The following is a 576,716-nucleotide window of genomic DNA, read 5'->3' as shown; positions in this document are numbered from 1 at the left end:
ACCCCATTAAAATTAATAAAAAAATAAAATAAAATAAATTTAAAAAAATAAATGACTTTGGAAAGCCTGTAAAATTATAACCAATTCTTCAAAATAAAAGTAGTTCATTTTCAAACTGGTGATTAATGTCTAACAGTCCCATTTTTAAAGATTAATAACACTCTAAATAATCTATTTTATGTTCATTTGCTCATTGCTCATTTATAAGAATATCAATTCATCTAAAGTGCATTAATAACATCAAAGTATTCAACCATAGCAACATTTTCCTAAATTCATCATGTTCTGTCTTGTCCATAGTCATAAAATGACAGCTTGCCTAAGTTAAGAATTAGCCTGCATGTTGACTCATACTTAAATATCTCAGCTTGTATCATTCAAACAATTTCAGTTTTTATCAATGTCCAGACTTTTTACTTATTCCTTCCTTATTACCACTGTAAAAAAATTGTTTTATACACCACAAGTCTGCTATTGTTTGTTCACCAAGGTTAGCTGCTGTGAATTTTTCATGACAAGACAAAGAATTGTTATCCTTTGTTGCTTAGAAACATTTGACAAATGTTAAAACTGCTCTTCTAACAATTTAGCTGTGTTCAGAATTCTGTTTCCTCACTTTTGTTTTTCTTGTGTAGTATATTTCAATGTTGGGTCTGGTCACATATACTGTGTCTAAAAATGAAGAGCAAAGATAAATTGTTTGGTCACTTCCATCTGCATTGTTTCACCTGTGTACAGCATCATGTCCACAGCAGAGGATGCTTGGGAAAGAGCACCGCCCGGTAGTGAAGGCAATTGGCTTCCAGGAGCCTGACCTTGCAATTGACAGTCGTGCAGCTTTGGTAAACTTTTTACTGATGATAGGACTAGGTCTTAATATCTCCAAAATAAAAGAGGTTAACCAGATTGGGGTTTGCAAACTGGGTGGCCTTGGACCAGGTTTTATTGCAAGCCAAATGCATTGTTTTTTCAACCTGCAAATGGTACATAAGCAGGATACTGGCTTTCTACTCCATCTTAGCCCTACTCTTTCCCTTTGATGTGTTTTAATGAAAAAGACTTCATTTTTTTAATAGTTTTAGATTTATAGAAAAATTGACCAGATAGAGTTCTCATCATATAGCCCCTGTATACAGTTTCACCTATTCTTTCCATCTTATATTAGTACAGTGCATTTGTTACAAGTAATGAACCAATATTAACACATTATTAACTAAAGTCTTCAGTGTATTTGAAATTTTTTACTTGTTGCCTAGTGCCATTTTTCTGTTCCAGGATCTCATCCATGGTACTACATTACATTTAGTCATCAGGTCTCCTTAGGTTCCTCTAGGTAGGCTGTGACAATTGCTCAGACTTTTCCTTGTTTTTGGTGACTTTGACAGTTTTCAGTATGGTCAGGTATTTTGTAGAATATTCATCTATTGGAATTTTGCTGATCTTTTTCTTTTAAGTGGACTGAAACCATGGGTCTTGGGGAAGAAGATCACAGAAGTCAAGAGTCATTCTTAGTATCTTATATCAAGAGTATATGCAATCAACATGATTTATAACTGTTCCTATTGACCTGATTACATAGCTGAAGTAGTGTTTGCCAGGCTTTTCTACTGTAAAATTACTCTTTTCCTTCTTTCCACACTGTATACTTTAGAAAGATATAACTATGTGTAGCTCACACTTAAGGAGTGGGGAGTTATGCTCCTATTCTTAGGAAATATCAACATAAATTATTTGGAATTATTCTACATGGGATATTTGTCTCTTCTCCACCTTTATTAATGTATTCAATTGTTAATTCATATTAGTATGGACTTAGGAATATTTATTTTATACTTTGGGTTATAAATCAACATTAAATTTTTAAAAATTGTTCTAGCATTTACTATTTGAAGTTTTTTCAGTTGGATCTTGCCTTCCTTTGACATACCCAACGTGGGCACTTGGTTTTGAGAGAGTGAGTAATACTTTCTTACTTTCTGGCACTATGAGATGCTTAAGATTTACATTTTGTAGATCTGCCCCAGTCCTAGAATTATTCACTTCTCTAAGAGTCCAGTTCCATTTGTTGGAGAATGGTACTAGAAACTAAAATCCAGATAGTAAGTGGGCTCATTGCTATTGGGATGGTGTTTCTTTTCATTTCTCTCAGCTGACAGTCTTCCTCTAATTTTACATTTGAAGTAAGTTATATATTTGGTATCTAGTCTAGCCATTGAGTTTTTCTGGCCTAAGATCTAGATTATCTCTATGGTTCCTTCTAACTCTGGTAGAGTTCTATCAGTCAAGAAAAAGATATCCAATTATGGGTCCAAATTTAAATATAAGAGATGAAGATGAGGAAATTTCAGGGCAAGCTTTTTATAGGCTCTACCCAACCACATGCATACACCATGGGTTCATTCATTGCAATGATTCCAATATATATTTCTTCTTTTATTTATATATATTTCACCCTAGTCCAGATCTACCTCATCATCACAGAACTTGCTAATGCATTTAGTTTTTCATATTTATAAGATTGAAATTTTGATCGTTGTTGTGGGGGACTGTCCTGTGCAATGTAGGGTGGGCATGCATGGTATCTATACTCTAGAAACCAATAGCACCACCATCTACTATGACACGAAAATTATTTCCAGACATTACCAAAGGTTCTCTAAGGGCCAAATCACCCTGGGCTGAGAACCACTGCCTTAATATGCAAAGTGAAATTTTCAGAACCTGCTGCCAAATCCTGACACCACCTGCCTGCCTAAAGAGATGCATTCCCTGGGAAGGGAACCTGCACCACAATGAGCACTGTACTGAATTAACATCAGCAACCTGCCTTGCCCTCTGCGATCTCCTACACTACCTTGGCCAATGACTGAAAAAGCCCTGGCTGTGAATAGCTTAGCATCTCTGTCCTTTTGGTATTTGTCATACAGACCATGTGCTATTATTATCTCTTCAAGTACATACTTCTATCTCTACATCTGACCTGCAAACACTTCAAAGTCAGTGACTATAATTTGAGCTCCTCTTTATTTCCAATACATCTAGAAATGGTACAATATGTAATTGTTGGTTCACTGATCCTTTTTCAACTCTGTACATTAATCTCAGTACATCAAAAGAATTTTAAAAAACAATAATATTTGGGAACCAAAGTAAAGCAAATTTAGGTTATCTTCTTTGCCAAGTTAACAGTATTACTTTAATAGCGTAATAAGCTCTTATGGCTCTGTGTTCTTACTCAAAGCTTTATAAAAAGCATGTGGGGGATTAACTTCCCCCAGATTGATTTTTAAGCTTTTCTGCAACTTTAACATCTTGATTGTGGCAAAACTTTTTGTGAAATTATGGAACAAGTGGAGAAAACTTTAAAGACTTTTTATATTGTTTCTTTATATTCCAGCCTATTACGTTTTAGTGATGTCATCTCTATGCACCATAGGCATCTTTTCTGGTCTTCCCAGCATCTACACCTGCTTGTGGCAGCAGTGTCCCTGCTCTTCTTTAGGGAAATACTGTCCTCAGCCTACAGAGATGTAATTTGGACAGGCTGAAACCTCAGCATTCCACTTTTAACCACATAGAATGAACACATGGGCATGGCTGATCAGCCATGTTATTAAACAGCAAAAGTTTCTCCTAAAAAATCAGCCCATCAAGGATGTCCAGAACTAATCCCTAGAGAGAAGTGCTTCTCTTTTCTCGTTGCTAATAAGAGGAGTGTAAATCTAGTACTGCTGTTGACTTCACCCTACTTTCCAAAGTTGGAAAGGATGCAGCTAAAGCAGAAAGAAGCAGAGATGGTTATAATTGTATCCTCTGTTTGAGACCTGTCCCCACCCTCAGGGATCCATCACAGCGTCTCTGGTTTTTCTATTACTGTTCACAATGATCTGTTGCCCTCTTTGTAAGTAGACCCTATGTCCTTCCAATGGTTATGTTATTTGCTGTGCTTCCCTGTGAGAGGTGATACTTCCCTCACCCATTGACCTCAGTCTTGGACATGTGGTTTGCTTTTTCATGATAAATCCAAGCAGAAATTTTAAGAACCACCACATGGTTGTATGCTTACATTTTATTTTCCACAGCAGAGATAGGAGCTGCCCAGGTTCCAGAATGAGAATATAAGTGAAGCAGAGCCACACCAGAATGTGACATGAACAAAAACCAAATCTTTGTTATTATACAATAGAAGCTTCTTCTAATAAATCCAGCTCCTTCTCTTCTCTTTTCCTTGCCTCTTTCTCTCCCTGTCTTTTTACTTCTCCTTCTCTCTCTATCTTTCCCAAAACACAGTTGCACCAAGTTTCTATCCCTATAACTAGAAAGATTCTAATTATCATGTGACTAATATATATTCTTTATTCCATAACCAATGCATACAATTTAACAACACATTTACAGAACAAACTATCATAGTCATCATGTGTGACAAGTATACATTGAATTAATCTATCCCAGAAATGGTTATTTCAGTATTTTCTATGAAATTATTTTCAACATTAAACATATGTTCAGAGATGCTAAACAAGTTTTCACAGTAACACTAATTTGTTCTCTAACAGTCATATGTACAGTATAGCTAATGTTTGTTTTAAGCCTCTTATCACCAAATATAATAATTATAATTTCAACTACTTTAATAATCCTTTCAATGTATTTCACCATTAATGTTCTTTTTACAGTGTAATCAAATCTAATTAACACTTAAGAGTTGTTCAGTTTACTTTGGACATGCAATATTATGTTTTTTATGCTAAATTGAAACAGAGTAACATTTTCATACATGTTTAGATATTTAGTAAAATGATGAAATCTTGTTCTTTCCATCAGCTAATGTACTGTAGACAACTAGTACATATCCACATCTAGTTCTCCTCTTTTTCCTGCAAACCCAATACCATTCCCCTCCAAAAAAAAAAAATCTTTCAGTTACAGCTAAATGAGCAGTTATAGTTTAGTGGTTTTCAACTGAGAGCAATTTTACTACCATCTTACCCCACCACGACCAGGGGACATATCTAAAGATATCCTGGGTTATCACAACGGTGGGGGGGGTCTACTGGCATCTAGTGTGAAGAGACCAGTGATGCTGCTATACATCTTACCATGCACAAGTGAGTCAGCCAACAATAAAAGTCCTTTCAGTCCAAAATGCCAATAGTGCCAAGGTTGAGAAATCCTGTTGTAGGCAACAAACCGTAAGTGGAAATAAAGTAGGTCATTTCTTAACTGTGGCCTTCCACTGCCTATCTTCTCCTTAAGAACCAACCATGGAAGTCATATGCTGAAATTGAAGTAAATGATCATGTTTCTGAATCACCACATAAGAAAGAACTTCCCTAGAGAGTTGCCTGAGCTTACAGTTTTTATAAACATTATATCAATCTCTTTTCATCTTTAACCTCTGTTGTGTGTCTTAAACCAGATTTTATAACTAATGTGTTACTGCAGCATAATCCATCCTATCCTTATTAATACAGCTAGTTTAACAAATTTTTACTTAGGTACCTGTTAATGTATTACATTTCTAAATGCCAGTTCATATCATCTGCATAACATAAAGTAGCTTTCAAAAATAACTTATTTCTAGGTAAATATCTTTGGCTATTCCTTTCATTAATGTATGCTGAAAATAAAAATGACATTACTCAAAAAACACACACACACACACAAAAAAAACAGAATGTGCCTGACTGATAGTGGGACAGTGGATAGTGCACTGACCTGAGACATTAAGGTTCCAGGTTTGAAACCCCATGGTTGCCAAATTGAGCACAAGCACACCAGCTTGAGCACAGGGTCACTGGCTTGAGCATAGGATTTACATGATCACATGGTCGCTGGCTTGAGCCCAAGATTACTGGCTTCAGACCAAACATCACTGGCTTGGCTGGAACCCCTGATCAAAGCACATATGAAAAGCAATCAATAAACAACTAAAAGTGACACAACTGGCTGACCTGTGGTGGCACAGTAGATAAAGCGACAACTTGGAACACTGAGGTCATTGGTTCAAAACCCCAATTTACCTCGTCAAAGCACATATGGAAGTTGATGCTTCTTACTCCTCCTCACTTTCTTTATCTCTTTCTCTCTCTCTCTCTCTCTCTCCTCCTCCTCTCTAAAAAGTGAATAAACAAAATCTTAAAAATTAAGTGATATAACTATGAGTTGATGCTTTTCATCTCTCTTTCTTGTGCTCTCTCTCTCTCTCTCTCTCTGAAGAAAACAAAAACAAAAATAGGATATAAAGAATGCATTTTCAAGAATGGTTAGCAGAACCTTTAATAATCTTCAGAATGTAAAACATAATAGTGTGTGTATGGAAAGAGGAGATCAGGTCTGAAATAAAACTGAAAAACTATAACTTTCAGATGGTGTACAATGCTTTTGTACAGAAGTTATAAGAATGTAAAATAAGAGGTTTGAAAATTCTTTTTCCCCTTAAGTTGGTGCTAGGCTTCATTTCACAGCTGCCTAGCTACAACAAGAGATTGTGTTCCTAACACAACGGGTGAGGGGTTAAGAAAGAAATGCAAAAAAACCTATTCTGAGGCAAGAATAAAATCTGAAGAAAGTACCTTTATTAAGCACCATAATCACTACTCCTCCTGTGTGCCAGCGAAGGGCTCAACTTTGAACTCAGTTCTACTACTACAGATTATTTAAATTATCCAAGAGAAGTGCTGTAAGTTCCCCCAAATTTTAACTGAAAGCAAGAGTTATCTATCTTTTTATACTTTATTCTTTCCTCCCTTCTCAGTTAAAGACATAATAATAATTTGTAAAGCTTTCAATTTATGATTCAAGTCTTTAATGACTTTGTCTTATTATGAGACATGAATTGTTTGAAAATGCACAGAAATTGAAAACTCATCAGAGAAATGGCTATGTGAGGAGCGTTACCGATAAATCTCCCCAAAATTTCAACAAGTTCTTCAACCAGAGACAGAAAAATCTATCCTTGGAGCTTCTGGAAGTCCCATACACTGAAAACAAAGGTATGATCAAGCAAAAAATTGACTTAATATATAATCAACTCTGTAGGAAATAAGACAGAGAAAGGAACATTCTTCCTTCCTCACTAACTTCAGCAAGGGCTGCTTTCACTTGGAGCTGAGATAGAGGGTTAAGGGTGCGGAGGAAGCCAGGCTGTGGCACAGACATCCAAGCCGAGGATAGAGTGTGCCTGCTGCAACTCAGCCAACGTGAGGTAAAGCCCATGCTGGACCGGCAAAGATGGGCGAACAGAAGCCGCCATTAGCCCAGATATCCTGGTCGGAGAGTGAGGATAGTGTGAGAGAGGTTCCTCCTAGCACCCCAGGAGTGGGCGCCCATGTTCCCAGACAGAGGGGCAGGGTCAGAGGCCTTTGCGTGGGCTCTGACCAGAGTCTCGGTGTGGTCCCTGCACCCTGAAGAGCGCCGCACGGGGAGTGCGCAAAAGTGAACTTCCCTTCACCAGAACTTCTCTGGGTGGGCGGGGCACCTCACCCAGCCATTCAAGCTAACATCCCAGGGAAGAAAAAAAAAAAAGCAAAGCGTTAGGGGGAGGGGCACACAAGCAACTTGGAGTCTGTCTTGGGAGCAGATCTGCGGATCCAATCACTGAAATTAGCTTAAATTACAGTCTGCTCACTTCCCAACTGACCTATGCAGCTCTAAATGACAAGATCTCTCTCAGTTCAGCCATTTAAGACAAGAGGTGTGATAACTTTGAGTGCCTCTTGCTATGCACATAGGGGTGGGGGCAACTTCTGATTGGCAGAGCTTTCATACTCAGGACTATACGTTAAAAAGAGGGACTTGGCAGCTTTTAAGACCTCCTGTTCTGCAGGAAGCCACTAGGGCATCTTCTTCCCAGCCAAAACAGGTTACAAAGTGCAAAAAGCCTGGGGAGAGTGGTCCCACAGAGTGCTGAGGCATACTGGACACACCTGGAGGTGCATAAAAAGGCACCTTGAGAGCAACTGGCTCCCAGCCCCGCCTGATTATGCTGGCGGCTCTGACTGACAGAGTCTTACCCAGAGCACTGTGCTGAGTGAGGATAGAGTGGGATTTGCCAGCTCTTTTAGCCTCTTACTCTCCAGGCAGAGACAGCAGCAACCTCATAGCTAGAACATCAGGCTGATAATTCAGGAAGGAGAGACTAGGAGAGAGGCTCTGGGAAAATGGACTCTCTCATTGTTGGAGCCTGCAAAGGCTAACAAGCCTTGACTACCAATGAGACTGAAGCCTAATATATGACATCACCATAGAGATTTATCAACTGCAAATCTCTAATTAAACATGCCACAGGGTCAGAACCTGGGGTACAGAGTCACTGACCAGGAAGAGGGAAAGGAAAGAAAAAGCAAGAAGATAACCTCTCAAAATCAAGAAAAATTCACAGATTTTATAACTTTTTCCATTTCTTCTTGTTTCATGCATCTTCTTTTCTTTATATTTTTTTTCCACCTTGGTCCATTTATTCTCTGCCCATCTTATTCTTTCCCCTTCTTGAACTATACTACCCATAAGTGTTACATTTCCCATTTTCTTTCTTTTCTTCTCTCTTTCTCTCTTTGAGGGTTACACTCCAAAACCCATAACTCTCTCTCTTTCTCTCTTTTTTGTTCTTTTTTGTTCTTTTCCTTTTTCCCTTTTGCCCTTTTTTTTCTCCTTATTAGTTTCTTCTTTTCTCCTTTACTTTTCCTCTCATTCAATACTCAATCAAGAACAAATTATTTTATTTGGAACTTATTCCCCCCAACCTGGGCTCTCCATTCTACCTAGCTTTTGCTCCACTTAATACAATAGTAATCTTTTTTCCTTTTTCCTGTTTCCCTTTTATCCCCCTCATTATATCTCTTAGTCGACCATCACTTACAGGAAAATCATTTTATTCTTGACTCAATTTTTTTCCTTTTTTACATTTTGTTGGTCCCTATCTCCTTTTTTACCCCTTTATCACTTCTCCCCAACTCAGGCCCTTCGTTATAAGTAGTTTTTGTTCCATTTAGCACAATATAATTCACAGTTCATCACAATATTTTTTCAAGGAGGAGGGGAGAGAAGAAAAAAAGAGGAAAAAAATAAATTTTCTGCCTCTTTTTTTCTTTCTTTTTCTTTTTTCTTTTTTTGCTTTTTATTCTTTATTAATTCTCATTAGTGCTATCAACAAAACCACTCTCATATGCCATTACAAAAAAAGAAATCAAATATCATGGATAAAAAAGACAGAGATGTAGCACAGATAGATGAGGAAAAATCTACGAAGAAAAAATTTAATTTATTGGAAACATTGGAGCTAAATGACAAAGAATTTAAAATAGAATTCCTAAAAATACTCAGATATATACAAGAAAACACAGAAAGGCAATTTAGGGAGCTCAGAAAACAACTTAACAAACACAAAGAATATATTACCAAGGAAATTGAAACTATAAAAACAAATCAAACAGAGATGAAAAACACAATTCATGAACTGAAAAAGGAGGTAACAAGCTTAGCTAATAGAACAGGCCAGATAGAAGGTAGGATTAGTGACATAGAAGACAAGCACTAGAGGCACAACAGAGAGAAGAAGAGAGAGACTCAAAAATTAAAAAAAAAAAAAAGAAAGCTCTACAAGAACTGTCTGACTCCATCAAAAAGACAAACCTAAGAATAATAGGTATATCAGAGGGAGAAGAGAGTGAAAATGGAATGGAGAACATATTCAAACAAATAATAAATGAGAACTTCCCATGCCTGTGGAAAGAACTAAAGCCTCAAATTCAAGAAGCAAACAGAACACCAAGTTTTCTTAACCCCAACAAACCTACTCCAAGGCACATCATAATGAAATTGGCACAAACCAATGACAAAGAAAAAATTCTCAAGGCAGCCAGGGAAAAGAAGAATACAACATACAAAGGAAGGCCTATTAGATTATCATTGAATTTCTCAGCAGAAACTCTACAAGCTAGAAGAGAGTGGACCCCAATATTTAAAGTCCTGAAAGAGAGGAACTTTCAGCCAAGAATACTATACCCATCAAAGCTATCTCTCAAATATGAAGGAGAAATAAAAACATTCACAGATACAGAAAAAATGAGGAAATTTATCATCAGAAAACCCCCAATCCAGGAATACTAAAGGGGATTTTCCAATCAGATACAAAGAACAAAACAAAGCAAAACCACAAGTAAAAGCTCCACCAAGAACACAATAAAACGAAATTTAAACTGTGACAAAAAAGGGGAGGAGAAGATGGAGATTAATAGTAGCAAAGGAAAATAGAGTGCAGAAGTACTCATAAAATAGTGTACTACAATGAACATGATGGTAGGTACCCTTTTCATTACTTAATGGTAACCACCTCTGAAAAATCCACCACAGAAACACATGACTTAAAAAAGGTAGCAACAGAGGAAAAAAGTATGGATTACAACCAAACAAAAACAAATGATAGAAAAACAAAAGAGAAGAATCAAACAAGATACAAAACTCACAGAAAGCAATTTATAAAATGGCAATAGAGAACCTACAAGTGTCAATAATTACACTAAATGTAAATGGATTAAGCTCACCAATAAAAAGACACAGAATAGCAGAATGGATTAAAAAAGAAAATCCAACTGTATGCTGCCTACAAGAAACACATCTAAGCAATAAGGATAAAAACAAATTCAAAGTGAAAGACTGGAAAACAATACCCCAAGCAAATAACATCCAAAAAAAGCAGGTGTAGAAATACTCATATCTAATAATGCTGACTACAAGACAGAAAAAGTACTCAGAGACAAAAATGGTCATTTCATAATGATTAAGGGGACACTGAATCAAGAAGACATAACAATTCTTAATATAATTGCACCAAACCAAGGAGCATCAAAATATATAAGACAGCTACTTATTAACCTGAAAAGAAAAACTGACAAAAATACAATCATACTTGGAGACCACAATACACCGCTGATTGCTCTAGATCGTTCATCCAAACAGAAAATCAATAAAGATATATTGGCCTTAAACAAAACACTAGAGCACCTGGATATGATAGACATCTACAGGACATTTCATCCCAAAGCAACAGAGTATATATTTTTCTCTATTGTACATGGAACATTCTAAAAAATTGACCATATGTTGGGCCACAAAAATAACATCAGCAAATTGAGAAAAATTAAAATTGTACCAAGCATATTTTCTGGTCATAAAGCCTTGAAACTAGAATTCAACTGCAAAAAAGAGGGGGAAAAAACACAAAAATATAGAAACTAAACAACATACTTTTAAAAAATGAATGGGTCAAAGAAGAAATAAGCGCAGAGATCAAGAGATATATACAGACAAATGAAAATGACAATATGACATATGAGAATCTCTGAGATGCAGCAAAAGCAGTAATAAGAGGGAAGTTCATATCACTTAAGGCCTATATGAACAAACAGGAAAGAGCCCAAGTAAACCACCTAACTTCACACCTTAAGGACGTAGAAAAAAAAGAACAAAGACAATCCAAAACCAGCTGAAGAAATAATAAAAATCAGAGCAGAAATAAATAAAATAGAGAACGGAAAAACTATAGAAAAAATTAATAAAACAAGGAGCTGGTTCTTTGAAAAGATCAACGAAATTGAAAAACCCTTGGCAAAACTCACCAAGTAAAAAAGAGAAAGGATTCATATAAACAAAATCCAAAATGAAAGAGGAGAAATCACCACAGACATCATAGATATACAAAGAATTATTGTAGAATACTATGAAAAGCTATATGCCACCAAATTCAACTATCTAAAAGAAATGGATAAATTCCTAGAATAATACAACCTTCCTAGACTGAGACATGAAGAAGCAGAAAGCCTAAACAGACCAATTAGCAGGGAAAAAATAGAAAAAAAAACTATTAAAAACCTCCCCCAAAATAAAAGTCCAGGCCCAGACAGTTATACTAGTGAATTCTATCAAACATTCAAAGAAGACTTGGTTCATTCCTATTCTACTCAAAGTCTTCCAAAAAATTGAAGAAGAAGCAGTACTTCCAAACACATTTTATGAGGCCAACATAACCCTCATACCAAAACCTGGCAAGGACGGCACAAAAAAAGGAAACTACAGACCAATATTGCTAATGAATATAGATGCTAAAATACTAAACAAAATACTAGCAAATCAAATACAACAACATATTAAAAAAATAATACATCATGATCAAGTGGGATTCATCCCAGAATTTCAAGGATGGTTCAACATACATAAAACGGTTAACGTAATACACCATATCAACAAGACAAAGAACAAAAACCACATGATCTTATCAACAGATACAGAAAAGGCATTCGATAAAATACAACACAACTTTATGTTTAAGACACTCAACAAAATGGGTATAGAAGGAAAATATCTCAACATGATAAAGGCCATATATGAAAAACCATCAGTTAACATCATATTAAATGGCATAAAACTGAGGACTTTCCCCCTTAAATCAGGAACAAGACAGGGTTGTCCACTCTCTCCACTCTTATTTAACGTGATGCTAGAAGTTCTAACCAGAGGAATCAGACAAGATAAAGAAATAAAAGGCATCCATATCAGCAAAGAAGAAGTAAAGGTATCACTTTTTGTAGATGATATGATCCTATACATCGAAAACCCCAAAGACTCCACAAAAACATTACTAGAAACAATAAACCAATACAGTAAGGTCGCAGGATATAAAAGTCTATAGCCTTTTTATATGCCAACAATGAAACATTAGAAACCAAACTCAAAAAAATAATCCCCTTCACGATTGCAACAAAAAAAATAAAATACCTAGGAATAAACATAACAAGAATGTAAAGGACCTTTATAACAAAAACTACAAAGCATTATTAAGGAAAATCAAAAAAGATAAAATGAGATGGAAAAATATTCCTTGTTCTTGGATAGGAAAAATAAATATAATCAAAATGGCCATATTACCCAAAGCTATATACAAATTTAATGCAATTCCCATCAAAATTCCTATGACATTTTTTAAAGAAATGGAACAAAAAATCATCAGATTTATATGGAACTATAAAAAACCCCAAATAGCCAAAGCACTCCTATGAAAAAAGAATGAAGGCAGGGGCATTACAATACCTGACTTCAAACTATATTATAGAGCCACAACAATCAAAACAGCATGGTATTGGCAGAAAAATAGACACTCAGATCAATAGAACAGAATAGAAAGTCCAGAAATAAAACCACATATATATGGTCAAATAATTTTTGATAAAGAGACCAACAACACACAATGGAGAAAAGAAAGCCTCTTCAACAAATGGTGCTGGGAAAACTGGAAAGCCACATGCAAAAGAATGAAACTCGACTACAGTTTGTCCCCTTGTACTAAAATTAATTCAAAATAGATCAAAGACCTAAATATAAGACCTGAAACAATAAAGTACATAGAAGAAGACATAGGTACTAAACTCATGGACCTTGATTTTAAAGAGCATTTTATGAATTTGACTCCAAAGGCAAGGGAAGTGAAGGCAAAGATAAATGAATGGGCCTACATCAGACTAAGAAGTTTTTGTTCAGCAAGAGAAACTGATAACAAAATAAACAGACAGCCAACTATATGGGAAATGATATTTTCAAACAACAGCTCAGATAAGGGCCTCATATCCAAAATATACAAAGAACTCATAAAACTCAACAACAAACAACGCAAATAAAAAAATGGGAAGAGGACATGAACAGACACTTCTCCCAGGAAGAAATACAAATGGCCAACAGATATATGAAAAAATGCTCATCTTCATTAGTTGTTAGAGAAATGCAAATCAAAACTACAATGAGATACCACCTCACACCTTTTAGATTAGCTATTATCAACAAGACAGGAGAGGCTGTGGAGCAAATGTTGAAGAGGCTGTGGAGAAAAGGGAGCCCTCATTCACAGTTGGTGGGAATGTAAAGTAGTACAACCATTATGGAAGAATGTATGGTAGTTTCTCAAAAAACTGAAAATAGAACTACCTTTTGACCCAGCAATCCCACTTTAAGTATAAAAAACAATATTCCAAAAGGTAGTTTATTATTTTATGCATTTAATACTGAAACAAGGACAATAAAAGAGGCACACAAAACTAGATTATGTTATAAGAAATATTTTTAGAATATTAATGAAAAAATATTAATAATACTCATATCTTGGGGGAATTTGAACGTAACACAAAGTTGAAACAAATGACAGCTTGACACCCCCTAGTTGTTCGACACTTTTTCTCTTTACATTATGTTTGTTTATTGAAGTAACAAATGCAAAGGAATTAAAATGTAGATTTCATCAAAGGTATAATGAGTTTTATGAAATAAGTAAATAAATATTACAAGCATAGTTATGTCAAATTTTTTTTACCTATGACGAAATGAACATTATAGGTGCTTAGAATACACTCTTGCACAGATGAACCTTAAAAAAGAGTAAGAAATGTAAATTTGTGATTTCCACATTGGGCGGCTGTACAGGCACCCACCTTAGAGAGAACCCTGATTACAAGTGCCATTTTAACAACTGGTTCGCTGAACTCAACAAAAATTTAAGCATTGGTTCTGCTGAACCAGAGTGAATCGACTGAAGCACACCACGGCCAAATACTATTCAATACTTAAGCAATTCAGAACTGGGCATAGATGAAGTCAGCATTATCATTTCACTTTGACAGTACCTAAGAAATTAAAAATTTAAAGGTAAAAATTAAGAGAAAACAGTCAGTTGTTTAAAATTGTTACATAGTTAGAAACCAAAATAAGTATTGAAATAAGTTTGTTAAAATGTAAAGTAATTTATCATTGTGTAAAACATGTTATATTGCATGACCTTTATCTTCTGACTGTATTTAAATTGTATACACCAGTGCCTTCTTTGGACTGCAAAAATGGATAATGCAGATTATTCATCTTTATAACTTCCAACTATGCTACTTATAGTAGGTACCCTTTCAAATAATGGTCTTCAACGAAATACATATTCAAACCAAGGCTGTGACAGGAAAGACATAAGCTTTATGATCTGAACTTTGCCAGCAGGTTTACTGTACTAAAAACTATGGCTATTCTACTCACATGGTTGATCAATAACACCATAACATTATTTACAAGTACAACCCCCACTCGGATTTCATGAATTCAGTTTTAATTTTGTCTATAGAGAGAAAAGTTTCACAAAAGTGATGATGATTATAGCTCTAAAATAAAACTATAAAACTGTAGCAACAGCCTTCATGCAATTGATTGAAGTTGGGTTATTTTCACCAAGCATGAGCTATCTGGTTTCTCAGAGTCAAAACCACTTCTTGATTCTGAGGTCTGTGTTATCTGCTGTTTGTCACTCTGCTGGCCCAGTCAATATGGGCATTTGAGTTTGCCCTTTATATTTATCACTGACCACAGAAAGATCCTACTTTGTTTTGCAAGTGTCCTCTCATAGTCTTTGACATCTCTTGCAAAGCTTTGGGAAAGGATCTATGAGCTATGATGAAAGCAGGGGATACTCACATAACCAGCCAGACCAGCTGCCTCAATTTACACTGTCAGTGGGAACAACTACTGCACTTACATTTAAGGTTATCCTTTCTTCATGTTTCATGTGCAAATATCCATGAAGTCAATGTTACTTTTAAATACCTGGAGTGATTCCACTATCTATTTTTAAGATGCCAAATGTATCAAGAACCAGTTATTCTATTGTTTTTATATTCTACCATTTTTTAAAAGATAATAACTAAAAGTATTTTAGTATCATAATGTCATCATCAGTTATCATAACTTCATAGGTCAAATATGTAATTGCCCAACAAAACTCAAAGATGAAGTCCTTATAAAATAGAGTTTATAATATTTTGCTGAAGGTCCTTAGTCATCGTCTAGGTTCCTTTTTTCTGAAAGCCTACTTTTCTCCTTCAATGGCTTTGATTAAAATTCTGAAAATAGATGCAATTTTCTTATAGCAGGCAAAACGTAAAGCAGACTGTATTAATCTGTCACTAAGCTTTAAATATTCCTTCTTTTTTCTCATACAAAACAAACCTCATCTACCATGTGTTTTCATTCCTCTGGCTCCTTCCAGGTTAGTGATCTTTGTGTTATATCTCCAAGCACATGGAAAGGTTTTATTATGTGTATGAATTAAGTAGATGATGCACAGAGGCCACTTTACTCAGCTGAATATGTCTTTAATGCACTTCAAAGTGAATCTTTAAAATAGTCTACGTTAAGAGCTCTTTCTCATTATAACTTCCAAACTTACTTAGTAGCCTTATGCAGTTTTATAACATGCACTAAATATAAATGAACAGCAAATAAAAATAAATATTACACATCAGGAGTGCTCATAAAACTACTGTTTTATTGTTTTGTCCTCTAACCCAGACCAAGAAAGTAATACCTAAAATACTATTTTTTGACATGCTATATTTTCTATTAAAATCTTCTGACTGCTCCTAAGATAAGGTCATATGCTTAAACCAACATTAAGCAATATTTTTCTCCCCATAAAACAGCAACACAACACTACAAAAAAATCTAGAAGCTAAGCAAATCTCAGCTTTAGTCTTTTAGTAGCAACCTTTTTAATTAAGAAGATAAAGTATTTTAATATTAAAAGCAAATGATTCGTTCTTTTGGAATTTATTTTTACATAATATATTATACCAAATGTCCTGAACATGTGATTTTAAATAGTAGATGGGTCTCCTGCCCCAGGGCATAAATATACTGATATTCTAACAACCAAATAATAGTTCATTCTCTTAATAATTTACAATGGTTTTATTCGCTAATAACACTTACAATGTGTTAAAAAAATAAGAACAATTTTTTTTTTTTTTTTGTATTTTTCTGAAGCTGGAAACGGGGAGAGACAGTCAGACTCCCGCATGCGCCCGACCGGGATCCACCCGACACGCCCACCAGGGGCAACGCTCTGCCCACCAGGGGGTGATGCTCTGCCCCTCCGGGGCGTCGCTCTGCCGAGACCAGAGCCACTCTAGCGCCTGGGGCAGAGGCCAAGGAGCCATCCCCAGCGCCCGGTCCATCTTTGCTCCAATGTAGCCTTGGCTGCGGGAGGGGAAGAGAGAGACAGAGAGGAGGGGGGGGGGGTGGAGAAGCAAATGGGTGCTTCTCTTGTGTGCCCTGGCTGGGAATCGAACCCGGGTCCCCCGCACGCCAGGCCGATGCTCTACCACTGAGCCAACCGGCCAGGGCAAAGAACAGTTTTTAAAAATAAAACTATGAACACTCTTTATAGCGATTACAAATCAAGCTGAATGAAAATGAAAATATGAGTAGTTGGGGGGCTCTAACACTAATCTTGGGTAGCCAACTTCATATAAGTAATTTATTCTCACATTAATTATATTTATTTTAATTATATAGCAACTCAAAATCCCAAAACTAAATATCTCTCTAAATGGCTAAAACTAAAAAGGTTAACAATTCTAAGTGTTGACAAGGATCAAGTGAAACTCTCATATATTGTTGGTGGAAATATGGAATGATACAATAACTTCAGAATAGTACTTGGTAGTACCTATTAAAACCAAATGTATGCCTACTATGTCCACAGAATTCCACTGTTACATATATACCCAAGAGAAATGAATGCATATGTCCACTAGAAAACAAGACAAAAATTCTTAGCAACTTTTTTCACATTAATCAGAAACTAACAACACAAATGTTGATTAACAGTAAATAAATAAATATTTTGTGGCATATTTTGTGGCTATCTAGCAGTTACAAAAGGAAATAATTATTCGTTAATAAAATGAATTATTTTTAAAAGCATAATCAAGAGTAAAACGAGTCAAAAGAGTGCAGTCTTGTGATCCCATTTTTATAAATTAGACTTGTTAATTTATAACTGGTAAAATTAATCTGGCTTGGAAAAAGTCAAATTTGTTCTGGAAGAGAATTGTGGATAGGTGGGCATTTGTAGATTAACAGTAAAAGGAAGGAAGCCTTCTAGTATGCCAAAATGCTCTTCATCTTGGTGGTGGTTACAGTTACTCAGTGTGTGTGTCTGTATTACATAATCATGTGAAAATTTATCACTTGAGATCAGTGTACTTAATAGGTTATGTACTATACTTCAATAAAAATTAATAACTAAAGGTTTTACATCTTGGGAGTAGAGGTAGATGAGAGACTTACCAGAGTTTGCCCTTCCATGGAGAGCACAAGAAAGAAACATTCCCGCTGTCTTGTTTTCTCCTTGGTTGCCCAGCATGAAGAACCAGTAACAGTGGGTCATTTGTTTTCTGTAATATTGGTCTCTGCCTGTATGATGTGTATATTAGTTTCCTGGGGCTGCCATAATAAATTACCGCAAACTTGTTGGCTTAAAACAACAAAGAGAAATTAATCCTCTCATAGTTTAGAGACCAGAAGTCCAAAATCAAGATGTCAGTAAGGCTGCACTTCTTTAGTAGGGTTTTGGGGAGCATTCGTCCTTGCTTCTCCCAATGTCTGGTGGCTCCAGTTGGCAGGGTTTGTGGCTGCATCACTCCCCAAAATGTGGCTGCATCTCTGCCTCTGTCTTCACATGCCTTTTTCTCTGTCTCTGGGTCTTTTTTTGTTTGTTTGTTATAAGCACACTGGTCATTAGATTGAGGGATCATCCAGATAATCCAAGATGATCTCATTTAGAGACCTTTAACTTAATTACATATGCATAGATCCTTTTATCCCAAACAAGTTCACATTCACAGGTTCTTGGATATATTAAAACATGGATATATTGTGTGGGGTAAGGGGCATCATTCAACACACTATAATCTGAATAGATTTAAATAAGTGCAACTTCCCATTATAGTGAATATAATGTGTCACCTCTAACCAGATAAGAACAGTAAAAATGTATGTTTACTTTGAGTTTTCAAAATGTAAAGGTGTTTTCACTTTTTTTCTGACTTGACTTTCATAATCAGACTCCACAAATTTACTGTGGTAACCAGGATATATTTATTCATCACCTCTGTTTCTTTAACCAATGAGAATCTTGTTAGAGGGAGACAGTTTTGAAAGTTTTAGTCTTAGTTCATAAGGAAAAATTGATTTGTGTTAATTGTAAATAAGGGGAGAATGACATTTAACTTCTAACGCACTGACCAAGAAAAGGATTCAGAATTATTTTAACAGAAACATTTATAAAATATGATGGCATGTGATAGAGGACAAAATTCTTCAGGTAAAAATTTCTAAGAAACAATTAGAACACTACCTAGAAATGTTTAACTAAAAATATAAAACCGGTCTTTAAAGTTAAGAAGCTCTTTTTTTCCAGTTTCTTTATTTATGGTTGTTAAATTTGCCCACCTTACATCTAATGATGCATTATTTCTTATAATTCAATAAGTATACTTATTTTTCAAATATCATATATATCTACAATTTAGAAATACCAGTGTCTTTTATAGACATGCATTCTTTTCTTCCAGAAATGTTATAAATTTGTATAATTTATATGTGTATTATGTGTGTTTCTTTTTTAAATGAATTCACTAGTGTAGTAAAAGAACTGAATTCAAATTTGTAAATTTTAAGGAATTATTTATATAAAATAAACATTTTATCAATATAAAATAGCCTATAAATAACCTATGTATATTGCATATTTAAAATATAAATGTAGCCTGGCCAGGCTGTGGTGCAGTGGGTAGAGCATCAAACTGGGATGCAGAGGATCCAGGTTCAAACCCTGAGGTGGCCGACCTGAGTGCAGGCTCATTTGGCTTGAGTGCAGGCTCACCAGCTTGAGTGTGGGGTCACTGGCTCTAGCATGGGATCATAGACATGACACTATGGTCTCTGGCTTGAACCCAAAAGTCACTGGCTTGAGCCCAAGGTCATTGGCTTGAGCAAGCGGTCACTCGCTCTGCTGTAGCCCCTCCCTCCCCCTGCTCCGCCATCAAGGCACATATGAGAAAGCAAGTAATGAACAACTCAGGTGCCACAGAGAAGAATTGATGCTTCTCATCTGTCTTCCTTCTTGTCTGTCTGTCCCTATCTGTCCCTCTCTCTGACTTTCTCTCTGTTTCTGTCACTATATATATATATATATATATATATATATGTGTGTGTGTGTGTGTGTAATTTTACTTACAAAAATTTGATTTTAATACCACTATTTATCTCTGCATAAAATGAGACTCATCTGTGTTACTTATGTAAAATGCAGTAGTTATTGCATTATAAGAACCAACTTCGGCTTTCACCAACAGTATAAGTGATTATCTCAAACCAAATACCCTTAACTATTTTTAACTTCTCTCAAACTCAATTGCATAGAAATGGAGAATTGTCTTTTTTTGTCATGCAAAAGACAAGATTTTAAGAAAACTGCAAAGCATTTTCTTGCAATAGCATTTTATGAGGTGTGGACTTTAACAGGCTTTTCTATTGGCAAGGTTGTAACAGGGCAGATGTCTGCTGCGTATACCATGTCTGCATTGAGAGCCAGATTTTTTGAAGAGTTAATTATAGGAAGCATTCTAGATGAGAGCACAAACTACTCCTTGATCTTTTTGCAAATGAAAATGTTAGACCCCTGATAATTTTGTATGTGTTTGAAAAGATGACCTTATTGATCAATGTCACCCCATTAAATTTAATTTTCTTAATAAAATTTTTAAAAAAACAGGTGACCTATAAAATGAAAAGCATAGGCAGTAAAACAAGATGTAAGAAGCCAGATGCAAGAGCATAATAAAGAATAGCAGTAGTTGAGGGCTGGACTGTTTACAGGAGTCAGTACCTGTGTCCTGTCCTGGAAGCATTTACCTCAGGACCAGTTAGATTGCATGTGGTCTGGCTAGATGGAGAAGGATGCCAGAAACTAACCTACCCGGGTTAGGAGGAACCACTCAGTTGTGGGTGCAAGCCAAGAGAGTATACTTAACACTATAACAAAATGGTTAAAGATGTGCTTAAATTTTAAGCATACCAAATGCAAGTACAATAAATAAACAAACAGTCAAATAATTGCAGAACTATGAATGGTGCTGGCAGGGAGAAAAGAACTAATAAGGAGGCGAGATAAAAAATAATAGGAGATAATAGATGTTTTAGAGTATGATCAGAATCTGAATGTTGTCACCGTAAGGAACAGTGCAAGAATAACAAACTTTAACCAGACCAAAGTTACATGCCTTATGTTCTTCTAAAATTGTAAGATCCTTTTCACACAACGTTTCATATAAAAAGAAGATGACAATTGTATTGTCTTCTGGTTTTATGGAATTCCAAACTCACTGAACAGCTAACAGAATCAGGCAGGCTCTGGGTTCAGTGCCTGGTGAGACTCAGTACATGGCACTGAAACTCCAGCAAAACTCTACTTGTACCTTCAAGTCTACAAGAGAAATGAATGCATTCCAGCCTTCAAGTGTCAACTCTAGTCACAGTAAGTAGCACAAAGGAAAGGGGAAGGAAGGCAGGACACAGTGATTGACAGCTATGCCAGATTCATGAAATGTGTAGGAGGAACACCCATAAAGCCAGGAAGCTATATTTCAGGAGAGAAAAAAAGCCTTAAATACTTACTAGAAACAAAAAGAGCATGGGAACCAATGCTCTAGTTTATGTGAGACAATACAGGGGACTAATCCATCTACTTTAGCGAGGCCATGCGTTGAGAAGGGAAGGAGTCTGTCTGCATCAAGTGACGGATGTCTCCAGGAAGGTCTCCCTATGTCAGGGAGGGCTGTTCTTCTATTGCCCTAAAGGAGCTTAGCAGTGGGAGGTGTGTCCTTGCCAGATAAATGTGATTGCTTCCCATTATGGCTCTCCCTAGCCCACAGGGTACTGGAAAACAGTGCACTAAAAATAGATCCAAAGCAGAGGGATCTGAGCAAAGGCCACGGGAACAGATGACTGACTCAAACGGCTGGCACTGAAGGTGACTGCAATTCCTAAGTAGAAATACTGTAGGCCCCATTATTTTATCTAAACCAAGTAAATTTAAGCATAACATGAAAAAAAATTCAGGATTCCAGTTGAGAAAAATTTTTACTTTACAAGATGGGTCAGTGACCCTTGTGCCACACGAAGTTCTACTGCAGAATTTACCGAGGAATAAACCGACAGGGGCAGGTGAGCAGCCCACCCACTACTGTATGTGCAGGACTCAGGGCATCAGCACAAATGAGAACTTGTAGTCCATCTGTCTAAGGGTTTAAGAAGATTTAAACCAGGGTAATAAACTGTTAAATAAAATAAGGTCCACTCTTCTGCCTTGACAGATATCTTTGCAGAAAGCCTGGAGGCCAGGTGAAAATGTAGAATTCAGTAACACTTTGAACACAGAGTACAGGGAGAGCCAGCTGCCAGCCTTTGGCCTGAGGCCTGCTCCACTTTCCTTCCTACCCCAACTCCAGCTCATGAACACATATGTAGAATCCCAGCTCATGAATTTAAGCTCATCCTCAATGCCCTACACCTCACACTCAGTCTCCCCTTGGCCACACTTCGGTGCAGGAGTATGTGTGTCAATGCACTTATCTCCTCTTATGACAACAGACACTAATAAAGTGTTGTTGAAGTGAGCCCTGTGATGTGACACCGTCCCCCATCCATGAAAGACATTTTATCTTATGAGAGTGTTTTAAGCACGTAGATACCTTCAAGCTATTAGTCCCTTTAAGATTGCTTCAGCTGCAGAAATCTGCCTCACCCCAGGTGATGCTCATTCCAGGGGCAAGCCACATTCAGCGACTAATTTATGTGACACTATAAAGGCCTGCCCACCCTGGTCCAACTTGGGACAACTCCTAAAGCAAGGCAGCAAACTTTATCAGCAGCTTTCCCAAAATGTGCAAACGAATAAGTAAATCAAATAGAGTTTACATACTTTAAAAATTCTATGCCTGGCCCATGGTGGCGCACTGGATAGAACACCAACCTGGAACACTGAGGTCACTGGTTAAATACCCTGGGTTTGTCAAGTCAAGGTTCATACAATCAGCAACCAATAAACAGCTAAAGTAAAGCACCTACTTCTCGTTACCCCACACACACACACTTTATAAAATAAATAAATAAGATATTTTATAAAATAAACACAAGAAAATGAAACAGATTTATAAATAAATAAAATTTTTTTAAATCTTAAAAGCAGTATAAGAAATTCATATATAAATTATTACACCTTAACCTTAATGATTCATGTTTTTTGTTTGTTTGTTTGTTTGTTTAAATAAAAAAGATTGCTAAATGTTCTGAAGATAAGCAAAACGCCAAATTGTATTCCTTTAATTCAGGGGTCCCCAAACTTTTTACACAGGGGGCCAGTTCACTGTCTCTCAGATCATTGGAGGGCCGGACTATAAAAAAAAACTATGAACAAATCCCTATGCACACTGCACATATCTTATTTTAAAGTAAAAAAACAAAACGGGAACAAATACAATATTTGAAATAAAGAACAAGTAAATTTAAATCAACAAACTGACCAGTATTTCAATGGTAACTATGCCCCTCTCACTGACCACCAATGAAAGAGGTGCCCCATAATGGTTGTACTACTTTACATTCCCACCAACAGTGGATGAGGGTTCCTTTTTCTCCTGGTGGTACCTCAAAAAACTGAAAATAGAACTACCTTATGACCCAGCAATCCCTCTACTGGGTATATACCCCCAAAACTCAGAAACATTGACTTGTAAAGACACATGCAGCCCCATGTTCATTGCAGCATTGTTCACAGTGGCCAGGACATGGAAACAACCAAAAAGCCCATCAATTGATGACTGGATAAAGAAGATGTGGCACATATACACCATGGAATACTACTCAGCCATAAGAAATGATGACATCGGATCATTTATAGCAAAATGGTGGGACCTTGACAACATTATACGGAGTGAAATAAGTAAATCAGAAAAAACCAGGAACTGCATTTTTCCATACATAGATGGGACATAAAAGTGAAACCAAGAGATATTGATAAGAGTGTGGTGGTTACGGGGGGGAGGGAGGAGAGGGAGAGGGAAGGGGGAGGGGGAGGGGCACAGAGAGAACTAGATAGAGGGTGACAGGTCAATCTGACTTTGGGTGATGGGTATGCAACATAATTGAACTTTAAGATAACCTGGACATGTTGTCTTTGAATATATGTATCTTGATTTACTGATGTCACCCCATTAAAAATAAATAAAAAAAAATAAAAAAAAAAGAAAGAGGTGCCCCTATGGGAAGTGCGGTGGGGGCCGGATAAATGGCCTCAGGGGGCCGCATGTGGCCCGCGGGCCGTAGTTTGGGGACCCCTGCTTTAATTTGACCCTTTGCCTTTTTAATGAACGGCTTTTGCTGTATTGGGAAAAACTAATGCCTAACATCCCTCTGCTAAAACTAGAATTTTAAGTAAGTCAATAACAAGGAGGTAATGTGATCCACTAGGTCCTTTTGGGGAGAAAAATCCTATAGATGGCATTGATTGTAAAACTCTGTGGGGGTAAATGAAAAGCAAGGCAGTAAACTTTATATTTAGTATAGATTCTTGCCTCTAACTACAGCACAGGGTTATCCAAGATGCTTCACTTTGGCAAGATCGCAGGGAAATCTGCAAAATTCCTCTCATGTCAGGCAGGGCCACTGAATCATTCTGGGTTATGAGATAAGAGTCAGCCTTAGGTAAAATAGACAAGCCAATAAATTTGTCTCCTGCATTACATGTGTCTCACACACCAGTGCACAGACTTATCTTTTAGAATTCCTCCCTCCACACTATACTTGAAAGGGCCCATGTCCTTTGCCTGAACACTGTCTCACTCTTGCTATCAGGACTGACCCATCATAAATCAGGCTGCCTTCCTAGGAGTAGCTTGAACCATGTGATTTCTTCTACTCTCCCTCTTGTCTGTCCCCAAACTCCATCCAATCTAGAGAACTACTTTGCCTCTAAAAATGGCTGATGGGCATGAAAATTGGTGAGGGGGCTTCCTTCTTTCAGCCAGGAGATTCAGATGAACAAGGCCTTCCCAGACATCATGAGTAAGACAAAAGAATGGTTATAATAGTGAGAACAGCAGATGTTGTCTTCTGGCCAGTGGTAGAAACTCTGAGGCAGGCAGACCTTTTGCATCACACCATACCAACAGCCACCCATTCAGGCAGTACCATGCCCTAATCGAGGGAGTAAATATTGGCAAGCATTTCTGCAGGATTTTGCTGGAGTCAGTGGGAGAAATAAAAAGCAAAGAAGAAAAGTCAGGCAAGAAATGGGGCAGAAGCTTAGGATTTGAACTAATAGAAATGCCCAAGGGAACCCATAGAAACAGAAAGTCAAATATCCAACTCAGCACATCATCTGTTGTAAGGCTGTAGTGTAACCCAAGCCGTTCAGTAAAGTCAGCGACTCTCACAAACGTCTGTGTGCTTGATGTTCCTTACTGGGACTGGGAGCAACTGATGAGGAGAAGGATCAGAATTCTTCCCAAAATTACTAAATGAGCCACTGCATAAATCTCTTCAGCAAACTCAGAGACTTTGGGACTAAAAAAAAAAAGATCAGGAAAATGTGAGCCATTTCTGCTTGGAAGATTTATGTGACACTCAGTCTCCTGGTCTGCCACCACCATTGAGAAGGGGTTTTGACCAATTTAATCTGATTCTCAAAGGTCACACTGTCTCAAATGACATGTGAGCTACAGAAGCTAAGTTGAAACATACATGACATCAATGTCACCTTAGAGTTTCAGAGCATGGTCAAGAGAAGGAGCTCTCGGGGGACCGGGTATTTCCCATGAAAATTAATGAACAAAAGTTATCAAGTCTTGTTGTCTGTCATTTCATGTAGGTTTTCCTGGACTAGAAGTTCTACCAGGATGTACCTGTGCAAAAGTCTCCCAGAAATGGTGACTCCAGGGAAGGTTCTGATTAGTCCTTGTTCTTAAGGATGTCTTCGACAATTTGAATGTACAGCTACTTATTATGTGGCATCTTCATGTTTGCAATGAAGCCACAGAGAACAATTGCTCAAGTTTACCACTTGCTGGCTAGTTCAAACAAACAGCATCACCAATATTTTTAACTCCTTCCCAGACAGCTGCCATTCGTCTCTTTCCCCGAAACCCAAATAAAATTTATCATTTTCCTGAATGTCTCAATCCAAATGTCACTCCTTAGCTCACCAATGTTTCATCTGCAACGTAAGTGATAGCACTTACCTGTGTCTTCCCTACTTCTCCAAAATGCCTTGTTACAACAATGTGACTTTTACATTTGACACCATACTTGGCATTTAAAAAATGTTCAATAATATCTGTTAGAAAATAAAAGAAAGAAAGGCTATTTCTTCATTCAGGGGCTTGGCCCTTTCCCCTGGGTTTTTTGATGCTTAGCACAGTTTCATTCATTTTTAGATCTCTGATTCCACTGTTACTTTTTATCGACTCTTTGTGTGACTTTCTCTAAAGCAGGCCTCCGCCTCAGTTCCTCTCTTAAGCATCACCTTATTGATTTTCTTCATAACAATGATCATAATATCTGCTTCTCTTATGTCTTTTCATACTTGTTCATTAATGCTTGTCATCAATTCCCCAAGAGTAGGAGCTTTGCTTGTGCTCTTTATAGTTTCCTCAATACCTAGAACACAGAAGGCACTCAAATTTTTGCTGAAAGGATGGCTCCAGGTTTGGGTTGACAATAAACTTCTGAATAGAGGTTTTCCACCCAGGACACAAACAAAGTAATACCAGCTAGGCAGGCAGTGGTGTCTGAGTGTGAATGTTTTTGCTTACATGCGAGGGTTGCACAGACTCGCAAGGCCTGTAGGTGCAGCACTTGACACAACAGCATGAATCTTACTGGCCTATCTGTGAATGTGTCTGTGTGCCTTGCACCAGGCAAGCTATTTGCATGGTCTAAGATCCTGTTAGAGCCCTTTACCCACCAAACTTGACACAAAGCTAAAAGAATGCTGAAGACTTTGCTTTCACACACACGGAAGTTTTTGTGACCTTTGGTCTATTTTGTCCTGATATATCCAACCTATCTTTTTCCTATTTTTTTTTCTTTAAGGATAGAGGATTTGGCTGTTCCATCAAAACTGTTTAGAAATCTTTTTTTTCACTTAATAAAAAATTAGTTTTTTAAATTTTTATTGATTTTATTGTGGTGACATTGGTTAATAAAATTATATAGGTTTCAGGTGTACAACTCTATAATACATCATCTGTATGTTGTATTGTGTGTTTACCACCCTGAGTCAGGTCTCCTTTTATCAGAATTTATCCTTGAGTCATAAAGTCTATTCAATCTTATTCCAAACTTTACAAAAAGAATAATGTTTTGAGGAAGGAAACTTAAATTCATGTTAGGATTGCTTTTTACTTTATTTGAGTAATCTTAAGCTCTGTGTGTGCACACAAGAGCCTTTGGATATCTAGAGAAGCATGTTCATTTTGGCAGGGATCTAATTTATCTTATTTTAAATGATTTGGTGTTTCTTATTCATCGCAAATCTCCTGCTGATATAACAAAGTTCTGTATAACATCATGATGGAAAAACTGCATTCCTCACATTCTCTTTAGTAAAAGGTTACAGCTTTGGAACATATGTTTATTTTTATTAAGAGCATAACATTTCTTAATAAAGAGAAAGTTTTCCAAGAAAATAGCAATTTTATATATAATTGTTAGATAATCCACTTCAATTTTCTGTCAAAATCTAATGTGTAAAAATATATTATTGAGGCCAAACCACATTTTCTTCATTGTATTTTACTTTTTGTGTACAAATGTCACAAAACTAGTCAGTCAGAAGAAGTAAATTTGTAAATGTTTTTTAAATAAATTATATGTTGAAGGGAATAAAAGAAGGGGGGATGCATTCGGGGTGACACTAGAATCTATGTAAACACAATTAAATAAATAAATAATTATCTGCTTGGAAGTAAAAGCAAATTATTAGCTGGATGAGGGGTACAAAGTTGTGTACTCTACTATAAGGTTTGGTGCAAACTTTTGTCAGTAAACATTCCATGTTGAGTAGATCTTTTTGTTAATTAAATTCAATGTTTCTAAAAAACCAATTAAGTAATCCACTTAGTAAAAGAGAGTCCATCGATGCAAGTCTCTCGACCTCTCATCTCTCTACATCTCTTGCTTTCTAAAAGCAAGGACCCCCACCTGGCAGCCAGAGCTCACATTGCACAGTGCTTGGGTCCTCGCCCACCGCTCTTTCCCACTTTGTTCGCCAGGCACACTGCACTACTCTCCAGCCTTCTGTGATTTTCTGCGTGGTGTTTCTTCCTTATCCTTCTTAATGATTCAACTTGGATAAACAACTCATTCCCCTGTGTTCCCATACAATTTAGCATATCTAGTTATCAAATTAATTGTTCATGTATCTGTCTCCCCATCTCACCATCTCCCCAGCCCCTTTGGAGGAGAATTTTTTCTTATTCATTTTGCAGTCCTATTACAGAGCCTAACATTAGCATACTCTGTCTTATGTAAGCACTCAGTGGTTGTCAGAGCTTTGTTAAGTTATTTAAATTTATATGTATATGTCTCCATACTAGTCTGATTTTTTTCAACTGTTTACTAAAAAAAAAGAAAAACATTACGTCTACTAAAAATATTGTCCAAAGAATTCTTACTTTCAAAAAACCTCTATTGATTATTTTTTAAATCCTTTTATTAAAAGAATCCTTATTTACTGACCATCATGTCATATTACCCAGGTGAGTTATTCAATTCAGTGTCCACATCTTCCATTTAAAACAGAGCAGAAATTTTTGTGTATTATTTCAAGAAATAGGGGGAAATATAAGATTGCTTACTCCTTAGTAATTTCTACCAATTTAAACAATTTATAATAAAGTCACTGAACCAAGAGTACACTGCTGAATCAGATGAAGAAGAGTATGTCTGCTCAAAACCCTGATGAAAACATTACAAAGAATATAAATTCACACCAAGAAATGATGAGTCTATTAGTAGCAATCTATGATTTATATCAAAACAAAATGATAGATCAGACTTGCTGTTTTTGTCAATCTCCTAACATACTAGCTTTCTACCTTTGTTCAAAATGAAATTTTTTGTCTCTCTGATATAAATAAAAAATTGCATAAAATCCAGCTCTTTTTGCTGTAGTCAGATCTATGAATATATATAGAAGTGATTTTTTTTATGGCCATACTTCCATTTCTTATTTCATTGAATAATGCTGACACTGATGAAAACAGTGGGGTTCAGGGTTTTGCAGTCGTGTGGTAAGTGAGGTTCTCTGAGACCATGCCAGCAGCCTGTCTTTGCAGCCAGTGTAGTTATCATGGAAGGTCACTCCAACCCGTACTACCACTGCTATGCATTTCCTGCATTATCATATTTACTGAATACATAAAATATTAGAACTCTTATTTTGTATACTTCTGAATGTGTACCAAAATTTCTTTTTGTACATGTCTATTGAAAGAATAGTTGCATGACTCCACAAACCCTGAAAACTCTCTTGCTATGATATTGTATTCATCTTTAAACTAAAACCAATTTTTAAAAGCCAAAAAAATACTAGAACAAAATAATGTAAGGGAGAATTCTCAGAACACTAAATATAAAATAAGAACAGAAGTTTGAATGATGGAAAAATTCCGTTTCAAAAATCTTATGTCATTATTATTTTAAAGCATTGTAAATGCTGCAAAGGAATAAGTTATCTTGTTTTTAATATCTAAAAAGGAACAGGGATTCTGTTAAGGATGAAAGAAAACTAACATCTGTGTGCATGTTCTCCATCAATGATTCACTCATCCAAATTGAAACTTTGTTCAATTTCTTAAGGCATTCACATCATGTATTAAAAAAATAAGATTTTCAAATTATTTGAGGGAGAGTGGTGTCAGAGAAATGGCACTGTGAGGAGTGCTCCCAATACCTCTCCCTGAAACTTCAACAAATTCAACAAGTAGAGACAGAAAAACAATCTCAGGAGCATCTGAAATACACATACACCAAACAAAGGTATGATTGGGCGAAAAGGTGGCTGAATATATAATCCACTCTGAAGGAAATAAGATGGAGAATGGAGTATTCTGCTTTCCTCACTGATCTGAGGAAGGGCTGTTTTCACTTAGAACTGAGAGGAAGGGAGGGCTGGAGGCGAGGGAAGAAGCTGGGCTAGGGCAGAGCCATTCAAGCCGAGGAGAGAGTGTGCCTGCAGCTCAGCAGCCCATGCAGAGTTAATGTCAGCAGCAGACCCCGGCAGAGGTGGGCGAGCAGTTGCCTTGTTTACTCCTGGTCTCCCGGTTGGCGAGCATCGGCAGTGTGCGAGTGAATCCACCTGGCACTTTGGGCATGGGTGACTGCATTCCCGGACAGAGGGGCTGGGTCGGAGACTGTCAGTAGTGACCCTCTGTGTGTGCTGTGACCTGAGTTTCTGAATAATACCAGCTTCCCAAACAACAGCACACGGGAAGTGCACAAAAGCCAGCTTGCTTACACCTGGACCTGTCTGGGCACAGCACCTCCAACAGCCATAAAGGCTAACAAAGCACACTCCTGAAGAAGAGAATTGCAGAAGTGGGGGGAGGAGAGGCATGCAGACAGCTTGCAGACAGCCTCTGGAGAGCAGACCTGCAAAGTGCTGAGGCATACTAGACACACCAGGATGCTCATAGAAAGAAACTTGAAAGGCAGTTGGCTCCCAGCCCTGCCTGATTACGCTGGTGGCTCTGGCTGTCAAAGCCTTACCCAGAACCCTGTGATGAGTGGGGATAGAGGGGGATGTGGCAGCTCTTAGAGCCTCTTGCTCTCCAGGCAGTGGCTGGGGCAAATTCACAGCTGGGTCCCAGGCTGCTGGTTCAGGAAGGAGAATTTTGGGGAGAGGCTTTGGGAAAATGGACTCTCCCATTGTCAGAGCCTGCAAAAGTTAACAAGACCCACCTACCAATGGGACTGAGGCCTAGTTTATGTCATCACCATAGCGACACATCAACTGCAAATCTCTGCCTAAGAGTGCCATGGGAGCAGAACCTGGGGTATAGCACCACAGGCCAAAAAGAGAGAGAAGAAAGTAAAAGAAAGAAGACAACTTCTCAAAACCAGGAAAAATCCACAGTCTTTATAACTTTTTCCATTTTTTTCTTGTATCTTTTATCTTTGTTTTTTCCTTCCACCTGGTCATTTTATCCTCTTTCTGTTTTATTTTTTCTTTTCATTTTGAACGTTATTACCCATAGCTGTTACATTTTGCATTCTTTTTTTTCTATGAGTGTTACATTCCAAAAAACTTTACTCAATTTTTATTTCTCTCTCTCTTATTGTTTCTTCTTTTCTCTTTCACTTTTTCTCTTATGCAAATCTCACTCACAAATAAATTCTTTTATTCTGGATTCAAATTTTTTTGTGTGCTTTTTACTTCACTTTTTATCTCTTTACCATTTCCCCCAACTCCATTTCTCCATTCTATAGTTTTTGTCCTACTTACTACAACAAAATTTTCATTATTCACTGTAATTTTTTTCTTTTTCTTCTCTCTTTTTTCTTTTTTTTCTTTTCTCTTACACTATTTCTCTCATTTGACCATCATTTAAAAACAATTTATTTTATTCTTGATCCAAATTTTTTCCTAGTGGCATTTTGTGAGTTCTTGCCTCATTTTTTGCTACTGTGTAACTCCCATTCTACGTATTTTTGTTCCACTTAGCACAATAGAATTTTCAGTTTTTACTGCATTTTCTCAAAAAAATTTTTTTTATCAACTCTTATTAGTGTTATTAACAATACCACTCTCAAATAAAATTTTAAAAAAAGAAATCGAATATCATGGATACAAAAGATAGAGGTGTAGCTCAGATAGATGAGAAAAAATCTTTAGAAAAAATTTTCAATAGCTTAGAAACCTTGGAGTTAAATGACAGAAATTGAAGTCCTAAAAATACCCAGGGTATAAAAGAAAGCACAGAAAGGCAATTTAGGGAGCTCAAAAAACAATTCAATAAACAGAAAGAATACCTCACCAAGGACTTTGAAACTATGAAAACAAATCAAACAGAGATGAAAAACTAAATTCATTAACTGAAAAATGAGATAACAAGCTTAGCCAATAGAATAAGACAGATAGAGGAGAGAATTAGTGACATAAAAGACAGGCAACTAGAGGTACTACAGAGAGAAGAGGAAGATACTCACGAATTAAAATAAAATAAGATAGCCCTACAGGAATTGTCTGACTCCATCAGAAAGAGCAACATAAGAATAATGGGTATATCAGAAAAAGAAGAGATTGAAAATGAAACAGAGAACATATTCAAACAAATAATAGACGAGAATGACCAAAGTCCGTGGAAAGAACTAAAGCCTCGAATTCAAGAAGCAAACAGAACACTGAGTTATCTTAACCCTAACAAACCTACTCCAAGGCACATCATAATGAAATTTGCACAAAAAAACAACAGTGAAAAAATTCTCAAAGCAGCCAGGGAAAAGAAGAATACAACATATAAAGGAAGGCCCATCCGATTATCAACAGATTTCTCAGCAGAAACTCTACAAGCTAGAAGAGAGTGGACCCCGATATTTAATGTTCTGAAAGAGAGAAACTTCCAACCAAGAATACTATACCCATCAAAGCTATCCTTCAAATATGAAGGAGAAATAAAAACATTCACAGATACAGAAAAGATGAGAAAATTTATCACAGAAAACCCCCACTTCAGGAAATACTAAAGGAGTTTTCCAACCAGACACAAAGAACAAAACTACAAGTAAAAGCTCCATCAAGATCAATAAAAACAAGATTAATCTGTGACAAAGAAACAAAAAAGGTGAGAGGACAAAGATTAACAGTAGCAAAGGAGGATGGAGTGCAGAAGTACTCATGAGATAATGTACTACTATGAACATGATATGTATCCTTCCATTAATTAATGGTAACCAATCCTGAAAAAAACACCACAGAAACACATGGCTTGAAAAAAGAAGTAACAGAGAAAAGAAGTATGGATTACAACCAAATAAAAACAAATGATAGAAAAATAAAAGAAAAGAACCAAACAAGATACAAAACTATCAGAAAGCAATATATAAAATGGCAATAGGAAACCCTCAAATGTTAATAATTACATTAAGTGTAAATGGATTGAACTCACCAATAAAAAGACACTGAGTAGCAGAATGGATTAAAAAAGAAAATCCAACTGTATGCTGCCTACAAGAAACACATCTAAGCTACAAGGATAAAAACAAATTCAAAGTGAAATGTTGGAAAACAATACTCCAAACAAATAACATCCACAAAAAAAGAAGGTGTAGCAATACTCATATCTAACAATGCTGACTACAAGACAGCAAAGGTAATCAGAGACAAAAATGGTCATTTCATAATGATAAAGGGGACACTGAATCAAGAAAACATAACACTTCTTAATATATATGCACCAAACCAAGGAGAATCAAAATATATAAGACAGCTACTGACTGATCTAAAATCAAAAACTGACAAAAATACAATTATACTTGGAAACCTCAATACACGCTGATGGCTCTAGAGATTCATCCAAACAGAAAATCAATAAAGAAATATTAGCCTTAAATGAAACACTAAAATAATTGGATATTTTAGACATCTACAGGACATTTCATCCCAAAGTGCCAAATATACATTTTTCTCTAGTGTACATGGAACATTCTCAAGAGTTGATCATAAGTTGGGCCACAAAAATAACATCAACAAATTCAGAAAGACTGAAATTATACCAACCATATTTTCTGATTATAAAGCCTTGAAACTGCAAAAAAGAGGTAAACAAACCCACAAAAAATGTGAAAACTAAACAAGATACTTTTAAAAAATGAGTGGGTCAAAGAAAAAATAAGCTCAGAGATCAAAAGATAAACTGGCAAATAACAATACAACATATCAGAATCTCTAAGATGCAGCATAGAGGGAATCTTCTCTAAGAGGGAAGTTCATATCACCTCAGGCCTATATGAACAAACAAGAGAGAGCCCAAGTGAACCACTTAACTTCACATCTTAAGGAACCAGAAAAAGAAAAACAAAGACAACTCAAAACAAGCCAAAGAAATGAAATAATAAAAATCAGAGCAGAAATAAATAAAATAGAAAACAGAAAAACTATAGGAAAAAATAATAAAACAAAGAGCTGGTTCTTTGAAAAGATCAACAAAATTGACAAACCCTTGGCAAGACTCACCAAGGAAAAAAGTGAAAGGACTCATGTAAACAAAATCCAAAATGAAAGAGGAGAAATCACCACAGATATCATAGATACACAAAGAATTATTGTAGAATACTACAAAAAACTATATGCCACCAAATTTAACAATATAGAAGAAATGGACAGAATCCTAGAACAATATAATCTTCTCAGACTGAGTCAAGAAGAAACAGAAAGCCTAAACAGACCCATAAGCAGGGAGGAAATAGAAACAACTATTAAAAACCTCCCCAAAAATAAAAGTCCAAGGCCAGATGGCTATACTAGTGAATTCTATCAAACATTCCAAGAAGACTTGGTTCCTATTCTACTCAGTCTTCCAAAAAATTGAAGAAGAAGCAATACTGCCAAATACATTTTATGAGGCCAACATAATCCTCATACCGAAACCTGGCAAGGATGGGACAAAAAAAGAAAACTACAGACCAATATCTCTAATGAATATAGATGCTAAAATACTAAACAAAATACTAGCAAATCGAATATAACGACACATTAAAAAATAATTCATCCTGATCAAGTGGAATTCATCCCAGAATCACAAGGATAGTTCAACATATATTAAATGGTTAACATAATACAACATATCAACAAAACAAAGAACAATAACCACATGATCTTATCAATAGATGCAGAAAAGGCATTCAATAAAATACATCATTTTATGTTTAAAACATTTAACAAAATAGGTATAGAAGGAAAATATCTCAACATAATAAAAGTCATCTATGATAAACCATCAGCCAACATCATATTAAATGGCATAAAACTGAGGACTTTCCCCCTAAAATCAGGAACAAGACAAGGTTGTTCACTCTCTCCACTCATATTCAACGTAGTGCTGGAATTTCTAGCCAGCCAATCAGACAAGAGAGAGAAATAAAAGGCATCCATATCAGCAAAGAAGAAGTAAAGGTATCACTTTTTGCAGATGATATGATCCTATAAATCGAAAACCCCAAAGACTCCACAAAAAGATGACTAGAAACAATAAACCAATACAGTAAGGTCACAGGATACTATATTAATATACAAAAGTCCATTGCCTTTCTTTATGCCAACAATGAAACATCAGAAAACAAGCTCAAAAGAACAATCTCCTTCATGGTTGCAACAACAACAACAAAAATACCTAGGAATAAACATAACAAAGAATGTAAAGGACATATATAATGAAAACTACAAAGCATTGTTAAGGTAAATCAAAAAAAGATATAATGAAATGGAAAAATATTCCTTTTTCTTGGATAGGAAGAATAAATATAGTCAAAATGACTATATTACCCAAAGCAATATACAAATTTAATGCAATTCCCATCAAAATTCCAATGACATTTTTTAATGAAATGGAACAAAAAATCATCAGGTTTATATGGAACTATAAAAACCCCCAAATAGCCAGAGCAATCCCAAGGAAAAAGAACGAAGCTGGGGGCATTACAATACCTGACTTCAAATTATATTATAGAGCCATGATAATCAAACAGCATGGAACTGGCAGAAAAATAGACACTCAGACTAATGGAACAGAATAGAAAGCCCAGAAATAAAACCACATATCAAATAATTTTTGATAAAGGGACCAACAACACACAATGGAGAAAAGAAAGCCTCTTCAACAAATGGTGCCAGGAAAACTGGAAAGCCACATGCCAAAGAATAAAACTCAGCTACAGTTTGTTCCCTTGTACTAAAATTAATTTAAAATAGATCAAAGACCTAAATATAAGACCTGAAACAATAAATTACATAGAAGAAAACGTAGGTACTAAAATCATGGACCTTGGTTATAAAGAGCACTTTATGAATTTGACTCCAAAGGCAAGGGAAGTGAATGCAAAGATAAATGAATGGGACTACATCAGACTAAGAAGCTTTTGCACAGCAAGAAAAACTGACAACAAAACAAACAGACAGCCAACTAAATGGGAGATAATATTTTCAAACAACAGCACAGATAAGGGCCTAATATCCAAAATATATAAAGAACTTGTAAAGCTCAATAACAAACAAGCAAACAATCCAATAAAAAAATGGGAAGAGGACATGAACAGACACTTCTCCCAGGAAGAAATACAAATGGCCAACAGATATATTAAAAGATGCTCATCTTTATTAGTTATTAAAGAAATGCAAATCAAAACTACAATGAGATACCACCTCACACCTTTTAGATCAGCTATTATCAACAAGACAGGTAATAACAAGTGTTGGAGAGGCTGGGGAGAAAAAGGAACCCTCATCTACTGTTGGTGGGAATGTAAAGTAGTATAACTATTATGAAAGAAAGTATGGTGGTTCCTCAAAATATTAAAAATAGAACTACCATATGACCCAGCAATCCTTCTACTAGGTATATACCCCCAAAACTCAAAAACACTGGTACGTAAAGACACATGCAGCCCCATGTTCGTTGCAGCATTGTTCACAATGGCCAAGACATGGAAACAACCAAAAAGCCCTTCAATAGATGATTGGATAAAGAAGAAGTGGTACATATACACTATGGAATACTACTCAGCCAGAAGAAATGATGACATCGGATCATTTACAACATAGATGGACAGTGATAACATTATACTGAGTGAAATAGTAAATTAGAAAAAAACTAAGAACTATTTAATTCCATACATAGGTGCGACATAAAAATGCAACTCAGGGACATGGACAAGAGTTTGGTGGTTACGGGGGTGGGGGAAAGGAGGGGTTGAGGGGAGAGGAGAGGCACAAAGAAAACCAGATAGAAGGTGACTGAAAACTATATGACTTTGGATGATGGGTATGTAACATAATCAAATGTCAAAATAACCTGGAGATGTTTTCTCTGAACCTATATACCCTGATTGATCAATGTCACCCCATTAAAATTAATTTTTTAAAATTATTTGAAAAATGAAGCACTTAATATTTTCAATTTATCTGTTGCAAAATAAGAAACACATATTTCTCTAATGGGAAATACCTTTTGTTTATTCTATTCCAGCAAAGATGGCTTTGATTTTTCAGAACATTTAATAATTTGTTTTGCCCAACCTTCTTTTCAGACCAGTTTTTTACAGAAAACATCATCTGAGAAGAATGGGAAAGAAATAAGGCATGATGAACAGAAAAAGTGATAATTTTAACTACTGGTGTACAGTAGTTCTTAAATTAAGCTCTCAAAGAAATATAATATTGATACAAGAAATAATCCACTCTAAAGAGAGCTCATAATGATATGTGAACTGTTACCAAGTTGGATTCTGCTCATTAAAGTTTTAAGATGATAATCTTGGGGCCTTTCTCAGACGTAGCATCCAGCACGTGACAGTTGTATCATGCTATTTGTACACACATAATGTGTAAAGAGATCAAAGCGAAGCCTGAAAGTAAACAAAAAGCATTGGAATACACAAAGGTTTTAACAAATCTTTTTCCCATTATGGAACCAACACAAAATCCATAATGAAAAAGAGTAGTTACGTTGTTTATGCACAAAATTATACAGATAAATGCCTGTACATACACTCACTCACACATGTGCACACACATATATATAATCTATATAGCTCTTCTTTTTAAAAATAGCTTAATATCCTAAAAATTCTCAAGATGAAAACACTACAATATTAGTTGCCTGTCCTCTGGAGACCAGATAATATGACAGTTCAAAATGTGGATTCTGAAGCCAGACTATTCAGGTTTAAATCCTGCCTCTTCCATTAAAGCTGTTTGAACTTGGAGAACTTACTCAACATTCCCATTTCTCAGTATGCTCATATATAAAGTGAGGACAAGATCTACTTTATTTGGTTGTAGAGAAGTAGCACTAGAAATATTTTAAAAAGCAGCACATAAATATCAAAATATGTTAAAAAAAATAAGCAGTTTAGTTCTTGCTCAAAATATTAAGTTTCTTTTCATTGGGATTTCCCCTCAGTTTTATTGGTATATAATTGACACACAGCACATACAACAAAATATATGTCATATTGTCTTTGCCCATTCAACTGTCAAAGGACACAGGCTGTTTTCATGTCTTCAGTATTAATAATGTTGCTGTTGCCCTTGCTGTTTGGCTCGGTTGTAGAGCATCAGCCCTGGATGTGGATGTCCTGGGTTTGATTCCCAGTTAGGACACACAGCAGAAGCAACTATCTACTTCTTCACCCCTCCCCCTTCTCTCTCTATCTTCCGCCCCACAGCCATGGCTCAATTGGTTCAAGCACATTGGCTTTGGGCACTGAGGATGGCTTCATGAAGGATATGCCTCAGGTGCTAAAAATAGCTCAGTTGTGAGCAAGGCCTCAAATGGGCAGAGTATCAGCCCCAGACAGGGGTTGCCAGGTAGATCCCAGTCAGGGCCCACGCAGGAGTATGTCTCTCTATCTCCCTTCCTCTCAGTTGGAAAAAAAGGAAAATAATAATAATAATAATAATAATAATAATGCTGTGAATGTGGGAATGTATATACCTCTTCAAAATAGTGTTTTCATCTTCGAATATAGTCTCGTAAGTGGAATTTCTAGATCACATAGTAGCTGTATTTTTAATTTTTTGAGAAATTTCCATACTGTTTTACCCTGGCTATACCAATTTACATTCTGACCAACAGTACAACAGGAATCTCTTTTCTCCATAACCTCACCTGCATTTGTGATCTCTTGTTTTCTTGATGACAGCCATTCTAACAGGTGTGAGGTCATATCTCATTGTGGTGGTGATCTGCATTCCCTGATGATCAGTGATGTCCAACAGCTTTCCATATACCTGTTGGCCATTCACATATATTCTTAGAAAAAATGCTTATTTAGATCTTTGCACATTTTTTAAAACTGGATTTTTTTTTCTGTTATTGAGTTGTATGAGTACTTTGGATTTTAACCCCTTATCAATCATGTGGTTTGCAAAAATTTTTTTTTAATTTTTTTAATTTTTTTTACAGAGACATAGAGAGAGAGTCAGAGAGAGGGATAGATAGGGACAGACAGACAGGAACGGAAAGAGATGAGAGGCATCAATCATTAGTTTTTTGTTGCGACACCTTAGTTGTTCATTGATTGCTTTCTCATATGTGCCTTGACCATGGGCCTTCAGCAGACCGAGTAACCCCTTGCTCGAGCCAGCAATCTTGTGTCCAAGCTCGTGAGCTTTGCTCAAACCAGATGAGTCCGCACTCAAGCTGGGGACCTTGGGGTCTCGAACCTAGGTCCTCTGCATCCCAGTCCAATGCTCTATCCACTGCGCCACCACCTGGTCAGGCACAAAAATTTTTTTTAGCAAGGAAGGGGACAGGTACCGACAAACAGGAAGAGAAAGAGATGAGAAGCATCAATTCTTTGTTATGGCACCTTAATTGTTTATTGATTATTTTTTCATATGTGCCTTAACGGGGGCTCCAGCTAAGCCAGTGACCCCTTGCTCAAGCCAGCAACCTTAGGCTTCAAGCCAGTTACCATGGAGTCATATCTATGACCCCATGCTGAAACTGGTGAACTCGCACTGAAGCCAGTGACTTCAGCGTTTTGAATTTGGGTCCTCCATGTCACAGGCCAACGCTCTTTCCACTGCACCACCACCTTCTCAGTAGGTTTGCAATTATATTTCCCCATTCCATAGGTTGTGTTTGCATTGTATTGATCATTTCTTTTGCCAAGTAGAAGTTTTTAGTTTGATATAGTGCCACTCATTGATTTTTTGTTGTTGTTGCTTGTGCTTTAGGTCTCATGTCCAAAAATTCATTGCCAAAACCCATGCAAAGGAACTATTTTCTTATGTATATGTTAATAAAATAAAAAGAACTCAGGAAAACAACCTAACTTTATACCTTGAAGAACTAGAAAAAGAAAAACAAACTAAGCTCAAAGTTAGAAGAAGGAAGAAAATAATAAAGATCATAGGAGAAACAAATAAAATAGAGACCCAGAAACAGTAGATAATATCAATAAACTAAAAGCTGGTTCTGGTGTTGACAGGTGATCTCAGTAAGAATAATAGATTTCAAGTATTAACTGCATGTTATATAGTAGGCATTGCGCTAACTGCTTTGAACTTATTTTATTACCTCATTTTGAAAAAATTATTTTATTATCACTTTACAGATGATAAAATCCAATGGCCAAGAGAAGTTAATGTCTTGTCCCAGATCACACAGCTAGAGAGCTCCATGATAGCATGTAGAACCCAAGTAAAATATAAGTATATTGTACCTTGCATTTAGCCTACTAAGATGAATGTGCTAACTATAATAACAACTAGCGAACCATTTAACTAGCAAAAATTTAGCTTTTCTTTAAAGTTGTAACAATATTCTTATGATGATTTTGGTGGCTTATGTCAACAAAGCTATCTAGAGAAATTTCAAGCAATAACTTATATTGTTTAAGTTTCCCAGTAAAATTACCTGAGGCAAAATAATGTGTTTACCTTTCTCAAGGGCCCTGGCCTGGGTTGGCGACTTCTCTATAGTAAAGAAGGGATGAATGGATGCTGGAGAAGCAACAGAGTTTCACTGCAAATAAATTCCCATGTGAATAGCAGAGGTTGTGCCTGACTAGCCAGCATTTGGATAGTATTAAGCAGAAAGGTTTGGCCCTTCATTTAATAGTCAACCCATTAAATGGTTGGGTAACAGATCCATTTAATCAAGTATGCAATATGAAAGTTATTTTTTGCTTAATTAGTCAGCCAGTCACTTTTCCTAATGATTAGAAAATTAAATCATTATTTCATTACTTGAACAAGAGGCCTTGATAGAGTAAGTTTCCAAACACTGATTAAATATTATATGAGTGTATATTTAGATTGTGTTTACATAGGGCTAGTGGTTTTCAAAAATTTCTTTCTTTTTTTCTTCAAATTTAAAAATTAATTAAAGTAACCAAGTAACTTATTCTTTTTAGGAGAACTAATCAATAACTAAGAACTAACACAATCACATTTTGTCTGCACAAGATAAATTCAACCAGTTGAAAAGTTGGGGAGAGTTGAGGAGTATTGTAGGTCAATATTCTTTTTCTTCTGCAAATTGACTTATAACTGATTTATTCCTCCTTTCTCCTCCATCCTTAAATTTACTTATAATTTTATCAAATCAACCAATTGTTTTGGCACCATAAAGCCAAAATATAGACTCAGGCTGTTTGCCCAGTGAATTAACTACAATATTATGAAGTACTTTTCATATGCAAATAAATGCACACTATGAAGTGCACCAAACTGAATACCCACAGCAGGTTCCTCTAAAATTTAAAAATCAACTCTTAAAATGTATCTTCTTTAAGCATCCATACTCTACCTGATTCTCTTTAGCCTATTAAGTGCACTGTGTCCTTTATTTTAAAACACACTATAATTATTCTTTCTTCCATGCTTCTAGATCAGTATTTTTTTAATTGAATGCTCTACTTACAAATTTGCAAAAAGAAATTTTGCTCCTGTGTTTCTTTCAAAATTTAGTCCTCAGAGATAGTTTTGAGACATCCAGGAACAGGTAAAAGATTTCAAGCCATTTTATGTATAGAAGAATGAAGTATGTTAACTGAGCAACTATAAGGAAAACTGTCCAAATGTAAAATTTTGGAAATTTCAAGACCACATGGCAGTTTTATTCTAAATTATAGTTTTAAATAATGCAAAGTTTATTTCCTAAATTGACCTAACATTTTGCACCAAAAAATAATTTAAAAAAGACAGTTTTCACCATCAAAGCTGTTTTTGTTAGCTCTTTCCTCTTTCTCCTAATATTCATGAGAGAATTAGAATACAAGCTGCCTTAAAGCAAAGATACATTGATTCCCAGTGGCCATTGGTAAACATTAACATCTTCTCTTACTTATATAACTTAATTTTTAACCAGAAAAAAAAGGAAGAAAGAAAACTATTGTTATGCAAAAAATAGCTCTGTCTTACATTCTTGGGGAGACATAAGCCAAGTAATATAGTAATTACATAACTAAAAGAGTTTAATGCTTTTGGTTCTATTGAAATAAATAACTACTCTAAAGACAAATGGTCCCAGAGAAGGCAAAGTTAATGTTTTTGCTGTCATGAATTCATCCCCAGAGAAGCACCACTGCAGCTGATCACAGTATTATTGCCATCTGCATTCTGCATACAGTTGTCCAACCTCAGTTACACCACAGGTTCCAAATGGCAACTTAGTCCCCCAAAATAAAACTTTCTTCATCAGCTTACTTGACAACCTAGGTTCTATAGTAATCATAGTGTATCCCTCAGTAACTCAAAAATACTTTTGTGCTAGATGCCTTAGGTTACCTCCTTCAGAACTGAGACACAGTTGCCCCAGCAGCTGCAAGCAGTGACTGCTTTGAGTTCTCAGTTAAGACTGACTCCAGGAATTGCTTGTGTCAAAAATGGTGACTTCACCCAAAGGACTGCCCCCTTCTCTAAATCAGCCCACATCCAGTGATAGTCAATATGGGGATACAAGACACCGGCCCTTTTGCCTCTCTTTGGGGCACTCTCGAGTCTTCCTATCTCCACTGCACTCCAGGGTATCTGAGGCCTTTACTGGAACTGCATCTAAGTTCAACTGCACCCTCTTTCAGGTCCTACTTCTTCCATTCTCCTAGAGCTATTGATCCTAGGGTTCTTCCCAGTAACTCTTCTGCCACAAATCTCTGTTTGAGAGTCTGTTTCCTGGGGAAACTGACCTGCACCAATAGCTGCACAGAAGTATGCAAGTCGTCTGGGGCAAATGTTCCCCACCTTCTGCAGACCACACCAACCTTGTCTCCTGCTTTCTCATGAGGAGCAGTATTTGTATTCTGCCATAGACAGGCAGTGTTCCTGGCAAGGGCATTTTCTCAGGTCAATATAATAATGAAAATTGCTTCAGTCAAGGACTGTCACTGAAGTACTTTATTGTAAATGTAACACACAAGTTAATCCCATAACATCATCTAAGAAATCTCTAATATGTAATGTTAGAACAGATAGTTTGCAGAACAGTCTGACTTTTCCAATGGTCCTATTCTAAATGACATTCCCTCAAAGACAGGTCCCTATTTTGATGCATTAAAACTGATGTCTCCAGAATCCCAGGCAGTAGAGATGCAAGAACTCACATGAGCCTGACCAGGCGGTGGCACAGTGGATAAAGCGTAGGACTTGGATTTGGAAGACCCAGGTTCGAGGCCCTGAGGTCACCAGCTTGAGCATGAGCTCATCTGGTTTGAGCAAAAAAAAGTCCCCCAGCTTGGACCCAAGGTCACTGGCTCAAGCAAGGGGTTACTCAGTCTGCTGAAGGCCCACGGTCAAGGCACATATGAGAAATCAATCAATGAACAACTAAGGTGTTGCAACAAAAAACTGATTGATGCTTCTCATCTCTCTCCATTCCTGTCTGTCCCTATCTATCCCTCTTTCTGGCTCTCTTTGTTTATGTAAAAAAAAAAAAGAACTCACATGACTTTCTGTTTTTCTGCTAATATGTTTATAGAAGAGGCAGGCTGCTCACAGATGATTGAAACAGAAAATCCAGATAATGGTGTTTTTGAGAACAGCCTCAGAAATATTGTTGGTGCTCACTCTCGCTTATGTTTCAAAGCTGTCTATGTTCTCTGGCAGTGAGAGTTCTAGTTTAATGAGAGTGATGCAGCTCCCCCCCACCCCAGCTCTCTTTAAGAAGCAGGGATCCCTGTGCAGGATATCAACACTCTCTGGAAACACATGATGGCCACTGTCTGTGGTTTTACAACTCACTGTTGTAAATGTTCTACCTAGGGTTAAAAGGTTAGAATGTTCCTTCTCGTCTGACCAGGTGGTGGCGCAGTGAACGGAGCGTCAGACTGGGACTCAAAGGTCCCAGATTCAAAGCCCCGAGGTTGCTGACTTGAGCACAGGCTTATTTGGTTTGAGCAGGCTCATCAGCTTGAGCTCAAGGTTGCTGGCTTGAGCAAGGGGTCAGTTGGTCTGCAGTAGCCCCCGGGGTCAGGGCACAAGTGAGGGAGCAGTCAATGAACAACTAAGGTGCCACAATGAAGAATCGATGCTTCTCATTTCTCTCCCTTCCTGTCTGTCTGTCCCTATCTGTCCCTCTGTCTCTCTCTGTCTCTATCACAAAATAATGATAATAATAATGTGCCTTCTCAGTATTGCCCAATGCTTTAGAGATTAATTTAAGGTTATCTTCTAAGGTTGATTAAATCTTCCCCTCTTTCTTCAGCTGCTGTGTGGAATGTTTAAAAATTATATTATGTTATTTAGAAGTTCAGAGAAGTCTTTACCTTCTATAGGGGGATCCAACATAGGATATCAATTTTTTTTGACAACTAAAATATTGAGAATAAAATTTGAGGTTATTTTTCACTTTGACAAAATGGATATATGTGTTGTTCTTATTACAACCATTATTAGGAAGGTTCTAGAATATCAAGTGGTCTAGGACATGAATATGCAGGTAATTTACAATGAAACAGAATTCATCATTCATATAAATGTCAATGACACTGACCTACCTGCCCTTGATAATAAGAACTGTCAGGGATGAATTTGGGGTGCAGAGCACATGCTGTGACACAGTGGAGCAAAGCCACAAGATGAAGACCCTATTCCTTCCCAAAGGCAATAGGCGAATGAGGAGTCCAAGGTCACAAGTCAGTATAGTTTAGCAGTTGCCCATGTCATAAACAGCTCATTAACTTTGAGCAGGAAAAGAATGTTGTTTCATGTTAGCAATTATTTCTATTGGCCAATTAAAGTCTCAGTTCAATGCAAAAACTATCTCAGGAAATAGTGTTCTTTGATTCATAAAAGGAAAAAAATAAAATATTAAAAATAAAAGTTTATGCCTGACCATGATCTTAGCATAGTTTTCAAGGAAAAAATAACAATAAAATGTTATCAAAACTGCATAGCCAGACTGCAGAGCAGATTCCAAGACAGCTCAACTAAAGCTTTCATTTAAGAGAAGCCTAACAGCTTTGCTGTCTTTTCTACTAGATTTTCTACAGGCTCAATACTGGATATTAGATATTGCTCCAAGACTCTCTAGGACAAGAATTGCTGAAAATTTCCACCAAGCCTCTTTCCTGAGAGCCAAAGCAGGTAAGCCTCATTAGAAACATAAAGGAGAGAAAAAAATGTAACACAAAAGTCATCTTGTCTAGAATCACTAACCCAGGCTTGGGGTAGCATTTGGGGTAGACTTCTGGGCTCCTTTCCTTCTATCTATATTGTCAGCTAACTGCAGAAAAGTAAATGTGTTCGGACAAATGAAGTTAAAATAGTAGAGAAAGAAAATTTAAAAATCATATTCTGAAATACTCTTAAGAAAAACAGCTATGCCAAATAATAAGCATAATCAAAATGGTACATTACATGGTGCTGAAACTTTCAATATTTATTTAAATGTCCAATTTTACCATTGCTATGACTAATGTAATGTAATGTCTTTGCAACTACAGGGGAACTATCTAGTCTGTGAACTGAAAATTGATATGCAAGAGAAGAAAATGTGTTCAGATTCTAGTGGCCTTTGTAGTTCATCTTAGGCATTCTCCGTAGGACATTATTAATGTACTGCAATCTGGCTCTAGCTCTGTGGTGCTCTGCCCTTACTCTTTTCTGATGGTGGATGTACCCAACTCCCAGGTCCTAAGGGTTCACAGTTACATTTTAGGCTAGGAATTGCCTTGCACAAAGTTACACCTCCTGGGGAAGGTGATCTCATGACTACTGATGAACTACTATGGGTATATACAGGGTATATCCCTTTGCTTCCATTTGGAAGAACTTGACGAATCATCCCAGCTCTGGAAGTCCTCTTGGAATTAACTGAAGCTTCATTTGCCCTGGATTGGAAGTCATCTTCTTGGTCTTCTCTGTCCTACCACCTTGGCGTCCTGACCAGTGTATTCCCCAAGAACACTCCCCAACAAACCTAGACCTGTCTAAAACTCCTTGTCTCCAAATCTCTTTCCAAGGAACCTATCTAAGTAATTTGATGCCAGGAGTGGTTCTGGGAAGAAGATTCTAAATTGGGATTTGGAAGCTGGATTACCTGCCAGCTAGCTGGCAACGAGGATTTCAACCGCTAGTAGAAACTGGAGTATGAAGAGTATCTGATATACTATTGCAGTGAATTTGTTAAAAACATTCAGTGAGGTACAATGGATATGATATCAGTGTATGAGGAAACACCAACTAAAGTAAAGACTCTAATGTTTGAAAGAAATGAGGGAAAAGACAACTGTAAGGATGGAACTGAGTGGCTGTTGAGTGTCATTGATTAATAAAAAGAAGTAATGACTAACTAAGGATGATTAAGCATCAGTTCAAGGCAAAAGTGAAAGCGCCTAGGTGCTTTAGGATCTGGCTAACATATACTACCAAGAACTTGGAAAGTGTGCCTATGAATGTGGATTCCAAGGCAATGTTAGATCAAGGGGGAAAGAAGACAAATGTGCAATTGGATTAGGGAGAGTTTAATACTATGGAGCATTCTCTCAAAATACAAGACCGAACACACTGGCAAGGACCCTGGAAAACAAGACTTATGCACTGCTAGGATGGCTCTTAGAAGCAAAATAATAGCCCACATTAAACAAAATGTAAATGCCAGAACCAATTTAATAGTGGTTTGGATAATGAATCAAAAGAACCAGAAAGGTGGGCACGGTAAAGTGGATCTCCTGCATAAAACATACTATTTTCTGCAAGAAAAAACACTCCCTTAGCTGACACAATAAGAATGCACTGAGAGAAGGACACCAGCATCCCTGAGAAGGTCAGTAGTGGCCATCTAGCTCCTAGCATAGGGTCTGCTACATTAATCTGGCAATTTTACATTCTTTTCTCTCACAAAGAGAATTTGAAACATTTTGTATTTAAATACAATAGAAAATAGTATACCTCTATGGTCTTGCCCCAGGGCTATATTAACTCTCTTACCCTTATTATAATATGGCCTGCAGGAATCTGGACTATCTTTTAGCAGAATATCACATTGGCTCACTATATAAATGACATTATATAAATCACACCAAATGAACAAGAAGTGGCACTAACAGAGCAAGCATTGGCAAGGCTCACGTGTACCAGAGTATGGGACCTAAATCCATGAAGTCTCAGGAGACTACCTCATCAGTGATGTTTCCAGGAGTCCAGAAAACTGGAGTTTGCCAAAACATCTGCTCTGAAGTTAAGAGCAAAGTATTACATATTGAATTTTCTAAATCTGAATCATGTAGCTTTATAAACCTTTCTTGTTTTAGAACAAGGGTGGGGAAGTTTTCTGGCTGAGAGAGCCATGAACACCACATATTTTAAAATGTAATTCCATGAGAGCCATAAAACAATCCATGTACGTTATGCATTATCCAATAAAAATTTGGTGTTGTCCCGGAGGACAGCTGTGATTGGCTCCAGGCACCCGCAACCATGAACATGAGCAGTAGGAAATGAATGGATTGTAATATATGAGAATGTTTTATATTTTTAACGTTATTATTTTTTTTATTAAAGATTTGTCTTCGAGACAGATGCAGCCATAAAAAGAGCCACATCTGCCCTGGCCGGTTGGCTCAGCGGTAGAGCGTCGGCCTGGCGTGCGGGGGACCCAGGTTCGATTCCCGGCCAGGGCACATAGGAGAAGCACCCATTTGCTTCTTCACCCCCGCCCCCCACTCCTTCCTCTCTGTCTCTCTCTTCCCCTCCCGCAGCCAAGGCTCCATTGGAGCAAAGATGGCCCGGGCGCTGGGGATGGCTCCTTGGCCTCTGCCCCAGGCGCTAGAGTGGCTCTGGTCACGGCAGAGCGACGCCCCAGAGGGGCAGAGCATCGCCCCCTGGTGGGCAGAGCGTCGCCCCTGGTGGGCGTGTCGGGTGGATCCCGGTTGGGCGCATGCAGGAGGCTGTCTGTCTCTCCCCGTTTCCAGCTTCAGAAAAAAAAAAAAAAAAAAAGCCACATCTGGCTCGCAAACCATAGGTTCCCGACCCCTGTTTTAGAAGCAGTACACATCCTCATCTGGGAAATTCTACTTTGAACTATTTGGCAGATAACAAGGAAGGCTAGTGACTTTGAGAGAAGCCAAGAGAGGTCCAGTATGTGGTTCTCACAATTTGGCAGACCCTGTGGTCCTAGAGAGGTATGTATGTGTGATGACGAAAAACAGCATGTGGAGTTAATGGCAGTTCCAAGTAGGGGAGTGGCAATGTAGGCCCATAGGGTTCTACAGCAGGGCCATGCAGCTGCAGTAAAGAGTTACACACCATTTACAAAGCAGCTTCTAGAATGCTATTGGGCCTGAGTATTGTCTAACTCTGAGACTCCAAAGGATCATGTATTTGGACTATCAAAAACTTAGTTCTATCACAGTCACTAAGTTAAAAAGTTGGGTAGGTTTGATAATAATCTACTGTACAATAAAAATGGTAAATCCTGGATTATGTGCAAACTAAGCCAGAGAACACAAGTAAGCTGTTTAATCACATGACCCATGATGATTGTTGCTCCATCACCTCTTTCTCAGCTCACACCTTTGGCTACTTAGAAGGGTTCTTTACAATCAACTGACAGGGTAGGAAAAAGGCCAAGCTTACTTCTTAGATGGGTCAACTCAGTAGGTAGGTAAGATCTGACTCAATCCTCACAGCTAGATTGAGAGCTTCAGGACGACAGAAAGTTTGTTATTCTTGTTCATCATGTAATCACCAGGACCAAGTACAATGTCTATATGGTAGGTATTCTTTCAACAAATATTTCCTAGTTCCACAATATATGCCAGGTTCTGTGTTATTTAAAAGGATATAGCAGTAAACAACTGAATTTACTGAATTATAATAGAGTCAAAATATATTTGTTGAAGAAGGAAAGAACAACAACCTTTTATCACCCAATGCTCTACCAGGAATCAATTCAAATGGCAAAAAGTTGAGATGGTCAGAAACCAGAAATCATGGTAAACATTTATCACCTCTAGGCTGAAAGGCACAAGAGGTGAGATGGTGTTAGATGGTTTTGGAAATATTTAATAAGACCAGGACCATTAACAAAAGTTGTAGTTGAGGGACTGAGCCATAGCCATAAAATACGGCCCACAGCAAGAAGAAGGCCTGGAAAAGATACCGCATCTCTCTCTTCCTGCACCCTCTAAACCCCACCAGAAACTCTCTTTGATAACAGCTGGAAGCCAGCTAATGGACAGAGAAACTCTGGTGATGAGGTCTGCTGGTTTCTGCCTCCCAAAGAATTGATCATGGTGGAGAAGATAAGACAAATGAAGTGGGAGTAGGAGAAAGAAAACAAATGGGGAAAACAGAATCAAAACTTTGATAAATGTACCCTTTCTTCCATTTTAACAGATGAGAAATCTGAGGCTGTCCTTGATTACACGAGTAAAATTGCGGATAGAGTTGTTCATTACAATGTTCTTTACAGAAAAGCAAACACAGAGAAAATTAAATGACCTGCAACCAGAGTGTGACAGAGCTGGAATTAGAACCTGAGTTCTCTGATCTCTAAGTGTTGTTTTCACTTGATACATTTCTCTCCTAGAATTCTGCCCTCTATCCCACTTGTGCTGGGCCATCAGGAGGCCCTAATCCAGAAAACAGACATTAGTAAAATAAATGAATAATTCTGTTCAGAATAAAAGTACCAAAGTGGGAAGCAACTGCTCAGTTGCTTATCTTTAATGGACTTCAGCTATGAAACCCATGGGACGAAAGGGATGAAATCCCAGGAGTCTGAGGATTAGCATGAGTCACAAAAATATCTTGATTGGCCACAGGTTACTTCACACTCTCAGGCCAGCCATTGAACTGGAAGATTCATTTTATCCCAGCCTCACATAGTGATCGCATTTGTCTTCTAAAATGTGTGTTCCTTGAGCTTCCGCTGCTCCTTTTTCTCTCCTGCCAGACTTCAGCTAGACATCTGGTAGCTTCCCAATTTGTCTCCTTTTCAGATTGAATTAGCATAGCCCTCTCAGGTTCCCTCACAGAGAAACAGTAGCAATCATTTCATCATGATTTGCTTCCTAGACAATGAAAGTATATTCCCCATTGACCCCTAAGACATAGTTCATAGTCTCTGCTTTATTTACCTGGTTTTGAAGTTTTTTGGTTTTGATTTTATTTTCATATTTGCTATGCTGGAAAATTTCTATTTTTCTTTATAGCTTAACTGAAGATGTTTACTAGCTTTGGGGATCAGAGGAAACAATGCATGTAAACTATCTCTGGGAACAGGTGAGGGAGTACATTCATGTTTGTAAGATTCCACTGACTTTCATCTGCAATGATTTATAGTGCTAACTAAGCTAAAATCAAAATCTATGTTAATAGCGAAAGAATCATCCGTGTTAATTGGATATACAATTACAAAGGAATATTTCTTAAGCAAAATGTCCGGGCCAATAGGGCTCACCATAGAAAGCACTGAAAGAAGTTCAGTGACCATTGATTTGGAATGAATGGCATTAATTTATGAGCAATCAATACTCTTCGAACTGGAATTTTGCTGTCTGTGGGTACATACATAGCACAGTTTATTAAGGTAAATGATGAGTCACCTTTGTTTTGGAGCTTACAGCAGGAAATTGGAGATGAAATCTTGGATTAGAGCCTTTATTCCACTCACTAGTGTCATTTCACTATGAAACAAAATCAAAGAAGAGGCTCTATTTATATCAAAGACTCCAAATCTAAAAAGGGCTTCTCTCCCTCTTTATATATAAATACTGCCGCTGTCCACCTCCATCTCACTGTCTTACTATCCACTATTTCAGAGAAAGCAAAGTCACGTACTTTAGAGATGGATGTTTTTTTCTGCTTGGGAGATTATATACTAAGAAATATCTATAGATCAGAGCAAGAGCTTCAGATTTTATTCAAATGCCATCATTGATCATGTGTGCAGTTTGCCTGACCCTCTGATGCATCATCTATAATAAAGTGACCAACTTTTTTACAATGAAAAGGACAAAAATAAATTGAAGAAAACAATATCATAAATAAAAGAGACATTTTATTCATTGCAACAATAATACGCTATAATATAATAAATGCATAATAAAAACATTTGTAATGTTTTATATTGTAATTATGTTTACATGCCTATTAATTTTTAATAGTAATTGTAAGGAAAAAGTACTCATTTAGATACAAATACGTCACATCCCATGCAATGGATGGATTCTGCATCAATCAAATATGGACATTTACAGATTAGTCTTCCAATATCAAAATGGAGGACATGTAGGAGGACACTTTTCGAAGGAGGACAGAACTTACAAAAGAAGGACTGTCCTCTCTAAAGGAGAACGATTGTTCACTTTATTTATAAAATAAGGATAATAATATCTACTTTATTAACAACATGATAAGAATGAAATAGCCAAAGCAGTATACAGCATTGGTCAGTACAATGGCATCTGCTAATGGGCTCTTCTGGGTGAGTATTTCATTGGCTATTAGAATAGAAATTTCTCCAAGACTCTAGAGGCCAAGTAGCTTCGTGGACAGTACATCACGATCACTTCCATGTCACATTTCCTTGTCCGCTCTACATCTTCAAAATTCATGTCATTCCAAAGGCCACACCCAGAAAAGAAAAGCCAACAGCCCTCTGAGCTAGTAAGGCCCCTGCTTGTTGAACAACGTCAACCCTCTTTCAATTTCAGACAAATTGAAGGGCAGGTGGGATGTTGACCTCAGCACAAGCGAGGAAAGATGCTAGAGGAGCTTACTGTACTGCTTGGCCTAAGTCTAAGTCCTAAGTGGACATTTTAAACATCATCTCTCCCTTCTCAGGACTCGTGTTGAACAGAGAAGCATGTGAAAGGAAAAGCCCCTTAAAAAAAAAGTTTCAGCCTGGTCTGTGGTGGTGCAGTGGATAAAGCGTCAACTTGTAACGCTGAGGTCGCCAGTTCAAAACCCTGCACTTGTGTCTGGTCAGGACACATATGGGAGTTGATGCTTCCTGATTCTCAACCCCCTTCTCTCTCTCTCTCTCTCTCTCTCTCTCTCTCCTCTCTAAAATGAAGGAATAAATAAATAAATAAAATGCTTTAAAAAAGTTTCAGCAGCCCTGGACGGTTGGCTCAGTGGTAGAGCATCGGCCTGGCGTGCAGGAGTCCCAGGTTCGATTCCCGGCCAGGGCACACAGGAAAAGCACCCATCTGCTTCTCCACCCCTCCCCCTCTCCTTCCTTTCTGTCTCTCTCTTCCCCTCCTGCAGCCAAGGCTCCATTGGAGCAAAGTTGGCCCGGGCCCTGAGGATGGCTCCGTGGCCTCTGCCTTAGGTGTTAGAATGGCTCTGGTTGCAACAAAGCGACGTCCCAGATGGGCAGAGCATCGCCCCCTGGTGGGCATGCTGGGTGGATCCCAGTCGGGCGCATGCGGGAGTCTGTCTGACTGCCTCCCCATTTCCAACTTCAGAAAAATACAAAAAAAAAAAAGTTTCAGCAAAATTAACAAAGCCTTGAAAATGAGGGAAAAAACTGCCAACAAGAACCAGGGGCATGTTATGCCCAGATGCATCATCCGCTCTGACAGGCACATTTCACAGGGAGCCAAGTCTTGACAATTCTCCTCCCCTGTTTTTTAAAAACTGCTTCCCTGGCAATCCTTTCCTAAGCTGTGACAGTCACACTACATTGCAGGTGCACTCTTTGCTGTCATCTCCCTCTCTGTGAGGCTAATTTATTCAGATGAACCAAGAGGGTGGGCAGAACATGGGGGCACACATCCACTGGAGCCCAGCCTTCAGGGAAGACAGCACATCTTCCCCTATGTGCATCTCTCTTATCATTTACAAATTTACCGTCTCTGAAATGCTATTAAGGGGCAGTGAATTAAATTATTTGCTGTTGGGGGCACTTCTTTTCTTTGATAGTAAGCAAGATAACAAAACAATGCCTATTCACTACGGAACGTTGACATATTTTATAAACATCACAGAAGAGCTGGCAACGTAACAGCCACATCTCACACAATGAGCTTGGTATGTTCATTTTCCAAATCGATGGTTTCATTTTTCAAATACATTCTTTTTACATTTGTTTTTAAATACAGTTGACATATAATATTGTATTAGTTCCAGGTGTACAAGAAAGTGTTGCCTGCTTAAATTGTGATAATGGAAGAGAATAAAAAGGAAGGTTCCAAAGAAATAAACAGAAACTGCAAGTATTGCCAAAATTGTATAAGGTGTAAAGCATCCACATACACACAAAGTTGAGCAGATATTAGATCACCATAGGAAAGGAACTCTATCCTTAAAATCTACTCTTTTAGCAGATGAAGAGATAAAGCTCTGAGATATTTTAATAAATATTTACTTAATATGGCTATTCATGGTCAAAAAATGTTAAAGGGACAGGGAGTTTGCCTCCAAGTGTGGCTGAAATCCCACAGGCAAAAGTGAATTTCATTTTTCTATACATTTGCAGCAATACTAGAAGATATATCTCTCCACTGACCTATGCATTTTTATATTAAGCTCTAAACTATCTCCACTGTCTTGACCAGGAGATGATTAGGAAGCCAAACCAGAATAACCCCCCGAAATGTCTCAGTCCTTAAACTTCTCAAATAGCCTGCTATTCATCTCAAATGGGAACGCCTTTCTTATAAGGACAGTCTACTGAGGTGTTTTCCTGATCAATGAAAATAAGTTGTATCTTGCAGTCCAAATGCTAATTCCTCTCCCCAAATGGTTCACTTCATCAATGAGCATTTATGTATTATTCCAGACCAAGATGGCAACATAGGAGGTCCCTGAATTTGCCTCCTCCCAGGGGTGCACCAGACGTGCTGCTACATGTGAAGCGATTCCTTCCGAGAGGACTCAGAAACTCTCTGAGTGACTCCCACACAAGGGATTATTGAGAAGATATCCACATCCAAACAGGTAGGAAAGGTGAGGTACCATCTTACCACATGCCCCAGGCCCCAGCACAGAACATACAATCATGATGGTGCCCCAACTTCCAGCTTCTACCTAAGAAGAAAGGGCTTTGGACTGTGCATCTAGCTCCTGGACTTTTAAGACTCCCACGGAGGGACTCAACTCTGATAGCCAGAGGGGCATTCATTCACAAGCTCCACAGGATTGTAGCAAACAGAAGCTATGAGTATGCACACAAGATAATTCAACAGAGAGTCCTCCTCAGGGCTGGGGCTGTGCAGAGAAAGCAGGCAGAAAACACCCCTCTCCCAGTCTGCCCCTGAAAAGCGTTTGGCTGCATTCTTGACAACCTGAAGCCTGAAAGTTCAGCTTTAATGAGCTAGGTGATGACTGCGGTCCTCTCCAGAGCCTGAATGAGCTGGTGGATACTTCCTCCTCTGCCTCACTTCAACAATAAAACCAGGTCTCTAGTATCTCCTGGAAGGCACCTGTCTGCACATCTAGTGTTCCAACTTGTAGGGCAGCCACCTGAGGGACTGGCTCAAAGGGACTTAGCTCTGAAAGCCACCAGGCCTGCATTCTCAAGTCTCACAGGACTACAGCAAACAAAGCAGCAGCTTTTAAATAGGTGCAGGAACACACACACCCTCACCCACCAGCCCCTGAAGCTATACACCTGGGCTCAGAACACAGGGAGCATGCATACTCCCTGTTTCTCCAAGTAAGGAGATTAACTGCACACTGTCCCAGCTGCTGCCTGAGGGTCTGGCTTCTAATTTGCCTGCATCACCAGGAGAAAACAGATCAAAACCACTGTAAGATATCACCTCATACTTGTTAGGATTGCTACCATCAGAAAGACAAGCATAACAAGTAGAGAAAAGGAACCCCTCATGCACGGTCAATGGAAATGTAAATTGGTGCAGCCACAATGGAAAACAGTTTGGAGGTTCCTCAGAATATTAAAAATAGAGCTATCATGATTCAGTAATTCCATTTCCAGGTATAGATACAAAGGAAACAAAATTATTATCCCAAAGAGGTATCTGAACTCCCATGTTCATTGCAGCTTTTATTTACAATAACCGAGGTATAGAAAACAGCTACTGTTTCCTCCCACCAATGAATTGATTAAAAATGTGATAGGCAATAGATGATGATGATAGGTAGCCAGATAGATTATAGATAGATAGATAGATAGATAGATAGATAGATAGATAGATAGATAGATAAATGATAGATGATAGATAGATAGATAGATAGATAGATAGATAGATAGATAGATAGATAGATAGATAGATAATAGGTAGATAGACACCATAGAATCATATTTTGGCAGCCATGGGTCCGACAGATTTGTGTAGGGAGGAAGAAATCAGTGAAATTGTTGACATAAGTGATCATAAAAGGCCAACATAGAGCAGTGAGAAAGGCCATGGAAAGAGGGGAAGAGAAGGGAGACTTAGGAAAGCATAAGGGCAGGAGTTGGCATCAGTTGGAACAAGAGAAAAGTTAACCAGGGCATCAGTTGGAACAAGAAAGGTTAACCAGGGCTCACGAGTTTTAGAGCCTACATGATAAGAAACACTGTGGTCTCTTTGATAGCAGACCAAGAAATGCTACTGAGCTGACTCCATCAGGGAGATACTGGCATGAGTGAGCGGTGCCTGCTGATAACCTCGGCTATGGTAATTGTGCCTGTGGGGAGAGTGGCCTGAAGCCACTGGACGCAGATATGGCAAGTTTTCATACCTTAATGCACACACGGACACACGGAGCCATACTCAGTGCAGACAGGTATTGACATAACAGAGTCACAACTTGCTTTCAGAGAGAAACAGCAGAGCTTCCCTTCTGGGAGCTAATCAAAACGTGTCAAGGGGATGGTGAGAAGGCACTGAGGCACGCTGGCCCTCTCCACCGCCTGCTGGAAGTGGGTATTGAGCCAACCCTTTGGAACGTATTTTGGTAAAATGTCCATTAAAATTATATAAAATGAGGCCACAGTACTTCACTTTCAGGACTATCACCTAAATAAATAATCCACATATGGTGAAGCTGCTAATCAGTATTCATCACTGCATTATTAAAATGAGTCAGGTTAATAATCTGTATCTGGCTGGGGTGATGATTACCTGAATGTAAACATTTGTCAAAAGTTATTAAATTATTCACTTAAGATCTGTACATTTCACTATAAATTTCATCTCAAAAAAATAAACTAAATATATATATATATATGTAAAAACCTTTTTCATCTTAAAAATAAAACAACCAAATACCAAATTAACCCAAATGGCCCAATATAGGGATATAATACCCTCGGAGAATTTATTTGATTATATCTTCTGATATTATTAAAGTAAGAATTTAATTATGAATGTTTCTAATATAGATAATATGTGTTAAGATGTAAATTAAAATATAATACAAAATACTATAGAGAATATAATCATAAGAGTGCTAAAACATGCATAAGGAAAAGGCTAAAAGTTATTATAGTTAAATATTAACAATAATTGCTATGAGAAGATTATAAATGATTCTTTTCTTCCTTATATTTTCTAGATTACATATTGACCCTTATTACAGTAATAAAAAATGTTTTAATTCTTTTAAATAGTGAATAAGGTTGCTGTTCCTGCCAAAAGTCTCCTTGCAGAATAAAAGCCTTCCTGCTACCCCCCTAGCCACGCTTTGGTCCTCTTCTCCTATAGACTCACCAGAGGTGATTAGAGTTTGCATCAACTGCCAGACAAACACAGATGTTCATTTGGGCTGAGAAAATACTCCAAAAGCAATGAACTATACTACGTATTTAGAACCTCAACCTGAAAAAAGAGCAAACAAGAAACACTAAGCATTTAAGGAATTTAACACTACAAAAAACATATTCTGAATTCAATAACTATCCATTATGGAAAAAGATTTTTACTAAAAGAAACTTTTAAAATGTTAAAACAGAAAGATAAGTATAAATATTAGAAAGAAAGAAATTAAAACTATTATTATCATCAAACAATGTGAATGTCCATCTAGAGCACCCAAAAAATTCTACTATTAAACTTTTAAAACAGAGAATTTAGTTGGGTGGATACTAGATCAACATGCGAGAATTCATAGTAACATTTTTACACCTGAAATAACCAATTAGAATGCCTCAAAAGATCCCATCATAACAGCAAAGAAAATAACATATTTGAAATTAAATTCAATAAGAAATGTACAATACATTTATAAAGAATGCTGTAAAATTTTATTAATGAATGTAAAAGAAGCTCTAAATTAATAGAAGGGCAAACTATATTTCTGGATGGGAGACTCAATATTAAAAGATCGCTCCAAATTTGTATATAAATTTGATATAGTTACCAATCAAAATTCTAAAAGGACGTCTTACAAAATAAAGTGAAATGAAATGAAACAGTCAGTACTAGTTTGAAAGGGAGAATGAGAAGAGACTTGCCTGACCATTCTAAATTTGAACAGTGTGGCATTGGTCCAAGAATAGATACATAGATCAATACGAAACGATAAAGCATGTGATGTTTCAGATCAAAAGGAAAAAGACCAACAATTCAATAAATGATGTTGAAATAATAGGCTAGCTATTTTCAGACATTAGAAACTAAGCTCAACAACACATTAAAAGCATTAAAAATGATTTAAGTAGTAGGAAAAATATAGGAAAACTTTGTCTTAAAGTGAAAAATACAATACTCTCTTAGGTAAAGACAACAAAAATCATAAAGTTAAAATATTTGGCTATATAAAATTCAAATGTTTTTTGGGGTTTTTTTTTTTGTATTTTCTGAAGTTGGAAACGGGGAGGCAGTCAGACAGACTCCTGCATGCGCCCGACCGGGATCCACCCGGCATGCCCACCAGGGGGCGATGCTCTGCCCATCTGGGGTGTTGCTCTGATGCAACCAGAGCCATTCTAATGCCTGAGGCAGAGGCCATGGAGCCATCCTCAGCGCCCGGGCCAACTTTGCTCCAATGGAGCCTCAGCTGTGGGAGGGGAAGAGAGAGACAGAGAGGAAGCAGAAGGGGAGGGGTGGAGGTGGAGAAGCAGATGGGCGCTTCTCCTGTGTGCTCTGGCCGGGAATCGAACCTGGGACTCCTGCATGCCAGGCCGATGCTCTACCACTGAGCCAACCGGCCAGAGCCTAATATTTTTAATAATTTAAAGATTATAAATAAAATTGAAAGATGAGATACTGACTGGGAGAAAATATTTCCAACATCTATAATAGTTAAGTATTAATAACCAATATAAAGGGCCCTGAAAAATCAATGACTGAAAAAAATCCCACTAATGATAGACAAAAAATTCACAGAAGAAATCTGTGTCTATAAAAAAAAAAAAGAAATCTGTATCTAACAGCATTTTTAAATGCTAAAATTCCATTGCAATTTGGAATATGCAAGTTTTTAAAAATAATTAGTTAAATTTTTTAATTTGACTAAGGGACAGAATTAAAAATCTAGATAATGTTTTATTTTGACAAGAGCACGTGTAGACAAGCAGATTCTCATTAGTGAGACAGAAAATTGGAACAGACTATTTGAAACATAAATACTTATCAAATTTTTACTTGTGCGTTTCTTTTTTTTTTTTTTTTTACAGAGACAGAGAGAGGGACAGACAGACAGGAATGGAGAGAGATGAGAAGCATCAATCATCAGTTTTTCGTTGCAACACCTTAGTTGTTCATAGATTGCTTTCTCATATGTGCCTTGACTGTGGGCCTTCAGCAGACTGAGTAACCCCTTGCTCAAGCCAGTGACCTTGGGTCCAAGCTGGTGAGCTTTGCAAAAACTAGATGAGTCTGTGCTCAAGTTGGTGACCTCGGGGTCTCGAACCTGGGTCCTCCGCATCCCAATCCGACTCTCTATCCACTGTGCCACCACCTGGTCAGGCTATTTGTGCATTTTTTAAACCTACAAATCCACTTTTAAGTTTATATGCATTAAGAATACAGTACTGGGCCCTGACCGGTTTGCTCAGTGGTAGAGCATCAGCCTGGCATGCAAGAGTCCCAGGTTCGATTCCCGGCCAGGGCACACAGGAGAAGCACCCATCTGCTTCTCCACCCCTCCCCCTCTCCTTCCTTTCTGTCTCTCTCTTCCCCTCCTGCAGCCAAGGCTCCATTGGAGCAAAGTTGGCCCGGGCGCTGAGGATGGCCCCATGGCCTCTGCCTCAGGCACTAGAATGGCTCTGGTTGCATCAGAGCAACGCCCCAGATGGGCAGAGCATCGCCCCCCGGTGGGCATGCCGGGTGGATCCTAGTTGGGCGCATGCGGGAGTCTGTCAGATTGCCTCCCCATTTTTAACTTCAGAAAAATACAAAAAAAAAAAAAAGAATACAGTACTGTATTGACACAGAAGAATCTTCATTGCAGCCCTTTAGGGTGAAAGTATGGCCAAAAAACAGTAGTTGGTTAAATCAACAATAGAACAGAAGAGTGTACAATACTATGAAAGTCATTTTTGTAGTAGAAAAGTAGGTACTGGCATAAAAAGATCACTAAGATATATTAGTAAGAACAGAAAATTCATATGTATAAGCAACACAGGAAAAGGTGAAGAAGTAGACATATCAAAGCATTAAGTATTAGTTACTTCTTGAGGGGATGAAGGCTTGGGAGGTAGCAGAACTTAACTTCACTATTACTATCTACTATATATATTCTCCTGTTTATTTGTGTTTTTTTCAATGAGCTTACGTGAAAATCAGAAGAAATGATACACTCAGAAAAACTTTTACAGTGGTGGCAAGTGTTTACTTGACCAGAGTTAATTTGGTCATTTAAAGCAAAGGTGTACTTGATGGACATGTAGACATGGTTCCCCAGAGCCTTTCTTGTGTGGGTGAGCTTATTCGGGTAAGGGAGGATAGAATATCAACATTCAGATCAGCCCTGTTCTTCTCTTCATACTCAGGCTCTTTCTTTCTACCTGCCAAAAAGTCACACCCTTGAGCCAATCCCAACCTTATATAGAAATGTACATTCCTGTGATTCTCCCACCGTCTAGATCCATTCTTCCTATTATTGATGTCAGATTTTTAGCTCTCCTAGCTAGGGATTGCTCTCAATATTGAATAAAAAAACTGGCCATAGTTTACCAGTACCTGTGTAATTGAACACCTATATAGTTCTTTTAAACAAAGGTGAAAAAAGCTTACAAAGATTATACATCAGAAAAATTACCACAGGAAACAAACAGTCAAAAAAGACTTAGACAAATAATTCTCTACATTGTTAAAGAAATTAACAAGAGAGGACTATCTAAAAACAAGAACTTTCTGAAGAGGAATATGAAATTAAAGAGGAAATGATGATGGTGGTGACCATTAGCTGGCAAATTTTACAAAAAAATATCAAAGTTTACAATACAGACACCATAGAAATAAAATGATATATAAACACAAAAACAATAGCAATAGATTCTGTTTTTGAAAAGAATTTGGAACATGGAATAAAGGTTTATAAAAAATTTAAAATATTAATGGCAAAGGACAAAGAAAGAAAGGTAATTAAAAAGATAGATATGGAAAGAGGCCAAATAAAGCTCAAACTTGACCAACAATGGAAGTCAAACAATGGGGTCCAAAAATAATATTCAAAAATTAAACAGATCATGCTTCTGAAATAAAAAGGGACCTGCATCTGATCATCAAAAGGCATACCATTTTTCAGGGAACAGCAATTTGTTCCGGCAATCAACATGATATATTCTGGTGAGGCTACTTACCTTTAAGAATAAAAATAGAATTACATGAGCACTCAGTCAGAAAAAGCAATTCATCTACCAAGGAGGAAAGTCAGAGTGGCCACATGAAAACAGTGTGTTAGTTTCTTATTAAGTGAAATATACTCTTACCATATAACTCAGAAATCTGTCTCCTAACTATTTGCCCAAGAGAAATGGTAGCACATGCAAAAATACATGTATTTGAATGTTCATAATCACTTTTTTCATTAATAACCAAAAATTTGCACACAATTCAAATGTTCATCAACTAGTGAACAAACACAAATTGCTATATATTCATATAATTGAAACTAAGTGGAAAAATCCAGACACAAAAGACTGCATACTGTATGATTCCCTTTGTACTTAATTCTTTTTTTTTAAGAGAGACAGACAGACAGGGACAGACAGGAAAGGAGAGAGATGAGAAGCATCAACTATGGTTGTGGCACCTTAGTTATTCATTGATTGCTTTCTCATATGTGCCTTGATCAGGGAATCGAGCCAAGCCAGTGACTCCTTACTCAAGCCAGTATCTTTGGGCTCAAGCCAGTGACCTTGGGCTCAAGCCAGCGACTATGGGGTCATGTCTATGATCCCATGCTCAAGCCAGCGACCTTAGGGTTTTAAACCTGGGTCTTCAGAATCCCAGTCTAATGCTCTATCCATTGCAACACCACCTGGTCATACTATATATTTAATTATAGAAAGGGCAAAAATACAATAACATGATTGTGGTAGTGACCAAACAACTATAATTAATCAATTTTTGTGTAACTACACAAAATACAACTGTATACATTTGTCAATATTCATAATTCCAAATTTAGGATTGGCAAATTTGGTTGGAGGTATATTTACTTCATTACAGGTGATATTTTTAAAAGCAGGAAGTTAGAAAGACAGTCATATTTCCCAATAAAATTCATTCCATAATAAAAGTATAATTTCATAGGTAAGATACTTTATATTACTTGTAGATGATTAGTGTAAACTTGAAAAACCCTTATCGGTATTCTGAAAACTAACAGAAATAATGTTAGTCACATGAAAGGGTATGAAATGAATAGAGAAAGATATTGAGCTTTCCTTTATGCAAATAATTATTAAAAATAATTATAATGAGGGAAACACCACATTTAAAAATTTACAAATGTATATGCAGCACTTACATAAAGCAAATTTTAGAACACTTCTGAGGAAAAAAAAGGAAAAAATGAGTAATTATATAGGTGTACTCTATTCTTGGTAAGGAAAATTTTATATTGAATGTCTTTTTTCCTCCTAAATTGAACTATAAATTTATTACCACCTCAGTCAATGGCCTCCTGATGCAGTAAGAGGGAGAATCCAGATCTTCGTAACTGTAGAGTAGAAGAAGTTGTCTTTTATCAGAGTAATTACTCTATTGGTGCCATTGTGGCCCCTGCGCCCTCCCAATGGTATAAGATACAGAGAGTATGCAGATCTTGGGCACTTCAACCTAGACCAGAGAGTCCCAGGTTCACCTCCAAGAAGCATATAGGAGGCACCAAGAAATGGTATTCTCATTTTTATCAAGCTCTACTGTAGTGGTTCTCAAATTTGGCAAGCATCAGAATTACCTGGAGGGCTTGTTAAAGCACAGATTATTAGGCCCCACCATGAGAATATACAAATCAGGAGGGGTAGGGTAAGACTTGAGAACTTGCATTTCTAACAATTTCCTAAGTGATGCTAATGTGGGCCAAGGACCACACTTTGAGAACCTCTGGTCTGATGAAGACCCACTGCCCTATAATAAACAGAAATGAAAACAGCATTGAGTGTAGTCTCCTTTGCCAATCTTCAAAGCCAGCCAGCTCAGCTCTCTGTGGTAGGCTTAGCTTACGAACTGGTAAAGACATGGATGATAAAATACTTTCTCACAGAGTAAACATATGCAGCCCTTTTCACTGGCAGTATTCCTGAAAATTCATATGCATATATATTCTTGGCCCAGAAATTCCATTTTTCAGTATTTATGCTGCATATATGCTTCCCCCCAAGATTTACAAAGACGTTATGTATAAAGATGCTTATTGCAGCATACTGATAGAGACTGAAAACTGGAAACAACTTAAATGTCAGTCAATTGGGAATTGTTTAAATAAATTAAAGTATATCTCAAGGGAATACTTTGCAGCCATTAGGAGGAATGGAGTAGATTTATCATACTGAAATGAAAATATGCCTACAATGTATAATTAAGTGCAAAAGATAAATTACAGACTAACACTGGCTTGGAATCCATTATTTATTCAAAATTAGATATATATGCATCTTATATGACATTACATATGTATGATGCAGTATGTATAGATAAATTGACACACATGCACAGTGTAGGCATGCGGGTCTGTATGCAGAGGTTTCTGAAAAGCTCCTAACATACTGAGCTTATAGAACAGGGGCAGGAGCCTCAAAGACAGTGACACAGCATGGCTAAGGAGCAGGCATGACATTGAAAGACATTTCCTTTATAATCTCCTGCTTGAATTATTTTACAACAAGCTCATATACCCTAGTTCATTTATTTTAAAAAAAAACAATTATTTTTTCAAAGTCAAACCAAAAGCAGTTTAATACTTACAGTGCCATAGTGTTAATTTTTATCTATTGATTTTTGGCAGAGCTTCTAATCGGGGAGACAATTTTTTGCCTAGATTTTAATCACTGTGTATAACTAAAATTAATAAATTAATGCTCCTGGAAAAGATAAAAATAAGGTAGAGGTAAATAAAGTACTCACCACAAATGGAGAGAACATCAATAAACCCAAGCTTTTGCCATGCCCTGTCTTTGGCCATATTTTAATTCTCTCTCCAAGATCTTGAAGAAAATTTAGCATCATTATATAATCAAAATGTATGTAAAATATTCATCTTAAATATCTGCACTTTCTATGTTGACTCCATAGTTGCATCAATTTTATGCACTGAGTTGCTATAACTCCTGCCAACTTCATGATGCCAACATTTCCGAGTTCTGGGAAAGGAACACTCCAGTAATGACAATATAGAATGCTAATAGATAATGCCAGCATACGATGACAATATATATGTCAGGATATGTTAAAAGTACTAGGAACTTGGAATCCCTCAGAGCAAAGGTGTGCTTGAAATTAACATTACTTAGGAGAATCACCAGAAGTTACCAACTTGTGAAGAGAAATTAATGAATGTTGTTGTGAGCCTGACACTCAGACTTTCAGGCAGCTAGGTCAAGCTGGCATTCCAATATGCAAACCTACTGCTCTAAGGTACAAGGCCAGCTCTCTGGGAGAGAGCAGGGCTACAGGTTCAATCCAACTTAAACTTCTCTTTAGAGCCATGAAAGCTTACGTCATGAGATAGATACTTATATGCAGTGAATTTTTTTTAAATAAAAAATCCCTCTAAAAAACATAATGAAACAATATCCCAGATTCTTTCTTTCTTTTTTTTATTTTAATAATTTTATTTTTTTAATGGGGTGACATCAATAAATCAGGATACATATATTCAAAGATAACATGTCCAGGTTATCTTGTCATTCAATTATGTTGCATACCCATCACCCAAAGTCAGATTGTCCTCTGTCACCTTCTATCTAGTTTTCTTTGTGCCCCTCCCCCTCCCCCTTTCCCTCTCCCTCTCCCCCCTCCCCCCGTAACCACCACTCTCTTATCAATGTCTCTTAGTTTCACTTTTATGTCCCACCTACGTATGGAATAATGCAGTTCCTGGCTTTTTCTGATTTACTTATTTCACTTCGTATAATGTTACCAGATTCTTTCTTAACCTGAAAGAATAAAATAAGACTTAGAATTCAAAAAAGTCACACATTTTCTATTCTTACAAAAGACTGTGGAGAGAGCTTATTTATTCCATAAAGAGGTGCTGATATTCTCCATAAAGTTTGTATTATTTGGTGGAAAACTCAGTAAAACTGAATCATCGACATCAAAACAGACCCAAAAGTTTATATATTAAACAATATGAACTAAGTTTTTCTCATCCTGGAACCAATGGTCCTTTTTTCTTAGTAGACCCAAAATATCAGGTATAGATCCAAATATAGGTCATATGTCAAGTGCCAATGAACATAACATTCTGGTTATATTTCTGATTGATTTTGGTAACACACTCAAACCACCTTACATGTTTTCCTTAGTCACCATAAGACAGATTTAAAGTTTTCTAACTTTTCTCATTTCTGACATCTATCCAAATTAACTCAAATTTTCTTATAGCACTAGCATTTGGGGTATGAGATAGGATATTCCTGCACCCTTACAAATGTGTAAAGGGAACTAGTCTGGAGTTGCGGAAGCCACAGTAAAGCAGCTGAACTACAAATGGGAATCAGAGACTCCACCAATATAAAAAGACCTTCTAACGAATAACCCCACTTAAATCTTAGGGAAGTCAAAGTGCTTTAGAGCAATTATCAAATGAAAATCACCCAAACATCTTGGCACATCATCAGGGAGAATGTTCTATAATCATCACTGAATGGATTGGAAAAACTGCACTGCAGAAAGGTTAAGTGATTTACCAAAGATTACAAAGTGAGTCAGCATGAGAACAGAAAGTAGTCCTCAATGAAATTGATGTAGTCAAGGGTCTCAGCTGAACTAAGTAGGCATCTTGGTCTGTTTTAACTTTGTCCAAGTAATAGAGACTGGCAAAAGATTGTATCTTCTCCCTATTGACAACTGTCTGTTAGTTCTTTTTTATCCCTCCTTGTTGGCCCTGGCCGGTTGGCTCAGTGTTTTTGTTCCATAATAAAAATGATGCTAGTAAAATCTGAAGAACATCACATCTCACAAAGTGCTTTTACATTCGTTATCTCCTCTAATGAAACAAACCTCATCTTCTCATTCTGCATTTCTCTAATCCCTGAATCAATCTGACTTGAAATTTTCAAAAGCCAATATGAAATACAGTAGGGAGAACAGGGCTTCCTTTGAGCCACTATTTTCACTATAGATACTCAAGATATTGACACCATCTTGCACCACTGTTTGTGGGACAATGCTAAGTATAAAGATATGAAGATAATTAAGATAGTCATTAAATGAAGGAGCTTACGGTCTAAAGATGGAACTAATTTACACATGTAATATCACAGGTGGCTCAGTTTAGGTATGAATAAAATGTTCTTAGAATATGAATAAAGGAGAAATGAGTTCTACTTGAGGAAACCAGAAAATGCTACTGTGCTAACCTGTCTTCATTGGCCCCTATATCTTTTCCCTACCTGCTCTGCACCCCGCAGAGGTCAACAATGTGGAGAGCATCATCACCATGCTTCCTTGTTTACACTCTAGCTTTTGGTAGAGTTTGACAAAAGGCAATCCCTGCAGGAGATTGGAAGTCATGCAGTGACAGGTTGAGGTGTTTATTTCCCTGCCCAGTTACAATTTAGCAGTGATTATATTCCTTTATCAAAGGCCAGCACACCTGTCCTAAAGCCTCAAGTCACTCTGGGTCACTGTTTTCTTACTTGCTTCCTTAGACCCAGAGGTAGTAGGCTGCCACCCTTACTAGCTCCAGAGAGCTTCATCATCTTTTCTTTTATCTTAACCCTCTGTAAACAATTTCACCATTAAGATTTTAAAGCATCCTGACCAGGTGGTGGTGCAGTGGATAAATCGTTGGCCTGGGACGCTGAGGACCCAGGTTCAAAACCCCAAAGTCGCCAGTTTGAGTTCAGGGTTCACAGCTTGAGCATGGGATCATAGACATGACCCTATGGTCGGTGGTTTGAGCCCAAAGGTCGCTGGCTTGAGCCTAAGGTCACTGGCTTGAGCCCAAGGTTGCTGGCTGTAGTCCCCTGGTCAAGGCAATAATGAACAAATAATGAGAAAGCAATAATGAACAACTAAGATGCCACTACTATGAGTTGATGTTTCTCATCTCTCTCCCTTCTAGTCTGTCTGTCCTTGTCTGTCTGTCTGTCTCTCTCTCTCTCATGTGCATACACGTGTGAGCATGCAAAAAAGAAAGAAAGAAAGAAAGAAAGAAAGAAAGAAAGAAAGAAAGAAAGAAAGAAAGAAAGAAAGAAAGAAAGAAAGAAAAAGAAGAAGAAGTAAAAGAAATATTATAAAGCAAAAGAGTGACTTAATGAGTTTAGAGTGGGGAGTTACTAAGAAGACCCTGGAATAGAGGTTAGGTAGCTGCTGGAATCTTGGGAGCATGATGGAACATGAATTAAGACAAGGAAGTCAGGATGGAAAGGAGATAGCTGACTTGTATGATATTTTTGGAAGTTGAATTGCTAGGCAAGGCAGCCAATAGGACCTTATGGAAAGTGAGGGAATGAGTGAAGCCAAAGGTAACTTCTAAGCTATAAGAAAAAAAATACATTCCTTAAAAAAAATTTTAAACTTTGTGGTACTATGTGTGATATATTTTTAATAAAGGATAATTAGGCAAAAATATCATTTTTTATTATTTTTTTATACAAATGCACTTTATTGTTTTAAACAGAAGAAAAGAAGTGGCAGAACATATTTGCATATAACAAATCCTAGCATATAAATGTAGGTTTTTAGTGGTGATCTCTCTAATCATCATCTAGAGATTTTTTTTTTAATTTGTTTCACTGTGTCTTGAGCACTGATATTAGAGACAAGCACATCGGTCTAAAGTGTAAAACCAGTGTCTCAAAGCACTGGAAGAACTTGAAGAGCAAACATGATTTCTCTTATTTCCTCTAAGTAATCTTTAGTAAAATGAAAGGTGATCTTTGGCATTGATTCATACTTTAAAGGCATTAATATTGCATTTATATCTGGTAAGCAGCTATCTATTCATTGCCTTGCCCTTGCTTTTAGCAGGAAATCAATGGTCACGTTCAAGAGAGTTTGCATAGCAATCTGTGCAACCTGAGTATGAGCCTCTTCTGAGGTGCACTCCTCCCACTGTCACTCAGTGTGTGGCACCAGGACTCTGGGGAGAACGTGCATCCATGCAGAGCCACACAGACAGCCCATAGGACCACCAAGCTTTTGGAGTCCAGCCCTTGCACATACATTACAGTCCATGTCTACTGGCACTCTGGACACTGAAATTGCCTTAAGTCTACGTATGCTGGAAAGTAGATGAAAGCATACCACATTCTACCATTCCTCTGAATGGTGATAAACTTGGCATTATTACAGTAAGTGAAATAAGTCAGACAGAGAAAGACAAATATCACATGATCTCATGTTTATGTGGATTCTAAATAAAACAAACTCACAGAAACAAAAATCAATTGTGTGGTTGCAGGGAGGTGGAAAGGTTCAGTTATGGTGGTCAAAATGGGCAAACCTCCACGTATAACGTAAATAATGTCTAGGTATGTAGTGTACAACATGATGACTATAGTTGACACTACTGTATTACATTTTTGAAAGTTACTAAGGAGATAAACTTTAAAGGTTCTCAGGACAAAGGAGACAAATTGTAACTATGTGAGATTATGGATGTTAACTAACCTTACTGCTTGAATCATTTCACTATACATATATATTTCAAATCATTATGTTGTAAACCTTAAAATGATACAATGTTATATGTCAATTATATCACAATAAAATGGGGGGGGGGATTTAGTGTTTTTGCTGATTTCTCTCTAAGGCTCTGCTGCTGTTGGGGAAAGTCATTGAAAGGACATGACTGACAATGACCTGTGAGCTGGACTCAGCCAATCAGAGACTACTTACAGCCACTCCTCACACCTTGTTAGAATGTATGTGCCACCCACTGTTCCTGTAGCTGAAGCAGTTCCAAGGATAGAGCCTTGAGAGAGCAATGTGTTGTTGAGACCATCTGGACCAATACATGACAACCCAGTTAAGGCCTCTATATTGAAACCTTTAAAATTCTGGCTGACAAGTGCAGTGATCTACTCATCTTGCCACTGCTCCAGACAAATGATGCATGCAAATTGCTTATGAAAGCTGCCTCTGGACATGAACAGACACTTCTCCCAGGAAGAAATACAAATGGCCAACAGATATATGAGAAAATGCTCATCTTTATTAGTTATTAGAGAAATGCAAATCAAAACTACAATGAGATACCACCTCACACCTGTTAGATTAGCTATTATCAATAAGACAGGTAATAACAAGTGTTGGAGAGGCTGTGGAGAAAAAGGAACCCTCATTCACTGTTGGTGGGAATGTAAAGTAGTACAACCATTATGGAAGAAAGTATGGTGGTTCCTCAAAAAACTGAAAATAGAACTACCTTATGACCCAGCAATCCCTCTACTGGGTATATACCCCCAAAACTCAGAAACATTGATACATAAAGACACATGCAGCCCCATGTTCACTGCAGCATTGTTCACAGTGGCCAAGACCTGGAAACAACCAAAAAGCCCTTCAGTAGATGACTGGATAAAGAAGATGTGGCACATATACACTATGGAATACTACTCAGCCATAAGAAATGATGACATCGGATCATTTACAACAAAATGGTTGGATCTTGATAATATTATACGGAGTGAAATAAGTAAATCAGAAAAAACCAAGAACTGCGTGATTCCATACATAGGTGGGACATAAAAACAAGACTAAGAGACATGGACAAGAGTGTGGTGGTTACGGGGGGTGGGGGGGGAGGGGCACAAAGAAAACTAGATAGAAGGTGACAGAGGACAATCTGACTTTGGGTGATGGGTATGCAACATAATTGAATGACAAGATAACCTGGACATGTTTTTTTTGAACATATGTACCCTGATTTATTGATGTCACCCCATTAAAAATTAATAAAAATTATAAAAAAAGATACCTCTGGAGTGGTCTGCCTCTTTCTTGAGTCTCTCCTCACACTCCGTGCCAAGGGGCCAATTTCAGATTTCACTGGGGCAACTCTCAAGGGTATAAACCAACAGCTGGCCACCAACACTTCAAATTTTCATTAACTTTACAAACTAAAGTGCAAGCAAATGCTTCTTTAATTTTATCATCAGACCACTTCCACATTTCAAAATTCCTAGAAAAATGCTTGTGAAATATATACAGTACTTTCAAATGGGTATAGACCTAGATGAAAGTGAAATCCCAGTGGTCATAAAAAATGCATCCATCTTTCTGGAATATTATTATTTAGACATTAGAACTGTATTGTAAATGCATTCCAATTTTATCAAATATGAGAACTGAACCTTAACAAATATTCAGACTCAAATAAGAACGGAGCCTCAAATGAACTTAATATTTCCTCCATGTGTGAAACTGGAGAGAAAATTTGTTAACTCTTTATAAGGAAATAAAATCACACAAAGTCTGAGGAAGCGGCAATGTTTCCAGAGAGACTCTGGCACAATGCAACATGTAAAGTAGGCATGGGAATAATGAGTAACACGTACAAAAACATGTACAAGGAGATTGATGGCACTCAATATAATGGTTAAAACCACACATTAATGTTCAACAATCTCCTGGGGAGCCAACGAGAGTTCTTTCATTCAACCTCCTGCAGCCAACCTTTATTTCAGCAACGCAGGTACAACACTGGCTGTTATGAGCAATAGAGCATCCCCGAAAGGAGTTACTCACACAGGATGTGTTTTCCATAATGCCAGGTTTATTAAGGGGGATCTCCCCAAGCAGCCCATAGAGTCACATGCGGGTTACAGACACAAAGAAGGGGAGCTTAAGAATAGAAGCGAACAGGGCAAGTCTCCAGAGCAAAGTCTTGGTCACTGGCAGGTCCATGATCTGTGTTACAGCCAAGCTCAAGCATAGGGTGCTCAGAGCTCTGAGTTTTTATAGCCCACAAGGGGGAGAGATCCCACTAGTGTTGGTATCCAGATGGAGTCCTTATACAAGTGTCCAGACTGGTGGTTTTGGGTGTTCCCATTACATCCCATAACTTCATTCTCTACATAGCACCTGACCTAACTGTCATGGCTGACAGTGACTCCATACTGGATTGTCCAAAGAGTCTGCCTTGCTCTTGCTCTGAACACTGGCTCACCAGTATAGTTGTTCTCTTCTCAAAGGGAATGTTTCTCTGGAGTTCTTGTTGCTCTTTCTTGTTTGCAGCCCTTGATCATTACAGTGGTATCCTTAACATGGAATTTTAAAAGAAACAATTAGTATCTCCTGAAGAAAGCAGTGGGGCTCCTTATGCAAATATACCTCAGCACTACCACCTAATCCTGCACACCAAGGGAAGAATGGACTTTAAAAGTAGCACAGCCCTTTGTAAGTGACTCAGATGGAAAACGTGTTTACATCTCCTGTTCTCTCTCAAAATACTGCTCCGATGATGACATTTTTTATTTATTCATTTGAGAGAGAGAGAGAGAGAGAGAGAGAAGGTAGGGAGGAACAAGAAGCATCAACTCCCACATGTGCCTTGACCAGGCAAGCCCGGGGTTTCAAACCAACGACCTCAGCATTTTAGGTAAATGCTTTATCCACTGTGCCACCACAGGTCAGTCCTGACTTTATTTTTAGTTCACCTGCAAAAATAGATGAGGCGAGGAGCCACCACAATGGAGCTCAGATGCCAGATAGTCGATGCAAAGCTGTAACTAAGAGAGAAAAAACAATTTGAGTCCCCAGGTCAGGAATAAGGAGGGCATCTGCCTTCTTAACAGAAGCCTCCAGAGGTCAGAAAACAATAAAGCAGTTCCTTCAAAACCCTGAGGGAAAATGACTTCCAACTGAGAAGTCCATATAAAGTCACACTCTTATTAGACTAAAAGAGTCAGATGAAGATTTTTCCACACATGCAAAATTTCTAAAAAAGCTTTTGCCTCTAATACAGCTTTAATCAGAAAGCTACCAGAGCGGGTGTTCCCCCAAATGAGACAGTTTACCCAGACAGCGAAAAACAGAAATGAAAGGTCTACTTAGAACCAGCTACATAATTTGCAGGATCACACCCAGTACACAATTAAAACATGGCACCTTTTGTTCAAAATTTATGAAGAATTTGAAGGTGGCAACAGCAGAGGGTGAAGTCAAACCCAGGGCCTGCTGAGTATAACTGCACAGGAAGCAGACCTCGGGACGCCCAGCCTCTCCTGGGTCAGCTCAGGAGAGGGAAGAGGGAATGCCCAGGATTCTGGTGAAGACGGAAGTCTAGACAATCACCAATTCACGCTGGAGGCAGAAAACAGAATGTTCCAAAGAAGGATATTTTCAAGGAAAAGAATGGAATATAGAGATTACCAGATGTATTCCCAGTATTTAAAGGATATTTTCATTTCTTGAAGAAAGTACATGGAAGAATTAATAATAAGTCCAGTTCAAGCAACTTTTCAGATAAACCAATGATTGGCGAGTGTCACTATTTTATGACAAACTTGCTGAAACCATGAAGACAGGCAAGGAACAAGCTGACCACCAGGCACAGTCTTAGGAGATGCAGATGTGAATCTAAGCCAGTAGTACACACTTGGTAGAACAGTGGGACTTCTTTAGGAATTCAGAATGGAAGGAGGCACCTGGCCAAGTACAGAACAATACATACAAAGGCATGACACTGCACAAACCATTCAGAACAAGCCAGGACAAACTGAACCCTCTTGGCTAATGGTGAGTGCCAGAGAGGGAAAATGTTCCACGTTCCTATCTCATCATCCCCCACAAATTTCCACTCAAAGATGGATGTGCTAGAAACATATACTAGTAAACAGTTCTGATTTGGGATCCTGTTAGGACTTGTAAAACAAGCACATTTTGTTTTGTGCATATTGATTCCTGTGTATTGGTTTTATTTATATGCTGTAATTAAACTTGTATAATTAGTGCAAGGAAATTCAATGGAAACAGGCTCAGATGTTTCTCTTATACCAGCTCTCTTCTTGTGGTTCTAATGTATAGGGATTCTCTTATGGCTTGATGGTAGGAATTCAGGATCAAAGTAGAATGCTCCCTAACTGTAACAGAAGAGAATAGTAGGCACAGTTCAGAGAATTATTTTTCCTTCGAAAGTAGTTTTATTATTGTCCTTATACATGCTGATTTTTGTAAAGTTCTAACCATAAGGAATATTTCATAAAAGAAACAAAAAAGAAAACCCAAATCCTACCACTTAGAGATAAGCACTGTTCACTTTTACCAGTCATCCTGCTGGACATCTCCATTTGTACAGAAATGCAAAGAGGAAAATGTGGACACATCAGCCAACAGTAAAACAATATACAAGTGGCCAATAAGCACATGAAAAAATATTCAACACCCTTAGCCATCAGGAAAGAGCAAATCAAAACCACAGTGAGGTATCACTTCATACTCAGTAGTGTGGTAATAACCAAAAAGTCAGATAATAAATATTACTAAGGTTATATAGAAGTTAGAACCCTCATACACTACTGGTAGGAATGTAAATTGCTGCAACTATTTCAGATAGAAACAGTCTGGTAGTTCCTCAAATAGAGTTATCATATGACTCAGAAACTCCACTTCTAGGTCTATATCCAAAAGAACTGATCAGGAACTCAAGCCCCTATTTGTAAACCAATGTTCATTGCAGCATTATTCACAATAGCCAAAAGGTAAAAACAACCCAAGGCTTTATCAACAGATGAATAGATAAACAAAATGTATGAGATCCTTACAATGGACTATTATTCATCCAGAGAGAGGTTCTTTTTTTTATTTTTTATTATTTAATTTTGTATTGGCTTCAGTTGTACAGCTAGTGGTTAGACAATTATATACTTTATACAGTGTTCCTATTGATATTTCTAGTGCCCCAACTGGGACCATGAATAGTTATCACAATTTATTGACTATATTTTCTATGCTTTACTTCCTCGTGACTATTTTGTAACTACTAATTTATGCTTCTTTGTCTTTTCACCTCTTTCATCCAATCCTCTAAACCAGGGGTCCCCAAACTTTTTACACAGGGGGCCAGTTCACTGTCCCTCAGACCATTGGAGGGCCGGACTATAAAAAAAACTATGAACAAATCCCTATGCACACTGCACATATCTTATTTTAAAGTAAAAAAACAAAACAGGAACAATATTTAAAATAAAGAACAAGTAAATTTAAATCAACAATCTGACCAGTATTTCAATGGGAACGATGGGCCTGCTTTTAGCTAATGAGATGGTCAATGTGCCCCTCTCACTGACCACCAATGAAAGAGGTGCTCCTTCCGGAAGTGCGGCGGGGGCTGGATAAATGGCCTCAGGGGGCCGCATGCAGCCCGCGGGCCGTAGTTTGGGGACCCCTGCTCTAAACCTTTTTCCATCTAGCAACAAAATGTTATTTGTATCTATGAATCTGTTTCTATTCTGCTTGTTTCTTTATTTGTTCTTTAGATTCCACATGTAAGTGTAATCATATGGTATTTGTCTTCCTCTGATTGACTTATTTCACAGAGTGTTAACACCATCTAGGTCAATCATGTTACCACAAATGGTAAGAATTCATTTTCTTTATGGCTGAATAATATTTCATTGTATATATGTACCACCACATTTTTACACATTCATCTATTAATGGACACTTGGGTGGCTTCCATAGCTTGGCTATTGTAAATAATGCTGCAATAAACATAGGGATGCATATATTCTTTCAAATTAGTGTTTTGTATTTCTTTGGATATACACCCAAAAGTGAAATCACTGGGTCAAAAGGCAGTTTCATTTTTAATTTTTGAGGAATCTCCATATTGTTTTCTATAGTAGTTACACGAATCTGCGTATCCAATAACAGTGCATTAGGATTTCCTCTTCTCCACACCCTCACTAACACTTGACATTTGGGGATTTATTGATGACAGCCAAGGAATGAAGTTCTAATCCATATTTTATTATGTATTATGTTAGTGAACCCCACCAGTAATAATGATGTATTATTGCTTAAAGTTTCCAGTTTCTGTTTGGGTTGATGAAACGTTTTGGTAATAGATAGTGGTAATTGTTGCATGATATTGTGAGTGTAATTATGGCCACTGAATTGTGCATTTAAGAATGGTTAATGTAGCAAATTTGTTATATGTCTTACCACAATAAAAATAATGAAAAAAGTAGTAATTTGGGTTTGTTTTTTTCTAAGAAAAGATGCCATACTGATACATGCTACAGTATGGATATACATTGAGAACATTTTGCTAAGTAAAATAAACCAGTCACAAAAAGTAGCATATTACATGTTCTAATATATAAAATATTTCCACAATCAGCAAATCTATGGAGACAGAAAGTAAATTTGTGGTTGCCTAGGGCTGCAGGTTGGGCATACAGTGGGGTGCAAAAAAGAATGACTTCTAATGGGTGTTGAGTTTTTATGGTCAAGGGTGAATATGTTCTAATATTAATTGTAATGATGGTTGTACAAATTTGTGAATATACTAAAAACCATTGAAATATACACTATAAATATATCAATGGTACAGCATGTGAATTATATCTCAAGAAAATCTTTTTTTTTTAATTGTGGATTTTTCTGATGATGGGTGAGTTAAACCATTTTTTCATAATTATTGACCGTTTGTGCTTATCCTGTTGTGAATGGTTTGTTCATGTTTTTTTATTTCGTTGTTTTGTTTCTTTTAGTGTTTAACAATGTAAAGAACCATTTGGAGTCTGCATTGACAAGCATTTTGTAAGTGTTTTGTGTTCTTGAAATTGGTGCAAAATACGGCAGGAGGCATGGCTCAAGTCAAAACAGAAGACCAGTTCTGAAGATGCTGACATCTTCTAACAGGTTGTTAGGAGTCCCACCGGTTGAATTGATTTTATTTGTAACAGAGTAAACACAGCACGGAAGGGCAGCACAGCAGGAGTACTCTTTGATACTTCAGTACAATGCCAGGTGGTTTACAAATATGATCTCATATCATCCATCATGCCCACTTACAAAGGAGAAAGGGCAACGCCTGGAGGTAACACAGACAGCTGTTGAACTGAAATTTGAACTTTGTTCTCTCAGTCTCCAAAATGCTAGTCTATCTGCAGAGCCCTCTGAAGAGTATTGATCCCATACGAATGACCAGTCTTAGGGAGCTGTGACGATGCCATTAATACTTCGATTTCCAGACCCCTGAGTCAGGAATCGTGCTAAGCAAGCGCTGGCATTATGACGCTGGAGCTGTCAGAAAATATATTTCCTCTGCTGCTCAACGGCAGGCTATGCAGAGAAATTGATCAACACAAACACAAGTTCTTCGAGTCTCTCAAATGTTCCTGTGGAGAGTTATGAGCCTTCCTGGGTCATGAAGATAGGATTTGGACATTCAAATCCTTGATTCATGATAAAGCGGTAATAGGTTATCAGTGGTCTCCAACCCCCGGGCTGCGGACCAATACTGGTCCGTGAGCCATTTGGTACCGGTCCGCAGAGATAGAATAAATAACTTACATTATTTGCATTTTATTTATATTTAAGTCTGAACGATGTTTTATTTTTAAAAAATGACCAGATTCCCTCTGTTACATCCATCTAAGACTCACTCTTGATGCTTGTCTCGGTCACGTGATACACTTATCCGTCCCACCCTAAAGGCCGGTCTGTGAAAATATTTTCTGACATTAAACCTGTCCGTGGCCCCTAAAAGGTTGGGGACCACTGGATTAGATGTCACAGAGGAAATGTCAAAGTTACACAATGAACAACATGCAGCCATCCAAAGAGCTAATGACTATCATGCTTGGGAAATTAATTTGTAGGTTCCATAGAATTAGATTATACATCTGTGAATTATGGATAGTGTAACATAAGGATCAAATTAGGAAGCTTAGACTTTATCTATTACAATTTTTTACTATACAGCTGCAGAAACTGAGATCTTGAGATTTTAATTAACTATTTTACATAGAAAAAATGTCAGTGAGGGAAAGATAGTACAATTTCTGCTGACTCCAAGGTCCTAAAGTTGTTGCCCTTCCTCTTCATGCTGAAAAACTTCCAAAGTAAGTTTTCAATGGCAAAACCTTTAAAAACTGTCAACTTCATATTGTCTAGCTCTCTACTGCACTGGGAATTGTTCAACGCAAACTCCCTTTAGCTCTGACGACTGGAAGAGAATATAATTCTCAACACTGCTCATGTTTTCAAGTCACATGCCTTCAGGTGGCTAAAAATTTCTAGTCTATGAAACACAAAATGAAATGGCAGGTTGCTATTTCTGATTGACACTGAAAGCAAGGAAGCAGATTTATAACCATTGGCAAAATCTTTTGCTGATAGAAATTGCTAGTGATGAGCTATAAATGTTACCACGTTGCATTGAGGAAGACTCCACTTTTCCTGTTGATTGAAATGAGAGAGCTTCCCTTTGGCTTCCACTTTTTCGTATTCCAAAATTAGACATTTGCCTTTATTGTAAACTTAATTGTAAATGTAATTGTATTGTAAGCATGATTTAGCAAAGAAGAGTAAAAAAAAATGCAAATGGATGTCAGGAAACCCTTGCATTTCTATCATCTTTCATTTCATCTGTTTTTCCTTCACTTGAATATTTTTTAATATAATTTAGTTTTTCTAAATATTTCTAAAAATAGGTATGCTAAGAAATTTATGTGATTTAATTTTTCAAGTAGATATTACATGGCACAAACCTAGTTAAGTAACTGTAATTATATTTTTGATCCTTATGTATATAATCTAGGACAATAGAATGGGTTACTCTAAAAGATAGAATATATTTATTTAATTTTCAAAAAATATTTTACATATATTTTGGTATCAACCAACTTTGTGCCATAGGCAATTAAAAATAAGCATAATTAAAATGTAAGAAAAGTATTTAATGTTTAAGTCTGAGCACATTTATAGAGTAATGTAAAATTCTGCTTCATTCTTTGGTTAATGAACATAATGGTCAGACTTAAAATTAAATGTTTAATTTATATATTTATCTAACATATTTATATAATATATAATACTGTTAAATAATATATGCTTATACTTAATATATATTAAATAAATATTTGAAAATACAATATAATTGAAATCAATTAAAAAGTTTAAAATATAATTGTGTGTATACCTAGACATATACTGAGTTAAATATATATTATATATACAAACATATATCAGTATAAAATATATATATATCAAACAAAAAGCTGACACCATTTTCCCATTTAATTAATGATTGATCATTTGTTTCCACAATCATGTAGATTCTAATAGTGTACAAACCAGAACCTCCACTTAGCCAGAAAACAAACCTGTAGTATTCTTTTTACTTTAACTCCTCTTTTATTGTCCCTCATTTTCTACTTCTAGGCTTCAGTGCTTTTGTTCTTTTTTCCAAGTTGAATTTGCTTTATTCTTTACGTTCTTGACATTGCTGATATAGTGAAATGTGATTTACAGCACAAGAACCAGCCAACGGGAGAACATATTATCCGGAAACTGGGAGTGCAAGCAGTAAAGAATGTCAGGACCCACTAAAAATAGAGAGTTCCGTACTTCCCATTTAGTCATTTTCGTTTGGCACAAAAATCTCTTACTCCAGTTCACTGTGTCTTTTTTTTTTTTTAAGCGGAAGAGAGGGAACAATTCAATGTGAAAGTTATTTTTTAAACACTCGTTTTCTTAGCCCATCCAATTTAGCCCATCCAATTGAAATGGTTAATAACCACTTCCAATTGCTATGCCAGGAGAAACGACTCACCTAATTGCCTGCCAAGGCTCATAGAGTACCTCTGTGTCACTGACGATTCATTGGTCTACTGATAGCATAACTCATGTTATGTTTTCTGGTTCTCACTTTTAACTTCTCACTCACACTGCTGCTCACTTTGATTTTTTATGTCCACCACACACACACATTTACACACATGTGCATATATTGAATATATTCACCTCCAAGTGGAATTTTTCATTAGACTGAAACATTTTATTTTCATATTGATCTATAGTAACTTTTAAAGCTACTCTAAAAGCCTCTTTATGTCACATATTGGTGATCAAACCACTTCATCTCAGAATGCCAGAATATTTACAAGCTTCCAGCTAATGAGTTCGTTTCCAGCATAGTGTCATGAGGTTTAATTGCCAGAACCAAATTATATCCGTCAGTTCTTTGCACGGCAGGGTACATCTCTGTTTGTATAGAATGTCATGCTGTGGCCAGCACCGTGCAACAGAAAACAGCTCATATCAGTACCTCTCTGTCATTTTCCCCTAGATGACAGCACAATGTTAAGAAAGACTGTTCACACCTGCCAAATTCTGCCAAATTTCTTCCTCTCAGGCCACACACCAATTAGTTTTACATTCTCTTGAGGAAGTCCAGAGTGCAAAAACCAATGTGACTGTCTTTCTCTACTACCTCAGAGGACAGTAGCATTCTTCTGCTCTAGCAGATGAAATTTGAGATGTGATAGGAAATAGTTCGTGTAAGGAAGAAAGTTTCCTGGGATATGTCAACTCATTTTTAGCTCAGTGAACATGGAGACTCATCTTCTGCTGTGTCAAACTCATTCCTCTCCACATCACTTCCTGAGACATTCAATAGCCAAGGAAACAATGGAAACTTGGTCAATGTGTGACCCAAGGCTGGCCAGATTAAATACTGCAAAAAAAATCAGTATTCGTAAAAAAATCTGTTCACTTCAGCTACAATAAAAATCATATGCTCTCTCTCTCTCTCTCTCTTTCCCTCTCTGTCTTTCTCTCTCTCTTCTCTAAAAATGAATAAATAAAATTTAAAAAAAAATTCAAAAAAATAAAGCGTCGACCTGGAAATGCTGAGGTCGCCGGTTCGAAACCCTGGGCTTGCCTGGTCAAGGCACATATGGGAGTTGATGCTTCCAGCTCCTCCCCACCTTCTCTCTTTCTCTCTCCCTCTCTGTCTTTCTCTCTCTCTTCTCTAAAAATGAATAAATAAAATTTAAAAAAAATCATATGCTTGAAATTTTCAAAAGAAACATTATTCTTGGTAGCCAAGGCAAAGTAATAACCAAAGTGTCCTTTGATAGAAGATTGGATAAAGAAGATGTGGTACATATCTACAATGCAATACTACTGAGCCATAAGAAAAGGTGAAATACTGCCATTTGCAACAACATGGATGGATCTTGAAAATATCATAAGAAGCAAAATAAGTCAGAAAAAGTCAAGAACCTTATGATTTTACTCATATGTAGGATATAAAGCTGAAAGCAACAAATAACCAAACAAGACAAACAAACAAAAACTCATAGACACAGACAATGGCATGGTGTTTACCAGAGGGGAAAAGGTGGAGGGTAAGGAGTAAAGGGTGCAAGTGGTCAAATATATGGTAACAAAAGGAGATTTGACTTTAGGTGATGAACGCAATGCAATATACAAATGATGCACTATAGAATTGTACACTTGAAACCTACATAATTTTATTAACCAATGTCAAACCAATAAGTTTAATAAAAAACATTTAACTATAAAAATAAACATACTACTGTGAAGTCAGGACCCAGTATTTGTGTAAATAATGCTGTGACATTGTGATTTATAATAAGAAATATTTCCTTGGCCTTCTTCTCATTTTAGGAAATTTTGGAATTTCCTAAAAGTGTCTTTTATTATATTAATAGAGTGCCTTTTGAAAAACACCTAAAGATGGGAGCTTGTTGCCCCATCTGGGAACCAACCTGGATATGATTGGAACTTTCAGTCACACAGCTCTCCACTCCCCAAACCCTGACCTCCAGGATAAGAGTAGACAGACTGGAGATTGTGTTCAATCACCAATGGCCAACAAGTTAATCAATCATGCATGGGTAATGAATACCCATAACAACCAAAAGGACAGGGTTAGGAGAGCTGCCGTTATTGAATGAGTGGAGAGTTGGGAAGAGTGGTGTCCTTAGAGACAGCATGGAAGCTTCTTGCCCCTTCCCCATGCCTTGCTCTTTGTATCTCTTCCACCTGGCTATTCTTGAGTTCTATCTTTTTAAAATAATCCAGTAGGTAAAGCATTTCTCTCAGTTCTGTGAGCTGCTCCAGCAAATTAATCAAATCCAAAGAGGGTGGTCACTGAAACTGCCAACCAGAACCAATGAGTCAGAAACATGGGTGAAAACCTGGCCTTGCAGGTGGGGAGGTTGTGCATTCTTGCAGGGCTAAGCCTTAGTGTGTCGGCGCTGGTTTTACCTCCACGGCGACAGTGTTAGTCTGGACTAAATTGCAGAACCCCTCCTGGAATCTGGAGACTTGCTTGGTGGTTTAAGAAACCCCACCACACACACACACACACACACACACACACACACACACACACACCCTGGACATGCGCCTTGAGAAGAGATGGACCTGAGACCTGAAAGTTGAGTGCTTTTTTGTGGGGATGTGAGCAGTGCAGGATAGATATAAGGGTAGCGGGAGGACCTGGGGAGAAACACAACATGGGTGGGCATAAAAATAATCTGGTCAAGCCAGTCTTTCCTCTGGTTTGTATTTTAAAATAAAATAAAATCCCCAAAGTCAAAGATATATACAATATAAGCCCACTGATTTCACATTAGGCTGTCAGAGCAATGTCAAATCCCTATCAAGCTATCGTAGTGTTTACTCTCAATTACCCACCTGTGGCTTCAGGGGCCTAGTGCCTCACCTCACCAGTGAAAAAGGCCACCTTTTCCCATTGGCCTGTCAGTAGGAATTTTAGAATCTGAGCCTTTTCACCAGTCGTGGCTCCCAGAAAGCAGCGCCTTTGACCTAGGTTGCTGTATTTCAGCTCTGCAGCTGCTCTGGCCCTCTGTGAGCCCAAGTTCATGAATTCCCAGATGTGAAAAGCCTTTCCCAACCTTTGGCAGCCTCTCTTGCACTCATCTAGGGATCTTTATGGTCCTAGGGCCTAGGATTGTTGTCTCACCACCTGGCTCCTGCAGCTCTGTGAACAATGGGCTTGCAGCCGGTTTCACTGCTAGGAGAAGCTCACCTGCTTTCTCTATGCTTTTTGGACATGCTGAAATGCCTATTATACGTGGGAAAGGTGATGGATGCTATGATCCTAATTTCTCCCTCTCCCTTTATGCATTAGATGTATTCCGGAGCTTGTTCCTGGGCCCCCTTTTATCCTTCTGCTCACTGTGGGTTTTCAGTCTGGGATGTATGACCTCTTGTGAACTCTGAGAAGAATCATTCACATGATGTGAATTTGAGAAGTAATTTATTTGCTGAGACGGAATCTCTATGGTCAACCCAAGGCCCAATTTTTATGAATAATAAGAGTCTAGTGACTATTTACTGTCAGGGGCTACTCATGTGCTCTGTATGGAGGGAAGATCTCAGACTGAACTGTCAGCTTCCCGCACTTTGCCCTCTGAGTTACCCTGCAGGGAAGTCCCGGTTTCATCTTTCCACTAATGAACTGAGACCTGCCACGTCTAGTCAGAACTCCTCCATAACAACCAATCAAAATACATAATATTGGCCTATCAGGATTGTGTGATTAGGAAAAATCAGAACCCTATCCTTTGTTTCAACCAAGTATCCTATAGTTTTCCCCAGAGGCTGAGTTTTCATGGCTTACAAACTATGTATTTCGCGTGAATAAAGTCTCTCCATTTTCTGATATTCTTTCTGGGAATTTTGGTTGACACTATCCATAGCTCATGTGAAGAATTTAGGCTTACATAGCCCAGACATACCAATGCTGTACTGTCCCAGTCCAAATCGAATTGCGGTCCTAACTGCTGAATGCTAACTCTTGCCATCTACGTCAAACTTGGTTCAGAAACCTGACATCAGAAAACCTTGCCAAGCATTTAAGCATGCTGCTGTATATCAAGACTGGAGCCCTGGTCTCTCACATCTCTTCAGGAGGGAAGATAGAAGATACATAGACTTTCAGTGGAATTTTTCCTGACCCCTGGTTACTGGCTAGATAGAAATAGGGAAGATTTATTCTCTGGCTGGCCCTGATGTGTGCAAGCTCAGTCATTTGCAACCCAGTTAATTAGAAAGGTCAGTGGTGCCTTTTGCGCAAAGCACGGAAATAGACCTTAGCCAAGCTGCAAGCATGCATATTACTGCTGAGGTGCCACAGCAAACGCAGAGGGAGGACTAAGAAGAATGCTGATGCCTAGTGGAGAAACTTTGTGAGAAACTCTTTAAGGCCAATACTGCTGGAGGTCACAGTCAGCAGCTTCTGTGCAAAATTAATAGTATGACATGGATGGTATTGTGCCTCACTGTTCCTATAGAAGGAGAAGGCTGCATTATGAATAAAGGACAACTATAAGAATAAGAAAGAAAAGATGAAACATTTCCAACTCGATAACAGACTGTAGCGGAGCATATAGACACTACAAAATGCCACCTAATTCCTTCCTGCAGTGCAATGAAGGGCACCCAAACATTTGTTATGTTCCAGACATGGTATGAAAGTGGTTTTCTATACTATAGAAGCAATATACTATTGTCCTCTTTTTCTAGTTGAGAAAGCAGCAATGCAGAGTAGTTAAGTAATATGTCTGAAGTCATACAACCAGCTTTTCCAAACCAGAAAAAGCTGAAGCCAAAGTGTATTTGAATCCTAAGCCCATTTGTCATGTACCCATTACCACCACAAAGCAGATGAGTAAATGTCTTTAATATCGGATCACTACACACAACATTGCTATTTCAATTCTACTCCTCCACCAAAATTAAACAATAGTGTGAACTCCTGTTACATTAGATTATAATTAAAGCAATAGGACAGTGCCTAGCCCATATTTGTTAAATAATACAACAGGAAATATTATATGAAACTTAAACTTACAGTTCACAAACACAAATCCATTTGTCTTATTATATTATCCAAGGAGATGTTATCTAAACAGCTCTGTGAAATTTTGTTCTATTAAATCGTATTCCAATGCAAGAACTGCAAGTACCCTCAGAGCCTCAGCACATTTATTTATCTGGAGAATTTGATGAAAAAAACAAAATTTCTCCAGAACATATCAGGATTTGAGAACAACAAGAAATTATACCACCATTAGAAGTCAGAGAATTTTATGAAGCCCTTTGCTACTGATGTGATTATAGTTTTATCTCTAATAGGAAGCTCTACCAAAAATTCCCTGGTCCATGCAAGCTGCAGGTTCAAAGCTCGACCTTCATTCCCAGGTAGTGAGTTTGATGTATTCCCAAGGATAAATGTCTGCCCTAGGTTTTAATAAGAACTTCCTAAGAACCTGTTTGTAAACATGCAGATTCTTAGACCTTACGTCATAGAACTCCAGCAGGCTGAGGTGGGGCCCAGGAATCTGCATTTTAACATACACCAGTTCCTGACACAGGTGGTTTAATGCCTATTGATTGAGAATAGAGGATACTTTTAGAGTATCTCTAAGTTCAGTTTATAATGAGCCCCTCAGGTTTGCGCTGTACCCACAGTAGAGCTGTCACAAGCTAGGATTCAGGTGTTTGAGGTTTTCCCAGATTCTCATATTGCCAGAGCATCACTTAAACTGAACCAGGTCTACATATGATAACTCTCTAGGACATACCTTGAGATTGATCTTGACAAGAAAGATTATTGAAGTTTGTTCAGATACAGATTTGCTTCCTCTTACCTGCTTTAGGTTGGTCTCAAAATAAAACTGTGACCTAGAATCATTTAGTTTCTATATCCTATGCCTTCATCATTTCCAGCTTCAGTATCCAATCACATGTAGAAAACTCAAGCCTCTTGGTTAATTAAGATCATGAACTGAAGCAACAGACCAAAGCAGCCCATCTCTCTTTCCCCCATTCTGGATTTCTCTTCTATTTCCTCCATCAAAATGTACTTCAGGCCCTGGCCGGTTGGCTCAGAGGTAGAGCATCGGCCTGGCATGCAGGGGACCCAGGTTCAATTCCCGGCCAGGGCACATAGGAGAAGCACCCATTTGCTTCTCCACCCCCCCATCCTTCCTCTCTGTCTCTCTCTTCCCCTCCCGCAGCCAAGGCTCCATTGGAGCAAAGATGGCCCGGGCGCTGGGGATGGCTCCTTGGCCTCTGCCCCAGGCGCTAGAGTGGCTCTGGTCATAGCAGAACGACGCCCCGGAGGGGCAGAGCATCGCCCCCTGGTGGGCAGAGCGTCGCCCCTGGTGGACGTGCCGGTGGATCCCGGTCGGGGACATGCGGGAGTCTGTCTGACTGTCTCTCCCCGTTTCCAGCTTCAGAAAAATAAAAAACAAAACAAAACAAAACAAAAAAATGTACTTCAACCATTTCCCATTTGATTAGGATCTTAGCCTCAGCACAGTGACAAGACTTTAGTATGAGACTTTTAAAAGAACTAACAGATTAATATTTTATCTGGGAGCCAGACTAGAGCTAAGACAAGCAGATTTTTGTCTTAGGTCTCACATATTGCACAAGAAAGTTAATAAATAAAGTCAGAATATGGTGTCAGGTATGTGGAAAGGCAAAGACAATCTTTCCTCAACTTTCCTATTACAAAGACTAAAAACCTACTTAATTTATCAGTAATCCACTATGTCTGTAGACAATTCAACAGGATCATAGAAAAACTTAGCTAACTATAAGGACTTAGAATTCAACATGGCAAAACCTAGACTCTAAATATGTTTTAACTTATGAAGAAAAATTCAGGACCTGTGGTGGCGCAGTGGATAAAGCATCGACCTGGAAATGCTGAGGTCGCCGGTTCGAAACCCTGGGCTTGCCTGGTCAAGGCACATATGGGAGTTGATGCTTTCTGCTCCTCCCCCTTCTCTCTCTCTCTATTTCTTTCTCTCTCTCTCCCTCTCTCCTTTCTAAAATGAATAAATAAAATTTAAAAAAAATAAAAATAAAACAAAACAAAAACAACCTTTAGCCTGACCTGTGGTGGCGCAGTGGATAAAGCATCGACCTGGAATGCTGAGGTCGCTGGTTCCAAACCCTGGGCTTGCCTGGTCAAGGCACATATGGGAGTTGATGCTTCCTGCTCCTCCCCCACTTCTCTCTCTCTCTCTTCTCTAAAAAATGAATAAATAAAAATAATTTTAAAAAAAAGAAAGAAAAATTCAGTATAACTCATTAGAATATGAAATATAATCAAAATCAAAAATAAAAATCATATAAAAATTGCTTGATTAAACATGAGGTTCCATGGCAGTGTACAAAATCATAGTCCTAATCTAAAACCAATTACTATAGCATTAAGGTACTCAGCCTTAAGAAATGATGACATATTGTCATTTATGACAACATGGATGAACCTTGAGATCATTATACTAGGTGAAATAAGTAAATCAGAAAAACTAAAAACTATATGATTTCACACATAGGTGAGATATAAAAATGAGACTCATGGACATAGATAAAATTGAGGTGGTTACCAACAGGAGGGATTTAGGGGTAGGGGAGTAAAGAGGGACAAATACACAGTTACAGAAAATGATTTGACTTTGGGTGACGGGCACACAACACAATCAAGAGTTCAAATGTTATAGAAATGTTTAGTTGAAACCTAATTACTCTTAGTGGTCAATGTCATCCCCTTAAATTTAATTTTCTAAATTAAAAAAAAAAAAGATACACATTACAGCCAAGCAAAATTCTCAAAAGAAAGCAGAGAAAACCAGTTCTCCCAAAAAATTCTAAAAAGAAAGCAGAGACTCACTATATTTTAGCCCATTTTTGAAGACTTCATAGTATCCACCATGATTTACATTTAAATACCTCATGAAATTGTAGCAGTTTAGGATAAGATAAAGAGGAGGAGAGGACAATCCCAAATTCATTGATGTTTTTGTATTATTAGAAATATTTGAACTTTGGCTCTGTCCTTGGATTGAGACATAACTAGAAGCCTTCAGTTTCTTAGTAATAAGTCATTTAGCCATAACTTTCAAACTTCATGATTTTAACTAACATTTAAGATTTAATGAATGTTAATGGGCTACTCTTTGTTTAGGAAGGATGTTGTTTTTGTTTTGTTTTGTTTTGTTTTTTGTATTTTTCTGAAGTTGGAAATGGGGAGGCAGTCAGACAGACTCCCACATGCACCCGACCAGGATCCACCCAGCACGCCCACCAAGGGGGCGATGCTCTGCCCATCTGGGGCATCGCTCTGTTGCAAACAGAGCCATTCTAGCGCCTGAGGCAGAGGCCACAGAGCCATTCTCAGCGCCCGAGCCAATTTTGCTCCAATGGAGCCTTGGCTGCAGGGGAAGAGAGAGACAGAGAGGAAGGAGAGGGGGAGGGGTGGAGAAGCAGATGGGTGCTTCTCCTGTGTGCCCTGGCCGGGAATCTAACCCGGGACTCCTGCATTCCAGGCTGACGCTCTACCACTAAGCCAATCGGCCAGGGCTGGAAGGATGTTGTTTTAATGGGGTCCTTTTATACACAGTGCCTTACAAATTCCAAAGAATAATCTTAACTGCAGCTCTATAGCAAGGTAAGAAGAAAGATATTGGGAAGAGGTGTAAATGGTCATGTAACCTTTACAAGAAAGCAGACAAATATCAAAAGCAATCTCCACATCTTCACATAGAACATGCACAGTAAAATATTTTTCATATGATTTTTATATGAGTCATATAAATTATATGAATTTTAAAAAACAACAAAACTTAACATATACTGCTCAATGAAAGAAGCATCTGAGAAGACTGTTGGGGCCTAGAAGGCAGGGATAGTGATGAATAGGTGAAGAATAGGGAATTTTTAGCTGGATGAAATCATTCTGTTTGAAACTGTGATGGTGAACACAAGACATTATACATTTGTCAAAACCTGTGGGTGTGGAAAATAAATTTCTTCTAGCTGAACTAAGAATCAAATTAACATAAGACCAACTGACAAGAGAAAATGACCAAATGTAATACCTATGTGCATACGGGAGTGCCATAAGTACAGGGACCCAAAGACAGGTTGGGCAGGTTGGGTTTATATGCCATACTGAGCTAAGAAGAAGAGGGCATAGGGGGCAGGAGGGGGCATTTTGGAACTTCAAAGGGCAGGAAGGCAATTCACATGGAGATAGAAAAGCAAACGTTTGATAAATACATGTTTGCTTGTCCGTGACTAACAACGGGACAGAGAGGAGTTTGATCAAATGGGCCTTGCTGAGTTTGTCCTTGTCTGTCATACCTAGTTCATATCTGATAGCTCCCTTCCTGGTGCAGGCCCTCTACTAAATTCTTTTGGATGGTGAAGAGGAAGGTCAAAGGTTCTTTTTATTATTTTTTTTTACGACAGAGAAAGAGAGAGAGAGACAGATAGGGACAGACAGACAGGAAGGGAGAGCGATGAGAAGCAACAAGTCTTCTTTGCAACACCCTAGTTGTTCATTGATTGCTTTCTCATATGTGCCTTGACCAGGGGGCTGCAGCAGAGCAAGTGACCCCTGTCTCAAGTCAGTGACCCTAGACTCAAGCCAGGGACCTTGGGTTTCAAACCAGTGATTTTTAGGCTCAAGGCAATGACTATGGGGTCATGTCTATGATCTCACGCTAAAGCCAGCAACCCCATGTTCAAGCTGATGAGCATGCACTCAAGCCGGATGAGCCCGCACTCAAGCCGGTGAACTCAGGGTTTCAAACGTGGGTCCTCTGCATCCCAGTCCAATGAGCTATCCACTGCACCACCACCTGGTCAGGCTCACAGATTCTGCCTGAGTCTTTTGTTTCTTAAAAACAACATGATGTGGAGGACCTGAAGATGGCAGCGGAGTAGACGGATCCACAGACACCCAGCTTTCACCACCAAACTGGAATACAAATCAACTTAGGAAAAATCAGTGTGAAAAACCAACTCTGGACTACAAGAACAGCTCTCAAAAACCAAGGAGCAAAGAAGAAGCCACAACAAACCTTATAGGGGGTTCCTGAATCTCCCCTGCTTACAGGAACGGAGGGGGAGGAGGCTGAAAGCCCAGAGGGGATCTCACTCTAGGGAAAAGAGCAGTAAATACTGCTTACAGACACTTGCCTGGCGAACAGGGAGCAAGGTGTGTTGAAAAGACCAGCTTATCTCCCAAGTGGAAAGGAAAGAGACAGGGACAGACTGTGAGGGGCTAAGGAATGCAGGAGACGACCTAAAAAAAAAGCTGACTCATTCGTGCTGGAGGCAGCCATAGCTGGGGGAGGGACTGATCCTTCCCCACAAAACAGTACTGAATTGCTTCTGGATCAGATATCTCAAGACATCTCTCCAGCTCAATGAGGGCAACAAGACACAGCTGAAAACAAGAAGTGGGGAGGAGGGGCAGGAACTCAGGTCTCCATGAAGATCTGAGATACACCTCCCCCTACTAAAGCTGAGAAAACACCCTGCCCCAGAGAGATTAGTTGGTGGAAGAGGCCTTCAGAGTCTCAGGTTACACCTATCACATTCCTGGATACAGTTTCAAGGAAGCCCCCTGCTGAGATCAGTAAACAAGACTATCACCTGTTAAGAAAAAAAAAAAATCAAGACTTCAAAGCTGCCCAAATCTGAAAGTGGATTACAAATAATAGCTGACACCAACCCAAGAAGACCTAGAAATAACACAACTGAAAATTGGAGGCAGACAACACCAAGCCTAGACTCAACCAACTGTACAAACAAAACACCCAAACACAGACACAATGAGAAGACAAGGAAGTAAAATCCAAATGAAACCACAAGAGAAATCCTCAGGAGATGAACGGAGTGATATGGAAATAATCAAACTTCCAGATGCGGAGTTCAAAATAATTATTGTAAGGATGCTTAGGGATCTTAGAACAACAATGGATGGTCATTAAGAACACCTAAATAAAGAAATAGCAAGTATAAAAAAGAATCATACTGCGATGACAAATACAATATCAGAAATAAAGACCACAATGGAAGAAATTAAAAACAGGATAGATAGAGCTCAGGATCAAATCAGTGAGTTGGAAGACAACTGGAATGAAGGCATGAAAGCAGAGAAGAAAAAAGAAAAGAGACTGAAAAAGTCTGAGGAAACTCTTAGAGAGCTCTGTGACAACATGAAGAGAAATAACATCTGCATCATAGGAGTTCCTGAAGAAGAAAAAGAACAAAGGATAGAGACTTTGTTAAATCATATCATAGCTGAAAACTTCCCTCAATTAAGGCAGGAGAAACTCTCACAAGTACAAGAAGCACAGAGGACTCCATTAAAGACAAACCCAAAGAAACCTACACCAAGACACATCATAATTAAAATACCAAAGCTAAGCGATAAAGAGAAAATATTAAAAGCTATAAGAGGAAAAAAAGCTATCACCTACAAAGGAGCCCCCATAAGGATGACATCCAACTTCTCAACAGAAACACTTGAGGCCAAAAGGGAATGGCAAGAAATATTCAAAGTAATGCAGAACAAGAACCTAAAACCAAGACTACTTTATCCAGCAAGGCTATCGTTTAAAATCGAAGGAGAAATAAAAAGCTTCCCAGACAAAAAACAACTCAAGAAATTCATTACAACCAAACGAATGCTGCAGAAAATGTTAAAAGGCCTGTTGTAAACAGATCAAAGTGGGAAAAGAATATAGCAAAAAAGGAATACAGCTTCAAAGAATAAAATGGCAATAAACAACTACATATCAATAATAACCTTAAATGTAAATGGATTAAATGATCCAATCAAAAGACATAGGGTAGCTGTGTGGATAAGAAAACAGGACCCGTACATATGCTGTCTACAAGAGACACACCTTAGAACAAAAGATACACATAGACTGAAGGTAAAAGGATGGAAAAAAACACTTCATGCAAATGGAAATGAAAAAAAAGCTGGGGTAGCAATACTTATATCAGACAAATTGGACTTTAAAACAAAGGATATAGTAAGAGATAAAGAAGGCCACTACATAATGATAAAGGGAGTAATCCAACAGGAAGATATAACTATTATAAATATCTATGCACCTAATATAGGAGCACCTAAATATATAAAGCAGACTTTGATGGATTTAAAGGGTGAGATCAACAGCAATACTATAATAGTAGGGGATTTCAATACCCTACTAACATCACTAGATAGATCCTCAAGATAGAAAATTAACAAAGAAACAGCAGACTTATTGGACACACTAGATCAACTCAATTTAATAGATATCTTCAGAACCTTTCACCCTAAAGCAGCAGAATATACATTCTTTTCAAGTGTTCATGGTACATTCTCTAGGATAGACCACATGTTAGGGCACAAAAGTGGTCTCAACAAATTTAAGAAGATTGAAATCATATCAAGCACTTTCTCCGATCACAACAGCATGAAACTAGAAATGAACCACAACAGAAAAGCTCAAAAATTCTCAAACACATGGAAACTAAATAGCAAGTTGTTAAATAATGAATGGATTAAGAATGAGATCAAAGAAGAAATAAAAAAAATTCTTAGAAATGAATGCCAATGAGCATACAACAACTCAAAATTTATGGGACACAGCAAAAGCAGTACTGAGAGGGAAGTTCATAGCACTACAGGCACACTTTAAGAAGCTAGAAAAAGCTCAAATAAACAACTTAACCCTGCATCTAAAAGAACTAGAAAAAAAACAGCAAGTAAAGCCCAAATGTAGTAGAAGGAAGGAAATAATAAAGATCAGAGCAGAAATAAATGACATAGAGGCTAAAGAAACAATACAGAGGATCAATAAAACTAGGAGCTGGTTCTTTGAAAAGGTAAACAAGATTGATGAACCTTTAACTAGAATCACCAAGAGAAAGAGAGAGAGGACTCAAATAAATAAAATTAGAAATGAGAGAGGAGAAATAACAACTGACACAACAGAAATACAAAATATTGTAAGAAAATACTATGAAGAACTGTATGTCAAAAAACTAGACAACCTAGATGAAATGGACAAATTCCTTGAAACAAACAATGTTCCAAAAATCAATCTGGAAGAATCAGAAAACCTAAACAGACCAATTACAACAAATTAGATCGAAACAGTTATCAAAAAACTCCCAACAAAGAAAAGTCCTGGGCCTGATAGCTTCACAACGGAATTCTATTAAATATTCAAAGAAGAACTAACTCCTATCCTTCTCAAACTATTTCAAAAAATTCAAGAGGAAGGAAGACTTCCAAGCTCCTTTTATGAGGCGAGCATAATTCTGGTTCCAAAACCAGGCAAAGACAACACAAAGAAACAAAATTATAGGCCAATATCTCTGATGAATATAGATGCTAAAATCCTCAACAAAATAGTAGCAAACCAGATCCAACACTATATGGAAAAAAATCATACACCATGATCAAGTGGGATTTATTCTGGGGAGGCAAGGCTGGTACAATATTCATAAATCAATCAATGTGATTCATCACATAAATAAAAAGAAGGAGAAAAACCATATAATTTCAATAGATGCAGAAAAAACATTTGATAAAATCCAGCACCCATTCATGATCAAAACTCTCCTCAAAATGGGAATACAGGGAAGATACCTCAACATGATAAAAGCCATATATGAGAAACCCACAGCCAACATCATACTCAATGGGCAAAAATTAAAACCAATCCCCTTAAGATCAGGAACAAGGCAGGGGTGCTCCCTTTCACCACTCTTATTTAACATAGTCCTGGAAGTCCTAGCAACAGCAATCAGACAAGAAGAAGAAATAAAGGGCATTCAAGTTGGAAAAGAAGAAGTAAAACTATCATTATTTGCAGATGATATGATACTGTATATAGAAAACCCTAAAGTCTCAGTCAAAAAACTACTGGACCTGATAAATGAATTCAGCAAAGTGGCAGGATGTAAAATCAATACTCAGAAATCAGAGGCATTTTTATACGCCAACAATGAACAGTCAGAAAGAGAAATTAAGGAAACAATCCCCTTCACTATTACAACCAAAAAAATAAAGTACCTAGGAGTAAACTTAACCAAAGAGACTAAAGACTTGTACTCAGAAAATTACAAAGCTTTGATAGAAGAAATCAAGGAAGATACAAACAAGTGGAAGCATATACCGTGCTCATGGTTAGGAAGAATAAACATCATTAAAATGTCTATATTACCCAAAGCAATCTATAAATTCAATGCAATACCAATTAAAATACCAATGACATACTTCAAAGATATAGATCACATATTCCAAAAATTTATATGGAACCAAAAAAGAACATGAATAGCCTCAGCAATCTTAAAAAAGAAGAATAAAGTGGGAGGTATCACACTTCCTGATATCAAGTTATACTACAAGGTCATTGTACTCAAAACAGCCTGGTACTGGGATAAGAACAGGCATATAGATCAATGGAACAGAACAGAGAACCCAGAAAGAAAACCCACAGCTCTATGGACAACTGATATTTGACAAAGGAGGTAAGGAAATACAATGGAGTAAAGACAGCCTCTTTAACAAATGGTGTTGGGAAAATTGGACAGCTACCTGCAAAAAAATGAAAATAGATCACCAGCCTACACCACTCACAAAAATAAATTCAAAATGGATAAAAGTCTTAAATGTAGGCCATGAAACTATAAGCATCTTAGAAGGAAACAAAGGCAGTAAGCTCTCCGACATCTCTTGGAGCAATATATTTGCTGATTTATCTCCACGGGGAAGTGAAATAAAAGACAGGATAAACAAATGGGACTATATCAAACTAAAAAGCTTTTGCACAGCTAAAGACAATAAGAAAAGAATAAAAAGACAAACTACACAATGGGAGAACATATTTAACAATACGTCTGATAAGGGGTTAATAACCAAAATTTATAAAGAACTTGTAAATCTCAACACCAGGAAGACAAACAATCCAATCAAAAAAGGGAAAAAGAAATGAATAGACACTTCTCCAAAGAGGACATACAGATGGCCAATAGGCATATGAAAAAATGCTCAACATCACTAATCATTAGAGAAATGCAAATTAAAACTACAATGAGATATCACCTCACACAGCCAGAATGGCACTCATCAACAAAAAACACAGAATAAGTGCTGGCGAGGATGTGGAGAAAAGGGAACCCTTCTGCACTGCTGGTGAGAATTCAGACTGGTGCAGCCACTGTGGAAAACATATGGAGATTCCTCAAAAAACTGAAAATCGAACTGCCTTTTGACCCAGCTATCCCACTTTTAGGAATATACCCCAAGAACACATAGAACAGCTCCAAAAGAAGGAATGCACCCCCATGTTTATGGCAGCATTGTTCACAATAGTGAAGATCTAGAAACAGCCCAAGTGTCCATCAGAGGACGAGTGGATTAAAAAGCTTTGGTACATATACACTATGGAATACTACTCAGCCATAAGAAATGATGACATCGGATCATTTACAATAACAGGGATGGACCTTGATAACATTATACTGAGTGAAATCAGTAAATCAGAAAAAACTAAAAACTATATGAATCCATATATAGATGGGACATAAAAATGAGACTCAGAGACATGAACAAGAATGTGATGGCAACGCGGGTGGGGGTGTGGGGGGAGGGAGGATGGGGCGAGGAAGGGGAGAGGGGGAGAGGAGGGGCACAAGAAAACCTGATAGAATGTGACAGAAGACAATTTGACTTTGGGGGAGGGATATACAGCACAATCAAATGTCAAAATAATCTGGAGATGTTTTCTCTCAACATATGTATCCTGATTTATCAATGTCACTGCATTAAATTTAATAATAGTTTTTTAAAAATTTAAAAAGAAAAAAAAACATGATGGTCCTTGAGTTCAAATAATCAATATCCTAAAAGGCACATTTTGAGGTGGAAATCTCTGTTTACCCTCAACCCAGAGACTTATACAACCTAGAAAATGAACATTAATGTGAACTATGGACTATTGTTAATAATCATGTGTCAATATTGTTTCATTAACAATAACAAAGGAACCACACTAATGCAAAATGTTAATAGCAGAAGAAATACTAAGGAAAATAGAAAGGTAGGGATAAAATGGGTATATAAAACTCTATTTTGGGGGGATTTTTTAGTGAGAGAGACAGAGAGAGGGACAGATAGGAAGAGATAGGAAGGGAGAGAGATGAGAAGCATCAATTCTTTATTTAAGCACCTTAGTTGATCATTGATTGCTTTCTCATATGTGCCTTGACCAGGAGGCTCCAGGAGAGCAAGTGACCCCTTGATCAAGGCAGTGTCCTTGGACTCAAGCTATTGACCTTTGGGCTCAAGCCAGTGACCATGGAGCCATGTCTATGATCTTACTCTTAAGCCAACCACTAGAGCCAGATGAGCCCATGCTCAAGCCAGCAACCTCAGGGTTTCGAACCTGGGTCTTCTGCATCCTAGGCTGATGCTATATCCACTGTGCCACTGCCTGGTCAGAATGGAACTCTATGTTTTATTGATTCAATTATCCTGGATATATTAAACTGGGTTTTTTAAAAAGCCAAAAAAAATTAAAACATACAAAACAAAAAAAAGTCTGTGGGAGTGGAACACAGCAGCAGCAATCACTACGTTCATTTGCTGAGTAGGCACTGTATGGGAGCATCCACCTAAGAATCTTCAAACTTCACCTCATTTAACCTTGAGAACACTGCTTGAGGATGGAGGGACCTGAGAATGAGCACGGATAAGCCCTTGTCCAAGGGGACATGGCCAACCAGTTGCCAGGTTGCAAACTCAGGTCCAGGCTGCCCCAAAGCACATGCATTCAGCAACAGTGGGAATCTACTTTGATTTACATCTTTGTAGTTGTTTTTGCCCATGCATAAAACAAGTGGGTTATTACAGAGTATAAACAATAACTAGTAGCTAAAATAATAACGCAGGATCAAATGCAAAAATTCTCATAATCAATGCCTACAGATAAGCCAGGGACATCCACACAGTGAAACAAACAGCCAGCAGGGGCATTAATGGCAGAAGCGTGGTTCTGGTGAGCAATGGCATGATGGCTTTTGCACAAAATCATGTTTCAAATGTTGAAATAACCTTCTAGGCCCAGAGGCAGATTAAGGTCGGTTGAGGCTCTGGGCACAGAAGAAAATAATGGGCCCCTTAAAAAAAAAGAGAGATAGCCTGACCAGGCAGTGGCACAGTGGCTAGAGCATTGAATTGGGATGTGAAGGACCCAGAATTGAAACCCCGAGGTCGCCAGCTTGAACGCGGGCTCACCTGGTTTGAGCAAGGCTCACAAGTTTGAGCCCAAGGTCGCTGCCTCGAGCAAGGAAGGGGTCACTGGCTCTGCTGTAACACCCGGTCAAGGCACATATGAGAAAGCAATCAATGAACAACTAAGGTGCCACAATGAAGAATTGATGCTTCTCATCTCTCTCCTTCCTGTCTGTCTGTCCCTATCTGTCCCTGTCATAAAAAAAAAAAGAGAGAGAGAAGGAGAAAGAGAGAGAGGGAAAATAAAAATACATGTTAACCATATTTTTCAATAAATAAATAAATATTATGTACTTTTAATGCTAAAATTGCACATATGAAACCAAACTTGGTGTCATTAGAAAAAAGTGTAAAGTTGGGGTTTTGTGGGGCCCTTCAGAAGTCCGGGCCCAGGGCTTGTGCCTGGTGCTCCCATTCTTAAATCCGCCTCTGTCTAGGCCCAAGATGGAAGTGGTCCTGCCTGGGATGCCACATAGGCAAACCCAAACTTTGATCATTTTTGTTTCTTTGTAAATGCTGGCCTAATTAGAAACACAATAGATCCACTCAGGCAGTCCCCAAATGCCAAGCCAACTCTGGGCCTTCTCACCTCAAATGAGGTTCACCATGTGGACGCAGCTAATCACATATTTTTTATTCTTTTACCTTTTTAAAATATTTATCCTATAAAACCTTCTTTCCTTCTGCCCCATTTTGTAGTTCTCTGAAAGAAGATTGCGTCCTTCATGAAGTGTTCAATAAAGTTTTATATAACCTAAATTGTCTTCTTTAATCATTTTTAGCACAAATAAATCAATCACAATAACATTGATATAGAAGCTTAGAGAGCAAGGGCAATATTTTGTTTTAAAACCAAACTATTTTTTTAAATAACAACAAAAAGGCCAGCAAAAAGAGAAAGAGACTGGGAACCATTAAAGATTAAAAGAGACTTATAGGCTTTATCAGCCTAACGCAACGTGAGGATTATATGGATTAGTATTCAAACAAACTATGGGAAAAAATAGAGAAATATGAATATGGATTGGATATTATATGATGCTAAGGAATTAGAAAGTTTTAGGTGAACTAATTTCATTAAAATTAAGTTTAAAAAACTATCAAAAAAAAAGAGGCGCTGGCCGGTTGGCTCAGTGGTAGAGCGTCCGCCTGGTATGCAAGAGTCCCGGGTTTGATTCCTGACCAGGGCACACAGGAGAGGCACCCATCTGCTTCTCCACCCCTCCTCCCTCCTTCCTCTCTGTCTCTCTCTTCCCCTCCCACAGCCAAGGCTCCATTGGAGCAAAGTTGGCCCCAGCACTGAGGATGGCTCCATGGCCTCTGCCTCAGACGCTAGAATGGTCCTGGTTGCAACAGAACAAGGCCCCAGATGGGCAGAGCATTGCCCCCTGGTGGGCATGCCAGGTGGATCCCGGTCGGGCGCATGCGGGAGTCTGTCTGACTGCCTCCCCATTTCCAACTTCAGGAAAAAAAAAAAAAAAAACAACCCCCCCCCAAAAAAACAACCTATCAAAACTATTGTGGATAAAAAAGGGGCCCCCTATTAAACTTGACAAGCTCAGAAGAGACCTTACAAACCCACAGACCAAAAGTTACCACACAGCATGGTCTGAACATAAAAATTTCTAACAAAAGCTGGTCATGGTAGGTAATCATGTCCTAGGCCTGTAACTTCTTTGACAAAAGTCATTCTTCACCTTTGAAATGATCTGTTGTCTTTGTGCATCTAAGATAATATCCCTTTGACGTAACAGGGTGGTTTTCTTTTCCAGACCCCTCAGGACACTGGTCCCCAACCCCTGGGCTATGGACCAGTACCAGTCCATGGGCCATTTGGTACCGGTCCACAGAGAAAAAATAAATAACTTACATTATTTCCATTTTATTTATATTTAAGTCTGAACGATATTTTATTTTTAAAAAATGACCAGATTCCCTCTGTTACATCTGTCTAAGACTCACTCTTGACGCTTTTCTTGGTCACGTGATACATTTATCCGTCCCACCCTAAAGGCTGATCCGTGAAAAAATTTTCTGACATTAAACCGGTCCGTGGCCCAAAAAAGGTTGGGGACCATTGCCTCAGGACACAACCGCAGGAACCAGAGCACAGACCACAGAATCCATTATTGTTACCTTGTTCCCCAATACCATCTGTATGTGCTGTGTTACCTATTCTGTACCCAGTAATGTAAAAGAAGTATGTGTCTGCTGTGCTTTTCATCCAACCTCAGGATTTCTCTGCTTTGCTTTCTCCCGCCTCCCTACTCCACCACCCATGCATTTCCTGTAACCCTCCTTACGCCTCCTCCTTTGGTGCTAATATACACAATAACCTGCAAAACTGCCATTTTTCAGAGCATTTTCTCAAATCATTGAAATTTTGCTTCCTGGCAATTGTCAGTTTGGCTCAAATAAACTCTTAACAAGACTTTTTCTTAAGTTGAGTGTTCTTTCGTTGACACTATTAAAGATAAACTTAATAGAGATGAAGTAATATGTCTGGGATTGGCTTCAAAACAATTTGGAGAAGGATGGAGAGTGAGTACAGGTCATATTAAAGTTGACTGTGAAGTGATAATTATATAATTGTTGGAGTACAGTGATGGGTACACGGAATTTATTACACTATTCTCTCTCTTTGAATATATTTGAAATCTCCCATTATGAAAGGGTTTTTTCTTTCCCGTGTGTGTGACAGAGACACAGAGAGAGACAGAGAGAGGGACAGATAGGGATAGACAGGAAGGAAGGGAATGAGAAGCAACAATTTTTTATTGCGGCTCCTTATTCATTGATTGCTTTCTCATATGTGTCTTGATGGGGGGGGGGTTTACTGTAGAGTGAGTGACCCCTTGCTCAAGCCAGAGATCCTGGGTTCAAGCCAGCGACATTTGGGCTCAAACCAGCGACGACGGGGTCATGGCTATGATCCCATGCTCAAGCCAGTGACCCCTTGCTCAAACCAGTGACCTCAGGGTTTCAAACCTGGATGCTCCACATCCCAGTCTGATGCTCTATCTACTGCACCACCACCTGGTCAGTTAAAAAGATTTTTTCTTAAAGTTTACTATCCAGTATTAGTTCTAGCACTTACCTGTGTCCTGTTTTCATTCAATAAATATGAATATAATATTAATTATAAAAATAAAAATTGAAATTAAAGTATTATTAGAAAAATAATCATTGAAATTGTACTACATACAAACATTTTTACCCTGAATGTTTTAATAAATCATGCCCTTTAGTTTCTGTTAACCTTTCCAGGAAACAGCCCACCTCAGCCTTCATTGCTAGTCCTCTGTTCAGATCTGCTTATTATTTCCTTCAAGTGCCTGTGGCCAGAAAACGGCATCCCTGGCGGAAGAAACAAGTCCAAAGAGTACTTTAATCTGTTGATGTTTTCCCCTCAAGGGGGGTTTAGCATGAACTCAGGGCTCCTTGTGGCTGCTATGGAAACAGTCAAGGTCTCCTCTACTCCTGGGCATCACTCAGGGCCACAGACAACAGCCTCAGACCTGGGTGATCATGAGCATCCAAATAGATGTGTGTTTGGATAGTAGTTCTTCATATGGGATGCCTGGAAGGATGACTCCAAGGACTCTGAGTGACTCATAGGAGATGTAGAGAGGAAAATGAAATTCTACCTCCTTCCCAAATAGAACAGGAAATCACTTTTCCAACCACAGGAAGATATTGGCCTGAGGCTGATGCCAAAAAGGAGGAAACAGTAGAAATACCATTTCCCCAGCAACAAATGTGGAAGTCAAAATCATGAAGCACCTTTATGGAATCTAATTTCAGAGGTTGGTATATTCTTTTCTTGCAGAAATTTCCTTGACAGTAGTGCCCTAGGCTTGCCCAGACATGGCATGATCAGAGCAGTCTGGCTCCCACACCATGGGCACTCTTTGGATTAAAAAAGTGTAGTTTTGTTATATATATATCACATATAAATAAATATGCAGCACATTCTATTTCTAGAGTTTTAGAGATGGCAAGAGGTGAATGTGCTTATCTGTTACTCTCTTTCCCCCAAGGAATCAATCACTTCAAGGAAGAAAATTTTCACAGACAAGTTGAATGAACGATTCAACTTTCGTTGATCTACTCAGCCAGCTGTTAAGGCAGTCTTTTTAAACGCTTGTCATTTACTTGTGTAGTTTTGGCTTTTGGTATTCAAAACATTCCAAAAGCCTGCTCTCATTTGCCTTTCCACACGTTTTCTAAAGGTGTCTGGGGAGCTTCAATAAGCCCACTGATTTAAAATTCTAAAGGTCAGTAAGTGCATCACTGCCTTTTTAAACAATGACCTTGCAACGCACAAAGTAAAACATTGATTATGCAAATTAACAAGTACATATTATCTACAATGCTATTGCAGAATATTAAACTGAATTCCAAGAGAAGCAGGTTCTGGTCTCAGACTGTCTACTCACAAACTATTTGATATTAGGTTAATTCCTGGGAGTCTCATAAGAGATGCATATTAGATGAGTATTGACGGTCATTCAAAATCTCACATTCAATAAATTGGTTATTGCCTTAATAACCCTTCAACTTATAGCTATTTGGTTTTTTTCTAGGATAATAAAGATTTAAAATATGATAATAAGCCTCTGTAAGAAAGGAAAAGTAATTTGCTTACCTACATTTTAAGTTCTTCTGGATGGACTAATAATCAAATTAACATGAGACATATAAACAGATGAAAATAACCAAATTTATTACATATGTATGTTGCATCCACCAAGCGTGAGAACAAATGTCGGAGACTTTCAGGGGTTTAGATCTTACTTTATTGGCCAAGTTTAACCTGTGCAGGGGCGAACTCTCAAGGCATCTGGAGACACCGTACCCACAAGGGGCTGCAAACGAGAGTTGCTCCTGGCGCTTACAACTAGGTCCTTATATATCCTAAGTGAGCAAGAACTATACAGAAGCAGATGTGGCAGTTCGCTATTCGCTAGGAGGGTTGCGCGCAGCATAGCAACAGGGGAAGGGTTTAGCTTAGTGGCGAATTTCAAACATAAACTTCTGATAAGGCTCTCTAACCAATGGAATGCAGGATGTTTGCCCAACTCTGTGCTGATCTCTTTGTTCTTGGCCTCACAAGAACCCTGTCAGCACTTCCCTGTTCCTGCTCCTCCAAGAGTTAGACTCTGGCAGCCACAGCACATCTCCCCGAACCTAACATGTATATATAGGAGTTCCTTAAGAATATAAGACCCTGAGAGACAAGATGGCACTGGAGTAGGCGGACGTACCAGCATCTACCTCCCAGAACCAAAGTGGATTACAAACTAATTTTATGAACTATCATCTGGAAAAACCAACTTTGGACTAAACTAAAAGGACTCTTCAACCAAGGAACGCTGAAGAAGCCACACAAAGACTGGTAGGAAAAGCGGAAACGCGGAAATGTGGAGAGGGCTGCCCAGCTCCTCGGAGCGAACAGCAGCAGGGAGAGACTCGCGTGGCGGGAAGTGAGTTTAGCAGAGGGGAAAGGGTCCTGAGCCCCAGGAACAAAGCCCCAGCCTGCAGCCCCAGACCCCAGAAGAGGCGTAAGGACAGTATTTAGCTGGAAACAAGTCAGGATACTATTTGTGAGAGAGTCTGATTTCTCAGACCCAGGATCCTTCTTAAAGGGACCGCACAGAACATCTCTCTCAAAAACAATCACCTGGCCCTGGCTGGTTGGCTCAGCGGTAGAGCGTCGGCCTAGTGTGCGGAGGACCCGGGTTCGATTCCCGGCCAGGGCACACAGGAGAAGCGCCCATTTGCTTCTCCACCCCTCTGCCGCGCTTTCCCTCTCTGTCTCTCTCTTCCCCTCCCGCAGCCAAGGCTCCATTGGAGCAAAGATGGCCCGGGCGCTGGGGATGGCTCTGTGGCCTCTGCCCCAGGCGCTAGAGTGGCTCTGGTCGCAACATGGCGATGCCCAGGATGGGCAGAGCATCGCCCCCTGGTGGGCAGAGCGTCGCCCCTGGTGGGCGTGCCGGGTGGATCCCGGTCGGGCGCATGCGGGAGTCTGTCTGACTGTCTCTCCCTGTTTCCAGCTTCAGAAAAATGAAAAAAAAAACAAAAAAAACAATCACCTGGGTCTCCTGGGGACGAGGGGGAGAGAGGAGAGGACCACAGTAACAGGAAGAGAATGCAATCTAGGAGGCATAGGGAGAAACATTTTGGGAGATAGACACCCTAACCCCTGGGACGAGTCACTCCCCAAAGCTGAAGTGAATATTTCCCCCGGAAACAGCAATACCAGCAAAGGAAAGCAGGAGAGCAGCCAAACAAGCTCCCCCGCAGCATTCAGAGCAGAGTTGCATAGAAGGAGGTAGCTTTCGGGTCTACAGTAGTGAGTCTTAGGGTCCAAGCTGCAACGCCCCCACCCATGCGACTGAGGGGCATCGGAGAGCAAGCGGCAGTGGGAGACAAAAGCGCGGTTCTGCTGGCAGGGGCAGAAGCCGGCTGGCCACCACTGGGCTCAGGTGTGAGCTCAATCTTGCCCGGCTGGGGAGAAGGGGGCATGAAAAAGCGGTCAAGCTCAGCTGCCGGCAGCCTGTAATCCAGCCTCCGGGAGAAGGGCGGGAACCCCAGAAAGGGAAGAAACCAGCCCCGGAGCAAGGGCAGAGGAGCACAGCCCTGCCCCGCCCGTGCAACCCAGGCTTGTGGTCTGACTTGGTAGCCAGCTCCTCCTGCGGGGGTGGAGCCAAAAGCCCAGAAGAGGCGGAGTTCCGCTACGGAGCTGAGCTTGCGCACGCAGCCCTGCCCGGCGGTAGAGCCAAGGCTAGCAGCTGTTCCTTGAGTGGGATCATCCTGCAAAGGCAGGGCGAAAGCTCGGAAACAGGCGGAGACCCGCAGCTGAGCAAAGGTGCTCGCCAGTGCCCTCAGGACCATAACGTCACACACGGGGCGGGGCAAAGGCGAAGGCCACCAACCCTTGTGCACCCGAGCACGTGATCACAGCCACTCCCGTGAAGAGAAAATGTGGAGGCAGAGAAATACAACACAAATAAACCAAGAGAAATCCCCAGAAAAGGACCTAAGTGAATCAGATATAACCAAATTACCAGATGCAGAGTTTAAAATAACGATTGTTAGGATTCTCAATGATATTAGAACAACCATAGATGGCCATTATGAAAACCTAAATAAAGAGATAACAAATATAAAAGAGGACATTGAAATAATAAAAAAGAATCAGACAGAAATGACAAATACAATATCTGAAATAAAGAATACAATGGAAGGAATTAAAAGCAGGATGGATGAAGCAGAGAATCGAATCAGTGAGTTAGAGGACACAATAAATAAAGTCATGGAAGCAGAGCAGAAAAAAGAAAAGAGACTCAAAAAGTCTGAGGAAACTCTAAGAGAGCTCTGTGACAACATGAAGAGAAATAACATCCGCATCATAGGGGTTCCTGAAGAAGAAGAGAAAGAACAAGGGATAGAGACTTTGTTCAAACATATTATAGCGGAAAACTTCCCCTAATTAAGGCAGGAAAATATTTCACATGTTCAGGAAGCACAGAGAACTCCATTAAGAAGAAACCAACACCAAGACACATCATAATTAAATTACCAAAGCTAAATGATAAAGAGAAAATATTAAAAGCTGCTAGAGAAAAAAAGACTATCACCTACAAAGGAGCCCCCATAAAGATGACTTCTGACTTCTCAACAGAAACACTTGAGGCCAGAAGGGAATGGCAAGAAATATTCAAAGTAATGCAGAACAAGAACCTACAACCAAGACTACTTTATCCAGCAAGGCTATCATTTAAAATTGAAGGAGAAATAAAAAGCTTTACAGACAAAAAAAAACTCAAGGATTTCACTGCAACCAAACCAAGGCTGCAAGAAATGCTAAGGGACCTGTTGTAAACAGATCAAAGGAAAAAAAGAATATAGCAAAAGAGAAAAACAGTTTTAAAGAAAAAAATGGCAATAAACAATTATATATCAGTAATAACCTTAAATGTTAATGGATTAAATGATCCGATCAAGAGACATAGGGTAGCTGCATGGATAAGAAAACAGGACCCATAATATGCTGTCTACAAGAGACACACCTTAAATCAAAAGATGCACACAGGCTGAAGATAAAAGGATGGGAAAAAATATTTCACGCAAATGGAAATGAAAAAAAAAGCTGGGGTAGCAATACTTATATCAGACAAAATGGACTTTAAAACAAAGACCATAGTTAGAGATAAAGAAGGTCACTACATAATGATAAAGGGAGCAATCCAAAAGGAAGATATAACCATTATAAATATCTACGCACCTAATATAGGAGCACCTAAATATATAAAGCAGACTTTGATGGACTTAAAGGGCGAGATCAACAGCAATACTATAATAGTAGGGGATTTCAATACCCCATTTACACCATTAGATAGATCCTCAAGAAAGAAAATTAACAAAGAAACAGCAGACTTAAAGGACATATTAGATCAACTCGATTTAATAGGTATCTTCAGAACCTTTCAACATAAAACAGCAGAATATACATTCTTTTCAAGCGCTCATGGTACATTCTCTAGAATAGACCACATGTTAGGACACAAAAGCGGGCTCAACAAATTTGAGAAGATTGAAATCATATCGAGCAGTTTCTCTGATCACAATGGCATTAAACTAGAAATCAACCACAATAGAAAAATTGAAAAACATTCAAACACTTGGAAACTAAATAGCACGTTATTAAACAATGAATGGGTTAACATTGAGATCAAAGAAGAAATTAAAAAATTCCTAGAAACAAATGATAATGAGCATATATCAACTCAAAATTTATGGGACACAGCAAAAGCAGTCCTGAGAGGGAAGTTTATAGCATTACAGGCATATCTCAAGAAGCTAGAAAAAGCTCAAATAAACAACTTAACCCTGCATCTAAAAGAACTAGAAAAAGAACAGCAAGTAAAGCCCAGAGCTAGTAGAAGGAAGGAAATAATAAAGATCAGAGTAGAAATAAATGACATAGAGGCTAAAGAAACAATACAGAGGATCAATGACACCAGGAGCTGGTTCTTTGAAAAGGTAAACAAGATAGATGAACCTTTAACAAGACTCACCAAGAAAAAAAGAGAGAGGACTCAAATAAATAAAATTAGAAACAAGAGTGGAGAAATAACAACTGATACAACAGAAATACAAAATATTGTAAGAAAATACTATGAAGAACTGTACACCAAAAAACTAGACAACCTAGATGAAATGGACAAATTTCTTGAATTATATAATCTTCCAAAAATCAATCTGAAAGAATCAGAAAACCTAAACAGACCAATTACAACAAAAGAGATTGAAACAGCTATCAAAAAACTCCCAACAAAGAAAAGTCCTGGGCCTGATGGCTTCACAAGTGAATTCTACCAAATATTCAAAGAAGAACTAACTCCTATCCTTCTCAAGCTATTTCAAAAAATTCAAGAGGAAGGAAGACTTCCAAACTCCTTTTATGAGGCAAGCATAATTCTGATTCCAAAACCAGGCAAAGACAACACAAAAAAAGAAAATTATAGGCCAATATCCCTGATGAACTTAGATGCAAAAATCCTCAACAAAATATTAGCAAACTGGATCCAGCAATATATGGAAAAAATCATACACCATGATCAAGTAGGATTTATTCTTGGGGGGCAAGGCTGGTACAATATTCGCAAATCAATCAATGTGATTCATCACATAAACAAAAAAAAAGGAGAAAAACCACATGATAATTTTAATAGATGCAGAAAAAGCATTTGATAAAGTCCAGCAGCCATTCATGATCAAAACTCTCAGCAAAGTGGGAATACAGGGAACATACCTCAACATGATAAAGGCCATCTATGACAAACCCACAGCCAACATCATACTCAATGGGCAAAAATTAAAACCAATCCCCTTAAGATCAGGAACAAGGCAGGGGTGCCCCCTTTCACCACTCTTATTCAACATAGTTCTGGAAGTCCTAGCCACAGCTATCAGACAAGAAAAAGAAATAAAAGGCATCCAAATTGGAAAAGAAGAAGTAAAACTATCATTATTTGCAGATGACATGATATTGTACATAGAAAACCCTAAAGTCTCAGTCAAAAAACTACTAGACTTGATAAATGAATTTGGCAAGGTGGCAGGATATAAAATCAATACTCAGAAATCAGAGGCATTTTTATACACTAATAATGAACTGTCAGAAAGAGAAATCAGGGAATCAATCCCCTTTACCATTGCAACCAAAAAAATAAAGTACCTAGGAATAAATCTAACCAAGGAGATTCAAGACTTGTACTCGGAAAATTATAAAACATTGATAAAAGAAATCAGGGAAGAAACGAATAAGTGGAGGCATATACCGTGCTCATGGTTAGGAAGAATAAACATCATTAAAATGTCTATATTATCCAAAGCAATTTATAAATTCAATGCAATACCGATTAAAATACCAATGACTTACTTCAAAGACATAGAACACATATTCCAAAAATTTATATGGAACCAAAAAAGATCACGAATAGCCTCAGCAATCCTGAAAAGGAAGAAAAAAGCGGGAGGTATCACACTTCCAGATATTAAGTTATATTATAAGGCCATTGTACTCAAAACAGCATGGTACTGGCATAAGAACAGGCACATAGATCAATGGAACAGAACAGAGAACTCAGAAATAAACCCACAGCTCTATGGACAACTGATATTTGACAAAGGAGGTAAGACAATACAATGGAGTAAAGACAGCCTCTTCAACAAATGGTGTTGGGAAAACTGGACAGCTACCTGCAAAAAAATGAAACTAGACCACCAACTTACACCACTCACAAAAATAAACTCAAAATGGATAAAAGACTTGAATGTAAGCCGTGAAACTATAAGCATCTTAGAAGAAAACATAGGCAGTAAGCTCTCTGACATCTCTCGCAGCAATATATTTGCTGATTTGTCTCCACAGGCAAGTGAAATAAAAGACAGAATAAACAAATGGGACTTTTTCAAACTAAAAAGCTTCTGCACAGCTAAAGACAATAAGAACAGAATAAAAAGACAAACTACACAATGGGAGAATATATTTGACATAGCATCTGATAAGGGGTTAATAACCAAAATTTATAAAGAACTTGTAAAACTTAATTCCAGGAAGACAAACAATCCAATCCAAAAATGGGCAAAAGAAATGAATAGACACTTCTCCAAAGAGGACACACAGATGGCCAACAGGCATATGAAAAAATGTTCAACATCACTAATGATTAGAGAAATGCAAATTAAAACCACAATGAGATATCACCTCACACCAGTCAGAATGGCGCTCATCAACAAAACAACACAGAATAAGTGCTGCCGAGGATGTGGAGAAAAGGGAACCCTCCTGCACTGCTGGTGGGAATGCAGACTGGTGCAGCCACTGTGGAAAACAGTATGGAGATTCCTCAAGAAATTAAAAATCGAACTGCCTTTTGACCCAGCTATACCACTGTTAGGAACATACCCCAAGAACACCATAGCACTGTTTGAAAAGAAGAAATGCACCCCCATGTTTATGGCAGCATTGTTCACAATAGCAAAGATTTGGAAACAGCCCAAGTGTCCATCAGAGGACGAGTGGATTAAAAAGCTTTGGTATATATATACTATGGAATACTACTCAGCCATAAGAAATGATGACATAGGATCTTTTACCACAATATGGATGGGCCTTCATAACATTATACTGAGTGAAATAAGTAAATCAGAAAAAACTAAGAACTATATGTTTCCATACATAGGTGGGACATAAAGATGAGACTCAGAGACATAAACAACAGTGTTGGGGTTACAGGGTGGGGGGAGGAGAGGGAGGGGGTTGGGGAAGGGGAGGGGCACAAAGATCATGGCTTTTCAGCATTTGCCATATTCCCCCCTTAATCTATAGACAGACAGCAAATATCTACGTATGGTGTTCCCACTATAAAGACTGCTGTCTTAGGGACAAATGCTGATGAACTATTTCAGCAGATCCTCCTTCTTCAAAGACTTATATGTCAACATAGAGCTCCATGTTTCATAGGGCATATTCAAGCTCACTCCATGCTCCCTGGAGCTTTAGCACAAGGGAATGCCCTTTTTTTTTTTTTTTTTTTTTTTTAGTATTTTTTCTTTATTTATTTTTTGTATTTTTCTGAGGATGGGGAGGGGAGGCAGTCAGACAGACTCCTGCATGCACCTGACTGGGATCCACCTGGCATGCCTACCAGGGGGGAATGCTCTGCCCATCTGGGGTGTTGCTCTGTTACAACCGGAGCCATTCTAGCAACTGGGGCAGAGGCCACGGGGCCATCCTTAGTGCCCAGGGTGGCTTTGCTCCGGTTGGGCCTTGGCTACGGGCGGGAGGAGAGAGACGAAGAGGAAGGAGAGGGGGAGGGGCGGAGAGGTAGATGGGCGCTTTTCCTGTGTGCTCTGGCCAGGAATCGAACCCGGGAATCCTGCACACCAGGCCAATGAATCCGACGGGTCTACCATATCATGCTTTTTACTTAAAAAAAAAAAATTTACATTTCTTTTGAATGCTGATGAACAGGAGACACCAAATCTTTTTCGCCTGCAAACTACTACCTTCTTTATTAGATCTAGCTAATAACACTGTTCTGTCTTTTATACAAATAGCTCCAGATATATGGAAAAGATTTATATAGGCAGATGGGGATCCTCAAACCCCTCAGCGAAATCTTCTGAGAATGGCTTTTAAGATACCTAGAGGCAGAAAAAGCCCAATAGAGATCAGGGGAACTACCAGCTTTTAGGATACACCCTTAAAGGCTCCAACGCCCCAAAGGGGTCTCATAGGATGCCATCTGGGTCCTGCTTCAATAGTGGAAAGGAAGGTCATTGAGCTAAAGCCTGCCAGGCTTACACGCCTCTGCTGTGAGGATACAGGGACACTGGAAGGTGGGCTTCCCCCTCTCTCCTCTAAGGGAGGGTTCAGTCTCTTCCAGCCCTGCTCCAGCCACCTATGACCTAACCTTGCCCAGAAAGCTGGGGTTTGTCACTGAAGGCTGAAGGTGCCCAGGGCCGTCAGCCCCATCTACGACACTGTGGACGAGCCTAGGGTATTTCTTCCAAGAATCAGGTAAACTGATCTCATTCGCACAAGGGCCACTTAACTATGTTTTGCCTGAATAGTCAGGTTTTTTATTCTTCCCTCAAAGATCTCTGTTGTGGGTGTTGATAGTCCTATTTTCTGCTGCTTTGCTTAATATATAGTGTTTCCTTTATCCCTCCTACCTCAATGCCCCACTCATATTTCAGGCTGGGACCTACTCCTAATTTAGAGCTCTCTTTCCTCCTTTTGCCAACTTGTATTATGAATTTACCTTTGCCACCCAGCTTAGTGTATCCCAAGGTTCTCTTTACCAGGCCACAGTCACAGAGCTCCAGGGAAAAGCAACCTGGTCTCAACTCTCCAGGCAGAGGAGAACAGAAGCTCCATATCCATGCATGCTGCAAATGGCTTTTTCCAGTCTACCTGAATCATTACCAGCTAGAAGCAGCGGTCATTGGGACTTGGACATGAGCTGCAAAGTATAGAATGGTGACAACAATTCCAGTGCCATGCGGACTTTTCCTGCGGGGAACTTTCCTGGACTCCTGCTCCCTGTGACAGCTCCTAACAGACTGAACTGTGGTTGGGTTGCATTTTTCAGGGATTTGGCATGGTGATAGGGCCAACTTGGACTTGGTGAACATGTTAAGGACACTACTCTTTTAGGGATTCTTGCTGTATTGGCCAAGAGTTTGCTTAAAGGCTTTTAATCACTGTAAAAAAAAAAAAAATAGAGGACTGGATGAAGAAGATGGGGCACATATACACCATGGTATACTATTCAGCTAGGAGAAATGATGACATTGGATCACTTACAGCGGAATGGTGGAGTCTTGGTAGCATTGTGCGGGGTGAAATAAGCGAATCAGAAAAAAACAGGAACTGCAGGATTCCATACATTGGTGTGACATAAAAGCGAGACTAAGAAGCATGGACAGGAGTGTGGTGGTTACAGGGGGTGGGGGGAGGGAAGGAGGGAGAGGGGGAGGGGGAGGGGTACAGAGAGAACTGGATGGAGGGTGGCGGAGGACAATCTCTCTTCGGGTGATGGGTATGCAACAGAACTAAATGACAAGATAACCTGGAAATGTTTTCTTTGAATGTATGTACCCTGATTTATTGATGTCACCCCATTAAAATAAAAATTTATTTATAAAAAAAAAAAGGTTTTTAGGAGAACATGAAGTAACTAATTGAATAACATTCCCAAAGGCTACTAGAAAAAGGCCTATGGACTAATACACACACTGGAATAAACTTGCCAAAAAAAAAAAAAAAAGAATATAAGACCCAAGGACAGATCAGTAAGTTAAGGTTCATATGTCATCTTGAGAAGAGAAGAAGGAATGAGGAGGGAGGGTGTAAGGCCAGTGACTGCTGCCGCTATGCAGCAAGTTCTTATTGGATTTGGGCAGACAGTAAATAAACAGTGGAGCCAAAAAATGATGGGCCATTCCTTTATTAAAATCTTGCACCAGCCGACAAGCAAACAGGCAGGGAAAACACCTCCCTCTTCCTCAGGGCTCCCAAAGCCCTGATGCATTCTCCGGTTCTAGAACCAGGACCATCTTCTCTGGTTCCTCCTAGAATCAAAGGCCCCCACAAGCCTCAGTAGGGCTCCCAAAGCCCCTCAGCTCTGGTTCCCCTTCTGCACACCTTCTTTCTCTCTGCAAAAACTCCCTTCTTCTTCAGCACTCTACATTCTCTCTGCTTTCCCTGCAAAACTGGCAGGGGCCCACATAATCCCCCTCCTCCAGCAAACATTAGCAAAACAATGGCCCCTCCCAAGCCAGAACTCAATCCTCAATTTGCAATCAACTGCCCTTCTCTGAAGGCAAGCCCAAGTGTGGCTGCCCAGCACTATTTTTTAACAATAAAAGTGAGCAAACTAAAAAAATACAAATTTTACAAACTCATTTTCCTAACAGAGGAGAATGATGAGGAGGGTTTGAGACTTCAAAAGTTAGAAAGACAATTCACATGAAGACAAAAATGCAAATGTTTGCTAAATAAATGTTTTCTGGGCCATCATTAACAATGAGATACCCTGAGGACTTGCTAGGTCGCTCCCTGCAGATCATACTAGATCATATTAAACTATTCTTAGCTATGATGATATCTCCCTTCTTGGAGCAGGTTCTCTCCTAAATTTTCTCAGATAGTTAGGAAGAAGGTCAAAAGTTTTTGGTTTATTTCGGAGTCTTTTGTTTCTTAAAAATAACCATATTAAGCTCTGGCTCGTGGGCTCGGTTGGTTGAAGCATCATCTTGATATGCAAAGGTTGCCAGTTTATCCTTGGTCAGGGCACATACAAGAACAAGGTAATGTTTCTGTCCTCTCTCTAAAATTAATAAATAAATAAATCATTACATTAAAAAAATCTTAATCAATATCCTAGAAAAGGCAAATTTTGAGATGGCAAACTCTGTTCCTCCTCACTTCTCAGAGACTCTCAAACTAGAACTCTAATAAGCTATTTCATGTATTGGGCACTTCATTTGAAAAATAGCCATCTACACAGGACACCCCCTTCCTGTGGTTAGCCCCATTGAGGGCATCAAATTACAGATCAGAAGGGGCTTAATGAACTTCAGATCAGAACATCTGCCATTGTCTGAAAATTTGCTTTCTTCAAACTAAAATGGTTTGTTACACTTCAGCTATTACAGAAATATAGCATTTTAAGTACTCAACATCAATCAAGAAACACATACCATTCTTTTATGATGCATATTAGAAAGATGACTGTAATGCTCATTCCCTGCTCCATATAGCTTGGAACCCTAACACTGTGACATTACTTCACCTTGACTATAAATAATTAGATAATGACTTCTGACACTTTTCCTTGTTGCAGACACTTGTGGCACCTCAGGCACAGCCCTCAAACCCTGGACTTCATTACAGCTGTGAAGGACAGGTCCATGAGAGTGACCAGCATCTTTCCTCAATCCATGCTGTGGCATCTCTCAAATATAGAATTTTTTTCTGAAGTCTGTCAAGGCAGCACAGCCCACAACTCTCCCAAATGAAAAGATCAGAGTTTGCCACCCAAAATCTGCTTTTTTTGGAACACTGATTATTTTAAGTTGGTTATTTCTAAGAAACAAAAGGATCAGGAAGAACCTTTGACCATTCTCTTAACTGTCTAAAAGAATTTAGATAGTGGGCCTGCTCCAGGAATAAACTATCATCATGGAAAAATACAGTTTAATATAAAATATGACATTTTTTATTTACTGTATAAGATGAGTACACTTTAATGTTGAAGTAGGAGGAACCTAACAAGGCTGTGTGATCACTGTCCCCCCATGCCCTTGTTTCAAGATGATCCCCAAAAATATTTGTAAGCTAAACCTCACCTTTTCTCACTCCTCTATGAATTAATTGCTTTACTCCCTTTGCAGTCCCAAATCCCTGCTTCTCCTTCTTAGTCCAGAATGCCATATATATCTCATTTTGCCTGATTGATTTTGAAATTTTCATGCTTATGTACAATCCTATGTACAATCCCTATGCACTCTTATTAAAACTTGATTTTTTCCTATTAATCTGCTGTGTGTCATAAGAATTATTCCACCAGTCAGAAGAATTAAGAGGAGAAGAGGGAACATTTGCCCATCCCCTCCCTGCAAGGCGCACCTTGGAGCACATAGTATAGAAGCACCTCCCAGGGCAGCCCTTCACCAACCAAAGAGAAAACAGGTGCCCCAGCCTCCTGGTCCTTTGCTGAAACATCTCTGATGTGAATTCTGCCAAGTTCCTTCAAAGACCTCTCCAAGAGAACTGATCCTCAGTTGCCCAGAGAGGTAGCCAACTCAATAATCCACCATGTCCCCCACATCATGTCTCAGTCCCCTGCTTCCTCACTTCTGTTATTGGGGTTAACTTCCAAGTAAACTGTGTGTGCCTACACATTTCTCTCAGGGACACTCCAACTCAAACCAAGTCAATTCTCTTCATGACAGCTGAAGACCCCTCATTCTCACCAGCAAGACACTCTAGGCTGATGGTCCCCTAAAGAGAAACATTTTATTAATCTTTCCCCTCATTTTTGGAATTGCCTTTTGTGTGTTGTATACACATACCCCTGAAGGGTAGCAGAAATTGTCATCCCTAAACTATGCCTTTCTGGCATAAGGATTATTCTGAAATGAAATAAACATTTTTGAATCTTTTTGAAACCCACAGTAACTGCTTAAGCATTAAAAGAGTAAACATATTTGCACGCATTAAATCCAAAAATAAATTTACGTTTCCAAAACCAAAATTCTCTTGACAGTTCATAAAGAAATTTTAATTATATTATTACTTCACTTACATTTGGATTTTTAAAATTAATTATTTCACCTTTAAATAAATTACTTTTGTGCAAAATACTAATAGTGCCTTACATTTGCATAGCACTCTCAAGTATTAAAAAATTTTTAATTTCAATTTTTTTAATTGAGGTTCAGGAAAAACTTTGTAAGGTGATGAAAATAATACCGCATTTTACAAATGAGGAAACTGAGGCCACATTGCTAGAACGTAGCAGTGCCAGTATTCAAATCTAGGTCTTCCAGCTCCAAGTTCATTTGTCCCTTAATGATTAACAGTTCTATGAAGAATGCCTTAAAAATCATTTCAAGCAGCCCACGATGAAATAGAAACATACTTCTCAGTGGCAGTATTAAAAAAGAAGTGAGATTAGTCCTGGCCAATTGGCTCAGTGATAGAGTATCAGCCTGGCATGTGAAAGTCCGGGGTTTAATTCCCAGACAGGGCACACAAAAGAAGTAACCATTTGCTTCTTCACCTCTCCCCCTCCCTCTTCTCTGTCTCTCTTTCTCTTCCCCTCCCAGAGCCATGGCATATTGGTCTCAGGTGCTAAGGATGGCTCTGTAGAGCCTCTGCTTCAGGTGCTAAAAATAGCTCTGTTGTTGAGCAATGGCCAAAGATGAGCATAGCATCAGCCAAAGACAAGGGTTGTGAGGTAGATCCTGGTGGGGCATACACTGGAGTCTGTCTCTCTGTCTCCCTCTCATTTAAAAAAGAAAAGAGAAAAAAGAAGTTAAGCAGCAGCCATAGTGATGTTGCTGCCCAAGAAGAACCAGATTGTCACTTATGAACACTTTTTTAAGGAGGAAGTAATGGTGGCCAAAAGGATGTTGACATGCCTAGATATCCTGAGCTGGCAGACAAGAAAGTGCTTAATTATCACACCATAAGGCTAGTTTCTCAAATAACAAGGCTATGTGAAGGAAGATTGTCTGTCTGGAGACATCTTTACTGGTACCTTAGCCATGAGGGTATCTAGTATCTCTGTGAGTACCTTCACTTGCTCCCTCAGATCATGCCTGCCACTTTGCATGCTGCTGGACTGACACTGGCAGGTCAAGGCTCAAAGGTCTGAAGGGAGAGTGACCTTCGTGATTCACACCACACAAGGGAAAGCCATCAGAGACACCTACAGACTGTGTGCTGTGTCCCCTAGTGCTGACAAGAAAGCCAAGCCTGGGGCTGGGTCAGTTTAAAGGTGAATTCCAGTTTAGAGGATTTGGACATGGACGTGGCCAACCACCTCAGTCAAGTTGGAGGGATTATTTGGTGTAGCTTACACTTGTGGTCAGAAAATTTTTAAAAGGAAGAAGTAGAAAAGTGGTATTTCCATTGAATGAACAACAGAAACAGGAGCTATGTTACTTCATCAAGAAGAGACGCTGGTCACCTCCCAAGTGTCTGAACTCCAGGAAAGGTGGCTTCATTCAGTATGCAAGACAACAGCAGCGACTTCATAAAACATGAGAGCTTTAAAAAACTCATTTTGATTTATCAAATCAATGATCCATAAAGTCAAAAATCTCTCTATAGTAGAACTTGACATAATAGACTATAATAATTCTGTGGGAGCTATTAGGGTTTATCAAGCTAATGGCATTCCGCATTTGCCCAATAGACTAGAGCAAATCTTAAGAGATATGCTGTTCAGGAAAGAAGGGACCATTGGTCAAAGACACAGTACAGTGGGAGGTTAGTGTTGGTGCCATAGACAAATGCCCCCTGTGGTTCCATCTGGAGTTTCGCCATGACCTGTTTCTGTTGATGATCTTAACTTAGCTCTGCTCCTGTCTTACTCACTAGCAGGTGTGTTGTGAGGAAGCAGATCCCCATCCTTCTGTGTTTGGTTCTCTGTGACCTAGGAAAGTCATAAATGGCTTAAAGTGACTTTAACATCTCCAAAAAAATTATTTAAGAGCATTTACATTGATGACACAGAGAGGTATGTCCTTTGCAGTCACAAAATCCAGGACCACTTCTTAGTAGCAAAAAAATAAAAATGGAACAATTGAAATAGAAAAGAAATTTAAAAAGGTATGGTTAAATGAATCTTTATTGAAAAAGAGGAAATGTGTCCTAAAGCTTTGTCCTTAGTTGAAATTATAATATATTGGCATCTCACCTCTACCTGCTGTAAGCCATTGATCAAAGTTCTCTCTTCTGTGCTGTTGTAATTAACTTAGTTAGCAAAGCTTATTATATATATAAATTATATATATATAAATTCAAAAGAGTTTCAGCCTTGGCCAGATAGCTTGGTTAGTTAGAGCATTGTCTTGAAGAGCAGAGGTTGCCGGTTCAATCCCCGATCAGGCAACATAGAAGCAAATCTACGTTCCTCTCTTTCTCTTTCTCACTCTCACTTCAATAACCCTTCCTCTTCCACAAAAATCAATAAATTAAAGAGAGTAAAAAGTATATCTTTATGTATAGACATAAACAGATGTCCATGACAAAAAAAGTTTCCAAAAATACACCCTATCTTCTTTTAATCATATATTGACTTGTTTTAATATTTTAGAAGGTTATTATTTAATTTTAAAATCTAATGAGTTGTTGTTCTTTTCCTTCCTAAACAATAATCATAAATCCAATAAGTAGGACACAGCAAACTAAACACATAGGCCAGCAGGGGTGGAAGTATGAGGAGCTGAATGGCCCAGCTTGGCAGCAGAAACTGAGAGGAGAGTAAAAAGGACATCTGTGTAGGAAGGCTACCCAGACTGCATGTCAGAGCCTAGAAGAGTGAGAGGTCAAATCCATGGAAGGGTGGTTTGTGCAGGATGTCAGAGCCCACTCAGAGTGAGGCAGGCATTCATACAGAGCAGGGAGTCACAAGGGCAATGGAAGCTTGGTTACATATAGTGGGGGTGATCAGTTAAGTACATGTATTCAGTATAATTGAAGCCACTCTCTGTAGAAAATGTAAATATTGAGACAAAATGTATAGAAAGAACTTAGTGGTGTTGGATTCAAATTGAAGGTATTGATATGAACTCATGGGTTTCAGTATAGATATAGAGATGAGAGAGAGATAAAATAAAGAATAAATGTCGGTCAAGTGACGTCACGGAAATGGCGCCGTGAGCAGCGCGTCCAACAGATCTACCCAAAATCTCAACAAATTTATCAACTAGAAACAGAAAAATTTATCCTCGGAGCATCCCAGAGTTCCACACACACACTGCCACAAGTAACAGCTCCACCAAGAAAACAATAAAACCAAACTTAAACTGTGACAACAAAAGAAAAAAATAAGGGGGAGAAAGGATGAAGATTAACAGTAGCAAAGGACGATGAAGCGCAGAAATACTCATAAGAAAGGGTACTGCAATGAATATGGTAGGTACCCTTTTCATTACTTAATGGTAACCACCCTTGAAAAAACCACCACAAAAACACTTGACTTAAAAAAGGTAGCAACAGAAGAAAGAAGTATGGAATACAAACAAACAAAAACAAACAATAGAAAAACAAAAGAGAAGAATCAAACAAGATACAAAACTAACAGAAAGCAATTTATAAAATGGCAATAGGGAACCCACAAGTGTCAATAATTACACTAAATGTAAATGGATTAAACTTACCAATAAAAAGACACAGAGTAGCAGAATGGATTAAAAAAGATAATCCAACTGTATGTTGCCTACAAGAAACTCATCTAAGCAACAAGGATAAAAACAAATTCAAAGTGAAAGGCTGGAAAACAATACTCCAAGCAAACAACACCCAAAAAAAAGCAGGTGTAGCAATACTCATATCTGATAATGCTGACTACAAGACAGGAAAAGTACTCAAAGACAAAAATGGTCATTTCATAATGATTAAGGGGACACTGAATCAAGAAGACATAACAATCCTTAATATATATGCACCAAGCCAAGGAGCACCAGAATATATAAGACAGCTACTTATTGACCTTAAAACAAAAACTGACAAAAATACAATCATACTTGGAGACTCAATACACCGCTGACGGCTCTAGATCAGTCATCCAAACAGAGAATCAATAAAGATATAGTGGCCTTAAACGAAATACTACAACACCTGGATATGATAGACATCTACAGGACACTTCATCCCAAAGCGACAGAGTATACATTTTTCTCTAGTGTACATGGAACATTCTCAAGAATTGACCATATGTTGGGCCACAAAGACAATATCAGCAAATTTAGAAAAATTGAAATTGTACCAAGCATATTCTCTGATCATAAAGCCTTGAAACTAGAATTCAACTGTAAAAAAGAGGGGGAAAAACCCACAAAATTATGGAAACTAAACAACATACTTCTAAAAAATGAATGGGTCAAAGAAGAAATAAGCGCAGAGATCAAAAGATATATACAGACAAATGAAAATGAAAATACGACATATCAGAATCTCTGGGATGCAGCAAAAGCAGTAATAAGAGGAAAGTTCATATCACTTCAGGCCTATATGAACAAACAAGAGAGAGCCGAAGTAAACCACTTAACTTCACACCTTAAGGAGCTAGAAAAAGAAGAACAAAGACAACCCAAAACCAGCCAAAGAAAGGAGATAATAAAAATCAGAGCAGAAATAAATGAAATAGAGAACAGAAAAACTATAGAAAAAATCAATAAAACAAGGAGCTGGTTCTTTGAAAAGATCAACAAAATCGACAAACCCTTGGCAAGACTCACCAAGGAAAAAAGACACAGGACTCAAATAAATAAAATCCAAAATGAAAGAGGAGAAATCACCACAGACATCATAGATATACAAAGAATTATTGTAGAATACTATGAAAAACTATATGCCACCAAATACAACAATCTAGAAGAAATGGATAAATTCCTAGAACAATACAACGTTCCTAAACTGAGTCATGAAGAAGCAGAAAACCTAAACAGACCAATCAGCAGGGAGGAAATAGAAAAAACTATTAAAAACCTCCCCAAAAATAAAAGTCCAGGCCCAGACGGTTATACTAGTGAATTCTATCAAACATTCAAAGAAGTCTTGGTTCCTATTCTACTCAAAGTCTTCCAAAAAATTGAAGAAGAAGCAATACTTCCAAACACATTTTATGAGGCCAACATAACCCTCATACCAAAACCAGGCAAGGATGGCACAAAGAAAGAAAACTACAGACCAATATCTCTAATGAATACAGATGCTAAAATACTAAACAAAATACTGGCAAATCGAATACAACAACATATTAAAAAAATAATACATCATGATCAAGTGGGATTCATCCCAGAATCTCAAGGATGGTTCAACATACGTAAAACGGTTAACGTAATACACCATATCAACAAAACAAAGAACAAAAACCACATGATCTTATCAATAGACGCAGAAAAGGCTTTCGATAAAATACAACACAATTTTATGTTTAAGACTCTCAACAAAATGGGTATAGAAGGAAAATATCTCAACATGATAAAGGCCATATATGATAAACCATCAGCCAACATCATATTAAATGGCGTAAAACTGAGGACTTTCCACCTTAAATCAGGAACAAGACAGGGTTTTCCACTCTCTCCACTCTTATTTAACGTGGTGCTAGAAGTTCTGGCCAGAGCAATCAGACAAGACAAAGAAATAAAAGGCATCCATATCGGAAAAGAAGAAGTAAAGGTATCACTTTTTGCTGATGATATGATCCTATACATCGAAAACCCAAAGGACTCCACAAAAAGATTACTAGAAACAATAAACCAATACAGTAAGGTCGCAGGATACAAAATCAACATACAAAAGTCCATAGCCTTTCTATATGCCAACAATGAAATATTAGAAAACGAACTCAAAAAAATAATCCCCTTCACGATTGCAACAAAAAAAATAAAATACCTAGGAATAAACATAACAAAGAATGTAAAGGACCTATATAACGAAAACTACAAGGCATTGCTAAGAGAAATAGAAAAAGACACAATGAGATGGAAAAATATTCCTTGTTCTTGGATAGGAAGAATAAATATAATTAAAATGGCCATATTACCCAAAGTAATATATAAATTTAATGCAATTCCCATCAAAATTCCTATGACATTTTTTAAAGAAATGGAACAAAAAATCGTAAGATTTATATGGAACTATAAAAAACCCTGAATAGCTAAAGCAATCCTAAGGAAAAAGAATGAAGCTGGGGGCATTACAATACCTGACTTTAAACTATATTATAGGGCCACAATAATCAAAACTGTATGGTATTGGCAGAAAAATAGACACTCAGACCAATGGAACAGAATAGAAAGCCCAGAAATAAAACCACATATATATGGTCAAATAATCTTTGATAAGGGGGCCAACAACACAAAATGGAGAAAAGAAAGCCTCTTCAACAAATGGTGTTGGGAAAACTGGAAAGCCACATGCAAAAGAATGAAACTCGACTACAGCCTGTCCCCGTGTACTAAAATTAATTCAAAATGGATCAAAGACCTAAATATAAGATCTGAAACAATAAAGTACATAGAAGAAGACATAGGTACTAAACTCATGGACCTGGGTTTTAAAGAACATTTTATGAACTTGACTCCAATGGCAAGAGAAGTGAAGGCAAAGATAAATGAATGGGACTACATCAGAATAAAAAGTTTTTGCTCAGCAAGAGAAACTGATATCAAAATAAACAGACAGCCAACTAAATGGGAACTGATATTGACATCAGATCATTTACAGCAAAATGGTGGGATCTTGATAACATTATACGGAGTGAAATAAGTAAATCAGAAAAAAACAAGAACTACATGATTCCATACATTGGTGGAACATAAAAACGAGACTAAGAGACATGGACAAGAGAGTGGTGGTTACCAGGGGTGGGGGGAGGGAGGACGCAGGAGGGAGGGAGGGAGAGAGTTAGGGGGAGGGGGAGGGGCACAGATAAAACTAGACAGAGGGTGACCGAGGACAATCTGACTCTGGGTGAGGGGTATGCGACATAATTTAATGACAAGATAACCTAGACATGTTTTCTTTGAATATATGTACCCTGAATTATTAATGTCATCCCATTAACATTAATAAAAATTTATTAAAAAAAAAAAAGAATAAATGTCTGTGTAAGTGTGTGCATATTATCAGATATTCCTTAGTTTTGCCCTCTGAGACACTCTAGAAGCAGTGACACCTTGACAGCAAAGAAGACAGTTAGCACTCAAATCTTGGCTTCTAAATATTAGTATCACTGAAAGGTAACAGGACTCCTTTAAAAAATGACCACCTCTAAGATGGGACAGAGAAAGTATAAGATGACCCTAGAATGTTTTGTTGTGCTGAACACCAAAGTAATGCTCAAGAATAATAGAGACATGTCAAAGAATATAAAAGCAATCAAAGTGGCTCCCACAACACCTTTAGCATCAAAATAAATGATGATAGTAGTGGATTTTGTCCATGAAATAAAATAATAAGCCATGAATTTATAAAGACACAAATAATGAATAATTTGAAAGTTTGAAGAGGAATGAGAGGTTTTCATTGTTTAAAGTACCTTACTATGAAATGCTTGTTATTTACCAAGGAAGATATTAAATTTACTGTGAAAAAACCTGGCAGACACCACCACCTTAAACTAGTTAACAAAGTAACATAGTCTGTAATTGAACAAGTTGCAATTCTGCACCACAGACAGGACACAAGAGGAGAAAGCAACATTTCTTTCATGCTTTTCCTTCCAATGATGCTTAAATTTAATCATGAGGTAAAATTAGACAAATCCAAATTGAAGAATATTTCATGAAATAATTGGCCCATTGGCTTCAAACATCAAAGGTATATAGTTCAAGGAAAGATTGAGGATTTTCTTGAATCTACAGAGGCTAAAGGAACAAGGCAACTAAAATATCTAAACTGGGTCTTTCTGCTGTAAAGGACCTAACTGGGACAACTGGTGACACTTGAGTGAGACTGAGGATAAGAGGAGAGTAATATGTCAATGTTGATTTCTTGATTTTGATGAGATACTGTTGTTCTGTGGTATCTTGGTCTGGAGTCTGTGGAGGCATTTTGAAGTCATGGTGTCAACTTCCTTTCCAATGCACTGAAGGGGTTAAACATTCTTCCTGTGATTTCATAATTGCATTAAAAAAAAGTCAGCCAAATAAATTGTTATAAATATTTGGTATAGATTAATGAGAGTACTTGTTGTAAGGTATCAAAAGTTACAGAATTAATATTAATATTTTAGGAAGCTTAAAGAACATTTTATTAATTTGGGCTAGGGCAGAGAGATTTTGTAGATGGGATTTCTATGCTTGTGTGATTAGCATAAAGCCAGGATGGCAGATGGCATTGTATTGTAAATGCAGAAGGGAAGGAGAGTTGGATTCTCTCACCTCCCCCCACATGTGTGAGGAAGCGAGGGAATAGCTAACCAGGGGCAGGAAGAGAAAAGAGTAAATTAAATTTTTTCTTATATTGATGGGCCATTTAAAGGCATTTGTTCCCATGGAAACTACCCCTCCCCTCCTGAAAGCGTGTAGTTAATATATATACCTCTGAACAAAGGAATGGCAGGTGAACACTAGAAAATTTAGGAATATCTTTTAATATGTAGAGTGACATTTTTGCTATTATGTTACCTTGTAAGTTTTAATGTGTAGAAACATTTTTATGAATCCTATAGACAAATGTTATAAACTTGCTAATGAATTGTGTCCAATCTCCCCCTTCGTCCTTTTCCCAAACCTGTGTAGGTGAAAACAAAGGTTATAAGCTTATGCTGTGATGTCAGACTTTTTCCCCACCCATGTATAATTAAGGGTATATAACCAGCCCCTAGAATATTAATCGGACACATGAGTTTGGACTGTTGCTCCATGTAAGATATATGCAGCCAGCACATTTAATAAATTTCTTCCTTTAATAAAACTCTTCAAAACTCATCTGGACTTGGTGTCTCTACAAAAACCCGCAGAATTGAGGATTGGGTACTTTACAACATACTAAATACCTAAACTTTGATTCCTATAAAACAAATATATATATAACCTGTAAGGGACCCCCAAATTTTTAATGATTTTCTTATTCTAAACCTTATCCTGAGCTTAGACTAAACAAAAATGAATTAACTTACTATACAATATAAATAAAAAAGAGAATATAGAGGAATTGAACAAATTAAATTTGACTTAGCTATTACCTATCTTCCAACCTACACTTAAGAAGTTGAGAAAATTGCCTTGGCTGGATAGCTCGGTTGGTTAGTGTTGTCTGAAAGTATAGAGGTCGCCAGTTTGATCCCTAATCAGGGCACATACAAGAACAAATCAATGTTCCTGTCTCTCTCTCCCCCCCCCCTTCCTCTCTCACTAAAGTCAATAAATAAAAATTTTAAAAAGAAGTTGAGGAAATTATTCAGTGGAATACAGTTCTATTTAGCTTTATAATTTTGCAAAATGAGATCTGTTTTGACCACTGTGGATTATTTTCACACAGATTTGACTATGAAACAAATGTGTCTCACATCGAATCAAAATGAAAGAGAGAATTATACAGCTGAAGATTATACAACATCTTTCTTTTGTACAAAATATAAGCATGTGTTTAATTTTTTTAAAATATGATTCAATAATTAAATTTTACCAGTAGCATTTGCCTCATTATACCAGTGATTGATAACTCGTAAAAATAAAGTTGCAGATTGTCATTCCAGCTTGCCAAGTCTGAGACGGATGTTCCAGAATTGTGTTCTCTCTACAAATAATCTTGAATATACTAATGTTATTTGAGTCCACATGTGATTACAGTTCACCATTATTTCAATTGGACTTTCTTAATTACACTTAACTGGTATGAGTCCTTTGGTCATTGAAAGCACGCTGTGCAATGAAAGGGGACTAGACAAGGTCAAGAACCAGCTCTGCCACAATCCAACCATGACTTTGGACAAATTGCTTAACCTCAGTATGTTCCAGTTTTCACTTCTGTAAAATTAGATTATCAAGCTTTTCATTTTCATTTTTTATTTATTGTATTAACATGGTTTCAAGTGTCCCACTCAACAAAACACTGTCAACTTCCCACATCATGCCTCCCATGTCCCGTGTAAAGTCTCTTTCCACTCCCATTTTATCTCCTTTGCCCCCTTTCCCTACCTCCATCCCCTCACTCCCTGTGGTACTTGTTGCCCTGCCTTCTGTATCTATATGTTATGTGTATATAATATCACTAATCCCTTCACCTTCTTTGATCCCGTCCCCTCATTCCCCTTCCCTCTGACAGCTGTCCCTCTCTTCCTCGTGACCTTGCCTCCATTTCTATTGGTTCCTGTTTATTATGTTCATCAGATTCCACATATAAGCAAGATCATATGCTGTTCGAAGCAAGATAATTTTTAATTTTCCTTTGAATTTGTCTTATATCTTCTTTATTTACATTCAAGATATTGCCTTAATTAAATTGCAAATGACCAACTCTAATTTCTTTTTATTTTTCTCATAGTGCTTAGTATAGTTCTTTGTTTGAGTTTTATTTTTTGGTTTTGTGTTTTTTTGGCTTTTCGCTTATGCATGTCGACAAACTGTCAGTATCCTGTCTTAAATTTGTAGGAACTTTTTACAGAAGAGTATAGAAATTATCCATCTACTCTAAGCATGTTATTTCAATGTTTCAGTTTATGGTTGCAATTTTGCACCTGCTGAGAAAATGTATTCTTTATTGGGAGTGACAAAAGCTTGCTACATTTCCAACATCTCTGCATTTGTCTCTTGGTATGCACACCTGAGGACCAACCCAGTAATATAAATCATGTTAGAAATTCAATCTATTTATAGGAAATAGATTGAATAGAAATTCAATATATATATATTACAGAAGCAGTAAATGAAATCCAAGGAACACAGAATTTCCATAAAACATACCATTGCTACTTTAGTATGCACTTAATTTAATTTGCTTATTAAGTCTTTCTTTTAGAAATAACCATTAATTTTCTTAGAAATTAACAATTCAAGTATTGATTTAGAGTAAATGAGCTATGAATCATGTTATAACTATTTGAATTTTTAATGTTTTTAATTTATATAATTTATGCTTTTTGTTTCATTACGTGAATTGTTTGCAGACTATAAGCTTTGAACAATGGGGGGAAATGAATAAAGCATTGCTAAGTAATATAATTTATTCCACATAAGTTGACTTTATCAGAGATTAAATGTAAAAAACAAAGAGCTCTTTGTAACATCAGATAAAATATTGGGTTTTTTTAAAGAATTAAGTATTTATTCTTCTTTAGAGAATCCATTTGATACAACTGGATTTTTAAAAATCCAACAAGCCATAAATCTCAAGAGTCTCTGTGAGAATTAAGTTGATACAGGCACATACACACTGGTAAGATTCCAGTAATGACAATAATTTATATGAAGAATTTATGTATACACTAAATTAGTGTGTGTGTTCTTCTCAGAAGGTATGGTATTATAAAAAGGACAATACTTACAAAAATTTGAAGTGCTCAGTCCTCAAAGTCCAAATCTCACTTACAAACTTCTATTTTAAAATTGAGATACAGCCTTATCAGGCAGTGGCGTAGTGAGGCGTTAGCCTGGGACGCTAAAGACCCAGATTCAAAACCCCGAGGTCACCAGCTTGAGCATGGGCTTGGGCTCACCAGCTTGAGCATGGAGTCACTGGCTTGAACATGGAATCATAGACATGAAGCCATGGTCACTGGCTTGAGCCCAAAGGTCGCTGGCTTGAAGCCCAAGATCACTGGCTTGATCCTATGGTCATTGGTTTGGCTGAAGCCCCCAGTCAAGGTATAAATGAGAAAGCAATCAATGAACAACTATAGTACCACAACTATAAGTTGATGCTTCTCATCTCTCTCTCAAAAAAAATTAAGATACAAAATCCTTATAATCATTAAGAGAAAAATAACACTCTTCCATGAACAGACAAAAGAACCTATGATAGTAATATAATATAAATAACTTTCTTTTAAGTCTTGAAGAATTTTATAACCTGGAGGTTAATACTCAGTGACTCCTAGAAACCCAAGTAGCGTTTTCATTTTTTTTTGGAAAAAAGCAATTAAGGTACAGAATATTTAGTGAAAAATAATCACGTATTAAATTATAACAGTAGGGTTGTTTGGCAGGGATAGGGGATGGGAAATCCAATATTTCCCTGTGAAATTCCAGAATATGAACTAACTAAAAAGTTTAAGGCAATTGAGCAGAGCTTAGACATTGTTGTATATTTGAACCCTAGGAAACCACACAAATGTAGTCAGAGCCTATAAACTCCAGAAGTCATCTGCAAAAAGCAGGGAAGTCCTACCCAGAATGTAAACAATATGGCAAGTAAAGCTTGGGAGCTCACTGTGCCTTTTCATGTCTGTAATCACAGTAAGCACAGGACCCCAGTACAAAAGAAGTTGTCTCTAAATAGTGGTTGCACCTGACCAGGCGGTGGCGCAGTGGATAGAGCACCGGTGTGGGAGGCGGAGGACCCAGGTTTGAGACCTTGACATTGCCAGCTTAAGCGCGGGCTCATCTGGCTTGAGCAACAAGCTCACCAGCTTGGACCCAGGGTCGCTGGCTCGAGCAAGGAGTTGTTCTGTCGACTGAAGGCCCACAGTCAAGGCACATATGAGAAAGCAATCAATGAACAACTAAGGTGTCACAACGAAAAACTGGTAATTGATGCTTCTCGTCTCTCTCCATTCCTGTCTGTCTGTCCCTATCTATCCCTCTCTCTGACTCTGTCTCTGAAAAAAAAAATAGTGGTTGCATCAATAAGTGAATGAACCTCAATCTCAAATCTATAGTTTTTTCTTTTGAAAAATCTGAGAAGAACTTGTCCTGTGTCTGACTCAGCTTTTGGTATTTCCCTTCTGCTCATTCTTTCTTTTGTGATTTTCTGAACTTACATAAACTCCTCTGGCCATACGGGCCACATATGCACAATATAACAGAGAGATGTGCATGTTATGCCTTGGTTATTTAGGGTAAAATATAAATATAAAAAAAAAATTCAATGTCATTGCCCTTTGAGAACCCAACTTAAAACATGTGTAATTTTTATCCTCTCCAAATCAATACTTTTTCTTCAACAGTTAATAAAATATGTGAAAGGTTCTATTTTCACATGATTCATAATGCTAATGAGTTCATCAGTCCCATTATCACACATCTTCCTGTAAATGTCAAACAAGGTGCAGCCAACAAGATCATGACCATTGAACATAATAAGTTCATGGATGTACACATTTGTTCTTGACAGGAGTCATCTTTGGATAACCATTGACTTTCCATGTTTCTATTACTTAAAAGTGAATAATTGTATACAATTTTCATAATACTCTGTCACTACATGTCAGAATTTCGAAGCATCAATGCAAATTTTATGTGTTTAAATAAATATTTTTATTACTTTAGAAATGTTCTTTTTCTGAAATGGTTTATTTCAAGCCAGTAGTCACGGCCACCATTAGAGCCACCTGGCCCGTGCAGGTTCGCATTGGATTCAGACAAATGGTAAAGAAACAACGGAGCCAAGAACTGATGGGCCATTACCTTTAATCCTAGCTTGCACCCGGTGGGCAAGTAAAAACACACTCTGGGCTTCAAAACCCACTCATTCAGTGCTCACAAAGCTACTGACTTATCTGAGTTTCCTAGAATCAAAGGTTTCTAGCTCACTAGCCTTATTCACCTTTGTTCCCCATCTCCTTCACCTCCACGTGGTCTTTCTCTGCTCTCCTCTCCTAATGCTAATTTTAGGAACCGAGAGAGAGCAAGCTCCTGGTCTGCCCCACTTTACAGTGTAGAAATTAAAACCTTTAATCCAATATATAAACAAGAAAGTCTCTGGTACAAAGTCACTTATCTGAGGCATAATCTGAGGCCTCATGAAAGTGTACCATCCCACATCATGTAATCAGTCAAGGGTGTGGGGAAAAGCTTAGTCTTAAAACTAAGCCTTAGGCTATAACAACCCGGCCTGTTTACAGCCTGTCCCCCACACCCAATGCAAACTATAAGCAAGCAAACATATATACCATATTTACAAACTTATTCGACCAACAGCTTCTGACACCCTTTTCGAACATTTTTCAATATTTTACCTCATTTGAGACTCGAGCATTTTCACATACAGTCTCAGATGGGGTTTCTTAGAGGCTGAGGCCAAGATAGGGAAGCTTACACACGTGATTTATTGAAGAAATGTTTCAGAAGAGACTTGTAAGGACATGAAGGCACAGGATAGGGTGTGGGTGAAGTTAAGCAAAGATGTGGTTTCAGCTGAAGTCTAGTCTCAGCCTGATCCCATAAGGAGTTTTAGGATAAAAATGATACCACAAAAATTTTCCCACCTTGGCCCTGGCCGGTTGGCTCAGCGGTAGAGCGTCGGCCTAGCGTGCGGAGGACCCGGGTTCGATTCCCGGCCAGGGCACATAGGAGAAGCGCCCATTTGCTTCTCCACCCCTCCGCCGCGCTTTCCTCTCTGTCTCTCTCTTCCCCTCCCGCAGCCAAGGCTCCATTGGAGCAAAGATGGCCCGGGCGCTGGGCATGGCTCTGTGGCCTCTGCCTCAGGCGCTAGAGTGGCTCTGGTCGCAATATGGCGACGCCCAGGATGGGCAGAGCATCGCCCCCTGGGGGGCAGAGCACCGCCCCTGGTGGGCGTGCCGGGTGGATCCCGGTCGGGCGCATGCGGGAGTCTGTCTGACTGTCTCTCCCTGTTTCCAGCTTCAGAAAAAAAAAAAAATGAAAAAAAAAATGAAAAAAAAAAAAAAAATTTTCCCACCTTGAGGCAAAGACTCTGGACTGGCCATTGTGGCCTTTAGCAGCTGACGCTCACAGTGACTGGGGGGTGGGCACACAGGCCTCCCAGGAGGTTTCTTTCATGATGTTTAATTTTACAAAAGAAAAACAGAACTTCCTATGTATTGATGGTTGAACTTTATTGTCTTAGTAATATATGCATGAATCATGTTTTCAATATGTGCATGCTTTTTGTCAAACAGTAAGACTGCAGTAACTTGGTAACCCACTACTGGACAACAGTTATAAAGCAGATGAAAACAGAATGCTTAAACAATGTTTGTAATAAAACCTTAAATTCCAAACACAGCCTTATCCCAGGAATTCAAGTTTGGAAATTGTATTTCATGAGTGATAGCCACTGTGCAAATTTCAGTAATTCTGCAACTTTCACAATTTGATGTCACAAAAAGTGGTAATGAGGCAACTTCGGTAGCATGTAAGTCAAGAGCACATTTACCAGCATGGGTGGAAGTTTTACTCTCACCAGGGTAAGGTCTCCCTTGATGAACAGTCATGGGCCTGCTTTAGCAATGGCTCTTCTCAGGGAGCACTCTAATGGAGAGTGCACTACGATATGAAGTTAGAGCAATTTGGCAACAAGGCCTTAGTTAGTTAATTTAAATTTGTTCTCTGACTTACAGTGTGTCTCCATTTTTTTTTCATTCTTACCCCTTCCATTCAGTATGCTGCAGTTCCATCAAACCTTCTTCCCTGCTCATTTTCCATGCCAGAGACTGCTTGTTCCTCTTTCACAGGGCTGACTATTAGAGAAGCAAGACAATCTCTTAGGAGGCTTAAGAGGGTGGAAGAATCAGAAACAGCCTTATCTCTTTCTATCTTGTGTTTGTATACATTTATGACTGAATCCATCATCTGGGAACAGTTATGTACAGACATCAAGGCTAGTCTCTGATCTTCCTTGTTGTTTTATCAATACATTGTAATGAATAGGAACAAAAGTTCTGAAGGTTGGCCCATGTCCAACTTACAGGGTTACTACCAAGGACCTCAGCACATCTATTTGCTTGTATATGGCCGCCCTAACCTAGAGGCAACAAATGAAGATAATGAATAAAGATGTAAAGCTTTCAAAAAGGAAGAGGGGAACAAGTGACCACTGATAGCATCCATCTAAGAATAAAAAATGATGCAGCTCCTTATCAAGCCTCTTATATGATCTTAAAGACCTAGAAATATCTAAATTTTACCAGAGAACATAGCAACCACTTTATCTGTGAAGAAATGAGTACTATAAGTACTATAGGAGAGATACATAGGCACACAATCCACAAAACATAGTCTGCAGAGACACATCAAATGTTTCAAAGCAACTATTCAGGGAGGATTTGAAGTCAGATAAAAGATGTGCCCTTTTTATGAATCATGGAGGGTGGAGTTAGGGAAGGATAAGTGTAAACTTGAACCTGGGGTTTGAGAATTTTCTTCTCTAAGCAGTCGGCATCATTGGGGCACCAAGCCAGGTTTGAAATTCATCTGCTTCCTTTTTTCATAGATCTTCACTTCAACCTGTTTAACCAAGAATCTAATCTATGGCATAGCTCTTTCATTTTACATAGCTTTATCTGTCCAAGCCTTGGTTATGTTGGGAAAAATATTAGAATTTTCTTTAGGGTTTTAAATTTTTTTCAGCAAGTCCGACTAGGTGGTGGCGCAGTGGATAGAGCATCGGACTGGGATACAGAGGATCCAGGTTCAAAAGCCCAAGGTCGCAGACTTGAGCGCGAGCTCATCTGGCCTGAGACTGAACACAGGCTCACCAGCTTGAGCGCAGGGTCTCTGGCATGAGCATGGGATCATAGACATGACCGCATGGTCACTGACTTGAGCCCAAAGGTTGCCGGCTTGAAGCTCAAAGTCTCTGGCTTGAGCAAGGCTTCACTTGCTCTGCTGGAGCCTCCCCCCCCCCCCCATCATGGTACATATGAGAAAGCAATCAATAAACAACTAAGGCGCCACAACAAAGAATTGATGCTATTCATCTCTCTCCCTTCTTGTCTGATTGTACCTCTCTCTGTCTCTGTCTCTGTCTCTCTCTCACTAAATTTTTTTTTTAGCAATTCATGAGTCACTTTTGATAGGACATATTCATAAAGTCTACTTCCCACTTAACATTTGATGGCAAATGATGCACAGAGAAGTTAATGGCCTGTCTGATGCCACACAGCCATTTAGTGAGCAGTTGTAAATTATTCATAATATTTTTTATCTTAATCATTCATTCCCACTGGCAAGCTACATACAAAACTGTGTTGTATTTCCCCTTTGAAGATTATTTGTCCCAGAAGCACTTGATGATCAGCAGTACTAAACTGCTTGTACCATGATAGATCTTACTTCTGTGTCTACTTAACTTGCTCCCTTTTCTTGGAAAGTTCCCCACCTCCACTCTAGTCCCTACATTCACACTCCACAGTTCCACCTTTCAGAAAGTCTTTCGAAGTGACCCCAAAATGGGTAGGAACATCTCATTAACACAACATTGTTTTAGAACAACCTATTTATGCCATTGCTCTCTGTCAAGAAGTGAATGTTTTTATGTCCATCAAGTATAGCACTGTGATTGACAGAGTGTAGGTGCTTAATAAATATGTATTTAATGAATGTATTAGAAAATCAATGGATACAAAATGAATGCATAAATAAGCAGGGTGAATAAGATGCATCTGTGAGAGGAGCTAAGAAATGATGATATTATTTAGTTAACCAAGAAAGATGCCAATGAAGTGTTCTGCTTGTGTTCTTACAAAAATAGTCTACAGATATATCTACTGCAGATAAGTCATCACCCTCCATCAGGTTCCATCTAGACCCTGAAGGAAAAGAACCCAGAGTGCCCACCAAAGCTGCCCAGTGCCTAGAACATTGCCTAATTTGTAGTAATTGTTCAGATTATTCACTGAGTGAACCAACATCCAGAAAACAAGATTATCACAAAAAGTATTTTAGGGAGAGATGAGGGTGGTGTCACTAATTTTTGACCCACTCAGTGATAAGAACATCAAAAGAAGGCTGATATCCAGCAATTCTAAGGTATTTACCCAAGAGATATACAAACATATACCTACACAAAAACTTGTATGTAAATTTTCATAGAAATATTACTCATAATGGACAAAAGGAATGAGATAACCCTATATCCACCAACTGACAAGATGATAAACAAAATGTGGTGTATCTACACAAAGACAAAAAGGACAGAGACAGAGAGAGAGACAGTGTTGAAAACATCTCAGTCTAAAGGCTGCCCATCAGAATTCTCCCTGTATGTTAGCAAGATTCATTTCAGGCATTTGCTGAACACATCTCAGACTGGGCCCTCATTTTCACCTTGCTAATTTTCAAGGTTCTGACTAATACTCAGCTCATTTTAGCCAATATTGCATTATGAATTTGGGTGTGTGTGAAAAAGTCTTTGCTCAAGCCATATCCATAGTTTCAATACCAAACTAGTATTTATCGCATGCCCATTATATGCCAAGCACTTCGCACATGTCATCTCTAAGCTTATTCCCAGGAATTCAATTAAATTACTTTATTTTATAGAGAAAGATATGAGACTGAGCTTAGCTAACTGCCATGGTGTCATTACGCGGGAATTGATGGATGTAAGTTCCAGGTATATGTGTGATTCACAATGTCTACGCTGTATTCGCAATTTGTGTCCTAAAGTCTAGTGTGTAGATGGAATGCATAAAACCAGCACAACAGGGGGATATGGAAGGAAAGTACAGAGTGTCTAATAAAGACAAATAACCTGATTCAGTGTTCCAGCGTGGACCAGCGATGTGAGAATCCTGTTTTAAAATCTTGCCTTAATGGTGTGGGCAATGACACACAGTTCTCCTGGGTCTGGGACTACTCAGGCTGTCAGCTAGAAGAGGGAGCTTTTAAATCTTGTTCTAGCAAGAAAACTGCACACAACCTGGGTCAGTTTCTTTTGAAAAGGACCTATGCTTTTGTAACTAATTCTCGTTGACAGTCCTAGTCCACCAACATTTGGCCCCATCTCTAAAGCCCCATTTACTCCCATGTGAAAATATTAGATTGTGCATGTCATACGCTGTGAGTGCTGATACGCAGACGTCAGAGGTGTCACTCAAGTTTTATTCCCTAGGCTTCATTTTGTTATTGTTCTGTGAGAATGTCTGAGGACACCTTCCTGCTGCTTACTCTCTGTGTCACCCCCCCTTTCTCATTGTCCCATGGTGCACTCTTAACTAGACATTGTCTTCCACACACCCCTTTTGGCAATTTTGAAAGCAGACTGGCTAATTTCTTGTTTTTCGGTTCTCCATGAAATGCCAGCTTTTTTCTTATCTGTAATGTTCTAGAATACTAGGTTCAGGTCCAATAAATCAAACCCAGCTTTGCTATCACCCATAATGGTGAATGGTTCTTAACTCTCATCTTCCTCTCTCCTCCAAAATCAGTAACTTCAGCTATCAGAAAATAAGAAAAGATTACCTCCACACAAAGGAGAATCAGCATGTGAACTAGATTATTAAAGGACTCACATAAGGACACACAGAAAAAGAAGCAGGGCTCTCTGGAAGCAGAAGCTGATGCACTTTCACCAGGAAATATGTGCCACGCTAACCTCTGTTAGATAAGTGGGGCTGGTATGGTGTTCTTAGACTTTAACAGAGCGTAATGCTAAGACTCTTGTGATACCTTTATGGACAAGCTATATTGGGTTATATAAGAACATAACTAAATATGGTCAGACCTAGCTGGATAATCATAATAAAAACGTTACAACTGAATGGGACTTACTAATTCTGTCTTCACAAACTTACATAAGGATGCCCAAGGCAAGCATATAAAATTTGGGGGTGACTGCAAGAAATATTGTATGTAAATTAAGATTTTTAAATTATCTCATTAGAGTGGATAATAATACAATGTTAATATTGGGATAATTTTTAAATATGCCAAGTTAACACAGGGTTATAAATATATATCTATATTTAAGATTGAACATATTATAACACATCTGTAGTTTTGAGATAATGTACTATAGAAATAATGAAACCCTTACATCTTCATCACCACCACTTAGACTCATGCCTCATGCTGTCCATTATGGTAGCCACCAGCCAGATGTGGCTACTGAGCACTTGAATTGTGTATTCTTTCAACTGAGATGAGCTGTCAATGTAAAATACATACCAAAGTGTAAAGACAAGGTAGACAAAAAAAGAGGTCAAATATCTCATTAATAATTTTGACACTCTTACTTGTTGAAATGATAATATTTTGCATATATTAAGTAACAGAAAATATATAATTAAAAATAAGTTCACTTTTTTTTAATGTAGCTACAAAAAAATGTTTTTAATTATCTATGGGGTTTGCATTAGATTTCTGTTGGCTGCCCTGATTTAGACCAGCAATGGCAAAGTTCATCATACCCTCTGCCTGGTTTTCACTAGTCACTTAAAAAGCCCTGGGTTCCTGTCTCATCCTTCATCACTCATCACATTGAACAGCTCCATCGGATTCCAACTCTTACCCTCCCCAAATCCTGCCTCCCTTTTGTGGCACTGTGGAACATGCCGTGGTCCATCATTAGCCAAGGTCCCCACCTGTCACCTCTGATCTCTGTATTTCCTTCATCTTTGTGCTCTAACTCCGTGGTCCTCAAACACCTCTGTGCATTAGAATCACGTCCGAAGTTTCAAATAGATAAATTCTCAGGCCCCATTTGCAGAATATTCAATCAGAACCTCTGCTGCGGGGAGAAGGATTCTAAATTTTTTAATAGCTAACCCAGAGGATGTAAATGTGCAGCTGGGACTGAGAACTACTCATTAAACCAGCTTCAGTTTCCCCCCTACTTCAACACTGCATCCATGCGAGCAATCATGTCTGGAGAAAACAACACAGGGTCCTGTTTTCCTTAAATGAAAGACAACTAACCTCAAGTGGACCTTTAATACTGTCCAGAAATCCTACCATTTCCCCTTGTCCATTCACTATCTTTATTTTCTAGGGAAGTAGTCTTCTCCACCCTCACTCTCAGCTCCATGACTTTGCTTTTCATTTAAGTAAGAAAACAGAGTAAATTAGTAAAGATCTTCCATTAGTTCCCTCCACCATAGATACCCACCTGCCTGCATACATGTCCATACATATGTCTGAATCTCCCATTACTGAAGCTCAGCCTGTCCAATGGAATTTTCTGTGATGATCATAATGTTCTAAGTTGGTGCTGTCCAGTAGCTAAGTCACTGGTCATGTGTGGCTATTAAACATTTGAAATAAAGCTAGCACACGAAAAAAGAAAATTTTAAATTGTATTTAATTTTAAATTAATCTAAATATAAACAGCCACGTGCAGTTAGTGGTGACTGTCTGGGCTCTCGGGAGATAGGGCCATACATGTTGGTCCCGTCTAAAACCAACTCCTCCATTTTTATTGTGTGCCTCATCCCTCTCATCTATTTTAGAGCATTGTTCAGCAATGTTGTCCCCTCTCTGTTGCTTAAATTTTCCTTTGTGACTGAATCATTCCCCCACCATAATAGTATATTGTAATACCTTCCATTTAAAAAAAAAAAAAAAACTCAGGTGACGTCACGGAAAAGGCGCCGTGAACAGCGCATCCGACAGATCTCCCCAAAATCACAACAAATTTATCAACTAGAAACAGAAAAATTTATCCTCGGAGCATTCCGGAGTTCCACACAAACTGAAAGCGAAAGGACTGTTATCACTTGAATCTGAGAGACGAGGGTGTGGAGGAAGCTAACTACCACAGGGATGTTCATTCAAGCCGCGGAGGGATTGCGCCTGTGGTGAGTCGGCCCACACTCGGGAGCTGCGAGCAGCCGCCGGCGTGCGCCCGGTTCGGTTGCAGAGCGAACACCGCTAACGTTCCCAGTGGCCCGCGCACTGCGAGTGAGAGTCCCCAGCCACCGGTGCCTGGAGCACCCCATTCGCGCGCGTGCCCTACTGGCCCGCACACCCAGGGTGCCCCATTATCCTGCGCCCGGTGCGACCCAGCCGCCAGCGGCTGGGCGAGCGGGAGAGGCACAAGGGCGGTCTTCCCTACTTGGGAGATTCTCTCCGTGGGCGGGGCACCTCACCCAGCCATTCAAGCTAACAATCAAGCGTTGGGGGAGGGGCGCGCAGGCAGCCTGAAATACCTTCGGGAGCACAGCTGCGGACCCAATCACTGAAATTAGCTTAACCCATGAAATCTGCGCACCCACGGGCTCTAATTGATAAGATCTCTCTCAGTTCAGCGATCCAAGACAAGAGGCGTGATATTTCTTAGTGCCTCTCGCTAAAGGGGCGGGGGCAACTTCTGATTGATAGAGCCTCCATATTCAGGGATAAACGCTAACAAGAGGGACTTGGCAGATAATAAGATCTTTACTACACTAGTTGCAAGCAGAGACTAGTGCCTCTTCTTCCCAGCCAAAACAGGCTACAAAGTGTGGAAGCCTGGGTTGAGTGGTCCAACTGAATGCTAGGCGCTGAACAGTCACCTTGACAACAATTGACTCCCACCCCCGCCTGATTACACTGGAGGCTCTGACTGCCAGAGCCTTTCCCAAAGCCTTGCGCTGAGTGGGGATAGAGTGGGGATTTCCTAGCTCTTTGAGCCTCTTACTCCCCAGGCACAAGCAGTAGCAGCCTTATAGCTGGATCACCAGGCTGCTAATTCAGGAAGGGGGGACTAGGAGAGAGACTCCAGGAAAGCAAACTCTCTCATCGTTGGACCCTGCAAACGCCAACAAGCCTTGACTACCAGCAAGACTAAAGCCAATTATATGACATTGCCATAGAATCCCATCAACTGCAAATCCCTACCTAAGTGTGACACAGGGGCAGAGCGTGGGGTACAGAGTCACCGACCAGGAAGAGGGAGAGAAAAGAAAAAGGAAGAAGTTAACCTCTCAAAATCAAGAAAAATCCACAGACTTTACAACTTGTTACACTAATTTTTTTTTTTGCTGTTATTTGTTTCTTCTATCGTATTGCCTTTATTATTATTATTTCTATTTCCTCCACCTCAGTCCTTCTATTCTCTGCCCATCTTATGCTTCCCTTTTCTTGAACTACACTACCCATGAGTGTTACATTTTATTTCTTATCTTCATCCTCACCCTCCTTTAAGGTTATACTCCAAAACACTTAACTCTCACTCTCTCCTCTTTTGATTTTTTTTTTGTTTTGTTTTGCTTTATTTTGTTTTTTTCTCTTCCTTTTTTTTTCCTTCCTTCGTTTTTCTCTTTTTCTTATTTTTTCCTTTCTATTCGTTTTTTCTTTTCTCGTTTTACTTTTCCTCCCATTTAATCCTCAATCACAAACAAATTAGTTAATTTGGGACTCAAGGTTTTTTTTTTGGTTTTATTTTTCTTTTTAGCTTTTGTTTTTGTTTTTTTGTTTGTTTGTTTGTTTATTTTTGTGGCATTTTGGGTACTTTTTACGTTGCTTTTTAACTCACTAGCATTCCTCCCAACCCAAGGTCTCCATTGTATTTAGTCTTCGCTCCACTTAATACAACAGATTTTTACTTATTATTTTTATTTTTTTCTTTATTATTCTTTTTTTTTCTCCTTTTTTCTGGTTCCCTCTTATCCCTCTCATTATATCTCTTAGTCGACCATCACTTACAAGCAAATCATCTTATGCTTGCCTAAGATTTTCTTCCTTTTTTTTTTTTTTTTTGCATTTAGTAGGTCCCTACTCCCTTTTTTTGCCCCTTGAACTCTTCACCCCAAATCAGGCCCTCCATTATAGGCAGTTTTTGTTCCATTTAGCATAATATAATTCACAGGTCATCACAATATCTCCCTGAGGAGGGGAGAGGAGGGAAAGAGAAGAAAGAAAAAAGGGGGAAGTAATAAATTATTACTGTTTTTTTTTGTGGAGTGTTTTACCTTTTTTTTTTTTTTCTTTTTACTCTTTATTAATTCTAATTAGTGCTATCAACAAGACCACCCTCAGATGTCAATAAGAAAGAGGAAATCGAATATTATGGATACAAAAGAAAGAGAGGTAACACAAATAGATGTGGAAAAATCTATGGAGAAAAGACTTAACATATTGGAAGCCTTGGAGCTAAATGACAGAGAATTTAAAATAGAAATCTTAAAAATACTCAGAGATATACAAGAAAACACAGAAAGGCAATTTAGGGAGATCAGAAAACAACTCAGTGAACACAAAGAATATATGTCCAAGGAAATTGAAACTATAAAAACAAATCAAACAGAAATGAAAAACTCAATTCACGAGCTGAAAAATGAGGTAACAAGCTTAGCTAACAGAACAGCCCAGATAGAAGATAGGATTAGTGAAATAGAAGACAAACAACTTGAGGCACAACAGAGAGAAGAAGAAAGAGACTCAAAAATAATAAAAAACGAGAAAGCCCTACAGGAATTGTCTGACTCCATCAGAAAGAATAACATAAGAATAATAGGTATATCAGAGGGAGAAGAGAAAGAAAATGGAATGGAGAATATACTCAAACAAATAATAGATGAGAACTTCCCAAACCTGTGGAAAGAACTAAAGCTTCAAATTCAAGAAGCAAACAGAACACCAAGTTTTCTTAACCCCAACAAACCCACTCCAAGGCACATCATAATAAAGATGACACAAATCAATGACAAAGAAAAAATTCTCAAGGCAGCCAGGGAAGAGTACAACATATAAAGGAAGGCCTATTAGATTATCATCAGATTTCTCAGCAGAAACTCTACAAGCTAGAAGAGAGTGGACCCCAATATTTAAAGCCCTGAAAGAGAGGAACTTTCAGCCAAGAATACTATACCCATCAAAGCTATCCTTCAAGTACGAAGGAGATATAAAAACATTCACAAATACAGAAAAGATGAGAGAATTTATCAGCAGAAAGCCCCCACTCCAGGAAATACTAAAGGGGGTTTTCCAACCAGATTCAAAGAACAAAAGAAAACAACACCACAAGTAACAGCTCCACCAAGAACACAATAAAACCAAACTTAAACTGTGACAACAAAGGAAAAAAAGGGGGGAGAGGATGGAGATTAACAGTAGCAAAGGACGATGAAGTGCAGAAATACTCATAAGATAGGGTACTACAATGAATATGGTAGGTACCCTTTTCATTACTTAATGGTAACCACCCTTGAAAAAACCACCACAAAAACACTTGACTTAAAAAAGGTAGCAACAGAGGAAAGAAGTATGGAACACAAACAAACAAAAACAAATGATAGAAAAACAAAAGAGAAGAATAAAAAAAAAAAAACTCTTTTGTATTCTTCTCTAGCCCTTATGCAATTTCTTTGCCCTTGAGCAACAAAAGTCCTCAAAAGATTATTTTTTATAATCACTTATTTAAATTCCTCTCTTCAACTCCTTCTTGAGTCAATATCAATTATATGTCTCTACCACTTTCTGAACCAGCTTCGTTAATGGCACCAGAGACCTTGCCACCATTCTTTCTTTGTTTCTGACCTCCAGAGCTTCCTGGGTAAAACCCGAGACTGGGTCCCACACATTGTGAAAAAGGAGAGCCCGAAGAAAGAGAGCACTCCAGATTGGTAGGTGGCAGGTTTAATACGTAAGAGAACTTATTTATAAGGCTTGTCCTGGGAAGCCACAAGATGAGTGAATCTCTGCACCTGCCTACCCAAATCTGAAAATTTTACATAGAGTCCTGATGGGTGTTTAGTCACATTTCAGCCCAGATGGTCTCAACACCTTACTCTTTCAAAACAGTGTCCTTGGAGTGGCTACTAGTGTAAGGATTTTGGGCAGAACCTTCATTTCAAGAAGAGGAAAGGATAATGAACCTAACTGCTCCATCCAACTCTCTGGTCAACCAGTGGTCACGTCCTCTGGATGACCTCCCCCAACAATCATTAAATCCAATAGGGTCCTTACTTTCTTTGATCTGTATTCAACGTTTATCCCAGTAATCATTCTCTCCTCAACAAACACCTTCTTAACTGGGCTCCTAGAAACCAGTTTCCCATTCTCTGTCTACTTCACTTCTTTCTTTGCTTGGTTTCCTAGTTCCTGCTCATGTTACGAAACTCAAATTTTCTAAAAACCCTAGTGCTCAATCCCAAGTTCTCTCCTTTTTCCCTTATTGCACCCTAAATGCTCATCAGTACTAATGATATCTTTACCCTGACCATACCTCTGATTTTTGAATTCAGGCACCCAACAACCTTGTCAGTATTTCAAACTCAATGGTGAATAGGCATCTTAATGTGTCTAAAATGGAGTGCCTAAACCTCCCCACTGAAAACTATCTTCCCCACTAAAACTTGTCACTCCTCCAGTCTATCCTATTCTTTCAGTTACTATGGCCTTAAAGCCCTGGGTCATCTTTAATAATTTTCTCTCTCACATCACAAATCCAATCCATCAGAAAACCCTTGTGGCTTGAACTTCAAAGTATGTTCTGAAATTTCTGTCTTCTCACTACATCTCACCTCCATAAAAATTTTTACAGTAGCCACCTACCTGGCTTTCTTTCTGCCCTTGCCTCCCTGTTAACTACTTTCATTACAGAAGCTAGAGTGGTCCCTTTTAAAATAGAAGCCAAAGCATGCTCTAACTCTGCTCAAACCCTACATTGGCCCCTGCTGTACTCAAAGCACTTAAAATGGTTTTCAAAGTCCATTATCTGGCCTTTCTTATCTCTGAATTGATTTGCTAGGGCTGCCATATCAGTCCCACAAACGGGGTGGTTTAAACAACAGAAATTTATTTTCTCACAATTCTAGAGGATGGAAGTCCAAGAGCAAAGTATGGCATTTTTGGCTTCCTCAGAGGCCTCTCCTTGGCTTGTACGTAACTACTTTCTCCTTGTGACCTCACATGGTCTTCCCTCTGTGTGTGTCTCTGTCCTAGTCTCCTCTTTTCATAAGGACAGTAGTATTGTATCTGTCCCACTCTAATGGCCTTATCTTAACTACTTCTTTAAAGGCTTTGTCTCAAAACATATTCATTCTGAGGTAACAGGGGTAAGGACTTGAACTTAAGAATATTTAGACAGGACCCAATTCAGCCTATAACAACCACTCTGACCTCACCCCCTACAACTATGCCCCTCATTCTTGCCACTAAAGCTTCAAGGGTCCCTTGCTTTCTTCAAATAGTCAGGCTTATTCTTACCTCTATATTTGCATTCTCTTGCCCCAAGCATTGGCAGGTCCTCTTCTCTCATTTCCTTTATCTGTTTGCACATACCTCACTCTATCAGTGAGATTATTCCTGATCACTCTGAATATAATAACAAGCTTTGACTTGATCATACACACACTCTCCATCTCCCTTATTCTGCACAACTTTCCTCCACAGCCTATATCATTATGCACCACACTATATATTTTCTTAATTGACTCGATTGTTTTTTTAATCTCCCTTAATTTAATAGTTTCTCCTTAAATATTTGTTGAATGATTGGAATAAGACAATATATTTATTTGCAGAAAGAAATACATTCAAAGTTCCCCATCAAGAGGGATCTGGCAACTATAGCCTGTAAGTCACAGTTGAGAAAATCATATTTTTAGGCTTCAGAAGAGAACAGAAGCTGAAGGGAACATGGAATAAATGTTTTAAAACTTCTGAAGTTGTGTTTTATGGAATGAATGTGAAATCATTTTGTTTTGTATTTAGCCTTCCTCCTTATGACAGAATTAGGGCTAATGAAAGAAATGAAGAGAAGCTAAATTTTAGTTAATATAACAACAAAGAATATTCTAGTAAAATGTTTGTTTCCTGAAGATGGATCTCAAAATAGAAAATAAAGAAGCACATGCCAAATAATTGTTTCAAGAATATTGCCGGTGAGACACCTGCGTTCGTGGGAGAATCAAACAGGTGATTTCTGAGTTAGGTTCCAACTCTCAGTTTCTAGAAAGATAAAGCAACTTTAAAAAATTTTATTTAGCCTGACCAGATGGTGGCACAGTGGATAGAATGTTGGATTGGGATGCAGATGACCCAGGTTTGAGACCCCGAGGTCACCAGCTTGAGCGTGGGCTCATCTGGTTTGAGCTTGGACCCAAGGTCACTGGCTCAAGCAAGGGGTTACTCATTCTGCTGAAGGCTCATGGTCAAGGCACATATGAAAAAGCAATCAATGTACAACTAAGGTGTCATAATGCACAACGAAAAACTGATGATTGACGCTTCTCATCTCTCTCCGTTCCTGTCTGTCTATCCCTCTCTCTGACTCTCTCTCTGTCTCTGTTAAAAAAAAAATAAATTTTTTTTATTTGTTCATTTTAGAGAGGAGAGAGAGAGAGAGGAGAGAGGAGGGGGGAGGAACAAGAAGTATCAATTTCCATATGTGCCTTGACCAGACAAGCCCCAGGTTTCAAACTGGTGACCTCAGCCAGTTTGATGCTTTATCCACTGCGCCACCATTGGTCAGACAAAAAGATAAAGCAACTTTAGAAGAGGAAAAAATGTACAAAGTACAACCGGTCTCCTCTGCCTACTGTTTTCATGACTCAGGTCTTGTGAGATCACCTGATCTGAGAAATGAGAATGAGAAGTCAGGGGAGCTGCGGCCAAGCTTTGCCAATACACAGTCGCATGTCCATATGTAAGTTCCTCTGCTTCTCTGGGTGGCCAGTTTGTCTTCATCAAATGAAAGTCTTGGCCTAGATAAGCACCACATTCACTTCAGTTCTAAACACTGTCATTCTAGGTTCTTCTGTAACTCAGGGGAACTAGAAGAGAGTTGGAGGGGAAAGGGTTCAGTCACAGGGCAGCAGTGGAAGCACCCTGGCGTGCTCAGACTGAAGGATGATTGTGTTAGTTCACAGCCTTTCTTACCAGAGGAGTTCAGAAATGAGACAAAAAGCCCTCTGGGCCAGCCACCCAGCAACTTCTCTTCAAGTGTGAAAGGAGAAAGAGCTCCAAACTTGAAAATCAAGATGAAATGGTTTCTCACTCCCAAGGGACTAGGAAAGCTCTCGGTTGTCCTGTGCTTCGGTTCATGGAGACTAAATCTCACACTGCGCAATAATCACTGAGGGAAAATTCCAGAAAGAAGTCAGCCTTTGAGTGGATGTGCATCCCAGTGTTTGCCGGACCTCCTTCACCCAGTCTGAAAAAAAATACATCTCATGGATGTTTCCTCAGTGTTGGGTAATTGAAACATCGTTGTAAGCCTGGAGATATTCCAGCTCAGTTTCTAATATCTTGGTCTACCTTCTTCCAGACACACCCTGTGTATAGGTTTTGGAGTTGTTTAGTTTTTTGGTGGAAAGCACCAAACAATGTTGATACATTCTGATTTTTTTTAAAAATAAAATTCCCCAGAAACTCCCAGGTAGTAAAGGCTGAAATGGTACAATTGAGTTGAAGCAAATCTATTTCTGAGTTAAGCCAGGGTTAATGCTAAGCTCTAGGAAATCAAGATTTGTGTTTTTGCCAAGTTTTCCAGTTTATTTCCATCTCATCTACCCTTCCTTTGCAAAAAAGAAATGGACCTGCCAGTTTCTCCTTTTAATTTAGTATCTTCCACCAGGTTTCACAAACCCACCAGAATAAGGTGGTTACATGGACCCCTGACCTTGCAAGGTTTAGATAACAGAATGTTTTCACTGATAGTTGGAAAACAGAAATAACCACATCCCGTTTCATTCCAAGCTCCCTAAACCTAAACCTTTCTCTTCTTTTTCTCTCTGGTGCAATAATGAGGTTTGACAGAGACGCTTGACACCATTAGCAGTAAATGAATTTTTCAATAAAGACTAACAGAGGAAAACTATAGAAATTCAGATATATTTATTTATTTTTGACCCAGAGAATTCTTTATCTCCTGTATCTTTGCTCTCTATGTATACTCTATGAGACATTTTAATTAAAATTAAACCAATAACTGTCTCCTTCAATTCTTCTTCTCGGAACTGTCACTCACCTTAGTAGAGGTCCTGAGCGTTTCTTCAGGGCCACTGTCCTGGAATAAAAGGCAGTAGAGTGTGCTTTATCCTGAGACTTATCTTTGCAAACTTAGCAATACTTCCTCCTTTTCACATAGGAAAGCTTAAAGAGAAGCAGTCTCAAATGTGAACAGGAGTCTGTCCCATTTCTCCCTGAAACTGGGAAGAAGCAGGTTCTGTCCTTGTACATTTGTATTATAAATATTCAAAGACTCTCATCCAGTATCTTCCACATAATACACATTTTAACTCCTACTTCAAACTTGCAGAATATTTTTTTATGGCTTCTGTGATGCCTTACTTTAAAATGCCTGTCAACCTATTATTTTTACTTTCTTCTGTTATTATCTTCAAGGTCCTGCACGGAAACACCTTTCAGTGGAAAGAATCCTATCTGTTTTGACAAAAGTGTATAGCATGTACAGCATAAACCTTCACATCTACTAGGGTCTTAAAAAAAATCCAAGAGTTCACTAGAATGCCTTCAAAGCAAAGTCCCCTAAAACTCGCTCTGTATACTTACAAAATGAAAATGAAAATGGGAGAGAGGAATGCTCCATAAACAGCTACCTCCTTTAAAACTGCCTTGGCTGAGTGTCTTCATGGATAAAGCGCTATCACAGTGAGCCAAGGTCATGGGTTCAATCCCTGGTCAGGGTACATATGAGAAACAATAAATGACTGCACAACTAAGAAGAACAGTGAATTGATGCCTCTCTCTTTCTTTCTCTCTCTCAAATCAATGAAAAAAAAAAAGCCTGAAAATGCATGGTAGATTTTAAAGGATTATTTGAATTCATGCATGTATATACACTTAGTCACGGGGTTGCATGGTACACACAGTTTGGAAATTGTGCTGGAAGACGTTATTCTTCGTTTCTCAAAACTTATAGTTCTAACATATCATGTATTGAAAAATAACCTGGAGTAATATATATAATTCACTTCTTTCTCACACAGTATTAATAGGGTATTTAAGGTTGATCTCACAAATATTAAATCTCTACGTGATTATTTGATTGTTATAAGTAAACACAACAAAATATATATATTCTTTTGTAATATCATGTTAATATCATCTGAATAGTCTTCAGCTTCTCTGTTGGGGAAAAATCATCAATTATCACAGAAAACTACCACAGTCACATCTCCAACATTCATCTCTCACTTGCCCTTCTTTCACTCTTTGTTCACCATATTCAAGTTTCTTTCTATTGTATGTACTTCTGATCCTTAAAACAAAGTAACTAAACTCTTAATTTATTATTTCAAAAAATCTGCAATTAATGGTGCCCAGGTGAGACAGACCAGGTGCAAATCCTCTCTTCTCCCCCCCTTTCTGGCTGAGTTAACTCTCACCTCTACATCTGTGACTTGGAAGGTTAACCCAACACAAGTCTCAAGTAATCAGAATATTTTACAACCTTTTTACAGATCCCATTTCCGGTCATACCTAGAACCTCTAGCAAACCCTTTCCCTATTGTTCCTGATCCTCCAAATGTCCTTGAACCTCCTTCACTGACAGACCTTTCTCTAGAAATGTTAAGAGTATGTCAGACTGATGAGGAGACCTGCTGTGAATAGCAGCTTACTGCCTCCCATCCCATCTGAACTAAATTCCTCGACTTCTCAAATGTCAACACATCCCCACTACTAGCTCCCACTTTTCAACCCCATCAACACTCTTAATACATTCACATGACCCTTCCTTAGAATATCCTCTTTCTTGCTCCCTTTTCTTTTTTCTTTGAGGTTGATATCAAATGCTCTGTAAGAAAACAAACACACAAACAAAAACCCCTCTTCCTGACATCCCTAATTTACCCATCCCTGTGCAATAAGTCTGAAACTCCATTTTCTTTTGATGAATTTGCATATACACACACAAATATTTTATACCAAGTTGTACTTAGTGATGTATGTATTTTCCCATGCCTTTTGCCCCAATGTTCTTCTCACAGAAACATGTTAAAGAAACAAATGTATCAGTTTTTACCCTGTTCACAGTGGAAGTGTAAAAACCTTTGATTGATCCACCGGTACTAAACATTTTCATTCTTATGACTAATAGGTACTTTAAATATAATAAATTCATATGGAAAAAAAAATGTTCATTAAGAGGTATGGCCACATTGGGTGTTTGCTTTGGGACAAAAGTTGTGTGCTGAATGACTCTGAAGTTTTCATTTATTTGTTGGTTGGTTTGCGTGCCTGTTTTATCATTCAGGATGCTGTTCGTTTACAAAACATGTTCACGAGTACTCAAAGCTTACCTTCTGGCATCTTCCCATTTATTTCAGGTTTAGGTAACATTTCTTTGGCTTCAGCCTTCACTTGGATGTTGATAGTTGATTCACTCATCAAATACTATAGAACTCTCTACTTAAAAAGAAGAACATGAAGAACAATCCCGAGGTATGATTGGTGTGGAGATAATGAGGTCTGGTCACCTTGGAGTGCAATATCCCTTAGCCTTGATGTTTGTCATCAGTAAGCATGTAGGCAATGGGCCAAGGCAAAGCACCTTGGGCAAGCAGCAGCATACCAGGCACACGCCCTTGGGAGTGGTCAGACTTCTGCCTAACTCTTAGATTATTGCCTAATTCGACAGCTGCATCCCTTCCTCTCCCCCTCTAGACAGCATTTTGGAACATAAATGAATAGCTTGATAGAAGGCTAATTTTGAGCTGTTTCATTTATGTTCTAAAAAAAAGCTAAATCACTCACAAATTTGGATTTCTTATTAGCAACATATTACATAAAGACTCACCTAAATAACACTGGGTTGAGAGTCACTGTGCAAAATGGCCATCCCTGACAAGGTCAATGCAAGGTCCTAGGCAGGATTATCCTTGTCACTTTATCCACAGCTATCCTGAATGTCTGTTTTCTCAGGAAAGAGAAGTGATTTCTGTTGTAAAACAGGCTAAGAGTCTTCCCACTTTGTTACCATACCACCTGATGAGGAGAACATTTTGGAAACTGAGGCTGTGGTAGGTTCCATAACTATTTCCAAAACTGATATACAATGGTCAGGCTTTCAAAGCCTGATACCTTTTCCACCATTGCATATTGCTGCTCTATTACTGAAATTCTCTGAAGAGGCAAATCCCACTACTGGACTGATTTTCACACTACCTCTGGGGTCAGCATGAATGCCTTCTTTCTTTCTCTTCTCTTGTTCTTCCTTTATATTCGATAAAGTATAAGATATTCTTTTAAATTAGTCCTCATGGCAACCTTGGAATTACCATCATTCTTCAAACAAGTTATATAAACCAGCTGCCAATAGCGGTCTCTGGTTAAACATTTAATTTTGATGTCCCATAGAGTTACTACTGAAATACATTAAGCTCATTTATAAACTATCACTTATTTGAATTTAAAGGCTGTCACTGAAGTACTTTTGTGTAATAGTTACAGGATAAAGACTAATTTTAAAAGTGTTAAATTGTTTAAAATATGTGAACACTTCATGCGTGCACTACTAAAGTAAAAACCCATGAATTAAGTGGTAACAAGAAAATGGGCAAGTAAAATGTCACATACTCTGTCTATATGCAATTCTGTGAGATGCATAGAGTTAAATGTAGATGTGTTTTGTTATTCATTTAAACATTACTTTGTCTATTCATTAAAAAGAATCTTTAATGTGAAAAACTGCACCCATTATTGGGAGAAAGAGTTTTATTATGAAAAGCTTGATTGCTATTTACAGTCTAGACTTCCACAGATATTAAAGGCTGCCATTGTGATAAAGAAATTAATGACATCTTTGTGTCTTAGAGAAGGAGATGTAGGAGATGAGAGAGAATGCAACTCAGGACCTACTTTTGGTGCACAAAAAGTGTCAGTATGAGGTTCTAGAAGAGAAGACAGGTTAAAAAGCCTGTTTAACTCTCAAATATTGATATGTCAGTCACTGTGTCTGCCATTACAGCTAATACCCAGCAAGGCAGCACCTCTGTAGAAAGTACCACAATTCCCAACACTATTAGAAGTCTAGATTGGCCACATCCTCCAAACATTCAGTAAGGCAGCTAAAGGAACTACCTGGTTACCTAGGAACCACTCTGGCTTCCAAAGGGGATGAATAAAAGGTAGAAATTCTCAAGGATGAATATAAGTGTAGCTTAAAATGTAAGAATAAGTTTAGGGGTTCTGTTATAAATGGAATTGTTCCCCCCAAGTTCACATGTAGAAGCCAAATTTTACTACCTCAAAACATAATTGTGTTTGGGGAAAGGGCTTCCAAAGAGGTCATTAAGTTAAAATGAGGTCACTAGGGTGGACCCGAGTCCAATCTGACCAGTGTCCTGGACATATAGAGAGATTAGGACATATAGAGAGATGTCAAGGGTGTGCAAACACTGAGGGAAGACCAAGTAAGAACACAGCAAGAGGGTGGCTACCTGAAGGTCAAGGAGAAAGGCCTTAGAGAACCCCAATCCTGGTAGCACTTCAGTCTTGGACTTCTACATTCTGGAACTGTGAGAAAATAAATTTATCTTGATTAAACCACCCTGTCTGTGGTATTTTGTTATAGCAGCTCCAGCAAACTAAGAATTATAAATGTCAATACAAGGTTAGTATCTGATAAAATTTTCTAAAGAAAAACGGAACGGGCCATTGTATTTTCAGAGCTGGACGGTCTTAAGAGGGACACGTTAGCTGTTTGAGACCATGGTGCCATGTTGACACACAATGAAGAGAAAGAAGAACTGTTTAATATCTATTTTTTTTCTGTTGAAATGAATGATCTTCCAAGTGAAAAGGGCAAAAGAATCATTGGCCACTGGTAATCAAAGTCAAAGATCAGTGATAGAATCATAGAACAAGTCCTAGCTGCTCCAGATGAGGGTCTGTTATGTGCTGAATGATGTCCCTCTCCCAGATTCACGTTAAAATCTATATGTTGATATCCAAATCTGTAATGCCTCAGAATATGACTATATTTGTGGAGATAAGACCTCTAAAGAAGTCGTTGAAATGAGGTCATTAGGTTGGACCTTAAACCAGTACACTGGTCCTTATAGGAAGAGATTAGGACACAGACATACAGAGGGATGACCATGTGAAGTCATGGAGAAGGCCATCCTCAAGCTCAGAAGAGAAGCCTCAGAAGTAACCAACCCAGCCAACACCTTGATCTCAGACTTCCAGTCTCCAGAACTCTGAGAGAATGTACTTCTGTTGTTTAAGCCACCCAGGCTGTGATATTTGTTATGGCAGCATTAGCAAACTAATGCAGGGTTCACTGTTTGACTTAGGTTGTTGGGGGGGAGCCCAGCACCAGTGGTGCAGTGGTTGGAGTGCTGAGGGCACTGGTTCAAGCCCCAGTCAGGGCAGGTTTGAGAAGCAATCAATGAGTGTACTACTAAGTGGAATAACGAGTTGATAATTATCTTTCTCTCTCCCCACCCATCCCACTTCTTCTCTTTCTCTCAAAAAAAAAAAAAAAAAAAAAAAAAAAATTGGAAATATGTGTTTCACAGCACTATGCATAAAACAGATTTGGGAGAAACAATGGCGAGAGTGACCAACCTGAGTTGACAAATGGCAATGTTCAACTGCACACTGGGGTGGGGAACAGACTACGCCACCTGGCAGGTCAGAGCACTTAGAGAGTACCGTAAACAGTCCAGAACACAAAGTAGAATGGCCAGGACATGGAAGGAACCAGAAACCATGCCATCTGCACAACTGTTGAAGGAAGTGTCTGAGTTACCCGGGAAGGAGAGGACTGCGGAGGCAGAAGCTGCATGAAAACTGCTGGCAAATAAGTGAAGCGATGTGGTGTGTAACAGATTTATTCTGCTTGGTCTCCGGGGTACAAGGACATCTGAGTGGGAAGTTCAAGGAAAGACAATGCGGTAAGAACTTTATAGATACCAGAACAGCTCAAAGACAGAACGCACTGTTTGAATGGATAGCAAACATCTCACAAGTTGAGCCATTTAAGTTGTAGAGATTCCAGACATCTGGTGGTTGGTTCTTTTGTAGGGTTCTAACAAGGGATGTTCCTTTATTTCCTGCTCAGGGAATCTGAAAGATACCTCTCAGGGCAGGAAATGGCATTAAGTGCAGAACAGAGATAGTGGCTGAGAAGTAAAAACATCAAGACCTGAGTAGTAATGGAACAGGAGAAAACGTAAGGACTGTCCATCATTCTGACAGCGCTAATCATCTTCCCTGGAACAACATCTTGTCCAGGGAATGTGCGAGTGTGCTGAATTTCCAGTGAAAGGGAAGCTGCTAAATCTAAGAACTCTTATTTTTACAGATTATTACCATGCTTCTATATTTTTGAATTATGTGCTCAATAAAACTCCCTTACTTTTAAAAATTGCTTCTTCCCACTTAGGACTGGCTTCACGGGGCATGCAACCTATGCAGTCACATGGGGTCCTGTGCTCAGAAGAGACCCATGGTAGGTTCAACAATCTGTGTCACCAACTGAAAATTCTTAAGTTTGGAATAAGGGAGTCTTGTCTTTGCATATTGTACTAGACCCCCACAATTTGTGGCTGGTCCTGCCCCCTACCCATCTTCAAGTCATACTTCTCTTTGCATGTAGATGCCTTTAACTGCTCATTCAAGTCTGGAACAGTCAGGGAATTATGGTGCTGAATAGATTTGTTTGGAAAGCAAATAAGCTTTGCTGTCACTTAAGCATTTCCCTGTAGTACCAACTTCCTGTCACTTACTTGCTATCAGATTTTGGAGTTCCTTAGTTTCAGTTCCCTGACTTACAAGTGGGAATAATAACAGCGAGGGCCTCACTGGCTTTTGTAGGGAATAAATGACATCAGGCATGTAAAGAAATATTGCATGATTACAAGTATTTATTCTTTGTTGAGAATTTTCAAAGGGCACAGGAAAAAAAGTAATCCAAGGTTCAGGATGGGAGGTGGCAGGGGAGAGATGAACATTTAGGGAAGCTAGCAGATAAATACTGACTTCTCAGGAAATAAGCCACCAGTCTCCCTAGCTGAGCCATGGCCCCACACATTCTCTCCCACTAGCCCCCCTGTGGACTGAGGCTTGGTGACTGATGTTCCTTCAGGTCAGGAGGGGATACATGTGGACAATTCTAGACCATTCTAGACATAATAAAGAACAAGGACAGAGTTTGAGGTCAGAAGTTCTTAGTTATGGGGGATAAATAAGAATCTTCTCTATAAACCCTTTCCCTCTTAACTTTCACTAAACCCCCATCTTGGAAGTATGTTCCATCCCTGTCTGCCAACAAAATCCCGCTAACCGGCCCCTCCTCTTATGAAACAAAAAAACAAACAAATAAAAAAAATCCTTCCAAAAAAACGAAACAAAACAAAAAACCCTACAATAAACAACAACAAAAAATTTTTTTAATCTTTCTTTCAAGGGTAAGTAAGTGGGTCGGTCACCAGCTTCTTAACGAGTTCCGGCTTTCTCCTTTGGTTCGTTCTCAAGATAGAATTTCCAGGTTGGTTGTGGCTGCTTTTGAAGGAGGAAAAAAATGAGGCTTTTGCTTTCTCAACAAGCGAAGACATTCTATTTCTTTTAAGCTTATCTAGTTCCCATTCTCTTTTAAAAACGCCTCCCCCACTTATCCAAACTGAGACAAAAACCGAAATGCGGCTGAAAACGCAACCCAGCTGCAGCCTTTGATACGGCATCCCCGGAGACCTGCGGGGTCGGATGAGTCAAGCTCACGGGAACGAGCAGGGAGTGCTCCAGACTTTTCTGGAGCTCAGACGTCCTACGACTCACCTTCCCTGCTCCTGCGCTGTCCCTCTCCTGGCCCCAGAATCCCCCTCCTACTGCTCCCGGGGGTTAGGGGACCGGCGGCGGGGGCCGCCAGCGGGGAACGCTGCACCTGTGGGATCCTGGGCGCGGGCCCCTCCAGGCCCGAGCGCGTGCAGCTCCCCGGCGCCTCCGCTAGGGGTCTCTCTCCGGTGCCAAGCGGGGTGGGCCGGATCAGCTGACTTCGGGCTCGGAGCCCCACAGCCCCGCTCCTGCTCCGTCAGTTTCCTCGGCAGCAGTGGGAAAGAACAGCCAGAGTAGCGCGATCGCAGGGGCCAACAGAGACAGCGGTAGCGGCGGCGGCAGCGGCTGCAACGGCAGAGCAAGGGCGCGGTTTATCGCACTCGCACAGCAGCGCACTCGGTGCCACGCGCAGGGTCGCGATGCTGCTCCGTTTGGCACTGGTCCTGCTGGCCGCCTGGACCGCTCAGGCACTGGAGGTGGGTGCCGCCCTTCGGAATGGGGGGAGGGGGCCCAGTGTGGAGCCATCGTCCCCAAGTCTTTCATCCGGAGAAACCGGAGGCAGTCAAGGGAATCCCTCTCCCCTCTGCGACCAGCGCTCTCGCTTAAGGTCGCCCTGCGCATCCCCGCCTCGGGCCCAGCCCCGTCCCGGAGACGTGGAGAGGGAACGGGCAGGGCGTCGGGCTCCGGGGTCCGCGCCTCTTGGGGACGAGTAGTGGAGGCGATCCTGAGCTCAGACCCTGACTCGGTCCCGGACTCTCGGCCGGGAGCCAGGGCCGGGGTTGTGGAAGAGCCATCCAGAGGAAGCACGTGGGGTAAAACCGAAAACGTAGCGCCCCTAGATCCTGTCCCCAGATCGGAATCGTTGTCCTTCCCTTTCTCTCGGGCCCCGGGACGATGAATCGGGACAGCTCGGGAAGCGCCTCCTTACCCTGGCTTCCTTTGCCTTTTCCGCCCCGTTTCACCTTCGCTTCGCATCCCCACCACCCTGTCCCTGCCGGATCTCCTCTGCCTTTCTCTTCGCGGCTCCTCGCCGCGGCCGCCTACGTGCGACCCCTATCAGGGTCGCGCACCACCTTCCGCAGGCAAACTTTGTACATTTTTGCGTCTCCCTTTTGTGTAAGTTGGAGAGATGGAAGGGGTCAGAGACCCCCGCCACCTCGCACCTTCCCCCAGCCTGAACGTCCTGCGTGTTCGCTCGCACCTTCAGCTTCACCCGGAGAGAAAGTCCCCGGGAACAAAAGCCGCGACACCCCGCCCTCGCCAGCCGAGGCGCGGTGGACTGAGCCGCGTTAGTCGGTGCGCCACCGCGGCTCCCGCCGATCCCTTCCTGGCGCTGTGCTTCTGTCCCGGAAGGGGCTGGGGCGCTGCTGTGGCGGAACCTCTGGGCACCTCAGCTTCCCACCCCCGTCACCTCCGAGAATTGCTAATGCTGTGTTGGGCTGTGAAGTCCTCGGGGAGAAATACGTGGAGAGCGGGGTGTGCAGTGGAAAGGGCAGTGGCGAGTGGTGCCGAGTCACGAGCTCTCTCCTCCTGTGCATCAAAGGAGGCGTTTGTCTGATTAAGGCGCGGCCTCCTCCCTGGCAGCTCTGGGCACTCCGGTGTCGAACCCCTGGCGGCGCAGGCTGATGGGGAGGGTCCTCCAAGTGTTTTTTTTAGGCTGCAAATGAAGAGATTGAATTGAGTGAAGATTAAGACGGAGAAGATGGCGCCTCTGCAGTGCAGCAAAGAAAAGCTGTGTGGAGGCTGCAGCCTGGTGAAATCCACCCACCGCTAGGTGTATAACAAGTCTTTCCCATTCATCCAACTCTGGAACATTCAGATAATGCTTGTGCAAAATGACTATTTTTCTTTTTAGCTGAAGATGCTTAGTTGTTTGCCTGACGGTTGGAGCACAGGAGGTTGTTATTTCGCGTAGCTGGGTTCCCATTCGCTATTTTACCATTTGCAGCCTTGCCTCCACATTTTTTTCTCTCCTCATTTTCCCCCCTCTCCTGTTCCCTTACCTCATGGTAATTTTCCAAAAAAGCAATTTTCAGACAAGTGTTTTTCTGTAATTTCACTGAGACTATACAGATTATCACATCATTACAATTTTTAGCTCCTAATTTACGAGGTCATTGAACTTTTCCCAAACCCTCTGTCTTATCTACAAGTGGCTCAGGAGGTAGTTTAGGGATTGTTGAGACTAAATTTTTAAGAATTAAAGAACCTGGTTTTCCATATTAAAAAAAAATGCATTTAATTAAGGGAACTCTGATTTCTCTGATGATATAAATTTACTCCTACAATTATTTTTTTCCTGATTGTTTTACTACATATTTAAAAAGCACAAATTATATATAATTATATTATAACCTTTAGATTTGAAGTTTTTGTCAAAAAATAAATATTTAACTTCGGAGCAATGGTTTTTTTTTCTATATAAAAAGAGGCTGTGTGGAGGCAAATATGATTTAGTCTATATTTTGACCTTTTGATTGCATTTCTTTGCTTGTTCTGCTATCCTTTTGGACATTGCACTGGTTTTTGTCACATTCAGAGGGTGGGGGTATGTTCACATTAGTTCATTCTTTAAAGCACTAGTGGAAGAGTGGGTAATTCACTCTAATGAGCTTTACCCAGCTGTATCTGTATCCACAGAGTAGATGTAATTATGACTTGACTGTCTTTTGTAGGGCTTAGAAAATAAGTATGCTCCTGGTATTTCTAAAAAAGAAACTAATAAGCACAGTGATAATGGGGCCTCAGCTTTTGGAGGAAGCCTTATTACATGGGTTGATGATTTTGCATGGCGAATGGATAGAGGCTGAGCTTAAAGAGCCCTAACACTTATTTACTTACTTGCTTCTTAAAGTTTTATTTTCCTATGTTGGGGGTGGGAGGTGGGGGGTTTAACCTAATCACCATGACTTGTTTTGATAATAGTGCTAATTCACAGATTGTAGAAACCTATCTGATCCTGATGATTACTGTCTTAAAGGCAGACACCTACACATGGAATAGTGAAGCCAAGATTGCTGACAATCTATGAGGAATTTCTTGCCAATTAATGGGAAGCCATGATAACCAGTAGGGCACAAAAGCTTCTCTCTTGTCCCCCTAACCAGCAGAGGCGCCTAAAGGCACTTGTGATTCTGTTAGTACTATGGAAAAGTATTCCAGAGAGACTGAAGATCTCTGGTTCTGACTGAGAAAATGAAAAGGAACATGAAACTAAATAAATCACAAAGTTAAATCAGGAGTAACCAATTAAAAAATAAGAAAAATAGTGAGGTCCATCGAATACTGGTTTGAAGGAAAAAACAAGCTATGTCTATGGATAAGGCTTTCTCGTTGCTGGAGGATCCCTATGCTGTGTTACTGTTTATGGCATTTTAAAGACTTCTATACAGATATTTGTGAGAAGATGAATGTTGTCAGTCATTCTAGAAATAAGAATATCTATTATGTACCTTTTATGTGACCAGTAAACTGCTGCTGCTGAAGTGGGATCAAATGCGGTAGAAATGTGTACTCTGTGCAAATGCAATCCTGGTGAGGATAAGTATTACCTTAAGAGATTTACATTCTTTGATCTCTGCCTCATTGTATCAATTACAGAATGCAAAGATAATCCTTATCAATGTGCTTTAGATGTGAAGCTATAGGATATAAGGTTGTATACATATCCTTACTTTCCACCCTTACTCCAACTTCCAGGAAGTTTGCAGAGTAAATAAGACAGGTACATGATTACAAAAGAAAATAGAAAGTGTTAAGTACCAGGAGAAAAGTACAGATTGAGACTCTGAATAAAAGTGTTAACAGTCTAGACATGTATATTTAAAGAATAAAACAACAACAATAGGATGAGATAATCCTGGAGAATTTCCTAGTAGTTCATTTTCTGCCAGCTTTATTTGCAGATCTGGAGAATGGAAGTGAAGTCATTTTATAATATTTGTTTACATGCCCCTTTCCATCTTTCCCCTCCCAAACACACGCTCACACGCACACATGCGGACACGCACTTACACACTATTGCTATCTTACCTGAGTGGGTGGGCGGGGCCTTTGTCTTCCTCTTTATTTTCCCTGCGTCTGATGTAGAGCCAGCCTGGTGCATGTGAGTTTCTTAATGAAAAATGAGCTAGTGTGAGGGTTGATTTCATTAACCTCTCCAGCTTCTCATTAGTAGGGACATTTTTTGGGCCAAGTCCTGTCCCACAGCTCTTCGGATGCTGTGAGGAACAAAACAGTCTTTTTCTTTCTGAAGCTTTCAGTCTAGTGGGGAAGACAGACAATAAATCATTGTAAATGAATGTTCATAAACTATGACATGCTGAGATGGACAGAAAAGGTCCAGGGGACATTCTGGAGAGGAGTGGGGAATTAAGGGGTGGAAGGTAAGGGGCTGAGAGCAGGATCTGAAAGCACCTCAGAAGGAGGTCATGATGGAAAAAGTGGCAGCAATGAGGAAGATGGAGCAAATAAACTTTTGTGTTTTTTGGTTGGTTGTTTTCTACCTCTCTGTGTAAGTTGTCTACAAAATGGTTTCCTTCTCCTAGTGGGTTCTAGGTACAAATATTTGGAGTGAGTTTGATGCTAAATACCATCTTCTGCAAACCCTTGGGGTTGCTCTCTGTCACCCTGTCATGCAGCTGTTGTACAGATACATTCGCATGCCTCATGAGTGACTGGACAGGAGGGTGGCAGGTGGAGGGAGCCAAGGTGAAGGGAGCACATGCCCCCTGAAGGAGGAGCCAGTTTAAGCAATACAGTGTCTTATTACTTAATTTCTTTCGTTCTAAAAAGAAAAGCAAACAGTACCTAAATCCTCACACCGAATTTGCAAATGAAAACCATAATGAAGAGGAAAATGTTATGTAACTGTTTCTTCAGTTTAATATGTATTGTTTAAGAAATAACCGTTTGGGTGAGGACACTAGTGCTTTTCTTTGGAAAAAGTATTTGGTGGATTTTCCTCTTCAGGTTAATTCTGATTAATAGACTTTATTGTACCTTTTTAGAAGTAGAACTGCACCAAGCACTGGATGAGAATGACAGCTGTAGGATTAAAGCAATTTTATTATTAAAAAAAAAAAAAAGCCAGGGCCTGCTTATCAATTACAGTTCCATGAAAAAGTGAGGATTGGTGGATTAGTTAGCTGTTTAAAGTGGGCTGGATATAGAGGATTCAGGTTCATCTGTGTGAAATCTTATCTTGAAGAAGATCAAAGAAACTATTTTATTTAGTTTGTGTGGCTATACTTAAAAAAAAACATGCATTACAGATTTAGCTTAAACTGTACTAGGATTATAGTATTTTATGAAAGGAGGTAGTGGCTGAAATGGGGAAGGTGAGAGGTTTTTAAAAGCCCAGCTCTATGAAAAGGGTGGAATTGTTGCCACCTTTTGTCATGTTGATTTCACTAACATTGAGATGTCTGAGTCCCTGAGTTTCTCACCTGTCCAGGGAAGGTAGCATTCCACACTGATCAGGAACTTGGACTGGGGCAAGTCTGGGCTTAACGCTTGGCTCTGACTCTTTTGAGCTATTGACTGTGGGCTATCTCTGTGTCTCAGTTTTTTTTCTTGTAAAATAGGGATATTAACGCTTATGGTTGTTGAGGATAATTGACTTAATACATACGTAAAATACTTGAAACAGTGTATGAGTTAATGTGTCTGTAATATGATGCCATCTTGTAAGCACTGTTAGTTTTTACACTATATAAAATGATGACGATGATGTAAAATGGATGTATTTAAGTCTCACATACAGATGAAAGTTAAAAAAAAACCTGATTTTTCACTTATTGACTAGTGCACTTAACCAGCTAAGACTATTGTACATGACATTGGCAGTTTGTTCTCTTATAAGAACCAATGAATTTTATTTAAATTTAAAAATGACCTATCACAGATAACACTTGCAGAGTATATGGTATCAAATTTTATTTATTAAATATTTTGGTTGACTTTTTATGAGACATTAAAGCAATTCATGCTCACTGAAAAATTTAAACAGCACATAAATGTGCAAAAAGCATAAAGAGTTTTTACACAAATGGGAAAGACCTGTTTTAGATGTGTGCATGCTGGCAGCTTGCCACACACGTCCTAATATGGCTGGTTTGATTATTACTCAGCTATTAGTTGACTGCCAGCTATGTGCAAGGAGCTGTGAACAAGCTTGGTTCTATCATCAGCAAAACCTTCTCTAGAAAAATGAATAAACTGGTTTTACCAATCTGGACGGAAGTGGAAGATTTCACGCTCCAGGAAAAGATTTTTGGTTTTGGAATGGAAGCTTGAAGTGATCTTCATCAGAGTACAAGGAAACCCAACAAGCAGAGTTTGAGAATACAGCATTTCTGTAAGAAATCCGTTTTCCAAATAAAATGAATGATACTAGTCATCAGATGATGGCTATTCACATCTTTAAAACTTTGTAGTGATCCACTGCTTAATTAATAAGACTGTTTTTTAAAATTAGCATATTTTTGCTATTATAAATGAAGAGGCTTTCAATCTCAATTTCCAAATTAGGCTCAGGGTATTTGAGAGGACAAGAAGTTGGTGTTACTGTGACTAAAGTACTGTGTACACACTGAAGAATCAAGCAAAGTCCCAAGGAATCTATGTTGGCATTTGTTACACCAGTTATCATTTTCCTGCTTAACCAGGAAAATTGGGGTCAAGCGAGAAGCTGTAATTGTTGCCACCATGTTTGGAATAAACATCCTGCTCAGAGTAGGTACAGGGAATAATGAATGAGATGATATCATAACCAAATACGTAAGAGTCAGTGAGCAGAGAAAGACAGGAAATAAGCAAAATAAACATGTCAGAAAAAGGAAAAGAACAATAACCTCTTTTCTTTTGTATATGAACAAATTCTAGAATTCTGAAAGGTTTTAGTGATGGACCCCAAACAGTGTTTGAGTCTCTTCAATTTTCAGGTGGTCTTTCTCTTTTAATTTTTGTTTTTGCAACTTCAGATGATTTTTAGCTGAAATATTTGGTTGAGCAAAAAAGTAAACTCTTGTGTTTGTGATTTATTTTGTTGATATGAAATTGTTCTTTGCCTGATTCTCTTTCTTTAAGAATCTAATAATTTGTCCTGTGCTCTCATTTCATGTCCTTGGAAACCCATATACCTATCTTTACTGAAGAATGTAAGGCATCCTAGCAACTGATAACTTACTTTTCAGCCTTAAAGGACACCTACGAGAATAAGAGATCAGCTATATCATGAAAAGTCATTTGTGTTAAATGAAGAAATGCAGTATTACTCGTGTTGCTTTGTTAAATTTCAAAGCTTAATAATGACTGTAATATAGTTTGACCTCTGGGAACATTTTACTGGAAGAAAAATGAGGTTTAATTCCACCTGTGAGCTAGATTTGTATACATCAGACCTGAGTTCTTCCTCAGTTAACACAAACTCATTTGTTTAGTTTTCCCATTGCCTGCATGTGCTTGACTATAATAAAATTAATGAGGCAACATAATTTTTATTTTTTTAATAATTTTTATTTTTAATCAAAAATAAAGAATATAGTATTATTTATTGAGGCTTGATTAGTCCAAAAAAGGACTTTTTATATCTGTTCTCTTAATTGGATGAATTTTCAAAAGCATAATTATTGTTTTATAAATTACCACTCAGTTATTTTGTAATGGAATTAATAGGCATACTTGATAAAGATAGATGTGCACTATTTCTTAGCCATATTTATTGATTTTTTAATCTTTCGAAAGAAATCTGCATTTACTTTGAAGGTTGAGCCTTTAAAACGAGAGTAATTGTTTTTTAAATCTTAGATGAATTTTTCAGAGACTAACATTAAAGCCTATCATATGGAAAGTGGTACCTTAGAGCAAATATTCTCAATACTGGTGCTTTTAATTACTTATGCTTTGTTAAAACAAATACAGTCTGACATTGCAGTATATTGGTTTGAAGATATAAGTGATGAGTTCTTAACCTAAGAAACTCCCATAAAAACTTGCAAATATGTAGACTAACCATTCTGAGAATAATTTATTCACAGATATATATAGTAAATGAATTAGTAATTTAAAATTGTTTCTATAGAAAAGTTACTAGCAGAGCTCCAGCTGGGTAGCTTAGTTGGTTAGAGTGTCATCCCCATACACCCAGGTTGTGGGTTTGATCCCTGGCCAGGGTTTATACAGAAAACAACAGTGAACGCATAAATAAGTACAACAGCAAATTGTGAATGATGCTTAACTCCCAACTTAGAGAGGAAAATAAAGCTTTTAAATAAGATTTATTTTCAGCCTTTTGCAGACATGTTATTGTGAAAGGTTTCATAAGTGCTATCAATAATTTAATAATGGTCTGTTATTTCCAACTATTTATTTCAAAAATTGGTCCAGCAAAGAAATGCTTCATTCTTGAAATATTTTATCAGTCCTCTAATTGATTGAGACTATTTCAGTTGAGGGTGCCTAGAAATGATTTTGTTGAATAATATAGTGGATAATAGATTTTAGAAAGAAAATGTTGTGTATTAGACTTAAACTGAATTGTCATCAAAATGAAAATGTCATTATCATTCTTTTTTTAGTTTGCTGGGGTTTTTTTTGTCATTTTATAGTTAATTTACCTTATACGTTAGTGTGAACCATAATAAAAAATGTACCTTTAGAAAAAAAGTTGATTTCTGTTCTCTGAAAGAATTACACTTTTCAAGTTCAAAGGTTTGAAGCCAATGCCCCCATTGCTAATAACTTGACCGGCATTGAAAATATAATCAAGGTCATCATGATAGCCTTGTATCTTGCTAGTGTTTTCCCAAGCTAGTTTTGGATGTTTTATATTGTGTTAAATCCTCTTATACCACGGAATCCATAAAATTTAAATCCAATAAAAGTAAGCCAATTTTTTAAAATCCTATAGTTGTTTCGTGTTGAGGAAGTTGTTGACTAACTGATAGGCTGTTTGAATGTGAAAGAGTTTACATATGCTATTAGTTTGAAGAATTGTGAAGGGCTCTGTTTTCAAGAGTACATTTGTGACAAAATTGCAGTTTTGGTATCATTGCATACTTGTTCAGTGAAGTATGAGGGGAAATCCTCTAAGGACAGCCATGTGACTGGACGGCTGACAGAGTAAAAGCAAAAGCTGCTGAATAGAGATGTCATTAAGACAGTGCATGTCCCTGGAACTGAGAACCAAGTGATTTATCAGCATGGCCATTCAAGATATCCAGGACAAAGATAATGAATTCAGTGGTAGGGGGAGCATACTTAATAAACAAGATAGGATGCAGACCTTTTTTGTTCCTAGGCATTTCCTTTCTATGACTGTAGTATTTGCTATTTGAATATTATACTTCACTTTTGTGAGCTTGACTCAAAGGTCAAATTTGTATGATTGCAAATTTTCTGGGTTATGTGGTAAGGACACAGATGGGAAGTATTCGGTTTGTTTGGAGTATTTCTTACGTGTATGTGTTATTAGCTCTAGTTATTGATTTCTTAAATAGCAGATAAAGAAATGAAAAAATAATTGTTAGTGTAAGATGTTTTTCCTGGAGGAAAAAAAAAGAATGGTTAAAACATCATCTTAAGCCTTTATTACAATGTGTTAAATTATTTATATTTAAAAAAATCTGACACATGACCTTATTGCTTATTGCTCATTTATCTCAAAGTGGGACATATAAAACATAAAGCCAATCCCATAGATTGGTTATTCTGTTAGCTGACAAAGGGAAGATTTAACGAAAGATGTTTAATTGGATGTTTGAATTATGCATTCCTCTGCTGTCTCTATTTCAAGATTTCTTAGGCCATTTGTGACTGACTTCTGTGATATTGATTCTGATTTGGAGTTATGGACTTTTAAAATTTATCTGGGTAACATTGGTTAATAATATACATTTCAGGTGTACAACTTTAAAATATAACATCTGTATACTCCATTGTGATTTTTCTTATTAACTTATCTCACCAGTGATAAGTTTTCTCTTTCTTACCTTGAATTTTTAAAAAAAACCTCATTTATTTTATGGACAAGTACTGGATGCCTCTGTGTTTCAGTTACAGGAGCTCTGGAATGTAGGTAGGGCTGTGAGTAAATGGAGAAGTAACTCATTTTATGCCTTGAAAGATTTTGTGGTCTGATGAGGGAATAAAGAGATGCAGAAATAATTAGGCACAGTTTGTGAAAGGTTACAATGGAAGAATATACAAGTCTTCACAGAGAAGGTAGGCAACATTTGAACTTGTTTTCAAGGATGAGTGCATATTAACTAGAGCTGGGGAATGTTAGGACTTCCAGGCAGAAGGGACAGTGAGGATATAGAGATTCAAAATGAGAAGCTAAGAAAATGTGGGTTGTAGAGATGGTATGGACTCTAAGAAGTTTAGAGCTTTGAATGGCTTGATGAGTTTGAGCTTCATTTTTTTCAGCAATGGTTTACTGTTCATTGTTTCTACAGTGGGGGTAGCCATTGATTACAGTGGTTCAGTCAGTTAAGTTTAGGAGCCTTTGCTGAAGTTCTTATGTCTGCTTAATCTCATTATCAGAATGGTAGCACCTAGCTGCAAGGGAGGCTAGTACATGTGGTCTGTTAATCTGGGAGCATTGCTACCAGTAATACATTCCAGGTTCTCCCTCTGAAAGATAAAGGAGAGGGAGGATGTTAATGGGCATTCCAGGATGTAGAGAAAAATAGGTAGGTTAATAACCACTCAGAACCAAACCAAAGAAAGGATTCCCCATGAGTGATTATAGTAGGTTTTTAGGATTTGCCCACTTTTTTGCTAGCTAAGCATATAGAAAGCACATCTTTGGGCAGCAGTGGAGGAAGAGATGTAGATTGTGTTTTTGTGTTTGTTTGTTTTTATGACAGGAACACCCAAGAGCTGAGCTTTTTTACTCTGTCTGATTATACCCAAGATGGTTTAGACTTGTATTTCTGGGTAATGCTTCTAATTGGATGATGGAAAATGAGATGATTTCCACTGGCTCTGTGGATAGAGTCATTTTATTCTCCCTGCTAGTAAACTCTTTCATTTGATCTTGACACTTCCCTAAAGCAACTTTGTTGTGTTTGTTCTTTGAAAGGAATAACAGATAAAACAAGCTTTGAGGTTTTAAGGAAAATGTGATACTGAGAACTTCCTGTGAGCTAGATTTGCCTTTATGTTCAATTTCTTTTCTGTTGCTACACAGCCTTGCAGATCTGTTTATGTGCACCTGTGTTATTAAAACTGGAAAGAAGGGAAAGAGGAAATTGAACCTTATATTTATATCAGTACAAATGGGACTACCATTTAAAAATTTCTTATCTATTTTCTCACTCATTTTAATTATTTTAGAAATGGCCAAATGAAGATCTTTCCCAGAAAGTATATGATGAAATAAAAATGTGGGAAAAACCTAGAGTCCTGAGCAGGCTTGATATAATCATCAAAATTAAGGAGTTTTTGGAGTTTATAGTACCTAAAGATTTATTTAAAGGCCTGACCTGTGGTAGCGCAGAGGATAAAGCATCGGCCTGGAATGCTGAGGTTGCCGGTTCAAAACCCTGCACTTTATTGTCAAGGCACATATAGTAGTTGATGCTTCCTACTTCTCCCCCCTTTTTTTCTCTCTCACTCTCTCCCCTCTCTAAAATGAATAAGTAAAAATAAATAAATATTTAAAATATACCCTAATAGTTTGGCATATTGCACATGATTCTGTCAAAAAGGAAATGTCTAAAATATCTTGGTTCCTCAAAAAATGCTCTTGGTTTTATTTTCTGAATATTCCTTTTGAACCCAGTGAACTCTTTCAGAGTAATCAATGGCTTAGTTCAAGTTTGATCATCTTAGATCTTGATCTCGGTATTTCTTTTTCTTTTTTTTTTTTTTCTGAAGTTGGAAATGGGGAGGCAGTCAGACAGACTCCCGCATGCTTGCGACCGGGATCCACCCGGCATGCCCACCAAGGGGCGATGCTCCCCCCATCTGGGCCGCTGCTCTGTTGCAACCAGAGCCATTCTAGCGCCTGAGGCAGAGGCCATGGAGCCATCCTCAGGGCGGGAATCGAACCCGGTACTCCTGCACGCCAGGCCAACGCTCTACCACTGAGCCAACTGGCCAGGGCCTCAGCATTTTTTTTTGTTTCAAGTACCTATCAAGAAAATATTTTGTCTTCTCATAGATACTGCCTTCAGAAAAACAGATGACAAATCTGTATGTGTCTGGAATAGTTGTTAATAGATAATGAGGATGAGAAAGTTATCAATATGTATTTGAATGTATATTTCTTATTACACTGGTCATATTTTGAAATTACACTTTTTTCCCTAGAAAAGAGTGGTTGATTATTACATCATCTAAATTTGAAGATTTTTTAAATTATATTAGATAGAATTTGAAAATACCGTATAAGGAATTTGTGCTCTTTAATTTCTGTATAATTTTCTAATGGTCATAAAGTTTATATAATTTGATAAAAAAAAATTTTTTTATTTTTTATTTTTTTTAAATATTTTATTTATTGGCCCTGGCCGGTTGGCTCAGCGGTAGAGCGTCGGCCTAGCGTGCGGAGGACCCGGGTTCGATTCCCGGCCAGGGCACATAGGAGAAGCGCCCATTTGCTTCTCCACCCCTCCGCCGCGCTTTCCTCTCTGTCTCTCTTCCCCTCCCGCAGCCAAGGCTCCATTGGAGCAATGATGGCCCGGGCGCTGGGCATGGCTCTGTGGCCTCTGCCTCAGGCGCTAGAGTGGCTCTGGTCGCAATATGGCGACGCCCAGGATGGGCAGAGCACCGCCCCTGGTGGGCGTGCCGGGTGGATCCCGGTCGGGCGCATGCGGGAGTCTGTCTGACTGTCTCTCCCTGTTTCCAGCTTCAGAAAAATGAAGAAAAAAAAAAAAACCAAACAAACAAAAAAAAAATTTTATTTATTGATTTTTTAAAGAGAGGGGGGAGAGAGAGAGAGAGAGAGAGAGAGAGAGAGAGAGAGAGAAGGGAGAGGAGCAGGAAGCATCAACTCCCATATGTGCCTTGACCAGGCAAGCACAAGGTTTCAAACCGGCAACCTCAGTGTCCCAGGTCGATGCTTTATCCCCTGCGCCACCACAGGTCAGGCGATAAAATTTTTTTTAAAAAATCTCACCTATAGCCTGACCTGTGGTGGCACAGTGGATAAAGCATCAACCTGGAATACTGAGGTCGCCAGTTTGAAACCCTGGGCTTGACAGGTCAAGGCACGTATGGGAGTTGATGCTTCCTGCTTCTCCTCCCCTTCTCTCTCTCCCCTCTCTTAAATGAATCAATAAAGTCTTAAAAAAAAAAAAGAGTTTCACCTATAAACATATATTTTATTCTAAATTCTGTCCTGTTTTTATATATGTGAAACAATTTGACATAATTACTGGCTAATAAATTAAGAAGACCTATTTGAGGTAAGTGTGCCTTTAGTTGGCTCTGGATTGCAGAATGAGCTTGCTTTATTGACTCTGGTAGTTGATTTTACAGGCAATTAAACATAACGCCTTTATTCAAGAACACCTAATTGAACACTTTGGCAGTCCAAGAATACGTTCAGAGAAGAATACTTGAGTATCCACTCTCAACTTATCTGAATCTTATAAATATTTTATTGGTTTTGTTTATACTCTGTTGTATTTCTGAATAAACAGGCTTTCTAGAAAGCATCTCTGCTCCTGTGATCATTTGAAGTACATCAGATAAATTGAGGATTTCAGTAATTAGTGGAAAATCTCTAATTAGATATCAATGAAATGTGTTCCATCCATGCACGTTCATTTTAGTTGTTTAGTGAGTTTTAAAAAGAAAGATAGTAATCATATTTATAAAGTAAACTAAATTGTTATTTTAAATATACAGTGATACCTCGGTTCTCGAACATAATTCGTTCCGGGAGAACGGTCGAGAACCAAATTGTTCGAGAACCGAAACAATGAAACCCATAGGAAATAATGGAAACTGGATTAATTTGTTCCAAGCCCCAAAAATATGCCTATTTACTGGTGCTTTCTCACAAATAACGACTTCATTGATGCTGTCACCTGCTAACTCTTTTTCTTTAATGAAAATAAGAAGCAGCTTCTCCATTTCCTCCATTATCTGAGGCCTTTGCTTTGTTAACAATGTAACACCTTTGGCAACATTGGCAGCCTTTATAACAGCTTTATTCTTAAGGAAAGTTGAGATAGTAGATCTTGGCATGCCATACTCAGCAGACAGATCTGAAACACGTGTGCCCTGTTCATATTTGGCAATGATTTCTTTTTTCAGCTCAATCGTTGTTCTCACAGCTTTCCGCTTACCTTTGTCTGCATTACCACTTCTGGCTTTCTTTGGACCCATGTCTAAGGGTTAAATTCAGTGCACAAAGCGTGAGTCTCTCCACAAAGCGTGACTCTCACCACAAAGCGTGACTCTCACCACAAAGCGTGACTCTCTCCACAAAAACGTGATTCTCTCTCTCCACAAAGCGTGACAAAGCGTGACTCACACTGATGACGCAGGCAAGGCGCGCTCGGCCGAATGAACGCCATTCGGCTCAACTCGGCTAATCTCGGACGTTCGAGTTCCAAATATTTGTTCGGATTCCAAGACAAATTTTCTCGAATTTCCTGGTCGAATACCGATTTGGTCGAAAGTCAAGGCGTTCGAGAACCGAGGTATCACTGTATATTCAATTTAAAGAAAACAAAACAGGATACAAGTGCCAGTGTAAAGGACCTCCATGTAGGATTATGCCTAAAGCCTGCAGATGATCATTTAGATTTAGCCCTAGAGTAAATGAAGTGATTTTGATTATGTTAGGCCCAAAGTTATTTGCTATTGAGTCATTGTTGATGAGTAAAATAAGAGAACAAAGCATGGCTTTAAATAGCCATTTGTAAGTATTTTATAGAAAGAATAAACTTCAAAGCCCTAATGGTGAAGAGCCAGGGAATGGGAGTGTCCCATCAGATGGTGTCATTTCAGCTCAGAATTCCCCTGGGCGTCACTGAATGCCCAGGCATGACTAAAGCAATGCTGTCTACTACAAATATAATGGGACTATGAATGTCATTTAAAATTTTCTGATAGCCACATAAAAAAGTAAAAGGAACTTAATGTTAATTTAATGTTTTATTGCACCTAGTAGTTCCAAAATATTATTTCAGCATGTGATCAGTATACAAATTACACTCTTTTTTTTTTTTTTTTTATGTCTTCAAAATGTTTACCCATAGAGAATACTTTAATTCAGAGCATCCACATTTCAAGTGCCCAGGTACCACATAGGACTGTAGGACTGGTGGCTACCATATTGGACAGTGTGGCTATGGAAGGGCCAATGCAACCTACCACTGTCTGGGAAAAGAATCATAGGTTTTGGAGCAGGTAGTATCCATAAGACCCTTCTAAGTCCTTTCATTTTGTAGGTAAAGAAACTGGAATTGAAAGACACATTGAGTTGCCCAATATCACTCAGATATTAAGGGTCTGTCCTCTGACTTCCAGTCTCTTTCTTCCTCACTTTGAGTCTTTCTCTTCTTGTTCCATGTTGTTAGGTCCACTTCTGTTTGTCTTAACATGAAGTAGTTGCTATCTATCTACTAACCACTGAGCCAGGAGCCCTAAGAAGATGTGATCCACTGTGTAAGGCATGGCCTGATCTGGACAGAACTGTTCTGTGGCTAGATAAATGCAGTGTGTCCGTAAAGTCATGCTGCACATTTGACCGGTCACAGGAAAGCAACAAAAGACAATAGAAATGTGAAATCTGCACCAAATAAAAGGAAAGCTCTCCCAGTTTCATACCTATTCAGTGCAGTTCGATGTGGGCTCACACACTGATTTTTTAGTGCTCCTTAGGTAGCTATCCCGTATAGCCTCTAGTCACTGACTGATGGCCTACCAGAATGAGGTTTCTCCACCAAACTGCCGGTTTCCTTCAACTGCTTATCCCACCGAGTAATGTTATTCCTATGTGGTGGTGCTCCATTATAAACGTGCCGATATTCTCGTTGCATTTTGGTCACAGATTTGAATTTAGCGAGCCACAGAACACACTGAACTTTCCTCTGTACCGTCCACATCTCGACTGGCATGGCCATGAGCTGCTCTGCTGTATACACGGTGTTACGTCGTCATCTGCGCATGCGCACATGCTGCCACATCATCCTACAGAAACTGGGAGGGTTTTCCTTTTATTTGGTGCAGATTTTACATTTCTATCGTCTTTTGTTGCTTTCCTGTGACCGGTCAAAAGTGCACTATGACTTTACGGACACACTGTATAATTACCAGCATATAGACTCTCTGTGGAAGAGTAGTAGTAGGTGATACTGGGTCCAGTGACCCCCTTGTCTTCCTTTAGTGGGATCACGATTGGAGTACAAGTTGGGAGCACCCTTTGGGACCAAGCATGTATGACTCTCAGCACTGGTTAAGATGTCAGCTACCTACTGAAAGGAAAGAATGACAAGGCATTTTTTAAACATATTTTGTCGTCTGTTCCTGGGAATACTGGAGTTAAGCTTTTAAAAAATTTTATTTTTTAGAAGGCTGCCCAAATATGCCCATAGTTCATGCCCAATTATACTTAAAGTACATTTTTTGACAACTTAAGCCCCATGCATGCCTGGTATGTTATTTTCAGATTGGAAATAAATGTGGAAAGTTTTCTGCATGGCATAGTGGGTTGGGAAGGCAAGGGTCGGTGTGCTCTCGGGACCGCTGCTGTGACATATTTGTTGTACAATATGAGAACGCATGGAGGGTAAACTTTTATAGTCAGGAGTTGTTTCCCATTTCATTCCTAAAATATTTTATCAGCCTGGTTGTTATAAGTTTGTGAGAGTGCTTTGAAGGGGCTATAGGTTTATTTGTGTGACTTAATTTTAGTGGTTTTAGATTTAGTGTTAAATTTAACAATTTTTCTATTTGGACGTTAGGACTTCTCATCTGTGGCTAGGTTTTACCCACAGAGGCACTACTGATCTTTACCTTGATCATGTACTGTGTTTTCTTCCTATTCTACAATGAAAATAGTTGCATTTTGCAAATGCTTGTGTATGGGACAATACTTAGAGGATTCACAGCTTGCAGGAATGAGTTAAAAGTACAGGAATATCTGTATTTCCTTTGCCAGTTGTCTAGTATACTTTAAAAAGCTGTCTTTATATTTTAAAAAAATCCATTTTTGATAATAAATATAGCCAAGAGAAACAGAAGTTTACAGCTTTGAAAATTATATTTAAATATATTTTTAATTTAAAAAATATTATAAATGCATTATAGGTAGCTTAGAGAAAATATAAAAACAGGCATAATCTTATCACCCACAAATATCTGTTTTAATTAATTATGTGTACATAATTTATTAATGATGAATTTATCACTTTGATGAATCATTTACTAAAATGAATGGTAAGTGTCTTCCATACTGAATTTACTCAGTCATGGAGAAGAATATATGTTTTAGTAAAAAAGAATTTATGGAAGACATTCTGTATTCTAAAAGAATTCTTAGAGTACATAATAACTCAACTTTGCCTGGAGAGTTTAAAACTTTAAGACTAAGAGAAATACTCTGTCTTATAGTTATTTTAGGTTTATTGTGGACTTTTTCTTGGTCCCAACCAAAAGAACTTGTATGAGAAACTCAGTAGTTAGTCAAGTCATACTGTAATTTGTTAGTTCTGGAATAAATGCCTCTATTTCTGGCATATGTAAAAATAGACACTTTCTTGGCTTTTGTTGTAGTAATAATAATAATCAGGTACATTGCTCTTTGTAAGAGCCAGGCACTGTTAGAAGTGTTTTCATATAATCCCCAACAGCAGCCCTTAAGGTCTCTACTATTATCCTCATTTCATGTATCTAGCCGGTCAAGCATCATCTGGGAGAGAGCTCACAACCCAGTTTCACACTTGGTCTTCAATGGCTCTCCTCTTAACTATTCATCTTTCCTGCTTCTAGCAGAATGGTATGTTGGGTGGAGTGGGGCCAGTGTTTCCTCTTGTCCTGGCCAATTAGCTACTTGAGGAAGTAAGCTGCTCCAGTGGCTGCTTGATAAGAAATAAGACTACACTGTTAGGGCTTCAGTTCCTGGCTGCCCTTCCTCCCTCCAGCCTCACCTGCATGGACTTTGGAGCACTGACATCTCTATGTGGTGTCTTCCCCAGTTTCCACAAGAACTCCTTCCATCCCAATCCTATTCCTTTCCTTTCTCTCAAACCCAAATAAAAGAATAAAGACTGTAGATGTTGGAGTTATCCAGACTTTGGATTTGAGTCACAACTCTTTGAATACCTGGAGTTATAACCACAGGAAATGACTTAACTTCCCTAAACCTAAATTTCCACATCTACACAGTATCTGTGACTAGGCTGGTCAGGAGACAAACTGAATTAAGAGTAAGGTACAGCCTGACCAGGCAGTGGCGCAGTGGATAGAGAGTAGGACTGGGATGCAGGGGACCCAGCTTCGAGACCCCGAGGTCGCCAGTTTGAGCGCGGGCTCATCTGGTTTGAGCAAAGCTCACCAGCTTGGACCCAAGGTCGCTGGCTTGAGCAAGGGGTTAGTCAGTCTGCTGAAGGCCCGCGGTCAAGGCACATATGAGAAAGCAATCAATGAAAAACTAAGGTGTTGCAACCAAAAACTGATGATTGATGCTTCTTATCTCTCTCCGTTCCTGTCTGTCTGTCCCTATCTATCCTTCTCTCTGACTCTCTCTCTCTCTCTCTCTCTCTCTGTAAAAAAAAAAAAAGAGTAAGGTACAAAGCCCAGACCTTGACCCATTGTAGGCCCTGAATGAATAACGGTTCTGATTTCATTTTAAGCCTTTTTGTAACATCTCTTTTTGGACCCTCCTGAATTGTCCTTGACCCCTGGGAAACACAGGGCCGGGGAAGAGGCCCAGTGGCCTGTGGCACAGCCCTGCCTGACTTCACATTTCAGTGCTATTAGATAGCTGAGAGGTTTTAGCATCTCATTCTTTAGTCAGGAACATTTTTGTGATCTGAAAACAAGAATGACTTATTTAAAATTCTGTGTAAACACTGTAATCTGGTGTTAGCGTTCAAAATGATTTTGGAGTTAGAAAAAAAAAACCCTCTTGGAAAGGAATCTAAAGAATGTGTATCCAGGAGGCAGCTCTCCCTGCTTGTCCACTTTCCTGCCCCTCCTTGGCACTTTCAGCAGTGACCCTGCACAAGTGACAGCTTTGGCTGCCTGGACCAGCTGCAGACAGCCACAAAATTCCTGGCTGGTCTCTTTCAAAGACCTCAGCAAACTCCTTTGAAAACAGAGGGATTGTTTACCATGTATCAAAGGAGGCTGGGCAGGAGGTAATCTTGATATTTTGGAATGGACCCATGGCTTCTAGCACTGCAGAAGCTTCTTGAAATGGTAGTAAGCAAGACTGACACCTGGGCCTGCTCATACATAGCATTGACTGTGTATTAGAAATGTGCCTCCTAGTCACATTTTATCAGCTCATTCTGACATTAGTTTCAGGAGAAAGTCACCATGTACCTTTGGTGGTTTCAAGTGACTCTTAGATTTTATTAATTCACAAAATGTGAATATATAGTGGAGCATTCTGTCTGTTGTTCTGGGGAGGTTTTATTTCAGGGTGGAGAGGTAATCTGGATGGGGAGGGATTGAATTTTTTAAGACAAACCCAAGAGACTGCCAGGTGTTTGAAGTTTTCATTCTAGGATAGACTTTCCTTCTTTTCCATTTCTTCCTCCTGACCTGGCATGTGTGAGGCCCTATCAGGTGTTGGGCTGGTGATCTGGTTACACCCACATCCTGTAGCTGTATCCAAGTTTTTGATGCCGACTTAACACGGATTAATTTAACAGTTGCTCTTGAAACAGATGCTTCCTACTAGTTATTTCTAATAAATTGATCAGGCCACATAAAAGGTACTTTTCTTCATTAAGAAGTCACATCTTCCTAGGAAGCTATAGACTGATAAACTAAAACTAAAATGCTTATGACTAAAATGAGGGTATTATATTTAAAACCCTTTACCTCAGACTGATTATGACATGCTCCTTTATTCAGTTTCTAGTCATGTGCTTATTTAGAAAAATAGGCTTATATAAATGATGGTGTTCGGATGTTATACCAGTCTGTTTTGGCAGTTTGACCTTTCACAATAGCTAAATAAACTTTTTTTTTTACACGGAGGAAAGTATTAGTTAACATTTGTGTGCTAGCGGTATGTCGAGTGAATTCAGAGTCTGAATGCAGCATATGAGACCCCAGGTAGAAACATGAAAATACGTGAATGTAAAAGAAAAAACCAAGCTACAGTGTGTTGGGGAAGCAGTGATACAGGAAGGGGAGTTTATAAGGATAATAAATCCTAGAAAAGTTAACACAATTATTTTAAAGTCATCTGGAAAAATCGTTAGTTAAGAGTAGCCTGAAAATAAAGAAAACTAAGGGAAAATATGAAGGTATAGAAATTAAAACTGCTTAGCACATGCAAAAACAAATCAATGGGACAAAATGAAAGTCTTGAAAGAAACTTTCATGTATGTTAGAGATTAGTAAACATGGTCTTCCACATCTGCAAAGGAAAGAATGGGTTACCAATAAATAGTATTGGACTATTTGTCCATAGAAAGAAGCTGGGTGGTTATTTATAAAGTTTGTAACAAAGAGCCAATTCCTTCATTTCACAAAGTGTTCTTACAACTCAGTTAGAAATACTAACCATGGGCCCTAGATGGTTGGCTCAGTGGTAGAGTGTTGGCCTGGCGTGTGGAAGTCCCTGATTTGATTACTTGCCAGGGCACACAGGAGAAGCACCCATCTGCTTCCCCACCCTTCCCCCTCTCCTCTTTCTTTATCTCTTTCTTCCCCTCCCTCAGCCCAGGCTCCGTTGGAGCAAAGATGGCCAGGGTGCTGAGGATGGCTCCATGACCTTCACCTCAGGCACTAGAATGGCTCTGGTTGCAACGGAGCTATGCCCCAGATGGGCAGAGTATTGCCCCCTGGTGGGCATGCCAGTTGGATTCCAGTAGGGTGCATGCAGGAGTCTGTCTCTCTTCCTCCCCACTTCTCACTTCAGAAAAATACAAAAAAAAAAAAAAAGAAGAAAAGAAAAAAAGAAACACTAACTATGAATATAGTAAGAGAAAGAAATGAGCAGAGCTCTTAAAAAACTTCTGTTATGAAAAATTAAAACATATACAAAAGATAATGATATGATGAATCCCCTAATACCTGTTGTTATATTGTTTTATCTGTCCTCCCACCCCCATTCTCCATTCTTTCCCTGAGTTATTTTAAAAAAGATTCAGTCATATATTTTATCTATCTTCTATCTATATCTATATCTATAATTATAGATATAGATATATATTCAATATGAGCTTCTAAAATAGTTTAAAAGAAATGGACAAAATAAAAAAGAATTTAACAGATAACAGAAAAAAAAATAGCCAGTAAACCTATGAAGATATGTTTAACCTCATTAGTAATCCAGGAAATAAATTAAGACAGATAACATTTTTAACTATCTGATTGCCTGAATGGCAAGAATTTGAAGAAACACAGTTTCTTCTGTCACTAGTACAAAAATCTTCAAAAGCAATCATTCAAAACGTTATGTGCGTGCTTCTGAACAATTTAGGAATTGATACCACAGTATATTGTGTAAGTGTCCAGAGATGAGGACCTGGTTGGGGCATTATTTGTTCCAATTAAACACATTGTTTTTAGTATTTATACCAAACTGGAATATTATACCATCAAAAATAAAAATAACATTAAGTAAAAAATAAATTTGCCTTTTGGCAGGTATAATAAATTAAGGAAAATTCTATATATAAAAAACGAAGTTCATGTGCATAGAACATAGCTGAAAATTCAAGTAAACCTAACAAAACTTGTCTGTGGATAGTGAGACAGAACGAAGTGGGGAGGGTCATACATGTTTTTTCTTTTCCTTATTGCCTCCCCACCATGGTGTCCTGCCTCATCTTGGATGTGGAACTCCCTGGTTTTGTCCTTTCTGGTCGGTGATCAACCACTTTCTAAACAGTTGTCCCCAGAGACAACTCTCATTCCCTTTAAAGCATCTCTTATTTAAGAAGTCATGGATTTTGATGTGATGCTTAAAATTTTCCAAGTTCTTCTAAGAAATGATACTTTTGTAAAGTTGAAAACAGCAAGTGTCATAGACTTATAAAGCTAGGTCATTTCAGTGAATTTCATCTATTTTCATGGGTAACTGATTTTCCTATCAAGACTTGCTTTTGAAAGTAGTGGAAACGGGAGTTGTCACTTCGGGCTCATTAGCCCTACATTGAACATAAAGAAGTAACTCCTTCAATCCACAGTTTCTAGTGTTGCTGCTTGTAATACCGCTTCTCAAGTTGGTACTAATGCTAACTATGAAATTATCCACTGAAGAAAACAATTTGATAGCAGTATTCTCTCTCCCACTGTCCTGACACTGAGATTTGTTATGTTTTCTGCATTTTAACCCAGAAAGTTAAGAATTAACCATGGTAAAATATTTGTCTTTATTTTATTTTATATTTCCTTAACAAGTGGAAATTATAACGGACTTTTCAAGGAAGATTTTATGTAGACTAAGGGTCGGGAACCTATGGCTCACGAGCCAGATGTGGCTCTTTTGATGGCTGCATCTGGCTTGCAGATAAATCTTTAATAAAAAAAATAATAATGTTAAAAATATAAAACATTCTCATGTATTACAATCCATTCATTTCCTACCGCTACTGTTCATGGTTGTGTGTGGCTGAAGCCAATCACAGCTGTCCTCCGGAACAACACCAAATTTTTATTGGATAATGTGTAACGTACACGGGTCGTTGTATGGCTCTCACGGAATTACATTTTAAAATATGTGGCGTCATGGCTCTCTTGGCCAAAAAGGTTCCCAACCCTTGATGTAGACCTTCTTAAATTAATGATGAATGTTTTAATGACTGCTTGGGCATGAGAGATTATAGTAAAATGCACATGGCTTAAGGCAGAAAATATTTTTGCAGTATTATGCTGAATTAAAACAGTAAATTGAGGCGGTATCAAGGATGATGTAAACCAAATGTGAAACTTGGGGAACATTCCTTTGAATCTACAAAAATGCAAAAAAGCATATTTACTAATTTATAACTTCGTAAGAAAGACAGAGCAAATACTCTATCAAAATAAAAAATCAACGAAGTTAGATCCAGCGAGGCTGCATAATTTGCCCCAAGTAACAGTTAACAACAGGGCTGAGGCTGCACCCTACCCCCCTTACCTTAATGGGAAGTTACCTAACCAGAGAAGCCCTGAGTAGCTCCCAGGGTATAGTCAAGAAAGATTTTCAGAACATCATTATTTTTTAAGGAATTTTTGTTACTTATGTTCTTTTGGTTTAAATATTAAATATTTAACATCTAAGCACTTTTTTATTTTCAAATTGATTTCTCGACTCATTTTATGGATCAAAAGTATTATCGGACTTTATTCAACATTGGTTATAAAAGTCAGAGGTTAAGACAAGAAAAGTAATATTGAATATATAAAAAACTGTCTTTGACTTTGAATAAAAGATTTTTAAATTTCTTATAACTGCAGTAGTTTCTTAAAATTCAACCTCTTTTTAAAAAATAATAAAAATCTAGTGTTGACTCCTTCACCCTAAGTTTTGCTTATTACTGAAATATAGGTAGAATGCATATTTATTATTTTATTTTGTTTTTAATTTTTATTAATTTTAATGGGGTGATATCTATAAATCAGGGTACATATGTTCAAAGAAAACATGTCCAGGTTCAAAGAAAACATGTCCATATTTTCTTTATCCAGTCATCTATTGAAGGGCTTTTTGGTTGTTTCCATGTCTTGACCACTGTGAACAATGCTGCAATGAACATGGGGCTACATATGTCTTTACGTATCAATGTTTCTGAGTTTTTGGGGTATATACCTAGTAGAGGGATTGCTGGGTCATAAGGTAGTTCTATTTTCAGTTTTTTTGAGGAACCACCATATTTTCTTCCATAATGGTTGTACTACTTTACATTCCCACCAACAGTGAATGAGGGTTCCTTTTTCTCCACAGCCTCTCCAACACTTGCTGTAACCTGTCTTGTTAATAACAGCTAATCTAACAGGTGTGAGGTGGTATCTCATTGCAGTTTTGATTTGCATTTCTCTAACAACTAATGAGGATGAGCATCTTTTCATATATCTCTTGGCCATTTGTATTTCTTCCTGGAAGAAGTGTCTGTTCATGTCCTCTTCCCATTTTTTTATTGGATTGTTTGTTGTTGAGCTTTATAAGTTCTTTGTATATTTTGGATATTAGGCCCTTATCTGAGCTGTTGTTTGAAAATATCATTTCCCATTTAGTTGGCTGTCTGTTTATTTTGTTGTCAGTTTCTCTTGCTCATCAAAAACTTCTTAGTCTGATGTACTCCCACTCATTTATCTTTGCCATCACTTCTCTTGCCTTTGGAATGACATTCATAAAATGCTCTTTAAAACCAAGGTCCATAAGTTTAGTACCTATGTCTTCTTCTATGTACTTTATTGTTTCAGGTCTTATATTTAGGTCTTTGATCTATTTTGAATTAATTTTAGTACAAGGGGACAACTGTAGTCGAGTTTCATTCTTTTGCGTGTGGCTTTTCAGTTTTCCCAGCACCATTTGTTGAAGAGGCTTTCTTTTCTCCATTGTGTCTTGTTGACCCCTTTATTGAAAATTATTTGACCATATATATGTGGTTTTGTTTCTGGGCTTTCTATTCTGTTCCATTGGTCTAAGTGTCTATTTTTCTGCCAATACCATACTGTTTTGATTGTCGTGGCTCTATAATATAGTTTGAAGTCAGGTATTATAATGCCTCCAGCTTCATTCTTTTTCTTTAGGATTGCTTTGGCTATTCGGGGTTTTTTTATAGTTCCATATAAATCTGATGATTTTTGTTCCATTTCTTTAAAAAATGTCATTGGAATTTTGATGGGAATTGCATTAAATTTGTATATTGCTTTGGGGAATATGGCCATTTTGATTATATTTATTCTTCCTATCCAAGAACAAGGAATATTTTTTCATCTCATTGTATCTTTTTTGATTTCTCTTTTTTTTTTTTTTTTTTTTTTTTTAAATTTTATTTTTTTAATGGGGTGACATCAATAAATCAGGATACATATATTCAAAGATAACAAGTCCAGGTTATCTTGTCGTTCAATTATGTTGCATACCCACCACCCAAAGTCAGATTGTCCTCTGTCACCTTCTATCTTGTTTTCTTTGTGCCCCTCCCCACCCCCTATCCCTCTCCCATTCCCCCCTCCCCCCCCGTAACCACCACACTCTTATAAATGTCTCTTAGTTTCACTATTATGTCCCACCTACGTATGGAATAATACAGTTCCTGGTTTTTTCTGATTTACTTATTTCGCTTCGTATCATGTTATCAAGATCCCACCATTTTTCTGTAAATGTTCCGATGTCATCATTTCTTATGGCTGAGTAGTATTCCATAGTGTATATGTGCCACATCTTCTTTATCCAGTCATCTATTGATGGGCTTTTTGGTTGTTTCCATGTCCTGGCCACTGTGAACAATGCTGCAATAAACATGGGGCTGCATGTGTCTTTACGTATCAATGTTTCTGAGTTTTTGGGATATATACCCAGTAGAGGGATTGCTGGGTCATAAGGTAGTTCTATTTTCAGTTTTTTGAGGAACCACCATACTTTCTTCCATAATGGTTGTACTACTTTACATTCCCACCAACAGTGTATGAGGGTTCCTTTTTCTCCACAGCCTCTCCAACATTTGCTGTTACCTGACTTGCTAATAACAGCTAATCGAACAGGTGTGAGGTGGTATCTCATTGCCGTTTTGATTTGCATTTCTCTAATAGCTAAAGAAGATGAGCATCTTTTCATATATCTGTTGGCCATTTGTATTTCTTCCTGGGAGAAGTGTCTATTCATATCCTCTTCCCATTTTTTTATTGGATTGTTTGTTTGTTTGTTGTTGAGTTTTATGAGTTCTTTGTATATTTTGGATATTAGGCCCTTATCTGAGCTGTCGTTTGAAAAAATCATTTCCCATTTAGTTGGCTTTCTGTTTATTTTGTTATCAGTTTCTCTTGCTGAGCAAAAACTTCTTAGTCTGATGTAGTCCCATTCATTAATATTTGCCTTCACTTCTCTTGCCATTGGAGTTTTTGATTTCTCTTAACAATACTTTGTAGTTTTCATTATATAGGTCCTTTACATTCTTTGTTATGTTTATTCCTAGGTATTTTATTTTTTTTGTTGCAATTGTGAAGGGAATTATTTTTTTGAGTTTGGTTTCTAATGTTTCATTGTTGGCATATAAAAAGGCTATGGACTTTTATATATTAATTTTGTATCCTGCGACCTTACTGTATTGGTTTATTGTTTCTAGTAATCTTTTTGTGGAGTCTTTGGGGTTTTCAATGTATAGGATCATATCATCTACAAAAAGTGATACCTTTACTTCATTTCCGATATGGATGCCTTTTATTACTTTATCTTGTCTGATTGCTCTGGCTAGAACTTCTAGTACGGCGTTAAATAAGAGTGGAGAGAGTGGACAACTTTGTCTTGTTCCTGATTTAAGGGGGAAAGCCTTCAGGTTTATGCCATTTAATATGATGTTGGCTGATGGTTTATCATATATGGCCTTTATCATGTTGAGATATTTTCCTTCTATACCCATTTTGTTGAGTGTCTTAAACATAAAGTTGTGTTGTATTTTATTGAATGCCTTTTCTGCATCTATTGATAAGATCATGTGATTATTGTTCTTTGTTTTGTTGATATGGTGTATTATGTTAACCGTTTTATGTACGTTGAACCATCCTTGAGATTCTGGGATGAATCCCACTTGATCATGATGTATTATTTTTTTAATATGTTGTTGTATTCAATTTGCTAGTATTTTGTTTAGTATTTTAGCATCTGTATTCATTAGAGATATTGGTCTGTAGTTTTCTTTTTTTGTGCCGTCCTTGCCAGGTTTCAGTATGCAGGTTATGTTGGCCTCATAAAATGTGTTTAGAAGTATTCCTTCTTCTTTAATTTTTTGGAAGACTTTGAGTAGAATAGGAACCAAGACTTCTTTGAATGTTTGGTAGAATTCACTAGTATAACCGTCTGGGCCTGGACTTTTATTGTTGGGGAGGTTTTTAATAGTTCTTTCTATTTCCTCCCTGCTAATTGGTCTGTTTAGGCTTTCTGCTTCTTCTTGACTCAGTCTAAGAAGGTTGTATTGTTCTAGGAATTTATCTATTTCTTCTAGATTGTTGAATTTGGTGGCATATAGTTTTTCGTAGTATTCTACAATAATTCTTTGTATATCTGTAATGTCTGTGGTGATTTCTCCTCTTTTATTTTGGATTTTGTTTATATGAGTCCTTTCTCATTTTTCCTTGGTGAGTCTTGCCAAAGGTTTGTCAATTTTGTTGATCTTTTCAAAGAACTAGCTCCTTGTTTTATTAATTTTTTCTATAGTTTTTCTGTTCTCTATTTCATTTATTTCTGCTCTGATTTTTATTATTTCTTTTCTTTGGCTGGTTTTGGGTTGTATTTGTTCTTCTTTTTCTAGTTCTTTAAGGTGTGAAGTTAAGTGGTTTACTTGGGCTCTCTCTTGTTTGTTCATATATGCCTGAAGTGATATGAACTTCCCTCTTATTACTGCCTTTGCTGCATCCCAGAGATTCTGATATGTTGTATTGTCATTTTCATTTGTCTGTATATATCTTTTTATCTCTGCACTTATTTCTTCTTTGACCCATTTATATTTTAAAAGTATGTTGCTTAGTTTCCACATTTTTGTGAATTTTTTTTCCTTCTTTTTTGCAGTTGAATTCTAGTTTCAAGGCTTTATGATCAGAAAATATGCTTGGCACAATTTTGATTTTCCTGAATTTGCTGATGGTATTTTTGTGGCCCAACATATGGTCAATTCTTAAGAATGTTCCATGTATCCTCTATCGATTTAGGATGAAATGTCCTGTAGATGTCTATCATATCCAGGTGCTCTAGTTTAAGGCCAATGTATTTTTATTGATTTTCTGTTTGGATGAACGATATAGAGCCGTCAGGGGTGTATTGAGGAGTCTATGTATGATTGTATTTTTGTCAGTTTTTGTTTTCAGGTCAATAAGTAGCTGTCTTATATATTTTGGTGCTCCTTGGTTTGGTGCATATATATTAAGAATTGTTATGTCTTCTTGATTCAGTGTCCCCTTAACCATTATGAAATGATTATTTTTGTCTCAGTACTTTTGCTGTCTTGTAGTCAGCAGTATTAGATATGAGTATTGCTACACCTGCTTTATTTTGGAAGTTATTTGCTTGGAGTATTGTTTTCCAGTCTTTCACTTTGAATTTGTTTTTATCCTTGTTGCTTAGATGTGTTTCTTATAGGCAGCATACAGTTGGATTTCTTTTTAATGCATTCTGCTATTCTGTGTCTTTTTATTCATGAGTTTAATACATTTACATATAGTGTAATTATTGACACTTGTGGCTTCCCTATTGCCATTTCATAAATTGCTTTCTGTTAGTTTTGTATCTTGTCTGATTCTTCTCTTTTGTTTTTCTATCATTTGTTTTTGTTTAGTTGTATTCCATTGGTCTTTTCTCTGTTGCTGCCTTTTTTAAGTCATGTGCTTCTGTGGTGGTTTTTTCAAGGGTGGTTACCATTAAGTAATAAAAAGGGTACCTACCATGTTGATTGTAGTATACTATCTTATGAGTGCTTCTGTACTCCATCATCCTTTGCTGCTGTTAATCTCTGTCTTGTCCCCCCCCCCTTTTTTTTGTTTTTGTCGTCACTGTTTAAATTTGGTTTTATTGTGTTCTTGTTGTAACTTTTACTTGTGGTTTTATTTTGTTTTGTTCTTTGTATCTGGTTGGAAAACTCCCTTTAGTATTTCCTAGAGTGGGAGTTTTCTGATGATAAATTTCCTCATCTTTTCTGTATCTGTGAATGTTTTTATTTCTCCTTCATATTTGAAGGATAGCTTTGATGGGTATAGTATTCTTGGCTGAAAGTTCTTCTCTTTCAGGACTCTAAATATTTGGGTCCACTCTCTTCTAGCTTGTAGAGTTTCTGCTGAGAAATCCGAAGATAATCTAATGGGCCTTCCTTTATATGTTGTATTCTTCTTTTCCCTGGCTACCTTGAGAATTTTTTCTTTGTTGTTGATTTGTGCCAATTTCATTATGATGTGTCTTGGAGTAGGTTTGTTGTGGTTAAGAAAACTCAGTGTTCTGTTTTCTTCTTGAACTTGAGGCTTTAGTTCTTTCTACAGGCTTGGGAAGTTCTCATCTATTATTTGTTTGACTATGTTCTCCATTCCATTTTCTGTCTCTTCTCTCTCTGATATACCTATTATTCTTATGTTAGTCTTTTTGATGGAGTCAGACAGTTCCTGTAGGGCTTTCTTTTTTTTTTTTTAATTTTTGAGTCTCTCTCTTCTTCTCTCTGTTGTGCCTCAAGTTGCTTGTCTTCTATGTCACTAATCCTACCTTCTGTCTGGCCTGTTCTATTAGCTAAGCTTGTTACCTTGTTTTCCAGTTCATGAATTGAGTTTTTCATCTCTGTTTGATTTGTTTTTTAGTTTCAATTTCCTTGGTAATATATTCTTTGTGTTCGTTGAGTTGGTTTCTGAGCTCCCTAAATTGCCTTTCTGTGTTTTCTTGTATATCCCTGAATATTTTTAGGCTTTCAATTTCAAATTCCCTGTCATTTATCTCCAAGGTTTCCAATATATTAAATTTTTTCTCCATAGATTTTTTTCTCATCCATCTGCTACATCTCTATCTTTTGTATCCATGATGTTCAATTTCCTTTTCCATAATGGCATCTGAGGGTGGTTTTGTTGATAGCACTAATGAGAATTAATAAAGAATAAAAAGTAAAAGAAAGAGAAAAAATTGAAAGAAAAGTAAAGAAAAATTTATTATTTTCTTCTTTTTTTCTTCTCTTTTCCCCTCCTCCTTAGGAAAATATTGTGATGAACTGTGAATTATATTGTGCTAAATGGAATAAAACCTACCTATAATGAAATGCCTGAGTTGGGGAGAAGTGATAAAGGGGCAAAAAAGGAGGTAGAGACCCACATAACGCAAAAAAAGAAAAAATTTGGGTCAACAATAAAAAGGTGTTCTTGTAAGTGATGGTCGATTAAGAGAGATAATGAGAGGGATAAGACGGAAACAGGAAAAAAAAATTAAAAATTGCTATTGTATTAAGTGGAACAAAAACTAGATAGAATGGAGAGGCGGAGTTTGGAGGAATGTTAATGATTTTAAAAGTGAAGTAAATATCACCCAAAGTGCCACAAAGAAAAAATTTGAGTCCCAAATAAAATAATTTGTTCATGATTGAGGATTGAATGAGAGGAAAAGTAAAGTAAAAAAGAAGAAACTAATATAGAGGGAGAAAAAAAAGTGGAAAAAAGGAAAAGAAGTATAAAGAAAAAAGAACAAAAGAGAGAGAGAGAGTTAGGGGTTTTGGAGTGCAACCCTCATAGAAAGAGAGAAGAAAAGAAAGAAAATGGGAAATGTAACACTTATGGGTAGTGTAGTTCAAGAAGAGGAAAGAATAAAATGAGCAGAGAATAAAACAACCAAGGTGAAAGAAAAAGAAAATAATCAAGACAAGAAGATGAAGAAACAAAAAAAAAAAAAAAAGGAAAAAGTTATAAAGTCTGGATTTTTCTTGATTTTGAGAAGCTATCTTCTTCGTTTTTCTTTCTTGTCCCTCTTCCTGGTCAGTAACTCTGTACCCCAGGCTCTGCACCTGTGACACACTTAGGTAGAGATTTGCAGTTGATAAGTCTCTATGGCGATGTCATATATTAGGCTTCAGTCTTGTCGGTAGTCTAGGCTCGTTAGCATTTGCAGGTTCCAACAATGAGAGAGTCCATTTTCCCGGAACCTCTTTCCTAGTCTCTCCTTCCTGAATTAGCAGCCTGATGATCCAGCTATGGGGTGCTGCTGCCTCTGCCTGGAGAGTAAGAGGCTCAAAGAGCTGGCAAATCCCCACTCTTTCCCCTCTCAGCACAGGGCTCTGGGTAAGGCTCTGTCAGTCAGAGCCGCCAGCTTAATTAGGCGAGGCTGTGAGCCAGTTGCTCTCAAGGTGCCTTTCTATGAGCCTCCAGCGTGTCCAGTATGCCTCAGCACTCTGTGGGACCACTCTCCCCAGGCCTTTTGCACTCTGTAACCTGTTTTGGCTGGGAAGGAGATGCCCTAGTCGCTGCTTGCAGAACAGGAGGTCTTAAAAGCTGCCAAGACCCTCTTTTTAATGAATAGCCCTGATTATGAGAGCTCTGCCAATCAGAAGTTACCCTCACCCCTACGTGCATAGCAAGAGGCACTAAAAAATATCACGCCTCTTGTCTTAGATGGCTGAACTGAGAGAGATCTTGTCAGAGCTGCGTAGATCCGTTGGGAGGTGAGCAGACTGGGTTAAGCTAATTTCAGTGATTGAATCCACAAATCTGCTACCAAGTCAGACTGCAAGCTGCTTGCGCACCCCTCCCCCTAACGCTTTCGTATTTTTTTTTCTTCCCGGGGATGTTAGCTTGAATGGCTGGGTGAGGTGCCCTGCCCGCCTGGAGAAGTTCCAGCATAAGGAAGTTTGCTTTCGCGCACTCCTTGCGTGCCACTGTTCAGGGTGCATGGACCACACTGAGACTCTGGTCACAGTCCACGCAAAGGCCTCTGACCCTGCTCCTCTGTCCGGAAACATGGGCACCCACTCCCGGGGTGCTAGGAGGAACCTCTTGCACTCTATCCGCGCTCGCCGACCAGGATATCAGGGCTAATGGCGGCCGCCACTTGCCTATCTTTGCCGGGATCCGGTGCGGGCTTTAGCTCGCGTGGGCTGGGTCACCACAGGCACACTCTTTCCTCAGCTTGGATGTCTGTGCCGCCCCCCGGCTCCCTCCACACCCTCAGCCCTCACTCTCAGTTCCAAGTGAAAGCAGCTCTTGTTCAGGTTAGTGAGGAAGGTGGAGTGTTCCTTTCTCCATCTTATTTCCTTCGGGGTTGATTATATATTTAGTCAATTTTTCGCTCGATCATATCTTTGTGTTCAGTGTGTGGGACTTCCAGACACTCCAAGGATAGATTTTTCTGTCTCTGGTTCAAGAACTTGTTGAAATTTTGGGGAGATTTATTGGTAGAGCTCCTCATGGCGCCATTTCTCTGACGTCAATTATTTTCTAAGTGATGCTGTCAGTGTCTTAATTTGACTAAAGGGACATCTAACAGAATTGAAATGGTTCTTCAGAAAAGTGAATATGATGCTTGATGAAAGTGAACACATGATACACCCATCTTAAAAGTAGCATTGACATTCTTAGCAAAGCCCAAGACCAATGGAGGCACTGGGCTAGGATGTTTGATGGTGCAAATTAAGTTGCCCTAGATCCTCAACATTGTCAACTTAGTCACCAAACTATTTTGCCTACTCAGGATGGACCCGATCCACTTTAAGGAAGCCCCAGTAGGTATTGTATAACCTCAAACATGTTACAGTGAAACATCAACATAATCTCTTCACAGTTGCACAAACTCCTTTTGTGTACCTGATCATTTAAACCTAACATCTGATACCATTTCTTATCTTTCCATTTTATAGCCTTGTCCTTAGGCACACAGTGTGACCAGGTATCACATAGGCTCTGGTGGTTACCTAACTGGGCATATACAATCTGTTATCTATGAGGGGCTGGCTGTCTGCAGGACAAAGGCCTTCCACAGGTCCAACAAAGCAGTTCATTGCCTTTCAAATTCTTTAATGCTTTTATCTTTTTGAAAACTCACTTCACTCCTCTTAGTTTCTTTATCTGTAAAGTAAGATTTCTAGAGAAGTACCTAAATTCTAGGGTTGTTGTGAGGGTTAAAAGAAATAATACAATGCGTACGATATAATATATGCTCAGTAAATATTTATAGTTGCTATTGCTGTAAGCCAGCCCTGGTGATCAGCTTATGATATTTGCCAGATATTTCAGTGACTCTACTCATGTACACATCCATTCATTCATATGTGACAGCATGTAACCTTCTTGACCCTCTGCCTTGTCCCCAATATAAAAGAACTAAGTCATGCACAACCCTGTTTTGCAGATTTATTTTTTAGTAGAAGATGAAAAGGTATCTATTATCTTTCCTTTGGTTTTGTTGCTTTATTTCTTGTAATGTGGCTATGCCCAAAATGTAGGCAGAATCATGAAATTGTAAAATACTCTGTCAGGCTATGTTTAAAATTTATACGTAACATTCGAGTTAATTTGCAGCTTTTACAATGGATTCATAGAATGGACAAATGACATGTAATTTTCTTAAAGTTTTATTAGACTCTTGGCATTTCCAACTTTAGATTTACGTGTTATCATTAGCATCCCTATTTTTTTCCCTTAAACAATTTACATGCTTATTTAATTATCACACTGTTCCTGTGAGGTAGGCACTACTATTTTATTCCCCTGTTTACAGATGAGGAGCCAAAAACATAGCCTCTGGTCCAGGATCACAGTTTAGCGTTCGAGTTAAAGTTTCTGTAGTTGGAGTCCATATCTCCTACCTTTTTTACTCTAGAATGTTTCTGTAGGTGAATTCTTAGATTTGAGAAACCTTTAGCCCATCCACTTCCCATGATGTTTGCAGTATTTGTTTCCATTCTTTAAATAGATCATTTGAGTATAAATGAAAGGAAAATCCAGGAATTGACACCAGCATCAAATGCCCTGTGAAAAAGTAATGTAGTCTGGTGCTACTTTTTTTTTTAATCTCATTTTTAAGGGAGTTATGGTACTCACCCACTGAGTAGCTGTGCTAGCTATCATCAGCCTAACAGGTTTCCTAAAATTGATGAACTTAAGCTGTTCTCGTTGTGGTGCAGATGCAAGTCTTTGAATCTCTTGAAATCTGAATTGTCATCTTGGCTCCAGTGTCCTTTAGAGGCCCAGTTTGGAGGAAGCGTTGGTGGGATGACATCACTGGTAAACCAACCTGAGGTGGAATTTTGCCACACAGTTCTTTAGAATCTGTTTCTCTTCCCCCACCCTGAAAGTAGGTTTTGGGTTAAGGAATTTACAAAAGGAAATTGATGTAGTGTGGTTGTCAGGCTGTGGCTGTCTACTGTGGCCTCATAACTTGGCTCCAGTGCCTGTGATCCACGTCTAATATAGCACAGCCTTGCTGTGCCTGGTGATAGTTGAGTTAGTTCTGAGTTAGTTCTGGTAAGGAGCATTCCACAGCTGCTGATGTAACTGAAGGTGACTGGAGCCAGCTCTCTCCCAGATTCAAAGGGATCAGTTAGAGCAGTGGTCCCCAACCTTTTTTGGGCCATGGATCGGTTTAATGTCAGAAAATATTTTCACAGACCGGCCTTTAGGGTGGGACGGATAAATGTATCACATGACCGAGACAAGCGTCAAGAGTGAGTCTTAAACGGATGTAACAGACGGAATCTGGTCATTTTTTAAAAATAAAATATCATTCAGACTTAAATATAAATAAAACGGAAATAATGTAAGTTATTTATTCTTTCTCTGTGGACCAGTACCAAATGGCCCACGGACCAGTACCGATCCACGGCCCAGGGGTTGGGGACTACTGAGTTAGAGGACTTACTTGGCCCTGAGTTAGCTTGGTGAAGGAGGCATTGTTTTAAGTCTGTGTTTGGGTAAGGTGGAACTCTGCTCTCAGATAGTAGTATCTTTAAGTTACGACACTGTGAAAGTGTATAACTACCAAAGTACTGATGAAGTTTCCAAATGATTTGGTACATATTTAATTTGTTGGTTTGTGAAATGCAGTTTTTTCACCAGGGTGATAATTCTCTTCATGAAACACTCTTGCAGTTTAATTAAATGCTTCTCATAGAATGTGTATTGAGTTTTTTTAAATTGTGACTTTTTTTTATTTTTTTATTTTTTTTTATTTTTTTTAAGATTTTATTTATTTATTATAAAGAGGAGAGAGAGAGAGAGAGAGAGAGAGAGAGAGAGAGAAAGAAGGGGGAGGAGCAGGAAGCATCAACTCCCATATGTGCCTTGACCAGGCAAGCCCCGGGCTTTGAACCGGCAACCTCAGTGTTTCCAGGTTGACGCTTTATCCACTGCGCCACCACAGGTCAGGCAAAATCGTGACTTTTTAATATCTAGTAAGTTGCAAGACCTGATCATGGAATAAGCCTATATTTCTCAAAGTGTGGCTTGGCAGTGATCCCTGCAGTCAATCCATTTAACAGTCCTTCTGGTTGATTCTGGTGGAAGCTAGTTTGAGAAGCAAATAAATGGTAACCAAGGTTTGAGTTTTTAGAAGAAACAACCTTTTGTATCCTTTACAAGGTAAAAGATTATTTTTCTCACCCAATTATATAATAATAACTTTTCTTTGAAATGAAGGTATACTTACATGATAAAATGCTTTCTTCTTTACAGTCAAGGAAGATACACCTTTGACTTCTGTCTTTTCTTTTCAATGATTTGATTGTGTGCACTGATGTACCTTTCTCCTTACTTTATTTCTCAGTCTTACTTCACCTGCATCTTCAGTAAGCATCTTGTAGCCCTGCAGCTTGATACTGACTAGCCCTTTCTACTGTATTAAAGTGTATAGACTCCACTTAAACCCATGGCTCAGAGTAACTGGACATGGCCCCCAACCTTTTCTCCTAGTTCACATAAAATTACCAACACATTATTGCTTGCCAAGGAAAAAAACCTTTCTTTTCCTTTCCTTTGACCAAATAGTTTTCTTTTTGAGTCATTTCTATTTTTTGTTTGCAATGGATAAATATTGTTTTGGGGTTTTTTTTCCATATTTTTTCTGAAGTTAGAAACGGGGAGGCAGTCAGACAGACTCCCGCATGCGCCTGACCGGGATCCACCCGGCATGCCCACCAGGGGGTGATGCTCTGCCCATCTGGGGTGTTGCTCTGTTGCAACCAGGGCCATTCTAGTGTCTGAGGCAGAGGCCATGGAGCCATCCTCAGCTCCTGGGCCAACTTTGCTCCAATGGAGCCTTGGCTACAGGAGGGGAAGAGAGAGACAGAGAGGAAGGAGAGCGGGAGGGGTGGAGAAGCAGATGGGCGCTTCTCCTGTGTGCCCTGGCCGGGAATCGAACCTGGGACTCCTGTACGCCAGGCCGATGCTCTACCACTGAGCCAACTGGCCAGGACTGCAATGGATAAATATTGAATAACGGATACTGTATTGTTATATCCATTGGAAACTACCTACTGACAAATTACTTTGTGTACTTGAAAGAATGTTTTATAAATTTTTTAATCCTTTGGTTTAAACTTATATTTTGGTCCTATAACATGTATTGATATAATAATATTTGTGTTTAGTTTACATAATCTGACAACTTTCCAGAGGAATTAAAAGAACCTCTTTTTATAATAGAAAATTCAAATATGTATCTTGTCCAGCTTCAGCAATTGACCACATTTTGCTGTTCTTATTTGGGCACGAGCACGCGCACCACCCACACACACTGTTTTGTTTTCTGTAGTACTTTAAAGCAAGTCCCAACCATTATATCATTTTATTTGTAACTATCTTTGTTTGTGGGTTTCTAGAAGAATTTGATGCAAGATTTTTATAATTAGAGCAGTACAGACCAGAAAGAGCTCACCAGATATTACGTTTTGATATTATTTTAGACAATCCTTGTAAAATACATTATAGCTCTTATAAGTTTTCTCAAGTATTCATTAGAGCCGCAAAAAATACCTATCAGATGACACTCACTAAAGAGGAAGATGAGTTTCCTAAAGGCAGCTCTTTGTTTCTAAGGCAAATACCTGTTTTACTTCATCAGTAAAATCCTTGGGACAACCGTGACTCAGCCACTAAAAGAAGGAACAGAAATAGGATCTGCTGTCTTTTAATTTATCTCTGGGATGGATAGCTAGAATATTTTTATATTGTTGCTAAGTGATACTTTAAAAACTTGGACTTATATTTTTTGAATTTTAGAAATATACATGTCTGTGTATATGTGTGTATATTTCTAAATCTGTCTATAATTTTAATTCTATCTAGAGTTTCCAAAGAGGAGGTTGCAGGTTCTAAAACTTGTCAGGTTTGGTGTCTTAGTTTCTGCCCTCACCCTCTGACATGTTTTGGAAGCCCAGCAGGGAAGGGCTCCAGCTGGGACTGTTTTCTGGTTTTGAAGAGCAAGCCCCATACCCCCAGGCTCCACAGCCCATCCCCACCTTACTTGTTTTGTGACCATGAAAATGATCTTACGGCCACTTCAGAACTCTTGGAGTGTGATTCCTACTTCTATTTGTAACATTTTTAGTCAATGTATAAGGCACAGGTTTTCATTTGGGTTAAAAGAAAAAAGGGCAGCATAACCCATTTTTTTCAAAATAAAGTATGGAATGGATAAGATCTCGATATATAAGTAGATTGAAAAACCTGTCTGTTTCCATCGAAACCTAAAAAACCGGCCCTGGCCGGTTGGCTCAGCGGTAGAGCATCGGCCTAGCGTGCGGAGGACCTGGGTTTGATTCCCGGCCAGGGCACACAGGAGAAGCGCCCATTTGCTTCTCCACCCCTCCGCCACACTTTCCTCTCTGTCTCTCTCTTCCCCTCCCGCAGCCGAGGCTCCATTGGAGCAAAGATGGCCCGGGCGCTGGGGATGGCTCTGTGGCCTCTGCCTCAGGCGCTAGAGTGGCTCTGGTCGCAACATGGCCACGCCCAGGATGGGCAGAGCATCGCCCCCTGGTGGGCAGAGCGTCGCCCCTGGTGGGCGTGCCGGGTGGATCCCTGTCGGGCGCATGCGGGAGTCTGTCTGACTGTCTCTCCCTGTTTCCAGCTTCAAAAAAAAAAAAAAAAAAGAAACCTAAAAAACCTATTCCCTTATTTGCCCTCTGCTCAAATACTGAAGCATCTCCATTGGTCTTGAAAGCACAGTTGGAAAACCAGTGTTCTAAAGGGGTTAGTTGTGGTTCCACTGTACAGAGATAGCAGGGGAAGACAGATTGGCCTTGGGGTCATGGCCAAGACTTGAACCTAGTTTTAGAAACCAGATTTTATGTTTTTTAGGAAAGAGCAAGTGTGTGTTCTGGGTTCACTGTCTGCCTTATAGGTTGCTCAAGGCTTAAATACAGGAAGTTAGTAATCAACACAAACTTTTACAATAGCATTCCGGAAAAAAAAATTGAGTAGGTGGAGTAAGGTATATACATGGCTGTTTAAAAATCCACATTTTGAAATTATATATGAATCAAATTGTGATAGATGCTGGACAGGAGTTATAGAAGCTAGATTTTTTACAATTTATATTTCAGGGGATTTTTAAGGGGCAAATAATTACAGTAACCCTACTGAGAACCTCAACAAGTTTCTGCACATTAAAAAATAACATTCTCTAGAGGCTGATGGCTTTAGGATGGAACAGGATCACCATTTGTTTTTTTAAAAGGTTTTTTTAAGATTTTTAAAAGATGTATTGTAATTGCCTGATGATTGTATAATACGTATGAGTGTGTGTGTGTGTGTGTGTGTGCTTCATTCAGAGAGGCAACAGGGTGCAGGATGAGATCACCGGTGTGTGTGTGTGACAAAACTATTTCTAAAATATAAATCCACATATTCGCACCTCTGTTTTCTCTGTTGCTTCCCCCGAGCAATGGCAAGCACTCCTGGTTTGGTGCAGTGAGGAAGCTGGCAGTCTTCAGGGGTGAGAAGAGGGAAAGGTAGGTAGGGCTCTGCACATCCAGCCTCTTCTGGGTGAGGCTCGCATCCAACTTCCCATGGGCGGACTTGCCATTTGGAAAATGAACATATTTACTTAACTTAATTAAGAATGAAATATAAGAATGAAATAATAGCCGAGGATGTTGACTTCTCTAAGGAGTTTGTATTTTTCCTGATAATATGACATCAGAAAATTGAAAATGAAAATTCAGGGTGGTTAAAATGAAAAATGTCTGTAGGAAGTAATTGGATAGAGTTTGCATTGATTGAAGGAGAAAACTTTTCTGGATTGTGCATGTCTTTTCATGGTTCGTGATGACTAGGTAGGAAGAGATATAAAATTAAATGATCTTGTGCTTGATATGTACTTGAAAGTCTAAGTTACAGAAATCATGCATCTGATGTAGCAGTGCAATCCCTATTCTTTTTCTGATAGATTGGGAAGGTCTTGAGTTCCTAGTGAGGAAGTCTGGTACTACTTGAGAGAACAGCCATTGCCAGCTCTACCTTCTGGGGTTTTTTTGTTTGTTTTGTTTTAAAATTTATTTCATTTTAGCCTGACCAGGCGGTGGCACAGTGGATAGAGCATCGGACTGGGATGCAGAGGACCCAGGTTTGAGACCCCGAGGTCGCCAGCTTGAGTGCGGGCTTATCTGGTTTGAGCAAAAGCTCACCAGCTTGGACCCAAGGTTGCTGGCTTGAGCAAGGGGTTACTTGGTCTGCTGAAGGCCCGCGGTCAAGGCACAGATGAGAAAGCAGTCAATGAACAACTAAGGAACTGCAATGAAAAACTGATGATTGATGCTTCTCATCTCTCTCCGTTCCTGTCTGTCCCTGTCTATCCCTCTCTCTGACTCTCTCTCTGTCCCTGGAAAAAAAAAATTATTTCATTTTAGAAAGAGAAGAGAGAGCCCTGGCCGGTTGGCTCAGCGGTAGAGCGTCGGCCTGGCGTGTGGGGGACCTGGGTTCAATTCCCGGCCAGGGCACATAGGAGAAGCGCCCATTTGCTTCTCCACCCCCACCCCCCTCCTTCCTCTCTGTCTCTCTCTTTCCCTCCCACAGCCAAGGCTCCATTGGAGCAAAGATGGCCCGGGCGCTGGGGATGGCTCCTTGGCCTCTGCCCCAGGCGCTAGAGTGGCTCTGGTTGCGGCAGAGTGACGCCCCGGAGGGGCAGAGCATCACCCCCTGGTGGGCAGAGTGTCGCCCCTGGTGGGTGTGCCGGGTGGATCCTGGTCGGGTGCATGCGGGAGTCTGTCTGTCTCTCCCCGTTTCCAGCTTCAGAAAAATACAAAAAAAAAAAAAAAGAGAGAAGAGAGAAAAAATAGGGGGAGAGGAGAAGGAAGCATCAACTCCCATATGTGCCTTAACTAGGCAAGCCCAGGGTTTCAAACCAGCAACTTCAGCGTTCCAGGTCAATGCTTTATCCACTGCGCCACCACAGGTTAGGGGCTCTACCTTCTTGATAAGCTTAGAATATTTAAGAAGGTAATTCTAATCCTGGCTTTATCTTTGGCTTGCTATCTGATTATGATATACAGCATAATTATAATTATAATAAGGGATAATACCTCTTACTGCCTATTGCCAATGATGTGAGTGCGCTCTTGAGTACTGTCAGGAGATGGGCACTATTGTTTATACTGAAAAATATGATGAAATGTTAAAAATGGTGGATGATTTTATTAGAATCTTATTCAAAATAGAGTGGTGAAAGTTTTATTTTTAATCCTATGGGTGCCTTAGATATTTGGAAACATTTAGGTTATAAGATACAAAGTATCTTTACTCAAAGGAAATACTTAGCAGATTTTGGGAAGTCTTTGTAAATCTCGTGTTTAAAAGCATATAGTCTCTTTCTGAATTTTGACTCATTCACAAGAGAATTTCACAAAATAATTATGGAAAATTATTATTATCACTGTTCTGGGGAAGGGGGCTGGGAATTGAAGGCAGCAAACGAATGGCTTTGTATTTTCTCCTGGAATCACACTTAGGAAATTTGTGTGAAAAGCAAATTAGTTTTAAAAGAAAAGCATTTACACTTTGTGTTAACTAACAAGGGCAGAACATCCCGTAGGAAGGGTGGATGATTTTTTTAAAAATTCTGCTTCAGAAAATGGCCTTAGCCCTGGTCGGTTGGCTCAGCGGTAGAGCGTCCGCCTAGCGTGCGGAGGACCCGGGTTCGATTCCCAGCCAGGGCACACAGGAGAAGCGCCCATTTGCTTCTCCACCCCTCCGCCACGCTTTCCTCTCTGTCTCTCTCTTCCCCTCCCGCAGCCAAGGCTCCATTGGAGCAAAGATGGCCCGGGCGCTGGGGATGGCTCTGTGGCCTCTGCCTCAGGCGCTAGAGTGGCTCTGGTCGCAACATGGCGACTCCCAGGATGGGCAGAGCATCGCCCCCTGGTGGGCGTGCTGGGTGGATCCCGGTCGGGCGCATGCGGGAGTCTGTCTGACTGTCTCTCCCCGTTTCCAGCTTCAGAAAAATGAAAAAAAAAAAAAAGAAAGAAAATGGCCTTAATCTTATTCACCATATTGCTTGATTATCTGTTTAAATTAATTATCTGCTCTCTTAAGCTCATTTTTCATTGATTTACAGCCAGGGTCATCTTATTTGCAGATATTCATACTAGTGAAGGTTTTATATTTATTATTCTCGGTAGTTTTGTTAGCAGTATATGTTAAGATGGTACTTGAAAAAAATTTTTATTGATTGATTTTAGAGAGAGAGGAAAAGAGAGAAACATTGACTTATTGTTCCAATTATTTATGCATTATCAACATTCATTTATTGATTCTTATATGTGCCCTGACTGGGGATGAAATCTGCAACTCTAACCAGCTGGACTACCTGGTCGGGGAGGATGATACTTCTTTTTGTTTTGTTCTGTTTTGGGGTTTTTTTTGTGTGTGTGACAGAGACAGAAAGAGACAGAGAGAGGGACAGACAGGGACAGACCGACCAGAAAGGAGAGAGATGAGAAGCATCAATTCTTTGGGGTACCATAGTTTCTCATTGATTGCTTTCTCATATGTGCCTTGACCTGGGGGCCTACAGCAGACCGAGTGACCCCTTGCTCAAGCCAGCAACCTTGGGCTCAAGCTGGTGATCTCAGGGTTTCGAACCTGGGTCCTCCGTATCTCAGTCCAACACTCTATCTACTGCACCACCACCTGGTCAGACTGGATGGTACTTCTTAATGGGTGTAAAATATGTTAGAAACTGAAGCAAATATGTACATCATCATAGGCAAACATTGTTTTTCTTCATAATACTGCATTTCTTGAACACCTTTGGAAATTCCTGCAGAGGAATTCCAACATCGGGGAAGTCTGTATCAAAAGCTGAATGTCATTTCGTAGATGGTTGAAATCAGAGTCATTAACCAAGTTAAACTCTAGATCCGAGCCAGGAAGACAGATTATTATCTTGTCAGCCATAATAGATCTTTATTTTAATGGAGGGAAAATGTCATGTATTATTCTTACTGGTTTGATATTGAAAGGGAAACATTTTTCTTTATTCTAAATGTTTTTATTTATTTTTTATTTATTGATTTAGAGAGAAAGAAACACAGATTTGTCATTCCACTTAATTATGCATTCATTGGTTGAATCTGTGTGTGTCCCTACCGGCAGTCAAACCTGCCATCTTAGATAATCCAAAAACGCTCCAACCGAGTATCTACCCAGGCTCCTTTATTCTAATTGTTAATCAGTTAATAACCAAAACGATGTGGAACAAGATTGTACAACTACTTCATAGTCTAGTAATTTATCTCCCTTGTAATTGTAATGAATAATTAAGATGTTCAAACTCAATCTCAATCTAGCATCACACAAACATTAGGTTACTCCTAAAATCAAGATGTTATGGCACTTGTGTTTATAAAAATTGCAAATGCAGTATTGATAGGTCCCTTACAGTAACTCAGAACTATTAAGTTTTTAATCTTATCTTTGACATTGAGTTTCAACAATGAAGTGTGTGTGTGTGTGTGTGTGTGTGTGTGTGTGTGTAATGGACTTTTTGTGTAGAATACACAAACTAGGAAGGTCGCTTATTCATTTATTCACTTTCTTGTGTCAAAGCCAACTCTTAATTTCTTTTGACTGTTGGGATCTTTGCATTTAGAATTTAACGTAGGCACTCGAGGGTTCTGTAGTAAAGGAGCAATTATTTTCTTTAGAAATGGTCTTAAAACTCAAAATACGATATTCTGTAACATAATTTATTGTTTTTTAAAAACTAAGTTGAGGCCCTAGCCAGTTAGCTGAGTCGGTTAGAGTGTCTCCCTAATGGACAAAGTTGCAGGTTCAATTCCCAGTTAGGGCACATATGAGAAGCAACCAATGAAGCACAACTAAGTGGAACAACAAATGAATGCTTCTCTCCTTCTCTTTTTCTCCCTTCCCCCTCTGTCTCTCTAAAATCAATTGATTAAAAAAAACTGTTGGCCCTGGCCAGTTGGCTCAGCAGTAGAGCGTCAGCCTGGCGTGCAGGGGACACGGGTTCGATTCCCGGCCAGGGCACATAGGAGAAGCGCCCATTTGCTTCTCCACCCCCCCCTCCTCTCTGTCTCTCTCTTCCCCTCCCACAGCCAAGGCTCCATTGGAGCAAAGATGGCTCGGGCGCTGGGGATGGCTCCTTGGCTGCTGCCCCAGGCGCTAGAGTGGCTCTGGTCACAGCAGAGCGACGCCCCCTGGTGGGCAGAGCTTCGCCCCTGGTGGGCGTGTCGGGTGGATCCCGGTGGGGCGCATGCGGGAGTCTGTCTGACTGTCTCTCCCCGTTTCCAGCTTCAGAAAAATACAAAAAAAAGAAAAAAGAAAAAAGAAAAAAAACTGTTGAAGTAACCAAATATTTTTATATGTTCTTTGGGGAAGCACTATGGCAGTGGATTCAGGATTATGGAGATAAAGTTAAGTATACTGCTAACAAAAATTACGGGATATTTCAAAATGAATATGAAGTCATAAAATATCCCCTAACTTTTGTGAGCAGTGTATCATAGACTGCATAATGGAAATGCAATGTTATGTGGTAGTTCAGGAGTAGGAGAGGTTTTTCTTTTTCTTTTTTAATGTAGGGGAGAACTAAAATTTATTTCTTAAGAGGAGTGACTTATTAAGACTAAAAGAAATTCAGTGCACTGGGGCCTTGTTCTTTTGTAGATTTTAATGTAAATGAGTTTTAGTTTGCTGAATTATCTAAGGGGAACAAGGTGTAGTTTTAACTGTTAGGCTGAGCTAAAATCAGAGGTGTGGCATATGGAATACATAATATACATAATATCTTTGTATTTTTTTTCCCTTAAACGGAGTCATTTCGGATGAGCCTCAAATGCCAGCTAAGAGTTGTAACTTCTTCCCAGAGCAGAGCGGTTTTAGCTTGAATTTATTTCTAACTGTCCCTGTTTACAAAATTAATCTTTATCTAGTGGCAGAGATAGATCAGCAGTCATCTAAAGATTCAGGCGTCCCCAAACTATGGCCCGCGGGCCGCAATGTGGCCCCCTAAGGCCATTTATCCAGCTCCAGCCGCACTTCCAGAAGGGGCACCTCTTTCATTGGTGGTCAGTGAGAGGAGCACTGTAGGTGGCGGGCCTCAAAACGGTCTGAGGGACAGTGAACTGACCCCCTGTGTAAAAAGTTTGGGGACCCCTGGTCGGCTCATGTATTTATAGCTGTTTGATATGGAAAGTTTTTTGCAGTTTTTTTTCTTGTTTTAGACAAGATCTGGGCCCAATCTGTGATGATGCAGTGGAAAAAGCATTGACCTGGAATGCTGAGGTTGCCTGTTTGAAACCCTGGGCTTGCCTGGTCAAGGCTCCTATGGGAGTTGATGCTTCCTGCCCCCCCCCCCCCCCCCCCCGTTTTCTCTCTCTCTAAAAAGGAATAAATAAAATTAAAAAAATTAAAACAAAAACAGGATCTGGCAACCTATCGCTCTCCCATGTGAATGAAATAGAGACCTGGCTGTATAAACTGAATGTCAAATTGAAGTTGAATTGATTTTCGTTCTTAATGTTTGAGATTCCAGACTATGCTGTCTTTCAACTACATCGTGTTACGTGTAACGTTTATATTATACACCAATATTACTCACTGATCAGAATAATTAGTTAGATTTCTCCGATGACTTGAATTAGGTATTAGGTCAAGTCAGTTGTCAATAAGTTAGGCTTTATAATTCAGAGGAGCCTGCTATGATTGGGTATTTTTCACAGTTATTACTGAGTACCTCTTTTTTGCTGTAAAATAGTGTCTTCCTATGCTTAAACTTTACTAAATACAGTAGACATGTTTTTATTTCCCTTTCTGTTTAAGCATGCCTCCATTACATAGTTGATGTCTGTAAGAGTTTGGTAATCTTTGTTTTATCTTGAAGCAACAAATATTTTGAATGACTGGCTTACTATACTGCTCTGGGTTCAGTTGTTTTTAAAGGGAAAAGAAATTATACAACTTCTGTGAAAGATCAGATGGTTACATTTTGCTAGAAAACCTGGGTTCTTTTTGGGTAAATAATGACTTGTTTTATTTTACAGGATTTTTCACTACTTTATTGATAAAATTTCTGTTACCCAGGAATAGTAGGGATACTCAAAAGAAAATAATAAAATTTAATCTTAGTTGTGACCTCCCATCTAAAAGATGGTTTTGACTGTTTAAGTAAAAATATTTTCCTGCTTTGTTCTTTTCTGTGGTATGTGAGGGAGGAAGGAAGGCAAGACCTACTGCCAAAATATGAATTGCTAAGGAGAAGAGAAGTCTTTGGGTGTTAAAGCTCACATATTTGTTCTGTCCAGACATGACACATTTAGAAACAGGAACTTGCCTGTAGCATAATCTTAGCCAAACTGTTGAGTCATTTCTAAGTATTTGAATGGTAAAGAATGTCTTGTGGAATATTCTGAATATCTGAAACAGGTCTTAAGGGTTTTTTGAGTTGTTTAAAATGGGGAGCTACTCGATTTTCAGAGACTATACCTAAAGATCAAAGGCATTGTTAATTGTTGTGTTTTTCAGGGATAAGCCACTGTTTTTCCAATAAAGCATATCACTTCATGAAGAAAGTTCTTGTTCTTTTCCTGCAAAGTTTTCTCATCTCTTGAAAAGTTAGTGGGATGCTACCACCAAAGAAACCCTCAGTAACCTGGTGATCTTTAAACAGAAACAAGATCTGTAAACTTAAAACGAAAGTTTTCGTGGGCCTGACTGGTGGTGGTGTAGTGGACAGAGCATGACCCTGAATACTAAGGTTGCCGGTTCAAAATGCTGAGGTCCTTGTCTTGAGCACAGGGCCCCTGGCCCAGGTTGCTGACCTAATCTCTAGTCAAGGCACAGATGAGAAGTAATCAATGCACAACTAAATGAAACAATGAGTTGGTGCTTCTCTCTCTCTCTCTTTCTCTCTCTCTCTCTCTCTCTCCTTCCCTCTCTTTCTTTTCTCTCTCAGAAAAAAAAAAGTTTTCTTGCATAGGTTTGTGAAAACCTTTGGCTAAATTTGATCTGTGAATAACTATGAGAGCATAATTGTGGCATTTTTTTTTTAAAAAAAAACAGCAATTCAAATTCTGCTCTCTTAATATTACAGAATGGTATCCTCTGTCTAGTTTTGTTGCTTTTTTATTTATCACCATAGATGAGCTCCCCAGTGTCACAAAGCATGTGTAACCATCTGTGAAGGTCCTCCCAGCGCCTTCCCTTTTATAGAAAGGTAAATTTAGTTTAGGAGTCAGGCTGACCCCTCTCTCACTTATGTGAAAATGGCAAAATCAGAAGTAATATGTATACTCTATTGTAAAGTCAGTATCAGTAACTCATGCTCTGTGTTGTGCAAATAAAAGCACTAATTTTTTTTTCCCTCAGTGTGTGCTTCAGTTCAGAGTTATGACATCTAGGTCTTCTGCCTTTTCTTTTCTTAGTTTTTATTTACCCATTGCTTTTACTTAGTGTTACTTCATTGACTTTTACAAATGTGATTTTGGAATTCTGGCATGTACGGTAATTTAAGTATGTGTACCTGTCATCACAGTTTCCTCACATTTGTTCTCTTAAATGAAAATCTATTCTTTTAACAGATCATTTTTATTCTATTTACCTGTATAATGTAAATGGCAAAAGACCTGGAGTTTTGCATTGTATTGGGATCTTATAAAGTTCTTGAGTTTTACTTTATTGCATGTTTCTGAGCGCTCATAATTTGCTTTTGAAGTATTCAGGGCATTTGGGAATGTGTCTTTATTCTTGTTTCTTTTCTTGCTCTGTGTCTTGTATGTCTTATACTAGGTTGCCTAAAGTCAAATCTGATGCTTTATTATAATCAGTTTGGTGGACACCTGGTAATACTCACTGCTCTTGTTTCCTGTAAGATTTGTTTTGGGGTTTATTTTGTTTTACGCAAAATGATCAAGTTCAGTTCTGCTTGATCATCCATTTAACATTTCTTATAACCTTTTTTTAAATTCATTTCCAAATCTATTAAATGTGCTAAAATAAAAACTTTGGTATAAGACAAGTTAAACTGGCTGTATTATTATAGAATTTTTTCAAAGCCTTTGTCTGATATCTATCTTAACGGATCCATTTCCTGTATGTGTTTGACAACGAAATTTTCCCCATCACCAAGAAAGAACTCTTAACATTTTTTGAAAACTGTTTCTGAGGACACCGATTTAGGAACTAAGTGAAGCATTATTAATAGTTTGAAAAACACAGTTTGAGTCTACATTACTTAGTGATGTATTTAATTATCAATTTGAGTTTGCAACAAAACTTTCTTATATAAGAGAAGCTCATTATAAGAAATGAATATATCACTGTGGTTAAACAGAAATTCTTTTTTTTTTAAAATTTTATTTATTAATTTTTAGAGAGGAGAGAGAGAAACAGAGAGAGAGAAGGGGGAGGAGCTGGAAGCATCAACTCCCATATGTGCCTTGGCCAGGCAAGCCCAGGGTTTCGAACCGGCGACCTCAGCATTTACAGGTCGACGCTTTATCCACTGCGCCACCACAGGTCAGGCCAAACAGAAATTCTTAACATCTTGAAATTTGGTACATTTCTAACCCAGTTGTGATTTTATACTGGCAGAGTGGCCATCATGAACCATATTAGACATTTTGAAAAGAGTTTAAATTGCCATTAAGCATGCACGAGTTAAAATATTTTAGATGGTTTAAAAATACGATGTGGACGGGGTAAGTCAGATCTGCCAGGGGAAGTTTGCAGGTTGTGGCTGGGAATGAGGACGCATGGGCTGCACTGTCGTTACCAGTTTGTCTCAGAAACAACTTGGCAGGCAGCTATCTTGCAGATAAAAGAGGAAAGATTGTCTATTTCAAGTGGCATAAGACATTCTTTCAGCCAGTGTGTCATAGCTAGTTCTATAGTCAGCATTTTCTTTAGAGCAGAAAATCCTCTCCCAGGATTCCTGGATAAACCGCAGACGTTTTTGTGAGGGTAATGCTCAGGAGAGCTCAAGTGTTGTATATTCATTACCTTAGTCTCTCTATGTGTCTCAGGAAGTGTCTCATATTGGAATTCCTTCTTCCATCCTGCTAGATATTAGCTGAATCAATATGGTTTGTTCTTTTTTAAAAACAAATTACTTTCTATCCATTTTATGTATATTATTGAATTTTAATCCTCTAATAAATTGTGAGGTTTCCTCTAAACATCAAGTAAATGTTAGATACAGAATTTGACCTTTCCATTTTGATTCCAAGGTTCATATTGGTACTTTCAGGTGTGATTCCCTAACTCATCATCTCCTGCAGACGCCCTGAACCATCTGTAAGTCCCCGATGTCTCTAGAGCTATAACCAGTGATGGATAAGATCAGTTGCATAGTTGCAGGTACAAGACATGAAGTTATTTATGGAAGCAATTTTTTTTAAGTTATGTTTCATCATAGGGCTTTTATGTAACATGTTAGTATACGTTTGTTATTCCAGTAGAGTTAATAAATTATTCAATAGGGTTCCAGTGGTTAGGTTTCTCAACTTTTCATTAAGTCGTTTATTGTTCAAATGATTGGCTAGAATTAGAAAGTCTTGACCCAGGGAGAGGACATTTGGTTGGATTTCTCAGTCTGGAAACCCTAGGTATGAGTATGCAATTCTGCTTTCTTGTGAGTTTTGCTCAGAAGTAGTTACCACCCCTTTTTGTGTGTGTTACTGTATACAAAATAATTATGTGCCAATCTTGGGGAGGTTAATGTTAATAACTTTTTTTTATTATTATTAAGTGAGAGGCAAGGAGGCAGAGACAGACTCCCATGTGCTTCAGACTGCAAGACCAAACCAGCAAGCACCCTACCAGGCGATGCCTGAGGCAAGGCAGTGGAGCCATTCTCAGCGCCTGGGGCCAAGTTTGCTGGAACCACTGATCATTGGCTGTGGGAGGGGAAGAGAGAGAGATATATGGGAAGAGGGGTGGAGAAACAGATGGGCGCTTCTCCTGTGTGCCCTGATCGGGAATTGAACCCAGGATTTCCACACGCCAAGCCGACACTACCACTGAGCCAACAGGCCAATGCTTAATGTTAACTTTTCATATTCCCAGGTACCCATAAAATTAGCATATATATTTACATCTGTGGAAGACATGTTACATTTTATAGAATTTACATATTTATAATTTTTACATTATTTCAGTTAGATTAATTTACAATATGTTCTGGGAGGAAATATTCGATTCAACTATATATTATTTGAGGGCCAACATTGTTCTGCGTATTATTCTAGAAATTGAGATGAATAAGCCATGTCTCTTTCGTCCTACGGAAAAAGCTTAGGTCAGGGATTTTGACCTAGTCACTATGGACATTTTGGGCCAAATAATTCTTCATTGAGGAGGGTCTGCGAGAGGCTGTCCCGTGCATGGTAGGATGTTTAGTAACATTTCCCACCTCTGCCTGGCCAAAAGCACCACCTAAATGATGACAATAAACCTTCCCAAGAACCTTGAGCTTCTACCAAGAAACAATTCACATAACTCAGAAGAGCAAGGTGGCTGATAGTCCATGAGGGTCAACAGCCTTTCCCTGCTGGAGAACCACTGCATAGCTGAGCCACATGGGAGAGACTGCTGCTGGGTGAAAGCACCTCGGTACCAAAGATTGACCCTGCTTATAAAAGAAAGCAAGTGCATGTGGATATTTGAGAGTTTACCTGTGCTAGGCTAGAATTGTTCAGTGTTAGTGTACACCAGTGGTTCTCAACCTTTCTAATGCCATGACCCCGCAATACAGTTCCTCATGTTGTGGTGACGCCAAACCAAAAAATAATTTTGGTGGCTACTTCATAACTGTAATTTTGCTACAGTTATGATTCGGAATGTAAATACCTGATATGCATTATTTATTTTCCGATGGCTTTAGGCGACCCCACTGGGGTCGCGACCCACAGGTTGAGAACCGCTGGTGTACACCCATGCTATTTCCTCTTTAGAAAAAAAGCCGTGCCTATAAAACACCTTTTAGCAAATCTGAAAGGTATGTTCATTCTAATTATGTAAAATTCTTATTATTTAGAATTAGATATCATGAGCAATTGAATTCAAGTGGGATGCCTGACTTCACTTGGTGTGTGTGTGTGTGTGTGTGTGTGTGTGATCACAGCTGTGTACTTCTGGTTTATTTGAATTAATTTGTTAAAGTTTTGCTTATGTTAACACTTCATGGTTAGATTTCTTGGTGGAACATAAATTTTTCCAGCCTCTCTCCCTCGAGGGCAGGATGGAGACTGAATTGCAGGATCTTTCCATGTTTTAGGGCTCATTCCTCCACAGACATGTCAGAAAGACATCCCTGCGGTTCAGGAATGATTAGCAATGCAAGATTCCAGAGCCTTCTTTCCCCAGGTAACATCGGCCCAGTGTGCCATGACAGAACAGCAGCCCTGCACAGCTCCATTAAACATCTGCTAGTTTTGAAAATGAGAATAATTTACCAACACTCAAGGCAATGAAATGAGGATGGGTTGATCTACCACAATGACTATCAGAACTCCTGGTGGACCACGGGACACACCGCAGTGGCGGCAGAATAGGATGTTTGTTAATAAATCAGGGAAGCAGTACTAGTACGATTATTTCCTTTCTTCTTCCATCCCATTGGGACAAACTTGAATCTCTAGCATGATGTATTTGGACTCCTATTGGGAAGGTATTACAAGGTCATTCCCCACCACTACCACCTGCTGTGTTCTCATCTGAAATTGACAAGCCCCATGATCACTCTTCTCCACTTGTACTTTTTGCCCTGCGCTCTTTGTCCTTCTGGTGACTAGGTTAATGTTACAGTCTCGATGGCTGGGCACTTCCACCCTTTCCCTGCACCTCAGGGATGACTTCTTGGTCATTGTAAGCACAGTACCTTGGGTCCATAGTATCTTTAGGAGCCCAAGAGAATGCTCCAATTTTAATTTCTTTTGAAACAAGACAAACATGACTCTAATAATAAGTATATATTGATGAAGCCAGCCTGAATCATAATCATCTTTATACCAACACAACCCTCAAATACAACTGTTAATACTTTTGTTGAATAGGAAAGGGCCCGTGAAAGACGTCACGTATTCATGCATCTCCCTCATACCCAGATGGGACGCTGCTCTTGCTCTCTTTGAAATGTAACAGTTGCTCCCATGGCTTTGGACATTGATGACAAATTAAAGGTCATTCACACTTCACTGTGACCTACTTTTCACTCCTCTTCTCCCCACACTCCCCCTATGGACATATTTTGCTGCAGTCTTTGGTCTGCCCACACTATGCAGATTCCATCCTCCCTCCTTCCACATCAAACCAGGTGCTGCTTCCTCACTCTATCATCTTTTATTAGTGAGTGGGGGCCTCCTTGTGTTTGTCTCCACCACTGTATGTCCACTGAAGTCCAGGATGTTCAGGTGACACTTGCATCTGCAGTCCTGCATGTATTCAGTGCCTGAGAAATGTTTAAGGCATCCAGCCAGAAGTTTCCTGAAACTTTACCCAAGAATCAAACACCCTGAAACTTTGTCTATTTGAAGTGAGAAGGACAAGGGTTTGATAACCATCAGCATGTGGCTATTCTGCTTAGCTGTTCAACAATTAGTTTCTGTCTCTTCCTCCTAGTATTTTCAAGTATTTTTTTACACTCACCTTCACTTTAGGGGTTATGTTACACTGAAATCTCGGACAATCAGTTTCATGCTGCTGAGGGCTTTTGGCTGCAGGGAATTTTTAAATGGTTGGATGCTCTATTAAAGAAGTCTGGATGCCCATGCTATTTTTGCTATTCTTGGAGTCTAGTGAGATAATCTGATTTTTTAATGCCACTTGAATTGCAGAATGATGCACCTGTCAGGAATGTGTTATCCGAGAGTCAGGAAATGGACATTGAAGCTTATTGAGCCACAAGGATCATAAGCTACCTTGTTTTATGCTCCTTTTTTTATTTTTCAAAGAGGAGCCTGAAGTTCTTGCACAAGTTGAGCTATAACAGGTACTTGGGGGTTGGGAGAGACAGAAGTGTGTGCTGCATTTTCTTTTCTTCACATGAGGACATTACCCTCCTTGTGCCATAATAAAAACTCACAGGTATTTCAGTTGGGATTTATTTTGTATTGTTCCACACCTTTGTCAATAATTACACTTTCTACACTTTTGTTTATTGTTCTTTCTCATGCCAGGCATTCCTTCATGCTTTCCATAAATACTTACTGAGTGCTTGAGTATGGGGGAGAAATAGAGACACAAGCAGTCAAAGGCAAGAAGCCTCTCAGGTGGACAGTGAAGCAGTAACTCTCATCTTGTTTGCATTTACAATAAAAATGTTTTTTAAAGGACTAAGAATCCTTGTTCCACTCACTTAAAAGTGTTTAGATAGTCTTTTTTTCTATTCTTACGGCTAAAATGTCGATGAGTACTTATAGGTGGTACCATCAACTGCATCCTCATAGTAACAGCATCCTGCATACCGTTACCCAGTGTCAGTCTCACATCTCCTTCCTGTAGATCATACCTGGGCCTCCAAACAGCTCTTGAGTTCTGTCCTCACTTAGAAATAAAGAAACTGACCCAGATGTTGTGTCACTGAAACTGACATTAGAAATGTGTGAAAGAGTAAAACTCCAATATGTTGTTTTGGCTCCCGGTCATCTATTGTTTCTGTAATTTTATTATGGGGCCTAGAAAGTAGATAGAGTGTCTGCATTATTACTTTCCTTGCAGAATTATTTTCTCCTATGTATTATAGTTCCCAATGGTCTTTATTCTGATGGGAAAGGCAGTTTGAAATTTTTTAGTGAGTTTTAGGGCTATAGAAAGGGCAAGCTCCTTTGAGAAGTGCCTTGGTGCCTTATTTAAGAAGGTTAATCTGCACGTGCTTATCAAGCAAATAGCCTACAACTTGAACCTTGAGTGTGCTTCAGTCTTATAACCCTGGAAAATAATCTTGGCTTACACTAAAAGTGATAAGTGAACAGAATACAATTTTAACAATGAACAGGGATGCTATTTGGAAGTTATAAATTTTTTTCACATCAACGTAATATTCTCTTGGAATTTCTATTATGTTTGCAAAGTGGTTTTCTCCTACATGGAAAGTCCTAGTAATAAAAACACAATGGTATGAAATTATATGCAGATGGGAAAAGTAGATAAGTAAATATTATGCGACTTGGAGAGGAAATAAACCAAAGGATATAATGTAAATATACTTTATGCTTATCAGAAATAAATAACTTCATGTTCTCTTCCTGAAATAGTTCTATAAATATTCTGAAATAGAGAAGTTTTAAGACCATGATTTCTTTGATCCACTTCACATACAGAATCAGAACTCTCAGTACATATAATGTACTTATTTATAATCTTTCTTGTTCTAGCAGAACATAGGTGACTTCTTACTATCTATACATAAATGTGAACATGTGTGCATATGTGAAGAATAAGAACAAGAAATAAATGGTAAATATAGAAGTTCCCTGTCTTGATCACCTTTAATGGAGGAAATGCTGTTATTCCCTCTTCTTTCTCTTCCTACTTGTTTGATCACCTCTCAGGGGACTTGTTTTAAAGATTTTTCAGGAACTTGTTAATAAATCTTGCTAATTATTAGTCTTCCACTTGTGATCTCCTTCATACTGTTAACTGGAAATCTAATGACAGATGAGTTGGTATCATTTTGTAATACGGGAGGTCATGGGGCCCATGCTAACAAGCATGAGTGCCTTAAATTTGGCATTGGTAATGGATTCTCAAAGTATTCTGAACTGTTCCACCTCTGGCTTATAGGAAATCAGATGGCAAAGACTTCCCAGAGAGTTTAGTAGGGCTGAAGTTGATGTGTCTGCTCCTGACCCTCTGTATACCAAAGAACACTATTAGATCTTAAATTACCTGGAAAATGAGGATTATTAAGATTCATACCATTTTAGTACTAGAAATTATAAAGATCTTAAAAGGTAGGGACAGTCTGGGATTTACCAGTACCAGATGGGTATACTGGCTTCCTCACTGCAGCCCAAGGCTAAGAATCCCACTAATTACTTCTCCCCATTCTAGCCCTAATTGTCTCTCCACCTACTTGGTTTCACAAGAGCCTGAAGCCTGATGGGTGGTAGAGGCTGTCAAGGGAAACAGATGAATTTCTGAGCTGACAAAGGGTAGAGAAAGATGCCCTTTCCCCCTAGACGAGTATGGGCAACTCTTAAGATGCAGATGTAGGAGTATGGCTGTACTGCACATGTTCTAATTAAATGATAGAGTGGTTCCATTTATGAACTGTTGCCCCTTCTGGAATCTTCTTTTCTATTTTTTCCCCACATGCAGCTTATTCAAAGACTTCTTGTTCTCTTCTTCATCTAGTGATTCCTTGATGCTCTGTTGCTTCTATTGTATATGTTCCATGTGGGTCAACACCGCAGTAGATAAATGAGAAGAAATAAAGAGGGGGAAGAAAGAACTATAAACTTTTAAATATGCACTTAACTTTGAACATGTTAGCATAAGGCTTGTGCTCCATTGGGAGTGCTCTAGATAAAGTCCTACTGATAAAGTGAAAGTCCATTTTAGAACAGTGGCATTAGCTAGTGATGAATATGATATGCATAAAAGATAAGTGCATCTCTCAGGTAATGAGAGGTATCACAAATGTCATAGCAATACCAGTGGTCTTATTATTAAGCAGAGGAGTAGTTATAACAACTCAGCTTACAAAGGGTAGTATATTCCAAGGCAATAAAATGAATTCAGTCTGTAGCTCCTAATTGTTCCAAGTATATGTCTGTGTCTATGCACTGAACTCACTTGATGCTGAGGCTGAAGCTGACGACCTTAGGGTATTGAACCTGGAACCTCAGTGTCCCGGGTCAGTGCTCTATGCATTGTGCCACCACCAGTCAGACATAATTTTCTTAAAATATAAACTATGTAAGGAAGGAGAGTTTTCAAGAATGCAGAAGGGAGCAGAGATTTGTGAGCATGTGGATGGGCAACAGGCCCAAAGGCTAACAATAGAAAAGACAGAAACTGTATTTGGGAGGCCAGTACTTCACAAGATGTGAGGGATGGGGAGAACCGAGTTGTGAAGGTTTAGCACAAAATTTTATTTGGGCACAAGGTCCTACTGCTGGAAAACTTTTGACAGCTGCTAACCTTTGTCTAACTTCCCATCGACTGAGAGACCATTTCTAAAACCCTATGGATGTCCCTCCATCTAAGTGACTCTCCTTGGTGAGACTTAGCATCTCACAAGTTTCCTTTACAACCACTCTCTTTCACTGTTGTTTGTAATTAAAGCTCCTCCTAAAGATGTCCTCTACCCTTATTTTATCCTGTTTTCTCTAAAATTGGATGAACTTTGAAAAGAAGGTTGAAATTTACTGGCCAACAAGAGAAGCCTATAGAAGAACCCAACCCTCTGAGACCTTAAACTGGAACTTCTAACCCCAGAATAGTGAGGTGATAAATTCCTGTTGTATAAGCCAAAAAAAAAATTAATTTGATAAAATTTGTCCTGATAAATTTTTGTTTCCCTCCAAGGTAACCTTTGTGTAATTTTTTAGTGTTTGTCAAAAATGTAAATACATCATTCTAGATGTGATTTGACACAAGGTCTCTCAAGATGATCTAGGGCCTCTTATTTGTAAAGCAGAAGGGTACATCGCTTTTTTGTTTTTTATTTTTGAAACCTTTGGAACTTTTTTATGGAACTGCTACCCAGCCGTGCATTTCCTGTCTTGTACTACTTTAAAAAATTATTTCAAGCAAAATACAGGATCTTGTGTACACAATTCAATGTGAAAAGGTTTCTACCTTCTAAGCTAATTTCTAACCCTAATACTATTACTTAATATTAGTTATTTTTATCAAATACATACCTGTATTTGCATAATCCTACAAAGTCACAACCCACCCTATAACTCTATACTTAACAAATAACCATTTATTATAGCTCACAGGCTTATGGGTCAGCTGGTCTTGGCTGAGCATGAATAGAAAACAATAGAACTTCAGAAATTCAACATATATAAAATGTCTCTTGTGTCTAAAATGGAGAGGAGTAATAGAATTTGCATTTTCTGGGTTTCATTATGTGCTGCATGCTAATCTGCCTGAGCTGTCGGAACTTGTGGAAATTACGCTGGAAAATTGTTCATTTGTTACCATCAAATTTCTTTACAATGAATGCCATTCAAGCTAGCAACTCTGAGGAGCCCAGTTTCCAAGTTCTTCAGCTTGTTAGCAACAGGACTTAAATGCACTGACTCTAGAATAAGATTTTAGCAAAAGCACTGTCATTTGAAATTTGCTCAAATTGATCTACCAATAAACTATGTGGTGTATGTGTGTGTGTGTGTGTGTGTGTGTGTGTGTGTGTTGATTACTATTAACACTACTACATACTATACTGCTAGTTCTATGATAGGTATATATATACAGATACATGTACGTAGATATCTGTTTACTGTTGAAAAATTAGAAAATACAGATTAGCTGAGTTAACAGGTGATGACTATGCATTAATAGTGGAAATAGCGGGGCTCTGCACCCTACTTTTGCACATCCAATTGGTTGCTTCTGACTTAAGGAAAAGAAACTGATTTAGAAGAAAGTTTCACATTTACTCTTCAGAGGAGATTTCTTAAAGAAGGGCTGACAAAAGTGACTAGATGCTAACATCTGGTGATTTAAATTTAAGAAATGCAGGTTAAATATATATTTAAACTGTGGTTTTACTTCTCTTTTACTTGCTCTAAAAAAATTTTTTTAAAAGCCAGTAACAAAGAACTACAAAATACTGCTACAACAAAGGGGAAAGTTGTTTGAAAATAATATTCAAGATTTAAAAATGAGGCCCTGGCCGGTTGGCTCAGCGGTAGAGCGTCGGCCTGGCGTGCGGGGGACCCGGGTTCGATTCCCGGCCAGGGCACATAGGAGAAGCACCCATTTGCTTCTCCACCCCCACCCCCCTCCTTCCTCTCTGTCTCTCTCTTCCCCTCCCACAGCCAAGGCTCCATTGGAGCAAAGATGGCCCGGGCGCTGGGGATGGCTCCTTGGCCTCTGCCCCAGGCGCTAGAGTGGCTCTGGTCCCGGCAGAGCGATGCCCCGGAGGGGCAGAGCATCGCCCCCTGGTGGGCAGAGCGTCGCCCCTGGTGGGCGTGCCGGGTGGATCCCGGTCGGGCGCATGCGGGAGTCTGTCTGACTGTCTCTCCCCGTTTCCAGCTTCAGAAAAATACAAAAAAAAAAAAAAAAAAAAAAAAGATTTAAAAATGAAAAGAGTGGCAACTAGTGGCTGGAATGCCAACGGGCCTATTATGAAGAAAGCCAGCGTGGGCTTTGGAATAACAGCGTCAGCAGGTTTTGAACCTTTCTGATTAACTGAGTAGATATGGAGGTGACTAATCTTGGTTCTTCTGAGAGTCAAATTAGATAATGAAGGAGAAGGCCTAAGTAGACACTTTGAGTTTTGCCAGTAATTCTTTTCCTAACTGTGTTTACAAGGTCAAGTTTGAAGATATAGCAATATTGAGAAAAATAGAATAGTATAAAGATGGATATTGCATGTTTTTGTATGCTAGCTATATGAAACATGCTAGAAAAACTAGAAGACACAAAGAGATAAGCCATTTCTGCATCAATGATGTTTAAAAGAATTTGACTTTTAACCAACATAAAAGCACATTAGACTCAATTGTACATGGTGTAGAATATATGATATATATCATATATATGTATGCAGTTAAAATATAAAACAGTTACTGTCAGGAGTAAATGAATATTAATTGGATCGAAAACTACGTTTTAAGTAAATAGTTTGGTTGCCATACGTGAGGCTCTGTTGTTTAAAATCCCAGGTTTGTATCTCCTCCAGGCAGAGGACATCACTCTTTCTGGGCCTGCCTAAAACTCATGCTTTATACATTTGTAACTAATTTCATAGCTGTTGAATAACAAAGGTTTCTATTGAGCGAACTTGATTTCCTCCTGGGCATCAGCAGCAAGAATTATTTACCAGCTTTGTTATGAGATAGAAGGAGTGTGGGGTCTTTAGAAAACCTATCCTTGGAGCAGAAAGGCTTGATATTATCAATGACAAAAGTAAAACAATTTAGTAATGATGATTTGTTCCTTAATCAGGGGAAAAGAATCCATGGATTAAGGCACTCTAGTGCCTCACAAGTAGTGAAGTATTGTTCCTAGCGATTTGGGGGCAAGAACATATTTTATGGAACATTAGGTGAGGCAACGTGGAAGCAGATGTGATTGGCTAAGAGGTCAGGGTTTTTTTTTATGAGGCTAACAGGTCCTCTTTAGTCGAAGGTGAATTAGGTAAAGCTAACTTAGAGAATTGTGATTGGTGTATGTGGGTCCCCATACAAGAATTACCTTTTATCAATATCGGCAGCGGCCATGTATTCACCAAGGAGCGATAGATACATTGTCATTTGAAGCCAGGGCAATAGTGCCAGATTTCAAAGAGTGAAATATCTGGGTTAATTCTCTGAGAGGAATTTTTTTTTCTCTATGTATTCACTTTTGTGGCAAATCAATTTTAGCCTGAAATTTGAGCTTTGACACAGCCGCGCAGCAAATCGTGGATGTGAGGGACGTGGCCATCCGCTCACAGGTACATGGAAGCTGTGTGCAGTTGTGGTAACAACGTTTCATTTCTTCTGTATGCTTGGACAAGCTTCTCTATTCTTTCTCACCAGAAACTCACACATGCACACACACAGGGGCAAAACCTTGGAAAATAGCAATTTTTTGTTAATTTTTGAGAGTCAACCTGGTCACATCAACAGCATCCTGGATGGAGTAGGTCTGACTTCTGTCTCTGCCTCCTCATAATTGTGTGGCCTTGGGCACATCCTTACCAGACCAGAGCCTTTTGCTTCTCTGTTGGGATGGACGATTTTACAGATTCTTCCAGTTCTATGATTCTAATTGTAACGTGAGATCTCCTCTGAGGTAACACGGGCAATTGCAGATGTTCTGATTTTGCTGAAGTTTCTTTTTTGGGGGGGAGGGGCACTAAAAGGAAAACTATACAGCTAGTCTTTTCCTTTACAGAATGAAAATGTGCTTATATGAAGCATTTAAGTGATGCTTACGCATTTCCCTCTTGAAAGGAGTTCACTCTCAAATCAGTTAATTACATTGAATGGAAAATATATTTTACAATTAAGTTTAAAAGCGTTTCTGTGGGATATAATTGAATGATGCCCAGGTTAAGGGGAGACTGTATTTATGAGAGGAAACCATGGATGTGATTGAAATAGTATCATCATGTTTTTTTAAGAGATGCTATACCAGCATCGGACCCTAAGGAGATTGTGAACATTAAAAAGTATGAGGCCAGTGAAAAGTTTGTTTAAATGCAGAAACCAGATGCTGTTCATTAGCTACAGACCTTAAATTGACATAAATCCTGACATAAATCCATGGATGCAGCTAAGCTGTGGATCTGAGCCTTCTCCTTGCCAAGGAGACTTCTCAGCCCAGGAAACAGAGAGCTCCTTGTTCCTTCTACCTTTTCGAAGGGCCTCTGTAGGGAGGAATGCGGCTAAGCCTGCTCTATAAGGAATTTTGATCTCCTTGATGATAATAACGAAAACTTTTTTGGGAAAGGGAACACCCAGTTTGAAAGACAGCGGGAGGAGCATTTTGCATTTGTACATTACCGCAGTCTGGCTGTTGGTTTTCCAGTGCATCTATGCAGATTGGTTTAGATTTCATACATATGTTGATTTGCATTTCCCCATCAGCCCTTGAAAGCCATTGTTTTTAGCTAACTTGTTTTGGAAAGTCTATTTGCACTTTAGTAATTCATATTATTAGGACCTTAAAATATTTTTTCTGGTAGCAAGAGATTGCTTTTCAAAAGATTAGCTGCATCATTAGGTGTAATACTTACAGTTCTATAGTTGAGAACATTCTATAAATAGCCTCTTGATTTTCAGGCAGTGTGTGGATGCCCCATTGTTTCAGCCAGTGATTTTGTTCATTGTCTCTAAACACTGTTTGTTTGTTTTTCCCATGGGAAAGCATCTCCAGACTCATGATGTCAGTGGAAAGTCATTCAATTGACAAGAACTATTTTCACTTTCAGTCTCTCAGAAATGTGGAGACTGTGTATGGCCGGTTATACCAGGGTTCCAATCTTTTAGGTATTGTCTCAGATTTCTGCAGAAGTAACCCTAAATTACCTTAGATAGTATTAAGATGAAAGCAAAACTCAAATATAATAGTTATGTAAGTGGTTATGTATTTCATCTATTGAAGCTTTTGTACTTCTTTTCTATTAAAAAAGAAAATGTTTTCAAAAAGTTAGAAATAATTATCTTTCAGATTACCTTGACAGATGATGCATTTTCACTGGCAGCAAATAACTTAAGCTAGGACCCAAAGGTTTCAGTTTTAGGAGTGTCCCTATTAACAGATCCCAAATGGGATCTTGTGGGTAATATATTTAGCCATTTCTCTGAGGATTCATTGGGAAAAGGGGATTTGAGTAAACCTCTTGGGCTCTTGGATAGCTAAGTATATTTGATCACCTGGACTGGTGTTAGATTCCCCTGGCTGAATGCCAAAGAGTGCACTGCTCCTAGCAACCAGACTTTGTTTCCTAAATGGTTTAGGGGACATTCTGAGGATTGCATGTTTTCTTTTCATTGAACCAGTAATATAACTGATTTATGTTACTTAAAACATGGAACTCTTTACAGGTAGCCTTCAGTAAGAATAGAAAAGCTACTGGTTCCATTTCTATCTTGCAGAAAATTGCTCTGATTTTCTTGTACACATGTGGTAGTGCAAAGTTTGGGAAAGAATTTTTGCCTGATAAACATGCTTTTGTATTTTAAGTATTTGTGAAGGACCTTTGTAATGTCAAATGTGAGAGATGTATAAATATGAGGAATTTTTAAATTTTCCAGTATTATAGTTTGCCTTAATTACTGAACAATCAAAGTTGAACTATTAAACAATCTCCGCTTAAGAAAGTTGGGCATGTTAATGACCACTGTCCTCTATACATTCATTTTTTAAAGTTAATATTAGCTCTCATCTTATTAAATACTCAAAAAGAATTGAAGCATATAATTTCTGGTCTGAACTTCCATTGGTAAAAATAAAGAGCATAAGGCAGTTAAAGATGTTCTTTAGCAATATTATTACCAGACTGAAGGGGTCTTATTCACCTGCAAGCATCAAAGCCCAATGCTATTCAAACAGGAGTTTGCAGCAGAGAAAGTAGAGGTTTGTTAATTAAGGAAATGGCACCACGCCCTGAGTCACAGATGGCTTCCAGGGAATGGATTATATAAGGAAAGATATCATGAATCTTGGTGGCTAAAGGAGTTGGGTTGTGGACTGTACTGATTGATTGGGGTTAGGGGTAAGGAGTAGTTGATCATTGTATTGGGTCCTGATGTTAGCCTTGACCTCGTTCTGCCTGGTTTCTTGAAGGCGTGGTCCATAGCCTCCTTTCACTTTCGTGGACCCGGGACTGAAACACAACTCAAGTCAAGATGTTATCGTGAGCTTCACCAAAACTTTGTTTCTGTGGTGAGGCCTTTGTTCTTAAGACAGTTTGATACTGACAAGAATCCGATGTCCTAAGGGCTTAATGATTAAGGAAGGGGAATGATCGGACAGAAAGGAGAAAACGTCATTGTAAAGCCAGTATACCTATGGTCAGCATCACAGCCACCTGACCTGTGTAGATTTACGTTCGCATTTATTTTTTTAATTTTTTAATTTTTATTTTTTTAAAATAAATTTTTATTAATTTTAATGCTGTGACATCAATAGATCAGGGTACATATGTTCAAAGAAAACATGTCCAGGTTATCTTGTCACTCAATTATGTTGTATACCCATCACCCAAAGTCAGATTGTCCTCCTTCACCTTCTATCTAGTTTTCTTTGTGCCCCTCCCCCTCCCACTTCCCCTCTCCCTCCCTCTCCTCCCCTCCACTTCCCCCCCAACCACCACACTGATGTCCATGTCTCTTAGTCTCATTTATATGTCCCACCTATGTATAGAATTTTGAAGTTCTTGTTTTTTTCTGATTTACTTATTTCACTCCGTATAATGTTATCAAGATATTGCCATTTTGTTGTAAATGATCCGATGTCATCATTTCTTATTGCTGAGTAGTATTCCATAGTGTATATGTGCCACGTCTTCTTTACCCAGTCATCTGTTGAAGGGCTTTTTGGTTGTTTCCAGGTCTTGGCCACTGTGAACAATGCTGTAATGAATATGGGGCTATATGTGTCTTTACGTATCAATGTTTCTGAGTTTTGGGGGTATATACCCAGTAGAGGGATTGCTGGGTCATAAGGTAGTTCTATTTTCAGTTTTTTGAGGAACCACCATATTTTCTTCCATAATGGTTGTACTACTTTACATTCCCACCAACAGTGGATGAGGGTTCCTTTTTCTCCACAGCCTCTCCAACACTTGTTATTACCTGTCTTGTTGATAATAGCTAATCTAACAGGTGTGAGGTGGTATCTCATTGTAGTTTTGATTTGCATTTCTCTAATAACTAATGAGGATGAGCATCTTTTCATATATCTGTTGACCATTTGTATTTCTTTCTGGGAGAAGTGTCTGTTCATGTACTCTTCCCATTTTTTATTGGATTGTTTGTTGGTTTGTTGTTGAGTTTTATGAGTTCTTTGTATATTTTGGATATTAGGCCTTTATCTGAGCTGTTGTTTGAAAATATTATTTCCCATTTAGTTGGCTGTCTGTTTATTTTGTTGTCAGTTTCTCTTGCTGAGCAAAAACTTTTTAGTCTGATGTAGTTCCATTCATTTATCTTTGCCTTCACTTCTCTTGCCTTTGGAGTCAAATTCATAAAATGCTCTTTAAAACCAAGGTCCATGAGTTTAGTACCATATTAAATTAATTTTAGTACAAGGGGACAAACTGTAGTCGAGTTTCATTCTTTTGCATGTGGCTTTCCAGTTTTCCCAGCACCATTTGTTGAAGAGGCGTTCTTTTCTCCATTGTGTGTTGTTGGCCCCTATATCAAAAATTATTTGACCATATATATGTGGTTTTATTTCTGGGCTTTCTATTCTGTTCCATTGGTCTGAGTGTCTATTTTTCTGCCAATACCATGCTGTTTTGATTGTTGGGGCTCTATAAGATAGTTTGAAGTCAGGTATTATAATGCCCCCAGCTTCATTCTTTTTCCTTAGGATTGCTTTGGCTATTTGGGTTTTTTTATACTTCCATATAAATCTGATGATTTTTTGTTCCATTTCTTTAAAAAATGTCATTGGAATTTTGATGAGAATTGCATTAAATTTGAATATTGCTTTGAAATATGGTAATTTTGATTATATTTATTCTTCCTATCCAAGAACAAGTAATATTTTTTTATCTCATTGTATCTTTTTTCAATTTCCCTTAACAGTGCTTTGTAGTTTTCATTATATAGGTCCTTTACATTCTTTGTTTATTCCTAGGTATTTTTTGTTGTTGTTGTTGCAATCGTGAAGGGGATTATTTTTTTTAGTTCATTTTCTAATGTTTTATTGTTGGTATATAGAAAGGCTATGGACTTTTGTATATTAATTTTGTATCCTGCGACCTTACTATATTGGTTTATTGTTTCTAGTAATCTTTTTGTGGAGTCTTTGGGGTTTTCGATGTATAGGATCATATCATCTGCAAAAAGTGATACCTTTACTTCTTCTTTTCTGATATGGATGCCTTTTATTTCTTTATCTGGTCTGATTGCTCTGGCTAGAACTTCTTGCACCATGTTAAATAAGATTGGAGAGAGTGGACAACCCTGTCTTGTTCCTGATTTAAGGAGGAAAGTCCTCAGTTTAATGACATTACTATGATGTTAGCTGATGGTTTATCATATATGGACTTTATCATGTTGAGATATTTTCTTTCTATACCCATTTTGTTGAATATCTTTTATATAAAGTTGTGTTGTATTTTATTGAATTCCTTTTCTGCATCTATTGATAAGATCCTATGGTTATTGTTCTTTGTTTTGTTGATATGGTGTATTACGTTAACCGTTTTATGTATGTTGAACCATCCCTGAGATTCTGGAATGAATCCCACTTGATCATGATGTATTATTTTTTTAATATGTTGTTGTATTCAATTTGCTAGTATTTTGTTTAGTATTTTAGCATCTGTATTCATTAGAGATATTGGTCTGTAGTGTTCTTTTTTTGTGTTGTCCTTGCCAGGTTTTGGTATGAGGGTTATGTTGGCCTCATAAAATGTGTTTGGAAGTATTGCTTCTTCTTCAATTTTTTGGAAGACTTTGAGTAGAATAGGAATGAACCAAGTCTTCTTTGAATGTTTGATAGAATTCACTAGTATAACCGTCTGGGCCTGGACTTTTATTGTTGGGGAGGTTTTTAATAGTTTTTTCTATTTCCTCCCTGCTAATTGGTCTGTTTAGGCTTTCTGCTTCTTCATGACTCAGTCTAGGAAGGTTGTATTGTTCTAGGAATTTATCCATTTCTTCTAGATTGTTGAATTTGGTGGCATACAGTTTTTCATAGTATTCTACAATAATTCTTTGTATATCTATGATGTCTGTGGTGATTTCTCCTCTTTCATTTTGGATTTTGTTTATATGAATCCTTTCTCTTTTTTCCTTGGTGAGTCTTGCCAAGGGTTTGTCAATTTTGTTAATTTTTTCAAAGAACCAGCTCCTTGATTTATTAATTTTTTCTATAGTTTTTCTGTTCTCTATTTCATTTATTTCTGCTCTGATTTTTATTATTTCTTTTCTTTGGCTGGTTTTGGGTTGTCTTTGTTCTTCTTTTTCTAGTTCTTTAAGGTATGAAGTTAAGTGGTTTACTTGGGCTCTCTTGTTTGTTCATATAGGCCTGAGGTGCTATGAACTTCTGTCTTATTACTGCTTTTGCTGCTTCCCAGAGATTCTCATATGTCATATTGTCATTTTCATTTGTCTGTATATCTTTTGATCTCTGTGCTTATTTCTTCTTTGACCCATTTATTTTTTTAAAGTATGTTGTTTAGTTTCCACATTTTTGTGGGATTTTTTTCCTTCTTTTTTGAAGATGAATTCTAGTTTCAATGCTTTATGATCAGAAAATATGCTTGGTATTATTTCGATTTTTCTGAATTTGCTGATGGTATTTTTGTGGCCCAACATATGGTTAATTCTTGAGAATATTTCATGTACACTAGAGAAAAATGTATACGCTGTCACTTTGGGATGAAATGTCCTGTAGATGTCTATCATATCCAGGTGCTGTAGTGTTTAGTTTAAGGACAATATATCTTTATTGATTTTCTCTTTGGATGAACGATATAGAGCCATCAGGGGTGTATTGAGGTCTCTAAGTATGATTGTATTTTTGTCAGTTTTTGTTTTCAGGTCAATAAGTAGCTGTCTTATATATTTTGGTGCTCCTTGGTTTAGTGCATATATATTAAGAATTGTTATGTCTTCTTGATTCAGAGTCCCCTTAATCATTATGAAATGACCATTTTTGTCTCTGAGTACTTTTGCTGTCTTGTAGTCAGCATTATTAGATATGAGTATTGCTACGCCTGCTTTTTTTTTGGATATTATTTGCTGGAGTATTGTTTTCCAGCCTGTCACTTTGAATTTGTTTTTATCCTTGTTGCTTAGATGTGTTTCTTATAGGCAGCATACAGTTGGATTTTCTTTTTTAATCCATTCTGCTATTCTGTGTCTTTTTATTGGTGAGTTTAATCCATGTACATTTAGTGTAATTATTGACTCTTGTGGCTTCCCTATTGCCATTTCATAAATTGCTTTCTGTTAGTTTTGTATCTTCTCTGATTCTTCTCTTTTGTTTTTTTATTATTTTTGTTTGGTTGTATTCCATACTTCTTTCCTTTGTTGCTGTCTTTTTTAAGTCATGTGCTTCTGTGGTGGCTTTTTCAAGGGTGTTACCATTAAGTAATGAAAAGGGTACCTACCATGTTCATTGTAGTACACTATCTTATGAATGCTTCTGCACTCCATCGTCCTTTGCTGCTGTTAATCTCTGACCTGGCCTTCCCCACTTTTTTTTTTTGTTTTTGTTGTCACTGTTTAAATTTGGTTTTATTGTGTTCTTGTTGGAACTTTTACTTGTGGTTTTGTTTTGCTTTGTTCTTTGTATCTGGTTGGAAAACTCCGTTTAGTATTTCCTGGAGTGGGGTTTTTCTGGTGATAAATTCCCTCATCTTTTCTGTATCTGTGAATGTTTTCATTTCTCCTTCATATTTGAAGGATAGCTTTGATAGGTATAGTAGTCTTGGCTGAAAGTTCCTCTCTTTCAGGACTAAATATTTGGGTCCACTCTCTTCTAGCTTGTAGAGTTTCTGCTGAGAAATCCGATGATAATCTAATGGGCCTTCCTTTATATGTTGTATTCTTCTTTTCCCTGGCTTCCTTGAGAATTTTTTCTTTGTCGTTGGTTTGTGCCAATTTCATTATTATGTGTCTTGGGTAGGTTTGTTGTGGTTATGAAAACTCTTTGTTCTGTTTTCTTCTTGAATTTGAGGCTTTAGTTCTTTCTACAGGCTTGGGAAGTTCTCATTTATTATTTGTTTGACTATGTTCTCCATTCTATTTTCTCTCTATTCTCCCTCTGATATACCTATTATTTTTATGTTTGTCTTTTTGATGGAGTCAGACAGTTCCTGTAGGGCTTTCTCATTTTAAAAAAAATTTTTGAGTCTCTCTCTTCTCTCTGTTGTGCCTCAAGTTGCTTGTCTTCTGTGTCACTAATTCTACCTTCTATCTGACCTGTTCTATTCGCTAAGCTTGTTACCTTGTTTTTCAGTTCATGAATTGAGTTTTTCATCTCTGTTTGATTTGTTTTTTAGTTTCAATTTCCTTGGTAATATATTCTTTGTGTTCATTGAGTTGTTTTCTGAGCTCCCTAAATTGCCTTTCTGTGTTTTCTTGTATATCCCTGAGTATTTTTAGGATTTCTATTTTGAACTCTCTGTCATTTATCTCCAAGGTTTCCAATATATTAAATTTTTTTCTTCATAGATTTTTTTCTCATCTATCTGTGCTACATCTCTGTCTTTTGTATCCATGATATTCTATTTCCTTTTCCTTAATGGCATCTGAGGGTGGTTTTGTTGATAGCACTAATGAGAATTAATGAAGAATAAAAAGTAAAATAAAGAAAGACAAATATGGAAAAAAAAGAATTTATTATTTCCCTTTTTTTATTCTTTCTCTCCTCTCCTCTCCTCCTTGAAAAAATATCATGATGAATTGTGCTAAATGGAACAAAAACTACCTATTATGGAGGGCCTGAGTTGGGGAGAAATGATAAAGGTGCCAAAAAGGAGGTAGGGACCCAGAAAATGCAAAAAAGGATATAATTTGGGTCATGAATACAATGACTTGCTTGTAAGTGATGGTTGACTAAGAGCTATAATGAGAGGGATAAGAGGGAAACAGGAAAAAGTAGAAAAACTACTATTGTATTAAGTGGAGCAAAAACTAGATAGAATGCAGAGTCATGGTTGGGGGGGGGGAATGCTAATGAGTTAAAAAGCGAAGTAAAAAGCACCCAAAATGCCACAAAGAAAAAATTTGAGTCCCCAATAAAATAATTTGTTCATGATTGAGGATTGAATGAAATGAAAAGTAAAGGAGAAAGAAGAATGTAATAGAGAGGGAGATAAAAGAAAAAGGGAAAGAAGAAGAAAGAAAAAACCAAAAAAGAAGAGAGAGTTAAGGGATTTGGAGTGTAACCCTCATAGAGAGAAAGAGAGAAGAAAAGAAAGAAAGTGGGAGATGTAACATTTATGGGTAGTGTAGTTCAGGAAGAGAAAAGAATAATATGGGCAGAGAATAAAAGAACCAAAGTAGAAGAAAAAAAAAATAAAAACAGGAAGATGTAAGAAACAAAAAAAAAATGGAAAAAGCTATAAAGTCTGTCGATTTTCTTGGTTTTGAGAGGTTATCTTCTTCCTTTTTCTTTCTTGTCCCTCTTCCTGGTCAGTGACTCTGTACCCCAGGCTCTGCCACTGTGGCATGCTTAGGTAGAGATTTGCAGTTGATAACTCTCTATGGCGATGTCATATATTAGGCTTTAGCCTTGTTGGTAATCGAGGCTTGTTAGCATTTGCAGGCTCCGATAATGAGAGAGCTCGTTTTCCCAGAGCCTCTCTCCTAGTCTCTCCTTCCTGAATTAGCAGCCTGATGATTCAGCTATGAGGTTGCTGCTGCCTCTGCCTGGAGAGTAAGAGGCTCAAAGAGCTGGCAAATCCCCACTCAGCACAGGGCTCTGGGTAAGGCTCTGTCAGTCAGAGCCACCAGCGTAATCAAGCAGGGGTAGGAGCCAATTGCTCTCATGTTGCCTTCTATGAGCCTCCAGCGTGTCCAGTATGCCTCAGCACTCTGTGGGACTACTCTACCCAGGCTTTTTGCACTTTGATACCTGTTTTGGCTGGGAAGAAGATGCCCTAGTCACTGCCTGCAAAACAAGAGGTCTTAAAATCTGCCAAGTCCCTTTTTTTAACGTATAGTCTTGAGTATGAAAGCTCTGCCAATCAGAAGTTGTCCCCACCCCTACGTGCATAGCAAGAGGCACTCAAACATATCACGCCTCTTTACTTACATGGCTGAACTGAGAGAGATCGTGTTAGTTAGAGCCGCATAGGTCAGTTCGGAGGTGAGCAGACTGTGGGTTAAGCTAATTTCAGCGATTGGATCCGCAGATCTGCTCCCTAGACCAGGGGTCCCCAAACTTTTTACACAGGGGGCCAGTTCACTGTTCCTCAGACCATTGGAGGGCCAGACTATAAAAAAAACTATGAACAAATCCCTATGCACATTGCACATATCTTATTTTAAAGTAAAAAAACAAAAACGAGAACAAATACAATATTTACAATAAAGAAAAGTAAATTTAAATCAACAAACTGACTAGTATTTCAATGGGAACTATGGGCCTGCCTTTGGCTAATGAGATGGTCAATGTGCTCCTCTCACTGACCACCAATGAAAGAGGTGCTCCTTCCGGAAGTGCGGCGGGGCCAGATAAATGGCCTCAGGGGGCTGCATGTGGCCCGCAGGCCGTAGTTTGGGGACCCCTGCCCTAGACAGACTGCAAGCTGCTTGCGCGCCCCTCCCCCTAACGCTTTCGTATTTTTTTTTCTTCCCGGGGATGTTAGCTTGAATGGCTGGGTGAGGCGCCCCACCCGCCTGGAGAAGTTCGCGCACTCCCTGTGCGGCGCTGTTCAGGGTGCAGGAACCACACCGAGACTCTAGTCACAGCCCAGGCAAAGGCCTCTGACCCTGCCTCCTCTGTCCAGGAAAAAGGGTGCCCACTCCTGGGGCGCTAGGAGGAACCTCTTGCACATTATCCTCGCTCGCTGATCAGGATATCGGGGCTAATGATGGCTGCTGCCCGCCGTCTTTGCCTGGGTCCGGCATGGGTGTTAGCTTGCGTGGGCTGAGTCCCTGCGGGCACAGTCTTTCCTTGGCTTGGACGAAAAGCCTGGCTCCCTCCACACCCTCATCCCCCAATCTCAGTTCCAACTGAAAGCAGCCCTTGCTCAGGTTACTGAGGAAGGCGGAGTGTTCCTTTCTCTGTCTTATTTCCTTCACAGTTGGTTATGTATTTAGTCAATTTTTTGCTCGATCATCCCTTCGTGTTCAGTGTGAGGGCCTTCCAGATGCTCCAAGGATAGATTTTTCTGTCACTGGTTGAAGAATTTGTTGAAATTTTGGGGAGACTTATCGGTAGCGCTCCTCACATAGCCATTTCTCTGACGTCACTCTAGATTCGCCTTTATTTCAGACAGATCATAAAGAAACAGTGGAATCAAAAACTGATGGAGCATTTTCCTTTATTCTAGACTCATACTGGCCAACGAGTAAAAAACAAAGACACGGGGTACCAAAATCCACTCACACATGTTCTCTGGTTTCACAACCAGGAGCATCTTTCTGGTTTTCCTAGAATCAAAGGCCCCAGCAGCCTTATTCACCTCTGTTCCCCATCTCCTTCTCCTGCAAAAACTGGTTTCTCCTTCAGCATGCCACCATTTTGGCTACCTCCTCCCGTGGCTTCCCTGCCCTGCTACAACATGGGCTCCTCCTCCCTACCACAGCACAGTCTCCTTTGCAGAATGGCCTCCTAGCTCCTCCTTTAAAAACTTTTCAGCAGGAAAACCCTACCCCAACACACATTAACGTAACCAAGCCCCTTCCCAAGCAAGAAGGGCATTTAGCTGTATCACATTGAGAGCATCACCATGTGAGAGCAGTGGCCATCTTTAACAAAGCGGGCATAAAATAATTTATCTGCCTGACAGTCATATTAAAGAAATGGAGTTTCTGCATGGTTACAATATGATAGGATTGTAACCAACTCATTCTAAGACAGATGTAAAGGATTACCATTTGGTAGTCAGTGTATACAAACTTACAAAAAATAAAATGCATAAAAGAATGGCAAAGTCAAGAAGAGGAAACGATGGCAAAGTAAAGAATGGAAGAAGCAAAAAAACGTTAGAAGTCAAGGTAAGAAAAAATGAGGACATGTTTATTTGATGTGTTTGTCAGGTCGAGTGACCAGTTGTCCCAACTTGCCAGGGACTTTCCTGGTTTTAGCATGGGAAGTCTCATCTGGAAACCCCTCATTTCTAGGCAAACTGAAATGGTTGTTCATCTCTGTTGTCAGGGAGAGGACTTAGAATGATTAGTTGCTTTGTTCTCAGAAGTACATCAAGTGCCTAGCCTGTGTTGTATACTCAGATTTACCGAATGAAGAAAGACATGTTAGCTGCTGCCATTTTGTTGTTGTTGTTGTAATTGTTTTATCAGGGTTGCCTCTCTGTGTGAGTAGTTGAGAATGAGACTATTTAATTAAAGTAGGTGAGAGAAGCTGTGGCCCAGTCTTTGGGACTGCTCTGGGCTCTGAATTTGAGGACTGCAAGCTAGTGAAGGGATAATCCAAGCTAAGTAACCAGAGCCAGCATAGTTCACTGGGACAGAAGCCAAGGTAATAGACATCCAAAGACGATTTATGTATGGCAAAGAAGCTGAAAAGTGACAGGTAATGAAGAAAGTCCCTGTTTGGTTTCTCAGATTAGAAGTCATATGTGACCTAGAAGAAAGCAGTTTGAATGGTGGGATTGTAAATCAGATTAAAGGGAGTATAAGAAGCAGGTTAGAAGGTGCTAACAATGTTTATTGAAGTCATCAGCAGAGTTAATTGAAAAATGGAAGAAGTTTCCTCTAGAACATGGATTAATAAATTGTGGCCCACTGGTTAAATCTGCCTTACTGCTTGTTTTGTTAATAGTATTTTATTGTAAAACACTCACTCATTTTGCATATTGTCTGAGGCTGCTTCTTTCTGCATGGTCACACCAGAGATTGTGTGTCTCACAAAGCCTAAAATATGGCCCTTTGTAGAGAACAGTTTCTGACTTCCTGCTCCAGACCTTATGTAGAATGGAGGGAAGTTCATTTGGTTTTTTTTTTCCTAAGAGATCAAAGGCTATTTGTTGATGTATTATGGAGCTGGAGAAAAATGGGAGCATATTAGGTCTTATTGCTGTGTTAACAGGTGTATTACAGCCAATTTAAAGGTTTAAAACAACAAACATTTATTATCTCTGTTTCTCTGGGTCAGGAAGTCCAGTGTCTTCTGGGTGGTTCTAGCCCCAGGTCTTCTTGGCATGTCAGTGGTGTCAGCCAGGGCTGCAGTCCTGTGACTGAGAGTGTAGGTTTCCAGGCTCACTCACATGGTTGTGGACAGGAGACCCTGGTTCCCATCATTTGGGCCCCTCCACAGGGCTGGTTCAGTATCTTCGACATGGCAACTCAACTCCCCATGGTGAGTGATCAAAGAGGGAGGATTCTTAGAAGCCAAGGTGCCCTGGAGGTGTTGCCCTTATAAAACTTACCTCCTTTTCGCTGTATTCTATTTGTTGCACAGATAACCCCTGATACGTTGTGGGATGGGGATGGCACTGACGATGTGAATACTAGGAGGCAGGCGTCATCAGGGGGTTCCTTGGAGGCTGGCTACTGGAGGAAGAGAGGTTGGCACTGAAGTGTTCCATGAGGGGAAGCTATGGAACAAAGGGCATGTGTATTGACAAGGAGGTAGAGGCTACAATGACCAGACTGTGCAGAATCTGAGGTAGAGGGATTTTGAGGTGGTGAGGGGGGAATCATTCAGTAAAGTAAGTGCCAGCTGTGATAGAGATCCTTAATCTCTCTGTTCAGTTAGAGCTGAGACTGGAAATCTTTGGGACAGGAATGAGTTTGAGCAGAATACCATGGGGATACAATGGTGATCCCATTCCCAGATTATAGATTCCTTGAGGGCAAAGCTCATATTTTATATGCAAATAAATACATTTACATATTTATATATATTATACATATATTTCATATCCACCATAGCATCTAATTTAGAGTTGTACCTGTGGATATCTGATGATGATGATGATGAGAGAAGGACAGACAGGGACAGAGAGACAGGAAGGGAGAGAGATGAGAAACATCAGCTGGTAGTTGTGGCACTGTAGTTGTTCATTGATTGTTTCCTCATACCTGCCTTGACCAGGGGGTGGGGAGGCTGCAGTTGAGCCAGTGACCCCTTGCTCAAGCTGGTGACCCAAGCTAAAGCTGGTGAGTCCATGCTCAAGCTGACAACTTTGGGGTCTCAAACCTGGATCCTCAGCATCCCAGGTTGACACTGTATCCACTGGGCCACCACCTGGTCAGGCGGTATCTGATTATTTTACTTTCTTGCAATATTAATATCTTATTAACCTCAATAAAATCGACAAAATTCGCACTCTGACTTTTAGGATCAAGGCACTGGATTCCCTTTATTCTCCCAAAAAAGCTGTTGAAACTTAAGTTTATAGAGCATTCTGCTTAAGCTGCTTCTTTGCATCTGTTAGAGAATGAGTCTCAGTTTCTGGCTTTCAAATTGTAGGAGGTGGCAAGGGGCCCAAACTGGGGAGTCGAGGGGTCCTAGATCTTCCTGCTGACCATCTGATGCTGTGGCCACTCTGCTGTTTGTTAAGTCTGGTGACATTGGGACAGTATTTTGTTAATTATGTGTGCCTTACAGAGTAGAACTAGAAATGTTGAAGATTATTACCTGGAATATGGTTTTAAAGATTTTTGCCAAGAGTTTTTGCACTTGGGTCAGCAATAAATCTCAGCTGGGGTCCATGCCAGACTTTTTTAAAGGACATAAATCCCCTGTAGTGCTTGGACAAAATACATAGGAAGATGACTAGAATGGACAGATGTTTGATCTATTTTTACATTTCTGTGGGAAGAAATGTCAGGAAGCCGTTTTTAACTGAAATCTCTCAGTACAATTTTAGGGTTTTGTTTTTTTTCTCCCTCCTGTGAACAATTTTTAGAAATGATACAAGTGATTATAGAATTACCAAGTTCCTTACTGCATGAATGGCTTCTGTGGCATGTTAAAACTTCTTGGCATGGATGTCACACGTGTTCTCAGCAACGGGATTTAACAAGGAAGGAATTATGTTGCTTAACGTGTCTTTTGACTCCTTGGTTTTGAGTAACAGTTTTCCTGTGGGTTTAATTTTCAACTCTTGCTGATTGTTTTTTTATTTTAAAGATATCAGAACCTATTGAGTGAGGTAGTACACATATTTTTATTATTTCCATTTTCCCTTTTAAAAATATTTACAGGAAGTCAATACCTGTGCACAGCGAGTTTGGAGATCCAGCAGGGCGCCCTTTTCAAAATCATTTTCCCAAAGTGGTACATTTCCTGTTCTAAGAATAGCTGGGACTTGTTGAGAGCTTAATGCACAGCAGGTGGGTGCTGTGCTGAGTTCTAAATGAGCCCTTATGCCCCCTTGGCCTGTAGTTAGGAGTTGAGACAGAGATAACCAGGAAATACTCTGGGACAGGAGGGGGGCAGAACAGGGGGACAGCCAAATATTCAGTCACATTTGGGCATGGTTAAAAAAACAGTTTTTCTGCCCAAAAAGTTATAATGTATCAATAGTCACTTGCTAACTAATAATGCCCAGGTGTGGTCCCAGACCTGGATTGTTCTTTGTGAGAGTCAGTTGGAGGTTATTGTGGAATGTGCTTTCTTCTAGGGTGAGTATATTTACTTTTGCAAACGTTGTATTTTATTGTCAGAACCTTTCAGAAGGCACCACAAAATCTGCTGTGGGGAAATGTATAAACTTTTCAATGAATACATTCATTTTAATATTGCTAATTTGTTTATTTCAGTGTAAAAAAATAAATAAACACTGTATTACAGGTGGTTGGAGATGTATGTAGTATACAGAATAACAAGGAATGCCAGGGGCAAGGTTAGTTCACAATTAAGAGTGAGCAAGAATAGATCTATTTTCATTATTGTCGTCTTGTTTCACATACTCCTTTACAGCCCTTTCAACAAACTCGAAGACCCCTGAACTAAGGCTTGCTGTAACTAACCAAAACTTGATTTTCCTAGGTGCCCACTGATGGCAACGCCGGCCTGCTTGCAGAACCCCAGGTCGCCATGTTTTGTGGCAAACTGAACATGCACATGAACGTGCAAAATGGGAAGTGGGAGTCAGACCCATCGGGTACCAAAACCTGCATTGGCACCAAGGAAGGCATCTTGCAGTATTGCCAAGAGGTAAGTCCCCTCTGGCGGCTGTGTTATATCACGTGCCTTTATTATTTTTTTTAACTTATGTTTTTGTATTGTACCTCTTGCAGAGATATAATATCTACATCACGCAATGCATATCATTGTTCCTAATGATTCACTATTCATTAATGACATTTACTTGCTTTACTCTACTACATGCATACATGTTTTTAAAAATTATATCATACTATGACCATCAGTAAACCAACTGAGTGAAATTTAAGATATCTTGGCATTTCCTTTTATCCTTAGAATATATCTCACTATAACTGTACAAAGTGTTGTGTAAAAGTGATTAGAACTAAGTCTCTCTGTTTACCAATTTGCTATACTTTAATTCCTTTATTTCTGTTTGTATTGTGTCCACCTCCTTGCCTTATTAATTTTACTTTTTGAATGTAAAATGTTTACATTGTTGAACTATTAAAACTAAAAAGTTGTACATGGACATACCATTTGCCACCCATCTTTTGTTGATAAACATTTTCATTGCTCCTGATTTATCTTTGTAAATATAAAAAGGATAGCCGACAGTAAGCACTGTTCTGCACTTTGCTTTTTTACCTTGACTTTTATAAGTTAAAAGATCTTCATCCATCAAGGTCTTCATCCTTTGCATAATTCTTCCTAGTTTGAGATTTATATCTTTTTAAAAACATTCTCCTGCTTATTTATTAAGTAGGGATTGGTAATTAATTTGCTTTTGATCATTTATGACATTTCTAAAATATACTCTTTAGAAATAATACTTACTTTCTACTAAAGAGTTCCTCTATTACAATATTACACATAAAATAAGCATTTGGTAAATTAAAACTCTGTGTGTGCATGCTTATAGGTTTTTGATGCCATTTCACTCTTTTGGATATAAATACAGATTATACATTCTGAACGTTAAATTAAAAAAAAATTTTAGATTTTATTTAGAAAATTAACATTAACAGGGTGACATTGACACATAAGAGTGTAAGGTATTCCCCCCCTCCCCCCCCCAGAAGGAAGGAAAGGGCCGGAGCCAAGAAGTGTAGAATAGAAAAAGGCTTTATCGAGTACAGAGCGCATCCCGCCCGGCGAGGTTCCCTGGCCCAGAGGAAAGATGGAGGCCAAGGAAGTCGCAAGTGGTGACCCGCGTGGGAGATACTTAAAGGGTCCCTAGGGTGGTCAAACTAATATGACGTGGTGAAATTTCACTGGCTGGCAGACGGTCACTTTTTTCCAAAGGGTTCCTGTGAAGTTTCTTTTGGTGCACTTGGTTGTGGGTGGTCCTAGCCAAACTTCCCAGGCCTGACCTTTCCCCATTACCCACCGACCTTCATTCTGACCTTTTGTGTTAAATAGAAAAGGGGCGCCGTTTATTCATCTGACTACTTCCTGCTGATTAGGGGTGTTGTGGGGAGGGGGAGATCGGAAGGTCGTGGCTTTGAGGGGTGTCAGGAGGAACATCTGTGTGGCCGTGAGTTGAGAAACTTCATGGATGCGGTCCTGTAAGGATTTTAAAAAAAAGAGGAGTAATAGGGGATTCGTAGGGTCCAGCCTTTTGGTGAGCTGGAGATGGATGGAGTCCAGTGGTTCCAACTGCCAGTGGTCCTGTAAGGAGGCAAGCTAGAGGCAAAACTGCATGTCAGGAGTGGCATAAAAAGGAGAAAGGAAGGGGTCCCATCCATTACCATAACCGAGACCCATAAGGGAACTAGAGGTCCAGAGTGTGATGGCAAAACAGAGAAGGTAGCCCCCATGTCCACAAGAAATGAGATGAACTTACCCACTTGTTGCAGCATACCCTGGGTTCTCCGAGTCTAGGCCGTGTTGATGCACTCACCTGGCTGGATTGGCCTCCCATTTGGGCGGCTTGTCCTCCACGTAGAGGTGCTGAGGAAAAGCCTGTTGTCCAAAGGGGCAATTGCTCCACCAGTAACTGGGCTGCTTGCAGTCAGGGCAGGGCTCAGTGGGCAGCCGTGGGCAGGGGCCCTGCCGGGACCAATGAACCTGCTTGCCATACTTAAAGCAAGCTGCTGGTGGCTCTGCTGGTCTCAGGGTTGCCACAAGAGTTTGGGTTTGGAGCGTTACCTTCTGCTGCATGCGGGCCTGGTGAACAGCCTTGGCCTGTTTCTACTAGTTGGGACCGTTAAAAACTTTAAATGCCATGTTCATAGGTTCCGGATAGGGGCTTGGGGGGTTGGGAATAAGAGGAGGGGGGCTTGTGAGGAGCCTGGCACCCAGATCCCGCAGGAAATGCTGGAGCCAGAGGCAGGACAGGGCCAGAACTTCCTGCAAGAAAATTGGGGTTGGGCCCTGGCCAGTTGGCTCAGTGGTGGAGCGTTGGCCTGGCGTGCAGAAGTCCCGGGTTTGATTCCTGGCCAGGGCACACAGGAGAAGCGCCCATCTGCTTCTCCACCCCTCCCCCTCTCCTTCCTCTCTGTCTCTCTCTTCCCCTCCCGCAGCAAAGCTCCATTGGAGCAAAGATGGCCCGGGCGCTGGGGATGGCTCCTTGGCCTCTGCCCCAGGCGCTAGAGTGGCTCTGGTCACAACAGAGCGACGCCCCGGAGGGGCAGAGCATCGCCCCCTGGTGGGCAGAGCGCCGCCCCCCTGGTGGGCGTGCCGGGTGGATCCTGGTCGGGCGCATGCGGGAGTCTGTCTGACTGTCTCTCCCCGTTTCCAGCTTCAGAAAAATACCAAAAAAAAAAAAAAAAAAGAAAATTGGGGTTGGGCGTCGGGGTCCTGCAAACCAGTGTTAAGAGCCAATAGTAGGTGGAGAATGGCCTGACAGAGGAGGGACTTAAGAACACAGTGGAGAAGGGAAGGGCCCCTGGCCAGCAGGGGAGGAGAAAGAAAGATGGTAGTGGTGAATAAGAAACAGGATTTTGCGAAGGGAGAGGAGGGAGCTCTCAGAGGGAAGAGACCCAAGCATAAAAGAGGTCCACAGAGGGACCAGAGAAAAGTCCCGAGAGAGGGGTGCCCCTGGGGGTCAGACAGGAGGGAGAGAGAGTTGGGAGTCCACGGAGAAGGAAAGATCAGGAGTGGAGGTTTAAGGTGAGGTTTCTCTGGCCCGAAAAAGGCCTGCACGGTGGAACAGGCAGCACAGAGATTAAGGATGGGTGCACGAATAATTAGAAGCTGTGTAAGTAAGAGATCTCCAATCAGTTCTTAGCTTTTTTGGTGATAGTTAAATTGGTGAGGGTGTTAACACCAAAAGTCCCTTCAGGAGGCTAATTCAGTGGGTTCTGTGGCCTAGCCACAGTGGAAAAGAAGAACAGTTTCTTCTTCTTTCAGGAGGGAGATTCCTGTGTTCCCATGGCTGCCCTCAGTCCTCGGAGTGGTCAGATTTGAGTATCAATGTCCTAAAACTAAAGGTCTGGCCACGGACGGAAGAGGTAAAGTGGATGTGCTCCGGACGTCTCCACAAGCACACTCACTCAGAATGGGAAGACTTCCCTGACGTAGCTACGGTTTCGGACAAAGAGTCTCAGTGGAAAGAACTGAGGGGAAGGTGGAGGCAGGGGACTTACCGCACCGTGCGCCAGAGTGGGTGGAAGGTCGGAGACCCTGGTTCTTTCTCTGAGGGGATGGGAAGAGGAGCGGTCCTTGTGGACTTCAAACTCCTCCCGGGTTTTCAGCACCAAAATATAAGGTATTTTTCCCCGCCGAGAGGGAAGGAAGGGGCCGGAGCCACGAAGTGTGGAATAGTAAAAGGCTTTATTGAGTACAGCGCATCTTGCCCGGCGAGGTTCCCTGGCCCCAAGGAAAGATAGAGGCCAGGGAAGTTGCAAGTGGTGACCTGTGTGGGAGATATTTAAAGGGTCCCTAAGGTGATTGAGCTAATATGACGTGGTGAAATCTCACTGGCCGACAGATGATCGCTTTTTTCCAAAGGGTTCCTGCGAAGTTTCTTTTGGCGCACTTGGTTGTGGGTGGTCCTAGCCAAAGTTCCCGGGCCTGACCTTTCCCTATTATCCACAGACCTTACAAGGAGTACATAAGTTTCAGGTGAACATTTCTACAGCATTTGAACTGTTGATTATGTTGTATACCCATCACCTACAGTCAAATCATTTTTTCACCTTATATTTATCTCTCTTTATATCCTTTGCCCCACCCTCCAATATTTTAAAAAAGTCTAGGACTCAAATTTCCTTTTCTCTTCAATGGCTCTTTTGATGTGTGTATCATCGTTTGCATTTAAATATTCTTTCCCTTTGTTTCACTTATGAATAATCAGATGTTTTTGCATTTGTATACTGACCCTATAAATTTGCTTTTCATGACCCTAGAATGGCTGTTATTCCCATTCCACTTAGAGATCCTCCTAGTACCTGGGTAGCTTCACTTTCTGTTTTAGTCAATAGTTTGTCCCTGATCTAAGCTAGTCCCAGACCTTGCCAGATTGTTGGTGGCCAGAGGGTAGAGGGGAGGGTAGAGGGGTAACCTCTTGGGCATTTCCCCTTTGTTTTGCAGTTCTGGTATAATCTGCCTCTCTTGACTCACCACCCACAGAGGTCTTATAGAATGATGCACACAGGCTAGAGTCTTAAGCTGGATTAGGTAAGCATTAGACAGAAGAAGTAAGAAAGGGCCAGAACATTGGGCCTTATGAGCCTTTTTAATGAATTTGATCTTTATTCCATAACAACAGGAAGTCATTGAAGGTATTTATTGTTGTTGTTTTTTTAAAGAAACAGAATGACTGTAGATTTGCATGTCAGAATGTCACCCTCTTGCTTTGCCAACTCTGTCCCCATATCTGGTTTCTCATTTCCATCAGGGCCTACCCTGCTGGAGCCCCTACCCCAATGTTGTTCAGTATAGTCGCCACTGGCCACATGTGGATAATACAACAGGTGTGTGCTGTAAGTGTAAGCTAGGTACCATATTTCAAAGACTTACATGAATAGAAAGTAAACTGTCACATTAATAATTTTTACTGATTTCATATTGACATATTTTGTATATACTTTTTTTTATTTTTAGTTGATTTTAATTTATTGTGTTTACATAGATTCTAGTGTCACCCCAAATGCATTCCCCCTTTCCTGTATATACTTTTAAGACATGTATATGTTACTGAATTGTAAATATGGATGTTATTAAAATGAATTTCACCTGTCTCTTTTTTTACGTTTTAATGTGGCTACTATGGAATTTAAAATTACACTGGCATGTTTCATTATGTTGTATTTTCATTGAACTGTGCTGCTCTCTCTACTGCATGCCACCAATGACTCTGGGCTATAAGGGTCTTTAAATTTCATGATCTGACAAGTGGTAGAGGGAGAGTGAAGTGAAGAATCCACCCACCCATCCAGGTGGTTGGGAGTCAAGCTTGTGTGGCTCCTTTTTAATACATTTTTCATTAAAAATATTTTAATGCAAGATGATTATGTAACTACTTTTCTAGAACCCAATGCTTCTCTCTTCCTCAAACATGCATCTCTGGATGCCATGGGTGCAATGATGGGTAGAACACAGCATTTGTTCTTAAGGGGGGATCTCAAAGGAAAGAAAGGCTAGTAAAGTAATTTTAATACTGTAATATGAAAACTGACAATGGCAGTGATAGCACATGGCTGAGATGAAGATGATCCTAATACTGTTATTGAGGTGCTGTAAAGTAGCGTACCTTAATTCCATGGATTATGTAGAGACACCAAGGCAGAATACAGAAGAATTTTTAAGAGGAGATTTATTAATAAGCTGGCTGCATATGATTTACACCGGGTATAGCTGACCCAAATTGTGTAGCCTCGAATATAGTTCTGAGGCTATTTATATACTCTTGACCACATACAGGTTGGAGGAAAAGGAGGGGGAGCATGACACAATGATTAACAAGCTTATAACATCCGTCTATACTAGGATCTATAAAAAACATTCCTACATAGTAAAACTTACAAGGTAACACGATACTGATGTCGTTTTTACGTATCAAAGACATTCACAAATCTTTTAGTGTCAACTTCCCATTCCTTTGTCTAGAGGTACATACATCAATCACATGATTTTAGAATGGGAGGGGGTTTACATGATGTCAGAAGATAAGCTTTTGTAAATCGCCCATTAAGGAGAAAGAAAGGGGAGAGGAAAGGGCTACTTAAATCTTTCTTTCCTTTCTCTCCCCCCCCCCCCCCTGCACCTGGCTAGCTGTTTACCTTCTTCCTCACAGGTGTGGGGAAGAGAGAGGGTCTAAGCCTCCTTCCTCCTTCCATTCAAAACCTAGTGCAAAAACCTCTCTATTAACAATATAATAGCCCTTCCTAAGTATGAATACGATTGGCCATCTTGAGCTGGTGTAAATCACACACAAGCATAAAAATCATATTTACAAAATCTCTTTGAATGCTTGGCCTAAATCATAAAATGCCTTGTAAGCCTCTTAGTAAAAGGGGGTTTCTTATCTCAGTACATAGTATGTCCTTGTAAGCCAGGAAGCTCCCACATTCTTCTCCCTTCTTTTTCCACAGAAAGGAGGGGGCAAGAAACCTGACTCTTTCTTCTAAAACACTAATATTAATTTTTGCAATTCTTTGGTACCTTACCACAGAGCATTAACCAAGTGTCAAGTTCTCCCAGGATGCCTCTGGAGTGATATCCTGGGAAAGAACCTTGAAAATTGCAACAGTTCAGGGGAACAAAGAGAAAGAATGCCATCCATGGAGAAGGAGCAGTGGCTAGAACCCTAAGACTAGGACTGGGAGATGTGTGTTGGAAGTTAAGCCGGGTTGATTTGTAAATGAGGGAGGTGATGACAGTTCAAGCGTGATGCTCCTTGAATGTGGTTGAAGTATAGTTTTTGACAAAGCAAAATCATGAGTCTTTTGCAAAAATGAATGTACATCAAAGGTTTTATTGTTTATTAATTAGTGAGGTAACTTCTAAGATGTTAAAAACTAGTCCAGTTTGACTTGGAGAGATTTAAATTCTTTCCCAGCAAATTTGATTGACATAGCTATAAACAGTCATTATAATGCATAAACAGACTTATATTGCATGAGACAGGAAACACTGGCATTGCTATCTGTCTCTACAGTGTCTGCCCTTACAGTGTTGTAAAATAGCTTAGTCAATAGTCGATCTGAACACACCCTGTCAAATCAGATACTCTTTCTCATGTCATCCCCCAGGCTCTGGAAGACAACACCTGCATTTTACTGCTTGGATACCCAGTAATCTTTATTTATTTAATTTTTTGCCCATTTCTAAGTTTTTGAGAGTGTTTTAGAAAATATTCTTCTACTTTGGCAAATAAAAGTTCATTGCTGTTCTTTGGGACAGCAGTTTCAATGGAATAAAAGTCAAATTGCTGTAGGTTTATAAAAATACATGAATAGGTAGTGAAGACATCTGTGGATTCTTTGAGGAAAGATCTAGAGGCCAAGAGCTTGAGGGCAATTCAAAGAAAAGAAAAAGGCTTTGTTTATTTTTGTATCTTTTTTTTCTTTTAAGTTTTTAATTGAATTTATTGAGATGACACGGGTTAGCAAAATTATACAGGTTTCAGGTGCACAATTCTATTACACACATTCTGTATACTGTAGTGGGTGTTCCCTTACCCCAAGTCAAGTCTCCTATCACCATTTATATATCCCCAATCTCGGGGCCATCACCACACTGTTGTCCAAGCCCATGAGTTTTTTTTCCTCTTTTTTTTGGTCCTTTTTGCTCAATTTCTTCACCCCCCCACCCTTTACCCCACCACCCACTCCCTGACACTTGTCAACCTGTTCTTAGATTATCTATGACTCTGTTTCTACAATATTTTTGCTTGTTAGTTCATTTTATTCATTAGATTCCACATATGAGTGATTTTTATGTGCTATTGTTTTATAAACAGAAGGAACTTAAGCTAAAGGAAGCTTAAAGTAACTGTGGGAAGGGCTGATGTCCACCAAAAGAAAACTAGGCTCAGGTGTCTAGGGAGAAGTGGTATCTGGTGATAAATGATTAGCTGAGTCTTGAGAAGGGGAAAAAAGGAAAGGAGAGGAAAAGATGGGGAAATAGTGAGAGTCAGTTAATTAACCAGTTTCTGTTTGCCTGGTGATGGAAACCCACTAAACATCTTACACGTGGAGAATATTTCCTACCACAGATGGGGGTAGCTTATAGAACTTTAATAAAGACATCCAGAAGCTGGTTCCACATGTATTGGAACTAAGACATTGCAGCCTGGAATTTCTTAGTGGGGTCTCTCCTGCTTTCTGTTTTTTGCCCTTAGGATCACCTCTTGCTGAGATATGCTTCTAGGAGCCAGGAAAGATGGCAGCCCACAGCTTCCCAACTGCATTACACCAGTGTGCTTTATAATCCAAGGGTCCAATGAGGAATTCTGGTTGGCCTTGGTTTTGGTCACACATCTACTTTTGGCATGCATTGGGACTGGCCTGTATTGGCCATGTGGGTGTGTGGCCTGTTTGACAGCCAGACCTGAGCCTCCTGGTGTGGGGAAAGGGGTTCCTGACAGAGAAGGGCTGAAGTTGGCATGGGGAAAAATAGAAATATGAGCACAGTCCAACACAGTGGGCTTAGACATTGCATTAGAAAAGCTTTAAAGGTTGAAGAGTGGTTAGCTGAGCAAGTTTATAGTCTCCTGGCATTAACCAGCTTTGGGGAAAGTATGCGAGCAGGGGAAGGGCGGGATGAGTGTTTACTCAGAACTTTTAAAGAGTGTTTGACATTTTCTGTTGAATTGTGCATCTTGAACTACCTGGAAACATTCCTTACTGGTATTTTAAGATGTTCCTCTAACTTTCCACTCCATACGTATTCTGATAATTTTCTTTTTATAATAAATAGTTTTTGTTTGTAAGATTGAATTTTATGTTTTGTTGGAAAATGTTTGTTCCTTTATTCTTTTTTTCCCCAATTTCATGTTCTGTTTTAGACAGTATTGATTGAGTCTCTAGAAGGAAAGCCACAGATAATATTCACAAATTTTCTACCACTTCTTCTCACAGTTTTTGTAAGTTATATTACATATTTATATATATTAGCAATAGGGACAGAGAGACAGAAAGAGGGACAGGTAGAGACAAATAGTGACAGACAGGCAGGAAGGGAGAGAGATTAGAAGCATCAACTCTTTGTTGTAGTACCTTAGTTATTCACTGATTACTTTCTCATATGAGCTTTGACCAGTGGGCTGTAGCCAACTCAGTGACCCCTTGCTCAAGCCAGCAATCTTTGGGCTCAAGGCATTGACCGTGGGTCATGTCTATGATCCCACGTTCAAACCAGCAACCCCTGCACTTAAGCTGGTGAGCCCACAGTCAAGCTGGATAAGCCTGTGCTCCAGCCAGGTCTTGAACCTGGGTCCTCTGTGTCCGAGTCTGACACTCTATCCCAGGCATGGTCAACATCTAGCCTGCGTAATGAGTTTATGCGGCCCGCGATTAAATTTTTAATATTCTCTGCTACTTTAAAATCTCAGCTACTCAGAAGCGGAAGCGTCTTTGATTATTGGAAATCAAGATATATAAGAGGATAGTGATACACGAAAAAGAATTCCGCATGTGACTAATCTAGGGTTAACTTTCAATAATTGGTCAAATGGATTTGCGATACTTCTTTATTTTTTAAAAAAATTCCATTATAAAGATTTACAACTTTTGTACTTGTCTGTACTCAATATGAACTGTTTGACGTTTAGGGATGATGTGAAACCCACATTCGTTTAGGCAGAGTTTGCCAGTGCGCACCCAAGGTCAAACAATTCATTATTTTTGTGATCAAGTGTGCTGAATCAAGTGGCATTGTAGCATAGACAATAGCTGCAGTAGATAACTGAAAATGTGTCCAGGCTGTTTGTAAAACGAAATAATTATTTTATTTGCGATATAACCCCTTCAAGTTCATTCTATTAATTAAATATTGTTTTGATTGATTGCGATACAGTTTGGATATTTATATGGTATATAATTATATTTTTATTAAAATAATATTGTATATTAATTTTTTACTCACATTTATTTATAAACAAATTACATAATAAAATTTTGTTTACTTAAATGAATCGTTTTTGTATTTAACATTTTTTAATTTTAATATTTCATCTGGCCCGGGGGCAAAAACTGTTGGCCACGCCTGCTCTATCCACTGCGCCACCGCCTGATCAGGCTACTTTTATATTTTCATTGTTGTAATATACTAGTCTGTTCTCTTGGCATAAATTCCCATAGTTGTAAGTTCTGCCTTTAACTGGGTGCATTGTTTACAGTGAATTCTTTCACCAAAGCATCTCTATTCCTATATTTTTTAATTTTTATTCCTCTTTTTTTTAGATGTCTGTCATCTCAGTTATTTCCAGAAGTTGTTGTTACTGAACAGCAGCTTAATCAGATAAAGACTTCCAGACTGATGAGCAATTTTGTTCAGCTCTGTGAAGATATTTATCTACTATATTCTGTCATCTATTATTGTGCATTCTTTTTTTGTAAAAATATACAGAGACCATGATTATGTTACATTTATGGTGCTACTCATTTACTAATATTTTCCTCCCAGTAGTGATGAATACATTTTTCTCTCTACATGCTCACTCAATTCCTCTTGTGACCAAAACACAGATGTTTTGGAGACAGCTGGCTGAGTCAGAGAGGCAGCTGTTAGCAGTCTGTAGACCTAGGATATAACACCAACTGAACTTATGACCATGACCTTATTTTGACCTTTTGCTAAACCAGTGTAACTCACTTGTTTTGTTTTCCTAATTTTATTTTATTTTTTTAATTGATTCTATTGAGGTTACCTTGGCTAATAAAACTGTATAGGTTTTAGGTCTACAATTCTATACTACATCAGCTGTAAATTGTATTGGGTGTTCACCACTCCAAGTCAAGTCTCCTTCCATCACCTTTTAACCTGCCCTTTATCCTCTTCTACCCCCACTTTCTCATTCCTTCACTTGTTAAACTTGTTTTTTGAAGGATTGTCTGTATAAGATGCACATTGTATCTGTCGATGCTTAACTTAATATGATGTGTTAAATATTATTTTGAGCCTGAGCAGGCAGTGGCACAGTGGATAGAGCATCAGACTGGGATGCAGAGGACCCAGGTTTGAAACTCTGAAGTCGCTGACTTGAGCCCAAGGTTGCTGGCTTGAGCAAGGGGTCATTCACTCTACTGTAGCACCCCGGTCAGGGCACATATGAGAAAGCAATCAATTAACAACTAAGGTGCTACAGTGAAGAATTGAGGCTTCTCATCTCTCCCTTCCTGTCTGTCCCTCTTTCTGTCTGTCACACACACAAAAAAATATTTTAATGAATTCTAGTTTGTCTTTATAGCCTCATGTTCTTTTCAATTTGTATTCCTTGCTATTGTTTTTCTGTTATTATTATGAGTATTGCCATTTTGGCCCTCTGATTTCTTCTGTTCTGAGTCAAGGGTACAATTAGGGAGAAAAAATGAAAATTGAGTCTTTTTGTTCCTGGTTATAAACTGATAATAAAGTTTTATTGGAAATACAGCTTGAGATTTATGATTTAAAGCAAATATTTGTTTAATCTGCATTTTATACTAAATCCTCCAAATCCAGGTGCCTGTCTATATTCCTCCGCCTTTTCCCCAGTAATAATAGTTATGCCCAATCATCATTCAGATATTTGCTTTTTAAAATTTTTTTCTTTTTTTTATTATTAGCAGTATCAACACCATTTGAGGATTTTCATTTGTTTCTTTGTCAGATAGGTATTGAGGACTGCTATGGACTGAATGCTTTTGTGCATCATCCCCTCCCTCAGTTCTTATAGTGAAGCCCTAACCTCTAATGTGATGGTATTTGGAGGAGTAGGGCCTTTGGGTTGGGTAGAGCCATTGAAGTTGGGGCCTTCATAATGGGATTTTTGCCCTTATAAGAAGGGACACCAGAGAGCTTGCAAAATCTGCTCTCTCCCTAATCATATAATGAGGTAATATGAAGACACAGAGAGAAGGAAGCCATCTATCTGCAAGCCAGGGAGAGAGCTCTCACTAGAACCTCGACTATGCTGACACCCTGATCTCAGATTTCCAACCTCTAAGATTGTGTGAAAATAAATTTTTGTTGCTTAAACTACCCAGTCTATGGTAATTTGTTATGCCAGCCTGAACTAACACTAAGACTTCCCATGGTTTCTAAGGACAAAAGGATTATAGACCCTGGGTGTCACTGAGAATAAATGTTTGTAGAGGTCATGCATTACAAAGCATTTTATCTAAAATTTAGCTCTGACTCAGCACATGCAAGGGGTCATTCATTTAGAAACTATTTGTGGATAGCCTTTGTTGGCCTGGGGATTGCAACAGCATAGGCAAGGGCTCTGCTTCCCTCTTTACACTGAGTCTTCCCTCAAGTGGAGCTTGTGGTTTCCTTTTGCAGAAACTGTTTCTTTACACTGCTGGAATCCTAAAGAGATTTTAGACAAGAATTGTGGGATTGTTGGTCCATAGTCCAGACTGGCCATCAGTTTATTTTTATGTATTTACGATGCAAATGCTGTAATAGACACTCAATAATAGAGTAGTAAACATATACATGACTAAATATTTAGTTAAATATACTAAATAATCACTAAATATGCCTTCTGAAAGCTTTAAGCAAACCCTAGATGGTTCTGTCTGTGATTCTATGATAATAGGTTCTATCATTGGCTGTTAATGAATGATGCCTTCCAGCAGTTACACCCTCCCTGGAATCTTGGTTGAACCTGAGACTTGCTTTAGCCAATAGAAGGGAGTAGAGGTGACAATGGTTCAGGTATAAGCCTTAAAAAGTTCTAGATGTTTCTCTTTTCGTGCTCTGTGAAGAGAGCCATGTTGAGAAGCCCAAGTGGATGAGAATGGAGGCTCTCCCTCAGAAGCCCTACCTGAGCTCCCAGCCAGCCGCCTGCAGGGCCACGTGTGCAGGGCCAGGTTGGACCCTGCAGCCTTCCTCTAGCCGACAACGTCATGCAAGAAAGACTTGCCTAGTCAACCCACACAATTGTGAGAAATTCTTATGTAGTTGTTAGTTTCCAAGATGGTTCCCAATGATCTTTGCCTCCTTCCTCATATTCATGTCTACGTTTAATCTTTTCACACTGTTTAGGGCTGACACGTATAACCAATAAGCTACTATAGAAATGATGCTGTATGACCTTTGAGGCTAGTTCAGAAAGACACGTGACTTCTACTTTGTATGACATGACCAGGACACTAGGGGCACTGTGGAGATGTGCATATGGTGGACTGAAACCTCCTGCCAACAGCTAGCGCTAGCTGGACAGGCATGTGAAAGAACCATTGCAAGTGGACCCTGTAGCTTAGTCAAGCCTTTGTGTGTCTGTGGCTGACGTCTTGACTGCACCCTTGGAAGAGCCAGGATCCCTCTGTTAAGCTACTTCCAGATTTCTAACCCACAGAAATTGTGTGCGGTAAGGAACATTTTATTGTTTGAAGCCACTAAGTTTTGGGATAGTTTGTGTGTAATAATAGATGATCACAGCAGCCATTCCCTCAATTATAATTTTCTTCTGTGGTGCTTTAATAGAAAACAGCTCCTTTCCTCTATTCTTTATGAGATGCAGAGAATGCTGTTATCACAAAAAGAACTTGAAAATAACTATAAATTATTCATCACTTAGCAGCCTAAAGTGCCCACACTCCTTAATGAACTCTTATAGTCCCCAAACGTTGGCCTAAGGAACTAGCAGTCTTATTAGTATTGATATAAATAGAACAAAACTAGCATAATATTCCACTCAAAACATATATTAAAACCTAGGAACAAAAACTGAGAATCTTTAGATTTTATTGTCTTGGATGAAATGAGATTTTTTTTATTTTTTATTAAATAGTTTTATTTAACCAAGGGCTTTAGGATGGGAGAAGATATAAATTAGAAGTGTATTTTGATTCTTCACCTAAAGAATAATTTTCTTTTCCAAATTTAGTTCGAGCAAATACAACAAATATTTATTGAGTGCATTTAGATAGCGTTTTCTGTCACTTGTTGCTGAATGGCAGGGAGACACCAAGCTTGGCTAACAAGGAGCCTATATAAATATACAATTAGATGAATTGAAAAGAGAATTCAGAAAAGTGAAAAGGTGAAATGAGTTATAAAGCAGAGGGTCTTGATTATATACCTTGAGATTTAGAATCTGATTCTGGAGATAAGAAAGGCCTCCTATAAAGAGTCAATATCCAAAATAAAGAAAGAACTCATGCAACTCATCAACAAAAATAAACAATCCAATTAAGAAATGGGCAGAAGGCCTGACCTGTGGTGGCGCAGTGGATAAAGTGTCGACCTGGAAATGCTGAGGTAGCCGGTTCGAAACCCTGGGCTTGCCTGGTCAAGGCACATATGGGAGTTGATTCTTCCAGCTCCTCCCCCCTTCTCTCTCTCTGTCTCTCTCTCCTCTCTCTCTCCTCTCTCTCTCCCTCTCTCTCTCTCCACTCTAAAAATGAATAAATAAAATAAAAAAGAAATGGGCAGAAGAGACACAAATGGCCAACAGATATATGAAAAGATGCTCATCTTCACTAGCTATAAGAGAAATGCAAAAGAAAACTACAATGATATACCATATTATACCTGTTAGACTGTTATCAACAAGACAGGTAATAACAAGTGTTGGAGAGGCTGTGGAGAAAAAGGAAACATTATTCACTGTTGGTGGAAATGTAAACTGGTACAGCCCATGTGGAAAACAGTATCAAGTTTCCTCAAAAAATTAAGAATAGAGTTACCATAAAATCCAGCAATCTCTCTACTGGGTATCTACATAAAAAATTTGAAAAAAAAAATTTGACAAAGATATATATCCTCCCACCCGTATTCATTGCAGCATTATTCACAGTGGCCAAGCCATGGAAAGATGTGGTACATAAATACAATGAAAATACTACTCAGCTGTAAAGAAGATGAAATACTGCCATTTATAATAACATGGATGGATATTTAGAATATCATCTTAAGTGAAATAAGTCAGAAAAAGTTAAGAACCATATGATTTCACTTAGAGGTAAGATATAAAACTGAAAGCAACAAATGAACAAACAAGAACTTACAGTCACTGACAACAGTGTGGCGATGTATCAGAAATGTACAATTGAAACCTATATATCAATAATTTTATTAACCAATGTCATCCCAATAAATTTAATAAAGAGCTATGAGATTTTTAGTGTAAGTGTTTTCTGGTCAAGATAATTTTAGAAGTGTTAGCCTCTATTCAAGGACAGGTTGGATTGGGCAGAAAAAGGAATTCAAATCTCAAGATGTTAGTGCAAAAAGGGTGCGAAAGATCATCCTGCTTGTCTTTCTCTTTGTGGGCAAGATGTTGTGGTAAGGCAGCTCTTGGGGTCAAGTGCTGTGAAGGGGGGACATGGGCTTTGTGATCGGATCTCCCTTCAAGTCCAGCCTTTGCCTGTGACCCTTGAGTGGTCCAGAGAGCTGCCTAACCATTCTTAGACCTCATTTATGGTAGGAATACAGAGGTGTGTGTTGTAAAAGTTAAAAATTGTCAAATTAAGTGAGAAATTATGTGAGCCCCAGCACTGTTCTTTTTTCTTCTTTCAAGGAGAGAACTTAAAAGCCACCCTCTGTATCCCTAACCTTCAGAGCACCTTGCATGAGGTAAGGGGCTTGGAGCAGGTGTCCATGGCTCTGCTAATTTACAGCAGGGAGTGGTTCTCTGTAGGGAGTTTTGAAGAGGTTTCCAGCTGGCAGAAGTCTCCAGCTGGGACAGAGACTGGTGAAGGTGGCTTTGTTTATCATTCCTTCTTTTAGATGATTGGTATGTTCTCTTCCACAGCAAACAATGTGTATTCTCTGTTTCTTTAATTTTCTGGTTCTAAGTGAACAGTTGTTTTGTCTTTAAATTAACGGGATCACCAGACAAAACATACCAGTGCCTGAACAAAACAAAAACTGCTGTTTGGTAGTTGAATGAAATCATTTCCTTGGCCTAAGTTTCTACTCTAAAAGATGTAACTGAGCATGGAATCCCAGACAGAATTGTTTATCTAGCTTGTTTTCATTCCACAGCACTATGAAGTTAAAATCCATTTAGAAAACAAACACCACATGCAATCTGTTTAATCTAACCCACTTGGAGGCTACGCTGTCCACACAGTGCTGTGGCGGAAGCCGTGGTCCACTCCCGGCCCTTGTGATGTTGCTGTGTGTCCTCCACCTCTGTCGGCTTAAAACTGACTCACAAATTACAGACACATAAACATTGTGGTTTGGGAAAGATTCAGAATTTCTCTTAGATAAAATAGTTTTTGAATCAAAGTATTTAGCTACTTATATATGAAAACAGATACGTTTTATGCATTAATGATCTGTATAAATATAGGAATTGCGCCGTGTTTAGAGCTAAATGAGATAAAACCTGTTTGAACTTTTTTTAGTTATTTAATCAAATTAATGTTTGATTCAGCATTTCTCCTTGTTACTGTCTATCTTGTCCCTAAAAGCATGCTCAATCATTACATATTTGCAGTCATATTATACTTTTATAATTGACATTTTATTTAAAAAAGAAATTTAGCATAAATTTCCAGAGAATGAGAATCTAGGCTATATGTGTGTACATCTGTTGTCTCCTGTCCTGCATATTTTGGTGACCCCCCCCCCCCTGCCCCGGCACTCTCCCCACCAGTTCATTTTTAGAGTCAGCACTTTGGAATAAGTGTGGTATCAGCAAGGTTCTTGGACAATATTTTTCAAGTCTGAGTATGCATGTGTGTATGTTAACAATATACTTATATACAGAGTGAGAAACATACTTCGGTCAAATCATTGGGAAATAAGCTGGTGGCTGGCATGCACCGTTTTCTGTCCCTTGCTTTTTTACAGGCCATTGTTGTGCAGGGTCGCTCCGCTGTCCCGTTATGACCATAGCGCTCTACAAGCTGCACGCTGCCTCTCAGCACCTCGTTACATTGTAAGCACAGCACGTTTTTGGTTGGTTTCTAGGTCTCTTTCTCAATTAAATTAGTCATTCCATTTCCAGTCACCCTTATGATGACAAGAATTTATGTTGAAAACGGTTCAATAGGATTCTTCTTTGTTTTCCAGAAAACTGTTAAAGGAGGAAGTTCCTCATTTTAATCCGGAAACAGACATGTATTTTCTAGGTCTAGGACATACTTTGTTTCGGTTTAGATGCTGAAGTGTGAGTAGTTTAAAACTTACCCTTGGCAGACTCCATGAGTGCTCAGGAAGGGTTCCCAATTTGGCCACGTGTCACCTTTGTCAGTGTCATCTTCTGTGAGGTGGAATGACTGTGCACTGGTGGGGGTGGGGGTGACTGTGTACACATGAAGCATTTGCAAGGATCTAGCCCATACTAAACTGTCTATTATTATATATTTTCCTTCTTCTTCTCTTAGATATGTTCTCTGAAAAAGAAATTGATATGTAGAAGCTTTCAGAGGAAACGGTCCCATGCCGAGGTTCACTCCATGACTGTTTGCTATTGAGTTTTCAGTTGTGTCCAGTATATGTTCTTACATGCCAACTGCAGTCATGCACGGCCAGTTTGAATCTTGGTTGTTTTTGTATTTGTATTTTTGCCTGTGAATGTAAATTTAGAAATTTAAATCTGTTTCTGCTGGGCATTTTCTTTTTTTTTTCATTCTTTCTAATTTAAAAATTCAAACATATATACAAATATTCAAACATATATACAAAGCAAAAATAGTATAAAGAATGCCTCCTGTACCTATCAGTCAACTTCAGTGATTATCAAATCTAGTCTGTCTGGTTCCCGCTAAGTCTGGAGTACGTGCATTCTGCCCTGCCCCTTCCGGGTCGTGTTATTTTTTGCAAGTCCCTTGTGGGGAAGTGCTGCTAATCCTTTTTGCAGAGCTGTAAATTGACTTAAGATGAACGTTATTGATTGACTTACATATTTGAAGTATATCATTTTACTAATGCTATATAATTGCTAGCACTTTTCCTCAAAACAAAACAAAACAAAAAGAAATATCCTTGAGAATTTGCTTCAAAGTTGAAAGACTAAAAAGAACCACAAGTAAATTATTTTCAAAATTAGCAACAGTTCCAATTACCCTGAACTGGGTAAATTGTTTTTAGCCTTTTCCTGGCCACATTTGATCTTGTATTCTTGAAATATCATTTGTCTTTTGGAGTTCAGTTGTGTATAAGTAAGACTTTTGGAATTAATCTCTTATCCAGAGGCGGTTTAAGGTCAGTTGAGGCCCTAGGCACAGAAGAAAATATTGGGCCCCTTAAAAAAAAAAGAGACATGGAAAATAAAAATACATACTGTATTAACTATATTTTTAAATAAATAAAAAATATTATGTACTATTAATGTTGAAATTGCACATATGAAACCAAACTTGATGTCATTAGAAAAAAGTGTAGGCCCTGGCCGGTTGGCTCAGCGGTAGAGCGTCGGCCTAGCGTGCGGAGGACCCGGGTTCGATTCCCGGCCAGGGCACACAGGAGAAGCGCCCATTTGCTTCTCCACCCCTCCGCTGCGCTTTCCTCTCTGTCTCTCTTTCCCTCCCGTAGCCAAGGCTCCATTGGGGCAAAGATGGCCTGGGCGCTGGGGATGGCTCTGTGGCCTCTGCCTCAGGCGCTGGAGTGGCTCTGGTCGCAACATGGCGACTCCCAGGATGGGCAGAGCATCGCCCCCTGGTGGACAGAGCGTCACCCCATGGTGGGCGTGCCGGGTGGATCCCGGTCGGGTGCATGCGGGAGTCTGTCTGACTGTCTCTCCCTGTTTCCAGCTTCAGAAAAATGGAAAAAAAAAAAAAAAGAAAGAAAGAAAGAAAAAAGTGTAAAGTTTGGTTTTATGGGGCCCTTCAGATGTCAGGGCCCAGGGTGCACACCCGGTTGGCCCACCATTAAATCCGCCTCTGCCCTTAACCCTGGGGGCTTATTCGCAAAAGGGTACTTCAGGGGTTCCCCTTTTTGCTCTTAATATTGGAAATAGAAGATACTTTCTGTAGTATTCTGAAAACGTATTTATTTCTTAAAGAAATAATTTTATATCTCTCTATATATATCTACATGTAGTGGGTATCTTAAATATCAGTTTTTTCTTGCTTATGTGTATTTAACAACTTAAATGTCATCTTTTAGGAGATTAATATATTTCCAATTTGGTTAGACAGAGAGAGAGAAAAAAAGACTTTTTAGGTTTTTTGAAAACTTAGAATGAAAATATTCTGATGGTGATCAAGTTTCTGTAGCGGGCAAAGTCATTGAGGCTACCAACTACAACCTTCTAATATGAATCTAAGATTGCTTCTACTTGGCTCCTGGTCTCCTGGCTGTTAATATTTGGAATTGCTTCAGCAATCCTTTTTTAAAATAAGTTTAATTTATGTATTAATACATTAGCTTTCACAGATAAAGCATGTTTCTGTAGCCTCAAGGGGAGGCTGCTCTTTAGGTGCCTGGACCAATCTGATGGGCCCTCCTAAGCTACGGGAGAGCCTGACTCTCAGTTCTTCCTAAGCATCTCTCTCAGCTGTGCAATTACTTTTTTTAAAATTATTATTTATTTATTTATTTATTCATTTTTTAGAGAGGAGAGGGAGAGAGAGAGAGAGAGGAGAGACAGAGAGAGAGAAGGGGGGAGGAGCTGGAAGCATCAACTCCCATATGTGCCTTGACCAGGCAAGCCCAGGGTTTCGAACCGGCAACCTCAGCATTTCCAGATTGACGCTTTATCCACTGCGCCACCACAGGTCAGGCTCAGCTGTGCAATTATTAACATCAATCTATAGCTCCTTCTATAAGATTCTGCTGTTTGTATAAGCTGCCACACTTCATGCTTGGAAGAATGATATTGGAAGACATTGAGATGCTTGTTTTTTCTCAAAAGCTTATAACCCAACTCTATTATACTATTTAGATTATCTTATTTAGGAGATACATTGATAATACCCAGTGGGAGATTAATATATACTGAATTTTCCTCCCATAATGGATTCTGACCTTAACGAGAAATATTCGTTTAATATTTATCAGAAACTTACTGTGCTACCATAGTGTTGGCTGTTATTGAGGAAACACAAAAATGAATCATATTGTCCCCACTTTCAAAGGGAGTGTAGTCTGATAGGGCAGGAAGGCACATAAGTGTCAGAGAAGGTAGAAATGTGGTCAGATAAAATTGAAGGGATCAGGGAGAGGGTATGAGTGAACCAGAATTTGTGCTAGGCCTTTTTCAAGATTTTGTTAAAATAAAGCTACCAAAGTAGCTTATTATTTTTAAAAAAAGGGACACGCCATGCCTCCCTGGGATAATAGGTAATGAGGTAGTCCTTGCCTGATCCTCTGTCTTAGCTGTCTGTCTCTGTCTCAGTTACAAGGCTTTCTCATTTTAGTATCTGTCTCTGCACATCTTCCTAGTGTGCTCTGGTAGACCAGCTGCTTCTTCCAGATGCATCGCCCCCCCTTCTTCCACTGGTTCAGATATGTACCAGGTCTGGCCACAACTCACCCCCCATGCCAGTCACGTGTCTCCATCTAGCCTGGAACCTGAGTGTTCCAGTTCAGAATGCTTGAGGAAGAGAATGCAATTCGCGGTGTGCTTTCCTTGGGCTGTGATCAGCTAAGAGGATGGAGCTGCAGAGTTAAAAGTACTCACTAATGAGTTCTCCTTCTGAGGGCTGGAGTTCCACAAGGAGGGGTAGGGGCTGGGCAGCCTTCTGAGAGCCTTAAACCAAAGATAATGAATGTGGGGTACCATAGGGAGGCAACAGGACGCCAGATTATATTTTCTGCCTTTGAGGAAAGTGCATTTTCACTGGGAAGGCAGTACAGCTATGTACTTAGCACAAATGTGAGGCCCATTGTGATAAATACCAGAAAGCGTTTGGGACGTGCAGTGTGTTGTAAGGGTCTTCAGTGAGAGTGCATCTGAAGCTCAGTTATTCAGTGACTGGTCTGTGCAGCTGTCATTTAGGAAGGATTGTAGGAATTGAGAAGTTTGCTTTTTAAAGAACTGGCACAAGCCTGGATTGGCTGCTTTTTAAAGTTTTTATTAATATAGCTTGTTATTAATATAGCTTGTGATTATTAAAAATACTTTTTAAAATAAAAGCAAAAGTCTTTTTTTTAATAATCAAGGAAATAGTTACTCATAATTGAGGTTGGAAAACATGCAAATAAAATATCTGAAGGGACTCACATCCTTATTTCCTGTGTTATGATTTGAGATGCAACAGAGAAAATATAAAACACAGAACTGATGTTTTATAATCCATTATGGTGAAAAGCCAGGGAAGCACTACCCCAAGCACGTGTGCGTCTAATTATTCTAAATTTTACTCTTGCATAAAATGGTGCATGACGTTATCATTTCAACATAAAGTGCTTATTTGTCTATGGTCCTATGCTGGTGCCGCTTAATAAAAATACTACTAAGTATATAGTTGTAGAGCCAGGAGCCGCCATCGTGGCCATTCACATGCAGGTTCGCATTGGATTCGGACAGTCGGTAAAGAAACCACGGAGCCAAAAACTGGTGGGCCATAGTCTTTAATCTAGCTTGCACCCGGCGGGCAAGTAAAAATACACACTGGGCTCCAAAACCCACTCACATTCAGTGCTCACAAAGCTACTGATTTATCCGAGTTTCCTAGAATCAAAGGTTTCTAGCTCACCAGCCTTATTTCCTCAGTTCCCCATCTCCTTCCTTATCCCAGATACAAACTCTGTACAAACTGGCATCTCACTCAGCTCTCCGCCATCTTGGCTGCTTTTCCTGGCCTCCTCCACGTGGCCTCCTTCCGCTGCTGGCTCTACTCTCTCTGCTCTCTCATGCTAACCTCAGGAACCAAGAGCCAAACTCCCGCTCCGTTCCCATTTTATAGTATAGAAATCCAAACCCTTAATCCAATATACATAATAGGGAAGTCTCTTAATACAAAGTCACTTCTCTGAGGCATGATAGGATTGTACCACCTTACACCAAAAAGGGTAGGAAAGGCTTAATCCCAAAACCAAGCCCCAGGCTACAAGGATTCTGCCTGCCTTTAGCCCACCCCAACACACATTAATATCACCTGGGCAATGGCCTCTTTAACAAAGTGAGCATAATACATTTTATCTGCCCAACAATCCACCCCTATGCTCACTTTACTACCCACAATTTACATCACCAGCATTCCTGTGCAAGGAATTTAGAACATTACACAGATTACAACAGCAAAAATCATAGTTTCAACTATTACAAAGGTACATTTCACCAGTCTCTGAGCACTTAGCCCTAAAGCGCAAAATGTCCTTGGCCTATGGGAAAAGCTTCCCGGGGCAGGAGAGTACTTCCAGCAAAGCCGCCCCCCAACCCCATCAGGGTATTTCACATTGTCCAAAATCCGTAATCCATAAATCCATCCAACAAAGGAGCCAATGCCCACTCCGGTCGTAGTCCAGAAAATCAGTCCACACACATGAGGCTTCAGCCACCCCCCCTCATTCCTGCCATCCTGGCAGGACTTACACTGTCCCAAAGAGGGGCACATGACAATGGCAGTCAGCATTTCCATTTCAGCTCTGGAGAGCATGATAGCGTCCATCCTATGTCCCCAAAATCGCAGACCTACCAGGGCTGTAGTAGGTGCTCCTTCCAGCTGGGCTTCCATCTTCTGGAGACTGCAGATCACAACTCCAGTCTGATTCTCCTCATCCTCCAAAGAGGAACTGAAAACACCAGCTCCCGCTGCCGGTCTCGAGCCCCGGGCTGCCGCAGCCTTCTGCTCCGCAGACCTTGCAGCTCCGGGCCCGGCCTCAGCTTCAGCCTCAGCCTCAGCCCTGGCCTCCTGCCGCTGCTGGCTCTCCGCAACATCCAGGGCAAGCTGCAACTCACGAACCTCTGAATCCTCCTCCAGCGTTTGCTCCATTTCCAGGCGAATCTCGAACACCTGGTTGGCCTCCTCCTCCAGCATTTCCTCCAGCTCCAGGGTCAGCATCGGTTTCTCCTGTGTTTGCTCCATCTCCTTCCACTGCTTGGTAGGCAGGTCCTGGGCAGCCTCTTTCACAGAGCTCTCAGTTTCCTCATGCATGGCTGTAAAAGTCAGCCAGCCTACAATCCCCAAAAGGACAGCCATGGGGAACCCTAACACTAGCTAGTCCTCTACTCCACCGCTCAAAGGCTCCTTGCCGATCTGTATCGAATCCTGCCACAGACTACGCCAAATGTAAAGCCAGCAGGCAGGGCCGGGGCCACTATCACAGCAGCCCGGCCCATGCAGGTTCGCATTGGATTCGGACAGTCGGTAAAGAAACCACGGAGCCAAAAACTGGTGGGCCATAGTCTTTAATCTAGCTTGCACCCGGCGGGCAAGTAAAAATACACACTGGGCTCCAAAACCCACTCACATTTAGTGCTCACAAAGCTACTGATTTATCCGAGTTTCCTAGAATCAAAGGTTTCTAGCTCACCAGCCTTATTTCCTCAGTTCCCCATCTCCTTCCTTATCCCAGATACAAACTCTGTACAAACTGGCATCTCACTCAGCTCTCCGCCATCTTGGCTGCTTTTCCTGGCCTCCTCCACGTGGCCTCCTTCCGCTGCTGGCTCTACTCTCTCTGCTCTCTCATGCTAACCTCAGGAACCAAGAGCCAAACTCCCGCTCCGTTCCCATTTTATAGTATAGAAATCCAAACCCTTAATCCAATATACATAATAGGGAAGTCTCTTAATACAAAGTCACTTCTCTGAGGCATGATAGGATTGTACCACCTTACACCAAAAAGGGTAGGAAAGGCTTAATCCCAAAACCAAGCCCCAGGCTACAAGGATTCTGCCTGCCTTTAGCCCACCCCAACACACATTAATATCACCTGGGCAATGGCCTCTTTAACAAAGTGAGCATAATACATTTTATCTGCCCAACAATAGTATATGGGATTTTTGTCAAAAACTTGAATGTGTTTTTTTCATTATGTTTTTGTTCTGTTTGCTTTCTGAGTGGAGGGTTGCTTGTGCCGTGTAGCAATCACTTGGCCTAACTGGGACTGGCTGTGTTTCAGAAGAAATTCTGTGACCTTGAGTGTCGCCATTCCTCCCCCTTTATAAGTAAACATGATTATAGAACAGCAAAATTGTATTATCATTGGCAGAGCCAAATGAATGACTTCTTGTGTCCGAATAAAAGTAAATGAGTCAGGTTGAAGTTTTTGCTGCTGTATGGCCAGTAGCCACGGCCGTTGTGGCCATTTACCTGCAAGTTCATATTTGATTTGGGCAGACCGTAAAGAAACTGTGGAGCCAAAAACTGGTGGACCATTCCTGTATTCTGACCTTGCACCGGGCCAGCGAGTAAACACAAACACACAGGGCTCCAAAACCCACTCAAACATTTGCCGGTTCCACAACAAGGAGAGTCTTCTTTGGATTTTCCTAGAATCAAAGGACCTCCACTGGTCTCAGTCACCTCTGGTTCCCCATCTGCACACCTTCTCCCTTCTCTCTGCACAAACTGGTTTCTCCTTTAGCACCCTTCTATCTTGGCTGCCTTCTTTTCTGCTTCTTCACAAACTTTTTGTCATGAAAACGCCCCCTCCAGCAACATAAGCATAATAATGGCCCTTCCCAAGCAGGAAGGTAATTAGCAGTTTCACAGATTGCATACCTGGGCAGCAGCCACTTTTAACAATAAAAGTGAGCAAATGTAAAAATCACATTTTACAGACTTATTTGTATAAGGTATTTTTCCCCGCGGAGAAGGAAGGAAGGGGCCAGAGCCACCAAGTGTGGAATAACAAAAGGCTTTATTGAGTACAGAACACGCATCCTGCCCAGCAAGGTTCCCTGGCCCCGAGGTAAGATGGAGGCCAGGGAAGTTCCAAGGATTAAACCCCGTGGGAGGTATTTAAAGGGTAGGGAAGTCGAGCTAATATGATGTGGTGAAATCTCACTGGCTGGCAGATGGTCGCTTTTTTCCAAACGGTTCCTGTGAAGCCTCTTTTGGCGCGCTTGGTTGTGGGCGGTCCTAGCCAAAGTTCGTGGGTCTGAGTTCCCCACATGACCATCCCCCATTATCCACCAACCTTACAATTTGCCCAACATTCCACTCTTTTTTCTCACTTTGCAATCCACACTACAGGCATTTCTGTGCAAGGAATTAAGCATATCACACAAATTATAGCAACAGCACAAGTCATACAATTTCAACAACTACAAAGGTGCCCTTCACCAGTGTCCCTGAGCACTTTTCCCAAAGTGCAAAATGTCCTCGGAGCTTCTCTCCAACCGGATGAAAAGCTTCCTCGTACAGGAGGGCCTCCAGCAGAGCCCCCCTACCCCCCATCAGGGTCTCTCACATTGTCTGAAAGGCCATATGTCCATCCAACATGGGAGCTGGTGCCCCCTCTGGTCGCAGTCCAAGAATCAGTCCATGCACATGGGACCTCAGCCACCCTCCTCATCCCTGCCATCCTGGCAGGTCTTACACTGTCCCAAAGAGGAGCATGTGGCAATGGCGGCCAACATTTCCACCTCTTCTCCAGAGAGCATGCTGCCATCCACCCCTATGTCCCATAATCACAGCAAACCTATGAGGGGCATAGTAGGTACTCTTTGCTGCTGGGCTTTTACCTTCTGGAGACTGCAGACGGCAATTCCAGCCTTCTCATCCTCAGAAGAGAAGCTGGAAATGTCTGCTCTTGTCGACTCAGATCCACTCGGCTGGCATGGATCTGCCACTGCCGGCTCTTGGCAACTTCCAGGGCAAACTGCAACTCACACACCTGTAATTCCTTCTCCAAAAACTGCTCCATTTCCAGGCAAAACTCTCGAATCTGGTTGGCCTCCTTCTCCAGCGCTCACTCCAGTTCCAGGATCTGCATCTCTTTCTCCCATGGCCATTCCAACTCCTGCTGCTGCTGCTGCTCAGTTTGCAGGCCTCGGGCAACCTCTTCCATAGAGCTTTCGGTTTCCTCACTCATGGCTGTAAATCAGCCAGCCCATGGTCCCCAAAAGGACAGCCATGGGGAACCATAACAACAACTAGTCCTCTACCCCACCCCTCAAGGGTGGTATTGGCTCCATACCAATCTGATCCAAAATCCTGCTGCAAACTGCACCAAATCTATGGCCAGTAGTCGCAGCCATCACAGCCAGGCATGGGCAGGTTCCCATTAGATTTGGGCAGATGGTAAAGAAACTGCAGAGCCAAAAACTGGAGGGACATTCCTTTATTCTAGCCTCAAACCTGGCTGGCCAGTAAAACACATGCACAGGGCACCAAAACCCACTCACACATTCTCCGGTTCCACGACCAGGAGAATCTTCTCCGGATTTTCCTAGAATCAAAGCGCCCCCCCCCCCCCCCCCCCCCCCCGCTGATCTCAGTCACCTCTGGTTCCCCATCTGCACACCTTCTCCATTCTCCTCTCTGCACAAACTGGCTTCTCCTTCAGCAGCCTGACATCTTGGCTGTCTTCTCTTCTCTTCTCTTCTCTTCTGCCTCTTCACAAACATTTGGTGGGAGAACCCCTCCTCCAGCAACATTAGCATAACAATGGCCATTCTCAAGCAGGAAGGTAATTAGCAATTTCACAGATCACATACCTGGGCAGTGGCCATTTTTTAACAATAAAAGTGAGCAAATGTAAAAATCACATTTTACAAACTTATTTGCCCAACAGCTGCCATGTCGTCATAGGGCAGTAGGTAAAACATGCGTGGGATTTTCACAGTTCAAGTTTCATAATCTCATCCATCTGCGTATTAATAATTGCCATTGTCAGTGTTCTGGAGAGAGAAGTTGAAACAGAGAATAATACATATACCCCAGATTTTTGTAGTGGAAACTGAAGCGAATTCTGTAGTTGCCTGATCACTTCGTGGGGCTCGGTTGATATTTAGGGGAGAGGCCCTGTTGCTAGGAAAGTAGCAGCAGAATGAATTACATCAAATACAACCCTAGGACACTGATGACAGCATGCAGCAAGAAGCAGAGATCCTTTTGTCCTGCTTATCAATTTGTACCCTACAAACAGGTTTGGGTGTGTTTGGGGTTTTTTTGGTTTTGAGTTGAAAAGAAGAAAATGTGAGCTGACTGCCTGCCATGGGGCTTACAGAAAACTGAACGCCCCAGGGAAGCTTCTTGGTAGGGACACAGTTCCGTGAAGTGGCAGCTGGAACCCCTTTAGAAAAATGCAGTAACTCACATTTTACTGCACATGGAGTCAGCGTCCCTCAGGGCAAATTCTCTTGTGTTACAGAGTTTTTGACTCATGAGTGCTATACTTTTGTGATATAATAAACAAGGAAAGGTGGTGGGAGAACTATACTCCTGTGCAATGAACCACTTCACTTGCTATCCCATTAAAAAAACAACAACGCAAGGGGTTATTAAATTTTTAGTGACATTTTCAAGTGGAGGATTATCTGAGACAGGAATGCCTGCATTGTCGTGCTAAGATACTTAAGTGCAAAATTAAAAAAAAAAGGAAGGTAGCTGTCTTCATTGGGACTGAAATTACTCCCATTGTTTTTGAATAATGACTTTTTCAATCTGCACCCCAGGATTTTGACTTAGATATCTGTGTGTTTGTGTTTGTGCGTTTGTGTGTGTGTGTGTGTGTGTGTGTGTGTGTGTGTGTGTGTGTGTTTGTCCTCCCCTTTCAACACAGAATTTACCCCATGCTACACTGATATGTGCCTTATTTTATATTTTATATTTTTAAAGAAATAGACTTTATTTTCCGGCTGGATAATTCAGTTGATTAGATCATGGTCTCAATACATTGTGATTATAAAAGTTTGATCCCTGGTCAGGGCACATACAGGAAAAGATTGATGTTTTTGTCTCTCTTTCCCTTTCTCTCTCTTTAAAATCAATCAAAGAATTTAGACTTTATTTTTTAGAGCAGGTTAGGTTCACAACAAAATAGAAAGGAAGGTGTATGGCCAGTAGTCACGGCCTTCGTCATGGCCATGAACATGTAAGTTTTCACTGAACTCGGGCAGACAGTAAAGAAACAGTGGAGACAAAAAATCGTGGGCCATTCCTTTATTAAAAGTCTCGCACCAGCCAACGAGCAACACACAAGGAAAACACTTCCCTTTCACTCAGGGCTCCCAAAGCCCTGACACATTCTCTGGTTCCACAACCAGGAAAGTCATCTTCTGTTTCTCCTAGCATCAAAGGCCCCACCTGTCTTAGCGGAGCTCACAAAGCCCCTCACCTCTGGTTCCCCATCTGCACACCTTCTCTTTCCCTGCCAACATGGCTTCTTCCTCAGCACCCTGCATTCTCTCTGCTCTCACTCTGCAAACATGGCTTCTTTCTCCTTCTCCTTATTCTCTCTCTGCAAAACAGCCTGGACTGTCCAAGACCCCTCCTCCAGTAAATATTAGCAAAACAATGCCCTTCTTCCCAAGCAGGAAGGTAATTTGTAATTTCACAGACCACATATACCTGGCATTGCCCAGCCCCCAATGCAAACTATAAGCGAGCAAACATAAAAATCATATTTTACAAACATATTTGACCAACAGAAGTTACAACAGATCTTCCATGGACGCCCTGCTCCGACACATGCACAGCCTTCCCCATTATCTACATCCCCCACCAGAATGGGACATTTGTTAACAGTCGATGAACCAACACTGACAGGTCATCACCCAGCGTTCATTGTTTACATTAGGGACCACTCTTGGTTGTACATTCTGAGTTTGGGCAAATGTACAGTATGTGTTCACCATTATAGTATATCTAATAATTTCACTGCCCTAAAAATCCTCTATGCTCCTCCTATTCATTCCTCCTACCCCCCCCCCCAACCCCTGGCAACCACTGATCTTTTACTGTCTCCATAGTTTTGCCTTTTCCAGAATGCAATATAGTTGGAACCTTATAGTGTGGAGCCTTTTCAGATTGGCTTCCTTCTCTAGTAATATGCATCTGTCAGGGAGAGAGACTTCCCCTTTCTACCCTTCCTGATTTCTTGAGGCTGGGCTAATAATAAAATTGGCACAAGGCAAAATGACAGGAGAAAATCCCAAGTTTTATTATGTGTACAAAGGTGAATTTACAGTGATTATTCTCTGAGAGAAATGTAGCAGGCCGTTCATATGTCCTCTACATAAAGAAACAACAAATTAGGGGCACTCTGACAAGACAAGGAGGTAGGTTTTGGGATACATAAAGTATGGAATTTAAGTAGAATGTAGGCTTAGGACAATAAATTAATAACATTCGCAAGGGTTTGTTTCTATAGGATTCTCAGCTCTGGATTCTTTATGTCTGATGGCAAGGCTGTCTCCTCCTTAGTCCGATTGCTCTTTGGTCCTCTCATAACAGGGAAGGCATTTTCACTTCCCTGAATTTAGTCGGAGAGCTCCTCCTACTCTTGCTGCTTCTCAAGTTATTTTAATTCAAAAAATTAATATCTCATTGTGGGAGATTTAGGGGCAGACTGCTTTGGACCTCCAACCCATTCCTTCGTGTCCTTTCATGGTTTGATAGCTCATTTCTTTTTGCACTGACTAACCAGCTGTCTGAAGGTATCACATTTTGATGCCTTATTTCTTAAAACTGATTCCTCTCAGGTCTGGGACTAGGGTGAGGTAAGTGAGGCTCTCAGGAATCAAGATTAAATGATATTTTAATGCTATATTTAAAAATCATAATTAGTGTAAACAAATTATAATGGACAAAATACCAACATTAAAATAAAGATAGGATCAAGGCAAGCATCTCTGAATGTCAGTTGGCAATCGTAAGCACACTTTCTTGTCTCCACCCCCCACACTGTGGACATCACCTTCTTGCTCTGAAACCTGGTTCTTTCCCGAAGACCTGATTCCTTGTAGCCTTCTTGGTAGCTGGTTCTTTGCTCATAATCCTCATGACATTCACTGGGTCTGGAGATGGGGATGTCTTCCTTCCTTCACATTGTCACTTCCAAACCAGCCTTCTCTCCTCCCTAAAAACATCTCCCACTTCAATTTGGAAGTACACCCTCTCCAACTAGGTCACCCCTCTCCTCACTGTATGGGTCACCTATAGCTCTCTTTCATCCTCAGTGGAATTGTCCCGTGTCTTTGAAGGTTCTAGCTCCTGGCTTCCTGTCATCCCAACAACTGTTCCTTCCATGATTCTTAAGTGATTTTACTATAAACCTTGAATATCCTTCCACTATTCCAGTTTCTCGGGTCCTTGATTTTTCATTCCTCTAGTGATCTTACTTTCATCAGCCATTGCCTCTGATGTATTACACCCCTTGCAATGACCAAATACTGTAACTTTTCCCAAATCATAATACCAAATATTTGACTCTCCATATACTACTTCCCATCACCTCACTTTCTTTGATACAGTACTTCCATGCTAAAATTCTGTAGCTTGTACCAGGGCTCGTACTACAGCCTTTTCATTGTATTTCCACCCCCACTTTATGTTCTCACTTCCTTCCACTTTAAATATCTTGGCCCATCATTATAACCATTCCCTCGTTATCCCTCCCCCCACCAGTCCCTTAATGCTTCTCTCATCTTCACGTGCTTATCTGGCAAACAGTACCTCTGGTAAAATGCAAGATTTATACAAGGGAAAACTAATTTGAAAAATAATTTTTATGATTCTATTTTCTTTCAAATATCTACTCATTCTTAATAAGTAGAAATGATTTGATATTTCACAAATATATCTTGTTTGATCCAAATTCCACATTTCATTCCAAAGTGCTCATTAAACAGCATGATGTACTGAGACCAGTAATCAAAGCAAAGGGCTGTAGCTAATTATTAAGGGAACAGACTCATAAATGCAATTCTTTATCTAAATGACAGCTCTTATAACTATTTGATAAATTATTCTTATGTAAATTAACTTTGAATAGAGATTTTTTTATATAGAAAGCTTGCTATGTGTCATATCCTGTGTTTAAAATATTTACCTAATTAATAAGATAGGGCTGGGTTGAATTTCAACAAAGATAATATCTCCAGGTCGACAGTCTACTATCACATTTATTTAGGACATTACGAAATATAAGCCTCACACCAGTTTACTTTGCGTTAAAAATGATCCTGTGCGTATGAGGGGATCCTTTCCCCTGGTTTCTGTTTAATCTCCTCTGGAAAAATAATATCTTAAGCCAGAATAAGTGCCATAAAATAAAAATCATATTGCTTTATTGTCTTGAATAGAATGATTACGTGCTTGTCACTTGCAACTTTTTCTTTACCCTGAATTACTCTTAAGCTTGATTGGACATAAGAGCCCACGGGAGTGTCGGGGGTTAGAAGTGCATTAGAATAATAGTGTTGGTGGATCAGGTGTTTGCTCACCCCGGCCTTAGGTAATGATTTACCCTTTTTGTGTGCCCCCCCAGGTCTATCCTGAACTGCAGATCACCAATGTGGTAGAAGCCAATCAACCGGTGACCATCCAGAACTGGTGTAAGAGGGGCCGCAAGCAATGCAAGACCCATGGCCACATGGTGATTCCCTACCGGTGCCTAGGTGAGCCGGCCAGCCAGGGCCCTGATCTTTGGGGGTGGAAAAGACAGATGCTCTAACTCAAATACACAGACATTTACTTCCTTTAGCATATTGCCACTCAATATCAGACTATATTTTGGAACTATTATGGTAGCTTGTGTACAGGAGATGTATATCTGAATTTCCTGGCACAGAATGAATTTACCTAGTGTGATTTTCAAAATTACAAATTCTTGGTCCGAGTCCAGGACTACTGAATGAAAGTGCCTGGTAGTGGAGCCCAGGAATGTTAACTTGACCCAATTCTGTAGGTGAATCCTATATATACTGACTACCTAGATGTGTAGAATTAGGGCCTTGTGTGTTTCCTAACAGACACTTAATCAAAGAAAGAACTCAGTGTGAAGCTCTAGCATTTTGCCAATTTCTTAATCTCTTCCCTATGACTGACTACTTTCCCTGTTTGCCATAGCTGGGGAATTAGAGTTGGAGAATTTTTTTTTTCTGCTTACATCGAACTAGAGGAAAGAGTTTGATCACTAAGGTTTAAATGTGTTTCTCTTACAGACCTCAAATTTTACTTTCACTTTTTATTTTAAAAGTTGAGTTGTTTTACATGGTATTCTACTTTTTCCCTGTGGAAACACTATCATACTTAATATGACATGGTTGTTAGTCTTTTCCTTGTTGGTATTTTTATGTAAGCAGGCATTGTGGAAATCAGTGGTCTCTGATCTGATGGCTAGCATCTAGGTATTTTCCACAGCTTTATTCACCAGAAGAATGGTTGTAAATAGAGACATAAAAGTCTATATATGAAGCATGTAAAGCAAATATTGATATACATTCAATGATAGCTTGTAAAGACTAAACAGAATTTTTTTAATAAGTCCCAACAGCTAATTCAGAAAATAAGGATAACTACTGAACATTCTGGAGCTCTGTGCAGTACTTGGTCAGATGTAAATGTCATAAGAGCATACTGACTACTGTTCATGCATGTTTATTGTTTGAGATGTTAATAGAAAAAAATGGGTAGTAGTATGAAGATTTCATCTGTTGGATTTACTATACACAGTATAATTGATGAAGAGAGTTAGCAAAACAAATTCTTAAACGTTTGATAATTCAAGAATTTCTGTGTCCCTCCTCATCAGTTGTCCTTAAATAATTCACAAGGCCTCTCACCCATTTCTTTCTGGCTGGTCAAGAAGTGATTTAATAATATGAAAACAAGTAATGTTTAAATACTAATACAGAACTCCTACTTCAAGAGAATGTAAAGGTCCAGTTGTCTTCAGGAACTGAAGTATTTCCAACTATCTTAATTGTTATATCGAGAGACCATATAAGTCAGCACAAGTTAGGAAGTAATCACAAGTCAGTTAATTAGGCCTTGTTAATGATTTGTTTCTGTTGGTTCTCCCTTGCCCATTCTATGAACTGTTTTGAATACATTTTCTTTAGACACTAAGCTCACTGGGAACAGGTACCAGGTCTTTGGATCAGTGTTCTTGCTTATGAGGTCTGATACGGCACACTGAAGTTAGTTTCAGAATAAGCACATATCATTTTGTTTAAAACTTTCTACTTCAGAATTCTATTCAGAGTTGTGAGAATTGACTAAAAGGTGGGATCCACATGAAGACTGTAATTCACTGCCCAGCACTACTGAGTGTGGCAGATGGGCACACCCACACCTCTAAAAAACTCTGCTCTATGGCAAGATTGAACTGAAACTCAGGGGGGAAAACACTGTAAAAAGGAACAAGAGATGTATATAGTGTCTGGAGTTAGAAATATGGTGTCAGAAGATTTTTGTGATAATGCTATAATTAACTGTCAAAGTATTTGTTTTTATCATGGTAAACTGTGTTATGCACCATTTAGGGAAACTTCACCCTAAGTAGTCTCACTGATTGCGAACCGGTGAGATTGAATCTCTTGCTGTAACTCACACAGCTTGTGAGTGGTGGTATTCAGGACCAATGCCAAAGATCTATTTTTAAGTTAGTGTGTTTTACAGTATTAACACAAAGTGGTGTTCAAGAAAATATCCACCTGATTTACAAAAACAAATCATAGAAGGAAGGTTGTGATTTAGAGGCAACAAATAGCACTTTTTAAATTAAAAATAAATAAATAAATAAAAATTTAAAAAACCTTACAACACATGTTGTGTTTATAAAGGCAGCAACCATGATGACCCTGGGATAGGATAAATCCCCTCCAATAATGTTTTCCACTTCATGGTAGTAATAGACAATAGTCCAATATAGTACCTGCTGCTTGAACAAAGAATGGTTAGCATTAACATAAGTATCTTTTAACCTCTCTGGCTGTATACAGATATACCCTTTAGACAAAAGAGATTATTTTACTGAAGTTAATACTCAGAAATTTGCTTCCTAGAAAATAAAATAAGACTGTCTTACATATTACGCATATTACAATTCAAAACAAAGCTTTGATAAAGAAAAATGCCTGTTGTGTCTGGCTTGCTACCTTGCTGACCTTTCTATCAAATGCAGGATTCCGTGTTGCTCTGGGCTACTTTTCTCTAATCCATGTATTTGCTCTGAGATACTTGCTCGACAGTACCTTGCATTCCTTGTAGCGAAGTGTATTAGGTTGCTGTTGCCATTTTCTTCCCATGGAGTGGATGATTTCCCTCGAGAAAGAGTTAGCTTTCTCATTTCACCCTTTGCTTTTGATTGGGCCTCTGACCCCCAGTATAAGATCTGTCTTAATCATAATAACATTGTATTAGTTATATTGTTTGAATTCAAGCACATCATTATCATTACTCAAAGAAAAGACTTTCTTTGCAAAGCTTTCAGCCCCTTTCCATTTGAATGACTGCTCTTCATGGTGTAATAATAGATCTTCCCTTATCTGTCCAGTATGAGCAAGGTGCATTGCATGAGATTAATTACTGTTGATTTATGGGGGCAAAGTCAGGTTCATAGATAAATCCAAAAGAATTAGAAATTAAAGAATTAGAACCTTAAATGTCATTCTATTTAATTGTATTTTCAAGGCTTTCCAAATAAACAAGTAGTAATGACCAGTAGTGATCAGATATGGTTTGAAAGGGCACACAGAATGATTGCTTTTATCTACTGGTAGTTTGTGTCTTATGAGCCTTTATACAGTAGGAATAACTTCTTATGGAAAACTTTTTACTTTTTAAAAACACCATACTGCCAAATTGAAAGAAATGTCTGCATTCTTATTTTCAACCAGATTTAAACAGCATTAATCATGATTAATTTTTTTTTAGAAAGATCCTTGATCTTGCTTAATTTTTTCCCCAAATATTTGCATCTAGGAGCTAGGTACAATCTGTTTCAGGGTGGATTGTTGAATGGGAAGAAATTACATTTATCTTATAGATTCCTTCTGAGTGGAGAAGGACTTAGAAGGTGGAGCCCCCTCCTATTTGGTTAAGCAGGAAAACCTATAGAAATGATTTTTTTCTAGCTAGGTCATCCACCAAGACCAGTGATTAAACCTCCTGTGCCCCTCTCCCAGTTCCTTGTAGGCTGGCCCCCAATGAATGGCTTCGGCTTGATTTTCTTTCTAGAGTTGCAAAGATTGATTTTCTTTATAAACCAAACTTTGGCAAGGAAATTGTAGTGGTTTTTGTTGGCCCTATAATGGAAGTCTTCTTGCTGTGACTTTTAACAACTTACATTTTGTCTGGAATAAGAATTATGATAGCGTGAATGATGTACTTAGTTAAATCTTCAGTTTTGTCTTTTCTCTTTTTTAATTTTACTCAAGTTGTACTCGAGTCGTAAATTAATGAGTCATTATAATGAAAAACAAGAATTTTTGAAAATTTACTGCTATGCTTTATGGGTGTGTTCTATTGTCAGTGTTTTATTAAAACACAGAATTGATCTGTGCAGGTTCCAGATGATAGGTATAAAAAAAAAATCTCAGTTATTTGACAGCTTATTGTTCCAGTGCTTCTAAGCGATGCATTGAAAAGTGAATAGTGAATGGGCATCTCATTTGTAGTACATGCTAAGAATTGCAATGGTGTACTTAAAATAAATCTCGCTGATTACAAATATAATATATGTTCATTGTAGGAAGTTTAGAAAATGTAACCACTACCCAGAAATACCAAGCAAAATCATTTGGCTTCCTTTCAGTCTGTTATTTTGTATAATTCTTTTACTTTCAGTATTGTTAACATTGTATAATTCTAATTTCCTGTTTTATGACCAACTTTGTTTTAACTAACATTTTTATAATACTTAGTTTGTGAAATTAAATATTCTTAGAAAGCACAGATTTTAAATAGCACTACACCAAACACTGTAATGTGTTTATCTCTTATTTTCAGTTATTTAGATAATGGCCTAAAAATCAAATTAACAGAGACAGAGTAAAAGGAGAAAATCAAATTTGTATACATGCACATGGGAAATTCACATCAGCATGAAAATGTCAAAGACAATGAGATAAATTTGGGTACATATGTCATTTTGAACAAAGTAGAAAAGGGGAATTAGGGGTCTTGAGATTTCAAAAGTGAGAATGGGTGATCACAAGTAGTTGAGGAAGAGGAAACAAACACACTGGCAGGTAACTTGTTGCTAGGCAATGCAGAGAGAATGAGGTGTGCTAATCTAATAAGTAGACTTTACTGCATGCCCTCACCCACTCGACTCAATTGAAGCTAAGCTGCTAAGGCAAATACCCTAAGATTTCCTTCCAGGAGTATGTCTTTTCCTCCCGAATCTCTTAGGCAGGAAAGGGAGGAGGGCCAGAGGTTCCTTCTGAGTTTTTTTTTCTCAGTAACCAGCTTAAAAAGCAGTATCGCAAAAGACAAAACTTCTGGTCCTTTTTATTAGAAATGATGCTATGATAAATAACATGGTTCTTTTTTATACTCAATCATTGGCTGAATGTCTTGCAAATCCTCTAGTTCTTTAATAAAATAAATATGCCGTTTAAATACATCTGAAAATAGGGAAGAAATTGTTCATACTGATTGGTGATCCTGGTTTAAAGATATTCCTACATTTAGATCTGTTTCTTAAATTTATAACAAGAAAAAAACCCATAATTTCTCTTACCAGGTAGTAATAAGGGCACCATTTAAAATAATCTTTTTTGCTAAATTTCCATCTTGGGAAACACTCAGTTGACTATTCAGAGAGAAATAAAACCTACAATAATGACTAATAATTTGTATACTCGTTGTATAAGTATTTATTGGCCTACATATGTGACCTGGAAGATAGGTGAAATGCACTCCTTTCTCTGTTAGAGTTTTAGTCTAGAAGAAGGGGAGGCCGAATTCTGGTTGAGAACTTTAAGGAAGACTTGCCTCAAGATTTAAAGGTCTGAGGCAAGAATTGAGAGTATTAAAATTTTAGGTATTTAGGTTGCAAAGGGTGAACAGAGGTCCTATCTGAAGGCAGGACCTTAAAAGGTATATATGTATGGGACATAGTTCATTGTCTTCAAGAAGAAGAGATAATTGGTCATCGTAGGGTAGTAGTTTTTAGAAAGCATTACATCCATCCATTTGTTACACAAAGGTTAGCTATGAGTATAACGAATAGCTAAACCAAAATGAAAAGCTGAGATCTCAAATGCATATATGCATATAGATGAGGAGTCATGTTGGAAAAGGAAGATAAATAAAACAAACTTTTTAAAACAAAAAATTTAAGCCTACAAAAAAAGCATTTCTTAGTTTTTCTTCTAGAAAAGAAATATATCAAAAATTTCCTATAATTTGTGATGGCATATTTGAAGTAAAATTAGGGGAAAGAATTTTTCTCAAGTAGTATGTTAATACAGTTCAGAGAAGTAATTTGATGTTGATACTTAATGAAAGAGTTGACTAAAATGCACTGAGGAAAAAAGTACGCCCATAAAAGCATCACGACTATAAGAAGTGTCATAAAGATGACAGTGAATCTAAAGCCTGAGTTAAGATGGATTTCAATTTCAGTATCAAAGTATGTTATGAAATGCTTGAGTTTTAGTACTTGACACAGAACACTCTCAATATTTGTTTTACTGTAGAGTCTAGGGATGAATTCTGTTTTTTGCTTTTTTTAATCACAGCACTCACTGAGTGGCTTCATTAAACTTTCCCTCTCTTCCATTTCCCTTGATAAATTTCAGCTCTTGCTGGTGATGTGTCCCAGGTGTCTTCTTTTTTTCTTCCTGTCATTGAGTCTTACGCTTTAGTTTTGAAACCTGATGGTGAAGGGAAGTCCCAAGGCAACATCTGTGCATCAATCTGGAGAGCAGCCAGGCCAGATTGGAGGAGGATGGGGAGGGTCCCAGGAGGATGGTCCCAGGAAAAAAATGGCACTGATTTTTACTTAACGTACTTGCTTATACTTAGAGTGGCTTTACAGTTCTGTTTCAGCGTTTGGGAAAGATGCAGTGGAGATGGAAGTATCGCAAATAAAGCAAGTATTAAAATGAGGCATGTATGAACTTTAGAAAAAGAAAAACCAAAAGTTAAAAAATGATAGAAAGTTGTAAGATAAACAGAAAATGTCATTGCCCAAGTCTGAGCAATATTGGCATAATCCTATATTGGATAGTCATCATAGTCCTGATGCAAATGCCATGTACATGGAAAAGTGGTACTGGGCTGACGGTGGGAAGGGACGGGGTCGGATGTGAGATCATTCTCCATAGTAAGGGGACATAAAGTGGAAAAATCATGGAGATAGCTATTTAAACACAGTTTAGAAGTATGGGAATATATATATAACAGAAGAGACAACTAAATACGACGGCAGTGAATGATTTTTATTGCCTCTTCTTGCTACTGAGAAACTTATCAAGTAAGTATGTGGCAGAATACATTGAATTTAAGGGTGTCAGGCATTTTTTTAATCTAGAAAATGTCTTTTAAAATTAAATGTTGCAAGTTAAATTACTGTAAATTACTGTCTTTATTTTGCTGTCTAACTTTGAGTTGAGTTGGGTCAAGCTTAACCTTGATAAAACAAAATGGAGCCTTTTCTGTATTGTATATCAGCTTTCCAAGATACTCGTTTTTCTTTGGGTGGAATTCATGATCATACAGATATTAAATTACCTTTGTACATAGTTGACAGAAATTTTTTTAGACTTTATTTATTCATTTTTAGGGATGGGGGAGAAGCAGGAAGCATCAACTCCCATATGTGCCTTGACCAGGCAAGCCTGGGGTTTTGAACCAGCGACCTCAGTATTCTAGGTCAATGCTTTATCTACTGCGCCACCACAGGTCAGGCCATATTTGACAGAATTTAAGGCAGAGTTTCACTATTTTCGATGTTGTGGAGGTTTACAACTGTGATCATCATTCCTCTGTACACATGCTTATCTTCTCTTAATAATTTAGTGACAGGTGTTTGTTCAGCGACTCAAACTCAAAGTGATTAAAACTAGACTCTTCTTCTCCAGATATTTTCTCTCCAACCACAAATCTGTTTAAATTTCCAGTCCTAATTAATTACTATCTAATTAATCATCACTAGTTAGCATGAACTTTTTATGTCAGTGAGGTGCAGGATCGCTGTAAGAACAGGAGTTAGGGAGATAGTAGGGTGGGCTGGAGCACGCAGGAGAAGCTTCCTGGAAGAGAGTGAGGCACGGTAAGCAGTCTGATATATGTTGAGAAAATGAAAAGATACAGAATAGAAAGTATGGGGACATCCCAGGGACAATGGTTTATGTTGGTAGTATTGGTACATAATGATGGGAAATTATAATCGAACCAAGATGGTTCATCATTTAAATTTGGAGTAGTATCAACATCACATTTTCTATTTGGAAGGACATTAAGCACACTTGGTTGTTTCTTTTATGTGGTGTCCAGGAAAATACTTGGCTTTACCCATTCCAGGTGGTTTTATTTATCTTGCACTTGTCAAGAATATGCTAAAATCGCCTTTAAGCTATACATACTTGCTTTCTCAATTCCTGTTACAGTGTATCTTCTATGCCTCAGGATAAAGTCTTTCATTATGTCAGTCATTTTAACAGAGGATACAGTCGAATTAGAGAAAAAAACAGCCTATACTCGGGGTGACATTTCCATAAACTGTAGTAACGTGGCAATAGCGCTCCTCATTATCTTTGAATTTTAATAGCAAACCCATTAGAGGGTAATAGGTTGGAGAAAGGTTTACAATTAGTGGAATTTGAAGGCCAGATGAGGTGAAAGAAGAACTGGAGAGCTGTACTGAGAATAAACAGTACATGGTATTTGCACACTAAGAAGCGTTCCTGCAGCACCCGCAAAGGTGGATATAATTGTTTTATGTCTTAAATGGAAGCTCTGTGAAAATTAGGACTTTTATTTTTGTCGCTGAAATATCCCCAGAGCTTTGAGCGTGTCATAGCACATAATAGGTACTTAACAAGTGCATATTGAAAGAATTAATGGAGGCCTTAGCTGAATATTGTAAAAAGGCAGTAACGGTAGCAGAAGGAACAGCCTACTAGGAAGGCAAAGGATGTAAAACAGCAGTTTTATATCCCTAAGAGAATGTCTGAGATTACAGTAAATGCCATTGACTTTGCCATTGACTTAGGCCCAGACTGAGTGACAGAGGAAGGGCAGGTTTTATTTAACAACCAAGAAGCTGACAGGAATCTCAGATTAGGAAGACACTCGAGTGTTTTGGATCTCAGTAAAAATACATTAAACTCTTGTTTGTAGGCAGTTGGCTCTAACCTATCCTACATGTGTCTAGTGTAAAGCCAGAATATGCCAGAGGCATCTGTATGTAGAGATAAAACATATTATTAGATTAGTTTATGATAGTTTCATTATCCTTAGCATTTAATTCTAATGAGAAAGGATTGTTTTAACAGAAACCCACTCTTAAACAAAATTTATAGTGGTAACAGTGTTTACAAGATTATTGCAGATTCATGTTACACCTTAAGAATATTTAGGATCATAATGAGATGAATGTGCTGTTTAGTAGGTGCTTGAAGAGTAGCTTCCAAATACTCCCCTTCTAGAGGTTTAAATCTTTTTATGGTATTAAATTTTAGGGCCAGCCAGTTAATTTATTGATTATGCATATTTTCAAGAATGTTACCCAGCTAGAGTTCCCTAAATCTTCCCCTTCAATATAAACTATTTTGCCACAACATGGTATAGCCTTGTTTTCTTCTTAAAGGGTTGGCTGTCCTGAAGAACCCTTCTTTTTTGTATGATATCTTCTATCAGCTCAGGTTGCTGGATTCCTGTGAGTAGGTCATGTGACTCCTACCTCTATTGGAAAATTAGAATTAATTGCCAGTGAAAGGCTTATGATATTCTAAATTTTCTAAGCATATTTTATATAATAGGCTCATGTTCAGAATGCCAAGGCATTATTCTATGTTTGCCATTTAAATAATTTGGGTTAATTTTTCTTTTTCCACCTTTGTTCTCATTTTAAGTTCTTAGGCAAAATTGTGAATTGAATCTAAATTCATGGGTACCTAATGTCTCTTTTATTTTTCCAAGTAGGTTCTGTGTCCTCATTGTATCTGATCTTTGACTTCATAAAGACCTTTGGTTCCTTCACCCTTTATTCCAGGTCATGTATCAATAATTGTATGGCCAGTTCTTGCAGCCATCACAGCCAGGCACATGCAGGTTCCCATTAGATTTAGACAGATGGTAAAGAAACTGCAGAGCCAAAATCTGGTGGACCACTCCTTTATTCTAGCCTCACAACTGACCGGCAAGTAAAAACACTCAGGGCTCCAAAACCCACTCACACATTCTCCAGTTCCACAACCTGAGAATCTTTTCCAGTTTTTCCTAGAAAAAGGCCCCCCACCAGCTCAGTCACCTCTGGTTCCCCATCTGCACACCTTTTCCCTTCTCCTCTCTGCACAAAACTGGCTTCTCCTTCAGCACCTTGCCATCTTGGCTGCCTTCTCTGCAAAAAAAAAAAAAAAAAAAAAAAAAAAAAAAAAAAAGGCCTCCTTCTTTCTCCTGCTTCTTCACAAACTTTTCTTGGTGGAAAACTCCTCTTCCAGCTACATTAGGATAACAATTGCCCTTCCCAAGCAGAAAGGTAATTAGCAGTTTCTCCTGGCAATGCCATTCATGTGGGCAGCAGCCATTTTTAGCAATAAAAGTGAGCAAACTCTGAAAATACAGATTTTACAAACTCAATTGCCCAACAGTGTTTAGCCTCTTATTTCCTCTTTATCAGAGATGCCAGTGCCCTCTTATCAGTCACTTGACCCCATCTCTTTAACTTCCACTGTTGCTCTACTCATTCACAGCTGTACTTTTTGATACGGTTGGCATTCAGGCTTTTCTATTCTCTCTTTCTCACCTCCAAACTTATACGCAGTCAGCTGAAACAAGGCATCCCTTCAACTCCAGTGAGTGTGCCCTTTGCTGCCTTTGAGGTTGTAAGGGCCACGAGACACTTTTTGTGCTCCTTAACCTCTCAGTTGTGTCGAAGCCTGTTTGTCACAGCTTCTTCCCACACCATAATTATGCTGCTGCTTCTGTTTTTCTTCCTGCTGACTCTCCTTCTTTGGCTCATTTTTTCTGCAACCAACTCAAGAAATCCTTCTTTATAGGAGTTCTCCTAGGCTGTTCATTTTCTCACAATACTCGCACCTCCTAGGAAACCTCATAGTGCAATGGTTTCCCAAAGGCTTGGCTTGATGGTTCCTGAGTCATTCTCTCCAGGGCAGGTCTCCGCATATTTACTGGTCGTCAGATTCAGTGTGACTCCCAGAGTATTGACAATTAGCCTTGAAGGGCAAGAGCATGCAGAGTACAGCTAATAGTGCACAGTTGACATTTCATCTCAGATATATGCCAGTTTTCTTATCAATAAGTGGTTAATTGTAAACATAAAACACATGAGCATGGGATATGTCTATTCCATTTTTCTCTGTTGGGTTTATTGCACTATTTGGGATAAGAAGCTGTTACAGGGCAAAAGATAAGATTGTTTTCAGCTTTTATTAAGGTCTCTTGGACCCTTGATTTCAGTGCATAAGAATTAATTGGATTTAAATGAGCCTAACACAGGAACCCTGCTATTGATGCAGAAATGCACGTTATACGTACGGGGCTCCCTCCATAGTTCAGGGCTTTTGTTGTTTTGCTTTGCGTTTTCTGCCTGTTAATGACAGTCAGTGTGCAAGAATAAAATAAATCAAGCTTGGATCCCTAGGAAGGATTCATGTATGCATTTTCACATTTTTTAAAGAAATGAAAACAAGCAAGCATATTATCTTAAAATTTGACTTTAAAAAGCATTTTTAGATACTTTATAAAATATATATATTTAATGTAGATGTGATCTCAATATTAGGATTAGCATTTTACACTATAAGGAGATGTATAACTAGCAAGAGATTTATATCTGGAAAGGAACAAATTAAATCATCTGAAAGCAAAACGGGAAACCATCCTAATGTAAGCTTGTCAATTAAACAGCTGTTAAAATGAGAAAAGACTGATAAGATGGTCTTCTTAGCAAGTTCTCAGAAGTCCAAGAAAACACAGCTGTTATCTATTATTTAATTGTTATAGTTGGTGAGTGTTTGTTTGCACGTGGAACTGTTATCGTACTTATTTGGTACAAAAGTTGCTTTTTCAAATCATCAGCCCTGTTGGCTCCAGAAGGTACCCTCCTATATGTGGTCTTAAAAATACACATTTTCTAAGGACTTAAGTAAATAGCCAGCTACCTTGTTATACAAATGTAAACGGTAAGGCTTTAAAATATCCAAATGGTTTAAACATCAACCGAAAATGAAACACCTGGAATTATCATGTAATAGTGTGAGTGGGAAAGATGTTAGGTCAAGATAGAGAACTAACCTCTTGCTTCTTTTTAACTGGAAGGAAGGCAGATAGGCCTTTTTGTGGGTGGTCTTGAGTAAATATTTCATCAAACCATTGAATGGGTCACCTTCAACTTACATAATGGAGATCTCATGACCGGTTAGCCTGATGGCAATATTAGAAGGTTTGATTGTGGCCAGAAAGTGGGAATCACTGACACTTTTCTTAGGGGAATCTGACAGTCAGATACCCTTACCAAAAATCAGAAGTCTTTCCTCAGTATTTCCTCCAAACCACAACATTGCCGGGACAAACCATCTGAGCCCCTCAGTATAAATTTTCCTCTCATCTCCATTTAGGTCATCTTTATAATTGTAAGTGGAAAACTGAAACTGTATTATTTGGAATGAGAGCTACTCTAGTATTACTCCCTCTAATTATAAGCCTTTAATCACACACAATTTCCTCACTTATAGAAGTTAAATCTGAAATGAGAGATTTCCTCCAGACATTTTTTGCATGCTTTCTGTGTGCAACAGGGCTCGACTTTGAAAAACTAGTTAAGATTTAGAGGCTCAGCTTCTGCATGCCTGGAATGTTTGTCCATGAAAATATTTGCTCCCTGGAGTGGTCAAACTGAAGGTGGTTTTTTTCAGTGACTAGATTGTTGACCCAGAAGACGCTTAGGTAACAGAATGGGCTTTGGCTGAGTTCCACGGCTTTCTGGTTGAGGAGGGCCAGGAGAGGAGGGCGATGCTGACTGTGTTCAAAGAGCCAGGACAAGTCTGACGATGCTTGAAGCCTGAATGCACCTTCTTTGGATGTCTTTGCTTTATTGCTTAAGACAATTTAAAACTGCAGCATCCATAAATATGTTTGTGACTTTTAGTGACACATTGAAATGATTTTGCACCTAAACAAACACATTCACTCTTTGCCGGGTGTGTAAAATTTGAATGGCACTTGTGCTCTGTTGGAAAAGAACAGATGTTTTCATTATAAAATCCAATCAAGCAGAAAAGTAGCCAAGTGAGCAGAAATTTTCATTTACATCCATGATTGAAGATGCAACGATAAAAGAAAATTGCTGGGTTCAAGACTGGCTATGTTCTTTTCTGTTGTGTGACATGGGACTTGGTCAATACAAAAATCGTTTTTAATACTTATTGGAGAAGGAAAGCTCTGATCCATCATCTCAAGTTGTGCATTTTTTAAACAGACCTTAGATTTTCTTAGGGTTTTCTGAGTCATCCTGAAACAGATTTCCTATATTCCCTTTATTATCAAGTCCATTATTTATTTGTTATAATGTGGGCTTTCTGTTCTATCACCACAGAGATTCACAGTAATTTCTTAGCTTTTACTTGTGAATATCAGCAGGGATAGAGGGATAACTCAGTTGGGCTAGGGCAAGAAGCCATCATAAAACACTGGATTAGAGAAGTGGGATTAGATTTCTCCAGGGGAGAAATTCTGCTAAATAGTTTGTGAGACACCTTTTGGAAGTCTTAATGTAAGTTCCTGCCCCAAATCCTCTTCCAAAGAAATCCAGAAATTTAACGATTTCAGCTCATTAAACTGAGTGATAACCCCTGGCAAATTGATTTACAATATTGAAAATAAGCCTTGTTTACAAATCTGAGTGGCAATTTCTAAGTCCACAGTGGAGTGGTAACAGAGGGTGAGAGTCTAACTTAGCTGAGATCCATCCCCATTGAAAAAGTGGCATGGTTTATGAAACAAAATTTAAAGTGGAGCTGGGTAATTTCTATAACATTTTATAGAAGAGCTTAATGAACCATCTTTATTTATTATATTTTTTATTCTATTAAGTACTGTGTCACTCTTCCCTAGCTATCATTACAGATACAATGATGGAGCTCTAATCTTTTTTTTCTCTGTTTTAACAAAGCCTTAGGGTATTAAAGCACTGTTTTAGTACCAGTAAAAAGGTTGTGCTTGCTTTCAAATACCATATTGAAATTATATCTTGGCTAGTTCTTTTGTTAAATGCGTGATACATTTATATTTTCATTCTCTCTTTATCTACTTCCTTTGCCCAGCATAGTTTTGCATCTTTTAGGTTATGGATTTTTTTTTCTTTTTCCTGAGAAGTTTTGGCTTGGAAAACCCCTGAAATATAGAACATTTGTCACTCTGACTGTGCGGAGACACTGACATTGTCTTCTAAAGCTAGACGTTTCAAGCCTAGGCTGCTATACACAAGAAAGTCCAGTGGGACACTTAATAAGCTCTCAGGAGCACAGTGTGGCATTTGGGTATTAGGAAAGAGGTTGGCTGGAACAACTGAGTCTGGGTATCATGAGCTTGGGGGCAGGGGTGGTAGCTGGTTCTAAGTATGGGTGATGAAAGTATGTGCTAAGGATCTTATGCCAGACAGGCAGGAACATAGAATACAAGCACTGAAGCCTCCTATGCTAACCTTAGTAGGTGATGAAAAAGAGTCTAGGGATGTTGAGTCATGATAAGTAGTTGTATCAGATGAAGAAGAAGGGAGAAGTAGAAGGAACAGTTTCTGTTCAGTAAGTGGTTTACTGGAAGTTCAGAATTTCAGAGCATCTCTATGTGTAGCATGATCTGAGGTCCAGCCTCAGGAATATGCTTTGTTTGGGGTAGAGATGTAACTTATGGGGATGGGAAAATGAATCAGTGTTACATGTCTTTTTGAGAAAATAGAAGCATAGCGTAGTGGGAAAGGAGACTGGGTTTTACCTACAAATGGAATTAGTTCAGCAATGCCTCCATTTTGGATGGGCTCCCCCCAAATGTTGAATGTTGTTTCTTTTCCTTGTCTTACTTCCACATAAGATAGATTTTGACCGAAAGAGGAACTGCTTGTTGTGCTTGGGTACAGTTCCAGGATTTGATGGTCAGTTGGCACTTAATTTTAACCTAGTATTTTTGCTGAAAACAATACCTTCTTAAGCGGGTGTCCAGCAAAGGCATGCAATCAATGGAAATGTCAACATTGAGGGTGGGCCTGGTTGTTAAATCCTCAGGCATGGGTGATATAACTGAGGGAGAAAGTAAGATCAGAGCAGAGAGCACAGTCTTATTTATTATCAAAATTATTTTAAAAAACGAGTCAAAGGGCAAGAAAGTAATCTAGTAGAGCAGACAGCGAACTTGCGGGCTGAGAAGAGACTAATGCGATTTTTGCTATTGACTTTGAAGGAAGAGCCGCAGGAGATCGTTGGAGCAAGGTCAGATGGTAGTGACTTGGAAAGAATAGTCAGGGACTTGTAAGTGGAGGTGCACAACTCTTTTGAGAAGTTGATCTGAGAAAGTACCTCTTCCTGTCTTTTTTTTTTTTTCTGAAGCTGGAAACGGGGAGAGACAGTCAGACAGACTCCTGCATGTGCCCGACCGGGATCCACCCAGCACGCCCACCAGGGGCGACGCTCTGCCCACCAGGGGGCGATGCTCTGCCCCTCCAGGGTGTCGCTCTGCCGCAACCAGAGCCACTCTAGCGCCTGGGGCAGAGGCCAAGGAGCCATCCCCAGCGCCCGGGCCATCTTTGCTCCAATGGAGCCTTGGCTGCGGGAGGGGAAGAGAGAGACAGGGAGGAAGGAGGGGGGGTGGAGAAGCAAATGGGCGCTTCTCCTATGTGCCCTGGCCGGGAATCGAACCTGGGTCCCCCGCACGCCAGGCCAACGCTCTACCGCTGAGCCAACCGGCCAGGGCCCCTCTTCCTGTCTTGATGATAGCCTACCTCACACGTGCGTTTCCGAATATACTGTGTGGAGGAAGCATGCTGTGTATTTTTACCTCTCCATATAATTTGAGGTTTGGGTAGTAAGTGGTGGTCTCTTGCCTCACTATGCATCAGCCTGATTGGTATTTTGTTAGCAATTATGTGGCTTTTAAAAACCCCATATATAACCCAAATTAATTGTATCTTTGAAATCTATCAAGCTATGAATTTTTAAATAAGTCAGAAGGAAAATATTAAAGAAAGCAGCCAGTGAAGATACTTGTATTTTCAAGAGACAGAATAGAGAATATAGGAAGGTATCTCTATAGTTCTGCCTTTTCGCTCATCTCTCAGAATCTAGAAGACTTAACTAAGCTAACAATAACTAGGTTTAGGTGTAAAATAGACCTTACTTACATTTTTAAATCTGAATTATAACCACGTACTTATAAATACAAACTACAACCTGATAACAGCAAAAAGAGACATGAGAGAACAAGGGCAATTTGCTGATGAATAAGGTTAATGGTAGTAACATTAAATTCTAAAGCTATTTCTCTCAGTGATTAAAATGTATGGTAGTCTGATACCATGTAGACCTGTGTATACAATCTTCTCAGTGTATTCAGGTTTACTGTATATTTCTCTGTGTAGGCCTGTGTCTTTGCATTCAGATTTTCTGCCATAGCTGCAACCTGTCCACATTCAACTCACCACTCCTTGGAAGATATTCCCAGTCTCTAAAATTTGACACTAAATGAGTACTGCCCAGTGGTGGCCATTTGCTAGCCACACAAACACCTGAGATATGCGAGTCCAGACTGGCTTGTGCTACAAGTGTAAAATATACAGCAGATATTGAAGAGTTAGTCTGAGAAAAGGAAAGGCAGAATGTAGACTGACTTAGTGATAATTTTTTACATTGAGTGAGTGTGGAAGTGGACAAGAGTGTGGTGGTTGGGGGGGAGGAGAGGGAAGGGGTAGGGGAGGGGAGGGGCACAAAGAAAACCAAATAGAAGGTGACAGAAGACAATTTGACTTTGGGTGATGGGTATACAACATAATCAAGTGTCAAAATAACCTGGAGATGTTTTCTCTGAACATATGTACCCTGATTTATTAATGTCACCCCATTAAAATTAATAATAAAAAAGGAAGTGATAAAATTTAAGATATACTCAGTTAAATAAAGTACATTACTGATATTAATTTTACCCATTTCTTTTTGCTTTTTCAGTGCGGCTATTAGAAATTTAAAACTACTCTTATGGCCTGCATTGCCTTTCTGTTGGATTGCATAATATTTCTATTACTCTGTGCTCTTTTGGGGCAAGATTATGTCTTGCTTGACCCGTGGTGGCGCAGTGAATAAAGAATCGACCTGGAATGCTAAGGTCGCTGGTTCAAAACCTCAGGCTTGCCTGGTCCAGTCACATATGGGAGTTGATGTTTCTTGCTCCTCCCCTCTTCTCTCTCTCTCTCTCTCTCTCTATATATATATATATATATATCTCTCTAAAAATGAATGAATAAAATCTAAAAAAATAGATTATGTCTCAGTTCTTTTGTATCCTTCATGGAACTGGATCAGTGATAGTCAGCAAAGCGGAGTGGTAGCAGAGATATCTCTCAAAATTAAACCAGCTTGTGTTAGGTTTTAATTTTTATTCTTGTTCCTCATCCTGTTTGAACCTCTCTGGCCAGGAGGCATTGTTATTGTTAGCCTCACCTTTTCATATATGGAAATCACTACATTATCCTGAGTCATTCATCATCTTGTTTTCTCCTCACTGGCTTCAAATATAGAACTCTTTCTACCTTATTTTGCATCTTCTATGATTAAAGAAACAAAAGACAAATAAGAACAACTCGTGCTATAAGGTACTCAGTCCTTGAGATGGTGCCCAAGTGACAAATCTATGGGACAGAGCACATAGGAGGCATGGAAAATTTAACTTTAATTTTTAAAAATAACAAGATATAGGAAGTACTTAGACTGGTCAAATTCATAAAGACAAAGAGTGGAATGCTGGCTGCCAGAGGCTTGGGGGAGAGGGAATGGGGACTGATTCATGGGCTTAGACTTTCAGTTTTGCAAGACGGAAAGAGCACAGATACACAACCATGTGATTGTACTTAACACTTTAAAATGTGCTTAAGATGAGCAACTTTGTGTCATGTGTATTTTACCCATTTAAAGTCATCTAAGAAGTGATTCTAGTGCAGTAACCTGTAACTTAAAAAAAAAAACACCTAAGTAAGATTAGTTATAATGAATTACCTTAAGTAGACCATTGCTACCTGAAGAAATAGTTGAATGGAATTGCTTGGGAGCTTGTTAGGAAGGCAGAATTCGTCCCACCTCAGCCGTGCCCAATCAGAGACTGAATTTTAACAAGATCCCCAGGTGATTCAGATGCACGTCAAAGGTTGACAAGCCCTGCTCTAAGCATTGTTTCTTAAAAGAGTGGTCCATGAGCCCCCTGAATCCAAATCCCTCGAGGAGCTCTTGTTTCAGGCCCTCCCAGCACCCTTAGATCAGGTCCAGATGCTGGGGCTGGAGGGAGGATGGGTCTACAGGCTAATCAAGCATGTCAGGTGACCCTGAAGCCCATTAGAATTTGAGGACCCCCTGACCTGGAAAGATTTAACAGTCCTTATTTTCAAAATTCAACCTTTAACTTACCGTGGAATTATTACAAATATGAGTAATAAAAAAGACCTGTTATTGACACAGTTAAGAATATGCATAATAAACTGATGCAGTAAAAAAAAGCGGGGGTGGGGAGGGGCGGCAAATAGAAAAAAGCACCCAGAATTGAACTAATCTTGAATTGGTTGCTGAGTAAGCCATGATGCAGAATTTGTGGAATATTGTGGCACTTGGCTGGAGTAGTGAGCATTACAACAACATCAGCCTGGTTTTGTTATGTGTCGTGCAGAAACCTTGTCAGGCCTTGAGAGTCCTTGTTTATAAACAGGAATTAAATTCTGTGATCAGTTTTGTTTACATTTCTAAGGCAAGGCAACTTGAGAAAGAATTGCCTCTATTAACAGTGTATGTGTCATTATTCTGAAATTCTTCAAGTTTTTAAAAGCGTTTAAATGCCACACATCCAGAGGTAGATTAAGGTCGGTGAGGCCTCAGGTGCAGAAGAAAATATTGGGCCCCTTAAAAAAAAGAGAGACAGGGAAAATAAAAAGACAGGTTAACCATATTTTAAAATAAATAAAAAATATTATGTACTGTTAATGTTAAAATTGCACATATGAAACCAAACCTGGTGTCATTAGAAAAAAGTGTCAAGTTGGGGTTTTGTGGGGCCCTTCAGAAGTCCGGGCCCAGGGCGCACCTGGTGCCCCTGCTGTGAAATCCACCTCTGCACACAGCACACATATTATGGAGTAAGAGAAGATCTGCATAAACAGAAATGTGATTTCTCATTATGATAATTTATTTTCTTTTTTCTTTCTTTTTTTTTTTTTTTTTAAGCAACAGAGACAGAGGGACAGATAGGGACAGACAGGCAGACAGGGAGAGAGATGAAAAGCATCAGTTCTTCATTGTGGCTCCTTAGTTTTTCACTGACTGCTTTTTCCTATGTGCCTGGATTGGGGGGGGGGGGCCTCCAGCAGAGCGAGTGATCCCTTGCTCAAGCCAGTGACCTTTGGGCTCAAACCAGCGACCATGGGGTCATGTCTGTGATCCCATGCTCAAGCCAGATGAGCCTGCGCTCAAGCCAGCGACCTCAGGGTTTTGAACCTGGATCCTCTGCATCCCAGTCCAACTCTATATATCTACTGTGCCACCACCTGGTCAGGCTATTTTCACTTCTTTTACTTGAATTCTATTAAGAATTTTTGACAGTGAAAGATCAAACGAAATCAACCGAAGGTTTGTTTTAAAAATAAAAGTATGCATAGTTCTAAATGGAATTTCTGGGTACATATTATCAGATTTTTTTTAATATCAAAAAACTATTTTGTCCTGGCAGAGTAGCTCAGTTGATTGGAGCAGTGTCCTGACGTGTGGGGGTTGTGGTTTTATTCCCCATCCATGCCCATACGGCAATCAACCAATGAATGCATGGATGGGTGGGGTCACAAGTCAGTGTTTCTCTCTTTCTCTCCCCCTTAAATCAATAAAATAAAAATAATTTATTTTTAGGGCGATTTTAGTTTCACAGCAAAATTGAATGGAAAGTTCAGAGTTCCTATATATTTCTTGCCATATCATAGATTTTTAAGAATAATTCTGTTAGGGTTTTTTTAAAAAAAGAGAAAACAAACCATGTTAAGCCAAGTTAGTTTGTGAGAAAGAGTTCGTTAGAATTTTACCACTCTTTAATTCTTTATTATGATTTTAAAAACAGACTTTTGTGTTTTAGTGGTTTGAAATTTTTGATATATAACATTCTTGTATGTTTATCCACTGTGAAGTAATTTAGGCAGGGATATAGAACCAGAGTCATTCTCAATTTTATTTTAATATTAGAGTAAAATGAGTTTTCCATTTTGCTATTAGTCCTGAGGGCTTATTGTTGCAGTAATATAAGGTTATAGTAATTAAGTATATAGAAATATAGAAAAATATGGAAGATATATAAAAGTAATTAAGATATAATATTAAAATCAATTAAGGAAATTAAATAAAGTTGTGCCATCTGGATAGGAATTAATATAGTGTGTACAAATATGATAAACAGACTCTGACTTTTGAGCAGAGCCCAGTTGGTGTGTGTGCGAAGTTATACGTAGATAAGAAGTGGCTTGATATCATGACTCTGTAAGTTAACATAAACAAGAAGCTTCCCCAGGAACATCTTAATAGTGGCTTGATGTAACAGTTCAGTACATTAACATAAAAAGAGCTCCCTTGGAGGAACTCCCAAAAAGGTAGTTTGAGGTGATAATCCTGTAGAATGACACCTGTTAGAAGGCATTGGCCAGAAAAGGTACTAAAGCTGAGGGGCCCCCTGCTGCGGTAGTTGCCCAGACTCCAAAGTGAACGCAGACTGTCTCCAAGCTGCTCTGACCGAAGACAGCTGAGAGCACGCCGACGGGGACCCCTTAAGCTGAGCCTAGGCATGCCATAGGATTTGTGAGTAATAAATTGCCTGTGTGATTCTTGCAACTAACTTGTGTGTCTTTGTGTCTTTCCTCCAGTGGCAGTTAGTCTCGGCACTGATAAGTAGCATCCTCATAGCCGCCTCAAGAGTAGTCTCAAAGAGGCTGCCAGCCCTGCTGATAAGCAGGAGTGTCCTACTGTGCAGGGAAGTCAATCAGGGACGCTTGAGCAACGACTAGAGCTCGGGCTCTACTGGGACACTTATTAAATAGTTACTATTAATCCTTGGAAAAAAACAATCTCCTGGGGGGAGCATATATTTATTGCTATGTACAATATGAAAAACCTGAGTTTTTATTTACAATACTAAATGAAATGTCACTTGGCAAATTAAAAAAAATCAGATATCCTTTTATAAATTTATGTAATGTATGTTCTTTTGTTGAACATAAGATTTTAGGGAAGGGTAGGTATCTTTCAGTGACTTTGGCTTTGCATTAAAACCAGTCCTCAACAGACTGGCTCTAGGGCAGGGGTCTCAAACTCAACTCAGCATGTGGGCCGCAGAGCAAGATCACAGCCATTCGGCGGGCCGCACTAGGTCTACAAAAGGCAACTGTTACGCAACACTTTTCTCACTGCAGTTGAAAACCAAAAAAAATCAGTACAACAAGCACAATCGTACATGCGGTTTACTCAGTGTCACAAAACGACCAGAAACTGTAGTTCGCATCACAACTGCTGTTAACTAAGCTAATATCTAGCTAGGATGCTAGAGAAATGAAAAATGCAAGTAGGCCCCTAGGCTTACTTAATTTTATCCAAAATATTTTGAACTTCGTGGATTAGTCTGCGGGCCGCACAAAATTGTTGGGTGGGCCGCATGCGGCCCGCGGGCCTCGAGTTTGAGACCCCTGCTCAAGTAGAACAAGACAAAGACACATTGTTGTTTTTGCCATGAGAACTCTTTCAGGCCAAGGTTGAGAGTGATATCTGCTCCTGACTGACTCATGAACTGATTAAATAGTTTGGGCAGGGCATGTATTTATAGTAATTACTTGTAACATAGAAAAACATCACTTAGTATTTCAAACATTTGTGAATATGGCAGTATGGTTTGACTGACCAGAGCTAATAAACCAGGCAGGCATCTTTGGGTGTAGGTTACTTCTGGCTTCCTGTGGCCTTAAAAATTGGGAAGCCCGGGCATTTGGCAATCTTGCTAATGGCTTTTGTTCCGTGCCTGCCCTGAGAAACCACAGTCACCTGTGGAAGGTGTATTGGCTTTGGTTGAGATTATTTGCATTTTCTATTCTCCATCACACTTGAATTTTAGCTGTTCTATTGTTCTGTTTTTGGATTGTTGTTTTATAGTATTCTGGGTAAAAGAGAAAGAAGAATGTGACATTGCTTGCGTTATTACGTCATGTATTTCCTTAGAATTTATATCTTAGGCCCTGGCCGGTTGGCTCAGTGGTAGAGCATCGGCCTGGCGTGCAGGAGTCCTGGGTTCGATTCCCAGCCAGGGCACACAGGAGAAGCGCCCATCTGCTTCTCCACCCCTCCCCCTCTCCTTCCTCTCTGTCTCTCTCTTCCCCTCCCGCAGCCAAGGCTCCATTGGAGCAAAGTTGGCCCGGGTGCTGAGGATGGCTCTGTGGCCTCTGCCTCAGGTGCTAGAGTGGCTCTGGTCGCAACAGAGCGATGCCCCGGATGGGCAGAGCATCGCACCCTGGTGGGCGTGCCGGGTGGATCCCGGTCAGGCGCATGAGGGAGTCTGTCTGACTGTCTCCCCATTTCTGGCTTCAGAAAAATACCAAAAAAAAGAAAAAAAAAAGAATTTATATCTTAGGCCCTGGCTGGTTGGTCAGAGGTACAGCATTGGCCCAGCATGGTGAAGTCCCGGGTTCGATTCCTGGCCAGGGCCCACAAGAGAAGCACCCATCTGCTTCTCCACCTCTCCCCCTCTTGCTTCTCTCTATATATTTATCTTTCTTTCTCTCTTCCCCTACCACAGCCATGACTCGAACCGAGTTTGAGCAAACTTGTGCCTGGGCATTGAGGATGACTCCATGGCCTTGCCTCAGGAGCTAGAATAGCTCTGTTGCTGAGCAATGGAGCAGTGGCCTAGACTGGCAGAGAATTGCCTGGTAGGGGGCCCTGCTGGTGGATCCCAGTTGTGGCGCTTGCTGGAGTTTGTCTTTGCCTCCCTGCCTCTCACTTAATTTTTTTTTTTTTTAAAGAAAGGATTTATATCTTCAAGTTTGATTCTGGGTCACTTGGAAATAATCTCCTGGGGTAAGTGTCCTTAGGCACATCTCTTTGCAGGCATTTCTCACCTAGGAAGCGGGTCCAGCTGAGATACCCCGATACCCACGGAGCACTAGCTGGCCTCCTGTGGAGGTGCCCAAGACTCCTGGGCTCCTCCCCTTGGTGACACCGTGTCTCATCATTCTTGCCTTCTCTGTAACTCACCAATGCTCTGGGCCTCATCAGTTGTCTTAAAGATTTAAGGAGTGACCAGATGAGAGTTTTTTTTTTATCCCGAAGGATATGCTTACATTTTTATCTAAGTATTATTTATTAAAGAAATTACATAAATATCATGAGACATCTTGTGTGTTTGAGTGAAAAATAGACTAAAGTTTAAATGCCTTTACAGAAAGAGAGTTTTAAGGAACCCTGTTATATAAAGTAGCTGAAAAGCTGTTTCTTCTCCTTAGGGACTTGATCACTTTTGATGTTGCATTTCAGTCAATGTCACATAGCATAATATGAAAGAAAAACATTCTGGTCTTTGCTGGTGTGTGAACAGCCTGTGTTCTCTGCTCACTTGGAGGCATTGGTTGAAGTCGGGTTTTGCAGGTCTTTTCTGAAGAATCGCAGGGTCTGTTCATAGTACCCTGCTTTCATGGCCTCACTCCACCAGTCCACTCTTCACTTCATTAAGTGTTTATCTGAAAACCAAACTTGAGCATGCCGTTTCTGTGTAAAATGTCTTTTGGCCTATGTTGCATACAAAATGATATGGAAACCCATAGGCCTGAAACATGCTTCTCCAGTCTCAGTTCTGCTGCACTCCCTGTTTACATGCCTAGTGCTCCAGCACAGTGGACTTGCGCCTCTTCTTCACACACGCTTTGCCCTTCTTTATCCCTCTTTGCAAAGGAGCCTCCCTCATTTTAAAGTGCCGTTTGCCAGACCAGAGGAAAAGAGAATAGAGGGAAAGGGGATTATAGGAGGGGATAAACCTGAAGGGAAGAAGGGAGGGTGCTATGGGGAGGAGGGCAAGGGAGATGTTGGGAATAGGGGGGAGGAGGGATGCATTCGGGGTGACACAAGAATCTATGTAAACACAATTAATTAAAATAAATAAAAAAATATTAAGTGCCTTTTGCCTTTGCCTGCTATTTATCCATCCATCCATCCTTACATCCATCCATCCATCCGTCTACCCACACATTCAGTATGGTCATGTTTGCTGGAACTGGGTCTGGGACTGGGGGTAGAATGTTACCAAGACAGATACTATTCTTACATCTTGGAACCTCCATTCATTCTCCGCATGGCATACTCCTCGTCCATTTAGACTCATCTCTCGTGTTATTTCTACTTTGAGGCATGTCCCAGTGTACCCAAGCAGATTTGTTCACTCTTGGGCCCAACACTATTACCTACTGTGTGCAGAATCGATGTAAAAAGTTAGGGATACGTTAGTGCAGTGGTCCCCAACCTTTTTTGGGCCACGGACCGGTTTAATGTCAGAAAATATTTTCACGGACCGGCCTTTAGGGTGGGATGGATAAATGTATCACGTGACCGAGACAAAGCGTCAAGAGTGAGTCTTAGACGGATGTAACAGAGGGAATCTGGTCATTTTTTAAAAATAAATCATAGTTCAGACTTAAATATACATAAAATGGAAATAATGTAAGTTATTTATTCTTTTTCTGCGGACCGGTACCAAATGGCCCACGGACCGGTACTGGTTGCGGCCCGGGGTTGGGGATCACTGCGTTAGTGAACAAGACAAATAAAAATTAAGATCACAGCTCACATATTATATTGCAATTATTCCACTTTTGCCCTCATAAGAATGAGTCCTGTAGGACTTCATATAGTATCTTTATATCTGCAGCACCAGCAAGGCTTGAAATATTTGCATGATACACATTTTCTGTAAAAATACAGCAAAAGTCAAAGAAGTTCTTACAATTAAATTGAATTAAATATCGTGTGTATATATGTGTGGTTACATATATAAACATACATAATACACATATGGATACATAGATTTTGTTTGTTTAGGAAGTAGACAAATGCTAAGTTTTCTATCAGTTTACAAACAGACGGAAGTGTAAGAAGGAGGGTTGGGCAGTTACTTAGGTCAATTCTGCTGAAATAGTTGCCTGGGCGGTGTCTGTCTGTATTTTTACCTTGGCTGTAATTGAATGGCAGCTCTTTTGTGATTGACTCTGAACTCAGATATTTCTATTACTTAAAAGATTTTACTTAAAACATGTAGGAAGTATTTAACCATCAAGGTTCATGTATGTGGCAAAGAACTGGGCTAATAGCACACAGGGCTCGATTTCCTAAAGGTGCTAGCTTTCTTGGATTGACTACTTCATCTTTCAAAAAGCTGACTGACTTCTCGGACTCTTCTAGCCCGTCCTTCCTTGATACCATCTCTGTGATAGGAACACTGTGATGCTGATGGAATGACATGAGGCTGTTTTCCTTTCTTGCAGTTGGCGAGTTTGTAAGTGATGCCCTCCTTGTTCCCGACAAGTGCAAATTCTTACACCAGGAGAGAATGGACGTTTGTGAAACCCACCTTCACTGGCACACCGTCGCTAAAGAGGTACTAGCCCATACAATCTTTCTCTTAAAGTGAAAAATCTGTTTTAAAGGGACGGGCAATTACATTTTAAAGGGTATTTTGAGGCAACAGCTGTGTTGATAAATAAGTTCTTTTTTTTTATTATTAAAAAATAATCCCCTATCCATGAGTATTTGTAAAGAGTCAAAAACAGGGCCTATTTAGAGTCATTCTGTATCCATGCCATAGTTTATAAATTGGAAACTATAATCTTATACATACTCTCAACCTTAATATGTACATTTTGTTTACTTGTTTTCTTTATCACATACAAAGCTTTAATGATTTAATAATTTTTTCTGTTATTCATTAGGGTACAGGAAGTAGCTTGTCCAATACCAACATGAAAACTAGTTAGACTTCAGTTTCGAAGTTAAGCTGTCCAGTTTTGGGTTCACTTAGATACTGCCTTCATTTTCCCTTGGGGGGGTGCTGAATCTATGGCACCAATCCTAGCCTTGGCTAACTCCTGCTTTTGGCAAAACTGATAAAAGAAGTGAGACAATTAACAGGAAATATCACTTTTCTTTTGATACATTATGAGTTTTTCTAATAAATTCATGTAAGTATAGCTTTTGTGTGTGTGGTGTTATCAGTCCCCTAACATTAAGCTCCTTTATCTAGCGCAGTGGTTCTAAGATGGGTCAGTTTTGCTCCCCATCCTTTGCCAGGAACATGTGCCAATGTCTAGAGACATTTTTTGGTAGTCACAATTGGAAGGATTGGTGCTACCGGTATTTGGTGGCTGGAGACCAGAAAGTCTGCTAAACATTCTTTAGTGAACAAGACAGCTGCTTCTCCCTTGTCACCCAATCTCCCACCAAAAATTATCTGGTTCAAAATTTCCGTAGTACTGAGAAACTCTGGTCTACCTCAATTTAACCATTGGATCATAGCCTTAAAGCTGTTTAGCAAAAAAGATCACTTAAGACAGGGTTCCCCAAACTTTTTACACAGGGGGCCAGTTCACTGTCCCTCAGACCGTTGGAGGGCCGGACTATAAAAAAAAAACTATGAATAAATCCCTATGCACACTGCACATATCTTATTTTAAAGTAAAAAAACAAACAAAACGGGAACAAATACAATATTTAAAATAAAGACCAAGTAAATTTAAATCAACAAACTGACCAGTATTTCAATAGGAACTAGGCTCCTCTCACTGACCACCAATGAAAGAGGTGCCCCTTCTGAAGTGCAGCAGGGGCCGGATAGATGGCCTCAGAGGGCCGCATGTGGCCCGCGGGCCATAGTTTGGGGACCCCTGACTTAAGATTTAGCATGAATTTTGCCTTTAATAAAACAATATGTTCTTATTTACTGTAGAACAAAATTTTCTTTTTATAAAAATGTATTTTGGAACTTATTGATCTTAAGAAAACAAACCCAGCAATTTGAAGCCTAGTTATTCACCTGATAACCTCATTTTTCATTTCTTGAGTTTTCACAAATTTTTTTCTGTTGCTTAGAAACAAAAATGACTAATTCCTATGACGTCAAAATACATTCTGATATTTTCATTGTTTACTTTCCTATGTGTGTTGAAATTATTAATCTTCCCTTTATTAGCAATGAATGCTTTCAAAGGCTCATGTTAATCTAGATTTGTGCAAATTTAGTAAATCCCAGGAAAACAAAAATATACTGAAAGAGAAATGTCTAATGACTGTATTTTTTATTTATACCAGTGAGTAATTTCTTCTTTTCCTATGTTATTCTGGAAGTGAGCCAAGAGTTAGAATGTCTAGAATCAGATTTAAGTGAGTGAAACTTTCATCTTGAACAGAGGTTGAGGTGAGTTGGAGGTATACATGGAGTGGTCACTTCTTCCTGATGCATTAATGAAGCCAGAAACCATTGATTCTCTGATATCTATTTATCTTCTTCTATACTTTATTTCCCCATTGTTTCCATTCCTATTGTTTTTCTTAATTTCTATAGCGTAACAAGATGTCTTTCTTAAATAAATTATAAAGTTAAAAATTACAGGTACCAAAGTAGCCTGAGCTAAAGAAACTTGTATATCTGCTCAAAAAGCAAGTGATGCATTCCCCTATAAAACTGGTTCTTGTGAGTCTGTGTGTTGAGTACTATAGTCAGATTTTCTTTTCTGCTCTACCGTTCTCACTGTTCTCTTCCTACCTTGTGTAGACCTGCAGTGAGAAGAGCACCAACCTGCATGACTACGGCATGCTGCTGCCCTGTGGAATTGACAAGTTCCGCGGGGTGGAGTTTGTATGTTGCCCGCTGGCTGAGGAAAGTGACAATATTGATTCAGCAGATGCCGAGGAGGATGACTCAGATGTCTGGTGGGGTGGAGCAGACACGGACTATGCAGATGGGAGGTAAGGTGGCCTTATATTCAGGCTCTTATAGCTGCTGAAACATCCAGGATATAATTTTGTTTCTTCTATCAGTGGATCTTTCTATTTCTCATTAAAAGGATCTCTGCCCACTCCCATCAGAGTTTGCTTTTATAGAAAAAAAAAAATCAAACCATGAAGTCATGTATGGTTATGACCTGTCTTATTTTAATATAATTGATCAACTATCACTGACACAATTTTAACTATTTTAATCTTAAGAAGTGAGATAAAAATTCCACTGATATTTTAAGTCACTGTTAGTTCTACAGAGAATGGAAATCGGAGTGATTGATTGACATATGTGGCCTTTAGTTTTGATCTGTAATTTTGATATATTTTAAAATAGTATTTTGGGATTACTTTAATCATTAACTAAATCTGGATTTTTGTTAAGAAATGTTTGGTCTTTCTTTGTGTGTGTTTATGGGGGGATTATTTTCTTTTTTCTTTTTACGAATGTTTTCTTTCTCCTTTTATCATCGTTTCCTTTATGAACGCAGTGGAGGTGTTCATAACTGTCTGCTAAAGTTCTTTAATTGTCTTTGCCTTCCTGGTTGTTAAGAACTATATCTTTATCTCTTTTTCTTTGGGATCTTAATCCCATATCTCATAGATTCTTGTTTTTAATTAAAAGCGTATATCTATATTCAGATCATAAAAATATAAAACCACAATATTTGGATTAAAAGTTCCATCTGATTCACTCATCAATTTCATACCCTAACATGTCCCAAAAGATGGTGATGATGATATCACTTCTTTTTTTCTTTAGTTAGTGTTACAGATTCCTAAATAAAAGAATAAATACGAATTATAAGACATATGGTTGTTAATGCAAAGTTTTGCTGATTCTTGTATAGTCAGGAACGAATTTTTTATAATACAGGGGTGGGCAACAGTAGGTTTACAGTTGTGAGTACATGGAAAGCAGAGTTTATTCTGGCGTTATTTATTATTTTGTCATTGTATAATTATTGTATTGTATTAACTTCAAACCTACTTTTGCCCACCCCTATATGTTTTATAAAATTAAATAATTTTACAATAATGCAAGTATATTTTACATACATATACAGATCTGTGTACACTGAGGAACCCTAACAGCCATTTCTCATAGTTAATGATGGCAGCCTTCTCTTTAGTAGTTCTTGCCCAGCTTTGTCATGACTGTCTTTTTTCAGTTAAGCTCTTGTGTGCTTTTTTCCCAGATTTGTAAAAAATGTGTTCAATGAAGCAGAACACAGAGCTAAACAAATAAATAAATTATAAAGAATGAAGAAAACAAGGAAAAGTCATCTATGGGCTTATAATATTTATCTATATTTATGAAAATTTGAAAGTTAAATAGTATACATTCTTCTCCAGGGCAGGAAACATCCATGAGAGCCGGATTTGCCAATGAGAAAGCTTCTGAGCTTTTGCCCATAGAATTGACTAGTTGCATTCTGGACCATGGTTGGCCTCCTCACATGTGTATGCCCTGTGCCAGATGTAGAAATGTCCAAAGGTTTGGGTTCAATTGCCACTTTGTCTAAAAGTTGGAGTTGCCTAGTTTGTATTGTGATTATAGCTTTCTTATATATTCTTCCTTAGTCATAGCTTGATTTGAAAGTTTCAGAGTGACTTCTTAAACAAATTCTTGTCCCCAGGGCCAATGAACCGGTATTTCAAAGCAAAATTTGAAGTTATTTAGCCATTTTCTTTGTTCAGAGTCTGTTGGATACATGACCATTTCCCATTAATGAATTGAGTCTATACTTAGTAAACAAACCAAATAATGGCAAGTAAACCAAGAAAGCTCTATGGCTGCTGTAAAAATGATGCAAACGTAGCTGTGTACTTGGAACCCCAAATTAAGGTTGGTGACCACCATTCATGATCACTCATATACAAGGACTTTTATAACTAGAAATGAATATTTTTGCTGTCTCCTGAGAGTGACACTCTTTTACCAGGTCATCTTTCTAATTTAGCACATTTTTAAATATATATCTTGTAAAACTGACCTTTTATTGGGAACGTATTTCATGTGTCTTGGTCTTTCTCTTTTACACCTCTTCCAGATTACTGACCGAATTGAAAGCATTACTAATATCATCTTAAGCATCACTAATATCACCTCTCAGGGGCCCCTTCTTATCCTGCACCCCTTACTCGTCCTGAAAAGAGACCCAACAGGGCTTCCCATCTGGCCTCGAGCCTCTCTTATTTATTACTGTCATTCAGTAACTGCACCTTTTATGAGATCTATCTCTTTGATTATACTACCATCTGTCCACTTTGTTACAGTCACCAAACTATAGGACACTGGTCTATTATTCTTTAACACTGTTTTTATCTTTTTAATTTACTACATAAACTACTGCTAGGGCAATTATGCAGTATATTATCCAAACCAGATCTGACAGTAGGACCACAGTCAGAAACCAGAAGACCCAGACAAACTAGGTCATATAGTTACACTACCTATTTATGTCCTTGCTATATCACTTTCCAAGTTGATAATCAGTTAAAATGCTAGCCAACTCCTCCTAGTCATCTTATTTATATCCCATTTCTGCTGTCTACTACACAGTCATCCCTTGGACTCTGTCATGACTTAGTAATACTATACCCGTAGGGTTTCCAGCCTGGACATTCCTCTCTAATCATCATGTTCTTCTGATTTTGAACCTAAAACACTCAGCAGGTCCTACTGACTTTTAGCTTTCTTTCATAATCACCCCCTCTAATTAATGCTTTTAGTCCATTATCCTCCTTTAAAAAAAAGTCATTTCTAACCAGGAGTGGCTCAATGAATAACCATTTTTGTATATTTCTTCAAATATCCTGGACTTGTTGAAACCTTTCCCATTTTCTAAACATATTCTTCTCAACCTTCTTTACCTGGGAAAAAATAATTTCTCTGTAATTACTCTTGAGTTTTCTAAGGTTGATGTATCAAGTCATGTAACCGTACCAGTTAATTCCATTTCTTATTCATGCTATGACGTCAGCTGGAATCTTAATATTACTCGCACCTAATTGTCCCTAGTTGATGACTTAACCACCTTCCACATAGCAGTTGATGTAAGCTAGCTCCATGTCCCGTTGTTCTCAACATCACTCTCTTTCATGCTCCACAGATGACCCCTTCACAGTCATCCATCGTGGTACCTGGCATTTAGTAATTGCTTGGTACATGTTTACTAAAAAAAATTAACCAGCTTTTTATTTTACCTCAACATCTCTGTGCTTTCTTCTATCTTTCTTCTTATGATTATTTATTTGTACCTGAACTCTGCATCACTTCCTTTCCCTTTCATATATATATATATTTTTTTTAATTTATTTAAGACTTTTTTAAATATAGTTTTAGGTTTACAGAAAAACCAAGTAGAGAAGGTACAGAGATTTCCAATCCCTCCCGCCTCCACACAGCCATAGCCTCCCCCATTGTCAACATCCCCCACCTGAATGGTGCATTAATTAACAATGGATGAGCCTATATCATAATCACCCAAAATCCAGAGTTTACATTATGGTGAATTTAATTTCAATAATGTATTTTCTTTAATCTACTATATTCCATATATTATCATTTTCACATATAACCAATATGAAAATGTTTTTGAGATATGACATTCTTTTTTTGTTTCTTTCTTTCATACTAGATCTTCAAAATCTAGCACATATGTATTTTATACTTGCAGCACATCTCATTTCCAGCCAGCTACATTTTCACTGCTTTGTAGTCATAGGTTTTAGTGGCCATTGGACAGGACAGTGTAGCTCTAAATATTTGAAATTTCTAAGCACTCTTTATTTTCATTAAGACAAATGGTTTATATAACTCATAGTTTATATGGCAACATAGACTAAGATTGAACTCTGAATTTGTATAACTGTCACTGTTCATGTTTTTAAGATTTAGAAGAATTGCTTTGAACTTAATATAATTAGGACATCAGGTCACGCACATCACTTCATTTCTGAACCCATTTTCCTAGCAGCCCTGCGGGCAGGTGTGCCCTTCACTCTCATCTGGCATCGCCCATGGGCAGTGAGAAGTGTCGCATCACTGACCCACATACAAGCGGGGTTCCTGCCAGCTAGTGGCTTCCTGGTTCTGGAAACCAGCCCTCCTGTGACACTTGAAATGCAGAATTAGGAAAGATATTTAACATATGTTACTTAGGCATACTCAGGGGACTCTTTGTCACAATTCTTGAAGATTGAAAAAATAAGGGGAACTCCTGTCCTCCTGGATTGAAATTTTATCCAGTTTAATACACTTTATTGGCTGGCTGGTAATGAGATTTGATTTGGTAGGAAGGGAGTGTTTTTATATTGCTAATGAGGTACTTAGAGAAACATTCTTTGTTGGATCATTCTTTCTTGTTTTATGACCTCTTTGAAAAAGAGGTCTTTTAAAAGACTGAATATAGACAAATCACTTATTATTTGTAAATACAGTATTTATTTCCCAAGAGCTATAGTATTCAAGTTCTCAGACCACCTCAAAATGCCTACTTATGCCATCATTAATGGAGTTTACCACTGTTAATATACAGAGTCCAGCCCATGGGAAAATTATTTTGGAAAACTAAATTGTAAGTTACAGACCAGCTACAAATCCAGTCTAACCATGGGAGTGAGGATCAGAAGGATGAGTTTACTCCCACCTGGAACTACAGAATTTGACCTAAACCACAGGGTTCCTGAATGCACAGAACAAATGACGTAAGGGAAGAACTTCCAGTTCTTCACAACAACACTTTTCCTCTTGGGAGTAAGTCACATTTTTTTCAAAGCAGAATCTTGAATGTTTTCTTATTTCTTTAGGGTTGCAGATATTTGTCAAAAAGTGCTTGAGAGGAAACCTAATAAATCTGTTTAATAATTAGATTCTTTTTATCTTTTAATTTTAAAAAATAGCTACTTAAGATCCAGGCACATGATTGTTTTTGACTGCATCTCACCATGCTCTTCTTTTTGGCTTTTGTGTGTGTGTGTATTTATTGTATTTTTGTACTCTGTAGCTCAGAAAGGTTTTCTTTATTTCATTGAGCTTTCCTCAACTGTGTAATGTGTGTGTGTGTGTACACAAATGTGCACACATGGGAGGGAACACACAATACCCTACAGTGTTCATTGGGTCCAGTCAGCTGAATTCATTCTGATGATCCTCTTGCCCATCAGTATACCAGAAAAATCAGCCAAACACCAATCACTTTCTGGGTACAGTGGACCTTTTATATTATTATTATTTTATGCATATCTATATGTTTAAATTATTTTACAGATGATTTACAGAAGTAAGAATAAAGGGATAGTGAGAAATAACTTCATTTAGAAATTTTAGTAAGAATTAATACCACTAATATTTTAATTTAAATTAAAATTTAAATATAAGAAATCCAGATTTTTATTCCATCTTTTCCTGGTTTTGAAGGTAAAAATTTCTGAAATGGGTGATATCCTTTGAATGCAACTGCTAATCACCTGCCATGCATGAACCTGTAATAGATCCATATTATCAACTCCAGTTTCATGCTTCAAATACATCTGTGAGGTCCGAGCTTATTGTATTTCTTAGTCTTTTTTTTTTTTTGCACTTGCATTTTCAGTTGGTAATTATAAAAAAAATCAAGTCTTGTAAAACTTTGAGAACTCATAATTTTGTTGAAAGGAGAACATCCATTTTTTGTCCATAATTGCAATTACTTTCAAGTTTGGACCTATAAATGTTTATGAACCTCTTAGAAGCATAATCCAGGCGTTTTAATGTCTACGTTGGTTCTCCTAGTCACTTTTATCTACATTTCTACCTTTAGTATTTTTCTACCTCTGCACTGTGTCAAAAGAAAAATTTGTTGCCCAAACATAATAAAATTTCTTGCACAAATATCATAAAGGAGAAAGAGATATTGTCAATGATTTGTTCCTGTATTTTCTATAAAATATTGAATGATATCTTCCTGTTGAATAAGTGCATGAGAATACTGTATTTCCTTTTTATTCTGAGAAATACATTCTCAGTACCTGAGCTTGAGAAAATTCTCCCAGGATATGATCATCTGAAGACTCAGGGTCTGAGGTTGTTCTTATGTGATCAATTTTATCGATCCTCTGATTTATCAATCAATTGTGAAATATCCCCTGTCAATTTTCTCCTATTTACCAATATGGAATTGAACTTCTTTGATTTTCAGTTTTATTCAATGAAATCCTCTAAGCTTCTTATATACCTTCTTGAAAGATGATGCAATATTTGGAGAACACAGTAATAAAACTGCAGTAACTTCCTTAAGACATCATTAGCAATTCCTTTATTCTTTCATTGCCCTAGTAATGGACGTTCTTAGCACTGTTAGCAGTAGTTAGTGAGAAATCATGAAATAATTCTTGTGGGATGCTGGAACCTCTGGAATATTTATTATTATACAACTGCCTCACCTTTTACCATAGTTACTACTTGATTATCTTTCATTGCATCAAAAAAATAGGAAAATGGAGCCCTTCCAAAACAGCTTAGGTATATAAAAAGTTCTAGTAGACTGAGATGGTAATTACAAGATAAAGTTTTATTCAACTTTAAAAAAAATAAAAATTTTCTAATAGAATATAAAAGTCAGAAATATCAACCCTATAAGTAGATAAAACTGTTCAAAATGAAACTCAAGGTAAAACTGTGTCCAGTGAACCCGGATGGTATTCCAAGAGTTAATAGTATAATATATCCTCCTTATCTGGAGTTTACATTTGTTATGAGGCCTGTTAAGATACTTGGCCTAATCTTCTACAAGGTAGGTGCTCATCAAATATTTGATTGAATTGAATTGGCATTCCCATCAAATGCATTACACAGACATAATTGGTAACTCAAGGTTAAACTAATCGGGCTCTAAAACAAAAACTACTAAGGAATATCATTCTAGACAAGCAATAATTAAGTGAATTGCATCAGGCACCTCTAAAACTAGAAACATTGAAAAGTGCTGGAACCTCTGGAATGTTTATTACAACTGCCTTGCCCGTTTACTATAGTTACTACTTGACTATCTTTTCATTGCCTCAAAAAGTGAAATAAAATAGAATAAAATGAAATTGGAATTATAAATGAAGGTAAGATTCATCGCCATTTGAGCTTTTGTATAAAAGTCCATTCTTAGAGTGGCTTTCAGATTGATACCAGCAAGCATTTTTTATTCCCTAGTGTCAAATTGGCGCTCTTTATCAAAGATAACAGTAGGCAAAAACTTCCAGAAGTACAAGTGATAGTCATGGGAGTAGCTCAGCTCTGTTAGTTTTTGGCAGACATTGTGTGATTTAAAAGATGAATAAATAAACATTGTAGCGCAATGTTTCTCAACTGGGGGCAATTCTGCTGCCCAAGGGACCTTTGGAAATGTCTGCAGAGATTTTTTTTAGTGTCACTACTGGGGGGAAGGGGTGCTCCTTTGGTGGGTAGAGACCAAGGACATTGCTAACCATCCCACAATTTACAGATCAGTCCACAACAAAGAAATGTTAATAGAAACAAGGTTAAGAAACCGGTTTAGAGGTTTCTTCAGTACTAAAATGCTAGGGAAAGTATACTTTTTTGAAAAAAAATTTCCACTCCAAGATTTTACCTCACTCTGATCTCCAATGGACAGAACAGCAAACACCCTGGGAATATGCACCTTGAATAGAGCTTTTGTACAGATGGAAATGTTTGAGATCAAAAAAAACCTTGCAAACATAACTGCATGTGTGTGTGATGTACCTTTGAATCAACTCCAACTCCTTATGACCCCAAGAGTGAATGATATCTTGTATCCTGATTTCAACAGCCCCACTTAGCTCCTGTAGACTCACGCCTATGGCTTTTATGGAACCAATCTGTCTCATGTTTGGTCTTCCTCTTTTCCTGCTGCCTTTTATTTTTCCCAGCCAATTGTCTTTTACAAAGAACCCTGCCTCCTCATGATATGCCCAAAGTAGGACAGCTTCAGTTTTGTCATTGTTGACTCCAGCAATATTTCAGGCTTAATTAGATCTAGGACCTTCTTGTTCACCTTTTGGAGGTTCAGGGTATCCATGGAACTCTCCTCTGACACCATATTTCAAATGAATCCATTTTTCCAATTAGTATCTGCCACCGTATATCTTTCTTATCCATACAGAGTAATTGGGAATATGAGGGTAAGGATGTCTTAGCCTTGGTCTTACTGACACATCTGTGCTCTTGGTGATCTTTCCTAATTCTTCTATTGCTGTTCTTCCAAGCCTCAGCCTTTTCTTGATTCTTGGCTGCAGTCTCCATTTGCATTGATAACAAAAGCAAGGTAAGCAATGTCTTCATTGTCTTTATTAAAGTTGCATACTTCTTCTGTAGTCATAACTTTTGTCTCCTTGATGTTCACATGCAGTCCTGCTTTGGTACTTCCTTTGTTCACTTGCATCAGCAGAGGCCATTTCAGATCACTGCTGTTTTCTGCCAGGAAGATGACGTCAGCTTCATATTTTTAGTTAGTGATATTTCTTCCAACAATTTCTCTCCTCCTTCCTCTGAGTCCAGCCCAGTTGTTCATCTATGTTCTGTGTACAAATTCAACAAGTATGGAGATGAAATGCTTCCTTGTCTGACACTTTTGCCTATGGGAAACCATTCTGTCTCTGTATTGTTAAGCACCAGGACAATCAGGTGCTCAGGCATGCCCACTCCTGTCAGAGAAGCCTATGGCTTTTTGTGACTGACACAGACAAAGGCTTTTCCGCAGGCTGTAAAATGTAGACTAACCTTCTGGGAAAAAAAATTTTTTTGACAGAGAGAAGGACAGATATGGACAAACAGACAGGAAGGGAGAGAGATGAGAAGCATCAGTTCTTCGTTGCAACACCTTAGTTGTTCATTGATTGCTTTCTCATATGTGCCTTGACCCGAGGGGCTACAGCAGAGCTAGCGACCCCTTGCTCAAGCCAGTGACCATGGGGTCATGTCTGTGATTTCACTCTCAAGCCAGCAACCTTGAGCTTTCGAACCTGGGTCCTCCATGTCCATGTCCGACGCTCTATCCACTGCGTTACCACCTGGTCAGGCCTTCTGAAATTCTTTAGAGCACATCAGTATTCAGTGAATGCTCATCTTGAGTGCATCCTCCTTTCCTGAATTCAGCTTGAATATCCAGCATTTCTTGATCCATATAATGTAGTAGAAGCCTTTGTTGCATCATCTTTACTTTGGTAGAAAATAAAAATGATGGTCTTATATGCTTTACTGCACTCCATGACATCTCCTTTCTTGAAGATTGGGATGTGTGTTGAACATTTCTAGTCTGTAGGCAATTGTTTTGTTTTCCATTTTTGACATATTCTTGTTAAGATTTTGACAGATTCAGTCTCTGGCTTGAAATAATTCTATCAGTATCTTAACAACCCGGTGATTGATTGATTGATTTATGACTGCATCCATATGTCAAAATACCATCATCAATATGTGTTCATACAATGGATGATTAAGGCTTATTTATACCCAATTACTACATTAACTCTAATCATTATATATGTCACATATTTTTTTTATTAATATACTACTGTCCATTTTGGTTGGCTACATTAAATACAAGCCTATTTTCTGGGATGAATTGATCATGATTTGAAATATTTGGTATATGTAAAGACATGGAATACTAACTCCACTTGAAATATTTTTTCATTACATGTAATTAGAAGAATGTTGAAAGTATGATTATTTTTTCAGATGATTTTGAGTCAGGGAAAATCATCTATAATTTATCCTTATTATAAGTGTTTCTGTTTCTTGTTTTTGTTTTTGTTCATCTTTATGTGTTTTTATGTAGTTGTGGTTAAAATATAAAATTTTTATTTTTAAATAGTATTTTAAAATTTTCTAAAATACATTTATAATCCTTTTAATTGTGTATGTTACTTCAAAGTGTTTATTCTTCCATGTCACCACTGTCAGACGTATTTTTGCTCCTTTATGTTGTGAAGCCATGTTTTTGAATTATTTAATGAATTCAGTTTTCCTCCCATATTCCATAACAATTGTTTTAGAGTAGATTTCCAAAAGATTTGGGAGTCAAAAGATGTGAATTTTTTCACATCACTTAAAATATACCTCAGTAATGTTTATGCCATTTATGGTTAGGTCCAACTGTGGGTGAATTTACTTTGTCAATGCATACTAACCTGTACTGTTGACATATTGTTGTTTTTCATAATATAACCCCTTCTTCATACCCCAGCTTTTTTAGATGGTGAGTTTCATGAAGATTTTGACTAGGTTTTATGGCCCTTTTACACCTTTCTCTGTGCATGAGGAGTAATAATTATAGCTATTATGTGGGTTTGCTATGTACAAACCACTTTCTGAACAGCTTACATATGTTGATTCATTTACTATTCACAGCTTGTTAATGTCTATTAGCTATCTGTAGAATGATTTAATGATTTGTACTTGAGCTTTTCGAAAACCAGGAAGAGATTTGTGCTAATATGTCTATACTTGAGGGTTTAATGTTTTTCCTTGTACCAAGCAAGTATTATAGGTATTTCAAATGTAAAATTCAGCAAAGTCCTTCCTGCAGAGTATTATTTCATTAATTCTACTCTATGAAATGTAGTTCATAATCTGAATTTTTCTCATCCAGCTACATTTCTTCAATTTCACCTGTAGAATACATATAAATCATAACTTTCAAAATGATTAATTTATTCACCTATGAGCATAAAAAGTCTCAGACCAATAAATAATTTTGATTGAATGATTAATAATATATTTGAGGGAAATGAAAAATGCTTGACTTTTACTGATAATATAATAAATATTGACTTCATGTTGTTTAATCTGCCCTAGTGATGAGCCTTCAGGAGAATGAAGGTGGGGAGGTAGAGTCTAAAGTTTTAGATTAGTATAGTGCTGATGACAAATATCAAGGAAAAAAAAGTACATTGTGACACATGCCTAAAAAAGGACCAGAATCTGTCAAGGGCTAACTTATTTCATTTGAAAAACATTTATTAAACTAGAATTCCTAAAGTGAGAGATCTATTCCTCTTTAAGTTCTTGTTTGGGAGTAGGGAACTGGAGTTCCTGGAGAGACAGAAAATTTATAGACCCTACTTCTTCATTAGTAGAGGTCTAGTCAATCAAATTATCTTTAAAAAGGAGAGAAAGGTATCTTATTTATTATTTATGTGCAAAGTGTTTAACAGAGATACGCTTTTTTGTAGAAAAAGAGATTGTTATAAACATAGATATATATATATAAATAAGATCTCCTTTTGACCAATAGCTAAACTCTTTTAATGTTATTGTTGTTTTCAAGTGATTTGGTCATTATTAGAATCAAATAAGGTAGAGACAGAGCTAATAATATAGTGTGGAAACCCATCATGTTAAAACTATTTATGGAAGGGAAATGTTAATCCAGGAACCCCAACCCAAGGTAACATGTCAAAATACAAATCATAACAATGATAAGCTTACTTCGAATTGGAGACAGTTGTGTCCATGGCTTCATTTGAAGCTGTTGATGGAATTCTAGTGTAAATAACAGGAATGTAGTTTCACAGTGTCTTGAGCTAACTTTTTTGTAAGAACTTGTGCCACAATAACCACAAAAACATAGCCACAACTATCCTACATATGAGCACAGTATAAGATATTTTAAAAATTTATTTATTAAGTCCTCTAGGGACTTAGTACTCAACCTTTGTTCCAGAAACACAGAGGGTTGCTAATAATGCTGGGTGCAGCCCTTGTCATTTCCTACACACTCGAGCAAAGAACGGACTGCACAAGCTGATGCTCAGCATCAGGGATGAGATCTTGATCGTGATCATTATTTCAGTCCGCATAAAAAGCTCATATTAAAGCTTGATTTCTGCGTGGCACACTGCTAGGTGTAGTTGAAAGCCCATTCAACTATGGTCTGTGTGCTCCAAGAACTTTTTTTCTTTAAATAATCACAAATTGGTAGCATGGAGGGTGCATTTTACAAGCACATTGTCTTTTGTGCAAAATTGTGGTCAAATCATGTGATAAGTGATGCACACAATGTCTTTTAGTTAGCCTGAGATGTGGAAACATTCATAGCCATACCTGAGCTCAGGTTGTATGAGAATGTGTGCCTATCAGTGGGTCAGTACTCTTCTTTGTTCTTAGAATTGGTTATGAGAGGTTTTGTTTGTTTTTTAGATAGAGTTAAATGACTTCGTTTTCCATGCATCTCTGGAGTCAAAATTCTTTGGCTATATGATAATATTTCAGCTACTTTTCTACTTGCATTGTAAGTGACATTAACTGCTGAAATAGGGGTGGGGGGATAAATTTCTAGGATTAGAAGTGAATCATACAAATGATAAATTACAGCCTTCAATCTGTGCCAGTGGATGAGTTAAGTAAGATTGGATTTGATGAAACTGTTTATGGCTTTGAGAAGTAACAGCACAATGCTGGGCTGGCAGCTCCTAGCACCATTTGCGGCTGTAACTATATCCCTGAGTCTTGTACTTAGTGAGGAAACTAATTTGAAAATGATGAATAGGAGAGTAGCAGAAGCTTGCATTTTTTCTTGAGGGAACTGGCTGCCAACTTTAATAAAAAAATGCTGAGTTTCTGCATTCAATCAGCTTTGACCATGTGTTTGTCAAGAAAAAAACAAAACACTTTAATAGCCTTAACCAGATTACAGATGTGTGGCCAAACCAAGGGGTTTATTTTGGTTTCCAAGCAGATGGTGGCTGGGAGTGGGATGCCTTTGAAGTGTAGGGTTGGGTTGCTGCCATCTGGGCTACACCTGGCAGTGGCAGTGGTCACCATGCTTGCTTAGGGACCTAATGGCACAAGCTGCCCCGCTAACAGGATATGGAAGGATGATAAATCCTGGGGAACAATTCATTTGTAAAAGTTTTTTGGAGGATTGGATTAGTATTCAGTGCTAAGAATTTTCCATCATTGAAACAGGAAAATTTCCTCTTTATCCCCTTAATGTCTTTTAATTAAACTGTCTACATTTCCAGGATTACAAAAAATAGTGCAAAAAGAAAAAATACAGATCTTTATGATTTTAAATGGTTTCTGACAGTAGTACTCCCAGACACAAATTCTTATTAAAACGAAACACCTGGAAATTTTCATCATTGGAAAATCCTTACTCAATCTAGATGAGATTCCCTATTGTTACATGTAAAGGTGGCCCTTAAAATTATGTATTTTTGATTGTTTTTTTATTTGTTTCAGGATGCATATATCAACATATTATGCCCAAAGAGGTGTTCTTTACTGGATCTTTATTTGAAAGTTAGCTATATATACTTTGGCTTCCAGGAACCCTAAAATTGGAGGTCAAGCTGTAGGACATGATGTCTCCCTCTCTCAGTCTAAACTAATAAAAGAACTTAACACAAAGAACTCAGAAAATTTTTAATAAGCAATGTTTCCTCAGTAGTCAAATCACTTCCCCTCACGTTATCTCACACTGTCAAGTAGACAAGCTTCCTTTGGCATAATGACTAATCACCCACCACTGGTTTGATAATCATGGTTATTATAACATGTTCCTTTTTAATTAGGTCTTTTAAAATTATTGTATGTCTTGTAATTATTATAATCAATAATAATAGATAATGACTCCTTAAGTACTTTCTGTCCTAGGTGAGGTTGAGAACATCATTGAAGTAAGTTCTGGTAGTAAACAGCTAATGATAGTCTTATTTTATGAATTTAAGTATGTAGGAGTTCTTTTTATTTTAGGAAAGCAAAAAGACTAGAAAATATAATTTTCTAGGATGGGAAAATTAATGTATAATTGCAATGGGCTCTTTTGGATCTTTTAAAGCAGGGGTCTCAAACTCAACTCAGCATGTGGGCCGCAGAGCAAGATCACAGCCGTTTGGTGGGCCGCACTAGGTCTACAAAAGGCAACTGTTACGCAACACTTTTTTCACTGCAGTTGAAAACAAAAAAAAATCAGTACAACAAGCACAATCGTACATGTGGTTTACTCAGTGTCACAAAACGACCAGAAACTGTAGTTCGCATCACAACTGCTGTTAACTAAGCTAATATCTAGCTAGGATGCTAGAGAAATGAAAAATACAAATAGGCCCCTAGGCTTACTTAATTTTATCCAAAATATTTTGAACTTTGTGGATTAGTCTGCGGGCCGCATGCGGCCCACGGGCCGCGAGTTTGAGACCCCTGTTTTAAAGAGAAATTCAGTAGGTTTCAAGTAGCAGTAAAGAAAGACATTCTACTTTTCAAGTTCTATATACTTAAAGGCCTTCAATTTTATATACAAACTATATTTCAGAAAGAGTTTATGAAGAATCATGGTATCTCAAATTTTACTAATAAGTAAGGGAAGCTATATCACAAAGCTTTAATCTTCTGCCTTCTGGAACATGCCATTAGCCTCAAGTGGTTCTCGGGAGAATTTTATAATTACTATTATTAGGAAATTGGAGCCATGGAGTCACACACATGTGGAAGCACTTTGGTTTTATAAAAACATTTACAAGGTAGTCACAAGATAGCAACATTGCATTTGAAGTAGTTTCATGAGGTCAGAACAAATCAGAGGAGCAGAATGCTGAGACCACATTTTTTTCTCATTTCTAAGTCCCTAGTCCGCACACACTTAGAAAATCTTGTGAACAGACCATTCATAACAAGGTGATAACCTTTCTAACTGACTTCCTTTCATTTGGGAGTGGTCTTTTTCAACATAGACATTGATAAATAGACTCTATATGCCCCATTTCTTTCTCAAATACTAGAGTATTTAACGCTGATTTTCAGCCTTAGTACTTTCCCTCATAACCTCTTTAGATGCCTAATTAAGGTACCATCAGTACAGACAGACCCAGATGGCCTCTGGGCTCAAGAATGTAAATGTTCACGGGACAGAAATGTCCATAAAAAATGCCTTCAGGTTAAAAAAAAAATGCCTTAAGGTTAATAAGCCCTAGACCTTTGCCATTTATTAGAAGCCCTTTTCTCCTGTAAGTCCTGTCATTGTCATTTCCATCCTATCTTTCCTGTACATTTTTGCACAGTGCTTTGAGGGTTTCTTTTCTTTTGTTTTTAACTATCCTGCTATCACTGTTTTATTTTTGTTTTGTTTTGTTTTTTAACTCCTGTTCCTTAAATTCCTGACCCTGGTTATGTCTTTTGGATTATCATAGTATTTCTCTTACTGGCCTTTTCTTCCAGTTTGCTGTAATCTTGCCCTTGACTTTAAATCCCAGTTTTAAGTCAAGTAGGCCAAGGTTTATTTCTCCAGCTTGGACTCTGCTTGGGTATTTTAAAGGCCTTTAAATTCTAACATGTCCAAAAGAAAGTGCCTACCGTTCTTGGCCACCATCTTGGTTTTCTGAAAGCTCTCCTATCTCAGTAATGGCCCTATTATAGCTGAGGACATGGGACTCACGTTTTTCTTTCCAGCAGTCTTGTCTCTTCCGTGTCACCTGTGTCTGTTTTCCCATGGCTGACTCCATGTCATACAAGTCAACCAGCAGGCATTTCCCACCCTCCCCTAAGACTGAAGACTCTCTCTCCGTAATGGTTTCCCCTGGGATCTGGTAGGTTTCTTTCCATGTTCATCCTCAGCTTCCCTGTCATCTTCTCAGGATGCTTTACCCCGATCATTCTTTTCAAAACTCTGTCCCCCATTAGACTTCATCATAGCAGCCTATTTAGTTGGCCCTGACACTAAAAAGGCCTTGTAGTATTTCCTTGGCTTCTCACCTTCTCTCCCCCAATAGAATGTAAGCTCGCTGAGGGCAGGGACCATACTCTTTTCTCTGTTAGAGCCTCAAATGTAGCAGAATATCTGGTACATAGTTGATACCCACTGACATTTGTTGAATGACATTTTTATACTAATGTTTTAAACATGGTAAAATGTCCCTGTTGATGCTCTTTCTTAATCAATATTAGAAATTATCTTTTCAGGGAATTTTCACCTAGAACTTTGAATTTGGGAAGCAGCTTGAATTATGCTTATGGGTAAAGAAGGGAAGCTGGGAAGAATGGCATAATTAGACTTCAGAAGACTAGGTTCTGTTTTTAGTTACATATGGAACTGTAGCAGTGCAGAAAAGTGAGTGCCCATGTGGCCCATTATCTATGGTCTTTCAAGAATGATAACTCTTTATTTTGAAAAACAACAAAATGTGCAGTGCTATTTATTTAATGGAAATAGAATGTAGTGCATCTCGGATCTGTGCATTTGTGACCCAAATATCTAGTCGTTCTTTTCCAGCCATTTGGTGGAAACTGCTACAATGTCTTACAGCATCGGCAGTTCCGTCATCATCACATACCTAGCCACCCATTTTACCTGCTGTGTCCTCTGTTACCATTAGTAACCACTCTTCACCCCCTCTCTCCATCTCAAAGCCTCAGCTTCATCCTCTCTCTAACCCTTTCACCTGATGGTCAACAGTTCTGTGCTCTATTTGCTCAAAGCTCTCACTTCCCTCATCATCCTTCTCCTCTGTCTACCTGCCCCCCACCTGTCTGTCCTTCCTACTTCTGCCAGCTCACACGTACTGAAATACAACTAATCTTGCCACTCTTCTGCTTAAAGCTTCTCTAGTAAGTGGACTGTGAATCACTAACAGATACAAACAAACTTACTCTTTCCTTCAAGCAGGGTCCTTTATAGCTGTAGCCCTATTCTGCTTATGCCTGGTGCCCACTCCACACCTCCAGATCCTGCAGACACTTCATGTATCCACAGGTTCTATGTGCTGTTCCTGCAGGCCCTCTTTGCCACCATCTACTCTGTAGATGTTCATTCATTCATCAGTTTCCAGTTTATCTGTTACTTCCTCAATCCATCCCCCCCAGGCTCTGTTCACAGACTTCTGTTTTTAAATCCATTACAGTTACTATCCACCTCTCTCACAATACTATTTCATGCATGTCTACCTGGCCATCCCTGTAGGACTCTGAATCTGCGGCCAGTGCTTGGAACTTTACTAGGCGTAGTGCCTGATAATGAAGAGCTCTTCATAGATTGCTTTTCTGAAATAATAAACACCAAGAAGAATACTGTATATGAAAAATGAATGATACTTACACCATGTTTAAACCTAATAACATAAAAAGAAAAAAACATTGATACTAATAGATATAAATTTGAGTTGTAGTCTGATAACACCAAATAGGTACAATACTGAGCTCTTTCCACGTGCTTGACACAAATTGATGGCTAACAGAATCTCCTAAGGCAGGTAATGTTATGCCATTATAAAGATGAAGAAACAAAGTCACAGCAGAATAAGTCACTTGCTCAGTCTCATCAGAGCTGATAGGTGGCTTCCAAAAACATGTCTTTAATTAGCACACTGTACCCACTCTCTAGGACCCAGAGAACTAGAACATTCGGGTAACTCCAATATATTGCAGTATAGCTTTTCCTGGTGAAAAGGAAAAGGAGTCACAAAACAGCTGTTGCCAGGAATTCACCCTGAAAAGTAATGCACTTCACCTTCATTTCCTCACTCTGTACCTTCTACATTTGTCACATTGTACAAGAGGTATTGACACTTGATATTTGATTCCATAAATTTCTCAGCTGATCAACTACAGACACTTTTAAAAATATACTTAACCAAGGCAAGGAAATGGACTTGTTGGAAGAGGAAAAGGTTGGCTCACTAATGAGAAATGAACTAAAAGTTTTACCTCTCCAAACATTCTTTCCTGAAATATTCTGGCTCATCCAAGACTTTGTAATAGTAGCAGGCTGTGTTTGTTCTTACTTTGTGTTTTATCTGTACCATACAATTGAAAATGTTTATTTCAGGCGCTTGGAACAGAGAGGCAAGGTAGGTGTTTTCCCTTAGGTATGAGTGGCGCTTGGTACTGCCCGAGGAAGGAGTTGGATATTTCTATTTTGGGGAATGGTTTCCCACTGAGACTAGGTATTGTTACAGCATCTGAAGTGTGTTAGGAGCAGAGGTTGTTGTCAGGGTTTTGCTCCAAGTAGAACCACTTTTGCACAAGAGAGATGAGGGAGCCCACAGAAGTCTTTTTTTTTTTTTTGCGAGAGAGAGAAAGACAGAGGGACAGGCAGGGACAGACAGGAAGGGAGAGAAATGAGAAGTATCAACTTGTTGTTGTGGCACTTTAGTTGTTCATTGATTGCTTTCCCGAATGTGCTTTGATGGGGGGGGGGGGGGGTGTTCAGCTGAGCCAGTGACCCCTTGCTCAAGTCAACAAGCTTGGGCTCAAGACAGCAACCTTTGGGCTCAAGCCAGCGACCATAGGGTCATATCTATGATTCCATGCTCAAGCTGATGAGCCCACATTCAAGCCGGCGACCTTGAGGTTTCAAACCTGGATCCTCAGCATGCCAGATTGACACTATCCACTGTGCCACTTCCTGGTCAGGCTCAGCTTCTCTCCTTTCTAAGGAAGAGGTCCTTCACAGGGTGTCCCCCAAAGAGGAGTTAGACTGGTATCTTACTGTATGGCTTTTCTACAGAGCTTTATAGCCACTTTATGCCCAGACTAGCTATAGCTTTATACGAGTCACCATGTGTACTGACACTGGAAAAGGGTGCTAAGTACACAGCTCTTGCTAAAATGAACTTCTTTAAGGAATCTTACCCTCTTTCAAATTTATAGCAGTCCTCCTAACTCTCCAGTTCAGCCTACCTTATCTAGCTTTCTTGCTTTATTTTCTTCATAGCACTTACCACTTATAATGTGCTAGTTCAACATCTCTGCTTTGGTTTCTTTTTTATTTTATTTTTTAATTTATTCATTCTAGAGAGAGGGGAGAAGAAAAAGAGAGAAGGGGGAAGGAGCAGGAAGCATCAACTCCCATTTGTGCCTTAACCAGGCAAGCCTCGGGTTTCAAACCAGCGACCTCAGCATTCTAGGTTGACACTTTATCCACTGCGCCACCACAGTTCATGCTACTTTGGTTTCTTATATCCCCACCACCACCCACCCAATAAAATATAATTGCCAGGAGTGCAAGAAATTTTCTCTATTTTTTTCCCCAAGCAATAACTTCGTTGTTGGAACAGGACATTCTAGATCCTTGTACACACTCAAATATGTTAAATGGCTAAAAATTATATACTGTATTTCTAACTATCCACCCAGAATGTATTCAGACCACCTGTACTTAGCAGCAGCCAAATTTTCAGACAGGAGAAAGTGGCTCATTGAAAGTTTTTTGGCATAGCATTTGACGAAGCAAGATTTTGTTTCTCGTATAAAGAATTTGAATTGACTTTGAAACTTTTTATCACTTTAGGTGCTTCGTGCATTAAGCTGTCAGGAAAAGAACCTACTTTTGATTATATATGGCTTTCCTTGCTTCCAAGATAGTCTTTTTTTTTTTTAAGCAATTTAGTTTCTTACTATAATTATATCCCACACGTAATATTTCTTAAGCCTCCCAGAATGTCATTTTTCCCTTTCAGCAAACTTTTTATGATTTAACGTACAGTGCAGACATCAGGCATAGTAAATACTTCAGTCTCTATCTCTAAAATCTAAGGACACTTTTTTACAGAGCTCAAATGTTATCACCTCACCCACAAAATTAAACAATAATTTTTTAGTAGCAAATATTGGATTCCCAGTCGGATTTTCCCTGAGCTGCTGAAATGGCCATTGTGTCTGGTTCTCTCACGCCAGACTGTTTAGTAGCAGGTTTCAGTCTGTGACATCCTCAGCACTCAGGATTCACAACAGACCTTCTTATATCATGACACCTGTGTGCTGAGGAGGCCCTTCTAGTTTCCCTGTGAACTGCCCCATCCCAGGTCCAAGGGGTATTAATTATATTGGCAATGTTTGTCTCTATTGTTGGATCATTCTTCCTCGTCTGAACATATGAGATAGTGGAGAAGAAAGAAATTGTTTCTCAAATATTCTACCCCGTGCTCTTAGTTTACACAGAAGCATGACTGTGCTTCTCATGTTACAGTTTCTGTCTGCCCTGTATTGCAGAAGCTCACTGAATTACACAGGCAGAGTTTACAGTCTGTATGAAGAGAAGTTGATTTATACTAGCTGTTTTGTAATCTTAAATTTGCTTTCATGCCTAGCACCTTTTAGTGAATACAGGTGGTCTTATTCTTGGGATTGGTAAGAACCTGAGTAGCCAATCCACACATGAACTTAACTCTAGATTCCATGGTGTTTTGTTAATGTCATTGTGCCATGTGGTACTAGAATCCTGAAAATACAATCTCTAGCATCGTTTTGTTTTGTTTGTTTTTATTATAGAGATGAAGTATTTCTGTGTTCTCTTTCTTAAGATCTTTCCTAGGAACATCAAACATCTGACTCTTTGTGTTTTCTAATAAAGAAGGAAACCCGATTGTGTGTGCTGTCGTCATAGAACACATCAATTCTGAGCATTCTGGAGGAATAGTACAGTGGTATTTAGTCACGACGCCATTCATTTATTTAACACAAATTTTTGAGCACATCTTCTTGTGTCAAATGCTGCCTCCAAGTACTTTGTGTGTGGACTTTGTTTTCTTTTAAGTGCATTAGAAATATAAACCCATTTGTTCCTCATCACACCCCTGTTAATGAAGGTACGTCTTATAAATTTTCTGTTTTACTGGTGAGAATAAGGAGGCACAGAGATGTTAAGTAACTTATTCAAGGTCACAGAGCCAGGATTTGGATCCAGGCTATCTGGCCTGAGTTTGTACTTGTAATCACTTGGCTGTGCTGCAGGGGCCCCTGCTGTCTGCAGGCTCTGGAGGAGGTAAACATTTTAGGCTTTTCAGGTCACATACCATTTCTGTTAATTTTTTTTTCTTTTGTCTTTATTTACAGTTTTTTGAAAATGTAAAGAACACCCCTCGCCAAAGTGTAATACTCGTCTGAGTGCTAACAGCATGGAGGAATGATTGTTTTCATAGTTGGTATAAATGCAATCAGATGGTGTGTTCGTGTGTGTCCGCGTGTGTGTGTGTGTTTAACTTCTACAGGTGTCTGTAGAAGATTTGGGTTTGTTGGTTCAGTTGTTTGTTTTCTGCTTCACTCTCTTCCCCTTGAAACATTTACTCAAAACCGTAGAGAATAAGCTTCTTTTATATATTTCTCACATTTTCTAGCAGCTTCTAATTCCCTTAATTTAACAGCAATAATTCAGCTGACTTATCCAGCCCTTGTACCCTCCATGTTAAATTGGCAGCTATAAGAATTCAAGCAGAGATGGTAAGAACCATCTGTTTACCTTTTTTTGAAACGGGCTTTCTTTTTTCTCTCCACTCTGGACCCTGGGTGATGTTCCCTTCCTAGATCTGCACATAGGTGTCTGAGCATCTTCCTGTGGACACGTGCCCCTCTGGTTTCCCATAGTTGGTCCTTGCATGAGGACGGACCTCTGGTCTGCTTTCACTGTCCTTCATCACTGCAAGTCTCCTGGTTGTCCAATTCCCATGAACCACGTGATCAGAGCTTTCCCTCTGTCATTTCCTCTCCTTTGTCCTACAAAGGGGAAGATAAAAACCAGTTTAACCAGAGACTAGGGAAAGGAGACAGTTTTTTTAGAGAATGCAAATGGTGAATTGCTGTGCATGACTTAACCAAGAAGCAATTAAAACTAAGGTGACCAATTGCTCTCCTTTAGGGAGGACAGTCCTTCTTTTGTAAGTTCTGTCCTCCTACATGTCCTCCTTTTTGATATTGGAAGACTAATCTGTAAATGTCCGTATTCAATTGATAGAGTTGATCCATTGGGTGTGATGTGACATATTTGTATCTAAATGAGTACTTTTTCCTTACAATTATTTTTAAAAATTAATAGGCATGTAAGCATAATTATAATATAAAATATTACAAATGTTTTATTATGCATTCATCATATTGTTTCAATGAATAAAATGTTTCTTTTACTTATGATATTGTTTTCAATTTAATTTTGTCTTCCTTTTCATTGTAAAAAAGTTGGTCACCTTATTAAAATGGATATGTGCATCAGAGTCTTTCAGTGTCTGAGGGGGGATGTCCGGGAAGGTAACCATAAGTGGAATTATATCAAGGTCAGCCTTCAGTGTAGAAATACAAGGACTCACCTCTGTGATGCAGTGTATTTGTCACCACCTGGTCTTGGGTGCTGACCCATAGCTTTCTATTATCAATGATTTATTTCCTTCCAGTAGTAATGTCCCTTTGACCCGTTAGCTGCCTTTTTAAACTCAGGTAGTTCTGAGATGGTCAGCATGTTGAGACTGTTCCCTCATCCCTTAGACATGTTTCTCATGATCAGAATTTAAAAGATGTACAGACCGTCTGCTCTGAATTGACACACGCTAACATGTGGGAATGTGTTATGAATATTCCACTGTGTTCCCAAGAGATTATCTTATTGCGAGTTGTTTGATTGCTTCTAAAGAAATTGCTTTCTGACGCCCAGCCTGACATTTCCACAAACTGGCCCCTCCTTGCATTTTCTTGCACTGTGAATGGCTTTCCAAAACCAACCCACCTCGGTCACATCACAGAACAAAGCTTTCCAGCGAGTGCAGAGATGGTAGAAAAAGAATTTTCCCCCTTTCTCTCTTTCTTGCTGTTTATGAAAACTCCAATCTGCAGTTGTAATGTTGGCGTGTTTGGTGCTCTTTGGGAAGAGGCAACATCATTAAAACCGAACTGTGCTACTGTTTTAATAGGTAATTGGATTCATGGACAACTAAATTTAATTCCAGAAATCAAAGCTATGGTAATAAGTACCGGTAGGCTTAGTAATTTAATTCCTTCGCCGGCCAAACTTTTATGTGTCTCTGTTCCTTGTTATTACGCCAGTGAATTGCTCAGGCAGATGTAATGATGGAGACAGGCAAAAACTATCTCGCTCTTGTTCATGGCTACACATACCAGAATGCTGGTCACTTTACCACAGCTGTTTCAATAAGCATGGTTTCTGTTTGGAGCTTTAAGTGCAACATCTAGGTCATAACAGAGAAGGCTGAGGTACATTCCTGGGGGTGCCCAGGGTCGTGTTTTCACCTTCCCACATGGAGGCACATTGCTGTCTTAACCTGGATCACATAACTTCCCTGTCACTCCATTCATGTTTCAAGACCCCACACACACTTCACGGTGTATGAAGAGTACTGGCTTCGCCTGAGCAGGCAGTGGCGCAGTGGAGAGAGCATCAGACTGGGATGCGGAAGGAGCCAGGTTCGAGACCCCGAGGTCGCCAGCTTGAGTGCGGGCTCATCTGGTATGAGCAAGGCTCACCAGCTTGGACCCAAGGTCGCTGGCTCCAGCAAGGGGTTGCTCGGTCTGCTGAAGGCTCGCGGTCAAGGCACATGTGAGAAAGCTATCAATGAACAACTACGATGTTGCAAGGCGCAATGAAAAACTAATGTTTGATGCTTCTCATCTCTCTTCGTTCCTGTCTGTCTGTCCCTGTCTATCCCTCTCTCTGACTCACTCTCTGTCTCTGTAAAAAAAAAAAAAAAAAAGAGTACTGGCTTCATTTGATTTTTCTCCCTAGTTTTATCTGATTTTTTTTTTTTTACCTAATTTGAAGAACTAACTAGCATTGGTGCTTAGGATTTGACTGACTACAGAAGAGCGCCTACACAATAAATTGGCTTATTATATGCATTGGTTTTATTCATAAGTAGTACGTCATTGAGATTCTATAGAACAAAACTGAGACAGAGTATTCTGGGTAAAATTTGGGCCATCTGAGCAACTGTTAAGTTTAGGATTCTTTTGAGATGCTACGTCAAATTATAGACTTTTCTTGCAGGAATTCAGGCAGTCAAGAAATCAATGATTGCATGCACCCCATTTATCTCTAAGCAGACAAAGGCTTATACCATCTGACGATCAATGCCAATGTTTTCTCTTCCTCTTCTTCTTACTTATTTCTTGTGGAAATCAGATTTCAAATATATTAGGGAAAGAGGACAGGTTTCCACACTGTAGGAAACGTTAACATAACTGATTGAGGTCTTCCGTGTTAATACTTCATTTATCAACACACTAATAGCAAGTTATTATTTATGTTACTTGGTTTAATAAGATTCTCTTTATCCTTTTGTTTTAGACACATGCTTCATCTTCTTTGTACATGTGTTTATTATTCCCTACATCATATTTAATCAGGATTAGGAAGTCATTCCAATGGGAGCCATACATATTTTTATTGACTTTTCATATATAAAAATTCTTTCTTTGTGTGTGACAGATAGAGAGAGGACAGACAGACAGGGAGAGAGATGAGAAGCATCAATTCTTCATTGCAGCGCCTTAGTTGTTCATTGATTGCTTTCTCATATATGCCTTGACTGGGGGGGCTACAGCAGACTAAGTGACCCCTTGCTCAAGCCAGCGACCTTGGGCTCAAGCTGGTGAGCCTATGCTCAAACCAGATGAGCCCGCGCTCAAGCTGGTATCTCGAACCTGGGTCCTCTGCGTCCCAGTCTGATGCTCTATCCACTCTGCCACTGCCTGGTCAGGCTATAAAAATTCTTTAAATTCTGAGTTAGTGAGGAAGTTCTATCTTGTGCTGTATTCATTTCTGCACAAATCTTTCTCCTTTTCACCCTCAGCAAAATTAGCTGTGACTGTTCTGTCATACTTTAGTTTTAGAAAGCCTTTCTCTCCCTTCCTCTCTGTCTTCTTAGATCATGGAAACCTGTTCTGTTTCGCCAATATATTTAAAATCTGATTTTCTGCACCACGCCGAACAAACTAACATGCCAAGACCCCCAGGTTGTGCCTGACACAGACTCTCCAGGTTCATCCCCCTTCGTCATCAGTATGCTTCTCCTTGTAGGTAGGAATCGGCATTGAGGTCACAATTCTCCTCTGCCATCTCTCTTTTGAGGAAATTTCTGTGTCAAATGGCAGCCCTCAGTCCTATTCCTGTGCTGCTTCTTGTCAAATAAGACACAGGGCAGATGCTCTACTATGTTGACATCCTCCACCACGTCGCCATCTTTTTCCTGTATTGGTTTTGTCATCTGATTGAGCAGGAACCATCCATTGCTTTTATCTGGCCAGATGATATCTGATAGACTTCCATTGTTTACCACTTCCATTCCTATCTTCATCTGTCGTCTTTCAAATGCTCTCGACCATGTCTGAGCTGGCAGAGATGTGATTGTCACAAGGATATGTCACTAGGACTTTGTCATTTTGTTCCAGACATGCCCGTCTTGTGTCACCCAAATTTGCTGATTTATGACTCACCACTGTGCATCACTGAATATACATATTTAATGCCATATTATTTCTGATCCTCTTTCCAACTATACTGTGACTTCCTACCCACCTGTTACCATTATTCTCAGTATTGCATATTTCATTGCTTCTTAGAATATTGTTCCCTAACCACCAGCATTGACATTACCTGGAAACTTGTTAGAAATGTATGTTCTCGAGCCACATCCCAGACCCACTGAATAAGAAACTCTGGATGTGGTGCCCAGCAGTCTGTGTTTTAATAAGCCTTTCAGGCAATTCTGATGCTCAGTGAAGTTTAAGAACCACTTAATACCTGATAGTCTACAAAGCTTACAGAATTCATCAGACTAAGGATCACAACTATGTATTTTCAGTAAGTATCATTGACCATTAGGTATTAGAGATTTATTTAAGCCAGTTTCTTCTTCCTCCTTCATTTCCAGTTTAAACTTTTAACAGCAACATTTGAATCAATTTCTACCTACACTTCCTGAGTATATGCTGTGCAGATGCTGTGTGATATTCTCATACATTATGGGAAGTCATCCCCATAATATGATAAACTGTTTGGGATCCCCTACCTTACATTTAATAGACTTCACTTTTTATAGAAGTTTTAGGTTTATATACAATTTGAGCAGGATGTAAAGAGCTCCCCTCTACTCCTCCTTTGCTGGCCCCCTCCCTTCATTTCCTCTGTTGTTCATTTTGCATTCATGTAGTATAATTTGGTCCAATATTGATAAATTATTATTAACTAAAGTTCATAGTTTACATAGAGATCACTTCTGGTGTTCTGTCAGTTTTGATACATGCACAATGTGTGTGTCCTTCTTACAGTGTTTTACAGAGTAATAAACGGCCCTAAAATTCCCCTGAGCTCTGCCTCTTCATCCCTCTCTTCTCACCCTGGACCCCTGGCAACCACTGATCTTCAGATGGTCTCCATAATTTTTCCTTTTCCAGAATGTCATAGAGTTGAAGTCATGACATCCTCTTTCTGCAAGTACATAAAGTAAGAATAACAGTGGGCAAGTGTTAAAAAGTTGCAAACCTACTCAGCTGGGATCTTACTTTGACCTGCTGACTTCACACTTCCCCATGTTTTTAATTCAGTGCCACATTTCCCTTCAAATTTCTAAAATTCTTGTCATTGATTTTTTTTCCTTTCCTCACATCTGTTTAAATGACTCATACTGTTACTTCTCTTTCCTGTGGCAGTGAGGACAAAGTTGTGGAAGTAGCAGAGGACGAGGAAGTGGCCGATGTTGAGGAAGAAGAAGCCGAAGATGGTGAGGATGATGAGGATGGTGAGGAGGTAGAGGAAGATGCTGAGGAACCCTATGAAGAGGCCACAGAGAGAACCACCAGTATTGCCACGACCACAACCACCACCACAGAGTCTGTGGAAGAGGTGGTCCGAGGTAATCCACTGTTTTCTGGGATTTTCTTTCTAAGGGAAAAGGAACACATCATAGTAAAGTTTGAAATTTCTATCCTGTTAGTGTCTTCCTAACCAAAAATAAAATTTAAAAACACCAAGTCTTAGGCTTGTTGACCTCTTTTTGGTTAATGAGCGGTTCACCAATTCATTTTAAAGGATGTAAAGTCCTGATGATGCACTCTAGTCTATACCTTGTGTGTGCTGCTTGGCAAACCCCAACTTGCTCTGCAGTATACCATCTAACTAAGTGTGGTATCCTTTGACAAAGGCAGTTAGTTAGGTGACATGCTTGTTATTTCCCTGGCAATGGTGTGTATTGTATGCTGTTGTCTGTTACCTCTTGTACCATCTGGGCTATGAGCTCCTTGAGGGCAAAGACTGGATTTTATTTAGTATCATGCAGAGTGCATGGCTTACAGAAAGTTTTCAATAAATCTTGGAAGAGTGAGTAGTTGCAGTTAGATTTCATTAAAGGAGAAAATGGATATTTGGTGAGTGTCACATTATCATTTTTGCTGTGAAATTTAACTTGGTTTATTTGTGTTGTCTTTATTTTATGGAGAAGTGACAGTGTCTTCTTGGAGAGATTGACTTTTTTTCCTGTTTAGTGAATACTCCTTTTGGGAGTGTTGTGAATTATATGAATGAAAAGACGACTTCCTTTTTGTCTCAATGAAATAAAAGCAACCAAATGTTATTGTAGTTCGGGCTCAGTTTCTTTAAGGGTGTGTATTTGTCTTATAGATAGTAAAAGATAGTCCTAGAATTAGATCAAATGAATATGGAGGGAGTTATTGGGTTTCAGTGTCTTGCAGATACTTTTAATGTCTACCATTAAATGTTATAGTGATATAAGTCTTCCTCTCACTTTTTATTAAGGTAAAATTATTTCAGCTCTGTTAATATTTTAGAACTTAAAATGGGGCACTTTCTCTGCCTCGAGGAGATTCTTAATGATTGCTCTAGTATCTTCTATTTATTACATTTTTAAGAACTTTAATGAGTTATAATTTATTTATGAAATTCACTCATGTTAAGTGCATAAGTGTGTAATTCAGTGGCTTTAATAAATTTATCGCCTGACCAGGCGGTGGCGCAGTGGATAGAGCGTTGGACTGGGATGCAGAGGACCCAGGTTCGAGACCCTGAGGTCGCCAGCTTGAGTGTGGGCTCATCTGGTTTGAGCAAAGCTCACCAGCTTGGACCCAAGGTTGTTGGCTCGAACAAGGAATTACTCAGTCTGCTGTAGCCCCGCAGTCAAGGCACATATGAGGAAGCAATCACTGAACAACTTAAGGTGTCGCAACAAAAAACTGATCATTGATGCTTCTCATCTCTCTCCATTTCTGTCTGTCTGTCCCTATCTATCCCTCTCTCTGTGTCAAAAAATAAAATAAATAAAATAAAATAAAAATAAATTTATCAAATTGTACAACCATCACCATAATCTAATCTTGGAACATTTTCATCATCTCAGTAAGATCGTTCACTCCCATTCACAGTTAATCCTTGTTCTCACCATAAACCCTAAACAACAGCTATCTACTTTATGCCTCTACAGATTTGCCTTTTCTAGCCATTTAGTACAAGTAGGGTCAAACATGGTCTTTCGGTGTCTGGTTGCTTTATTTAACATAGTGTTTAAGATTTTGCATTTCTTTTAACTTGTAGTTTTTAAAACAGATTATTCTAAATTGAACAGTCTGAGTTAGCTTAAAACATTTTAAATATCGCATATTCTTAAGAAAAGAAAAGTTATAGTCCAAGATGGATTATTTATCATTCCCTACTTAATGATAGCTATGTATTCAGTTTAGCACATTAGTGTTTATGTAAGTTGATATACATGTAAGTAAATGCATACTCTGAGCCACTGATTTTAAATACTCATGGAATCTTTTCCTCGTGGTATTTCTCTTCTGTCTACTAGAACCATCTGTGGCACATCTGGTTAAATGAACTTGTTAGCTTCTATTTTCCTAGTAGGGAAGGACATTATTTCAGGGCTTTTATTTCTGAAACCAAAAAGGCATGTGACTACAAAATACAACAGCTAGTAATCTGCACTAGGATTGAAGTTCTTGAGATCTCCATCAAGATAGTTATTTATGTAATAATTAATGTCTACTTATTCAACATTAGCTTTTGGACCCCTATTTGGTTTAAGTCATTTGCTAGACTCAGTGGGTCATATAATGAGAACACACAGGGTAGCTGGCCCTCATGTATGTTAAAATCTAGTAGAAAATATAAGTCAAAGAAAGACAAGTTATCTGCATGGCATAAAGTATGGGTCTAGAGCCTACTTCAAAGGGCAAGAAATGGATTGGAGAAGGGTCTATGGAGGAGAATTCATTTGAAATGGTATTGGAAGGGCTGGTGGTGAGTCTACAAATGGATTTTTGTTATAGGGCACTTCAGAATAGTAGGTATAGCAAAACCAGTATGGTGCTATCAAAAGGTATATGGCAAGTATGGCCATTAACTGAGGGTGATCAATTCAGGACCTACTATGTTTCTGGTGGAAAGAGTGAAGAGATTTTGCTTTGATGTTACTGCTGTTGGGGCAATGGATGATAATAGTATTTTCTATAGAAAGACAAAGGCAATTAGATAACTTATTTATTATAAAAATCTCCAGGATAGAAATACAAAAAGAAATTAGCCTTAAAAGATAAGTTAATAATGCTGATGGTAAGAAGAGGATGAAAGCGGCTTTCTAAAAGCAAATACTTGGTCATTTAGAGGTACCAATTGTTAATACCAGAAATAGAAGAGCCTTCATTGAGAATTCATGCATCCCTCTCTAAGACTCCTGAAATTGATAAAACCTGCATCATCAAGACATATTTCTTGGAAAGGAGGCTTAAGAGGCAAACATGTTACAGATTATTGTGTCTAGATCAGAAAGTCTTCTATATTCCCAGTTAATTTCAATAAAGTTTAGATGGTAACACTGAAGGGCCCAGCCACATTGAGCCCCTTTCCTCCACAAAGTCCTTTTTCCTTCCTTCTTTGGTGTAGAGAGTGAGTTATGATGCTTCCCTGATGAAGAGCAAAGACAATGCCATAGATGATAGCTAGCTTTATAAAACTCCAATTACAAGTAGCCTGCTCCTGCACTGAAAATAAAAATCAGAATGGCTTGCAAAGAAGATATATTGAGAAAGAGACTTATAATCTGGTTTTCAATGTTAATGTTTCAGTGCCTGAGAGGAAATGTGATTTACAACCATACTTAATAAGAAAATTGTTTCTTCATTACCAATATATTGCTACTAATACGAGTCCTTAATGTGCTTCATAAAAAAAAAGCTTAATATTTTGCAATTGGTTAAAATTTGAAAGAAATAAGCAAGTGGAAGAAAAATATAGGACATTTCAAGAGGGCCCTAAAATTTCCAGCCTTTTTTTATATTAGAATCAATGACATCAGGGTAGAAGATATCAGTTCTAATTGTGTCCCTGATTCCAGAGGAGAAGGTATTATTTGAAAGTGAGCATAGACACACACATAGCAGCATCCATCTGGCTATAGGAGTCATTGTTTTTGGTTGTTAAAAATGGATGTTGATCTAACAGAATAAGGCAATATCAATTTGAATAAAACATTAGTATATTTAGATACTTGCTCTTAATTTTCTGTGTTTTGAGAAGGGAAGACCATTCATAAACCCAAAATGTCAGGTTAATTAACTCAATTATGAACTCTAAACTCTGATTAAACCTGTGTATTGTAATAAATGATGTAATCTTTTATTTAAGCTAGCCAGTTGTGTCCATCTAGCACACCTCTGTTTTTCCCTCGTGTCTACTTATTCAGCAGATACTCATTACCCACTTGCTGACTGCTAAGTGTCGTGGAAGATGTCATGGGAGTTGGCTCTCACTGTGTCCTGGCAGGTCAGGCTGAAGTTCTCGGGTTTTCAGAATCACCACTCCCCTTGCCCTTTAGGGTAGGGGTCTCAAACTCGTGGCCCACGGGCCGCTTGTGGCCCGCCGAACAATTTTGTGCGGTCCACAGACTAATCCACGAAGTTCAAAATATTTTGGATAAAATTAAGTAAGCCTAGGGGCCTACTTGTATTTTTCATTTCTCTAGCATCCTAGCTAGATATTAGCTTAGTTAACAGCAGTTGTGATGCGAACTACAGTTTCTGGTCGTTTTGTGACACTGAGTAAACTGCATGTACGATTGTGCTTGTTGTACTGATTTTTTTTTTGTTTTCAACTGCAGTGAGAAAAGTGTTGCATAACAGTTGCCTTTTGTAGACCTAGTGCGCCCCGCCGAACGGCTGTGATCTTGCTCTGTGGCCCACATGCTGAGTTTGAGACTCCTGCTTTAGGGTGATATTTCTATCTTTTAATCCTTGTAACTCTGCCGTGTGGTAGAAATTTTACTTTACCATTTAATGTCAAGGCAACTAAGGCCTAGAAACATTTTCTAAAATGTGCTCACGGTGACAAAGCTGGTAAGTGGTGAGGATTTGGACCCAGATAAGTCAGGTATTCCTTTTTTTTATTAATTTTTTATTCTTTATTTTTCCATTGATTTGAGAGAGTGGAAGGGTAGGGTGGGAGGGAGAGAGAGAGTAGCATCAACTCATTGTTCCACTTAATTATTCCATTTAGTTGTGCACTCACTGATTGCTTCTCATATGTGCCCTGACCAGGGATTGAACCTACAGCCTCAGTTTACCAGGAAGACACTTTATCCACTGAGCAGCCCAGCCAGGGCAGACCGGGGTATTTTTATTACACCAATGTTAAAACTTTACTTTTTTATTTCTAATACATACTATTTCAGTTTAACCTGTGTTCTCTTATAAATGTATATTCCTTTGCTATAGGCATATATTCATGTTATTATTATTTCACACTGAGCATAATGATCAGGGGTCAACAATCTATGGCCATAGGTCATATATGGTCTGTCACCTGTTTTCTGATCACAGAGTTGTTCTAGGACACAGCCGACCCCATTTGCTTTACATGTCCACCTGTGGCTGCCTCCATGTGGCAGAGGTGGAGTGGAGCAGACACCATATAGCCCACAAAGCTAAAAATATTTTCTATCTGGGCCTTTATTAAACAAACAAACCAAAAAGCCTCTAATAGTGATTATGAGAAAAATAGTATGAAGTTCTTTATATTTCAGATACTGCCCTACCAAGTTAATACATTACGATGGTTTTATTATGGTCAGAGGCAGATTAGTGTAGGGTTGAGAGAGGATGTTTAATCGTATGGCCTTGGGCCAGTTAAGTAACCTGGGAAGTCTGTTTCTTGTGCTGTAATGTGGATGCTGATACAGAGTTGCGTGTTTGTTGCAAGAATTGGTGATCCATGTTAGGTACTTAACCCTATGCCTGCCACATGGTATTTCAGTTTGTTTCCCAAGAACAGGCTGCCCAGAGTCAAACCCTGGCTATACAACCCACTGATTGTAAATTTATATCAGTTTTATAACCATTAGGCCTCATTGCATCCCTCTGAAAAATGGGGTTTCATAATACCTCATTTTAATCATTTTGTGAGGAATAAATGGAATTATCTATGGGAAACAGTACAGCTACTAGTAGATAGTAAGTGTTTGGTTAACAAGGTGCTAAGGTTGTCATGGTTATAGGTATTATTCTGATCTTCCAGAGAACTAGTGTTTACTATATTATTAGAAATTATGAAATGTCAACGGTAAGCCAACAGATTGTCATTTTAATTATAAAAAGCATATAAGTTACATCTATATTATTAGTATAATAGAGCTAATATTTATAGACCTATAATAAGAATTAAGAAAAATAACAGTTTGAAATTGGTTTCTGAACTAAAACTTTTTGTGAATATATATTGTATATTAAAATACCTGCAGTTAAACTTTATATCCTGCTGAAAATCGAACCAAGATAATATCAAATGCCACTGCATTTCTAGATAGTGTTTCATTTCTTATGGGCATTTGAACCTCTTGAAGAAGTTCATCTACTAAATGGACAGTGACACTGATGTAGGTGTTTCTTTAAGCCTCCCATACGATGATGAAATTTAGAAGCTTGATATTTAAATGTTTCTTGCCTTGGGCTAGGTTACTGAACTCCACAAAATTAAATTATGGCTCTTCTCCCTCTGGTAACCATGGATCTGGTAGAAGGACCATGTGATTTACTGTTGTATGCCCACCAGCGTCAACCAGGCACTCCTCGGTACTGGCCGTGGCACTGGTTGCTGGGGGCACAGGGATATGGACAGAGTGGCTGTCTTAGCCTGCTGTCAACCACACCTGCAATATTTCAAGCAGCATGAAATTGAAAAATATAATTTGCTATGGGACAATGTAGATCAATCTTTGTGAATATAGTAAAGTATTGATTCTATACTTTATGGTATGGAAATTTTATGTCAATAAATCTGCTGATAAAAACTAGGAAATTATCAGTGAATATAGAGATACAGACACACACCCGATGCTGGCGGGGCATACAAACATACAACTTCATATCAGCATCCACATTACAGCACACAAAACAGACTTCCCAGGTTGTGCGATAGCTGAGTCCTCTTGGCCTGTGAAAGCTGATTATTAAGATATTGAGGAATTCTGTGAGCCACAACCATTGGTAGCTTGACATACTGTTAATGGGAGTATTGATACCACAGAAAATTGGCAAATGGTATAAATCAAAGTGTTTTGTTTTTCCAGAGACAACCAGTTTCCGAGCATACCCCTCCTCAGAGTCAGTAAAAAAAGTCACTTTCTCTTATTTCCAACAAAGGATGTGACATCTTGTCTTATTCAGAGTTTAAAGCGCCTTCTAATACTGGGTTGGGTTTCAGCCTAGCCACACAGCTTAGAGAAAAACAAGTGTCCCCCCCACACACACACACAACAAACAGTACAAAGTTATCAGGAAGTCATACTGGTGCTTTTTTGTGAATGCTTGCCGACGCCACCAACACAAGAATACTGCTTAGTGGTCTAAATACTTCCCGAATACATCTCCTCAGGTGGCGTTTTATAAATAACCTTTCATCATGGAGGGATGTGAGAATCAGGTCAGGTATAATTGGAATGACAGATGTATTGGATAGCCTGAGAGGATCAACAAAATTCAGTAAAAGCCAAGTCAACGCCACAGATCTTCTACAGACTTCCGTGACAAATTAGCACCCATCGTTTTGTACTGAATCAGTGATTTCATTACTAACACAGCTGTTTCCATCACTTGTGTCTATAGTTCAGCCCATAGTTGAGGTTTACATGAGATTAGCTATAAGACTTTAGTTGAAGTTGGCTTGCCTAATTTTGCAGTTTTCTTTTTAGTAAAATATGATTAGTAGGTAATAAATATCTGATAACTTATTGTTCTGATCAGAGGAATTTTCTATTGGATGTGGGTGTTTCTTTTTTTATGACTACTTGCTCATATTTGTAAGCACCTTAAAAATTTTATTTTCGGCCTGACCTGTAGTGGCGCAGCGGATGGGGCGTTGACCTGGAATGCTGACATCTCCAGTTCAAAACCCTGGGCTTGCCTGGTCAAGGCGCATGTGGGAGTTGATGCTTCCTGCTCCTCCCCCCTTCTCTCTCTCTCTCTCTCCTCTCTAAAATGAATAAAATAAAATCCTTTTTAAAAAAATTTTTATTTTCTATTTAAAGTATACATATCTACTATTGTGAAAAAAATTCTTAAAAAATAACTAGTTTTTTAATATGCTGATATTTTAAATTTTTCATCCATAAGAACCACACACAAATTTGTCTTTTTATTCTTCAGCAGAATATATGAATGATTCCAATAACTTGGGCTTATGAAGTTTCACCCTTTAGTACTATTAGAGTTATAGCAATAACTTACTTAATCAGGCTGAAAACTAAAGTTGATATAAATAGTATTGAGGTCAGTTGTTTTCATTATCAACATTTATTTGAAATATTAACAATAATCATATTTAGTAGATTTTAGCACTTCTGTCATTGTTTTCATTTTATTTTATTGTTAATATTAAACAGCTGACATTACAAGATCAAACTATAGTTGTCTTTTTTCCTTTGCCCTTTCTACTTTAAAATTGCAAATACAGTATGTAACTTTTAACTCCAGGAACATAGATATATTTGTGCATCTATGAGCTTTAATTGTGCATATATTCTTGCAGCATTTGGAGAAACCGTGCTTCACAGTTTTTTGTTAGTTCTACAATATGACAGTATACAATTTTTAGCTTTCTGTAAATAACTCTAGTTGGATTATTCAAGTGGTTTTTTTTTTAAATTTATAAATTTAATGTTTATACATTCCATGTAATATAGGCTTTTATTTTATATACATTCCTATCATCTAAGAATAATTATTCAGTTGTTAAAAATGAAATAATTAAAAAGTTTTAAATTCTATAATTATTCTTCATTTAATGCTTTATTTAAAGTTAATAGTTTGCTAACCTGTTAACTTTGCCTATGAAAGTACCATTATAATTATCATGTATTTGAAATTTGGCATTTTTAACCCATCTTAGTGTGCCACGTTCACAGCTGTTTTCATGTCTGATTTTTAGTAATCACCTCGGCAGCACATATACTAAAAAATTGGAACGATACAGAGAAGATTAGCATGGCCCCTGCGCAAGGATAAAAGTGGGCATTTTTTACCCATCTTAGTGTGCCATGTTCACAGCTGTTTTCTTATCTAATTTTTAAAAAGTGTAAAGTCAGCATTCTAATTTTGACTGTCCCCAAAATATTTGCTCCAATTTGAAATTCATTCAGAATTATTTTTTTGTGGTTAAGCATTATTTTTGGAATGGTGAATTACATACTTATTTTATTTAACACATTGTTGACCGCTCACGAGTTAACTATGTTTACACTTGCATTAGCTACTTCAATTTTTGAAACTCAGGGTAATATAGGATTATTGTATTTTTGCCTTGAGGGTCGAAGTTTGAAAAACGGCACACTGTTCTATATTCTCATGCGGACTCCTTTTCTTCCCACTCCTCCAGGCGTGAGACTGTAAAATCAAAGGTACAGTTAACAAAAACAATCACAGTGTCCGAGCTATCTATACTTGGACTACCTTCTAACCACTCGCTGTTTGAACGTACATATCAAAGATATTGTAAAATCTTTCTTCGTCATGTTCAGTCATGTTCAGTTTATTATATAAAAGTGACTTTTCTTGATATTTAGGTTTTTATCACAATTATGGTATTATAAAAGTTTTTACCATGATGGATCGTGAATGTAAAGAACTTTTCAATGAATTATATGCAGACACTTTATCTGATTGTCCGAGTGATTTTGAAATATATTGTAGTGATGTAGAAATTAATAGTTTTATTTAAATTCATTATGTATAAATAAAGTATGCTGAAGTTTATTTAAATAGTTTCATTTTCATACTCAATTACAAAAATACAGCCGGTGACATGAATAACTTCTGCATAAAATTGCCGGTCAACAATTAATGTAGGGAGTGCTAGCCTGTTTCTATCTCGGGTTTGTGTAATATTGACTTTTACAAAATGCAGTTTAGTGTTGAAACCTGCTAGATCTCAGCAAGGATTACCTTACAAAGATCAAACTACATAGAGACTCTTCAGCACAAACTCCTACTGCTTTGTGCACCCTAGCATTTCAGTTTATTAAATGGTCCTTTGTCTTGAAGGGTGGCTAGAGCTGTTATAAGAGATAAGCCTTCCCTGCCAGCAGAATTTAGCTAAATGAATATTAGAAAACCTATTTGTGTTCTTAAGTTTAAAAACAAAATATGAATAATCAAAGATTAATGTTATTCAGATGTCTGTGTCAGTCTGTGGCTATGATTCTAGCTAACTTTCAAGATCTTTATGAGAAATATTTCTGCTTCTGTTATTCTGGAAAAAATATTTTTTCTTTATTTTTATATGTAACATTTACTTGGAGTAGAAATAAAGGTGAATTGGAATTCAAAAAATAAATTTAGCCAATGATCTCAAAATGTGAGTTTTTCATTTATTATTTAAGGTCTTGAGAAGAGGATGAAGGTGTGAAAAGGAAAATGCAGTTTTAATTTTCAAATGACTTCCATTTAAGGCTACAGTAATAAAAGGTCTAATTTTACAAGATTTCCATGTAGTGGGTGATATTATAAATAATTTTCCACTGAATGGTTATAGTAATCAATATAAAACACTTTATCACTGCATTTTTTGGGGGGGTAAGATTTGTAAATTAGGAAGGAAGGAATTTTTTTATTCAAAAAAATAATGTAAACATAAGCATTTAAAGTCTTTTGAGATTTCTTTTTCTCAAAAGCTAGTCATGCAGCTTATAAATTATATCTTTCAGGACACCATGCTTTAAAACTCTTCTACTTAGCCCTGGCCAGTTGGCTCAGTGGTAGAATGTTGGCCCGATGTGTAGATGTTCCAGGTTCGAGTTTTGGTCAGGGCACACAGGAACAACGCCCATCTGCTTCTCCACCCTTCCCCCTCCTCTTTCTCTCTATCTCTCTCTTCCTGTCCTGCAGCCAAAGCTTCATTGGAGCAAAGTTGGCCCAGGTGCTGATGATGGCTCCATGACCTCCACCTCAGGCACTAGAATGGCTCCAGTTGCAATAGAGCAATGCCCCAGATGGGCAGAGCATCGCCTCCTAGTGGGCATGCCAGGTGGATCCCTGTCAAGCACATGCAGGACTCTGTCTCTCCACCTCCCTGCTTCTCACTTCAGAAAAAATAATAAATAAACAAACAAACAAATAAAATAAAACTCTTCTACTTGGTTAAAGTCTTGATTGGATAGGTTTTTCTGGTAATTTCCCATTGCTAGTAAGAAATTTAAAGGAATGTTTCTCAAATGGAGATGGATTGATTGCCCTTTGGGGGAATTACACCAAAATAAGAGATTCAAGGAAAGAGACAAGATTAGAATTGTAAGGAATATTGAACCACCAGCAGTCCTGTTATATGTTTTTTAATGTGAAGGTTTTTTTTTCCCTTTTGGGAGCTACTTGTAGATTCAATGCAGGGAAAGAATTAGTGCAAAGATACAAAGGCCAGCCTTCACCCAGTGTTCCCCATTTTTAGTGCAGTGTCACAGCTGTGAAGTTGACATGGGTCACTTTACATTTCTTCAGCCCAAGCATGTGCTATCTCTTCGCCAAAGCATTGGCCACCTCCTTTCTGTATAATTAATACCTTGTGTAAATGTACTCGCATAGTACTTCCCCCGTGTTGCCCCCCATCCACCCTTAAGCCTCTCCCAGACTAAGCAAAGGTTTTTTTAACTACAGAGATAATTTTTCGGAAATGATGAAGAGTTAGAGAAGAGGTCAGAGAGCTCAGACACTTGCGTGCTCTACAGTAGAGTGGAAATATAAATATGCATAAGAGGTCAAAAGTGACCATTCCACTACGAGTCCCTTCTGAAATCAGCTTAACTGCTCTAGAAAATTTATGTTTTTGTCATAGTCAGGAGGAAAGTGATTGGAAAATGCCAGGTGGATCAATGATGCTGATAATTGGAGGAAAGAGAAAGAGATGCCTATTCTTGCCTGTCTGGTCTTGCTCTGGTATGGGGTAACAGGGTACCTTCCTCTGTTTCAGCAGATCAGGCCCAGTTGTACAGGTGATTGCCTTTGAGAGATTCCAAAGTGACAGGGACACATTCTCACCCCTGCTCTTCGAGGCTCACATATGTCTGCTCCTTAATACATCCTGGATTTGACATTAAATTATCATGCACTTTTATACTAGCTCTGACTACATCATATTAAATAAATACCCTTTTATAAGTACCTACCAGGGGATTGATCACTATTCCCAACTATGTCCATACACAACAGAGTCATGAAACTGTTTGGGGCCATTTCAAATCAGGAGTTTGACAGCTGCAGTAATGTCACAAGAACCAACAAAACATTCTCCAAGTGGAGATTATGTCGCTCTTTGCTTTTTTTTTACTTTAATTGATGGATTAAGACTCTAGAGATTCCAGCAAGAATTGTGGGCCCATCTTGTAGTTCTTTTTGTTTACTTAGTTGGTATATAAATGGATTTTGAGTTCTAGGTGCTTTTTCTTTTTTGTTTTTTTGGTTTTGTTTTTGTTTGTTTGTTTGTTTGTTTGTATTTTTCTGAACTGAGAAGCAGGGAAGCAGACAGACAGGCTCCTGCATGCGCCCAACTGGGATCCACCCAGCATGCCCACTAGGGGGAGATGCTCTGCCTATCTGGGATGTTGCTCCGTTGCAACTGGAACCATTCTAGTGCCTGAGGCAGAGACCACGGAGTCATCCTCAGTGCTCTGGCCAACGTTGCTCCAATGGAGCCTTGGCTACAGGAGGAGAAAAGGGAGATAGAGGAAAAAGGAGAGGGGAGAATGCTGAAGAAACAGATGGGCACTTCTCCTGTGTGCCCTGGCTGACGATTGAACCCAGAACTTCCACATGCCAGGCCCACACTCTACCGCTGAGCGAACCGGCCAGGATTGGATGCTTTTTTTTTTTTACTTGGGGCTCTACAAATTAGTTATAACAAAGGGTTTGATAGCTATTTGGAAAAACCCAGAGGAAGAGTAAAATGAATATAGTATAAAAAAATGAATGTGCCATTATGTTTCTCACTTGGTAGGGGAAAACTGCAGTATATTGTAATGCCATCTGAATTCTGGACAGGGAGTTTTTGCCTTTATCAGATATAGGAACTTGTTACTAGCTCTCACAAGGGCAATATCAGTCATGGATTGCCTTCTTTGATCATCATGCTTTCATCCCATTACTTGCACCCACCTGAAATTCTGCTACTTTTATATAGTACATAGGAGATATCACACACACATTTCCTGCCCCCACAGAGCTGTGATGCATGCTATGTGGCTTGTGGCAGACAAGAGTTAGAAGACATGTATTTAGCACTCTAAGGGGTATAAAACATGAAGACCCACTTGAATTGTCAAAGAATGATGATTTTTGTTGCTTGTGCTCCTGTGACCTAGGGGCATGCATTCTGTGCCCTCCTTGGTGGCAGCCACTTATAACCAAAGTGCCAACTCCAACCAAGTGTAAATTCAGAAGACACCATTGCCTTCTAGTCTTGTTGAAATCAATGCAGCCTGAGGCAGAAATGAGTGTTATCGCCTTAGAAAAAGAATGTTACATGCAGCCTCCAAATTGGTAAGGGAGGTACAGAGAAGGAGGGAAAGCCAACCTGTAGATCAGGGGTCCCCAAACTGCGGCCCCCTGAGGCCATTTATCCGGCCCCCGCCGCACACCCGGAAGGGGCACCTCTTTCATTGGTGGTCAGTGAGAGGAGCATAGTTCCCATTGAAATACTGGTCAGTTTGTTGATTTAGATTTACTTGTTCTCTATTTTAAATATTGTATTCGTTTCCATTTTGTTTTTTTACTTTAAAATAAGATATGTGTAGTGTGCATAGGGATTTGTTCATAGTTTTTTTATAGTCCGGCCCTCCAACGGTCTGAGGAACAGTGAACTGGCCCCCTGTGTAAAAAGTTTGGGGACCTCTGCTGTAGATATTGATTACAACTGAAGATAAAGTCCAGGAGGGGAGACAGCTGGTGGCTGTGGTTGGCAGGTAACCCTCATCTGGGGTTTGGTTTACGGCTCTGCTGCTCAGAAGCTGCTTTGTCCATAACTCTGGGTGATCTGATCCCCCCAAAACTAACTTACCCTTTATAATTCAGAATGCTTAGTCATTTAATTTGGAGGGACAAATTGAATTGTTTAGTGGATGAGATACTTATGTCAACAGGTTGCGGATTTTTATCATACAGAAGAATTCTATGCATAAAGCCAACTAAATCTTGTTGGTGTGCAAGCATGGACTTTCAAAACAACAGTATTGAATGAGATGACTTAATAATGAGTGACACTGACCTTGATGTTCCTGGAGCCAGATTATCTATCTGAGAACTGTCTAGGAGAGACAGAATCATCTTACCTCGCTGCTAGCCGGGCATTTCTCCTGCAGAGAGCTTGACACTCCTTTCCCGGGACTCAGTGCTCACTGCCCCTCCCATTTCTGTTGACATCATCGTGATAGCTGCAGCTTCTAGTGTTGTCATCAGCTCTTTGCTTAGAAAAAGACCTGAGTGGTGTGTATGGGGAAATAAACTAGTCATTCACTTTTAGGTCCTTGCGGATCTTTGTCTTTGAGAAATTGTTTATGGTCAATCTTGAATATTACTAATTTGGAAGCTCTGGGCTTTGTATGGTTTTTATCTTTTAGAAGAAAGTTGCTTTCCCTTAATGTGTTAAGCTAAGAATAAGCAAGACATATATATATGTTTTGTGCTAAGCCATTAGCAGGCTCTCTATAAGCTTATATACGGCAGGGCACAAAATGAGCTAGAAAATAGTTTTACTTCTAACAAAATGGAATATGCATGGGAGGTAGAATTCTTATTCTAATCACAGTAAAATGGAATCATGCAGTTTACTACCTGTTGAGTGGATCAGGGATTATGAAATTGATCTTGGGAAAAGTGACAAAGCATGTTGACAGGAAGATGTGTTTTAATATAAAACAATACATGGTAGGTATTAACAACTCAGAGTTGGTTGACTGTTTTATTGTTTGGAACATTATTATTCAAGGGACAGATAAATATACAAGTAAAGATTTTTTTTTTAATTAGAGATAATGTAACTGATTCTTAAGTCACATTCACAAATAGTAGATATGCTTTCAAATATAGTCAGTCATTGGATAGGCTGAAAACTGGATCACCTTCACTTAGAATAATGCGTAATTATTTTATACTTCAAGTCAAAGCAATTGTTTTGTAAAGAAAATCAGATACTTGCTAGAGGTTAAATTATTTTCATCCTAACCAGACACATCCTTTTCCCTGTAAAGTTAATTGGAAGTTATTTTAAAAGAAAAAGTTATTTTTATCGTGGAGAAGTATTTTGATGTGCAGATTCCTTGAGGCATTTAACATTAATCTAAAAGCAGCTAAAAGATATGTTCACCGGTAGCTGGAATCCTCTTACTACCCAGGGCTGCACTCATTAAACCAGGTATGAATGCATTGCTTTGTTTCAGACGTAATTCTAACATCCCGCTACATTCCTCAGTAAATGTTTGGCAGATGCTGCCTAATAAACCCAACACAAGTTACCACTGGGAGGAATAATGCGTTAGAAAATTAAACATGTACATATGAACCCTGAGCCGATACCTTTTCATGCTAAATGTGGTTCCCCACATCTCCTCTGATTAGAGGTGTGCTCTGAACAAGCTGAGACGGGGCCATGCCGAGCAATGATCTCCCGCTGGTACTTTGATGTGACCGAAGGGAAGTGCGCCCCATTCTTTTACGGCGGATGTGGCGGCAACCGAAACAACTTTGACACAGAGGAGTACTGCATGGCCGTGTGTGGCAGCGTCAGTAAGTGGACCTTCCTCAAACCTGGCCACCTTTCGTCTTTCTCGCCACTGACTATGCTCCCTGTAACAGATCGGTTTTCCTGGTCTTTGGGGATGGGTCTGTTGCTACCACTAACCCCATTTCTATCCACTTCTCTAATTGCCAGGCATCTCCTCCTGTATGTTCAATCATGAGCACACACCTCTGTCTCTTTCTAATAAAGCATGACCATGGATGTGTTCTTTGACTAGCTGTGGTGCATACATCCTTCAGTCTCTAGGGACTTCTGAGTGCTTCTTTTAAGCCAAGCTGGAATTGCGGTTTCATCTTCTCAACTGTACTGCAAATGTATACATATGTGTTTGTCCATGTGTTTGGGTCTATGCATGTGCACTATATGTGCAAATAAGGTTTACCACTGGAATCCTGGCTGACGACACTTCGGTTGCATTGGTAAGGCATCTCTGCTGTGATGAGTACTGAGTTAATTCATAACATGGGACTTTTATTGTGGTGGCGAGGGAATGGGACTGAACTGAGCACTTCAAAATGCAGAGGAGCGAAATGTCCCTGTGGCTCGAGCAATGCCAAGCTTTTCATGTCTTCTCTTGGAAAGAGAAGAATACTCGTAACTAAGATTAGAAACATTCAATGACATAAAGCTCAAGGAATATAGTTTGCAAAGCCTATTCTCTTGAACCTGAAGCCTTTCAAAACTCAGGGGGATAAATAAATGAAGTCATAATGACTTAAACATGAGTTGAAACTTCTGGGAGTCATGCACCAGACCTGTGGGACTTCTGTTCTTAGCAGGTTTCCATGTTAAATTCCCAATTGTATTATATTTATTTAATGTTCGTGGGTAGGAAGTTTTGACTACTCAAGAAATAATAACTCAACTTGATAAATTAAATATTAAGTTTAATAATTGTTGTTTTGTTTGAGAGACTCCAGCCTTTTCTCCCTTGTGTTTGTGATGGTGACAGTCACCATTTCCTGCCTGGGATTTACAGGGATTATATAAATGGTTTTCCGGGACGATCATAAGATTAAGCTAAACAAAAACAGGACCTGCACTAATTTAGACCTTCTATTATGAAGCCCAGTATCCAAGTGGAATCTGATGAAAAAGTTCCTGTTGGTCTCTTGTGTTGGAGATGACTCCACTTCTGTCCTGGGTGAGAACAGTTATAGAAACTGGTAACCCCAAGGACATCTTTTCTGGCTCTGATTGAATGATTGCAGCTTCTAGCTCAAAAACTACTTTCTTCAGTTTCAAACAAAGAAGTTAATTAGGTCAGGTAACAGGGAACACAATGGGGGATTCTCTTGCCTGGAGTCTCTTGAACAAAGAGCCTTTGTTAAAGTCATTCTAACTGGTTTAGCGGCTGAGGAGATTTTGTGACAAATTTCCAACATTTTCCCTTCCCTGAAGTGGATTTTTTTTTTTTGTATAAACAGGTATGCATATAATGTATAAGAAAGAGGATTTTTAGAAGTTATTAACAAAAATGGATTTGCCTAAAGACTTAGAAACACTCCCTCCAATAAAAACCCCTACTGCAGCCCCTACACACACCCTTTCATTGGATCAGTTTGATTCAGTCTGGAAACTGGTAGCAAGGACCACAGGTCAGATGGAACCTCTGGATGGCACACATTTTGCTGAGATTTACAAAAGGTTCCTTTTCCCAACAAAGATATAATGGATAAGCCAGGCAGTTCTTAGTTTCAGGGGAAGTGGATTACAGAGTAATTTATCAAGAAAGCAAACAGGAGAGGCTGAAGGTCAGTTGGAGAGGTAGACAGATAAGTGAAGAGTAAAACTTAGGAAAATAGCCAGAGCCAGAGGCTGCCCTGCGAACGGATGAAACGATAAAGATACCGTAGAGAATGGATGGAATGAAATTGGTGATGCTCAATCCTAAGGAGAGAGGATGGGAATGAGAAATCCATCAACAGAGTACTGAAAGACAAAATATATGGCGTTCTGATATGTTATTGGACAGTGATATCTATGTTTATATGTTGACTTTGGTTCCATACTGGAGCCAAAACCCAAGATATTTGTTTAGTTTTTGTTTTTAATTCCATGATCTTGTTTTGTTTTTGTTTTTGTTTTCTTTGGGCAGTGGAATCATGTGAGTGAGTTTCAGCCATCATTCCCATGTTTTTATTTTTGTTTTTAGTTATGTTTTTTATTTTTTCCATAGTGTCCCAAAGTTTACTCAAGACTACCATGGAGCCTCTTCCCCAAGAGCCTGTTAAACGTACGTTGTAATTCACTTGATGGGAGGGGCAAAGGGGAGGAGTACATTGCATGGCTGGATTTTAAGTCCAGCATTGTCACCTAAGTCTTGCATGGTTCTGTGTTTCTTGCATACCTACCTGTCTTTTAATAAGATGTCTATTTCCATGACTTTGCTTGTAATTATGTATGATTATGCCAGATAACTTCAGCTATCTGGCTAAGGACATTGACTAAGCTGCTTCTATTTTCAATCAGTTTCCTTTTTAGCGAGCATGGTTCTATAAAATATAGTATATACAACATTACTGTTGTGTTTTACTTGGCATCCCTGTTTTATTGATATTTCCTAAAGCTTACCAATGCAACAGTTTAACAAGAGGCTATATTTTTAAGTGACTTGTTTCCCAGAAAGAAATATTTAATGTGCATGCATTGCATAACTATAAGTACTACCACTACTATATGTGCACTGGCTTCAGTGGTGTGTGTTGTAAGACAGCTGTCATGCTGTAGGAAATGAAAGGTCACCTGTATAATTCAGAGCCATCTCTGTTGCCTGTCCCTGAATGCACACTAGTGGGACATTATCATTAAGATATAGATCAAGAGCTTCCTCTAAAGAGGTATATCAACCTGCTGTACAGTGTCTGTGCTTTGTGATTACTGCAACTGGTGTATCAGTCTAGCTTGGTTTAAAAATGTGGTGTCAGACTCACAATGACTCATTTTTAAATTTGTATTCTATCTAAAAATGAATTTACCCAGCGTTAGGCTAGGGAGGGATACTATTGATAATTGTAGTTGCTGGAAGAAGGCACACACTTTCAGCTGTAGCTTAGATATAATGAACATTAGCATATTTGTTTGTTTATTGGGGTGATATTGGTTAATAAAATTATAGGTTTCAGGTGAACCATTCTATTATACATAATCTGTATATTTTATTGTGTGCTCACCACCCAAAGTCAAGTTTCATTCTACCACCATTTATTTCCTCCTTTACTTTCTTTCACCTCTCTCTATCTTTTCCCCAGAAAATTATCATTTTTCTATATTATCCTAAAAAAAATCCAGTTTCAAAATCTATGAAGCCAGTTATCTTTGTTTATAAAAGATAAATTAAAGTTAGAGAAATGTGTAATTTACAAAAGATATTATCATAGAAGAGTTTTTTAATGGCTTTCATAAGATTCAAATGATGTATAACTTTTGAAGGATGTGGTTTTTAGTACCACAATAAACATATTTCCTATGATTGTGTAAAAGTATTCTTTCTAAGAAGATTGGAAGGGAGTAGACATAGAAGGATTAGGAAAACTGTAGATATTATACTGTAGGATTGATAGTACATTCATCTGTATGGCCTGTTGTATTTTATGAGGCATTTTCATGGATCATTTATTTTCCTTAAGAACACTCTGTGGGCATTTTCCTTATTTTCTTTGTGCACATGAGCAAATGAGGCTTTTAGAGTTTAGTGACTTTTCCCCAGCCATCAAAATGACAGGACCAAGTTTGAAACCTAAATGATATTATGGCTATGCTCCATACCCCAAATGGCCAAGTATTTGGTTCTGACACTGTTTTTTAGATTAGAAAAAAATATATTTGAGGTTCAGAAGCTCATTTTAAGAATACAGAAGATAGTAGAAAGTGGATAAGAAATAGTAAAAACATTTTTTTATAAATGCCATGAATATAGCACACCTCAGTGAACTAAATGTCTTTCCCACCGTTACAAATAATTACACCCTTATAAATAATTACAAAACAATAATTATTTTTACTTTAAGTTCTATTGTATATTATTTTAGCATATAAACATTTTATTTTCCCATTTTCATTAATTAATGGAAATGAACATTATCATTTGATAAATTTATTTTCTTGAAGTACTTGCATCCTCAACTCTTCCAAACAGACATTGAAAATCTTCTTTTTCCCAGAAATTTGCTCCGTCTTTTTATAGGGTATTCGAATCCTGACTCTTTTTCATTCTAGGAGGATGAAGTGTGATTTTGGCAGTTAGATTTTTTTTTTAATTTATTTTTGATTGATTTTAGAGAAGGAGGAAGATAGAGACAGAAGCATCAATCTGCTCTTGTATGTGCCCTGACCTGGGATTGAACCTGCAACCTCTGCGCATCAGGATGGTGCTCGAACCAACCAAGCTATCTGTGCAGGGCGGCAGTTAGATTTTTTTTTATCTACCTACAAAGACTCTGCAGTCACAGCAAGTGAGGGTTTTGCAGTGTTAGTACAACCAGACTGGGGAAAACGTATAATTTCTAGTTATTTATAGCCAGTACCGCTATACTGTTTTATTTATAGCAAAGCTGCACATTTGAATTGAAAAAGGTCATAATCATCTGGAGGTCAGATGCAGGCAGCGGCTGGAGTTGGAGAATTGAGCCAGAACTACAAAGATAACCAAGCCCCTTTGATTTGGCCCCTTGGACCTGCACTTCGCACCTTCACCACCTAGGACTCCCTACCCAGCCTAACTGCAGGGTAGCTCTTGTCACAAAGGTGCTTAATTTTACAGATTCCTCAGTCTGAGTTACTTATAGTCAGATAATAAATGGGAAGTGAGATAGAAAAAGCTCTTCAGTTAAACTGATGGAAGGTCACACATGTTAGAGAAAATGTGTGATGATCTACATTATAAATACAAAGATTTTCCTGTTGAGCATTATTATAATTAGCTATTTCTAGATTTTAAATCTTTGTCATAAAAACAATTCAAACATTGCAATTTTAAGGGACACTGAATTAGGATAGGATGTTATCATCGGTAAGACTCTAAATTATTGATAGAAAGGATAGAGATGTGAGGCTAAGAGCTTTCATTTTACGCATAAACCTTCAGATTTGAATCCTTTTAAAAATCCCTTTTCCATTTGGGACAAAGAATCTTGTGAGACCCAAACTGTTCCTGACCTTACTTTCTTTCGGGTCTGCCCATTTGGGTTTAGAACAGTACAAACATTTCACATTCAGTCTGTCCAGAGCAATATTTGTGAACAGTAACATTACTACATAAATATTGACTGATTAGTTCATTTCAAATGACAGTAGGATCCTTTTCATTGTAGTATTCTCCCCATCAAATGGTGAACAGGCCCTGGCCGGTTGGCTCAGCGGTAGAGCGTCAGCCTGGCATGCGGGGGACCCGGGTTCGATTCCAGGCCAGGGCACATAGGAGAAGCGCCCATTTGCTTCTCCACCTCCACCCCCTCCTTCCTCTCTGTCTCTCTCTTCCCCTCCCGCAGCCAAAGCTCCATTGGAGCAAAGATGGCTCGGGCGCTGGGGATGGCTCCTTGGCCTCTGCCCCAGGTGCTAGAGTGGCTCTGGTCGTGGCAGAGTGACGCCCCGGAGGGGCAGAGCATCGTCCCCTGGTGGGCAGAGCATCGTCCCCTGGTGGGCAGAGCATCGCCCCTGGTGGGCATGCTGGGTGGATCCCGGTCGGGCGCATGTGGGAGTCTGTCTGACTGTCTCTCCCCGTTTCCAGCTTCAGATATTAGAAGAAAAAAAATAAAAATAAAAAATAAATAAATAAAAAATGGTGAACAGACTGAGTACTTAATGGCATTTAATCTCATCAAGAGCATTCTGCCAGTTTTTACTCAGCTGACTGCACCACGGGATCTGACCAAAGAGAATGACAAAAAGTGACTCATCTTGCTCCTTTCCTTGTGACGAGCTGTGCTGTAAGCAGCATGGAAAGCAAGGTCTCAGCCTCAACACTGTTGACACTTGGGTCAGATACTTCAGTGCTGTGGGTGCATAGAGGATGGTGAGCAGCCTCCCTGGCCTCCACCCACTGGATTCCAGTAACAGCACCCCAGCTGCGATGACTAAAAAGACCTCTAGACTTTGCCAAACGTGCCCTTGATGGGGGTAGGGGGCAAAATCATCCTCCCAGTTGAGAACCTCTAGTCTAATGTAACCCCATATGATTCAGAGACATAACTAGACTGATGTAAACATGTACACTTTCCGTACACTGGAAGGCAAGTTGAAGTGCTGGAATGTCAGAAGGCCTCCAGGTCTCAGCAGATGTTTATGAAATCGAATGTGTGAGACCACTATCGTAGCTCACGATATTTGCAAGTTAAGGCAGAAGTTGCTGTTCTGACTGTGGTGTTTGTTAGAGGCTTCATAGTTTTCCTACTCTTAAGAGAAACACTGGTCGGGAAGCAGAGAATAAAACCAACAGACCCCTGGGGGAAAGTGCATGTTCTTCAAAGACCAGCCTGTCTTTTCTCTGTGTCTTCCTCATTTCACCAAGTCCCAGCATATGCTAAGAATGGCCGTCTGAAGAGGTGCCACATAGCCTCGTTTACGCAGGTTATGTGACATCTAGGATGTAGCTTGGGATCATGTTTATGGCCATAGAGTCTCTGTACAGGGGTAGATCTGGCCTCATGAAGGATTGAGGAAGGGGTAAAGATTGAGGATTACGTATATCCAAATGGCCCAGATAGATTAGACTAGTCACACAGGCCACGCCACCACCCCAAGTTCTTAGTTGTTGCCTCAGAGGCACACAGTTTGCAAACTGTAGATAACTTGCTGTATGGCCTTTGAATGGACTGTGCCACCCTAGCCCAGAGTTGTCCTGTCCTGTCATAATGTCAAGGCCATTTAGTCTTTGGCCAGACTTGAGCCACTGTTCTTAATCACACTGTACTTGTTCTTCCCATTGCAAAATAGCAACTCTTAGTTTCTATTACCACATTCCCTAGCACTAACAAAGCTATGATATTTTTATAAAACTGCTAAGCATTATTTAAAAAAGTGAAAGCACTAAAAGATGTGGTGGTGCATTAAATTATGTCACATTAGTGCCAGTAAATCCAGTTACATTAATAAGTATGAGAAACTGTATCTTTGGTGTCCTGAAATGATCAGGATAAAAAAGAATGACCTTTTCCTCCAACTACCATGATGAGAAACCCTAACATTGAAAATAATTGATTTGTTCAATAAACCAGCATTAAATGAAAATAGAAAAGCTCATTTACTTAGAACAGTAAAAGAAATGCTCATTATATATGTGCTCTATTCTTTAGCTATTTCCAAAGAGTAAGCAGTTTAATAAAGAATTAGCAAAAATTTTTCTTTAAAAGGCCAGATAGTCAATATTTTAGGGGTTTTTTAGGCCATATGGTCTCTATTACAAGTATTCAACTCAGCAGTTGTAGCATGAAAGCAGTCACAGGCAACTGATAAATAAATAGATATGGCTGAGTCCGGTAAAACATTATTTACAAAAGACACCAGCAGGCTAACCCCTAGTTTAATAAAGCTGTTACTTTTGAGCCCAGGATGTGCTGGTGGTGAGGTAGGTATTTTAAAGGACATCAGCAAGGTAAACCAAATACGCTGCTTTCAATAACTTGACAGTTACATTGATGTGATGATACCCAGGAATGGGATGGAATTAAGTAACAGTATGAAGTAAAATATACAAGTGTAGGGAAAGCTTGTGGTCAAAGGCTGGAATAAAATGAAATTGATTGTATCCTTAAGACCGCCACAGAGGTTAATAGTTCCACCTGGCTTTTACAGCTACTATTTCTATAAAAATAGAAGATTTTGACTTTTTGAACTCGTCCATTGAATGTTGAGCAACTGTGACAGTTCAACCCTTTATGATCCACCATTAATGAAGTGGAAAATTGCTTCCAACAAATTGACAAAAAAGATTTAAAAATAAAAAAATTAGCCAGAGGTTGCCTGACCAGGTGGTGATGCAGTGGATAGAGCATCGGACTGGGATGCCGAGGACCCAGGTTCAAGACCCCAAGGTCGCCAGCTTGAGCGCGGGCTCATCTGTTTTGAGCAAAGCTCACCAGCTTGGACCCAAGGTCTCTGGCTCGAGCAAGGGGTTACTCGGTCTGCTGAAGGCCCGCGGTCAAGGCACATATGAGAAAGCAATCAATGAACAGCTAAGGTGTTGCAACAAAAAACTGATGATTGATGCTTCTCATCTCTCTCCCTTCCTGTCTGTCTGTCCCTGTCTATCCCTCTCTCTGACTCTCACTCTGTCTGTTAAAAAAAGAAAAAGAAAAAAAATTAAACAAAGGTTTAAAAAGTCTAAATGCCAGTTATTATCAGTATTGCTTCATGTGGTTGTTTTGGGGTTTTTTTGATTCAGTCTTGAGGATACTTCTGAATTGTAGTGCATTATGTAAGTAGGATGTATGTATTAATAAAAATAACACCAGCATTCATTCTTTCACACTTATTTCACATATTTGATAAAACGCCCACGTCAGTCTGTGTCCATAAGACAAAAAAGAAATGCAGTTTGGCTAGAGTATATAGTAAACACAGCATTGATTACATTTTTATTACCTTATGTCCACATGATGCATTGATAGGCTGCCAACTATGGTCGCACTGACTATGAACTAATGATACAAGGGCATGTTGGGAAAGTGCCTTTGTTCCTTTTTGTAGAGAGTGTATACCACATATAAAGATCTCAACCCGCTTTTACATTATAAATGATTCCCCTAACTTGGACTTGGTGGTGGTGATAGATAGTTGAGTTTCGCATGTGTTAGGGATTTTAGCTGTTTAGGAATTAGAGAAATGGAGCCCCTTTAAAAAAAAAAGTTGAGGTGGCGGTCTGCAAAGCTCTGCCATGTTTTGAGATTCAATTTTACGTGTTTACATTTCACCTATATATAAATTATCCTCATTGCCACCTCTCATACAAATTATAGCCATTTCAAGTGACAGAATTGCTAGAGCTGTGTGTAAAATAGCATTTTCAGTGATAAGGCAATGACTTATACAGGTCTTAATTTACTTTTATTTTCTCTCGTCAATGCTATGGAGGTAATACATTGCCTTTCTGCTGACAGAAAAAAACTAACCAAATTTTCTTGTTAGAATCCAATGTGAATATATTGACTAAATGCCATTTATTGCCTCTATTAAGGGAAACATATGCCTGGTAGCCAAGTGTAGGTGGTCAGAGTGGTTACTGTTTGAAGGTGGGATTATTTAACACCCTGACCCTCATTATGACTATAAAATTATGTCACCGTAGAATAGAGGCTGAGGAAACAAAACAATATCGAAATGATTGGGGTCATTTTTCATTATGTCTCTAGTTTTGGACTCCACATTCTGCTGTCTTTAGTATGACTATGAAATGGAGTACAATGCGATGATTATAAAATCAGTACTAACATGAGTATTTGGTGCAGGGACGGTCTAATTTGATGGTGTGCTTGATACAGAGGCCCTCCAAACAGGCAAGGAGAGTGATTTCTACCGCATTCCATGGATAACACCAATTTTCACCTTACTTTGGAGTAACCTCCTCCCTTATTGCGTTTTCTCAAAGGAAACACCAGAACGGAAATGTGTCGTTGGCATTGTGTTCCATGTGATGGCAGAGTATTTTGTGACCGGAACATTGGGTGCAGCACCAGGGTTCATTAATAAACTGAAAGCAAATCTGCTTCTCCTTACTCGCACCAAAAAAAAAAAAAAAAAAAAAAAATATCGAGCCCTGGCAGGTACTAGGAAGAGATTACAATGTGAAACGAAAGTGTTGTGACAAGCCTCAGTGCATCATTTTTTAATTGGAAACAAACCCTCACACATATGTGAAAACATGATCTCCCTATGTATCTGGTTACCTATGGTTTAGATAACAGCATTTGGTGATAAGAGAAGTGAATTTGATCCTTCCCCTCTGTGTGCTGGGTGGGTACCTGCCATGAAACTCCCTCACCACCTCCCTGCTACTTTTCCAAGCCATCTATCTCATCCTTGTCTTTACTCTTTCAAGATCTCCTTCCTTCCGCTTTGTCCCTTAGCAGAGTGACCCTTTCAAGTACAACCTATCACATTTTCCCCTCCTCATAACAGCCTGCATTAGTTCTTGTCCCCCACATTCATTCTGCCTCTCACCCTTCTCTCCCTTCTTCAACTCTGGCCACAATGACCTTGCTTCTCCTGGAATTTTCCAGGCACACTCACCTCTTAGGGCCTTTGTGCTAGTGCCTTCATCTGCCTGCCACGTTCATGCAGTGGGTAACTGGAAAGTGGGGCTTCGGCTCCCTGTGTAAATGTCACCTTCTCAAAGAGACCGGGCCTGGCCGCTCCTTACTGCTGAGGTCTCTCCCTTCCTCCAGGCCTTCCCCCTGCACTCCAGATTCTTCTCAGCCCTGAATTTCTCCATGATACAGATCATATTTTAACAATGTGAATTATTGTTTTGAAGTGGTTGTTTCTTCACAGGGACAAGGATCTTTGTTAGTCTGTTGGTTTCTTCCCTGTGCCTCCCATAAAGTAGAAGCTGTGGTATTATTTGGAGGAATAAAGGGATGAGCATGCTCTCTCAAGGCAGCAAGGCTACACCTGAGATACCTCTGACCTCCGGGTTTACAAAAAAGAAAAAGGGGCGAGACTTATATCAAAAGCATTTCTCACCCAGAATTCTACTGTGTTTGGAAGCAGAATGTTTACATTCAGGCAGTAATGTGCTGTGAGTTGGAACTGGATTTCTGTTGTATTTTATTTTGTTTGGTATTATGTGTAGCCATCCATGCTCAGTATAAAAAGGTATACACCCTACCATATTCTACAGGGCTGATAAGAGACTAAGAAAACAAATAAGAAGGTCATCTGAAAGTTAAAAACTTCTATATATGATAGTGGGAGTGCTGCTTAGGATTTGGCAGCAAGAGGTCAAAACCTAGAGCTAAAAATGCTTAACCCCCTTGGTTCCTGAGATTATTATTAGAGGAGAGAGCGGGGAGGGGGGGAGAGGGGGGCCACGTGGAGGAGTCCAGGAGAAGCAGCCAAGATGGCGAAGTGTTGAGTGGGAGGCCGGTTTGTGCGGAGTTTGTGCAGGGAGAAGGAAGGGGATGGGGAACACAGGTGAATGAGGCTGGTGAGCTGGAAACCTTTGATTCTGGGAAACTTGGATAGGTCGGTGGCTTTGTGAGCACTGAATGAGTGGGTTTTGGAGCCCTGTGTGTGTTTTTACTTGCCCGCTGGGTGCAAGCTAGGATTGAAGGTGATGGCCCACCAGTTCTTGGCTTCGTTGTTTCTTTACCGACTGTCCGAGTCCAATGCGAACCTGCATGGGCCAGGCAGCTGTGATTATGGTGGCTCTGGCTACTGGCTTTACAGAAGACTAATCTGTAAATGTCCGTATTCAGTTGATGCAGTCGATCCATTGCATGTGATGTGATGTATTTGTATCCAAATGAGTACTTTTTTCTTACAATTATTATTAAAAATTAATAGGCATGTGAAAGACTGGTGGCTGCGGCCACCATCACAGCCGCCTGGCCTGTGCAGGTTCACATTGGATTCGAACAGATGGTGGTGAGGCAACAAAGCCAAGAACTGGTGGGCCATTACCTTTGATCCTAGCTTGCACCCGCAGGCAAGAAATACACACAGTGGGAAAACACTTCCCTTTCCATTCAGGGCTCCCAAAGCCGCTGACTTGTCCGAATTTTCTTAGGATCGGAGGTTTGTACCTCGCGGGCCTTGTTCACCTCTGTTCCCCATCTCCTTCTCTCTGTACAAACTCTGCACAGGTTGGCTTCTCCTTCGGCGCTCTGCCATCTTGGCTGCTTCTCTCCCCCACGTGACCTTTCTCTGCTCTCCTCCAGCATGGGCTCCTCTGCCCATTTTATAGTGTAGAAATCAAAACCTTTAATCCAATATACAAACAAGGAAGTCTCTGTTACAAAGTCACTTATCTGAGGCATAATGGGATTCCTCATGATAGAGCACCACCTCACATCATGCAACAGTCAAGGATGGGAAAGGCTTAGTCTTAAAACTAAGGCTATAAAACCCTGCCTGCTTACAGCCTGTCCCTCCACACCCAATGCAAACTATAAGCAAGCAAATATATACATCATATTTACAAACTTATTTGACAAATAGCATGTAAGCATAATTACAATGTAAAATATTAAAAATGTTTTTATTATGCATTTATCATACTATAGTGTATTGTTGCAATGAATAAATGTTTCTTTTACGATAAAAAAAAAATGCTTAACCCTGAGTTTTAAATCTAGTTTTCTTTGGAAAGGTACCTTGCACAAGGTGTGAATGAGCGTATTTGAGCGGGGGCCAAGGACTAAAAGATTATTCAGATTCAGGATCTTTGCAGTCTTTCTCTTGAGCCCTGTTTCATAATCCTACTTCTGCTGAACATTGGTTGGAGGTCATTTATCAACTAGCACACAGAGCAGGAACAGCTTAGAAAATAGGCCGACAGATGTCATAACAAAGCTCATTTTTGGCCTATTCATGTTGTTCATTAACCAAAACAAACAGTTTCCAGTGCCCTAGACATGTCGATGGATTAGCCTTCACTACTCTAAATATTAACTTTATAGCCTTTTGATGGTTTGCCTAATCCTAAATTCAGATTTATTCGTGTGCATCTAGGGATGTGAATGAGTATGTTAAATGATAGTATTTCCCCTCTGTACAGTATATGTAATAGGGCAATTTTTCTTCTCCCCGCATGTGTCTAATGTCTGGCACAGTAGATACTAATGAAGGGAGGCTTTATTATCTGGCCAACTTGGATATTTGAGCCCATATCACACAATACTGAGGGAGCCTCAGAGGTGTTTGAACAGTGTAAACTGCTTTGTGGAAGTTTAAAAACAATAAATAAACAAACAAACCCTCCTCAAGTTAGGTGTTTTTTTGTGCTTTCTAAGTGGTTCAAGTGACCAAAGTGACTGATTCACAGCTCCCCATTTCTCTGATACTCCTTGAGCCTTTTCTTTCCCAAAGGAAGCACCTTGAAAGGGTTAAGACATAGGGCACCAGTGTTTCAGCCCCTGCCACCTCCCTGTTGTGCTGTTTCTTGTCTACATGGGCTTCACACAATGGCAGCAGCCAGTCTTGGTATGACAGTGTCTTCAGGATGGAGGGATATTAGAGAAATAGAAGATGAGCTCTCTGTACAAACCCTCCTTAAAATGTTCTTGCCTTCCTCCTCACCAGCTGCAGGGTAGCAATAATGAAGTACTAACTTTATATTAAAATATCGAGATGTGCCATTGTTCTCTTCTTGACTGGATAGGGATCTGGTATGTTGGTTGCTGTGAACACAAGAAAACTTCACTAGGTGAGATGGATTGTTAGGTTGAGTGGCTAGGGGCTAAGACGTTTGAATTAAGGATTCAGAGAGACAGCTTCCCTTACTTTCCCTCACCTGGAGGAATACTGGTCACCCACAAATATTCACTCAAAGAAAAATAGTTCTTCATTAAATGGGATACATATGTAACCCAGTCTTTGCATTTATTTCCAGGTACTTAATAAAGGTTTAATACTCAAAATATACTTAATCTTGTTAAATGTATTTCACATGCTCATTTCTTCATTATTATTTTATTCTTAATATCGTGAAGTTCAGCCCTGGCCGGTTGGCTCAGTGGTAGAGCATCAGCCTGGCATGCAGGAGTCCCGGGTTCAATTCCCAGCCAGGGCACACAGGAGAAGCGTCCATCTGCTTCTCCACTCCTCCCCCTCTCCTTCCTCTCTGTCTCTCTCTTCCCATCCCGCAGCCAAGGCTCCATTGGAGCAAAGTTGGCCTGGGCGCTGAGGATGGCTCTGTGCCCTCTACCTCAGGCGCTAGAATGGCTCTGGTTGCAGCAGAGCAACGCCCCCTGGTGGACGTGCCGGGTGGATTTCAGTTGGGTGCATGCGGGAGTCTGTCCGACTGCCTCCCTGTTTCCAGCTTCAGAAAAATACAAAAAATAAAAAAAAATATCGTGAAGTTCTATTTCAGCTTGGGCTAATGAGCTCATTTTTTCAGTGTTTCCTCCTATTTGTGACAATAGACAATATATGCAAAACATTGGAGTTGAAGAAACTTTCTACATAAGTAGTAACTTTTTTCCCCTAGAAAGTGCCATGGCATGGTCAACACACAGCCTGTGGCTATCCTGATCAGGGAATATAACCCCCAACATTTTTATTTATTCAGAAGGTAAACTATGATTTGTCTGATTTTGTCATTCTGCCAGACTATACTATGCCAAAAGATATTTAAATAGTATTTCTATTGTATGTTGGCAAATGATTAAGTTAAAATAACTTGCATAGTGAATTGGCTCAAGTTTCTGCAGGAAAACATTTATGTTTGATTTTATTTTTTTACAAAATAGATTTAAAATAGAAAATTATTGCCTGACCAGTGGTGGCACAGTGGATTATGTGTTGACCTGGAACGCTGAGGTTGCCAGTTCAAAACCCTGGGCTTTGCCCGGTCAAGGCACATATAGGAGTTGATGCTTCCTGCTCCTCCTCCATTTCTCTCTTTCTTTCTCTCTCTCTCTCTCTCTCTCTCTCGCTCTCTCTTTCTCTTCTTGAAAATGAATAAATAAATAAAAATAATTAAAGAAAAGATTTGAGACGTATCAAAGATTTGAGACTCAAAAAAAATAAAATAGAAAATTATTTTAAAATTAAGAACTCATTTTTAATAAATTCAGCCTTTTATACTGAAATTCAGCGAGTTATACTGAAGACTTTTTAGAGAGAAAAAAAAATCCAGGCCCTGGCTAGGTTGCTAAGTCAGCATCATCTCGAAACACCAGAGTTGCGGGTTTTATTCACAGTCAGGGCACATACAAGGAGTAACAGAGAAATGCACAACTAAGTGGAACAACAAATCAGTGGTTCTCTGTCTTCTCTCCCTCCCCCCTCCTTTCAAATAAATCAATAAATTTTTAAAGAAAAATCCATATTTTCCTTGTAAAAAATATTTCATGATTCTGTGTGTAATTCATTTTCAGTGAATTTGAAATAAAAGTAGCTCATTTTTCTATGGTGGCATCAGCTCTGAATTTTGAGTTAAGATGTAGTAAGTGAAGGAGGAAGGAAGTGTGCTACAAGAAGTCACCTTTCTGCAGGGTGACTAACACATGCTGTGGATAGCATTGTCCTAACATTGTGCGCTGGTTTGATGGATAAGGAAACTGGAGCACAGAACACCTATGTTATTGCCCTGGGTCACAGCCTTACTAAGACAAAATCAAGCTGTACTTAATTACAAAGCTCAACGCTTCTTCCTTTCTTCTCCCTTTTGCTACTGAAATATTCTCTCCCTTGGTTACTACACAGAAACTGGGGGGCTGATGTTTTTCAACATATATGCTTTGTGCCAATCCAAGACCAACTGACTAAAAATCCCTGGTTGGGGGTGGAAGGAATGGATGCACAAGTATTGAAAAAAAGTTCCAGGAATATGTCCTATGTCTTCCTTCCCCTTGAAAGCCTGAATCGATTTCTAAACTGCTTTTATTTTTAAAAAAAAATAATTATTAAGCACTGATTGAAATAGAAGAGATCAAAATGAATGTTTCTCTTTAAAATTAAAGATAATATTTCATTAATGAGCAAAAAAGCCTCTGGTTTTGCTACAAATGTTGAGGCCATTGGATTGTTAACATCCCAGATTTTTTTTTTGAAGCATGTATAGAAAGAAATATTTATCTTAGAATTTAGTTTATCTTAGTTTTAAAATGACATAGCCATAAATTCTTCTCATTCAAGTCTTCTTTGGGATAGTGTATCTCAAATATGTATAATAGTCCAGTAATTAGAGATAATTAGTGAAGTAGAATACTTAGAATATTAGTGATACTTGAATTATCCTTTGAATAAAAAACAAATTGACTTGACCTGAGAACATAGTACAAACACCGAATTGATTTTTTTTTGTTTGATGTGGCTTTTTCTTTAAATCAAAATCACTTTTCTTTTCATTAAAAAATATAAGATCATAAATACTCTGAATTCTCATTAGTCACTACTGATCTTTTGGAAAACTGCTTGTATAGGCATTACAATTCACTTGGTTTGTGAATTAAGACATTATTGTTTTATAATACACTTCAATTTTATGGCTATTTATGTTTCCATATAATACAGTAGTCTATGTTGTAATTCAGTAATATTGCTCAGAAGTATTGTGGAATTCAAAGTAGAAATCACTTGTTTGACACCTGGTCGAATGAATTGGTTGATTATGGCCACATCTGTTACAGCAGAAAAGTTCTTTTGTGATTTCAAAAATGCATTTATTGACTTTTTGAGTTTTTTGGTAGTATGTGGAAAATTTTCTCACAAAAGATGGCTTGTAATCAAGCTATCTAAAATACACAATGTAGGATTTACCTTTATTCTGAGGTGCAATTATTTCACAATGTGCTAATTTTGAGATTTCTTTGATTTTATAGGAATCTAAGGTGTGATATTAATGATATCATATTTACTTTCAAGAGAACAAAAATGAATGTAGCAAAGCGTAGGAATTTAAGACAACATGTCTGTATTAAACACCAACTGTTTTTGCTCTCTGCCTGATTGTTTTGCAAAGACTTTTAAATATAATGCTATAATTACAAAATGGACTCATCAAGATTTTCCTTTACCCAATCCTTGAAAGGGGTAACACACAATTGTACTTGGCTAGGAAGTGTCTCGTGGCATTCTAGTAAAAGGCGAAAGATTTATACGATCTGAAGAGAAACCAGAGCATCTCTCGTGGCATTCTAAGCTTAAAGAATATTAACGTGTTGTATGTGCTTCTGTACTAAACTCTGTTCCGGAGTAAACAGAAAATACGTCTTTCTTTAAAATGACTGGATATTCAGTTTCTCTTCTCAAACCTCTTCCCTTCTACTTTATAGTTCCTACAACAGCGGCCAGCACCCCTGATGCTGTTGACAAGTATCTCGAGACACCTGGAGATGAGAACGAACATGCCCATTTCCAGAAAGCCAAAGAGAGGCTGGAGGCCAAACACCGGGAGAGAATGTCCCAGGTAATGTGACTTGTTCATGCTTTAGCCCTACAGTAAAGAAGAAATCTGATCTTGCCTCTGCCTTGAAATCTCCACTGGGGGCCAGTGGCAGATAAATATCTAGGAGTGGGAGGTCTCTTTAATTTTATCCAGATTCTTAATGACATAAAGTCTTCATTTTAAATGTTTGCTATAGTGTATTAACTTGGGAAATTTTTTGCATCCTCCTGGGCATCTCACCTAGGAAAGACCCCAGTATAGGAAGTACAGTAGGATTTTTTAAGCAGAAATGCAATGTATCTATGACAGTCTCAATGGTTTTATTACTCTGTGTATATGTAGTACTTGTAACCATCATGTTGAAAATTAATCCCTTACAACATCTTTTAGTTAATATAGAAAAGTATTTTTGTATTAAATACTTGATTGTAAGAAATGACTGGTTCAAAGATAAAACAAAGCTCATTAATATGACCATAGAAACTTAAAACTAAAGTGAAGCATAATAATCATTTCATGCAGTCCCATATATTTTTTTAAGATCAAGATAGTTCATTAGTAGACTATAATAATCATGCCTTTAATATTGTCTTATTTGATAATTTGACATCAGAGACCTTACCAATTCTAGGGAGACTGCCCCTACCAGGGTGAGCCAATTCTTAGAGGTAGCAAATGACTGGCTTACAAACATATTTTTCCATTACAAACCAACCACTCAAACTCCATACGCCCAACTACCTCTTTTCTCCAGATCACTATCCATGTGCTCTACTCACCCCAAGGCCAAGTATTAGACCGCTAAGGAGAGACAGCTCCTATATTCCAAAGCCCACCCAAGTTCTCCAAACTAGTCAATCCTAAACCCATTTATCCACTTCACCCTGTCTCACTCATTCACTCCCTCACAATCCACAATAAAGAGTTTTTATCCATGTTTTCTTCTTGCTCTCTTTTCCTGACCAATGTCAGTGCTTCCCCATGCACTGCGTTGGAAACTTGGCAAGAGACTTTATTTTCAGTGGTAGTCATCCCCTTTTGTATTGGCCTCATCATACCTGAGTAACAGTAGAACCTATATTTTAAAACATAAAACTACCAATGTATCTAGACAGGCGCAACACAACACAGTTCCTTTTTTTTTCTTTTTAAAGAGAGTGACTGTAATATTTGGAATTACACCGGAATGTTGTTAAGGGGAAGATAAACATAATCACACACTTGGGCTCTGGAATACAATGCAGAGTTCTGTGTTTGCCCTCAATGGAAACTCACATGAGAGTTAAACTGGAACACTAGTTACAGTGGAATAGTGAGGTTTCACCTGAAACCAGTTCTTTTGAAAAATAGGACTTTTCTTTAGGAAAGACATAATAAGCTGATGTGTATGTAATCTGTTTAAAAAAAAACAACACATAAGAATGGCTATGAGTCATGCTTATTACCACTCAGATCATTATGTCCCTTAAAGTTAAACATCATTTCAGTTTTTGTCTATGAAGCTTTCAGGGGCTTCCTACTGCCCTCAAAATGCATATCTGGGAGGAAAAAAAAAAAGAAAACAAGAATAAATACTGAATGCTCATCTTGGTGTTTCCAGTGCCTGTTCTCACAGCTCAACACCCCACACCCCAACTCCAGACGTCCTAGTTTTTCTTCCACCCCCAACTGCTTCCATCGTCGTATTGGCTGCACTAAACTGCTGTTGGCTCTTGCTCTGCACATGCTCAGCTCAGTTTGGCCTTCCCATCACTCTCAGGCCTGACTTCCTCTGGAAACAACCTTCTTCTCTTCCTCCCATTGGCAGGGCTCACCCATTCCTTAAACCCTGCATAGTCCTCAGAAAGTGACAAGAAGTCATTGCTGTCACTTTTCACTCAGCTCTGCTTATTTGATCCCCAATTTCATTAGTGATTATTTTACATGACGTGTGTGTGTGTGTGTGTGTGTGTGTGATCTCTCTAGCTGGATTGCAAACTTTTAGTCCCTATGAGTTTGTATAAGTCACCTTACTAACGTTGCATTTCTTTCTTGAACTCACTTAAATAGTCGTTTAAAAAAATACATACAAATCCTGAATTGTTTTTTCCAGGTTATCTTGGTCATTTTGATCCTATTAAGATAATCAAGTATACTACTAGTTTTAGATAGTATTAATCATTCCTTGAAGAGTAACTTAATTTTATTTTAACACCTTTATTTAACCCATGACTTAGTTCATCTGTGTTTTGATATCTTGCCTTTATCTTTTAGTCATTAGCTCTATCTAAAAGAATGTAAGAGATGTTATCCTGGAGCGTAGAAGGCAGTTTGCTAGATTCCATTGGTCATAGGAAAATGAGATACCTGAGATCAACATTTATCTTCATTATCTCTGGCACTGAATTCTGGGAACTGTTTGACTTTGAACTTGCTTGCTTCTTAAATCTCTTATATTAGTTGTCATTTTCTCTGCATGAAACAGCCAGGTCTTTGAATAGCCATAAACCCAGATGATTGGGACTTTTGCACATGCCGTGGAAAACTGTTTGATGAGAATATAGCAGCAACCACAAGTCCAGATCTGAAGAATTTTTAATTTAAAAAAAATGTAGACCTTTTAGTTATTTTTTATTGTAGTTTTTGTTGTTTTCTTACAAATACAAAAGATTTGGGTTATTTCAGTATTTTGGGTTTTTGTTGTTGTGGTTCATGGTAACTCTAAATTTGTAGATTTCTATTGCTAAATGTTGTGAATAACATCCAACAAATAAAAGATGCCAAAGAGTTTATAAGTACTTTTATTACTTAAGAATTTATCAGTTTTATCAATTCTTTGTAGATTATGTGGATTGCAAGTACTGTCTCCAGGCCTGTGACTTGTCTCTTTAGTTTGTCATATTGTGTCTGTTGTTGAACAGAATTTTAAAACTTTTGTGTAGTCACAATTTATGTCTTATTTATCCTTTCTTACTGCAAATCATAGGATGCTTTTCTATATGTTCTTATAAAGGACTAAAAGTTTTGTTTCTCATATTTAATTCTAAAGAAATTTATTTGTGTATGGTGTGAGATAGTGATCCAATTTTACCTTTTTCCATATAGATCACCACTTGTCCCCACATTGTATTATTTTAATAGTCCATTTGTTCTTCCTGATTTATAATACCATATCTGTTACATATCAATTTTATATTTTTAATGGTTCTATTTCTGTATTATTTGTTTTATTGGTCTATTTTCCTATCGTTATGCCTCTAATGCATTGTATTAATTAGTATAACTTTATAAAGCATCTATTAGAGCAAGCACCACCACTAACTCCATATTTGCTTTTTTCCCCAAAATTGTATTGGCTACTTAGAGCCTGTTTTTCTTCCAGAAACTTTAGGACTGGCTTGTTAACCTCTAAGAATTTCCTTGGGATTTTAATTGACATTTGTTGAATTTATAGAGTACTGTAATTGTGTGAGAAATAATATATATGTGATACTGAGTTTCCCAACTGATTGGTATAACTTCCTATTAATTTAGACAGTATTTTATGTGATTCAATAATGTTTTGAAATTTTCACCAGGGAAATAATACATAGACTGTATTTGTTGATTTAGTACTAATTACCTCAGAATTTTTTTGTTATTGTAAGTGGAATTTTTATTTTCATTTTGTTTTGAAATAGCTTATTCTTGGTATATGTAAAATATTGATTTCTAATGGTAAAATGATATATAATTATCATGCTGAGTTTCCTTATTAATTATGGACATTTTTGGTAGACTGTCTACATAAACAAGTCATTATAAATAAACACATTTCTCTTTCATCTCCAATACTTATAACTTTTTTCTTATTTTAATGAAATGGCTAGAATCTAGAAGTGATGAGAATGAGCATTCTCGTTATGTTTTTAATTTAATAAAATTGCTTCTAAAGTTTCTCATAAAAAAAGAATTTATCAGTTTTAATGTATCCTTAAAATGAAGTTCTTTAAATCAGAAGTTGACCTTTCTTTAAATGTATTATTTTTAAGATAAGCATCAACATCTAGGAGCAGCCCTTCTTCTTGTCACCAAATGTAAATAAAATTAGCTCATCTGCTAGATTTGCTGCTTTATAATGGCCAGTTGGACCACAAGGGACAAGAGTGTGGTGGTCTTTACAGCCACAGAGATCCTAGTTTATATTTTTTCTTTTCCACTTTTCCCTTCCATGACCTTAAGTGGGTACTTTACTTGGTTCAAAAATAGGGGTGGCCATGCCTAATTTCACAGGCTGTTGTGAGGAATCAATTAAAAGAGATAGATGTTGTAGAGCAGGGGTCCCCAAACTTTTTACACAGGGGGCCAGTTCACTGTCCCTCAGACCATTGGAAGGCCAGACTATAAAAAAAACTATGAACAAATCCCTATGCACACTGCACAGATCTTATTTTAAAGTAAAAAAAAACAAAATGGGAACAAATACAATATTTAAAATAAAGAACAAGTAAATTTAAATCAACCAACTGACCAGTATTTCAATGGGAACTATGCTCCTCTCACTGACCACCAATGAAAGAGGTGCCCCTTCTGGAAGTGCAGCGGGGGCCGAATAAATGGCCTCAGGGGGCCGCATGTGGCCCGCGGGCCGTAGTTTGGGGACCCCTGTTGTAGAGCACTTAATACTAGATCTGGTATTTGATAGGTTGGCAGTAAGGTTATCTCTTATCAGCATACGTCCATGGAAGGCATTGTTCGAGATATGTTGAGCCTGCAGTATGTGTTTATCTTTCAGTAGGAGACCTAGTTTGATGTTATCTGTGAATTGTTTTATTTACAAGTGTGTAGGATACCATTAAATTTCTCTGAAAATCAAATTTTTATTTTATTTCTCTAGAAATGCTTATTTTTAATTTATTAGCTAAATAAGTCTTCTTAATTATTCCATGATTTCTCTGCTGAAAGCTGAAAGGTCAGGTTCTGAATCTACAAAGGGAGATTGTAAAACTTTAAATATAATATGGGAAAACACTTTTCTCAATTTCAGTGAAACATTTTACTTCTTTCTCAAACTAATTTTGAGATTCCTGCCTGAAAGATCTCATGGTAGAATACCACCAGTGTAAACACTCTTGAAGCAGAAAATTGAAATAATCTTTAATGCAAAGCTCATCCATAAAAGGGAAAGTAGTCTTCAGGAGCCCCTTTCCCACAGGTGCTCTTCATTAGCTCTTGGAGACACCAAAGCATCTGGACAATATGTTCTTTTCTTCTGTGTTCTGTTATTTTTCATAGCAATGGGGCATATTTCTCAATTTTGCTGTGAACTTTCTAGGTCGTTTTTTATATGCTTGTCAAGTGTAGTAGAGAATATGTTCCATTCTGTTTTGTTTATAATTTCATGAAAACCCCATGGAAATACTTGTCCTGTATCTTAGACAACAAATCAATGCTAATATAAAGTATCTAATTAAAAACCCACATGGTGATTGAATGCGGTGTTACCTCATAAAACTTCTCTGTCAATAGTTATTTATTCCAAGCCTGCCCTTTTTTTTTAATAATCTTGAAGTACATCAGAAAATCAGTTCCTTAGAGATGAATACCTATAAATAACAGGCTCTTATTGTGCAGAAATCAAGTTGTCCTATGGTTTGGAAGTCCACGAAGTATGCAAGTAAACATCTGTTGACAGATGGGTATTTTGCTTACTTGATTTTTCTGGTCTTTATTTTATTGAGCTCAGATATGAATCCCACTTAAAAAAACAACAACAAGAAAACCCTCTAGTTGACAACAAGTAGTACACTTGAAAAGGCAGATGTAGGTGGTAAGAATCTCAAACTGTTTTCTTTCAACAATATGCACAGCTGCAGACTTCTCCTCTGCATTCAGATCAGTAGGTGAACTTGTCTCAGGGAAATCCTAGGTGAACATTGAAGATGAGAGGAGATGACTGTATTTTCTACAAAAGAAATTAGCCTGGCCATTATATTAATGTTATTTATTAATATTTTTTGCTGCATTCAGATTATTAGAAGGTGTACTCTCTGGGAATTTCTAGAGGGATTTAGGGCATTTTTACTGTTTATGTTGTGGGTTGGCAAGCAAAGGACTGTAATTATCCATCACTTCTTCACTGTTGTGGATCTCAAGGTTTCTGACAACAAAAGTTATTTTCCTAAAGTCTTTTCCTTCCTCTGGATGTAACACTTTTTGGCACCCTTCATGGCATGTCTACATATACCTAAAATGTTATGCTTTTCCTCCTCATACTGTTTAAAATTTCACAATTTGCTTTCCCAGAAGACAAGTCAATGTGTTCATTAAACGTTGGAAACCCTTGTTCAGGAAATAGATGCCTTTTAAGAATCGTGGGCATTTGTGCATATCACGTAAATGACTGTCAGCCATTTCTCAGGAAGTAAACAAAAGACTGTCTTTGTTTCAAAAGGCCATATTGCTGCAATAAATTTGAATGTGTATATTCAGTCTACTACCAGGATAGATTCACATTTTAGTGAGAGTTCAAATGTTTTTGAGATAAGACTGAATCTACAAAGGGAGACTGACTGTAAAAATTTAATGATAAAACATGATAACTGTTTAAAACGTCAGATAAGGTGGGAAAACGTAATCTTGCTCATTAACTCTATTTGAAAAAAGAACTAATGATTTTAAAATTAAATGTTTTCTTATTTTGCAGGTCATGAGAGAATGGGAAGAGGCGGAACATCAAGCAAAGAATTTGCCTAAAGCTGATAAGAAAGCTGTTATCCAGGTAAAACCTTAGCCCAATCTCACCAGGAGGTGCATGCCAACAACCCACCCCCATTCACTGAGTGCTTCCAAATTTCCCACCCTCTCCTGGAAGCTCATGTGTGATCGTTCATATTCTCATCAACTTGAATCAGTGCTCAGCACTGTCTAGTAATGGAGTTACTTAAACCCTGCCTTATATTTTCTCCCAGTTAGCTTGTTATAATTCATTTCCATAAAACTCATAGTGTTAGTTGCAGTCTACTTTTTAATCAATAATATATCTGTTTGGTTGTCATAATCTTCTGCTGCTTCTTCTCCTGGCAAAAATTATGTGTTAATTGGAATTTTGAACTGCAATCCCTCTCAAAATTACCATAGGTAAATGCGAGATTATCATGGTCATTTTCTCAAATTAAAATACTTTGAAGAAGAAAGGGGTTTTTAAAATATGCAATGTAATTTAGAATTTTAAGAATACATAAATTTATCCTCCGTTATGGCTAATTGAATCGGTCTTAAAGGACCATATAAAATAGTGATTTACAATGAGAATTAAGTTTGGAAATAGAGTCCAGGAAAGGGAGGTGACCCATAAATCATGCTGAATTAGACAGAATGTTGGAATGACTATGAAGTCATTGAATTAAATGAAATTTGATATCCCTTTAAACAACTCGAACTTGCTGCCCAACCTGATCAGTCCTGATTGACTCGTGTGTGTGTTTGCCGCGGCAGCATTTCCAGGAGAAAGTGGAGTCCCTGGAGCAGGAAGCAGCCAATGAGAGGCAGCAGCTGGTGGAGACTCACATGGCCAGAGTGGAAGCCATGCTGAATGACCGCCGCCGCCTGGCTCTGGAGAACTACATCACCGCTCTGCAGGCTGTTCCCCCTCGGGTAGGTCTGGCCTCATGGCCCGATCCGGGCACTGCATAGACTGTTGGGCTCTGAGTACTGAAGGCCTTAAGGAAGAAACCTGCACAGTAGACACGTTTCCACAGAGGAATCAGGCAGAATTCCCAGGGACTCTGACTTCAAGGCTTGACTGGAGTTGCTATACCGGGAATGATGACCTCTCATAATACATATAGTTGAAATTAGGGAACCCCAAAAGCTGGTAGGACTTTAGACAGAACCTTCCCCACCCCCTCATCATATGTGATTTAACTGAAATCAGGAAAAGTTTAGATTTATCTGACTTATAAAGGATTTTTAGTGGAATAAAAGAAACTAGAACTAGAATTTCCTGCTCAGAGCAGTGGCTGTATTTGCTAATCCACCATGCCATCAGCAGCGAGGAGCCTTATTTGTGGTTTTCAGTGATAAATGTCCCTCAAGGCGTACCAAGCAGTGCAAGCACAGATTTCTTCAATAAGGTTTTGTGGGAGAGGGTACCTCGGACGTAGGAATATTCTGAACAGGAGTGTGTGTACACTATGTCCACTATGTACTAGCTATGATTAAGTGAAGGATATTGAAATCTTCAACTGTAATTGTGTGTTGGTCTGTTTCTCATTTGATGCTATCAGCTGTTGCTTTATTTATTTTGGGCTTTGTTCTTAGATGCATAAATGTTCAGGATTGTTATGTGCTCTTTTATCCCCTTATCATTATCAAACAACCTTCTTTATCCCTAGTACTGTTTGATCTGAAATTGTCATGTCTGATTAATTAAACTACTCCAGTTTTGTTTCGATTAACATTATCATAGTGTATCCTTTTCCATCCTTGTACTTTTGTTTACCTATTTGTCTTTATATTTAAAGTGCATTTTTTAGAAACAGCATTTAATTAGGTATTGCTTTTTAATTAAGAAGACATTAACCCTTTGAGTAGTTCGAACGTTCATGTACATCCTCGTGCCTCCTGATCATCCAGAGTACTATCGTACAAAAATTTTTATTTTAAAAATGTGTAAAGCAACATTTAAAAAAGGCAAATGTATGTTCTTCTTGTTTCCATAAATTGGTTATCAAACAAACATGATTTTAATTAAGTTAATAAAACTGGAACTGGAACTAATTTCATTTTTTGAGAAAAAACTCACTGCCGGGGGTCAGCAAACATGAAAAAAACTCACTCCTCAAAGGGTTAATGAGAGTAAAGGTACAATTATGCCAAAATTTGTCATCTTGCTGTTTGTTTTCTATTTATCCCATCTGTTTTTCTGTTTTCCTTTTTTTCTTTTTTGCCACCTTTTAGACCAATTGAATATTTTTTTATAATTCTATTTTATGTCTTTGGTTACCTTTTTAGCTGTAACTCTTTGTTATTTTAGAGTTTGCTTTAGGGTCTTTAGGAAATATTTTTGACTTTTCACAATGATGCTCTAGTTCCTATATATTACTACATATATTACAAGAATCTTACAAGAGATTACTTCCATTCCCCATTTCTTATCTTTGGTTTGTTGTCATCACACTTTATTTATACTATGTTATTTCTGTTTTTCTTCAGTCAAATATCTTTTAAAGACTTTTAAATAATAAGGAAAATATTTATTTACCTATATAGCTACTATTTCTGGTGCTCTTCATTCCTTGTATAGATACATTTAGAATCATTTTTCTTCTACCTGAATGATGTCTTTTAAAGTTTCTTTTATGCATGTAGACTGGTGAAAAATTCTTTTGCTTGTGTTGTCTAAAAATATATTTATTTCACTTATATTTTTAAAACACATTATTGCTGAGTATAGAATTCTAGGATGGAGGTTTTCTTAAAACTACCTTAATTTTGATGCTCCATTATTTGCTTACTTGCATTGTTTCCAAAAAGAGCACTGATACCATCCTTTTCTTTGTTTCTTTAAATAATATCTTTTTCTTTTATCTTGTTACTTTTAAGATTTTTCTTTATAGTAGTTTTGAGCAATTTGATTGTGATGTACCATGGTGTATTTAAATCTGTCATTAATCACATCTGGTCTTTTTCTTTCATATGTTGTGGTTTTCATACCTAGAAGTTTAATCTGGGTTTTTGTTTTTGTTTTTTTATAACTTTCATATTTTTACTTAACTTTTTGAACCTATAATAACTCTTTTAATATCCTTGGTTAACAACTGTGTCATCCTTAGGTCAATTCTGATTTTTTTTTTTTTTGTATTTTTCTGAAGTGAGAAGCCAGGAAGCAGAGAGACAGACTCCTGCATGCGCCCAACCGAGATCCACCCAGCATGCCCACAAGGGGCTGATGCTCTGCCCATCTGGGGTGTTGCTCCATTGCAACCAGAGTCATTCTAGCACCTGAGGCAGAGGCCATGGAGCCATCCTCAGCGCCCAGGCCACTTTGCTCCAATGGAGCCTTGACTGTGGGGGCGGAAGAAAGAGATAGAGGGGAAGGGTGGAGAAGCAGATGGGCGCCTCTCCTATGAGCCCTGGCTGGGAATCGAACCCAGGATTTCTGCACACTGGGCCAGTGCTTTACCACTGAGCCAACCAGGCAGGGCCTAATTTTTCTTTTTTATGAATGATATTTTTCTGTATCATTTCATACTTGGTAATTTTTTATTGACTGTCAGACATTATGAATTGTATCTTATTGGTGCTGGGTATTTCTGTATACCTGTAATTAAATATTCTTGAGCTTTGTTCTATAATATAGTTAAATTATTTGGAAACAATTTTGCTTTTAAGATTTGTTAAGTGGGATCAGAGCAGTTACCAGCCTATATCTAGCTATTCCCAAAAACTGAGGCAAGCCTCTTCTGAGTCATCTACCATGATGTTGAATTGTCGCAGCTGGGTGGTAGAAAGAAGTATTAGTTCTAACCTTGTGTGAACATCAGACACTGTACGTCTAATCCATTTGGATGATTTTTGTTCCGTGGCCTCAATTAGTTTCTTTACATGCATGCACTGATCATTAGCTACATTCTCAAGGGGAATCAGTTCAAGTCTCTGGGTTCTCTCTGAGCAACTCCCTCCTCTCCAGTATTTTCTCCTGTGCCTGTTAGCCGCCTTTGTCTCTCCAGATGCCCACTCCACATCTTCAACCCTGGGAGTCCTTCATGCTCTACCTGGTTTCTTGTGCCTGGAGCCATAGCCGAAAAACTCAAGGCAGTAAACTCAGGCTTTTGTAGATCTCACCTCATTTGTTTACCATTTCTGAGTGTTTGCTGCCTTTTATCTCAAGTCTAATATATTGTAGAAGCCTAATTCTGTATATGTTTATCTTTTTTTGTTGTTGTTTTTACAGTGGCAGGTAAATCTGTTTCTTCTTACTTGATCTTGGCTGCAAGTGGCAGTCTATGTGCACATTCTGTAACTAAACCAAAAGCCACTGACTTGCCCAGTTTCTTTTCATCATATGATTTTTCCCTTTTTAGTAAAATTATAACACAGAAAGCTCTGAGGAGCCATAAAAGAACTCCTGGTATTCTTCCAGATAGTAAGATAGTGCTGACCCTGTTCTGGTGGCGTCACTGAGATTGAGTGGCTGGTCCGGGGTGACACCACCAGCAGTGATCAGGGTGGAGCCATGCATCACAGTTGACCAGTACAGTGCTTTCTTACTAGACCATGCTTCCTCTCTGAACAAAGAGCTTTTCAAAAAGAATACTCACATTACCATTTTTATTTTCTTTTGAAGAAAAAAGAAATCTCTGTCCTCACACTGCTCGGGAAAATTCTGTTTGTTTCTGGAGAAAAAGTCCTGTGGTTATTCTCTTTATTTCTAGAGGACTCTGTTTGGAAGGCGGGGTTATTGGGATCTTTGGCCAGAGCAGGGCAGGGTGGCAGGGTTGAGGCCAGAATCTTGATGACTGACATTTAGTGAAACGTTCCAGTTGACAGTCCAATCTCTGAAGTAAGATCTTTGCTAAATGGTCATTGATAGAATTGCTAGAGCTAAAAATGGAGCCTAAATGGAAGCTTTCACAAATGCACACTTTAGATCTTCCAGTGCAGCTCATCAGCCATCCCAGGAAAAACAGTGACAGAAGAATGTTTGGCCAAGCTTCAGTGTTATCAAAGGGGATATTTTTAGATTGTCCATAATCATGCTTGTTCTGGGCCTAGTGATCACTTCACGTGGAATTAGACAACATTTTTTTTTGTAATTACAATTAAAAACAAGATTAGAAAGAACTATTATGTAAAAAAATAATAGTAATAATCAGATTGCTATTGATAGATCCTGTTGTATTCTTACTAGACAGGCATAAAACTCATCTACTACTAACTGGAGCTGGATTGTCACAGGCTTGCAATCATGGCATGACTTGTCAATTTTGTTGTTTCCATCTTTGTCTGAGTATTTTATATAAATTTTAACAAATGACTTGATAAGGCACTTAGCTCTGCACTTTGAAAAACGCGAGTAAATTCTAAATCTCTTATTGAGGACTTTGCCAATTATTACCTATGAAAGGTCGCATCTTATATTGGAGCCATGAATAGATATTTCTGAGATCTCCCTCATACTTAACGGTATCTGGAAGATATGAAATATTCAGTTTAAGTTGAATACAAGGAAATGAATTAGTCTGGGTTTTTTTTCCTATAGATTCTTTTACTGCTGTTGCCTTCAGAATAACTGTCCCTTTAACCTTGACCACGTTCTATCATACAGTCCCAAATATTGCAGACATGGGAATCAGGAACAACATGTATTCTTTTTCACAGTGTCTTTGAAACTCAGGTTTAATTCATGCTTCCATCTATATTTTTAACCTAAGTGTGGAAGTATTATGTGATGACATTTTGTTCAACTGAAATTCCTTGCTCAACCATGAATTTTATGTCTATGTGGGCTTTATGTTCCAAATTTCTTTTTTAATTAATTATTTGCCTACTAGGTGGTATACTGAAAGGCCAATCCAAAAGTACATCATTTGAGTCATATTTAGAATTATATATACATTTTTCCCCAAATATTACAATAAAAAGACAGTTTTAATCCCCAGGTATATCTTTGCACTCAGAATAAACTCTTAATCTGTAGAGGGCCAGCGTTTCTTCTAAGGACAAATCCCTTCAATTTATTCACTTTCCTAAAAGTTTCCTTAGAAAATCGAGGAGTTAGACATTCTTTTTGCAGAAAAATTAAATTTCTTTCCAAAGTTGCTTCACATATAGTTCAACTTTGGAGGTCTTCAAGCTACCATGCTTAAGTACTACTTAAACCTAAATGATCATCATCTAACAGCCCACCCTGTGCATCTGGCCTCTTACTTTATCAGAGCCCAGATTCAGCACTTATGGGCTCGTGAAGTATGAGCTAAATATTCTCTGAGCCTCTTTTATTGGAACTGACAGTGTTCCACTTCATCGAAGGCGAGAAGACAATGGTATTGCCTGCCTAGTCAACATTTTCTGTAGTCTGAAGTGAAATTAGAGTTAAGTGGGATCCTGTGCAGTTAAACTAAAGGCTGGATAGGAATTTCTGTTTAAAAATAAATGTTCTGCTGTAGGCTTGGTCTGGAAAAACTTAGAACTCCTAATTAGTAAGAATTTAAATGCTTTAAAAATAGGAAATGAATAACCAAATTGTTCTTTGTAATTCTTAGATTTTGGAGTCTTCACAGGTACTGTACTTAGTCAAAATCTTCAATTAGACAGCACCCTCCTTATTTCTCTGAATTTGACACATTTTAAGCATTTTCTGTGGGAAAGTGAGAATTAAGAAACATTCTCATGTATACCTGCCTATTTATGTTTGTATGTCTCTGCAGTGCTGCTTTGTGGTTTTTCCAGGTTCTCAAGATTGCAGCCATCTTATCCATGCTAAAATTAATTTCATGCTCATAACTGATGCTTCAGATGCAGACTTTCACTATTTAATGGAGAAGGAAAAAAATTTGGTGATGTCTTGTGCACCTGCAACCTTTTTTTCTCTGTTGATTAGTTCAGCCAAATGTTAAATTTTTCTGAGATTCCTAAAAACTTCTTCATAGAATTCTTTGGTAGAACATTAATGTAATGATTTATGAGACTTATCATTAAGGAGCATAGTTTTGTTCCTGTGTTGAGCTTTTGTTCTAACAACAGGGCAATAAATATTGAATAAGAAATAATTACTGGAGAAAAGAAAGGACAGCCATTGATGGGTGTGTTGTGACAAGCAAACTAGTGAATGCCTAGTGAAGTTCCAGCTGAATCAGTCTTTCGTCCTCATGAGTGTTGGTACAATTACAAGGTTTGTAAAGCAAAAATAATACTGAGGTGCTCAACTTGGCTACTTTAGTTTTTATATGATATTGCTAACTGCCGTCTCCTTTAATCCTCCATTTTTTGCTTATCGCTTCTGGTCACAAAAGAAATATGAAGCATCTATAGAATATATGTAGATAACATATATCTCCAAGGTAAATATGATACGTCTACTCCTCAATATAATGGACAGTAAAAATTATTTGCTGAGTTTTTAACATGTGAAGGCACTGAGACAGATGAGTACTAAAATGTTTAAGACATTCTACTCTCAATATTTTAACATATTCAAACTTTTATAAAGCTGATCAGAATATATTATACTTAAAAGACTGCTAAGCTGGATCATATTTGAGAAATGTAAATAAGTAATTTTATATTAATTATTCATTCAGCAATCATTTATTTTAAATTGAGACTTGTAAAAATTGGTGACCACAGGAGACTCATTAACTTGAGGACAGACCAGTAAGAAATAGTGGGTGGAAAGAAAATAGAAGAATTAGTATTTACTGAAGAAAATTCTATAAATTTCTTAGTGGTTTGCATGCTGTTTCAGTAATGCCTCTTCGTATTACCTCCTTACCTTACTTGAATCTTTACCAAGCTTAATAGACAGATCTTGCTAAAGACCAGTGGGAAGTTTGTAACCAGAAGCACTAGTGCTTTCTGTTTCTAATTGAATTAAGTTAAATAGAAAATTAAGAAGTATGTAGAACGGCATTAGCTTGAAAGCTGCCCTGTGCCTCTGAGACCATATTCATCACCCAGATTCCCTCCAGAGCAGAACCCTGTAAGTCACTTCAGAATACTCTTCATCAGCTGATGTCAAAACATACACCGCGAGGTCATACTTTGTTCCAGCAGAGCCTTCATGTAGATACAGTGTGTCCATAAAGTCATTGTGCACTTTTAACTGGTCACAGGAAAGCAACAAAAGACGATAAGAAATGTGAAATCTGCACCAAATAAAACGAAAACTCTCCCAGTTTCATACCTATTCAGTGCAGTTCGATGTGGGCTCACGCACAGATTTTTTAGGGCTCCTTAGGTAGCTATCCCGTATAGCAGGGGTCCCCAAACTACGGCCCGCGGGCCACATGCGGCCCCCTGAGGCCATTTATCCAGCCCCCGCTGCACTTCCGGAAGGGGTACCTCTTTCATTGGTGGTCAATGAAAGGAGCACATTGACCATCTCATTAGCCAAAAGCAGGCCCATAGTTCCCATTGAAATACTGGTCAGTTTCTTGATTTAAATTTACTTGTTTTTTATTTTAAATATTGTATTTGTTCCCGTTTTGTTTTTTTACTTTAAAATAAGATATGTGCAGTGTACATAGGGGTTTGTTCATAGTTTTTTTTATAGTCCGGCCCTCCAACGGTCTGAGGGACAGTGAACTGGCCCCCTGTGTAAAAAGTTTGGGTACCCCTGCCGTATAGCCTCTACAGACTCATCACTGACAGATGGCCTACCAGAACGGGGTTTCTCCACCAAACTGCCGGTTTCCTTCAACTGCTTTTCCCACCAAGTAATGTTATTCCTATGTGGTGGTGCTTCGTTATAAACGTGCCGATATTCACGTTGCACTTTGGTCACGAATTCGAATTTAGCAAGCCACAGAACACACTGAACTTTCCTATGTACCGTCCACATCTCGACTGGCGTGGCCGTGGGCTGCTCTGCTGTATACATGGTGTTACATCATCATCTGCGCATGCGCACATGCTGCCACATCATCCTACAGAAACTGGGAGGGTTTTCCTTTTATTTGGTGCAGATTTTACATTTCTATCATTTTTTGTTGCTTTCCTCTGACCGGTCAAAAGTGCACCATGACTTTACGAACACACTGTATTTACACATCAATATCTATTTTCATTTCATCTTTGAAATGAAAACATAAATATTTTTACATTTTTAAGACAAATGCATGGGACATTATTTAATGATCCAATGTTTACTTAGCTACCCGGCGTTGCAGATACCTGCCTTATAGAATGGACAGCAACCAAAGATACTCTCCCTTGAAACGTGTTTGCTGCACACAGAATTATGCAGAGGTTTCCAAGAGTTCACTCATTTTGCAAGGTTCATCCATGGATCAGTTAATATTTGGGTTTTTATAAGCTTTATCTTGATGTGGGGTTTTTGTTTTGTTTTGTTTTGTTTTGTGTGTGACAGAGACAGAGAGAGAGAGAGAGACAGACAGGAAGGCAGAAAGATGAGAAGCATCAGTTCTTCATTGCAGCACCTTAGTTGATCACTGATTGCTTTCTCATATGTGCCTTGACCGTGGGCCTTCAGCAGACCAAGTGACCCCTTGCTCAAGCCAGCGACCTTGGGCTCAAGCTGGTGAGCTTTTGCTCAAACCAGAGGAGCCCGCACTCAAGCTGGCAACCTCGGGGTCTCGAACTTGGGTTCTCCACATCCTAGTCCGATGTTCTATCCACTGCGCCACCACCTGGTCAGGCTTGATGTGTGTTTTTTTAAATATTAATTCAAGATGGGACAAAAGTAGGAAAATAATACAATAATTAATAAATAATAATACAAGAATAAACTCTGTTTCCCATACTCACAACTGTAAACCTAGTTTTGCCCCACCCTGCAGTTTTTGTATGTCAGGGCACTGTTAGGTAGAGCATGAGGAAAGGGTAGAATTAAAAGAAATGTAAATGTGGACATCTTTGAAAATGGTAACCAATTAGAACAGCACTTCTCAACCTGTGGGTCATGAATGACCAAAACACAGGGGTCGCCTAAGGCCATTGGAAAATACATATTTATTATACAATACATTTTTAAATAAAATATGTATTTCCGATGGCTTTAGGCGACCCCTGTGTTTTGGTCATTTGTCCCCCGCCAGGGTCGCGACCCACAGGTTGAGAACCACTGAATTAGAGGGTGTATAGAACAAAAACACCATACTCCAAGTTATGAGTATGTAAAACTAAAGCATACTATTGCAGCTCCTTCTGAAGAAATCAAGAATATGTCACAATTGGCATCTCAGATGGTCAGACCCATTCAACAGATCTATGCAAAGCTCTGTGGTACTTGACATCTTTTGTTTCCACTCTCTTTGGCGACTCTGGGCTTTGCGTCTGGGTTGCATGAATAGTCCTGTCCATCATTCAGAGCTCCAGCATGTTTTACTGCTTGACTAAACAAGAATCAAAGACATAAGTCCAAACAGTTTCTAGCGATTCTTTGCTCTCAAGTCAGTTGATCTAAGCTCCAAGTGCAGTGTGTTCTAAAGTTGGTCTACAGACATAAATCATAGATAAGGTTTGGGTCTGGTCTTAAATTTCTGTTCGTAGTGCTATCTTTGGTAATTGATAGCTGTGGTCTTTGTAGCTACAAGGAAAACTATTACCTTTATACTCAGTACTCTAACACCAAATGTGTGAGTGTTTTCTTTCACATTAATCATTCTAATACTACCCAGAGTTAGCATAGACCCCGTAGGTTTAGAGCTTAGCCCTACAAAACTGCCTCCCTTTCAGAAGCCAATCACAAGTCCCAAGTCATCACCTGCACTTCTGATCTAAAGGCTATTATCAGGGGTCCCACCCACCCTCTTGGGTTTGGTAATTTACTAGAACAACACACAGAGCCCAGATAAATGCTTCCCTTAACTGTTAGTGATTTATTTTAAAGGATGGACCTCAGGAACAGCCAGATGGAAAACATACATAGGCAACATGTGTGGGAGAAGGGGTGGTGCTTACACACCCTCCCTGGGCACGTTATCCACACTGTACCCCACATTATCACCAACAAACACACGTTTTATAAAGAAAATGCTCCTGTCACTCTGTCACTCAGGAAAGACAAGAGTTTTTGGAACTCTATGTCAGGAGCTGAGGGCAGAGATCAACTATATATTTTCTATGTCACAGTAACCAAAATAAATTATTTCTGAGAACTAGCAAAATATTCTGGGAAAAATTAGAAAACCTGCCAGCTTTAAAGAAGCTCACTAACTGGTGAGTGACAAGATAAGAACCACCCTTTGTTTCTACTTTTGATAATACTAGAAACACCTATCTATAATTCCCAGTTTGCCACTTATATAACCTGTAACTTTGCACAAGGGACTTAACTGAAAGGATTCTCCCTCCTCTATCTACAAATTGGGGTTAACACCTCCTTTTTTACAATTAACATTGTTCTAACTTCTGTTAGACACAGTTAGCAAAACAAAAGGATTAATTGAAGGTTTAGATGAAATTGTGCAGTAGAAACTTATTTTCTTCCCTAAGAAGAGAAAGGATAAATTATTTTGTTAGGATGGAATCTAGGGAGGCTTTGGTGCCATGTTCCTATTAAGAAGTCACCTGTCTGCTTCTACAGGGAGGAGGGAGGGCATGGGAGATAACTTTCGATTTGCCTGGATGCTGCTGTGTTCTGTTTCAACACAAAGCCAGCTAGTAATCTGGTTATGCCAGGAAGAGGTAGAGCTAATGCCTCCATATTCTTAAACCTTCAGAAACACTGATTGGGAGTGGGAGAGGGGGGTGGAAGGGTGGGAGCAAGAATCTACTACCATTTCCTGAATTGCTGTCTCCAGACTGCTTTATTCACCTTGGCTAGAATTGTGTTTTGCTTCTTATACACATTTTAATAACTACAAAAGTCATTTCAGTGCTCTTCTGAAGAAAGGAATGCAGGTGAATTTTGCAGTGGACTTTAAAATTACCCTGATTTCTAGGTTTAAAGATAAACACAGGTGTAATGTCAAGTTTCCCATGAAAGTGTCCCCAGTGCTTGGTTCTTTTCTCATTTTATTTTGTTTGGGGGAGTGTTTTGTTGGGGATGGTATTACTTTGCTTTGTTTTCAGCATTTTATCTTGCAATAGTGAGAGTGCATGTTTAATGCTGAAGGCCAACACGGCAAAATAAACTTAGCAGAGACCATCTCAGACAGAAAAACGCTTAACTCTCTTCAGTGTGTTTTTTCAATCGGCACACGAAGATTTTTTACTTTTTATTCACATGCTCACGATTTCTTGAAACCCAAGGTATAGAGCTGTGAAAATAATGGCCCTGAACCTATTTTTGAAAACAAGAAATAATTGCTTTTTTGTGGTAGGTGATTAACTTCCCCAATCACAGGGCTGGAAACCACTAGGGTGCAATTTAATGCTTCAGGAGAGGGCTTTCTGAATAACTCCCTTGTGATATGGAAAGGTTAGGGTGCTTCCCATAAAGTTACTCATTTACTTCCTCCTCCTTGGCAGGATTACACCCAGGGCTTTTAAAGGCCCTTGACAGATCATTTCTTCCCATTAAGAAACAGTTTAAGGCACAAGTGTCTTCTGATAAAATGCCAGATTACTAGATCAAGCATAAAACTGCAGAGGAGAACGATCGAGCTGAATAGTCATGTTTTAATATACCTCCCACGTGAACCGTAGGATGAAAAGCTACATATTCTGACGCGATTGGCATTGAGTTGGTCTAATGTGTGTGATTAATCTGAAGTCCAGGGACAACAAATTTATGAAATTGTATAAAGGAACTAAGTGGAAAAGGTAATACACTCGAGAAGTAGGGAACCTAATTTTTTTAAAAAAAAATCTCTCACAGGGAAAGACCATGAAATTTCTTTCAAAATTACCTACATGAGTCTGACATCAAAACCCAAGCCATAAGGTGAGCTGTAACATCTTCTGAAATTAATAGAATGTTCCTGTTGACGCCAGTGTGAACATGCTGCAGAGTCTGTTAAATATTTTCTGGAAAATATTGTGCCAGGATCTGGGCCAGCAGCTAGAGATAAATTATATGCTCTTATTCCAAATTAAGAAAATGGTTAATATTCCAAAATGTAAATCTTTAGGTTAAGTCTATTTTCAGGTTAAATCTAATCCATTTTTAGTAAAACCTATTCTTAATCTTTTAAGGAATTGTTTTTAATGATTTTTTTTTGTGTATGTTTGTGAGAAAGAAGAGAGAGACAGACAGGGACAGACAGACAGAAAGGAAGAGAGACAAGAATCATCAACTTATAGTTGTAGCACTTTAGTTGTTCACTGATTGCTTTCTCATATGTGCCTTGACTGAGGGGATACAGCAAAGCAAGTGACCCCTTGCTCAAAACAGCAAGCTTTGGGCTCAAGCCCTCAACCATGGGGTTATGCCTATGATCCCCCATTCAAGTCAGATGAACCCACACTCATGCCGGCAACCCTGGAGTTTCGAACCTGGGTCCACTGAGCCACCACCTGGTCAGGTGAATATACTTTTTAAATGCATTTTGATTGTCAAATTAATGCAAACTGAAAAGTGTTACATTATATGCAAATAAATACTTGCAATTACACATAAACACTTTCCAAAACACTAGTGACAATAAATAGGATTGGCTATAATTAGTCCCCTGGGCCAGTTTTTTTTTACCTTTTATCTGTTTCTTGCTATAAATTTTAATAACAAGATTATCCATTTAATTCCAATAAAACCAGATTTTAGTATTAATATGTTGAATATTTAAGTTGTGAAACAAGGGAAATTTAGCAGAAAACATGTTATTACTAGTTACAAAAGATTTCATGACTTGAGAAAGATTGAAAATGTAGCAATTAAAAACATGTCTCTTAACCTCGATTACTATCAATAGCTTTACGATGAGCTACTAAATTTGTAATGCTTGTTTTTCTAATCCTATGAATAATTCTGTCTTAAATGTAAGCATTATGACAATAGTAATAGCTAAGTTACTTTAAGAGAATATATTTCTATAGCAGGGGTCGGGAACCTATGGTTTGTGAGCCAGATATGGCTCTTTTGATGGCTGCATCTGGCTCACAGACAAATCTTTAATAAAAAAAAAAATGTTAAAAATAGAAAGCATTCTGCCTGACCAGGTGGTAGTGCAGTGGATAGAGCGTCGGACTGGGATGCAGAGGACCCAGGTTCGAGACCCCGAGGTCGCCAGCTCGAGTGCGGGCTCATCTGGTTTGAGCAAGAGCTCACCAGCTTGAACCCAAGGTCGCTGGCTCCAGCAAGGGGTTACTCGGTCTGCTGGAGGCCCACGGTCAAGGCACATATGAGAAAGCAATCAATGAACAACTAAGGTGTTGCAATGTGCAATGAAAAACTAATGATTGATGCTTCTCATCTCTCTCCGTTCCTGTCTGTCTGTCCCTGTCTATCCCTCTCTCTGACTCACTCTCTGTCTCTGTAAAATAAATAAATAAATTAATTAATTAATTAAAAAAAAATAGAAAACATTCTCATGTATTACAATCCATTCATTTCCTACCGCTCATGTTCATGGTTGCGGGTGGCTAGAGCCAATCACAGCTGTCCTCCAGAATAACACCAAATTTTTATTGGATAATGCGTAACATACACAGGTCGTTGTATGGCTCTCATGGAATTACATTTTAAAATATGTGGCGTTCATGGCTCTCTCAGCCAAAAAGGTTCCCAACCCCTGTTCTATAGAGACACCATGTAATTTTTTTTCTATCATTTCTGTGTTTCTGTTTTTAATTAAAATTTTAAGAAATTTATTTTTGTCCTAACATAATGAAGTAAAACACCCTAAACAAATACAATTTCCTATTATTCTGTGATACATAATACAGCTCTAGAGAGAACTAGTTTTAAGCTTGGGAATCTGTATTCTGGCTAAAAGTTGTAAAGGCAATTATTATTTTTTAATGGAATGTGCCCAAATCAAGTACCAAAATAGAGCTCTTTTTGTTTTTTTAATCTACAGAAAATGAAAATAGGGAAATGTTATCTGTTTTTCTTAACTAAACGTAGTATTTTTTCTGAGGTACAGACATAACCACTTTTTCATTTGGTATGATTTTTCTGCCTACTCCAACATAAGAGCTAACCTGATTTTTATATTTTTCATCTCTAAGCATAATTTTTAGAAATGTGTTTGCATGATTAAATCAACCAAGCAGAACCCTGTAATTCATTTATTGCAAGACATGGTAATGTCTTCCTGAATTATCTCATGTCCCAAGGCATAGGCATTAGGAAGAAATGTCTTATGTTTATATAGATGCACACACAGTGGGTATCTGAGCTCATAAACAAAGATGAGATCATTGCTTACTCTTAGGGTTCATTGTTTTTGTAGGAGCTTTGTTCCCTGGTAGAGAGCAAAAGCCATGCTGGGGCCTGGGGAGTCTTGAAAAGCCTGGTGTGCTACTGTTCCATTGTCATGCTGGAGGGATTTTAAGAGGGGACATTAAGAATAAATTTCTGAAGCATATGAGAAATGTTGGTGTTAAATGAGCTAACAAATTTTAAACGTGACCACATTCACCATTTAATTATCCATCTTAATAAAAGATAAGATAGATTTAAAACGGGAATCCGTGAATGTCACAAAAGCCTAACTTTGAACCTAATACCTTTAATCATTTTCCAGTAATCCTAAACAGAGTGACAGAGGACCTTCTTATCTTCCTATTTCTCCTCCCTACATCTCCGCATTAGCCAAAGCACAGTGGAGCGTCAGAACCAAGGGCAGTCACCGAGAGGTGGAACAAGCTAAATCTGGGAGGTTTTCTGTACAACTGAGAGGACAGATATTAGCATGTGTCAGAATATTATTCGAGCTTTTGAGAACTAGAAATTCAGGCGAGGTCTCTTAGAACAGACTCCTTTTTAACCATTCAGTTATTTCTGTTTTCCATGCTGTAAGTTACCTTGTGGAACCTGTCTTTAGCTTGGTCCCTTTTAGCGTTTTCTTGAGAGACAGGATCACTGGTGAGTAGGAGCGTGGGTTCTGGAGGCAGAGAGTTGGGCTACCATCTGTTTGCTTCCCCACTGACTAGCTCTGGAACTGAGTGTGTAAGCAGCTGTGTAGTCCTCGGTGCCTTGTTCATCTGCTCAGTGGGGTAACTAGCTATTATATCTCTCCTAGGGGTGATAAGATTAAGTAAGTTACTATGCATAAAGCACTTAAAAAAACATGGTGTCATTTCTATTGACAGTCAATGAGTTTTGAACTATTATTGTTTAGCAGGAAGAAAAGGGAGGGGCATGGAGGCCAGTAGTGAGTAGAAGAAACAAGTATGTATTGAGTACTTGCTATGAACCAAGCATTATGCTCAGTAACAACCACAAAACATTTTTATTATTCTCATATTTCATATGAAAGATATTGTCTTAATTGCACAGATTAGCAAACTGAGGTTTACATACTTTTGAGACTTATTCACTTTAAAGTTGATGTTAACATTAATAATCAGCCCATGGGCATGGGTGCTGTTTATGGTGGTCATGGAAGACAGAGGGAGACCCAGATATTAGTAAGAGAAATTGCCACTCCATTCTCTGATTTTAGAGTTAACCTAATGCAGTAATGTTTTGGCTAGTTTGGAGCCATGACAAAAATTAAAAGAAAAGAAAGTTATGATGTAAAGTTATCTTTATGTTTAACTGAAGTATTTTTTATGTGAGCTCTTTTTAAAAACTTCTTCAAAAATAATGCCTTTTCAAGAGAAAGAAATGAAATAGAACAACTAAGAAAGAGGATTAAGGCAGTCAGCTGCATAAGTGAGGAGCAGAAGCATCATAGGTAAATACAATTAGTTGCAGCACTTTCTGTCTCGAACTTTGGACATATAATTGCAAGAGAATTAGAAGGAGTTTTTAGGCCTTGGTTTCAATAACAAGCAAGCCTCAAGGGTTATTAATATCCTGGTTGCACAGTCTTGTATATGAAACATCCCTCTCATTCAACAATAGTCAGCCCTTAACAACTGACCTTTCAAAAATTCCTTTTTTCAAATTAGTGTACGTAAACCTATCAACTTTTTTTTTATTACTGAGAGGAGGAGAGGTAGAGAGACAAAATCCCGCATGTGCCCCAACCAGCATCCACTTGGCAAGCCTCCTATGGGATGATGCTCTACCCAACTAGGGCATTGGTATTTTTAGCACTTGAGGCAGAGACCATGGAGCCATCCTCAGTGCCTCAGGCCCACTCACTCAAAGAAGCCATGGCTGTGGGAGGGAAAGAGAGAGGGGGGAAGGAAGAAGAAGCAGATGGTTGTTTCTCCTGTGTTCCCTGACTGTGAATTGAACCTAGGACTTCTACTTACTGGGTCAACATTCTACCACTGAACCAACCGACCAGGGCTTCATCAACTTTTAAATATATGTATTGTCAATATAGTTTGTCAATTGTTAGCTCTAACTACTACTTTTCTTCTTTGAAGATTGGAAAGACAGTTTTCTGATTTGTAGATACAAATAGATTTCCCAGTACAAATGGGAATTCTAATGCTGTGGGGCCCAAAGCTGTTCCAAGTTTTGATGTCTGCCTTTTTTGAGATTATGGAGAAACACATTTCTTCTAGGACAAAAGAAAAAAGAAAGGCAAATGAGTGCAGGTTTAGTTTATTACTGTATTTATTTGTTAGTTTTAAGTACAGTATAGGAATGTGACCTATGGCAGACATTTGTCAAAGGAGCAAAAAGAGAGGGGAGGCACATCTCATAACATTGCAGTCGTCACCTCCCTGCCCCACCCCGTGTCTGGGAATAAATTTGTTACCTTCAACAGATTTTCAAGGTGCCCGTGACTCATAACTTAATAATAATTAGGTTTCACTAACTTGCCAAAATTTTATTCCTGACATGAATTTCCATAGGTGACTTTTGTTTTAATGAAGAAGAAATGTGTATCTTTGGAAATCGTTTTATAAAATCAAGTAGTAGAAGGCATATAATAATGGATAATAAAGACAAAGGACGTTTTGTCCTCTTTTTATGAGAATGAATGTTTTCAAGTAAGATGGGAATAAAAATAGAACCAGTTAGAAAAATATAGAAGCACTTAAGAAATTTAATTGTTGCTGAGTTAGAATTGGATGGCATAGGAAGAATTTAATTAAATTTCAAAGTAAAATAACTACAGTATCACATTGGAAAATGTAATGTCTCTTAGAGCCTATCAGTCATTTCCTGACCTAAAACTTAGGATTGGTTATGTTGCCTATTATTTCCCTCACTTTGATTATTATACTGTTATACTGGGATTATTTGTGCAACATGCCTACTGAGATAAGCATTAAGATTGTGCATGTAGAGCCAAGCCGGTTGGCTCAGTGGTAGAGCATCGGCCTGGCATGCGGGGGGACCCGGGTTCGATTCCCGGCCAGGGCACATAGGAGAAGCGCCCATTTGCTTCTCCGCCCCCCCCTCCTTCCTCTCTGTCTCTCTCTTTCCCTCCCGCAGCCGAGGCTCCATTGGAGCAAAGATGGCCCCGGGCTCTGGGGATGGCTCTATGGCCTCTGCCCCAGGCGCTAGAGTGGCTCTGGTCGCGGCAGAGCGTCGCCCCTGGTGGGCTTGCCGGGTGGATCCCGGCCGGGTGCATGTGGGAGTCTGTCGGACTGTCTCTCCCTGTTTCCAGCTTCAGAAAAATACAAAAAAAAAAAAAAAAAAAAAAAAAAGATTGTGCATGTAGAAATGTCTCATATGCCCCTGTGTAGTAGGGTAGGAGAAAGGAAGGACCTAACTGAAATCTAACAGATCCACAGTCAACTCTCCTTTTCTTGTAGAATGCTACTATTTGAGAAGAAAATGTTAATGAAAAAGAAAAGTCATCATATACATCAAATGTTAAATGACCTTTTAGAAATGACCAATCAACTTAAGTAATTGTCATTAACAAAAGAGAATTGCAAAGAGAGTTCTCACAGTGCTTTTATACCATGAGATGAATGAGTGAGAACTCTGACCCAAAGTCATCGGAAGACGCAATATTTTGCAGTTAAAAAAAGGTGTTTTTTTTTCATTTTTTCCCCCACAGCCTCGTCATGTGTTCAACATGCTAAAGAAGTATGTCCGTGCTGAACAGAAAGACAGGCAGCACACCCTAAAGCATTTTGAACATGTACGCATGGTGGATCCGAAGAAGGCCGCTCAGATCCGGTCCCAGGTACATGCAAAATGTGATCATCTGAAGGTTTGACGACCACATGTTCTTGGTCTTTGAGTCAGATCTGTAATGACTCCCAGAGCAGCTATGGGTGTTATGCAGCTATTCTTTAATAGCTGGTGAATTCTAAAGGCTTATCTCACAACATGTGGTTTGTCAATTTCTGAATTATTAATAGGGAATATAAAAATCTTCATTGTCTACTGCCATTTAAATGTCTGATGACCAAAATGAAGAAAGCAAAATATATGTATAAAGCAAAAGCCCTAAAATTGGTTCAACTAAATTGTGATAGGCAATCAGTAACTCACAATGCTTGAGTGTAGTGTGAGTGTATTAGTCATGTAGTAAGTATGTTTTATACTCTTCCATTCCCAAAGGTTGACAACTAGAAATCTGAAATTCTACATTTCTTTAAATAGAATTTAAAATGTACCTGTATTTTGTTTCATGAAATATCCAGTCAAATTAAAATATGTCCTCATCAAAAGTTTACGAAGAAATATAATTATGGACAACAAAGGTTATTTTGGGACTTCAATATTAAGAATCAGAGTTGAATGAAATGACCTTTTTAATTGGTTTTATATTTTATACTTGCAAGCATACAATGTAATGGGAGGTTTAAAGCCTCTCTAAAGTTAGAAAGCAAACAATGGGAGAGATGAGAAATAAGGATGCCCTTTCAGGTTAAGTTTCAGCAGTGTTTTGTCAGTTTTATTCCCAAGTTTGTATCTGTCTGTGATGCTTAGTAAGGAGAATAACTATTCCTTACTCCAGAAATGGTTTACCTGGTGCTGTCATCCTTTGATGCAGGTCATGACACACCTTCGTGTGATTTACGAGCGCATGAACCAGTCTCTCTCCCTGCTCTACAATGTACCTGCAGTGGCTGAGGAGATTCAGGATGAAGTTGGTAAGTAAGCTATCCTTTAGATGCTGTGCATATCAACCTGTTTTGCTCCTGTAGGAGAAAATCAGAGTTTGAGCTCATTTGCATCAGCAATCACCAGTGTTCTCATTGGTGGAAGGAAAAAGAGCAGATTCTCTTTTACAGTGAAACTCTTGGGAGATGGAACTGGGACTCACCTTCACAATCAAATTAGGTCTGAACTATCTATACTTACAAAAGTGGGGGAATATAACTTGACTTATGTTGTATTTGCATAATAATGAACCATTTGTTATCGGATTTTGTTTGTCAACAGTTTTCTTCTCATTTTGTTAGTCTTGTAAATATCACCTTATGGTGCTTTGGTACTTTACAGTTTAATGAAGACAACCCTTCATGTTTTAATGCTTTATTGTCATAACTGGTGAGTGGCATTATATCCCCATTTTATAGATGAAAGAGCTCAAATTTAAAGTTTAAAAAACTGACTTGCCTATGTCACACATATCTGAAGTAGCAAGTACAGCAAAAACACAAAATGTGACATCTGACATTGAGGTTATTGTTATATTCAGTAGTTCACATCTTTCTTGGAAGCCCCCTTGCCCCCTCCCCACAGTAGCCATGATTATTGTCTGAACCACATTGTTGTTTTAACTTAATTAAATGATGTACCCACTATATTTTATTAAACTTTTATTTTGAAATAATCATATACTCATAAGAAGTTAGAAAGATAATACAAATTTCAGCATACACATTACTCACCATCCTCAATAATAATGTCTTACATAACTATAACACTTATCAAAACCAGGAAATTGACATGTTAGCTCACTATCTTTTTTTTTTTTAACCTTCTTTTCCAAGTGAAAGGAGGAGAGATAGAGATACAGACTCCTGCTTGTGCCCTGACCAGGATCCACCCAGCAACCCCCATTTGGGGCAAGTACTCTGCCTATCGGGGGCCATGCTCACAACTGAGCTATTTTTAACACCTGAAATGGACACTCTACAGAGCCTTCCTCAGCACCTAGGACCAACGCGCTGGAATCAATCAAGCCATGGCTGTGGGAGGGAAGAAAGGCAAGGGGTGGAAAAGCAGATGGTTACTTTTCCTTTACGCCCCGATCAGGAATTGAACCCAGTACATCCATACACCAGGCCAATGCTCTACACTGAGCCAACCGTTCAAGGCCTGCTCGCTATCTTTTATGTCCCCAGTTTTCCCGTGACACTGTTAATATTTCCTATAAATTCTACCATCTCTGTTTTTCCTGGAGAAGGGAGTAAAGTGTCACATAACATAGTTCTTCCCATAGCCCTCAAATGCCCCTATTTGTTTGACTTTACTGCACACAAGTACATAGACAGCAATTATGCCTGTGAATCTTTTTCAAAATTAAAGAAACATATGTAACCCTGCAGATTTAGTACATAATCTGCGAGCATATAAACAATATGTATGTGGTATAGCTCTCTCCATAACAAATCCTGCCCTTTGTTAATTGAGTTGGAAATAATATATATATATTTTTTTACTTTATTGAGTTTATAGGGAGAAGAAGGGGAGAGAGAGAGACAGGAACATCAATCTGTTTCTGTAATTGTCCTGGAGATAGATGTCGGTTATCTGAAATCAGAACAGCCAGGATGTTGTAGATGGATAGACACTTATAGGAATTCCTCCTTTCAGTTTCCCAAAATATCTCTTGGCTTGCTTTTATGTTTTGTGCCAAAGCTATTTCTTTCTAATTTTCTATTGCCTTATAAAAGTTGTTTGTATTACTATCAGTCAAGTGTTTGGCATGCATCAGATGATGATGATCTGATTAGTACTATCTATTAAAAAACAAAATCAAGAATACTTCAGGTTACATGCTTTGTAAAAAAACTAGATTATCTCAGCATTTGTTCAAAAGGGGGAACTCAGTGCTGAGCAAGATCTTGAGAGGATAGTCAGTAGAGTCTCTCTACACCATGGATTAAAGGCAGGATTTCCAATTAATTTTTGTCTCTATTAAGTTTCTTTAAGAACTGAATATTCTTGCCTGACTAGGTGGTGGCAGAGTGGATAGAGCGTTGGACTGGGATGTGGAGGACCCAGGTTCGAGATCCCGAGGTCGCCAGCTTGAATTCGGTCTCATCTGGTTTGAGCAAGGCTCACCGGCTTGAGCCCAAGGTCATTGGCTTGAGCAAGGGGTTACTCGGTCTGCTGTAGCTCCCCGGTCAAGGCACATATGAGAAAGCAATCAGTGAACAACTAAGGTGCTGCAATGAAGAATTGATGTTTCTCATCTCTACCTTCCTGTCTGTCCTTATCTGTCCCTGTCTCTGACTCTCTCTGTCTCTGCCACAAAAAAGAAAGAAAGGAAGGAGGGAGGGAGGGAGGGAGGGAGGGAGGGAGGGAGGGAGGGAGGGAGGGAGGGAGGGAGGGAAGGAAGGAAGGAAGGAAGGAAGGAAGGAAGGAAGGAAGGAAGGAAGGAAGGAAGAAAGAAGGACTGAATATTCTTGTTAGATGTATTTTTAGGATAGAAATTTGTGAGGACCCTTTAAAATACTATATATTAAATAAGGATAAGAAAATCTTCCAATAAATTGTAGAAGACACAAAAATTAAAGAAATTATCACATTCTTACTGAACTGAGACTCAAATCTTCTAGATGAATCTATCTTTGTCTGTAACTCTCTTAACAGGCTTATTTTCATAAATATGGGACTTTAATTGAGGTTGAGTCTGTAATAAGCCATTGCAGAGCGCTATAAAGTTGATGGTCAATATAATTCACTCTCTTCCAGCAATTATGGTTGCCTCTTTCTAATTAAATTATCAGAACTTTTTATTAAGCAAGATAGTACTAAAAACAGTGGCCTCTAGTGAGTCATATATCCACAGAACAGATGGTGATTCAGGTATCATGAGTGTTGTAAAATGCTGAAGAATATGACAACACGGTAAACTTCAAATCTCAGTGACAGGGAGATATTCAGATTATTAGAATCATGAAATTTTTCTCTTAAAAGAAAGCCTCAACTCTTAAATTGGATCAACAGCATGTTATTCTTAATATTTTTGTCATTATAAATATACTAGATGTCAATTCTTGAAAGATAATCTTTTTAAAAATCTTGCCTCCATTTTTATATGGCTGTTTCCAATAGAAAGAGAAGCTTGCAATAATGAACTTCCATTTGAACTTCAAACCCTAAAGCTAAGGAAGAGAGAGCTCCCTGCTGGGGAAAAGGGCTTTTCTACATTGAGTTTTTAGTTGTCTTCTGTAGTTGTTCTTCACTTGAGAGAACGTTTAAAAATAACTCACTTTCAAAGTACAAATATATAGGAGTAAGATCACAGTTTCTTCCAGTTTATATCTTATACATTTCATCTGACTTGCAGTTATCTGCCTTTTTTGTATATAATCAAACTATAGATTTAGAGTCAGTTCTGTGCAAATAGGAAGCATGTGACAGTTCAGAGCTGCTGGCAAAAGGCCAAGATCTGAATGTACCTACAAATACATGCCTTTTATATAAAAGTTTGTGCCTAGAAATGTGGGCAATAGGATGTGTTTAATGCAGCAAAACATCTGGAGAGAAACACAATAGTTGAATTAGATAAAGGTAACAAGTGCTTTTGAGATGAAGTGTTTTCACTAGTCTGAGGAATTACCAGTATCTTCCATGACATAGGTATATCTGCTGCTGTTAATTTATGCTCCCACTAAGGTAGAATTCTCTATTGCCAACAAAAATGAGGAGGAGCTAGCCCTACGGGAAAGAAGGAAGAGCAAAAGTAGGAATCAGCATCAAATTAGTGGGAAGAGTAGAATGACTGACAGGAGCATAGGATCCCTCATGCCAGTGGGTCCCAGCCCTGGTCTTGACCTATGGTGCTTTCCTGAAGGAAAAATCTGTCTACATAACTCGACTATTAACCTCAGTAAATCCCAAATCCATACATCCAACAGGCTATCTCTTGAGTCCCAGTGACATAGTCCTCTGCTTTTCACACATTCTCAAACTGCAGTCAGTGTGAATAAAGAACTCATTTCCTTAAAATATACTCGTTTTACAGTTTTAATTTTGAGTTCTCCCAGTTGTCCTATACTTATCCATGATGCTTTGTCCCCCATCTCATCATTTCTTATAAACCTCAAGTCCTCTAGATTCTGCCTCCCGTAGAATCCCCACACTGACCATCCACTACCTGAGCTCAGAATCCTGTCCTTCTGTCATGAGTTTCACAAGGCTCCCAACTCTAGTCATCTTGACTCTGGTCATGCCATGGACCCCTTCCATCCAAATTCTTCCTCTTCAGGGCTTCTCAACTTCCCAATCAAAATGCAAATAAAACCTGTACATTGGCTCTTTCTTGCTCGAGAAGCATCTTTCAGTACTTAACTGAGATATTCATGCTCTGTAAACTTCACTAATTAACACAGAGAATGAGAGAGAAGATCTGACATTTGAGTGACAGCCAAGTAGCAAATTAATGAGTATCTTTTACTGATGAGGTTGACAGTCTAAGTTCTTTATGAAAATTCACCCTTAAGGTCCAGGACCATAACATGTAGATGTGGCAGGTGGTCTGGGGGGAAATATGGAGTGACATTTATTTCACAACCCACTCACAGAACCCAGCTCTTTACCACTGGGCCATGTCAGCTTAAAGTGAGGCTTTCTTGTGATTCACACAAATGCAAATACATGAGCTAATAACACTAGTAAATTTAGTGATAGCACCTCCTATCTACAGCTGAAGAACCTAAACCTTAGAGGGCGGTCACTGACCTGCCCTGAAGAGATAGGACAGTGATGAAAGTGGAATTGGAGCCAAGGTCTGTACGAGTCCCAAATTCATGCTCCTTCTGCTCCCTATTCTCCTCTGTCAGCTCAAATTTTCTTCTTCTTAACCTCCATGTCTAAAGCACTGTGTGTCCACCTGTAACACCATACTCTACTTGGTATTTAATTAGTTGTTTACATGCCTCCAGCACCCATCCTTTGAACTCTTCCAGGCCATGTCTCGGTCATCTTTGCATCCTCAGGACCCAGCAGAGGACCTGATGCATTTAGTTATTAGTAACCAGAGATGAGGCTGAAACAAGCTAAGGAGCATGTACCCAGACTGCAGTGTAGATGCTCCTTGGGCTGATCAGATGGACTCCTCCATGACCTAAGACCCATCTGAAGCTCCTGTCTTAGCATGAGGGTAGCATCGCACAAAACAGATCTTGCCATGGCCACGGCATTCACTAAAAGCTGTAATTGATCAAACTGACAAAATGAGTGCAGTTGGCAAAGCCATCAAAATAAAGAATAAAACAAAGTTTCTAAGGGTTATAATAAATACAATTTTATAACATTGTTATATATCATATTCATGACTCTCTGCTATTTGATTATCTGCCCAAGTCCCATATTTTGACACTTGATTTTTTAAGTATGTTGCCTGGTTTGATTGTCTTGTCCATCACAGGGAAAGCCTATTTAATCTATGAACTTAACTAGTAAGTATTGAATTATCAAAACTGCTGCATTAGTTGCTTTATAAAAACTTGCCTTTTTATATTATAATAACATTTTAGCTCAGTTTGAATTGTTATGTGTAGGTTCCCACATTCATTTATTAATGTTTTCCCTTTTTTTTATAAAAAAGTTATCTGCATGCAAATTATAAAGTTTTTTTTACAAAGAAAGGCTTAAGGTGTTATATGTAGAGGGGGAGAAATCCCTTGAGTCAATTAAAGTAATGGTTTAGTACTTTATATTTTTATTCAGCAAATGATAGGATCATTATTTTAAAGTAAATATACTGTACCTCCTTTTCAATGTCCATGTTCTGTTTGAATTTTCTTTGGACCCTTCAAAACGGCAGAATCCCTTGGCTTCTACCCCTTGGCCTTGTCAAATTGACATTGCAAAATGATTGGATGATGTTTTGGCCTATTGTAACCTTTAAATCTATGCTAAAAGGGTTCTGTTTTTCTTTTTCTAGTGGCACTGAAGTGATTTATGAAAGTGCTTCACTTTGAAGCTACCTTAAAGCTAAAAATACTGTGACTTTCAATTCAGAGACGGCTGTTTCACAGAATGCTGTAATGACCAGTGTATGAGAAAGGTAGTAGGAAGGAAAGGGGAAAGGAAGGCATAACTGTTTCCTACCTTGTCTTTTTTCTTTTAGCATTCAAAATTAATAACAACACGAATTATTACAGGTGTTGGGAGGCTCTCTGGCAGAGCAAATCCATGGTGGATGGGGTAGAATGGACATGTGTGGCAGGAGATCAAGAAACTTGTGCTAGTGAAAGAATGCTTATCATTTCTTATTACAGTTTGACTGCGGCCACTTGATAAATTTTCTGCTCTTTGAGAGAAAACAAAGCATGCGGATTTCAAAGACAGTGCTTCCATTCTCTGTTCCAAAGAAACCTATTGATTTTTGGATGTCATGAATTCAAAGTAGTCTGAGTTTAAAGTAGAACATTTATAGCACTAGCCAGACCAAGAAAATAGAACATTCATTACTACTGAGAATTTTATGTATCCTTATGTATAATTGTTAGTCAAGAAAGGGTGCCCACAACAAAAGAAATCATAAAAGTAAAGAGAGGCAACTTATTATACCTCTGTTCTTTGGTTTTCATAAGAAATTGCTTTCAAATGTATGTAGATTTTATATTTTACATCTGATTTAAGTATTTAGAAACAAGAACATTTATTTATATCATGAATTACCAAAGATATGTTTCGTCTTTGTTTTTACAGTAGTCTCAATGCTCCTTTTCATATTTTTCCAGTCTTGTTACCTGAATTACAGGTATGACCAACATTTGTTTGCCTACTGCTAAATTGCATATCTTTGTACCCCTCTTAGTGAGACAGTTAACTCTTCCAAAACAGAACCACTTATTTTATTTTGTTTTTTATCTTCTTAAATTAAGGTATAATTGACATATAACACTATATTTGTTTCACACATACAACATAATGGTCCAATATTTGTGTCTACTGTGAAATGATCACCACAGTAAGTCTCATTAGCAGCTATCACTACACACATTTATAAGTTTATTTTTTTCTCATCGTGAGGACTGTGAAGATCTACTCTCTTAGCAACTTTCAAATATTTAATACAGTAGATATTAACTGCAGTCACCATGCTATACATTACATCCCATGACTTGTTTATTTTAAGCTGGAAGTCTGTATGTTTTGGTGCTCTTCACCCATTTCACCTGCTCGCCCCATTTGGCAACCACCAGTCTGTTCTCTGTGAGCTTGGTTTTTGTTTGTTAGTTTTGTTTTTTAGATTTGACCTATAAGTGAAATCATACGGTATTTGTCTGTTTCTGATTTATTTTACTCAGCATAATGCCCTCAAGGTCCATCCATGTTGTCAGAGATGGCAAGATTTTATTTTTTATGGCTGAATAGTAGTCCATTGTGTATGTATGTGTGTATTTATAAATATGCATAACATTTTTATTATTCGTTCATTCATCAATGGACACTTAAGTCGTTTTTATATCATGGCTAATTTTAATAATGCTGCAGTGAACATCGGGGTCCATGTATCTTTTAGAAGTAGTGTTTTTGTTTTCTTCAGATAAATACCCAGAAGTGGAATTGTTAGAACATATGGTAGTTCTATTTTTAATTTTTTGAGCAACTCCCATCTGCTCAAATTTGCATTCCCACCAACAGTACACAAGGGCTCCCTTTTTTCCACATGCTCACCAGTACTTGTTCCTTATGGTTTTGATTTGAATTTTCCTGATGATTAGTGAGTTGAGCAACTTTTCGTGTGGTTGCTGCTCATCTCTAGGTCTTCTTTGAAAAAATGCCACCCTAACCAGTTTGCTCAGCGTTAGAGCATCGGCCCAGTGTGTGGATGTCCCGGGTTCAATTCCCGGTCAGGACACACAGGAGAAGTGCTCATCTGCTTCTCTACCTCAAACCCTTTACCTTTTTCCTCTCTCTCTTTCTCTCTCTCTCTCTCTGTCTCTCTCTCTCACACACACACACACACACACACACACACACACACAACCATGGCTCAATTGGTTTGAGTGAGTTGGCCATGGGAACTAAGGCTGGCTCCTTAGCCTCCACCAGAGGCGCTAAAAAAAAATATATGGCTCAGTTGCTGAGCAATGAAGCAACGGCCCCAGGTGGGCAGAGCATCGCCCCCTAGTGGGCTTTGGTGGGTGGTTCCCGGTTGGAGCGCATGTAGGAGTCTGTGTCTCTGCCTCCCCTCCTCTTACTAAAATTAAAAAAAAATCTAATGAGATCTTCTGCCCATTTTTAATCAGTTTGTTTGGTTTTTGCTGTTGTGTTGTATGTCTCATTCCTTGTCTATTGTGGCTATTAACCCCCTTTCAAATATATGATTTGCAAATATGTATTTTCTTCCATTCAGTAGGTTGCCTTTTTATTTCGTTGATGATTTTCCTTGCTGTACAGAAGCTATTTAATTTGATGGAGTTTCACTTATTTATTTTTGCTTTTGTTGCCAATGCTTTTGATGTCAGATCCAAAAAAATCATCAAGATTAATGTCAAGGAGCTTACAACCTATTTTTTCTTCTAGTTTTATGGTGCTAGGTCTTACATTAAAGTCTTTGATCCATTTTGAGTTAATTTTTGTGTATTATGTAGATAATGGTCCCGTTTCATCCTTTTGCATGTAGCTGTCCTGCTTTCCCAACTCCATTTATTGAAGAGACTGTCCTTTTATCATTGTATATTCTTACCTCCGTTGTCATAAATTAATTGATCATACAAATGTGGGTTTATTTCTGGACTCTCTATTTTGTTCCATTGATCTATATGACTTTTTATGCCAATACCAGACTCTTTTGATTACTAATGCTTTTAGTATAATTAAAAATCAGGGAACATGATGCCTCCAGCTTTGTTCTTCTTCCTCAATAGTGTTTTGGCCATTCAGGGTCTTTATGGTACCATAGAAACCCTCATTTATAAATGATAGAATAAAAATACATTTTCGAGTGAACCTACAAATAAGTGTTTTAATCTTCATAATTAGAAAGTATATTATGAGAGTAGCACCCAAGTTTTCTGATGCTTTGACTGCCATGTTGATATGTCTCCAACAGGGAGTTTGTACTTCAGACCCAACTGGTATGTAATAAACCTTAGGTTATAGCCTGTAAGCATTTAACTCACCCACAGTGGCTAGTTTAGTGTTTTGTACACATTTAGTGCTCTCTATACATTTTTGGATATGATATTTAAGCTGTCATTTTCTTTCTCAGGAGTTTAAATATTGAATCTACAGATTCAATGTATGTGTCATCCAGATCATTTGTGGAGCTCATTGATACAGTCCTTTAAAATTTGATGTGTCACCTGATATATGTAAATTATTGACATAAATTATGTGTGAAAACAACATCAATTTTTTTGAATAATTTTTATAGCTTTCTCTTCTGGCAAATAGATATTTTCTGTATTTCTAATTTTAAAAGAAAATTCAATCCTTTAACAATATTAAAAATAATACATTTTCTAAGAAGAATGAATATTAATGATTTCATTTAAAACAAATGAACATAATCTCTACTGTTCTGGCAGACAAATTATAAACATTAATATCTATAAATCCATGTGGTATATTGATCTTGCTTCTTGTGATTCAAATTGTCACTGACAGTCACTAGATGACCTAAATATCAACTTCGTTGCTCACTTCATGCCATTACAGTGACTCACTATGGTTATCTTTTTTATCTAAATAAGTAAGTGTGGTCTATTAAAATCTTCTGCCTACTTTTTAATTGGTTTATTTGCCCTTTTTTATTATTGAGTTATAAGAGTTCTTTATATATTTGGATAAATACTATATATCCAAAGATACATATATATCAAACATGTGATTTGAAAATATTTTCTTCCTTTCTATAAATTGTTTTTTCACTTTTCTGATATCATTTGAACACACAAAATTTTAAAATATGATCAAGTTCACTGTATCAATTATTTGTTACTTGTATTTTAGTATTATATTTAAGAACCATTACCCAATCCATGGTCAAAAGATATTACCTGTGTTTCTTTCTAAGAGCTCTTGCAGTTTGATCTTTAATTCACTTTGAGTTAATTTTTATATGTGGTGTGAGATAAGGGTCCAACTTCACTCTTATTCTTTTGTATTTGGATATCAAAAGTCCCACCACCATTTATTGAAAAAGACTATTCTTTCTTCCTAAGTGGTCATGGACCCTTGTCAAAATATATGGGTTTATCTCTTGACTCTCAGTTCTGTTTTTTTAATCTATATGTCAGTCCTTATTACAGTACCACACTGTTTTGATTACTGTGGCTTTGTAATGAGTTTCAAAATCAAGAATGTGAGCCTTCTCCCTTCATTCTTAGTCAAGACTGTTTTGACTATTTAGGGTCCCTTGCTTTTCCATATGAATGTTAGAGTCTTTTTTCTTCATTTCTGGAAAAATAAAAAAAAGGCAGTTGGAATTTTAATAGGGATTAAATTGAATCTGTAGATCAATTTTGGGACTGTTGCTATTGTAATTTTTAAATGAAATTTTTGTAACACTGTAACTATTTGAACAGATATCCACTATAAGATGATTCCACTTGACCCCATTTAGGATGGTTAATATTTAGAAGTGGCAGGAAAATTGATTTACCACACTGTCACTTATTATTCTAAATTTTTATGAGACTCGAGCAAAGGTCTTTGTTAGCTTTCCTTGAATTATGACTGTGACACATCAGGAGTTTCATGCCGTTCTCTTATTTTTTTGTGTGTAGGCCTCTCCACCGAGTGGGTGAAGTCTGAGGTGGAGCCTCCCACACCCAGCTCTTCTGATTTCTGTGGGGATTCAGTGTGGTTCTATGGTTTTTTATTATTATTATTATTAACACACCAGCTTTTATGTGTGGCCCTGTAATTTGAATCAAAACCCAAAAAGGAATCCTAACTAAAATGATTGGGGAGTGAAGTCAGACCACAGTGGTAGCTACTAGACTACTTCCTGGCATGGACCCTACAGCATATGTGTCCTGATTTTATTTTTGTGGAGTCTTGGTAACAACCAAAGATTTTAGACTGTAACAAGGGCTGCTTATTTTGTTTTCCACAAGCAGCTGCCTGCACAGTTCATATTTTTAAAAAGGAGATTAAAAATCATAGTGATATTTGCCACCCTGAGTATAGAGATACATTCAAATTGAGATTAATTTTGAAATATATATCCACAAAGACTAACTGGAAATGAGAGGGATATGTTCCCTTGTGAAACACTTTGGAGGAATGTTAATTTGCATCTTGCTGTTCAGCTCAAATAAATATTGCAGTGTATTCCCCAAGTAAGAGCCATTACTCTCTGCTAACTGTTCTCCTGTCATATATACCATGGGCTCCTTTGGGAAGTAAGTCATAGACAGTGAGGTATAATATCTCATCAAAAAGAGGTGATCAACCTACTAACCTGTTCCAAACTATGAGGCATGTGTCCCAAGGAATGTTGACTCAGTAAGAATCAAAACACTATTCAGAAAGAGTCTTTTGTACTTGGAGCAAGAAACAGATGGTCAGAGGACGAAGACCAGGTTGTTCCTTTATTTCAACTACTGGTGACAGATCCATTGACCTAAGACAGTAGATTTAAAATAGTTTATTTAGCATGTTTAATTTTTTTATTAATATTTTTTTACATGTGCTCATGGAAGCATGAATTAAATCTTACTTGTGTCTTTAAAACAGCAAATAATGACTACTTGTGTTGTCTCATGCATGTCTACATATCTTTACTTTTGTTTTGGGTGGCATTTAGATGAGTCCGCCCAACTCTAGAGAGCAAACAGAGGAACTATGTGTTTGGCAGCTTCCTCTTGACCATTGAGCTTGGTGAAGCTGCCGCTAAGCTGGTAGAGAGCAGACATTGTCCTATTACGGAAGGAAGAAGAGGCAGCTACAAGTTTCATGCCTCCTGGAACCAGTAGCCTGAGCCAGCCTGTCCTTGGCAAACTATTCATTCTTCTCTTTCAGAGCCTGTAATAGTGGAGTGAAGCTTTGAGGCTATAGCTTCTAAGGCTTTGCAAAGTTATAAAGGCATTTCCTGGAGCATGAGTTAGGAGTGTAAAGAGGAACATATCATATTAATATGATTTCATTTATTAGCTTCATACTGTTTTTATGTAGGAAACTCTAGAAGCAAATTAAATTTCACATTCCAGGTTTTGGGCAGGAGTGTGGGAGGGTTGAAAGCAAGATTGCTGTCTGAACTTCTAAATTAGTTCTTCTTTTGCAAAAAAACCTGTCTTCATTTGCTCAACGATTACTGAGCCTTGAAAGAATTAAAATAGATTTACTCTTGACTGAGAGTCAATATGTTCAATATAAAGGGAAGTTGTCAGACATGCCCTTTTCAATGTGACATATGCTATAAGAAAAGTATCGTATAAGTAGCTGGACTTAATAAACTATTAATCATTCATGATGTGACCTTTATTACATTAAGACTTTTTTGTGCCTAATAACAATGATAAAATAATATATTTTCTTGCTATTTATAAGTTTCCAATGATTCTCATAAGCATTTTTCTAAAAATTTTATGTATTAAACTTTGTTAGTAGAGTTAATAGTTATAATTTTTTAAATTGACACTGTTTTCTAATATCGAACAGCTTTTGTCAAAGAAAAAACTGACTTTGTCATTGCCGCTGAGCTATCACTGGATAAATGCTGTAATTCTCAGTCACCACTCTAATCTGTAAGGGAGGATTAGAGAGTCTCACAAGTATTTTTGGTGCTGGCTTCAACAGCACATCTACCAAAGTTAGAACTATTTCATGGCTTCTGCACAAGGATGAGATGCACTTTGTTAGGTATCCCATACTTTTATTCCAGTTATATGAGTTATCTAGAGCAGTAATTTACAGAGACTGAAAGTAGAATGGTGGGTGGGAGGACCTGGGATTGTGGGGTAGAGGACGAGGAGTTAGTGTTTGATGGGTGCAGTTTTAGTTTAGTGAGATTAAAAAAAAAGTTCTAGAGATGGATGGTGGTGGTGGTTGTACAACACTGTAAATGTACTTAATACTACTAAAGTGCACACTTGAAAATGGTTAAAATATGAGGTTTATGTTATATATTTTCTACCACAGTGAAACACTGTGTGTGTGTATGTACTCTTGTCATTTGCAACAGGATCCAGGAATTCATTGAGGATTTTGGATCTTCAATTAGCATTTCTGAAATGCCTGTCATATGTCAGAGTCTATGCTCTTCTCCAAATATACTTCAGGTACAGGGCACAATCTTTCCTGCTCAAATAACATAGAATCTGCTTAGGGAGACTTTGGATAAACACAAGTGAGGAAGCGGCCGCACTCAGGAAGCTGAGGAATGTGGGTGGCCATGTCTCTAAGTATCTGGTACTGTCACCTACCAGCCATTCCTTACTTCCACCATTGCTCACTGAAGATTATCAGAGGAGGAACCTTAGTTCCAATGGCTCAGCCGCATTATTTCAGACTCAGAGAGACTGTGATATGCCCAAGGTCACGCACTAACTACTTCTGCTCATCACTTGATAACCCTTAGTATTATTAATATTTCTTTTTGAAATAACTATAATGAAAAGACAAATAATATACAACAGACTCAGCTTCTCCCTCTCAGCCTCCTTTTAGTTTATATTTCTCTCAGTTTGGGGGTCCATGTCTCTAAAATTATGGGGAAATTAAATGCAACACTTTTGGAATCTTCAGTGGAAGTGGTCTAAGCCAGTGGTCCCCAACCGCCAGGCCGCAGACTGGTACCAGTCCGTGGGCCATTTGGTACCAGTCCACAGAGAAAGAATAAATAACTTAAATTATTTCCATTTTATTTATGTTTAAGTCTGAACGATGTTTTATTTTTTAAAAAAATGACCAGATTCCCTCTGTTACATCCATCTAAGCCTCACTCTTGACTCTTGTCTCAGTCACATGATACATTTATCCGTCCCACCCTAAAGGCCGGTCCGTGAAAATATTTTCTGACATTAAACCGGTCCGTGGCCCAAAAAAGGTTGGGGACCACTGGTCTAAGCCACCAGCCTTAATATAGTCAGTGAACATGTTAGACTATCTTTTCTTCCAAGATTTGATACTCTACTGTAACCCTAGAGCTCTCAATTTCTCTGAAATTCTAGTTAAAGGGAAGGAGATCCTTCAGAGTATACTATTGCTGTGCTCCTCTCTTGTTTATTAGAGTTGTTGATATCAGTCAAAAAGAGTTCTGGAAGTTCTTAACAATTTATTTTTTAATATTGAGAGTGAACACTTAGAGGAAACCAACCAAAGGTAAGTGCTTTGATGACAGTAACCTTAATATAAATAGCCCCTCAATTTTCTGTTAAGCAAACTTGAACGATTTTCAAACTGCTGTTGGCAATGTCAGATATGATAAAGAAAACAGGCGGAGGGCGGGAAGCGGATAGAAGCAGTTTCAAGAAAAGTGGGACTAGGTGGGGGTTGCAGGAAGCATCTTTTCAGATGTCAAGGCCCAGGCAAATTAATATAGAGTTGATAGGCTAAGTCTGCTTCACTTCCCTCACCTTCCTTTTGGCAGAAACCCAGTTTCTTGACACTTGAGTGCCTTCTTTTCATCTTAAGGGAGAAGAGAAGTTAAGGTGTGATTGTCCGTGGATGTACTAAAACACAGTTATCCTCCCCCCACAAAGGTCTGAGGGACCTATCTGTTGAATAACATGGCATCCTTATGTGAGTCAAATACTGTCTGAAAATATGAGACACTGCTTTCTCGATATCTTTCATGTGAAATGAAGAAATGGGTCCCTCCTCTCATCAGTAGGGACCTGTATCCACTCTGCTGCTGCCAGCACCTCCTCCATTCAATTGGAGGTGGAATCAGACTTCAGTTTTTATACTAAAGATTCTAGATTATTACATGGCTTGATCAAAACTGGAAACTGTGATGTGCCCTAAAAATGATCAAGGCCCAAGGAGTTCATCATGTCTTATCAAGCCCCTTCAGAAATCAAAGCAGATCTTCAAATACATGACTGTGAAAAAAATACAATACTTTTTTAAAAATAGTCATCTTAGAGCAGAATTGGGAGCCCTCTATGTAAGGCCTTGCTAACCTGGGCCTTAGGTCCTTGGAACCCACTAACAGGAGGTTAGTGAACTGAGCTGATTAACTCCAATCATACCTTGAGCCTTCTTCACTGCCCTGTGTGATTTCTATACCTTTGTGCCAACATTCAATAGGCAGAGAAGATTATCTGGCATTTGCTGATGTCTTTGGTTTGGTTGCAGTAAGTCCTAGAATGGGAAAGACACCTGAGAGCTCATCCAAAATTCTCTAACAAAAAAATGCACTCTGGAACGCACAGCATTGTTCCGGAAGCCATTCATTGTTGCTTAATGTTCTCTTGCTGCAGAATTGGGAATAAGTGTAGCACAATACTTTGGAGAAATTCTAATGTAAAAATAGATTCCTGGGCTCCAGCCAAAACTTATAGAAATTTGCATTTTCCTTATCTCTCCAGGTGATTCCTCAGAAGTTTTAAAACTCTTGACTATACAAAATAACAAAAACATAAAGATTCTTAGAGAGTTGGATTATGTTTATGTTGGTCTTGAACAAAGAATGGTTATGTTGGTCTTGAACAAGAAATTGTTGAAAATTAATATATTTTGGTAAATTAACCATGTAGCTTTTTAGTGGTGCTTAGTTCTAAAACTGCGATTATATAAAATTTTACAGTGAAGTATTATTAACCTTGAAGTTCAACTACACTGAGAATTTGTTTAGGTGTGACAGATTTGATGGCTATATTTTATTTATCCAAGATAAGACTTCTTATTAAATATGAAAAGGGATTGTATAAACTGCATATTAACTTTGATTAACTATATCTATAAGGAATAAACAATATAAACATAGGGCAGGCTGTAGTCGGAAAATGCCATACTTTATAACAATTTCCTATTTTATTTGCTGTTTTAGAAATTATAAATTTACTATATTTACCAAAATCTTTCCCTCCCTTTTGAGATTCTTCACTTTGTATTATTAACATTGATATTTTACTTAAAGAAATTATCCATTTAGGTTTTCTTCAATTCCAAAGTGATACTATTTTAATCAACGATGAAAGGAAAAATTAATAGAATATGCCTGGAGCTGTCAGCCTTATAAATGACAAATAGTGAAAGCTAATCTTGGAGGGTTGTCACAGAGCCTAATGTTTGTTAGCTCAGGAAGCATTTGTCTTCTTAGAGAACTGACAAAAAATTGTCAAGGAAAAGCATGCTGAGTACCAACTCCCAGTGCCGGACTTGAGAAGGAATTCGCTCTGTTAAGCAATAGTACACACATTTGACAAGAAAGCAAATTATATTCCTTTTTTCCTAAAGTATCTTACAGTGACTTAACACAGAAATCATATAAAATACTCTTTCCTCCTCAAAAAAGAATAGACCACATAACTGGAAACTGTAGTTTGGACTTTTCCCTCTGTCTGGAGTGCAGGGGCTTTTCTCATCTTTAGCTATCACCTTTTTGAAAATCAAAAAGAAGGAAACAAAAATCTCTTAGAAAAAGCTATTCTGACCTTTGATCTTCCTTTTATCTGGGTGTGATGAGGTCAACATCTTGATCAGCTTGGGCTGCCCTGACAAAATGCCACAGACTGGGTGGCATAAGCAACAGGAAAATTTTTTCTCACAGCTCTGCAAGTTGGAAGGCCAAGATCAAGGCCTTCAAAGTTTTGGTTTCTCCTGAAGTGGCTCCCATTGGCTTGCAGATGACCACCTTGCTATGTCCTCAAATGTCCTTTTCTCTGTACAAGAGTGAGAGAGATCTCTGTTGTCCCTTTGTTCTCCAGTCCTATGGGATTAGGCCCCACCCTTTTGCCTTTATGGAACTTTAATTACCTCTTTAAAGTTTCTATATCCAAATGCAATCACATTGACCTTGGGGCTTCAACAGACATATTTCAGGGGAAGATAGTTCAGTTCATAACAGTTGGCTACATTGTGCTTTTGGATAGGTCCAACGTACTGCCTCTTCAGTGTTCATCAACAATTACCTTTTTGGTGCACATGGATAGCTTCTTCATCCCCAGAAAGTCAGAGGAGGCCATGAGAGATACTTTTCCTGCAACTGCGTCCTACATCACTGAACCCAGGTTTCCCCTGAGCCACCTTCACTTAGCCTGTATGCACTTCAAATATACAACTTCTTTGGTGTATAAACATGTATTTGACCTCAAGAGATTTGATGGATTTTTAAAACGTGTCTTTTTACTAATTTATCTATACTATTTTAAGCTCCTAGAGACTTTTTTTGTAAAGACCAACTTGTCAAAGATGAGCCTTAAAGTGAAATTGACATGCTGAATTTTATTGATGACTCCCACTGTGCCCACTTCACTTAGTTGCTGAGCGTAGGTATGCCAGCAGGCTCAGTTCTGGCATTAGACGTCACAGTGTCATTACCTGGGAGTCAGTAAAACTTTAAACCAGACTGACCTGTGGTGGCGCAGTGGGATAAAGCATCATCCTGGAACACTGAGGTTGCCAGTTCGAAACCCTGGGCTTGCCTGGTCAAGGCATATATGGGAGTTGATGCTTCCTGCTCCTCCCCTTTCTCTCTCTCTCTCTCTCTCTCCCTCTCTCTCTCTCTCTCTCCCCTCTCTCTAAAAATCAATAAATAAAATATAAAAAAAAAAAACCACCTTAAACCAGCCAGGCATTGGTTTTGCATTTTGCTGCCAGGGATAGCTCAGCCTCTGGTTTCTTAGAGAGGAAATGATATAACTGCTGTGTCTCCAAGGTGTTTGAAACTGAGGTCCTTTCCATTCCTTGCTGAGCTTGAGAGTTGACACTGGTGTCCAGAGCTCCCCTGGTCTTCCCGGGATAAGACATGTAGCCACTGATGGTCAGGGCCTATCTTATTCTAGTGTGATCTCATCTTCACTTGATTACATCAGCAAAGATCTTATTTCCAAGTGAGGTCACATTCACAGGAACTTGAGATGAGGACTTCAACATATCTTTTTGGTGAACCCAATTCAACCCATAACAGGCAGATTTATATTTTTCTTTCCCTCAACTTCTACGAATTTGAATAATTGTCCAAGTTTCTTTCTGAAACATTGTCAAATTTAAGTCAAAGGACTGCTTGTGTTGGATTGATGACCTCTTCGTTTAAAAAATATATAACTTTTATATTTAATTGGTATAAATTGTGAAAGACTTTAACTGCTTTGCATTTGCTTGAGGCTGATTAATGAGTAAATTTGTAAACTGTGGTTGCTTTAATTAGCCAGGGTTAATTAATGTTTACTACACTTGGAAGATGAAGAGACATATATAAATGCACTATAATTTGAATCATTTTTTAATTTGTTGTTGAAGTTTAAAGTATATTCAATTAAAAATCGCTTACATCACTAAAAAAAAAAGCTCTTGAAGCACTATGGGAATTAGTGGAGAGGCCTCTAAATTTTGAGGTAAGTCAATTACATATCATTAAAGATGATCGTGTTTAATACTATATTCAGAGAAAGGTAGTTATGTAGAAAGTAAAGAGTAAAAAAATCTCAGCCTGACCAGGCGGTGGCGCAGTGGATAGAGTGTTGGACTGGAATGTGGAAGACCCAGGTTCGAGACCCTGAGGTCACCAACTTGAACGCGGGCTCATCTGGCTTGAGCAAAAAAGCTCACCAGCTTAGACCCAAGGTCGCTGGCTCCAGCAAGGGTTACTCAGTCTGCTGAAGGCCAGAGGTCAAGGCACATATGAGAAAGCAATCAAGGAACAACTAAGGTGTTGCAACGAAAAACTGATAATTGATGCTTCTCATATCTCTCTGTTCCTGTCTGTCCGTCCCTATCTAGCCTTCTCTCTGATTCTCTCTCTGTCCCTGTAAAAAACAGAAAGAGTAAAAATCTCAGATCAAAATCGATAATTTTTTTTTTTAATTTTTTGTTTATTCATTTTAGAGAGGAGAGGGAGAGACAGAGAGAGAGAGAGATGAGAGATAGAGAGAGAGAAGGGGGGAGGAGCTGGAAGCATCAACTCCCATATGTGCCTTGACCAGGCAAGCCCAGGGTTTTGAACCGGCGCGACCTCAGCACTTCCAGGTCGACGCTTTATCCCACTGCGCCACCACAGGTCCAAAATCGATAATTATATAGTATGTGATAATTTGAGATGAAGTCTGAGTTTGGTATTATTTGGTTTTTGTTTTGTTTTGGGGAGAGAGCTAGTTTTTGTTTTGTTTTGTTTCTGAGTTGAAACTTTTTCAGAGCAGGGTAGATGTGGGAGAAAGATTTACTGTGCTGAAATGAAACAATTTTAAAGAAAAGAAATTACTAGAATTTCTTGTAAATTTTCAACTGGAAAAGTGTCGAGGGCTTGGATGAGGTTTAGTGCTGAGCCTGGGAAAGGATTGGAATGAAAGGCTGGGGTAGGATCTCCGTGTGAAGCCAGAAGCTGAGCATCATGGAAATAATGGCCACAGGCAGTAAAGCAGGGTTGTCCATTCTTGCTGAGGAAGTAGCCTTCGAGGGTAATTTTCCAACATGTTCAATGGAACACACCTTCTGACACCAGGATCCGTGGTTCAGGAGGCAACTTGAAGCAGAACTGGCCTCAGTGATCTCTTCCCCGCCACTCCCCATTTCACTTCACCATTGTCTGAAGAGAGAGATTATGCAAAATTAAATTAGCAAAAAGGTTGGGTCTGCCTCATTGTTCATCTCCTACACAATTTTCTCCTTTGTTCTTTGCAGAATAAAAAAAATAAAGTTGCTTTTATTTTTTTTAATCACCTCATAGAGGCTAATATTGAAATAAATTTTTTTAAAAAAGACCCATAACTCTTTATTTGGATATGAAATACCCTGTTCCATGTAGTTCTTAATGATAATCACCCATCTGATGTTATTGTTAAGCACTGCTGTTAGGCACAGTAAAGAATTTTCATAAAAGACATGGCACTTCATTGTGGGTGGGATTATTCATTCTGTAGAAAGATTCAATATATAAAAAAATCTTTTGGCAGGATTGTACTGTGGGCTTTTTTTCCAAAATGCCTACAAAATTCTTCTAGAATCCAGAAGACTTCCATTTTTATTCTGGAGTTTCCCTGTGGCCATCTCAGCATGGCCGTGAGCTCTCCCAGCCCATATTTTCAATGACTGCAAGGACATCTCTGCTCTGATGTGTTGGAATATTGCAAGTTCAACATGTCTAAGTAAAACCTATGTTTCTGCCCTGCAGTTGCTCTTCAGGTAGACAAAACTCAGGTCAGGAATAAAAATACTACCAGCCACCCAGTAACACCTCTACCCTGTCCCAGTCATAACCTCCCCTGCACCACTGCCACCGTCTTTCCTTGTATCTCATCCTTGAATGTCTTTCTGGCTTTATCACTCTAGTATACATCTTTACCCACTATTGCCTTCCTCATTTTTAATGTTGACATGTTGCCTGAGTATTTTATAATCCCCCAGATTTCCCCTCTATTCCTTTTCTTTATAATTTTCTTTATAATGAACTGCTGACCACTCAACCCATAGAATTACCATAGTCTGGATTTTGCTAATTGCATATGCCTGGTGCAGATCAATGTGTTCCTCTGCTTTCTGTATCCCATAGACTTTAAGTTCTTGCTTCTGTCTACGCTGCTTCCTGTTCACTTCCGTTGCATCCCAACAGCTGGCAGAGTCCCAACTCACAGCAAGTTCATCCTCTGGGCCTCATTTCATTCACTTCTATCTACTATGACAGCACTGTCTCTTCCTTAGCCAGTCTGTAATATAAACATCCCTGCCTCAAAAACCCCAGCTTTTTTTTCTCCTCTGTTCATACTGCTTACCTTGGCACTTGTATGGGAATTATTTTTATGCCCATCTTTCTTCTCGGCCACGAGCTCTGAGTAAAAAGAAATTACCTTAGCTATTTCCTGCACTGACCTGTGAGAGAGTAGGTGGTTGGATTACTGAACAGGTGAATGAACGAATAAATGCATTAATGAGCTCAGTAATTTATGATAAAATGGTTTTATTTTTCCTGGCTCCTGACTATTTTTCTTAAAGTGAGTCCTTGCAGCCTCTCCCCCTCCTCTGCACTGTTAACTCCTCCCCAAAGCCAGACACTTTCCATCCATCTCCAAGCCCCACATAACAAGCACTTTCCATTCCCAGGCTCGGTTTTCTGTGCATTGTTAAGGGATAACATGAATCGGCTAATGCAGAGGAGAAAGAACCATTGCTCTTCTGGAGTTGTGTGCGCTGCAGAGCAAATTTTGTGTTAAAGAAAACACAAACAGACCAGTGTGCAGAGGAGCATAGAGGGTTGGTGTGGGGTTTTTTTAATCTGCATAAATAAACATTTCCAATGAGCTATCATATTTATGGACATGCTGTGATGGCTATGGGAGCACGAGCTCATTCTCCCTTGTGACATATGTATATATATATTTATATTTGTGCTGATCATAGTCACACTCGCCTGTTCCCCTTATAATTACCAGTATAAATCTTTAGGCTTTTTGAATGAAATTAACTATGTATGGATGTTGAAAATTTTTCTTTCTACCATGAGCTAACCAGCCTTGCTAACCAATACTTTACCTCCTTCTGAGGATAAAATTCTATCAATTAAGCATGCATCGGCTATGAGTCCATTAGAATGCTCTTTCTGCAGAGCATAGCAGAGACAGTTTGCTAGCTGTTGGAAGGGACACTGTTAAAGTTCTTTTGGTTTCCTTTGGTCTACCCTGGGATAGCTGTTACCCAGTTAAGATAAATTGTCACAAGTTTTGAAAGGGTGCTGATCAGACAGGATCAGGGCTTCCATTGTGTAGGCTGAACAGGACACTGCTGTAGGAGCATCGCTCAGACTCCCTCGCTCGTCGGGCACAACTGAGAGTACAAGGAGTAGTTGAGTCTGGTCTACACACAGCCTGTATGTGAGGGCCTGGGCTTTATCCGAAGTAAAGGTGATATTTTCATCTCTCTCCTCTCTCTCTGAATTAAGACAGAACTGAGGTGGAGAAAAGGGACATTATGGATTGATGCCCAGAACAGCCCAACAGCAGCAGCGAAGGCTGCAAGAGAGGATGGACTCAGGTTGTACATATAAAGTCACCCAAATGACTTTAGCTTTATTAAAATATAAATATATGCAAGGGCAATAAAACTCAGCTGAGTATTTTTTTATAGTAATTTTCCTCATTTTTACTTTCTGGTGCTTACTGAAAACATCAGCAGCTTTTTAAAAATGAAATGTGATATTGACCCAAGTAGAGCAAACTTCAGGGTTTATCTCATTTTTCCAGTTTAGTCTATGTCTGAGAACATAGAAGTAAAAGCAAATGGACAAAAGCCTATACTAACTGCAGAACAACATACCAGAAAATTGAGAAATATGTGCTGTACATAGAAGAAAATGGGAGAAAAACTCCGCATTCCTACTAACCTCATGACATTTATTCTCATTGACCGCCATCATTCAAATTAGGTCAAAAAGTGGTGATGAGAAGAGGTGAAATAACAGTTCTTAAAAGGATAGAACTATCCTAAGAAATGTTACTCTTGGTATTTGGTGAAATTGTAAGTAAATTATTATTGTTTCTTCTGTTTTTCATATTTTTTGCACTAAATTTATGTTACGCTTGCAATTAGTACCATTACGTTTTTATATAAAAGAGGCATCCCATTGAAGTCCCTGCATATGCCACGGGCTCAGACTCTTACAGACATATTGCTAGTGAGAATTCCACATAATCATAAATGGTTTGAAATTCCTGGAACTTAGACACAAAAGTATACATCTCTCAACTAACCCAAGACAGCCAGATTTTCCTCTAGCATGTGAAGAGACACTGTTTTCTGGTATGAAGACCACATCAATTAATTGGCTTATGTTTAAGGGATCTGAGGCATAAAAATCGCATTCGGTTTTATCTTAGTTTGCATAGGATGTATAGTTTGCATCTGCTTTCACCAATGGTCACTCTCTATGTTGCCCAGAGGAAAACATCCACATGTCTACAGGTGAAAACTGGCACTACAATTTTAGCCCCACAGTACTGAATTTTGTATTTTAATACAATTCCAAATTTTAAAAAAAGTTCTGAAAATATAACTTAAAATTCTTGGTTTTGAAAGTAACTTCCAGACATATTGGCCCTTTACCCCTAAATTCTTCTCTATGTGTTTCCTCAAAGCAAAGACATTTATTTATATATGTGAATTATAACTTCAACATGGCATACTTTCAGAAATTCTTTCTGTAATAAATAAACATAGATTTTGGTGTAAACATTAGATTTTCCCCCTCAGGACTGCTTAGGCTCTTGGACTACCCAGACAGAACCGGGTCTCTTAATGGAGTCAGAAATAGGATCAGGACATTGGCACAAGTTCAAGTAAACATGAAGAAGGAACACTTTAATCTGTTTTTAGATGCCAGGGGACCTGACTGACTTTTATCTTGATTTCTGACTGATGCCATTGGTAGAGCTAAGTTGTTTGATCTACATTGTTTAAATGTCAAAAGGAAATTTGTTTTAAATTGAAAAGGGAATTTTTCCATACCCTCACTCTTAAGCTGGGCAAGTGATACTTCAGGAAAATGTCACTTGCAATAAGGGACATTCCCACAATGATATGTAGCCATGTGTGTATCCCCTCCAGGGACACTTGGTTGCCATAAGTGGACAAAGCATGCTCCATTTAAAATCTCTCTCCAAGAAACTATGAAAGAAAAATAAATTCAGATTCAGGCATAGAGGCCAAATTTTAAGGCTGCGAGAGTTTTCAAGATTGATAGTGCAGCTAAAAATAAGAGGACTGACCCAATTTTCTGGAGGTCAAAATAAAAACTAGATTTGTGGAGCAGCATTACTCTGTGAAAAGTTGTCTTAATTTTCTCCCAGGTTGGAAAATGTAGCAGCATCATACAGCGCTCTGTTTCACTCCTGAGGCCGTCCTGTCCCTGCAGCCCTGTGCAAAGGGATGCGGGATGACTTAGCATGCAGAATCAACCCGCTGTCCAACCATTTAAATAACTCAAGGGGCAAAGGTTTCTAAATTATCTTAAATTTGACTCCAAACTGGTGAAACCTATTGACAGTTCATGTAGCTATCAGAGTTATGGCCATCTCCCACAGAAAGGGACCTCTAAAGGAGGCAGGTGTGCAGAGGGGATCTGCTGTCAAATGGAAGTGACAGGTAAGACCTCGCATAGATAAGGGAGCAGTATGTGGTTGTACAACCAGTAACCACCTGGCTTTTCAGCTCTGCTCTACCATCAGGGAGCCCTGTGACTTTGGACTATGACTAAAACCTCTTACCTTGGTCTCCTCATATGAAGGGGATAACTGAGGCCATTGTGGAGCGATGCCATGGTACAACTTGCTCAGATCATAATGTGCTTCAAAACCGCCCCGGGATCACATTAAGCTGCACTCTATTTTCCTGGTCCTGCATGGGACCCAAGACTCTGCATTTCCACAAGCTCCCAGGGGAAGCCCATGTAGCAAGAGTATAAATAACAAGATTCAATGGGGAGGAACTGCAAAGGCCATCTTCCAACCTCCCCTAATTTAATGGATGGAGAACGCAAGGCTTAGGGAGTTTCAGAGGCATGGACGTTAAGTATAATGAACAGTATGGCGGTTATACATTGAGCCATGAATCAGACATGCACAGAACTGTGATTGAAAAATTAAATCTGATCTCACAGTCCTGGTGTGGGCAAAATGCCTAGAATGGATGACAGTTTTATAGTAGAGCTTCTTGATAGGGAAAAAATTACAACCCTCTTATAAATACTTCTAATGTATCTGTGGCAGTTATGGGAAGAGAGCAGGGAGTGCTTTGTACAAAGATATAATCCTTGGTCCTTTCAGAGTGTAGATAAATATTCATTTAAAAGACAAGAATTGGTCATATGAGATTCCCTTGTTAGATAAGGTTGAAAGGAAATTTTCATGTTGGGGAAAAGGCTGGTGATAAGTATTTTTGTACCAGGAACTGCAAGAATCAGAAAATAGAAAAAAAGTAATCATAGCAATGCTGCTTCAATCCCATGCGAAAGAAAAACCAGCAAGCTTAGGGGCACCTCAGGTTCACACCAGTCTCCCTATCAGACCTTTACTTGCTGTGTTTTCCACGGGCCGAGGCTGAAGTCAAAGCTCCTTTACAATGAGTAAATCGTCCTCTCCACCCTAGTGTAAAGGTTGTCCGAGGCGGTCCAGTAATTACAACTACGCTTACAAAAGAGAACTAATTTGATGTTCGTAAACTTATTGTCTTGAAACCTAAAATGAATGCAGCAGTTAAATTTTTAGGAGTTTGGCTAGTGGCTTAATAATTAAGAGGGAAATATTAGAATTCATCTGTTTCCTACTTAATGGCTCTTTTCTGAGACCGTTTCTCTCCAGAATCATGGAATTCAATTCAATCTCCAGCCCTCCCCTATCCCTGGATGTCTGGGAGATGGACTGAATGTTCCAACACTCTAATCACATGATTGGTTCTGGTGACCAGCCTCAATCCTTAAGTGAGCCAGGGGCTCTCCCCCAAATCATCTCTTCAACATAACAAAAGACACCATTGTTGCTCTCACCACTTAGGCAATTCCAAGGATTCTAGGAATGCTGCCAAGGAAGACCAAGCATACATGGCTCATTATCAACCACAGTATCACAAGTGTGTACTGCAAAGAGCCGCTAGCTTCGTGGCTAGAAAGATGATGCAGACCCAGATCATAGAGGGCCTTTGGCATCTGGCTAAGTTGTTGGGATTAATTCAGTAGAAAACAAGGAGCCACTGAAATGGGAGGAGCCAATTCTCAGTATCAGGCAAAGGTCTAGTGAACAGAGAAAGACAAAAGTCAAAGTAGGAACTGCAATGAGGATTATCCAGGCAAAAAAGTATGATGGTTCAAGATGGCCAGTGGAAAGGGGGAATGAGAAATGACTAAGAAATCCAAAATGGAATTTAAAAGCAGTTGTCAATAATATAAGTGTGGGACACAAAGAAATAGAGTCACAAGTAGTTCTGAAGGTTTCACGCCAGGGGCTGGTAGAATGGTTCTGCCATGATTTAAAAAACAGGGCTTTGAGTGTAGTTTGTGTCCTGAGTTCATGGGAGATGTGAGTTAATAGATCCGGCAAACTATTAGAAACATATAAAGAGTGGGAAGGGAAGTCAGAGCTAGAGAAATACATTTCAAAATCATCCAAAGGTAGAAGATTTTCAGAGTTTCAGAGTGGTTGGAATTTCAAAGGCAGAATTGCAGAAAGAGATACAAGAAAATGATAGGGATGAAGAGATTCAAACAAGAGCTGTTCAGAGAAATCAGAAGGCACGAGCTTAGTACTATGTGTGCAAGGCAAAGAGAACACACTTCCACATGGAGAAGGGGGGTAGGTTATGATAATGCCACAGAGGCACCAGGAATAACATGGTGCCCGGCAGAGCCAAAAGCAGATCATGGTGAAGATTATTCCCTTTCAAGATGAACAAGTTAGCACTAATAATTATTCCAAAAAAAATTTCTTCTTTAGTATTTTAAGTACTTAACAGTCAAAAGCATAAGAGCTCTATAAAAAGAGCCTGACCAGGCGGTGGTGCAGTAGATAGATCGTCGGACTGGGACGCAGAGGAGCTAGGTTCGAAACCCTGAGATCCCCAGCTTAAGCCCAAGGTTGCTGGCTTGAGCAAGGAGTCACTTGGTCCACTGTAGCCCCCAGTCAAGGCACATATAAGAAAGCAATCAATGAGAAATTAAGGTGCCGCAACGAAGAATTGATGCTTCTCATCTCTTTCCCTTCCTGTCTGTCTGACCCTCTTTCTGTCTCTCTGTCTCTCTCTGTCTCTGTCACACAAAAAAAGTTCTATATAAGAAATACCCATTTAATTTATTAAAGCAGACATTGACTAAGTTATCAGCCATTACCTATGGCTCTGTAAGACATGAAAAGTTGGAAGAAATCTAATGGGAGGACTTTATTTTATATGGCAAAGGTCATTGCAAGCATCAAATAATTGAATTTTAGAATGGTGCCACAGTGAATAGATATATATTATAACTCAAATTAGACTTCAAAAGAACTAATTTGCCTGGGATTTCATCATTTAAAATAAGATCTTCCAGTAAAACCAACTCCATACAAGGATATTAATCTCATGCTTTATGCTAAATATATTTAAATAGAATTTTAGTATTTCAGATAAATTTTTGTCGATTTAAAAGGGAATGTGAAGGATGATAATAAAATATTACAAATCAAATTTAAATCTTGATTCTAATTTTTTAATTTTCTACAGCAACACTACTAACCAATGATTGGTTTGAAATATATAGTACAGTAGGCATGGTTGGAAAATGAGATAATCTGATTCATCTAATATTGTTAATAGCACATGTGCTATTTATAAGTGTCTAATTTTTAAAAATATCTCACACAGAAAAACTTGGTAAATCTGGCAACATAATGGGAGACTCACACATCTTGTGATGTCCTCTTTTGAAAGCAATAATTCCACTTGATACGGGATTCTAGTCCGAGCACTTTTTTTCTGTAAAAATGCTTTTCAATAATGAGATGTGTATAATTTGAGAATTTTTACTAATCTACAAGATTTCAGATAAGTCAATTATGTTCCTTAAAGTTGATTTTGTTTAGTGACTTTGATAAAGGGTAACTTTAGCTTTTTTGAAAAGAGAAAGAGCAGAGGATTAAGGCAGGATATGTGCTGTAAAGTCACATGAGGCATGTTTGGAGGGAGGGATGTTGACCCTGGAAAGAGGAGGCTGGCACAGAGCTTCATGTGTGCAAAGCCACAACCAGAGAGCAAGGGGACTTTTTCTTTGTCACCTCAGAACATAGATCATACAGCTCCAGGGGAACCTGAGGATGACAGACGTTTTCAAAACAGTGAGAACTGTTGAAGAACGGAGCAGGCTGCACATCAGTTAGGAAAGGCTAAGGATTCACTGGGGATGTCCTTGGGCTTGAAAGAAATGTACCTTGTATTCTGCCACTGTTCCACAGCAAGCACATCACCAAAGCATGCTATTGGTTCCCCGGTGACCAGAGTTTACTAGGAGAGTCTAACTGTCCGAGGAGGAAAGTAAGAGTTAGTTCTCCCGGTCTTTCACCACTGGAAAGAGTAGTGCAGAGGTTCAGAGCACCAGCCCCGGTCTCAGCCATTCTCCCTGGGCTCACATCCTGCTTTGGGCTCTTGCTAGCCTTGACTTTGCGCAAGTGCCTTAACTACCACGTGCCTCAGTTTGCCCATCTGTGAAATGAAGACAAGAATGGTATAGCCTCGTGTCTCTCAATGAAATTGTACATCACTTGGTCTCATTTTAGATGAGCTGCTGCAGAAAGAGCAGAACTACTCAGATGATGTCTTGGCCAACATGATCAGTGAACCGAGAATCAGTTATGGAAATGATGCTCTCATGCCCTCTTTGACTGAAACCAAAACCACCGTGGAGCTTCTTCCAGTGAATGGAGAGTTCAGCCTGGATGACCTCCAGCCCTGGCATCCTTTTGCGGTCGACTCGGTGCCAGCCAATACAGAAAACGAAGGTAAGAGGGCCAGGAGAGAACCAGAATATTCTGGTGTATAAACAGCTTTTTAATGTCCTAAGGGGGGACTTCTGATGTGAATTTTAAAATATATTTTCTTATTGAGAGGTATTTTGTTGCTTCTGGAATGAAAGCACAATATTCCATTTGTGTTTAAAAGATAGTGGCCTAGCATGCCTACCTTCGAAGAAAATGGACAATGATGAAATTATGGAAATCATGATTCACAAAGCGAAGGGAGAAATTTCAAAGGGACTTGCATAAATAGAGATTTGAAAGGCACAAAAATAGTTTTCATTTTGGTTGTTTATTCTATTGCATTAGATTTCAGATTGCATTAAATGTTAAAGGCAAAGATACAGAATTTGAAATGCATTTTTGCTGAAGAGTGCCACAATGTTGGATTTAGAAAGTGAAACATAAGTCAGTTGTCAAAATTAGGATGCACATTGGTCTAAGTGTTTTTTGCTATGGTAGTTCAGAGAACTGATGTTTTCTCTGTCTAAAAATTTATACATTGGGTAATGTACATTCTTTCAGATTGCTTAGCAGAAATATTCAAATAATATTTATTTAGGAGAGTACCTTTTAGGAGGTTTTATTCTGTATCCATTTAGCATGTCTAGAAATATAAAATTTTGAATACAAGACACTTTGGTTTTGAGATACTAATAGCATATTTTTCTAAGAACACATAGGATCTTACCTGTAATTTTCTTAAAGTAGCAACTTTTGATGGTAGTAATACTTGTAATGTGGATATTTGTAGTATGAGTAACTCACCCCAAATTCACTTTATTAATTTGAGAAAAGATACTTTATAATAATAATACCACATATGAACAACTTTATTTATGACATAAAAATAACTAAGACATTACCTTTTGTAAAAATAGTTCTTACTCCTATGGAGGAAAAAATTTTAAGGACTTTAGTCCTTAAAGACCAGGGTAACTTTCTTATTAAATTGTATTAGAGTGCTGGTTATGTAATTTTTTATAGGTACATTTTAGGCATTTAAAATTCTCGTTATGCAGTCTCTAATGAGAATTGTTTGTTAAAATGTCCAGTCTTATTTTGTAAATTGAATTGTATTGAGATTTTCTCTTTTCCTGTAGAACATTGGACTATTTGATTGAGGGAAAAAGTAGGTAACATGTCTGAAGTCTAACAAAATTTTCTGGTAGACAATTACTGTCCTTAATGTCCTTTATACCAAATAATATTAAATGTTTGGTGTATCATTTATGTTTAAGAGTTAGTTTTTTTATGAAATAAATTTAAATATATAGATTATACTGTTCTTTTTATAAAGAATTTCTTAAAATTTAAGACCTTTGCATTTTTTCAAATATATAGTTTCTATAAATGAAATGTTCCCATTTAATATTTTCCATTACTTACCTGTCTTGAAAAAGTAAGATAAAACATACTTCAGTGCCTACCTAAATCATTTTTATGAATAGACACACACAAATAATAGAAACTAAGATGAAAATTTGTTTATGGAAAGAGCTTTAGAAAACCAAAAAAAGCTAAATTAGCAGAATAAAATGAATTTATGTAAATGACTATGCTTGTTATAATACTTAGTATTTCTCTCAGATGTGAATTCTTACACATGGGGAATATGCATGTGCAGAATTTAACAAAAATAAAAGACACTGAAGCCCTGTTTATAACTTTGCAAATTCAGTGAGTACATGAAATACAATGAACCTAGTGCCACATTACACACCAAAGAATAGCAAAACATGATGTATCATTCTAGAAGATGTTGCATTTCTTAAATTTTGTATTTCTTCTTTACTTTCTCACTCTATCAGATATTGAGAGCTTAACTGCTTTGTATATGAATATCAGCCTGCATATTTTCTTGATGTCTTTAATGAGGTCAATTTAACTTGGCATTTATCATTAATGGTAGTATAAATAATACCAACAGTTAAATAAATCTGCCTCTTCATGCCAGAAATATTTTAATTTATATGTATTCATATGCAGATATTTGATCTCCATTAAAATTATACGCCTTCTGTTAAGCATGCTGCTTATATCAAGAATTTTAAATGGTAACCAAACTGATATATTTTGGGTTTTTTTTAAATGAAAGGATTGTTCCTTTAAAGTGAAAATAATAGGGAGGAACAATGTCACCTTCCTAAACGAATCCTAGTGCCATCGTGATTCCCATCCCACCTTCTCCTTCCTCATGTCAAAAACAATCTAAAGAAAGAAGATTGGACTAACTATACTAGATTATCCCCAACCTGATCACTTTTTGGAAGGCCAAGAACAATACAATTTGGAGATAACCCAGAACAGGAGTGGACTAAACACCTTTGCTCCAACATGGACTCCCAGTGGTCTCTAGCCATTGGACTCAGACCCCTGTCAGCACACACATTATAGCGTTGGTCTTGGGAGACAATGCCCATGCACACAAATGTGAGGACATGCACACTCACACACCAGGCCCTTGGGTATTGCCAAGATGCCCAGTTTAGCAGTCTTTAGATGAATGCTTCTGGATTCTTCACCCAGGTATAGCTGTTGCCTGGCCTAGACCTCATCAAAAGAACTGATATTGTTGTTAAATAAAGATGTGTTATTACTAAACAGAGAAAATCTTATATAAAAGTATAGGAAGCAATAATATTTAAGATCTCAGAGCTTGAGTTCTGGTTCTGTTATCACACCCAACACCCACCCCACCCCCAGAACATTTTGAAAAGCCTTCTTAAGGATGAATCTTAGAATAAAACAGACTGACAGAGTTTGGTGGGGAGAAATCACTATCAGGGATCTAATTTATAAGTGTTTCAGCATGTAAGTGCTCGGGCTCAATTACAGGATGACACAATGGCGTGGCCAGGTGTCTTTCCTCCATGGATATGACAGTTGCAGGTGCAGGGGCTTTGGGGCCAGTTCCTGATTCAGGTTCTATGAGCAGCAATGACGTGCTTTTCTAAAATAGTGAATGACTCTTAGGACAGCTCTAAATCAAATAGTTTTTCCTCAATTTACCCAGTGGTGAGCTTACAGGCTACAGTAAGAACTGTGCAAAAATGCTCACATTTCTTATATGAATATAAGAAATCATATAGGGTGTAGGACAATTTTTATTTGTAGGATTGTCCTGTGCCCGGCATCTAACATCCTCAGTCCCCACCTACTAAAAGCTAGTAGTGCCCTCCCTCGTCGTCGTAGTGACACTCAAAGCCACCTCTGCGTTCCCCACTATCCCACAGGATGTTAGGTACTTTCCACCCTGCCCCCTCTTCTGAATGATGGGGATCAGAATTTAAATTCCAGCTCTGCTGTGTGTTGCAGACAAGATACAGAGCCTCTCTGGCTAGTCCCTAGTCTGTAAAAAAAACAAAAAGTTGGTAAATAACTCTTAACTGAAGGTGGGGTCTGAGCATTCAATGAGGTGGCAGATGAGGCTCTTAGCAAAGTGCCAATGACATAGTAGATGTTTATGGCAGTTTTTATTTCTTTCAGATAGAACCAGGATCTTATTAGAGAGGTTTGTCTCAAGGAGAATCACTTTATGGTCTAAACAGTATATCCTTCAAATTGAAGAACATAACAAACTACATACACGGTGGGGCAAAAGTTGGTTTACAGATGTAGCAGTGGAAAATAACACAGTAGATAATAATAATACAAGAATAAAGTGTGTGTTTGGCATACTCACAACTGTGAACCTACATTTGCCATACCCTGTATGGCACAGTCCTAAAATCTGACCCTTTCTGCCCTCCTCGTCTCCCTTTTCTCCTTCTCAGAGCCATTTCTCCTTCATCTTATAAACATGAGCTTACACATGGAGCTACTGGAAATACCTAGAATTCTCAAAGGATTTCCTTCCATTGTTCATGCAATCCTTATCATCGCAGCTTCAAACATTTACCAAAAATGGGTTGTTTTTCTTAGGCACTATCAGTGAAGCCCAGATAGAAGATCAGACACCCAGACATTCTTGTAATTTATATTGAAAAATAAAAAAGCTTATCAGAAACACGGTTTTCCCATAGTATAGCCTCTTTGACCAGTTGCAATTTGCCTGAAGAGATTTTATGTTGTGGTTTTTCCGATCCACAAAACTTAACTGGCTAAACAGACATGAAGCTGTTGTTTATAGCACTGTTTTGTCTTGTGGATCGTGAAATCATCTGGCTGGAAGCATTCCTGTTAAATTGTATTTGAGTTTGTTCTTTTCCATGACTGCCTGCGCAGGGCAGCCAGGAAGAGCCATGGGGAACACAGCGGCCACTGGTCAGCTTCTCTGTGTAAAGCACATGCATAGGATAATAGGGTTTCTAACAAGGCACAACAGGACTTGTAAGACTGTGTGCATGTAATTGCAAAGTGCCCCCTGCTCCATTTTCCCTTGGCCATAAAAAAAGCAATAAGCAAATCACTGTCAGTGGGAAAGCTGAGATTTAATAAAGGCTTTCATTGAACCTGAAAACCAGTCCTTTTCAGGCCTCCCTCTGTGTAACACTGGTTTCCTATTGATTCCTCCATCACCTTGGGCCAGGCGAGGAGGTTGTGCTGGCCAGTGTTTAGCTTAAAGTGGATCTGTTACAATCAGCGCCAGAACTAACAAACTCCCAAGTCCCAGGATTTCAATCATTCTGTTTCTCTCCTGCTTTCAGGGAAGGATTGGATTTAAAACTGCTAAAGGCAGGGAAATAACACATTTCTTCCTGACTGTTATTTTAACTCTTTAAGATGATCTGTTTCTCATAGTTAATTTACTCAACAGCCAGTGTAAAATGTTTTGAACACTATATTGAAACCACCTTCTGGTTTAATGAGTCCTAGTCCATTTGGAAAATTAGGAAGTATATTTGCAGGAGATTGGAAAAAAATGTGGTAGTGAGTTGTGTCGATGTGCACTTTTTTTTTTTCATCAGTGATGTTGTAATTGTCTTTTAAAAAATGTATTGCTGTCTGCTCACTGAACAAAAGAGTTACTTATTTTTTTCAGTATTAATTTATACTGAATCAGCCCCAAGCTGTTTAAGCAGGGATTAAGTGACTAAAACTACTATTGTTTTGTCTTCTTTAAAAAGAGGTTTTTTTTTACTGTTTTCAAATAATACACATACACTCGGGGGGAGGGGGGGAGCAGAGAAATTTATAGACACAGTCTCCTCACCCCAAAATAACTGATAGTTTTATGTGGTTATACCTTTCAGACTTTTTACTACGTGCACTTGATATCTCACATATCCCTTAGTAATTGTGGAATAGTGCATAACTGTTTGTAAGGCTCTTTCTCAAGTCTACCCATTTGAGCCCCAGAAAAACCCTGTTGACTTGGGACAAAACTGAGAATCAGAAAGAACGCGGCTTTTCCAGGATCACAGAGAAAGTAAATGGTGGCATTCAAGAAGACCCCAAGACTGGACTGGCATTTCAAAGTCGCCTTGAAACCCCAGACTCAGCCGCTTCCCTCTGAGTCACATCCAGTTTCTGATCGTGTGATCACCCTTTAGTTATGTCTTTGCTCTGTAAGTGTTGTAAGTGTGCTTTCATGCGTTCTTATCTTTAACTGAAGCACCATTTGAGGCCCTTGGGAGAAAACTCAAAGAGTACAGTAATTTTTTTAGTTAACTCCATTTTATGAGGAATAATAAAGTCCTTTACTTTATATGGTTGCAGATGGGGGGAAAAGGATGAAATACAGAGAAACTATATTGTTCAAGTATATTTATGAGTTGCAGAAAGATGTCTTAAACTAATGAACGAATGAAGATTAGTCATACAGCAATGGTTGTTATAGAATATTTTTAATAAATAAGATATTTAATAAATAATGGTTTTATAGTATTTGAGTTTCTGAAACAAATTTAAATTTTGTTGTTGTTCCTCACTACACATAGAAGTTGCAGATGTTACTACTTTTATTTTACATATGAAGAAACAGCCTCAGAAGCTTGTCACTTGCCCAGGGTCACATGCATTGTTAGAGTTAGGTGTGGCTGCCTCCACGCCTTACCCCTATACTGTGCCATGTGTCTGCATGAGCAAGGACCAAGCCCCATTTCTCTTTGGTTTTGTCCAAATGTCGTAGTATTTCTCAGAAACATTGTTTTCTATTTTGAAATCTTGACATTGCTGTCATTCTCTTTCCTTTTACTGTTCCTGCCAACATGTGACATTCAAAATCGATCTGGGTTTATAAACCCACCTTGCATGCCTGGGCTGTGCCCATTAGGAAGCTGTCTGGTTGTCCTGAAACTGCAGATCCAAAGCCGTCATCCAGCACACCGTGTCTCTCAGGGACACCTCCACTCGCTCTGCCTTACCTTCCCCTACTTCTGTGTGCCAGACCTCACCCAAGGGGCTGTTCCCCTTTCCCAGCTCCATTAGCCCCTTGTCCATCTATTAATCTTGAAAGCTTTGTTTCTGTCCCTTGCCTGTGTCCTTCAAAGACCAGTGTTTTAAGTTCACGTTAATCCTTCTGCGAATCAGAAGCACTTTGAGAGAGCAGCCAGTGGTCAACAATGGCGGGCACTATTGTGCTGCCTGCATGGTTTCCTTTGGGCCGGGCCCATAATCCTCACACAAGAAAAATTGTGGAAGTTGACAAATATGAAAGGAAATGCCCACGTTTCACATATTTTAACTGAATGTCTTCTATTCAATAAAGACCAGCCTTTAATGAGAAAGACAAAGTGACCGAGTTAGAGGTCGGTTTATCTTTTTTACCCTCAAACTGGGAACAAATTTGATCCACTAAAACAGCAGATGATGTGAAACCTTTCTCTCCCGATAAATTCATATTTGCATTTCCCCTGGGGATTTCACAGAGTCCTTTTGTAGTAAATTAACTGGAACAAGAGATAAGATTGAACAGTGGTATAAGGAGGTATCTTTAAGATTTTCCACCGGGCTGGGTATAATATATTTTATTTCTAATCAAAAGCCAAGAAACTATCTGTAAACTAACAGAGAGGAACCTTTACCCCCTCACCCCTGCCACAGCCCCTCTTTGATGTTGCTGCATATCCTGGTGAGTGCTCTTGTGAGAAAACTAAGGGTTGGGATTGGAACAGAAGAGCCCTAAGCCTTTGGAAGGGGTCCCCCTCCCTCTCTGATGCTCAGGATTAACTCACTGGGGTTCTTTTCCAGCTGCTCCTTGTTTATAACTGGTGTACTGCACATGCTTCTCCCTGCTCTGTGTTCAGGAGCCTCGACTTAACCATCTTGATTTGTCTTGTTTGCTTTCCGTGTGTCTTGCTTCCTGCACCCAGTTGAGCCTGTCGACGCCCGCCCCGCCGCTGACCGAGGACTGACCACCCGACCAGGTACAGCCCGATGCCCTTCTCCATCCCGGCCTCTTTCGCTTGAGCTTGAGTACGCCGCCCCCTTTCTTCTCTAAAATGCAGATGTTGAAAAATAAGATTTGAAACAACTTAGAAAACCAAACTTTTTTCATTCCCCTTGACTTTTTCTTTATGCTTTGTTTCTTAAGTTTGTTTTTTCTTTCTTTCCGAGCTTTCCTTTTTCAACTTTATAGTTGAGAGGCTTTCCAACTTTTTTTTCTTTATCGTTTTTAAGTGGAGAGGATTATACACAGGCTACCTGTCCTTGGAAATGGAAACCCACACAGACGCAGACTCTGGGGACCACTTGATCACTGTGAGGAGCATCTCTTCCTCTCTTGTTTGGATCTGGATGGTCCTTGTCTAACTGAACTGGGCTCAGACTTCAACCAGTTCCTCAAGGAGACGTGACTTCCTAAAAATAGCATAATGTTAATATCTCCGTAACCCAGAAATATTTATACTTCCTCTTTTGTACATGGTATATATAGACTTATTCTCACTGAGTGGCCAACATGGATGTGTGTAATTTTGCATACAAGTCCTTTATTTCTCATACTACTTAACATTAACACCAGAATAGACACTTCTTTTTTTTTTTTTTACTATTTTCCAAGCATTAAGAAGAAACATTTTTTTCACTCTTTGTTCTGTATTTAGTCTCAACCTTAGTTTTAAGAATAATGTATACCACAATGAGAGCACATGCACACCTAATTTTGACTCCATGCACAACTTCACCAACTGATAGGAGGCCGTGTTGTCGCTGATTCCAAAAAAGAAGTTACTGAATTGACAGCTCTTTATATCTTGGGGAGGTTTTCCTCCTTTGCATATTTATTTTCTTCTTTAGCTTCATAATGTCCTTTGCAGTAATCAAGGGACAGGAAAACACACAGAGGTCCCAGGTTCAGATAGAGCCAGACTTGGGCCAGGAGCGCACCCTGCCTCTCTCACAGGCTCAGGACGCTTCTGTCCCCGACCACTGTCATTGAGGAGAACTCAGTGTGACTCGTGGAGTCTTCATGCCTCCGCACTGTGATTAACAGGGCAGCAGGGACAGTGGAGTGACACATCTTGATAGCTGATCTTGTTGTTTTTATGGCTCTTCGTCTGTAGGGCTGCTCAGAGGAACTTAAATTAGAGAAGTCAGACACAGATCCGGCTCTCCTAATGCCTGCTTTATTGCCAGTGTCACACAAGCGAATTTCAAGGAGCCAGCCGTTGCACTCCCATCCTGTCCAGCCCACCGGTAGGGCCCAAGGCGGAGGGTCAGTTTCAGTCTAGTTGTAGCTGAGACCAGCCCTGGTTGGTTGTTTGCCTCAAGGCTTCATTTCATGGCACTTCCTACTTTATTCTTAAAGAAAGAAAAGCTTTTGATCAATAAGCATAAAATGTGACTTATATTTTACTTAATCCCTACACTGGGTGTGCTACACCCAATAGTTCCTATGGAAATGTTTAGGAGGGAGCAATACCATCAAAGTCAATTTTTCTTTTCTTTTTTTTTTTTAAAATCTAACATGAATAAGACTTTTCCATATCTTGTCAAACAAAAACATTCTGTGTGAAGGGAAGAGCTAGAGAACAGTTAGAGGTAATAGAGGGGGGGGGCTCATGTGGCATCTTTGTTGTGACAATAGTAATATTTCATTTTGATAGTTCACAAAGATCAATGCCCTAAATGCTGTGGAGGGTTGAAAGAAATTAAACAGGTTCTCTGCTTGGAGGAGCTTGAAATGTAATTGAAGGGATACACACTATTCGTGTATTCAGAAAGAAGGGATGGAAATAGGAAGGCAGGGACATACAGAGTGCATAAAGTGTAAACCAGAATGCCTATGATGTGAGCAGAAGGGACACTAGCCAGGCAGTTGCTGGAAATAACCTTCAAGAAAGGTTTTGAACAATTTGAGGCACAGCCTTTGGTAAAAAAGACGGAAGGAATTCAGTACAGATGAGGACATACAGGGCACGCTTCGTTTCTTATACAACCTAAGGTATGCGCTCCCCTAGTTGGTCCTAGATGGAAAAGAATGCTCAGCTATGAAGTGAGGAAGATTCTCCACAGTGCAGACATATGTATGATATGCATAAACACATATAGCTGCTCTATAGTTTTGTACTTGTAGTGAGTCTGCTGAGCATTTGGACCAGTTTCTCCCTATGTCTTGTAACATTAGTTTCAGTTCTTCTGTCACCACACTTTATAAGACCACATACTTGGGTCTAAGGTGCCAAACTATATCTTTAGACTTTCCAAATTTAGAAACCCTTCCTGGGATTGTCATATCATGTCATTGTGTTTGAGTAATCACTGTGGCCACTCAGAAACAAAAAAAGGGCTTTTGTGTAATCGCCACTGAGGAAAGTGACTTACCCTTGACTTTCCTATCTGAAATGAAATGACCATAGAATCAGGTAGGGAACACAGTAATATCAGTGGTCATTTCTGAGCATAGTAGCCATTACAGCTGTGACCCGTGGCTTATATCCAGAGAAAAATAGACTTTGAAGGAAAAGGTCCACCATTTGACCAGAGTAAAGAAGAAAAATGCATTAGCAGCTTCCTCACGGGGGTGGAAAGCAACCCTTTCCCCTACAATATATCACCACCCTGCTCCAGTCCTAATAAAGGAGACCAGGTTCCTGACTCCAAGCCATGTGAGAAGCATCATGAAGGATGTGCCTCCCTTCTCCTGCAAATGAACAACAGCTTCCCCTTGCTCACCCTAACTTAGAAACTGTATCTGGTGAGCCTGTAAACAAAGGTCCCTGGGTTTCATTTCAATCTACCCATCACATTTTATTACATGCAGTATCAACTTATGATCATTGATGTTTCCCTGTGTGCAAGCTTATTCATTTTCTCCCCTTTTAGTGAGACTTGCTTAAAGTATAGAAAGTCTTTTCATTAAATGATTATACATGCTGTGCAAAAATGAGCCAGCAAGAGCTTTTTCTGCTGAAACTCTTTAAACTCTCAAGCTATAATTATCTGTTGTTCTGACTTGATAGTGAAATTGAATGTTTTTCTTTTATTGTTTTTCAGAGAAGGAGACAAAACGAGAAGAAGGGAGAGATATGAGAAGCAGCAACTCATAGCTGCATTACTTTTGTTTTTCATTGATTGTTTCTCATATATGCCTTGATTGGGAGGCTCAAGCAGAGCCAGTGGCCCCTTGCTCAAGCCAGCAACCTTGGGATTATGTCAGTGATTCCATACTCAAGCTGCAACCCTGCTATTAAGCTGGCAACCTTGGGGTTTTAAAACAGGAACCCCAGTGTTCTGGGCTGATGCTGTATCCACTGCACCACCATTAGTCAGGCTTGAATTTTTTTTAAACCATCAAAAGTATTCTTGGTATCCTTTCAGGAATAGTGGGCTTTTAAATATATGAGTGAAGAGATCATTCTTTACTTATTTTATGATATGATTTTTTTGCTTTCACAAATCTGAAAAAAAACTATTCAAAAGAGGTGTTTTAAAATTTCAGAAATAGGGCCTGACCTGTGGTGGCGCAGTGGATAAAGCATTGACTTGGAAATGCTGAGGTCGCTGGTTCAAAACCCTGGGCTTGCCTGGTCAAGGCACATATGGGAGTTGATGCTTCCAGCTCCTCCCTCCCCTTCTCTCTGTCTCTTCTCTTTCTCTCTCTCTCTCCCTCTCCTCTCTAAAATGAATAAATAAAAAATATTTTAAAATTTCAGAAATAAAATATTCACTATTGCATTGTTATACTCTAATGACAGGGAAAAAAGGTTGGAAGGTAAAGAAATCACTGGAGTTCTACAAGGATCTCAGAGTTAAAAGGGCTTACAAAAAGATAAAAATACACAACCAGTAAGAAATAAGAGTGGGAGTGTCACAGCCCAGTAAAAATCAGTGTCAGGAAGATTAGAAACCATATCTTCCTGTGAAACGTAAGAGAACATGCTAACAGTTTTAAAGCAAAAAAATAAGTAAAGAATAGAGAGTACTGTGGCTCTTAAGACCGGGTTAGGGATCAATGGGAGGGGGTTGAAGAGGGCAGTCTGTGAGAAAACCAGTTAAAAGATGAAAGAAAGGAAAACTGTCTTACATTTATTATGCTTCTGTCTCTTATTTTTATATTAAAGAGAATGACCCTCTGAGAAAAGGAAATTAAAACCCAATATAAATCAAAATAAGAAAGGAAACAACTAATCCCTTGTATTAGCTCTCTATTGCTGTGTAACCACGCCATGACTTAAGAACTTAAAACAACAAGCTTTTAGTTTGTTGTAATTACTGTAGTACTCAGGATGTCCAGCATGGTTCAGCTGGTGCTTCTGGTTCAGAGTCTCTCGTGAGGCTGCACTTGAGACATCTGCCAGAGCTACAGACATCAGAGGGCCTGAAGCTTGACCGGACTATTTCCATGGCAGCTCACTCACATGGCTGTTGGCAGGAGACCTCAGTATCCCATCACATGAACCTTTTTGTATGGCTGCTTGCATGTCCTCACAACGTAGCAGCTGGCTTTCGCCAGACCAAGAGAAAGAATAAAAAGCAAGCTGCAATGTCCTTTATGACCTTGTCTCATAAGTCATCCACCATCACTGTTTCCATATAGTCAGTTCATTAGAAGCAAGTCCCTACATCCAACCCACACTCAAGGGAAGGGAGTTAATCTCACCTTTTCAAGAGAGGAGTGCAAACAGATATTTGGATATATTTTATCACTGTCACCCTTCCCTACCCACATTCAAATCATTATGACCCAGACAAATCAAAGGCTAAGAGAACTTAAGGATGAAATCATAGAACTGTTTTCCATGATCCTTGTGAAATCAAGAGAGCAGGAGAAGTGCTTGGAAGATAGGAATGAGAAAAGGTAGTTCTGCTAAGCACCAGGGAAAGAAGATAGTATCACAGTCTACAAGCCAGGTGCAGGGTGATACTGCTTTTGAGTTTGTTTTTAATCATCTAGTTAAGTGGAGACTGAGTTAGTGGACAAGAATGGGTGAGCTGTGGTCGCCAGCATGGCTTCCTGCGGTCCTGTACAGTTATCCTCCGTTCCTTTCTGTATGAGCTGTGCTGTTAGTGCGGCACAGCAGGTGCTGCTGTGGACATTGCTTTTCTGTTTCTGCTGGGTGTACAAGGCAAGTTCCATAGCACCTTGTACACAGGACGGGAAGGGCAACTGAATAAAGAGCAAGAAATAGTCCCTTGGGCCTGACCCAAGGGGCGCAGTGGATAGAGTGTCAGACTGGGATGCAGAGGATCCAGGTTTGAGACCCTGAGGTCACCAGCTTGAGCGTGGACTCATCTGGTTTGAGCAAAAGCTCACCAGCTTGGACCCAAGGTCGCTGGCTCGAGCAAGGGATCACTCAGTCTGCTGCAGCCCCCCAGTCAAGGCACATATGAGAAAGCAATCAATGAACAGCTAAGGTGTTGCAACGAAAAACTGATGACTAATGCTTCTCATCTCTCTCTGTTCCCGTCTGTCTGTCCCTACCTATCCCTCTCTCTGACTCTCTGTCTCTCTCTCTGTCTCTGAAAAAAGAAGAAAAAAATATTGAAAAATAGTCCCTTGGGAGCTGAAGGCACTGGGAATGGGTAGCCCAAGAAAGAGGAGCATCAGCAGGAACCCTTGCCTCTCCCTGGGCATCTGATCTGTTATAGGCTATAAGGCAGAAGGGAAGACTGGGCTTCCTGTGTGCTGAACGGCTCAAAGAAGTTACAGGAAACTGATTGGGGCTGATTAAGAAAGGCCATTCTGACAGGCAAAGCTATCTCAGAATGGAGGCAAACTAATATATTCCGCTTTTGTTCAAGCAGGCGCTGAGAGGTGGCCTTTGACTGGGAACACCCTTCTCATTCTACCATTCTGACTTTTGATATTTAAATACTACAGTGTAGAAACTTATACTGTGTACTTTCATTTTTTTGTTTGTTTTAGAAAATGACTTGGCATTTTGGGGTATTTTTAGCTTCAAATTATTATTTCAAAAAATGAATTACATTGTGACAATTAGTGGAAGAATCCTAGAACAGTTTATAGAGAGGGAAAAGTTGGTTAGTTTTAGAGAAGGATTTTCAAAAATTATGGACTGTAGCTCTTTATTCAGCCAATAAACCAATTATATCCTGTATCTATAACTCAATCACTTAACTAAATAAATGATAGGATTTTTGCAAAGCTTCACTGCATAGATACATGAACATAATTTGTTTGTAATTGGAACAAAGCCTCAGAATAGCAGTTTTGTTCTACCAGGTAATGAATGTTCATTTTGAAAGGCTTTTATTATTTTTTCCTGAAAGAATACGAGCACAAGCAAAAAGACATTCAGTAGGCTAAGCAACAGGCCCCTAAATCAGCCAAGTGTATTCTAGGAACAAACCCTTGCCAACCTTCTAACTTCCCTATTTAAAAAATAGTATGTGTTTAAGGGCATAGAAGCATTAACTTCATATTACTTTAATCTTTCATTTCTTTTTTTGTTTAAAATAGGTGATGGTTAAGGGTTTCTAGGTAGGGTGTCATTTTTCTTGAAAAAAAAAAGTGATTAATCTATTTTTATCTAACTTAAAGTCTATAAAGGGTTTTTGGCAGTCTTGTGTTGTAGCATTATTGTTTATAGAGAAAACGAATGGGCTGCCCTGCATGTTGTAGTTCTGGTTCTAATGCTCTGGTACGATGCAGGTTCAGGGTTGACAAATATCAAGACGGAAGAGATCTCTGAAGTGAAGATGGATGCGGAGTTCCGACATGACTCGGGATACGAAGTTCATCATCAAAAATTGGTGCGTAAAATCACTTACCTCTTTCTTCCTTCACTCTGTCTTGCCAAAGGCTTATCTGCTCCCGTTCATCCTGTGCCACAAATCCAGTTAAGGAAAAGATGAAAAACAAAAACACCTGCTTTTAGGATCGTCATGAAAACGTGAAAAGGAAGAGAGGATCTTCGCAGCGCAGTTCTTTCTGTCTGGAAGGCAGCTAAGCCCACGCCGGGCTGCAAGTATAAGTAATATCTATTATAGCAGCTATTCTAATCAACATCCATTCTGTTATTGTTAGTATTTTTTTTTCTTTAGGAAAACAGGTTTATAATAGATTTATTTGAAAGATCAAAATCTCAAACACATGCAAACATTACTTGGTTTTGAAACACTTTTTTCTTTTAATTTATATTTATTGGTATTTAGAAAGAGAGGGAGAGAGAGACAGAGGGAGAGAAAGAGAAACATTGACTCATTGTTCCACTTATTCATGTCATCATCACTGGTTGATTCTTGAATGTGCCGTGACCAAGGATCGAGCCCACAACCTCGCTGGGATGATGCTCTAACTAACTGAGCTACCCAACCAGGACCTGGAGCACTTTTTATTATGGCCATTTGCTTTACTGCACATTTGTAACTATCTACATTTTGCTACCTTGTCATTTCCTTTTGTTCTTCTCCCAACACCCACATTTTAAGTTCTCTTGCAGGGGTAGGATTTGGGTAGGATGGTTGTATCTCTACTGAAATGAGAGGAAGCAGGTGAGCAAGACTGCAGGCTGTTCCCAGCCGTGCTGTTGAGTGCAGGCTAGACAAGAAAAGCAGCAGCTTCCTCTTCAGACAAAATCACCCACCCCTCCCCCAAATACTAGAATTAAAGTAAATTAGAAAAGCAGCCGCTTCCTTTGCAGGCGTACCTAGTTGTTATGTCAAATCCGTGACCAAAAACTGTAGATAAATCCTGCATTGTGTTAGGGTTCCTTTCACCTTATCAGCAAGCACAGAAAAGGGGTTAAATTAATAAGGGAGACAATTTTATTACACATTCAGTGGTGAACCAGAAATAATAATAAAATTATCATAACAATAACAACACTTGAGAACTGCTCACTGTCAGGCTCTTATTTTTGTTTTAGTTTATGTGTGTGTGTGTGGGGGGGGGGTATTTTCTTTTTCCTTTCAAAAGGAAATCTTTCCAATATTCATAAATAAAATGTTTAAACCCAACTATTAAACTCCACCAGAAATGCCTTAAATTTATTGTTTGTGCCTCTACTCTCCCTCTAAATAATTGGAGCAAATTAAAAACTGACTTAAGAGTCAGATTTGCATTTTAACTTCCATAATTTTTTTTTGTAAAAGGACATATAACATTTTTATAGTATGGTTTTTGTTGGCAATTTAATCTAGTATAGTTATAAAATCAGGGGCATTCTTGATCTGGCTGAGACGGAAGAGGTTAAAAGAAAAACTGAGGAGTTGGGAGCCGGTGAGGCACAGAGCTGAAGATTTAATGCATGGATTTGCATCTTCTGGTGCCTGTGTCATAAAAGTCCATTGCTGCAATCACACAGGCTCCTGGAATGCGACAGTGACTAATGGCGGTAGAGGCAATTAGGAGAATCCGCTCCCTCCACTGAACTCATTGATAAGATAATGTACTATAATTAGTGCAATGAATATTACAAAATTACAGTATTTTCTTAAAGACATAGGGGGATGTCCAGGCTTGCATTTATTCCTGATTACTGCACACTTCAATCATTAACTAATGAATGATTTGCTTTTAATCAATAGTGTGGAGCTTGCACATTCTTTAGAAAGTGGGATATTTGTGAACAGCTTCTAATTTTGTTGCAAATAGGCCATGAGTAAAACTCGTAGAAATTTGCTGTGTATTATGTTGCCTCTTCAGATTGCTGGACTGTTTTAGTTCATGAATATCAGTTATTTCAATGTCTTAAGATTGAATGAAAACAATATTTAGGGAACTATTTTCATTAATTTATATAACAAATGTGATCTATGTTTAGTAGTCATTAGGTCAGATGGCCTGGCATGAGATCATCTTATTTAACAAGGTAATAAAAGTTGCAGTTTACTTTTGTAATTCTATATAAGTAGTTAAATTTGAAAAAGAATGATGTGCCTCTATAAATAATAGGAAGACGTGTAGTACAATAAATTTAACATACTGGATACATTCCTTTTTTACAATAGTCTCCAAATTCTTTTTATATTTAATCCAAATTAACAGCAACATTTTCAGTTGGATTTCTGGAGACAGCATAGGAAGAAAGCATGAGTTATTGTGACTATTAAAATTCTTGCATACTACTTCCTTTCGAAATAACTGTCTTTTAAACATTACGCTTCTCAAGGTTAATTGGTGTCGCTTCTCAAGGTTAATTGGTGTCGTGTCCTACTGAATTATCGCAGCTAAAAGTGGGTAACAAAACATCTTTTTTCTTCTGTTTAACTCTTTTGTTTTGGAAAACTTATTCCTGTGTATTGATGTCCGTCAGAGGCAGCAATTTTTAACTTTTTTCATCTCATGGCACACATAAGCTAATTACTAAATTTCTACAGCACATCAAAAAATATGTTTTTTGCTGCTCCTACAGAAAAATAGGTATAATTTTGATTCTCTCACACCAGACAGCTATTGTTGTGTTGGCTGTTGTCATTTTTTATTTGACAATTTAGGGGAAAAGAGGTTCGTGCCCCTGACTACATAGTCAGGTACTGCATGTCTTTAAAATTCCTGTGGCACAGCTGTGTGCCACGGCATGGCGGCTGAAAGTCACTGCTCTACGGAAATGAGGACATCTGTGGGTTTGAAAAGTACCTAAGGTATAGCTGTCATGCATCAGGTCTCCCAGCTTTAAACCTGCTGGGACTAGGAAAATGCTGACCTCCTTTTGTAACCACAAGTCATGCCTTTCTGACTTGTGATAGGCCCACGCTACTCTCCCCCCTCACCAAATGTTCCACCTGTCAGAGGGTTTCAGGTCCCTGTTGGCTTCTGTTTTGCTTCTTTAGGGACATGTTGGGGGGAAAGTAGACATGCTAGACCTGGGGAAGCCACACACTGCGAGTGCATTGTTCTATAGACAACAAATGTCATTCCTAGTAAGTAGAATGTGTGATTTTTTTTTCAAGGATACACCCAAAAAATGGAGTGACCAGCAACTCAAATTTAGAACAGGAGATATACTGACTATAGTAAAACTTTTAATATACCTCATCAAAATGTCTTGTGCAATTACCATCTCTCTTTTTTATTTGTTTTCAAGGTATTCTTTGCAGAAGATGTGGGTTCAAACAAAGGTGCGATCATTGGACTCATGGTGGGTGGTGTTGTCATAGCAACAGTGATAGTCATCACCTTGGTGATGCTGAAGAAGAAACAGTACACATCCATCCATCATGGCGTGGTGGAGGTAGGTATACTTGGCTGCGTGCTTGCAAGTGGGAGTTAAAGACTACACGGGGGTATTTTTTGTCTGGTGTTAGACTAAGGCTCATCCAAGTATCTCTTCTTTGGAAAAATAAATCCTATTCCTGCACAGAGCTCTCGGTTGCAGCTCTTTTCTTGCTTTGGTTTTTATTTATTCTGACATAGTATGATGATCAGGGCATTAGGATAATGCGCTGCTACATCAAATTCTTATAATTTGTACTGAAATATCAAAATTTTAATGAAAATGCCTGGTTTCAAAAATGGTGGTTACCCTCAGGCATTTAAAAGACAAGGGAGAAAAATGGCAGAACTTAAAAAGGAAAAAGGTAGGGAAAGCTACTTTTTCAAATAAAAATCTAAACTCATTTATTCCTAGGGTTTTTGTGTGTCTTAAATAGTCTCACTTCTAAAACCAGGTAATGGTAATAGTAAATAATAATTTTCAGTAAAGAGTCTTACCTTTAAAATTTTGAGGAAAAAAAAAGTGTGTGTGTGATATATATATATATATATATAATCTCAGACAGCTGAGCAGAACATACGTGGTTATTCAAGATGTTCTGCCTATGATTACTTTATACTTTCATCTGAAATATACTAGTTTCAAGCCATTAGTGCAGTTGTACGAGGTGGCGAGGAGTCCTGCCAGTGACAGTCACAGTTACTGCATGGTAACTTGAGACTGTTTCTCTTCACCAGCCAATCTATGATTGACATGACTCTGTAGAGCACAGAAGTCGTGGGTTACACCAACACAACAGAGTAAGTTACAAGATTTCAAATATGACTTCTTAGATCATGATACAAAATATTAAAAAACAAAACTTTCAAATAAGTTTTTTTTTATGCTTTTATAATACAATTGGGGGCCAGGGAGGGAACCTCACGGTATGTGTAATTTAAAAAACAATTAGAGAAAGTAAATTAACCCATCTTGAGAGCTGCCAAAGTTTTAGAGCTGAAAGAGATTTCAGTGAACAATCAAACTGACCTTCTCAGTTTGTAGCTGTGAGAAGAGGCCCAGACAGAAGCATTTGCCCAGTGTCCAGCTAAGTAGGGCCAAGACCAAAGTATTTATTTTTTTCCATTGTTTTTATCTCCAAAGAATAGTCCAGGTATTGCCAGTGAGTTAAATTTCTCACCAACTCCAAGGAAGTTTGCTCCAACCATTCTTGAATCTAGGGGAGCGAGAGCAGTTTAAAATACATTAAATCTGTGGCAAAGCCAGAAATCTCACTGTGTTCAGCACCTCAGCCTCCAGGCTACTTGTTTATGGGAGCTATTAATGGAGATTGGTTTTGAGTCTGATTTTCTCTGTCCATACGGGTACTGTGCTGAAGAGCAGAGGAATGCATGAACCCAGGGAACTGGTAGCAGAATGTGAAAGAACTGGGTGATTGACAAACGGGAGTGTGAGCACATAAAATCAGCAATGATTTTCATAAATGGCTTTCTGACCTCGTGTCCTTTGAAACAGTGTAAGATTTATTATTACTAGCATCAGTTTATCTCATTTCTACTCAAAACAGTTTTATTTTTCTTTGTTTTTCATTTTAGTTCCGAGTTTGGGCAAATGAAAGTTTTTTTTCATACTGGATTACTTCAAAAGCCTTTTAAAATTTCTTCAACATAACTGTGTTTTAATTGCCTTGGACTGATAAATCTATCCAAGAGGCAGCTTTCTTCTTATCAGAGTGCCTGCTTTGGTGCCAGAAACTACATACAGTCAGTCCTCACTTAATGTCATCTATAGTTGAAATGACATATAACAAAATCAACTTTTCCAGCAGGGTAATTGCCATGAATAAGAGGTAAGATCCTGTGGCAACTCATCAACTTTATACCAGAACAACGTGATTTGAGGACCTGCTGTACTGGTTTGTTCAGGCTGCCCTAGTAAAACCACAGACTGGGGGGCTTAAGCAACAGAAAATCACTTCTTCATGATTCTGGAGGCTGGAAGTCTGAGATCAAGGTGTCGTCAGGTTCGGTTTCTTCTTAGGCCCCTCTCCTAGATGGCTCGTCCGTGGCCTCCCTTAGCCTCCAGCATGCCTTCCCTCTGCGTGTCTCTGTCCTAATCTTCCCGGCCTGTGAGGACACCGGTATTACTGGATTAGGGTTTACCCTAATGATCTCAATTAGTTTTAATTACCTCTATAAAGGCTCTGTCTCTAAATACAGTCAGATTGTGAGGTGCTGGCGGTTAGGACTTTAATAGATGAATTTGGAGTTCAGTCCATAACAGCGCCCAGTGATACTGGGCAGAAAAGAAGGCCTCTTGCTAGGGCTGTCTGCCATGGCTGTGCCTGGGCTTACCAGGAACTGACTTGAAAGGACACATCCTTCGGCCCTCCCCCAGACTAGGGTAACAGACTTTCCAAAAAAGAGTCTGGGAACATGAGTGAGTGAGTGAATGAATGAATGAATGAATGAATATTTCCAGTTGGACTGGCTTGAGTATGTCGGGACAGAGTACAGTTGTACTTCCCAGGATCAGTGCATGAAGAAGAAATCATGGTGAAGATATTGGTCTCCCAGAAGTCTCTCATTTTTAGAGTGAGAGATTCTGACATAAGATGACAGAAATGTAGAAATGAAAACGAGCCTAGTATTTTTAATAATAAAACTGTTACCAGGTAGAAATGAATAGTTGCTAGTTTTTTGGGCTTTTAAAAAATAAGCAATAACACTGATTTAATGATTTGCTTAGCCATGGCCAGAAACTCGTTCTGTGAGCCATACCCACGGTTTTCCAAGGAGACGACTGTGCATTATTTGTGCCTCAAGCAATGCTGACCCTCTGTCACACTGCTTCCCAAAGGTGCTTCCCACTTTGGTGGCTGTGGAGCTGACTACCCACTGTTGCTCCTGCTTAAATCTAGTCCTGCAAAGCCCACTGACTTCACGTTCTGTTTAGTAACAGATGGGACTTTTCTACACCAGCAGTTTTCAACCAGTGGGTCACAAGAGGCACACTGGTGTACCACAGAATTTTTAAAATACGCAATGCCTGACTATCTCAGGGGCACTGACCTCTTTTCCCTTAGATTGTCAAATAAAAAAATGACAACAGCCAACACAACCATAACCCTCTGGTGTTAGTGCCCTGACTTGAACCATAAATATATAGGTCATGTAATAGAGTTGCATCTTAAAGGTCACATCACGTAATAAGGTTGCATCTGATTGGTTAGTTCTTGGTACCAGAAATCCTTTTATACAAATATAGGCACTTGATTTTTTATTTTATTTTTTACAGAGAGAGAGAGAAAGAGTAAGAGAGAGGGACAGACAGGAACGGAGAGAGATGAAAAGCATCAATCATTAGTTTTTTGTTGTGACACCTTAGTTGTTCATTGATTGCTTTCTCATATATGCCTCGACTGTGAGGCTACAGCAGACTGAGTAACCCCTTGCTCAAGCCAGCAATCCTTGGTCCAAGCTGGTGAGCTTTGCTCAAACCAGATGAGCCTGTGCTCAAGCTGGAAACCTCAGTGTCTCGAACCCGGATCCTCTGCATCCCAGTCCAACGCTCTATCCACTGCACCACCACCTGGTCAGGCTAAGCACTTGATTTTTTAGAAAGTCATTTTGAAGCAAAGAGAGTAGTAGGTAATTACTATTATTATGTAAATAAACTGTAATTATACCTATTTTTTTTGTCAGATCAACAAAAAAATGCATTTTTTGGTGTGGCGCAGAATTTTAGTAATTAGTTCATATGTGCCATGAGATGAAAAAGGGTGACAATCACTGTTCTATGTTGATGTCAATTCATAATGGATACTTGAAAATATATATTGTAGCTCTTTCCACTCCTTTTAAATGGAGACTTTGCTTTTAATTTGGGATGGGGTGGGGGAGGGCTCTAGGACAGATGTTGTGCATGGGTCCAAACTTGCAAAAAGTGGTAAAAAAGCCCCAAAGATCTAATGCACACTATAGTGGACATAGACAATATTGAAATCATCAAACTTGCAAAGAGACTAGACTTTAATTATTCCAGCCACTAAAAAGAAAATTCTCAGCCCTGATCAGTTGGCTCAGCAGTAGAGCATCTGCACAGCATGTGGAAGTCCCGGATTTGATTCCCAGTCAGGGCACACAGGAAAAGCGCCCATCTTTTTCTCCATTCTTCCCCCTCTCCTTTCTCTCTGTCTCTCTTCCCCTCCCGCAGCCAAGGCTCCATTGGAGCAAAGTTGGCCCAGGCGCTGAGGCTAGTTCCATGGCCTCCGCCTGAGGCACTAGAATGGCTCAGATTACAGCACAGCAACGCCCCAGATGGGCCGAGCATCACCCCCTGGTGGGCATGCCAGGTGGATCCCAGTTGGGTGCATGCGGGAGTAAGTCTGTCTGCCTCTCCCTTGGTTCTCACTTTGGAAAAAGAAAAAAAAGAAAATTCTCTAACATAATAGGCACTAATTATCACCACAATGGTAATCATACTATAGTGCAGGGGTCCCCAAACTTTTTATACAAGGGGCCAGTTCACTGTCCCTCAGACCATTAGAGGGCCGGACTATAAAAAAAACTATGAACAAATCCCTACGCACACTGCACATATCTTATTTTAAAGTAAAAAAACAAAACGGAAACAAATACAATATTTGAAATAAAGAACAAGTAAATTTAAATCAACAAACTGACCAGTATTCCAATGGGAACTATGGGCCTGCTTTTGGCTAATGAGATGGTCAATGTCTGGTTCTATATTTGTCACTGCTAGCTGTAACAAGTGATATGACGCGCTTCCGGAGCCGTGACGTGTGTGTCCCGCATCACTGGAAGTAGTACTATATGTGAGCAATGCTGTGCTTTGCGGCGCCGCCACATACAGTACTCCAGGAGCACAGGATGTGGATGCATCCTGTGCTCCTCTCATTGACCACCAGTGAAAGAGATGCCCCTTCTGGAAGTGCGGCGGGGGCTGGATAAATGGCCTCAGGGGGCCGCATGCGGCCCGTGGGCCGTAGTTTGGGGACCCCTGCTATAGTGCATAAATGTATATCAAATTAACATGTACAACTTAAATTTACATAATGTATTTAAAATATATTTTAATTTTTTAAAATTAAGGAAGAAGGGGGCATAAATATTTGGTTATAGAGTGGAAAACATTTTTCTTTCATAGATATAACTGGAACCCCCTCAGTCATCTCATTAATAGTCTAAACAAGAGAGTAGTTTATTTAGCTTTTTGAGTTATGGCAAATGACTTTTTCTGATGAATGTACCATCATACTGGTGACATTATAAAAATACTATGTCCTTAGGCAGTGGTCCCCAACCTTTTTTGGGCCATGGACCGGTTTAATGTCAGAAAATATTTTCACGGACCGGCCTCTAGGGTGGGATGGATAAATGTATCACGTGACTGAGACAAGCGTCAAGAGTAAGTCTTAGACGGATGTATCAGAGGGACTCTGGTCATTTTTTAAAAATAAAACATTGTTCAGACTTAAATATAAATAAAACAGAAATAATGTAAGTTATTTATTCTTTCACTGCAGACCGGTACCAAGTGGCCCATGGACCGGTACCGGTCCATGGCCCGGGGGTTGGGGACCACTGTCCTTAGGGATCCTTTTTTCCTGGCAAGAAGTTGACCCCGGGATGGAGGTACCTAGTGGATGCTAATGGTGATATTGTAGAGCAGTTGGACAGAATGGTCAGGTGAAATGGGACACAAAGGTAAGAAAACATAAGTGTAAACTCCAGGAACAGAAATCAGTAGGTCAGAATAAAACATCAAAAACGATTATGAGGGCATAGCAAAGCGTCCAGAACCTGCCTGGGGAATTACTTGAAGTAGATGTTAAACATAACTGAGCGACTACTGATCCAGAGATGGGATTAGAAATAAGAAGAGGAACGTGTACACAGTTGAGCAGAAAATCAACACTAAGAAGGATAAATGGAGGCTTGAAAACTTAGTTGCTCTTTGCTTTTGTCTGCCCATGTCATTGCCTCCTGGAATAGAACAATGTAAGGGTCAAGATTCTGTTGTTGGCTTGGTGCCCGACTTTGGAGAGACACCCATCAACACACATGCTGCTGGTTGCTCTCCAGAATAAAATTCAGTGTGGCGCTCATGAGCTGATGGTGCCTACACTGAAGACTATGTAATAGAACTATCCACTGAAGAGACCCAAGGAGAATTGTATCTCTACCTGTGATGTTGAGCTCTGGATTCCTCCAGATACAATGAAGGGGTAGGTGGCTCCAAAAAGTCAAGGTCAGTGAGAAAGGAGTAAGAAGAGTGTGCAGAAGTTCTACCCAAGGCTATGTTTAGCACAGGGCAGATCAGGCTGTTTGGGCTCAGCCCTCTACAGTGTGGAGCCAGTTGAAGCCAAGCTGTGGGGCCGTCCTCCGGACCTCAGGGTCTCAGGAAGACCGTACGCCCCTCGCGAGCCAGACAAAGACTTCCCAAATCTCGCTGCTGCCCTCTAATCGCAGGAGAGGGAATCCTCAGAGGTGTTGGGCTTGTTCCTTTTCATCCCTGCAAGTCATAGCTGTCCCTTCCCCTGTGGACGGGTGGGGATTCTGACCGTAACTGGCACCTGCCTCTCCCAACTCTCCTTTAAGGGACATAATATCAAGGTGCTGGTGCAGAGGCAAGGTCGCAGTGGACTGCCCTTTGCGTGGTGGCTGACACAGAGCTAGAGCTTAGCCCTGAGCGACAGGTCACTGTGCTGTGCTGGAAAAGAAGGCTGCCCTGCCCCCAGCCATCCTCTTCCTTTAGTGGTAGGTTTATCCATGACATGAGGACTCAGCATTTCACTTTTCGATTTCAAGGGATTGGGGATAAAAAAGTTACAATCCATGCTCCTTGGGTGCCATTTTGTGAAAGAAAATCTTTTCTTCCTGTAGCTTCCAAGCCCTCTCAGGTCTGAGGTCCAGGCCGCCCACAGCAGGAACAATCTGCCCTCCCAGAGGCCAGGGGTGGAGAATTAGCACGTGGGAAAGAGGCCATGAAAAGACAGGGAAGTCAGGTGCCCGGCTTGCACACCAGCCTCCAAGCCTCACATTTCTGGCAGGACTCTGATGCAGTTGGCTTTGGATTCTGAAGGGGGCATAAACTATTAAGTTGCCAAGAGTTGCACTCTTGATGAGTGGGGATGACTGTTGACAGCCAGTGCAAGGGCTGAGGTGGCTCCTGGAGGACTGCAGCTATAATATTTCAACAATCAAGCAGCATTACTTGGTTTTTTTCTGCACTCAGAAACATGACAGCTTTGTTCTTGATCTCTGCAGCAAGCTTTTTTTTTTTTTAACCTCAACAGTCTTTGAAATCTCAGATAAGAGGTGGCACAGAGCAACAAGATGCCCAAGTGTGAACAGCGTACTGTCACAGACGGGAATACAACTGTGATTGTTCCCACAAGGACAGTGACGCTGAGTGTCCGTGTTAGCATTATCCTCTGAGGGTCACAGTAATGACGATAGAAAAGCCAGAGTATATTGACAAATCATTTTTCTGTTTAACTGAGGCATAATTGACATATAACATATTTGTTTTAGGTATACAACATGATGATTTGATACATGTATATACTACAAAATGATTCTCACAATAAGTGTAGTCAACATCCATCATCTCATCTACAGTTACAAGTTTATTTTGTTGTTAGAACTTTTAAGACCTACTCTTAGCAGCTTTAAGATATACAATATCTTGTCAGCATTAGTCACCATGCTGTACATTACATCCCCGTAACTTAGTTATTTTACAACTAGTAGTTTGTACCCTTCATTCATTTCACCCACCCACCCCAACCACCAGACTGTTCTCTCTATCTGAGTTTGGGGTTTTTTTAGATACCACGTATAATTGGTATCATCCAGTTTTGTCTTTGTCTGTCTAACGTATTTCACTTAGCATACTGCCTTCAGAGTCTATCCGTGTTGTTGCAAATGGCAGGATTTCCTTCTTTTTCCTGGTTGAATAGTGTGTGTGTGTGTCACATATTCTGTTATTTATTCATCTATCGACACTTGGGTTTTCATGTCTTGGATATTGTAAATAATACTTCAGTGAATCTGGGGCTGCATATATCTTTTTGACATTGTAAATTCATTTCCTTTGGAGTTGCTGGATTATATGGTGGCTCTATTTTTTCTTTTACCGAGGAACTCCATACTGTTTTCCATAGTCACTGCACCAGTCTTAGGCAAAATTATTCATTAGACAGTGTGGTCTAGTCATGATGTCGTATCAAGCTCCATCCCTAGACATGGTGTCTTAGCGCCAACACATATGGTTGGGAGGCAACAGGATAGCAGCATGGGATCAGAACCATGCCAGATTGGGTGTGTCGGTGGTGGGGAAATGCATAAGAAGCCGAATGTCACTTTGCAGCACTCAGCAGTGGGGAGTGGGCCTGCAGGATTCTCCTAGACATTATGTGGGGAGCCCAATTTCATCATGTGCAAATAGAAAGATCCCTTGAAGGAAAAACCACCTTCTGCACCCTACGTCCTAACTTTTCTTTGGAAAGCATGGTTCTTCTTCATTCTGATTAAATTTGTGTTGTTTTTCTTCATCTTCCATTGGTTTTTGCAAAAAGAAATTTAAAAAAGAATAACAAAATGAAGCTTTTATTCATTCAGCAAAGGACTAAGTACTTCTTCTTTTCTGTGCCCCGTGAGAGGCTTCAGCAGATATACTGGACACCGGGACAGCCACTCCCCACAGTGTAAGGATGAACACACCTTGCCCAGGGTGCAGACAGCATATCACATGCTTTCACACTGCTCCGTGGTAACAGTGACACTGCTGAAGAGGGCGTTAGAGGGAAGGACAGGACATGACAAGTTCACAATTGCCAGCTTGATCTTAGAGATAAGGCACAGTGTCAACAGAAAGAATGTATTTTTAAACCTTTAGCTGGATGTACTTCTATAGTGTCTTAGTGCTCACTTAAAAAAATAATAATAATAATCTGCACTCTAGAATGGCATGTTACTTGCTATATTTTTCCTTTTTTTCTGTGCCAATAAGATCCCCTTTGATGTCCATATATTGTTATTATAATTAAAATATTTTCAGACTTCTCTTCAACACATTCAATTTAGTAAAAACAAAGACAAATTAAAAATGGAAAGATCCACAGTACAGATTTGAGGTCTCCCAATATGCTGGCCTGAATTTCTCTTTGTGATACTCTTAGATCTTTTTCTATTTTACCACCACACTTTCAAGTTAAGCAGTCTTTCATCGTCATGTTTTTTTGTTTGTTTGTTTTTTGGGTTTTTTGTCTTTTATCTAGCCAACAGGGAAGGGAAAAATAATATTTTCCACACTAGGAGTATGCAGTTACTGTTGAGTTGGGGAAGCAACCAATGAGCACTTCAAAGTTTGAAGCGCCACCTGGTGGAGAGATGGAGCATCTGTGTAACTGATGGTCACGGGTTCTACTCCAGATGTCAGCGCAGAAGAAAAAAGACAGTGGGTGTTCTGCAATCTTGCAAAAGAAGAATACCATGCTCCTTATCTTCTTATAGCTTCTCCATGTGCACTCTTTAAGGGTTGGGGTTTTCTTTGCAACTCAGTTTTCCTCATGCTTACTTTTCAGGTTGATGCTGCTGTGACCCCAGAGGAGCGCCACCTCTCCAAGATGCAGCAGAACGGCTATGAAAACCCAACTTACAAGTTCTTTGAGCAGATGCAGAACTAGACCACCGCCGCAGCAGCCTCTGAAGTCGGACAGCAGAACCATTGCTTCACTACCCATCAGTGTTCATTTATAGAATATTGTGGAAAGCAACAAACCCTTCTGTTTTATTACTTACTCATTATCGCCTTTTGACAGCTGTGCTGTAACACAAGTAGATGCCTGAACTTGAATTAATACACAAATCAGTGATGTATTCTCTCTCTTTACGTTTTGGTCTCTACACTACATTATTAATGGGTTTTGTGTACTGTAAAGAATTTAGCTGTATCAAACCTAGTGCATGAATTAGATTCTCTCCTGATTATTTATCATGTAGCCCCTTTAGCCAGCTGTATATTATTCTTGTGGCTTGTGACCCAATTAAGACCTACTTGAAATATGCTTTAAGAATCAATGGGGGATGCTTCGTGTGAACATGGGAGTTTAGCTGCTTCTCTTGCCTAATATTCTTGTCCTGATCACTATGCATTTTAAAGTTAAACATTTTTAAGTATTCCAAATGATTTAGAGAATTTTTTCCCCATGATTGCATTTTACTGTACAGATTGCTGCTTCTGCTATATTTGTGATATAGGAATTATGAGGATACACATTTATTCTTTTGTGCCTGTTTTATGTGCACACATTAGGCATTCGGAATTGAAATTTTTTTGGTCCATGTATCTTTGGATCTTTGATAAAGAAAAGAAACCCTGTTCCTTGTAAGCACTTTTATGAGTGGGGGTGGGCTGGGGGGAAGAATTGCTTTACTGGTCTCAAATTACCAAGAATTGTCCCCAAAAATTTTCTGCAGGATGATTGTACAGTCATTGCTTATGACCATGATAGCTTTCTACACTGTATTACAATAATAAATTAAATAAAATAACGCTGGGCAAGAGTTTTCTTTGAAGAATGATAACAGACATTAAATATTCAGAGTAATTGTAGGTGAGGGGAAAGAGGCAGGTTTCATTCCCTCTAACCACTCTGAAATGTTTATCTGTGATGCCCAAAGATGAAAGGGGAAGGCACAAAATCAGGGAATGGGAACAGCATGCCTGGACACACCCTTCTTCAAGATTTGTCTTCAATTTGTATAAAATGGTGTTTTAATGTAAATAAATACATTCTTGGAGGAGCGCCATTGTGCTGGTGTGAATGATTCCATAGTAACAACCTCTTTATTATTTAGTCATCTAAGACTAGTGAGAAACCTACTGTACTCTAATATTGGGCATCCGTACCTATTATGTCTTAGTTATAAGTTGAAGATGGATAATTTAGGCCAATGTACAGCCCCTAGTATTAGTAATACACTTCAGAGATCTAACTCAGTTTTTATTCGGACCAAAGCATTTTGCCGCCATATGTTGGTCCTCAAGTTTATTTTTGTCTTAGTCTGTTCAGACTGCTCTATCAAAATCTCACTTCATGAATATTTACGTATTTTTAACAGACCAGGGAGCTTCTAAACAACCTAAATTTATCTCTCACAGTTCTGGAGACTGGAAGTCGAGGTCAGGGTGCCAGCACGGCAGGGTAAAGCTCTCCAGGTCGCACACTTATCCTTGTTGTAAAAGGGAAGGGAGCCTTCTGGAGCTTTTACAAGCCACTAACCCTATTCATTTAGGATGTCACACCCAAAGGCCCCACCTATTGCCATTGCATTAGGCATTAGGATCTCAGTATAGAAGTTTGGGGGGCACACAAACATTTAGACAGACTATAACAGTCCATATAAGATAGGGAAAGTACCAGGGAAATTAAAAAGACCGGTAGATAACCAGTTTTCTATAAAACATTTCTGAACCCTGGCACTATAGACATTAGAGAATAACTCCTTATTGGGGGTCATGGTGGTTTTCCTGTGTACTCTAAGATGTTGAGCACATTCTCTGTCCTCAACCCACTAGATGCCAGTAGCACCTCACGGTTATGATAATCAAAAATGTCTTCAGACATTACCAGATATCCAATGTCCCATAGAGGGGCAAAATCACCCCTGTTTAAGAACCACAGCGTTCTGTATTTTAAAACAAAGTCACAATTACGTGATTTTTGTGTGTGTGTGACAGAAAGAGAGAGGGACAGACAGACGAGAAGGGAAAGAGATGAGAAGCATCAATTCTTTGTTGTGGCTCCTTAGTCTCCTTAGTTGTTCATTGATTGCTTTCTCATATGTGCCCTGATTGGGGGAGGGGGGGGCTTCAGCAGAGCAAGTAACTCCTTGCTCAAGCCAGTGACCTTGGAGTTTTGAACCTAGGTCCTCCACATCCCAGTCCAACACTATCCACTGCACCACCGCCTTGTCAGGCTACATGATTTTTAAATGGAGAACCTATTTAACCGTTATTTCAAAAACCTGAAAACATACCATATTTGCACATGTATAAGACGCAGAGTTTCCAGAAACTTTTGGGGTCTAAAAACTGGGTGCGTCATACAGTGGTTGTCAGGGGTTTTTTACTTGCATTCCCGCTTTTTTCCTGAGGATAAGGAGCTGTATGAATTTTATGATGAATAAAACTGATTCACTCAGAGGGTGAGGCGGCTGGCCTGATATCCTGGTCTGCATGCACAGAGAGTGGGCAAGAGATTCCTCCCAGCACCTCAGGAGTGGGAGCCCGTGTTATCCCACAGAGGGGCAGAGTCAGAGGCCTTTGTGAGAGCCAAAAGCGGAATCTCGGGCCGCCCGAGCGCCCTGAAAAAGCCGCGCACGGGGAGGGAGTGAGAGCCAATTCCAACGCTGGAACTTTTCTGTGTGGGTGGGGGTTTCATTCAGAGGGTGAGGTGACTGGCCTGATATCCTGGTCTGCGCACGCAGATAGTGAGCGAGAGATTGCTCCGAGTGCCTCGGCAGTGCACGCCCGTGTTATCCCACAGAGGGGCAGAGTCAGAGGCCTTTGTGTGGGCCAAAAGCGGAATCTCCAGACTGCCCTAGCGCCCTTAAAAAGCCGTGCACGGGGAGGGAGCGAGAGCCAATTCCAACGCTGGAACTTTTCCGTGCGGGAGGAGGTTTCACTCAGAGTGTGAGACTGCCGGCTTGATATCCTGGTCTGCGCGCGCAGATAGTGAGCAAGAGTTTCCTCCAAGCGCCCCGGGAGAGGGCGCCCGCCGGTGTTACTGGACAGAGTGGCAGAGCCAGAGGTCTTTGAGTGGGCGGAAGCCCCGCCTGATTATGCTAGCAGCTCTGACTGACTGAGCCTTACCCAGAGCCCCGTGCTGAGTGGGAATAGAGTGGGGAGTTGCCAGCTCTTTGAGCCGTACTATCCAGGCAGAGGCAGCAGCAACCCCATAGTTGGATTATCAGGCTACTAATTGAGGAAGGAAAGACTAGGAGAAAGGCTCCAGGAACACGGACTCTCTCACTGGCGGAGCCTATAAATGCTAATGAGCCTTGACTGCCAACGAGACTGAAGCACAATACACGACATTGCCATAGAGACTTACCAACTGCAAACCTCTACCTGAGCGTGCCAAAGGGGCAGAAATCGGGGTACAGAGTCACTGACCAGGAAGAGGGAGAGAAAAGCAAAAGCAAGAAGATAACCTCTCAAAATCAAGAATAATCCTCAGACTTTATAACCTATCACATTTTATTATATTTGTTCGTTTGTTTCTCTTATCTTCATTCTTGATTTTTATTTTCCTCCTCCAATTTGGTCATTTAACTCTCTGCCAGTCTTACTCTCTCCTCTCCTTGAACTACACTACCCATAAGTGTTACATCTCCCATTATCTTTTCTTTCCTTTTCCTTTCTCTCAATAAGGGTTGCACTCCAAAACCCTTAACTCTCTCTCTCTCCTCATTTTTTTTCCTTCTTTTAGTGGTTCCCTCTTTGTTTTTTCCTCTCTCTCTCTTTCTTTTCTCCCTCTATATTAGTTTCTTCCTTTCTCCTTTATGTCTCCTCTCATTCAAACCTCAATAATGAACAAATTATCTTATCTTGGACTCAAACTTATGTTTGTGGCATTTTGGGGGGTTTTTACTTCACCTTTTTAACTCACTAGCAGAGCTCCCATCCCTGGTTCTCCATTTTATCTAGTTCTTGTTCCATTAAATACAGTAGTAACTTTTTAATTTGTCCCCCCATTTTCCTGTTTCCCTCTTATTCCTCTCATCATAACTCTTCAGTCAACCAACACCTAAAAGCAAATCATTTTATTCCTGACCCAAATTTTTTCCTTATTTGCTTTTTGTGGGTCTATACCCCCCTTTTTTGTTTTTTGTTTTTTGTTTTTTGCCCCTTTATTACTTCTCCCCAATTCAGTCCCTCCATTACAGGCATTGTTTGTTCTATTTAGTACAATATAATTCACAGTTACCACAAGATTTTCTCAAGAAAGAGGGAAGAGGAGAGGAGAGAGAAAAAGAGGGGGGGATAATTTTCTTTTTTTTAATTTTTCTTTTATTTTTCTTTATTTAATTATTAATTTTTTTTAAAAAACAACTCTTTTCCATTTTTTTAACTTTTTATTCTTTATTAAATCTCATTAATACTATCAACAAAACCACCCTCAGATGCCATTAAGGAAGAGAAAATCGAATATCATGGATACAAAAGAAAGAGAGGTAACACAGATAGATGAGGAAAAATCTTTGGAGAAAAAATTTAATATATTGGAAACCTTGGTGTTAAAGGACAGAATTTAAAATAGAAATCCTAAAAATACTCAGAAATATACAAGAAAACACAGAAAGGAAATTGAGGGAGCTCAGAAAACAACTCAATGAACACAAAGAATATATTTCCAAGGAAATTGAAACTATAAAAACAAATCAAACAGAGATGAAAAACTCAATTCACGAGCTGAAAAACTAGGTAACAAGCTTAGCTAATAGAACAGGCCAGATAGAAGGTAGGACTAGTGAAATAGAAGACAAGCAACTTGAGGCACAACAGAGAGAAAAAGAAAGAGACTCAAAAATTTAAAAAAAATGAGATAGCCCTACAGGAATTATCTGACTCCACCAAAAAAAATAACATAAGAATAATAGGTATATCAGAGGGAAAAGAGAGAGAAAATAGAATGGAGAATATACTCAAACAAATAATAGATGAGAAATTCCCAAGCCTGTGGAAAGAACTAAAGCCTCAAATTCAAGAAGCAAACAGAACTCCGAGTTTTCTTAACCCCAACAAACCTACTCCAAGGCACATCACAATGAAATTGGTACAAACCAATGGCAAAGAAAAAATTCTCAAGGCAGCCAGGGAAAAGAAGAATACAACATATAAAGGAAGGCCCATTAGATTATCATCAGATTTCTCAACAGAAACTCTACAAGCTAGAAGAGAGTGGACCCCAATATTTAAAGTCCTGAAAGAGAGGAACTTTCAGCCACGAATACTATACCCATCAAAGCTATCCTTCAAATATGAAGGAGAAATAAAAACATTCACAGATACAGAAAAGATGAAGAAATTTATCATCATAAAACCTCCACTCCAGGAATTACTAAAGGGGGTTCTCCAATCAGATACAAAGAACAAAAAAAAACAAAGCCACAAGTAAAAGCTCCAAGACGAACACAATAAAACCAAATTTAAACTGTAACAACAACAAAAAGAGGGGGGGGAGAGGATGGAGATTAACAGTAGCAAAGGACGATGGAGTGCAAAAGTTCTCACAAAATAGTGCACTACAATGAACAGGGTAGGAATTCTTTTCATTACTTAAAGGTAACCACCATTGAAAAAACCACCACAGAAGCACATGATTTAAAAAAGATAGCAACAGAAGAAAGATGTATCAAATACAACCAAATAAAAACAAAAGATAGAAAAACAAAAGAGAAGGATCAAACAAGACACAAAACTAACAGAAAGCAATCTATAAAATGACAATAGGGAACTCACAAGTGTCAATAATTACACTAAATGTAAACAGATTAAACTCACCAATAAAAAGGCACAGAGTAGCAGAATGAATTAAAAAAGAAAATCCAACTGTATGCTGCCTACAAGAAACTCATCTAAGTAACAAGGATAAAAACAAATTCAAAGTGAAAGGCTGGAAAACAATACTCCAAGCAAATAAAATAAAATAAAAAGCAGGTGTAGCAATACTCATATCTGATAATGCTGACTACAAGACAGCAAAAATACTCAGAGAAAAAAATGGCCGTTTCATAATGGCTAAGGGGACACTGAATCAAGAAGACATAACAATTCTTAATATATATGCACCAAACCAAAGAGCACCAAAATATATAAGACAGCTACTTATTGACCTTAAAACAAAAACTGACAAAAATACAATCATACTTGGAGACCTCAATACACCGCTGATGGCTCTAGGTCGGTCATCCAAACAGAGAATCAACAAAGATATAGTGGCCTTAAACAAAACACTAGAGCACCTGGATATGATAGACATCTACAGGACATTTCATCCCAAAGTGACTGAGTATACATTTTTCTCCAGTGTACATGGATCATTCTCAAGAATTGACCATATGTTGGGCCACAAAAACAACATCAGAAAATTCAGAAAAATCGAAGTTGTACCAAGCATATTTTCTGATCATAAAGCCTTGAAACTAGAATTCAATTGCAAAAAAGAGGAAAAAAATCCCACAAAAATGTGGAAACTACACAACATACTTTTAAAAAATTATCGGGTCAAAGAAGAAATAAGTGCAGAGATCAAAAGATATATACAGACTAATGAAAATGACAATACGACATATCAGAATCTATGGGATGCAGCAAAAGCAGTGATAAGAGGGAAGTTCATATCACTTCAGGCATATATGAACAAACAAGAGAGAACCCAAGTGAACCACTTAACTTCACACCTTAAGGAACTAGAAAAAGAAGAACAAAGACAACCCAAAACCAGCCGAAGAAAGGAGATAATAAAACTCAGAGCAGAAATAAATGAAATAGAGAACAGAAAAACTATAGAAAAAATTAATAGAACAAGGAGCTGGTTCTTTGAAAAGATCAACAAAATTGACAAACCCTTGGCAAGACTTACCAAGGAAAAAAGAGAAAGAACTCATATAAACAAAATCCAAAATGAAAGAGGAGAAATCACCACGGACACCGTAGATATACAAAGAACTATTGTAGAATACTATGAAAAACTTTATGCCACTAAATTCAACAACCTAGAAGAAATGGATAAATTCCTAGAACAATACAACCTTCCTAGACTGAGTCAAGAAGAAGCAGAAAGCCTAAACAGGCCTATTAGTAGAGAAGAAATAGAAAAAACCATTAAAAACCTCCCCAAAAATAAAAGTCCAGGCCCAGACGGCTATACCAGTGAATTTTATCAAACATTCAAAGAAGAGTTGGTTCCTATTCTACTGAAAGTCTTCCAAAAAATTGAAGAAAAAGCAATACTTCCAAACACATTTTATGAGGCCAACATAACCCTCATACCAAAACCAGGCAAGGATGGCACAAAAAAAGAAAACTACAGACCAATATCTCTAATGAATACAGATGCTAAAATACTAAACAAAATACTAGCAAATCGAATACAACAACATATTAAAAAAATAATACATCATGATCAAGTGGGAGTCACCCCAGAATCTCAAGGATGGTTCAACATATGTAAAACAATTAATGTAATACACCATATCAACAAAACAAAAAACAAAATCCACATGATCTTATCAATAGATGCAGAAAAGGCTTTTGATAAAATACAACACAACTTTATGTTTAAGACTCTCAACAAAATGGGTATAAAAGGAAAATATCTCAACATGATAAAGGCCGTATATGATAAACCATCAGCTAACATCATATTAAATGGCACTAAACTGAAGGCTTTCCCCTTTAAATCGGGAACAAGACAGGGTTGTCCACTCTCTCCACTCTTATTTAATGTGGTACTAGAGGTTCTAGCCAGAGCAATCAGACAAGACAAAGAAATAAAAGGCATCCATATCGGAAAAGAAGAAGTAAAGGTATCACTTTTTGCAGATGATATGATCCTATACATCGAAAACCCCAAAGAATCCACAAAAAGACTACTAGAAACAATAAGCCAATACAGTAAGGTCGCAGGATACAAAATTAATATACAGAAGTCAATAGCCTTTTCTATATGCCAACAATGAAACATTTGAGAACGAACTCAAAAGATAAAAAAAAATGTATTACATAAAGTTATTAAACTCAAGACATGTTTTTGTTTTGTTTTTGTTTTTTTATTTTATTTTTTTAATGGGGCAACATCAATAAATCAGGATACATATATTCAAAGATAACATGTCCAGGTTATCTTGTTGTTCAATTATGTTGCATACCCATCACCCAAAGTCAGATTGTCCTCTGTCACCTTCTATCTAGTTTTCTTTGTGCCCCTCCCCCTCCCCTTTCCTTCTCCCTCTCCCCCCTCCCCCCATAACCACCACACTCTTAACAATGTCTCTTAGTCTCACTTTTATGTCCCACCTATGTATGGAATAATGCAGTTCCTGGTTTTTTCTGATTTACTTATTTCACTTCGTATAATGTTATCAAGATCCCACCATTTTAGGCCCTGGCCGGTTGGCTCAGTGGTAGAGCGTCAGCCTGGCGTGCAGAAGTCCCAGGTTCGATTCCCGGCCAGGGCACACAGGAGAAGCGCTCATCTGCTTCTCCACCCCTCCCCCTCTCCTTCCTCTCTGTCTTTCTCTTCCCCTCCCACAGCCGAGGCTCCATTGGAGCAAAGATGGCCTCGGCGCTGGGGATGGCTCCTTGGCCTCTGCCCCAGGCGCTAGAGTGGCTTTGGTCGCAAAAAAGCGGGAGTGCAACCCTCATAGAGAGAAAGGAAGAGGAAAGAAAAGATAATGGGAGATGTAACGCTTATGGGTAGTGTAGTTCAAGGAGAGGAAAGAGTAAGACCGGCAGAGAGTTAAATGACCAAATTGGAGGATGAATAAAAAATATCAAGAATGAAGATAAGAGAAACAAACGAACAAATATAATAAAATGTGATAGGCTATAAAGTCTGCGTATTATTCTTGATTTTGAGAGGTTATCTTCTTGCTTTTTCTTTTCTCTCCCTCTTCCTGGTCGGTGACTCTGTATCTCGGGTTCTGCCCCTTTGGCATGCTCAGGTAGAGGTTTGCAATGATAAATCTCTATGGCGATGTCGTGTATTGTGCTTCAGTCTCGTTGGCAGTCAAGGCTCATTAGCATTTATAGGCTCCGCCAGTGAGAGAGTCCGTGTTCCTGGAGCCTCTCTCCTAGTCTTTCCTTCCTCAATTAGTAGCCTGATAATCCAGCTATGGGGTTGCTGCTGCCTCTTCCTGGTTAGTAAGAGGCTCAAAGAGCTGGCAACTCCCCACTCTATTCCCACTCAGCACAGGGCTCTGGGTAAGGCCTAGTCAGTCAGAGCTGCTAGCATAATCAGGCGGGGCTTCCGCCCACTCAAAGACCTATGGCTCTGCCATTCTGCGTGCGCAGATCAGGATATCAGGCCAGCAGTCTCACACTCTGAGTGAAACCCCCACTTGCATGGAAAAGTTCCAGCGTTGGAATTGGCTCTCGCTCTGTCCCCGGGCATGGCTTTCCCAGGGCGCTGGGGCAGCCCGGAGATTCTGCTTTCGGCCCACACAGAGGCCTCTGACTCTACCCCTCTGTGGGGTAACACGGGCAGGCACTGCCGAGGCACTCAGAGGCATCTCTCGCTCACTATCTGCGCGCGCAGACCAGGATATCAGGCCAGCAGTCTCACCTGAGTGGAACCCCCACCCGCACGGAAAAGTTCCAGCTTTGGAATTGGCTCTCACTCCGTTCCCGTGCGTGGCTTTCCCAGGGCGCTGGGGCGGCCCGGAGATTCCATTTTCAGCCCACACAGAAGCCTCTGACTCTGCCCCTCTGTGGGGTAACACGGGCGCCCACTCCTGAGGTGCTGGGAGGAATCTCTCGCTCACTCTCCGTGCGTGCCCACCAGGATATCAGGCCAGCCGTCTCACCCTCTGAGTGAATCCCCCTCCTGCACGGAAAAGTTTCAGCGTTGGAATTATTTCTCGCTCCCTCTCCATGTGCGGCTTTCCCAGGGCACTGGGGTGGCCCAGAGATTCTGCTTTCAGTCCACACAAAGGCCTCTGACTCTGCCTCTCTGTGGGACAACACAGGCGCACACTCTCGGGGCTTTGGAAGGAATCTCTCGCCCACTCTCTGCGCACGCTGACCAGGAGATCGGGGAAAATGGCTGCCCTTCTTGTCTTTCTTTGTCTGGGTTTGGCGTGAGTGTTAGCTTGTATTGCCCGGGTTGCCACAGGAACAGTTTTTCCTTGGCCTGGATCTCTGTTCCACAGCCTGGTTCGGCCGTTTGTGCCGTGGCCTGGATCTATTCACCCCCTTTGCCCGCCTCAGTTTCTATATTCTCAGTTCCCAGTAAAAGCCAGCCTATTTAGGTTAGTGAGGAAGGTGGAGCATTTCTTACTCCCTATTTCCTTAGGGGTTTGATTATATATTTAGCCAATTTTTCGCTCAACCATACCTTCGGGTGTATTGCGAAACATCTGGAGGCTCCAAGGATAGGTTTTTCTGGTTCTGGTTGAAGATCTTGTTGAGTTTTGGGGGAGATTTATCGGTATCACTTCCTACCGCGCCATTACTCTGACGTCATCTCCACAATTGTTTAACACACACATTCATTTCACTCTCAAAACATGACAAGTTAAGTCACCAAGTAAACATTGCCACCCCAAACAGTGATTGTACACTGTTTGTATTTTGCCACAAATCTGCAATTTGGGTAAGGCTCAGTAGGGAGGGCTTATGTCTACTCCACACAGAACTGGGAACAGCTCAGCTGAAGGAACTGAAGGCAAGAGGGTCTGTTTCCCAGGCGGGCACACTCACATGGCTGGCAGGCTGATGCCAGCTGTCAGCTTGGGACTTTGGCTGGGAGCCTCAGTTCCTCTCCACGTGTGCTCCTTCATGTGACCTGGGCTTTCATAGCATGGTGGCAGTGTTCCCAGAGTGACAGTCCCAAAAGAGAGGGCAGAAACTGTATTGCCTTTTATGCCCTAGTTTCAGGAGTTCTGTGACATCACTTCTGTCATACCCAATTCCTCAAGATGGTTGGCACAAGGGTCTGCCCAGATCAATGGGAGGGGACATAGACTCTACCTCTTGATGTCAGGACTTGTGATCCTGTTTTATAACCACCACATTAGAAAACATATATTCTATTAAAATAAGTAGAGGTGGCAGCCGTTCCTCTTCCCCAGTCTGCCTAGCATAATTAACTAGTACAAGACTGCTTAAGGCACACAAGGATGTGACTTAATTCTCATGGGTGGGGTGATTTCTGTTTATAATTTTCTTTATGAACTTGTCACCTGAACTTCAGATTCCCTGTTGAATGCTGATATCTCCATTCAAATACAAGGTGGGACCAAAGTAGGTTTACAGTCGTTCACATGGAAAATAATACAATAATGAATAAATGACAATACAAGAATAAACTCCGTGTTTCACAGTCTCACAACTGTAAACCTACTTTGCCCCACCTTGTGTTCAGCAGACTTCACACACTTAACATGCTCAACAGCAGACGCCATGTGTCTCCTTTCTTCTTCAGCTTCTCCCTTCTCAATCAATGACAACTTCATTCTTCCACTTGTTTGGGCCAAAAATCACAACCCACTGATTATCCATTCACTATTTCTGCATCTCCTTTAGGTCACTGATTAACTGTTATCATTTCATGAGGTTTCTCCCGACCATGCGGGTTCTAACTAAGCTCCGGCCCCGCCCCCAGCATTTTTTACACCCCTTCTTTCTGTCATTTTTCTCCTTCTCACCATCTTACTTTTATTTGCTGGCTGCCCTCCTCTCACTACAATATAAATTCCATAAAGGCAGTATTTTTTTTTTGTCTGTCTTCTTCACTGATGAATCCTTAGTGCTACAACAATGCCTCCCACTGATGACGGCTCAGTGAGCATTTGCAAAATAAATGAATTAATTTGTGTTGTCACCTTTTGGCAATGAGCACAGAAAAACTATCAAGGAGGAGGCGAAATGGGAGGGAGAAGAATGACTTATGCAAATACTATATAAAAACTAGAGAAAACCAACACAGCTGTATACCTTTTGTTCTTTCAAGATCCAGTTCATAAACTAAATAGTTTTAAATATTCTTTCTAGTAAGTTGGCTGGCCCAAATACAATGTTTTTTCCTGTGTCTTGTTTCCTGCAATAGTTTTTTCCAAGTGGGTGTGGAGGAAACGGGCTGGGCTGGGGGTGGGCAGGCAGAGAAAACAAGCTTTCAATAAGCTTGTGTGGTGGCCCTGGCCAGTTGGCTCAGCGGTGGAGCGTCGGCCTGGCGTGCGGGGGACCCGGGTTCGATTCCTGGCCAGGGCACATAGGAGAAGTGCCCATCTGCTTCCCCCCCCCCTTCCTTTCTGTCTCTCTCTTCCCCTCCCGCAGCCAAGGCTCCACTGGAGCAAAAATGGCCCGGGCGCTGGGGATGGCTCCTTGGCCTCTGCCCCAGGTGCTAGAGTGGCTCTGGTCACGGCAGAGCAACGCCCCGGAGGGGCAGAGCATCACCCCCTGGTGGGCAGAGCGTCGCCCCGGTCGGGCGCATGTGGGAGTCTGTCTGACTGTCTCTCCCTGTTTCCAGCTTCAGAAAAATAAAAAAATAAAAAAAGCTTGTGTGGCAAAAAGCAAGTTCCCAAATTGCTTCATCGTTTTTATTCATCCTTCCCAACCAGACGGTTTTATCTGTGGCCAGCAACCCTCTCAGCATCAAGTGGTAGAGTTCCAACAATAAGAATAGGAAAGCAATCGTTTGATGAAAATTACACCTATTACTGAAGAACTTTACTTCCGCTTTGGATTTATGATAAAAGCTTTGGTGAATTGCACCATGAAATATAGACATTTAATAGGAAAGAGAAAAATGACAAAAACGAAGCACGAGAAACAGCTCGGGAGTATTCAACCAAAGGCATGTACAATATGGAAGCTTTAATAAGCTTCATGAATGGAGGAGGGAAAATTATCTACAAAGAAGTGGGCCTAAGTGATATGAGTGCCTGGAAAGGACACCTTGCCAATTTTGGTGTGCAGTTATAGTCACGTCCTGGTCTCTCCAGGATCATTTTAAGCTTGAGCTGCTCATAAAATCCCTGCGTATATGGAAGGCAGATTCTTCTTCAAACAGAACAATAATCTAAAAACACTGAGTTTTCAACAGAGACCTCAGCCCTGTCCTCCCTGCACTTCCCCAGACAGGCCAACATGCAGCAGGACCTGGCCCAGGGGTGCTGCTGAGTATCTCTGAAAATGTTTCTGGTTAAAGATTTTGTATTTTTACCTTCAAGAGAAGAGAAAAGTATTACACTTGACTTTATGGTTGTCTTAGAAGCATGAATAAAGAAATGGTCCCACCCTGGCTGAATATTCAATTGACTGAAGCATTGTCCTGATAAGCCAAATGTAAGGTATTTTTCCCCACCGAGAAGGAAGGAAGGGGCCAGAGCTACCAAGTGTGGAATAACAAAAGGTTTTATTGAGTACAGAGCACGCATCCCGCCCGGGAAGTTCCCTGTCCCAGAGGAAAGATGGAGGCCAGGGAAGTCGCAAGGATTAAACCACGTGGGAGGTTTTTAAAGGGTCTCTGTAGGGAAGTCAAGCTAATAGGACATGGTGAAATCTCACTGGCTGGCAGACGGTAGCTTTTTTCCAAAGGGTTCCTGCGAAGCTTCTTTTGGTGCACTTGGTTGTGGGCGGTTCTAACCAAAGTTCGCGGGTCTGGGTTCCCCACGTGACCATCACCCATTATCCACCAACCTTACACCAGAGTTGTGGGTTCAATCCTTCGGTCAGGGCACATACAGAAATGAAGGCACAACTAAGTGGAACAGCAATCAATGTTTCTCTTTCTCTCTCTCCCTTCCTCTCTCTCTCCCAAATCAACCTTAAAAAAAAAGTCCTTAGGTCCTCAAGCTACCTGTCTCACTCTAGTTACCAAAACTTTGCCCATAAAACAATTTTTTAATTTTTCTAGTACAGTTAACATACAATATGTTAGTTTCAGGTGTGCAACATAGTGATTAGACATTTATATAATTTATGACGTAATTACCCCAATAAGTCTAGTATCCATCTGACACCATACATAGTTATCACAATATTATTGAATATGTAATAATATGTAAGACCAAAACTATTAAAGGTAAAGAGACATGAGAGATCATTTAAATGAATTTCTTTACTTTACTCAACAGGAAACTAAGCTCCAACAACACGAGGTGACTTTCTGCAGCTCATGGTGCCAAAGAGCAGGACTCTGCTGAATTCTTCGCTCCTCTCACCTCCAGCTTTCATAGACATCCATATCCTTTTCTCTAAAATTCCACACTAGGGCTTATAAATAAGAAAAACTCAAATCTTTCTCCTCCTACGTAGGGAGAAACCTAGTAAGAACCTACTGTGTGTTTTTCTCCCCGGAGTCTCCTTCACTACTCACACAGAACAGCTCACTTCTCTTACTTCTGGCCACTGAAGGTCTCCCCACTTCAAAGATTCTTCTGTGACACCAGCTGAGTATCCTATAATTTAACTAATTTCTGACACTATCTTACCAGAGACAGCGTCAGATCCCACAGGTTAAGGACTCAGTCCCATCATCCCGTTCCCCACCCCCCACACCCACGTGCACACGCCCTTCAGGCCCAGTGGCAAGCCCAGATGTTACCATGCTTCTGACTGAGTGGCTACACGTGGGAGGTTCCAATGATCCCTTCTTTGGGTTTGACATATTGGCTACAGCAGCTGGCAGGACTCAGGGAAACAACCACTTCTGTCACCAGTTTATTAAATTAAAGAACAGGATAAAAAACACAGATGAACAGCTAAATAAAGAGCTGCACTGGGTGGGGTCTGGGAGGGTCCTGAGTGCAGGAGCTTCTGTCCCTGTGGAGTTGGGGTGCATCATGTTCCTTGTGTTAATGTGTGCCCCCACCTGAGAGCTCTCCAAACCCACAGCAGTGGGGTTTTATGGAGTGCTCCACAGCTAGGCATAATCAAGTATCAAATCCATTTCCAGCCTCTCTCCACTCTCTGGAGCAAGGGTAGTCGGGGGTGGGATTGGAAGGGTGAAAATGCCAAGCTTCTAACCATGGCTTAGACTTTCTGGGGACCAGCCCCAACTCAAGAACCATCTAGGAGTCCACCTAGAAACATGTAAATAGAACAAAAGATGGTCTTAGAATTTTCATTTTCCACTTAGCAGATGGGTTTCAGGAGCTCTATGCCAGGAGCCAGGGTCAGAGATCAACATCTATCTATCTTATCTATCTATCCCACAGACATCTTGTTTCCACCAAAACCCTGCCCCGTCTCCTCCATGTCGTCCCCAGCTGTTGCGGCTTCATCCCTGCCCAGTGGCATGACTCCACCTTGCTCCAGTGGGGTCAGGGAACTTTTCCAACAGCATTTAGGGTAATCTCACCAAGAGAGATAACCCATGTGGGAAAGGGAACCAAACAGCACCATTTGGTTTTTCTCTCAGGTGCCATGTGGGACAAAGCATGTGCTACTTTTCACAGTGGTTAACGATGGACTGCCAAGGCCAAATTCATCCTAAACGACACAGCCAAGTTGTGTAAATACATTTGTCTTGCTTCCAAATCATGTCAGAAAAAGATTAACTTCAAGGGGCCAATAAGGTATTATAAAATAGAAAGTCACCTGTCAATAGACCACACAAATAGGAGACTGAAATAATTATCCTACATTGTCTTCATACTGTGATGTTCCCCCACAACAGCCCCACCAGAGCTAACTATGTAAATATGATTTTGTTGAGTCAACAGACTGAGTTCCCAGTTTTCACTGTGATGCATAGCAGGGCATGAAATTGTCGGAAGGGCCATGGAAGCTGGCTTGGGACTCAAAATCGCTAATGATAATTTACTAGAAGGAATCTTTTAAAAAGAAAAAAAACCTTCTGAATCTCACAATATTATTGTTTAAAAGGCAAAAGCAGGAAAAAAGAAAAAGAACACATATCATGGCGGTATTCTCCCCTCTTTTTCTCCAGAAGATTAAAGGAAGAATTTTGTTGTCCCAGTTAAAGTAGAGCTGCAGGTGCACATGGTCTCAGCTGTCCTCGCACTTCTGCCAGGTGCTTCCAGTCTCAGTTTGCCTTACAGATGCCAGGACTGGAAGGGAGCGTTTCTTCAGCAGTTCTCTGGGAGAGCAGAGGCAGAACCACCGCAGCAGACTGCCTACCGCTTCGGTCCAATGACCGTTTCGATGGCATCATGTGCTTTTGTAAAGAAGAAACAATCATAATTCTCTCACTCAAAGGACAGCTAGAGGGTTTTTTTTCTTCTTTTTCTGTCCGAGAAAGTAGACAAATTTCTAATAGCAGACAACTTTGAGAAAAAGCAAAAACAAAAACAAGCAAAAAAAAAAAAAGCGCCAGAACAACGAAAGACAAAAACTGAACAGAACATAGATGTGTTATTTGAAACACACACACCTACAATAGCCATTTATAAAAGAACCCAGAATTAAAATCCAAAAATGGTTCAGTCTATTATGATGCAAACTGCTCTGACACCAACATTAGCATTATATCTACATTTTACTAAACTAATTTCAATGCTATCAGTGTGTCATCTGATCATTCATTTTATATTGTTTATGCTAATGGATTTTGTGAGTGGTGGATTAGCTGCATTTTAATGCCCAGTGGCTAAAAGATGAAAATGTTATGATGGCAGTAATGGATGGGAAAGCACCCTGCTGCTTGCAGTTTCAAACACAGAACTGATCTGTGTTTTAATGGATGTTGCCTTTGCTGATTTAGCCATTTTGACAATCATAGATCTCTATCCCACAGAGACATTTCCCAAACAATCCAATGTCTCTTGCATAATATTTTTCTCTCTACCATCATCCAAACCTTTCTTAAAATTTCCTAAGATTACAGATATGTCTGGCAAATGTATGTGCTTCACTGCACACAAAGCTATTAAATTTTCATATATGAGTGGAATAATTTAAGGTAAAGAAAATAACATGACTCAATAAAAATCATTCTTGGTTAAAGGTAGCAAGGGTTGGAGGGGCACAGGGTGGAGGTTCTGGGCTTGCAAACCAGCCAAGAATTGGAGGCTATTTACTCTGGCAGCCCAGCAGGTGAGTCTCTCTGTCTTGGCATGTTAAAATACTGGATCTTACCCACATGACCAAAATAATGTTTCCTGTTGTGGAAAGGAAAATTTAGCAGGCAAGAGTGGCCTCTTTAGATCTTGTCTTTTCTCTCCCTGCGGCAGAGTGGAGTCTTCAGAAAGCAATGCAGACATTACAAAAGTTAATGAAGTAATTATCTGTTCCCAAATACCAGTGTGGAGCCCTTTGGGATTAAATTCTGGTGGGCCAGGGACTCGAGTTGCCTCCACCATACACAATCTAGTGATTTTTAATCATTTTGCTGGCAGTGAAGCTCTGTTGAGTGTTTAAACAACCCAGACAGCACACCGCAAAGAGTTTCTTGCCTTTTTTTTTTGTTTTTTTTTAGAATAAAGAAAAGTTAGTATGGTAAGGTAAGTAGAAAGATCTTAGAGATGTCACATGTGATCCTTGAAAATAAATCTTTTCCAGTCTGAATAGCAAATTGATTTTGAACTTTGTACATTTGGCTTTTTCCTTCATTTCTTCAATCAAGAAAACCAAGGCACTTCCTGCCAACAAATCTCTGTAAGCAAGAAAGATCAACACGAAACTGCTAATGGATTTTCCTTGTACTCCACAATGGAGAACTTCTCAGGAGAGATTTGTCTCTTGTTATGGAAAACACGAAGCCACTCTTGTTTGCCATTGATTTGGGAGACAACTGAGATGGATGAGATTGACCCCAAACCAACAGCTCCTTGTAATGCCACACACACACAGCAAACATGGTTGAAGAAGTACAATGACAAAAACCCATGAGCTAGAAACATGACCCTTCAAAGAATATTGGTTTTTTTAAAATAGTTACCATATATAAACATTATGAAAATCACCAAAATAAACCAGAGGCCAGAGTTTGGAAATATTTGGAAATACATGCCCAAGCTAAACATACTATCTCCAAGATATATATATCTTTACTTTTTTTTTTAATTAAGTGAGAAGCAGGAAGGCAGACAGACAGACTCCCACATGCACCCTGACCAAGATCCACCTGGCAAGCTCCCTATGGAAAGATGCTCTGCTCATCTGGGGCCACTGCTCCATTGCTCAGGCAACTGAGCTATTTTAGGGCCTGAGGCAAGGCCATAGAGCCATCCTCTGTGTCTGGGGCCAACTTTCTCAAACCAAGCCATGGTTGCTGGAGAAGAAGAGAGAGAGAAGTGGAAGGAGAAATGGAAGGGGAAGGGGAAGGGGGAGTGATGGAGAAGCATATGGTAGCATTTCCTGTGTGCCCTGACCAGGAATTGAACCCAGGACTTCCACACTCTGAGCCGATGCTCTACCACTGAGCCAACAGGCTAGGGCCTTATATATCTTTACTTTTATAGGAATAGTATTAACTAAAAAGGCGATAAACTCATATTAGGTAGATAGTATGCATCAGTATGAGATTAAGATTTGGATTATTAATATGAGCCTCTGATAAGAAGATTCTGAGAGTTCTTTTTTTTTTCTAATTATTATTATTTTTATTTACTTATTCATTTTAGAAAGGAGAGAGAGAGGGGGAGAGAGACAGAGAGAGAAGGGGGGGAGGAGCAGAAAGCATCAACTCCCATATATGCCTTGACCAGGAAAGCCCAGGGTTTCAAACCGGCAACCTCAGCATTTCCAGGTCAACGCTTTATCCACTGTGCCACCACAGGTCAGGCTCTGAGAGTTCTTAATACAGAGGCAAACTAGTATTCCTAGACCTGGGCTAACACGCTGATATTGGGCATTATAGAGCCCAATGTTATAGAGAAAGAAGAATCCAGATTATTAAAACCAGAGTGCTAGAAAGAGAGTTCATCCCCCATGGCTGCCTGTTATGAACATATTCTTTTTTTTTCTGTTTCTGAAGTGGAGAAACAGAGATCTAATGAGACAAGATAGAAAACTATCGCAATGGCACCATCAGCCAGGATACATTATTTTACATTTGAAAGAGCACAATATATTCCTGATTTTGATAAGTCTGCTATAATTACATGTAAGATGTTAACATCAGAGAAGCTGGGTGAAAGCCATGTGGAATCCTTTGTTCTATTTTTGCACCTTTTTGTAAGTCTAAAATGATTGCCAAGTAAAAGATTAAAAAACAATATTATATAGTACAGGACTTTTAAAAGAAGTTAGCAGAGATGTTTAAAAGTCTAGTCTTTGTGACTTTGTCTCTTCCTTGCTTGGTTATCAGGAGAATTCTTGTGGCCTTTGTCACTTTAACAAAATGTTAAATGCCCTCAAGGGAACTCTGTACTGCCAATGAAAACCTCAATGTGTCACAATTTAAATGAATTTAGATTAAAATGGCAAAAAACATAAACTAAGAAAGAAGCAGTTCAGGAACAATTAAATTTACTAGCTAACCCAGAAACTTGAAAAAAAAATTAATTTACTGTTAGCATGTATTTTATTTCATTAGCAGTGTAATAAGGGGAAATAAATTTGGCCAAAAAATGGAAAAAAATGAATATCTCTTGGCTCCTATATTTCTTATATGGTCTTTATAATTTGCTTCTGACCAATTTGCTTATTTTTTAAATTAATTTATTTATTTTTAAAGAGGGGAGAGAGAGAGAGAGAAGAGGGGAGGAGAAGGAAGCATCAACTCCTATACGTGCCTTCACCAGGCAAGCCCAGGGCTCTGAACCAGTGTTCCAGGTCAACACTTTATCCACTGCGCCACCACAGGTCAGGCCCAATTTGCATATTTTTAATCACCCTCTATTTTCCATTCAGTTCACTTTCTACTTACTTTAATGTTTACCATCTCTATAACATGGCAATACTGTTAAATAATTTACATGAAGGACTTTAACATATACCTTTTAATTTCTATTATTAGTCTTTTATCATCTGTACTGTTATTTCTTTTATCATTTGATTTTTAAAAGAAAAAATCAATAAAGTGTATTTGTTTATCTGTAAATACTCTTTTACAGACATATCATGTTGCTTGGCATTCTCAATTTTCTAATTATTAATAGTTTATAACTAACACTAAATACACATTCTTTTGCTCCAAATTGTGGCATCTAAAGTCATCTGGGAACAGGAAAAGAAGTGAATGTAGTGGTTGGAGAAAAAAAACGAAACTGTTCTTTTGTAATATTTTCCAAACCCCTGAACAGCAGAGGGATCATTACATTCTTGTTGAAACACATGTAGGCAAAAAATGAATAAACCGATAAATAATTTAAATTTCATAATACTTGCCACAAAAAGGCATTGAGAGGGGAACAACTGAGTGAACTCTTCAGTCTGATCCAGACTTACAGAAAATTGACAAATGAGTAGATATTATAAGACAGAGCAAAAAAAAAAAGGAAGAACAACAACAAAAACATCTTTTTAGTCAACACGAGCTAATGAATGCAATTATAAGTAGAGAAACTGCCAAACAACCATATATTTGCACAATTTAAGTTTCTAGCCATTTGAATATTCTGTTTGATTATCTTTTTTTTTTTTTTTTTTCATTTTTCTGAAGCTGGAAACAGGGAGAGACAGTCAGACAGACTCCCGCATGCGCCCGACCGGGATCCACCCGGCACGCCCACCAGGGGCGACGCTCTGCCCACCAGGGGGCAATGCTCTGCCCATCCTGGGCATCGCCAAGTTGCGACCAGAGCCACTCTAGCGCCTGGGGCAGAGGCCACAGAGCCATCCCCAGCACCCGGGCCATCTTTGCTCCAATGGAGCTTTGGCTGCGGGAGGGGAAGAGAGAGACAGAGAGGGAAAGCGCGGCGGAGGGGTGGAGAAGCAAATGGGCACTTCTCCTGTGTGCCCTGGCCGGGAATCGAACCCAGGTCCTCCGCACGCTAGGCCGACGCTCTACTGCTGAGCCAACCGGCCAGGGCCTGTTTGATTATCTTAATTAGATTTGGATCAAGAGTTTTTTTAAAATCAACATTTAATGCTTATTAAGTAAAATTTGGTCTTTGTTAGCTATTATAGAGAACACTGATATCTTACAGTGCTTTTGTGTGATTCATTCCTTCATTTAACAAATATTCATTGAATACCTACTATGTTTCAGATAATGGGGCCAGAGCAGTGAACAAAACAGGCAAAATGCCTGCCCTGTAGACTTGACATTCTAGAGTTAGTACAGTAAAAATAAGTATCACACAGATGTTCAGAGGTGGCTTTTAATTTTAAGTTCATGGACTGCTTGAGAAGGAATTGAAAACTGTGCGTCTTCTCCCATTAAAGTAAATAAGTAAATAAAAGGAAAATGTATGACATACACATGTAATTTAGTATATCTAAGTATCAACTTTGACTATTGTTACTACACACTCTGAGATTTAAGAGTTTTTGCTCTGTTTTCAGAGCTCTGAACCTCTCATTCCTTGATTTCTTAACACAAGATGCCGACCATAATTATTGGGCTACATTAATTAATGCCAGATTATTTTAAAGACCCACTGAACTGTTTTCTGGAATGCTAATGTTTATGTATGATAATGACAAAAACCCACTGACCTTTGTTTACTCTGAGTCATACTGTTGAATCATGGGGTATATCTCATTGATTTTCCATGCCTTGGCATACTAAACTGGGTTAAATTCTAGTCTAATACACAAAGTCATGCTTTTTAACAGAAAGCAATTACAAATTGCACAGAGACAACACTGGCTTCCACCAAAAGAAGAAAGAGCCTCATCAAGTTATTTGGCTTTTAGGAGAGCCATGTTTAGAAGGTATACCTTTGGGTTACTAAATATGTCACTTTCAGCAAAAGAAATCAGGGCAGGCAACATTCAGATGAATGGATAATTAAGAAACATACTTCGTTGCTGAGTTGATTTCTCATGAATTAGGCACTCAGATTTCCATAACGCAGGGGAAAAAAGAAAGCTATTGACCACTACATCAAATGTATTCAGCCACCAAAAAACCATTTACATTTTAAAGTCATATAAAGAAAAACTGGTCATCTTTCCAAGGACATTGTTTAATCCTGAGTCAGATTCCCCTGATGAGAATACAAATCAATCCTAGATGCCAAGGAGCCATGGAAGAAGGACTAGGAGGAAATGGTAAAGATCACCAAATAGAAAGCTACTAAATTTAAAATCAGTCTGCAATTTGCCTTTATTGCAGCCATTGCAAGCAAGCGTTTGGTCATGTGTGCAATATAGCCAGCCTGGTGTTTGCCAAATCATTAACCTCCTCAGCCTCCATTTCTCAGGGAGGTCACTAACAGGGAAGCTACTCCCTCTGGATCAAGTTTTGAAAAGTTAAGTGAGGCTTTAGTATATGTTGACTCCTCTGATGAGATGTCTTTGACACCAAGTATTGTCTTAACTGTGGCAGTCACAAAAATAGAGAACATAAAGAAGAAAAAATCAGAAGAAAGGAAGGTAAGTAAGGAGGAAAAGGAGAGAGGGAAGAGGATCCCTGGTCTATGCACACTGTAAATTGTAACTTTCTCCTCCGGATAAGGAAAAGAAGTGACTGGCCTCACTCAGTGGGCAGTTCCATTACTTTTGTAAAAATTGTAACCTTAATTAAGGATCCCTACAACAAAAACCAAGTCTTTCATGTAATTTTTTTAGAAACTCCCAAACAGTCGCTCTATTACACTCCTCATTAGACTTCTTGACCCTGGTTTTTGTAGTCTGTTTTCTTTAGTTTGGATGGATCATTCAACAATCGGGAGATTCCTAACAGATGCAATATCTACCTCTTCTGTTTGATCAAATTGTGATGAATTGATGACTTCACAAAAATGGAATCTGATCCAAGCCTCCTCGGGCACACAGATTTTTTTAAACAAATTAATATTTTCATATTTGGTGAAGAATAACAACAACAGCGCTTAAAAAATAATGGATTTCCTTCCTTGTCATCCTAGCTGAAAACTCACCATTTTCCATAGAGGTTTCAAAGGAAATAAGAAAGTATAAATCACCTGCCTGACTAAACTTAACCTTCACACACTTAGCAGACTGCAGGCAATGGTCTTTTCTGATTTAGATTGTGCATTTCCCCTGCAGGGGCCAATGAATAGTCAGCCAGATTCTGTATTGCTAAGTAGGGAAACTAAACTCCTAGAACTTTTCTGAGAACGAAACAGAAAGCTGTGACTTGGGCAGAAGTGCAGAATTTCTGCTAAAGCCATTAGAGGCAGGAAGTTGAAGATCAAAAGGGGTTGGTTGCCTGTTCACAAACTGGCCGAAATCCCAGTTATGGTTCACTAATGTGAAACATAAATTGTGAACTCAGCAAGTATCACATAGGTTTTGTTTTGTTTTGTTCTGTGGTATTTTTCTGAAGTGAGAATGAGGGGGCAGGCAGACAGACTCCCACATGTGCCATCCGGGATCCACCCGGCATACCCACCAGAAGGTGATGCTCAGTCCCTCTGGGGCATTGCTCTGCTGTAACCGGAGCCATTGTTGCACCTGAGGTGGAGGCCATGGAGCCATCCTCAGCCACTGGGGCCAACTTTGCTCCAATGGAGCCTTGGCTGTGGGAGGGGAAGAGAGAGATAGAGAGAAAGGAGAGGGGAAGGGTGGAGAGGCAGATGGGCACTTCTCCTGTGTGCTCTGGCTGGGAATTGAATGTGGGACTTCCACACACCAGGCCAAAGCTCTACCATTGAGCCAACAGGCCAGGGACGCACATTGGTTTTTAAAATAAATTATCTATCTCGATTAAAAATATGAAAAAAGTGCGTTATCATAGCTACATTGGTTAAAGACAGGATATCTCAAACAGCATTACTAACAATTTGGGCTATAGTTTTTTGTTGGGAGCAGAGTCTTATAACATGTTTAAGAGCATCCCTGGTAAAGCCATCTAACCCAGATGCTAATATCACCTCCTCCTGAGTCACAACAATAAAAAATGGCCTCCATACATCGAAAAATGTTCCCTGAATGGCAAAATGACCCCGAATTGAAACTACTAATTTTGTTTTTGTTTTACAAATAAGTAGACACTTAGAATATTTTAAGTTTTATGTGAAACTCTCAGGACCAATTTTCTGACAAGTTGGAAGACATCTAAAGGTTCTTGTGTGAAGGCCTATCACTTTAGAGAACCTTCCAAACATCTGGGAATATGTTAAGTACATTAGTCCTGAGTGTTTGGAGAGGCATGGAATCTTGGGCAGAGGTTATGTATTTCCTACTTATGCTACATACCAAATCCCAACATGGTATTAGCACATGGTATGCTCTCAGGAAGTACTTGGATAGATGGATGGATTAAAAAGTAAAATAATAAAGATACAGATTTATTTTCTTTGAGGTCTCTAGGTACACATCAGTCTCTTTGCCTACATCATTGTACTGCAAAGAGCATCCCAGTGATTCAAGAGAGTTAATGTGTCTGACTCTAAAAAAAAAATCCCAACAAGCTTCTGAAGTAGTACTTAAAGGACCCAAAACCACTGTTACACTTTGGGTCCATTGTGTAATAAAAACACTGCTAGTTTCATCATTAAACTAGCCATGGCCCTAATATGAGCAGGAGTGCATACCAGTAAACACATAAAGGCACCCAGGGGAAAGAGTCTCTTCTCCAACCTGCATGACTTGGTTTCTTCCCTCTACCACTGGGAATAAACAGCTTCAGGTGGGTCAGCAGTCGGTGTAATCAAACTCAAGCTTCAGACTGCACTTGAAGTTCCAGCACAGCCTGAGGTCTATAAACACGAATTCCTTTTCCACCGTGGTAATTTAATCTGCCATGGTCTATTGTGGTTGGCCAAGTTTGCCTAAACTATCCCTTCTGTGATGCTAAAACTTGACCTCATGGATTTGTTTTTGGAAAATTCTTTTTGTAGTCTGAAATCAGTTGGCTTCCAGTTTGAAGATATCATCTTTACACTATATAAATAAACTTCTGAGAAAATAGCCCATCTCAGTGGGCTTGGATTTTCCTAAAAGAACAAAGGTGGGGCCTGTGAGAGGCTTAGGGATGGGCAGTTCTTAATGTTTGATTTTGTAGAAGGTGTTTTTATTGCTATAAAAGTAAGTAGAATATCTCCACTGGTCCCAATTACCATAGCCCCTTTGTTAATGGAGCCTGTCAACACCCCATCTCTTCTATAAGGAAAAGTCACCCACACCAGGACTGTTTCGCTCCCACCAACAAATGTCTTGTAGGGACCTTCTGCTTCCTGGAAATCATTCTCTAACTCAAGGAAGAGATTGCTATGACTTTAATTTTTCATTTTATTATTATTATTATTTATTGCTTATGACTGTTTTAATTGGCATTCTGTGCTCAGCAGGCTAAACAAAGAAGAGGAGTTAACCATCCCATTCAAAGATCAAAATGGAGTACTGAGTAGAGATGGCAAGAAAAGGAAAAAAGCTTTTAAAGCAATGGGAACATGAAAAAAAAATAAACATCTAATATTGTTGCTGCCTGCCTCTGTGCAAAAGGCCAGCTCTCCATGAGCCAGCTGTGTCTCCAGTACTCTCTGTGCAGCATGACCCCAAGCTCAAAGATGAATAAGACCAGGAGAACTGTCCCTGATCCTCAAAGATGTAAAATCCAGATGTGCAGTGGGGGCAAAATAAGAACTATGCAGAAATAGCAACAAAACAGGTAGAATCTGATGGCATGAATGCTCAAAAGGCACTAAGATCCTGTGCAGTAAGAAAATATATTCATTTTGTGGGGATGAGGAGTGAAGACATGGCCTGTGAAATGAATCTTGAACAATGAATTGGATTTTCACAGGAAGAGATGAATGCATGCATGGAGGAGGGAGAATTGTACACCATGTGACACAGAAAATGAGCAAAGTATGGAAGTGGGAAAGTGTTCAGAGAAGTGGAAAGGAGAACAGGAAGAAGTCCACTCCTTACTTGGAGGTTGCCTCATTTAGGGTTGATTTGAGAGAGAAAAATCACATCAGCTATTTTGACAGAGAAGTTAACATATGGAACAGTTAACTAATACAAAATTCTGGACTGGGTCAGTGAAAAGGCAGTGTTGGACTGCTGCGTTATATTGAAGCCTGAGGCAAAAGGGAAAATTGTGCACTGCTGTGTACATGAAATTATGTATTGTTTAAATGGTGAATTTTCCCAAAACATTAAAGTAATTGAAAAAATATTAGAAAATTGGAACGTAGGTATATTGAAATTCCCAATGTATTTTTAAGTTTACATAACATATTATAACCAAAACCCAACTAAGTACAATTTTACATCAGTTAAGCTAATTCAAAATTATTCAAGATTATCCTTTGGACAGGAGAAATGCTCAAACAGGTAATTCCCTCAACTGAAAATAATATAGCCTGACCTGTAGGGGCAGTGGATAAACTGTCAAACTGGAATGCTGAGGTTGCTAGTTCAAAACCCTGGGCTCGCCTGGTCAAGGCACACACGGGAAACAATTACCAAGAGTTGATGCCTCCTGCTCCTCCCCCCCTTCTCTCTCTCTTTCTCTCTCTCTCCTTTCTGCAAAATATCAACAAATAAAGTCTAAAAAATTTTTTTTTAATTAAAAACGACTTTAAAAAAATGAGATAGCCTGACCAGGAGGTGGCGCAGTGGATAGAGCGTCAGACTGGGATGCAGAAGACCCAGGTTCAAGACCCCGAGGTCGCCAGCTTGAGCGCGGGCTCGTCTGGATTGAGCAAGAGCTCACCAGCTTGAGCCCAGGGTCGCTGGCTCCAGCAAGGGGTTGCTCGGTCTGCTGGAGGCCCACGGTCAAGGCACATATGGGAAAGCAATCAATGAACAACTAAGGTGTTGCAATGCACAATAAAAAACTAATGACTGATGCTTCTCATCTCTCTCCATTCCTGTCTGTCTGTCCCTGTCTATCCCTCTCTCTGACTCACTCTCTGTCTCTGTAAAAAAATAAAAAAATAAAAAAAATAAATGAGATAAGCAAACAAGTAGACTTTGAAACTCTATGAATTTGTTTCTCTGAAAGCCAGCGCAGCATGTTTCTCCTTTTGCCTCAGACTTCAGTGTATATCAGTCTCCAAGACGCTGATATTTTCATCATGGTTTTGTTGCATTTAAGTTTGATTTTTTAAAATATTGTATTAGGCCCTGGCCGGTTGGCTCAGCGGTAGAGCGTCGGCCTAGCGTGCGGAGGACCCGGGTTCGATTCCCGGCCAGGGCACACAGGAGAAGCGCCCATTTGCTTCTCCACCCCTCCGCCGCGCTTTCCTCTCTGTCTCTCTCTTCCCCTCCCGCAGCCAAGGCTCCATTGGAGCAAAGATGGCCCGGGCGCTGGGGATGGCTCTGTGGCCTCTGCCCCAGGTGCTAGAGTAGCTCTGGTCGCAACATGGCGACGCCCAGGATGGGCAGAGCATCGCCCCCTGGCGGGCAGAGCGTCGCCCCATGGTGGGCGTGCCGGGTGGATCCCGGTCGGGCGCATGCGGGAGTCTGTCTGACTGTCTCTCCCTATTTCCAGCTTCAGAAAAATGAAAAAAAAAATAAATAAATAAAAAAATAAAATAAAATAAAGAAAAAATATTGTATTAGAATATAATTTATCTGAATTCCTGAGAATTTTGCATCTGAGGCAAAGCTTCACCTCAACCCTAGTCCCAGCCCTGTGAAAAGATAAAATGAAATGAGATCTCTAAGTTACCACAGCTGAGGCGAAGAAGTGTTACTAGAACTGAGGAGAAGCCATTTAGAGGGCAGCACCCAGGAGACAAACAGAAAAGGGCAATCTCTTTTTCCTTCTCCAGCTCCACAGTCTCCTTCTACTGCCCCTTATAGGTAGAGTCTCATAAGCTGCCTGCAGGCACGGCAGAAATGCAGGTTGCAGACTCCTAGACACACCATCACAAACTCAACAACAGAAGGATAAGGTCGTAGCTAACTTAGTAACTAGCACGTAGATAATCTCCCCTGAGTTGATCTTGAAAGATAGTAGGACAATAATAATCAACTTTTTTAGCACTGTGCCAAGCTTTTAATAATGCTGCACGGTTTAAATACATGAAAGTGTCCTAAATCCAAACTTAGTTCAGTCTCACTCCAAAACTCATACTCGCAACCACTGTACCTTAAGTGGAAAAGGAGAGGACACTTAAGGCCAAGCAAAACATAAAAGAGCAAGACAAAAATAACATGGTGTATGCTGGAAACACACGATCCATGTTAATATAACTAAGGTTACAAGACATCTAGTATGTGCCTGACATTTTACTAAGTATTTTGTAAAAATTATATCATTTTCTTACATTTAGGTTCCCTTTTTATTCCTGTTTTACAAGTAGGGAAACAAGGTCATAGAATATTAATTAAACTTCCCCAGGGTCACTCAACTCATAGATGAAACAACCAAAATGCAAATATATACATTCAATTTCAGAGTCTTTATTCTTAATCACTAACCATGCTGCCTCCCATAGTACAGGAGATAAACATGAGGCCAGAAATACAGAAGAGTCCGGTCATGGAGGCTATATACTAAGGTGCATGGACTTTATTCTCTGTAGGAAGGGAAGTTGCTGACACATTTTAAACAGCATCACTTTTGTATTTTGAATGGAATGCACTGGTCTGAGCCCAATTTGAAGGATAGATTTTAAATACACAAACAGATTGGAGAAACCAATTCAGAAGCTATTGGAATGATTCAATGAACAATGAATAGAATTCTTATAATAAAAGTTGAGAACAGAGAACATATTTAAGAGACTAGAGATATTTATGATGCAAATGATTGGATGTAAATGATGAAGAATGGGGAAGAATAATGAACTACCAGATATTATTTGGATGGTCAGTAGATTTACGTGACATCCACTGATAGAAATATCAGAAAAGGAACAGTCTAGTGCAGATTAGTTGCTTTCTTTTTTAACATTTGATTTTCTGGGGCTTTGAGCATATATAGAAGTATGAGGTAAGCCAAGTCCATATATTGTTGGCTATTAAGTGCCAACTAAGGAATTTTAAGTTAACCTTACTGGAAATGAGGATTCCAGCCTGACCACAACTGTGAGGGGATTGACATTTTACCCTACTTTCTAGCCAACAATCATGATGCTACAATTTCGTGGTTATGGACAGAAGACATAAGACCCGTGGGTAGAGACAAAGGGCTCTGTTACTTGCAGCATTTGCACCAGTTCTACAAGACCCAAGTCCCACAGAACAATGTGAAGGGAGCTAGACAACACCTATAAATAAGCAATGGAGTGTGTTAAAGACCTAAAACATAGGAAATTCATATAATTTACAATGGATATTAAGCAAACTTGCATCTTTGTTACAGTGGGAGATACTAATTTTATTTTCTAAGGCTAAGCAAACCTGCCTTTGCTGTGGAGGGAGACACTATCTTCAACTCTCAAGACAAACATCTTAGACAAGATAGACTAGAACAAGGACAGCTCTGCTCACAAGACACATAGAAATTCAAGGGACTCCCTGACCAGGTGGTGGCGCAGTGGATAGAGCATCGGACTGGGATGTGAAGGACCCAGGTTTGAGACCCTGAGGTCGCCAGCTTGAGCGCGGGCTCATCTGGTTTGAGCAAAGCTCACCAGCTTGGACCCAAGCTCGCTGGCTTGAGTAAGGGGTTACTTGGTCTGCTGAAGGCCCACGGTCAAAGCACATATGAGAAAGCAATCAATGAACAACTAAGGTGTCGCAACAAAAAACTGATGATTGATGCTTCTCATCTCTCTCCGTTTCTGTCTGTCTGTCTCTATCTATCCCTCTCTCTGATTCTCTCAGTCTCTGTAAAAAAAAAAAAAAAAAAAAAGTTAAAAAACAACAACAAAAGTAAAAGTAATATGAGAGACTTACAGAAATGTATCTCCCAATTATTAAATATTTTTACTATTTTCAAGTGACTTTACAGAAATCTTGGCTTTGGCTTGGCAAATGCATGACACAAAAGTTTTAAGAACATAAAAATAAGGATAAAGAATTAAAGTGGATCAACAAATAGAATGTGTATTAATAGCTAAAAAAAAAAAAACTAAGTAGGTAAACTCACTGGCAAATAGAAGGGCAATCACAAATGTAGATTCTAACAAACAAACTTGGCAGAGCTTCAGGAAGTAAGAAATAAGGAGCCAAGAACAGACTTCAAAATGGATGCCCCTCATCTCCAGAAGAAAGAACCAAAGAATTCAGGAGATGATTCATTTGCTTTTTGGGGCTGATATTTGCAGTTCTGTCTGCACCAGAAGAATATACTAGAAATTGGAGACCAGTGATTCATATCTTGGCTGTAAAGATACCGCATCAAGTTGGGGATTAGAATGGGTTTTAATGAGAGATAATAATCCCATTTCATATTCACACTTGGCTGTCTGAAAGAGTTTTTGCATATATCATCTTATATGCTTTCAGTCAGCCAGAGATCAATATAATATGAGAATACTAGAGGCTCACAGGGAGTTGAGAGAGAAAGAAACTCTTCCCTCTCTTCTCTGCTAAACAAACTTTTGCCAGGAATGATGTTGCTAAGCAACCACTAACTTCTTCTATAGGCTTTGGGACTAGATGTTGTTGCTCTCTAGTGGAAAGAATTATCAGAATGAAGCCACAGGACAGAGAAAAGTAAGTTGCTTGTTTTTGGTGATGAACTTGCTTACATCATGACAGTCATTGGTTATTGGGTTAGCTCCTAGGAAAATCATGGGTCCAAGGTAAGTTTCATACATATCAAATTTTGGAAGTTTTTTTAAAGCTTATCTAGACAACTGTAAAATTTATTTTGCCTTTCAGAAATTTTCAATCAAAAAGAATTACTAGTATGGCCTTTGGATAAATCTGTGTGACACTATTGAAGTAACATAAGATAAAAGAGTTCAGTTCCCTCTCAGTCAGCCCAAGTTTTTTTTTGTTTGTTTGTTTGTTTTTTTACAGAGACAGAGAGAGAGTCAGAGAAAGGGATAGACAGGGACAGACAGACAGGAACAGAGAGATGAGAAGCATCAATCATTAGTTTTTCGTTGCACATTGCAACACCTTAATTGTTCATTAATTGCTTTCTCATACGTGCCTTGACCATGGGCCTTCAGAAGACCGAGTAACCCCTTGCTCGAGCCAGCGACCTTGGGCTCAAGCTGGTGAGCTTTTTTTGCTTAAACCAGATGAGCCCGCGCTCAAGCTGGCGACCTCGGGGTCTCGAACCTGGGTCTTCCGCATCCCAGTCCGATGCTCTATCCACTGCGCCACCGCCTGGTCAGGCCCAAGTTTTTTATTACAGCAAAATATAACAGGGAAAGAAAGAAAACAAAAACCAAAGCCCCGTGGGCCATGGATTATTTAAGAAAATAATGAAAACAGTGAATATTAGAGCAAATCTACCCACAAATATTAAATTTATCCCAGTTATATGACTTTTTCTTGCAATAATATTCAGCAACATGAACACAGGCCAAAAAAATGAGGAATGGGGGGGTTCCTAGGGCTGCAAATATGAAATTGCTTGCACTAAATGAAGAGAGTGATAAGTCATTTGGGTGTAGATTCAAAAGAATGATTATCATGATCAACTCAAGCATCTAAGGTAGGTAAAAAGGAAGGTGAAACCAGGAAGTTATAGAGAGAAAGAAATAGAGTCAGGGTATTAAATCCTTAGCATATAGCAAAATTAATCACAGATGTAAAGACATCTCCTTCTACAAGAGGTAGAATTTATTTTCCCACTCTGTGGATCTGTGCTAGCATCATGCCTTGTTTTGATCCATATGGTACAGCTGAAGTTGGTGCAAAGTCCAAGCCTAGACCTCAAGAGCCTTGAATGATTTTTCTTTTGTTGCTTTTGGAACTTTATAAATTAACTTAAATAAGACCAAGCTGCCCTAAGGAGAACCTGCATGGAGAGAGACTTCAGTCATCTCAATAGTCCCAGTTAACCCAGCTGAAATTATCTTAAACCAAACAGTCTAGCCACCCCAACTGCTGACCACAGATGCAAGAGAAAGCATAGATAGCTAAGAGATGAGCTGAGCAGGGCCAAGAATTGAAGAACTTCCCAGATGAGTCCAGCTCAGACTGTCAGCATAGTCACCAGCTGGATAAAGAGGTTCTTGTTTTAAGCCATCCGGTTTTGGAAGAGTTGGTTTTGTAGCAAAAGCTAATTTTTACATCCTAATGAGAGAAAAGAATTGTTCCATGAGGTGATTTTTTTAAAATAATTTTATTTTTTTAATGGGGCGACTTCAATAAATCAGGATACATATATTCAAAGATAACAAGTCCAGGTTATCTTATCGTTCAATTATGTTGCAAACCCATCACCCAAAGTCAGATTGTCCTCTGTCACCTTCTATCTAGTTTCCTTTGTGCCCCTCCCCCTCCCCCTTTCCCACTCCTTTTTCCCCTCTCCCCGTAACCACCACACTCTTAACAATGTCTCTTAGTTTCACTTTTATGTCCCACCTACGTATGGAATAATGCAGTTCTTGGTTTTTTCTGATTTACTTATTTCGCTTCGTATCATGTTATCAAGATCCCACCATTTTGCTGTAAATGATCCGATGTCATCATTTCTTATGGCTGAGTAGTATTCCATAGTGTATATGTGCCACATCTTCTTTATCTAGTCATCTATTGATGGGCTTTTTGGTTGTTTCCATGTCCTGGCCACTGTGAACAATGCTGCAATGAACATGGGGCTGCATGTGTCTTTACACATCAATGTTTCTGAGTTTTTGGGGTATATACCCAGTAGAGGGATTTCTGGGTCATAAGGTAGTTCTATTTTCAGTTTTTTGAGGAACCACCATACTTTCTTCCATAATGGTTGTGCTACTTTACATTCCCACCAACAGTGTATGAGGGTTCCTTTTTCTCCACAGCCTCTCCAACATTTGCTATTACCTGTCTTGTTAATAATAGCTAATCTAACAGGTGTGAGGTGGTATCTCATTGCAGTTTTGATTTGCATTTCTCTAATAACTAATGAAGATGAGCACCATGAGGTGATTTTAAGCAAGTGAGCTGTAAAATTTGGCATAAGTGTTTGGAGAAGATGTCTGAACATGTAGTGTTCACAGTAAATTTTTTGTTGAGGACAAGATCCAGACTGCTACCACTGTGGTTAAGAACTGGTAGATAAAAAAAAAGTCTTTGGGAGTGGACGTAAAAAACTTAAAAGTTAGAGTGATTGATGGCATGTTGACAGGAGTAGGAATAAAGAGGAAGTTCTGGTGTCAAGATAAAAAAAAATTTAATAAATAATCAAAGTGACAGCAAAGTGGCAGTGGTGGCAGAAAAGCCAAAGGCACATTCTGAAGGGACCTGGGGTTTTCCAAATGGGCAGCAGAAGGGTGGCCTGAGATTGGCATTGGAAAGTAAGAGGACACTCACTGACTTAGACATTGACTAGTCTAGGGTGTGAGGGGGGAAAATAAGTATCCTGTACTTGAGAAGGACGCAGATAAAGCAATAACCTCATAGAACACAGTTTATATCAGAGAGAGGAAACCGAGAGTGTAAAATTGATGAGAATGAAATGAAAGAGATGAGAACTGACTCTGAAAGGTATGCTCAGCTGCAGAGGGAACTACCTCACAGAAAAGGGTGTCACAAGGTTCTCTGACATTTGAGAAGGTGACCACTGCGGGGTTATGCCACATGGCCCCATGCCTAAACCAGGGATCCCAGAGAAGTGCAGGCATAGTCTGTGACTGCAAGGCCATGGGGACCATATTGCATTGTGAAGATGTGAGGCCAAGAGCTTGCTGGAATAGAGATGCAGCTAAAGGAGGAAGAGGGCTGTCTGCTGTGTTTCAGAGATGGTGTCCCTGAGCCAACTGAAAACAAGAATATAATTTTACACAGAGGTGGGATATGAAAATGAGACTTATGGACATAGATAAAAGTGAAGTGGTTACCAGGGGGAAGGGAATGTGGGGGAGGGGGAAGGAGACTTGAGTGAATGGGGAGAGGGGAGGAGAAATTCTAAAAGGGGACAAATATAAGGTGACAGAAAATGATTTGACTTTGGGTGATAGGTACACAACATAATCAACAGTTCAAATGCTATAGAAATGTTCATCTGAAACTTATGTATTCTTATTGATCAATGTCACCCATTAAAGTTAATTTTCTAAATAAAATATTTAAAAAAGAAAGAAAACAAAAATATGAAAGTGGATCTCAGAACAAACAAACACACCAACTACTCTTCTAGAAGCTTAATAAAAAAAAAAAATACAGGCCTGGTCTGTGGTGGCACAGTGGATAAAGCATCACCCTGGAATGCTGAGGACACCCATTAGTCACCCTGGGCTTGCCCAGTGAAGAAACATGATATGCAGTCAATAAACAACTAAAGTGAAGCAATTATGAGTTGATATTTCTTGCTCTTTTCTCTTCTTTCTGTAAAATCAATAAATCAATCAATTAATAAATCTTTTTTTTAAAATACAGGTTTGGAGAATTAAAAGATAAAATATGTCACATAAATGAGATTCCTATCCAAAGAAAGGTTGAAAAGTTGAGGTCAAGAGACCTCTCCTCAAGATCTCAATCTAAAATGTGATTGGGAAAACGAAAACTTTCCCAGATATGAACTGAGGTGAAGAATGAGTAAACATCAGAGGATGTATCATGTGATGAGGAAGAATACTTTAAGGAGCTCCTGCTGTGGGGCTGAGGGAAGAGACCCTGATACTACCTTCCGAGGAGTGATGGATGTGGTTATTTGTACTCTTTATTTAGCGATGTGGATGACACAAGTTTGGGACCAGAGCAGAGCCATTTGGGGGAATAGCAAACAAAACAACCATAGACTCCTATGTCCCTCCCTCTTTTCCTTCACAGCACTTAACCTCCCCTCCTACTTATGTAGGAAAAATTTAAAGAATTTTTGAAGAAGTTTCATACATATTAGTCTGCCTGTAGTACCCACATCTCCATGTGGCTGTGGCTGGTGGTCGTTTCCACAGTCCAGTGGCATTGTTAAGCCCACTATGAGCTACTGTGAACACTGAGCTGAGTTAATACTGAAGAGCTATGTCTTCCCTGGCCCCTTACAGTCTAAAGCTGCATTCATAGGAGATTATATTGATAAAAGGACTCTTTTGAGGAAACAAATTTCCATTTCTAATCTCTAAAATGGAAGTAAATTTCTGAGATGAATGATCAGGTTTTAATTTTGATATTTCAAGGTATTATTTGGCTCAAGAAATTACTCCTTCTCTATCACCTGAGTGCCAAGATTATTTTTTCCTGGAGATTGTTTGGCCCACTGTCCAACTAGCACACCGTTTACAGACTGTTTCCTCCATCAGAATACAAGCTCAATGAGGGTAAAGATTACTGAAGTAGCTTTCAAAACTAGACCAGTGCCTGGCATTTATGAGGTCTTTCATAAATAATTGTTAAATGCATGAGTAAAAACACAAATGAATGACATATTGAGTAAGCTTTTGAGTGTCTTTATTTGTATGATACCTCACAAACAAGTTGAGTGAATACACTGGGATGACATCAAACTAGTTCTGTCTAGCACTATGACTACTGCATAGAAATCACTCAACATTAGGTGTTGTCCTGAGTATTAACTTCATCAACATGGCTCATCTACAGTAAGCCAGGCACTGAGTGAAGTACTTCACAGTCATTATAGCTTATTCTAGCTCTAATCTTTTCATGAGCCCTGGGAAAAGTAGATTGGAAGCATTATTTTCATTTCAGAGATCAGAAGTTGGGATTTTGAGTGGTTCAATACTTTGCTCAAGGTCACAGAGAGAGCTGAAGAACCAGGATTGTGATTCCAATGGGAACCAAAGCCACTCTCTCAGCTTCCATACTGTGCTGTCTTGTACCTAACATGTTGTATGACACCTGGCCATGTAGTAAGCACAGATCATTTCCCCTACTCAGCTGAGGGCTCCCAAAGGGAAGGGACTGGACTCTGTTCATCTTTATGACAACTTGAAGAATGGATTTCTAATTGAATCAGCAAACCCCAGAGGTTGTCAGTGTCCCCCACAGGAAAGAAGAGTGTTGGAATGCTCTGAGCCCCTTTCTCCCACCTCAGTTATTTCTTTTTCTTATTGGTTTTCTATACCATTTTCAGCAAAGAAAAAATTCTAGGATCCATCAATACCTGAGCACTCGATGCTGTTAAATAAAGACTGATTAGAAGCAGAGAACAGCCTCTAGATATGAGTACTATGGAAGGAACTAGGGATCTTCAACATTGGTCATTTGTGTTACTTATGTGAGTACATCTAAATGTTGAGTGTTATCATTCTGCATAAAAGGAAGAAGAAAAAAACACATCTTGCATTAGTGTGGGACATTTGCTACAATAGATGAACCAAAGTTGATATGATGTTATTAACTAAAATCCAGTTTTTATTAGAGCTCACTGTGTTGGATAAACAGTTTTTGAGTCTCAATTTCAAGCTGCTAAATGAGAAAACCTAATGGGCATCTTTGCATAGGTATTTACCACAACCAGGGTGTGAGACCATGAGGTCTGCTGCCCACTCAGCAAAGCTGGGCATAGGTTCCATGAGGTGGGAGTGTGGCCATGGCTGTGTAAGTGAGAGATAGGTGTGTACTTGGCAGGCAGTTCCACAGGGAATCTGCTACAGAAAGATAAACCAAATTAACAGTATATAGAAGAAAAAGACTATCTTTATAAAGAGAGTATTACTTATAGAGAGGGTGTTATACCACACTGTATTCTCTTGCAATGCATTTGAAAAATTCTTCTTCCACTGTCCATTTCTGTCTGAATGGGTCAAAACTATTCCTAAGAATCAGATTTCTGATTGATGCCTTGCTTACTATTTTTAAATTTGTTATTTAAAATCAAAGGTTGACCCACTAAAGAAAAAGACTACTACAATTTCCTGCTCAGACTTAGGAGGGATGATGAGATATTAAAGCAAAAACTGAGTGTAGTTTAAAAATAGAGTTGTCTTTCACTCCACCCAGTGCCAAAATCACTCAATAAAATGTACTTACTTAGCAGGACAGTGTCAAACAGAGCTTGCTTCCTTTCTGATCTGAAGAGGACACATAACTGACCCTTGACCTATGTTTGCTCTCTGTGCGAGACTCAAGAATCATCCCCCCAAAATGCCCATATCCTAATCCCTAGTTTGTGAACATGTTAATTAAGTGAAAAGGAGGAATTATGGTTGCAGGAAGAATTGCTAACCAGCTGGCCTTAAATAAGTTTATCTTGGATTACCTGGGTGGGTCTAATGAATCCCAAGAACCATTAAAAGTGGAAGAAAAAGGCCGAAGAAATCAGTGTCTGAGTGCAGCCACATGAAAAAGACTTGACTAGCCACCACTGGCTTTAAAAATGGAAAGGGGAAAGAGCCTGGGAATGCAGGCTCTCTCCAGAAGCTGGACAAAGCAAGAAAACAGACTCCTTTCTAGAACCTTCCTGAAAGAATCCAGTTATGCCAGCACTCTGATTTAAGCCCAGTGAGACCCACATTAGACTTCTCACCTCCCAAACTGTAATATAGTAAATATGTGTTGTTTTAATCCACTTAATTTGTGATTATTTTGTTACAACAGCAAAAGGAAACTCATGTACTCCCGAACACTCTGCTATTCCTACAGTTGGTTTAGTCTGGGAAGTTAAAGCAATAAGACCTCAGAGGATCCTCTGTCAGTCCCACAGTCTCCAGTGCACTGCTCTGCACATATTAAGCCTTCAGGAAATGTAAACTGAGTCGTAACTTTTGTCTAAATGCAAAGCAACATGAAATGGGAACATGGAAAGCATGATCTGATTCCATTATTTACCGATTTTTTCTGCTTTTAGGTGGAATTTCTGAAAACTAATAATAGAGATAAAGATTAATATTGAAAATTCTGCTTTCAAGGGACTGCTCATCCATTCTGCCAGTGTTTTGGAATTTAGCAGACTGAATTATTTATAACAGCTGGTACAATGAAAATTATTAGTTCTAGCCAGCTCCACGGTATTCAGGTCCCTAGTGACAGAAACTCAGTTCAGGAAAGGACTCCGTCTACTGTGACATCTTCCAGCCCAGAAAAAATAATAGCACAGATGTGTAATAATGCCAGAATTTTTAAAATTATAAAACAAAATGAAGCCAAAGGAAACATAATAAAATACATAGCTCCCAGAGCCAAATCATTCTAATTGTAAAGAAGAAAAAAAAATGACATATTTTCTAAAGACATTAATACTCTGAATACTATTAATCATTTAAGTCACACAGAGACAAAAGGCTGAAATTGGGAAATTTTTCTAAAATAAGTTATGCACATTTTGAAGAGTCCGAGGTATCATGGAAGGGGAGGGGTGAGGGACAACAGGAAAAAGACTTTGTGGCTCAGTATACATGACGGGGCAGTCTGAGAGTTGGATATTCTGATTAAAGAAATGCTACTCTCCCAAGGTTCAGTGTACTGACAATCACTACTGTTTTGACTGATTTTCAATGTCTCATAGAATTTTAAGAGCTGTTTCCATTAGGTTTTCCAATTTCCAGGACAGATTTGCCCAATTTTTGAAGAGAGGGAAAGTGCTATTGGTGCTAGACAGAATAAGCTCATCCGTTTTCCACTACCAAAAGTTTCCAGATACAAGAAATCTCTGGAATTTTTAATAATCCCAGAGAGATCCCAGCTTTGATCAAAGCTTAAATACACACAAAAGTCACAATTTGTCACTCAGTACACCAAGTATTCTCCTGGCAAGCTAAGCGTGGACTCTTCCGCAAAGCTCATCTAAATGCATATTTCTCAATAACCTTCTGCTTCTGGTTGAATTGGGTCACCCATGAAGATATGTTGAAGTCCTACCTTCTGGTACAAATGGTTACAAATTTGGAAATAGGGCCTTAGAGCATGTGATCAAATTACAATTAAGTCATACTAGATTGGGCAGGGCCCTAATTCCAATGACTGGCATCCTTCCTAAGAAGTGTGAGAAGACACAGGGACACAGAGACACACAGTGAGAATACCATGAGATCATGGAAGCAGAGATTGGAGTGATCCAGTTGCCAACCAAAGAACACCAAGGGTTGTTGGCAACCACCAGAGGCATGGAGAAAGGTGTGGGACAGGTTCTTCTCAAGAGCTTCCAGAAAGCACCAACCTTGCTAAGCTCTTGCTTGACTTCTGTGTTCTGACCTCCATAAGTTGTAAAAAACTATATTTCTGTTGTTTAAAGAAACCCCAGTTTGTGATAATTTTTAGGGCAGTCATAGGAAACTAATACACTGTCTTCTAGTGATTACTTCAAAATGTGTTTAAAGTTTGTTTCTGGTCATTTCCAGCAAATCTTTCAGAAGGAATTATTATTGTTATTAGTCTCAGTGAAAGTAGAGCTCTCTTATGTAATTCTGACAAACCAGTAAGATCATAAATATGTCCTTTGTTCTTATGCCAGCATACACAGGGTGTGGCTGTTAGAACCCAAAGAAGAAAACATGGGCCAAACAATCAGACTGATTTTTACCACACCCACCAGTCCTCTCACTACACATTATATGCACATTATAATACACAACACATTATGTGAAGACATTTCTCATGACCACAGATTTGTGAAATTATTATGCACTCATGATGTGCTATGTATCAACGCACATCATCATCATTCAAAAAGTTAAGACAGTTACCGATGCTGAAATAAGTTAAAAGTATCCAATATTTAAAAACAAAAGAAAGTTCACTCCTTCAGCAATTTTTTATTAATCCTACTGGTAACTATTAGAATTTGGTCTGCATATTTATCTTGGGGAACTCTGGGTTATAACAATGTGTTCATTCCAAGAATCTTATTTGAATATGTGGCCTGAAGCTTGTAGCAAGGACACAAAAAGAGAGATAATGAATCTTTGCAAGTTACTTAAACGCCAGATTTGCAAAATTGAAGAGAAAGACAAACTCGACGCAGCAAACGGAGGTCGGGGACCTACACTTTTTCTAAGAACAGCAGGAGGGTCCAAAGGTGCTTTGAACATGTGTCTTGAAAAAGCACTTCAATAAAGGTTTTTCTATCATCACCGGTGCCAAAAACTCAGTGAAGACCTCCATGAACCCAGATTTGCTGAGCATTCAGTCCAGAAATGGTCCCCATGTACAGTGAGGCATGCATGGTCCTGAGTCAGCTCTGCCCTCTGCCCTCTGCCCTCTGCCCTCAGCAACAGTTGCTCACTTTCAGTGTTCTGTGTGAGCTTTATATGGGTGCAAAGGGAAGTCCCAGCTGATGGTATTTGAGCAGAGAGCTGAAGTAAGTAAGGGATAGAGCCAGGTGGGTATTTCAGAGAGGACTATTCTAGGCAGAGGAAGATGCTGCTCAGTGGGCAGCATGTCAGGTGGTTTGACTTGGAAGATTAAGGTGTTCTGAGTGGTTAGGGAATGAGTGAGCCAGCAGAGAATGGTAGCATGAACGGTCAGAGAAGTAGCACAAAGCCACACAATGCAGGATGTCCTTAAGCTAGAGCAGGACTTTGGATTTTATTTGTATCGACTCCAGAAGCCATTATGTGGATATAACCTGACTTATGTTTTAAAATTATTATTCTGCCTTCTATGTCGAGAAGAGTCTGTAGGGGATTTATTATATCAGGGTCCAGTCAAGAAAGAGAAACCCTCCCCTGGGTAGTTCAGAATGACATTGATTGGAGCAAAGAAAAGGGGAGGAGGAGTCATTTTTTCTTCCCCTTATTTCTCAGCCTCTCTCTAGTGCCCCTCATTCTCAGTACTAGCAGGAAGTCAGGATGCCAAGGAGAAGTACAGTTTGACAAAGCAGGCTCCAGAGAACTCAGGGATGATATAAACTGTAAGTCGAAAGAGAAAAGCAATAATCAATTGTTTTTGATAGAAAATAATGTGGTTGTGGCTGTATCAGTTCAGTTATTTAATGGTGTCAGGGTATGTGTACTGGGGACCCTCTTGGCCAGTACGGTTCCAAGAACCACATTCAGAGCACCTAGAAGGAAGAAGTGGCGTATTAGCTCTGAGACCCTTAATTGTAGTTCTTCCGACCTCTCATTGACCAGAAGAGCATCAAACAGTCACCCTGAGCTGCAAAGAAGAGTGGGGAAATGAGTGCTAGTTCTCCTGCTCCTCTGGTGGAGGCTGGCAAGAGAGAAGGGAGTGGAGTCTAGTTGTTGAGATAGACAGTAATGACCACCATCTGATCTAAAAGGGTCAAGCTTTTGAATCTAAGAGGAGAGGATGCTGCGAATGGCTCAGTCAGTAAGGTTACTAAAACAAGGTGCTTCTTAAGTGAAAGAAGCTACTACTTGGTTCTTTCCAATGCAGGAGACTCTAACAGCCATGTGTAGCTAGTAAGCACTTAAAGTGTAGTTAGTCTGGATTCAGGTATACTCTAAGTGTAAAGTAGACACAAGATCCCAAGTCTGTAATCAAATGAAAATTTTAATATCTCATCAGCAATTTCTTATGTGGATTACATGTTGAAATAATATTTTGGATCTATTATAAAGTTGATTTCACCTGCTCCTTCTTATTTTGTTTAGTGTGACTGCTAAAGTCATTATAAAATTATATATGTGCTCACATTATGTTTTTATTGGACAGTGCAGATTATTGAATAACACTTTCTTTCTCTAAGGAGAGTCTCTAATCTCCTGCCTCTAAACCAGCTTTTTTCCTCATGAGAATACTAGTTGACATGGTTTTCTTTTTTTTAAATATTTTCTTTATTGATTTTTAGAGAGAGAGAGAGAGAGAGAGAGAGAGAGAGAAAGAGAGAAGAGGGAGGAGCAGGAAGCATCAACTCCCATATGTGTGTTGACCAGGCAAGCCCAAGGTTTCGAACTGATGACCTCAGTGTTCCAGGTTGACGCTTTATCCCACTGCGCCACCACAGGTCAGGCCGACATGGTTTTCTATGTCTGGAAAGACTTTACCAAAAGGATTTTTGTTGGTTGGATAGCTCAAAAAAGGAATATTACAGTGATGGCTTAAAAAAAAAACAATAAACCCAAATCCTCTTCCCAAGAAAGAAACCATAATCATTATATATTTCAAGATGAAATAGATAAGAACAATTACAAAATGATTAAATCAAAGAAAAGATTCAAATGAGAAATCAAATTATTCAATATCAATAATACCCCAAGATTATTAAATGAAACAGTTTGAAAACTGGTGGGAGGGGGACCTTAATTTAACTTAATTTTTAACTTTTTTAAAAATTAAATGCAAAGAGTCATAAAAATTGAATTTGCTACAAGCTTCTTCACATCTTCACATTAAAAATAATTTCTTCAATGACCCTGACAAGAAAATGGATCAGTTAGGATATGAAACCTATGGTCAGTCTGTGGTAAGCAGAAGAATGTCCCTCAAAGATGTCCATGTCCTAATCCCCAAGACCTGTTAATATATTATCATATATGGCAAAAGAATTTATGGATATAATTACATCAATAACTATGAAATAAGAATATTATCCTGTATTATTTGTGTAGGCTCAGTGTAATCTTATAGGTCCTTGAAGTGGTAAACCCTTCCCAGTTGGAACCAGAGGGAGATGTGACAACAGAAAAAGAGACCCAATGATACAACTTGATGGCTTTGACTAAGAAGGACGGAGCCATGAGCCAATGAATGTGTGTGGCCTCTCAAAGCGGAAGAAATGCAAAGAAAGAAATTCTCCTCAAGAGCCTCCAGAAAGGAACCCAGCCCTACTGACACCTTGATTTCAGCCTGATTGACCTATGTCCTGTCACAATTCTGACCTCCAGAACTATAAAACAAAATATTATGCTGTTTTAAAATACTAAGTTTGTGGTTATTTGTTCCAGCAGCCACAGAAAACAAATCTACAGCCCAAATAGATGAAACATTGAAATAATAATTAAAAAAATGATTTTTGAGAGTACTGTTATTCATAAAACATTTTTTCCTTGCAAAAGTACTCACCATCATCCACTCCAGCTATCAGAGCTAGAAGTGATAGAGCAACCGGCTTATGAGAAATTATTCTAATGCGTTCTCCTTTGTCCAGTGTTCCTCCCCCACCTCCACGAACACATATGCACACATAAAAAGCCTCATTGACATTTCCCAAAGGGTTAAAGACAAATTTCCCTCTCCTGCTGTTCACTCTTCTCAAATAATATATAGCACTAAGGGGAAGGGGAAAAGGTATCTTTTTTATTTCCATGCTTATGTTATATATATTTTTACTAGCTTGTAGATTGTTTCCTTGTCTTTTCATTTTTCTTAGCTTCTCACTTATATTCGTCATTCTGTACATCCCCCTCAACATTAGTGTACTTAAACTACCATGTCTTGCTCAGCATCTTTTGTCTGTGTAAGGAAAGATGTCCATGCAAAATTTTGCCGTCAGTAACAGGAAAAGAAAAAGAAAAGCTTTCTACTCTCTACTGTGTATTTAGAAAAGATGAAGCTGAACAAAGTCGTAAATAACTAAATAGTATCAGCTTCATAAGCCGGCATTTACCTGAAGATTCAGCACTGTGTTGACATTAAGAATCACAGAGAATCTGAAAAACATAATCAAGGGAGAAAATGATAAGGAGATACTCATTATTAAAGTTTCCTTCATGGTTCCTCTTTCAGATCAGCAAGAAGACTTGAGAGTCTTTAGGATAGCTTTGCTTAATGTAACCAAAAGTCCTGAGGTCTTTCAGTCCTTCAGTGGGTCCAGATCAAAGCCGATGCATATAAGCATAGGGACTCCAGCACCTCACCCAGAATTCTCAGGAGTCCCAGTCTCCTGCTCCTATCAGCTTCTTCATTATGTCTGGCCTTCTGACTCTGCCTCCTCACTCTGTGCTGGGTCTCTCTAAACTACTTTCTTCCTATGCCCCCAGTGTGACCCACTAACACAAGGCTGTAGTGTGTGAAGGATTAGGATCGTTAAAAACAAATCAACGGGCCCAAAATGCAATCATTTATGCTAAGCTCCATGTCACTAAATTGAGATTTAACTTAGAGTTTTGGCTCTTCCAGAAATGGAATCTTAAGACAGTCAATTCATTGTCACCTGACCAGCACTATTTAGGTAATCTGCCTGATAGGCCCTGACATCCCACACCCTAAAGCAGGGGTCTCAAACTCGCAGCCCGCGGGCCGCATGCGGCCCGCCCAACAATGCTGTACTGATTTTTTTTTTGTTTTCAACTGCAGTGAGAAAAGTGTTGCGTAACAGTTGCCTTTTGTAGACCTAGTGCGGCCCGCCGAAGGGCTGTGATCTTGCTCTGCGGCCCACATTCTGAGTTGAGTTTGAGACCCCTGCTTAAAGGAAAGTAACCTTGCAATAATGAATTTGTTTTGTTTGTTTGTTTGTTTGTTTGTTTTTGACCTGGCATAGTTTCCTTGTTCCTGCTCCCTTCTGTCTCATTTTGTATACCTCCTCAGAGCTCCTGTCTGCTAGATTGGTACCACTTGATTTGAATTGACTTTGCTGAAATAAATTCTCAAAAAAATTAAATATGCCTCAGTTTATCTGTTATTGGTTCGAAGGAGAATAATTGTACAAGCAGAATTGGGCAGCACCACTGCTAAACTTGATTTACCCTTTTCTGCTGCAGGGAATCTCCTGCTGTCTCTCTCTGCCTCTCTTTCTCCCATCCTGTCACTCTGCCCTTTGCTCCCTGTTTTCACTGAGTTCCAGGGACCTTCAACCTACCCCTTCTGGTCAGAGGAAGCCCACGTGGCAGTCCCATGTTAGGTCATTCTCGCCATCCCCAGGGAGGACATCATTTTAATTTGTCATGAAGACAATTTCCGCTCCCAATGTCATGTTCTCGCTAATCCAGACTAGTTCAAGTCATTTTGTTTTAGAATGAAAGTCATTTTTTCTAAACCAAAGAATAACATTTTCTAAGAGGTGAATTCTGCTATCCCTACAGAATAAAAAAATGTGTCTAGTCAGTTGAGGCTTTACATTAATAATAGTATTTTTCTTCCCCCTGCAATATAGGATATATTTCTTTATCCATTTTTGTTGTGTAAGCCCACAAAAAATCATTGCATTAGCATGGGATGCTGGTTTTAACAAAATGCTGTCACAGCACACGGGGAAGTGTCCCTGACCACCCAGAGGTAGGGAAGTGCTTTTAGCAGGAGAAAAGCAGTGGGTTGGATACTGATTGCATGTTGTGACCTGGAATGAGGCTGGAAAGGGCAACTCTAAACAAAACTTTCCTCTACTCCTGCATCACACGAATGGAAATGGTGACTTCTGAGTATGTCCAGAATTGCTTAATTTCCTTTTACAGTTTAGATCTGTTTTCTCAAAGTGTATGTAGTCATAGACCACTGGATTAAAATCACCTGCACTTCTTAAAAATGCAGGTTACCACCCACAGCCTCCTTGTCCAAATTTTCAGGGTTGGGACACAGGAACATGCATTTTTAAAAATGCAATGTGACTTTTATGGTCAGTCAGGCTTAAGAACTGTATCTAGAGTAAAATAGCTTAAATGCATAGATTAAACCATTGAGCATTTTAGTAAACATATGGTATCCCTTGCACTCATAGTTCCCCAGAATAAAAAACAGTGGTCAAAATAAGGAGTAAGTGTACAGTGGAGAAATCTGACAAATATTTCCTCAGCCAGGTGATCAAGGTCAACAGCAACAGTGATAAGTCATGTTGTTAGTATGTATCTTTACATGATACCATGAAAGTAGCAGTTTACCTCTGTGGTCTTCCCCTCGAAACCCAGAACCCTATCCTAATCTTGAGAAAAACATCAGATTTATCTCAACTGAGGAATATTCTACCAAATAACCAACCAGTCCTCCTCAAAACTCTCAAGCTAATCAAAAACAAGGAAAATTTGAAAACCATTACAGCCAAGAGAAACCTCAGGTGACATAATGACTGAATAGAGTGTGGTTTCTTGGATGGGATTCTGGGAATAGAAAACATAAATGTTAGGAAAAAACAAGGAATTCCAAGAAAGCATGGGTGCGCTTTTGTTAATAATGATCTATAAACTTTGGTTCACTAATTGTAACAAGTGTGCCATGTTAATGTAAAATGCTAATAACAAGGGCAGCTTGGTGTGGGAGAAAGGGAAGCTCTCTGTACTACCTTCATAGCTTCTCTATCTAATCTAAACCAGTTCTAAAAGTCAAAGGTGATTTAAAATGTGTTTTTTATAAAATGGGAGTCAACAGAAAGACAATTGATCTATGCGGATGTTCTTGGTGTTCTTTCTAAAAGCCAACTACCTAGTCTAGCAATTAAAACTTTTTTCCAGCCTGACTAGGTGGTGGTACAGTGGATAGAGTGTCAGACTGGGATGCAGAGGACCCAGGTTTGAAACCGCAATGTCCATGGCTTGAGCATAAACTCACCAGCTTGAGCGCGGGGTTGCTGGCTTCAGCATGAGATCATAGACATGATCCAAAGGTTGCTGGTTTGAAGTCCAAGGTCAGTGGCTTGAGCCTAAGGTCACTGGCTTGAGCAAGGGGTCACTTGCTCTGCTGTAGCCCCCCTGGTCAAGGCACATATGAGAAAGCAATCAATGAACAACTAAGGTGCCACAACAAAAAATTGGTGCTTCTCATCCCTTTCTCTATCTGTCCTTCTCTCTGTCTATCGCAGTCACAAAATAAAAACAAAACAAAGCAAAAGAAACCAACTCCATTCCATACAAGTTAATATCATTAAGATGAAAAAAATTGATCAAATGAGTAAATTCAAGATGTACGCAACCAATAAGTTTATTTCTTTTACGTTGTTTACACACAGAGCTCTGTGTGTAACAATTAAAGGATTCTCTTCACACAATGGGAGTAAAGGAAGATCACTCTAACAGAACTGTAGGCGAGGAAAGACTTCCCCTCTGAGTCTATGAAATAAACTGACAACAGGTAGGTGAGCAGGAGGAAAGGTTTATTAACTTTCGTATTATGTGTACAGAGGCATCACTGGGAAAAAAGTAAATTCTGCCAAAGCTGGTGATATTTGAGAGCTTTGTAGTCTGTCTTAATAGTGGAAGGGGAGTGATGGAGGGCATTTAAGTGAGAATAAGTTATCTTTATGAACTATGAATGGGCCCTTGAGAGAAGAGTTGGGAGTTGTAATCGTTTGTGACAAAGTTTGTCTGAGTGTGGTGTCATTTCTAGCCTCTTCTCTCATGATAAGAGCCAGTCTTCCCTGGTTGATGAAACTCCTTGGAGAAGGGGTTTATGACAGTTGAATTCCTTAGAAGGATCTGTCTTTAGGCAGCCAGGGCACTTTTTTTTTTTTTATTCATTTTAGAAAGGAGAGAGATAGAGAAGAGAGAGAGAGAGATAGAGAGAGAGAGAAGAGGAGGAGGAGCAGGAAGCATCAACTCCCATATGTGCCTTGACCAGGCAAGCCCAGGGTTTTGAACCGGCGACCTCAGCATTTCCAAGTCAACGCTTTATCCACTGCGCCACCACAGGTCAGGCGCCAGGGCACTTTTAAAAAGCCTCTCCCTTCATTGCTGTTTCTCAAGTGCTTTCAGCTCAAAACAATCAGTACAGCCTGACTTGTGGTGGCGCAGTGGATAAAGCGTCAACCTGGAACACTGAGGTCGCCGGTTCAAAACTCTGCACTTGCCTGGTCAAGGCACATATGGCAGTTAATACTTCCTGCTCCTCCCCCTTCTCTCTCTCACTCTCTCTCCCCTCTAAAGTGAATAAATAAATAAAATTTTTTTTTTAAAATAATCAATATGTCAACGCTGCCTATTCTGGGGTGGCATATCCTAAACTCATTCAGAACACAATGTGAGTATCTCTGCAATTGCTCTAACTGCTTGTCTGTTTTACACATTACAAGTAGAAATTATCAACCCAATTAAAACTCTAGAAGGTAAAGTGGACAGGGGAGATACAGTGAAGTAGGGGGCCACTGGTGGGCTATGTTTACTTCTGAAGTGACTCTGCCAAGCATAAAATAAAAAACCATCCCAAATGCATCTGTTCCCTGCACTACTAATCTTTCCTCATGAATAAGTACTCTGTTAATCTTCCCAACTGACAGGACACTGTTCTTCTCCACCAGTGGGTATCCACTACTTTCTTCCTCCTCTTTTCAGATAACTCAGGCTCCTCTCAATGAGATCCCACATCTCACTGCTCAGGTTAAATGAAAAGAGAAGAAAAGAGAAAGGAGAATAGCCCTGGAAGATCTTTCTCTCCCCAGCCCTTAGTCCATCTGTGGTGACACCAGAGCAAGCACTTACTGGCTTGTTTGCAAGAATCGATTGTTAAATTTACAGAAATGTTGTATATTAGCTAAACTATTTTACAACAAATATAGCTTTATTTTATTTTCTTTAACTTAAACAGACATTTATTTTTCTCATAATTCTGAACCAATTTAGCTTTAAATCATCATGGTTAGAGATTTTATACTTGAAAACCAGCAAATCAAGCTTCATTTCCCCCCAGCACCCCCACTCTGCCTTACTTCACAGATGTGCCTACAGCCCTCAGCACCTCTCCTCCTCAGTCCCTTGCAAAGGCTATGAAGGTTTCCTCTGAAACGTGGAAAACAGGGGGTATATATATTTGTAATTTTATCATGAAAGACACATTGTCATGGGAAATAACCTTATATCCATCATCTTGGTCAAGGTTTTTTGGTCTCAAAACTGAGTCTCAGTCATCATAAGTCAAAAAAAGAGATAAAAATTGAAATAGGAACTGAAAAGACACAGTGGACTCTTGAATACACCAACACATAAAGTACAAGTCTGATGTCAAGGTACCCCAGAAACCCGACAGATCTCGACCTCTGGGAGTCCCCGGGCTGTCTGGTCTGTGGTACAGTCAGCCACAGGTTGAGGAACCTCTTGGTAAGTATGGCTGCTCCTCCCCTCATAAGGTCAAAGTTCAGACAGGGCAGCAGTCTGAAACACGGCCAGCACAACTACTTATCAGATTTATGACTTATTGTCTTTCCTTACAATTGCGTCTAGATGGAAATAGACGCCCTATTTTTATTTAACTGTTTGCAGTGAAACATACAAAATGTGTCAAAAAAGTTGAGTTCTTACTTGAGTAACAGGAGAAGTAGGGGAGAATCTGTCAAATTATACAATTCTCAACAGGTCAGGAATAGTTAGAAACTAGAGAAATTTCACTTCAATTATATAGTCCCTATCCATGACAGAAAATGGAGTTAGACAGTCATGATAAAGGTTTACCAAGAATCAGTCTTTTTTTTTTTTTTACAGGACAAGTTCAAACAGTGTTTTTAAATTTATTTTTTTATTTTAGAAAGAAAAAGGAAAGAGACAGGAACATTGATCTGTCACTGTATGTGCCCTGACCAGAGATTGAACCCACAACCTTTGTGTATCAGGACAGCATTCTAACCAACTGAGCTGTCTGGCCAGGACAAGGATCACTCTTTTAAGAACTCACTTTTTAATAAGCAGCCTATGAACTGGAAATAAGGGCAATAGCAGAATTTGTAGCGTGTTATGGATCAAGCTCTGGGAGCTTCAGAAAAACCAAACTAAGTTCAAAGGTTACACTGTAGATGGTGCTTGTCTTCCAGGGCTCCTTATTGATCCCTGACATTCTCATTCTCTCTCTGGTCCAGAGGAACCACTTCTAGTAGGTGGAGACAGAAACATTATTTCTTTTAAAGACAACAAGTGGAGGGCACAGAAAAGTGTGGGCCCAATTTTATTTTTAAGAAAAAATGCACTTCTGACTCCTTAAATGGAGAGTCTGAAAACATCCCTTACACAGACTATTACAAATGGTGGCTAGATTTTTCTCATATCATTGATATTGAATTACCCTTCACAGGTGGTAAGATAATAGGATTCCTTAGGCTGGTTGTGGAACTGAATTCTGGGAAAATATACGTCAAGTTAAACCACTGTTTGCAGATAGGCTTGTCCAGACAAGTGCATCCACCTGTCCCAGCCACCAGAACTAGGACTGTTGATCAGGGGGTTCAACCCCATGGGCCTCCTTTTCTTCGCCTTGTAAGTACACCTGCAAGTTAAAAAAAACAGAAAGTTAATTCTGAGAAGGGAATCAGAAGTTATTGTAGCAAATTAACTGAATTCTTGACTGCAGACTTCCCAAATGCAGAGGGCTTCTTATCCACATAGCTATCTTTCTGTTTTTATTTTCATTCTTTAGTTATAAGCATAAAGGAGATTGTGAAAAGCATGGCTGTGAAAATTATGAATTTATAGTCAATTTTTTCTATGTCTAAGACTTCAACAATAATGTTATAAGCAAGTTTCGTTGATGAAAACAGCTAATATGAAAATAAACTTCACCTGCCAAGCTGTGGTGGTGCTTGTCACCTTCCAGGACCTGCTGAGTTCATTTTGTGTTTGGGTTATAAACATAAGCAGCCAGCTGCTCATAATCCCTAAATTACAAAGTTTAAGGAAAACCAGAAATGCACAGGGGAACAATGCCTTGTCAGTCACTCCATGTATTCATTCAATTGCTAGTAAGTCACACACATGTTTATTGAGCACCAGTCTTTACCAGGCACTTCAGTTTAACACCGGGGAAATACTAGTGGCCAAAACCAGATACGTTTCCTGCTAACAGTCCTAAAGAAGACATTTCAGTTAACATTTATATAACACTTACAAGTTCCAGGGTTGTTCTAAGCATTTTCATATATTAAACTCATTTAATTAACCCTGTCAAGTAAGAACTATTATTATCTCCACTTTAGAGATGAAGAAACTGAGGGATAGAGAGTATAAAATGGTGATCATGCAATCTAACTAGTGAATGTATGATTTTAAGACCATATAAGGTCTCTGAAGGAAAGTACCCCCAGTGATTCATTTCCAGCAGTGGAACCAGGAATCATTGATGATTTCTTGAACAGTACCACGGTGAAAGTCAGATCTAAAAGATGTGTTATTATGTGGCTTTAGTCTTCAAAAAAAAAAAAAAAAATCAGCCAGTTAAAGAGAGAACTGTCTTCCAGACTTAGAACATGAAAACTCCCTTCTGTATGGTTTCTACCATTGCCCTATGATGAAATGTCACAACTTATGGTTTTCCTGTTTTTGTAAAAAACATCTGCAAGATTGATGTCCAAATGATGTTTCGGCCATTTTTAGATATTGTGGTAAAAATTGTTCTCTGTAAGAAAATGAATTTCATATTATCAGAGATGCCCAACAATACATTTGAGTTTTTCCTGTAGCAATAATGAATAGGAATGCACTAGCAACATGATAACCAGATCAGGAGTTCTAATCTGGCCTCTCATGGCGGAGACAGTTTTTCCTTGTTAGAGTTAGGTGGTACTTCTGTCTCATCAGCACTGTGCTCTCATCAACCAAGCTCCCTGGACCAGCTCAAATGCTTAGTTTCAATGGCAGAATCTACTCTTCTGAAGAAATGTGCACACTCAGATATTAACTGTATGTGTCAACTCGACTGGATCAAAAGTGACCAACATTAGGTTAAACATTATTTCTGGATGTGTCTGTGTTTCTGGATGAGGTTAGCACTTGAATTGATGGACTCAGTAAAGCACATTGCTTTTCCTGGTGCAGGTGGGCATCACCCAATCTGTGGAGGACCTAAATAGACAAAAGGCAGAGTGAAGGAGAATTCACCCCTTCCTTACCTGACTGTCTGAGCTGAGACACTGGTCTTCTGAGCACGTGGGCTGACCAACACCACCAGCTCCTCTGGTTCTCAGGCCTTCAAATGCAAACTGAACTACAGCACGAGCTTCCTGGGGTTTCCAGTTTGCAGACCACAGATTGTGAGACATCCCAGCCTCTGTTATCACATGAGACAATTCCACACACACACACACACACACACACACACACACACACACACACACACATATATATATAAATGTAAAATTTTTAAATGTATATTCTTTTTATTGGTTCTGTTTCCCTGGAGAGCCCTCGATATACCAGGAAAATGACAGCCATCTCAAACTTTGGAAACCATGCTACAGTGACTATAAAAAAGCTGAGTTTAGCAGTTGGAAGAGAGAAAGAACCAACCTGCCAGCATCCCGGCCAGTATTTCTCCATCCCAACCAGGTGTTTTCTGGAAAGCTTTTGAATTAAGTCTAGAAATGTCTTTTGTTGTTGTTTTGTTTTGTTTTCTTATTAGCGAGAGAGAGATAGAAAGGGACAGACAGACAGGAAAGGGAGAGAGATAAGAAGCATCAATATTTTGTTGTGACACCTTAGTTGTTCATTGACTGCTTTCTCATGTGTCCTTACCGGGGGGCTCCAGCTGAGCCAGTGACCCCTTGCTCAGTTGTGACCTTGGACTCATGCCAGCAACCATGGGGTCATGTCTATGATCCCACGCTCAAGCCAGCGACCCTGTGCTCAAACTGATGAGCACACACTCAAGCCAGATGAGCCCACGCTTCAGCTGGCAACCTCAGGGTCTCAAACCTGGGTCCTCAGCATCCCAGGCTGTTGCTCTATCCACTGCACCACCGCTTGGTCAGGCTAATCTAGAAATGTTTTAAAGGATCAGGCCACACTATTACTATTTATTTCATTATGCTGAAGAAAAATGCATATAGTATTTGGTATTTACAAACTTGTGATGCTTAAAAAAAATTGGCCTATTACCGAAACAGTTCAGCCTTGTGGTTTCAACTTAAAACATATAATTGACTAAGTCATCTGCACTCATGATTTTTCTTTTTCTTTAAAGGACAGGCTGAAACTCTCCTTTCTTTCTTTCTTTTTTTTTTTTTTTAAAAAAAGACTTTATTTATTCATTTTAGACAGGAGAGAGAGAGAGAGAGAGAGAGAGAGAGAGAGAGAGAAAGAAGGGAGGAGCAGGAAGCATCAATTCCTATATGTGCCCTGACCAGGCAAGCCCAGGGTTTTGAACCGGCAACCTCAGCACTCTAGGTTAACGCCTTATCCACTGCACCACCACAGGTCAGGCTGCACTCATGATTTTAATGAGAGAAATGAGAATGAGAAGAAATTCAAAAGAATGAATTTTTACTGAGTTTATGACACTGAAGTTATAAAAAGATTTAGGATATATCATATTAATAAATTTTAATTACTAGAGTTATAAAAATGTAAGTGCCTTCCTTGGAAGGTTCATTTGTAAGATATTTGAAGTATTTAAAAAGGCAATCAAATATTTAAACTGCAGTTTAAAATGTTTAAAGAAGTTTAAGTTTGTAAGTAAAAGCAAGGAGTCAAGTCCCCTGTATTAATTTCTAGAGCTGCTGTAACAAATTACCACAAACTGGATGGCTTTAAACAACAGATCTTTATTGTCTGTCAGTTCTAGAGGCTAGAAGACTGAAATAAAGGCATCATCACAGCCACATTCTCTCTGAAGTTTCTAGGAGTCATTCTGTAGTGGCCTCTTCCAGCTCCTGGTCGTTCCTGACTTTCCTTGGCTTGTGGCATCATCACTCTGATCTCTGCCTTGATTTTTACATGGTCCTCTTCTCTGTGTATCCTTTTCTGTATTTATAAGAACACTCTCATTTTGTCCTGCCCTAATTCAGTATGATCTACTCCTTATCCTTACCTAAATTTCATAAGCAAAGATTCTATTTCCAAATAAGTTTATATTTTGAGGTTCTATGACTTGAGGAGAAGACATTATTCTACCCATGATATCCCTTAAGAGTGATTGCTAACTTTTGTTAGACTTATAAGTAAGATTAGATTTGTAATCTAAAGATTACTAAGAGCAAGATCTTTGGAAGTGTTTCTTGAACACACTGATTATTAATTTGAGAACCAAGGTAACTTCTGAATAAGTGATTCCACACTCAAGTCACTCTCAAGGTCACCAAACACATTAAAACAAAAGTCCTTTCATTGAAAGGACCTGGCAAGTTAGTTTTCCTCATTTTTATTCTGCTCTACCATTTCTCTTAGGAGAGCAGACTCTCTGCCTGGCATTCACCCAAACAGCCTAAGAAATCCCCAGCAAAATGGACACTTGTCGTGGGGAAGCAGCTTCAGACCAGCATTCCATGTCCACGGCCAGACGAGCACCCCAAACAGCACAGGGCACCACGCTGGGAGCCCACCTGCAAGGATGCCATCTCACCTAGAGCTGAACGCACGTTAGCTAAGCAAAGGACCACAACAGAAACATAATTCATCTGTTTCTGCTATTTTAGAGTCTTTAGGAAGCAGAATTATAAAACAGAAATGATTTTCAGATAAAAAACATCTTAGCTAACTCCAGCACATTTTCCAAATGTCAAATGATCCTGAATAGAAATGAACTCCTTCCAGACTTCTTAAATAATGGCTTTGATTCCACTACCAGCTGCTGAGAGCTCAGGGTAGAGGGCTCAAAAGTCAGAGGCCTACCCATGCAGAAAATTCCAGATTTCTATTACTTCCTACAGACAAGTTACAGCAAAACTCTAGCAGAAATGGTGTGCAACATGTCTGTCTCCACACTGAGTAATGCAGTACTGTTGGGTACTGTGAAACTCCCTCTCTCATATTGTTAGCGGGCAGGTAAATTGGTACAATTGTTATAGTAGGAACAATTGGTAAATAGAATAATGACTTTGTGTAAAAGTTCTGAAATATGTTTTATGGATTAAGATTTTTCTTTAAAAAAGAATATGAAGGCCTTGATGACAACAAATAGCATAAATGTCATTTAAGAGACCAGGATGGAAGCGAGCACAGAAAAGGGCTGGAAGACAAGTGAGAAAATTGTTGTCGGGTCAATGAAATGGATTTCTTAGAGATTGAGTATGCTGAAGTTTACTAGGATAAGTAGGCTTAAAATACAGGCAATAGTGTTGTGAGAGTAAGTCTTGAAATGGAGATTTTAAGAGTAGTAATGGTGACAAGGTTAAGTATGATCATGACACTGAGTGCTTCAGGAGGAGTAGAGGTGAGGAAACCGAGGGGGTTGTGGTGCTGACTGGGATGCTTACAGAGATTTCATTTAATATTTCATTGTGGAAAACTTTCAAAATACACAACGCAGAGAAAAGGGCATAATAAACCTGCACGTATACATCACCTATCCTCAATAATTATCAACTCAGTCTTTTTTTATCATTAGAAGTGAATCCAGACACCCCATCTTTACATCTGTAAAAAATAAGGACTCTTTTAAAAAACATATCTCTCCTCCCTTATCACATTCAATAACTAACACTGACTACATAATATCAAATATCAGAACAGTCACATTGATGACTGAAGTTGCTGATCGTTATGACAGGAGTCAATGTGGAAATAAAGGTTGATTCCCACGACATAAGGAGGAGTGACAGAGACAACAACAATTAAGGGAGAGTGGGACAAAATATCATGTCGGGTAGCTTAAGCCTCAAATATACAGGTGAAACTCCCCAGGCCCCTCCACCTCCACCCAGCCTTCAGGAAAGGTGGGAAAGGGGTTCAGTAATGAAAGTAGAGCAAAAAGGAAAACTTTAAGTCTTGCATTCTCTCCCTGAGCTCCAAGGAGTGCAATAACAGAATAATCTTTACTGGAAAGATTTGAAGGGAGAGAAGTGTTCACAGGGTGAGCCTGCTTTCAGGGAAATTCAGGAAGTGAAAGAAACATTTATCAAAGAGACTGAAGGTATGAGGGTCGGCTGATCGCAGGCCTGGAGGGCACAGTACAAAATACAGAAATAGGTGAGGATGAGGGGTGTAGAGGGTCAAGTTAGATTTATAGGGGACATGATCTGAATAACATGGGTCATAATCAGGGTGACAAGACAGCTCCAGTTTCCCAAGACTTCCCAGTTTACAGCTATCACTTTGATGTACAATTTAGTAAATGTCCAAATTCAGGCAATAAATCATGGAATCTCCATAGATGTAAAGGTTGACTGAAAAAGTTTGTTCTGGAATTGACTTAGTGAGCAACGATGTGAGGCCTGGGGAAATTAGTTGTGTTCTAGTTCCATGTAATCTTGGGGTGACTACCCCCTTCAGAGCTGGGATGTGGTGCCTGGGATGGTCTTTTCTCCACCAGCGAGTACACTGAAAGAATGCAGAATGCTAAACTTCTGACCCAGAAATTCTGCAGCTGAGAATCTCTCCCTGAGGAGATAATCAATACTGCAGACAAAGATTACTTACCAGGCCCTGGCTGGTTGGCTCAATGGTAGAGTATCTGCTGGGCATGTAGATGTCCCAGGTTTGATTTCCGGTCAGGGCACACAGGAAAAGCACCATTCTGCTTCTCCACCCCTCCCCCTCTCGCTTTTTTTTTCTCTCTCTTCTCCTCCCCTCCTCTCCTGCAGCCATGGATCTATTGGAGCGACCTGGCCCCAGCCACTGAGGATGACTCTATGGCCTTTCCCCTAGGCACTAAAAAATGGCTCCAGGTGCAAGGGAGCATCGTCTTCTGTTGGGCATGCTAGGTGGATCCTGGTGGGGGCACATGCGGAAGTCTGTCTCTGCCTCTCCTCTCACTAAATTAAAAAATAATAATAATTACCAAAAATGCTTGTTCCAGTATTATTTATAACACACTGCACTCCCCACAATAAATCAGAGAATAATTAACCATCTTTAAAAGAAACAGCTCTACTTCGTTTCCTGGGGAACAAACTACGTAACTTGTCCATGCATGAAAGAGTTCCAAAAAATGTTTGCAATTCTCAGCATCTGTCATTGTGACCTTTGCTTTGAGACATGTACAGGTATTGATTGACTTACAACCTATGCAACTTACGACCATTCAACTTTATGACCACAATCGCTAGCTATGACAGCTTCGAGTCTGGCAGCACAAGCATTGCCCAGCTGGGTGTACAACAGTGCGGACCAGCTTCTGGCAGCACTACCATCTCTGCGTGCACCATTTCAACTGTTATCCCAAACTCGGTACAGCAATTTGTGTTTTGTGTCTTGAATATTTTTCATCAAACCCCTCCCAAGATGTCTACCAAGAGGAAATTGTCTTTGTCTTTCACTTAAAGATTTTTATAACATCATTTCACAGAACTCACAACCAAATCATGTTACAACCGGTCTGTCAGAACCAATCACGGTTGTAAGTTGAGCACTAGCTGTATTTGACACCATCTCAATACCTATTGGGGGAGCCTGACCAGGTGGTGGCACAGTGGATAGAGCGCCGGACTGGGATGTGGAAGGACCCAGGTTCGAGACCCCGAGGTCGCCAGCTTGAGCACGGGCTCATCTGTTTGAGCATAGCTCACCAGCTTGGGCCCAAGGTCGCTGGCTTGAGCAAGGGGTCACTAGCTCTGCTGTAGCCTCACAGTCAAGGCACATATAAGAAAGCAATCAATGAACAACTAAAAAAGTGCCACAATGAAGAACTGATGATTGGTGCTTCTCATCTCTCTTCGTTCCTGTCTGTCTTTCCCTGTATATTCCTCTGTCTGATTCTCTCTCTGTCTGTAAAAAAAAAAAAAAAACCTATTAGGGGCCTGACCTGTGGTGGCACAGTGGATAAAGTGTTGACCTGGAAATGCTGAGGTCACCCGTTCGAAACCCTGGGCTTGCCTGGCCAAGGCACATATGGGAGTTGATGCTTCCAGCTCCTCCCCCCCTTCTGTCTCTCCTCTCTCTCTCCTTCTCCTCTCTAAAATGAATAATAATAATAAAAAACCTATTAAGGGACACTTTGCTAAAAGCAGTGAATTTAAAATGCTTATTAGTTTTTTGAGTTTCTATTATTCTGGAGGTAATTTTAATGCATATTTTTCTAGATAAATACAAATGTATACTTTTTAAAATTTGATTAAAACTGCTAAAAATACTTATTCATAATTTTTAAATTTCTTATGTTTTTGTTCTTTCTCTTTTATTTGATCCAGTCTAGTGTTTTTTTACTTCTTTTTTGTTTTATATCTCATTGATTTATGTTTATGCCTTTATTTCTGTCCTTATTCTTACTTTATTTATCTAGCTCCTGAGGTAACTTTTTAATTCACTTCTTTTCAATGTTTCTTGTTTTCTTTTTAAAGTGAATGCATTTAAGAGAATACATTTACTTCTAAATGTAGATATCTGCATTCCACAAGTTTTTATATATCATCCTGTAATTAGCATTCAGTTCTAAACATTTTATAATACTCTTTTGAAAATTCTTTTTGTAGTAAATTTTTAGGATTACAGTCATCTGGGTATTTTTAAAAGTCATTTTATTGTTAATTTCTCATTTAATTGAATTTTGATGTGAGCGTGTAGTCTGTACCATGTTGTCTCTGACATTTGCTAAAATTTCCTAGTGATCCAGTGAGTGGTTACTTTGGCCATTGCTTCCACCCATGGCCTAGGGCCCGATACAGACCCAATCATTGTATGGAGGGGCTACTGGAGATACTGCAGTTCGGTCTCTGGCCATTAGGAGGCTTGTGTCATGAAGCTCTGGTTCTTGGGCTTGCGTCCTCAAAACAGCGGTCACCAGGAGAAATTCTGAGCTATATTTTGGAAGCAGAGGATCCACACCAGTCTTTGCTTCACCAGTCAGCTGAATCTGGCCTCAGTCTCTTCTGAGAAATTTACCCTCAGAGCCAAACTCCCAGCTCTCTCTGCCCACAGGCCTGGCTCTTCAGCTCACTCACCTCTTGCTGGTCCCTTGTCTACGCAAATCTTGATTTTGTTTGTGAGTGTAACAATGTCTTTTTATTTTTCTAATTTACACTTTACTACTGCTGTGTGTTTGGAACAAAAGAAATATCCAAAAGAGTGAAGTTAGCACCCACTTGAATGCAAATTCTGTATTAATTCAGGATCAAAAGTCTTAAAAGAAAAAATACAGTTTGAATGGTTGGAATATCTTAGTGTAGTTTCTCAAAAGTGTTGAAAGGCATAGTAACTATGTGCTCTGATAAATAAGAGTTTTTAATTGAATTTTTAATTGAATTAGTCACTGTGTCCTGTGGCTAATAGGTGACACTTAAAACGATTATAGATATATAGAAGCCCTGGCCAGGTAGCTCAGTTGGTTAGACCGTTATCCCAATATGACAAGGTTGTAGGTTTGATCCTTGGTCAGGGCACATACAAGAATCAAACAATGAATACATAAATGACTGGAACAACAAATTGATGTTTATTTTTCTCTTTTTTTCCCTTACTTTCTCTTTTTAATATCAATAAAAATAAAAAATAAAACAGACTTTATATAGAAAAACCCACTAAACATTTCATTAAGTGTCTTGTAGTTTTTCTCTTTATAAAACTGGATTTATATCCAGACTCATAGCTCTTTCATTTTCTAGAGAACAGCAACAACCAATAAGGAAAAATAAAATTTCAAAGAGCAAATATTTTGCCAAACCAGCAATGGCAGATATAGAAAGCAGCAGAAAAAATAGCACATCAGAAGATGAGTGATATTATTACTTGAATAATGGAGGGGTATCTTTTTGTTCTTATATAGCAATTGGTTATGGGGAGAAAGGAACCTAGGCCACAAGGAATAACATTATTTTCTAAAAATATATTTTTTAATTTATTAATTAATGTATTTATTTATTCTTTTTCCAAGTGAGAGGAAGGGAGATAGAGAGACAGAGACTGCCACATGTGCCCGGATGGGGATCCACCTGGCAACCCTCCATCTGAGGGGAAGGGATAAAGAAGCAGATGATCACTTCTCCTGTGCACCTTGACCAGGAATCAAACCCCAGACATCTACACGCTGGGCTGACGCTCTACCACTGAGCTAATCGGCCAGGGCAGTCTACAAACGTTTTTATTTCAGCTTCATTGTTTTGAAATCTTTGTGATTATGAGGCTCCTGACAGTTTCTTCAACAAAATTCATGCTGAGGTGGAAGCTTCCCTTGAAGTATGCATTTCTTAAGTTAAATTTAATAAAATGTTAAGATTCTAAATTTTAAAACATTGATACAATCAAATATCTTGTGTATAACTCAAAGCCTTATGTTTGAGAAGTTTTCAGGCCAGAGTTTATCATATAGATTTCTAGCTTATTATCACACCAACAATGATGATGGTGGCGTGAGTTGAGTCTCACTTTATTAAACAAGCTAGTGTTCAAATAACAGGAGACAGGAAATGGTGAATAAAATCACTACATGGCTATTGGTCCCAATTATAAAAAGGTTGGCAATATCCTAAACTCTTATTTTCTTGTAATACACTTAAAAGTTACTTCTTTATTAAGCAATAAGCTGTAGGTTTCCAAATGTTGTCAATTAAAAGAACTTTGGTCCTTATTTCAAAGGGAATTTTGTGGATGTTGTGTGCATGCGAGTCTAAATATACACACACACGTGTGCATACACAACACATATATTGGCTGAGAGTTCTATAAATGAACATCTTAAACCCGATTCTCTCAGCAGAGCCTTTATAGATTTTTTTTTTACATCCTTGCTTTTAGTTATAGAATTGTTAATTGTGCAAAGAATGTTATAAAATTGCTTGCTTAACATAAAGAGGAACAGTGAAACCCATGCACTTGTCATTCTGAAAGCCAAAATATAGCAGCACTTCGGAAAAAAAAATATGTTGTGAGGGAGAAGTCACGGACTCTGGAGCCAGGTGGATTTTGACTTGACCCTGTCTCTGCCAATCCACAGTGTAAACCTGTGGAATCTGTGAACTTCCTTCCCTGCATTTCCTTATGTGTAAAGTGAGGATGATCTATGGCCTGAACACAGGTGTGATATCAATGTTCTTTGACCAAAGACACATCCAGAAACTAAGAGATACCATTAGAATAATATGAGGATGTATAAATTTGAAAATAATGTTTGAAAGCAAGTGATCTGTAATGTAATCACAAGAGACAAATCATGATTGGTTGTAGCCAATTACATTAATCTTGTTCCCCTATGCAAGAGATTGGTCAGGGGTGATCCTATGACTCGACTTTGGCCAACGAGATGAAGAGGAAAGTCTGATGGGGGCTTCTGAAAAAGATTTTACCCCCTGAAATGAAAAAAAAGGCAAAAATAAGAAAGCTCAGTGTGCTCCTGCCTCCTCTTTTCTTCTCAGAATGCATGGGTGGGGATGTGATGCATGGTGCCACAGCAGACATTTTATGACGCAACAGGACAGTGTTGCCAGCATGCTGAGGGTGGCAAAGTAGAAAGAGAGAACGCATCTAGGTCTCTAATGACATAGTTGAATCACTAAACCAACCTTGGGATTGCTTACCTCCAAACAGTTAATGCGTGCATAACTGTTAATAAATTAACCTGTATTATTTGAAAAATAAACTTCAATTTAAAGCAATATTTAGATGGCAAATTGTAATGCAGACACTGAAGAACTGCATTAAAAATCTCTGATCATGAGAGTATTTAAGATCTTGCTCTCCTGAATATGTCATCAGTTTGGCTTAAATGAACTCATAAAAATTCTCAAAAAAAATCACTGACAACAGTAAAAACTCATAGTACAACACTGAAAACCAAAAGTGACATATAACCAGATGCCTGAATTTCAAAGATGTGTCACAATTTGTAAGCAAGATGATGTAGAAATAGGCAAATTCATCAATGGTTCTCCCTCTGCCCTAATCCAGGAGGTACTAGTGGTACCTTCCAGAATTATGTTCCCAACAATGTTGTTCTCAACCCTTAATCCGTATCTCAGGACAGAAAACAGGGTTATAAACCCAGTCCCCTAGGAGTAAACTTCCGTCCTCAGTCATGAAACTTACTTTTGTTCTTCACATGCATGGCCAACCCATTCCCCCACTCAAAGACTGACTAATAGTTAAAATAATGACGATGATAATCATCACAACAGCCCATGAATCAGGTACTATTGTCATCAATTTTACAGGTGAAGACAAGCCCTAGTCAGTCTGCCTGCAAATATTATTTGAGAATAAGATGAGCTTTCTATTTTGTTTAAACTCCTGTTAATTGGGGTATTCCTGTTCTTAGAAGCCAAAACTAGAAGATATAGCAATATAACACCTCATTTTTTTCTTTCTTTCTTTCTTCCCCCACCCCAGGACCTCATCTTTTCTAAAGCTGACTTTATGCGGTCTAGGTTCCTCTTATCTTTCTTTTAAAATTACTTTATTTTAAGCCAGCTTTTGTTAACCTAAGCAGTTTTTGCAAGTCTCCAGTCATGCTGAACTTTCATTTTTAAATTCTATTTCCAGGATAACCTTTCTGTCTTTTCTCCACGTCTTTGCTTTGGTGTCCTTTTTATACCTGGTCTTTTAAAGCTATAAACTTATTTATATCTTACCCCATTTGGAAATGAATGGAAGGTGACTGCTTAGAGATCTTAGACAATTTTATATGCAAGGAACCCAAAATATGCCTTGCCTAAGCCTGGGTCAGTGTGATCTTAACCACCCAAATACATGGGACTTAGTGTTATTACAGCTCTTTTAAAAAGCAGGTCCACAAACTTGCTTAGTAATGAGATTATTGTCTCAAGCCATATATTTAATTTTTTAAAATATGCTTTATCTTTATAACAGTTTTGGATTTACAGAAAGAATTGCATCAATCATATAGAAAATTCAGGAAAGTCCACATGTTCTATTCAGTGTTCCCTTATTAATATCTCACATTCATTAGTATGGCAATTTGTCACAATTATTGAACCAGTAGTGACACAATAGTCTTAACTAAAGTTCACCTTTTCATTCATTTCATTCAAATGGCTTCATTCATTTTCCCTATTGGTTCCCTGTTTTCAATGTCAATGACTTCTGTTCTAAATTTCATTATTTTTTTTCCTGCTTGCATTAACCTTACTTGCTGATCTTTCTCTGGTTTACTAAGGTAAGAGCTTAGATATTTTGAGATATTAATTCTCTTCTAATATATAATTTAATGCTATAAATTTCCTTCTATGCACACTTCCACTACATCCCAAGAATTTTGATAAACTCTTTTTTCATTTAGTTCAAAATATTGTATTTCTTTTTTTGAGAATATATAGTTTTTTAGATTTTTTTTATTTATTCATTTTGGAGAGAGAAGAGAAAGAGACAGAGAGAGAGAGAAAGGGGGAGGAGCAGGAAGCATCAACTCCCATATGTGCCTTGACCAGGCAAGCCCAGGGTTTCGAACCGGCGACCTCAGCATTTCCAGGTCGACGCCTTATCCACTGCGCCACCACAGGTCAGGCAAAATATTGTATTTCTTAAGAAGTCATCTTTCACCAATGACTTATTTAGGACTTATTTTTAAACGTTTGGAGATTTTCCAGCTATCTTTCTCTGTTGTTTATTTTTAGTTTAACTCTATTGTGATCTGAGAACATACTTTGTATGATTTCTTTTTTTTCTTTTTTTTTTTCTTTTTTTTGTTACTAGCTGTACCCGGCCACGCGTTGCTGCGGCTCAGTCTGGTTAAATGGAAAAGAAAGAAAAGAGAAAGTGCACGTTTCTAACATGTTTAATTTCACAATGCTTGTGGGTATACAATATTTTTTGTTGTTCCATTGCTGTGCAGATATAGAGATTGTCTGGTTTGCCGACTCTAGAACATGCAACATATAATTGTCCATGTGAGAAGCAATCCATGTGTAGCTCTAAACTGCACAATTCTAAAGATTGGCCCTGAGCTTTGTTGATGGTCATTGCAAACGCCAATCGAATTGGGAATTGCAATGTCTTAAAATAAAATGGCATATCCGTTGGAATCATAGGAATGCAAGGAATGAGGACATCTTCACCTTTGAAAGGTCCTGTCAAGATTGTTGCTTCCACGACATTGCTCATTAATTTTTTTACTGCAAGCCACGTGCCATTGCAAAGCTTTGGCTGGTTGATATTTTGCAACATGATAATTGGCACACCGATTTTCAATTGCAGTACATGCGGTGGCATCCCTGGCAGATTGAGTGAATTCAAAAATTCTGTTTGATAATTAACTGCTTCATCTGCTTCCACAACAGTGTTGATGGACTTGTATGTGACTGCCTCACTTTGAATGTTAGACTGAATAATATTGTTAAGTTTGTAGACGTCTTTGTTCTTGGCCGCAAGAATAGCTCGTTCACTCAGCCAATCGTGATTCTTATTATTGGTTTGAATATTGAAAAATATTTTTTCAACCAATTCTTCTCTTGACATCACTAAATTGCAGAAGTTATGAGGCAATGAAATTCGTCCTGAGGTCAGATCAACTGGCACCTTTTCATTCCTAATTTCCAGCAATTGATGTGAGAATATTTCAGCTGATCAATCATTTTGCAGCTGGACACACATATTTGTAGTTAATTTTAACATCTTTACATGTCGCCACAAAGTAGAGTATTTCAGGCAAGCATTTATTTCATCCGTTGGTGTCAATCAAGAAATTACAGGTAATGTTTGCCTGAAATCTCCTGCAAGCAATATTAATGCGTTCCCAAATGGTCTGATGTTTCCATGCAAATCTTGCAATGATCGATCAAGAGCCTTGAGCAATTTTTTGTGTGCCATTGAGCATTCATCCCAAACAATAAGTTTGCATTTCTGCAATACTTTTCCCATGCTGGATGCTTTGGAAATGTTGCACGTGGGAGTTTCAATGAATTGGATGTTCAATGGCAATTTCAAAGCGGAATGAGCAGTTTTTCCACCTGGTAGCAATGTAGCAGCTATTCTGGGTGATGCAAGAGCTAAGGCTATGTCATTTTGGGATCAAATTGCTGCCAGAATCAATCTATTAGGAACGTTTTACCAGTTCCTCCTGGTGCATCTAAGAAGAAGATTTCTCCAACCTCATTATTGACAGTTTGTATTATTTGATCGTAAATGCCTTTTTGCTCAAGCATTAGCTTAGGAATATTTGATTGCATATATGACAAAAGATCACCCGTGTTGTAATTTTGTTCACACAAAAAAATAAACTATACTCACTAAATGAATGCTATGGTAAATGACACAGCTCTATTCCAATGCAATGTCACATGAGATAATTAAATAAAAATAAAAATAAATTGAAATCTATGAAAATTCAATTTAACAATGCAATTGGAAACATTGAAATGGAATCATAAAATTGGAAATTTGGAAATCATAAATGGATCGTAAATCAGAAACACTGAAATGAAATTATGAAATATTTAGTATAGCGTGTGTTGCTTTTACATCCAACAGATGGCACTGTTTTTCAAAAAAAGCATGTTTTTACCTGTCACAGGTGTGACATCTATATAAGAGTAGGTATATAAAAACGTGTGTATTTGAATGCAACATTGTGTCAAAATTTCAAAGCAATCAGTGAAGAACTTTCAGAGATTTAAGATTTTGAACAAACAAACATTTACATTTTTATTTATATATCAATAGATGTGTGTTCAATGGTCTATCTTGAGATATGTTCCATGTAAGCTTGAGAAGAATGTGTATTCTGTTGTTTGGGTAAAGAATTGTGTAACTGTCAGTTAGACCCAGTTGACATCTTTACTGATTTTCTGCCTGTTTGAACTATCAATTATTCTAAGAGAAGAATGTTGAAGTCTCCAACTACAATAGTAAATTTGTCTGTTTCTCCTTGAAGTTCTATCAGTTTTTGCCACATGTATTTTGACACTGTTGCTAGGTACATGAACATTAAATATTATTTTGTCTTCTTAAAAAATTGACCCCCCCTGGCTTCACAAGTGAATTCTACCAAATATTCAAAGAAGAACTAACTCCTATCCTTCTCAAGCTATTTCAAAAAATTCAAGAGGAAGGAAGACTTCCAAACTCCTTTTATGATGCGAGCATAATTCTGATTCCAAAACCAGGCAAAGACAACACAAAAAAAGAAAATTATAGGCCAATATCCCTGATGAAATTAGATGCAAAAATCCTCAACAAAATATTAGCAAACCGGATCCAGCAATATATGGAAAAAATCATACACCATGATCAAGTAGGATTTATTCTGGGGAGGCAAGGCTGGTACAATATTCGCAAATCAATCAATGTGATTCATCAAATAAACAAAAAAAAAGGAGAAAAACCACATGATAATTTCAATAGATGCAGAAAAAGCATTTGATAAAGTCCAGCAGCCATTCATGATCAAAACTCTCAGCAAAGTGGGAATACAGGGAACATACCTCAACATGATAAAGGCCATCTATGACAAACCCACAGCCAACATCATACTCAATGGGCAAAAATTAAAAGCAATCCCTTTAAGATCAGGAACAAGGCAGGGGTGCCCCCTTTCACCACTCTTATTCAACATAGTTCTGGAAGTCCTAGCCACAGCTATCAGACAAGAAAAAGAAATAAAAGGCATCCAAATTGGAAAAGAAGAAGTAAAACTTTCATTATTTGCAGATGACATGATATTGTATATAGAAAACCCTAAAGTCTCAGTCAATAAACTACTAGACCTGATAAATGAATTTGGCAAGGTGTCAGGATATAAAATCAATACTCAGAAATCAGAGGCATTTTTATACACTAATAATGAACTGTCAGAAAGAGAAATCAGGGAATCAATCCCCTTTACCATTGCAACCAAAAAAATAAAGTACCTAGGAATAAATCTAACCAAGGAGATTAAAGACTTGTACTCAGAAAATTATAAAACATTGATAAAAGAAATCAGGGAAGATACGAATAAGTGGAGGCATATACCGTGCTCATGGTTAGGAAGAATAAACATCATTAAAATGTCTATATTACCCAAAGCAATCTATAAATTCAATGCAATACCGATTAAAATGCCAATGACTTACTTCAAAGACATAGAACACATATTCCAAAAATTTATATGGAACCAAAAAAGAACACGAATAGCCTCAGCAATCCTGAAAAGGAAGAAAAAAGTGGGAGGTATCACACTTCCAGATATCAAGTTATATTATAAGGCCATTGTACTCAGAACAGCATGATACTGGCATAAGAACAGGCACATAGATCAATGGAACAGAACAGAGAACTCAGAAATAAACCCACAGCTCTATGGACAACTGATATTTGACAAAGAAGGTAAGACAATACAATGGAGTAAAGATACCCTCTTCAACAAATGGTGTTGGGAAAACTGGACAGCTACTTGCAAAAAAATGAAACTAGACCACCAACTTACACCACTCACAAAAATAAACTCAAAATGGATAAAAGACTTGAATGTAAGCCGTGAAACCATAAGCATCTTAGAAGAAAACATAGGCAGTAAGCTCTCTGACATCTCTCGCAGCAATATATTTGCTGATTTGTCTCCACAAGCAAGTGAAATAAAAGACAGGATAAACAAATGGGACTTTATCAAACTAAAAAGCTTCTGCACAGCTAAAGACAATAAGAACAGAATAAAAAGACAAACTACACAATGGGAGAATATATTTGACATAGCGTCTGATAAGGGGTTAATAACCAAAATTTATAAAGAACTTGTAAAACTTAATACCAGGAAGACAAACAATCCAATCCAAAAATGGGCAAAAGAAATGAATAGACACTTCTCCAAAGAGGACACACAGATGGCCAACAGGCATATGAAAAAATGTTCAACATCACTAATGACTAGAGAAATGCAAATTAAAACCACAATGAGATATCACCTCACACCAGTCAGAATGGCGCTCATCAATAAAACAACACAGAATAAGTGCTGGCAAAGATGTGGAGAAAAGGGAACCCTTCTGCACTGCTGGTAGGAATGCAGACTGGTGCAGCCACTGTGGAAAACAGTATGGAGATTCCTCAAGAAATTAAAAATCAAACTGCCTTTTGACCCAGCTATACCACTGTTAGGAACATACTCCAAGAACACCATAGCACTGTTTGAAAAGAAGAAATGCACCCCCATGTTTATGGCAGCATTGTTCACAATAGCAAAGATTTGGAAACAGCCCAAGTGTCCATCAGAGGACGAGTGGATTAAAAAGCTTTGGTATATATATACTATGAAATACTACTCAGCCATAAGAAATGATGACATAAGATCTTTTACAACAACATGGATGGGCCTTGATAACATTATACTGAGCGAAAGAAGTAAATCAGAAAAAACTAAGAACTAGATGATTCCATACATAGGTGGGACATAAAAATGAGACTCAGAGACATAAACAACAGTGTTGGGGTTACAGGGTGGGGGGAGGAGAGGGAGGGGGTTGGGGGAGGGGTGGGGCACAAAGATCATGGCTTTTCAGTATTTGCCATATTCCCCCCTTAATCTATAGACAGACAGCAAATATTTACGTATGGTGTTCCCACTATAAATACTGCTGTCTTAGGGACAAATGCTGATAAACTATTTCAGCAGTTCCTCCTTCTTCAAAGACTTATATGTCAACATAGAGCTCCATGTTTCATAGGACATACTCAAGCTCACTCCATGCTCCCTGGAGCTTTAGTACAAGGGAATGCCACCTTTTTTTTTTAGTATTTTTTCTTTTATTTATTTATTTTTTGTATTTTTCTGAGGATGGAGATGGGGAGGCAGTCAAACAGACTCCTGCATGCGACTGACTGGGATCCATCTGGCATGCCTAGCAGGGGGGAATGCTCTGCCCATCTGGCGTGTTGCTCTGTTACAACCGGAGCCATTCTAGCGACTGGGGAGGAGGCCATGGGGCCATCCTTAGTGCCCAGGGTGGCTTTGCTCTGGTGGAGCCTTGGCTGCAGGTGGGAGGAGAGAGACGAAGAGGAAGGAGAGGGGGAGGGGTGGAGAGGTAGATGGGCACTTCTCCTGTATGCTCTGGCCAGGAATCAAACCCGGGAATCCTGCACACCAGGCCAATGACTCCGACAGGTCTACCATATTATGCTTTTTACTTAAAAAAAAAAAAATTTTTACATTTCTTTTGAATGCTGATGAACAGGAGACACCAAATCTTTTTCACCTGCAAACTACTACTTTATTAGATCTAGCTAATAACACTGTTCTGTCTTTTTTCCAAATAGCTCCAGATATATGGAAAAGATTTATATAGGCGGATGGGGATCCTCAAACCCCTCAGCGAGATCTTCTGAGAATGGCTTTTAAGATACCTAGAGGCAGAAAAAGCCCAATAGAGATCAGGGGAACTACCAGCTTTTAGGATACACCCTTAAAGGCTCCAACGCCCCAAAGGGGTCTCATAGGATGCCATCTGGGTCCTGCTTCAATAGTGGAAAGGAAGGTCATTGAGCTAAAGCCTGCCAGGCTTACATGCCTCTGCTGTGAGGAAACAGGGACACTGGAAGGTAGGCTTCCCCCTCGCTCCTCTAAGGGAGGGTTCAGTCTCTTCCAGCCCTGCTCCAGCCACCTATGACCTAACCTTGCCCAGAAAGCTGGGGTTTGCCACTGAAGGCTGAAGGTGCCCAGGGCCGTCAGCCCCATCTACGACACTGTGGACGAGCCTAGGGTATTTCTTCCAAGAAGCAGGTAAACTGATCTCATTCGCACAAGGGCCACTTAACTATGTTTTGCCTGAATAGTCAGGTTTTTTATTCTTCCCTCAAAGATCTCTGTTGTGGGTGTTGATAGTCCTATTTTCTGCTGCTTTGCTTAATATATAGTGTTTCCTTTATCCCTCCTACCTCAATGCCCCACTCATATTTCAGGCTGGGACCTACTCCTAATTTAGAGCTCTCTTTCCTCCTTTTGCCAACTTGTATTATGAATTTACCTTTGCCACCCAGCTTAGTGTATCCCAAGGTTCTCTTTACCATGCCACAGTCACAGAGCTCCAGGGAAAAGCAAGCTGGTCTCAACTCTCCAGGCAGAGGAGAACAGAAGCTCCATATCCATGCATGCTGCAAATGGCTTTTTCCAGTCTACCTGAATCATTACCAGCTAGAAGCAGTGGTCATTGGGACTTGGACATGAGCTGCAAAGTATAGAATGGTGACAACAATTCCAGTGCCATGCGAACTTTTCCTGTGGGGAACTTTCCTGGACTCCTGCTCCCTGTGACAGCTCCTAACAGACTGAACTGTGGTTGGGTTGCATTTTTCAGGGATTTGGCATGGTGATGGGGCCAACTTGGACTTGGTGAACATGTTAAGGACACTACTTGCTGTATTGGCCAAGAGTTTGCTTAAAGGCTTTTAATCACTGTAAAAAAAATAGAGGACTGGATGAAGAAGATGGGGCACATATACACCATGGTATACTATTCAGCTAGGAGAAATGATGACATCGGATCACTTACAGCGGAATGGTGGAGTCTTGGTAGCATTGTGCGGGGTGAAATAAGCGAATCAGAAAAAAACAGGAACTGCGGGATTCCATACATTGGTGGGACACAAAAGCGAGACTAAGAGGCATGGACAGGAGTGTGGTGGTTACAGGGGGTGGGGGGAGGGAAGGAGGGAGAGGGGGAGGGGGAGGGGTACAGAGAGGACTGGATGGAGGGTGGCGGAGGACGATCTCTCTTCGAGTGATGGGTATGCAACAGAACTAAATGACAATATAACCTGGAAATGTTTTCTTTGAATGTATGTACCCTGATTTATTGATGTCACCCCATTAAAATAAAAATTTATTTATAAAAAAAAAAAAATTGACCCCCCCCCCCCCCGTGGTGGCGCAGTAGATAAAGCATCGACCTGGAATGCTGAGGTCACTGGTTCAAAACCCTGCACTTGTCTGGTCAAGGCACATATGGGAGTTGATGCTTCCTGCTCCTCCCCCTTCTCTCTCTCTCTCTCTCTCTCTCTCAATCTCTTTCTCTCTCCTCTCTAAAATAAATAAATAAATAAAAAATAAAAAAATTGACCCCTTTATCTTTAAGTAACTCCCCTGTTTATCTGATAATTTTCTTTACTCTGAAGTTGTTTTGTCTGAAATTAATATACCTACTCCACCTTTAAAAAACTTGTTAGCAGAGTATATCTTTTTCTACTTCTTATACTCTAAATCTCAGTCTCTATATTTAAAATGGGTTTCTTGTTTGAGTGTTCTTTTTAATATACTTTGACAATATTTATCCTTTAATTTGTATATTTAGACCATTCCCATTTAAAGTGACTATTGATATACTTGGATTAATGTCTTCCATATTTGCAACTCTTTTCCATTTGTTGCTTTTAATCTTTCTTTTGTGCTCTTTTTCTGCTTCCTTTGGTTTTAGATGGATATTTTATACTTGCTATTTCTTTATTTAGGTGTTCATAATGACCATCCATTGTTGTTCTAAGATCCCTAAGCATCCTTACAATCATTATTTTGAACTCCGCATCTGGAAGTTTGATTATTTCCATATCACTCAGTTCATCTTTTGAAGGTGTCTCTTGTGGTTTCATTTGGATTGCACTTCTTTGTTTTCTCATTGTCTGTTTTTGGGGTTTTTATTTGTAGAGTTAGTTGAGTCTAGGCTTGGTGTTGTCTGCCTCCAGTTTTCAGTTATTTCTAGGTCTTCTTGGGTTGGTATCAGCCATTATCTGTAATCCACTTTTGGATTTGGGCAGCTTTGAAGTCTTGATTTGTTTGTTTTCTTAACAGGTGATAGTCTTGTTTACTGATCTCAGCAGGGGGCTTCCTTGAAACTGTATCCAGGAATGCTGGTGGGTGTAACCTGAGACTCTGAAGGCCTCTTTAGCCAATTAATCTCTCTGGGGGCAGGGTGTTTTCTCACCTTCAGTAGGGGGAGGTGTATCTCAGATCTCCATGGAGACCTGAGTTACTGCCCCTCCTCCCCACTTCTTGTTTTCAGCTGTGTCTTGTTGCGCTGATTGGAGCTGGATAGATGTCCGGAGATCTCTGATCCGGAAGCAATTCAGCTCTGTTTTTTGAAAGGTTCAGTCCCTCCCCAAGCTATGGCCACCTCCAGCATGGATGAGTCAGCTTTTTTAGTTCATCTCCTGCATTCCTAGCCCCTCACAGTCTGTCCCTCTCCCTGTCCTTTCCACTTGGGAGATAAGCTGGTCTTTTCAACACACCTCGCTCTCTGGTCGCCAGGCAAGTGGCTGTGAGCAGTAGTTTCTGCCCTTTTCCCTTGTGTGAGATCCCCTCTGGGCTCTCAGCCTCACCCCCCCCCCCCCGTTCCTGTAAGCAGGGGAGATTCAGGCGCTCCCTACCAGGTTTTTTGTGGCTTCTTCTTTGCTCCTTGGTTTTTTTTGTTTGTTTTTTTTACAGAGGCAGAGATAGACAGGGACAGACAGACAGGAACAGAGAGATGAGAAGCATCAATCATCAGTTTCTCGTTGCGCGTTGCGACTTCTTAGTTGTTCATTGATTGCTTTCTCACATGTGCCTTGACCGTGGGCCTTCAGCAGACCGAGTAACCCCCTGCTGGAGCCAGCGACCTTGGGTCCAAGCTGATGAGCTCTTTGCTCAAGCCAGATGAGCCCGTGCTCAAGTCCTTCGCATCCCAGTCCGATGCTCTATCCACTGCACCACCACCTGGTCAGGCTGCTCCTTGGTTTTTGAGAGCTGTTCTTGTAGTTCAGAGTTGGTTTTTCATGCTGATTTTTCCTAAATTGATTTGTATTCCAGTTTGGTGGTGAGAGCTGCGTGTCTGTGTGTCTGCCTACTCCGCTGCCATCTTTTCAGTCTAGATAGATATTTTATATGATTTCATTTTACCTCTTTTCTTAGCATATCAGCTATGCTTCTAATTTTTTAGTGCTTGCTCTAGAGTTTGCAATATATATTTTTATCTAATATAAGTTGATCTTCAGATAACACTAGACCACTTCACACATGGTGCAAGCACTTTTTAAGAGTGTTCCCAATTCTTCCCTGTTATCCCTTATGATATTTCTGCCATTTATTTCATTTATCCATATAATCGCCCAAAACATTGTTACTATAATTACTTAAAACAATTTCTTATAGTTCAATTAAGAATAAGCAAAATAGGCCCTGGCTGGTTGGCTCAGCGGTAGAGCGTCGGCCTGGCGTGCGGGGGACCCGGGTTCGATTCCTGGCCAGGGCACATAGGAGAAGTGCCCATTTGCTTCTCCACCCCCCCTCCTTTCTCTCTGTCTCTCTCCTCCCCTCCCACAGCCAAGGCTCCATTGGAGCAAAGATGGCCCCGGGCACTGGGGGTGGCTCCTTGGCCTCTGCCCCAGGTGCTGGAGTGGCTCTGGTCGCGGCAGAGCGATGCCCCGGAGGGGCAGAGCATCGCCCCCTGGTGGGCAGAGCACCGCCCCTGGTGGGCGTGCCGGATGGATCCCGGTGGGTATGCTGGAGTCTGTCTGTCTCTCCTCGTTTCCAGCTTCAGAAAAATACCAAAAAAAAAAAAAAAAAAAGAATAAGCAAAATAAAATATTTTAATTTATTTATTCCTTCTTTGGTACTCTTTCTTCTTTATATAGATCTGAACTTCTGATCTATATCATTTTCCCTCTCCTTGAAGACCTTCTTTACACATTTCTCATGGGCATGTCTGCTGGAATTGCCTCAGTTTTTGTTTATTTGAGATAGTCTTTATTTCTCTATAATTTTTAATGGGTTATTTTTGTGGGGTATAGAATTCTAGGTTGGTGGAGGGTTTTCTGTCAATGCTTCAAATATTTCACTCCACTTGTTTTTTTATATAATGTGTTTTCTGATGAGAAGTAATAGTTATCTACTGTAATTCTTATCCCTTTCTTTTATATATGAGGATTTTTTAATCATGTTCCTATCGAGACTTCCTTCTTGTCTTGGTTTTCTGCAGTTTAAATATAATATGTTTATGTGAAAATTTTGTATTTACTTAGCTGATGTTCTCTAAGCTTCCTAGATTTGTAACTTTGTGTCTGTCATTTAATTTAGGAAAATGTTTCTTAGCTATAATTATTTCAAATATTTCTCCCACTGCAATCTTTCTTCTTCTTTTTAGTATTCCAGTTATGTATAAGGTATTATACCTTTTGAAATTGTCCCATAGTTGTTGCATGTTCTGTTTCATTTTATTCATCCTTTATTTCTTTTCATTTTGGGAAGTTGCACTTGACAAATCTTTAAGCTCACTGATTCTTTCCTCTGCCACTTCCAGTGTACTGATAAGCCCTTGAAAGACATTCTGCATTTCTGGTACAGTGTTTGTGATCTCTAACATTTTTCTTCAGTTCTTTCTCAGAGTTTCCATCTTTCTCCTCACATTTCCTATCTGTTATCACACGCTGTCTACTTTTCTGTACTTCTTCCTTGACATATTAATCAAAATTATTTCAAATTCCCTAACTAATAATCCCAAAACCTGTGTCATATCTGAGTTTGGTTCTGATGCTTGCTTTGTCTTTTGGATTTTGTATTTTTCTTTTAGTTTTTCTTTCTTTTTTGTCTTTTTGTTTGTTTCTTTTTCTTTTCAGCATATCTGGAAATTTTTTTTGTTGAAAGGCAGACATGATGTATCAGATAAAGGGAGATGAAGTTATAGGGTTTAGAGTGAGTTTTTATGTTAATCTGATTAGAAATGGGACTGTGTTTAAAGTTTATAATTACAAGGTCAAAGTCTTCAGATTCTTCTAGTGTCTTTATTTTTATCACCATTGCTGACTTTGGATTTCCTTAGACTCCTCAGATAGAGTCTGCAGCTCACATCTCTTTATTTCCTAAGAAGATATCAAAAGGAAACACTAGGAATCAAAAACATTGCAACAGCAACCCACAATTATCATATTGGAGCATTCCTGGTGTGGATGCCAGGTGTGGGGAAGAGAAGCATTCTGTGATCTTGTGATTAAATCCCATATTTCAGTGGCCCTGTATCCCTGGTCTGTGACCTTCACAAGTATTTCTTATCTTGCCCTTCTTCTAAAGTGAGAAGGCTAGAGGTTGTTGGGGTGGGAGAAATGTCCTTTTCCAGTTGAGAGGAGGCTCTGGTAAAGTCTTTTTTGCTAAAGAGTTCTCCTTTGTTATGCAGAATGCTATGGGCAGGTTTCATTAAGGGTTATTTTCTTTCCCCCAAAGCAGGGAGGGGATCTTGGTTCTGCATCAAAAGGACCTGAGGGGAATTCCTGGAGGTAAAACCTATGACAGAATGGGAGTCCTCCTTAGATTGGATCCCAAAGTTTGTAACTCTCCAGCAAGTTCACAGCAGACTTTAGCAGTTAAAATCACCAGTTACAGTGTTTCTACCATATAGTGCCAGCATCCTCTGTGGAGTGGAGCAGATACCGACTATGACTCTGAATTCACTTGTCTCTCCAGATTGCATGTGGCAGTTTACCCTGTAACTTCAGCTCGTGGGTGGGTCCAAGAAAAGTCATAGATTTTCAGTTGGTTCTGTTTATTCTTATTCTGAGGATAGAAGTAACAACTTCCAAGTTCTTTACAAGTCAGACTAGAACTAGAAATCGTCCAGATAGTTAATTTTAATTATTTTATTCTTCTAACCTCGAGAAAAAGAAGCTGTGTATGTGACATAATATTCCCACAGTGATGATTTATCTCAAGTGTGGGTAGAAATATTTTCAACTCGCAGCAGTACCATATCAAAAATAAGCATAAACACATCACATCAGAATGCATGGTTTTAGGCCAAGAATCTCAGGCTGTCGGTGATTTGTCAATGTACTTGTCACGTTGAGATTGCCGTCTCCACTCCAAAGGCTATAGCTTTTTCTTCTTTCTTTTCTTCTCTCCACACTCAATGTTGAATATCATTTACTAAGAACGTTTTTCTATTTATAATGACAGCTTTTCGAGCCATGAAATACTTATGTGTTTTGTTAAGCTGTTTCCTACTGTGATATAAAACCTTATTGTTACATCTCGTTTCATTTTTTTGTGAACTTGAAAACTTTCATCTCTTTGTCTGTAAATAGACCTTGGGATTTAAGTTGAATAAATCAGAACTAATATTTTGGTGTAAAATTCACAAAAAATATCCCCCCATACCCCCCAGTGTTTGAGGTAAAAAATATTTTAATGCAATATTCTTTCCAATGAATCCAAAATCATCCGTGAACAAAATGTAAAACTTATAAATGACATTGGAATCAGTGTATTATTTTTGTTTATATACTGCATATTGGGCAGATAAAATGTATTATGCTCACTTTGTTAAAGATTACGCTGCCCACGAGGAGGCCGTCGCCCAGGTGATATTAATGTGTGTTGGGGGCAGGCAGGATCGTTGTAGCCTGGGGCTTGGTTTTGGGATTATGCCTTTCCCACCCTTTTTGATGTGGGGCGGTACAATCCAATCATGCCTCGGAGAGGTGACTTTGTGTTAGAGACTTCCCTATTTTGTATATTGGATTAAAGGTTTTGAATCTACACTATAAAATAGGGGCAGAAAGGGAATTTGCACCCTTGGTTCCTGGGATGATTAGAGAAGAGAATAGAGCCAGCAGCGGAAGGAGGCCACGTGGAGGAGGCCAGGAGAAGCAGCCAAGATGGCGGAGTGCTGAGTGAGATGCCAGTTTGTGCAGAGTTTGTATCTGGGATAAGGAAGGAGATGGGGAACTGAGGAGAATAAGGCTGGTGAGCTAGAAACCTTTGATTCTAGGAAACTCAGATAAGTCAGTGGCTTTGTGAGCACTGAATGTGATTGGGTTTTGGAGCCCAGTGTGTGTTTTTACTTGCCCGCCGGGTGCAAGCTAGAATTAAAGACTATGGCCCACCAGTTTTTGGCTCCGTTGTTTCTTTACCGACTGTCCGAATCCAATGCGATCCTGCAAGGGCCGGGCTGCTGTGATAGTGGCCCTGGCCGTGGCTCCTGGCTTTATAGACAGGCGTTGATAAAACTTTACTCAAGGTCCAGAAGTCAAAGTAGTTTTTTAAAATTTATTTTATTGATTTTTAGAGAGAGAGCAAGGGAGAGAGAGACAGGAACATCATTCTGATCCTGTATGTGCCCTGACCTAATATCAAACTGGCAACCTCTGGGCTTTGGAACAATGCTCTAACCAACTGAGCTCTCTGTAAGGTATTTTTCCCCGCTGAGAAGGAAGGAAGGGGCCGGAGCCACGATGTGTGGAATAGTAAAAGGCTTTATAGAGTACAGAGCACGCATCCCTCCCGGTGAGGTTCCCTGACCCCAAGCAAAGATGGAAGCCAGGGAAGTTGCAAGTGGTGACCCGCGTGGGAGATATTTAAAGGGTCCCTAGGGGTTGGTCGAGCTAATATGATGTAATGAAATCTCACTGGCTGGCAGACGGTCACTTTTTTCCAAAGGGTTCCTGCGAAGTTTCTTTTGGCATGCTTGGTTGTGGGTGGTCCTAGCCAAAGTTCCTGGGCCTGACCTTTCCCCATTATCCACCGACCTTATATTCTGACCTTTTATGTTAAATAGAAAAGGGGCACTGTTTATTCATCTGAATACTTCCTGCTGATTAGGGGCATCGTGGGGAGGGGGAGATTGGAAGGTGGTGGCTTTGAGGGGTGTCAGGAGGAACATCTGTATGGCCATGAGTTGAGAAACTTTGTGGATGCGATCCTGTAAGGATTTTAAAAAAAGAAGAGTAATAGGGGGATCGCAGGGTCCAGCCTTTTTGTGAGCTGGAGATGGATGGAGTCCAGTGGTTCCAACTGCCAGTGGTCCTGTAAGGAGGCAAGCTTGAGGCAAAACTGCATGTCAGGAGTGGCATATAAAGGGGAAAGGAAGGGGTCCCATCCATTCCCATAACCGAGACCTGTGAGGGAACTAGAGGTCCAGAGTGTGATGGCGAAACAGAGAAGGTAGCCCCCGTGTCCACAAGAAATGAGATGGACTTACCCACTTGTTGCAGCATACCCTGGGTTCTCCGAGTCCAGGCCGTGTCCTAGGAGTTTGAGCGATACACCCACCTGGCTGACTGGCCTCCCATTCAGGTGGCTTGTTCTCCACATAGAGGCGCTGAGGAAAAACCTGTTGCCCAAAGGGGCAATCACTCTGCCACTGACTGGGTTGTTTGCAGTCAGGGCAGGGCTTAGTGGGCAGCCACAGGCAGGGGCCCTGCCGGGACCAGTGAACCTGCTTGCCACACTTAAAGCAAGCTATTGGCGGGGTTTCTCTTTGTAGCTTGGATTTGGGTCAGGCACAGGGTGCCTTGCCTCTGTTGTTCTTCTGGTCTCAGGGTTGCCACAAGAGCCGGGGTTTGGAGTGTTACCTTCTGCTGCATGCAGGCCTGGTGAACAGCCTTGGCCTGTTTCTACTAGTTGGGACCGTTAAAAACTTTAAATGCCATGTTCACAGGTCCCAGATAGGGGATTGGGGGTTGAGAATAAGAGGAGGGGTGCTTGTGCGGAGCCCGGCACCCAGATCCTGCAGGAAACGCCGGAGCCAAAGGCAGGATAGGGCCAGATCTTCCTGCAAGAAAATTGGGGTTGGACATCCTGAAAACCGGTGTAAGAGCCAATGCCAGGCTGAGAATGGCCTGACAGAGGAGGAGTTTAAGAACACAGTGGAAAAGGGAAGGGCCCCTGGCCAGCAGGGGAGGAGAAAGAGAGATGGTAGTGGTGAATAAGAAACAGGTTTTTTTGCCTGACCTGTGGTGGCATGGTGGATAAAGCATTGACTTGGAATGCTGAGGTTGCCAGTTCAAAACCCTGGGCTTGCCCAATCAAGGCACATACAACAAGCAATCAATAAACAACTAAAGTGAAGCAACTATGACTTGATACTTCTTGTTCTCTCCTCTCCTCTCTCTGTAAAATCAATCAATAAATTTTTTTTTAAAAAAAGAAAGAAACAGGTTTTTGCGAGGGGAGGGGAGGGGGCTCTCAGAGGGAAGAGAACTGAGCACAAAAGAGGTCCACAGAGGGACCAGAGAAAAGTCCCGAGAGAGGGGCACCCCTGGGGGTCAGACAGGAGGGAGAGAGAGTTGGGAGTCCACAAAGAAGGAAAGATCAGGAGTGGAGGATTTAGGTGGGGTTTCTCTGGCTAGAAAAAGGCCCGCGCAGTGGAACAGGCGGCACAGAGATTAAGGACAAGTGTGCGAATAATTAGAAGCCATGTATGTAAGAGATCTCTAATCAGTTCCCAGCTTTTTTGGTGATAGTTAAATTGGTGAGGGTGTTAACACCGAAAGTCCCTTCAGGAGGCTAATTCAGTGGGTTCTGTGGCCTGGCCACAGCGGAGAAGAAGAACAGTTTCTTCTTCTTTAAGGAGGGAGATTCCTGTGCCCCCACAGCCGCCCTCAGTCCTTGGAGTGGTCAAATTTGAGTATCAGCGTCCTAAAACTCAAGGTCTGGCCATGGATGGAAGAGGTAAAGTGGATGTGCTCTGGACATCTCCACAAGCACACTCACTCGGAACGGAAAAGACTTCCCTGACGTAGCTATGGTTTCGGACAGGGAGTCTCAATGGAAAGAACTGAGGGGAGGCTGGAGGCAGGGGACTTACCACACCATGCGCCGAAGTGGGTGGAAGGTCAGAGATCCTGGTTCTTTCTCAGAGGGGACAAGAAGAGGAGCGGTCCTTGCGGACTTCAAACTCCTCCTGGGTTTTCGGCACCAAAATGTAAGGTATTTTTCCCTGCTGAGAAAGAAGGAAGGGGCCGGAACCATGAAGTGTGGAATAATAAAAGGCTTTATTGAGTACAGAGCGCATCCTGCCAGGCGAGGTTCGCTGGCCCTGAGGAAAGATGGAGGCCAGGGAAGTCGCAAGTGGTGACCCACATTGGAGATATTTAAAGGGTCCCTAGGGTGATTGAGCTAATATGACGTGGTGAAATCTCACTGGCTGGCAGATGGTCGCTGTTTTCCAAAGCGTTCCTGGGAAGTTTCTCTTGGCGCACTTGGTTGTGGGCAGTCCTAGCCAAAGTTCCTGGGCCTGACCTTTCCCCATTATCCACCGACCTTACATTCTCTGACCTTACACTCTCCGGCCAGCACTCAAGTATTTTTAATATCAGAGACAAGCATTCTTACTTTAACTATCAGTGGATGTTGATGCTCTCAGAGCTCTTCACACAAGAGTTATCCTCACCAGGTGCATTGGCCTAGCCTGCCTGAGGATAGAGGGTATCTAACCCTGCTCTTAGAGTACCCTTGTGCTTATCTTCTTACATTAGTGTCCCACCTTCCCAAGAGAAGATCTATACAATAGAACAAGGATCCATCCACTTCCTCCTTAAATATCCCTTTAGAATAGCTTAGATTGCAAGCCAGTTTAAGGACTAAATTATCAGTCCTAATTTTCTCCTTTAGAATCCATTTCTTCCTAGGAATAATTGATGGTAAGAATATCCCCTCTATTCAACAAAAACCTTGGCTACAACCTCATATAACCTCAGTAAGAAATTACATCAGAACACATTACTACTGCTGTCAGAACATTTCACCAAATATGGATGATTTTGTTTTAATCACCACACAAGCAGAACAGCATAGTCCGGGCTGAATTCCATCTGGCCAGTTTAGTTCCCTTGTCATGTGAGATGAAGATTGGCCTTCATGTGGTTTTCACCATTCCAAAGTGTCAGTTCCTGATCACTTACAAACAACTTCTCAAATAACAGAAGCAACAAAATCAAGCCACACACACACAGAGAGAAGAAACAGGAGCAGAGCACAGGCAGAGTGAAGTTTAAATTCAAATAGAGAAATATGACACTCTCTCTAGAAATATTACCCTGCTTTCATGTCTCTCTTCTCTCTCTCTTCAATTATTATTACAGACTGTTATACATCTTGAGGAACTTCTCTTCCAGTTTAAGGTATCTGCATAGTATATGGATTGCCAAATAATCCCTTCTGCAAGATTATTCCTCAATGTTTCCCAGATGTTCTCCGGAACAGCAGCCTCAGGATATATTCAGGTCTCTACTTCCTGGTAGGTGTCCACTAGTGTGATTAAGGTTTTGAAAATATTTAAAACAAATTTGGGTTAGGGCACCAAGTTACAGTAATTTTGTCCTCTATTGTGTTTTTTTTAATTCCTGGTTAAACAAAATAAAAGTTTAAAACCATGAATCAGATACTTAGAGTTGTTGCTTTGTGGGTTTGTTGTTGTTTCCTATGGGCTGATTCCCCCCCCCCAAAGTTTTATATGTTGAAGTCCTAATCCCTAATACACCTATATTTGGAAATAGGATCTTTAAATAGGGAATTACATTAAATTGAGGTCATTAGACTGGACCCTAATCCAGTATGACTGGTGTCCTCAAAAGAAGAGGAAATTAGGGCACATATACACACACAGAGGGAAAACCCTGTGAAGACATAGGGAGAAGATGCCTCCTAAGGAACCAACCCTGCTAACACCTTGATCTTGAACTGCTAGTCTCTAGAATTGTGAGAAGATAAATTTCGATTGTTTAAACCACCCGTCAGTGTTACTTGGTTATGGCAGCCCTAGCAAACTAACGTGCTGCTGTTTATATTGTTTTCATCATTTTCCCTTCTGTGAAATCCCAAGATTTTAGGAATCTCATCTCAGTTTTGTCCTGCAAATGGGTAAGCAGTTTTGCCTTGCTAAGGGTGTCAAATGTTTCTTTTGTCTCTCCTAGCAGAGTAGACAATTACCCTGTTTCCCCTAAAATAAGCAGTGTCTTATATTAATTTTTGCTCCTAAAGATGTGCTAGGTCTCATTTTCAGGGGAGGCTTTATATTCCTAAGCTTGAAAAAAATTGCACTAGGTCTTATTTTCAGGAAATGTCTTATTTTCAGGGAAACAGGGTAGTGTTTGTTGAAAACTTGTGATACAAAAAAAAAAAAAAAAAAAATCCCAGAAAGATCAAAGGGGAAATTAAGAAAATGCTTCAATATCCACGCATGCTGCAAATGCCTTTTTCCAGTCTACCTGAATCATTACCAGCTAGAAGCAGCGGTCATTGGGACTTGGACATGAGCTGCAAAGTATAGAATGGTGACAACAATTCCAGTGCCATGCAGACTTTTCCTGTGGGGAACTTTCCTGGACTCCTGCTCCCTTTGACAGCTCCTAACAGACTGAACTGTGGTTGGGTTGCATTTTTCAGGGATTTGGCATGGTGATGGGGCCAACTTGGACTTGGTGAACATGTTAAGGACACTACTCTTTTAGGGATTCTTGCTGTATTAGCCAAGAGTTTGCTTAAAGGCTTTTAATCACTGTAAAAAAAAATAGAGGACTGGATGAAGAAGATGGGGCACATATACACCATGGTATACTATTAAGCTAGGAGAAATGATGATATCGGATCACTTACAGCGGAATGGTGGAGTCTTGGTAGCATTGTGCGGGGTGAAATAAGCGAATCAGAAAAAAACAGGAACTGCGGGATTCCATACATTGGTGGGACACAAAAGCGAGACTAAGAGGCATGGACAGGAGTGTGGTGGTTACAGGGGGTGGGGGGAGGGAAGGAGGGAGAGGGGGAGGGCAAGGGGTACAGAGAGAACTGGATGGAGGGTGGTGGAGGACAATCTCTCTTCGGGTGATAGGTATGCAACAGAACTAAATGACAATATAACCTGGAAATGTTTTCTTTGAATGTATGTACCCTGATTTATTGATGTCACCCCATTAAAATAAAAATTTATTTATAAGAAAAAAAAAAGAAAATGCTTCAACACATACCCAGCAGACAAACTGACAACTATCTTATCATCAATAGTAAACCCAAATATGAAAAACAAGATTCATGCGACAGAATTTGTTTCACAAGGACCATTCTCCCTTATAGTTTCTATTCTGTGATCAGGAATCATTTTCTCTCTCTTTTTTTCCATTCTGCACTTCACCCTTGTGATTATTATTACCCACTCCAGGGGAGTTTTCTGTCTGCCTTCTTCATGAATGAAGTTACTTCACAGACACTTTCTAGGAACCAACTGTCTTCCTAGCCACCTAGTCAAAGAATCTTATTTGCAACCAATTCCTGATCAAGGCCATGAAAACATAGGTTTCTGTGCCTTTAAAACCCATGTTATTGTTTCAGCGCCTGTTTCTGAAGCATCTGTGAGCTCACTGAGAGACTGGATTCCCCCACTTCTCCATCTCTCGGGCACTATGACCCTTGCCCAAAGCTGTGACGGGTGATGGAGGACTGCCCGATCCTGATTTTCTCCGACAGGATTCCAAATACACACTGTCCTCCATGCTCATCCTAGTGGATAGGTTTGAAACAGAAACAGTAATTCTTGGTGAATGTTTTTAGTTCTGCCTTTAGAACCAGACACCTCACAGAATGGAGCTGAATACCCTTCAACTTTGCAAACACCGTTTCTTCCCTGAGGGCATCTGGGACCCTGGCATGGAAAATCGGATTTCAAGCAGGTTTAGTTACCTACTCTTAGGCAGAACAACAACAAATAGTCATTTTTTAAAAGCAGAGTAAAATGCGATTTACAATCTTAATTAGGAAAAATCACCTGTCACATCAAATGTGACAGCAGGAAACAGTCTAAAACGAGATTCTCTTCAAAAATTCTGGTCCCCAGTGGAGGCAGTTTTCATAACAGAAAACATTTGTGTAACCTCAGCTCCAGCACTTCCCACTTGTGAATATCACAATATGCTCCCTGGGGAGCATTGATAGATACATCTGTTTGCCTCTCTGCACAGCTGAATAATATCTGAAAACAGATGTTTTCCCATTTCAGAAAAATACCCGGTAAATGCCTGTGGAGAAACAGGGCTTGGTTACCTAAGCGCCTTTACCTAGCTGTGGAAACTAACATGGAAAGATGCAGAAATCCTTAAACAGATGCTAAAACGCAAGCACATGCTATTTACTTGGGAGCCATAAAGTGCCCAGACAGACATTCTTATTCTAACTTCTGTTAACTTACCGGCTCTCTGTACCATTACCACATCTTTCTACTTTTTTTTTTTTTTTTTTACAGAGACAGAGAGAGAGTCAGAGTGAGGGATAGACAGGGACAGACAGACAGGAACAGAGAGATGAGAAGCATCAATCATTAGTTTTTCATTGCGCATTGCGACACCTTAGTTGTTCATTGATTGCTTTCTCATATGTGCCTTGACCATGGGCCTTCAGCGGACCGAGTAACCCCTTGCTTGAGCCAGCGACCTTGGGTCCAAGCTGGTGAATTTTTGCTCAAACCAGATGAGCCCACGCTCAAGCGGGCGACCTTGGGGTCTTGAACCTGGGTCTTCCGCATCCCAGTCTGACGCTCTATCCACTGTGCCACCGCCTGTTCAGGCACCACATCTTTCAATAAACAGAGCTGTCCTTGTTGTGGACTTCCCATGTTCTGTGTCCTGACCTCCTTCAGACAGGGGGACAGTCAACCTGACCGTGGCCGCCAGTGTAGCCCAAAGCATCCTATTTACTACTTTCTAAAGAGCATAGAAGCAAGACTAAAAGGCTGTAATAATCTACCTCAACTGCACCACGAGGCAGTTCAGAGCGTGGGAAGATTTATCTGCTATGTCATTGCAAACAGCAGCAACATCAGCAGCTTCCAAACTCATTATAGACGTGTTTGTTGGTTTGCTGACTCATATAAGATCAGATAAATGCATTCACTCAGCTACTCTGATTCCAAGATTGAATTCAAATGTTTGGCCTTGTTCCCCACCCCTAATTTAGCAGCATCTTCCAAAATATATGCTGCTTCTCAGTTCAGCCATGTTACTAGATGCATATCTTCTTCCCTCTGTTGCTTTATGCTAGATGTTTAAGATACCTTTGCCATAGTGACATTAACTGGAAAAAGTTGGAACTGGAACCTTAATATGTCACAGAGACTCCCAAATTCACATTTTTTCTATATTACTTATAAGTGCTACTCAAATAATCCTTGTATGAGAACCACAAAGATAATCTCAGCTGCCTTTGAAAAAAGAACTTTTAAATTGCAATAAAAATAATAGATTTTATTATTATAAAATTAAGTGTGAGAACTAATTAGTCCATATTTTTTTACTTGTGCTTGGAAAACATATTGACAATAATGATATAAGTGATTCTTCAGATGGCTCACATTTTTAAAAAGTAGGTTTTGAAATAAATGTATTATAAAATTATAGGCAATTCATACTTAATACTTTTGGGTAAACTTTATTGGAATAGTCATTGATTTATTAGGCAAATACAATATATATTTTAAAATTAGATGTGTAAGGTACTAACAATGCAAGAGGACTACAAATATGCATGAAATATGGGTGTTTTCTGTCTCCTGGGAATTTACAATACTACTAGATAAAACATTTGCAATACAATTGGATGAAACCCATAAAATATAGGCTGTGTGAACTATCATAAAAGAATGCAACAAGAATTTAAAGGAACAAAATCAGTTGGCATTTTAGTTGGAATTTGAAGAATAAGTAAGTTTTTTTTAAATAATGCAAATAAGCAATACTTTGTTTTTATTCCTATAAGGAACTAGTCTTGCTTTTTAAGTTTTGTTAGGTGGGACCAAGGCAGCCTTTAGTTGCTAGTCTTCTTTGAACTCAATGCCTCACAGTTTCTCCTCTGTGCCTGGTAAAAGCAGTATTTCTGGCCCTGTGTGAGCTCTGAGCATTGTTCCTGGGCTCCTGGCAGGAAGTCCTTTCTCATCTTGGGTAGTGTCCCTACATATATGTAGAGATTGGCACTGAGCTGAAGACTCCTGGGGAACCCCAGCAGGCCTCCCAGAGGCTGTGTCTGTGCCGTCCTCTTCTCTCTGTGACTAACCTGCAAACACTAGCTGTCTAGACTCCCCAGTCAAGTCTAGAGATTATGATTTATAATTGCATAGATGGTTTGTAAAGTTATAGTCACCTAATGTGAGGTAGAGAAAGAACGGGGGTCCAGTAAGTACTGAGCCGGAGAGGAGAGACCACTGAGGCGGGAAGATCCAGTGAGTGTAATTTCAGAGATAGTGCGTGCCAGGAGGCGTAGGCAGTTCAGGACAAGAAAGGATAAGCTTCAGGCAGATAAATGAGAGGAAAAGGAAAGTTAAAGAGAAAAAAGCATTTCTATCAGAGGGAACAGAATGAAGAAATAAGTTCCTATTTCTGCTCCACCCCAAAAGAGACACAAAATTGATCTTCTAGCTCTCAACTTTTGAGGAAAGGAAAAAAATACAGAAAGATTTACTAATCCTGAAGTATTCTGTGTCTGAAGTAAAGAATTCCAAAGCACACAATAAATCCTTCAGCTGTTTAGCAAGCCGAGATAAACGTTGACTTTCAGAAGGAGCATACTCAGCTTCCATGATGGATCAATTTACTTTCAGTAGGTCCCACAGAGTGATCCAAGTTCAACTATCCCTCATCTGAGAAAGAACACTTGGGAGCATTCTGTTTCAAAGATATCGCCATTGGCTTGAACACCAAATAGCCATAGGAAATTCTCCTATCTTCCCAGGCGAGGTCCAATGTAGAAAACAATCTTACTTTGACTTATCTTTGCAAAGGCATGTGGCATTATTTATTTCTCAACAGGGATGCAGTGAGCTAATTTTTACACAAGAAATAAACATGAGAGAGAATTTGATTTTTCAGCAGGATGGAAGCTTATTAAATCCATGTTATGGAATATTACAGCCCTAAATCCAGCCAGGTGAATGTTTTGTCTGAGAGCTTTCTGATTTATTTGCTAAATTTTTCTGAAAGCTTCCTGCTCTCAAATAGTACATTGCCTTGCTTCCTTAGTGAGAATTTGATAAGAACTTCTTACAAGAATTCTGCTTGACAGCTGCTTTTTTTTTCAGTTTACAGAACAAGAAAAGTTAATATGAAATTTTGAGTACCTGAATAATATCTTAGCTGGAGGACAATCCTGCTATTTCTGCCAAGTCTTGACTGAACCTGTAAAAGACCACAGATCATCAGATCTGTTCCACTTTCTCAAACCTAAACCATTGATATCAGTCAACATGTTTTCATAATATAATTGGGGATTGATCAATATACAACCTAAAATTTCTACTGTGGAGAAAATATTTGAATGCAAAATGAGTTTCTACAAAATAACTCCTCAGATTGATTTTTAAAGGTGGATGTGAAAACCAAATATATATGGAACAAAATTAGCATGAAAATGCTGAAAGGCTGCCCTTGTGACCCCTTCTTACCCAAGCATGAATCACTCCAGTGAGCATGCTCTACCATGTAGGCTTCTAAAAAAAAAAAAGGTTTCATTCAGCCCTGGCCATTTGGCTCAGCAGTACAGCGTCAGCCCCACATGTGAAAGTCCTGGGTTCGATTCCCGACTAGGGCACACAGGAGATGTGCCAATCTGCTTCTCCACCTTCCCCCTCTCTTTTCTCTCTCTCTCTTCCCCTCCCACAGCCAAGGCTCCATTGGAGCAAAGTTGGCCCTGGCACTGAGGATGGCTTCATGGCCTCCACCTCAGGTGCTAGAATGGCTCCAATTGCAACAGAGGAATGCCCCAGATGAGCCAAGCATCGCCCCCTGGTGGGCATGCCGGGTGGATCCGCATGCAGGAGTCTGTCTGCCTCTTCCCCACTTCTCACTTCGGGGAAAAGAAAAAGTTTCACAACATTTTATTTTATTGTATTTTGTGTCAGAAAGATAAAATATTTTAATAAAAATGTATTTTTTAATTAATAAAACATAATTTCTGTACCAAGTGGACAAATGTGATCAAAGTTATTTCTGTTTTTTTTAATTAGTTTTTTTAAAGTATTTCCCTTGTTGTACTTATGCTGTCAATAACAGCAGAACCCAAGTATCAACAGAATTCTATCCTAAATAACCATAGGAAAAAAACAGTTCTCCAGTACAATAAATTTTTTTATCTGTAAAACAAATGACATAAGATACCACTCACCGTGTTTTTGAGAAACAACACCACAAATAAAACATTTTGTATGCACTGAGATGTATTTCAGGCTATTCTTCTCTTGCCTGACCCTATGCCCCAATTTTCCATTCATTGAAAGCTGAGCCCCTCTCATATTATTGCCTATAACCTTCAATCCCCTTGCTCTCTACCACAACCGTCCCTCTCCCCAAGACACAAACACTGAAAGGACAAACCCAAACCCTTTTATAACACATGGCAATGGTCCTAGATTAGAAATCAAGAGACCAGGTTCTAGCTCAGCTGGTGTTCTGTGTAACTCTCATCAAATCACTTCACCTCCTTCAACATTGCTTCTCTAGTTTCAAGAAATGGAAATCAAAACAATGAAATATAACTTGTGACCTGTCACAGTGCGAAGATTTAAGCGCTTGAGAAATTGTATTGTTGGAAAGCATGGGTAGAAACAGACATTCTCATTGCTTGTTCACAGGAGGATAAATCAAATCAACCATTAAGTGGGAAATCTGGCAAATGTGGGTATGGGAGGGAAGAGGAAAGGGGCTGGAGTGAGAAGTCTGTATAAAAGGAGTAGGTTAGTTTTGCATCACTGTGTAACAAATCACCAGAAGCTCACATGCATTGTCTCTCCCTATGTCTTGGCTGCTCTGCTCTGGTTTCATATGGCTGAGACCCAGGTTCTGGCCAGCCAGCAATGTCTTCATCTGGAGGCTCCACTAGAAAGCAAACAAACAAACAAACAAACAAACAAACAAACCCTTCTAACCGTCCTTGGATTGTTGGCAGAATTGACTTTCTTGCAGTTGTAGGACTGAGGTCACATTATCTTGCAAGTTCTCAGCTAGAAACCTATCCTAGCTCCCAGAGACAGGTTCTTGTCCCATGAACTGTATATGCCCTGACCAGGGCTCAGACCCACAACTCCTGTATATCAGGGCAATGTCTAGCCAATTGAGCTATTAGGCTGGGGCTAGAAGAAGAGTCTTAAATCTTTTTTAATCTGTACACTCTCCTTTTTCTTTTTTTGTACTTGATTTTCTTTCTCATTTTTTTTGTATCTGTGTTGTCTTCATTTGTATCTTACAGATTTGCATCCATGTAATGACAGTTTCTCTGTTGCCTGTATTTCCTCTAAGCTGGCATGTATTCTGGGGATTTATCAAATTCAGACTCAATTTAATTTTTGGCTAAAATAGTCTCCACGCATCATATCAGAGGGTACATATCTAGTTTTTTCTCCTTTTGTGATAGTAGAATTGATCAGTGCATTCAAGTGTTCTTTATCAAATGTATCACCAACTTTTTTTTTTTTTGCTATAGTTTTAGCAGCTGTTAGTGATGATTGCCAAAATACATTATCTTACTGAGGGTATTTTATAAAACTTTATTCACTGAAATAAACTTAGAGATGAATGGGTCTTAAAGAAAAATGTAATGCGGCCCTGGCCAGTTGGCTCAGTTGTAGAGCGTCGGCCTGGCATGCAGGAGTCCCGGGTTTGATTCCCGGCCAAGGCACACAGGAGAGGTGCCCATCTGCTTCTCCACCCCTCCCCCTCTTCTTCCTCTCTGTCTCTCTCTTCCCCTCCCGCAGCCAAAGCTCCATTGGAGCAAAGTTGGCCCAGGCACTGAGAATGGCTCTATGGCCTCTGCCTCAGGCGCTAGAATGGCTCTGGTTGCAACAGAGCAACGCCCCAGATGGGCAGAGCATTGCCCCCTGGTGGGCATGCTGGGTGGATCCTGGTTGGGCGCATGCAGGAGTCTGTCTGACTGCCTCCCCATTTCCAGCTTCAGAAAAATACAAAAAAAAAAAAACATAATGCAAGCTTCTCACTTTGGATAGGACAAATAAAAGCCATGAGAAATGAGAAAGTTATGTAAAGTTTGCAATTCTTTCCTAAAAGTGTTAAACGCATCTCCTTTTTGTTGAGAACAGGCATGACAGCAATTTTCTATTAAGACTGACTTCCTGCTAATGAAAAGCCCAACCATTGGCTTCAAGTCTAGCTTGAAGTAACCTTGAATGAGTTGTCTAACCACTCTATGCCTCAATTTCTTCGTCTATAAAATGAATGATACTCATATTCATTTCAAACAATTGAAATAAATGAGAATGCAAATAAAGTGCTTGACACAATATAAGTGATCAGAATTAGTCACTATTCTTTTAGTCATCCATTCAGCCATTCAACAATGTGGTCATTTTCATAACATTTTAGCATTTTACCATATTTCATCATTAAATGAGTACCAATTTCAACAATAAAAAACTGGATTCTTAGCCCTGCCTGGCCAGTTGGCTCAGTGGTAGAGCATCGGCCTGGCATGCAGGAGTCCCGGGTTCGATTCCTGGCCAAGGCACACAGGAGAAGTGCCCATCTGCTTCTCCACCCCTCCCCTTCTCCTTCCTCTCTGTCTCTCTCTTCCCCTCCCGCAGCCAAGGCTCCATTGGAACAGAGTTGGCCCGGGCGCTGAGTATGGCTCTATGGCCTCTGCCTCAGGCGCTAGAATGGCTCTGGTTGCAACAGAGCAACACCCCAGATGGGCAAAGCATTGCCCCCTAGTGGGCGTGCTGGGTGGATACCGGTCGGGTGCATGTGGGAGTCTGTCTGACTGCCTCCCCGTTTCCAACTTCAGAAAAATACAAACCCCCCCCCCAAAAAAAACCTGGATTCTTTGGAAGGTAGTTTTTCTTTTCCAGATGCCTATGTTTATCTAGTGTTACATGATTGTAAGATGCTTTCATATACATAATTTTATTTAATCCTCTGAATAGCTCTGTACTGTAGGCAAATATGTCAACAATTCTAGTTCTGCAAGGAGGATATGGAGGAGCAGAGAGGCTAAATGACTTGCCCTAAATTTCTTTGTGTGTGTTTGTCAGAGACAGAGAGTCAGAGAGAGGGACAATTAGGGACAGACGGGAAGAGAGAGAGATGAGAAGCATCAGTTCTTCATTGTGGCACCTTAGTTGTTCATTGATTGCTTTCTCATATGTGCCTTGACCATGGGCCTTCAGCAGACCGACTAACCCCTTGCTCAAGCCAGCGACCTTGGATCCAAGCTGGTGAGTTTTGCTCAAACCAGATGAGTCTGCGCTCAAGCTGGCGACCTTGGAGTCTCAAACCCGGGTCCTCCACATTCCAGTCTGATGCTCTATCCACTGCCCCACCACCTGGTCAGGCATGACTTGCCCTAAATTTCATATCTAGTTAGTGGCAAAGCTAGGACTATAACCTATTTCTTCTGGTTCTTTCCTTGACACACTGCCTTATAGATTTTCCACACTTAGGTATTTTATAATCAGTTAATAAATTAATGGAGTTCAGGACAACAGGGCAAATTTTCTCACTTGAAGAATTTTCTTTAAAATAGTCTCTCCATTTTATTTATGTATTTATTTATTTAAACACAGACAGAGGGACAAATAGGGACATACAGGAAGGGAGAGAGATGAGAAGCATCAATTCTTTGTTGTGGCTCCTTAGTCTTTTTAGTTGTTTATTGATTGCTTTCTCATATATGCCTTGACTGGGGGGCTACAGCAGAGCAAATGATCCCTTGCTCAAGCCAGCAACTTTGGGCTCAAGCCAGCGACCATGGGGTCATGTCTATGATCCCACACTCAGGTCAGCGACCCCACAGTCAAGCTGGTGAGCTTGTGCTCAAGCCAGATGAGCCCACACTTAAGCTGGCGACGTTGGGGTTTTGAACTTGGGTCCTCTGTGTCCCATTCCGACGCTCTATTCACTGTGCCAATGGCTGATGAGGCTAAAATAGTCTCTCTATTTTAAAATTGGAGAGCTGAGATGTCCTCTTTGCACAGTTGGTAGCATGTCAGTCTTATAAAATTGGAGAGCTGAAGACAAAAATCCAACTATGGTGTTCCGAATGTATAGCTTTTTTCTCTAACCACTAAGTCAAGTGTACATTCTGGTTCAACTATACAATAACACATGGATCAATGTACTAATGGAATGTGTATCATACCCTTTCATCATAAGGTAATACCAACTTTGGCGATAGGAGACTTTACGTTTCCCCTTAGTATAGACAATAGAACCAAGCTTTTGCAAAGATTCCTAAGCAAATGAATTAAAGAGCTGCTCATGGATATGATTAATTACTTTCTTTGTTTTTCTACTCCATTCATATCTAATTACTGTTACATTACCTATAGAAATAGCACAGGAGTTATCTGTTGTGAAGTAAAAAATAAAAACCAAATCAATCACCTTGTCAGCAGCTATTAGAAAGCACTTTTCTCAGATTACAAATTTGCATACACCACTGACATTTCCACAATCATTAAGTTGCAACTGATGCTCATCATTTAATGATAAAATGTTCTAAATCAGTGTGGTTTGTAGCTAAGTGTCAATCTGAGAAATGTTTGTTATTTGTCCACAGGGACGTAAGGACATACATTGAAATAATTATAGCAATTTGACAGAGTAATCTTATGGTTGTGGAACCTAACAATCTTTAAAAAGTGGGTATGTATTTTTATCTTTGTAAACGAGTTTTGGCAAATTTGTCTACCCATGTAATCAACAGAGCAAAATGTAGAATATGCTCATCGCCCTCTGAGTTCCCTTCTGCTCAGTCCTCACTGAGGAGTGGTATCTCCACTGGATGGATCTCCACAATTTGCTTACTTAGTAACCTGTTGAAAGACATTTGGATTGTTTACATTTTGGAGCCATTATGAATAAAGCTACTATCAACATTAGTGTACAAGTCTGTTAGTAGATTTGTGTTTATTTCTCTTAGGTAAATGCCTAATTAGAATTGCTGGGTTGTGACAAAAATGTGTTAAAACTATTTCAAAGTAGTGTGTTATTTTACAATTTCATTAACAATGTGTATGATTTTCATTTGTCATCACCAACACTTGTGAGACTTTTAACTTTTAGCAGTTATAATGGGTATTTAGTGATACTAAATTGTGATGTTTCCTAATGACTAGTAATGCTGAACAACTTTTCCTATGTTTACTGGCTATTTGTGTATGTTCTTTGAGTTATCTTGAATCTTTTGGCCATATGTTATTATATTGTCTTTTTAATAGTTCCATATATTTAAAAAAAAATAAGAACTTTGTAAAATATGTTACAAGTATTTTTCCCCAAATTGTTTTGACTTTATATACCGTATTTTTTGCTCCATAAGACGCACTTTTTTCCTCAGAAAAGTAGAGGGGAACATGTCCGTGTGTCTTATGGAGTGAAAAATACAGTATTTTATTAAATATTTTAACACACCATTTGGTTCAGAATATTTTTTTTGTTATTTTCCTCCTTAAAACCCTAGGTGTGTCTATGGTCAGGTGCATCTTATGGAGTGAAAAATATGGTATCTTCTAAAAGCAAGTTTTTAAAAATGTTGAAGTCATTTGACTGATTTTTTTTTAAAGATTTTATTTACTGACTTTACAGAGACAAGAGGGTGGGGGGGGGGGCAAGAAGTATCAACTTATATTTGCTTTACTTTAATTCATGGACTGCTTGTTGTGTGTGCCTTGACCAGGCAAGCCCAGGGTTTTGAACTAGCGACCTCAGTGTTTCAGGTCGATGCTTTATCCACTGTGCCACCAGAGGATAGGCTGTTTTTTTTACTTTGCTTTTTCGTCTTAACTAATATATCATTGCCACCCCAAAGTCATGAAAATCTTTATTTCTGTAAGTTTTAGACTTCTTGCTTTTTAGGTTTATGATCCATTTTTTAAAATTCATTTTAGAAATGAGGGGTGGGGGAGTGGAGCAGGAAGCATCAACTCTCATATGTGCCTTGACCAGGCAAGAACAGGGTTTTGAACCAGTGACATCAGCATTCTAGGTGGATGCTTTATTCACTGTGCCACCACAGGTCAGGCTGATTAATTATCAATTTTCACCTATCAAATTTTTATGTGTGATATAAGGTAAGAATTGAGGTCCATATTTCTCCATAAATATATCCAATTGTTCCTTTCCCTATTGAATTGTCTTGGCATCTATTAAAAATCAGTAAGCCATACAAGTGTGAGTCTGTTTGTTCTCTGGTTTATTCACTGGTGCATCTCTATGTCAATACCATATCTTGATTACATTAGCTTTAAACAGCAAAGATTATAGAAATAGTGCAAGTTCCTGAATTTTTTCTTCTTCAAATTGTTTTTTCTGGGTCATTTGCACTTACACATAAATTTTATAATCAGTTTGTTTACAAAAAAAATGATTGCCAGAATTTTTAGTTAAATTGTATTATTTAGGGACAATTAACATTTATAAAAGCCAGTCTCCCAATTCACAATTATGGTGTATCTTCATCCATTTAGATTTTCTTTCATCTCTAACCAATTTCTGTGGCTTGCACTGGATGAGTCCTGCACAAATTTTGTACATTTGTTCCTAATTATTTTCATGTTTTCTAATTGTGAATGGTAGCTTTTAAAATTCGATTTCCGCCTGACCTATGGTGGCGCAGTGGATAAAAGCGTCGACCTGGAAATGCTGAGGTCGCCGGTTCAAAACCCTGGGCTTGCCTGGTCAAGGCACATATGGGAGTTGATGCTTCCAGCTCCTCCCCCTTCTCTCTCTCTGCCTCTCCTCTCTCTCTGTCTCTCCCTCTCCTCTCTAAAATGAATAAATAAATAAAAATTAAAAAATAAAATAAAATAAAATTCGATTTCCAGTTATACATTATTAGCACGTAGAAATAAATTTTTTTGTATACTGACCTCATACCTTACCTAACTCATTTAATAATTCTAGTTATTTTTTAAAGATTTTCAACATGTTTAAGTCTTCTGCAAAGAGTTTAATTTCTTACAACACATATGCTTTTTTTCTTATTTCATAGGTTGGATCTTTAGGACAACATTAAATAGAAATGATGACAGCAGACATCTCCTTACCTTTCCCAAATCTTAGGAGAAAATCAAACCATCATGTATGATATTAGCTGTAGGTGTTTCAGACACTGTCATGTTAAGAAAGTTGCCTTATAATTCTGGTTTGCTCAATTTTTTTTTTATCATAAATGGATACTGAATTTTATCATACACATTTTATGTACCTATAGAGATGACTGTGTCTCCCCCCACCACTTGTATTGTTAATTTGGTAAATTACACTGATTTTTTTTTTTTTTTTTTTTTACAGAGACAGAGAGAGTCAGAGAGGGATAGATAAGAACAGTCAGACAGGAACAAAGAGAGAGGAGAAGCATCAATGATTAATTTTTTGTTGCGACACCTTAGTTGTTCATTGATTGCTTTCTCATATGTGCCTTGACTACGGGCCTTCAGCAGACTGAGTAACCCCTTGCTGGAGCCAGTGACCTTGGGTCCAAGCTGGTGAGCTTTTGCTCAAACCAGATGAGCCCCCGTTCAAACTGGCGACCTCAGAGTCTCGAACGTGGGTCCTCTGCATCCCAGTCCAACGCTCTATCCACTGCGCCACCACCTGGTCAGGCTACACTGATTTTTTAATTTTGGTAATTCATATTTAAAAATAATTGTGATAAAATACACCTAACAAAATTACCTTTTAACCATGTATAAGTGTACCATTCAGTATCATTAAATATATTTGTTTGTTTTGTGGCAGAGATAGAGTCAGAGAGAAGAACAGATAGGGACAGAGAGACAGGAAGGGAGATGAGAAGCATCAATTCTTCATTGCGGTTCCTTAGTTGTTCATTGATTGTTTTCTCATCTGTGCCTTGACTGGGGGACTACAGCAGAGTTTGTTCAAGCCAGTGACCTTGGGCTCAAGCTGGTGAGCCTTGCTCAAACCAGATGAGCCCGCGCTCAAGCTGGCAACCTCAGGGTCTCGAACCTGGGTCCTCCACATTCCAGTCTGACGCTCTATCCACTGCGCCACTGCCTGGTCAGGCTAAATATATTTGTTGTTGTGCAACCAATCTCCACTTTTTATCTTGCATAATTGAAACTGTGTATCCATTAAATGACTCATTTCACCCTACCCATTAATTCACTTTTAAAAATTTTATGAAAATTTCAGTCTGTGACCAATTGAAAATAAAAAGTTCCTTCAACTCAGAAAGTTTTAAAAGTAATGATCTAAATCAGTTAGTTTATAAGTAAAAAGAAAGCATTTTTAAGGTGTGCTTGGCTTGCAAAGTAAACTTTAAATTTCTACACATAAAAAATCAGCACCTGGAGAGAACTATACATTCACTAGTTTCCTAACTGATGGTTTCATCACTACAAACCAGGTAAAATTAGAGAGTTTTTAAAGCAATTTATTTCACTCAAACCATAATTTCTTTTTTAAGTACATCAAAGCCTGACCTCTGCTTGATCATCAACAACAGCATAACTCATTCTCTCCTGTCTCCTTTGGTTCCTCTATACTTCAGTCCTGGCTGAAGCATCAGCCAACACCAACAAGTAATTACTTTTGGCAAGTATGTAAGTCTTAGCATTTTATTCTACAATGATTCAGCTTTGTGGATGAGATTTCTTTTTTTTTTTTAAGACTAAACTCCACTGCCCAATATTAGCTCATGAAATCTGTTCTTCACAAATTGATAGTTTTAAGTGGGAATGTTATTATTACAGCAGATGTAGATTATGATATGTTTATCTACCAAATACCCCTGGAATTTGAGATTATATACTTGCAGGAATAAAACTTCTATCAACACAGAAATACTGTACAATAGTTTTATTTTTCTCATTTTACTATTTTTACATTTTATGCACAAATATTTTATCTGAGTAAAAATAACCATTTTATGTAAAATTACAAAAAAAAACCACAAAGAAATACATAATTGTTATTATGACAGTATAAGTATCTTTATTTAAAGAGTAAAAATGTATGCAAAAATCCTCCTCCCTTCTACAAAAAATTGAGAATTTTTTTTTCTGGCAGCAAGTGAAATATCACTGAATATCAATATTTTTATACCCTCTAGATATGAAGACATTAAGTTAGTCATAGGTTGTTTTGCAATTATGAGTTTAAAAACATTTTTGTGCTATTTGAAAGACACACTAGTTCTTTTTAAAAGGCAGAGCATAAAATTATGAATATGAAAAATAACAGACGTCACCAAAATTATTTGGAGGTACAACCCTTTAAAGAAATATACTTGATTTTCACTGTTAACCAGGGGAGAAAAACAACCGAACAAATTTTCTTAATTAATTGCCATAGACCAATAGAAAATGAGCGTGATGAGTTGATTCATGGGAAGATCAGCCACTCGTAGCAATTCTGCCTACTTGGAGGTTCTGATGCCAACACAACTGTCCAAACTTCAGGCTTGCTAGATACCCTATAAAGTGACTCAATGAAGCCTCATGTGAAAAGTTTTCAAACAAAAGTGAGCATTTCATTATTCTTGTACTTGTAAGATACAAAAGATAACCAATAATTTCATTTTCCTTCCTTTGAATATAGTGTACATTCTCCTATGGAAAATTCATTCATAAAAACAGGAAAAAATGAATAGCATGAATTTTCTTTTCTTCCACCATCTTTTAATAAGAGAAAAGACTACCTGACTTGCTGGTAACTCTAACCTCACTAAGGACAATGAAAATAGTTTATATTGAGACAAAGTAATAGAGTTTTTTGAATCAACTGGGGAAATTAATCTCATTACTTCGCCTATGTTACAGCCCATTAAATGATGAAGAGGGGCAAAGAAGGAAAAGAAAAGCACCCAATAATGCATGAGACCTGTCTCTGTTTAAATTATAATGAGAAAAACTAAAGGAATAGACAGAATGTGTGTGTTTTTAAGCACCTGAGAAATGCTTAAAAGAGAAAAGAAATAATAATTTGGTTTTAGACACCTAAAAGAAATGTGGCTTTTCCTTACCCTAAAACAGGGGTCCTCAAACTTTTTACACAGAGGGCCAGTTCACTGTCCCTCAGACCGTTGGAGGGCCACCACATATAGACATATAGTACTCCTCTCACTGACCACCAATGAAAGATGTGCCCCTTCCGGAAGTGCGGCGGGACACACACACACACACACACACACACACACACACACACACACGGATAAATGGCCTCAGGGGGCCGCATGCGGCCTGTGGGCCGTAGTTTGGGGACGCCTGACCTAAAAAAAAAAATATATATATATATATATATATATATATATATATACACACACACACACACACACACACACACACACACATATACACACACATATATATATGTATATATATGTGTATATATTGAGATATAAAGGAAGTCTGACATTCAGGCTAAAATTTTAACATAATGTCACCCCATAAGCATGTTAAAAGTCAAGTATTTTAAGTTCTTGATAATATACCAGAATAGTATACTTTATTATTTTTTAAAACTCTAAGTGACTTGTCAAGTCCCCAGGCCATAAATGGATGGTGCAAAACCTTTTTAGCCACCTGTTATCTGAAACCATCTGTGTATTATTTCTTCTTGCTACTCAGTTTTGCAATCACTGCACCCAACATGCACTGACAATTTGCCAGTCTATTTTGTGTGTGTTTATAAAAAGGTAAAAATGAGGAGTTACAAATTTGATTCTTTTTTTAGCTACCTACTGCAGGGTCTTAAAGGACTTAATACAATAAAATGAACAGACATTACACTCTGTAATCCTATAGCACAGCACTTAGAATTATAATGTGAGGTTATCAGGAAAGGAGATTATAGATCCCTCCTTTCCTCCTTGTTCCTAAGAGCCCTGCCTCCTGTGGTTCATTCCAAACCACCATTTACTTTGACAGCAGCGACAGGCACCACTGCCACCTTGCCTGTATCTCCACGGCCCTTTCCTCCTAGTCAACAGCATAACCTAACTCTTAGAAAGCTGTTTAGAGGGATAAATTTAAAGTAAATGCTGAAGGAGAAGGTGCATAAATATTTGAGAATCTTCTGCTATAAGAGGATTAGATGTTATTTGCCAGCATCTCATATCAGGATTTGTACATAATACTTTAAAACAAACAATAAAACAAGAAAGGAAGCAAGGAAAGCAAGCAAACAAGCAAAAAGAAAGACATTTCTAAACTCTTCTGCTTAGTGTTAGCCTGTGGTAAGTAAAGAGTTTCATATATATGTAAGAATTATTTTTTTAACATTTTAAAAAATGAGTTATTTCCTTTTGAAATGTTTCATTTTGAATATTATGTCTTCATATGTGTGTACTTGCATTTATAGGAAATGGTCAAATGGACACATATATTGATAATATATACTCACATATATAAATATTCAAAAGGAAAAAAATTAAACAAATCGGAAATTTTGTTTTAAGAGAAGAGTGCCTGTACTGGAGGTCAACATTTCCTTTTTAAACTATTGGTAAGTGATTTACTAATGTCTTGAAAAGTAAAGTACTGCTGACTGATTTAAAGACTTCATTTCTTCAGAAACATAATGACTATGTAAGCTGCTTTGCTTAATAAACCGGCACTAAAGGGTAATGAAAACACACACACACAAAAGGGAAGCCAAACCAAACCAATTTTCTGGCTGAGGCTTACCTTCTCAGTGTTTAAATCTCTGACAGGGAAAACAGATCATTTCAAAATTCTTGTTATAGTTGCTTTAGTAGAATTAAATGCCTCTCTTTAAATAACATCTTGGCCTGGCATTATGAATAACCTCTACAGAAGACCCTTAGAACCGGCTCGAGTGAGGCCAGACTGAAACCTGGGCCTCCCTCTTCAGGCTGCTCTTCCGCCAGTTGACTCATGTCCTTTGCTTGCAAATATATAAATTACTTTAATAAGTGGATACTATTCGTTTAGTAATTTATTAATATATTTTTATTTGATATGACTATTTTAGCTCTGCTTGATTAGATGAAACAGGCACACATGCTTTAACTGTTACAACTCCATTTTCTGGTTCTATATAAAGCAACATCGAAAGCAGCAGAGAGGGGAAACAGTGATATTTCAAAAATAGTTAAGCCAGACTGTTCCCTGGAGACACTTCATTTATTTTTCATCCTCAGACACTACTGGCTATTTTTGGTAGGGCTAGATATTAATACTGACCAGTTTAGCTTTCCTGACTTAACAAACTATCACACAATGAATCTGCCCTCATACTGAAGCCATCGTGGTGATCCTTTAACATACACATATTCTAAAATATATGCTTAAAGTAAAAAGATCCAAATTCACAAGAGTATGAAATATTTATAAAAAAAATCATGCATCAGATTGTACAGTCTAGAAATAAAAGAAGATTCAAATTCAGTAATAAAGGTAAGAGCAATACTTGCTCTAATATGTAAGAAAGATCTCAAACTCCCAGAAGGTCCTGGGCTCAATTATCCTTTTCTGTTTGCAGAGAAGCTGTGGCCAGGGCTACTGCTGTGACTGGCTGGGCGATTCCGTGCAGTTGCATCTTTGCAAGTTTCTTCTGTTCACACTCTGTGACCAAACGGTTCAACTCTGCTGCACTGTATCCAATAAGAGTCTTCAAGTCACAGACAAACTTGTACACAAATCTCTTGCCTTGAACTTTGCAAATCATGTCCCCATCATAATAATACCTTTAAAAAGAAAAAAGACAACAGTACTATATAAAAAATAAAGAGTCTGGACTTCTTATAGTATTTCACAGACTCATCCATAAGCAGAAAACTAGTCGAGTGTTACATCTACCCTAATAGCAATTAACATTGAAGTTATATAGAAATATTCAGTGTTACTATCCAAGGGAACTTCAAAACATTATTTACTTAAATTTCAATGCTCAATGCTCTAAAACTTTATATACAAATGTTTCAAAGCACATTTTACATCATTAAGATAAAACACTGATTTAAAAATAAACATTATTAAACAAACAAAACATAAAAACCTTGGGAGCAGTAACAGAACTTATGAGCAAGGGCTAACAGTCAGAATGCTGAGATTCAAAATTTAGCTCTTTATTTACTTCCTTTGTAACCAGAAGAAAGACACATTTTCTCTAAGTTTTTATTCCTCATCTATAAAATGAGGCTAAAAAACAGTACTTACCCTCATAGAACTGCTGAAGATTAGAAGTGCTAAGCACACAATAACTGGTACATAGCCCTCTATAAATATAAGTTCTGTTAACAATTAAAATTCCATATAGTATGAAGAAATTTTTTTAGCATACATATTTTATGGATTGTCAGACTGTCCACTTCTTTTCTGTCTTGTACAAAATCCTGTATTGTATAACCATGCCTTCACTTTTATCATGTAATATACACAGCCTTTCCTTTCAGAGAAATTCTCCAAACCCGATAGGGAACCTCAAAAGTGTAAGTAAAGGCCTGGCAGGTTGGCTCAGTGGTAGAGCGTCAGCCTGGCATGCAGGAGTCTGGGTTCAATTCCTGGCCAGGGCACACAGGAGAAGCGCCATCTGCTTCTCCACCCTTCCCTCTCTCCTTCCTCTCTGTCTCTCTCTTCTCCTCCCGCAGCCAAGGCTCCACTGGAGCAAAGTTGGCCCGGGCGCTGATGATGGCTCTGTGGCCTCTGCCTCAGGCGCTAGAATGGCTCTGGTTGCAACAGAGCAACGCCCCAGATGGGCACAGCATCGCCCCCTGGTGGGCATTCCGGGTGAATCTGACTGCCTCCCTGTTTCCAACTGCAGAAAAATACAAAATATACAAAAAAAAAAAAAAAAAAAGTGTAAGTAAAAAACGGCCAGAAGAGGCAATACAGAAAAAATGGAAATCAGACATCATTACAGAGCCATGTTCCTAGCCTTTGTCAGATAGCTCAGTGGCAGTGGTCCCCAACCTTTTTCGGGCCACGGACCAGTTTAATGTCAGAAAATATTTTCACGGACTGGCCTTTAGAGTGGGGCGGATAAATATATAACGTGACCGAGACAAGCGTCAAGAGTGAGTCTTAGATGGATGTAACAGAGGGAATCTCGTCATTTTTTAAAAATAAAACATCGTTTAGACTTAAATGTAAATAAAACGGAAATAATGTAAGTTATTTATTCTTTCTCTGCAGACTGGTACCAAATGGCCCACGGATCGGTACCGGTCTGCGGCCCGGGTTGGGGACCCCTGGGCTAGAGTGTTGTCCTGAAACACAGGTTTCCAGTCCGACCCCGGATCAGGGCCCATACGGAACAGATTAATGTTCCTGCCTCTCTTCCTCTCTCCCTTCCTTTTCTTTTCTCTAAAATCAATCAATAAAAAATTAAAAACAAAAAAACCACAATGTTCCTAAACCTACATTAGTTCCATTTGAGGAAATCCTTCAAGAAGTCCAGTTTAATTTGGAAAAGAGACTTTATATACCACTATACACTGCCAATTTCAATAATGGGGCGGATAACTGAAGACTTTGGGTTGGCAGACTGTGAAGCCTTTATTTTAAAATTACTGCCCATTTGCGCTCATTTGACAAAGAGCTGTTAGTGATTTATTACAAAAGAAACATTTGCAAAAGTACCAGTAGTATAAGCTCCCATGTTTAGCAAGATTATATCATAAAAATTACTCAGTTTAGTCAAGTCCATTAATGAAATGATTGACTATATGCAGGAAATCATGTCATCTTTCCTTAGATGCAGAACAGCAAAAACAAGTTATGTTCACTTTCCCAGTAAGAGATGTAACACATTAGCCATGGTCTTGTTTCCTTTGTGCCAATTACCTTAATACAGAATTTAGATCTCATTTAGATGACCACCAAATGCTTCTCATCCAGTTTAAAAAGCATTTCAATTTCTCAAGAAAATTTCTACATAATAGGTAAGGCTGTAACAAAAAGACACTTGAGAAAAAGGAGAATGAAGAAGAAAGGTGGTTTTATATTCCAAGGAGGAAAATTACATTGGTACAATCTTATGTTTCTTAGTAAGAGAGATAATAAATACATACACATAGTTTTAATTTTATTTAATACTTCCTTCAATCTAGTAGATAAATCATACAGCTATATAGCAGTTCACTGCATTTGTTCCCTGTCTAAAATGAAGAAATTTGAAAGGCACATAATACCTATATTTTCATAGATATTCCTTTTCTTCCCTTTTTAAAAAACTTGTATTTTTTTAACCCTTTAAATTGTGAATTATATTACACACACAGAAAAGACAGAAAAGTGGACAGCTCAGTGATTTATTACAAGTGCACATTCACATGGTAACTATGACTCAGGTCAGGAAAGAGAACATTGCCAGTACCCTAGAATCCCCGCCCGAGGGTCCCCCAATCATCACCACCCTCCAAAAAATAAATACAACCCTGTTTCATGATAGTAGCATCAGTGCTTTTATTTATATTCATATCACACAAACATGCATCCTAAATGCTATAATTTAGTTTTCCTGTTTTTTTGAACTTTATAATCGCAATCCTCCAGTATATGAATGGGTCTGGATTCTTTCACGGAACATTATGTTCATGAGGTTCACCCATATCAGTGCTTGTGGCAACAGTTCATCGTCATGGATACACAGTATATTCTATGGCACACCACAATTTCTCTATTCACTCTACTATTGACAGATACAGGTATCCTGTGCATCCCCAAAGTTCACCTATAACGCTTCACCTTCATGAAAGAACCTATGTTGGTACCTGTTTTTGCTAACCGAAAAACATCTGAAGAGTATTTTCACTTTTCTAAAAAAAGGCGTAAAGCAAAAATAAGTGTCCAGCATTTGTTTTACAGCGAGCCGCCCTAGAGGGAGGCAGCGCGCCCTCCAAGCAGCGGCCCTCAGCCCCTTCCCGGGGAACTACACTCAGCCTCTCGCATCGAGCCAACATTCTGAACTGTGAGCATCTGTGCTTCACCTTGGTTTATCCTGTGCTTTCCTGCTTTTACTGTGTGGTCGTGTTATTTTAGATTTTATGATCCAACCCACACTTCCATATATTTACACTGGAAGGGGGGGACAGAGGGTGTGTGAGGTGAGGAGAGGTGAATTGTACTCCTTCATTGTGAAAGTCATTCCCAACATCCACGTGAGACAAGAAACAGCAGTAAAAACGTTATTTAAAAACAGAGAAGTAAGGCCCTGGCCGGTTGGCTCAGCGGTAGAGCGTCGGCCTGACGTGCGGGGGACCCAGGTTTGATTCCCGGCCAGGGCACATAGGAGAAGCGCCCATTTGCTTCTCCACCCCCGCCCCCTCCTTCCTCTCAGTCTCTCTCTTCACCTCCCGCAGCCAAGGCTCCATTGGAGCAAAGATGGCCCGGACGCTGGGGACGGCTCCTTGGCCTCTGCCCCAGGTGCTAGAGTGGCTCTGGTCGCGGCAGAGTGATGCCCCGGAGGGGCAGAGCATCGCCCCCTGGTGGGCAGAGCCTCGCCCCTGGTGGGCGTGCCGGGTGGATCCCGGTCGAGCGCATGCGGGAGTCTGTCTGACTGTCTCTCCCCGTTTCCAGCTTCAGAATAAAAGTAGAAAAAAAAAAATTAAAAAAAACACACACACAAAAAAAACCCAGAAGTAAATTGCAGAACTACTATACTATATTCACACCTTAAAAACGAACATAATTGTATGATATTCCTATATATTCTACTTCCCAAATACTTAAATACACACACTGAATTTCCATCATTGTAGTAAACGTAATTTCTCATAATTATATCAAAAAATTTTATACTACTAGGAGAAATTACAAATCATTTTATTCTGTTTTGATTCTGTCAATGTAAAGGTTGAATATGCAGATTTAGGCAGACTATAAGGGGAGAAAAGAAAACAGGAAAATAGGTCAACATTTTGCAGCTCTAATTACAAAAATAGAAAATATCTGCATGTGTGTTCAAGTTCACACTCAATTCCCCCATGCAAATGACAGGAACTTTATCTGTTATGGTAGTGATAGAAAACTCAGAGGTTAAACATGTTGGTTTTATTTTTTTATTTATTTATTTATTTTTTTTTCCCATTTTTCTGAAGCTGGAAACAGGAAGAGACAGTCAGACAGACTCCCGCATGCGCCCGACCGGGATCCACCCGGCACGCCCACCAGGGGCGGTGCTCTGCCCACCAGGGGGCGATGCTCTGCCCATCCTGGGCGTCGCCATATTGCGACCAGAGCCACTCTAGCGTCTGAGGCAGAGGCCACAGAGCCATGCCCAGCGCCCGGGCCATCTTTGCTCCAATGGAGCCTCGGCTGCGGGAGGGGAAGAGAGAGACAGAGAGGAAAGCGCGGCGGAGGGGTGGAGAAGCAAATGGGCGCTTCTCCTATGTGCCCTGGCCGGGAATCGAACCCGGGTCCTCCGCACGCTAGGCTGACGCTCTACCGCTGAGCCAACCGGCCAGGGCCCTAACATGTTGGTTTTAAACAGGGTAGGTAGCATTTGTCCCCTCCCTTTGGTTAATCTGTCTTTTGCCATCTAATCTGCAGGGCCCGGGCAGTGATATAGAGCAGAGGAAATTTTTCCTCTCCTACAGTTTCTTTGCTTACATGTTATCTCAACTATTTCTTTTCTTTACTATGTGCACTATTCATCTATGTGCATGGATTAGTATTTTGCCATGTTTGCTCTATCCAACCATCCATCCACCATCCATCCACGTATCCATAATCCATCCATCCATCTAGCAATAATCTCAAAAAAGGCAATTTTCCTATAGAAACAAGATTATCACATTTAACAGTGAACTACTACTAATGCTTAATACCTTGCTACTCAGTGCGTAGTCCCAAGGCCAGTAGCATGTGACCTCACCTACAGGAACTCTCAGACGGTGGATGTATGTATGTGGGGGAGGCAGGGGTCTGTGTTTTAACATACCCTCCGAGTGATGATGCATGCTAATGTCTGAGAGCCACAGTTTTAGGTAAAAAGAGGCTAAAGATTTTTTTTTAATATTTTTTTATTTTATTTATTCATTTTTAGAGAGGAGAGAGAGACAGAGAGAGAGAAGGGGGGAGGAGCTGGAAGCATCAACTCCCATATGTGCCTTGACCAGGCAAGCAAAGGGTTTCGAACCGGCGACCTCAGCATTTCCAGGTCGACGCTTTATCCACTGCGCCACCACAGGTCAGGCAAGACTAAAGATTTTTGATAACCAAATGCAATGTGTGATACTTTGCTAGACAGATTTGGGGTTAGGTGGGTTGGGAAACAGCCAAAAGGAATGCAACTGGGACAAGTGGGGAAATTTGAGGATGAAATGCACATTATATCAGAGCATCTCAGAACTGAACATGCAGAGGAATCACCAGGGACCCTGTAAGAACTCTGAGTCTGACTCCGAGTTTGGGTTAGGCCCTGAGCACCTGCACTTCCAGTAAGTCTCCAGGCGAGGGGTGGGGCTGATGCTGCAGGTCTAGAGACCACATTCTGAGAATGAATCTAGGACAACTCCCTAACCTTTTGTTCATAGTATATGCTTTTTAATCAGATAAAAACAAGTAATTTTCTCCCATTAGGCTATCAGCAGAATTCTCACAGTAACATGGCAGGCCAGGAGAGAGTGAAATGACATACAATATATCGTTAAGAACTGGCAGCCACAAATAATTTATCCAGCAGTTAACCTTCATATGTAAAGGAAAAATAAAGGTTTCCCCTGATAAACAAAAACAATCTTAAAACAACAACAACAAAAAAGTCTGACCAGATACTGGCACAGTGGATAGAGCATCAAACTGGGACTTGGAGGACCCAAGTTCAAAACCCCAAGGTCACCAGCTTGAGTGTAGGCTCATTCAACTTGAGCACAGGCTCACCAGCTTGAGTGCAGGGTCGCTGGCTTGAGCGTGAGATCATAGACATGACCCCAAGGTCACTGGCTTGAGCAAGGGGTCACTCAGTTTGCTGTAGTCCCCCGGTCAAGGCACACATGAGAAAACAATCAATGAACAACTTAGGTGCCGCCACAAAGAATTGATGCTTCTCATCTCTCCCCCTTTCTGCCTGTCCCTATCTGTCCCTCTCTCTGATTGTCTGTCTCTGTTAAAAAAAAAAAAACCCAAAAAACAAAAACACTATGTACCTCAAATTTATTACTAAAAATCTTAAAAAGTGTGAACAATTTTAGTTTTTATATATAAAGAAAATATCTTATGAACTAGTCAAGCATTTTAACATCATTATATAACAATGTTTATACCTAGAATAAAAAGCCATTTTTAAGAAAAAATTGATGTTTATTTTAAAAAGTAATAAATGCTCACCTTAATGCACGACTGAGTTTCTCATAGTTCATTGTAGGTTTATTTTTACGTTGTCCCCATTTCTGTGCAACCAGTTCAGGCTGATTTAGCTTAAACTCGCCTTCATCACCAACCCAAGAAATGCAATCTCGAGCATCCTTGTCAGTGAGAAGTTCTAACAAAAACTGCCACAGCTGGATCTGGCCGTTGTTTCCTAAACAGACAGGAACAGTATTGACCACAGGGCTATGAATTAAGAGAGGGCAAAGGCAACAAACAGGTTCTCTGGCTCCCATCTCAGCCATGCAAAGAGCACATGCTTTGTCAAATGCTATCTAAGCACTGCCAGATAAATAGTCCATACTCACATTTTCATAGCAAAATAAGACAAAATACAAATAATTTGACAAACTTTATAAATACCTGATGATAATACAAAAAAATACCTGTTCTGTTTCCAGGTGAACTTCTGTCTTCCCCTGAAATCCGGGGAGCTCTCTGCACTTTGGCTGCCTTTGCACTACTGTTTATACCTTTGATGGCAGTGGGTGTAGCAGACTGTACAGATGCTGGAATAATTTGGACAGCTGCAAAGAAAGATAAGGAAAAACTGTTTCCCTTCTAATACAAGCAGTGAAAAAAACTACTGAAAGACATAAAATACAATTAGTCTGACTAATGCCCCTCTTATTACTTCAACAAAAATAAGGCTCATTTCAAAAAGCCTTAATCCACAATACTTCTCAACAAAATTACAAGAAAAGTTTCAAGGCTATATATCTCAACTTAGTAAGAGTTGGTCTTTCTATTTCTGATATAACAGTGTACATACAGTTATAAAACATTTGTTCATTAAAAGTGGTTTAGCAGGCCCTGGCCGGTTGGCTCAGTGGTAGAGCATTGGCCTGGCGTGCAGAAGTCCCGAGTTCAATTCCCGGCCAGGGCACACAGGAGAAGCGCCCATCTGCTTCTCCACCCTTCCCCCTCTCCTTCCTCTCTGTCTCTCTCTTCCCCTCCCACAGCCAAGGTTCCATTGGAGCAAAGATGGTCCAGGCGCTGGGGATGGGTCTGTGGCCTCTGCCTCAGGCGCTAGAGTGGCTCTGGTCGCAACATAGCGACGCCCCGATGGGCAGAGCATCGCCCCCTGGTGGGCAGAGTGTCGCCCCCTGGTGGGCGTGCCGGGTGGATCCCGGTCGGGCGCATGCGGGAGTCTGTCTGACTGTCTCTCCCCGTTTCCAGCTTCAGAAAAAAAGAAAAAAAGAAAAAAAAAAAGTGGTTTAGCAAATGTTGGGGAAGATGTGGACAAATGAGAACTCACATTCCCTATTTATGAGAGTAAATACTTACACTACTACCTTGAGAAAAAAACTGTGGTAATACCTAGTAAGGTTGAAAAGGTAGAAACGTCATGATACCACAGCCAGTGAATCTAATATACATTCTGACAAATACTTACTCAATGATGGTCACAAAGTTTTAATATACAGCAGTAAAAATGAATTAAATCACACTATAAGTATCAACATGGGTAAGTCTCATAACTTTCAAACAAAAAAAGCAAGTTACAAAAGAATATGCTTAGTATATTACAATTTTACCCACAAAGTTTAAACATGCAGAACATTATAAAGTGTTTAAGGTTACCTAGTTGGTAAAAACATAAAATATTCATAGAATGATAAACATCCAATTCAGGATAGTCACATAAGATGTGATCTACAACAGGTAAACTTTATATGTAACAATTTCTTAATAGTGTATCGTGTACACAGATGTTGGTTCTAGTTTATTATATTTCTTTAATACTTCATAAATATTTTAAAAAGTTTTTCTCGTTACTATCTTGCAGTATTGACTAATGAAATATTTCTTATTGATTAATGGGCCATGTATTCTGGGCATGAATACTCACGTTGATCAATGGTAACTATCTCATTCATCTGTTGTTCCTGGCTTGCCAATACATCTGAAGAACACATATAAAATTTTTTGTTTTCATTTAAAACCAGAAATGCAAACCCCAGTAAGTGAACTTACATAATCTTTTTAAAAGAAACTCCATAATTACAACCGAAATCAACCAAACAAAAAAAAAGCAAAACCTCAAACAATTAAAACTGATTGGCACAATACCTTTAAAAAATATTTGATAGTCACTTTACAATGAAGAGAAATTTTAAAGAAAAGTAACAGAAGAAAAGCTTCAATTTCTTTTAGAGGTCATTACTTGGAGAACCAGTTTTCTAAATGTAAATATCTGCATCTAAATCTTTTTCTCTATCTATATAAACCCATGTAAAACATGGAAATCTTCAGAATCAGATCAGGTATAAGAATATATACCACACTGAAAGTACTTAGATATACATTCTTCACCAAAAGAGGTTACTTCAAGATGATCTGAGAAATCTTCATAATTTAATAATCTGTTCTAATATCCACTTTTAAAATAAAACTGCTTCAATGTGACAATGCTTTATTAAAGATAACTAGTTTTCAATAAAACAAACTGTCCTAAATGTCACACCCGAACTAGATAATTTAACATGTTATAAACAAGCTCTCAACATAAGAGTTACATCATAAAGGGCCCTAATATAACTTGATAGAGAAACCTTCATTACTCATCTATTGCTATTCCTCGTTCAAATGCTATTTACTTCTCAAACAAGAGCTATACACTTCCCAATCTCTATTACTTTAGCCTACTTACTGCCCATCATGGCCTGGAAATTTCTGTCTTGAAATTGAACTTGCACCCACCAGCACTCATCTGCGTGCTGAGAGAGTCCTGGGACCTGGACTCCCAACAGAGTTCTAGTTATGGTGCCATGCCAGGATCCAATTCCAGACACACAGCTGGAGAGGGCTGGGGAACTAAAATGAAGTCTGAATCCTACCTGTGAGATGGGAGTTTTCTTTGGGGGACATGAGTGTGAGGGTTTAAATTATTACATGGGACTAGCCCCAGACAGATCTAGGTTCTGATCTGAGCACTCAATGACTTTAGTTAAGTTATTCAACCAACTTGAACATTAACTTCATCATGTTTAAACGAGATATCCCCCACCTATCACCTAACAAAGTTCTCCTGAGGATTAAAGGAAAATATCTTTAAGAAGTACACTGCCTGGGCCCTGGCCGGTTGGCTCAGTGGTAGAGCGTCGGCCTGGCGTGCAGAAGTCCTGGGTTCGATTCCCAGCCAGGGCACACAGGAGAAGCGCCCATCGCTTCTCCACCCCTCCCCCTCTCCTTCCTCTCTGTCTCTTTCTTCCCCTCCTGCAGCCGAGGCTCCATTGGAGCAAAGATGGCCCGGGCGCTGGGGATGGCTCCTTGGCCTCTGCCCCAGGCACTAGAATGGCTCTGGTCGCAACAGAGCGACGCCCCGGAGGGGCAGAGCATCGCCCCCTGGTGGGCGTGCCGGGTGGATCCTGGTCGGGTGCATGCGGGAGTCTGTCTGACTGTCTCTCCCCGTTTCCAGCTTCAGAAAAATACAAAAAAAAAAAAAAAAAAAAGAAGTACACTGCCTGAAACATAGTTAATTTTTCAGTAAATTGAAGATGGCTATTGTTTTATCCACATTCCTAGTTCTGAGCATTCTCATCAAGAACTGGTGTCTCTCTTGAGGAAAAAACCGTGCCTTAAGTTTGTGGCAGATTTCCCCCCAAAATTTTATCAAAGTACCTTGAAGAGGCAAAGGGGTATTTAAACTATTTCATTTGTGACTATAAATGAACAAAGGTGCACTAGCCTAAAAGAGGCAAAAGAGTGTTACCACCATATAGCACAGGAGTGACCAATCTGTAAGATCAGCTTCTAGGCCTGATTCTCAGAAAGGATTTCATCTGTGTCCTGGAAACTCTCAAAATAGAAGCCATAATATGGAAAGAGAAGGGGTTTTAAAAGCTTGGTATAAGAGCATGTAGGCACTCTAAATATCATATTCCTCTCATCTGTAGCCTTAATACAGAGATTAATTATTTTATTCATTCATTTTAGAAAGAGAGAGAGAAAGGAGAGGTAGGGAAGGAGGGAGAAGAGAGGAAGGGAGAGAGAGAGAGAGGAGAGGAAGGGGGGAGACAGAGAAAGAGGAGGAGCAGGAAGCATCAACTCCCATATGTGCCTTGACCAGGCAAGCCCAGGGTTTCGAACCAGCGACCTCAGCGTTCCAGGTCAATGCTTTATCCACTGCGCCACCATAGGTCAGGCCTTAATAAAGAGATTAAATGAGATAATACACATAAAACTCTAAGCACAGTCTTTTATAGTTAATAAATGTTAAGTATTATTGCCGTTATCAATAAGCAATTATAAAAACAAAGTCATAAATAAAATTAAACAAGTTAAAATGTAAATAGATAATAATTCCATTTTATACATTTTCGAAGAAGCTCCAGATGACTCCAGAGAATTTCTCCCCGAGGGACCCGCTGAAAAAAATCTTCTTGGTTGAGACTACATAATTCTCGTCCTGAAATGTTGAGTGTGCTGAGGTCTATATCAGTCATGCTGAACTCCTTCATTACCCAAACTACCCAATGCAAGACTTGGTCTGTAGACCACTGTATAGGATCTAAAAAGAAAAATATTACTATTAGCCTAGTTCATCTTATATATTATATACATTTACAGTTAACTTGTACACACACACACACACACACACACACAATCTAGACAGCTTTTTCACCCAAGTGAATAAATTTAGTAAATAAAGTAAAAAGATATTTATGCTACTTTTTTTCTCCGCTTTGTTTCTTAATATAAATTTTAGATAGAGTCACATGGTTTTCTATCAGTTAGTATGAAATTTTATTAAGACAAAATGCAAAATTGTTCTCCAATGGGCCAAATGGAATAAAATATGTGAGTACACAGGAGAGAAAGCTAATCAAGTTTAAAAACTGTCCTGTAGCAGTGTGTGGTGTGGTGCACGAAAAAATAAGTACATAAAAGGGGTTTCTAGGCAGCTAGACTATTTTTCCAAAATGTGAACAATGTACTCATTCCTGCCTTTTGCTTGCTGTAAAAAGCTGGCTACTCCTACACTTACCCTTATGGTGGTACTTACCATACGACATGTAGGGGAGACTCAATTGTCTCCCCTACAATACAATATGGTCTTAAATACAAGTACTGCATCTTGAAAACCATTCTGTCTTCACAATTCACCACAGTGCCTTAAGCATACATTTCTTGCATCAACAAAAAGTGAATCCAAATAATTTCATTTCCTTATCATATTTTACTAATTAAATTCACAAATGATAAAAATGGCCAACAAAGGCCCTGGCCGGTTGGCTCAGCGGTAGAGCGTCGGCCTGGCATGCGGGGGACCCGGGTTCAATTCCCGGCCAGGGCACATAGGAGAAGCATCCATTTGTTTCTCCACCCCCGCCCCCCCCCTCCTTCCTCTCTGTCTTTCTCTTCCCCTCCTGCAGCCAAGGTTCCATTGGAGCAAAAGATGGCCCGGGCACTGGGGATGGCTCCTTGGCCTCTGCCCCAGGCGCTAGAGTGGCTCTGGTCGCGGCAGAGTGACGCCCCGGAGGGGCAGAGCATCGCCCCCTGGTGGGCAGAGCCTGGCCCCTGGTGGGCGTGCCGGGTGGATCCTGGTTGGGCGCATGCGGGAGTCTGACTGTCTCTCCCCGTTTCCAGCTTCGGAAAAATACAAAAAAAAAAAAAAAAATGGCCAACATGTATAAATATCTCATTGTTGTATCTCTGGGTCCTAATAGAGCATTCTTCTCCTAAATGTTTAATAAATACTAGAAGAATTAATTTGGGTATAGATATTGGTGCATGAAGATGACCTATCCAAATAATACTGGTTATATGCCATCAAGATGCATGCTATTCAAAAGAAAATAAGTGGGAAAATAACATTATGTACTTATCAAGAGCCAATTTACAGTAAAATGAATCAATGTAAGAAAATAGAATAGTCACAAAATTGATTTTTTCACAAAGAAGTTAAGGGAGGAGAATTCTGAGAAGACGGCAGCAGTATTTTCTTTTTCTTTGAGAAGAGGGGGAGGAAGGAGAGAGCATGTAGTTGCTTCACTGTAATCGTTCATTTTTTTTTGAGAGGCAGGGAGGCTGAGAGTCAGACTCCTGCATGCACCCTGACCAGGATCCACCCAGCAAGACCCCTACAAGCAATGCTCTGCCCATCTGTGGTCCCTGCTCCATTGCTCAGCAAACAAGGTATTTTAGCGCCTGAAGTGAGTGTCCATCCTCAGTGCCCGGGGCCAACTTGTTCGAGCCATGGCTGTACGAGAAGGGGAGAGAGGGAGAGAGAGAGAGAGAGAGAGAGAGAGAGAGAGAGAGAGAGAAAGGGAGGGGTAGGGATGGAGAAGCAGATGATCACTTCTGTGTGTGCCCTGACCAGGAATTGAACCCAGGACTTCTACACATTGGGTCCATGCTCTACCACTGAGCCAACCAGCCAGGACCATAATTGTTCATTAACTGCTTCTCATAGGTGCCTTGAGTAGGGGGCTCAAACCAAGCCAGCAACCAAATCCTGTGCACCTGAAACTATTTTCTGGCTACCTCCCGTTGAATATGTACTATTAATTCAAAATCAAGTATAAGGTCTACCGGAAAGTTCTGTCTGCTTCTATCACAACAAGTTTCGACACGTAAGCACGTTTATTTGGCGCATGTGTGCCTCTCTATTTTTATCACTTAATGTATACATACTGACGTAGCAAATTAACTAAAACAAAGTTGATTCACATTAGTCGTATGTGTGAAGCAATAGTGTACCCATGGCTACTGATGAAGTTCATTTATGCTACTGTAATTTTTACGAATTTCAACAAGGAAGAAATGCTACAGAAACATGTCTGTCACATCCACCATATTCCCCAGACTTAGCACCCTCCGACTATCACTTGTTTTTGTCCTTACAAAATTTTTTGAAGGGCAAAAAATTAAAAAAGGAAGATATCAAACAAGCACTGGTTCAATTTTTCGCATCAAAAGATAAAACATTTTTCAAAAATGGGATATACAAATTGCCCTCACGCTAGCAAGAAATCATTAATAATAATGGCAATTATATTATTTAATAAAGTTTATTGACGGTAAGAAAAATTTGTATTTTGTTTTATTCCAAAAACGGACAGAACTTTCTGGTAGACCTTATATTATCAACACCTTCCCTTGAAAATCCAATCCCAGATTCCGCCCCTTCACTCCACCTGTTCCAATTCATGCCATACACCACTGCCACATTCATTTTCAATTGTAATTTCCATCAATCAAAAACAGTTCTATGATGCAACAAGATAACTATCCACTAAACCTCCTCACTACTCATGTATTCTCCCATTTCCCAGCTTTGCACATACTTTCCCTGTCTGGCATGTTCTTCTCTGCCTGAAATTGAACCCCTTCCCTATTTACCTCCAGGCCCGTAGGACCTTCTGAGATGCTAATGGTGTTTCCTTTATAACAGTTACTAAAAGCTTAAAAACATGTTATCATTACCATTATGGCAGTTATCTCTCTTCATCTACCATCTCTCACTTCAACTACATTGTGAATACCCTGAAGGTAGATACTATTTTTATATTCAACCATGTGATGAATAACCGACATTTTGGTCAACAGTGGACCACATTTATGACATTAAGATTTTAACAGAGCTGAAATATTCTTATCACTTAGTGACCTGACCACTGTAACACTGAAGTGCAAAGGCTGCAAAAATCAATCGGTGTGGTTGAGATGGCAAACAACTTAACCTGGGTGTGGCAGAGGACACTGAGTAGGGCTCTTGAAGGTGGCTCCTGAGGAACTAACTAATGAGGAGCTGAGGAACCTAGAAGAGGAACACAGAGCTGAAGAGGCAAGAGAAAAGAAACTACAGAAGAAAAAGACGCCCACAGGAAAATCCACAGTGAAGCTTTCGCAGACCTCAACAAGCTCCTTAAAAAATTTGAAAACATGGACCCCAACATTGATTTTCATTAACAGAGAGAGGAATGTCCCCAGTACATTCATTATCTGCTTACAAACAAATCTATGATAAATACACAAAAGACAAAGCAAACCACTATGGACATACTTCTAAAAAGAGGGACACCTCTCCAGTTAGGGCCTCCGGCAAGTGCTGCAGGAGGTACTCCCGAAGAAGGCCCTGTCGCCTTCCCTGAAGACAGCACCACACGTGTCACTTACTTCCCCTGAAAACCGTCCAGTGGGATAAATGGGCAGGCAGAAGACAGTGATACCGATTATTCTGACACTGTGCAGGCCTACGCTGATGTATGTGTTTGGCTTAGTTTATAACAAAAAAAAAAGTTTAAAAAGTAAAAAAAAAATTTTAACTTTAAAAAGCATATAGAATATGGATCTAAAGAAAATATTTTTGTATAGCTTTACAGTGCATTTGTGTTTTAAACTAAGTAAAAAAAAAATTCAAAGTTTATAAAGTAAAAAAAATAAAGTTACGGTTAATTATAATTAACTGAAGAAAGATTTTGTTTTGTAAATTTAGCATACTGTAAGTGTACAGTGGTTACAAAGTCTACAACAGCATACAGCGCCCTCCTAGGCCTTCAGTCACTCACCACTCACCCACCAACTCATGCAGAGCAGCACCCAGTCCTATCAGCTCCATTCATGGTAAGTGCCCTACACAGGTGTGCCATTTTTATCTTTTATATTGTATTTTTACTGTACATTTTCTATGTTTAGATACATAAATACTTACCATTATTATAACTGCCTCGAGTATTCAGTACAGTAACATGATATGATATACAGGTTTGTAACCTAGGAGTAATAGGCTATCCAGTGGTAGTCAACCTGGTCCCTACCACCCACTAGTGGGTGTTCCAGCTTTCATGGTGGGGGGTAGAGGAGCAACCAAAGTATAAACTAAAAGATAGATTTAACCATAGTAAGTTGTTTTATCAAGATTTATTCTGCCAAACTTAGCAAAAATCCAACATAAAGTACTTGGTAAGTAATTATTATTATATACTTTAACTTGCTGTAACTCTGTGTTATAAATTTTATAAAGTAAAGTTACTTCTCTACTTTATAAATCACCATTACTGTGGAACCGGTGGGCAGTTAGAAAATTTTACTACTAACAGAGATACAAAAGTGGGCGGTAGGTATAAAAAGGTTGACTAACCCTGGGCTATACCATATAGCTAAGTTAGGCTCTACCTAACTTAGAGCCTAACTCTAAATATGTGGGTTTGTGTATTCGTGCTGTTCGCACAGTGACAAAATTGACTAACAATGTATCCCTAAAAATGTATCCCTGTCATCTTAGCACCCAAGACAGTATTTGTCTAGCAGGTGCTATAGTCACAAAAATTCCACATTTAAAACAGAGATTGATAACTTACCCTACTACCTGCTATGCCAAGCTTAATTCTTACAGTTCTCCCTAACACGTAATTATGTGTTTTCTTACCATAGGGTATCCCGAGGCGCTCTTGCTCTTTCCTGTAACCCTCCAGCGCGGCAGCCCATCTCGTCACTTGCTCTGAGGTTTCATCCGAAATGGTTGTGATGTGCTTTGTGCCGTCCAGAGTGATCACCTGAGCTTCCTCGACAAGATGCGCTTCTGCTTCTGCGTGGTGAGCATCTGGGTCGATAACTACTTCAACTGTTTCCGCGGGCTTAACAATTTCAAGGATATTGAGCTTTGGTTCAATTCCTTAACAGTGAATTAAAAAAAATAAAATCTAAATAAAAAACATAAAAGTCACTAACAATAAAATTTAGCTAAGTTTATATGCTCTCAAATGACAGAGCAAGCATCAAGATTCCTTGTTTTTAGAAAACATGCATTGCTGTGTTTAGGAATAGAAGATCATGTGTGCAACTTAGTCGTAAACAGGTAAAAAAAATAATGTGGAGGCAAGGAAGAGAATAAAACAACCTCCTTTGCAAATTCCTCTTTTTGTCCTAACCGCAGAGATTAGATCTCCTTGCCGTGAGGGTTCCCAAGGTGACTAAGGCTTTAGAACAGGGGTCCTCAAACTTTTTACACAGGGGGCCAGTTCACTGTCCCTAAGACTGTTGGAGGGCCGGACTATAAAAAAAAAACTATGAACAAATCCCTATGCACACTGCACATATCTTATTTTAAAGTAAAAAAACAAAACGGGAACAAATACAATATTTAAAATAAAGAACAAGTAAATTTAAATCAACAAACTGACCAGTATTTCATTGGGAACTATGCTCCTCTCACTGACCACCAATGAAAGAAGTGCTCCTTCTGGAAGTGCGGTGGGGGCCGGATAAATGGCCTCAGGGGGCCACATGCGGCCTGCAGTTTGGGGACCCCTGCTTTAGAATCACTGGCATGAGCCTTCTATTGAGAAATGAGTCCAAGAGGGGATAAGCAAGCACAGGCATCCATTTTTGGCTCCCGTGGGTCACTGAAAAGGCAGCACTGTTCCAAGTTGACTGCTTAGTGGTGGCTGTCAGACTTGGCATGTTCTAGGGGCATGGCGGGGCAGCGGCTTCCTTGGCAGCCCTGTGCTGAGTGTGGCTGAGAAATTCTTAGAAAGCCAACCAGAACCTGTTCTTCTGGCCCTCTCTGTGATTCTGTTACTCACTACCCTGCAAGATAGCCCTTCCTGATTAAACCAGGTAGAATGTGTTACACTACCTGCTTCACCTTGATGAAATTAAATCAAAAGCATGAATATTTGGCTATAACATCACATTAAGTAGTTTAGAGTACATCTAAAACACCAAAAACTTACAAAACTGAGTTCTCATATTAGAAAAACATGAGTAAAGTTATAAATAAGTACACTAAAATTAACTTACCTTGGTAAGAAATGACCTGCACACTAAGCTGTACTGTTCCATCTGTCTTTACTCCCTGGTCAAATAAACTTCGCTCTGGATCCAGCTAAATATGGTAAAATGGGTAAGGTTATTTTCACATAATCATCTGGTTTAATAAAAATGGATGTATCAAACTAGCCTTAATTACTAAGGCATACTAATTAAATTATTAGAGTACATTTAATTATTCAAGTTGCCCTATCATTTAATTCTTTGCCAAAATTTAAAAAATTTAAACCACTGAAGTACTATTTGAGGACAACATAAAGAACAGAATTTATTTTAAACGGCAGTTTTATTTAGCTCTGCAGTCTTTTAAATAACGTCAAAGGCAATTGTTTATTTCATAAAAGTATTTAAAGTAGAAAATAATACAATTTATCTGTGATGAAAAAGCAAGGGTATTTAATTAGTGGGGACAATTTAAATAGATTAATATATTTGCTGTACCTCCCTTATAACCAGTGATATACATTTAAGATCAGGGCTATTGTTAAATCTCTCTTCACAAAATTAATAAAGGACTTATGACTTCACTACCTGACCTAGATATAAATACCTTTAATCCTAGCTCTATATCTTTTAAATATCAGTGCTTTTTCTTCATATCACTTCATAAATGCATTTCATTTCATACAATGACAAAATGATGACAAAAAGTAATTCTGACTTCCAGACATTTTCTGTCACTAGTTTAAAAATAAGCTTTCATTGAGATACAATTTTTTTTTTTTTTTTTTTGTATTTTTTCTGAAGCTGGAAACAGGGAGAGACAGTCAGACAGACTCCCGCATGCGCCCGACCGGGATCGACCCGGTGCCCTGCCCCTCCGGGGCGTCGCTCCGTTGCAACCAGAGCCACTCTAGTGCCTGGGGCAGAGGCCAAGGAGCCATCCCCAGAGCCCGGGCCATCTTTGCTCCAATGGAGCCTCGGCTGCGGGAGGGGAAGAGAGAGACAGAGAGGAAGGAGAGGGGGAGGGGTGGAGAAGCAGATGGGTGCTTCTCCTGTGTGCCCTGGCCGGGAATCGAACCCGGGACTTCTGCACACCAGGCCGACGCTCTACCACTGAGCCAACCGGCCAGGGCCGAGATACAAATTTTTTAAGATATGAGCTGCGACTTGGTCCATATTTTTGTTCAAGATCCGAGTGAAATTCCAAGATACGAGTTGTGATTCGGAAAGCTGCCACTAGTTGGCGCACGGGTCCAGTATCGGCAGTTTATTATACGGTTGACTGACCTACAAGCTCGGTTACAGAATTAATTAAAATCATATCTCAAGGTACCACTATAATTACCTTGAATAGCATATATTTCTCTGTCTGCATATCATACAACTGAAAGTACAAAGCCCCCCACTCTCATTCCCAAGAGTTCAGTCAATACTGTAGTTAAAGGACAAACACTTTTTGTTAGTATTAAAAATGTCATATGTAACTCTGAATCTAACTCACTCAGGAAAAAGATAAACTGTGTGACCCTGCCAACACAGTTCAAACTTGGCAGTTTCACTCTTTTATAATAGTCTCTGCCTGGTTAAAAATTCTCCTAATATCAAGATTTCCCCCCTCTGGTAGACTCATGAGAAGTGATGGCACGTGAAACTCTGAAACTAAGCTCTCAGGTACTGAACACACCAATTAGTTCAGTAAGACCTGACACAAGGACAAAAGTCAAGCATGGTATTTCATCTTGGGTCAGACTCCTCAAAAATGCAACTCAGCTGTTCCATCAGCTTTCAAGTAAACATTCATCTAAAAACACAAAAGCAAGACCTCAAGCAGCAAACACTCTGACTCCCAATGTCTATGTGCATTAACTGACAGGAGAACAGAAGTTGCTGTCCATATCCTTTTTGAAAGGACAGGGAAGAATGCAAAATGCCTTAGATTCAAGGCTAGCTTTGAATTCTATGATCCTATGAATTATGCATATTTCCATTTATTCAATTAATATTTATTGAAAATCTATGATAGGTTAGATAATATGCAGGTCATACTTGCAATTTGGTTAGGCCAGGTATTATAAAAGAAGCAATAAAATCATTTCTCTGCCTTTTGGCTAAGATCAAGTGTAAAAGAAACAACAAAGTGTTAGAGCTGAAAGACAAAAAATCCAATCCAGAGCCTGACCAGGTGGTGGCGCAGTGGATAGAGCATCGGACTGGCATGCCAAGGACCCAGGTTCGAGACCCCAAGGTTACCAGCTTGAGTGCGGGCTCATCTGGTTTGAGCAAAAGCTCACCAGCTTGGACCCAAGGTTGCTGGCTCGAGCATGGGGTTACTCGGTCTGCTGAAGGCCCGTGGTCAAGGCACATATGAGAAAGCAATCAATGAACAACAAAGGTGTCGCAACAAAAAACTAATGATTGATGCTTCTCATCTCTCCGTTCTTGTCTGTCTGCCCCTGTCTATCCCTCTCTCTGACTCTCTCTGTCTCTGTAAAAAATAAATAAATAAATAAAAATTAGGGGATATTTAAAAAAAAAAAATCCAATCCAGACTCCCCTTTATCTTACATGTGAGAAAATCATAAGTGATATTGAGTTACTCAATACAAACTTTCTTAAAAGTCTGCCTCAAGCCTGACCAGGCGGTGGCGCAGTGGATAGAGCGTCGGACTGGGATGCTGAGGACCCAGGTTCAAGACCCTGAGGTCTCCAGCTTGAGTGAGAGCTCATCTGGTTTGAGCAAAGCTCACCAGCTTGGACCCAAGGTCGCTGGCTCGAGCAAGGGGTTACTTGGTCTGCTGAAGCCCCATGGTCAAGGCACATATGAGAAAGCAATCAATGAACTAAGGTGTCGCAATGAAAAACTGATGATTGATGCTTCTCATCTCTCTCCGTTCCTGTCTGTCCCTGTCTATCCCTCTCTCTGACTCTCTCTGTCTCTGTAAAAAAAAAAAAAAAAAAAAAGAAAAGAAAAAAAGTCTGCTTCAAACAAATGAAGTATTTTGAAGTCACAAGGGCACAACGGCTTGGGTTTAAATTCCACTGCAGTCCTGTGTAGCAGCTACATATTGGGAAACTATTTGACCTCTTTAAATCTCATTCTCTATATCTGCAGAGTATTATTAAGAATGTGCTGATAAAGACTGATGTGAAGATTACAGAAGATAACCTAGCAGTTACTCAATTATATTTTCATTCAATGTAAAATGCTCATATAGGTCTACTTCACCAATTTTTAATGGCTGCCTTGAATTCCAATCTAAGGCATTTACTTATCTAATTCCTTGGTTTTAGAATAATTGCATTATTTTCACCATCTGCACATCCACACAATGAACATCTCAGGTGTACACCTTTGCTCACACAAGTGAGCCTTTCTGTAAGAACAATTCATTGAGGTGGAACTGCTAGGTATTTCACATTCAAGATTAACAGACACTAAATGCTAAATCCCCTTCCAAGAAAAAGTAGGCCAATTTATCCTCTCACTGTTGAGAGAAAAAAATCTTAAATCCTACAATTATAATAGTATTAGACCTACCTACAATCCCTCGTTTTAGAAGAGCAATTTCTTCCCTCCCCCATCACTGACTAGATTTATTGAAAAAAAAAGATAAAAGCATGGTTAAATGTCAACTAAAATGCACAAATTTCATTAAAATATTTCAACTTATTGTACATCAAAATCTTGTTTAAAAATAGGTATATAATTTTAATTTTTAAAAAACAAAAGCAAAAGTTCTATAATATATGTGAGAAATAAAGAACAAACCAAACAATCCAAAAGATGACACACCAAATATTAGTGTAAGTTAGTATTAAAAACAGAACAAAACTATAGTACGTGAGCAAGTGAAAGTCTGGAGAAACTTTTGAGCAATCCTATCTAGGCTACCATCTTTTTTTTTTTTTTTTTTTTTTTTTTTTTTTTAATATTTTTCTGAAGCTGGAAACGGGGAGAGACAGTCAGACAGACTCCCGCATGCGCCCGACCGGGATCCACCGGGCACGCCCACCAGGGGCGATGCTCTGCCCACCAGGGGGCGATGCTCTGCCCCTCCGGGGCGTCGCTCTGCTGCGACCAGAGCCACTCTAGCGCCTGGGGCAGAGGCCAAGGAGCCATCCCCAGCGCCCGGGCCATCTTTGCTCCAATGGAGCCTTGGCTGTGGGAGGGGAAGAGAGACAGAGAGGAAGGGGGGGGGGGGTGGAGAAGCAAATGGGCACTTCTCCTATGTGCCCTGGCCGGGAATTGAACCCGGGTCCCCCGCACGCCAGGCCAACACTCTACCGCTGAGCCAACCGGCCAGGGCCTAGGCTACCATCTTTTATACATTAAAAAATATGAATATAAACATGCTGCAAACATAATGTATTATTGTAATACTATAACAGGTAAAATCCTACTATAATATACTTCAAGAAATATAAATATGATGTTTGAATTCTTACCCAAAATTACTGCTGAAACAAAGGTGAAAGGTAATATAAAACACATTTGGTAAAATGATCTCATTTTAAAGATGAGGAAAATAATGCACAGAGAAATGAAAAGCTAGTTACAAAGAGGGTGAGAAGGACACACTTCTTCAGTCTCCAAGGTCAGTGTACTTCCCACTACTCTGTTTAGCTCTGCTTCAAACTTCAAACTTCCCATTTTACATTTGTGAAAGTAAAAAAAAATGAAATGTTTGATTTAGTACTCAAGCTTTTAAATATAATTTTAAATGAAGAAAATTGAACTAAGAGAATTCTATTTTTTTCTTTTTCTTTTTTTTTGTGACAGAGACAGAGGGAGGACATATAGGCACAGACAGACAGGAAGAGAGAGAGAAAAGAAGCATCAATTCTTTGTTGCGGCACCTTAGTTGTTCATTGATTGCTTTCTCATATGGACCTAGACTGGGGCGGAGAGGGGGGGGGTAGCCATAGCAGAGCAAGTGATCCCTTGCTCAAGTCAGCGACCTTTGGGTTCAAGCCAGAGACCATGGGATCATGTCTATGATCCCACACTCAAGCCAGGACCCCATACTCAAGCTAGTGAGCCCATGCTCAAGCCAGATGAGCGCTTGCTCAAGCCGGCGACCTTGAGGTTTTGAATCTGGGTTCCCTGAGTCCCAGTCTGACACTCTATCCACTGCTTAACCACCACCTGCAGGCAGAGAATTCTCTTTATTTCTAATTGTTAATTTTCTAATACAGGTCAGATATAGTTATAAAGGCTACAGCTATAGAAATTCAAGGCCAACAACAACAAAATACTTCTAATGCAGACTTAAATGCTGAAATATAAATCTAAAAAAAAATTACCTGGATATCTTGTAGACAAATTTCATGAGCATCCAAAGAACACTGTAGTCTTGGTTCTAATAATTTCTTTAAATTGCCTATTGGCTCATTGATGTCTATGGCCTGGCTTACACATTCAGCTGGAGCATAGGTTTGTTCTACAATGCTAAATGTTAAAGAATATAATTATTAGCAATTACATTTTTACCCTGAAAATTAAAGCAACAATATTCTCAAACCAAAATTGGATACCAACACACATTTCTGGTCTTTGAAATTCATTTCTGCATAGATACCATTCACTCAGTGTTAGATGCATTATCAACTAGCATTGCCAAACTGAATACTAAATTGCACAAAGAAATGCTAGCTTGAAATTTAAAGTACCTTTGCAAATATTTGTACATCTCATATATATATATATATATACATATAAATGTTGCATATACAATACTCAAGGGAGAATGTTTGCATATTATATTTTTCAAGTTATTTTGAAGAATTTTAGGCTCAGAGAGGAAGATTAAGAAAGTCTTAACAAAAGGAAAAGGGTTGGGTGGAGGGTATGAGGGATAAATGGGGGTGGAAGACTTGACTTGGGGTGGTGAGCACACATAATATACAGGTGATGTGTTATAAAGTTGTACACCTGAAACCTATAGAATTTTATTTATCAATGTCACCCCAATAAATTCAATTAAAAAAGTAAATTATGTAAGTCATAAAAAATGTCTCCTCAGAATTTGTAAGCCATCTCTACTAGTCTATTTCTCTTCCCAACATAAATTAATGTAAATTATAAATTATAAAAATACTTTCTACATAGTTTAATCTGATAACTACTGATTATAATCAGCATAGCTTCACATTAAAAAATATATTCTTCCTTTAAAACTTTCTTAGGTTCTTTTGCATTGTCATTTCATATTTTGACATATGAAACTATAACTTCCTTTAAGTTAAAACCTTTGATAAATAATTTTATATCTTTTGTAAATAGAAGATGGACACGAGGTAATACTTGCTCAATTGTTAAATCTGTAATTCAATTAAATTTCAAAAAAACATGTTTAATTTAAATATGATTTTAAATATAATTTGTAGTTGTCAAAAACATATCCTTAAAAATTTGTCAAGTTCTTATTCCTCCTACCTCAATGACCCACTCATATTTCAGGCTGGGACCTACTCCTAATTTAGAGCTCTCTTTACCCCTTTTCCCAATTTCTATTATGAATCAACCTTTGCCACCCAGCTTAGTGTTTCCCAAGGTTCTCTTTACGAGGCCACAGTCACAGAGCTCCAGGGAAAAGCAACCTGGTCTCATCTCTCCAAGCAGAGGAGAACAGAAGCTCCATATCCACACATGCTGCAGATGGCTTTTCCAGTCTACCTGAATCATTACCAGCTAGAAGCAGCAGTCATTGGGACTTGGACGTGAACTGCAAAGTATAGAATTGTGACAACAATTCCAGTGCTATGCGGACTCTTCCTGGATGTGGACTTTTCCTGGACTCCTGCTCCCTGTGACAGCTCCTAACAAACTGAACTGGGGTTGGGTTTCATTTTTCAGGGATTTGGCATGGTGTTGGGGCCAACTTGGACTTGGTGAACATGTTAAGGACACTACTCTTTTATGAATTCTTGCTGTATTGGCCAAGAGTTTGCTTAAAGGCTTTAATCACTGTAAAAAAAAAAAAAGAAGACTAGATAAAGAAGATGTGACACATATACACCATGGTGAATATGTGATGACATCGGATCACTTACAACAAAATGGTGGGATCTTGATAACTTTATACGGAGTGAAATAAGTAAATCAGAAAAAAACAAGAACTGTATGATTCTATACATTGGTGGGACATAAAAACGAGACTAAGAGACATGGACAAGAGTGTGGTGGTTACGAGGGGCGGGGGAGGGAAGGAGGGAGAGGGGGAGGGGGAGGGGGAGGGGGAGGGGTACAAAGAAAACTAGATAGGAGGTGACGGAGGACAATCTCTCTTTGGGTGATGGGTATGCAACAGAATTGAATGGCAAGATAACCTGGACATGTTTTCTTTGAATATATATACCCTGATTTATTGATGTCACCCCATTAAAATAAAAATTTATTTATAAAAAAAAACAAAAACAAAAAATTGTCAAGTTCCATTTTCACATAAATTCCAAGCATAATACATAGCCAGAGGGAAAGGGGGGATGGGAGTGGGGGAGAGGGGACAAGGGGGGTGAAATGGGAATGAAAAGGACATTGCATGGGACAGGGAGCATGATGCAGGGGGCTGAAGGTGTTATAGAGTGGGGCACTTGAAACCATGTCAGAACAATAAATTAAAAATAAAAACTAGAAAAAAAATTTCAGGTATAATGCAATACATGGCATCTGATGAATATATAGTGCTTAAATTCCTTCCAAAACTTCTAAAATTTATAAAATAGACCATTTAAGATTAATAACACATTATTTTAAAATATCTGTAAATTACTATTAATATTTATTAGTTAGATAAAATAATTAGGTCTTTTGGCTAAGTATTTTTATTAACTTCTTCAGCTATAGCTCAGTGGGCAATAGTTTTTTTTTGTAACAATGATTCTTTACAAAAAAGTCAGATGCCACTTTTTTACATAAGCTCAACACTGAAAACATTTTAAAATACTCTGTTGCCACCATTTAATCCTTGGAAGAGTTAATACAGAAATCTGGAACAAATTCCTATAGGGTAACAACTGCTACAGCTGGACAACTGCTCCCTCTACACGGCTGCTCCCCAGGTCAACAGAGCAACTACCAATCTCTTACTGAAATGGGACATCAGCAAAGCTTTTCTTTAGGGGGTCAAATAGTAAAAACTTTAGGCTTTGTGGAACACTTGTGCATGTGAGCGTGTATATAAAAATAAATATACGCATGTCAGGCTCCAAGACAGCTCAAGTGATCCTTACCTCCTAACATTCAAACCCTTTTCGAGTTCCAAACTACATCCTACCATGGTTGGACTCTATGACCAAAGGACTAAGGCAGAGTGATCTACTGCTTCTTAAACTAGGTTATACTGTATAAAGTAACACTGTGGCTTCCACATTGGTGAGCACACTCTCTTAGGCCATATGCTCTAGGAGAAGCCAGCTGTCACGTCATGAGCAGCCCTACCGAGACCCTTGTGGTGAGGAAAGGAAGAGGCCTGCCACCCGTCTCCTGAAGGATGATTTTGGAAACAGAGATGCTAGCTCCAGTCAACTCCTCAGATGACTAGAGCCCAGATGACAGCTTAACTGCAAGCTCATGAAATACCCTGAGCCAGAACTAAGTTCTAAAGTAATTTGTTAAATGAATGAATGAATGCACACATATGTACATACATATGAAAATTAAAAAGACATGCAGTCTCTATTGTTTCTTCTGCTAGAAAAACAGGAGAGTCAAACATATTGAAACCCTTTATTAAAAATGTAAGGTCTCTCAGGCAGCCATGACCCTTTCTGTCAGGAAAATATTCCTGAGCCTGGGCATGGTGGCAGAGGACAGGACTGAGGACAACTAAAACAAGTTTTGACTTAAGACCTAGAGCCAGACTTTTCCTCTGAGAAGAGGCAACATGAGGAACCACATCCTCCTGGCAGAAAACATGGGGAGTTGCTAAACAATGGTATAAATCTCAATTATGCCAGATGAGTAAATTCTAGAGATCTGTTGTACAATATTGTGCTTATAGCTAACAACACAGTATTGTACAGTCAAAAATTTCTGGAAGCCCTGGCTGGCTGGCTTACTGGTAGAGCATCAGCATGGCATGCGGAAGTCTGGGGTTTGATTCCTGGCCAGGGCACACAGGAGAAGCACCCATCTGCTTCTCCACCCTTCTCTTCCTTTCTCTCTCTTTCCCTCCCACAGCCAAGGCTCCATTGGAACAAAAAGTTGGCCCAGGCGCTGAGGATGGCTCCATGGCCTCCATCTCACGTGCTAGAATGGCTCCTGTTGTAACGGAGCAACGCCACATATGGGCAGAGCATCGCCCCCTGGTGAGCATGCCAGGTAGATCCTGGTCGGGCGCATGCGGGAGTCTGTCTCTCTGCCTCCCCACTTCTTACTCCAGAAAAACACAGAAAAAACCCATCAGAACTGTTGAGGGTACATCTCATATTAAGTGTTCTTATAAAAAAAAAAAAAGTGTTTTTATCAGAGTAAAACAAGTTTTAAAAATAATTAAGGCCTCAAATTTCAGCTGTACTCCAACACTCAGCATGCTAGTCAACCTTAGTAACTTGGTCCATTCTCACTGCAGCTATACTAAAGTTTTACTACTATACAGAAACCCTCTACTACTTTTCAGCCCCTTTTACTTTCAGCATATTATCTCCTGCTTTATCGATTAGAGTAGGACCATTTGCCTCAACCTTCCTGATTCCCAAATCTCTAATTTTACCCATATTTTCCCCTTGGATTTTGAACTTACAACTATTCCCTCCTTCCTTAATGGAGGAAGTAATATTCTATTACTATTCCAAGAACTAACACCTTTCACTACTCTACATGCTTAGTACCATGCACAGGGCAACTCACACACCTGTGTGCCTCCTCAATTCCAATTTAGACTCCAGAGATTACTATCTCATGTATACTCCTGACAGCTCAGAGCAGTTACTTATAAATATTATTAAATTAGTTCAGGTTGTGAATTAAACTCTTTAGGAAATAAAAGTAACAGGCACTGATGAAAGAAAAAGAATCAAAAAGTACCCTAAGGAATAGAAAACCATCGCAATCAATTGCTTTATCATTACTAGTTATGCATAATACTATTTTTAGTTTAAAATTATCTTTTTCTCCCAGCTACAAATTCATTAAGTCAGAGAAAAGAAAGCAATACATTATCCCCCAAAATGCTAACATCAGTTGGGAAAAAAAAGACCCCCAAAGAACTCTGGCTTGATTTTTAATTCTAATTACGTATGTTGATAATGCAAAAGGTGGTAAATCCAGATAACATCAACCTTTCTTCTGTGCACTCTGGTTTCTCTGTTCCATCGATCTCTATTTCTATCAGCTCCTCTGCTTCTCTTTTTGTCATGGTTGAAGAATTTCAAAACCTCGGCCCTGTAAGAATTAAATTTTAAAACATTTTAAAATTACCTGCACAAACAGAAATGCCACACAAGAAGTTGAGACCGAATTCAAATAAAAGCAGAGAGCAAGTAGAACAGGAGGAAGTAATCCTCACATGTAAAAGGAAATCCACAAATGATACTGATAAACTAGTTTTTAGTTTTAGATAGTGCTTATTAACCTGATCTGAATTCTTCAGCATTCTCTATTAGATTTTTTTGGCAATTTTTCAGCCCAATTTCAGCCAACAAATTAACTCGAGTTACTTCAAAATCAAGTGATAAGTATATCAACTACATTACAGCAACTTCAGTCTCAATAACAGATTCAACCTTGCAGCTTAAAACCCATCATGGAGATGAACCACAGTTGTTCAGCTAAAAGCTATACTTCGTTAGCAGAATAAAGAATGTACTTTATTGGCATTGGACTGACAGAGTGATATAAAGTTAATCCTAGCTATGATCCATTACAAACTACATATCTTATAAGTGCCAATACAATATTTTAAATCAGCAAAATTAAGTAACAAAATAGTTATCAAGATGCACATTACTGTAGTAATTCGTTACTGTGACACTAGGATACTAATGCAGTCTTCTCCACTTTCGAAAGGGCTGTACCTCTCTCCCCTCAGGTCTTAATATCCCCAACTGCTCTTCTCACAGCTTAGTCCATATTTACCTGGTGTTCAAATCTAAACTGCCTGATATGAAAATGGTCTGATTTTTCTCACATTATTAAGGTCTCTCTCACATGTCCCTTATAAGAAGGAAGACTAGTAAGAGGGTAGAGGTCTCCAGTAAAACAGATATATATATATCATGCATGTCCAGCAGACCACCTAGGCCCCAGCAGGCTTCTGTATGGGATAACAAAAGAATAAAGGACTTTTTTCTTTTGTTCTGATCCTGGCCTAGTAAGTCTTCTCTTTCCACAACAAAGTCTACTCCTGAGCATAATATGTGTACAACTGTGGAATTCATTCTGAGCATTACAGAAAAACAGGTGGTAACCCTGTAGAACATAAGCTCCACTCAGTTTGAAGGATATTTTTTTTTGTTACAGATATATACAAAATACTTTGAACAGTGGTTCACTCTTAGTAGGCACTCTTAAAATATACTGAAAAAAATGTTGTAAGAACTATTACACCATATAAAATTGACTTTAGATGCCTCAAAGGCTTAAATATGAAAAGTAAAACTATAAAGCTTAACAGAAGAAAATGATGGGGATTTTCTGTGGTTTAATAGAAAGGAATTTCTTAAGTAAAACTCCAAAAATTAAAGCATAAGAAAAAACAAACTAATGGATTTGATTACATAAAAATTAAGATTTATGTTCAATAGGCAGACTATAGAGTGAGAAAAGATATTTCCGATATCCTGAAGCGACAAGAGAATAGTAACTGGAATAGATAGCAAACTCCTGCAAATTGATAACAACCTCCAAAAGTCAGGACAAATTAGAAAAGTAGGTAAAGGAAAAGGAATTCATATAAAGAAACCAAAATGGCTAAGGATATGAAGAAATGTTCAAATTCAAATACCGTATTTCACCATGTATAAAACGATCCCATGTATAAGATGCACCTTAATTTTGGGGCCCAAAATTTGAAAAAGAATGGATTATATAGTTATTGAACTCAAGTTTTATCCATCTTAAAATTCATACAACTCCTCATCACTGTCAAAACTCCCATCCATTAGCTTGTCCTCATCTGTGTCTGATGACGAATCACTATCTTCAACAATGAGCACAAAAACAAGCACAAAAAAGCAGGAAATGCAAGGAAAAAAAATCTACCACCACTGTATAAGATGCACCCAGTTTCTAGACCCTAAATTTTTCGAAAAAAATGTGCATCTTATACATGGGGAACTATAGTAATTCAAAAATAAAATTTAAGACAAGGAGTTACCACTTTATACCATTTGTATGTAAAAAATTGGAATATTGAATACTGAAAAGAATTAGCAGGGACGTGAGGATGTAAGAATCATCTGCCTCAGTTAATGAAGTACAGACATGCCTGACATTCTGGAGAAAAATCTGGCAGCACTTGCTCAAATCAAGCACACTTATACCTATGACCCAGCAATCTTGTTTTTAGATAAGCATTCCAGAGATGGTCTCATAGATAAGGAAGGATGTTCAGGGTGGTACTGACGGTGGTAGCTGGCAGCTGGAGCCAATAAAGGCATCCATGGTAAGAAAGGACTGCCATACAAGAAAACGTGAAAGCAGCACACACCAAGGAACTTTAGTAGCAGCTAAAAATAAGGAAATAAAAAAATTTAAAAACAAGGAAATAATGTACATATACACAAAATCATAAAAACTGTTGTGTACTGAAAAAGAACTGACAGTAAGGTCTACAGCAGATCAGAACTTTAAAAGATATTTGTTTTATTTTCAGGGCCTATAAGTAGTTCCACTCCTCTCTTTATAACAAATTAAAAAATAAAAATAAAAAGATCAGAGCACTGGTTTGGTAGCTCAGTTGGTTAGTATCACCCCTCACAATGTTGCCAAGGTTGTGGGTTTCGTCCCCAGGCAGGGCACATAAAAGAATAAACCAATGTGTGCATAAATAAGTGAAACAACAAATTGATGTTTTTCTCATTCTCTCTCCCCCTTCCTCTCTCTTTAAAATCAATTAAAAAAAGTTTTAGAGAACAAGTGAATTTTCTCAGAACTTTAGAAAAAGAATATGAGGAAGTAACCAGAGGCTGAGAAATGGCTCAAAAGGCTTATCAGCAGGGTTCCCTGTGGTTCCCCATAATATAAACACTAAAACAGGGAGTTATTAAAATTTATCCTATGATCTTCCAAACAAGTCACAGATCAGTTCCTAAGTGCCAAATAAAGAAACAAATGAACTCTATATACATACTTCAGGGAAAGAAGACTCCTAGTCTCTAACTTGAGCCTTTTCTCTCTCTCAGTTCTCTAAATTGAGCCTCCAAAGCAAGAGAGATTTGGGAAATTGTCCAAATTGTTAATATCACTGCTGGGGTGGGTCTCAGCTGTTTTTCTGGAACCAGGATTCTTTTTCAAAACTTAAAATGAAGAGAGAATGTCACTTGGAGTCCCTTCCACCTACAGGCTGCCCCTGACACCCTGGTTTTTTCCTAGATTAAATCTAAACTGGAGTTCAAAACACTTCACAAAATGCATACAAACTAAACTTAAATTTAACTATAAAGTTCAGAAAAGGCTACTATTCTTTACAATAGTTAACATTCAATAGTCTTTTGGAGCAACAGATAAATTTCTTCACTGAAACCATGACAAAATAAACTTGACATTATTAGAGTTTAGGACAATTTCTTCCAATAAGGACAATACTTATATTTAATATAAATCTATACTTAACACACAATATGTATTAAATATATAGTATATAAAATAAATACATACTTAATATCCATGTGTCATCTGGGAGTACCCACTAATCAACTGAGTATTTTCTCAAACAAAAAATACTTTTAAATACCTGAAGAAATTAAAAACCATTTTTGGTTTTAAAACTATATATATTTATGTCCCTGTACTGGAGGAGTAAATGTGGAGAAGTATTAACACTTGGTAACCCCCACGAGGCGAAGGTGTTTTCACTGTGTAACTTTATTGTGTGATTTTCAGTTTTCCTGTAGATCTGAAGTTTTATAAATAAAAGTTGGAGGGAGATGAAATGAACAGTTTTAATTTAGTATTCCGGCTCCCCATGCTCTTGCGACTAGCCTCAGTTGAGCATCTGGATCGGTGTTTCTTACTTAAGACTCTATATTCCTCACAACACAGTCCTCAACTCAGGTAAAATCGACTTCAGTCCACCTAGTGTCAGAATATGCCTAAAAGGAAATAAGCTTGGAAAGTCTGGATCGAATCTAAGAGAGAGGGGTTTTTCTCTTAGTTTGGAAAGTGCTGGCCAGTTTGTTCTGAAGCTGAAGACAACACAGTACTCAGAATGTTATCACTGCCCAGTTCTCTTCGCTCCAGAGCGCCCTTCTGTCTTCGCTCCTCCCACGGGCCAGACCCAGTGCGTGGATTTCTAAATTACTACTCAGCATCTTGCAGTGCAGCATTGGACATGTGTCCTCCCTGCCGCTACCTAATCAAACCGGGATCCCTGAACTCAAACATGCGCAAACAGCTTTTCTTACAGCATACAAAATACTTTAAAAAGTTGGCAAACTATATTAACCATCGTTTCCCCCTTGTCTCACTGCCTCCTTTTAAAAGACACCCAACGGACACCTCGTACATTGGTAAGTGGCTTTGATGCAACCATGGGCAATTCTAGAAAGGCAACGGGACTTGAAGTGAGAGTGAATCACTGAGTCCACGAGGCTAGTTTTGCATGTTCCTTTCAAATCCCCGGACGTCAGATCACATCCCGACCGCAGAGTCTGCGAACCACCGCGGACAGTGGACGAAGGGACAATGCGGGAGGGGAGGGGAGGGGCGGGAGGTGACAGCACAGCCCGCGCCGGGCCGCACGGCTTTCCAGAGCTCGAGCCGCGCGCCCCCCGCCCCTCCCCTCCACCCCTCCCCACCCGGCTCCCTCAAGTCTCCACGAACGGAAATGGGAGTCACAGCGCCGGGGACCAGCGGAAACAAAACAGAGGCGGCCGCGGGGGGGCCGCTTTGGGGGAGAAGGCCCCGGAACGAAGCTGGCCCGCGCGGGCCCGCGCTCCCCTCCGCTCCCGCGGCCGCACTCACCCGCTCAAGAATACACCCGGTCGCCCCCGCTCCAGAGCCGGCTGAGAACAGCAGCGGCGCGGGCTCCACGTGCAGCGTCTCTCCCGGTAAAGCCTGCAGCTCCGCTGACTCGCAGTGCGAGGGCCCTGGGCCCTTCCCGCGGAATCCGCGCTGAGAAACTCCAACCCCCCTCCCGCCTCCCAGGCACCCCCGGGTTCAGGACTACAACTCCCAGCAGGTTGCGCGAAACAAACGCCCGAAGGAACGGAGGCTCACGAGGCACAAAGGACCCCCAAGGCCCCAGTCCGTTTTGTTTTACTCTGTCATTTTTATCGGTACGTTCAAACACCTCAAAAATGCAAGAAACAGAACTGCTGATTCGGGCCGATAGGGACTGAACTCAGGGAAAGGCCAGTCCAAGTGCGCATGCGTACACAGGGAGGTTTCCAGGAGGGAAAAGGAGAGTAGATCAAATTAGGGGGAGGAAAGATGGCGGAGGAGTCGCCAGGGGACCCGGAAGCACTTACCCCCCACTTCCTCCTGCTTGCCTTCTGCCTCACCTAGAGCCGTCCGGTCGCAGACTGTCTCCGAGATGCTTCCTGCCCGGTGAGCACCGACTGACTAAAACGGCGGCCCATAATGCATCGCGAGGGCGGATAGGCGGGTGGGGCGGAGCCAGAGCCGGAAGTGGAACGGTAGCGGTGGTGGCTCTGGCAGCTCGGACTGAGTGCAAGGTGACTGAGAGGGTAGCTGGACTAGTTTGGCCTCTTGGGACTGGGTTCTGAGTTTCTTCACCGGGCCTGGGCTGCCTGTTACCTCTGCCCTTCATAATAGTTCAGCTTTCTGGCCCGGGCACCTTCACGGCCTCGCTGGAGGTCACAGCATACCTCGGCGCTTTTGGGCCTCGAAGTTTGCCAACTGGCTCGATATATAGTCTTGATAATAATGCCCGCCCTGAGGGCAAGCCAGGTGATGCGGGATGCAGGGACGGAGGGTTTCATGGACCCGCAGCCCGGCTGGGGCAGCCCAAGGTCACGCCCGCGGGGAGGTCTGCATGCTTGCCCAACGTGGGTGCGCGGGAGAGTGTGCTGAGCTATTTAAAGCAGAGCGTGCACCGTAAGAGGAAAAGGGTGATAGTCGTCTTAAAAGTTTGCAACTCACCTAAAAATGTCGATAGTGCCTAACTTAGTTTGGCAGCTGGGCTTTCTACACTCTTACTTTCTCTGCACAATCCCACGCATCGACCTCCCTGAGGAACAGGACGCTGCCGGGGGAGGAGAGAGTGCTTGAACTACGGGAGAGGCCCGAGTGCGCATGCGAGCACAGAAGGTTTCCAGGAGGGGAAATGGGTCCAGGTAGGCGGGTCGTGAATTGACTCCAAGAACACACTTTGAAGAGGCAGCGAAAGGACTGACCTTTGGCTGGTCGGCCCACCACTGTAAACAGGAGAGCCATGCTCCTCCTGCACTTGCTGTCCCCTGTTCTTGCTGCCCTCCCAGTCGATTTCTATGTCAAGTCCTTGTCATAGGCTCTTGTGACACTCCATAGCACTCGAATACATAACTTACTGCTTTACACCTGTTTGTGTAGTAGCATGTGTCTTCTGTGGGCCAGTGGACAGCCCACACTCACTATGTATATAGTTAATCAGTGGTCACAGAATGAAAGGGGATAAAAGAAAAAGATCGTGTTTTGATGTGAGATTATTTTCTCATCAGACAAGTTGAATTTGAGAGCCCTAAAGAATTTATGAAGGGACATGAGCTGTTAAATGTACAAAGTTTGGAATTCAGGAAAAAGAACAATTTAGAGATGTGATTTTGGGAAACGTTAGTATGTAGATGATAGATATTGAAAAAAAATGAAAATGGATTTTACTCATGTTGTAGGAGGAATGACATGATTTTTGCAATTAGAGCAAATTAAGTGGAAATATCAGCAATTTAATCACCTTTCTTAGATGGAGTTTTGTTACCTGTAAAGGTGGGAGAAGAACACCTTCTTGTTATTCTTAATAGGAGTGCTGTAAGGATGCAAGGCGAGAATATATGAAAGTACTTTGTGAATACCTAGGGTTGAACAAACATTAGAGTAGGTAACTTTATTGTTGAGTGTTAGGCATGTCCATAAGTTGCCTAAAAGGAACACACACGTTGAGTTGCACAATGTTAAGAATATATTTGCATGCCTTCTCCAGATAGCTCAGTTGGTAGGAGCTTTGTCCTGAAGTGCAGAGGTTGTCAGTTTGATCCTGGGTCAGGGTACATACAAGAAAAGATCAGTGTTTCTGTCTCTCTTTCTTCTCCCTTCCTCTCTTTAAAATCAGTAAACATTAAAAAGTGGGGAGGGAGAGGGAATTGTGCCCTGGAAACCTATATAATTTAAAAATACACATATTTGTGTCCAGATTCTACTGTGTAACCTTGCACTGGGTACTTACCTCAAAACCTCAGTTTTTGTATGTCTAAGATGGGAATGGTAATAATTAACAGCGTAAGGTCATTTGTTGTTTGCTTGCAGTCTTTTCTCAAGTGTTTTTTCTGATGGGGTATAAGAATGGTATTTTTCAAGTAGTTTGCTTTCACCTGGCAGGTGAAGAGTATTTTGTTGATAGTATAATTTATTTTGTTAGTTTTTATATGCTGTTCAGGGCTTCTCAACCTTGGCACTGTTGACATTTTGGACTAGATAATTTCTTATTAGGGGAAGGCTGTTATTATAGTTATTGTTATAGGCTGTTGTGGAGCATCCCTGGCCTCTAGCCACAAAAAGCCAGTAACACTCACCCCATTAAGAACAACAAAAATGTCTTCAGGCATTGCCAAGCCAAATATCTCCTGAAGTATACTCCCCACCCCTGTTGGAGAACTGTGCTCTGCTGCTCTTGCTTATTGTTTCTCAAACTCTCCTTGGTAAAGGGCGCCCCCCACCAATCTTTATGGATACTTTTGAAGAATACAATAAAAATGAATTACCAGAAAAATTATGTGGAAAACAAAACAATGAAGACACACAAAATACAAAATCTAACTTTTTATTAAGTTCAACAAATGTGTTAATATGCCAAATTGCTTAAAAGTTTCTAAATGTTTATTCCCAATTTTCATGTTACTCTAGATCAGTGACACAATTTGTATATTACCACTGGCCAGCAACACTGAGCAGCAGTAGTGTAACATAATAGGGATTGTATGTCAGTATGGCTATGATTGTTGTTAGGTAATTTTCAGGGGGGTGCTGCAACATGTCAGTGTTAGCACATCAGATTTTTCACTTTAAGGTTGAGAACTTTTCCAAGCTATATTGAAGTGTGACTCGTTATCATTCCAGTATGGAGTTTGGTAAGCCCTTTCACTTTAACAGGCTCAGTCTTTCTTAATCTGAGGGAAGTTTCTTCTATTTATGGTGTCCTTATCTATTCCTTTCTTTTGGGATTCCTGTTGGCATATATTGTAATTTGGACATTTTTAAATTCAGACTTTCATCCCCTTTACAAATTCTAGCTCACTGATTAGGTTGTACTACTTGATTTTCCCTCTTTTGATGGTGGGTTTCCTTGGGCTGGTTGCTATTTTTCCTCCCTGGTTCTTTTGGACTTAAATTTACAGTTGTATCAGGCAGAGCAGTTTCTCCCTCTGTGGGTCTGTGAAGTAGAAACTTCCAGACTATCAATTCTAACTGGGGCAGCTCTCTCCATTGTTACTGCCCAACTCCCTTTTGAGGGGTCAGGGAAACCTAACACATTAATTTGAGGTCAGGGTTGTTCTTTCCCTGCTGGGGATGGTCAGTTTTCTAAAATCCTAGCTTGGCTATTTACCCTGATCCAAAACTAAGTTCATGGAGAGGAAAAAGCCCATCTCATATGTTGTGCTTTCTTTCTACATGTAACCATAGCAGAGCCACACAGAGGTTCGAGTTCCTAACTGCTAGTAGGTCCCAGGGCCTTTTGGTTAGGAAGCGAAACTTGCAGTGGGCACTGGAGCCGGAAATGGAACTGGGGTTAAGTGACTGTTCTTAGCGTTCACTGAGTTCTGATTTGCTTTAAGTTCTGTAACGAGAACTAGATTCCTTCTACGTGGTACCTTTAGAGGTATTTTACAATTATATCCATATTAAAGTATATTAACAATGGGGTATTTGCTCTCAGTCACAGAAGCACCATGATTCTTCAGAGGCTCTCCAAGTTTTCTTCTGTCATTCAGTCGGCGATCTTGGTCACCCTGCGGAGGAATATTGGTGTTACAGCAGTGGCGTTTAATAAGGATCTTGATCCTGTCCAGAAACTCTTCGTGGACAAAATCAGAGAATACAGAACTAAGAGACAGTAAGTAGATAAATACATATATTCAACGTATGTCATTTTTGAGGTGGTAATAAAATTACTTGGTGTTTGAAAGTGGTAAGCCCTTCACTAAGCTGACCCTTGCATAGAGGTTCATTAGGTATGCCAAAAGAAGGAGATAAGATCCTAAATACTAAATTTTATCTTTTTTATAGGAGTTCCAAGGGAGGATCCCATTAATTCTATTGTTGTTTTAGATATATCCTTATTATAATGTTATTTATTAAAAACTAAAGTTCATTTATAGAGGTAGGTAGGATCTTAAAAATTATTAAGACACCATACAGTAGTTCCCCCTTATATGTGGCTGCACTTTCTGGGGTTTCTGTTATCTGAGGTCAACCACAATTTAAAAAATATCAAATAGAAAATTCCAGAAATAAACAATTTTTAAGTTTTAAATTGTGTGCCATTCTGAGTAGCATGGTGGAACCTCTTGTTATCCTGCTCTGTCCAGCCTGGGATGTGAATCATCCCTCTGGTATGTCCACGCTGCATTTACTTCCTGCTGGTAAGTCATTTAGAGCAGTGGTCCCCAACCTTTTTTGGGCCACGGACCGGTTTAATGTCAGAAAATATTTTCACGGACCGGCCTTTAGGGTGGGACGGATAAATGTATCACATGACCGAGACAAGCGTCAAGAGTGAGTCTTAGACGGATGTAACAGAGGGAATCTGGTCATTTTTTAAAAATAAAACATCGTTCAGACTTAAATATAAATAAAACGGAAATAATGTAAGTTATTTATTCTTTCTCTGCGGACCGGTACCAAATGGCCCACGGACTGGTACCGGTTCACGGCCTGGGGGTTGGGGACCACTGATTTAGAAGCCATCTCTGTCATCAGATCAGTTATCAGAGAGGCTTTGTTCACATAACTTTTATTACAGTATATTGTCATAATTATTCTATCATTATTGTTATCCTTACTGTGCCTAAGTTACAAATTAAACTTTATTTTATATATGGAAAAAGTAGTTTAGGAAGGGTTCACTTCTCTCCATGGTTTCAGGCATCCACAGGCCAGGGAGAGAATCTTAGGATTTACCCCTTCAGATAAGGGGAACTACTGTATTTTGAAAAACTAAGTCCTTAGACACTGATTAGCCTAAAATTGTTATATTATTTGGGGAAAACAATCAAGATATTCTAACGTAATTCTAACTCATGCCCTTTTCATGAGTTAGGGGAAATGTATAAACAGCATTTTTTCTTCAATGCTTTTGCCATTCTTATATATTTCTGAGAATATCAAAGGGTAGAAGACTCTCAAATGACATAAAGCAAGTCCAGGAAAAACATGATTACAGCACCACATAGTTTTGAATATGAATGATGACCTTAGCCATCATCAAGTTCAACCCTCAAATCTTTGGAAGATTAATATCCATCAGTTTGTAGGTCCATTTTTAAAAAAATTAGTCCACCATGTGCAAAGCACTGGGCTGTTTCAACTGTGGTGGGCCACTGCATTTCCACAGTATTCTTAGTATCTGCTAAGGGCAGCAGGTTTGTAAACAGCTATTTACACTGCAGGGTAAACTGGTTTAGATGCTGAGACAGTGGCCCATCAGTGATGGGCGTGTTCATAGGAAAGTTATGCTCCTTTCTAGCTAGAGGCATTTTAGAAGGTGTCTTAGAAAAGTCTAAGTTTTCTCTTGGATTTGAAGGTATTGTGTGAGGTCATTCATCTCTTGAGAATTTCACAGTCAGCTATGTATCATCGTCCCACTTGAAAAAAAAGGTGAGCCCTGGCTGGATGGCTCAGTTGATTAGAGCATCGTCCTGAAGCACAGAGGTCGCTGGTTTGATACCCAGTCAGGGCACATATAAGAACAGATTGATAAAAACAGATTGATGTTTCTGTCTCTCTCTCTCTCCCTCCTTCCTCTCTCTCTCAAATCAATAAAATAAACATTAAAAAAAAAGGTGAGGGCCCTGGCTGGCTAGCTCCGTGGTAGAGCATCAGCCCGGCGTGTGGAAGTCCTGGGTTCGATTCCCGGCCAGGGCATACAGGAGGAGCGCCCATCTACTTCTCCACCCTTCCCCCTCTCCTTCCTCTCTGTCTCTCTCTTTCCCTCCCACAGCCAAGGCTCCATTGGAGAAAAGTTGGCCCGGGCGCTGAGGATGGCTCCATGGCCTCTGTCTCAGGTGCTAGAATGGCTCTGGTTACATCAGAGCAATGCCCCAGGTGGGCAGAGCATCACCTCCTGGTGGGCATGCCGGGTGGATCCCAGTTGGGGGCATGCAGGAGTCTATCTCTCTGCCTCCCCACTTCTCACTTCAGAAAAAATAAAAAAAATAAAATTTTTTTTTTAAAAAGATGAGGAATTGACTCACATGATCTTGCTTACAGCTGGAAAGGGTTCTCAAACCCACATAAGGCCATAAATAGACATTCACAGCCAGGAGTCTACCACAGGTTGTGAACAATTGGTGTGAGGGTTAGACAGATAAATGGGGGTGGGAAGAGGATGTCTTTTAGATGAAAGAGTGGTGTGAGCTAAGGCATGAAAACTAGAAAGTGTATTTGGGAAATTGTGTCATGCTGTTTCCCAAGACTGTAAGGTTATGAAGAATATAAGGAGCAGTAAAGATAGAATGGGGTTAGAATAAGGGATTATGGAAGGCCTTGATTATAGACTGGACAATTAAGATATTATATGAAAAGCATATACGAGGCCCTGGCCGGTTGGCTCAGCGGTAGAACGTCGGCCTGGCGTGCGGGGGACCCAGATTCGATTCCCGGCCAGGGCACATAGGAGAAGCACCCATTTGCTTCTCCACCCCCCCTCTCCTTCCTCTCTGTCTCTCTCTTCCCCTCCCGCAGCCAAGGCTCCATTGGAGCAAAGATGGCCCGGGCACTGGGGATGGCTCCTTGACCTCTGCCCCAGGCGCTAGAGTAGCTCTGGTTGCGGCAGAGCAATGCCCCGGAGGGGCAGAGCGTAGCCCCTGGTGGGCGTGCCGGGTGGATCCCGATCGGGTGCATGCGGGAGTCTGTCTGTCTCTCCCCATTTCCTCTTCAGAAAAATACAAAAAACAAACAAACAAACAAAAAAGCATATACGAGAAACTACAGCTTTTTTTAAAAATTTATTTATTAAATTTAATGCAGTGACATTGATAAATCAGGGTACATATGTTGAGAGAAAACATCTCTAGATTATTTTGACATTTGATTGTGCTGTATACCCCTCCCCCAAAGTTAAATTGTCTTCTGTCACCTTCTATCTGGTTTTCTTTGTGCCCCTCCCCTCCCCCAACCCCTCACTCCTTCTTTGCCCCATCACCCCTCCCCCCACTCCCTACCCCTGTTGCCATCACATTCTTGTTCATGTCTCTGAGTCTCATTTTTATGTCCCTTCTATGTATGGATTCATATAGTTCTTAGTTTTTTTTCTGATTTACTTATTTCACTCCGTATAATGTTATCAAGGTCCATCCATGTTATTGTAAATGATCCGATGTCATCATTTCTTATGGCTGAGTAGTATTCCATAGTATATATGTACCAAAGCTTTTTAATCCGCTTGTCCTCTGACAGACACTTGGGCTGTTTCCAGATCTTCGCTATTGTGAACAATGCTGCCACAAACATGGGGGTGCATTTCTCCTTTTGGAGCCGTTCTATGGTGTCCTTGGGGTATATTCCTAAAAGTGGGATAGCTGGGTCAAAAGGCAGTTCGATTTTCAGTTTTTTGAGGAATCTCCATACTGTTTTCCACAGTGGCTGCACCAGTCTGCATCCCACCAGCAGTGCAGGAGGGTTCCCTTTTCTCCACATCCTCGCCAGCACTTATTCTATGTTGTTTTGTTGATGAGCACCACTCTGGCTGGTGTGAGGTGATATCTCATTGTGGTTTTAATTTGCATTTCTCTAATGATTAGTGATCTTGAGAATTTTTTCATATGCCTATTGGCCATCTGTATGTCCTCTTTGGAGAAGTGTCTATTCATCTCTTTTGCCTATTTTTGGATTGGATTATTTGTCTTCCTGGTGTTGAGATTTACAAGTTCTTTATAAATTTTGGTTATTAACCCCTTATCAGACGTATTGTCAAATATGTTCTCCCATTGTGTAGTTTGTCTTTTTATTCTGTTCTTGTTGTCTTTAGCTGTGCAAAAGCTTTTTAGTTTGATATAGTCCCGTTTGTTTATCCTGTCTTTTATTTCACTTCCCCGTGGAGATAAATCAGCAAATATATTGCTCCAAGAGATGTCCGAGAGCTTACTGCCTATGTTTTCTTCTAAGATGCTTATGGTTTCACGGCCTACATTTAAGTCTTTTATCCATTTTGAGTTTATTTTTGTGAGTGGTGTAAGCTGGTGATCTAGTTTCATTTTTTTGCAAGTAGCTGTCCAATTTTCCCAACACCATTTGTTAAAGAGGCTGTCTTTACTCCATTGTTTTTCCTTACCTCCTTTGTCAAATATTAGTTGTCCATAGAACTGTGGGTTTATTTCTGGGTTCTCTGTTCTGTTCCATTGATCTATGTGCCTGTTCTTATGCCAGTACCAGGCTGTTTTGAGTACAACGGCCTTGTAGTATAACTTGATATCAGGAAGTGTGATACCTCCCACTTTATTCTTCTTTTTTAAGATTGCTGAGGCTATTCGTGTTCTTTTTTGGTTCCATATAAATTTTTGGAATATGTGGTCTATATCTTTGAAGTATGTCATTGGTATTTTAATCGGTATTGCATTGAATTTATAGATTGCTTTGGGTAATATAGACATTTTAATGATGTTTATTCTTCCTAACCATGAGCACGGTATATGCTTCCACTTGTTTGTATCTTCCTTGATTTCTTTTATCAATGTTTTATAATTTTCCGAGTACAAGTCTTTAGTCTCCTTGGTAAAGTTTACTCCTAGGTACTTTATTTTTTTGGTTGTAATTGTGAAGGGGATTGTTTCCTTAATTTCTCTTTCTGACTGTTCATTGTTGGTATATAAAAATGCCTCTGATTTCTGAGTATTGATTTTATATCCTGCCACTTTGCTGAATTCATTTTTCAGGTCCAGTAGTTTTTTGACTGAGACTTTAGGGTTTTCTATATACAATAGCATATCATCTGCAAATAATGATAGTTTTACTTCTTCTTTTCCAACTTGAATGCCTTTTATTTCTTCTTCTTGTCTGATTGCTGTGGCTAGGACTTCCAGGACTATGTTAAATAAGAGTGGTGAAAAGGGGCACCCCTGCCTTGTTCCTGATCTTAAGGGTATTGCTTTTAATTTTTGCCCATTGAGTATGATGTTGGCTGTGAGTTTCTCATAGATGGCTTTTATCATGTTGAGGTATGTTCCCTGTATTCCCACTTTGCTGAGAGTTTTGATCATGAATGGGTGCTGGATTTTATCAAATACTTTTTCTGCATCTATTGAAATTATCATATGGTTTTTCTCCTTCTTTTTATTTATGTGATGAATCACATTGATTGATTTACGAATATTGTACCAGCCTTGCCTCCCCAGAATAAATCCCACTTGATCATGGTGTATGATTTTTTTCCATATATTGTTGGATCCGGTTTGCTAATATATTTTTTTAATTATTTTTATTTTATTATTTATTCATGTTTGAGAAAGAGATAGGGAGAGAGAAGGGGGGAGGAGCAGAAAGCATCAACTCCCATATGTGCCTTGACCAGGCAAGCCCAGGGTTTTGAACCGGCAACCTCAGCGTTCCAGGTCGACACTTTATCCACTGCGCCACCAGAAGTCAGGCAAGGTTTGCTAATATTTTGTTGAGGATTTTAGCATCTATATTCATCAGAGATATTGGCCTATAATTTTCTTTCTTTGTGTTGTCTTTGTCTGGTTTTGGAATCAGAATTATGCTCACCTCATAAAAGGAGCTTGGAAGTCTTCCTTCCTCTTGAATTTTTTGAAATAGTTTGAGAAGGATAGGAGTTAGTTCTTCTTTGAATATTTGGTAGAATTCCGTTGTGAAGCCATCAGGCCCCGGACTTTTCTTTGCTGGGAGTTTTTTGATAACTGTTTCGATCTCATTTGTTGTAATAGGTCTGTTTAGGTTTTCTGGTTCTTCCAGATTGATTTTTGGAAGATTGTATGTTTCAAGGAATTTGTCCATTTCATCTAGGTTGTCTAGTTTTTTGGCATACAGTTCTTCATAGTATTTTCTTACAATATTTTATATTTCTGTTGTGTCAGTTGTTATTTCTCCTCTCTCATTTCTAATTTTATTTATTTGAGTCCTCTCTCTCTTTTTCTTAGTGAGTCTAGTTAAAAGTTCATCAATCTTGTTTACCTTTTCAAAGAACCAGCTCCTAGTTTCATTGATCCTGTGTATTGGAGAAACTAAAGTTTTTTGAGCAGGGTGTTGTGGGTAGAACAAGATTGCTCTGTATTAGGAAGATAATTTTAATCACAATGTATTAGGAAAATTGGGATGGGAAAAGAGGAAAGATAGAAAAATGTAATAACCTAAGCATAGATTGATGAGAATCTGTCTTTGTAGTAGTGGGAATATAAAAGTGACAAGTCGAAACACTGAGCCTAGAGACTGGGCAACTAACAAAGGTTTCTGTCATTACCGGAATAAGGAGGGAGAGAGTAAAGGGATGAAAATGAAGGCAGTTTTAATGAAACACAACAACCTTATTCCTGATAGTCCCATTTTATATATGAGAAAACTAAGGCTAAAGAGTTGAAATTTACCTAAAATCATCTTGTTCATTAAGCCGGTGTGCAGGACTGGTTGGGGAATCGAGTGTCTTCTGTCTGGAGATATTATTGCATCACAGTTTTGGTGATGTTTGCAGTTAAACTGTCCGTAAAAGCCTGTCCAATAAGAAGTCAGTCCTGCCTGACCAGGCAGTGGCACAGTGGATAGAGCATTGGACTGGGATGCCGAGGACCCAGGTTCGAGACCCCGAGGTCACCAGCTTGAGCTCGGGCTCATCTGGTTTGAGCAAAAGCTCACCAGCTTGGACCCAAGGTCTCTGGATAGAGCAAGGGGTTACTTGGTCTGCTTAAGGCCTGCGGTCAAGGCACAGATGAGAAGGCAATCAATGAACAACTAAGATGTCGCGATGTGCAATGAAAAACTAATGATTGATGCTTCTCATGTCTCCATTTCTGTCTGTCTGTCCCTGTCTATCCCTCTCTCTGACTCTCTCTCTGTCTCTGTAAAAAAAAATTAATAAAAAAATATTTTAAAAAAAAAGAAGTCAGTCCTTAGGTATACTCTGAACCTAAGGAGTCTGGTTCATTCATTTGTGTGGATCAACAGCTTGGAGAAGTGTTCTGAGCATGTATGCTGCGCTAGAATCCAGCCCTGTCACTTACTAGCTCAATGACCTTGGACAGGTTATTTAACCTCTGTACCTCAGATTTCTCATATGTATGATGGGGATGATAATCATAGTACCTGTATCATAGGATGTTATAAAGATTAAGTGATTCACTAAATTAGCATTAGTATTTAAATTACTCTAGATTTGTTTTTGTTTTTTAGTGAATAAAGGAATCTCCCTTAAGCATCTGCTTTGTGCCAGTCACCATGCAGGTGTCCCCAAACTACGGCCAATGGGCCGCATGCAGCCCCCTCAGGCCATTTATCTGGCCCCCACTGCACAAACCTCTTTTATTGGTGGTCAGTGAGAGGAGCACTGTATGTGGCGGCCCTCCAGTGGTCTGAGGGACAGTGAACTGGCCCCCCTGTGTAAAAAGTTTGGGGACCCCTGACAGAGCCTAGGCTATAAATGAACAGGACGGGCTGGGAGACTTACAGTCAGGTGAGGAGGTAGATAGCCACCACCTGTCAGCATATTGATGAGACTGGCTGGGTCTTCTCAAAGTAGTTTCAAAGCTGTGGCTCCCAGAGCTGGAGGGCAGTCCCCAAAATATCTGGTTGAAGGGTCTATGAAGCTCTGCATTGTGCATTTTAGCAGCTATTGTTCACATGCGACTACTCAAATTCTCATTAATTACAAATAAGTTTAAATAAAAATTTATTTTCTCAGCTCTCTTAGCCATATTTCTAGTGCTCAGTAGCCAGATACGGCTGGTGGCCACCATATTAGACAGCCCTGATAGGGAGCATTTTTTCATCACAGAAACTTATTGCACAGGCTGATCTAGTAGAAAATTGGGTCCCTAACAAGAAATTAATAAGTTCTTAAATTAGAGCTGTCAATATTTTGGGGGGAAATTTCTGTAACATAAATAAGACTCAAAAGAAGAAGCAGCAGCAGCAGCCTGACCGGTGGTGGTGCAGTGGATAGACAGTCAATCTGGGACGCGGAGGTCCCGGGTTCAAAACCCAAGATCGCTGGCTTAAACCCAAGGTCATTGGTTGCTTATCGTATATGCCTTGACTGGGCAAGCCCAATGTTTCAAACTGGCAGTCTCAGCATTCTAGGTTGATCAAATGCCACTTTTTAAAAATGAAATATTTTCTGAATAGCTCAAAAAAATTCTCCCCAACTTGAGTAGTTTTTTGTTAACTTATGCCTTTGAAGCTTATCACATAACTTCCTTACAGCATAAAAATATTTATAAACATGTTATTTTTTTCTTCTAAGTGGTAAAACCTCTGAGGGTAGGAAATAATTCGTAAATGAGTGCATAAAATGAGTTTTTACTTGCTTGTTTCCACACAGGTCATCAGGAGGACCAGTTGATACTGGCCCAGAGTATCAGCAAGACTTGGAGAGGGAACTTTTTAAGCTTAAGCAAATGTATGGTAAAGCAGACATGAATACATTTCCCGACTTCAAGTTTGAAGGTAAGTCTCTTTAATCACAGGTTCATTCATGCAGAGGGTTAAGTGATAGCCATCTCAATTCCCTGATATTGAGTCCTGACAATATCACTTATGAACTATGTGATCTTAGATAGTTAACTGGTACCTGTTTTCATCTGACATAGGGGAGAATTATGACATCTTCCTGTGTTTGTTTTAGTTGGATGATATATGTAAAGTCAATTAATAGCCTGCCTTATAGTAAGGTCTGAATAAATTTTGAAGCAACAAAAAAAAATCAGAAGACTGGTGAGTTTAATATTGAAGCCTTCTCAGTGAAGTATTTTATTGCAGTATGGCTAAGTATGAACCTTTTTTTTCCTTCTTAGATCCCAAATTTGAAGCCATTGAAAAACCTCAGTCCTGAAGAAATGTAAAATTTATCTGGTAATTTTTCTTAAATAAGTTGTACAATAGATCAGAAATATTAGAATAAACGTACATTTCAACAACTGTCAAATGTTCTTTAATTCTGATTCTAAATAAATTATTTGGTGATGTTGGATATACGCTTGAGTGTTCTGAATTCTGTGTTTTAGCACTGTTTATGAGTTTTCCAATTTGGTTATAACAGCAAGTGGAGAAGTTGGATAAATTGGGTACAGCTTGCCTGTACCATGCCAGACCCTTCTCAGTGGGCGGGGGAGCCTTTCCATTGTGGAACCCTGCTGCCTGGGGAGCTACCCTCACCTAAGGAATGTTTGCTGCTGAAGGGTGCTGCACAGGGATGTGAAGAACGTTTATGCATTCTTTATCCTAGCTCTTTCAGGAAACTCAAGTGTAATTTTGAATAGGTATGGGAATATCCAGTGTATTTTAACTTACATCTTCTCAAATATTAGATGCTTTTATCCCACTAATTGAGGTTTGTAGTCATAGTCTATTAAAGTGCTGCACAGATAGAGGAGGAAAGCTGAGGGAGGTGGTGGAGAGGGCTCTGCAAAGGAACTTCCCTTTAAAGGTTAAGCTGGATGGTGGTGTTTGGCGCTGGATCAGTGGCATAAGAGGCACACCAGAATTTCAGTGACTGTAGATAGCTCACACTGTAAAAGGACTGTAAAACTGCTCTGCCTTTTTATATCTTAACAGTCTCTGATTTGTGTCACTAAATAACAGGTCTTCATAAGCCTTTAACAGTTTTCTTTAAAAACGTAGTCAAAAAACAGCCTTCTTTATAGGTTTAGCTTCGGAAGAGGAATCAATTTTTACTTGGCCATGCCGTGCTGAATGTTTTTCAAAAGATCCACAAATATTTCCTAGTAGAAGGGAATTATAGGTAGGAAGAAAGGGTCCAATTTGCAAATGAAGCTAATCAATGGCAGTTCAGCTGAACTACTTTTATTTGAACAATTGTAGGCATTGAAACAGAATTTGATGTTTAATTAAGGCACTATTTAAAGGTCATTGAGGAAATCTAGTGTGTCTGGTCCTTTCTCTGGCCTCCCCTGAAACAGCTCTCCCCCACCTACCTGGGCAGGCAGGCACGCTGGGGTCCACAGCACAGCGCCACTCTGAGTGCAGGAGGACTGACCCTTTCAGCATTTGCGGCAGCTTTCACCCCCTCCCCCACTCAATTGACCCAGGCTTGTATATATTTAAAAGTACTAAAGATTAAATACACAATATCAACAAATAAAATTTTATAGTTTACCTGGAATTTCCAAACCATTATAGAAGAAAAAAAGGATGGAAAATTAAATTTTAAAACAAAAACTGGGAAAACGTATTTTCAGATCTTTTAAAGAACTAGGCGGGATGGATGCCTAATTTTATTTTATTTTATTTTATTTTATTTTTTTAATGGGGCGACATCAATAAATCAGGATACATATATTCAAAGATAACAAGTCCAGGTTATCTTGTCTTTCAATTTGTTGCATACCCGTCACCCAAAGTCAGATTGTCCTCTGTCACCTTCTATCTAGTTTTCTTTGTGCCCCTCCCCCTCCCCCTTTCTCTTTCCCATTCCCCCCTCCCCCCGTAACCACCACACTCTTATCAATGTCTCTTAGTTTCACTTTTATGTCCCACCTACGTATAAAATAATGCAGTTCCTGGTTTTTTCTGATTTACTTATTTCACTTTGTATCATGTTATCAAGATCCCACCATTTTGCTGTAAATGATCCGATGTCATCATTTCTTATGGCTGAGTAGTATTCCATAGTGTATATGTGCCACATCTTCTTTATCCAGTCATCTATTGACGGGCTTTTTGGTTGTTTCCATGTCCTGGCCACTGTGAACAATGCCGCAGTGAACATGGGGCTGCAAGTGTCTTTACGTATCAATGTTTCTGAGTTTTTGGGGTATATACCCAGTAGAGGGATTGCTGGGTCATAAGGTAGTTCTATTTTCAGTTTTTTGAGGAACCACCATACTTTCTTCCATAATGGTTGTACTACTTTACATTCCCACCAACAGTGTATGAGGGTTCCTTTTTCTCCACAGCCTCTCCAACATTTGCTATTACCTGTCTTGTTAATAATAGCTAATCGAACAGGTGTGAGGTGGTATCTCATTGCAGTTTTGATTTGCATTTCTCTAATAACTAAAGAAGATGAGCATCTTTTCATATATCTGTTGGCCATTTGTACTTCCTCCTGGGAGAAGTGTCTGTTCATGTCCTCTTCCCATTTTTTTATTGGATTGTTTGTTTGTTTCTTGTTGAGTTTTATGAGTTCTTTGTATATTTTGGATATTAGGCCCTTATCTGAGCTGTTGTTTGAAAACATCATTTCCCATTTACTTGGCTTTCTGTTTATTTTGTTATCAGTTTCTCTTGCTGAGCAAAAACTTCTTAGTCTGATGTCCCATTCATTAATTTTTGCGTTCACTTCTCTTGCCATTAGAGTCAAATTCATAAAATACTCTAGAGGCTTTCTTTTCTCCATTGTATGTACTTGGCCCCTTTATCAAAAATTATTTGACTATATATATGTGGTTTTATTTCTGGACTTTCTATTCTGTTCCATTGGTCTGAGTGTCTACTTTTCTGCCAATACCATGCTGTTTTGATTGTTGTGGCCCTATAATATAGTTTGAAGTCAGGTATTGTAATGCCCCCAGCTTCATTCTTTTTCTTTAGGATTGCTTTGGCTATTCGGGGTTTTTTATACTTCCATATAAATCTGATGATTTTTTGCTCTATTTCTTTAAAAAATGTCATTGGAATTTTGATGGGAATTGCATTAAATTTGTATATTGCTTTGGGTAATATGACCATCTTGATTATATTTATTCTTCCTAACCAAGAACAAGGAATATTCTTCCATCTCATTATATCTTTTTCGATTTCTATTAACAATGGTTTATATAGTTTTCATTATATAAGTCCTTTGCATTCTTTGTTATGTTTATTCCTAAGTATTTTATTTTTTTTGTTGCAATTGTGAAGGGGATTATTCTTTTGAGTTCGTTCTCAGTTGTTTCATTGTTGGCATATAAAAAGGCTATTGACTTCTGTATGTTAATTTTGTATCCTGCGACCTTACTGTATTAGCTTATTGTTTCTAGTAGTCTTTTTGTGGATTCTTTGGGGTTTTCGATGTATAGGATCATATCATCTGCAAAAAGTGATACCTTTACTTCTTCTTTTCCGATATGGATGCCTTTTATTTCTTTGTCTTGTCTGATTGCTCTGGCTAGAACCTCTAGTACCACATTAAATAAGAGTGGAGAGAGTGGACAACCCTGTCTTGTTCCTGATTTAAGGGGGAAAGCCTTCAGTTTTGTGCCATTTAATATGATGTTAGCTGATGGTTTATCATATATGGCCTTTATCATGTTGAGATATTTTCCGTCTATACCCATTTTGTTGAGAGTCTTAAACACAAAATTGTGTTGTATTTTATTGAAAGCCTTTTCTGCGTCTATTGATAAGATCGTGTGATTTTTGTTCTTTGTTTTCTTGATATGGTGTATTACGTTAACCGTTTTACGTATGGTGAACCATCCTTGAGATTCTGGGATGAATCCCACTTGATCATGATGTATTATTTTTTTAATATGTTTTTGTATTCGATTTGCTAGTATTTGTTTAGTATTTTAGCATCTGTATTCATTAGAGATATTGGTCTGTAGTTTTCTTTTTTTGTGCCATCCTTGCCTGGTTTTGGTATGAGGGTTATGTTGGCCTCATAAAATGTGTTTGGAAGTATTGCTTCTTCTTCAATTTTTTGGAAGACTTTGAGTAGAATAGGAACCAAGTCTTCTTTGAATGTTTGATAAAATTCGCTGGTATAGCCGTCAGGGCCTGGACTTTTATTTTTGGGGAGGTTTTTAATGGTTTTTTCTATTTCTTCTCTACTAATAGGTCTGTTTAGACTTTCTGCTTCTTCTTGACTCAGTCTAGGAAGGTTGTATTGTTCTAGGAATTTATCTATTTCTTCTAGATTGTTGAATTTAGTAGCATATGTTTTTCACAGTATTCTACAATAATTCTTTGTATATCTATGGTGTCCGTGGTGATTTCTCCTCTTTCATTTTGGATTTTGTTTATATCAGTTCTTTCTCTTTTTTTCCTTGGTAAGTCTTGCCAAGGGTTTGTCAATTTTGTTGATCTTTTCAAAGAACCAGCTCTTTGTTCTATTAATTTTTTCTATAGTTTTTCTGTTCTCTATTTCATTTATTTCTGCTCTGATTTTTATTATCTCCTTTCTTCGGCTGGTTTTGGGTTGTCTTTGTTCTTCTTTTTCTAGTTCCTTAAGGTGGGAAGTTAAGTGGTTCACTTGGGCTCTCTCTTGTTTGTTCATATATGCCTGAAGTGATATGAACTTCCCTCTTATCACTGCTTTTGCTGCATCCCATAGATTCTGATATGTCGTATTGTCATTTTCATTAGTCTGTATATATCTTTTGATCTCTGCACTTATTTCTTCT

At 39.1% G+C, this 576,716-nt stretch overlaps 3 protein-coding genes, 2 non-coding genes and 1 pseudogene across 13 annotated transcripts; 5 read left to right on the top strand and 1 right to left on the bottom strand.

Moving 5' to 3' along the window:
• The first annotated feature begins 101,423 nt into the window (after positions 1-101,423).
• TRNAT-AGU (transfer RNA threonine (anticodon AGU)) lies at positions 101,424-101,499 on the top strand. The gene has a single exon. It is a non-coding gene; the product is annotated as a tRNA-Thr (tRNA).
• Positions 101,500-113,878: 12,379 nt separating this feature from the next.
• Positions 113,879-114,401, top strand: LOC136391796 (small ribosomal subunit protein eS10-like; annotated as a pseudogene).
• A 36,362-nt stretch (positions 114,402-150,763) lies between these two features.
• APP (amyloid beta precursor protein) lies at positions 150,764-427,486 on the top strand. 6 transcript variants are annotated; one of them, XM_066369932.1, is made up of 18 exons: positions 150,769-151,050; positions 225,305-225,472; positions 256,787-256,916; positions 282,230-282,342; positions 284,512-284,705; positions 311,140-311,342; positions 326,587-326,754; positions 328,947-329,003; positions 343,702-343,835; positions 350,479-350,553; positions 351,270-351,428; positions 369,482-369,610; positions 370,427-370,526; positions 398,910-399,131; positions 406,403-406,456; positions 413,146-413,246; positions 416,522-416,668; positions 426,264-427,486. In XM_066369932.1, the coding sequence occupies exons 1-18, from the start codon at positions 150,994-150,996 to the stop codon at positions 426,363-426,365; spliced, it is 2,313 nt and encodes a 770-aa protein (XP_066226029.1). In that variant the 5' UTR covers positions 150,769-150,993; the 3' UTR covers positions 426,366-427,486. The 6 variants fall into 6 exon arrangements, with proteins under 6 accessions (XP_066226035.1, XP_066226036.1, XP_066226033.1 ...); XM_066369936.1 differs by lacking the exon at positions 328,947-329,003 and having other exon boundaries at positions 150,768-151,050; XM_066369935.1 differs by lacking the exon at positions 406,403-406,456.
• LOC136396545 (U6 spliceosomal RNA) lies at positions 319,918-320,020 on the top strand. Its single transcript, XR_010749816.1, has one exon. It is a non-coding gene; the product is annotated as a U6 spliceosomal RNA (small nuclear RNA).
• A 98,269-nt stretch (positions 427,487-525,755) lies between the features above and the next one.
• GABPA (GA binding protein transcription factor subunit alpha) lies at positions 525,756-559,348 on the bottom strand. Of its 2 annotated transcripts, none has more exons than XM_066369928.1 (10): positions 559,248-559,348; positions 553,899-554,001; positions 548,922-549,066; positions 543,645-543,729; positions 542,272-542,517; positions 537,214-537,408; positions 534,748-534,801; positions 533,282-533,422; positions 532,857-533,049; positions 525,756-526,273 (listed from the first exon to the last, which is right to left on the bottom strand). In XM_066369928.1, the coding sequence occupies exons 2-10, from the start codon at positions 553,973-553,975 to the stop codon at positions 526,045-526,047; spliced, it is 1,365 nt and encodes a 454-aa protein (XP_066226025.1). In that variant the 5' UTR covers positions 553,976-554,001; positions 559,248-559,348; the 3' UTR covers positions 525,756-526,044. The 2 variants fall into 2 exon arrangements, with proteins under 2 accessions (XP_066226025.1, XP_066226024.1); XM_066369927.1 differs by lacking the exon at positions 559,248-559,348 and adding an exon at positions 558,742-558,881.
• On the top strand, positions 558,953-572,341 carry ATP5PF (ATP synthase peripheral stalk subunit F6). Of its 3 annotated transcripts, none has more exons than XM_066369931.1 (4): positions 558,953-559,055; positions 562,868-563,044; positions 571,694-571,818; positions 572,166-572,341. In XM_066369931.1, the coding sequence occupies exons 2-4, from the start codon at positions 562,881-562,883 to the stop codon at positions 572,201-572,203; spliced, it is 327 nt and encodes a 108-aa protein (XP_066226028.1). In that variant the 5' UTR covers positions 558,953-559,055; positions 562,868-562,880; the 3' UTR covers positions 572,204-572,341. The 3 variants fall into 3 exon arrangements, with proteins under 3 accessions (XP_066226028.1, XP_066226026.1, XP_066226027.1); XM_066369929.1 differs by lacking the exon at positions 558,953-559,055 and adding an exon at positions 559,304-559,326; XM_066369930.1 differs by lacking the exon at positions 558,953-559,055 and adding an exon at positions 559,315-559,454.
• Positions 572,342-576,716: the final 4,375 nt, after the last annotated feature.

Source organism: Saccopteryx leptura, chromosome 2, assembly GCF_036850995.1.
Source record: "Saccopteryx leptura isolate mSacLep1 chromosome 2, mSacLep1_pri_phased_curated, whole genome shotgun sequence".
Classification (NCBI taxonomy): Eukaryota; Metazoa; Chordata; class Mammalia; order Chiroptera; family Emballonuridae; genus Saccopteryx; species Saccopteryx leptura.
The sequence above is the reverse complement of the archived record's forward strand: the minus strand, read 5'-3'. Positions and strand labels throughout refer to the sequence as shown.

Bases quoted from the DNA above. Each gene is read 5' to 3' on its own strand.
- GABPA (XM_066369928.1), bottom strand. From the start codon at position 553,975: ATGACAAAAAGAGAAGCAGAGGAGCTGATAGAAATAGAGATCGATGGA. The intron at 549,067-553,898 runs GTTGATGTTATC...TTTAACATTTAG, and splicing joins CCAGAGTGCACAGAAGAAAG to CATTGTAGAACAAACCTATG. The intron at 526,274-532,856 runs GTGAGCATTTAT...TTCTTTTTAAAG, and splicing joins AAACTCAGTCGTGCATTAAG to GTATTATTATGATGGGGACA.
- APP (XM_066369932.1), top strand. From the start codon at position 150,994: ATGCTGCTCCGTTTGGCACTGGTCCTGCTGGCCGCCTGGACCGCTCAG. The intron at 282,343-284,511 runs GTACTAGCCCAT...TACCTTGTGTAG, and splicing joins GGCACACCGTCGCTAAAGAG to ACCTGCAGTGAGAAGAGCAC. The intron at 406,457-413,145 runs GTACAGCCCGAT...GGTACGATGCAG, and splicing joins AGGACTGACCACCCGACCAG to GTTCAGGGTTGACAAATATC.
- ATP5PF (XM_066369929.1), top strand. The intron at 563,045-571,693 runs GTAAGTAGATAA...GTTTCCACACAG, and splicing joins GAATACAGAACTAAGAGACA to GTCATCAGGAGGACCAGTTG. The intron at 571,819-572,165 runs GTAAGTCTCTTT...TTTCCTTCTTAG, and splicing joins TCCCGACTTCAAGTTTGAAG to ATCCCAAATTTGAAGCCATT.